The 471,243-nt window shown below is 51.6% G+C and overlaps 176 protein-coding genes and 1 non-coding gene across 177 annotated transcripts; 84 read left to right on the plus strand and 93 right to left on the minus strand.

Moving 5' to 3' along the window:
* Positions 1-88: 88 nt before the first annotated feature.
* On the minus strand, positions 89-1,709 carry BJX67DRAFT_348450 (uncharacterized protein). The gene has a single exon (XM_071028653.1). It carries the CDS (start codon positions 1,623-1,625, stop codon positions 147-149), a length of 1,479 nt encoding a protein of 492 aa, XP_070887966.1. The 5' UTR covers positions 1,626-1,709; the 3' UTR covers positions 89-146.
* A 233-nt stretch (positions 1,710-1,942) lies between these two features.
* On the minus strand, positions 1,943-3,704 carry BJX67DRAFT_31297 (uncharacterized protein). The gene has a single exon (XM_071027175.1). The coding sequence runs from the start codon at positions 3,302-3,304 to the stop codon at positions 2,330-2,332; it is 975 nt and encodes a 324-aa protein (XP_070887967.1). The 5' UTR covers positions 3,305-3,704; the 3' UTR covers positions 1,943-2,329.
* Positions 3,705-4,779: 1,075 nt separating this feature from the next.
* On the minus strand, positions 4,780-7,086 carry BJX67DRAFT_348452 (amidohydrolase). Its single transcript, XM_071028654.1, has 3 exons — positions 6,066-7,086; positions 5,768-6,012; positions 4,780-5,708 (listed from the first exon to the last, which is right to left on the minus strand). Exons 1-3 carry the CDS (start codon positions 6,435-6,437, stop codon positions 4,937-4,939), a joined length of 1,389 nt encoding a protein of 462 aa, XP_070887968.1. The 5' UTR covers positions 6,438-7,086; the 3' UTR covers positions 4,780-4,936.
* Positions 6,844-7,947, minus strand: BJX67DRAFT_379479 (glycoside hydrolase family 88/105 protein; the record flags this gene model as incomplete). The annotated part of the gene is made up of 1 exon (XM_071032580.1): positions 6,844-7,947. The coding sequence occupies one exon, from the start codon at positions 7,945-7,947 to the stop codon at positions 6,844-6,846; it is 1,104 nt and encodes a 367-aa protein (XP_070887969.1).
* Positions 7,948-8,348: 401 nt separating this feature from the next.
* On the plus strand, positions 8,349-10,392 carry BJX67DRAFT_348456 (putative 2-ketogluconate transporter). Its single transcript, XM_071028655.1, has 4 exons — positions 8,349-8,912; positions 8,970-9,247; positions 9,295-9,813; positions 9,866-10,392. The coding sequence occupies exons 1-4, from the start codon at positions 8,589-8,591 to the stop codon at positions 10,317-10,319; spliced, it is 1,575 nt and encodes a 524-aa protein (XP_070887970.1). The 5' UTR covers positions 8,349-8,588; the 3' UTR covers positions 10,320-10,392.
* A 765-nt stretch (positions 10,393-11,157) lies between these two features.
* BJX67DRAFT_387100 (glycoside hydrolase family 11 protein) lies at positions 11,158-12,080 on the minus strand (the record flags this gene model as incomplete). The annotated part of the gene is made up of 2 exons (XM_071034177.1): positions 11,158-11,756; positions 11,809-12,080. The coding sequence occupies 2 exons, from the start codon at positions 12,078-12,080 to the stop codon at positions 11,354-11,356; spliced, it is 675 nt and encodes a 224-aa protein (XP_070887971.1). The 3' UTR covers positions 11,158-11,353.
* Positions 12,081-15,310: 3,230 nt separating this feature from the next.
* On the plus strand, positions 15,311-17,145 carry BJX67DRAFT_379482 (amidase signature enzyme; the record flags this gene model as incomplete). The annotated part of the gene is made up of 2 exons (XM_071032581.1): positions 15,311-15,862; positions 15,916-17,145. The coding sequence occupies 2 exons, from the start codon at positions 15,311-15,313 to the stop codon at positions 17,143-17,145; spliced, it is 1,782 nt and encodes a 593-aa protein (XP_070887972.1).
* Positions 17,146-17,930: 785 nt separating this feature from the next.
* On the plus strand, positions 17,931-19,307 carry BJX67DRAFT_371001 (uncharacterized protein; the record flags this gene model as incomplete). The annotated part of the gene is made up of 2 exons (XM_071031005.1): positions 17,931-18,669; positions 18,724-19,307. The coding sequence occupies 2 exons, from the start codon at positions 17,931-17,933 to the stop codon at positions 19,305-19,307; spliced, it is 1,323 nt and encodes a 440-aa protein (XP_070887973.1).
* A 1-nt stretch (position 19,308) lies between these two features.
* On the minus strand, positions 19,309-20,355 carry BJX67DRAFT_31337 (LysM peptidoglycan-binding domain-containing protein). The gene is made up of 2 exons (XM_071027184.1): positions 19,715-20,355; positions 19,309-19,654 (listed from the first exon to the last, which is right to left on the minus strand). Exons 1-2 carry the CDS (start codon positions 20,223-20,225, stop codon positions 19,368-19,370), a joined length of 798 nt encoding a protein of 265 aa, XP_070887974.1. The 5' UTR covers positions 20,226-20,355; the 3' UTR covers positions 19,309-19,367.
* A 1-nt stretch (position 20,356) lies between these two features.
* BJX67DRAFT_31343 (uncharacterized protein) lies at positions 20,357-21,636 on the plus strand. The gene has a single exon (XM_071027186.1). It carries the CDS (start codon positions 20,487-20,489, stop codon positions 21,525-21,527), a length of 1,041 nt encoding a protein of 346 aa, XP_070887975.1. The 5' UTR covers positions 20,357-20,486; the 3' UTR covers positions 21,528-21,636.
* On the minus strand, positions 21,636-22,273 carry BJX67DRAFT_31335 (uncharacterized protein). Its single transcript, XM_071027183.1, has one exon. It carries the CDS (start codon positions 22,108-22,110, stop codon positions 21,745-21,747), a length of 366 nt encoding a protein of 121 aa, XP_070887976.1. The 5' UTR covers positions 22,111-22,273; the 3' UTR covers positions 21,636-21,744.
* A 1-nt stretch (position 22,274) lies between these two features.
* BJX67DRAFT_387104 (uncharacterized protein) lies at positions 22,275-26,832 on the plus strand (the record flags this gene model as incomplete). Its single annotated transcript, XM_071034178.1, has 1 exon — positions 22,275-26,832. Exon 1 carries the CDS (start codon positions 22,438-22,440, stop codon positions 26,830-26,832), a length of 4,395 nt encoding a protein of 1,464 aa, XP_070887977.1. The 5' UTR covers positions 22,275-22,437.
* A 426-nt stretch (positions 26,833-27,258) lies between these two features.
* BJX67DRAFT_348466 (uncharacterized protein) lies at positions 27,259-28,660 on the plus strand. The gene has a single exon (XM_071028656.1). The coding sequence runs from the start codon at positions 27,904-27,906 to the stop codon at positions 28,357-28,359; it is 456 nt and encodes a 151-aa protein (XP_070887978.1). The 5' UTR covers positions 27,259-27,903; the 3' UTR covers positions 28,360-28,660.
* A 275-nt stretch (positions 28,661-28,935) lies between these two features.
* On the minus strand, positions 28,936-30,430 carry BJX67DRAFT_387106 (aldehyde dehydrogenase family protein; the record flags this gene model as incomplete). The annotated part of the gene is made up of 2 exons (XM_071034179.1): positions 28,936-29,562; positions 29,624-30,430. 2 exons carry the CDS (start codon positions 30,428-30,430, stop codon positions 28,936-28,938), a joined length of 1,434 nt encoding a protein of 477 aa, XP_070887979.1.
* Positions 30,431-31,023: 593 nt separating this feature from the next.
* On the plus strand, positions 31,024-32,920 carry BJX67DRAFT_348468 (general substrate transporter). The gene has a single exon (XM_071028657.1). The coding sequence runs from the start codon at positions 31,479-31,481 to the stop codon at positions 32,718-32,720; it is 1,242 nt and encodes a 413-aa protein (XP_070887980.1). The 5' UTR covers positions 31,024-31,478; the 3' UTR covers positions 32,721-32,920.
* A 295-nt stretch (positions 32,921-33,215) lies between these two features.
* BJX67DRAFT_387107 (putative beta-galactosidase) lies at positions 33,216-36,467 on the minus strand (the record flags this gene model as incomplete). Its single annotated transcript, XM_071034180.1, has 3 exons — positions 33,216-34,410; positions 34,458-35,838; positions 35,885-36,467. 3 exons carry the CDS (start codon positions 36,465-36,467, stop codon positions 33,216-33,218), a joined length of 3,159 nt encoding a protein of 1,052 aa, XP_070887981.1.
* Positions 36,468-36,952: 485 nt separating this feature from the next.
* Positions 36,953-39,183, minus strand: BJX67DRAFT_387110 (glycoside hydrolase family 2 protein). The gene is made up of 3 exons (XM_071034181.1): positions 37,674-39,183; positions 37,212-37,619; positions 36,953-37,159 (listed from the first exon to the last, which is right to left on the minus strand). The coding sequence occupies exons 1-3, from the start codon at positions 39,092-39,094 to the stop codon at positions 37,027-37,029; spliced, it is 1,962 nt and encodes a 653-aa protein (XP_070887982.1). The 5' UTR covers positions 39,095-39,183; the 3' UTR covers positions 36,953-37,026.
* Positions 39,184-39,281: 98 nt separating this feature from the next.
* BJX67DRAFT_371008 (fungal specific transcription factor domain-containing protein) lies at positions 39,282-41,427 on the minus strand (the record flags this gene model as incomplete). Its single annotated transcript, XM_071031006.1, has 7 exons — positions 39,282-39,498; positions 39,568-40,110; positions 40,157-40,318; positions 40,364-40,998; positions 41,053-41,128; positions 41,184-41,258; positions 41,330-41,427. The coding sequence occupies 7 exons, from the start codon at positions 41,425-41,427 to the stop codon at positions 39,282-39,284; spliced, it is 1,806 nt and encodes a 601-aa protein (XP_070887983.1).
* Positions 41,428-41,752: 325 nt separating this feature from the next.
* BJX67DRAFT_387116 (sugar porter family MFS transporter) lies at positions 41,753-43,550 on the plus strand (the record flags this gene model as incomplete). The annotated part of the gene is made up of 3 exons (XM_071034182.1): positions 41,753-41,991; positions 42,041-42,349; positions 42,393-43,550. The coding sequence occupies 3 exons, from the start codon at positions 41,753-41,755 to the stop codon at positions 43,432-43,434; spliced, it is 1,590 nt and encodes a 529-aa protein (XP_070887984.1). The 3' UTR covers positions 43,435-43,550.
* On the minus strand, positions 43,551-44,442 carry BJX67DRAFT_31382 (uncharacterized protein). Its single transcript, XM_071027196.1, has one exon. It carries the CDS (start codon positions 44,308-44,310, stop codon positions 43,582-43,584), a length of 729 nt encoding a protein of 242 aa, XP_070887985.1. The 5' UTR covers positions 44,311-44,442; the 3' UTR covers positions 43,551-43,581.
* Positions 43,857-46,322, minus strand: BJX67DRAFT_348478 (uncharacterized protein). The gene has a single exon (XM_071028658.1). It carries the CDS (start codon positions 46,184-46,186, stop codon positions 44,576-44,578), a length of 1,611 nt encoding a protein of 536 aa, XP_070887986.1. The 5' UTR covers positions 46,187-46,322; the 3' UTR covers positions 43,857-44,575.
* An 11-nt stretch (positions 46,323-46,333) lies between these two features.
* Positions 46,334-47,305, minus strand: BJX67DRAFT_348479 (uncharacterized protein). The gene has a single exon (XM_071028659.1). It carries the CDS (start codon positions 47,227-47,229, stop codon positions 46,909-46,911), a length of 321 nt encoding a protein of 106 aa, XP_070887987.1. The 5' UTR covers positions 47,230-47,305; the 3' UTR covers positions 46,334-46,908.
* Positions 47,306-48,032: 727 nt separating this feature from the next.
* On the minus strand, positions 48,033-50,190 carry mfsA (glucose-inactivated glycerol proton symporter STL1). The gene has a single exon (XM_071028660.1). The coding sequence runs from the start codon at positions 49,949-49,951 to the stop codon at positions 48,332-48,334; it is 1,620 nt and encodes a 539-aa protein (XP_070887988.1). The 5' UTR covers positions 49,952-50,190; the 3' UTR covers positions 48,033-48,331.
* Positions 50,191-62,684: 12,494 nt separating this feature from the next.
* On the plus strand, positions 62,685-63,280 carry BJX67DRAFT_371013 (uncharacterized protein; the record flags this gene model as incomplete). The annotated part of the gene is made up of 3 exons (XM_071031007.1): positions 62,685-62,816; positions 62,987-63,148; positions 63,182-63,280. The coding sequence occupies 3 exons, from the start codon at positions 62,685-62,687 to the stop codon at positions 63,278-63,280; spliced, it is 393 nt and encodes a 130-aa protein (XP_070887989.1).
* A 13,766-nt stretch (positions 63,281-77,046) lies between these two features.
* Positions 77,047-78,172, plus strand: BJX67DRAFT_31408 (uncharacterized protein). Its single transcript, XM_071027201.1, has one exon. It carries the CDS (start codon positions 77,316-77,318, stop codon positions 77,937-77,939), a length of 624 nt encoding a protein of 207 aa, XP_070887990.1. The 5' UTR covers positions 77,047-77,315; the 3' UTR covers positions 77,940-78,172.
* Positions 78,173-78,405: 233 nt separating this feature from the next.
* On the minus strand, positions 78,406-78,783 carry BJX67DRAFT_379499 (uncharacterized protein; the record flags this gene model as incomplete). The annotated part of the gene is made up of 1 exon (XM_071032582.1): positions 78,406-78,783. The coding sequence occupies one exon, from the start codon at positions 78,781-78,783 to the stop codon at positions 78,406-78,408; it is 378 nt and encodes a 125-aa protein (XP_070887991.1).
* Positions 78,784-82,302: 3,519 nt separating this feature from the next.
* BJX67DRAFT_379500 (potassium channel family protein) lies at positions 82,303-83,844 on the minus strand (the record flags this gene model as incomplete). The annotated part of the gene is made up of 3 exons (XM_071032584.1): positions 82,303-83,491; positions 83,556-83,714; positions 83,798-83,844. The coding sequence occupies 3 exons, from the start codon at positions 83,842-83,844 to the stop codon at positions 82,303-82,305; spliced, it is 1,395 nt and encodes a 464-aa protein (XP_070887992.1).
* A 348-nt stretch (positions 83,845-84,192) lies between these two features.
* BJX67DRAFT_348495 (class I SAM-dependent methyltransferase) lies at positions 84,193-85,123 on the plus strand. The gene has a single exon (XM_071028661.1). The coding sequence runs from the start codon at positions 84,210-84,212 to the stop codon at positions 85,023-85,025; it is 816 nt and encodes a 271-aa protein (XP_070887993.1). The 5' UTR covers positions 84,193-84,209; the 3' UTR covers positions 85,026-85,123.
* A 352-nt stretch (positions 85,124-85,475) lies between these two features.
* BJX67DRAFT_348497 (RING finger protein) lies at positions 85,476-86,332 on the plus strand. Its single transcript, XM_071028662.1, has 3 exons — positions 85,476-85,685; positions 85,763-85,939; positions 86,031-86,332. Exons 1-3 carry the CDS (start codon positions 85,546-85,548, stop codon positions 86,248-86,250), a joined length of 537 nt encoding a protein of 178 aa, XP_070887994.1. The 5' UTR covers positions 85,476-85,545; the 3' UTR covers positions 86,251-86,332.
* Positions 86,333-86,355: 23 nt separating this feature from the next.
* On the minus strand, positions 86,356-87,237 carry BJX67DRAFT_348504 (uncharacterized protein). Its single transcript, XM_071028663.1, has 3 exons — positions 87,216-87,237; positions 87,066-87,159; positions 86,356-86,905 (listed from the first exon to the last, which is right to left on the minus strand). The coding sequence occupies exon 3, from the start codon at positions 86,892-86,894 to the stop codon at positions 86,736-86,738; it is 159 nt and encodes a 52-aa protein (XP_070887995.1). The 5' UTR covers positions 86,895-86,905; positions 87,066-87,159; positions 87,216-87,237; the 3' UTR covers positions 86,356-86,735.
* BJX67DRAFT_348508 (resistance to Congo red protein) lies at positions 87,066-87,862 on the minus strand (the record flags this gene model as incomplete). The annotated part of the gene is made up of 1 exon (XM_071028664.1): positions 87,066-87,862. A coding segment is annotated over exon 1 (436 nt), but the record flags the coding sequence as incomplete, so codon positions are not given.
* BJX67DRAFT_348510 (uncharacterized protein) lies at positions 87,863-88,493 on the plus strand. Its single transcript, XM_071028665.1, has one exon. The coding sequence runs from the start codon at positions 87,997-87,999 to the stop codon at positions 88,243-88,245; it is 249 nt and encodes an 82-aa protein (XP_070887997.1). The 5' UTR covers positions 87,863-87,996; the 3' UTR covers positions 88,246-88,493.
* On the plus strand, positions 88,374-88,761 carry BJX67DRAFT_348512 (uncharacterized protein). The gene is made up of 2 exons (XM_071028666.1): positions 88,374-88,408; positions 88,463-88,761. Exon 2 carries the CDS (start codon positions 88,577-88,579, stop codon positions 88,730-88,732), a length of 156 nt encoding a protein of 51 aa, XP_070887998.1. The 5' UTR covers positions 88,374-88,408; positions 88,463-88,576; the 3' UTR covers positions 88,733-88,761.
* A 63-nt stretch (positions 88,762-88,824) lies between these two features.
* On the plus strand, positions 88,825-89,791 carry BJX67DRAFT_371014 (acylglycerol lipase; the record flags this gene model as incomplete). The annotated part of the gene is made up of 2 exons (XM_071031008.1): positions 88,825-88,899; positions 88,967-89,791. 2 exons carry the CDS (start codon positions 88,825-88,827, stop codon positions 89,789-89,791), a joined length of 900 nt encoding a protein of 299 aa, XP_070887999.1.
* Positions 89,792-90,894: 1,103 nt separating this feature from the next.
* Positions 90,895-91,715, plus strand: BJX67DRAFT_348514 (uncharacterized protein). Its single transcript, XM_071028667.1, has one exon. The coding sequence runs from the start codon at positions 91,056-91,058 to the stop codon at positions 91,686-91,688; it is 633 nt and encodes a 210-aa protein (XP_070888000.1). The 5' UTR covers positions 90,895-91,055; the 3' UTR covers positions 91,689-91,715.
* A 1,007-nt stretch (positions 91,716-92,722) lies between these two features.
* Positions 92,723-96,845, plus strand: BJX67DRAFT_31576 (E1-E2 ATPase-domain-containing protein). Its single transcript, XM_071027231.1, has 2 exons — positions 92,723-92,814; positions 92,878-96,845. Exon 2 carries the CDS (start codon positions 92,977-92,979, stop codon positions 96,529-96,531), a length of 3,555 nt encoding a protein of 1,184 aa, XP_070888001.1. The 5' UTR covers positions 92,723-92,814; positions 92,878-92,976; the 3' UTR covers positions 96,532-96,845.
* A 1,638-nt stretch (positions 96,846-98,483) lies between these two features.
* On the plus strand, positions 98,484-101,857 carry BJX67DRAFT_31543 (multicopper oxidase-domain-containing protein). The gene is made up of 9 exons (XM_071027226.1): positions 98,484-98,837; positions 98,892-99,023; positions 99,141-99,193; positions 99,253-100,131; positions 100,197-100,340; positions 100,406-100,759; positions 100,839-101,008; positions 101,064-101,124; positions 101,208-101,857. Exons 1-9 carry the CDS (start codon positions 98,720-98,722, stop codon positions 101,370-101,372), a joined length of 2,076 nt encoding a protein of 691 aa, XP_070888002.1. The 5' UTR covers positions 98,484-98,719; the 3' UTR covers positions 101,373-101,857.
* Positions 101,858-107,378: 5,521 nt separating this feature from the next.
* Positions 107,379-108,059, minus strand: BJX67DRAFT_371017 (uncharacterized protein; the record flags this gene model as incomplete). The annotated part of the gene is made up of 2 exons (XM_071031009.1): positions 107,379-107,681; positions 107,799-108,059. The coding sequence occupies 2 exons, from the start codon at positions 108,057-108,059 to the stop codon at positions 107,379-107,381; spliced, it is 564 nt and encodes a 187-aa protein (XP_070888003.1).
* Positions 108,060-131,288: 23,229 nt separating this feature from the next.
* Positions 131,289-132,348, minus strand: BJX67DRAFT_379508 (gibberellin 20-oxidase family protein; the record flags this gene model as incomplete). Its single annotated transcript, XM_071032585.1, has 2 exons — positions 131,289-132,003; positions 132,059-132,348. The coding sequence occupies 2 exons, from the start codon at positions 132,346-132,348 to the stop codon at positions 131,289-131,291; spliced, it is 1,005 nt and encodes a 334-aa protein (XP_070888004.1).
* Positions 132,349-133,873: 1,525 nt separating this feature from the next.
* On the plus strand, positions 133,874-135,537 carry BJX67DRAFT_371019 (MFS transporter; the record flags this gene model as incomplete). The annotated part of the gene is made up of 5 exons (XM_071031010.1): positions 133,874-134,043; positions 134,104-134,190; positions 134,249-134,519; positions 134,574-134,639; positions 134,671-135,537. 5 exons carry the CDS (start codon positions 133,874-133,876, stop codon positions 135,535-135,537), a joined length of 1,461 nt encoding a protein of 486 aa, XP_070888005.1.
* An 863-nt stretch (positions 135,538-136,400) lies between these two features.
* Positions 136,401-137,399, plus strand: BJX67DRAFT_31723 (NAD(P)-dependent oxidoreductase). The gene is made up of 2 exons (XM_071027254.1): positions 136,401-136,571; positions 136,622-137,399. Exons 1-2 carry the CDS (start codon positions 136,475-136,477, stop codon positions 137,293-137,295), a joined length of 771 nt encoding a protein of 256 aa, XP_070888006.1. The 5' UTR covers positions 136,401-136,474; the 3' UTR covers positions 137,296-137,399.
* A 103-nt stretch (positions 137,400-137,502) lies between these two features.
* BJX67DRAFT_379511 (uncharacterized protein) lies at positions 137,503-149,510 on the minus strand (the record flags this gene model as incomplete). Its single annotated transcript, XM_071032586.1, has 6 exons — positions 137,503-140,217; positions 140,267-146,214; positions 146,267-147,057; positions 147,119-149,018; positions 149,067-149,211; positions 149,256-149,510. The coding sequence occupies 6 exons, from the start codon at positions 149,508-149,510 to the stop codon at positions 137,503-137,505; spliced, it is 11,754 nt and encodes a 3,917-aa protein (XP_070888007.1).
* A 949-nt stretch (positions 149,511-150,459) lies between these two features.
* On the minus strand, positions 150,460-152,022 carry BJX67DRAFT_387127 (FAD-binding oxidoreductase; the record flags this gene model as incomplete). Its single annotated transcript, XM_071034183.1, has 1 exon — positions 150,460-152,022. One exon carries the CDS (start codon positions 152,020-152,022, stop codon positions 150,460-150,462), a length of 1,563 nt encoding a protein of 520 aa, XP_070888008.1.
* Positions 152,023-152,255: 233 nt separating this feature from the next.
* Positions 152,256-153,624, minus strand: BJX67DRAFT_387128 (MCT family MFS transporter; the record flags this gene model as incomplete). The annotated part of the gene is made up of 3 exons (XM_071034184.1): positions 152,256-152,634; positions 152,689-153,442; positions 153,492-153,624. 3 exons carry the CDS (start codon positions 153,622-153,624, stop codon positions 152,256-152,258), a joined length of 1,266 nt encoding a protein of 421 aa, XP_070888009.1.
* A 275-nt stretch (positions 153,625-153,899) lies between these two features.
* BJX67DRAFT_379514 (cytochrome P450) lies at positions 153,900-155,468 on the plus strand (the record flags this gene model as incomplete). The annotated part of the gene is made up of 3 exons (XM_071032587.1): positions 153,900-154,202; positions 154,249-154,863; positions 154,914-155,468. The coding sequence occupies 3 exons, from the start codon at positions 153,900-153,902 to the stop codon at positions 155,466-155,468; spliced, it is 1,473 nt and encodes a 490-aa protein (XP_070888010.1).
* Positions 155,469-157,372: 1,904 nt separating this feature from the next.
* On the plus strand, positions 157,373-159,264 carry BJX67DRAFT_31760 (putative MFS maltose transporter). Its single transcript, XM_071027256.1, has 4 exons — positions 157,373-157,687; positions 157,737-158,215; positions 158,274-158,611; positions 158,666-159,264. Exons 1-4 carry the CDS (start codon positions 157,472-157,474, stop codon positions 159,244-159,246), a joined length of 1,614 nt encoding a protein of 537 aa, XP_070888011.1. The 5' UTR covers positions 157,373-157,471; the 3' UTR covers positions 159,247-159,264.
* Positions 159,265-159,767: 503 nt separating this feature from the next.
* On the minus strand, positions 159,768-161,744 carry BJX67DRAFT_379516 (GIY-YIG nuclease family protein; the record flags this gene model as incomplete). Its single annotated transcript, XM_071032588.1, has 1 exon — positions 159,768-161,744. One exon carries the CDS (start codon positions 161,742-161,744, stop codon positions 159,768-159,770), a length of 1,977 nt encoding a protein of 658 aa, XP_070888012.1.
* Positions 161,745-162,518: 774 nt separating this feature from the next.
* BJX67DRAFT_371026 (phosphotransferase enzyme family protein) lies at positions 162,519-163,462 on the minus strand (the record flags this gene model as incomplete). Its single annotated transcript, XM_071031011.1, has 3 exons — positions 162,519-162,662; positions 162,763-162,974; positions 163,033-163,462. 3 exons carry the CDS (start codon positions 163,460-163,462, stop codon positions 162,519-162,521), a joined length of 786 nt encoding a protein of 261 aa, XP_070888013.1.
* An 882-nt stretch (positions 163,463-164,344) lies between these two features.
* Positions 164,345-165,234, plus strand: BJX67DRAFT_348648 (uncharacterized protein). Its single transcript, XM_071028668.1, has 2 exons — positions 164,345-164,646; positions 164,709-165,234. Exons 1-2 carry the CDS (start codon positions 164,397-164,399, stop codon positions 165,203-165,205), a joined length of 747 nt encoding a protein of 248 aa, XP_070888014.1. The 5' UTR covers positions 164,345-164,396; the 3' UTR covers positions 165,206-165,234.
* A 687-nt stretch (positions 165,235-165,921) lies between these two features.
* On the plus strand, positions 165,922-166,350 carry BJX67DRAFT_348650 (uncharacterized protein). Its single transcript, XM_071028669.1, has one exon. It carries the CDS (start codon positions 165,985-165,987, stop codon positions 166,174-166,176), a length of 192 nt encoding a protein of 63 aa, XP_070888015.1. The 5' UTR covers positions 165,922-165,984; the 3' UTR covers positions 166,177-166,350.
* A 1,619-nt stretch (positions 166,351-167,969) lies between these two features.
* BJX67DRAFT_348651 (CHAT domain-containing protein) lies at positions 167,970-172,327 on the minus strand. Its single transcript, XM_071028670.1, has one exon. It carries the CDS (start codon positions 172,261-172,263, stop codon positions 168,250-168,252), a length of 4,014 nt encoding a protein of 1,337 aa, XP_070888016.1. The 5' UTR covers positions 172,264-172,327; the 3' UTR covers positions 167,970-168,249.
* A 176-nt stretch (positions 172,328-172,503) lies between these two features.
* Positions 172,504-173,561, plus strand: BJX67DRAFT_348652 (uncharacterized protein). The gene has a single exon (XM_071028671.1). The coding sequence runs from the start codon at positions 172,594-172,596 to the stop codon at positions 173,422-173,424; it is 831 nt and encodes a 276-aa protein (XP_070888017.1). The 5' UTR covers positions 172,504-172,593; the 3' UTR covers positions 173,425-173,561.
* Positions 173,562-174,236: 675 nt separating this feature from the next.
* BJX67DRAFT_348653 (uncharacterized protein) lies at positions 174,237-174,918 on the minus strand. Its single transcript, XM_071028672.1, has one exon. The coding sequence runs from the start codon at positions 174,607-174,609 to the stop codon at positions 174,403-174,405; it is 207 nt and encodes a 68-aa protein (XP_070888018.1). The 5' UTR covers positions 174,610-174,918; the 3' UTR covers positions 174,237-174,402.
* A 563-nt stretch (positions 174,919-175,481) lies between these two features.
* BJX67DRAFT_348655 (uncharacterized protein) lies at positions 175,482-176,690 on the plus strand. Its single transcript, XM_071028673.1, has one exon. The coding sequence runs from the start codon at positions 175,600-175,602 to the stop codon at positions 176,512-176,514; it is 915 nt and encodes a 304-aa protein (XP_070888019.1). The 5' UTR covers positions 175,482-175,599; the 3' UTR covers positions 176,515-176,690.
* An 863-nt stretch (positions 176,691-177,553) lies between these two features.
* BJX67DRAFT_348657 (cytidine deaminase family protein) lies at positions 177,554-178,583 on the plus strand. Its single transcript, XM_071028674.1, has 4 exons — positions 177,554-177,682; positions 177,756-177,889; positions 177,964-178,049; positions 178,122-178,583. Exons 1-4 carry the CDS (start codon positions 177,592-177,594, stop codon positions 178,237-178,239), a joined length of 429 nt encoding a protein of 142 aa, XP_070888020.1. The 5' UTR covers positions 177,554-177,591; the 3' UTR covers positions 178,240-178,583.
* Positions 178,584-178,674: 91 nt separating this feature from the next.
* BJX67DRAFT_348660 (response regulator) lies at positions 178,675-179,077 on the minus strand. The gene has a single exon (XM_071028675.1). It carries the CDS (start codon positions 178,897-178,899, stop codon positions 178,708-178,710), a length of 192 nt encoding a protein of 63 aa, XP_070888021.1. The 5' UTR covers positions 178,900-179,077; the 3' UTR covers positions 178,675-178,707.
* Positions 179,078-180,452: 1,375 nt separating this feature from the next.
* BJX67DRAFT_379523 (FAD-binding oxidoreductase) lies at positions 180,453-182,279 on the minus strand (the record flags this gene model as incomplete). Its single annotated transcript, XM_071032589.1, has 6 exons — positions 180,453-180,603; positions 180,666-180,789; positions 180,860-181,071; positions 181,134-181,965; positions 182,038-182,131; positions 182,199-182,279. The coding sequence occupies 6 exons, from the start codon at positions 182,277-182,279 to the stop codon at positions 180,453-180,455; spliced, it is 1,494 nt and encodes a 497-aa protein (XP_070888022.1).
* Positions 182,280-182,628: 349 nt separating this feature from the next.
* On the plus strand, positions 182,629-183,892 carry BJX67DRAFT_371047 (alpha/beta hydrolase; the record flags this gene model as incomplete). Its single annotated transcript, XM_071031017.1, has 3 exons — positions 182,629-182,704; positions 182,770-183,126; positions 183,201-183,892. 3 exons carry the CDS (start codon positions 182,629-182,631, stop codon positions 183,890-183,892), a joined length of 1,125 nt encoding a protein of 374 aa, XP_070888023.1.
* Positions 183,893-185,658: 1,766 nt separating this feature from the next.
* Positions 185,659-186,800, plus strand: BJX67DRAFT_387129 (nucleoside phosphorylase domain-containing protein; the record flags this gene model as incomplete). Its single annotated transcript, XM_071034185.1, has 2 exons — positions 185,659-186,586; positions 186,672-186,800. The coding sequence occupies exons 1-2, from the start codon at positions 185,669-185,671 to the stop codon at positions 186,798-186,800; spliced, it is 1,047 nt and encodes a 348-aa protein (XP_070888024.1). The 5' UTR covers positions 185,659-185,668.
* Positions 186,801-188,947: 2,147 nt separating this feature from the next.
* On the plus strand, positions 188,948-189,720 carry BJX67DRAFT_348662 (uncharacterized protein). The gene has a single exon (XM_071028676.1). The coding sequence runs from the start codon at positions 189,053-189,055 to the stop codon at positions 189,617-189,619; it is 567 nt and encodes a 188-aa protein (XP_070888025.1). The 5' UTR covers positions 188,948-189,052; the 3' UTR covers positions 189,620-189,720.
* Positions 189,721-189,858: 138 nt separating this feature from the next.
* Positions 189,859-190,532, minus strand: BJX67DRAFT_379526 (uncharacterized protein; the record flags this gene model as incomplete). Its single annotated transcript, XM_071032590.1, has 2 exons — positions 189,859-190,166; positions 190,463-190,532. The coding sequence occupies 2 exons, from the start codon at positions 190,530-190,532 to the stop codon at positions 189,859-189,861; spliced, it is 378 nt and encodes a 125-aa protein (XP_070888026.1).
* A 392-nt stretch (positions 190,533-190,924) lies between these two features.
* On the plus strand, positions 190,925-193,043 carry BJX67DRAFT_31837 (uncharacterized protein). Its single transcript, XM_071027277.1, has one exon. It carries the CDS (start codon positions 191,333-191,335, stop codon positions 192,863-192,865), a length of 1,533 nt encoding a protein of 510 aa, XP_070888027.1. The 5' UTR covers positions 190,925-191,332; the 3' UTR covers positions 192,866-193,043.
* Positions 193,044-193,833, plus strand: BJX67DRAFT_31861 (uncharacterized protein). Its single transcript, XM_071027283.1, has one exon. The coding sequence runs from the start codon at positions 193,222-193,224 to the stop codon at positions 193,684-193,686; it is 465 nt and encodes a 154-aa protein (XP_070888028.1). The 5' UTR covers positions 193,044-193,221; the 3' UTR covers positions 193,687-193,833.
* A 73-nt stretch (positions 193,834-193,906) lies between these two features.
* On the plus strand, positions 193,907-195,664 carry BJX67DRAFT_379528 (Alpha/Beta hydrolase protein; the record flags this gene model as incomplete). Its single annotated transcript, XM_071032591.1, has 4 exons — positions 193,907-194,442; positions 194,493-194,706; positions 194,762-195,353; positions 195,402-195,664. 4 exons carry the CDS (start codon positions 193,907-193,909, stop codon positions 195,662-195,664), a joined length of 1,605 nt encoding a protein of 534 aa, XP_070888029.1.
* Positions 195,398-196,926, minus strand: BJX67DRAFT_387135 (glycoside hydrolase family 16 protein). Its single transcript, XM_071034186.1, has 3 exons — positions 196,064-196,926; positions 195,960-196,012; positions 195,398-195,905 (listed from the first exon to the last, which is right to left on the minus strand). The coding sequence occupies exons 1-3, from the start codon at positions 196,774-196,776 to the stop codon at positions 195,856-195,858; spliced, it is 816 nt and encodes a 271-aa protein (XP_070888030.1). The 5' UTR covers positions 196,777-196,926; the 3' UTR covers positions 195,398-195,855.
* Positions 196,927-198,063: 1,137 nt separating this feature from the next.
* Positions 198,064-200,204, minus strand: BJX67DRAFT_348665 (uncharacterized protein). Its single transcript, XM_071028677.1, has 4 exons — positions 200,089-200,204; positions 199,935-200,038; positions 199,743-199,877; positions 198,064-199,675 (listed from the first exon to the last, which is right to left on the minus strand). The coding sequence occupies exons 2-4, from the start codon at positions 200,034-200,036 to the stop codon at positions 198,434-198,436; spliced, it is 1,479 nt and encodes a 492-aa protein (XP_070888031.1). The 5' UTR covers positions 200,037-200,038; positions 200,089-200,204; the 3' UTR covers positions 198,064-198,433.
* A 438-nt stretch (positions 200,205-200,642) lies between these two features.
* On the minus strand, positions 200,643-202,742 carry BJX67DRAFT_379531 (major facilitator superfamily domain-containing protein; the record flags this gene model as incomplete). Its single annotated transcript, XM_071032592.1, has 7 exons — positions 200,643-200,802; positions 200,868-201,043; positions 201,093-201,115; positions 201,168-202,063; positions 202,125-202,462; positions 202,510-202,620; positions 202,671-202,742. The coding sequence occupies 7 exons, from the start codon at positions 202,740-202,742 to the stop codon at positions 200,643-200,645; spliced, it is 1,776 nt and encodes a 591-aa protein (XP_070888032.1).
* Positions 202,743-203,561: 819 nt separating this feature from the next.
* BJX67DRAFT_379532 (uncharacterized protein) lies at positions 203,562-206,044 on the plus strand (the record flags this gene model as incomplete). Its single annotated transcript, XM_071032593.1, has 6 exons — positions 203,562-204,058; positions 204,115-204,948; positions 205,006-205,346; positions 205,405-205,614; positions 205,703-205,942; positions 206,001-206,044. The coding sequence occupies 6 exons, from the start codon at positions 203,562-203,564 to the stop codon at positions 206,042-206,044; spliced, it is 2,166 nt and encodes a 721-aa protein (XP_070888033.1).
* A 350-nt stretch (positions 206,045-206,394) lies between these two features.
* BJX67DRAFT_379533 (Aldo/keto reductase) lies at positions 206,395-207,509 on the plus strand (the record flags this gene model as incomplete). Its single annotated transcript, XM_071032594.1, has 3 exons — positions 206,395-206,828; positions 206,886-207,425; positions 207,470-207,509. 3 exons carry the CDS (start codon positions 206,395-206,397, stop codon positions 207,507-207,509), a joined length of 1,014 nt encoding a protein of 337 aa, XP_070888034.1.
* Positions 207,510-210,772: 3,263 nt separating this feature from the next.
* Positions 210,773-212,041, minus strand: BJX67DRAFT_371036 (pepsin-like aspartic protease; the record flags this gene model as incomplete). Its single annotated transcript, XM_071031012.1, has 1 exon — positions 210,773-212,041. One exon carries the CDS (start codon positions 212,039-212,041, stop codon positions 210,773-210,775), a length of 1,269 nt encoding a protein of 422 aa, XP_070888035.1.
* Positions 212,042-212,202: 161 nt separating this feature from the next.
* On the plus strand, positions 212,203-213,294 carry BJX67DRAFT_31932 (thioesterase domain-containing protein). Its single transcript, XM_071027300.1, has one exon. It carries the CDS (start codon positions 212,325-212,327, stop codon positions 213,285-213,287), a length of 963 nt encoding a protein of 320 aa, XP_070888036.1. The 5' UTR covers positions 212,203-212,324; the 3' UTR covers positions 213,288-213,294.
* Positions 213,295-213,745: 451 nt separating this feature from the next.
* On the plus strand, positions 213,746-216,058 carry BJX67DRAFT_371038 (FAD-dependent oxidoreductase; the record flags this gene model as incomplete). Its single annotated transcript, XM_071031013.1, has 7 exons — positions 213,746-214,276; positions 214,371-214,565; positions 214,639-214,759; positions 214,817-214,912; positions 214,986-215,017; positions 215,085-215,366; positions 216,053-216,058. The coding sequence occupies 7 exons, from the start codon at positions 213,746-213,748 to the stop codon at positions 216,056-216,058; spliced, it is 1,263 nt and encodes a 420-aa protein (XP_070888037.1).
* Positions 216,059-219,085: 3,027 nt separating this feature from the next.
* BJX67DRAFT_348675 (uncharacterized protein) lies at positions 219,086-219,590 on the plus strand. Its single transcript, XM_071028678.1, has one exon. It carries the CDS (start codon positions 219,298-219,300, stop codon positions 219,526-219,528), a length of 231 nt encoding a protein of 76 aa, XP_070888038.1. The 5' UTR covers positions 219,086-219,297; the 3' UTR covers positions 219,529-219,590.
* Positions 219,591-220,420: 830 nt separating this feature from the next.
* BJX67DRAFT_371039 (ferric reductase family protein) lies at positions 220,421-222,460 on the minus strand (the record flags this gene model as incomplete). The annotated part of the gene is made up of 1 exon (XM_071031014.1): positions 220,421-222,460. The coding sequence occupies one exon, from the start codon at positions 222,458-222,460 to the stop codon at positions 220,421-220,423; it is 2,040 nt and encodes a 679-aa protein (XP_070888039.1).
* A 337-nt stretch (positions 222,461-222,797) lies between these two features.
* On the plus strand, positions 222,798-223,443 carry BJX67DRAFT_379540 (copper transporter family protein; the record flags this gene model as incomplete). Its single annotated transcript, XM_071032595.1, has 2 exons — positions 222,798-222,869; positions 222,940-223,443. The coding sequence occupies 2 exons, from the start codon at positions 222,798-222,800 to the stop codon at positions 223,441-223,443; spliced, it is 576 nt and encodes a 191-aa protein (XP_070888040.1).
* A 96-nt stretch (positions 223,444-223,539) lies between these two features.
* BJX67DRAFT_371040 (sugar porter family MFS transporter) lies at positions 223,540-225,748 on the minus strand (the record flags this gene model as incomplete). The annotated part of the gene is made up of 8 exons (XM_071031015.1): positions 223,540-223,875; positions 223,935-224,282; positions 224,330-224,597; positions 224,648-224,738; positions 224,788-224,877; positions 224,930-225,192; positions 225,244-225,307; positions 225,361-225,748. 8 exons carry the CDS (start codon positions 225,746-225,748, stop codon positions 223,540-223,542), a joined length of 1,848 nt encoding a protein of 615 aa, XP_070888041.1.
* A 1,936-nt stretch (positions 225,749-227,684) lies between these two features.
* On the minus strand, positions 227,685-227,996 carry BJX67DRAFT_379542 (uncharacterized protein; the record flags this gene model as incomplete). Its single annotated transcript, XM_071032596.1, has 1 exon — positions 227,685-227,996. The coding sequence occupies one exon, from the start codon at positions 227,994-227,996 to the stop codon at positions 227,685-227,687; it is 312 nt and encodes a 103-aa protein (XP_070888042.1).
* A 333-nt stretch (positions 227,997-228,329) lies between these two features.
* On the minus strand, positions 228,330-232,320 carry BJX67DRAFT_379543 (uncharacterized protein; the record flags this gene model as incomplete). The annotated part of the gene is made up of 5 exons (XM_071032597.1): positions 228,330-231,357; positions 231,406-231,485; positions 231,535-231,837; positions 231,902-232,182; positions 232,233-232,320. The coding sequence occupies 5 exons, from the start codon at positions 232,318-232,320 to the stop codon at positions 228,330-228,332; spliced, it is 3,780 nt and encodes a 1,259-aa protein (XP_070888043.1).
* Positions 232,321-233,903: 1,583 nt separating this feature from the next.
* On the plus strand, positions 233,904-236,202 carry BJX67DRAFT_31985 (uncharacterized protein). Its single transcript, XM_071027305.1, has 3 exons — positions 233,904-234,137; positions 234,205-234,547; positions 234,606-236,202. The coding sequence occupies exons 2-3, from the start codon at positions 234,486-234,488 to the stop codon at positions 236,140-236,142; spliced, it is 1,599 nt and encodes a 532-aa protein (XP_070888044.1). The 5' UTR covers positions 233,904-234,137; positions 234,205-234,485; the 3' UTR covers positions 236,143-236,202.
* A 544-nt stretch (positions 236,203-236,746) lies between these two features.
* BJX67DRAFT_379545 (uncharacterized protein) lies at positions 236,747-240,448 on the minus strand (the record flags this gene model as incomplete). The annotated part of the gene is made up of 2 exons (XM_071032598.1): positions 236,747-238,815; positions 238,867-240,448. The coding sequence occupies 2 exons, from the start codon at positions 240,446-240,448 to the stop codon at positions 236,747-236,749; spliced, it is 3,651 nt and encodes a 1,216-aa protein (XP_070888045.1).
* Positions 240,449-242,438: 1,990 nt separating this feature from the next.
* BJX67DRAFT_32005 (uncharacterized protein) lies at positions 242,439-243,176 on the minus strand. Its single transcript, XM_071027311.1, has one exon. The coding sequence runs from the start codon at positions 243,057-243,059 to the stop codon at positions 242,583-242,585; it is 477 nt and encodes a 158-aa protein (XP_070888046.1). The 5' UTR covers positions 243,060-243,176; the 3' UTR covers positions 242,439-242,582.
* Positions 243,177-244,011: 835 nt separating this feature from the next.
* Positions 244,012-244,542, minus strand: BJX67DRAFT_379546 (uncharacterized protein; the record flags this gene model as incomplete). The annotated part of the gene is made up of 3 exons (XM_071032599.1): positions 244,012-244,229; positions 244,298-244,441; positions 244,491-244,542. 3 exons carry the CDS (start codon positions 244,540-244,542, stop codon positions 244,012-244,014), a joined length of 414 nt encoding a protein of 137 aa, XP_070888047.1.
* A 280-nt stretch (positions 244,543-244,822) lies between these two features.
* BJX67DRAFT_32030 (uncharacterized protein) lies at positions 244,823-247,879 on the plus strand. The gene is made up of 6 exons (XM_071027320.1): positions 244,823-245,162; positions 245,214-245,271; positions 245,322-245,616; positions 245,663-245,975; positions 246,023-247,759; positions 247,809-247,879. Exons 1-6 carry the CDS (start codon positions 245,112-245,114, stop codon positions 247,824-247,826), a joined length of 2,472 nt encoding a protein of 823 aa, XP_070888048.1. The 5' UTR covers positions 244,823-245,111; the 3' UTR covers positions 247,827-247,879.
* A 370-nt stretch (positions 247,880-248,249) lies between these two features.
* On the plus strand, positions 248,250-250,406 carry BJX67DRAFT_387164 (carotenoid oxygenase family protein). Its single transcript, XM_071034187.1, has 3 exons — positions 248,250-248,425; positions 248,476-249,060; positions 249,128-250,406. The coding sequence occupies exons 1-3, from the start codon at positions 248,360-248,362 to the stop codon at positions 250,127-250,129; spliced, it is 1,653 nt and encodes a 550-aa protein (XP_070888049.1). The 5' UTR covers positions 248,250-248,359; the 3' UTR covers positions 250,130-250,406.
* Positions 250,291-250,854, plus strand: BJX67DRAFT_379549 (YbhB/YbcL family Raf kinase inhibitor-like protein; the record flags this gene model as incomplete). The annotated part of the gene is made up of 1 exon (XM_071032600.1): positions 250,291-250,854. The coding sequence occupies one exon, from the start codon at positions 250,291-250,293 to the stop codon at positions 250,852-250,854; it is 564 nt and encodes a 187-aa protein (XP_070888050.1).
* On the minus strand, positions 250,443-252,307 carry BJX67DRAFT_348695 (NPP1 family protein). Its single transcript, XM_071028679.1, has 2 exons — positions 251,596-252,307; positions 250,443-251,519 (listed from the first exon to the last, which is right to left on the minus strand). The coding sequence occupies exons 1-2, from the start codon at positions 251,829-251,831 to the stop codon at positions 251,015-251,017; spliced, it is 741 nt and encodes a 246-aa protein (XP_070888051.1). The 5' UTR covers positions 251,832-252,307; the 3' UTR covers positions 250,443-251,014.
* BJX67DRAFT_387170 (5'/3'-nucleotidase SurE) lies at positions 252,215-253,698 on the minus strand (the record flags this gene model as incomplete). Its single annotated transcript, XM_071034188.1, has 2 exons — positions 252,980-253,698; positions 252,215-252,933 (listed from the first exon to the last, which is right to left on the minus strand). Exons 1-2 carry the CDS (start codon positions 253,149-253,151, stop codon positions 252,215-252,217), a joined length of 891 nt encoding a protein of 296 aa, XP_070888052.1. The 5' UTR covers positions 253,152-253,698.
* Positions 253,699-253,934: 236 nt separating this feature from the next.
* BJX67DRAFT_379553 (uncharacterized protein) lies at positions 253,935-254,963 on the minus strand (the record flags this gene model as incomplete). The annotated part of the gene is made up of 1 exon (XM_071032601.1): positions 253,935-254,963. The coding sequence occupies one exon, from the start codon at positions 254,961-254,963 to the stop codon at positions 253,935-253,937; it is 1,029 nt and encodes a 342-aa protein (XP_070888053.1).
* Positions 254,964-255,422: 459 nt separating this feature from the next.
* On the minus strand, positions 255,423-257,186 carry BJX67DRAFT_371045 (cation:proton antiporter; the record flags this gene model as incomplete). The annotated part of the gene is made up of 6 exons (XM_071031016.1): positions 255,423-255,845; positions 255,903-256,437; positions 256,491-256,611; positions 256,661-256,837; positions 256,888-257,094; positions 257,150-257,186. The coding sequence occupies 6 exons, from the start codon at positions 257,184-257,186 to the stop codon at positions 255,423-255,425; spliced, it is 1,500 nt and encodes a 499-aa protein (XP_070888054.1).
* Positions 257,187-257,379: 193 nt separating this feature from the next.
* BJX67DRAFT_387174 (FAD binding domain-containing protein) lies at positions 257,380-259,939 on the minus strand (the record flags this gene model as incomplete). The annotated part of the gene is made up of 5 exons (XM_071034189.1): positions 257,380-258,571; positions 258,622-258,824; positions 258,872-258,934; positions 258,986-259,472; positions 259,645-259,939. 5 exons carry the CDS (start codon positions 259,937-259,939, stop codon positions 257,415-257,417), a joined length of 2,205 nt encoding a protein of 734 aa, XP_070888055.1. The 3' UTR covers positions 257,380-257,414.
* A 504-nt stretch (positions 259,940-260,443) lies between these two features.
* On the minus strand, positions 260,444-266,941 carry BJX67DRAFT_379556 (uncharacterized protein; the record flags this gene model as incomplete). Its single annotated transcript, XM_071032602.1, has 8 exons — positions 260,444-260,497; positions 260,550-260,974; positions 261,027-263,728; positions 263,783-264,684; positions 264,741-265,409; positions 265,456-265,614; positions 265,665-266,249; positions 266,306-266,941. 8 exons carry the CDS (start codon positions 266,939-266,941, stop codon positions 260,444-260,446), a joined length of 6,132 nt encoding a protein of 2,043 aa, XP_070888056.1.
* Positions 266,942-267,338: 397 nt separating this feature from the next.
* BJX67DRAFT_387180 (uncharacterized protein) lies at positions 267,339-270,604 on the plus strand (the record flags this gene model as incomplete). The annotated part of the gene is made up of 3 exons (XM_071034190.1): positions 267,339-268,094; positions 268,142-270,112; positions 270,176-270,604. The coding sequence occupies 3 exons, from the start codon at positions 267,339-267,341 to the stop codon at positions 270,551-270,553; spliced, it is 3,105 nt and encodes a 1,034-aa protein (XP_070888057.1). The 3' UTR covers positions 270,554-270,604.
* Positions 270,605-270,655: 51 nt separating this feature from the next.
* BJX67DRAFT_371051 (uncharacterized protein) lies at positions 270,656-271,570 on the minus strand (the record flags this gene model as incomplete). Its single annotated transcript, XM_071031018.1, has 2 exons — positions 270,656-271,220; positions 271,287-271,570. 2 exons carry the CDS (start codon positions 271,568-271,570, stop codon positions 270,656-270,658), a joined length of 849 nt encoding a protein of 282 aa, XP_070888058.1.
* Positions 271,571-272,103: 533 nt separating this feature from the next.
* On the plus strand, positions 272,104-273,896 carry BJX67DRAFT_32112 (alpha/beta hydrolase). The gene is made up of 5 exons (XM_071027333.1): positions 272,104-272,261; positions 272,364-272,478; positions 272,556-272,894; positions 272,950-273,456; positions 273,528-273,896. Exons 2-5 carry the CDS (start codon positions 272,397-272,399, stop codon positions 273,710-273,712), a joined length of 1,113 nt encoding a protein of 370 aa, XP_070888059.1. The 5' UTR covers positions 272,104-272,261; positions 272,364-272,396; the 3' UTR covers positions 273,713-273,896.
* Positions 273,897-274,087: 191 nt separating this feature from the next.
* Positions 274,088-275,501, minus strand: BJX67DRAFT_379560 (uncharacterized protein; the record flags this gene model as incomplete). Its single annotated transcript, XM_071032603.1, has 4 exons — positions 274,088-274,486; positions 274,541-274,913; positions 274,976-275,010; positions 275,064-275,501. The coding sequence occupies 4 exons, from the start codon at positions 275,499-275,501 to the stop codon at positions 274,088-274,090; spliced, it is 1,245 nt and encodes a 414-aa protein (XP_070888060.1).
* Positions 275,502-276,075: 574 nt separating this feature from the next.
* On the plus strand, positions 276,076-277,659 carry BJX67DRAFT_379561 (uncharacterized protein; the record flags this gene model as incomplete). The annotated part of the gene is made up of 1 exon (XM_071032604.1): positions 276,076-277,659. One exon carries the CDS (start codon positions 276,076-276,078, stop codon positions 277,657-277,659), a length of 1,584 nt encoding a protein of 527 aa, XP_070888061.1.
* A 68-nt stretch (positions 277,660-277,727) lies between these two features.
* Positions 277,728-279,527, minus strand: BJX67DRAFT_371053 (cytochrome P450; the record flags this gene model as incomplete). The annotated part of the gene is made up of 7 exons (XM_071031019.1): positions 277,728-277,832; positions 277,878-277,967; positions 278,014-278,461; positions 278,518-278,741; positions 278,796-279,158; positions 279,219-279,443; positions 279,510-279,527. 7 exons carry the CDS (start codon positions 279,525-279,527, stop codon positions 277,728-277,730), a joined length of 1,473 nt encoding a protein of 490 aa, XP_070888062.1.
* Positions 279,528-280,480: 953 nt separating this feature from the next.
* On the minus strand, positions 280,481-281,144 carry BJX67DRAFT_32136 (uncharacterized protein). Its single transcript, XM_071027338.1, has one exon. It carries the CDS (start codon positions 281,021-281,023, stop codon positions 280,592-280,594), a length of 432 nt encoding a protein of 143 aa, XP_070888063.1. The 5' UTR covers positions 281,024-281,144; the 3' UTR covers positions 280,481-280,591.
* Positions 280,678-282,811, plus strand: BJX67DRAFT_348720 (major facilitator superfamily-domain-containing protein). Its single transcript, XM_071028680.1, has one exon. It carries the CDS (start codon positions 281,266-281,268, stop codon positions 282,655-282,657), a length of 1,392 nt encoding a protein of 463 aa, XP_070888064.1. The 5' UTR covers positions 280,678-281,265; the 3' UTR covers positions 282,658-282,811.
* On the minus strand, positions 282,775-285,423 carry tpcA (O-methyltransferase tpcA). The gene is made up of 5 exons (XM_071027346.1): positions 284,414-285,423; positions 284,219-284,345; positions 283,836-284,161; positions 283,727-283,783; positions 282,775-283,665 (listed from the first exon to the last, which is right to left on the minus strand). The coding sequence occupies exons 1-5, from the start codon at positions 284,790-284,792 to the stop codon at positions 283,097-283,099; spliced, it is 1,458 nt and encodes a 485-aa protein (XP_070888065.1). The 5' UTR covers positions 284,793-285,423; the 3' UTR covers positions 282,775-283,096.
* A 1,295-nt stretch (positions 285,424-286,718) lies between these two features.
* On the plus strand, positions 286,719-288,371 carry BJX67DRAFT_32266 (Homeodomain-like protein). The gene is made up of 7 exons (XM_071027359.1): positions 286,719-286,947; positions 287,063-287,231; positions 287,295-287,338; positions 287,402-287,469; positions 287,543-287,643; positions 287,711-288,088; positions 288,172-288,371. The coding sequence occupies exons 1-7, from the start codon at positions 286,878-286,880 to the stop codon at positions 288,206-288,208; spliced, it is 867 nt and encodes a 288-aa protein (XP_070888066.1). The 5' UTR covers positions 286,719-286,877; the 3' UTR covers positions 288,209-288,371.
* Positions 288,372-293,397: 5,026 nt separating this feature from the next.
* BJX67DRAFT_348770 (uncharacterized protein) lies at positions 293,398-294,413 on the minus strand. The gene is made up of 3 exons (XM_071028681.1): positions 294,219-294,413; positions 293,781-294,161; positions 293,398-293,725 (listed from the first exon to the last, which is right to left on the minus strand). The coding sequence occupies exons 1-3, from the start codon at positions 294,276-294,278 to the stop codon at positions 293,567-293,569; spliced, it is 600 nt and encodes a 199-aa protein (XP_070888067.1). The 5' UTR covers positions 294,279-294,413; the 3' UTR covers positions 293,398-293,566.
* A 240-nt stretch (positions 294,414-294,653) lies between these two features.
* On the minus strand, positions 294,654-295,457 carry BJX67DRAFT_379567 (uncharacterized protein; the record flags this gene model as incomplete). Its single annotated transcript, XM_071032605.1, has 3 exons — positions 294,654-294,992; positions 295,047-295,247; positions 295,308-295,457. 3 exons carry the CDS (start codon positions 295,455-295,457, stop codon positions 294,654-294,656), a joined length of 690 nt encoding a protein of 229 aa, XP_070888068.1.
* A 421-nt stretch (positions 295,458-295,878) lies between these two features.
* Positions 295,879-296,922, minus strand: BJX67DRAFT_379568 (uncharacterized protein; the record flags this gene model as incomplete). Its single annotated transcript, XM_071032606.1, has 4 exons — positions 295,879-296,574; positions 296,636-296,665; positions 296,738-296,832; positions 296,889-296,922. 4 exons carry the CDS (start codon positions 296,920-296,922, stop codon positions 295,879-295,881), a joined length of 855 nt encoding a protein of 284 aa, XP_070888069.1.
* A 2,185-nt stretch (positions 296,923-299,107) lies between these two features.
* Positions 299,108-301,016, minus strand: BJX67DRAFT_32348 (bZIP transcription factor). The gene is made up of 4 exons (XM_071027370.1): positions 300,588-301,016; positions 299,902-300,533; positions 299,742-299,851; positions 299,108-299,690 (listed from the first exon to the last, which is right to left on the minus strand). The coding sequence occupies exons 1-4, from the start codon at positions 300,868-300,870 to the stop codon at positions 299,273-299,275; spliced, it is 1,443 nt and encodes a 480-aa protein (XP_070888070.1). The 5' UTR covers positions 300,871-301,016; the 3' UTR covers positions 299,108-299,272.
* Positions 301,017-301,854: 838 nt separating this feature from the next.
* On the minus strand, positions 301,855-302,459 carry BJX67DRAFT_379570 (uncharacterized protein; the record flags this gene model as incomplete). Its single annotated transcript, XM_071032607.1, has 2 exons — positions 301,855-301,911; positions 301,965-302,459. The coding sequence occupies 2 exons, from the start codon at positions 302,457-302,459 to the stop codon at positions 301,855-301,857; spliced, it is 552 nt and encodes a 183-aa protein (XP_070888071.1).
* Positions 302,460-303,762: 1,303 nt separating this feature from the next.
* On the plus strand, positions 303,763-304,368 carry BJX67DRAFT_379571 (uncharacterized protein; the record flags this gene model as incomplete). The annotated part of the gene is made up of 2 exons (XM_071032608.1): positions 303,763-303,866; positions 303,921-304,368. 2 exons carry the CDS (start codon positions 303,763-303,765, stop codon positions 304,366-304,368), a joined length of 552 nt encoding a protein of 183 aa, XP_070888072.1.
* Positions 304,369-304,828: 460 nt separating this feature from the next.
* On the minus strand, positions 304,829-305,318 carry BJX67DRAFT_379572 (uncharacterized protein; the record flags this gene model as incomplete). Its single annotated transcript, XM_071032609.1, has 2 exons — positions 304,829-305,117; positions 305,203-305,318. The coding sequence occupies 2 exons, from the start codon at positions 305,316-305,318 to the stop codon at positions 304,829-304,831; spliced, it is 405 nt and encodes a 134-aa protein (XP_070888073.1).
* Positions 305,319-305,635: 317 nt separating this feature from the next.
* BJX67DRAFT_348777 (uncharacterized protein) lies at positions 305,636-306,871 on the minus strand. Its single transcript, XM_071028682.1, has one exon. The coding sequence runs from the start codon at positions 306,513-306,515 to the stop codon at positions 306,024-306,026; it is 492 nt and encodes a 163-aa protein (XP_070888074.1). The 5' UTR covers positions 306,516-306,871; the 3' UTR covers positions 305,636-306,023.
* Positions 306,872-307,102: 231 nt separating this feature from the next.
* BJX67DRAFT_348779 (putative MFS transporter) lies at positions 307,103-309,458 on the plus strand. The gene is made up of 2 exons (XM_071028683.1): positions 307,103-307,946; positions 308,008-309,458. The coding sequence occupies exons 1-2, from the start codon at positions 307,718-307,720 to the stop codon at positions 309,297-309,299; spliced, it is 1,521 nt and encodes a 506-aa protein (XP_070888075.1). The 5' UTR covers positions 307,103-307,717; the 3' UTR covers positions 309,300-309,458.
* A 463-nt stretch (positions 309,459-309,921) lies between these two features.
* On the plus strand, positions 309,922-312,076 carry BJX67DRAFT_348781 (putative MFS quinate transporter). The gene is made up of 4 exons (XM_071028684.1): positions 309,922-310,466; positions 310,525-310,714; positions 310,763-310,891; positions 310,948-312,076. The coding sequence occupies exons 1-4, from the start codon at positions 310,189-310,191 to the stop codon at positions 312,022-312,024; spliced, it is 1,674 nt and encodes a 557-aa protein (XP_070888076.1). The 5' UTR covers positions 309,922-310,188; the 3' UTR covers positions 312,025-312,076.
* Positions 312,077-313,798, minus strand: BJX67DRAFT_348782 (phenylacetaldoxime dehydratase family protein). The gene has a single exon (XM_071028685.1). The coding sequence runs from the start codon at positions 313,555-313,557 to the stop codon at positions 312,475-312,477; it is 1,083 nt and encodes a 360-aa protein (XP_070888077.1). The 5' UTR covers positions 313,558-313,798; the 3' UTR covers positions 312,077-312,474.
* Positions 313,799-313,985: 187 nt separating this feature from the next.
* On the plus strand, positions 313,986-316,149 carry isn1 (IMP 5'-nucleotidase ISN1). The gene is made up of 8 exons (XM_071027375.1): positions 313,986-314,323; positions 314,387-314,397; positions 314,451-314,471; positions 314,518-314,532; positions 314,590-314,737; positions 314,788-315,582; positions 315,670-315,809; positions 315,866-316,149. Exons 1-8 carry the CDS (start codon positions 314,299-314,301, stop codon positions 315,962-315,964), a joined length of 1,254 nt encoding a protein of 417 aa, XP_070888078.1. The 5' UTR covers positions 313,986-314,298; the 3' UTR covers positions 315,965-316,149.
* On the minus strand, positions 316,084-319,174 carry BJX67DRAFT_32415 (ATP-dependent 6-phosphofructokinase). Its single transcript, XM_071027378.1, has 3 exons — positions 318,078-319,174; positions 317,560-318,021; positions 316,084-317,509 (listed from the first exon to the last, which is right to left on the minus strand). The coding sequence occupies exons 1-3, from the start codon at positions 318,816-318,818 to the stop codon at positions 316,334-316,336; spliced, it is 2,379 nt and encodes a 792-aa protein (XP_070888079.1). The 5' UTR covers positions 318,819-319,174; the 3' UTR covers positions 316,084-316,333.
* A 904-nt stretch (positions 319,175-320,078) lies between these two features.
* On the plus strand, positions 320,079-321,390 carry BJX67DRAFT_32434 (uncharacterized protein). Its single transcript, XM_071027383.1, has 4 exons — positions 320,079-320,537; positions 320,605-320,764; positions 320,827-320,969; positions 321,032-321,390. The coding sequence occupies exons 1-4, from the start codon at positions 320,453-320,455 to the stop codon at positions 321,355-321,357; spliced, it is 714 nt and encodes a 237-aa protein (XP_070888080.1). The 5' UTR covers positions 320,079-320,452; the 3' UTR covers positions 321,358-321,390.
* Positions 321,391-321,479: 89 nt separating this feature from the next.
* On the minus strand, positions 321,480-322,314 carry BJX67DRAFT_379579 (alpha/beta hydrolase; the record flags this gene model as incomplete). Its single annotated transcript, XM_071032610.1, has 2 exons — positions 321,480-322,176; positions 322,241-322,314. 2 exons carry the CDS (start codon positions 322,312-322,314, stop codon positions 321,480-321,482), a joined length of 771 nt encoding a protein of 256 aa, XP_070888081.1.
* A 219-nt stretch (positions 322,315-322,533) lies between these two features.
* BJX67DRAFT_32488 (germin family protein) lies at positions 322,534-323,661 on the minus strand. The gene is made up of 3 exons (XM_071027391.1): positions 323,371-323,661; positions 323,168-323,316; positions 322,534-323,097 (listed from the first exon to the last, which is right to left on the minus strand). Exons 1-3 carry the CDS (start codon positions 323,505-323,507, stop codon positions 322,676-322,678), a joined length of 708 nt encoding a protein of 235 aa, XP_070888082.1. The 5' UTR covers positions 323,508-323,661; the 3' UTR covers positions 322,534-322,675.
* A 689-nt stretch (positions 323,662-324,350) lies between these two features.
* On the plus strand, positions 324,351-326,593 carry BJX67DRAFT_32505 (mediator of RNA polymerase II transcription subunit 17). Its single transcript, XM_071027398.1, has 3 exons — positions 324,351-324,742; positions 324,795-325,180; positions 325,227-326,593. The coding sequence occupies exons 1-3, from the start codon at positions 324,471-324,473 to the stop codon at positions 326,495-326,497; spliced, it is 1,929 nt and encodes a 642-aa protein (XP_070888083.1). The 5' UTR covers positions 324,351-324,470; the 3' UTR covers positions 326,498-326,593.
* A 175-nt stretch (positions 326,594-326,768) lies between these two features.
* On the minus strand, positions 326,769-328,142 carry BJX67DRAFT_32495 (uncharacterized protein). The gene is made up of 4 exons (XM_071027393.1): positions 327,625-328,142; positions 327,440-327,547; positions 327,233-327,389; positions 326,769-327,153 (listed from the first exon to the last, which is right to left on the minus strand). The coding sequence occupies exons 1-4, from the start codon at positions 327,933-327,935 to the stop codon at positions 326,968-326,970; spliced, it is 762 nt and encodes a 253-aa protein (XP_070888084.1). The 5' UTR covers positions 327,936-328,142; the 3' UTR covers positions 326,769-326,967.
* A 1,073-nt stretch (positions 328,143-329,215) lies between these two features.
* BJX67DRAFT_379583 (uncharacterized protein) lies at positions 329,216-330,413 on the plus strand (the record flags this gene model as incomplete). The annotated part of the gene is made up of 2 exons (XM_071032611.1): positions 329,216-329,429; positions 329,497-330,413. The coding sequence occupies 2 exons, from the start codon at positions 329,216-329,218 to the stop codon at positions 330,411-330,413; spliced, it is 1,131 nt and encodes a 376-aa protein (XP_070888085.1).
* Positions 330,414-330,525: 112 nt separating this feature from the next.
* Positions 330,526-332,149, minus strand: BJX67DRAFT_32537 (Zn(II)2Cys6 transcription factor domain-containing protein). Its single transcript, XM_071027400.1, has one exon. The coding sequence runs from the start codon at positions 331,853-331,855 to the stop codon at positions 330,638-330,640; it is 1,218 nt and encodes a 405-aa protein (XP_070888086.1). The 5' UTR covers positions 331,856-332,149; the 3' UTR covers positions 330,526-330,637.
* On the minus strand, positions 332,149-333,115 carry BJX67DRAFT_32525 (uncharacterized protein). The gene has a single exon (XM_071027399.1). The coding sequence runs from the start codon at positions 333,073-333,075 to the stop codon at positions 332,443-332,445; it is 633 nt and encodes a 210-aa protein (XP_070888087.1). The 5' UTR covers positions 333,076-333,115; the 3' UTR covers positions 332,149-332,442.
* A 38-nt stretch (positions 333,116-333,153) lies between these two features.
* BJX67DRAFT_32571 (uncharacterized protein) lies at positions 333,154-337,146 on the plus strand. Its single transcript, XM_071027409.1, has 3 exons — positions 333,154-333,362; positions 333,431-336,162; positions 336,214-337,146. Exons 1-3 carry the CDS (start codon positions 333,327-333,329, stop codon positions 336,929-336,931), a joined length of 3,486 nt encoding a protein of 1,161 aa, XP_070888088.1. The 5' UTR covers positions 333,154-333,326; the 3' UTR covers positions 336,932-337,146.
* A 1-nt stretch (position 337,147) lies between these two features.
* On the minus strand, positions 337,148-338,889 carry BJX67DRAFT_32547 (magnesium transporter CorA family protein). Its single transcript, XM_071027402.1, has 2 exons — positions 337,936-338,889; positions 337,148-337,886 (listed from the first exon to the last, which is right to left on the minus strand). The coding sequence occupies exons 1-2, from the start codon at positions 338,496-338,498 to the stop codon at positions 337,313-337,315; spliced, it is 1,137 nt and encodes a 378-aa protein (XP_070888089.1). The 5' UTR covers positions 338,499-338,889; the 3' UTR covers positions 337,148-337,312.
* A 154-nt stretch (positions 338,890-339,043) lies between these two features.
* BJX67DRAFT_371069 (uncharacterized protein) lies at positions 339,044-341,378 on the minus strand (the record flags this gene model as incomplete). Its single annotated transcript, XM_071031020.1, has 8 exons — positions 339,044-339,181; positions 339,255-340,215; positions 340,268-340,328; positions 340,380-340,409; positions 340,463-340,493; positions 340,534-340,690; positions 340,759-340,997; positions 341,094-341,378. The coding sequence occupies 8 exons, from the start codon at positions 341,376-341,378 to the stop codon at positions 339,044-339,046; spliced, it is 1,902 nt and encodes a 633-aa protein (XP_070888090.1).
* A 639-nt stretch (positions 341,379-342,017) lies between these two features.
* On the minus strand, positions 342,018-345,611 carry BJX67DRAFT_32592 (protein kinase family protein). Its single transcript, XM_071027413.1, has 5 exons — positions 343,755-345,611; positions 343,388-343,682; positions 343,125-343,324; positions 342,810-343,077; positions 342,018-342,731 (listed from the first exon to the last, which is right to left on the minus strand). Exons 1-5 carry the CDS (start codon positions 345,425-345,427, stop codon positions 342,276-342,278), a joined length of 2,892 nt encoding a protein of 963 aa, XP_070888091.1. The 5' UTR covers positions 345,428-345,611; the 3' UTR covers positions 342,018-342,275.
* Positions 345,612-345,827: 216 nt separating this feature from the next.
* BJX67DRAFT_371071 (glycosyl hydrolase family 76-domain-containing protein) lies at positions 345,828-348,524 on the minus strand (the record flags this gene model as incomplete). Its single annotated transcript, XM_071031021.1, has 5 exons — positions 345,828-346,513; positions 346,564-346,851; positions 346,907-346,976; positions 347,295-347,804; positions 347,859-348,524. 5 exons carry the CDS (start codon positions 348,522-348,524, stop codon positions 345,828-345,830), a joined length of 2,220 nt encoding a protein of 739 aa, XP_070888092.1.
* Positions 348,525-348,899: 375 nt separating this feature from the next.
* On the minus strand, positions 348,900-350,574 carry BJX67DRAFT_32626 (uncharacterized protein). Its single transcript, XM_071027420.1, has 2 exons — positions 350,114-350,574; positions 348,900-350,058 (listed from the first exon to the last, which is right to left on the minus strand). Exons 1-2 carry the CDS (start codon positions 350,378-350,380, stop codon positions 349,276-349,278), a joined length of 1,050 nt encoding a protein of 349 aa, XP_070888093.1. The 5' UTR covers positions 350,381-350,574; the 3' UTR covers positions 348,900-349,275.
* Positions 350,575-350,794: 220 nt separating this feature from the next.
* On the plus strand, positions 350,795-352,123 carry BJX67DRAFT_348844 (SDR family oxidoreductase). Its single transcript, XM_071028686.1, has one exon. It carries the CDS (start codon positions 350,908-350,910, stop codon positions 351,823-351,825), a length of 918 nt encoding a protein of 305 aa, XP_070888094.1. The 5' UTR covers positions 350,795-350,907; the 3' UTR covers positions 351,826-352,123.
* A 637-nt stretch (positions 352,124-352,760) lies between these two features.
* On the plus strand, positions 352,761-353,201 carry BJX67DRAFT_379592 (uncharacterized protein; the record flags this gene model as incomplete). The annotated part of the gene is made up of 1 exon (XM_071032612.1): positions 352,761-353,201. The coding sequence occupies one exon, from the start codon at positions 352,761-352,763 to the stop codon at positions 353,199-353,201; it is 441 nt and encodes a 146-aa protein (XP_070888095.1).
* A 192-nt stretch (positions 353,202-353,393) lies between these two features.
* On the plus strand, positions 353,394-356,567 carry BJX67DRAFT_32660 (putative glycosyl hydrolase). Its single transcript, XM_071027429.1, has 2 exons — positions 353,394-354,833; positions 354,883-356,567. Exons 1-2 carry the CDS (start codon positions 353,586-353,588, stop codon positions 356,284-356,286), a joined length of 2,652 nt encoding a protein of 883 aa, XP_070888096.1. The 5' UTR covers positions 353,394-353,585; the 3' UTR covers positions 356,287-356,567.
* A 280-nt stretch (positions 356,568-356,847) lies between these two features.
* Positions 356,848-357,608, plus strand: BJX67DRAFT_379594 (large-conductance mechanosensitive channel; the record flags this gene model as incomplete). Its single annotated transcript, XM_071032613.1, has 4 exons — positions 356,848-356,984; positions 357,073-357,273; positions 357,336-357,480; positions 357,528-357,608. 4 exons carry the CDS (start codon positions 356,848-356,850, stop codon positions 357,606-357,608), a joined length of 564 nt encoding a protein of 187 aa, XP_070888097.1.
* A 2,032-nt stretch (positions 357,609-359,640) lies between these two features.
* BJX67DRAFT_348856 (sterol desaturase family protein) lies at positions 359,641-361,023 on the plus strand. Its single transcript, XM_071028687.1, has one exon. It carries the CDS (start codon positions 359,742-359,744, stop codon positions 360,786-360,788), a length of 1,047 nt encoding a protein of 348 aa, XP_070888098.1. The 5' UTR covers positions 359,641-359,741; the 3' UTR covers positions 360,789-361,023.
* Positions 361,024-361,032: 9 nt separating this feature from the next.
* BJX67DRAFT_348857 (putative general amidase) lies at positions 361,033-363,211 on the plus strand. Its single transcript, XM_071028688.1, has 3 exons — positions 361,033-362,862; positions 362,909-362,993; positions 363,042-363,211. Exons 1-3 carry the CDS (start codon positions 361,447-361,449, stop codon positions 363,176-363,178), a joined length of 1,638 nt encoding a protein of 545 aa, XP_070888099.1. The 5' UTR covers positions 361,033-361,446; the 3' UTR covers positions 363,179-363,211.
* Positions 363,212-363,986: 775 nt separating this feature from the next.
* On the plus strand, positions 363,987-366,413 carry BJX67DRAFT_379597 (beta-glucosidase; the record flags this gene model as incomplete). The annotated part of the gene is made up of 5 exons (XM_071032614.1): positions 363,987-364,514; positions 364,568-365,287; positions 365,335-365,489; positions 365,539-365,945; positions 366,007-366,413. 5 exons carry the CDS (start codon positions 363,987-363,989, stop codon positions 366,411-366,413), a joined length of 2,217 nt encoding a protein of 738 aa, XP_070888100.1.
* A 1,787-nt stretch (positions 366,414-368,200) lies between these two features.
* BJX67DRAFT_32746 (uncharacterized protein) lies at positions 368,201-369,931 on the plus strand. Its single transcript, XM_071027443.1, has 3 exons — positions 368,201-368,489; positions 368,545-368,832; positions 368,893-369,931. The coding sequence occupies exons 1-3, from the start codon at positions 368,385-368,387 to the stop codon at positions 369,763-369,765; spliced, it is 1,266 nt and encodes a 421-aa protein (XP_070888101.1). The 5' UTR covers positions 368,201-368,384; the 3' UTR covers positions 369,766-369,931.
* Positions 369,932-371,738, minus strand: BJX67DRAFT_32747 (F-box protein). The gene has a single exon (XM_071027444.1). It carries the CDS (start codon positions 371,436-371,438, stop codon positions 370,098-370,100), a length of 1,341 nt encoding a protein of 446 aa, XP_070888102.1. The 5' UTR covers positions 371,439-371,738; the 3' UTR covers positions 369,932-370,097.
* Positions 371,739-372,121: 383 nt separating this feature from the next.
* BJX67DRAFT_379600 (rhamnogalacturonan acetylesterase) lies at positions 372,122-372,865 on the plus strand (the record flags this gene model as incomplete). Its single annotated transcript, XM_071032615.1, has 1 exon — positions 372,122-372,865. The coding sequence occupies one exon, from the start codon at positions 372,122-372,124 to the stop codon at positions 372,863-372,865; it is 744 nt and encodes a 247-aa protein (XP_070888103.1).
* A 61-nt stretch (positions 372,866-372,926) lies between these two features.
* BJX67DRAFT_348862 (cutinase) lies at positions 372,927-373,617 on the minus strand. The gene has a single exon (XM_071028689.1). The coding sequence runs from the start codon at positions 373,360-373,362 to the stop codon at positions 373,030-373,032; it is 333 nt and encodes a 110-aa protein (XP_070888104.1). The 5' UTR covers positions 373,363-373,617; the 3' UTR covers positions 372,927-373,029.
* Positions 373,618-375,245: 1,628 nt separating this feature from the next.
* BJX67DRAFT_348865 (uncharacterized protein) lies at positions 375,246-376,500 on the minus strand. The gene has a single exon (XM_071028690.1). The coding sequence runs from the start codon at positions 375,841-375,843 to the stop codon at positions 375,457-375,459; it is 387 nt and encodes a 128-aa protein (XP_070888105.1). The 5' UTR covers positions 375,844-376,500; the 3' UTR covers positions 375,246-375,456.
* Positions 376,284-376,905, plus strand: BJX67DRAFT_32826 (uncharacterized protein). The gene has a single exon (XM_071027461.1). The coding sequence runs from the start codon at positions 376,415-376,417 to the stop codon at positions 376,799-376,801; it is 387 nt and encodes a 128-aa protein (XP_070888106.1). The 5' UTR covers positions 376,284-376,414; the 3' UTR covers positions 376,802-376,905.
* Positions 376,890-377,800, plus strand: BJX67DRAFT_371079 (uncharacterized protein; the record flags this gene model as incomplete). The annotated part of the gene is made up of 4 exons (XM_071031022.1): positions 376,890-377,006; positions 377,112-377,335; positions 377,385-377,425; positions 377,469-377,800. 4 exons carry the CDS (start codon positions 376,890-376,892, stop codon positions 377,798-377,800), a joined length of 714 nt encoding a protein of 237 aa, XP_070888107.1.
* Positions 377,801-378,160: 360 nt separating this feature from the next.
* On the plus strand, positions 378,161-380,555 carry BJX67DRAFT_32792 (sugar porter family MFS transporter). Its single transcript, XM_071027454.1, has 5 exons — positions 378,161-378,885; positions 378,946-379,142; positions 379,198-379,257; positions 379,303-379,991; positions 380,048-380,555. The coding sequence occupies exons 1-5, from the start codon at positions 378,592-378,594 to the stop codon at positions 380,470-380,472; spliced, it is 1,665 nt and encodes a 554-aa protein (XP_070888108.1). The 5' UTR covers positions 378,161-378,591; the 3' UTR covers positions 380,473-380,555.
* A 715-nt stretch (positions 380,556-381,270) lies between these two features.
* Positions 381,271-381,696, minus strand: BJX67DRAFT_379605 (uncharacterized protein; the record flags this gene model as incomplete). The annotated part of the gene is made up of 2 exons (XM_071032616.1): positions 381,271-381,603; positions 381,676-381,696. 2 exons carry the CDS (start codon positions 381,694-381,696, stop codon positions 381,271-381,273), a joined length of 354 nt encoding a protein of 117 aa, XP_070888109.1.
* Positions 381,697-382,095: 399 nt separating this feature from the next.
* On the minus strand, positions 382,096-384,273 carry BJX67DRAFT_32869 (uncharacterized protein). The gene is made up of 5 exons (XM_071027464.1): positions 383,266-384,273; positions 383,149-383,221; positions 382,496-383,102; positions 382,339-382,445; positions 382,096-382,291 (listed from the first exon to the last, which is right to left on the minus strand). Exons 1-5 carry the CDS (start codon positions 383,901-383,903, stop codon positions 382,202-382,204), a joined length of 1,515 nt encoding a protein of 504 aa, XP_070888110.1. The 5' UTR covers positions 383,904-384,273; the 3' UTR covers positions 382,096-382,201.
* Positions 384,274-384,724: 451 nt separating this feature from the next.
* Positions 384,725-385,270, plus strand: BJX67DRAFT_379607 (uncharacterized protein; the record flags this gene model as incomplete). The annotated part of the gene is made up of 2 exons (XM_071032617.1): positions 384,725-384,864; positions 384,910-385,270. 2 exons carry the CDS (start codon positions 384,725-384,727, stop codon positions 385,268-385,270), a joined length of 501 nt encoding a protein of 166 aa, XP_070888111.1.
* An 808-nt stretch (positions 385,271-386,078) lies between these two features.
* On the minus strand, positions 386,079-387,613 carry BJX67DRAFT_379608 (uncharacterized protein; the record flags this gene model as incomplete). Its single annotated transcript, XM_071032618.1, has 2 exons — positions 386,079-387,162; positions 387,213-387,613. 2 exons carry the CDS (start codon positions 387,611-387,613, stop codon positions 386,079-386,081), a joined length of 1,485 nt encoding a protein of 494 aa, XP_070888112.1.
* A 27-nt stretch (positions 387,614-387,640) lies between these two features.
* Positions 387,641-388,018, minus strand: BJX67DRAFT_379609 (uncharacterized protein; the record flags this gene model as incomplete). Its single annotated transcript, XM_071032619.1, has 1 exon — positions 387,641-388,018. The coding sequence occupies one exon, from the start codon at positions 388,016-388,018 to the stop codon at positions 387,641-387,643; it is 378 nt and encodes a 125-aa protein (XP_070888113.1).
* A 960-nt stretch (positions 388,019-388,978) lies between these two features.
* Positions 388,979-389,098, minus strand: BJX67DRAFT_t45. The gene has a single exon. It is a non-coding gene; the product is annotated as a tRNA-Arg (tRNA).
* Positions 389,099-389,440: 342 nt separating this feature from the next.
* BJX67DRAFT_379610 (Rab family GTPase) lies at positions 389,441-390,261 on the plus strand (the record flags this gene model as incomplete). Its single annotated transcript, XM_071032620.1, has 4 exons — positions 389,441-389,653; positions 389,711-389,743; positions 389,804-390,025; positions 390,082-390,261. The coding sequence occupies 4 exons, from the start codon at positions 389,441-389,443 to the stop codon at positions 390,259-390,261; spliced, it is 648 nt and encodes a 215-aa protein (XP_070888114.1).
* Positions 390,262-390,502: 241 nt separating this feature from the next.
* Positions 390,503-391,650, minus strand: BJX67DRAFT_379611 (uncharacterized protein; the record flags this gene model as incomplete). Its single annotated transcript, XM_071032621.1, has 3 exons — positions 390,503-390,787; positions 390,861-391,200; positions 391,247-391,650. The coding sequence occupies 3 exons, from the start codon at positions 391,648-391,650 to the stop codon at positions 390,503-390,505; spliced, it is 1,029 nt and encodes a 342-aa protein (XP_070888115.1).
* Positions 391,651-391,912: 262 nt separating this feature from the next.
* BJX67DRAFT_371082 (SDR family NAD(P)-dependent oxidoreductase) lies at positions 391,913-392,978 on the plus strand (the record flags this gene model as incomplete). Its single annotated transcript, XM_071031023.1, has 3 exons — positions 391,913-391,960; positions 392,201-392,571; positions 392,660-392,978. 3 exons carry the CDS (start codon positions 391,913-391,915, stop codon positions 392,976-392,978), a joined length of 738 nt encoding a protein of 245 aa, XP_070888116.1.
* Positions 392,979-393,044: 66 nt separating this feature from the next.
* BJX67DRAFT_379613 (uncharacterized protein) lies at positions 393,045-393,503 on the minus strand (the record flags this gene model as incomplete). Its single annotated transcript, XM_071032622.1, has 1 exon — positions 393,045-393,503. One exon carries the CDS (start codon positions 393,501-393,503, stop codon positions 393,045-393,047), a length of 459 nt encoding a protein of 152 aa, XP_070888117.1.
* Positions 393,504-395,794: 2,291 nt separating this feature from the next.
* BJX67DRAFT_32901 (uncharacterized protein) lies at positions 395,795-397,229 on the plus strand. The gene is made up of 4 exons (XM_071027469.1): positions 395,795-396,190; positions 396,238-396,344; positions 396,390-396,546; positions 396,596-397,229. Exons 1-4 carry the CDS (start codon positions 395,893-395,895, stop codon positions 397,165-397,167), a joined length of 1,134 nt encoding a protein of 377 aa, XP_070888118.1. The 5' UTR covers positions 395,795-395,892; the 3' UTR covers positions 397,168-397,229.
* A 2,906-nt stretch (positions 397,230-400,135) lies between these two features.
* On the plus strand, positions 400,136-400,462 carry BJX67DRAFT_379616 (uncharacterized protein; the record flags this gene model as incomplete). The annotated part of the gene is made up of 1 exon (XM_071032623.1): positions 400,136-400,462. The coding sequence occupies one exon, from the start codon at positions 400,136-400,138 to the stop codon at positions 400,460-400,462; it is 327 nt and encodes a 108-aa protein (XP_070888119.1).
* Positions 400,463-400,571: 109 nt separating this feature from the next.
* On the minus strand, positions 400,572-402,263 carry BJX67DRAFT_32919 (Zn(II)2Cys6 transcription factor). Its single transcript, XM_071027473.1, has 4 exons — positions 402,163-402,263; positions 401,933-402,085; positions 401,527-401,865; positions 400,572-401,462 (listed from the first exon to the last, which is right to left on the minus strand). The coding sequence occupies exons 1-4, from the start codon at positions 402,214-402,216 to the stop codon at positions 400,632-400,634; spliced, it is 1,377 nt and encodes a 458-aa protein (XP_070888120.1). The 5' UTR covers positions 402,217-402,263; the 3' UTR covers positions 400,572-400,631.
* Positions 402,264-404,337: 2,074 nt separating this feature from the next.
* On the minus strand, positions 404,338-405,803 carry BJX67DRAFT_371086 (S-adenosyl-L-methionine-dependent methyltransferase; the record flags this gene model as incomplete). The annotated part of the gene is made up of 5 exons (XM_071031024.1): positions 404,338-404,690; positions 404,744-405,189; positions 405,312-405,387; positions 405,446-405,572; positions 405,627-405,803. 5 exons carry the CDS (start codon positions 405,801-405,803, stop codon positions 404,338-404,340), a joined length of 1,179 nt encoding a protein of 392 aa, XP_070888121.1.
* Positions 405,804-406,817: 1,014 nt separating this feature from the next.
* BJX67DRAFT_379618 (sialidase family protein) lies at positions 406,818-407,225 on the plus strand (the record flags this gene model as incomplete). The annotated part of the gene is made up of 1 exon (XM_071032624.1): positions 406,818-407,225. The coding sequence occupies one exon, from the start codon at positions 406,818-406,820 to the stop codon at positions 407,223-407,225; it is 408 nt and encodes a 135-aa protein (XP_070888122.1).
* Positions 407,226-407,398: 173 nt separating this feature from the next.
* On the plus strand, positions 407,399-408,409 carry BJX67DRAFT_379619 (uncharacterized protein; the record flags this gene model as incomplete). The annotated part of the gene is made up of 1 exon (XM_071032625.1): positions 407,399-408,409. One exon carries the CDS (start codon positions 407,399-407,401, stop codon positions 408,407-408,409), a length of 1,011 nt encoding a protein of 336 aa, XP_070888123.1.
* Positions 408,410-408,912: 503 nt separating this feature from the next.
* BJX67DRAFT_32940 (ankyrin repeat domain-containing protein) lies at positions 408,913-411,164 on the plus strand. Its single transcript, XM_071027480.1, has 2 exons — positions 408,913-409,091; positions 409,145-411,164. Exons 1-2 carry the CDS (start codon positions 408,965-408,967, stop codon positions 410,944-410,946), a joined length of 1,929 nt encoding a protein of 642 aa, XP_070888124.1. The 5' UTR covers positions 408,913-408,964; the 3' UTR covers positions 410,947-411,164.
* A 2,154-nt stretch (positions 411,165-413,318) lies between these two features.
* On the plus strand, positions 413,319-414,334 carry BJX67DRAFT_348899 (cutinase-domain-containing protein). The gene is made up of 2 exons (XM_071028691.1): positions 413,319-413,861; positions 413,919-414,334. Exons 1-2 carry the CDS (start codon positions 413,431-413,433, stop codon positions 414,238-414,240), a joined length of 753 nt encoding a protein of 250 aa, XP_070888125.1. The 5' UTR covers positions 413,319-413,430; the 3' UTR covers positions 414,241-414,334.
* Positions 414,335-414,942: 608 nt separating this feature from the next.
* BJX67DRAFT_371087 (major facilitator superfamily domain-containing protein) lies at positions 414,943-416,974 on the plus strand (the record flags this gene model as incomplete). The annotated part of the gene is made up of 4 exons (XM_071031025.1): positions 414,943-415,014; positions 415,235-415,419; positions 415,486-415,593; positions 415,651-416,974. The coding sequence occupies 4 exons, from the start codon at positions 414,943-414,945 to the stop codon at positions 416,972-416,974; spliced, it is 1,689 nt and encodes a 562-aa protein (XP_070888126.1).
* A 646-nt stretch (positions 416,975-417,620) lies between these two features.
* On the plus strand, positions 417,621-418,901 carry BJX67DRAFT_379623 (uncharacterized protein; the record flags this gene model as incomplete). The annotated part of the gene is made up of 1 exon (XM_071032626.1): positions 417,621-418,901. The coding sequence occupies one exon, from the start codon at positions 417,621-417,623 to the stop codon at positions 418,899-418,901; it is 1,281 nt and encodes a 426-aa protein (XP_070888127.1).
* A 176-nt stretch (positions 418,902-419,077) lies between these two features.
* On the minus strand, positions 419,078-420,065 carry BJX67DRAFT_387198 (cell wall mannoprotein 1 family protein; the record flags this gene model as incomplete). Its single annotated transcript, XM_071034191.1, has 1 exon — positions 419,078-420,065. The coding sequence occupies one exon, from the start codon at positions 420,063-420,065 to the stop codon at positions 419,259-419,261; it is 807 nt and encodes a 268-aa protein (XP_070888128.1). The 3' UTR covers positions 419,078-419,258.
* A 550-nt stretch (positions 420,066-420,615) lies between these two features.
* Positions 420,616-421,565, minus strand: BJX67DRAFT_348903 (uncharacterized protein). The gene is made up of 2 exons (XM_071028692.1): positions 420,976-421,565; positions 420,616-420,909 (listed from the first exon to the last, which is right to left on the minus strand). Exons 1-2 carry the CDS (start codon positions 421,354-421,356, stop codon positions 420,781-420,783), a joined length of 510 nt encoding a protein of 169 aa, XP_070888129.1. The 5' UTR covers positions 421,357-421,565; the 3' UTR covers positions 420,616-420,780.
* A 147-nt stretch (positions 421,566-421,712) lies between these two features.
* BJX67DRAFT_379625 (uncharacterized protein) lies at positions 421,713-422,969 on the minus strand (the record flags this gene model as incomplete). Its single annotated transcript, XM_071032627.1, has 1 exon — positions 421,713-422,969. One exon carries the CDS (start codon positions 422,967-422,969, stop codon positions 421,713-421,715), a length of 1,257 nt encoding a protein of 418 aa, XP_070888130.1.
* Positions 422,970-423,331: 362 nt separating this feature from the next.
* BJX67DRAFT_32959 (acyltransferase family protein) lies at positions 423,332-425,060 on the minus strand. Its single transcript, XM_071027482.1, has one exon. It carries the CDS (start codon positions 424,793-424,795, stop codon positions 423,419-423,421), a length of 1,377 nt encoding a protein of 458 aa, XP_070888131.1. The 5' UTR covers positions 424,796-425,060; the 3' UTR covers positions 423,332-423,418.
* A 206-nt stretch (positions 425,061-425,266) lies between these two features.
* On the plus strand, positions 425,267-426,502 carry BJX67DRAFT_371091 (glycosyltransferase family 32 protein; the record flags this gene model as incomplete). The annotated part of the gene is made up of 1 exon (XM_071031026.1): positions 425,267-426,502. One exon carries the CDS (start codon positions 425,267-425,269, stop codon positions 426,500-426,502), a length of 1,236 nt encoding a protein of 411 aa, XP_070888132.1.
* A 4,107-nt stretch (positions 426,503-430,609) lies between these two features.
* BJX67DRAFT_33003 (uncharacterized protein) lies at positions 430,610-432,989 on the plus strand. The gene is made up of 4 exons (XM_071027487.1): positions 430,610-430,685; positions 430,744-430,902; positions 430,956-432,019; positions 432,092-432,989. The coding sequence occupies exons 2-4, from the start codon at positions 430,787-430,789 to the stop codon at positions 432,733-432,735; spliced, it is 1,824 nt and encodes a 607-aa protein (XP_070888133.1). The 5' UTR covers positions 430,610-430,685; positions 430,744-430,786; the 3' UTR covers positions 432,736-432,989.
* A 923-nt stretch (positions 432,990-433,912) lies between these two features.
* On the minus strand, positions 433,913-435,954 carry BJX67DRAFT_387200 (SDR family oxidoreductase; the record flags this gene model as incomplete). The annotated part of the gene is made up of 3 exons (XM_071034192.1): positions 433,913-434,831; positions 434,890-435,528; positions 435,842-435,954. 3 exons carry the CDS (start codon positions 435,952-435,954, stop codon positions 434,576-434,578), a joined length of 1,008 nt encoding a protein of 335 aa, XP_070888134.1. The 3' UTR covers positions 433,913-434,575.
* Positions 435,955-436,279: 325 nt separating this feature from the next.
* On the plus strand, positions 436,280-437,365 carry BJX67DRAFT_348924 (alpha/beta hydrolase). The gene has a single exon (XM_071028693.1). The coding sequence runs from the start codon at positions 436,340-436,342 to the stop codon at positions 437,249-437,251; it is 912 nt and encodes a 303-aa protein (XP_070888135.1). The 5' UTR covers positions 436,280-436,339; the 3' UTR covers positions 437,252-437,365.
* A 1,003-nt stretch (positions 437,366-438,368) lies between these two features.
* On the minus strand, positions 438,369-439,983 carry BJX67DRAFT_371094 (fungal specific transcription factor domain-containing protein; the record flags this gene model as incomplete). Its single annotated transcript, XM_071031027.1, has 7 exons — positions 438,369-439,059; positions 439,207-439,334; positions 439,428-439,447; positions 439,483-439,533; positions 439,635-439,754; positions 439,785-439,886; positions 439,947-439,983. 7 exons carry the CDS (start codon positions 439,981-439,983, stop codon positions 438,369-438,371), a joined length of 1,149 nt encoding a protein of 382 aa, XP_070888136.1.
* An 878-nt stretch (positions 439,984-440,861) lies between these two features.
* BJX67DRAFT_348925 (uncharacterized protein) lies at positions 440,862-441,845 on the minus strand. The gene has a single exon (XM_071028694.1). It carries the CDS (start codon positions 441,752-441,754, stop codon positions 441,374-441,376), a length of 381 nt encoding a protein of 126 aa, XP_070888137.1. The 5' UTR covers positions 441,755-441,845; the 3' UTR covers positions 440,862-441,373.
* A 2,193-nt stretch (positions 441,846-444,038) lies between these two features.
* Positions 444,039-449,707, minus strand: BJX67DRAFT_348928 (ABC-2 type transporter-domain-containing protein). Its single transcript, XM_071028695.1, has 11 exons — positions 448,825-449,707; positions 448,296-448,747; positions 448,113-448,209; positions 447,539-448,029; positions 446,872-447,467; positions 446,436-446,793; positions 445,801-446,371; positions 445,316-445,683; positions 445,039-445,228; positions 444,691-444,964; positions 444,039-444,633 (listed from the first exon to the last, which is right to left on the minus strand). The coding sequence occupies exons 1-11, from the start codon at positions 449,372-449,374 to the stop codon at positions 444,225-444,227; spliced, it is 4,356 nt and encodes a 1,451-aa protein (XP_070888138.1). The 5' UTR covers positions 449,375-449,707; the 3' UTR covers positions 444,039-444,224.
* Positions 449,708-449,790: 83 nt separating this feature from the next.
* BJX67DRAFT_371096 (uncharacterized protein) lies at positions 449,791-451,049 on the plus strand (the record flags this gene model as incomplete). The annotated part of the gene is made up of 5 exons (XM_071031028.1): positions 449,791-449,959; positions 450,020-450,138; positions 450,255-450,695; positions 450,755-450,859; positions 450,990-451,049. The coding sequence occupies 5 exons, from the start codon at positions 449,791-449,793 to the stop codon at positions 451,047-451,049; spliced, it is 894 nt and encodes a 297-aa protein (XP_070888139.1).
* A 1,739-nt stretch (positions 451,050-452,788) lies between these two features.
* On the plus strand, positions 452,789-456,343 carry BJX67DRAFT_33114 (bifunctional cytochrome P450/NADPH--P450 reductase). The gene is made up of 4 exons (XM_071027504.1): positions 452,789-452,814; positions 452,895-453,316; positions 453,382-455,317; positions 455,391-456,343. The coding sequence occupies exons 2-4, from the start codon at positions 453,024-453,026 to the stop codon at positions 456,228-456,230; spliced, it is 3,069 nt and encodes a 1,022-aa protein (XP_070888140.1). The 5' UTR covers positions 452,789-452,814; positions 452,895-453,023; the 3' UTR covers positions 456,231-456,343.
* Positions 456,344-456,456: 113 nt separating this feature from the next.
* On the minus strand, positions 456,457-459,355 carry BJX67DRAFT_371098 (transcription factor domain-containing protein; the record flags this gene model as incomplete). The annotated part of the gene is made up of 10 exons (XM_071031029.1): positions 456,457-456,678; positions 456,770-457,100; positions 457,227-457,720; positions 457,783-457,980; positions 458,127-458,392; positions 458,463-458,681; positions 458,814-458,957; positions 459,015-459,090; positions 459,151-459,188; positions 459,265-459,355. The coding sequence occupies 10 exons, from the start codon at positions 459,353-459,355 to the stop codon at positions 456,457-456,459; spliced, it is 2,079 nt and encodes a 692-aa protein (XP_070888141.1).
* Positions 459,356-471,243: the final 11,888 nt, after the last annotated feature.

The raw sequence follows: 471,243 nt of genomic DNA on the forward strand, positions 1-471,243 counted from the left end.
GGGGGGGCGGTGGTCTCGGTGGATCTGATGGATCTGATGGTATCTCGGTAGAGCCATAGAGGTAGTCGGTTGTGGGGTTCGGTTACAGGGCGATAGCATGTCTTGATCCATATTGAATATACACATGAGATGCCTTGGGCATGCGATCAATCTTCAAAATCCTCCCACAGCTTCCTCCAGCTCTCCGTTATCAAGCCACTTCCCCCTCTTCCATCAGTAACAGCGTTATGCCCTTCCTCCCCACTATCAACACCACCCAACCCTAGTGAAGCCCTCAACCAAGCCGCATACGCCCTGAACCCAGCCCCATCCCGCACCCCAGGACGCTCACAGTACCGCAACAGCGCCCGATCCCTCGCATCAACAGTCGACCCCGTCGCAAAGAGCACTTTCGCCAGATCGACAGGACACAGATACGGCGGCTGCCGCGCATCCTCGGACAGCGACGCACTCCCCTGCATGATGCACGCGTAGTACACGCAGTGGTCGAGCCCGAAGCAGTGACCGAGCTCGTGGCTTACTGTCCGTGCGATGCGCCAGAGCCAAAGCGTGCTGGCATTTTCTGTATCCGGGCTTCTCGAACGTGGAGGAGGTTCGGAGTAGGCAGCGAGGGCGGCTTCGAGCGGTTTGTTGTTAGCCACAGAGGTGTGTGAGCGTGTTGATAGTTGTGAGGCCTTCTTCCTTTTCGGCAAAGGCCCCTCGTCCTTGCAGATAGCCTGTATGTATGAAAGACAATGAGCCGCAGGCCACGCATGCGCGCGTTCAACGTCCTGGACCGGGTCGAGAAGCGGGTTATACCGCGCCGTGGACACGACGGCCACGCGACTCCCGCCGTATGCGCGCCCACAGACGAAGGCGTCGTCCTCGTCTTCGAAGAGGTCGTGGTTGACGAGCATGCACAGGGCGTATGCATCCTTGGGGAGGACGCTAATTGCTACGTCCAGTAGGTCGTCGAGGTTGAGCTGGTGCGTGTATATCCCGTCTGGACTGGGCCGAGTGCGGATCCGGATGCATTCGCTGGCTGTAGAGAGGGCGATATACTGGTCTTTTGGCTTCTTCTGAATTCGTTCCCCTTTCCCTTTCCGTTTAGATGGTGGGAGTTCCTCTTGTTCTGTCCAGGGGGCGAACATCCAATTTGGAATCTCGAGTTTCTTCACGGGTAAACCGTGATAGAAGGCGCTGAGGTAGTCGATGACGTCCTGTGTTCGCGGGACGGCTATTGAGTCCGTGAGATCGCGGTCATTCTCCTGTGGCTTTGACGTAGCCCACTCCCCGACATACGCGATCCCCGGATCAACCTCCGGCGGCGAAACAACGTAAATCGTCCGCCGCCGTGCCGTAACTGGATTCCGCTCCCCCTCGTCATGCCACTCCTGGAAGTCCTGAGGCGGGTACTCCGGGTCCAGGGCTAGGTCGTCGCCCGGTAAGACTAATGGCGCAGGAAAAGTGTCCAGGTCTGTTCGTGATTGTGTTGGGTTCAGGGTTAGGTTAGAGCCGGGATTGGGGTTCTGTGAAACACGGCGTTGTTTGGGTGTGGGTTGTTCGAATTGCACTTGTGTGGCGTGGGGGGAGGGGTTGTAAGTTATTGTTCTGTGGGAACAGGTGCTTTGGGTGGCTGGGGGCATCTTTTGAAGAGGATGGAGGTGATGTGAGGTCTCTTCTCCTCTTTTCCTGGTTGTTTTGATATCCAGAAACGCGCGTGGTGAGATTGGTGCCTGGAGAAATATTTTTGCCTTATTCTTAGGGCATCGAAAATTGTCAGTTTTATTCAGACCATGGCGGAGGTCACCAAGCCTCCTTCGAACGGTGATTTTGATATCGGCAGCGGCCGACAGGGGTGATGGCTGCGCTGGGTATCATTTATTCAATAAAGGGGTCGGTCTTCCGTAAGGGGAGAGGGTGAGATTGAAATTGTGTTGCCGAATTTCGGGCAGGAGGGAGATTAAGTAGAAAATATTATTTGTTACAGTTTACATTCCCGTATTGATAAAGTACAGCTGATATACACTTGACGGGTAGCTAAATCGCACGCTTGTAAGCACACGGGTATCATAAGCGTATATATAATATGAGAAAAATAGCTGTACAAGCTGTACATGTACACAGTTCGAGCTGCATATCGGCTCTGACAGACGTGCAGGACGTAATGTTCGAGTGCCGGGTCTAGGTGCCGGTTTCAGAGGTATTTATAATACCTAGCCGGTTTCAACCTTTACGGTATTGCTCCTTTGGAGCATATGTCCATCGTAGTCCCTGGGGACATTGGCCTGTTTCAGGCGGGACTGGCCTGGAGCGGCGGAGAGAGAGATCAGGTCAGATTAGGCGAGAGTTAAGGTGGTCGCGAACTTGATGATTCGGAGGCAGGCCGTACGCGGTCTGATAAGCTCAGACTGTCCATGGAATTAGCCCACGGGTAATGCTGCCGGCGAGTAGTTGGCGCAGCCCGCGTTACATCACCCACGATGTGTGCCGGGTTGACGAAAGGCGGGTACTGTTCCTGCTCCGTCGTGCTTGATTCCCGGCGATGAGGCTGAATGATTTCCACTAGTTTCCGCAGGACACCGCATTCGAGCTTCAGTTTGATGCTGTACACGGCTGCCTTGATTGTTGTTTGGAGGTACCAGAGCCCGCGGTATTCCAGGACAAGCAGGGCGACGTCCATGCCGATGATGATCAAGTTAATCGCGAGAAGCTCGTAGAGGATGCGGTTGCGGCGCGTGTTCTTCTCCGGGCGCAGACGTAGCAGTTTTGCAGTTTCCCAGATATATATTGACGAGATAAGGATTTCTTGCGCGCAGAACCAGGCGACCTGCAGTCGCTCCATAATATTGTAGCCCATGACTACCGGGAGGGTGCGGACGTATACGGTGGAAAAAGTGAGTACTGTCGTAGGGATAAGGAGGATAACGGCGTCAATTATTATGAGCCATAAGACGAAGCGGAGGAGTTTGCGATTCTGAACGACGAGGTGGAGTCGGGAGTAGAGGACGACGGACTGGCCGGGGACCATGAAGTAGAAGCCGAGCGTGGAGATGGCGACCGCCAGCCACGTCGGCCCCAGAGCGAAGAATTCCAAGATGTACCCGATGGCATGTGGCATGACACCGAGCACACCAGACAGCAGCATGGTCCAGAAGTAGAGTCCGAGGTAGTGTTGAAAGGTGAAGAGGATGAGGATGATGAGTTCGACCACATTGTATAGCGCCAACGAGCTAAACACCACGACGACAATCTTCACCGGAACACTATCCCCCTTATAACCTCCAATGAGTCCATCGGGCGGTTGTGTAAGGTCGGTAGTCATGGCGACTCGACGAATTCGTCGGCTCGGGGCGGGTGAGGGGATTCGATTCGCAGGGCAGAGATGAATATCAATTGATCGCTCGCAGAGGTCGTCAACCGTTCGTGAGAGCCATTCAGAATCACGATCGAGCGGGAGACCGACGCTCCTGCTGCACCATTGGAAATTGTCAAGGGAGTTGGATGTTCAAGGGTTGGAGGCGAGCACGGCGCAGACCTGCCTTCATTTTTTTTTCCCCGACAGTGCTGGTCTGGACAGAATTGCTGACTGCTGACTGCTGAACCACCACCCCTGCGTGGCAAATGGATCAGGTCAACTTTGGGTCAGACTGCCTTTTTTGAGGTCGTCCCAGACTGGAGTCGCGGTGGCGACTCGGAGGACCGGGTGGAGAGCGTTCGTTTTAAATCCTCACCCCTTCCCCATGCGAGGGCAGGGGTGAGAGGGGAGGAGCTCCGACCTCGACCAAAGAGGGGTTCAGGAGAGAGAAGAGATTGAATGATGGCGTCAGGATTGCTGGAGCAGCGAATGGCTGGCTCCGGAGCGCGAGAAATGGGCTGAAACGGGGTCGCAGGCTCGCAGCGTCCTGATCGAAATCCTCGGAAATCCTCGACTAGTCGCTGGACTGCCTGGGGGGCTGATTATGTAACAAAGTTTGGGGAAGCGACGCTCGCCTGGAGTCGGCGTCGCTCATTGGCTGCACCCAACATGGAAGCTCGTCACGTGGTGCGCCACGAGGAGCAGCGGCCACACTTTGAGCAGAGTTTGACAGAGTTGGGACGCGGAAGAACGGGGAGTTACCGGCCATGCTCCCAGGTGCTAACCAGAATCAATTCGGAGGGGCCGTGCGGTCCTGCTGGGATGTCAATCCTCCGCTGGCCACATGTCAGAAGCAGTCGTCGACCTTCACCGAATCTTGTCCGGCCTCCAACGCCAATCGCGAGCAGGACTCGTCCAAATTCTCCTCTCGTCCGACCCCAGCGTCCGCGTGTCTGAGTCCGGAGACACATTCTTTCTTCCCCATGGCACCGACAAGACTTTCCCTTTCCGGGATTAATTCCCGAGCCAGTCCAACCGGCACCGGCATTGGCTATCCAGAGCTTCCTCGTGTGGGGACACTAATGGTGTGGAAACTGGGGAATCCTGGGCTCGCGAGGGGTGTCGGCACTTCACTCGACCAGGACGGCTTCGAGCACACTCTGGCCCAAGCCAAAGCTTGCTGAAGTGCATCGTCACCTCCCATCTCCTGGGCTTATTTGCAACTGCAGTGACGGCCCGAGGAGCGAGACTGGGTGACTGGAAAGCTCGAGGAGACCAAAGCTGACAGGGATGGAGGTGCACATTTGACCGGAGTTTGATGCACCCTCATGGCGCGATGGGGGGCCTCGGAAGGTGAGGCCCTGGAGGAGAGAAGAGCTGACAGAGATGGACCTTCCAACTCAAAATCTCACTCTCCGCCTGGAAATTAAATTAAATTCAAGACACGATGCCATTGACAGGCGAAGCTTAGCTTCGCTGAGCGCAGATCAATATTAACTGTTGCTTCTTGACTGACTTTGACTCGCCCAATTTCCACGCCAGAGAACGCGCCAGGGATATATCATCCACGTCCTGTGGCTGAGCCTGTCATCAAACTGGCTATTCCACCCGCCAACGAGGTTGCACCTTTCCAGTCAACCCTGCTCGCTCAATAACCTCCTGACTGCGCCGCTGGGCTTCTTGCACGATCTCCCGTTCGTCCATCGTCAGCAGCTCACCCCGTTCAACAACCATCTTCCCATCAACAACCACAACATCCACGTCCCTCCCCGTAGCTGTGTAGACTACCGCACTTACCGGATTAAACCACGGTTGCATTGCAATCCCCCTCGCATCGATCGCCACAAAATCGGCCTTCTTCCCCACCTCCAAACTGCCAATACTATCCTGCAGCCCCAGCGCCTTGGCCCCGTTGATAGTCGCCATCTCTAAGACCGATTCCGCGGGGACAGCCGTGGGATCATACGATATACTCTTGTGAATTATTGCAGCGAGCTTCATCTCCTGCAGTAGATCACAAGTGTTGTTGCAAGGGGCACCGTCGGTTCCGATTCCAACGTTCACACCGGCCTTTTGGAGATCGGGGACGCGGCAGATCCCGGACGCGAGTTTGGCGTTTGAGGTGGGACAGTGTGCGACATGTGTTCCGGATTTGGAGAGGAGGGCGATGTCGTTGTCGTCAAGATGGACCATGTGCACGAGGACGGTTGACGGCGAGAGCAACCCGACGGACGAACAGTATGTCATGGGCGTGTGATTGACCGAGGAGAAGAATGCTCTATCGGCCTTGACTTCGGCGCAGTGCATCGTTATGGGGATGTTCCTTTCGCGTGAGATTTGGGTCATCTCGCGGTATAAGTTGTCGGATACGCTACTCATGTCAGTTTGCTCCTCCGGCGACGAGATATGGGGACAGGCGAGAGAGCGTACCCTCCGGGCGTCCTGGCTCCGAACCACACACGTATTCGATCATTCGCCTTGCCATTCCACTTCTCCCACATCTTCACCGTCCCAAGCAATGATGTCTCGCGGTCCTCGACAAGCCCCGGATGCATCGCCCACGCTTCGTCTTTCGCATACGTCGCGATATCCATAACAATCTTCCCTAGACATCCGCGGATGCCACTCTCCTCAACGGCCCGACAAAGGCCGTCGAACCCGTACCGATCCGCAAACTACCTGGTCAGCCAGCCAATCCCGATCGAACGGGTCTGGGGAAGCGACGTACCATACTCTCCAAAAAGCACGTTGTCCCACTCTTCAACATCTCGGCAATACTCAGCCTCGCGGCCGCGTACCCATCTTCCGCCGTAAAGTTCCCCTGCAGCACCCAGATCCGCTCGCACAGCCACGAGACAAGCTCGAGGTCATCCGCTGTCCCGCGCAGGAGCGTCTGGGCCGTATGCATGTGCGTGGATATCAATCCGGGGAGTACGATCCGACCGGTCAGATCATATTCTTCTTCGTCGGGGAACTGGGACTTTAGGACCGCGGTCTTGTCGATTGCGGCGATTGTGTCGTTGAGGATGCGGAGGGCGCCGTTTGTGAGAATTCGGCGCGTGGGGTCGAGGGTTACTATTGTTGCGTTTGTGTAGAGCATTTTGCTCCCTGTCTATGACATCGAACTGCTTCTGAGAGTATCATTTGGGCGGACGTGATGAAGTTTTATCCATGGTCCATAGCCAAGCTTCGTTGGTCGGCGATCTCCGACCGATAAGAATGGCACATTGGTAATGTAATGGGATCAAAGTGAACCGCAAACCCCCATTATCTTGCGTTCAAGGCAATACTAGATTTCGTCGAACGCGATCTACATCCCGGCGCATGCCTGAGTGGTGGTGTTGGCGCTGCAGGGGCACCGAGAACCTACGAAGGAATACGTCATCCCACCCGCTCTGATCGAGAGCGTCATGGTATCGCGGAGGATTCGGCTATGACACGCTATGGTGGTCTGGCATGCTCAAAGTGAGAGTCTATAATGCACGTAGTCCAAGTCTATCGCTGCCTCACAGAGTCCCCCGCAACCACTCCGCGAGGGCGCCTTGAGCCATTGCCTGTCCGTAGGGCATGCTCGTCAACGGGATCTTCCTGTAAAAGTCCAGCGAATCTCCCATGCCAGTCCCGAAGCTGGTGTCTTGTAACTCTCCATCCTTGTCGACCTTCGCAACCACCGCGTGGATTGCCTTCTCCGCGATCGGCCTATATTCAGCACCAATGTAGCGCTTCCGGACGGCCTTGAGGATTCCCCAAGCGAACCCCGCGGTGGCGGATGACTCGACGTATGAGTCCTCATCCAGCAGTGTGCGCCAGTATCCGTCCTGCGTCTGCAGCCGTTTCAGCGCTTCCACCTGCGCAACAAGGGTATCGATCAGGTGAATCCGAATCGGATCCTCCGGCTGGAGATCCAGCAGCTCGATGAACTCCGGGATGACGATCGTGACCCAGCTATTCCCCCGCGCCCACCGCGCGTTTGCAAAGTTGTGACCCCCCTGCCCGTCGCTATTGAACTCCCACCCGTGGAACCACAGCCCCGTCTTCGGATCGAACAGATACTTGATGTGGATGAGGAACTGGCGCTTTGCCTCCGCGATGTACGCAGGCCTGTTGAGCAACTTCCCGATCTTCGCGAGCGGCATCACAGTCATCATGAGCGTGTCGTCCCACAGCTGCTGGTGGTGGTGGTTCTCCGTCAGATACGTGATGTGCGCCATCCCGCCAAACCGCGTGCGCGGGAGCTCGTGCATCGCCCACTCCGCCCAGCTGTCCAGCCAGGGGAGGTACGTGAGATTGCCGGTCTTCTCGTAGACGTAGGCGAGGGTGAGGAACACGGCCATCGTGTTGATGTTCTTCGTCGTCCCCTCGGCCAGCCGCGCAGTGAACCAGTCCTCGATGATCGCGAGGAGGTTCGCGTCCCCCGTCAGCTCGTAGTACTTCCAGATCCCGTACAGGCCGATTCCGTGCGTCCATTCCCACCCCGCCCAGGACTTTGTGTCGATGACGCGGCCATCCTCGAGACGGAGGAGGAATTTGCCCGTGGTGTCTTTGATGTTGATGAGGTTTGTGATGAGGCGGTCGATGGTCTCGCGCGCTTGGGCGGGTGTGAGCGACATTTCGAACTGGAGTTCAGAATTCTGAGGCCTCGAATTTCGCAGGACAGGAACAATTCCCAGTGGCGTCACTTTTCTATTTGCGACGTCGGGAGTCGCTGTCCCGCACTGAGAGTGTGTGATTCCCCGACCCCAAGCCCAGCGACGACCTGCGATACGTGGAAGATCCGCGCCTATTTCTCCGGGCGAGATGGGGACACCGTCGGGGCAGTATCCCCCGAGAAGACGGCTCAGGAAGGCTTGTGTCTTTTCATTGGAGACGGGAAACAAACGACAAGAGTGCTTGACTGCTTTTGACAACGATCCTCGGCCACTTCGGGCCAATATTGCTGGCTGGCCCCGGGTGGAGGAGGGGCCCCCAAGGCGGCAGACCCTGGGGACAAGCTGGGGAAGCTGTGCAAGGCGTTTGTTTGACTGGAAGGGAAATTATCCGTCTCGCGCGCCTGATGCATGGTTGACCCGATTCATTTAACGGCGCTGTCTCGCCATTCGTTGTGGTTTCGAGCCTTTTGCGAGGGACCGACATTGATAAAAGGTTGCTCCCTCCAGGCTGGATATATATTTTTTCCCATTCTTCTTTCTTTTTCTATCCCCACGCAAGTGCAGGTGGTAGACTTCCCCCCGGTCCATCCTGTCTTTTCAGCATGGCCGAGAAACTCGAGTCTGCGCCCGTGGCCGAGGGCCCTGCGGACGCGGCCCACCTCGAGCGGGCTCTGTCCGGCGCTGAAGGCATATCCAAGGACGCCGTCGATACCTCGCGTGTCGATAAAGAAGTCCAGCAATATGCCCAGGGCGAGGGCATTGAGCTCGACGAGGCAACCGACAAGCGCCTGCGCAGGATGATCGATCGCCGCGTCTTGGTGATTATGGTCTGCACGTACTTCCTGCAGGCCCTCGACAAGGGGACCATGTCGTTCGCATCGATCATGGGCATCCGCGAATACTCCGGTCTTGAAGACGGTCAAAAGGTGTGCGCAAAGATTCCAAGATTCCCGTACAGCTGGACGACGTGCTGACCTCGACAGTACTCCTGGCTCACCACCTGTATCTACATTGCCGTCCTGATTGTCGAGTACCCGACGAACTGGATCATCCAGCGTGTGCCGATCGCAAAGTACCTGTCGCTGAATATTACCCTCTGGGGAGCCATTCTGGCCCTGCATGCGGCGGCCCATAACTTCCCTTCGCTGGTTGCTGTCCGGACATTGCTCGGTATTTTCGAAGCAGTCTGCCAGCCGTCGTTTGTGCTCCTGTCCGGCATGTGGTATAAGCGAAAGGAACAGGCTGAGACTGTGACTTACTGGTATGTTACGTCCCTGGGGTTTTCATTCGCTTTTCTAAGTGTCCCAGGTACATGATGAACGGCGCTCAGCAGATCGTCGGTGGTCTTCTCGCCTACTGCTTCAGCTTGATCGGCAATAACCACAATGTCAAGTCATTCGACGCCCTCTTCCTTACCTATGGCTGCATCTCTGTCCTCTGGGGCCTCTTTGTTGGCTGGTGGATGCCCGACTCCCCCATGCGAGCAAAGTGCTTCAACGAAGAGGACAAACGCCTGATGGTCGAACGGGTCCGATCCAACCAGACGGGTCTGCAGAACAAGAAGTTCCGCGCATACCAAGTATGGGAGGCTGCCCGCGACCCCCAGATCTACTGTTACATGGCCATCCAGATCTTCACCACCCTGCCCACTAGTGGCCTCGGCGCGTTCGCGAATATCATCATTTCATCATTCAAGTTCTCGGTCCTCCAAACCCAGCTGCTGGCCATGGTGCTCGGTTTCTACATTATCATCGTGCTCCTGACCTCCGCCTACCTGGTGCGCAAGACCGGGCAGAACCTCTACGTCATGCTGGGCTTTATCATCCCGTAGGTCCCTAGAAAACCTTACATCCAAACCCAGAAAGCTAACGCACCCAAGATCCTACATCGGCACAATCGTCCTCATGACCGTCGACAACACAAACACAGGCACCAAAGTCGGCCTCCTAATCTCCTACTACATCACGCTCTCCTTCTGGTCCGCGCAAAATCTCGGCCTCTCTATGGTCTCGCGCAACATCGGCGGCGCAACCAAGAAATCCGTCTGCATCGCCGCGACCTTCGTCTCGTGGGCCGTCGGCAACGCCATCGGCCCGCAGGTGTTCCTGGACCGCGACGCGCCCAAGTACTTCATCGCCTTTGGCGTGCACCTCGGGTGCTACGTCTGTCTGACCATCGCGGTCATCTTCCTGCGGTGGTATCTGTCGTGGCAGAACCGGAAGAAGGACAGGATGCTTGCGGAGGCTGGGCTTGATCCGAACGAGCAGAATCTGGCGCATGCGTTTGAGGATCGGACGGATCAGGAGAATCTGTACTTTAGGTACATTTACTAAGCTTAAGGCTCTAAACTTCTAGGCTTTTGCTGCGGATTTGAGGCGGCGTGATGTATGTTAGCATAGTGCTGGATGAAATGATACCTCTGATTGATACCGTTCACGTTCTGTATTCTCCCTGTAGATGCCCGGGGTAACACCTAACCGGAGGAAGGAACAACAGTACCTAATTTGTATTAGACGAGTAAAGAACCCTGGAGTCTCCGGATCGTGCCGATCGACGATCTATCCCCACCCCCCCAGCCCAGGCCTGCTTTCATTCCCCATGACGCCATCTTACCCCCCCGGGCCCTACCTGCCTCTTCCCTGTTCCAGATGGTGGCCAACCGGACCGCGTAACCACAAAGACAGATAAAATATTGCATACGAAAGTAACATGATAGGCATGTTGTACTTATACCTTTTGATCCTCGATGGTAATAGATAGCATGCTGGGTATCTGTAGAACCGAGTCTGCTACAGCCTGGGGTTATCTCAGTCACGTGGCTGGACGAGAAAGGGAGGGATACAACAAACCCAGAAGGAGAACGTCTGTGCGACGGCAGAAGAGAAGTCAGTTAATAGCCTATCCTCTGTAATGAGCAGCCGACAGACAGCCGCGAGCCCGGTTTGTTTTCAGCCAACGGTGGGCGACGGAGGAGGGGGTGTCTTCACAGTCACAAGTGGTTCTTGAGGACCGCGTCGGATACGGTAATTGATCTACGGAGGGCTCCAGCTGTGGCTCGTGCCATGTGGACCAGTGAGGTCATTCAAAGGGTGATCGAGTTCTTGGTTTGGAGAGCTGGAGTGTTTTTTGAGTGATTCCTTTGAAATCGGGCCTATTGGGCCTGAATATATGCACATTGTTACTATGTACCTCCACCCCCCCCTTTTTCCGTGGACACTAGTAACAAGAATGAAACGGAACCTCTCCTCCCCTCATAACCTCCGATGCGTCCCCAGACAGACAGGCAGGCAGACTACATCCAGCAACCCCCCGACTCATCCAGCGAGCCGAGGAAAAGGCGACGAAAGAGCCATCAGCCGTTCTTCACTTAACCCTCGATGGTCATGGTAGCAGACCCGCTAGACTGGTACCCCTCAGTAGCAAGGATCATGTAGTCGTGGGTGCCGAGGGTCATGCCGGTTCCGGACCAGGCATCGAAGTGGTTCTGCACGGTGACGGTGCCGCCGATGCGGTGCTCCTGGCGCACGGACCAGTACTGGTCGAAGGTCTGGGTGCCGTCGATGCTGGGCGCGTTGACGCGGGTGGTCTTGAAGATGGTGTAGGTGCCGTCGTCGGACTCGACGGTGCCGAGCTGCTGGGCACCCGAGGACGGGTCGTACGTGCTGAAGGAGTCGACGATGTAGTACTCGATCAGCGGGTTGCGGGTCCAGCCGTAGACGGAGACGTAGCTGTTTCCGCTGGGGTTCCATTCGCCGCTGTAGGTGACAGTCCTGATCATATATTAGCATCAAGCTCATTGATGTCGTGTTCATGGGGACGTACTGTCCAGAACCGGGTTGCCAGCCCTTGCCAGCAACGAAGTTGCCGGCGCCATTCCACTCGACGCTGTAGCTGCCCGCGTCGCCGTTGGTGTAGGTGACCTGGCCGCCGCCGTCGGTCCAGAAGGAGTAGTAGTAGCCGCCGTTCTCACCGGTCTCGGACTGGGTGATCTGGCGCTTGTAGACCTCGAGCATGCCCTCGCTGTTGGTGCTGGGGAGGGCCAGCGCGGGGACGATGACCGCGGCGGAGGCGGCGAGGATGCGAGAGAAGATCATTTTCGCTGATTCCTTTTGTGCTTTTTGAGGTTTTCCTTTGTCCTGTGTTGGGTGGTGCAAGATGGATGGACGGTGTTTGGGACGAGGAAGGTATTTATGCCCTTTCTTCAAGCTTCTATTTAGCCAAATGTGTGGACTCGAGCGACAGCGGATGTTTCAACGCGTTTCACAGCAGTGGAAAGTCTGCACGAGCTGGACCTGCGTCGCGACGAGGTTGGGTGCGCTTCGGTGTTTCAAGAGGGCTGATCTCCGCTATGTTTTGGGCAATTCCAGCCACATTCTGAGCCTAGCCCGGCCATCCTCCTCCTCTTCTCGGGGAGATGATCGTGGGGAAGGACCAGGATCGAGGGTAATTGCTGCCCCAGATTTGATGAAGATCGTCGTCTTTTCTTTAGCCAGACTTTGTCAATTGTCGCGACATCACGGCTAAATCGGCCGTCATGCTCTGTGAAGAGTCGGTCCCCTGGATCACCTGGAATGCAGAACAACCATTTACGAGTATTTCCAGGGTAAAATCTGGCCAGGGCCACAAGGCTGCTGGGACTCGGAGCGATCTCCCGTTCGTCGGGGCATCGGATCGCCTTCCTCTGTGAAGCTATAGCCTGATTACGCTGGGTGTGGCTGCCGTGAAGAGACTCGGAGAGCTCGGAGGCATCTCTCTTGGTCAAGGGGTGTCGGGTGTCGCACGGTGGTCGAGGGATAAACTGGATTAGCCGGCTGGTTCTGGATGTTGTAGTCTCGAGACAGTTCAAAGAATGAAATGGGCTTGCTCAACAATGTGATTCTCAGGGTCAGAGGCATCCTGAGTGCATTCCCCGGATCAACAGCGCGTTGAAGGCTAAACTGTCACGCAATCCTGGATCCTAGCAAGACGCCCATCTCCCGCTGAGGGATCTTCAACTGAGGCGGCAGATGACGGTGCTGCGGCCGGCATTTGGCTGGTCTCGAACATTCGATCTGGGGAGCGCCGATCGACCAGAGGCGACAGGATGTGGAGAGAGATACAAGTTGGACTCAGTTATCGTGAAGAGGACCTGTATACAGTCTCCAGCTCTGTCGTCAACTTGACTTTGATGGCGGCGCCGTGGCTGGCTTGGCCGGCGTTAGCATCGTGAAGTGGCGTACACAAGGCTTCTACGAGGAGCTAAGAGAGGTCTCGCTCTGTGGGACTCTTTCTTGACGGTGAATTTAACAAGCTCTCTCGATGACATCCAATGGTGCACTCGGGCATTTCCTTTTCTCCCCGTCGAATCTTGGCCCGCGCCCCCTCCTGTGCGCTGCGGGCGGATGAAATCATGCTTGTCGGCTGATATTGCCATTGTACTTGCTCAACCTCTCGCTCTCGCAAGGAAGTTCGCCTCTGCTCGAATGACGAGCTTACACTCCCGCCAATACATATGGTGCTGGTCTACAGTATGGCAGGTCTACCCCGTCACCTCGAATGTGTAAACAGAATGCCATGTTGGGAGAGTCAATCGGGAAAAGGGCACATTCCACATCATATGACATTCTCTTCAACCACCCCGGATCTTGGTTCTCGCCTTGGCAGCCTGGAAGAATAGAAGAAACAGGCACAACCCCGGGGAACCTTGGAAGACTAGCTATGCAGTCTGGTGTGGGGTGGCCAGACTTTTAGCCACAATGCCTAGGTATCCCCCCTTCTGCAGCTCTGGTGGCCTCGCGTGTGACCCCCAGGGAACCACCGTCTCGAGCAGCTGCAGTCCAACTTCAGCCGGAGGGTCATTTGACGCATGAACGGTGATTTTCGTTCTTTCTTTCCTTCTGTTTGCTCTTCCCTTCCAAGGGTCTCGGGCTCTTGTCGGGGTTGAGCTACCTTCGCCGACTCATATATTGCGGTCGGATTTCGAGAGAGATTATGCTGACTTTACAGTCACTGTATCTGATAAATCTTGGGTTAATATTATCTTAGTGCTCCAGAGGATGTCGCGAGTTACAAGTTTTTCGGAGCCAACTGGCCGTGGAATACTGCAGGTGTTGTGCCGGGAGACTTAGGGTTGACAGCCGTGGGAAACAGGGCCGTTGTCACCAACTCCAGTCCAGGGCGGGCTTGACGAACTGTCTTCGGCAGGTTCGTCGGCGAAGTCGTGATGGAGCTGCTGGATGGTGCAATCCACCCTCGTCAGATGGCAAAAGAGAACGGTGACGCCATTTCATGAGTCAGGCTGCTGACCAACAAGTTTGGGATGCACGGAGTCGGGTTAACCCTTATCCAGACGATCGTTTCATCTTTGTTTCGGCTCCTATCTCCGTCAAGATAAGGAGCGTGTGGTGTTTGGGGTAGCTTCGCAGCTAGTGACTCGTGGAGCTGGAGCCAAGGGGAGAGCTTCCGAAAAGCGCTTCTTGAGGGAAGTACTTCAATTTATCTTATCGCCAGGAGATGAAGAGAGCTGTTTACCATACCAAAATCTTTGAATGGAGGCGTGGAGATGCACACTTCTTGGGCATTCTCTGGCGCGTCCTCATACAGTATGACGACATGGGCTTTTGGTGATTTCGCGTACAGACGAGGATTTAAGCAAGACATACTGTGTAGAAATCTGCCACGAGCTTAATTTGAATATGACATCTTGTGGTTTACAATCTCAAGTCCTCGTTCGGGAGCAGCTTTGATTGCGGTTGGAGTCCTCTGCCATGACTTCCAGATATATATTGCCCGCGGGGGACCGCGTGCCGCCGCAGGCGAGCTCTTATCAAGACTCCGATCGCTTTTCTCCAGCGACAGTTTCCGGAATTGGTCTCAGCGCCATGACATGACAAGACAGCTAAGCGAAGCCTTTTGGCGGCAGAACCAAGCGATGCCCAGACGCCACGATAACGAACAGTCCCCCTACCCCAACAACGAGAATCCTGCAGGGGAGAACGGGTGCCGACATCCGTCAATACGAGCAGGATGCGCAGCCGATTGGAGAGAGATAAACCAAGCTCAGGGGCCGCTGGGTCTCGCTCTTGATAACGCTGGGCATTTGAGCTTTCGCTCTTACATAAACGGGGGATTTGATGCTTATCTGCACTCCGTCAATATCAGAGTCGAGCCATGATGCGGGGGAAACTTTCCATTCAAGGGATTATGCAGTCGGAATGGCCCGACCTGCAGGTATACGAGGCTCGTATTGGCGTGAGGGGTGCATCCCGAGCTCGCACGAGGTTCCTATAAGTAGAGCAGGGCTCAATGGAGGGGATCAGAGAAGACCAAACGGAAATCCATCGAGATGCTTCGTCTGTTGACTGCCGCCGCGTTGGCCACCCTGGCTCTTGCAGCCAGCAGCAGCAACTCATCATGCAGCTTCCCTTCTCTTTATCACGCAAACCTCGAGGATCTCACGACAGGGCTCGAAGATGGCTGCTTCACCAGCGTCGACCTGGTGGATGCCTACCTCGCGCGCATCGACGAGGTCAACGACAAGTTGCACGCGGTGTACGAGAAGAACCCCGACGCCCTGGACATCGCCAAAACCCTTGACGATGAGCGCGCTGACGGGAAGATCCGGGGACCCCTGCACGGCATCCCGATCCTAGTCAAGGATAACATTGCCACCCATGATAAGATGAACAATACTGCGGGCTCATATGCTCTGTTGGGAGCCAAGGTGCCTCGGGATAGCCCTACTGTGGCTAAATTGAGGGCCGCAGGGGCTGTTATCCTGGGGAAGACGGCGCTGAGTGAATGGGCGCAGTATCGCTCGAATGTCAATGGGACGAACGGGTGGAGTGCGGTTGCCGGACAGGTGTATGGGCCGTACTATGAGCATGAGGATCCCTACGTAGGTTGCCCAACTTCCGAACTCAGGTCTGGAGAATTTGCTAACGAGCGTAGGGATCGTCCAGCGGCTCCGGTGTTGCATCCGGTCTGGGCCTCGCGTTTGCTGCGCTGGGCACGGAGACTCACGGGAGCATCGTCATGCCCTCGAACCGAGGGAACAGCGTCGGCATTAAGCCCTCCGTTGGCCTGACTTCCCGATACCTGGTGGTCCCCATCTCGCTGCATCAGGACACCGTCGGACCTATTGCCCACACCGTCCGCGATGCAGCGACAGTCCTGTCCGTGATTGCCGGAGTCGACGAGCACGACAACTACACCCAGGCCATCCCCAACGACGGCGTCCTCCCCGACTACATCGGCGCCACCAAGGGCTCGACCAACCTGACGGGCGTGCGTATCGGCGTCCCGCGCAACGGAATCTCACCACGGATTACCTTCGCCCCCGTCAACGAGAGCTACGTGCTCTCCGAGTTCGACAAGGCAATCGACGTCCTCCGCGACCTGGGAGCCGAGATCGTGGACCCAGCCAACTTCTCAACGGCAACGACCTCCGAGTTCATCTGGGAGCTTTCGTCTACTAAGATGAGCACGGAAAACGTCGTCATCGGCTCCGACTTCATCTCCGATCTCGCGGCATACTTCGCCGAGCTAACGGAGAACCCTAACGACCTGCACAGTGTCGAGGACCTGGTCGAATTCACGCGCTCCGAGCCCCGCGAGGACTGGCCGGACCGCGATATCGGCGGGTGGCTGGGTGCGCTCGAACTCGGGTTCAACTCGAGCGACGTGCGCGCCTTCGAAGCACGCGAGAAGCTCCTCGCTCTCGATAGGGACGGCGGCGTCACGGGGATCATCAACAAGCTCAACCTGTCCGCTGTGATCCTCCCGACGGACTATGCGCCGACCTGGGCTGCGTCCCCGGGACTGCCGGAGGTCACTGTGCCCATGGGCGCCTATCCGCCGGGTACACCGATCATCAAGAGCGCGAGGGAGCTGATTGCTGTGGCGCCGGGGATTCCCTTCGGTCTTACGTTCCTGGGGAAGAAGTGGTCGGAGGAGACGCTGATTCGGCTGGCGTATGCGTATGAGCAGGCAACGCACCACCGCGACAAGATTGAGCCTGGTGAGCGCGGGGTCTCGCCGACGACTGGGCTTGCGGATGTGGTCGGGTCGGCGCCGTCGGGCTCTGAGACGCCGGCTCCTGACGGGGCGATTGGATTGAGGCCAGCAATGCCTTTGCTTGGACTCGTGGGTGGGATGGTTTTGATGTTTTCTGCTCTTTAGTATCCTTCAGGAATGGCATGTGTGTTGATACATGCAGTCATGCAGTGCTCTGCGTCATACCTCCAATGGAGTAATCTTCTCTCATACTCTAAGGGCTTGGATACCCTCGTCACAGCCTCTGATTCACCTGTCAATCAACCCAACTCAATGATAATCCATGCTGGCACACATTCTGCGAAGGAATGGTATTCCACCCTCTCGAATAAAACGCCTCTACCACATACAGCTACGGCCATCCAGCGCGACGGAATGTTTCGATTATCAAGATGATCCAGATTAGGGTTCGGGTTGCCATCTGACTTTGTTGAGTGCCCCAGGCCTCGGCTGATTCGAATCCACACATGAATGGCTGTTCCAAGCTGCTCTTTACTCATTCAAGCTAGCTCGCCTCGGAGAAAACCAGCCCTGACTCCGGGGCCCCCGCCCCCAACACGGCCCGCCGAGGCTGTGTCGTTCAGCCTTGCGATTCGCGTGCCCGTGAAATGGGCCGCTGGCCAGGACGGAAAGACGATCCGCCGCCATTTGCTCTGGGGGAGGCTGAGAAACGAGCCAGCCTCTTGCGACCTGTGAATCTGGAGTCTGGACTCGGAGCCTCCACATCGCTCTGCAAACCTTTCACTTCTTCGGCTGACCCGACCCCCCTTGCCAGGGCGCCTTGGACTAAAACTTGGCGCATCCGCCCGACTAATAATCGCACGGCTACATGAATCGCCAGATCCCCCGAGCGGTTGCAAAATGTCTTTTGGCCTCCTGATTTTCCCCAGCGTGGAATTCCCTTCCCTTTCATGCTGTACCAGAAGTTACGACTCCGACGGGGCCTCCTGAGCTCGTCGCCGCTGCCCGCCAAACCAAGCACCCCCACCCGCAATCTCTTCCTCGCCTTTCTGGCCCTCTACTTGGTGCTTGTGTTCGTCGCCCGCTACAAATGCGCCCGTGACCCGACCTCCGCCTTCTTCCAGCCCGCAACGGGCTACGCGCCCGCATATTCCACCGTGCGCGCCGCACAGGCAGAGCAATATATCGCAGACGCGGACGCGGGCGTCGGCGAGGCCTGGCGGTGGAAGTCCTCCCCGGATCCGAGCATCTGCGTCGGGGTCGCCACCGTCGCGCGCAAAAATGTGCGCTACTTCAAGGGCATGGTTGGCTCCGTGCTGGAGGGGTTGAGCGAGCGCGAGCGCGCGGATATGCATCTGATTCTCTTCATCGCGCACACGGACCCCTCGCAGCATCCGGCATATGGGGAGTCCTGGGTCCATCGGGTTGCGGATCGGGTATTGCTGTATGATAACGAGTCTGTGGATATTGAGCATATTCGGAGCTTGGAGACGGATGAGGCGAGGCTTGCGGCGCGCGAGAAGGCGCTGTTCGATTATACGTATCTTCTGAAGGCTTGCGCTGCGGTGAATGCCTCGTACGTGGCTATGCTTGAAGACGACGTCCTGGCCATGGATGGATGGTACCATCGCACGCGGCAGGCGTTAGACTCCGCGGAGGAGCAGATGGGGACCAAGGAAGAAGACAAATGTAAGACTTCGAAGCCTCCTGTTGCATCCTATGTTAACAGTTTCCATCGTGCAGGGCTCTACCTCCGCCTCTTCTACACGGAGCAATTCCTCGGCTGGAACTCCGAAGAATGGCTCACATACCTCGTGTATTCCTCATTAGTCGCTGCCTCCATCGCCACCCTCCTCCTCAGCGCCCGCTATCTCCAGCCCAAACTTCGTCCGCTCCTCTCAGACGAAACACTCCTGCTCATTTGCGGCGTCTTCACGCCCCTCCTGATCGGCCTCTACTTCGCCAGCGGCCGCGTCACCATGCTCCCCATCCCGCCCGGGGTGAACGAAATGCCGAAATTCGGCTGCTGCTCGCAAGGGTTCGTGTTCCCGCGGTCGCGCACGGGCGATCTGATTGCGCTGTACGAGGAGAAGCGCGTCGGGTACGTGGATATGCTGACCGAGGCGTTTGCGAACGAGAATGGCGAGATCCGGTGGGCGGTTACCCCCAGTGTCTTGCAGCATGTTGGGCGGCTGAGCTCGAAGGAGGCGCTGAATCGGCCAGGGCAAGGGCAGAGTGTTGCGGCGGCGCTGTGGAATTTTGCGTTTGAGTTGAATGATGCGGATGTCTTAAGGAGGGAGCATGATATGTATAGAGATTTTGGGTAGGATTCTCATTGTGGTATCTACATAATATCCACATGAAGTGTATACCCCGTACCCCACAGTCTAAACACCAATGCAGACGTAGTAATCCAGCCACAGGTTGGTGCAGTCCTCGTCGACCTCCGAGTTCCACTCGCGGAACTCCTCAAATGTGATCCCGGCATCTGCACAGATCGAGGAGCAGCTGTCGCCGTCCTCAATCAGGTGGAACTCCGCGCAGTCCTCCGCAATCCCGGGCATCTGGGGCTGGGGTTCCGAGGGGTCCTCTGTTGGCTCGGGGGCATGCAACGTGGTGGCGGCGCCGGGGACGTGCACGCAGACGTAGTAATCCAGCCAGAGGTTCGAGCAGTCTGCGAATCTGTTGTTAGACAAGTCGTTGGACAATAGATTGGCATCTTCGGGAGGGTTACCGTCGTCAATCTCGCTGTTCCAGCTCATGAGTTGGTCCACAGTGATGCCGTTCTGCGCGGCGATGGTGTCGCACTGGTCGCCGGAGGAGACCTTGTGGAAGCCGTCACAGTCGTCTGCGATGCCGGGCATGGTGGGGGAGTTCGTGGGCGAGGGACCGGTGGGGGTCGGAGGCTCAGTGGAGGCGGTTGTGCGGGTGCTGGTAGTGGTAGTGAAAGTGGGAGCGGGAGTGGGAGTGGGAGTAGGAGTGGGAGTGTTTGACGTCGGCACCGTGGGTGTACTACTCGGATCATCGTTGACAGTGCCAATGACACAGTATGACTGGCCTGTGGCGAGATCAGGACAGGCGATCCCGGGATTGAGTTGCTGCAGAGTCTCAACGGAGATTCCCCAGTTGCTTGCGAAGCTCTGGCATGTCGCGCCTGCATCGGCAATGGTGGTATAGTCACACTCGACAGCACGACGGGATAGAGCCGTGGCCAGGCCGGGGACGAGAAGGTATGCGAGATGCATGATGTTGACTCCGGTACAAGAAATGACTGTAGTTGCGAACACTACCTGGTGTGCTACAATGGGGAAATCTTTGCGGGGTTTATATAGATTGAGCCCAGCCAGCAGGGGATGTCGAGAATGCCTCGCATCGCTGCCCCGAAGTCGAGCCCGGTGGTGCTCTTGATAGAGCCAGCGAAACTAGAGTCACAGGCAGCCAACAGAAGGATCTCCTGAACAGGGACATGCGCTGTGGACGGACCCTGGACATTCGGAAGCCCATCGATGCAGAAGACGGCGCAGGCTCCGTCCGCTGCCAAGCATAGCAGGAACAACCAGGCGCAGGAAGCTAATGAGTGTAACCTGCAGGCGCAACAATGTCGAGGAATCAGCCTGCCAAGCGACTTTCGCCCCTTTCAATCTCTCGTGCACTGGCACTACAAATCCTTCATCACCGAGCTCTTCTCCTCCGTCCACCATCTTCGCTCCTTGTCTGAACCCAGCATGCGCTTCGCCCTGTTGGCCCAGGTTGCCCTTGTCGGCGCTTCTGGCGTGCTGGAGGTAGACCTTGTCTTCCCGCGCAACGACACCTATGCGCCCACAGACTCGTTCCCCGTGGTCTTCGCCTTCCAGAATGCCGAATATGCACGGTTCCTCAACCCCCATGTCTCCTACAGAATCTGGAACTGGGCCACTCTCCCTGGTAACGATTCCGTGGGCTGGTCGCACGATCTGCGATGGACAAACTGGTCCAGCCATGAGCCCTTCTTTCTCCACAACTACCTCAGCGACTTCACCACCGAGGGCCACTACCGCGTGGACTGGAGCTTGACCTGGGAGAGCTGCGACGAAGACGCCTTTGCCAAAAACCTACTCCGTGATGACTTGTTGGTCCGCAACGAGTCCTCGCACTCAACCTCCTTTACCATCAAGGACTCCGGCCCCCAAGTGGATCTTGTTGCGGCAACGAGTGCGAACACATCCTGCCCCAGCGACGACGGCGGCATTGGCATCAAAATCACGGACCGCACGATGCACGTTCCAAGCCGGGTGAACTGGTCTGGTGGGGACTCTACCAACGACACTTGTGTTGTGGTCGACTCATCCGGCCCAACGCCAACCCCAGACCCCTGCCAGGTTACGATTACCTCGGCGGTGGCGGCGAGTATGGAAGCCTCTCTTAAGGCCCGTCTGTGCGACGAACTTCAGACTGTGGATCGGCCTGATGATTGCCCAAACGATGACAATAGCGCTCAGCGACTGGCTGTTTTGGGTGGATCCTGCGGGCTTGCAGTGTTAGGAGGGCTGGGGCTTCTTCTCGTGTGAACCTGCTGCTGCACTAATGCGTTCTCCTGTCTCTACCTCCCTGTACTGGATCCTTGATACTCCATGCACGGCCACCTGCCACCATTCGGATACTGCCTTGCCAAGGTCGTCAAGTAGATTAACACCCCAATATCAGATGTAGTTCTAGCCAAAGAGATGAGTCCTTCCAAGCCTCACTGGTTGGGGCTGTTCCTTAGCTCGAAGCGTATGCACCGTTTCATCCGCACCTAATTGGGACGTGCATGGCACTCGACCCGAGTATCACGTATCCAACATTTGGACTCCCGCGGCGAATTGTTCGGTTGGTCCTGGATTGCAGCCCTAGTAGATACTCCTGACTGGTTTTCCTGTCTCCTTCCCAATTCCTCCTAGCCTTGTAGGGCCTGTCCCGTCCCCCTCCCCGCGAAGGGAGGCATTGCGACCCTATCAAACCCCCAGCTGCTTGTAATATCCAGGGACGCAGCTCTTGGCATGGGCGGAAACGTTGAGGAAAGCATTGGCGTATTCTCTCGATGAACGGCCCCTCATTTATCCTTGCAAACCTCCGTATGACTGTTGGAGCATTGTTAATTCTCCTTCTCATACATCAGCCACCTGCAGACACTCGTCGCACCCAGAACCCCAGGCACTAGCCTGGCTTGGCCTGAGTGAGGCTATGATCCCATCTATCCATGGAGTAATCTCCGTTCACGGGGGTTGTATCGCTTCTAATTTCACCAACACAACACCAACACAGCCGCCAGAATCCTTGCAAGCGCAGGTGAGCTGAGGATGGGCCGATGCGACGTCCAGAGGAGCAAGGGCAGGGCGTGAAGCATAAAGAGCAGCTGCTGGTGCCCTGGTTTCAGGAAATGCATGCTTCAATCATTACTTCTTTTGTTATGCTGTCTCTATAAGGCATTGACCGAGAATGGTGTCTTTGTCAATGTTTCGCCCGGCTATAGCCGCGTTTGTTTCTCTCCTCTTGCTCCCTCCCGACGGCGTCGTCGCCACTCCGGGATTCAGAAAGTCCGCCAGTCCAGGCTATCGCAGCGCCGATGTTTGTCCAGAGCGATGCAGTGTCTCTGGCCCGAACCCAGCAAACTGGTCCGTGTATCCCAACTTCGACCAGATCAAGAAATGCAAACAGACCATGTTCTATGACTTCTCGCTCTACGACCCTGTCGATGACAAGGGCGTACATCACAAGATCCATGCCTGCTCCTCCTATGGCCCTGACTTCTCTCAACTGCCGGCTGCAGCCAAGAAGGCTGTCGCCGTTGAGACCAATGAGGTCGAGTTCGAGATGGGCTGGTGGCAGGAGGGCTTTGGGCTGGCGGCGTCCGGGTTGCGATCCCTTGTCAAGCAGCTCCGCGTGTATGCTAAGAGCGGACACGGGGATACAGATAGGCCGTTCACGCTCTATGGACGGTCTGGTCAGGCTACAATCGGTCTCTATGTCGGTCAGGGCTTACTGAGCCAGGGCCTCGGCGACTCTGCTCTGAAGACCTTCCAGGACAACCTCGGGACCCTCAACGTCTCGACGCCGACTTTGGCGATGCAGCTCTGCGACGATAGCTACGATAGCACCCATATCTTTGGCATCATCGCAACGAGCCGCGGAACCTTCGCTCCCGTCCAGGACGCCATCCAGTCCTGGGCCAACGCGAGCTGTCTGTCGTTCGAGGGTTCTGCCAAGTTCCCCGGCCAGGCCATGCTCACCACGCCGCTTATCCGCGCCAACCACACTGGGATGGGCAATTTAACATCTCTTGCGACAAGAAGGCTGCATCGGCGCGCCGAATGCAGCACCGTCCAGGTGGAAGCCGGCAACGGCTGTGAGGAACTCGCCGCAGCGTGTGGCATCACACCCGCCGAATTTACTGAGTACAACCCCGGCGATGACTTCTGCTCGACCCTCAAGCCCAAGCAGCATGTTTGCTGCTCCGAGGGAGACCTTCCGGATTTCAGCCCTAAGCCCAACGAGGATGGCTCCTGCTTCACTTACACCATCCAGGCGAATGATAATTGTGACAGTCTTGGCGCAGAGTACAGCCTGACTGAGGACAACCTCGAAGAATACAACACGAATACCTGGGGCTGGAACGGCTGTGGCCTTGTATTCAAGGATTCAGTGATATGCTTGAGTGAAGGCACCCCCCCTTTCCCCGCGCCTATTGCCAACGCGGTATGTGGCCCCCAGAAGCCAGGGTCTGAGCCTCCAACCGACGGCTCGGACATTTCGGAGATGAACCCCTGCCCGTTGAACGCGTGCTGCAACATCTGGGGCCAGTGTGGCATCACCAGGGACTTCTGTATCGATACCAATACCGGCGCCCCTGGAACTGCAGAGGAAGGGACGTACGGCTGCATTTCGAACTGCGGACTCGATGTCATCAAGGGAAGCGGAAGTGGCGGTATAAAGATTGGATACTACCAGGGTTACTGTTTGAGCCGCCAGTGTCTGTACCAAGATGCCTCGCAGATCGATACGTCTAAGTATACGCACCTCCACTTTGGCTTTGGCACCTTGACACCGGAGTTTGACGTTCTGACCGGGGATGCGTTGTCCACGTACCAATTTGGGGAATTCAAGCGCATCTCTGACGCAAAGAGGATCCTGTCCTTTGGTGGTTGGGACTTCTCCAATGGTCCGGACACGTATAAGATTTTCCGCAACGGTGTCACGCCCGAGAACCGGGTCACAATGGCCACAAAGATCGCTGACTTCATCAAGGAGCACGAGCTGGATGGGGTTGACATTGACTGGGAATACCCCGGTGCCCCTGATCTTCCGGAGGACGACCCTGGAACTGAGGAGGAAGGACCCAACTACCTCGAATTCCTTGTTGTTCTCAAGAACCTGCTTCCTGGGAAGTCGGTTTCAATCGCCGCGCCTTCATCCTACTGGTACCTGAAGCAGTTCCCCATTGATGAAATCAGCAAGGTCGTCGACTATATTGTCTATATGACCTACGATCTCCATGGTCAGTGGGATGCGGGCAACTCCAATGCCCAGGAGGGATGCGAGAACGGCAACTGCCTACGCAGCCAGGTCAACCTCACAGAAACCGAGCAGTCACTGGCGATGATCACGAAAGCTGGTGTTCCCGGAGAGAAGGTTGTTGTTGGCGTTACTAGCTACGGGCGCTCCTTCAAGATGGCCGACGCCGGCTGCTACGGCCCTGACTGCTTCTTCACCGGAGACCGGTACAATTCGAACGCGAAAAAGGGGAAATGCACCGGGACCGCAGGCTACATTGCAGATGCTGAGATTGCGGAGATCCTGAACGATCAGAGCAGAGTGGTCACGCACTTCCGCGACGACAGCAGCAATAGCGACATTCTCGTCTACGATGACGATGAATGGGTGGGATATATGGGTGCTGAGTTGAAAGAGAGCCGCACAGCGCTCTACTCGTCCTGGGGCCTGGGAGGCACCACTGACTGGGCCACCGACCTCCAGGAATATCACGATGTGCCTGAGCCGGCCGAGAACTGGGACTTGTTCATTTCGAAAGCGAACGCTGGCGAGGACCCCAAGAGCGACACGTCGCGGAATGGCAACTGGACCGACTTTACGTGCGAGCACCCGTACATCGTCTCTCCATTCGACCACACGGCCTCCGAAAATTGGAGAGAGTTGAACGCGCCCGCCGCTTGGGAGGACGTCGTTCGGATATGGGAAGATACTGACTCGGACCGCGGGCTGAAGTTCATCGAGTCGGTTACGAATACCCTCCAGGTAGGTCGGGGGGCCAACTGTGGGCAGTTAACGGCAGATAGTTGCGTCACGAAGGACTGCCCGGACGGCGCGAATGGTGACACGTCGGGCCCCGCGGCGGAGCTTATCTGGAACTCGTTGGTGCAGATCCATCTCATGCACAAGGACTATCACGATACACTGTTCGACGTCGCCGCGGTCGTCAGCACGCAGCTCGACGACATGGAGAACAAGTTTGCGCCGGTACCGCCAGAGGAGGACAACATGTGGCTCAATCTGCTGATTGACCTGATCGGCCTGGGGACCTTGGGGACTGCCGGCCCCTTCTTTAACAGCTTTCTCAAAAAGCTCCCTTACTTCGTCAACAAGCAGGAAACTGCACAAAACATCCAAGATACCACCATGGTTGTGGTCGCACAGGGTACAAACATCGCCAAGGATGTCTTGCCAAAAGACGATTCACCCTGGACGCCCGAGAAACAGGATGCCTTTTCAGCCTACATGGGGCAAACCATCGATGGCTGGGCCAATATTAGCTCCCTCGCCCTGGAGGAATTGTTCAGCGGAACCCCCGAGGCCATCAAGATTCTTGAGGAGACCATGGCCGACGGAAAGTTGAGCGAAGGGAGTTACGGCGGCACGCGCCCCGATGACGACGAAGTCGAAACGACGCTGGAGAACGATCTCCGCGCGAACATCCAGAAGTGCTTCTTCGGCTACTCCATCCCCGCCCTGTGGCGTGTGTCCAAAGCGTACTCCTTCATCATTGACGCAGGCCACGGGTGCGGCGAGAAGCAGCTCAGCGACTACCTCGAGGACAAAACCATGGACGCCACGGGAGCCTGTGTCGACGACAAACAGTACTACCTGGTGTACCCAGATGGGGACGCCTCCGTATGCGAATGCGAGCACATCACCGACGCCGGGCCGTGCCAGAACGTGTGCAGAGACAACAAATTCTCCGTGCCCCCCGGGCTTGACTCTCTCAAGGACGGGAGCTTCGGCGGCATCACAAAGGAAGACCTCATCAAGGGCTCCGTGCGCACCTGGATCCAAAACGGCCGCGAAAACGGCGCCGAGGCCGCGGACCCGACGAACGAAGGCACAATGTCCAATCTGATGGACGTGGACGTCACAACGCCCGGGTTCATGCGCATCCCCGTCTGCAGCCCCGAGCGAGCTTTCCAATCATGGGATACAGCCAAGGCGGGCTCCAGCGAGAATTACCCTTGCGATATTCCGCCGGGTAAGGATGAATGCGGCGACTCGACATTTGACAACGAGACAAGCGACGCCTCGCCCAACGTCGATGACTGCATGCAAATCATCAAGAATATCCGCGGCGACGCCTCGACGGACTGGACGACTCAGGTTGTCGGCAAGAACCAGCGCGAGATTGCGTCGCATGGGGGCTGTGCGTTTGGCGTGGAGGCCACCAAGGTCGACGGCAACGTCAACTTTGTTGTCGGCGGACAGGACGTCATTGATATCATTGAGGAGGCTGTGAGGCGGTTTGGTGGCGATGGGAAAGTCGGTGCGAAGGGCGACATGAGTTGCAATGGGAATATCAAGAAGCAGCCGGTCAAGTGGGGGATCTATTAGGTATATTAGCCTCATCATAATGTGGAAGCATCCTCTGTATACTGTACTTACTTCCTTGTTTGTGTTCGATTTCGAGAATAGTCAAATAAAGGCGTTTTCGTTGCTAGAGGAGGAAGACCGCATGTTGTTTTCTTAGGTGTTTTCGGGACAACAAGGCTGCCTGGGGTATGTACGGTTCTGGAAAGGAATGTGACCAAGCGAAGTATTCATTCTCTGAAGGTAAACAATTCAATGTTGACTCATCTCTTGCTATCGATGACCGGGTAAGAAGACGAAGAGTAGTGGAAAGATCCGATGGTGGAGGTGGAGGGAGGACAAGCCTCAGGAAACACGGTTGTCACGTGAAGTCTTCCTTTTCGGGAAGGTGTGCCTAAGTTTGCCTTCTTGATAAGGCTGACTACACCGCAACGCATCCGGCGTTGGTTTCCGAGAAGCCACACATTACTTTTATTTACCTCATGGGCGTCTGGATTCAGATCCACGCTCGAGGCACGTTGGCCGACTTTCCAGCTTCTCAGAAGCACTCTTTCACAAGTACAGCCTTTCCTGCAGTTGATGGCGGACGGCGAAGAACCCTACGTGACTTGCAACAGCCACCAAGGATTACAAGCTGAATGAAACATACAACTCATCCGGCTGGCGGCCTCAACTTTGGTCGTGATGCCCCGCTGGGAAGGGATCAATCTTTACCAAAGATGAGTACGGTTCCAGCTCCCATATGTCACGTTTGTCGACATGTCCCGCCAGGACGCTGCGGCGATCTTCCTCAATTGGCCTTGTTTCACACGAGAGATATTATTGGAATTTGCTGCTCCACACAAAAGGGTCAACCCTTCCGAGTGAAGTGCTACTCTGGTTGACAAGAGACTTCCTGGCGGCTCGAGATCAGGCCCCCGGTATCCCCACAACGCGTCGAACGATCCCAATATCGGAGAGAACAGACGCAGATCTGGCTTACACAATTAAAGCGACCTTCGACCCATCGGCCTTAGTAGCTCTCACGGTCAAGTTGTGGTGTCGGAATTGACGGGTGGCGATGCTGGAGTCCTGGCCCAGGCCTGCAAAAAGCAAATGCTCAGCACGCCTAACGCGCAGTGTTCTGTAAGGCCGCCCTTGCAGTGCCACTATCAATATGATGAGTCTTCCGGTTTCCGGAGTTGTTGCTGCGAACACAATAAGGTGTCTTTGCACAATATAAAAGGACAGTTCTGTCGGCTTCCAATTCTCCAAAGCAACTCACTGCAAATCTATCAATCAATTCCTCACACAATATCAAACCAACCCTACAATCCTCCTGCAAAACTTCAAAATGAAGACTACTATTCTCTCCTCCGTCATCACCGCGGCCCTTGCCCTGCCCCTCGCCAACGCCTGGCGACTGGAAGCCTGCAGCCAGATCTTCTCCGGCTCGATCACAGACCGCTGCACCACTCTCTCCTGTGCAGCGGGCGAGACTGTCGACTTCAGCACCGGCACTCCAGGAGGGCCCATCGAAATGACGCTCTACTCCGATGCTTCCTGCACTGACGAAATCACCCACTTTGCTGATGATGAGGTGGACTACATCCTTCCTCAGCGCATGCAATCTTTCCGGGTTCTTGCTTAGGTTTTATCCCTAATCGATCGTTGCCGAGAGCAATGGACGTGAAGGGATACATGGGGAGATAGATGAATGGGAGAACTGGGCGCAGATGCTAGTGTCGCGGTTGTTCTTTATTCTTGGTGTTGTTGATTATACTGTCTAGTAATAGATGATGCAGTCAATCCTTAGCCTTGTCGACGATCTAATTTAGCAGCTTGTATACAGCATGCAAATATGAAGTGAGCCTGTTTTGTTTGAATCGTCAGTTCTCATAAGCATGGAATGTAGGGCATGAGCCAGATCCCTATTCAGTAGTCTTCGGTGGAATCTCATGTTCCCGCTCTATCATCGCAATAGCTCGTTAGAGAAGGAGGCAGTATCATGGTTGATGACTTCAACTGAGCCTATCTCTGAGATTGAATGAATCCACTCCCTATCCCACGAACGGTACCAAGTTCGGCATACGACTACACCAGGTTAAAACCAGGTGGTTATTACTGACGTGCACACTACCCAGCAGGTTAAGCCTTCCTAATCCACAGAGTCTGGGTATTGCAATACTGCGTCAGCCCCTGCAACCCCAACTCAGACCCAATCCCCGAGCTCTTATGCCCCCCAAACGGCGCAAACGGCTTCACCTCAAAGTGCGCATTGATCCACGCACTCCCAGCCTCCAGCTGATCCGCAATCCTGCGGCCCCTCTCCAAATCCTTCGTCCAAACCGACGCACCCAGCCCATACTCCAGCCCATTCGCACGTGCCACCACATCCTCCTCATCCGACCACCGCAGCAGCGGCAGGATAGGCGCAAAGGGTTCCTCCCGCACGACCCGCGAATCCTCCGGCGGATTGTCGATGATGGCGGGGGATACGAAGTACCCGTCTGAGTCGGGGATTTCGGCGCCGCCCAGGATGGCGGTGAGGTTCTCGGATTTGATGGTTGCGAAGAGATTCTTTGCCTTCTCGTACTGCATGCTGTTTTGGATGGGGCCGAAGAAGACGTCTGGGTTGGTACCGGGTCCGATGGGGAGGGCTTTCACGAAGGCGACGAATTTGGCGCGGAAGGTGTCGTAGATGTTTTCGTGGACGTAGAGGCGTTTGATCACCATGCAGATTTGGCTGGTGCAGAGGAAGGAGAGGATTCCGAGCTAGTATTAGCTGTTAGTAGGGACGGTTTAACGCTATTAGGGGAGTTGCAGGAGAGGATACCTGTGGAATGACGGCGTCAATGTCGACATCGTCGCAGATGATGGCGGCGTCGTTTCCGCCGAGTTCGAGGGTGACTCGCTTGAGGGTCTTCGCGCAGGAGGCCATGACCCGACGGCCTGTCCCTGTCGACCCGGTGAAGCTGATCTTGTCGATGCCTGGGTGCTCGGTGATCATGGGCCCGAGGTCGTCGCCACCGCTTAGGGCTTGGAAAACGCCTGGGGGGAAGTGCGGAATGGCAAGTTCGGCCAGCTTGAGGTCGCAGTAGGGGGTGAAGGGCGACGGCTTCACAATGACGGCGTTTCCCGTGTAGATGGCAGGAATTATCTTGCCTATGGCTAGCAAGATCGGGTAGTTCCAGGGGACAATGGCGCCAGCGACGCCGAGGGGCGTGTAGCGTTGGATGGTCTTGACATCGTCATTGTCCTGGACAACAGTCTCGGGGAGTTCGATGGTCGGGAGGGTGCGTGCCCAGTCAAGAGCCATTCCGATTTCCTGCATCGCCTGGCTGAGGGGCTTGCCCTGTTCCTGGGTGAGGAGGGCAGCGAGAGCGTCCTTGTTGGCTTCGATGGTGTCGGCATACGCGTGGATGGCCTTGCGACGTTCGTCAAAGGAGGTTTTCGACCACTTTTTGAAGGCAGCTCTGGCGGCTGTCACGGCCAGGTCGAGTTCCGCTGCAGTCGAGACAGGGACGTCCGGGTTGGGCTGCTTGTTGGCAGGGTTGATGCCATGTCTGGTCTGTGCTGTCGAAGTCAGCTCGCCGTTGATGACGTTGCGAAAGGCCGTGGTGTCGAGCATTTTCACTGGCATTTGGAGCATGCGAGTAGGAGGGGGATGAGCGAGCTTATGTAGCTGCAATTTGGCCCCCCCCCATCATCACAAGCAGGTGAACTCGTCTCCTCAGCTATCATCGCGGCGCGGAATCTGTGGCCGTGGTTACGTGCAGGCCAATCAGGAAGACGCTGGCTGTCGACCTGGAGATGATTCCAAGTTGTTGGTGACGGATCAATTCATCCTCCAATCATTTAAGAATCGGCCGTAAAGCTGTATCACAGGGCCTCTTGGTCTGACTGAGGGATTTATATTTTTTCTTCTTCTTTCATCCCTCTGGTTGCTTGCCTCCATGATTAGTTCTCTGCACCTCCGTGGCTCATACTTACGACGAACGTGCCACAACTTGTTGCTTGTCCGCAGACAACACCTGACGTCGGATTGTAGACCGATATGATGAGGGCTTTCGATATTGAGGCCGTCGAGCACTTGTACGAATACTTATTCCGAGATAAGTGAGGACCCTGATGGCGACCAATAATTCTCTTTGCCTGCCCCGCCAGAGCCAAGAGCGGATGGCTGCAATCTCTGAGCGCCTGTCCGTGAAGCAGTCCATGCCACCATGTCTGGGTCAGAAAAGGAGGTTCAGCTGGTGCAAGTGCTCCCTGCTGACTCGGATATTCGTGATGCAGAGCTCTCCTACGAGTTTACCAAGGATGAGCACAGCCTGCGCTTCTGGGAAGCTGCGCGACGGCACTGGCCTTCCGTCGCCTGGGGAATGTTCATGAACCTGGTGCGTATTCTGTCCGCTCAGTGTCGCATGCTAACGGATACAGGCAACTGTTCTTAAGGGAATTGTAGGTTATCGCCCCATAATCTCTCTGCGATTCTAACAGACCAGGACGGCGGCGTGGTGAAAGGCCTGGTCGGCCTCGACGTCTTCAAACAGACCTACGGCTACTCCCACGAGGGCTCGTATATCCTCGCGGCCCAATGGCTCTCTGCCTTCAACTACGCAAACCTGCTCGGAGCCATCGTCGGTGCTCTTCTCTCAGCCGTTGCCTACGACCGCTTCGGCCCACGCCTCATGATTGCCGTCTGCTCCATCATGTCAATCGGCTTCATCTTCATCCAGTTCTTCAGCGACTCCCCGGCCCAGCTCTTCGTCGGTCAACTCGTTAATGGCTGCATCATTGCCTTCTACCCGATCTGCGCCTCGGCCTACGTCGGCGAGGTCACTCCACTCGTCCTGCGCGGCTTCGCAGCATCAATGACCAACCTCGCCTTCTCAATCGGCTCCCTCATTGCCTCGGGCATCCTCAAGGGCACCGAGCCCCTCGAGACAGTCATGTCCTACAAGATTCCCATCGCAACCCAATGGGCCCTCCCCTGCATCATGCTCTTCCTCGTCTACTTCTGCCCCGACCCTCCGTACTGGCTCTGCCGCAAAGGCCGCTACGACGAGGCCCTTGTCTCCCTCCGACGTCTCACCACCCCAACCGTCGACGTCACCCACAAACTCGCACACATCCGCGAAACCCTCAAGCTCGAAGAGAGCTTCCAGGGCAACCGCCCTCACTACCTCGAGTGCTTCCGCGGCCCGAACCTCCGCCGCCTCCTCATCTGCGTCATGGCATACAGCATGCAAGCGTTCACAGGCAACATCTTCTTCATCAGCTACGCCGTGCACTTCATGGAACTCGCCGGCCTCGATGCCGCAGACGCGTTCTCCATGAACCTCGGCCTGACCGCGATCGGGTTCGTCGGCACCTGCATCTCCTGGTTCCTGCTCTCCTACATCGGCCGACGCACAATGTACCTCTTCGGATGCACAGCACTAGCACTGCTTCTCTTCGCCATCGGCGCCGTCGACCTCGCCCCGCGCAACAATAGCAGCAGCGCAGTCGTCTGGGCGCAGTGCGCACTCATGCTCGGCTGCACCTTCGTCTACGACCTCTCCCTCGGACCCTTCTGCTACGTGCTCCTGGCCGAGGTATCCTCTGCGCGCCTGCGCGGATTCACAATCGCCCTCGCGACAGTCAGCTGCTTTGTATGGTCTGTCGTATTCGCGGTCGTGATTCCCTACGCCATGAACGAGGACGAGGGCGACTGGCGCGGCAAAATGGGGTTCTTTTTCGCCGGGACGAGTGCGCTGTGCGCTGTGTATTGCTTCTTCTGGCTTCCGGAGACGAGGGGGCGGACTTTTGAGGAGCTGGATGTGCTCTTTGAGAGGCGGGTTCCGAGTCGGAGGTTTGCGAGGTATCGGGTAGATATTGTTGATGCCAGTCGAGGCGGGATGGCGAACGAGACGCCCGCTTGTAGTGCTTGAGTATAGATCTGGGTGTAAGATTGGACGGCTGGTTGTAGAAAATCTACAAGGAAAAGGTCTTTTACTCATTGATCAGGTCTTGATTCAGCTGGCCCGGTGTCAGCTATTCCAGACTTTGCGTTATATTACAGATGGCGGTCCAGGTGGACCGCCATCGACAACAAGAAAACAATTGATTTGGAGCTATTCCATGCCATGGGAATGGATTTGCCACTATCTGCAAGCAAATAACCACAGAGATTGCCCATCTTTTGAGCTCCTCTAAAGCCACACCACCAAGCCCTAAATATTAACCTGCCCACCTAATGGACCATACTAATATAACCCAGTGCATCTCCCTCGCTGGAATTGGTTTCATTGTTTTGAGAAACATCACGATCTCGGCGCTCGGCTCACTGGGAGGCCAGACCGGCCTATCCATCTCATATCGCGAAAGAAAATCTGATTCTGCTTCTTATATCATCAGTTGCTCTCCCCCAGAGACTAGCACCACAGTCACGCAAAATCCTCAAAAACACTCTCAATCCGAAACCCAAACTCCCTCTCCTCGCACGGCACCCGGTATTTCTCCAGCGTCGTGGGCCCACACGCCCCCGTCCCGACACCACAAGTCTCAACATCAAGTCTCACGCGCACCCTCTTCTCAGGCACAAGCTCGTTGGCATGCTTCGCCTTCTCTACCGCCTCGGCACTATACCGCGTCGCAACCCACTGGAAGAGTCTCTCCTCGTCGTCCTTGACACCTGCATCTGCACCTGCAGCTGCATCTACCTCTGCCGCGGAGAGCCGGGTAACTTTCACCCCCCGGCCGCGCGTATCGCCGAGCCTCAGCCACCGCGTCCCCATCCTGTTCCCGCCCTCTTGCGGGACCTCGTACGGCGTGTGCAGTTCCTCCGCAGTGGCCGTGTAGATCCCGACGCGTTGGGCGCGCTTCTTGTCGGCGTATGCCTCGCCGGGTCCCAGGCCGAACCAGGCTGCATTGTCTAGGCGGTCGTCGAGGAGGAGGTCGAACCCGACTCGCGGGATGTCTGTGGGCTTTGCGCCTGTCGGCTTGATGTGTGACCGTACGGTTAGGGCGCCGTCGCCTGTTACACGGTAGGTTGTCGTTGTTTCGAACCCCCAGGCGAGGATTGGTGGGGAGATGAAGGTGTCCATTCGGAGTTCGAGGGTGGACTCGTTCACGCGGGAGACGGTTATTGAGCGGAGGCGTGGGCTGAGAGTGTCGAGGCCGTAGCGGCGCCATTGGCCTAGATCCCAGGGGATGTCGTTGTCCGTTGGGGGGCGCCAGAAGCCGAGGGTTAGGGGGGAGGTGGTGGAGCCGGAGGAGAGGAGCTCTTGGCCTTGTGCGTTCCAGGAGGTGAGGGAGCCCGTGGTGCGGGAGAAGGCGATTGTGAAGTCTGTTCCTGTGATGATGTGGTGCGACTTGGTCGAGTGTGCTGTCAGTGGGAAAGTGGCTTTTGGTGATGGAGCCGCAGGGATCGAGGCGACGTCGAGGCGGTGCTGGAACCAGGCGATCTCGTAGCCCGCGTCGGACCATTGCGAGGCGTATTTTGTGATGAATGACACTGTCAGCCAGGTCTCTGTGCCGGCGGTCTTCTTGTATGAGGAAGAGGCAGGAAAACTGAGCTGGCCAGTCTGTCCAGCCTGGATATCGGGGATATCTAGGGTTCCAGCGGCGAGGACCTTGGATCTATGTCTTGTGAGAATACTGCTGAACCAAAAGGACTAGTAACTTACTCTTCACCCAGTGCCTCAACCTTGTAGACAGCCTTCAGCCCGTCCAGGTTGACAAAGTCATGCCGATTCTCAACGTGGATCGCACCCCCCTCCAACCACGCACACACAGGCGCATACTCCTTGCGCAGCTCCACAAACCCCGGTGTCGGCGTATGATCGCTAAAGAGCAGCCCATCAAGCACAAAATTGCCATCATTCGGCTCATCCCCGAAGTCCCCTCCATACGCATAGAACCCCCTCTCCTCATCCCACAGCCCATGGTTCGCCCACTCCCAGATCCATCCGCCCTGCAGCCGACGATGCCTCCGGAACGCATTCATATAATCCTCCAACCCGCCCGGGGCATTCCCCATCGCATGTGCATACTCACAGAGTACAATGGGCTTCGTGAAATCGTCGCCCTCCTCCTGCGCCAGTCTCTCGATCCGCTTGACGGACGGGTACATGTACGAGTACATGTCCGCCGTCTCGGCATTCATGTCCCCCTCGTAATGGACCGGCCGACTCGGGTCCTGGCCCCTGATATACTCATACATGGCCTTATGGTTCGCGCCGTAGAACGCCTCGTTCCCGAGCGACCAGATCACCACCGAGGCATAGTTCTTGTCGCGGTGCACCATCTGGATCGCGCGGTCGACGTACGCCTCCCTCCACGCGGGGTTGTTGGAGGTAAACTCCGCCGCCTGCGCGAAGGTCAGCTTCTTGCGCTGGTCGTAGTCCATCGACTCCGGGATATCGAGCGGGCGGGCGACGGCGTCGTAGAACCCGTGGCACTCGAGGTCTGCCTCGTCCATGACCCAGAGGCCTAGCTCGTCGCAGAGGGCGAACAGCTGCGGGTGCGACGGGTAGTGGCAGCAGCGGACGGAGTTGACGTTGTGCTGCTTCATGAGGAGGAGGTCGTGCCGGAGGAAAGGGAGGGGCACGGCGCGGCCGTGCAGCGGGTGGTGGTCGTGGCGGTTGACGCCGCGGAAGAGGATGGGGGTGCCGTTGACGGTGATGGTGCCGTTGAGGATCTCGACTTGTCGGAAGCCCACTCTGTGGGTTATCTTTTGGAGTGGGTTGCCGTCGATGGTTAGGGATATCTCGAGGTCGTATAGGTTGGGGGTTTCGGCGGTCCACTTTCTGGGGTTTTGCACGGGGAGGGAGAAGGTTAGGGTTCCGTCGCTGTTGGTGAACGCTTCTTCTTTGGATCCGATGGTCTTGTTGTCGTTGAAGGGGTCGAACAGGGTCACTGTCACTGTGCCGGCCGTAGTAGCCGTCAGGTCAAGAGAGACATTCAGCTCCGCATCGACATAGGCCTTGTCCAGCAGGGTCTTGACATGGAAATCCTCAATCCGTGCAGCCGAAGGAAACGCGATGAGCGTCACATCACGAAAAATCCCTACAGTGGTCAATATTCTGCCCCAACACTATGCAAGAGTACGTACCGGACAACCACCACTGATCCTGATCCTCGATATAAGACCCGTCAGACCATTGGTAAACACGCACAAAGACCTCATTCGTCTGCCCTCTCTTCACAACCCCCGAAATATCAAACTCAGCCGGGTTCCGACTCCCCTGCGCATATCCGACTTCGGCCCCGTTTACCCAGACGTGGTATGCACTGTCGACGCCGTCGAACCGCAGGCGTAGCTGGTCTGACTTGTCCCATGTCGACGGGACATGGAACGTCCTCTTGTATGTACCGGTTGGGTTCTCACTCGGTACATAAGGCGGATTGGCAGGGAAGGGAAAGATGACGTTCGTATAGTGTGGACGCCCGTAGCCCTGGAGCTGCCAGTGCCCAGGGACCGCAATGGGTTTCCACTCTGGTTCTGGTTCTGAAGCGTCATCTGCAGCATGTTTTGAGTCCGGGAGAGGAGCGAGAAGCGGCGACGAGACGTAGTTGAAGTCCCAATTACCGTTCAGCGATAGCGACGTCTCGGGAATCCAGTAGGCGCGGGGCTTGAGGCGGTTGCGCTGGAAGATGGCGGGGTTCTCCCAGTCGTTTGCAGATTGTTCGGCCATCTCGTTTCTTGGCTGGTGATGTGGGTGGTTTGAGATCCTTGGGGATAATCCGATGTTTAATTCCGAGCTCTCACAGTTAACCAGGGCCGACTTAAATGCTGAAACTGCGTGGGATGTCAACCGCTGACGTAGCTGGCAGCTGCATTGAGGCCCCAATCCGGGGATATCGGAGCAGACAACAGGCTCCACGACGGCGGAGAATATGGAGGGATATCTGTTTCTGTCATTGGAAGAATAGGACTTCCTGCATATTTACCGAGTTGGAGTCTCGGGGGTCTCGGGTCCGTGGCTACCACAGCCCTGATCTGCGGGGAAGCAGAGCTCTTGGACCACCCATTTTTGTCTGCTGCATGTTTAGACGGCCGGCTAAAGCAATGGTTGTGGAAGGCAGATCTCCTAGTCGGCGTCTCACCCCATCGTCTCACAGAAGACTTGGCTTACGAGTCCTTGCTCAGCTGGGTCGGGGGGAGAGTCTATCTATCTCAGACAGCGCAGTGCTATTTTTAAAGCTCCTTTCTTGATACACTTTTTTATTGCCCTTTTTAACTTTCTATGCCGCTTAGGCTTTAGGCGCGACATTCGCATAGTAGTACTCTGTCGCAGCATCAAAAATCGCCTTCACCTTGTCCGCAGGCACCTTCTCCCTTCGATCATAGGAGTAAAGGCCATTGACCTCTTGTTCGATATCAGATCTAGCGCCGTCAGTACGTGCAAATCTTCGGTAATTCGCAGGAGAAGACCTACAATTGCGTGTAAACAAATCCACACGTATGCCCCCCCTTCACGACAGCCATAACCAGCCTCTCTAGGCGAGCCAACAGATCCTTAGGGTCGGAGGCCGTGGTATATCCCCAGTCTCTTGAAGATCCCTCCGTATCCTTCGCAGGGGCGATGTTCACGCCGCCGAACTCAGAGCAAATAACGGGTGCTCCAGGCTTATGGTCGGAGCCGGGGTCGACAACATCGCCCTGATGGCGGATGGGGTCCGTGAACATCTCGCCGTTCAGCTTTCGGGCTAGGATGCCGCCCTCCATTTTCGAGCAGATGTCGGCCAGCTGAGCGGAGTCGCTGTAGTCGTGGTATGTGGTGAGGTCGGTCTGAATGTGCTCCCAGCCGCAGTTGTCGTTGATGGGGCGGGTTGGGTCGAGGGATCTGGATCGTTAGTATGTGTAGAATCAGTTTCATAGGGGTCGCCAGAGTGCGCACTTGGTTAGAGAGTACAAGAAACGGATATGATGGCGCTCCTTGACGTTGTCCTTCAAGTTCTTGTATCCCCAGGACTCGTTGATGGGCGTCCAGACGACAACACTGGGATGATTGCGATCCCTCTTCACGACCTGCGACCATTCATCGTTGAACCGCTCCACGTACTCGTGGCTGAATTCGTAGGCATTGCCAATCTCGTCCCAGACCAGGTACCCGAGTCGGTCGGCCCAGTAGAGGAAGACTGGGTCTTCCACCTTCTGGTGCTTGCGACACCCGTTGAAGCCCATCTTCTTCGACATTTCAATATCTGCCTTCAGGGCGTCGGGCGAGGGGGGTGTGAGGCCGGTATCAGGCCAGTAGCCCTGGTCGAGGACGAGGGCCTGGAAGTATGGCTTGCCGTTGAGTCGGAATGTCCCATCTCCGTTCTCCCAGGAGATACTCCTCATGCCGATGGTAGTGTGAACCTCGTCCACCACAGTCCCATCCTCCCCAGACAGAGATATCGCAATGTCATACAGATTCGGATGCTCAGGCGCCCACAGCGCAACTCCATCCTGCCACGCGCCGTCAGTAATACCTGCCTCACGCCTGATCTTACCCGCAACATCCCCAGAAACCCTCATGTCCACCGAAATCTCCACAGAATCCTCCCCCACGGGAACCTCCCCCGTCTGCCTTCCCACCTCCTCCCCAGCCAAACTAACCACAACACCAACAGTGCACCTCTCCAGCGCCGGTCTCCCCGCAATCGCCACAACCCCCTCCAGCCTTCCCTGCCCAACATCCCCCCTCAAAACCGTACCTCCACTCGCATCCCGCACCCGCACCCGCGGCACACTCTCCACCCAAACCCCCTGCCAAATCCCACTCGTCGGCGTATAGAAGATACTCTCCGGCACAGGACCCCAGTACTGCTTGCCGCGCGGCTGCGTCAAATCCGTCGGCGAGTCGCGCACGCGAATCGTCACTCTTCTTCTTACCTCCCCCGCCGCAGCAGCACTAGGGGGAAACGCCCCGGTGATATCCACGTCAAAGGGGACCTGGCCGCCGCGATGCTCAGCGTACAGGCGGCCGTCGACCCAGACCGAGCACTCGTAGTCGACGGCGCCGAAGCGCAGAACGAGGTGATTGTTGCCGAGGTCTCGTTGGGCCGGGGTGCGGATGTCCGAGATGCTGCGCTCGTACCAGATGACTTCGTGGGCCTCTTGCAGGTTTATGCCTGATGCGGGGGTCTGGAAGGCGTAGGGGACGGTGATTGTGGTTTTTTTGTGGTGTGCTGTGGAGGTGGGGAGGCCGGTTGCTTGCCATTGTTCGGTGAGGCCGGTGTTTGCGTCGTCGAAGAGGAAGGACCAGGGGCCGTTGAGGGAGGTCCAAGTGAGGTTTTTGCGGGTAAAGTCCGGGCGGGGGTATGTATTTTCCATTTTTTGTTTGGTTACGTGGTCAATTGTTGTTCTTAGGAGATTTGAGATGGGAATAATGCTGGGGTTGCTGAGATGCTGCTTAAATGGTGGTTTGATAGTGATAGTCGCTACCCCGCGCTGATGACGTAGCAGGATGAGACCCAGGGACTCTCGCTTGGTGGTTTCATATTTATGTAAAGACGATACATTACCCGTCTAGAATAGTACTCAGGGAGATACTCGCATCCTCAATCAGCCGGATACTCTGCAACACACTCGGCGACACCCCCGCCCCCGGAACCTGCATCCACTCCGTCAAATGCTTCCTCAATTTCGGGCCAATCCCGACCGCATCCGGCGGCAGGCTGGGTCGCAGCGCCGTTTCCCGTGCTGTAGCGAGGGTGATGAGCATGACCGAGGCCATTCTGTGCGAAATGAGGTTAGATGTTAAGTACACAGACAGAGTAAGGGAGGGGTGGTAGGGCGGGACACACGAAAGCGAACATATCCACGTATCAACCATGACCGTCTGCGGGAACCCCTGCAGATTCTGCGCATGCAGGCAACAAGCCTCGAGACACGTCTTGCACCCCTCGTACACCGTCCCCGGGACGGGGTCGCCGCGGGTCGTGAGCGACAGCGCCCATGTCAGGTACGGTCGGTAGATGACACTCTTACAGGTGAGATAGCGTTGGCGCAGGAAGCCCGCCTCAATGGACTGCGCGGGGTCGCGGTCGACTGAGAACTGGAACGGGGGTGGGAGGAGGTCCTTCCATTTCTGGAGCTGGTGGTCGAGCTCTGCGACGACCGAGGGGAATTGGGCCACGTCTGAGGCGACGCCGTTGTTGCGTGCGTAGAGGAGGTCGTGGACGCGGTTGAGGAGGCGGCGCATGGAGATGCAGGCCAGGAAGTAGAGGGAGGATTGCTCCTCTGTCGCTGGGGAGGCGTGCGTGTGGTACTCGCCTGGGAGGGGGACGGACGATTCGATGTCTGCGATGCCGGTTTGGGGGAGGGCGGCGAGTTCGGCGAGGTAGTCACTGGATATGTTAGAGAAGACTAGAATATAACGGAGTAACCAACCACCTTTCGAGGATATAGCACGACCAGAATATCCGACGGAGACACTCTTGCTGCTCTGGGGCAGACTCCGACGCGGGATATGAGAGGAGAAGTCGGCACTTGATTGCCGCTGCGCTGATGAAGGACCAGGCTTGGATAGGGCGTTGGAGGAAGGCGAAGAACAGGCTGGCCGTGTTAGTGCTTGTGCTGTGAGGAGACAGTATGGCTCACGCTGTGAAGAAGAGACACTGAACGGCTTCGGTTGAACACTCTGCCTGCGCCAGATAGATCTTCTTGAACGCAAGGTCAAAGTACAGCCCGCTCATCAGCCGCCATCGATGGTGCTGCTCCGCATCCGCGCATTCTTCGATATCACTGCCGACACAGTGGATGAGCTCACTCGCGCAGCCTAGCGCCATGACCAGCAGCGAAAGACAAGAGCTGATACCCTCATCGAGACCGCTCGAGAGGGTTTGGAGCTCCACTTCGGTACGGGTGGCCCGGGACAGCGTCGGATACCAGAAGTTGACATTCTCTTCGAAGCTTCGAAGGATGTTGTCAACCTCGGACTTGGCTACATAGGGCAGCACTCCCGACGAGCGATGCTTCAGCGACGGCCGTAAGCTCTCCAGATGAAAGACGGACCCGCGATAATTCTGGCGCAGCGCATGGAAGTCCTTGAAATGCGGCCAGGCGAGGATCGACTCGGTCGTGGAGGAGTGGAACTGCGAGAGGATCGCATTCGAGATCTGGTCCGGCGGACTCCCAGGGCGATGTGTTGAGTCTATCGTCGCGGGAGAGAAGAAGGCCAGCGGAGAGGGGGCCACTCGGGGGTCTACGGGGCTGCCAGGTCCGAGAAGCGTACGCTACCACGATGAATGTGTCAGGGACATCAGGGCAACGGCGTCGTCGAGGCTCACCAGGTGGGCGGACATTTCACGCAGGATGTGCTCCGACCTCAGGGCCACATCGAGAATCAAGTCCGACTTGCTTTTCCTGCGAACGTTTGAGCCCAGGAAACAGGAGGTACCCTCCGCTAGGGGGGACTCACGGTATGGCCTCAGCGCCGTAAAGACAGTCCTCGCCGGTGGACGAACAGGTGGCGCATGGCTGGCGGCCATCGCAGCTGCAGGAATTAGCCCAGTCGTCAACGCAGCGTCGCGACTCACCGGACTTTGCGATGGCGACACGAGTCACACTAGCACAGGTGAGCAAACGCCATGCACCGGGTTTCTCGGGGAGTTTACCGCGTGGGAGGTCCTCTTGCGCTTGCGAGACTCAGACTCTGCATCCATTCTTGGAGAGTCGGGATGAGCACCTGGGCAGTCTGCACAGCTAATATAGCGGCCGCCAATGGAAAGCCATGATCTCGCACATTCGAAGCGGGGAAGTCGAGAACCGGCGCGACAGGATTCGCTTCGGTCCCGACACCCCCGAGCGTCGTTGGAGACAGGCAGCCCCGTGGGGAAATTTCTCAAGCGGGTTAGCACAGCGCAGGGCCTGGGGATGAAGCCCTCGCCATTCGCCGATTGGTCTCCTTTAGCCGTCCCAGCGACCCCTGCAGAGAATATAAGAAGCCGGCCCAGACGTCGAAAATCCAGCAGATCGCACAGCTTCAACATGACTGACGAGAAGACTGTCAAGCCTGTCGCAGAGCAGCAGGAGGCCGTGGGCGAGGCGGAGGAGGTGAGGGTGGCCCACGACGCACTCAACGCCAAATACAACCCGTTGACGCTGTCGATGTTCCGTCTGTATGCGTGTCTGCTCGTCGCGTACCTCTGCGGCTGTCTCAACGGCTACGATGGCTCGCTCATGGGCGGCATCAACGCGATGACCTCTTACCAGGAGTTTTTCCACATGTACGTTCGCACGTCGGTGCCATGTAGGATTCTCATTCTAACAGGCCAGGAAATCTGCTGGCTCGAGTACCGGCCTCGTCTTCGCCATCTACAACATCGGGTCCATCCCCGCCGTGTTCTTCACAGGACCCGTCAATGACTACTGGGGCCGTCGAGTGGGAATGTTCGTCGGAGCTCTGATCATCATCATCGGCACCTGCGTGCAAAGCCCCTCCGTCAACAGGGGCATGTTCCTTGCCGGACGCTTCATCTTAGGGTTCGGAGTCAGCTTCTGCTGTGTGTCCGCCCCGTGCTACGTGAGCGAGATGGCGCACCCTGCCTGGAGAGGGACGCTCACGGGCCTCTACAACTGCACCTGGTGAGTTTCTTGCAAGTTTCCATTGCATCGCTAACACGAACAGGTACATCGGCTCGATCGTGGCCAGCTGGGTCGTGTATGGATGCGCGAAACTCGACAACCCCGACTCCTTCCGCATCCCCATCTGGTGCCAGCTTATTTCCTCCGTCTTCGTCGCCATCGGCGTCTGGTTCATCCCCGAGTCACCACGCTGGCTGATGGCGCAGGACCGGTCCGAAGAAGCAGCCGCCGTCCTCGCGCGATACCACGGAGACGGCGACGCAAACCATCCCATCGTCGTCCTGCAGCTCAAGGAAATGCAGCAGAGCATCGCCACCGACGGCTCCGACAAGGCCTGGTGGGACTACCGCGAGCTGTATACTGGCCACTCCGCACGGCGCCGGCTCATCTGCGCCATCGGAATGGCCTGCTTCGGCCAGCTCTCTGGCAACTCCGTGACAAGCTACTACCTCCCCGTGATGCTCGAGAACGCCGGTATCGTGTCCGAGAGCAAGAAGCTCCTCCTGAACGGCATCTACCCGCCCCTCTCGTTCCTCGGCGCCATCACAGGCGCAAGGATGACCGACACCATCGGCCGTCGCCCCTTACTCATCTACTCGTTGCTCTTCTGCTCCGTCGCCTTCGCAATAATCACGGGCACCTCCAAGCTCGCAACCGAAGATCCCGCCAATACCTCCGCGGCCAACACCACCATCGCGTTCATCTACCTCTTCGGCATCATCTTCTCCTTCGGCTGGACCCCGCTGCAGTCGATGTACATTGCCGAGACGCTGACGACGACGACGCGCGCGAAGGGGACCGCCGTCGGGAACCTGGCCTCGTCCATAAGTAGCACGATCATCCAGTATAGCTCGGCGCCGGCGTTCGAGCACATCCACTACTACTTCTACCTGGTCTTTGTGTTCTGGGATCTGATTGAGATTGTGGTTATGTGGTTTTATTTCCCCGAGACGAAGGATCGCACGCTCGAGGAGCTGGAGGAGGTCTTTTCGGCGCCGGATCCGGTAAAGAGGAGCTTGGTGAAGCGGGATACGGGGACGGTGCTGAGTACGATGCATGTTGAGGGGGATAAGGTGCAGGTGTAGCAGGCAGATGGCTTTCGGGCTGGATGTCAAGGTTGTCGTACGAGATCATGCTTAGTCTTGGGTCGTATGCAGCCGTACTATGTTAATATAACTGGCATCCAGATACATTCCACAAATACGCTGCAGTCGCATTCTTGAAGATATGAGCTAAACCCGCCCAAGATAACACCGATGGTGCCAAAATAGCGCCTTGACATGGTAATCAATGAACGTCGGATCGCCCTTCTTCTTGATAAGCCCAAAGCAATGCTGCATATGCTCCTCGTCCACCCAGACATCCAACCTCCCAATGGACTGCATCGCCGTCGCCCGCACAGACCCGTTCAGCAGGTACCAGCAGTGGTCGACATGCTCGTGGAAATGCACCCACAGCCCCGTCGCGAAGTCCGAGATGTTCCCGCGCAGGATGACGTCCTGGTGCAGCTTGTCCTTCCCCCATCGGTCGCGAAAAAAGCCGTAGTCATGCCCGTCGACCATGTCGTGGTGGAGCTCCGCGTCGAAGCAGGGGTTCGGCACCCAGCCGTTTGCGAGGAGGTCGAAGGTGCAGTCTGGTGGGTGGGCGGGGAATGGGACCTCGGGGCATTCGATGTAGGGGCCTCGTGTGTCGTTGTATTGGATCGGGAGGGGGCCTGTGTAGCCGTAGTCTTCGACGAGGGTCTGGACTTCGACGGGAAGGTTTCGAAGGAGGAGGAGGTAGATGCAGAGGGTTAAGAGGAGGGAGATGGTCAGGCCGGCGGCGATTCCTGCACATTTAGATAGATGCGCGCGAATGCCGCGTGGACTGCGAGGGAGGTTCTCTCCGGTGATGAGCCCTGCGTATTCCTCCATCGAGGAGCGACCGGGCTTTTCGAAATCTGAATCGTCAGTTGGATGCATGGGAGGCTGTTACAGGCATGCATGGGGTTCTTTGTTCGGCGGGCATGGTTAAGTACGAGAGCCAGCCCTCACTCTGGGTCGAGGCCTTTCCCGATTCGGACTCAATAAGCTGATTGATCTGCTGTCCAGATAGCCAGCATCGTACGAATCACAGTTGCTTCGCTGTCTTTGTTCTTATTAACAATTGGCCTTCTCCAATAATAAACCCCAGCCAAGCCCTACTTGCTCCATTATGGTCTGAATAGGACAGAACCAGCCTGAAGTGTTACCAGCTCGTCCACCCCATTCCTGCAGCCATCGAGTGAAGATCCTCATACTCGTGCGCGGACTGTATATCCTTCGTCGAATGACGCAGCCAGCGGCCTATCGTTTCCTCATCATCGTCTCCAGACTTGGGACTGTCGTATGCGATTCGAAATGAGCGGGTAGTGCTTTCCGGGGCGTTGTGATACGCGTCGTTATGGACGTCGCCTTCGCCCTCATTAGTCGTATCCTCGACCGCGAGCTTATCAAACAGCACGCAGGAGATCCGTTCTGCACCATCGCGCCAGACGGGCTGGGCGCATAATAAAAGGAGACCGCGGTAGGGCTCAAGACCCGGGTGGGAGCGGGCCATTCCGGGCAGACGCGTGGTGGTCTGCGCGTGAGAGGAGTCACAAGAAACCCCCTGTCCGCTCAGCTGAAGTGTTCGATCTTCGAACTCCCGGATAATGGTCTCGTAATCCGCTCTGGAGGCCCGCTCAGCAAGATAGTGCGTCTTGCAGTCTACTTCACTCGCGCCGGGGAGGAAGTAAACGTCGAGCCGGAAGTGGAAGTCGGAACTCAACCCCCCTTCCCGGATGTCAATGAAGAGGCCAACCAGATCGGACTCATCTGGCGACGGGATTGCGCCAGGGTGCGAAAAGTAGACGGCGAAGGGGAACAGAGGTGGGAGTGTCGAGAATTCGGTGTCGATACCATTTTTGAAGACCATGAAAGCTTCGTTTCCCATGTGGTCAGTAAATGGAACCGCATGGAGTGCCATTGTGCGAGTCTTTATTTGGTTCTCCCAAGGAACTGGTTTGGGGAGCCGTTCGACTCTGGTGCTGCTTCGCCTGATGCCATCGCCGCGGATGGTCCAGGTCTTGCGCCAGACCCACCCGCAAGTTCCTCCCTCGTGAAACTCGCAACGTCCATAAATGGATGAATCGTTACAACCGGCCGAGACGTGTAGCTGGGTGCCGGCTTGTTTGCACAGCGTCCAAAGACGCGAATATGGTCCCGAGTTCGCAGGTGGCATATCCACGAAACCCCCAGTCTCTTCGCAGTTGTACGGAAAGGCCAGGGCACCATCAAGTGCAAGTACTTTGAGGGGCCGGCTTCGCCCGGCAACCATGGCTTGGAGCTCGGTGGCTAGGAAGTTGGCGCCTACTTCGTAAACCCAACCGGGATAGAGGAACAGGCAGTCAAGACTGTCTGGGATGGTGTCCTTTAAGCGGAATGGAGCGAGTCGCTCTGTCGTCATACCGTCCAGAAGAACTTCTAGCTGAATGTCGAGTCGTTTCAAGTACGGAAATGTCTGGAGAGAACCAAAATGCCCGGGAGTAGGTTCGTCCAGCTCGTGCGCGTTATAGAGGACTGCAAGTTGCTCGAGACTCTCTCGGTGTTTCTGTAGCGCGTCCCAGACGTCAGCCACTGAAATTTCCGGCGCCGGTTCTCCGTCGTCTAGATTATGATCCCAGCGTATCGAAAACAGAGCGAGCGATTGTGGCAGGTTGACAAGCGCTTGGAGCTCAGCAGAAGAGCGTGTTGGACTGGACTTCACCGCGAGACGCAGGTGCTGCACTCGGCAAATCCGATGGCTGTGTTGTGCAAGCAGAGCTGCAATCCCCTCCATTTCCAGGCCATACAGAGACAGCGTACGCAGCCCAGAGAAGTAGACACACGGCCAGATATCATCAAGCCGCAAAGCTGGATCAGTTACCCCCCCCAATGGTCCTACCTCCCACCCATAGACTGGGACCTCCGCGAGCAGATGCAGATGCGCCAACTGTTGCAGACAAGGCAGCTTGCCCCCCTCCTCATCCTGGTAGCGCAGTGCTTCCTCCAAAACAAACCGGAGCAGCGAACTGCCCTCCGGTACATGCAGATACAACGTCTCAATGTTTGGCAGACTCATCAGCAGAAGCACAACCAACGGCCGACAATCCCTCTCCGACAGAGCTTGTGGATCGAGAATTCTCGCCTCCAGCGCGTGGACTCCCCGGTGGTTGAAAGCCGCCCGAATCGCCTGCCGCATCCTCTTTACGTCCCCCTCCGTAAACTCCACGTTATCCCCGCGAACCCCTTCATCCTCGGCCAAGACATCCGGATAAAATCCCCAGTTCCCGATATTCGCCACGCGGACCATCGCCGCGAGCGTCGGATTGCTCATGATACTCCGTAGGAACTGCCATAGCGCTGTATAGGAGTAGGAGTGGCACGCGCCGTTGTACGAGAATCTGGCGTAGAGAGCCGGAGTGGCGAAGGCGTACCACCGCCAGTTTATCAGGGCGAGCTGGGCGAGCTGGGTGAGGTTTATTCCGGAGTGGAAGTCGTGTGCGAGCTTGATCTCGTGGTTTATGGCTGTGCATGGGCCTTCGTCTGTGGGTTCGGCGGGTTGCACGGCGAAGTCGAAGATTTGGGAGAAAAGCTCCGGGGGTAGGGTTGCGGGGTCAGGCATGTTGATAATAAGAGCAACCGCGTTACAGTAGATCGTCTCTCAGAGGAGTGGCCAGAGGGGAGGGAGAAGAAGAACAGCAGAGTGAAGTAGGCAGCTCCACTGCAAATCGATGGAGAGCTAGGCTGCCTTGTCGAGGAGTGTAAAACACGATGCCGCAAGCTCGACGGCGTGTTCCAAATCTCGAAGTGCGGCTTCACTTTAAGTAATAATTCATCCATGAAAAGTCTCGTCGGATTGGCTGATTTGACGTGCTCAGCCTCCGCTTTTTTGGCGCGAACACAGCAGACGATGCCCCCACCGTCAGGGAAGAGCACAAAGAGACGGTCTTTGGGGGTTGAGATGCCGTCCCGGCGGCGCTTATCTCGAGGAACGCTTGCCAATCACAATGCCTCGATCACGACTGATCCTGTGGCTCTGTCTCGTTTCTCGACCGTTCCGCTGCATTTATTCGCCTTCATCGACCCATTCACGGAAGATGGATATCCCACGAATACAGTTCGAACTCGACAGTGTATTCAACAATCACCGAAACGCGTGTTGCATGTATAGAACCTGAAGTCTCCACGCACTACTAGCAGCAGCTACGTCCTACCCTTCCAGTAGCTTCCATATTACAGTCTTCAATGTCTCCTTTACTTCCCCAAACCGACAATTAGCCCACCCATCGCAACTTCCTGCTTTGTGATATTTTTGTTTACCTATGATGTCTCAAAAGGGCAAAGAGCAACTCACGGCCGGGGCCCCAGGGCTCCATGCAGTTCAGTCCATACACCACGGCCCGCTGGCCTCTATCGCGCCTTCCTAGAGCGGTAGTCTGTGCCGCGCCTCAACTTTGCCGCATATGGAAAGTGCGAGACATCCCCGGGCCCTGGGGTCACGTGGTCGAGATCGCCATTTAGTTTCACAAGGCCTTGTTGAAGTTGGTGTAGGGTTGGCCAGCTGGAGGCCAGCGGGTGGGTAGCCGGACTACTTTGGCTTAACGTCACAGGAAATATGAGCATGAGGATGCTGGTCAGTACTCCTCCTGGTGGTATGCATGCGGGGTATAACGAGTCTATTCTCTATCAAAAAGAAATCATCTATCCGGCAGAAGTCGTGAAACATGATCAAGATCGCATACGTCATCCAATCATGACCGTTCCGCCGACCCATCCATCCGTTCCGAAGCGGAAGACTAAAAATTTGATGTACTCTTGTACTGGTATCATATCACTGGAGACCTTTGCACGGTCTCTCATAATTCGACCCATGAACACCCGACTTGGGCGTAGGTCGGCACACGCAATGGCAATGGTAATTGACGTGCGTGGAAGCCGCCGCTTACTGCGGCTTCTCCTGCAAGCCGTCGTCGCTGCTGCTGAGGCCGAGCTCGTTGCGCTCGGGGGTCCCCGGCTGGCTGGAGTCGATGCCCAGGACGCGCTGCTGCTCGATGATCTGGTCGAAGGTGAGCTTGGGCATGCTGCTGGCCACCTGGAAGGGCCACTTCTTCTCGACGTGGGCCTTTGCGTAGACGATGTCGATCTCCTCGAGCTCGCGGCCGGCGGTCTCGACGAAGAAGAACCACGCGAAGGGGACGGCCGACAAGTTGATGATGGCGAAGAAGAGGTACACGCCCCAGGGGCTGGTGGCGGCGAAGAGGGGGGTGAACATGACGACAGCGAAGTTGCAGATCCAGTTGGTGCAGGTGGATGCGGCGGCGCCGGCGGTACGGGTGCGCAGCGGGTTGATTTCGGGCGGGTAGATCCAGGGGAGCGGGAGGATGGTGAAGGCGAAGAAGGTGATGAAGAGGAAGATGCCGACGATCGCGCCCTTGGAGTTCTCGGTGGTGGGCTTGATCAGGCAGGCGAAGGTGATGACGAAGGAGAGACCCTGGCCGAGGAAGCCGATCATGAACAGCTTGCGGCGGCCGACCTTCTCAACCATGAAGAACGAGGGGATGGTGGCGAGGGCGTAGACGGTGGCGAAGACACCACCCATGATCAAGGCGAGCCTGTGCTCCAGGCCCAGGTTCTCCTCGAACAACAGGGTGGAGTAGTAGATGGCAGCGTTGCAACCGGTGAACTGCTGGAAGAACTGGCCGGAGCAACCGACGAGGAGGCGCTGGAATTCCTGGGTCTTGCCAAAGGTGAAGATCGTCTTCCAGCCGGCCTGGGAGGCATTGGTGGTTTCCACGTCGGCCTTGATTAAGTTGAACTCGTTCAGCACGACATCGGAGTCGGGGGAAGCGTTCTTCAGCTTGCCGAGCACCTCGCAGGCCTCCTTGTCGTACCCTCTCATCACAAACCAACGAGGGGAGTCCGGGAGCGCTAGGACGCCACCGGCGACGATAAGCGCGAAGAGCACCTGCAGCGCGATGGGGAAGCGCCACTGGACGGACTGGTCGACGTAGGAGAGACCGAAGACGACCCAGTAGGCGATGAAAGTGCCGACGGCAATCAGGGCACCCTCGAAGCAGACGAGCAGGCCACGGTTGTGCGCGGCGGAACACTCCGACTGCCAGACCGGGATGGTCGCGGTGTTCATACCGTTTCCAATGCCAGAAATCACACGACCAACGACGAACTGGCCGAGACCCCAGTGCGGGCCAAAGGCAGCAGTCGAGATCACAGCACCGACGATCAGCACGTTGGCGCCGGCGAAGATCAGGCGGGTGCGGCCAATGCGCTCGCCGTAAAACATGGAGAACAGGGCGCCAAAGAAGCAGCCAATCTCGTAGCAGGCCGTGACTCCACCGCGCAGGACGTTGATGTGACGGTAGACGGCATCGGACGGATCTGAGGGCATCTCAAGGGCGTGGAAGGCCTCGACGAACTTCTCGCCAGCGATGATGCCGGACATCATGCCCTGGTTGTAGCCGAAGAGCGAGAAGCCCATGATGGCTGTGAAGGTGATACAGAGCTGGAGCGCGCGCCCCGTAAGGCCGGTGGTTCTTGTCCACATCGTGAAGGGAAACGACAGTAAGGAGGACAAGAGAGAGACAACAAGAAAAGCAAGAAAGAAAGAGAGAATTTGCAAAGTTTCCAGGATGGGGTAATCGGCACACTCTTATACCCCGTACGTCCTCCATGCTCCCCAAGAACCACCCAAGGCCCATCCAGGGCAGGCGATCCACAGGCGATCCACATGCAATCCACAGACAATCCACCGGCAGGAGACGGGGAAAGTTATCCGATTGCCATCCCGACTTGGCCAGAGAAGCATTGGGCGCCGGGAAGGGCGCTCTTAGGGTTCCCTCGAATGAAACGCCCACCCGAGTCTGCCCGTCGCCACAGGTGGATCTCAGGGCATGACATCACAGTCTCTTGTCTTGAAAACTCTTCTCAGTCGTTCCTCTCGCCAGTCACCAGTCATCCGGAGGCAGAGAGGCTGCGAGGCTGCAAGGATGCGAAGCCACTGTGCCGGCCAGACCGTCTCCCTTGCAACTCCCTTGCAACTCCCATGCAACCTCCCGTGACAGACACCTGAAAGCCTGAGTCCGGCCGAGGCAGTCGTCGCCCGCTGCGGAGCCAGCGCTCCACACGCCCACGCCAGATCCCAATGCATCCCCAGTCGAAATTGCACATGCGTTGCATCGCGAAAAAAACTCTTCCCCGATCGGAGCCAACGGTTCTCCATCTCGGGACCAGGGGGGAGCAAATGAAACAACGCTGCCCCGGCAATTGTTCCCGGGGGCGGGTGTTGGAGTTGGCCCCAAGCAAGCCGAGAGACTGAGCTATCCGAAGGGAAGGAAAGGCGAGCGCGATCTGCAGCCTTACTTTCCGGTCCTCCTCATCAGGAGTGTGGCCCGAGTCGACCAGCGACGCGTCCTGTTCCTCCAGATATTTGTCTCTTCCCCGCGCCAGCACCCCGTGTCTCACGCTGCAGACGCCCGTTAGCGGGGGCGGCGGTCGCGACGGAATTCTGTCACTCGGCTCTGTGGCGACTGAGTCGAAGAAGCCACTGACGAATCTTCCCGGCAGCGGGCAACCTTGATCTTCTCAACCAGCGTTTGCAAGCGAGCAGCCGGTTTTTTGCGTGGACCAAGCGCGAAGGATGCGACCGGCCAACTCTTGGCCCCGCTTTTGAGGCAGCTATCCCGAGAATTATTCAGCTGACTAAGAAATGAACGCATAAGTGAGTTAACATATCTCCCGACTCATCAACCGAGCGGATCACCTCTGTCTCGGTACCGCAGGAAAGGATAAGGTGCGCTGGATATATAATACGAGGCAGGATATGCATGGAACTGAAGGTAGTATTACATAGCTAGTAGAACTAATTACCGCCAGTGGCCTTCACGAGGAAGCCAAGTGGTACCACCGGAATATATATATATATGTGCCTATACAGACTTGATTTTCTAGAATCGATGCGACTTGCCCTATTTGGATGAGGCCGCTTTAATGAGGGCGCTCAGGGGGTTGCTCACTGAGTATTTCTCATCACCAGTCAAGGCTTAGTAAGTGCTCAGGTCCTGCTTAGGGCGGGATTAGTAATCAGTCACGTGTGTCATGAGCTACTAATCCCTTAATATTCTATATTATTAGCCTGCCCATGATGCTAAATTAACTATCTCTATAATACCTATCTCTGCTAAAATGCATGGTAGATATGACACAACTATAATTTTGATGGAGTATTAGAAGTCTTTCAAGTAATACAATTTACTAGGCACAAATATTACTAATTATAATAGCTTTGACAAAGGTATAAAAAAGGGGTCCCTGTTATACCTGAATACTTATCAAGCAACCAACATCTTATTCCTTTTCTCTTTCTTAACTTGTCTTTAACATATATAGATAGCTGCTCTCTTGCTTTTCATGTTTTAACCTCTCCACCAACTATAGGTAGAGGATCTTTTTAGTATAGTAAAAATACCCGCAAGAAGTGCTATAAGTGTTGTCTTGCCTCTAGGTATATTTTAGAAGCCTACTAGGAAGAAGACTCTATTAAGAGTAAAAATAACTGCCTTGACAAAACCAAGGACAAATAGTGCTAGTATGTTACCCTTTATATAGAGTAAGCAACCTCCCAGGAAGCTAGAAACTAGGCCTGTCCTAACCTTGTTTATCAGGTTTCTTGTAGAAGAGAATTATAAAACACCTGGTTATGTCCTCAAGATTGGCGCCCCTACTCTAGATATTATTTGCTTCAAGGATTTTATTTACTAGTATATAGCCTCTACTACCAGCCAGGGAAGACTTAATACAGATAAAAAGCTTATAATAAGGACTACCTATATATTTGCCAAGAGATTTGTAGATAGCTTTAAAAAAGCCATAACAAGTAAAATCCTGGTGGAAGACTAGAATAAGATATACTTTATATACTAGGCTACCTTCCTATGGTAGACTTGACTAACCTTAACTAGTGGATTAAGAAAACCCTACTAGTAGATAATAAAATTATCAAAAATATCAAAAAGTAGAAGTTCAACTTTACTCAAGACAATTATTAAAATATTATCTTTTTTATATAGGCTTGGGATAGCCCTATCTTCCTTCATGGCCTACTCAAAGTCTTTATTATATTTATACTATAGGTATTTCTCTTTACTAGAGCAAGGATTGGGGCTATTATACCAGACATAAAACACAAGAAAGTAAGAAGGCTCTAGTACCAGGTAAGAGGGTTATGGGATTCTTAGCACGTGCAGGCTGTTTGCTGAGTTAATTTTGCAGCATATCAAACTAGTCTTATTTTACTCTATAGATGCACCCTACAAGGTAGAATAAAGGGTTGATTAAAAGTGGTTAAAGAATAATTATAACCCGAATTATATAGTATAAGGAATTTTTGTTTTGGGTTTTTTCAAGCTACATGTAGTAACTAACTAGTTATTAGATTTAGAATTGGGATTCAAGACTATAATTAACCGCAGTTTGCCATAGGGATCCTTCTTCTTATAATCACTTTAAATGCTAGAGCTCTGTTTGGAATTAAGTTAATAGAGGATTTGGCTCAATTTGACCTTTATAATAGGGAATACACCAAAATTCTACTTTACTGGAAAGATAGTGCCTTGGACTAACCTATTTTTAGAAATATTACTATACAAGGTGCTCAAGAGGAGGTGCTTGACAAGTAGTAATTTTATACCTTCCTCTATTGCATCCTTATAATGGCTGGATATTCAAAACATACCACAATACATGATATCTATTGGTCTCTTGGCAGGAAAATTAAATATAAGTTATAAGCCTGGCTTTTGTTTAGGGACGCGTGGCTGAGCCTATATAGCAAGACATGGCTCTGCACCTGTATCCTAGATCTACACTTATTAAAGCGGGGGGATATATCTAATGCACTACCAAGCACACTATTCATTGATTGATACCATTGGCGATGTGTTAGATGAAGAAGAAGAGACGTACTATATAGAATATTTTTAAGGATATAGACAATTCCATGAGGTTAGGCTATCTTAAGAACTACCTGCTAAATTAGAGGAAGCTATTCTATAGCAAGAGGAACTAACAGACTTACAGGATTGCATTAAATAATATAAGAAAGAGGGAAATACCAAGACTATTAATTTCTATAAGAATAAGTATTAGAAGATATTGATAAGTATTTAATAGTTAGAGCTCTATCAACATCAGACCTAGTAGGTTTGGGAGAGATGTGATTAGTAAATCCTAATATGGGAAAAGAATTAATACAGGTAACTGCAGAGCAATATATGTATTCATATTCTTAGCCTTATCATGCCTGAGATAGGATATATAGCAGAGACTTTATGTTCTACTAAGCCACTTACTTATAACTAAAAGCTTTTGTTTGGGAGTTAGTTACTTATACACTATTACCATAATTATAATATGGTTTATCTCCCAGAAGAGTCTTCTATTAATAGTTACTGCCTAGTTAATACATGTCAAGATAATATCTAAGAGTAAGTCCCCCTGCTACAAGGTATGGGATATACTAATTAGTAAATGCAGACTAGCAAAGCTAAAGAGAAGTGTTTATATCCATAACTATGTCTGCAAGGCCACTACTTATTGCCTGGGAATAGCTGCCTACTAGCTATAATATTGCTATAAATGCATGTTATAGCTCCAGGAAAATAATTAGCATGATTACTATAGCCAATACTTCTAATACTGGGATAACCTATATTACAAAGTAATTATCTACCACTATACAGTAATTTGCCCTGGATATTACCCTTGTTGCCTGTGGGATTAGCCTCTTGCAGCTAAAGAATAGATAAAGTCTTGGTTATATAGTGCTGGCTTATAAGGGCATATTAAAAGGACACATATTTAGAAGATGAAATGGCCAAGTACAAAGCTAATTTATGGCTATTTAGTTTTGTTTAAGTCTAAGATCAAATTTTGCTGTTACCTACATGATGTGTATAGCCTGACAAATACAATATAGTGGAAGCTAGAGCCTAAACTAGCTGTCAAGAGAAAACAAGGTACTAGTATATAGTAAAAGAGAGTTAGAGCTAATAGCAAAGGAGTAGTACTAAAGAAAATTAAGTTTTGGTACTATTAGCCTGTTCTACTTTATCAAGCAGTTATTATTGCGCCTTATTTATCCACCATGGTCAATCTACTGTCTTATAACACCATGTAGTCTGGGATTATTTACTAATAGAATGCTAATATTGACCATAACACTCCCGTTCATGCTAGAGTCAGCTTGGAGAGTGAGAGCAGTATAAATAATATTTCAACTATGACTTCGCTACTTAGCTCTGCGCGCACAACTCCTGACCTTAACCTTATTAACCCAAGGCTTCTTGAGCCAGGGGTCTCGGGAGAAGATGGTGTCACCTTGGCAAATAAGGTGCCTATCATACTTGATAATCCACCCTCTCCCTTGAACCAGGACAAAGATGCTGGAGAGAATGACAAGACTATAGCTTAGTCTTGCAAGCATATGAGCTTGCTATATAGTAATAATATCTATGATCATGAGGATGCTCGCGTTGTTGAGCCCATGGCATCTCCAGGCCGCGCAAAGCCACAGTCCGATCTGTCGTGGGTTGATGGCGGTAGCCTCGAAGATGGTGTACCTTGACGTGTACAGTCACTATTCTCCAGCAGCTCACGTGTGAATTCCATGCTGTTATTAGCACCCAAGACTAGAGGCAGAACAACGCCTAGGTACTCTTTAAAGGCTTTAAATACTAGGTATATTTTAAAATGTGACTCTTTGCTAGCGCCCAGAGAAAGAAGCGCACTTTAGCAGCTAAAAAGTTAAAATCTGACCTAGAGACAAATCATGCCCTATTTCCCTAAAAAGTCTGTTGCTGCCTTACAACAAGCCTAGATGGACATGGAGTATTCTTTAGTGTAATATCACACAAGATCTTGAAGGAAGACATGGCAATAATTTGGCAATCTTTTATTGGTACCTAGGGTTATATTATTAGTTATAAAAGTCAAACTAAGTAGTTCCTGTATCTGTAGCAACCCCAAGCAAATTAGAGAGATAGTTGTATTTTATAAACATTATATAAAGCACGAGGAGAGTTCCCAAATCCTAAAGAAGATTTTTAGTTTAATATATATTATTATACCCTGTCCTGAGCTACCTAATATAATTCTCTTGTACTAATTTAGTAAAGTAATCTAAATTTTCCTGCTTGTTATCTTAGCTAGTAGGCAATAGAGCCATATTATCCTAGAATCCAAGACTATATATAAGAATAGAGACTATATCTACTAATAGTTCAAGTGCAAGCCCTGGGCGAAAGTGAATAATACAAGATTAGAACCCCTGTATATACTATATTATATTTAAACAGTATTACCATAATAGAGATATACTTACCTCTTGGTCTAATTAAAACTCAGTATCTCTGGTAGACTAGTTGCCCCTTTTTCCCCATAAGTATTAGTAGCTTTTAAGTTAAGAGATAGTACAAGATATCTCTTCTAGAGGGCCTTAGTAAGAAGCAGGTTCCAATAATAATATTTATACTGGGCAGTTGCTAATCCTGTTAGATGGCTTGCTATTAAACAACATGTAATAGACTAATACCTTTCTATTATTTATGTTGACTACAGGATCCAGGCTCTGGACACTATCTTAGATGTTAAGGAGGGTAGTCTATCCTTGTGTTTTAGATATATTATAAAATAGTGCTCTGTATTGCGAGAAATTGATAGTGTATATATTAGGTGGAATACACAAACATGTCCAAAAAAACAGCACCATGTTATTAGCCACTGAAAGTAATAACCTGGTAATGACCAAAATTTATATCAGCTCTATTAGAGAAAGTAGTGACAGCCTTGAAGCTGCGCCTGGGTAATTTGATCTGTTGGGCTTGTCTAGGGATTATCTTTGGTGAAGTGTTATGGTTGCTTAGGTATCTTGTGTATTTACCTAGCTTCTATCTGCTAATAACTGGTACTATCATACTAACACTAAGCTTTCTGGAAGCTTGTCTGTGCCTTGACACCAAGCTCTTGACCACCCTGATAAGCCTTATTGTTTCTATTAGTGTTAATCTATACAAAAACCCTTCTCCAAAACTCTAGGCCATTAATACTCTAGTATTTGATATATTGTGCTAGAGATCTTCTTGTTGCTATTAAAGATGGATTACAATGCAGCTGATTTGGGTGTAGTAACAGATTTTTACAGGTACTAGTAATTTTAATAATATGTATCATACCATGTTAGTTATTTGTATGGCTTTCCAGCTTGCTATGCAACCATGTGATTTTCCTGGTTATTATTTTGCTTTTCTTGATAAGCTAGTTTAGTTTACCTACAATAGAGGGAGATTGTATCTCCATGATATCTCCGAAAAGGACTTCCACCACTGGACCCACCCGAGTTAAAGCTCGTGAGCTACTGTGGTTAACCCTGGTGATTTCCCTAGTACGGTAGGTCCTTGCTAGTTTAAATCCTTCAAATTCTTCTATCTATATTAAATATATATATACATGCTTTAATACTTTGTATAGCCACCTTCTACATCTATTACTACCTAATAGCGTTCCTGCATTATATCAAGTAGATCCTTTAGAAAGGTCTCTAGGACTATATCCCATGAAGCCCTTACCACATCCCTAAGATTATCATAAGAAAGGTCATTATTATTGGGGTATCTTACTTGAATCCAGTCTTTCATCCAATTCCACATAGTCTTAATTAGATTAAGATCAGGAGAATAAGCAGGCTAAAAGATTGGATAAATACCATGCTTGTAAAGTTTCTTAGTAGTCTCTTTACTAGAATAACTAGGTGCTCTATCTTGCATTAGTTAAATCTAGCTATCCTATTGCTATACAAGGCAAAGATAGCTATTAATAATAGGAATAACTCTTTTACAATATGTTTCTAAATTAATACTTCCCCATTCCTTCTCCTAAAAAAAGCAAGGACCTTTGTTTTGGCCATGAAAAGTAGCCTAGAACATCCACCCATGCCTTTTAGGGTGGGAGGTACAAAGGCAGGTCTTATCTAGCTCTTCTCCTGCCTTTCTTATAACCTAGACTCTTGTATAATAGCGTGAATATACCCAAGTCTTATTAGACTAAAGAACTTGACTCTATTACTTAATTAACCAATTTAAATGCTCAAGTGCCCAGGCTAGATGTACATGTTTGTTTTTGTCAGATAAAGGAGGCTTTTAAAGAGCCTTGTAGTATATATAACCTTGCTTTCTAAGTACACGAGCTAAGGCAGTTTCACCAACAGGAAGCTCAAGTTCTTGAATAACTTTAGTATAAGAAAGGCAGCAAGTTTGTTTAGAAGAGGTGATAAAGTCAATAATATTATCAATATCTTCCTTAGAAAGCTTTGGAGTCTGGCCACGGGCCTTTTTAGGAGTTGCTTGACAGCTTTGACAGGTATATTAAACTTGATAATAGGTAATCCCTAGCTGTACAGAGATCTGCTGATAGGTAAAACCTGCATCTTGAAGGGTAAGGACTTGAAGACAGTCATCTCGAGTAAGGCGAGTAGAATTTCGAGAGGCCTGCGGAGGCGTGGTAGGTTCGGGGGTAGGCATCGCGGAGGCAGGTAGGCAGGTAGGCAGGTAGGCAGGTAGGCAAGTAGGCAGGTGGCTCACCACCAGAGGTCTTCGAAATCTGGCTATCTCGGAGGTTTCATTAGCTTCATTTTGAAATTTAATTAGGAAGGCGGTGCTCTGAGGACTTGACCACTCCGAAGGATTTGGACCTACTGTACTAGGGAAATCACTGGGGTCAACCACAGTACTACGGTTGTACAGTTTTCTAAGGAATGTAATAGCTGCATTTGTAAAGAGAAGGTGGATGTATTTAGGAATTACTAGGGTACTGGCTAGATTTGCCTGACAGCCCTATTAATGTTTTCTCTTGCTCGGGCAATCTTATTAAGATCTTGTCTTAGTTAGGTAGTCAAGCTATTTGCTATTAGCATAATCCCTTTTCCAAACTAACCAGATATTGTGCGTTGTGCTAGCATAAGGAATGCTACTTATAATAGGGAAAGCTGTTGTAAAGATAATGATAATATAGATTAGCAGGAGACATCACTATAACTAAGAATCCTGATTCGCCCGGGGCTAGGAGAGCAGCTATAGAGCAAGCCTGGTCAAGGGGATAAGAAATGGCTATTCTCCGCGGCTGGGCACTGATAAAAAGGGACTAAGATAGACCTTTTTTAGTAGGCAGTGGTTTAGGAAGAATCTGTAGCAGCTGGTTGGAGTGGCTTCCCTAAATCCAACCTGCTAACAATAGTTGCTTGATGGTATAGATAGAGACTGTTTTACTAGCACGGGGGGTCGTTCTCTGGTACTACTACGAGGAAGATTCCTTGGAAGATACTATCTTTCTTCTTGTGTCCCTAGATAATATTGCATATTAGCCCTACAGGAGTACCTTTCTGGCCAGGATCAATTTCTATCCAAACCAAAGTAAATTTTATGATACATTCTCTTAATTCACCCACGTGGCCTTTCATGGGACTTTTTATCTTTCTTTTCCTAGCGTGTCAACCCTACTAGGAGGACCTGGAGAAAGAGAAAAAGATATGTAAGAAACTGCTTCGCGAGCTAAGATAGTGGAGGCTGTCTTAGACTTTACTAAAGTATTATAATAGTTCTAAAGCCGCGCGCCATGAGGGCAACAATCAAAAAACAATAGCTGCGAGGCTATGGCAGGCCCCAACAAGGCTCCAAATTTGTTTAAGAAGTGGTACATGGTATAAGTAAATATAGTAATATATATAGTTGTAGTAGGCTACATATTGCTTAGCAAGGGGTTAGCATAAATAAAATTATCCATCTATCCATCCAAGTGCTGTTTGTGGGGGGATATTAATCTTGCGCCGTGCTTCTAGCTTGTATGTTAGTAATGCTCCCAACAGTATATGCGTTGCACATTGCCCTATATTGACATTGGTTCCGTCAGGGAGCGGTCATTCAGCGCACGTGCAAGCTCCCTGCTCGACGAGATCTCCCGTGAGGTGTGCACGCTTCAAGAAGGCTCCAAGATACGCGCCATTTGGAAGAGAACTGCAAATGGCTCGACCAACAACTAACTAATACTCGGCGGGAGTATGAGAGAGTTGTCTCTGTGCTCAACTCGGCTCATGCCAAGGCAACCCTTGACTGGTGAAACAGACCATGCGAAGGGTGCTTGGCAAGGTTTGGCGAGGTTTATCTTGCACCATGCTTCCATCTTATATATCAGGCATGTTATCCAGGTCCTAGGGAGGAACTTTGCAAAAGGTGCTGTATATAGCACCAAGGCATTTCTACCACGCGTCCTGGCAGACTTCTATTGCTGGGCATCTAAATATGCCTAGGTTTACCCTGCGAATACAGTATACCAAGATAAATATTATATTGACTTTGCTTGTGCAAATAGGGCATGAAAGTGGTAATAGAAATAATAAAGTATATCTATTCCTTTAAATAGCATTAGTATTTCGTGGAATAGGCTCTTATCTCTAAACCAAGATAACTTATAGACTTGGGATTTCCTATTCTATTACATGCTTTGCTAATATTCCAGGAACTAATATTAATAAAACATCTACAATAGTAATAGCAGTCACTCATAGATACCAGGTAATCTAAAACACTCTCCTGTTGCTTATACCTTTACTAAGCGTGTTAGTATGTTATATGGTCATTAAAGGAACAAGAGGGTTATAGTACCATAAGGATTAGGGTTAATAAATTATTATTCTGTTTACTATCAAGTCATTCTGTTCTAGAATATTCAGCACAAGATATAAACTAGAAAACAAAAATTAAAATGCCTAGAGAGAAAAAGAAGAAGTAAAGTAAGTTTGGTATTAATTACTGCCCATAATATTTTCTGCTTTGTATTATTGGCCTATCTTATACCTAACTCTACCTATAATAACATGTCCAGACTACCACTTTAGAATACCCATGTCATCCTATAGCTACTAACCAAATTTGTGTTTATATTTATCTGTGTAAGTATAGGCTGCTACCCTGAATCTCCCAAATTATTTATCTCCAAGGTTGCTAACTTTAGTATTTATATCAAGATTATTTTCATGCAACCACTTGGTATAGAAGTTGCTTATTATTCTAGGCTTGTTGTCGTGGCTTGGGCTTTCTTGGGTTTGATCTACTTGGTTTTAATTAACCTGATTTTGATTATCCTGGCGCTGGCTGGCTTGGCCCCAGCTACCCACATCTTATCTCTCTAGGTTCTGACTGCTTGGGTTCTAACTAACCAGGCCTGGCCTGCGCAGATTGCTTGGAGAGGTCTGATCACCCTTGTTTCAGGTGCCTTGGACCCAACCAACTTGGCCAGCACTATTTGGCTCTCCTTGCTATTGCATTTTATTATTGGCTATATAGCTTGCTATATTCCCATGGACTGTATTTAACTTATCCAGCTCTGGAGACTCTGTTAGACCTGGAGGAGTTCTCTCGAGATCTCCTAGGTTATGCCTGTTACCCCACTAAATCTCCTAATATCTTTTCACCTGGAGGAGTCCAATTTGGTAAAATTTCTTGTCTATTTATTTGTTTGAGGCCTTGGACTAGCTGCTAAGTATTTTATAGTTTGTTTGACTAATCCACGTGTGCTCTAACCCATCCATCCATTCGACCAGAATAGTACTAAATAGGTACCTGTATATCACATTATATAGCTTGTTCTGGGGGTTTAGCTCTTCCACTAAATCTAGAAGATCTTTAATGCTCTATATCTTCTGTTTTAGCATCCAGGCAATATTTAGGATCTTCTTGATCTTTCCCTGATAGATATAGTCCCCCTCTTTATTAGTCTCCAGGGCTTTCTTGTAGGGATCTTTATGGATATTTATAAGTTTACCTACAGTATGTTCTGCTTGGGCAGATTCCTAGATAGTTACCACGCAGCTCTTGTATCCGTAGGAGTTCAGATAGATTGGCCCTCTACTGGCCTTAGTTATGGCTAATATTGTCCTGCTATCAAGGCCCCATTCTTTAGCTTCATCATTGTCCTTTGTCAAATCAACTAGATTAATATCCACATAATTCCCGGGTGTGTTGTTTTCATCGCTATCATCCACCAGAAAATTTTCTTCTCAGGTCTATGCGAAGTCCAGGGGGTCTAATCCTAGGCCTTGATCCATATTATCCACATCCATTTCAGATCCATGCTGTTCTTTATCCACAGCCTTGATCTGGGCCTGAATAGCCTCTTCTCTCTTGGTCAACTGATTAAACTCATTAAATAAAGCTTTGAGCTGCTTTTTGTTCTTATCCTAATTAGTAATTTCTAGATTCTGGAGTCTTTGCTAGACCTCCGCGATTTGGCTCTCCAGAGCATTTCTCTTTGCGATAGTCTTACTTAACTACGCATGCAAATCTTTGAGCCTCCTTTTCAGTGCCTCCGCATCTCTTGCCCGTGCCCGAGTCTTCATACAATATGGAGTCTTATTAACTCCGCCTGATTTTCTGGCGCGGGGTGCCATCTTTAGAGAGCTCTTGGTAGAATTGTAAACTTGCTAATCTGCTTGGATTAGAGGCATCTTGGTGGTCTTTATATATTCTAGTAATGGTGGATCTTCCCACCAATTTCTGGTCTGGAGACTTGATCGTCAGATTTTAAGGACTTGTTTGCAGCCCATTGTAGAGGAAGATATAGGGAGACACTCTTTCTGTTATCCATTTTGCTAGTTGGCTGAAACTGACAATCTCTTTACAACCCTGGTATATTAGTGAAATTCCAGGTCAAAACCTACCATCCACCTTCGCGTAGTTATATAAATTAGGCCTGATTAATGTCCTTACCAAAGGGTCACCAGCGTCGCGTAGCGGCTAGCCACTATAGTGAAGGCGAGGCTTTTCTCTATTAGACAGAATGCAAAATGGGAAGGTCGTCAAGAATGTGCATTATAGACGCATTTCTTCCGTTTTATTGACCCAATTCTCAACTAGGGGAGAGGTCATGGAGTCCCACGGAGATACCCGGGAATATGCACCGACTGACGATACTGCACATTTCCCCTTTGCTGGCCCCTCATGGCCCTCAGATTTGTGTTAGCACGTTCTCCTTACCTGACTGGTGTATCTCGAGAAAAGCCAAACGCCTCAGCCGGTGAACATCCACGTCCTCGTATTGTTGTAGGGATATGAGAGTCTCATCTCTCTGCCGCAGAGATGCACTATATTTCCTATATAAGCATTATGGAACGCGTGTCATGTCTGAATCCCCTCTATCCATGAGGACTAACTCCGTCCGATATAAGCATCGGCGCAATGGAAGCAACGGCCTCCTACCTGGAACGTCCCCCCAAACGCAAGCGTGAATCGTCCTACAGTCGATCTGGTCCTGCCGACGAAAGCAGAGGCGCAAAATCCATGGAGCCGCCCAACCCAGATTCCACTCGGGTATGCTAAGAAGCAAGCTCTGCACAAACCCAAGAACGCCACTCATCGTACTTCACAGCTGGAACCTCCCACCAACGATGAGAAGGTGGCATCGGCCGCGGAGTCCTTCAGACCCTTGGCTCGTGAGCTGGAGCGGCTAGACGAGAAAGGACCCCATCCTGGCCGCCCAGGCGGCACGCCTTGTCGCCCTGTACCGGCGCTTGTGGGACTCCTACGTCGCCAAGAACGCTGAAAGTCAACGCCTCGACAAAGAAAACCAGCAACTCAAGAATGCCAATGCCAGCTTCTCGGAAGAGAAACAACAGGCAGAGCTCTGCTCCTTGGAATATGATGTCCTCCTGTCCTCCTACAAGGAAGCACACTAGAAGATTGAAGAAGGCATTATCGGGGTACTAGAAAATTGGAAGGCACCCCTGGTCGACTCTGTAGATGCTGGCAAGCAGAAGCAAGATGGATCAGACTAGAACCACATCGGTAGACAGCTATGATAGTTAGCATTAAGTGGATGCTCGCTATTCCAAGTGGTGCTGGATCTACAGCACGCGGCATAAGGCTCTGTGCGTGTACTTTGTTGATTCCTATGTCGCACGTGTCTATCAATCCATCCACTGCTGTCCAGGCGTTGATTGTAACAGGATTCTTCGGAAAATTATACTCTCTCTCCCCTTTATATCTGCATACTCTGGCTGATTTACTAGGCATCTGCATATGCGACTGCGTAGTTCCTTAATCCATGTTAACCAGCCCAGCCGACGCCTCTACTGTAGATGGAGATGGTAATGCTCTCTCGCTAGACAGTAGGGAATCCCCTTACAGCGTCAAACCCATGGCGGATAGACAAGGCAATGGTTAGGAGCATTTGTACCTGTCAGGAGGATGTTAACAAGATGCAGCGGGGAGGCGGGACTTGCTACCTCTTGCAACAAACCCCAGGCACGACATAATCCCCCTATCACTGCGATAGTTGCCAAGAGGCCAGAGAACCCAAACATACCATAAGCCACACGAACAAGATGTTGTTGAAATTGGGAGTCGCGAACAGTCGGTTAGGCCAGACACAGGTAACCCACCGCGACGACCACATAGTCCACGGTGGAGAGTATTGGCAGGGCATAACCAGCCAGATCATAAGTTAGGTAACTAACGAGGATCGCCGCGACCTTGGTAGCATGGAGAACACATAGCAATGCATAAAATATCTTCACCCTGGCTGCAAACAATGGTATGTCGGACAGGATGAACTGTAGTCAAAGAAACTAAACAGCCTGTGAGCGCTTCTCCATAGTGTGCCCGACCTGTCCTCCTGCATGGATACTTACCTCCAGAACCGGTGGAAAGAATCCCGCTTATTCTTGTCGCTTCTATCTTTTGCCGTGTTTGAAACTGATGCAAAAATGGCACCACCGACAAATCTTTATCAGTTTATAAAGACCGAACCATGTTCTGACTGCAAACCTGAGTATTTTATGTCTCTTAAAGATTGGGTTTTGATGTGTGCAGAATCTGGAAAACCAGAGCTGGTAAGAAGAGCTGCTCAAGCCATTCTGGCTAGCGTCAAGAAGATATAGCTTGTTATCACAGCAGAGTATATCAAGATCTGTCCACATGGAAAGCTATACATGCTTAGAAAGGAGATGTCTCTTGAGTGTAAGAGGAGCGATAACCCAATTAATAGCCCTTGGTCGAATAACGTGCTGGTGATATACAATATGCTAAAATGGTTTAATATATTCACTATTTACAAAATGTATTTGGATAAGGGAGATAATCTTGTTTATAATAGGCTGCTGCGACAGTTTAAGGATAAAGCTATTAAATGCCTTTGGGATGCAGAAGCTGTTATAGAGCTTATATGGGACAATCATTACATGGTTTAGTTGGTCATATCTAAAGTAGAGTTGGTTGATATTGATGATTAACTCCAATTATATTAGGGTACGTACATGTATGGTGTTTTGAATCGCGTACTTATAGATAAGTGTGAACTTTTAGATCTATTAAGAGGTCTAAAGGAAGAGGTGTTTCAGAGTTGGTATATTAGTTGGTTGTTACAATCTAATCCTGAAGGGACACATCGAATTTTCGTTGTCCCACCAGCAAGAACTTTGTGGTGGATCAAGTATCGCTTTTCTAGCCAATTAGGGATGCTATTTATTGAGTTAAGAGTTGTATAAAACTTATATAAGATTCTTCAAGCAAATCAGCTATGCATAACTGCAGACCCCTAGGTAGACTATAAGACCACACAACACAATATTTCTTCGTGGAACTACTGGTCATTAAGAGTGATTTCTATTCTTGTATGAAGGGTATAGAAAGCTGGAAATGCTTTTTAACCATGTTACATGGATTACTTTAGATACCTTATTTCTTTCTAAAGGTGTTGCTGTTTCTGCTTTAGCAGAGGTTGATAGTACCTTCAACAAACTCGATCCTTGGCTTAATGGGTTAACAAGTGACCACTAGAAATCTTGAAATAAAGAAGAATATAGTTACTTGTTATAGACTTTTACTGCTTCTGGTAACTTGTAATACCTAATAGTTAGAGTTGTTAATTGCTACTATATTCTTAAGGGACTCTTCTTCCTCCAAATCTGATAACTCTAGGTACTTGATTGGTATCTTCCTCTTCCCATCTTCTCTAGCAGGCCTATCTAGACTTAGATATTAGATAACTCTTGCAAGAATTCTTTTGGTATTATCTAGACATCGTGAGTTACTATTAATCATGGCGTCCTTTGTATTTTGTTCCCATATATCTAAAGTAGCATGTTTAGCCTGTATTTCCTTTAGTTCTGCAAGATATCTTCCCTCAAGAAAGTCTTTATTGCGCTTGAGTTCTTTGATTGCCATATTTAGTTCTCTGTAAAGCAAGGAGACCCTCTCTGAATAATAAGAGTTGTTTAAAGCTTCAAGAAAAAGTTGTGCGTTTTTAGCCAGACACTCTATACTACTAGCTATCTTTCAAAGTTGGTAGACAGCAGAGTGCCTCAATTTATAAAGAAGTTGGAATAATTTGCTTCTTTTTTTGGTAGTAACTATTTTACCCAAATACTAGGGTAGAAGTTTGGTCCACTTGGTGAGCTCTACAGCCTCTAGACAGTCCCAGCTGTTTCTTTCTAAAAGTTGTGGGAAGTGAGTTTGAGCATAGGCGAAACAAGCTTCTTCCACCAATCTTTGTATGCTTGTCGTGATTAGGTATTGACTTTGGTAATTTATATAGACTAGATAGAGAGATAGGATTAGATTATTAATACTAATTTTTGCCTCCGGGGCTGATAATGCTGACTGTTAACAAATATTATAAAGATTCTTTTATAGGAGTACTAACCATTGATTTTATTGCTTTTCTTGTTGGCTGGTCGCGCCTTGGATTGGATCGCGACTTGTCTTGAAGTCTCCCTCTTAGAGATTTCCCTTATAGTATTTGCCTTGTCTCTTGCCACCTCTACTTCTAAAGCCTCTTGCTCAGCGCTCTAAGCAGGTGACACATTAAATAACTTGGGAAAATAGATCTTAGCCCTTAAAGCTAAGTAGAAAACTTAATTCTCAAGAAGTCTCCTGGCAATATTACATGTGTGGTTGATATTGTGTTCCTAGAGAATATCTATTAGGGCAGGTTTGTTCTATTAGAGCAAGCTTATTACTGGCTTTTGCTTTTAGATCAAGGAGTTAGTACTATAGAAAATGTGCTGGCAAGCTAGATAGACAAGTCTCTTATTAGGGTCTTTCTGATCTATTTTGAGGGTTGGGGGTTGCTCCTGAAAGTGTGGGAATAGATTGATCTTTTGTAAACTTGGGAGGGTGGCCAGCTTCTACAAATGGTCAGCCTGCTATTATATGGTAGCATCTATATTGATTTTTTTTTTTTTTTTAAACTCCGCGTCATGCTTACTAGTAGCTCTTATTAACTAGTAATGCAGGTTTGCATATCCAGGACCATCTATTTTTTTACCACTAGTAACCTAAGGACTGGTTCCTTGTCATAAATAGCATTTATATCACCTTGTGCCTCTATGCATTTTCTACCACATTTTTTGGGCTGTCCCTAGTGATAGTTTATTCGTGAATGCCTTGGCTTTGGTTAATTGGCCTGGACCTATTACTTGATGCATGACAAGAGAATAAACAAAAATGGCTTTAATGTTTCTTCAAGCAACAACAACAGCCATAATAGCTTAAAGATGGTGGTAACTTAGGACAAGAATACAACCCAATAATAAGTGGAAGTTGATTTGTAGAGAAACAAGACCACTCTCAGGGGTTAGATCTTAGGTGTGTTATACTTCTGGAGCTCAAAATAATAGGCAAATTTCTTCTTTTTCTTCCCCTTTTTACCTGGCTGGTTTACTGTAAACTCTAGTATTTCATGCGCCATCTTCTTCTCTAGTTCCTCAAATTAAACTTCGCAGCTTGCTGTTGGTTTGGGTAAGAAAGAATAATTATTAAATTTAACTGCAGGAGAAGACGGTGTAGACCCTGCTATTATAGATTTGGCTTTAACTGGCTTGCTGGTTTCTTCCAGCTGCTTGAAAGGGCCTTTGGAGGAATTGTCACGGCCTTCTTGGGGGTGGGGTTGGGTATCCTTCCTGGTTTCTAACATCTTTTTAGTCAGTTTCCGCGGACTGCACCTGGTTACTAACCATAAGTTCTAATCCTAATAAATTGTCTGCATGTTTTAGAGCCTGTCTTGAGAATCTGGAGTTTTTTGTTTAGCTATTTGTGTAGCGCCTGATTCTCCCTAGATTCTCTAGTAATTCGTGTGACTAGCATGGATGGCATGTTGAAAATAGCAATAGGAGAAAGAATACCTAAAAGTATAAAGACAAGCTTGGCTTCAACGACTTTGTTTGTAATATTATTAATAAATTATTTTAGAGCGACCTAAGAATGATTATGGATTTATGTTGCTTAAGGGCCGGGTGGTAAGTTTATCTTGTAATAAGAAAGTATATAATCTAGAGCTTTTGATGATGAGAAATGGTTTATATCTGGCTTAGAGGATTGGAGAAGAGCTGTTAGAAGACTTTTGGGGTAGATATAGTTACCCAAGTAGTAGGATTTCTCCAGGTTATCCATGTTGAAAAAGTCCTTGAGAATACCATGCAGCTTAGACTCATGTTGCTAGGCATGAATCTTTTGCAGAGTTTCTGTAAAATAATGATTGTAAGTGATTAGATGGCCCCTTTAATGTGGTAGGAGCAATTTTTTGGCCTTTTCTATTAGTATCTATTGTAGATCTTCCAAGGCAGGCATAATGATCTTTTCTAGCAATGATTTTGTAGTAGCTTTGTCTGCTATATAGCTAATAGCAAGGCAAAGAAATTTTTTGGCGGCTTCCTAGACTGCTATGATATGTTTTGTTGTTAACCTCTCTTATGGGCTATATTACTCCAGGAACAAGTCCTGCATAATCATGGGGTTAAAGGTGCCTGGTAATTCATGGCTTCTTGTTTTTTTAAGCAGGTCCTGGATATGACTGGTGTATTTGTTGCGGGTGACTAGAAGTTGTCCTCCTAGTATAGGTGCTCCATTATGGGAAGAATAAACCTGATGGTAGTTCCTATACTAAGTGATTTCTTCTATAAAATCTTTGCTTAGATTTTGGATAATAGCTTGCAAGTGCTTTTGGTACCTATCTACTGACTGGGTATTTTTAAAAAAGGGTTTATTATATATGCCATCAACTGCAGCCTGAACAAGGGATTGGAAAGACTGACTAATTTGTAGTAGGTAAGACTATTGTTTATTTAGTAAAGTCTAAGGCTTCCCGAGTTTCTCTAGCTGATACTGGCAATCATTGCTCTTGGACTGAATCTTATTAATCAAGCTAGGTAACTTGGCAGTAATCTAGTGGAGAAGTAATCCACTGAGTTGACTGTGTAACGCGTCAATACTAACTAGGCTGGGTGATATATTAGCCCATATACCTTGCTTGAAAAAATTCTGTTTCTTGTTATTCTAACTTGCTAGTGTCCAACTTCCTTATTCTAAATCCATATTCTTGAGTATATGCTAGCCAAGTCAGAATTTAATATCCTGGTTTTTGGCTAAAGATAGGAACATAGCTTTGCTTTTAGAACCTGCTATGAGTGTATCTAGCTTTGTGATAACCCCTAGTATTTGGCTTCTAGCTTGATCTGTGTCCCAGGCGAGTTGTAAGACTATCTGATTGGCAAAGTCATTTTTGGTTGATACAACCGCGAGTATAATACTACGTGGCTCTCTCATGTATGACTAGATAATATCTTGAACAAGCTGAATATCTATAGCTAATTAGAGCTTTGTTTTGGAATGAATAAGACCAGGAAGATCAATAATTGTTAAATGAGGTCTATCCAGGCCAGAGATTTCCACACGAAGGAGGTTATTGGAAAATGCTTTCCCGTGTGTTGATATTCCCATAACAGCTTTCGCGTTCTTAATTAGATTTGGCAGATGCTTAAAGCTATTAAGTTCCTTACAGAAGCTGCTCAAGCGCTTTTGCTCGATTTTACTGCGTGATTAATGGGGGACAATGGAGACCCTAATGCTGGCCTGTGGATGCTTGCGGAGGACAAGCTCTATAGAAAATTGCGTATAGAGACTGCTTTTAACAAGGAAAGAAACTCCTAAAATAGCTTCTAATACTAAGCTCTTTTCCAAAGACTAGTCCCCACAAATAATAATCTAAGGGAGGGAGATATAATGACTGATTCCCTAAGATTGCAGGGAGTTGATTGAGTTCAAGAGTTCAAGCTGCTTGTATGTATAGAGACCCTTAAGGGCATCTATGCATAGCTCTCTTAGAACTATTATATATTATAGAGGTGTAGCTAAATTAAGGTAATAAAGCCAATAGTAGAAGCAGGGCGTAAATAGTGAAGAAAATGTTAACTATTGGGGAAGTAACTCTTAATTTATATGCTATTAAGATGCATGATCTATAAGAATTCGGGTTCACGCGCAGGTAGTTATATGAACTGCAAGGAGTGCTCCTGTATCCCTTAAAGCACATACTAATGAACAGCAGCATGTGGGTGGAATTTGCTCTTCTAGAAAAATGAACTCCTTGCTTTGTGACAACAAGTAAAAAGTTAAGTTAACAAGGATCTTGGAATACTCTCCTTTCTATTATCCCTTCAAACCTAGAAGACCAAGCCCCTGGTTCCTACACCCTTTATTCCCAAGTCTGATAGGAACCCGAGCACCTGATTGACCACCTTTATCCATGGAGACGAGGAATAGTGTTGAAATAGGCGAACATCCTATCAACTATTAATTGGTACTGCCAGCTCGACAGGACAGGCACTTTGGGAAATATTTGTTGATGGCACTTTTAGGGGGGCTTTACCCAAGGTTTATATATATTAAAATTCACCTACTTTAAGGGTTCAGTTCCTGTATTTGAGGCTAAGCGTGTTACAAGGGTTTATAGGGCAAGATCTGCTAGTTTAGAAATTGCTAAAGTTCCGCAATGCCCAAATAATAGCGCCTTCAGCGCACCAGAAACGAGGCATTTTCTGGCCCTAACCTACTCTTATGGGCTCTGGTAATTGCGTTATTTAAGATGCAGCCTTGCGTTGGTTACTTTCCTGATGGTCCATGATTCAATAAAACAGGGCCTTATTGGCCATAAGTCTGTTTGGCTAAAGATGTAATTGATAGCTGCGAGTGCTGACGTACTAGCGCCTTCAGCCGACTGGCTACGTAACTATGATTGGTTTATAGCTGATCCCCCGCTTCAGCAGTTCAGTGGTTTAGTGTCTCCTGCTGCCAAGGGACAGATATTGCTGAGACATCTTGTCTTAGAAATAGCATGATCTTGGGTTGGTTTTATTTGGCTGGTCAAAATCCGGGCAATATACAATGCTGGGGGAGATCAACTTACACCCAGCTGAATTGCCTAAGTACCTCGCACATAACAAAGATACTATAATAGAAATCGAATTTATTCAACTATTGCTCTTGCCTTCCTGCTTTGCATACATACCTAGCAGGTCATGGAGGGGAATTCTATATCCCCTTGTGGATAGTAACTATACTTCCTTTAGGCCTATTTAACCTACCTAGGCTTCAAGTATAATAGATTAAATGGCATATAATACTTCCAGGCCATAGGTGATCTGATTAGCTCCTATATTGATCAAGGACATAGTATAAGAATGGCTCGCTCCAGCAATGAGAAGCGGGCTCGACAATAGTAGGAGTATCAAGAAGCTCTAGCCAATCATATCTATAAGCATCTAATAGCCCTTTGCAGATGGCAGGGACTGGCAGCTCCCCAGATAACCATCTTGGGTTATGCATTGCGCCCAGCAAAGTTCGCTTGCCTGGATCTCTTTCACGAACTCTCCTACTTGTTCAAGTGATAATAGTGAAGTAACACTGTACACAAGGAGAAAAGTATTAGTGTCGCGGATAAGCATGTTGCGAAATTTAGCCCTACCAGGGTCCTCTACTAGGTAACTACCTAGCTAGCGATTAAAAATAAAGCAAACAGGCCCATCAGAAGAGTCCATCTCGAAAACTATTAGTTAAAATATAAACTGTTTAACGCTCATCAGCCTCCTGTAAATAGCTACTGTATTACCTTCTCTGTTATAGTACTTAATATTGTTGGCAGCTGGATCCACCGAGCCTGATGGCTCAGGCACTCTGCCCCGAGTCACCAAGATATACTTCCCGCAGATGGGCTTCCTGGGCCTCTTGGAGTTTGATAAACTTGAACACTATGGTCAGCAAGAAGGCAGCCACCAGCGTGGCTCTAGTTATGATGGTGGTAATTAGCACCATGATAGACCAATCCCTATCTCATGCAGTATAGATATTAACTAGCATGGTCACAAGCCCAGCAGCTGCGTTTATGATGATTGGCCTGGACCTTGGTTGGTATGCAACTCCCATGTCAAAGGAAAGGACCACTTACAAGAACAGTCAATTCACAAGCTAGATGTAGTTGTTCTGCCATTCCCAGTAGAGCCATCTAAGTGCTGTGGTAGATGCCATAAATAGAATGCAGGCAATTGCTAGAAGTGGGGGGTTTTAGATCTTGTTTAGAATGGCCTGTCCCACATTGTCCTTTACCAGCGCGTCCTGGACTTGGCCAGATTTCTGCAGTACTATAAAGGTGCCTAGGACTATCAAATACCCTGCAAGCAAGGTCCAATAGGTGATGCTAGTAATAGCATTGTACATCTAGGGCATGGAATCCACCTCCAACAACATCTATACATACCAGGATTGTCCGGCAAAGGGGACCGGGTGCTGATGCTGAATCTGGGATGCCATCTGGCTTGCGCTAGAATACCAGACAAGGCTCTGATAACTTGCCGCAGTATATATCTAACAAAATAGTTAATGTACTGGTAAAAAGGGGAATGGCTGGCCAAAACTATCACAACGGCTCTACACAAGGAGCTGCGAAGACAGTGGCCTTGATAACGTCCAGAAGTTGAACAGGCCCAGATATGGGGGTCGAGTCTGCCCGGGTTCGTCGCAGCTTTCTGAGGGCCAGCACACTTGGCCTCGTTTTTCTGCCCAGATTGCACGGTAATGCCCTCAATTAACTTCCCTACGCTCAAATGGGCGAGATTCCTAGTAGCCAGATGATCTTTACTATCGGGCTTGTATTTCCTAGAAACATAATTAATGTCTGTGGATATATATAATCTAAAGCACTACGCACTTATTTTTAAGCTATGGTGATTCTACAGTATATGTTAATAGTATCTTCTTGAAATCATGTAAAGCAGGAATAGATCCACAAGTAATATAATAACCTCCTCTATTGCTACAATGATTTCTAGTAGCTGTACGCGATTTATAGCTAGATCATGTTAGAGATACCTAATGGCTGGATCTACATGTATTAATCTCATCCAAATATCCCTACCTTTACTAACCATGAAATTGTAAGTCCCCACAAGACAGAAAGAACCTGGTATTAATAGATTTAGCAGGAATAACCCCAGTTAGCCATGCACAAAATACTAGCAGACTATAATCCTCCATGCCTAACTAATATTATGTTGCCAGTACTGCCCTTTCTAAAGGTGCTTGGACGCCAAAGTTAACTCTAGGATTTGCTATTGACTGGGCCTGAACAACCACGGAGTTGATGCTTGCTTCTGGCGTGTTTAGCCACACGATTGTCTTTAACTATTGGACACTAAACTTACCTACTATATCATATACAGCCTAGCAATAGAATATGTACGTGATAATATAATATAGAGGGGTTCTTCCCGGCGGGCTTTTGCTGTGGGGCTAAGAGCAGTAGGGAATAGGCAAATATATAGTATAATAAGGGAATATTGGTTAAAATAAGCAAGACTAGGTCAACTGTGACCAAATTCGTCAGACTTTCATAGGTACAGTGTTGTAATATTAGCCAGTCAAGGACAAAAGCCAGCCGACATGAGTGGCCGATATAAAGGAGGTCTGGTCCGGGAAAGTAACTTGCCTTGCCAGTGGATTGGAGGATTGAATTAAGTCCTAATGGCTGGACTACCAATGAGATAAGCCTCTAGTGGCTTTAAAAGACCTTTATTCCTGCAACTAGACCCCGTATAGTAGGTCGATATCGACTTCTAGTTCTTTGACAGCCATGGAAGCCACCTCACGCCTGCCTTTGATAAAGCATGTAGCAATGATGATATTATACCTAATGCCTCCTTATTTATTGCATCTCTTGCAGCCACTAGATGTTGGTTGTTTTGGTCTACTAAAGCATGTATATGGGGAACTGGTGGAGCGCAGGATACGCCTGGGATTCAACTCTATTAACAAATTAGACTTCTTAAAGGCCTATCCAGAGGCCTATAAGAAGGTTTTTACACCTAATAATATCTAGAATGGCTTTGCTATAGCAGGATTATTACTATTTAACCCTCAGCAAGTTATTAAAAGGTTGAATATCTTATTCCGCACGCCTACCCCCCTAGGAAGCCGTGGAGATGCCTCTATATCTTTCTCAACGCTAGCAACGCCCTATACAGTCTGTTATTTGCAGAAGAAGGCATCTTTAATTAAAAAAAATGCTGGAAAGTGGTCTATAGAGCCCTTTAAAAGCTGCTTTAGAGCAGCTAGTAAAGGGCTTCGAGGTTGCCTTATACAATGCTGCCTATCTAGCAAAGGAAAATCACGATCTCCATACAGAAAACAACAAGGCAAAGCAGAAAAGGCGTTGATCTAAACGCCAGATACCTAACAGTGGAGGCCTATTGATACAGGAAGGTAGAGATCTCATGGTGTTGAGAAATGATCAAGAACGTGAGGCAGGGGGGTCTTTGATGATATCTACAGGTCAATATTCTGAAGCGCCAAGACATGCCTACCAACATGTTTAAATTGCAATACTCAGGGCTATAAAAGAACTAGATGTCCCATACCCTTAGATACCTAATTTTAATTAATATCGGCGTTGGTTGGTGGTTGAGAATTGCTTCAAGTTCTAAAAGCGCGTTGAAAATCAAGATAGTGATTAGTTTGGTCGGGTGTAATTCATCAACTAAACTTCGTTCTCTAGATATCATGTGGCTGCCCTGGTGCTCAATACAAGGGATCCTATTCAGATAAACCCACAATTTTAACCTGAATATCCTTCCATATCAGCCCTCTAGACTAATAATTTTGGAAGAAAAGAGCGCAGCCTCTGTTGTTGTGGTCGAACTAGATCGCTTTCAGTAATAGATATTAACTTATATACAGAATTAATTCTATAGCCTTATTTAAATTACAATATCCAATTACTATTAATTGCAATAATAGTAGTAGAAGAGTTTTCACATCAAGGGTGTTGTACTCCATACCTAGCTTCTGGAGAGTAGAAAAGTTCTCGAAGGACCCAAATTTGGGAGTCTTGTCGTACGTAGTTTGGTGATTTTGATCTTCAACAGTTCTTTCAGCATGTTACTGTGACGAAGGAGGGCATTATATATGACTTAAGTATCAAGAGGAATAGATACTAGATAACATAGAGGATAAATATACTTGAAGCTCACTAGATGCTTGCAGCTCCTGATCATTACATATAGAGACTGAGTATTAATATCGCATCCATCAAGTAGGAGTTGCTTAATTGTTAGTTTGCGTGTAGATAACTATACTACATTATAAAAATAGCATGTTAAGGATAACTAAGATAGTAGCAGGAAAAGATTAATAGTCTCCTATATACCAGGCCCGCTATAAACACAATAAAGTTCTTGTAAGCATTTTGGATAGAAATCATGTAGCAAGAACAGGAAATAAAATACTCCTAGAATTGCAAGCTATTATATATTTAGTATTTAGGGTAGCAACTAGGACATGAATAATTGCAACTCCTTAAGCCTATTAGTGTTAATAGTATCAATACTATTAAGAAGCACTAACTTGACATGTCACCCCACGTCATATTTCATGATTTTTTTTAGGAATAATTATAATCTCTACCAAATTACCTTTTCATGGCAGTTTCTATAAAAGAAACTGACAAGATAAGGGAGTGAATTAGCATGAGACTGTCAAGAAACAAGATATAATAATAAAACCGCTAAGGTAGGTAGAGCCTGAAATATCATGCCTAAGATCCCAGGAGGTAGGTCTAGAAACTTTGCCATGGCTTGGATAGCTTGATTGCTAGTATAGTAGCAAAAGACACGTATATATAGCTGAAGACTCAAGGTTAAAGGTTTATATAATGGAGAAGGGTAAAGCAAGGCTAACTGCAAGGTACACAGGAATCAGGTCACGTGATGCTTATTATAGGAATAAAATATTTCTGGGTAATATAATTGCTTTATACACTACAAGACAGTATCATGAGAACCAAGTATACTGGAACCCACCCCAAAGAGTAACTAGTGTTCCTTGGCATCAGCACTACTAGCCAGGAGAGGATTCTAGGCCTAGCACTAGTTTGAAACCAAGTGTACAAGGAGTAGATCTAAGATGCCAACATGTGATTCGCGTTCCTGATACCATTGATGATACTTTCAAGGTTTATTGGGTATAGGACTGGCCGAGTTATCCAGCAGAGGAGGATAAGAAGCAGGAAATATATACTACTTGTATTAATATTAATATTAAATCTCATGTAGGTACCAAGAATAACATAATTCCTGACCAAGCTGTCCACCCTATTGATTTCAGTCACGCTTTTAGAACTTGAATCGATTCTCACGCTAATATAGATTAAAATTAGGTAACTAAAGGTACAGGACATCTAGTTCTTTTATAGCCCTAAATATTACTAGTAAAATTAAACAGGTGTGATATAGATTATACTACCACCGCGTGGATACTTTTGATGTATACCTCTGTAGAGGGCTTTATATCCAGTTCCCCTAGATATTAACTATCTGCTAACTAGAAATAGGCAGCATGTTCAATGATTGTTCCCGTGATGCTGTATCCAGTGGTTCGCCATTACTCGCAGCTGGTGATAAAGGGTTACTATCTCTTGGGAGCAACTGGGCTGGCAGCGAGAACAGACTCCAATCGCAGGATATGCTATGGGATCGTGGTAGTGTTGGCAATGGTAAGTCCGCGAACGCAGACCGCCGCAACATTGTATTTGTAATAACAGGACCTGTGAATTCCCTCATCTGGTTAGTTTGGCCACTTCTGGTTTAGCGCCTCCAATACCTTGTCACTTAACCTCTGCCTTTGCTCGCCCGAACATAAAGACCCAACCTCGCCCTGCTTCCTTCACTTCTCCCATCTTTCCTCCCTCCATCCCCTCTATCTTGCACTCATCGCGGCCCCCCTGCAATTTCGCCTTTTCAATCGGACTTCTCGTACGCCCCACCCGGCCCTTTTCCCTTCTCGGTCACGAACGGCCACTTGCGCTGCTGTTGCCTCCATCTTCAGCTATTTGGAATCGGGATGATGTGGCCTCTCGACGCAAGTGGCGCCGTGAAGAGGTTCGCCGGTCTTGGGGCGAGCATGTTCTGAGTGGTGCGGTGTCATTTACTGTTTCACTGAGTGTTTACTGAATGAAGTCCGCTCGTTCTAGCAGTTCCCCAATTGCTCCCTCTCTGTCTATTTCCGTCGATAGCCGCCTGCCTAATGTCTTCGACTGATGCTTACCACCCTGCCCGTGTCCGCCATGGTGTTTTGTTCTTGTCACCGGCTGCCTTGCATCTGCCGTGGTCTTGATCTCTGCCTAGTGCTGTCGCGGCTTAGTTGCCTTGTTGGCTGCTGCGTCCTGTTGCAACTACCCAATGGCAGATATACCTCACTGATCCTCTCGGGCCCGTGCTGAGCAGTCACTGCCGATCTTGACCTGAGAATCCTGTTTGGACTGGAGGACTGCCAAGCGCCAAAACCATCGATCCCGCAATCCCCGGCTAAGCAGATCCCAACAACGGAAGATATTGCTGAGGGCCTTGCCAGCCAGACGCCGGGCACGAGTTTCTTGCTTTCTATGTGCAGATCCACCCCCTTTGGGTCTAGCCGATATGATGCCAAGGACACGATCTCCTGCGCTCGAAAACCATTTGCGCACTCTGCTGTAACACCGCAGGCTCTGCAATGCAACCTCAGATGTGGCCGAACGATGCGTGCGCAGTCGAGCCCTTGGCACCCGATCCTCGCCATCGTCAGTCTCGCCTGGCGCTCTTCCGCTACAAATGGGTCATTCGAAGCACACGTAAGGGTGTCACATCGGCCGCAGCTTCCCCAGTTTTCAGACGATGCTTCACCCGCGGTTTAATGATGGCCTGCGATTGCATAATGCGCATCGAGACCGGGTTGACGACTATGGTGGATCTGGACACAGGGCCTGCTTGTGATGTTGGTGGAAATTGTTACCGGTTGATATCCATCCCTTTGTTATTAACCTGGCGCGGTCCTGTGTCTTGGATGCAATGGCTTGGAACGGGACCGGTTGGAATCTTAGACGCTCAACATGTGGTTCCTGTCGGTCCGCTAGAGGGGCCCGCCGTCGCAAGAAAGTTTCATTTCCTACCGTTCGTGCTCAATTCTCGGCCCTTCGCGTTGAATCACGGCTATAGCTGCTGTCCTGACTATCTGCACTATCACACTGCGTCTCAACGCGTGCGAATATGGACGTCGCCTCTATATCGAGATACATCTCGAAACATGATGCAGATATCTCATACGACTCTGGCCAGCCCAGCTCCAGTACTGACCTAATTGATGGGCAACGCCCTACTGCGAGAAAATGCCTGTTATTTCCCCACAGAAGAAAATCTTCTCATTGCTAGAGCTCAGAAGAATTGGTCAGAGGTGAGGAGACGGTTTGCACAGAAATTCCGCGGCAGAAGCAAGGGGGCCATACAACCTGTGTTCTGGAGCACGACTCTTAAGAAACAGCGGCAATCTCTACTAGAAGCCACATAGAAAATGCTATCTGTCTGCTGGTGAAGCTCAAGTCGCGCGTGGCTTGTACCTGGTCAGAGTATAGTATCCACGACAAAGCGGTATAAGGATGCTTCAATTTTCGCGAAAGAGCCCAGGGTGGGACGATGTGTGCTCTGTAGTGCAGTGTGCAAGATGGTCCGGCCGGACTAGAGAAGCCTTTTCATAACAAGAATAAAGCACAAGTCTCTTTCTGTTTCAACCAGGCGTCAACTACCCTGAAGCCTGAGTGAGGGCTCGCTCAGTCCTTAAACTCCCCTTGTGTGAGGCTATGAAGCTTGTCCAAGCTGTCTCGAAACCATGACCTCGTGACCACATCGCACGGATTTCCTGCACGGCGCATCTTCGAAAATTCTGCAAGATACTTGCTCTGGATTTCTATATACCCGGGAAACGTTGGTGAATCTTCATAGGCCGGTTGTTGTGCGAGTATAATCGGATCGTCGTTGCTCAGCGGGATAAAGTTGACCGGTCTGTACGCTTGACGAACCCTCTCGACACCAATCTCGAGGACAGCCAGGTCCACTAGAATTGCTCGTTCCGCTCCCATACGATAACCTTGAAGAGGGACCGTTGCAAGGACCACATCTTCTAGGCCTTTCTCCCAAATATCATTCATTGGGTTGGATTAATGTTTGATGCAATAGATCCGTACAGTCTTCACAAATTAGAATGCGTATGAACCCCGCAAGAGAGTCTCTTACAAGCACGCTGAAAAGAAGTCTGATTTGTGTGTCTGGTATTGGCAATGTTCAGTAATGAATGTCAGAGAAAGCAATGGATGGCTGTCTTTGAGGTGTAGGTTTCTTTTGGAGCTCCCAAATTTTCTGCCGAGCGAGAGTGTGATGGCTTTATAGTTTACAATACAACTCTGATAGTTGGTAAACGATGGCTTCTAGCTACACTTCACATGCCGGTTGTTCATTGCCAACCTTTGCACGTCACTCTGACCCAGACCCTGCCGCTTCTAGAGGTCCATTTGCTCTCGATCTATCCCATACTCTTGAAGATGCGCTCCACTGCATAAACTTGTTTTGAGAGTCCTTCGGCATGAGACGACCTCATTTCCATAGCTGCTGTAGCGTAATACGGGCCACTGGAAGGCGGTGCCCTTGTGAACCGAATGAGGCTGTGATAGCTGGATTCTGGGATATAACGGAGATTGTCCTGGCTGAGGGTATTGGTCGTGCGATTATGAACACTAGTTATCGCATAAGTTGTTGCTGTAGTTTCACTATGTGTAACGAGTACCTCTCAGAAGAGTTTTGAGACGAAACTTGAGCAGATGCATTCCGCGTTTGTGTGGAGTCCATGGCTTCTTTGATGCTTTGATCCTGATTATCTAGGACCCAAATGAAACTAGGTCTTTATGGCCTTTATATACACAGAACAGAGTCGGTCCACAGAGTCAGTCCCATGTGAGGTACATCTAATTTCAAGTAGCGCACTTGAATTGCCTACATAGCACCCCTTAACTTGTGAAGCTTAGGTAGCCAATTTCTTGATATTCCGAACGGTGCAGCTATTCCTTTCCCAACTTTCGGCCACGTCAATTAAAGTTCGACTGCTCGGGAACCAAAACGGAGGGTTATTTCGTTGCCCATTTCTCCTTGCCGTTTTTCACTGGCCACGCAATACGAAGCATGTTCTCTTTCTTGATTCGCTTCATTTTCCACAGCAAGTCCCAAGGCACCAATTCTTTCGCTTGACAGATCTTTATGCGTAACCAGAAGTGGTCTCGTATACACCTCGGTTCTCCATCAATCCACGATCCACAGTGAACGACGCCACCATGCCTATTATAGTATTTGACCAAAAACAGTATATCCGGACTGTCAACCGTGTTGTGATTGTACATCAGCCCCCCAAAGTGCTGAAACTCTTTCACCTGGGCCAACAGAGCGATATTCAAAAGCACTGGCTATGGAAATGCGGTTAGGTGAGAACGTGAGAGCAGAGCGCGATTTAATGGAGACTTACTCGAAGCTGAATTGTCCGACCACTCTCTAGAGTCATGGCAATGAGATCTTTCTTAAAAGTAGATATTGCCATTTCGGGAACTAATGCTCCTCGCGTCCAAGTCAACGGTCTCCCTCGGACAGGGAGATGAACGTGTGGAGGTATAATGGGAAGCACCAGTATTCCCGAATCTGAGGTGCACCTTGAGTGCGAAGATTGTTCTTTGAGGCCTGTTTAACGTAACCATGCGAGTAAGATGATGGTATCGACTATGCGTCTGGAAGACGAACTCACCTGCAATTCGGCAAGTACCCAGTTTCGACGCTGTTTGCTTTGAACTTTCGAAGTCTCATGTAGAGTTGGAATCGTCCAGTTTATATACCGCGGGTTCCCTGGGCGCATATGTGCTGGTAAGGTCTGGGATGGCTTCACCCGGATTCTCATAGGTACTTCGTTCTTCTTCCCCGCCCCAAAAGGAAGTGTCATTATTGCCTGAGAAGAAACAGAACTGTATCCAGGTTGGAAGGACCGTCCGCAGAGAGATAAGGTGACGGCCTATGACAACGCTGACAAGCTCACGGTAGAGGATACCGTGAGGCTGGACAGCTTTAGATAAATTCAGAACTATATCGTTGTATAGAGGTTTATAAAAGAAATTCCTCCAGTGGTGTCTATCCCATTTATTATACTTTTTTGGAGCAAACACGACTCACTCATGCTTTCGAAAAACGATCGTATCAAGCAATGGTGAGTGAGAGGCCTTCTTGCTGATATTATTGATCCTCACATGAGGAGGCTCTACCGATCCCGGCCCTATTTCTTCGCGGCCCAGCCGAATCAGCCTTGGCGACATTGTTGAAGTTGAGGATTGATGCTGTGCCCTATTGGCAAGGGATTCCCCAAGGGCAGCTTAGCGAACACACTTTGTTTGTTCGAGACGTGTGCCAGGATCTACAAAGGAGCCGAGACCGGGAAAACACCACGATAGACGACGGGATGCTCTCTGCCAGGGCAGAAACACTGGTGGAATCTCTCAGCTATACAACTCTACTGAAGTTATCTCTCATAACTTGGCATTTTGGTTCATCGAGTGCGTCATCCGAAGACCTCGCTCGTTTCCTCAGGCAGCCCATTCACAATGCAGTTTGGGAAACAATTCATGGGCAATACCAGAGGCTTATGCAAGAAGCCGTCCCAATCGATAAATTTAAAGCCAACCACGACTTTTTGTTGTGTCCTGTCCCGGCGTAGATAGAGTTGACGGTACGGACAGAGATCCCTGTGAGCCCGGAGACCTCCGCGGGGGTCTTACCGGTAGTTTTAAGGCCGATAATCAAGGCGCGAGTGGAGATACTGGTAGGCACCGTGATAAATAGGAGGTTTGAGGGGCCGTAGGAGGGGTTGTAGAAGGAAGATTCAGGGGTACAATAGTAGGTAAAATAACACATTAGCAAAACAGTACTAGTATAATAAATAATACAACTAAATCTCTTGGCAGGCAATGACTTTGAAATGCTCCTCTGTACGTAGTGTGTTATAAAATTGTATTTAGAACCTAGGCTGCAATTACGAATGGTGCCGTGCGGTTGGAGGCAGCCCACCATGACAAGGGAAGTGGCCGGTGACTCCTGGAGCCTCCCGCAATGGTGAGGCAAACATTGCAGGACGGGCGGATAACAAAAGATCGAGCAGCTGACGCACAAGAGCCCGAGTGCACCACTCAGACTCTGCGGTGAGTAGGAAACGTCCAACCATAGCTCCCGACAGCGCAACCGAGGCCCCATGGTGCGATAGACCATGAGCCGCGTGTTGAAATGCGTAAACCCATCTGTTGGAGGCCTCGGTTAGGCGACTAGCCGAGGTCATGTGACCACACAACCTCCCTAGTAGGCCGCCACTCAGTAGCGAGAGAGAATCAAGCGACATTCGTTCCAGCCAACACCATCCCCGTCCTTATGGTGACAGCTGGCATGGTGCCTGTGCTTCGCGACAAGCACAAATTAGTGTAAAACTGTGACCGCGCAGAACAACCTTGCGGATTCATCTCTCCTCGTCGCCTAACTACTCAACCAAGAGCAGTCTCTTCCACCGTTCCTCTGGCTAGGTAATTCTCACCATTCTGCGAGGCAAAATCTGCCCTATTCTCCGCATTACTAAGGAAGGAGACAAGATTTGTTTCTTAGGCACGACAACTCTTGCGATATTTCCCAAGCAGTAGGCGCCTGAGGAATTCTCTGAAATCCGTCCTGTACTCCTGCTCCGGAAGGATAGTGATACCGCCCACGAAGTTGGTTGCGTCGCGTATGGCCTTGATTAAGGTATCGGTCGCGTCAGAGATCATCACCGTCGTAGCGGGCAAGGCCAGTGTTGACCAGAAGACAAAAAATGATTTGCCAGAATTAGAAAGGAGGGAAACGTCTCCATAACCGACTGTTGTTAAGCTGATAAAGCAGAAGTAAAAAGACGTAAAATATGTCCACTCGTGATAAGGCTTCTCGCAGCTTTCGAAAATCCCTGCAGCAACAAGCCACAGCACCAGCCAGACAGTGGTGGAGGTGCCCATCGCAAGCCATCGTTGTCTCCGAGCTGTCTTTTTTTCCTGTAGTTGACGAATCGTGCTGTATTCATACTGCCCCTGCGCATACCCGGTCTGATTGGTGTCGCTGGCTGTCAAGGAAGGTAATCCTAGCTCCTGGTCACCGGAAACGGGACGTTGTACATAGTTGCCGTTGTGTATGTTTCGACCTCTCTGGAGTATATGTGCTTCAAGTCTTCTTCTGATGAGGTCGAGCATCAGTTCCCGAATCGAGCCGATCACCAGACCAAGGCTGATAACGCCAATAAGCGTGTATGGGACCAAAAGCGCCCTACCTAAAGTGGTCTTCGGGGCGAAATCGCCAAATCCAACAGTAAATAGTGTCACGTCGGCGAAGTAGACGGCGTCGAGGAACGACCACCCTTCAATCGTCGCAAATACCAAGGCGCCTACCAGCAGGTATATGAGGAACATAATAGTCTGGAGCATGAGCGTCCTTTGACTGGCAGTCAGTTCGAAGTCCCTGGAGTAGCGCCTAGTTTGTGCACCCCAAAACGTGACTACCATCACGGAAGCACAAATAAAGTACAGAACAGCAGCGTAGATGCCGTAGTAGAATGCCTGGGACCAGATGTATTGGCTTGATGGCTGTAGCTGCAAGGGACCAGACCCTGTGGCAGCTAAAGCTACCCAGCAAATAGATGATATGTACCAGCCGACTATGGTTGCTGGCTGAGAAATGTTAAATCGGATTCGCCTGGCCATGTTAAGCAGAAGGAAAACGTTAGCCACAACGGCAATGGCTAACTGGGACGCATTGATGGCAATATGCCTGTTTCCGTTCCAGTTGCACAATTAGCATAGGTCAAATGGATCTACTAGATGCGATTACTAACCACTTCGGGTCCTTGATGAAGGGAGCTGAGGTAATTTGTGTCCCCGGCAGCAGATGCTGGCGGCATCCAGAAGCAAGAGCACAAATGCTAAACGCAGATGCAACAGGACCCAGGGTGCCAGCAATCATAGGGAACGCCGTGGACGCGAACCACCACCGACTAAGTCCCCATTAGCTGCCTCCGTTCACTGATATCCTGTCCGTCCCAACATATTTAGGAGGCGAGGTTGTTCTCGAGCATACCTTGAATTGTCACTTTCAATATGAGTCGGGAAACCTGTCGGAGACATGGTTCAAGCTGTAGGCGGTCTAACTATGTTCGCCTCTGGATCGACAACATCGCCTGACGCCCGCTGATCAACCGTTCATAATAAACGCTTCGTTTGAAGGCCAGGGAGTGGCCGAAGTGCTGGCTTCGCTGGCTTCGTCAGGGTTTGGACATCAACGCTTCGCGCTTCGCTATAGCTGGTAGTTTCCAACCCTGAAGGTTGTTAGCAAACTGTGATGACTCAATAGCAAGTACTGGTCCACCAAAAGCCGCTCGTCAAAATGCGTCATAGACTTTTCCCACCAATTAATAATCCTCCTGGTAAAAGACTACTTCACCTTTTAAAGTTGTTCTTTGATAAAATTTTGCTTCGGCGTATCTATCTCCATGGGCCTATACAGTATCCTCCTGATCCCGGTTAACTACTTAGCCCCATGCGCTCTGCTCTTGATCACATTTGCTCTTGGCCTCCTAACGTCCCTGTGGCATATGTGCCGCAATCCGAGACAAGTCCTATGGGTACACCAGTGGCGGACGTCTTTCTTAGGTGCTACACAGCCTATGCTGTTTGCGCTCAGTGACAGGATGTTGAAGCGTGTTAAACAGGACTTACTGAAGCACGCTGCTGGCATTGTCCTCGAGGTTGGTGGTGGAAGGGGTCATTCACTGAAGTACTACGATCGCACGAAAATTCAGAGAATTTGGGTGGTGGAGCCAGACGAGACTAGTGTCCTAGCTTTGAAGCGCGAAATCCATCGGCTGGACATGGACAGCATCTGTGGAGTTCTCAAATGCAGGATTGAGGATGCAGACGTGATACATAACGGCATAGCCACGGAGTCTATTGACACAGTAGTCTGTATCCAGACACTCTGCACAGTCCCAAACCCTCGTCTGGCAATATCTTTCCTGTATTCTCTCTTGAAACCGGGCAGCGGACAGTTAATCTTCCTTGAACATGTGGCGTCTACACATGTCCTCACGAGGGCTGTCCAAGATATCTATACCAGAGGAATTTGGCGATTCGTCATGGGCGGATGCGAGTTGAATCGAGACACAGCAAAATGGTGCGTGGACGGCGGCGGCACAAGCAGGCGTTACGAGGTATGGTCTGGCGTTGAAATCGATGCAATCCCAGGAGACTGGACCAATATCTTCCCACATGTAAAGGGTATTTTGGTCAAGAGCCTAGGACCCGCCTGAACACAAACTTTGGAAGTACTCCTCAGAAGCGACGAGGTTCTGTGAGCTCTACAATCTTCAGAACGACTTAGGTTTATAATCCAGAGACCATGATATTGAATTTTGTAGCTCGATAGATGTTAACTGTCAGAAAATGTAGGAGTTGGAGCTAAATAGTTGACGCATGATAGAGCTGTCTAGGCTAGCCCATTTGGCGCTCTGTTCAGATTTGCTCCCCTGTAAAAACAATTCTTTTTTCTCCACATTAAGATCGACCAACGGGATCCGTTTTCCAGTCCCATTGCATGATGTGGCGGGGAGGACCAAGTCTTCCAAGCAGCAGGTCTATGACGTCATGACCTGACCTGATCTGACCTGTTCAGAGTAGCAATGTGCTGCGCGGGCGTGTCGTGCGGCTCGTTGCGCGTGAGATATATCTGCTGCTTGCCTTAAGATGACTGTGTAATTATACGCTTATTCACAGGCTGTTCTTTGCACCTGCTGAATTCCAAGGAGGATTTTAACGCAAGCGATAGATAAGATGGTTGGCAATCCCGCTTTTGGCAATCCCCCTTTCCGCGCCAACGCGACTCAAGTGGGGCAGTGGAGCACCAAATCAACGGTGGTAGTCGCGTCAGTTGGGGGAGGGTTGATTCTCCTTGTGGGATTGATTTTCTTGTGGTGGGTGTTCGATATACCTTTCTTCTTTCTTGCCTTGCCCTACACCAAAAGTGAAGCGCTAATGGATTAGCGGTTAGGCTTTGTTCTTATAACTTGCATCGCAAAAAAGCCCAAGTCAGAGCGAAGAAGGCCGACGAAGCAGAGATTCTCCGCACTTTAGAATCCGTTTCGACGAAACAGACTCTGAAGCAATGGTTGCCGACAGTCAGAGAAGAACTGCAAGTTTCGGAACGTATAGATACTCGAATCATATGGTATGTTTCTCTCTTACTGGCGGATCGCTTAACGTCCTTCTTCTCTACCCTTGGAACGATATCTATGCGTATTGATAATTGCACCTAATAGTTGCGGAATTAGTTCGATATGCCTTGATCTAATCAATCCGGACGACACTATACACGCACTCAAGTGCTATCACGTCTTTCACGATTTCTGTCTCGAAAAGTGGGTTTTAGCTTCTCATTCCACCTGTCCTCTATGTCAGCAGCAATTCTATCTGTCGCTGGAGGTCGTCCGCACTGAACAACTGGGAAACAGCTATGGTCATGATCGTCACATTGTTTGAAATATAAATACAAAATACACGGTTCCAATCCCCTTTCCTTGAATAAAACTGACCGCAATTTAAATTGATATATCTGTTGAACTCCGTGCCTTAGGCCATTAGCATCTCGAATGGACAAAAAGCATCTGTATGGAATTAGTTTGTCGCCCAGTCGAGACATCTTGTTGGTCAGAACTGCGTAAGGAGCACTGTTACATACGTGGAAACGCCTCTCGCATAGGTGCCAGTTCTCCTAGGCATTTTGCATGAAGTCGACTGCTTCGCCGGCGACAGAATTGGTACAATTATGGCAAGTCATGCCTTAGCGAAAGGACAGTAAGCGTCAACTCGCCAATTCTTCATGCCTTTTTCTAGCTTGCGATATCATCAAATATCTAGAACAAGACGTTGCTTTGCACCCAGCAGCAATCAAGGACTGTCTCCTACGAATGCCCTAAACAGATTCTGCAACCGGAGTTCATCCAAGCTCTAGACGTGACTGTCTCCTAAGTTCCTTTCAAAACCCACTCCCGCCCTACCAACACACCTACTTTCCTCCCCCGGGACAAGGACGACACCAAGTATCGGCATAGGCACATCACGGTCACGAGGAAGATAATATTGCCTGTTCCATTGATCGACCCTGCCATTATGTCTAAGGCCATATCCTGGCTATCTTTGACAATCACCGAAATCGAAGTTAGTGTCTGCTCACTTTTTCTTCCCCTCCCGGCCCCGCGTTGACAAGACATTGTGCTGGCTTCCAGGGATGTGGGAACATTGCAGGATCTAGACGAATATAGTGGTATAAAAAAGAACAGTGAGATAGGACATACATTGGGAACACGCGTGAAATCAACGAAATACAGTACCCCTATTTCACCCTTCAGTCCGCGACACAATGACCGGAATCTCTCTTAGAATACCTCCCTAGACTTGCACTCCGTTAGTTGCGGCAACAAAGAAAGACGTTCCTCTTTTCTCACCATGTGGAATCATTATTTTATCCCCCCAACCTTCAGGAAGTACTGTTTGAGGTTCCCTACCCCAGACTCTTCTGCAACTGAGGTGAGAGTGATCAGCCACCACGACTGGTATCGAAGGGCTGCTTCGGTCGCGCTTTTGCCCGTTAACCAGCCAGTACCGTAGTGCGGACGAAGACCAACACGGCTTCGACGACGAGCGCTGATACAACTAGCAATAACGTTAAAGCTCTCAATCTCTCTGGAGGTTGGGCCACCTGCCAGGATAATACCAATGATTATAAACTCGGCTAGTGACCATGCCTTTCGGGAAGACTTCACAAACAGACCACAGTGGGTGAGGGGAAATAGAAAGGCTATGTAAGAACAGTCGGTTCCAATGGGGAAGCTGAGGGAGACAGCTTTTATTAACCGCTTTTCTGCGGAGTTAGTTCTCCCGAGAAATTGACGAAGCATGCAATGATGCTTCCATGCGCTGACTGTTTGACGTTTTGAGTTAGCTGCAGATGAAGGTGCTCTGGTAAAGCAATTGTGTAGTTTATAATGTAGCCTCCTGAACCGCGACCGATCCTGATGAACTCCTAATGAGAATTTGAGAATACGTGATCTTGCCCAGTCTGTGTTGCGAAAAATGATGTGCGGACCTTTGATGTTCCGGATGTCGGTTCCAAACGTCCTGCGTCTGACATCAACTTCAGGGGCCGCGTTCTAGACCCAGTCAAGTGACTTCCCCAGATGATTTTTTTGTGATCAGGCCACCGATGTATCATGATTTGTGGCCAAAATGAGGGTGCTCAGTGTTAGACAAAAAGACCATGGTTGTCTTTCGATGATGTTCCTGGTGGTGCTGGGTGTAATGCAGCGGATATTTACAGCAAACTGGTTAGACGGAGCAAGCATGAAGTTAAGAGGGCACATTTACCCGGCCATTCTTCTGGTCCTGTTGAGTTTTGACCGGCCTTGTCAAGCAAGTTCTCGTCGAAGCAAGTACTCGATCCTCGATTTATCGCTACCGCTTAACTATTACCCTTAGTTAACAGTCTTCGTAGAAAAATTTGACTGTACTTTAGCGCTTACAGTAATGGTCTGGTGAGGTTATCTCCCTTAGGTTACGGGGATGACTATCCACAGTCTGTGCACAATTCCCTGAGGAGATATCATGAGTGGTCTTACAGAATGTACACGGGGCTCTTCCGGTACTGGTCATGATTTTGGAGAGACTAAGAGGATTGCCTAATTTATCGACTTAGACCTACTGGAATCGCCCATTCTCAATCAGGCTACTCACACTGATTGTAGTCTTGACATTGTTGGTTGCATATCATTGGTCGGTCTGTGGATTAGCACCCCCAAGGAAGGTAATCATGTCTCTCCTGGCTGCACCCGAAGGACGAGATTGGAATGGATGGCTCGGAGGAATCGAGCTCTACGGGGAAATATCAGTCAACGTGGTGACTAGGAAATCGATGACGTCGATTTCCTTTTTACCAGTAACCCAGATGTGGGTGAGGCGTATATAACCCCTCACTTGAATCGTCGATCGTTCTCGTGCTTTTCTGTCATAAGGCAAGGGCACGATTGACTTAGCCGCTCTAGGCCTGTGCTAACGATTATGGCCGAAATCAAGATTACTGAGGGAGAGTTTCGCGTCCCGGACGGAACGCTTCTCTATCAGAAAACGTGGGCTGTGAGTTTCTAGTTTCCTGAGCTCATCCTAGTTATGTAATAGAGGGGTTGTTAATCTTGCAATACAGCCTTATAGTACACCAGTGGCAAAACTGGTGCTCTTCCACGGGTTTAGCGACCACATTGACAACTACCATGACTTTTTTATGAGGCTTGCGCCGCGCGGGATCCTGTGTACGGGAATAGACCAGCGTGGTTGGGGTCGATCCGTCCATTCTAAAGCTGATCGGGGGAACACAGGCCCAACTACCCTTATTTTGGCCGACTACGCTTCGTTTATCGAGGCGCAACTGACGGCCTATCCTAGTCAACTCGTCTTCGTGATGGGCCATTCGATGGGGGGTGGTTTGGTCGCAACGCTGGCATCTACACAAAGGTACAAGCAACTCATGTCAACGCTCGGAGGCATCATGCTATACGCTCCGTACATAGCGCTGGTCCCCGACCAGGAGCCGAGACACGCCACTGTTTTTCTGGGTCGGTTACTAGGCAAGCTACTGCCGCGCTATCAATTGACACAGGAGATAAAAGTTGAAACGCTGGTTCGAGATCCAGCGGTGCAGCATAGCATTAAAAACGATCCTTTAAATCACGACACGGGTACCTTGGAGATGTTCGTGGACATGCTTGACCGTGCTGCCCAATTGTCGTCGGGTAGGCTGGCGCTCAAGGACGGCATCAAGTCGGTCTACGTGGCACATGGGACGGGCGACAAATGCACCAGCTACGACGCCAGTAAACGCTGGTTTGACGCTCAGACTGGACATGTGCTGGACAAGCGCTATAGAACTTATTCCGAGTGGGGTCACATACTGCACCTCGATCTGCCGGAGAGCCGCCAGGTATTTGCTGACGACTGTGCAGCCTGGATTCTGGAGAGGTCGAATGCGTAGATCAGCAAGTTAATTGTTTTGGTGGAGCCGCAACTGCGCATCACCTCAGAAACACGGTCCATCTGATATTTAAAAGATCATTCAGATTCTGTCAAGGATCGATCTTAATATACACGGAAATTGTTGCATGAAAAATCTCTTGGCTGGTAGTTTAGGGTGTGATCCTAGAACTCCTGTCATGTGAGGAAATTGTGATGGCGATCGACCAGCCCCCAGTGTTCCTTGGCGTGACGTCTCGACGTGTTCTCAGCAGAAGTTCTTTTAAAATGTATGAAAGAATTTCGAGAATCCTGATCTGCAAATCGAATAAGTTGTGGATAATCGTGGTAACGAGATATTAAAACACCTCGCCACGGGAAGTGCGGCGTAGAGAGGCATGTCCAAGTTGTCTACGAATGAGGAATAGGATACAGATCAAACGCGCTCGGGAGTTTGAGTGAATAATGCAGCGGCTTCGAGTAAGGCATCTATACAACAGAACCATGGGAATGCATTGACTGGGAATTTACTGGGCTGCGCAGGTGATCCGGCAGAGAAGCCAAGACATATCTAGTCACCTCCATGCGCCACAACCATTTCGCCCCACCCTGGGCCGCAGCCTAAACGAAGAGAAATTGCCGTACTTGACCAGATGTTTGTTTGAGCGCGGCTCTTATATTGGAGATCGGATCTAATGGACACGCCAGCAGAATTAATTAATTAAACGGGTCCCGTCAACACAACCGTCACTCCTAGATGCAGGTACTCGGCGAAGAATGGTCGTAAAGTCCCTGCTAAGCACTACGGAATTTCTTAGCTGGAGGGTAGCCACGAGCTACAGCATACGGACTGGTCATTGTAGAGTGCCTATGCAGCCAGGTTGCCACTGCAGTCGAAATGATTTTCCATTACTTCCTGGACCACTCACATCAGATATTAGAACATTCTTTATGCATGACAATGGTTTCAAATCCAGCTAATATACTTTTGGTACTCGTCTTGCCACAGAGCTACGTTGAACATGCTCCTGAACATGCTCCTAGCTTCTAATTAAAATCGGCGCAGCAGCTCTCGAAGCATGTTTAGCCATTTTTCTTTTTCGTAAAGCTCAACAGTATATATCTCGATTCCGTCACTCCTCCCTACCACCAGGTTGTCCACGCTAGGGCGCGAAAATCCTGCCGCAACTGATGCCGTGCTCCTCTAGTGCCCAGCTACCTTGGTAATCGCCTTATCTCCTCGAAGTCCAACTGGCTAAACTAATAATAACGCACTCAATTCAACGATGGGCACAGAGGTCCTGCGCCAGGCAGTGACCGAACCTTCCAGCACGTCAAATTCCGAGTTGGCAATATCGGTTCCCCAGCTTCGCAATGAAAAGATTATCGCAACAGGAAGCGGCATCACCGTCGGTATTGCGCTCATGGAGCCAGTCCTCTTCCTGGGTGGCTTCAACCACTGTGACCCCAGCAGCAGAAAAGCCACAATTTTGCGTGGTCAATTACATATAAAGGCCTTCAAATGTGTGGGAATTAAGAAGGTCTCGATTTGTTTCCGCGGCCGTGCCCAGACGGACTGGCCAGATGGTAATTTCCCCTTAAACCCTAAGGTATTCGAGGGGAGTGTTCCGTCGCGACAACTAAGGCAACTAACGTCTCCAGGACTCACTTTACCCGAGGCCGAAATTAGCAACGGACCAAGATATTCTGGCCGTTTGAAGCGCATACACCACTCCGGTGTCGTATGTGGATCATTGAGGGCAAACCAAAGTCAGAAGATAATGAAACATATGTCATTCTCGCTATTCCGATTGAGGGGCTCATTGCAACTAGTTATCTACATCTTTTTAACATCCGTTGTGTCCAATACGGCCAAGTTTCTTTTAACTTGTGAAGTGGCCATGAATAGAGTTGCATAAGCGCACCGTAGTCCCCGGGATAAAAGCAATTCCAAAGAAACCATGAAGTCACATAGGGTCTATCAAGCCTTTCTCAGGAAGAGTAAGAGCAATCATTCTTCCGAGATATAGCAATCTCGTATTACAGATTCTGACGATGTTAAAGGGTCGGAATGACTGAATCCCACATGCTTGAGCGAGTATCAAGTGCAGATGCTGATCTCCACTTTTGCTCAAGCATCTCCAGATGCAATCCGTCACAGGATAGGCCACAATTTTCCTTCCACATCATGCTATCTCCAGATCCCAAGCGACTCTTCGTCCCCTGATGCAATCCATCGTAGGACAGATCACAGTTTCCCTCTATCCAGTCTATCCCAAGCAACTCAGCTTCTCCAGAACCCATCCGTCATAGGATACGCCGCACTTACCCCAGGCCTGCGCCCAGTTCTTTCTTGCGACACTCCACGGGATCCTTGAATAGCTTGAATGGAGGGAAACAATGGCCCTTTCTACGATGAGATCGATATCGGTTGGAGGAGGCAGACCTGCCTGGGATAGCTCGGAGTGGCCCAACATTGTTGCCTTGTTGCCTGGCTTCCACGTGGATATGCAACTCGCTCTGTCATTTATGAATGAATATCCTTGAATAAGAGTACTAAGCAGTAGTGGTTTCAAAACCGTTCGGTCTAATGGTTTGGAAGCCGTTAGGACTACGGAAATTCATTCAAGGTTCCAGAACCATTTCTTCCAAAAGACCCGAAATAGCTCCCATAGAGTACATGTGGAATGCAAGGGTAAGTGTTAATTTGAAATTTCTGAAGCCAACCACCTACATTCACCGCCTCCTTTTTATAGACTGACCGCCCTCTAGTCCATACATTTGAACGGCGATCCCAGTATTTGAGGGCAGAATAACAGGCGGTCCTAATTATGCCTCAGTCAGACTTCTGGAGAGCCAATAACTATACTCTGTATTGGCGTTCTTCTCTGCAAGGCAAGACGGTCAAGAGCTCTCTCAAGTTAGTCTTTTCTTCCTGTCCTGCCTTGGCCGCATAAATAACTCACCTTCCTCTTAACGGCTTCGAATCAGCACCTTGTCAACTCCAGTGGCGAACCCTAGGACGATGCGCGATTTGTGCGTTAGATACATATACAGTTAACTGGAACGTTCGAATCGATCGATCAAAACCGGCGTTGCTGTACGTACCAAGGCTCATCAATGTATATATATAAGCTCACCATTCTCCACTGCGGATCGGACGTCCCACGTTACATTTAATGTTTCGCCGTTGTCTGTCCACGAGCAATGGGCCCGCGAGATAACCCGTTACCGCCTCAGTCGAGGCTGACCGTCATTTTGGTCAACAACTTGCACTGCCCATCTTGCACGACAAACGTCGAAGAGACTCTTTCAGCTCTCCAGCCACCTCCATTTTCCATTTCGACATCTATCATTCGTCACGAGATCGAAGTCGTGCACCCAGTTACGCTCAGTACCGGTCGCATCGTGCGTGCTCTCGAGGATGTCGCCTTTGAAGTTGACAGTGTTATACCCGATGCCGGCGAGAGTGACATGGAGGACAACGCTGCAGAGCGTTCAAGCAGAAGCTCGCGTAGTAGCAAGGCTCCGGCTCCGTCCAAACTACACATCTCAAAATGCGATGCATGTCGTGCGCAGTTCGATGTGTTATCGGCGACCTCGTCCTCTGCTGTAAGGGAGGGACTAGTCGCCAGGGAGAGAGAGCATCTTGGCCCACGCGACCGTCAGAAGAAAGAAGATTCTCTCGTGTCGGTTGTGGACGACCACCTCATCGACTCTCGGGTTCGAGTGACACTGTCCGTCAGTGGAATATCATGCAGCTCCTGTGTGAGCAAGATAACCAGAGTCTTGCAAAGTCGACCGTGGGTACAATCGGCCGACGTGAATCTCTTGACAAGCATGGCTGTTGTCACGCTAATCGATAAGTCGCATGTGGACGAGCTGCTTAAGACGGTCAGGGAAACAGGTTATTTCCCGGAGCTGATTGAGTGTCACGAGGCCCGACACCAACCGCCATCGGATCGATCTGGACTGGAAGATAGGTGGCGAGCCTCGTATGTCATACAAGGCATGACCTGTAGCTCCTGCGTCGGGAAGGTGACCGACGCGCTGAAGCAACACGAGTGGATTACCACCGTTAACGTGAACCTTCTCTCTGCCAATGCAACCGTGGAGCTCCTAGGGAAAGATCATTTGGACGAAATTCCTGGCATCATCAACAGGCTAGGTTACACGGCCATCCTCAGCGATGTTGAGAAAGCAACCCATTCCAGTCAGCCCAGCTCGAAACGGTCGATGACCATCCACGTGAAAGGGATGCATTGTTCACAGTGCCCACAGCGGATTCTCGATGCCCTTACAATCTACTCCGACCAGTTGGAAGTGACAGCGCCTCCTAGCATGGCAGACCCTAAGGTTACCGTGAGCTATCTGCCACTCTCGCCAAAATTCACCATCCGACATATCATGCGCACGATTGCTAATATCGATAATGCCTTTACTGTTTCTGTCTACCACCCTCCGAGCCTTGAGGAACGTTCTCAGGCGATGCATCGTCGACATCAATGGCAAATCGCTCGCCGGTTGATTTTGGCTGTGATAGTTGCTATTCCGACTTTCATCATCGGGGTGGTGTACATGTCCTTGGTCACTCATAATAATCCAGGTCGGATGTACCTTGAACAGCCTATGTGGTCGGGTGGAGCCTCACGTTCAGAGTGGGCACTCTTTATCATGTCGACTCCTGTGTATTTCTTCGCCGCGGACATTTTTCACCGCCGCATGCTCTTTGAGCTCAAGGCGCTCTGGCGACCCGGCAGCAAAACACCTATATTGCGCAGATTCTATCGCTTCGGAAGCATGGATATGCTGATGTCACTGGGCACTAGCATCGCCTACTTCTCCTCTATCGCTATTCTGGCCATCAATGCCTCACAGCCACCCGGTAGCCCGAAGGCTTCTACTGTCTCGTACTTTGAGGCGGTCGTCTTTTTGACTATGTTCCTCCTGATCGGCCGGGTGCTCGAGGCCTATAGCAAGGCTAAAGCAGGAGATGCAGTTAGACTTCTGGGCAAGCTTCGCCCGACAGAGGCCACACTGGTGGAACCGATTGAGGCCGGTAGCCCCCCGTTCTCCCTGAAGCCTAATACAGTTCCAATCGACCAACTAGAGTTTGGAGACATCGTGCGGGTGGCGAGCGGAGCATCACCTCCATATGACGGACTGGTAGTCGAGGGAGAGTCGCAATTTGATGAGTCGAGTCTGACTGGGGAATCGAAACCGGTCTCCAAGTCCATTGGAGATGAAGTCTTTTCGGGAACTGTCAATCAGGCAAACCCGGTCTTGGTCCGTGTCACCCGTCTTTTAGGCGATTCGATGCTCGATCAGATCATCAACGCTGTTCGCCAGGGGCAAATCCGTCGAGCGCCAATCGAGCGCACGGCCGACTTGATTACCAGTTTCTTTGTCCCGGTCGTGACTCTGATCACGGTGTTAGACTGGCTGATTTGGTTGGGCCTTGGTGTCTCTGGCCGGTTGCCCGACTCCTGGAAGGGCGACACTCCGGGAGACTGGGGTTTCTGGTCGTTGCAGTTTGCTATTGCGGTATTTGTTATCGCATGCCCATGTGGTATCGGTCTCGCTGCGCCGACGGCCCTTTTTGTCGGTGGTGGTCTCGCGGCTCGGCATGGAATTCTCGTCAAGGGTGGGGGCGAAGCCTTCCAAGAGGCCAGCCAGCTTGACTGCGTCATTTTCGATAAAACCGGCACTATTACGGAGGGTGGCGAGCCATCTATTACTGACCATGAGATCATTGACAACACGGACGCCGATCAGCTTTGGGGCGCCATGAAGGAGCTCGAACAGAACAGCAGTCACCCGATTGCTAGGGCGGTGGTGTCTTTTGCCACATCTTATGAAGCACCCGTCCTCCAAGCACTCAAGGTGGAAGAAATACCTGGAAAGGGTATGAAAGGCTCATTCGGCTCTCTCTATCCGGACTCATTTGTTCTGGAAGTCATTGTGGGCAATGAGGTCTTGATGCAAGATCATGGAATCATAATCCCCTCAACCGGCGCTGAAAAATTGACAGCTTGGAAGCACCAGGCCAAGACTGTGGTTTTAGTAGCGCAGAGGATTCTCCCCGAACAATCCACCACCGAAGCAGTTCCATGGAAGCTCTCCGTCATGCTGGCAGTGGCCGACGCCATCCGGACCGAGGCTAAGGGGACCGTTCAGGCTATACAAGATCGACACATTGCGGTGTGGATGATATCAGGAGACAATCCGACGACCGCATATGCGGTGGGCACTATGGTGGGAATCCCGGAAGGGAACATCATCGCCGGCGTTCTACCGGAACAAAAAGCGGAAAAGATTCATTATCTCCAGAAAACTCTGCAGAAGAAATCAGGCTCCGGCCGGGCACTTGTCGCGATGGTTGGCGACGGGATAAATGATTCACCCGCGCTCACCGCGGCCGACGTTGGCATTGCCATCGGGTCGGGGTCGGACATTGCGATCTCGGCCGCAGAGTTTGTCCTCGTGTCTTCTCGCCTTTCCTCTCTTCTTACGCTCATTGATCTCAGCCGCGTCGTTTTCCGCAGGATCAAGTTCAACTTCGCTTGGGCTCTGGTTTACAATTGCGTTTCCATTCCTGTCGCTGCGGGAGTGCTTTACCCGATTGTCAGCAATGGCAGCCATATTCGTTTGGATCCAGTCTGGGCCAGCCTCGCGATGGCATTGAGTAGTGTCAGTGTCGTATCCAGCAGTCTTTTGATGAAGACTCGGCTGCCAATAGTCGGTTTCAGATCAAACGATTGAACTGTTCGGAAACCAGACTTTTATTTTCGTTTCGCGCTTTCTTTTCCTTTTTCCTTTTTTTTTGGCTCATTGGCTAGCTTGATCAGGGTTTGACATGTTGAACAAAGCGAAATGAGAAGTCCGGCCCACAACATTCCCAGGTGGTGGCACTGGATTTGGAGCGAGAGGAAGCGCTCTTAGAACTCCAGGGTTCTACAATCCGAATGGATGACATCCAAAGCCATAGCGTGGCTCCTAAATGACTTACGTGTATATGAGATTCTCAGAAAGTATTTGTCTTGTACAAGCGACGAGTCCCTGACAGTAGTAAATCCCTCAATCAGTTTCGATCAGTGCCCTTCCATGAAAATGCCCTGAACGTGAAACAAATGGAATAAAATGGCAGCAGGAGCACATATCGGAATCAATGACGCCGGATTGACAGAATAGGCATGCTGACAGAGGTCATGGTTGAGGCATTAATTGATTGCCTTATCCAGGAGACATCAACAGCAACTTCATCGACTAGTCTGTACCACGATAATGGAAACATCTCCTAAAATACCTCCCTCTTGGATAGGAGACATTGTCAAAATGTACTCCTCACTGTTGAGGTTTCTCACGTCAAACTGCTTGTAGGTCCGGGACCATGGACCCTTCCAATACAACGACGCTATTCGACCGTCGTTATCGTGGTATAAATCCAAATAGCCCTCCACTCCCACTTTGTATGTTGCGCTGCCACAGAAAGATATTGTTCTTTTCTCATCGTGTGGGATCACTATTTTGTCCACGTCTTCCGGGCACAAAAGCTTAGGCGTCTCGCTTCTTTCGTACGGCTGACCACTTCTCGCGAGTAAAGTTAGTGTAATGTAAGTTTCTGAATGGTGTTATCTTTTAAATACTAGATTATGACGGTGTTCTTGACGATGATGTTGCCCCTTGGAAGATCGTTTTGGACGCTTATGGAAAGACGCTGCGTGACACAATGTTCCATCTCGAGGATTCGGATTAATACTCCCAGGGGAGTAGAGCGTAGAATGTATTTGCCAAAATAGAAATTCGCAACAGATAAAAGGGTTTAATTCCCAGGGATGAGGAAGAAGAATTAATATATCCGCCTTTCGCCACTTAGCACGTTAGGTTTCTAAGCCGTCTCTGCCTACTGCATTACGACTTAAGATACCAATATCTGGAACTTCAGAGACCAGGCTCACCTTTTGATGATTCAAAGGTGGGACCACTTGGTCCTTTGAGCGCGTTCGCGTCCACATTCTTGTATGCGCGATTAGTGCGTAAAATTACGTCATAGGTCTGGTTCACATATTGCGAAGAGTGAACGGATTTGGTTCGCGAGTAATTTCGAAGAGCGAAGCGCATTTTCTCTACGCATCAAACGGTCTTTGTTTTATTGAATTTGGCTTGGAGCTCACTGCAGCAGCACTCTGGTAGTGAGCTACATCAATGTGCCTTCTACGGGTCACATGTATTGTGGTTCCCTTAAGAAGGTCAATTTTATCACGGTTCTTGAGGCGGACGACGACAGATATATGGCGGTTTAAGAATTCTGTCAGGAAATCAACGTGCCCTTGTTATCGAGCTACTGCTGCACTTGTCGATCCGGAGGACTCACTACCTTGTTCTGACTAGTTGATTCGATCAGTGCGGTTCCAATCGACTCGGCTGTCGAAGTCTCATATCGGCCTCTTGGCTTCCTTCAGTGTACAGTTTCGCCATACGACTGCGCTTCTAGATGGGACACGTTTGTTACTGAAATAAATCGAGGGGTAGCAAGCTTCGCACGCGAAAGATGACTGGCCCGCTACGCCACACTCCACGCATCGTGGATTGGTACCCACGACACCTGGTTGTTCCAATTCACGATAATCATCCCAGAAACGGGAATTAGAATTAAGTTCGGGGATTCAATTTCCCTTTTCCAATTCGCTGATGACGGCAGCAATTACAAATGTGAGGAGGTCATTGGCTAGTGCACTTTTCAGTTTGTGCCGGTTATTGCTTTGGAACTCTTCACCGAAAAGCACCGCGGGGGGCAGTGCTGCATGTGGGCGCTAAAATACGCAAAAACACCTCGTGTACTGGCAGTTCCAAGGAGCTGCCGAAGAGAGGATCATAGACATAAACAAGGGCGGCGGGATTACTATGGTTTCTGCAGCTCTACACATCCCCCTCTTATTTTTCTTCGAAGATGTACGTCCGCCATACGTCCTGCGCACTTTGGCTCGCATTTGCGTACTTCGTGTCTCTATCAAACGCTGTGCTTCGCAGATACAACTTGACCGTCCATAGTGATGTTAGAGCTCCAGGTACAGCAACCTTCTACAGCGAGATATGGACCTTCACAGCTAATTCCTAGAAAGATGGCTTCAGCCGCGAGGTCTATCTTATCAATGGCCAGCTGCCAGGGCCACTAATCGAGGCGGACGAGGGCGACACTCTGGAAATCTTTGTCAAGAATGATCTCCCTGTCGATACCTCTCTTCACTGGCACGGTCAGTAAAGGTTGCCGTTTGAATTACAGGCTGCTCTCCCTCTCTCTTTCTTCCCCTTTTCCCTTTTAGAAATATTTTGAGAGAGGAAATTCATGTTCACTGATAGTACTATGACAGGAATCTTGCAGCGGGGAAGTCCAGATATGGACGGAGTGCCTGGTGTCACGCAGGTCAGTTCCTAAAATTTGATGGCAATTTGCACCTTGGTTTTTCTCATTCTAGGCTACAGTATCCCATACCTCCCGGCGGTAACTTTACCTACAGATTCTCGGTCAAAGAGCAGTACGGCTTTTTCTGGTATCATTCCCACGTCAAAGCATATTACAACGACGGCATAAGAGGGCCACTTTTGATACGGTCTTCCCCCTCAAGATTGCGACCTTTTGAAAAGCTTGCTCGTAGCCCTCACGAGCGTGATATGCTTCTGCAGGCCGAGAGGGACGCCACATCTGTTCTTTTGGATGATTGGACACATGAACTTTCGGACACTATTTACGCTCGATACTTTGAGACAGGCGCTTTCCCATTCTGCGTCGACAGCATCCTTGCCAATGGTTTCGGGAGAGTTGAGTGTCTACCAGTGTATATGCTTCAGTCAGGACCTGGAATGGGACAAGGAGATATGAACCAGACTTCCTCATCAACGATGTCGATGCCAATGGCAAAGCGAATGGAACCGGACATGACCATGGATGCATCAGCCACTTCTTCCCAGATGTCAACAGATGCAATTGCTACAGATACGACCATGGACATGACAATGTCTAGCACCTCCATGTCTGGAACGCCAACGTCAAGCAGTGGAATGTCGATGTCAGACACAATGACAATGCCGGGCATGCCACCGTCCATGACTTCATTGAGTCCCCGCGGTTGTATGCCGCCGATGATGTTTAGGCAAGGTTACAACGCCAGTTCACTCCCACCTGAAACCTGCACTAATACTTCTTCGCCCTTGCTCACTATCCCTGCGAACCACATGCGTGGTTGGCTAGCGCTGAATCTAGTCAACTCTGGTGCAGTTAGCAAGTTACATGTCTCTCTGGATGCACACTCAATGTTTGTCTATGCTGCCGACGGATCGTACGTGGAAATGCAGGAGGTGAAAGTGAGCATGCCTTTGAAAATCATCCGTTATAGCCCTCAACCTGGGCTCACCATACGTCATCTTAGGTCCTGGAAATAGAGATCGGCCAACGGTACTCAGTGATGATTCGACTTGATCAGAAACCGGCGGATTACTATCTTAGATTCGCATCCTACCCTAATGGCGACATGCAACAAGTGCTTGAAGGGAAAGCTATTGTGTCCTATAACGTAAGACGACTGGCACAGCCGCGACTATATCATACCCGTGCTGACTTTCCGTTTTCTTTTTGCAGATGGGCATGATGAGCAGCAAAGCTGCAATGAACATGACGGTCGATCCCTCAACCGTCTGGATGTTGACTAATGGATCAGCCAAGCCTGATACCAGCATACTTCATCCTCACCTGCTTTCTCCCTTTGCACCCAATAGCCCTCCCTCAGGACCAGCGGACCAGACATACGTTTCCACAATTAACCAGACCGGCATTGTGACATGGGTCGTGAATGACGCGTCATACTCTGAGCCGAAAATACCAATCATCCAGGGCAATGTATCAGACGGTTGGCAGGCGAATACGACCATCCATGTGCCGCCTAACTCAACGATTGACATTATTATGAAGATTGCAAATGATTCGATGGATACGGTGAGTCAGTTACATCAGTGATTCGAACATTCTTGTAGATGTGGACAGCCGAAGCTAATGGGAGATAAACTAACCGCAGATGGGCCATCCCATGCACCTGCACGGCCATAATTTCTGGGTGCTTGGGTCCGGTACCGGCCCTTTCGCGTATGATTCCGCGACAGACGCCCCAGAATCCCTAATAAATCTCCGAAATCCTCCCTACCGTGACACAACTAATCTTCCTCCGTCAGGATGGGCGGTGATCCGGTAAATCACCTGAATATGCTGCTGGCCAGGCTATAGCTTACATTTTTTAAAAAAGATATGTTACGGATAACCCCGGAGCGTGGATCTTTCACTGCCATATCCAGTGGCACATGGTGGTAAGTACAATTGCTAGACCGGCGTATCCTCAATAATCCCAATAATCTTGGTTTTGCTAACATCATTCTTCAACTTTGGGTAGAGCGGCATGGCAATCGTCCTTGTTGAAGGGCAAGATCAAATTCCTGCCCTGATTGATCAGTCTAATGATGGTACCACTACGACTACATCAGCGGCGCCAATGCGCCGTATCAACTATCGCCACACCGCTTTGACTGCTGCGGCTGCCAGTCTCATGATGTCGTGATGAGTACGGACTATTTGATGCAGTTGAGCGGTGCGAGAATCGGCCAGTCAACTCCAAGCACTACTGTATCTATCTACATTTCATTTAATATCGGTTGTTTCCAATCCTACCAAGTTTCTTTTAAACCATGAAGTGAAAGAAATAGGGTCGTCATAGAAATCATGGCCCTGCATACAATGGGCTCCTTCCGACGATAGAGTGAAAGTAATGGGAAATCATGACCCGGCGTGGGATGAGCTCCATCTGGTAAGAGAATGAAAGAGAAGGGAAATTGTGGCCGTGTGACAAACTATCATGGCCCGGCGTGAGATGGGCTCCTGGCGAGAGTCAAAGCAAAGGGAAAACCATGCAATAGCGTAAAGAGAACATGCTGGATATAAGCTGTTATAAATCCCTGTAGGTAACGCGGGGACATATAAATATATATAGTATTCTTTTCATCCTTTCTAATTTATGTTGCAAGATTCTTGCCCTTTACATGACGATGGCACTCTGTCATTTATGAATAAATCTACTAGATGAAAACAATCTGCATAAATATGGCACTATAATAAGCAAGATGCTGAGGATAGTAATTTAGAGGACGTATGTTATCATTAATGGAAGGAGGAAGGAGGAAAATGGCACAAACGCACACGCGAAGTCTTAAACGTGCGGATTATTGGAATTTCAATCTTTTCGATTGACGCAGCAGCGGCTTTGTGTCGAACGCTTTCGCTCTCCCTTGACACCTCTTTTCCCCCTCCTTTTGTTCGCACTGCTCTTGTTGGGGGTCGCAGTTTCGGGATGAATGCGTCGCACGCTCCAGCAGAGGTCCTGGCTTGGACTCTGCTGCCTTCGCAGCTCCTCTCGTTGATTGCCTTGTTGGAAGTTTAGTCACGCGTGGGTTGATAGTTGTCATGTCAGAGCCAGCAGAAGAGGCAGAGTTTTAAGTGCCAGAACAACATGGCGAAGGCTTCGCGATAGGAGGTTGTTCTATCAAGCATGGGTCAATATTTTCCATCTCTAATTCAACAGAGGAGGCGGGGATTATAGTGCCCTGCCCATTCTCTAATGCAAATAATACTTCTCTGCTTTCAACGGACGAAGTATTACTGCATGAAAGTTGAGGCCTTTTTAGCAGATACCATAGTTTAATATTAACATTATATTCGTGCATTCTAGAAGCATGGGCCAAAAATTCAGTAATCTTGCTAAACTTAGGGATATTATAACAGGCTTCCCAATTGCAGCTAATCCCATTATACATATGGACTAGGTAAGAGCCAATAAGATAATGACAAAGAGAATCCTTTTGCTTGGGAGGAAATTTATACAGAGGAGTATTCAATAGTAAACAACAAGATATACCACAACAAATAATACAGACATCTGTTAGGCACATGAGAGAGTCTTCCTTAGGAAGTAAGGGCTCTTCTAGTTGTCCAGGCAATTTACCATTATCAAGATCCTAATTAACATGGTTGCCTCGCCTGCTCAGTTCACAGAGTTCTAGTAACGCAACCATGTCCTTGGTAACCTGGATACAACATGCAAGTAGCTTGTCCTTGTTAAAGTTCTCTATATCAGGATTATAAAAGTTTTCAACAAGGCATGCCTGTTCAGAAAATACATATATAGGGATAGGTAGCTCCCAATCCTTATCAGCAGAACTGTTAGCATTACATCCTTTGATATTAGATCCGCCAAGAAGTTAACTAATCTGTCTGTTGATTTCAAGCATAGGAGCATTCTAGAAATAGTCCTTTCTAGCTCTCTTACAAGTGTTAGTTGCCAAGATATTCTAAAGTTTAGCCAGGTCTTTTCTAACAGCTTCGTGCCTTTAATAGAGGTAAGGAAACAGCTCTCAGGTGTTCTTGATAGTACCAGCAAGGGATTACATCTCTACTATAAGCTCTTTCTTCTCTTGCCTGAGCTGCAAGATTTCCAGGTATTAGCATATAGCACGCTTGTACGCGTTGGTAAGATTAGATGGTGCTAATAAATCCCTTTTCCTAAGCATGCTTCCAGCAACACGTAATAGACTATCCTAAGATGGCTGAAGAAGAACAACATGCTAGAGGTCACGCCAATAAATTATAACCAGTAGTGCTTTTTAAAAACCATGTTGCCGGACTGGCCAAGCACCCTTTGCCATTCCTGGCTCGTGAAATTCCCTGCGAACAAATCAGATATGAGAAGATTTCCGTTATCGTGGAGGGACACATTTGCCAAATGCTGAACAGTTCAACGGGTAACATACGATTGACTTCATTTGCAGCCCAACAGCAGAAGTTGTAATGGCCAATATTGTCCTCGAATCTAGCATCCCGACCCAACTCTTAGAGCACCTACTGACTTGATTTATAAGTTATCAGCAACAACCCATGCAGTTTATAGCTATATGCAATGCGCTTAAGATGCCAAAGGAGGGGCATATTAAGAACCTTAGGCATCTACCAGAGGGCAAGGAACAAACTATGTTTGGGAACTCGCAGCCGCCAAATAAGCTCCGGTATGAGCTTGGTATTGGCAAAAGCTCTATCCCAGAAGGCAAATAAACAATCTGAGCAATGGGGCAATATGCCAGCTGGTAGTCGCCATGCATAAAGAATTTAGTTCTAATACCCACGTGATAAGTATCAGACCAGCTATGCAGGGATCTAAGGTCAAGATTACCCTTACCCATTAGCGCCTTCTAGTCAGCCTTTAAGATTGCGAAACTTGATAATAGCACATAGGACATCATGTTTACTTTAAGGGTCTTTTAAATAGAAAAGTTCAATATTATAATAACAGACCAAGTCCGGAAGGTCTTTCGCGGAAATATACTTAAGGAGATTACTCTAAAAAGCATGGCCCTATTTATATTTACCCAAGAACAAGTTATCAGGTAGAGTAGAGTTCTATAGAAGCAGAACGCCAGGTTAAATCTTGGTAGTAGCAGACCAGAGCTAAACTATAGCAAATTAGACAATCATATTTCTATAACAAAAGAATGTTAAATAAACCTAGTAATGGTGGTAGATTATATAGAAGACATCTATATCCAACATATTCTTGTCCTTTGTTTTTCGGGGAATCTTGTGCTCGGCCAGGAAGATACTATTAAGAAACTATGCTAATTAGCCTACCGCCCTGGAGAACAAAGGAGATATCCATACTTGTCACATCTATTTATGGACATTATTATTAATACTGTAAAGCGAGGACCTGTGAATTCCCGGTTGTGGTTAGTTTTTCTGTTTCCGGGATGGCCGCCCGGTACGCCGTATTGTCATCACTGCCTCGAGGCTCCTCCAAGAATATAAGAACCGTCCTCGCTGCTCTTCTCCCAACTTCTTCTTCTTCCTCCATGCCCCCTCCTATATTCTGCACTCACCCGGTCGCCGCCTGTTGTCTTATCCACTCCGAAAATGCCAGCCCCCTTTGCCCCCTTTTTCTTGTTGGAAATTGTGGCTGCGCCTTTTATTCGTCCCCTCCACTACCAGGTTCCCTACCCTGTCAGGCTGGACTGGCTCTTCTACTGAATTTTTCCTCCTTGTTTTTTGATTGTAACTAGCAAAATAATTTATAGTTTCTGTTCCACCTGCTATTACTAGAGGATTTGTTTCTCTAGGGCCTTGCTTTGCCTGCCAGCCCTCTACAGTATCTACCCTCTCAACTTCCCTCATCAAAGAAAGAGTCTAATACTCTAAACCCCCAACAGGCTCCAAGCGAGGCTGATTACGTGTTATACCTTATGCCTATCCTACTCCCTTCCCCTTCCAGCAGTCGCCCATCCTGTGCCTTTGTTTTTGTCCCGGCCATGCTGATCCCGCGTGTTATGGCATTCGATTGGATTAAATAGATGGTGACAAGAAAAGGGCCTTGGAGAAACATGTCCAGTGGTATAAATGCCTCCTCCATGGCTCTGCTGGCTGTTGTCGCCCTTATTATTACCACCCTTGGTCATATTCTCGTGGAACCTTTGTTTGCCCGACTAGTGGGCAATTGGTCCTCGATCATCTGGTCTCCTGCGCCCTGTGATAGATGTTTGTGGAAAGCATGACATTACAGGCACGGCTATTTACTGTTGTGGTGTTTCCTATGGAATATTGCCGAGCTCCAAGGCTGACATGGGCTTTGCCAAATCCGCGCCATGCATCTAGTATTTACTCTTTACAGACAATGCCCTAATAAGTTCCATGGAATGACCAATTGCACTAGTGGAATACAGTATACCATCTTAGGACCCAAGGCACGTGGGCAGGAGTGCAAGATTGGGCTCCTCTATGGTGATTCGGGTGTTGTTCTTCTCTTCGTGAGAGAATGAGGGCCTGGGAATTGAGTTATTGCCTGATCCGCGGGTTATAAATACCCTTGTCTGTCTCAAGTTAAAAAGCAACGCAGACAGTATTACTGGTTTCCTTACCATCACACTTTGCTTCCTACTTTGCATGTTTTCCAGGATAGATTGCCAGGTTTTGTATAATAGCCCTCTGTCTTCCCCTCCTTTGCCCTGCAATTTCCCAGCCTCACGTCTATCAACCCTGGTAAACTATCTATTGCCCCCAAAGCCTCCCATTTCCATGCACTTCCAAGCCTATACTCCCCCTGCCCGCAAGCCCGCAACTACACTAGGCGACATGGCAGCACAGCACGTTGACCATGGCAAATCCACCCCTGTGAACAATGATTGAGAAAGGCCCTTTGCGCACTATCACGCAACTGTATCTTCCATTGGGGTGTTGAGCGGCCCTTATATAGAGAGCATCATCTATCTATCTAGTAAAGGTTTGTACAGGTCTACCATGTCTTGCCGCCCAAGGCTCTTGCTTATTAGTAATCTTAACCCCGTCTAGATACAATCCCCAGGCTTGAAAATAACTGTGACAAGACAAGCAACATCAACAATAATGGCAACAACTTGCCCTATCCAGACTAATTATTCTCTTGGATATAGAACAACAGCAATACCAGGAGCTGTAAGGCCCTAGTAGCCCTCCAAAGTGTAAAGGATAGGTTGTGCCTTGACGAAACAAGTTCAACTACATCCAAAGTTCATGGGATAGGCCTGTCCTGCGAAAGTTACCCTGGTAATACCAATGTTATTTGAAATGATAATATTGGCCCCACAAAGCATTTCCCTGATGGAAGCGAGGGTGGCTTGTCCAATCCTTTGGGATCAAAGGGCCAGCATGCTTCCTGCCAGTTGGTTAAAGAATCACAAACTACTTTCTCTAGATGCAGAGGCCACCAGCTGGTGACTAAGACTACTGTGTGTAGCCTATCTAAAATCTCCCGATCAAAGTATCACAATTGAAAGAGGCTCGCGTGCACTGTGTTGGGGTATGCTGAACTTACTGCAGGCAGGGGCCCTTGAACAAGGGCAAGGGCAAGAGCAGAAGCATCTTGTTCATTTCTTAGCTGCCAACGGGCCAGGCCTTATTTAGATATCAAAGACAAGCTTCTCCGTGAATTAGTACGCAGTAAGCTTCCATGGGAATAGATCAAGGAGGAATTCGGTCGGAGGTTTGCTAGAAGGGATCGGAAATCACTACAAGGGTATTGGTCGAGAAATCTGAAGTTTGCAGATCCACCAGCGGGATATTTAAAACGCAGAGGCGAGTGATGCGTATTATATACAGTTTAATCACTTAGATTAGTCTTAATGGGTGCACTAGCAGATAAGAAATTAGCACACATGGCCGCCTATAGCTGGCACGCTGATGGATTTCTTTCTTCCCTGGTATTGTGTAGGATGGTTGTAGGGACATGCCCAGATGGAATTACCAGAGAAGATATAGGGTCCAATATGAAGGATTGGCAAAACTAGGCAAAGAAGAACATCTATCGAGTAAGATATTTTGGAACACCAGCTATCAAGCATTAAGCCCTTCTACTAAGTTGCGGAGCTATACCAGCTCTAAGACCCTTCTTGATAACCTTTATATCTTGGAGCAGTTCCTCCGCGGACTTATATTTTTTTAGCTAGTACTTCCAAGTAATAGTACTGCATACATGCAAATCTTGAGGGAACTGCTGCTATGTAAACTTCTCTTGGACCTTTTCAAACCACCTATCTTCCCTATCAATGATTTCAGGAAAGACAGGATGGCCTATTATGATTAAGTAGATAGTACAACCCAGCGCAAAGAGATCTGTTTTGATATCCGCGTTAAAAGGATTGGCTTGAGGGCAATAGAACCTGCTGGGCTCTCCGCTTCTACCATCAAGTAGTACTATTCCATCTCTTGATAATTGTTTCCCCTGGAAGTCTAATAGCTTGATATAAAGCTCCTCATCAAGGAGGATATTTGTAGGCTGGATATTGTAGTAAAGGATGCCCTAAGCATGAACCCATGCAACTGCCTTGGCAGCCTCTTAATACCAGGAAAAGTGTTGCTCGATTAAAGGCGGAAGATTGTCTAATTCAAGGAGATAATGAGCTAAGGTTCTATTTACAGCTCGTTCGAGGTAGAGCCTGTAATCTAAAAAACTCTTGAGCCTTATAACGTGTTTATAGGGCCCGATAATTTCAAGAAGCTTTCTCTTGATTTCAAGCCAACTCATATCTCTACCAGGGGCAAGAGGGTATTTCATGATAGTTGACTCATCTACTTCTCCAATAAAAGCACTGCTTCCAGAGGCAGTAACCTGCTTTACTGTTGGGGGGTAGTACTGCTTGTATACAACCACGTTGTCCACTTCTATGTTGTCCCACATGGCGAGTTAAGGAGGAGAGGGATTAATAGACAAGAGATTCTGATAAAATTCTGTATTTGTGGTAGCAGTGAAGGTATTAATATTGGAGTCTGATGGATTAACTAAGAATTGCGAGTAGGAAACTAGCTATAATAAATATGCAAGGTTTGCATAGGCACTACTTAGACATATTACTTGGGGGGAGGCTTGGTTAGTGCCAAGAAGGTCTAATACTGGATAGTTTTAGCTTAACTTGGCATCAGGTTGCATTGTTTCTCATGATTTCAGCCAAACTCAGATCTTGGAGAATGTGGATGGAAAACACCAAAAGAAAGACCATGACCTCCACCAAATTGATAGTAAATCGACGACTAAACTCGTGGGCGCTTAAGTCCTCTTTATTCAGCTTGTTTTCTCTCAGAATCAAGGTTTGCCCTCTTGATCAATGGTTAAGGCGTTCTGTGAGCGCAGACAGTGGCGTAATCGGCGGCGCGCACCCGCCTTCAAAAAGCTTTTAAAGGTTCATAGCATAGCCAGCCACACTAACCAGTGACAATTTTATGATCTACTCTAAAATCTTTTGACAAGTGTGGGATTTGTAATAGCAGAGGGTGCCAATGCAGCTTTTCTTCTTTTAACCCTTCCCTTGATCTAAAGTACCTATAGTACTCTCTAAAATACCCTGTTCTCATAATCTTTGCTTAGACAAGAATCGCGTCTGTCCTTCCATATCCTATTCATATACTCGAGCAAGATGGTCAAATTATGGAGCGAGCGTACATTTCTGCGGTCTGCTCTTGCCCCTAGCGGGACGCACTGCCGGGCAACTAGCCTTCATTTCACGGGCAGCCTGACTCTCCTAGACATACGTCGTGTCGCCACTCTCAGGCCCCCGTTGCCTTCGGCCAATTTGCTTCGCTCGGGTCTTTACACCAGGGAGCCACAAGTAGCAGGCTCCTGCACCTGCTACCCCGACCCATGACTAGCAAAAAACCCATGCAGTCCTGTAGGTAAATGTAGAAACAGCCAGGGTAAAGCAGTGAAGATAGTGGCCAGCAAAAAGCGGAATATAACCCAACTTGCCATAACCAATACTGGCATAACACGCACTAACATGCAATAACACAGAGATCAATAACGTGTACAATTACCATCTGGACTGACTATAAGCCTGTAGTAAGTGCAATGAATACTATAGAATACAGGAACCCGGGTATAAATGCTAGTAAACACCTATATATATATTTAGGTAAGTCCCTGTTTTTTAGAGATTAGCATTCTTCCGAGCCATCACACTACTTTTTGGAGGATATCTTTGCACGGTCACGCATTGTCACATATTTGGATACATACATTGGCTATGCCACAGATTATAGGTATCAAAATCAAACTTCAAGTCATACATATCACAGCAAACTTAAGGCTGTGGTCTTGATGCTTCTGACCATGCTATTAATATTGATCTTACTGGAAACATCACCTGGGTTGGGGCCTTGTTATGTTGCGGTGTCTCTCCATGTCAATAACTGGTACAAGCACACTAAGCTTTGTGAATTATACTAAGGCGGCACTATACTCCTCCATTTAACAGATATAGTAATATATAGTATCAACTATCTACCTATCTATAGTTCTCACCACCACCTATATACTAAAAGATTATCAGCTACACCTTGGATCCATGTCTTTTTCAAGTCTTCCATGCAAACTTGTGCTCCATACGGCCTCTACTCTTCACAGCGCACGGGATATTTGTGCCCTGATAAGGGCAAACAGAGGCCTTTACCAATTGCTAAAAAAACATCTATATTAGCACAATATGAACCACGAAAACAGTATCAGGCTTGTCCAAGCCATGGGAATAGAGAGTTTATCTGCCACATGTTTTTTTCTTAGCCTACTATAAGTAAACATGCATGTCCAAAACAATACTAGACAGACAATACTCCACCTTGCAGCGCAGCAATATGACAATAACAGATTCTGCATGATGATAACCCTTTTATAGGATAGTTGCATGGACATTAATGCGACTAACTCCAACAGACAGACACTATTATTATATATAGTATCAAATAATGACTATTATCCACTTGGCATCCTGCTATAGTAAAATGATATTAATATAAATATGACCAATATGCAAGGCAAAACGCCGTTTTTCTATGCGGTTAATAGGGGCCATAAAAAGGTAGTAAAGAAGCTCCTTGATAACACACGGCTAGATCCTAATCTAACCCCTCACAATCTCTTGCCTATAGCAATTGCTTCAGGCAGCAGTTTGATAGAGTTACTAGAAATGCTCTTGAGTAACCAGCACGTGGCTATCAATAACCAAATACACAGGTCTATATATCCCTTAATCTAGGCATTATTTCAAAGACGTGAGGGAAGCTGTCTTTGGCTGCTATATGCACCTAATATTAACATCAACTACTGCTTGCGTACTATAAGTGCACTAATATAAGGTATCTTATTAAAATAAACAGCAGTTATACACGAAATCCTGAAACAGGATTAGATTAATATGAATTACCAAGATAATACTGGTCATACAGCATTAATGCTTGCTATAGAGTAGAGAAATGACAAAATATCCATAGCCTTGTTAAATAGGAAAGATATTAACCTCACCCTTGAAAATGTTAAGGAAGAGAGCGCACTAGATTATGCACTGAAGTCAGGCAACTCAAAGATATTGGGAGAGATTAGAAAACGGTTAGCCGGCTCCAATCCATGATGTGCACATCCAGTGCGTCCGCACGAGGACGCAGCCGAAAAGTAATTATTGAGACAAAAATACGCCTTGGAATCCACCATATCGACAAACTAGACTTCCTAAAGGCGTATTCCATGGCCCGTACAACTCTTTTTACGCCTCAAAACATTCAAAGCGGCTTCGCTGCAACTGGTATACAGCCATTTAATCCCCAGCGAGTCCTTGATAGGTTGAATATCGCGCTTGCTACACCAACTCCACCTGGAAGCCGTGATGGGCCCTCTACAAGCTCCTCGATACTAGCAACGCCTCATACAGTTCACCAGCTACAGAAAAAAGCATCTTCGCTTAAGAAACTGCTTAAAAATAGTTCTCAAAGTCCTCCAACACCCTCAAAAGTGGCTCTACCGCAAGTTCTAAAGGGCTGCGAGATAGCTCTATATCACGCTACCTATCTAGCGCAGGAAACCACAAGCTCCACGCGGAAAACGAGAAGGCAAGGCAGAAAAGGCATCAATCTAAACATCAGATACCTAATAATGAAGGCCTATCGATACAGGAAGGTAGAGACCTCATGGTGTTGAGAAATGATCAAGAACGTGAGGTAGGGGGGCCATCAACGATGTCTGCAGCTCAACCTTCTGAAGCGCCAAGACGCGCTCCACCAACCTGCTTGAACTGTAATATTCAGGGCCATAATAGAACTAGATGTCCCATACCTTTAGTTACCGAATTTTAATCTATATCGGTGTTGGTTGGTTGTTGGGAATCGATTCAAGTTCTAAAAGCGCGACCGAAATCGAGGAGGTGGGCTCGCCCGGGAAATACGTTAACTTTACGGAGCTGCTTTTCAACTCCCACCAACAGACCTGGTCTGAGCTTCCATTTTGCCACGCTGACGGTCGCGACCACACTCCCATCCACCAGCAAAACTACTCCGGAGCCGAGGCCACCACCAAAAGACAAGGGGAGCACGCATAGACAAAGAAAATAAAAGAAAGAAGCCAAATTAGCGTGAAGCTTCCTTCTTGTCGTACTTCCTATTCACAGCCCCAAGAACACACTTCAGAATCCCCTCCGCATTTAGCATTCTCCCACGATCCCCTTTCCAAGGTACCATATCAACAATATCCCTGATCCTATCATAGCTCCTCTTTCTACCAAGCTCGTCGTCCAACTTCTGTAGATACTCTCTTGCTGGCTCATCATCGCCAACCTGGAAGAACTGAATCCCCACCTGCCATGGTACAGCCTGCACATTGGGGTAATCCAACTGCCTAGCCACATTCACAATGACACTCTCCACATCATCAGTAAACACGCCATCCGTAATAACGATGATGTTCAGCAGCTTGAGTTCAGACTCACTGCCCTACAACATCAACCCGGATAGATCACGCATGTAGGGGGTGAGAATCTGATGCAGGCGCGTGCCTACGGGGGTTGCACCGGTTGGGGAGACGGATTTGAAGATCTCGCGCACACCAGAGGCATCGGTGACGTTCTTGTAGCCGCCGTTTGGCGCCGCACGGGCGTGATTGCGATGGTTGAGGACCAGGGGAGGAAGGCTCTGTGGTATAGCACAGCCAAACAGGACCCGGGATTGCCCAGCGGCTGCTTCTCCAACCCGGGATAGACATAAACACTCCGTTGCGCGCCAAGAGCGGGAAACCCCTGACTGCCTTCAACGAGGCGGTCATCCGCGACCAGACCGAGATAATCAAGGCCATCCTTGCCCACAAACGAGCCAATCCCAACATCGCAGCAGAGAATGCTCGGACACCACTGCTCTGTACCAGCACTTGCAGACATGTGGAGATTGTTAGAGTACTATTGGGAGACTTGAGGGTTAACTGTGTGTGTCAAGATAATCATGGATATAGCGCCCTCTAGTATATAAGAAAGAATAGACACATGTAAATTATGGATCTTCTCCTTGCTGATAGCTATGTTAATATAAATACCTAGGACTATCATGGGTTAATTACCCTCTACCTTGCAGTAAAAGCCAGGCATATAGGGATAGTAAACTATCTATTAATAGCAAGCATAATTAATATTAATATAAAAAACAAGGAAGGCTATATAATATTATAGAATACAACTTACTAGGATTATAACCAAGTAGCAAGCTATCTATTAAATAAGAAATACATAGATATAAATTCTATAGAAACTAGTAAGGTAGTAGATTAGTTAACTTCCCTATATTATATAGTTAAAAAGAGGAATTTAGTACTAGTCTACTAGCTCCTGGCTAAGATCATGGACCCTAATATATTAGATAAAGTTGGATAGACACTTTTTTAGTAGGCTACTTATATAGGCAACTAGCTTCTTATTAGGTCTCTTCTAGATAATCTACAAACAGAATAATATAGAAGTGACAACCATGGATAAGCACTAGTTAAAGCTGCCTGGTCTGCTAATAAAGACAAAATTATCTGCCTGCTAACAAACTATTATTATTATTACCCTTTGGTTATACTTGCTAAGGTGGTGATTGTGATTCTTGGGCTACTGCTCTCCCTGGCATCTGTGATGGCCTTCTTCAGGTTTAGTATCCACAAGATCGCAAGGCTCTTCCCTGTGGGCACGCGAATTGCCTGTTGATCCTTGATCTAAGACAAGGAGGATGCCATGGTATTGGTTTGACCAAGACTATAGGGGCTTGGGATAGAGAAACATACCCAGGTATCTTTAATTCTTTTAGTTGGGTCTACTATCCTTAAGAATAATAGTACTTCTCTAAACTGTCTGCCCTAGTTTAACTTTACCATACTCTTAGCAATTACCCAGGCAAGATAGACTAGAAGTACTTGTTAATAGATAAATATTAGATAGGGACCTAGCATGCCTGTAAGACAGGAGTTAGCCAAGTATCTAGAATATAATAAAATTATTGCTAGTATTTTTTAAAAATGCTATAAATATTTTTAAGAGGATAATATTTAGCTAACAAGAATAGATTAAACCAGGTTAGGAATAAAATAGTTCCTAGGCAAATTATAGCCCTTATACTATATTTACCAGCTAAAATAGTATAGTATTAGGGTAGTCTAATATAAATAGATATAACTATGCTTAAATACTACCTTCTAAAAAACCTATATCTCCAAGCAAGGTTATAGATTCTACTATACTACTCTAAATAATACTAATCCTCTTAGCTTAGAGCTGTTACAAGATATAGCATCTAAAGATATAGTAATCCTTATAAGTACCTAACTAGAAAATTATTATTAAAAATATAGTACCCCCTATTTACTTAACTTTCTTATCTTGTTATATCTATTTTTATAATAAACCCTCATGCATGGAAATAAACGCCCCTGTATAATATAGGCAGATCCTATTATAGAATCTACTTTATATATAATACCCCCCTTGAAACTATCTACTTGACTTGGGAAACAGGTAAATACTATACAAGATCCTTCCTACCAAGTTTATAACCAAAGCCCTTGGAAATATTATAAAGCAGGAGTAGAAACATTCTATAGCCAGGATATTACTTTAGCCTAATATTACAAGTATAAAAAAAGAGTTATTTATATCTAGTGCCTAATAATAGATTAATTATTTATTAAATCATGGATCAAGATTATTAATTAATATAAATATCCAAGCTTTCTCTACCTCTTGGATATCTATAATATAGGTAAGCATTATTTTCTAGTATAAGAGGCTATAAAGTTCTTAATATAGTATCTCTTAAATATTAATCTATACCTATCTAATACTAATATTGCCTTAATTCTTGGGCTAGTAAGTTATTTACTAGTATCCTATGTAGCTATTAATTATGTTAGTAGGTATTATAGGGTATTTAATTTTTTAAGAATTAAGGACTTGTGCTAGCTATTCTAAGCTTAAATATTATTATACTAATAAAGGATAGTAATATAAAGATTAGTATGTTACCTAATACTTACATAGTTAACTAGTAGACTAATCCTAGTTATTTAGTAGACGTGGAAGAGAGCTATAGAATTCTAAACAAGGATATATATACTAATATACTTAAGCTAACCACTCTTGCCATAATTAGTAAGTAATTTATAGACTATATTGCAGCTATAATAAAGAAATAGAAAGAGCCTTATTCCTAGGGGCTAGAGATTAACTCTTTTCTCTAGAGCCTGAGAAAGAAGCCCCTGGATGAATTGCTTAAGGTAAATTCCTACACCCTTTTAGGTCACCAACTTACTTTCCTGAACTTGGCTCCAGGATCTATTTCTCGCGTTGCGGGTAATTAGGGACCTGAGATAGCTAGTAGCTACTACTAACAAGGAAATATAGCATAAAATCAAGCAGCTTAATATAGATAGAGTCTAATATAATAGTTTATAAACTAGGGTGACTATAACCAGGTTAATTAATATAAAATCCTTTGTTCTATATTATTAGAAGTAGAAGACAAGTCTATTTATATTATCTACCCTATATCTACTATTATAGGATTTAGATATATATATAGACTCTAAGGCCAACTTTGCTCCTTGATCAAATAACTCATGCTCCACATCCACATCCACATGATAATGTGTAGCATCGACTTACATCATCTTCACCAAGGTCTGTTGGTCCATTATCCATGAGAACTTCGGGACATACCGCTTCGATCAACACGCCCAGCTCCGCACATATAGCGTCATACCATCCAACAGATCCATTGCTCAGATTTCCCTGTAAGAGAGGAGCTGATCGGTCGGTAACGGACCATGCATATCCATCGTCCTGGGATGGCTGCAAGCGAACTTCGCTGGGCGCAATGCATAACCCAAGACGGTCATCTAGGTAGCTCTGCCAGTCCCTGCCATCTGCAATAGGCCATTAGACGTGTACAGATATGCTTGGCTAGAGCTTCTTGACACTCCTGCCATTGTCAAGCTCGCTTCTCATTGCTAGAGCGAGCCATTCTCACACTATGTCCTTAATTAATATGGGAGCTAATTAAATCACCCATGGCCTGGAAGTATTATATGCCACTCAATCTATTATACTTGAAGCCTGGGTAGGTTAAATAGGCCTAGAGGAAGTATAGTTACTATCTACAAGGGGACATAGAATTCCCCTCTACAACCTACTAGGTATATATGCAAAGCTAGAAGGCAAGAGCAATAGTCAAATAAATTTAATTTCTATTATAGTATCTTTGTTATATGCAAGGTACTTGGGCAATTCAGCTGGGTGTAAGTTGATCTCCCCCAGCATTGTATATTGCCCGGATTTTGACCGGCCAAATAAAACCAACCCCCTTGTACAAGAGCCCAGGTGGACAAGATGGTCTTTCTTGGAAAGCCGTAAGAGTGTAAAATATCTTGCACCGCATTATGGTCGCTTCATGACCATTTAGTGAGCAGAAATCGCCGTCCCATTGATAGATTGCAAGCCTGGATGACTGGTGGTTGGGTAATTAGGTAATAGGGGACAATGCTACCGTGCCCGGCTCACTGATTAATATGGCGTAGGCATACTTCATATCGTAGCTTGCTTCACAATTCAATTTAGGCGCGGAGTGGTCTGTGAGATCGCGACTGCGTGTGCACCCTGAAAGGAGATCATATCCAAGTGCTATCTGCACCTGAAAATGATCAAAGTCATGGGGAAAGGATTGGTTAACCTTAATAGCTTTAACTTAGCACAGGGTTTAGGTCCTATTATTTTCCTAGGAAGATACTAATGGGAGTAACAAGCATCTACAGTTTATTCTAGCAGATTGTCTTTTAAAAGCATGGAAGTAGTATTATTATTTTCCTATTAATTAAAGGAAATTTTAAAGAATAGTTAATTAGAAATTAGTATTAATAATAACAAGTTCTTCTACCTGCATCTATTTTCCACACTAATTAACAAGAGTTGGCTTGGTATAGCTGGGTGCATGTAGGGATAATCTAGTAAGGATTCCTGCATATAGGAGTCTAGACTGCATTGCTATAAGTAAAAAAGGTCTATCTCTACTTTAATAATAATATGCTATTTAACATGTAGTTAGGAATGTTCTATTACTATCTAGCCTCCTTTAACTAATCTACTTATCCTAGTATAGTAGGTAAAAAACAACCTGGTAATATATAGTCTTGTTAACTAGGTTAACAAGTAATTTCAGGCTTCTATTACTAGCTTGATACTGCAGCAGTAGGTACTATAAAAGGAACACATGTTAATATTAGTATAACTATATTAGCATAAAAAGACCTGCAATTTACCTGTAATAGCCTTTCTAGTTATCTATTTAAGTAGTCTTCATAAAGATAGGTCATAAAATCTAGTATATTATTGCTCTAATAATAGTCTGCCCTGTTTTGTTATATTAACTAGCCTATAATATTATACAAGTTAGCTAGTCTTAGGCTAGCTGTGTTAATATTAGCTAGGTTGATTAGGTAATAGCACTCTACCCTATCTAGGAATTAATTAGTATAGATAGAGAAAGAGATTTCTCTACTCTAGTAACTTATAAAGTTTTACTTGGCTCTTCTAGGTAATTATAATATATTCTTAAGCAAGATCCTTGCCTAATAGAACTAGGCTATTATTATAAAAAAATTTAATACCTTCTATAATCTTCTAATAATTAGTTCCCCTGTTTTAGCTAGAAAGGCATACCTATACTAGTTAGATAAGATAGCCTAGTTTATCTTCCTAAATCTAGTAATAGGAAATCAAGATATGGTCTAAAACAAATTTAGCTAGTTTCTATACAAGATAGTATTTTAATTAATAGTATAGTATATTAAGAAAATAGAGAAAACTATAATAAGCAAATTAAAAGACTTTTTATACTACTTTCTTAACTAGAATTAAGTCTATTCAAGTTATCTAGATATAGACTAATTTTGTAGGGGTATTATAATATATAGCAAGAAAGATATTATATCCTATATAAACTAGAGTCTTGTGGGTATATATTATCTAAAAGTCTTAGTTTACAATTTTTTAAACAAGAAGCTGTTTATGGCCATCTTTTCTATCCTAACACGTATTACTATCCCTACTAATAGACAACCAAGCTATATAGCTTGGGCTGGAAGCTTGTGTTGGATTTTCCAGGCTATCTAGAGGCATATTATTGTTGAACTAGATAGTCTATTAACCACCTAGTATTGGCATGATTTTAAGGTAAGAATAACAAGATATAGATAATAACAAGTAGCTATAGATAGGGAGACTGTTAATTTATAAGGTCAGGTTACTAAACTAAGCTACTTGTTATGTTATATCTAATTATAGTAAGACTAAGATACCTACCTACAGTATCCCTGCCCTTACTTTTAGTAATAGTTTGCCTTATAGTACATAGCTTGAGCCTATATTTAGCAACTTGGGCCTGTACCAAAATATGCATAATAATACTTTCTAAAATGTCTACCTACTAGGCAGGCTGGTACATTAGCAGCGTTGTCAGTTCCCTGTTTACCAACATTTGGTAGAGCATGTACCTTTGGGTGTAAAATCATGGTTTTCAACTATTCTTATACCTACATGAAGAAATAGGATATTTTAGTTAGTTAACTCCATGTATAATCTATAGCATTCCATGCTTGGTTATATATATCTTCTAGTTTTCTATAATAAATAGCAAGACTAGATACCTAGTAAGAGAGAGTTTTAGTAACAAGACTTTTATAAATAAGAATAAGTAAAACTTACTCTAACTATAGCAAGCATGTAGAATACTAGAATAGTAGTAAAGAATATAATACTTAAAGTTATATAGGTTAACCTTAATAGCTATATAAGAGTTTATAATTTCTATATATAATCCCTAGATCTATTTTAAGAAATACCCTATTTTATATAAAATATATAATACATAAAATTATAGCATCCCTAATATATATTTAGAAAAGGACCTTATTTTTAGAATATAGTTATAGCAATAATATTCTAATTAGATTTGAAACTATGCCTTATGCCTTAGGCTTTTATTTTTATTAAGACTAAGACTTGATTAAATATAGGTTGTTGTATTCATATATATTTACCCTATAGGCCCTATTAAATAAATACTATAAAATATTCCTAATATAGATCAATTTGGGCCCTATAGTCAAATATATAGTATATTATAATTACTCTATATATTATAACTCTAGTACTTAGGGAGCTATTTTATATACTAGAATAACTATATTCCTTAATCTAGGTACTATAAAGAATAGAAAACTAATATAGATAGATCCTATATCTATATCTTAAAAAAGTATAGCTTGCTAATAGTTACTAATATTTAGCTTAAAACTTATTACTATATATTATAATAGAATCCAGCCTTTAGATAAGAATAATGCTAACTTTATTCTTACATGGTAGAGCCCATCCTTTCGCAATCTATCTCCAACTTGCAGTCCTAATCCAATTACTATAGCCAGCAACCACAGGATAAACATGGACATTCTAGAGTAGTAGTCTGGAAATATTGCCATAGGCAGAGTAAGAATATAGTATAGCAACAGTAAATATCACAGGTAATACTCAATACTAAACTTACTTTGCTTCTTGTTTACACTCTCCAGGAAGTTTAATTTTTATTTTCTAGTTTATATCTTGCATTAAATATTCTAGAATAAAACCTAATAGCAAATAGAATAATACTATAATTTTATTAGTACTACTTATAGTAATTATCTTGGTCCTTTAATAACTATATAATATACTAATATAGTTAGTAAAAGCATGGGCAATAGTACTAGAGAATATATCTAATTTCTTGTTACTAGCAAGGTAAATATTATATATTATATATGCTTTATCTATCTTGGTTCTAGATTAGCAAAATATATAGTAGAAGAAATATTCCTAAAAAAAATTATATTCTATTACTACTACTAAATCATGTTACACAAGTAAAATAGATATAATATTTATATTACTATATTTATAGGATAAATCTAGGTACTAGGTATAGAAGTCTACTAGAGTATAGGGTAGAAATGCCTTAATACTTTGCATGGTATATTTTAAAAAGCTTCTCCCTAGGATCTAGAAAACATGCCTAATATATAAGATAGAAGTATAATACAAGATAAACCTTATAAAATATTAACAAGCACCTTTTACAGGGTCTATTTTACTAGTCCAGGGTTGCTTTAGAATAAGCTAAGCTAAGTATAAATATAACCTTCTTATACTCCTGCTAAGTATTTATTAGGTATTACTCTAGTAATTTATAGTTTTTTTTTAAATAGTATATATTTTGGACTAGATATTCCTTATCCTAAATAGATATAATAAACCAGGAGCCTTCTAGAAGCATGCATACCTTATAGGAGATCTTATCAAGCAGGGAGCTTGTATATATCCTAAATAACCACTTCTAGATAATAGGGGTGTAGATATAGGGTAATAGGCAATATATATACTATTAGGAATATCCCTAATATATAAGTTAGAAGCATGGTACAAGATTAACATTCTTTACCAAACAATACTTGTTGTATTATTAATTCTTTTAATTTTTACAGGCTTGGAAGTAGGCTACCTGCAGGTTAAATTACTTAATACCTAATTACTATCTTGCAAGGTCTAGTTACTTTTTAAGATATCTAGAATAATTTAAGAGATAGTAATACTTTTTCTATAGTATAACTCTACCAGGTATTACTTTTTTCTAAAACTAATTATCTCTTATAATACCAAGACTAGTTAATTCTTGCTTTAATTATTATAGAAATACTCTTATATTTTTTTTAGACTTATTACTTGTTATCTATTATTATAAGTATATATTTAACTAGAATAACTTGCTTACTTATACTTAACAAAAAGCTTGCTCTAGCTTGCTAGATTAAATTAGTAAAATACTATAATAAGAATTTAAAATAGGTTACCTAATTAGCTTAGAAGGAATAAGTTTGCATAAATATAAAAAGTAGAAGTAGTTAAAATATAAATAGTCTAGGATACTAGGAGCAGCTTTCTTAATATAAATATACTATTTTATAAAATCTACTTTATATTATCTTGTAGCAAAACTTTACTAGTAATTATTATTATAGCAAGATGCCCTAGTACTTCTAGGAGTTTACTACTTGTTTCTCTAAGCTTCTAATACTAATATATTTATCCTACTAATTCAGACCTAACAATTATTCTAGTTCCTAAATTATTGTTACTAGTAGTAATAGTAAGAGAAGTAGTTAAATAGTAGGGCTACTATTTCCTATACTATTTATTTGAGATGTTTTATAGTCCTAGTACTATATCAAGCAAAATAACTTAGCCTAGCAATTCTATTTCTAATAATCTAGACTAGGTTAAACTAATAAATATAAACTATTAAATAGTATAGAACTCATGCAGTTATATAGCTAAATAAATATCTTTATAATCTATAGTAAATATAGTAGTAGGCAGGATTAAAGAGAAATCAAGATTTAGCTGCAAAACATCAAGCAGATATATTTAATAGATTACCTAGTTATTTATAAGGCTGCTTGCTTAAGCATGTTTAAACAAGCAGTAAACTTTCTTATAGGAATTGTTTAGTATATTATACCTAATCATAATAGGATAAATATCTAGCATGGCCATGCCTGAAAGTTCCCAACTACCTACTAGATATCTATCCTAGATAACTATCTTATCCAAGACTTCTACTTTAAAAAAAAAGTTCCTATTAGTTAGTTAGGGGTAGTTTAGTAGTATATAGCTACTTACAACCTATTAATACTAAGCTATATTTATATATACTATAAATATATACTATAAACATGTGGTTAATTTATAATTATATAAACTTTAATCTAGTCCAAGCTAGCAACTCTTAATTAGCAAATAAAAAATAGAAAGGTATTTAAATTATAATACCTATAAGATAAGTATACTAAACCAGGTCTTCTTTTTCTCTCCTTTTTCTATACTATTAAAAAATCAGGAAAGTAACTACCCTAGACCCAATATATATAATACTAATTATTTATATCTAGACAAACTAAAATAATAGTAGTATCTCTTTCTTATAGTATTATAATATTTTGCTTCTAATAAAATACTTTAATTATTTTAAAGATAAAAAGAAAATCTAAAAAGTAATACTTTTTCTCTACAAGCCATGCAACTTTAATCTATATTTATTTTACTTATTAGTCTGGCTGGTTATATCACTTAGGGATAATTCTTTTATTACTATAGTCTTGCTACTAATAAGATAGAAACCTATTAGAAGGGATATTAATCTATAGTATACTTTATAAACTAGGTATATATACCTAATACTACTAGAGAGAATAGCTACCTATATATCTTCCCTAGGTAATCTATAGCTATTATTATAACCCCCAGGATCTCCTAGTTAACTACCTTACCCATATTTTCTATACCTTTGCTAATATACAACTAGAAACAGGTAAAGTCTACTTCTCTAATCTGTATATAGATATAGAGAAACATTATACTACTAATTCCTAGTCTAATACTAGTAATAATATCTATAGCTATATCAAGCAGCTCTATCTTCTAAAGAAATAGAATTAAAACCTGAAGGTCCTGCTGTTTATTAGAGGCTAGATATACTTCCTAAACTTTGCATAGCTAGCAAGCATAGATAGTAGATAGAAGTAATTTATATAAATAGCTATCAAGCTACTACAAGACCTTAGACTAGATAGCTTGGATATTAACTAGAAGGTAGGATATAACACTCTCTTTATTAGATATATTACTTATATTAAACATTATATCTAGTACCCTAAAATAACTAATAGGCCTGTAACTATATCCTGTTACTAAGGGAATTAAGATAGGTTAGTCTAGACCCAAGAAGCAAGTACTAAATAAGTTATTAACTTTATATAGGCTCTAAAAAAATATAGTAATAGTCCTATAAAAGAAAAGAAATTTCTACTTACTACTATATTTCCTGCTAGTATACTAAAATATTCTAGAAGGTATGTACTATTTACTAACTCTAACCAGGCAGGCCCTAAAAAAATTAATATCCTCTATCTCAAGGATATGGACAACTTGTTGGACTTTTAGAATATAATAGCTTATAACTATGCAGGCTAGTTTAGTACCTATTTTTTATATCAAGCAAATATTTTTAACAACCTAACTATTCCAAATAGTACTTTTTTTAACATGGATCAAGCTATCTAGTAGTATATTAATGCTAGAGTAGTTACTAATAAAATTATTCTTAGCATGCTATTATACAGGTAATCTTTTTTTAGTACTAATAGACTAGAAAAGCTATTTAGTAGTATTAGAAGAGGCTTCTAGAAAGCAGGGGTCTAGGACTATAAGAATCTACTATAACCTAGTATAAAAAAATATATACTAGACTATATAATTACAAGCTATAGCTATAATCTAGCTGCAAAAATATTAATTAGCTATAATACTCCATGCTCTATTAAGTAAAAGGCTTATTATATTATTTTAAGAGGCCTAGGTAGTGTAATATGGTAGAAAAGTAGTAGTAATAAATCTAGTAATAACAGCCTTATAGCTATAGTATAGTTTACCTTAGCCCAAAAGAAACTAGTATATTAATTTAACCTTAGATAGCTAATATTCTTAAACAAGCAAGGTATCTAGAGGAAAGCATAAATATCTTGGACTACCTAATTTCTTAGTATAAGAATCTAAAGGATAGTATAATATAATAATAAACCACCTATCTAATAATCATATACTCTATTAGATTTTACAGCCTTTGGCCCCTGGCTAGAGTATTATAATTAAGATTAGTAGGCTACTTCTATATAGTACTATAAAATAGATTTATAATTACCTGGCCTTTAGACTTTAAGATACTATAGTACTTTATTAATAATTCTATATACTACTAACTAGCATATAATAGAGTAGTATCTTTAAACCTGGTCAGGTTTTTAAGAAATAACTAATTATATTAATTATAACTTTAGTACTAGAGGTTAGGACTAGGCTAATAAAAATTAAATTTAAGAATATATAGATCTAGAATAAATTAGAGCTATAGCATGTAGCAGCAAGTATCTAATAATTATGCTTGGCTATAGTATAAGGCCCTTGCTAGATCTTTCTATAAATTAATATTAATAAAAATAGTGCCTGGTCCCTACTTTATAACAGCCTAAATATAATATTTATTTATAAATAGTTGATGCTATATTTATTTACATAAATAGGAGAGTCCATACAGCAAGCCTTTAAATCTAATTATAGTAGTATTTACCTGGTTATAATTATAGCCTTTTAGCCTTAGCCACCTAGGATCTATCTAGTACTACTCCTTTTCCAATTTCCTATTTAGATTTGGAACCACTATCTAGTGTTAACCAGCTATCTAATATTATGCTATAACTTGGACTAAATACCCACAGCATGCCCGGGCATCCAACTATAGAAGAGATTTACCACAGTAACTAGCTTGCTTTTGCACTGGGCCCTCCTTTCTAGGGATATTTTCAGATTTACCCAGGGAAAAGCTTGAGAAGTCAGGGGAGATTCCTAAACACCCGCCTTGGCCTAGTAAACCACCACAAAAAGGCAAGGCAGATAGCAGCACAGGCAGCAGCTAAACATAGCATAGAAGTTGCTATAACTAGAAGGTCTATATTAAGCTATTAGATACTACTAGTACTACAAGTCAGGGTCCTTCTATATATAAAGTATAATACTAGCCATGTTCTAGGCAGCTTTTATTCCTTGCCTAAACCTCCTATTTCTTTCCTTTTAACACAGATTAATCTATATGGTTATTTGTCAGCCTTAGCACACTTGTCTAACTTGCTACCTTAATAGCAAGATGCCTTAACCTATTATCCACCACCTAAAGATACCAATCTTCCAGCCAACTATTCTTTAGGAACTCTATCCTAGCATTCTATCCTACTATATAGATCTACTATCTAATTCCTCTATCTTAATATTAGAGAGTTCATGCTACATATCTCCACTATTACTAGACCTAGAGACCCTTGCCAAAACTACTCTAGACAATAGACTTGATATACTAGGACTATTCTTAACCCTAGAAAGCCAGTTCTTGGACTCTATAAGCATTTTATAGGTAGTCGCGTGGAAGGTTATCTAGGATTAACTTACTTGGCTTAAAGCTACTATTACTTATAAGGGTATGCTAGTTGCCACTACAACTATTTTATTCAATCAAGCAGACATACATATAGTAGACAATATACTAGTTCAGGATGCCAACCAGTACCAAGCTTACTAAGTTATAAAAAATCTAGTTAAGTACAAGACTGCCTTGTTACTATAATCTAGGTTTTATCCTTAGCTCTAGTTAGCTAGCCTTTACAAGCTAATAAATGCGCATAAAATAGGTACTATTTATTATCTTATTTACCATACAGGACCTAGAGGCTAGTATCTATAGATATTACTAAAGTTATTTAACCTGGATATATATTTAAGATTATATGCTTGTAAAAGTTGCTTCTATTGCTAGGAAATATATAATAGAATTAAATAGGGCAAGAATAAGGATTAAGTAAAGCAAATAGACCTGTTAGAAGAGTCTATCTTAAAATCTATTAGTAAAAATAGAAACCATTCTATACTTATTAGCCTCCTATACATGGTAGCTGTTAAAAATAAGAGTAGCATGTCTATCTCTAAAATTTAGCTATAGTTACTAGCCTTTAGTATTAACTTAGAAGCCTGCTATATATCTCTATTCTAGTATATATTATATTATTCCTTTTACTAACTATTCTAGTTAGCTAGATTACTATTTATAGTATTTTATCTAGGTAGCTACTATATTTAAGAAATTAGACCTTTATATTTATATTTAGCTCTCTATTATAGCCTAATAAAGTTAAAATATATTAAGTAATATCCATCCTTATACCTTGCCTTAATAATAAAGTTTTTTATTTTATTTATAAAAGAAAATATAAGCAAGTAGCTATCCTTTATTATTTTCCTTTTATAAATAGGTTGATTTAAAGGGCCTAGAATTAGGGGAAGCCCTAATAGGATATTTCTCTAGTTAATAACTTGCTTAAGAATATTAGGAGATCTAAGTTCTATTATACTTATTTTTATATAATAGTAGTACTATATATATACCCTATCTTTTTTATTAAGAAATATCTTCTCTATAGGCAGCTTGGGGCACTCCATTTTATTAAGGACTTTATAAATATTAACTATAAGGCTAGATAGAAAATAAATTTTATATTTTCTATTATCCTATTTCTAACTATTCTAAAGAGATATAAAAAATCTATCTTTTTTATAGTAAAGATTACCTATATAATCCTATATTATAAGGATAAAATAGAGATTATATAATTACTTTTAAGGGTAGAAGTTACTTAGCCTATAGCTAATAAGAACTAGGGTATAATATCTAAAAGTTAATATATACTCAAGCTAACTAGTATTTTTAAAGATATATTTCTAGATTTAGGGTCTAGTATTTAATATATTTTTAACTTCAAGAGAATATAAAAAATCTTTTATTATAATAGATAGAGTAGGTTACTAAAAAAAAGAAAGTAAAATAAGAATAATAGGATAGAAACAGGTATAGAGCCTAGAACATATCTAACTTAAAAAATAGAAATAGTAGGAAGGATAGTAAGAGGGAATTAGGTACAAGAGCTTTAAAAACTTTAGGCTTAAAAAAGAGAGATACCTATATAAGCAAAGAACATGGAAGTTTAGAGCCTGAGAAGGGAAACAGGAAGATACTTATATAATTTGCTTGTCCTGGCTACTAGCACTTTTTAATATATGTATAAGGATCTAGCTGCTCATGTATAGCATAACTAGCTAAATCATGGATTCTATAAGCCTCCCAAAACCTGCAGCATGTCTCTCTAGAGAATGAGGGTAGCTCCTCAAGCACAGTCCTAGGACCACAAGATGATTTATAATCTAGCTAGGGAGTTCTCTGGTACATAGCAAATAGATCAAGCCTTAGCTCTCTACTCTACTAGTATAAAGGCACTAGCTATTTCTACTGAATACATTTATGCTATAGATATAAATCTAATCATAATAATAATATAACATGCTAGCTTACTAGCAGGACAGGTTTTGCTACTAGACTTGGATAAAGCCCCTAGGATTCAGTCACTCACAGTACTTTACTTCCTCAGTTTCTGCTTTCATTATTACTAGACAATAAGGGCAAGAATGTGATAAGCTGGTAAACCAAGTTAGTTTGGACACGGAATGACAGAACACTCTTCCTGCATACTGCCGGGGTCACTAAGGACATATTGCACAACACATGGCATATAACAACTGGCTATCCTCTTATTATGGTAGGTGCTATTCAATACTGTATATTTGCCTATGCCCTGCCGCTCTTAGCCCCACAGCAAAAGCCTGCCAGGAAGAACCCCTCTATATTATATCATCACACACATATTCTATCGCTAGGCTGTGTATGATGTAGTGGATAAGCTTATTATCCAACAGTTAAAAACAAAGGGGGGGGATCAAACACGCCAGAAGCAAGCATCAACTCCATAGTTATTCGGGCTCACTCAATAGCAAATCCCAGAGTTGACTTTAGCACCCAAGCATATTTAGAGAGGGCAGTACTAGCAATACCATGTTAGTCAGGTACAGAGGATTATAGTCTGCCAGTATTTTATGCACAGCTGGCTAGGGTCATCCCTGCTATCTATTAACATCTAGTTCTTTCTGCGTTGCTAGGGGCTTACAATTTCTTGGTTAGTAGGAGTAGGGAGATAAGGATAAGATTAATATATATAGATCCAGCTATTAGGCATCTCTAACATAGTCTAGCTACAAATTATATATAGCTATTAGAAATTATTATAGTAATAGAGAAGATTATTATACTACTTGTAGATCTATTCCTACTTTATGCAATTTTAAAAAGATACTATTAATATATACTATAGAATCACTATAGCTTAAAAAAGAGTATATAATACTTTAGATTATATATATCTATAAACATGTATTATATTTCTAGGTAATACTAGCCTAATAGTAAAAATTATCTAGCTACTAGGAATCTTGCCTATTCAAGTATAAGCAAGTTAATTAAGAGCATTACCTTGCAATCTAGGCAGAAAAACAAGGCCAAGTAAGCTATCCTTTATATACTAATACCAGCTTTTAGAAAGCTATAACATACCCAGGCCATGTTTATATAATAGGATAAATAGTTGTATAGATAGTTGTATATTCCATAATCCAAACTATACTATTATCTACTATTAATATAGGATTTATTATAGGATTTGTTATAGTATAGGTATCTAGAAAAATAGAAAATATATTTATAAGAAGGTTCTCTAGATTTAAAGTAAAATTCTTGCTATAATTATAATAGTATATTCTATTAGTTACCATGCATGTATAAAACCAGGTTAGTATTTAGCTAGTAATATTATAATCTAATATAATACCTCCTAAACTACTATATACAAGCTAGCAAGTATTATTAAAAGATATCTTTATTAACTAGAATAGCTAGTTTAATTAGAATTGTATAGTATAACTACTTAGTATATTATCTAGAGAGTGTGGTATAAATATAGTAGAAGAGCTAGTATTAACCTATACTATATATACTTGGTTTAAAAGAGAGATTTATAGGAATATTATATTTTTTAGTAAAATAGGGGTTAGTAATAGTATAATACTACTAGATATTTCTAAGCTCGGGCTTTTGCATAAAAATAGGGTAATTAAAAGGAGGAATAGTAATAGGATAAAGTTTAAGAATATATCTAGCACTCTTAGATCTAAAGCAAGACTATTATTTACCTAGAATTAATAACAAGTAAAAAATAGAGTATTATAGTAATAGTTACTTTTATTAATAAGGAAATAGCTTTAAATAAATAATATATATAACAAGCTATATATAAATAACTAATCCTTATAAGGATCCTATAAGCCAAGCTATTAAGAAATTAAGATATCTAACTACTTATAATTTTATAAGAGGTAAAAAAGCTTAAAACTATAAGATAAACAAGTATTTAAGATATTTTTTGCAAGAATTATTTTATTAAAAATTATTAAAGCTAGAATGCCCTAGCAATTAGGTTCTATCTAAAATATAATCCTATTAATTCTATATAGATTTAGGAACAAGTCTATATCATACAAGGCTGCTAGTATAACTAGTAAAATAGCTAAAATTATTCTAGCTATTAGCTATAAAATCATGACAGGATAATAAAGAGGGTAGAAAGCCAAGGATAGCTAGTTTAATTTAGATATTTAGAAGCTAGTTAAGGCTTTATATACTATATTAACCCTATTAATTTTATTAGTACTATAATCTATCTATTTATAATGGTATACTTAAAGCAAACTATAATAGGTATTATAGGAAAAGATATAATATAAAAGAGAATAGAATTAGCTCTACAACTTTAGAAGATATTTAGAATTAAGACTATTATTAGATAGTCTACCCTAGAACAGAGCCAAGATAGGCAAGAAATAGAATTCAAGACAAGATTATTTGTTTAAGAATAGCAATATTACATGGGCAAGAAAGAGAAACTTTATATAAAGTTAATAATAGGTATTATAGCATAGTACATAATACCTAAACATATAGCCCTAGTTAGCTTCCTTATAATAATTAAAACCTTGCTCTTTATTACTCTAGTAAAGTTAAGTTCCTACTAAGTAAAACAGGTGGAAATTATTCACAATCAAGTAGATCTTTGGTAGTTAACGCAAATCTACCTAGTAAAGCTTATTATTAACCACTATCTAAACTTCCCTAGAAATATTATAGAGACCTGTCAAGGTAGCCTTTTATAAGATAGGATAAACTAGTTATTAACTCAAGAGTTTTAATACCTTCTAACAAGTAAACTTTAGCAGGATTTTATACCTGGTAATTACTACTACAAACTACTACCAGTAGTCATGATAGTTTACTTACAGGCCCAAGCATGGATATGTAAATTAATAGGACCTTGCTCATCTACCAAGTCAATGCCTCCATCATTATTTGGCTGTCCTCTCTCCCCCATCTATCCTATAGCCTTGAGAAATGAGCAACAACATGCAGTTGAAGCTATTCCCAAGGGTTCTGCATCTTTGACTTTAAAACCTGCCAAGACGTGCAATACCTAGGTTATTTTTTACTATAGATGTCTTCCAAACAATAGATACTATAAAGAATATTCTTTGCTTTTTTAATAGTCTAAGTAATAAAGGAATCTAAGTGACTAGCCTAGAATATTAAGGATACTCAAGATTTAAAGATCTACATGGATTTTTAAAGCTAGTTTAGGTTTCCTAGAATCTATAACTCTATTCTACTACTATATATAAGCTATAATATTATATTAGTAACCTTTATATAAACTTTAGTATATATCTATTTGTATATATATAATATATTAGTCTATATAATATTAGGGTATTATCCTATATTTAAGCTAATATTTTAGATAAAAAAGAATAAAGCCTTATATAAGAGATTTATACTAATTATATTAAATCTAATATTTCTTTATATTATAAATATTAACCCTCCAGGCAAGGATTACTATATATAATTAATACTATATCCTAACTTTTAAACCTTATTTATCTACTTGGTAATATTAATCTTTAGCATTTTGTATTTTAATAGGGAAATATTAGCATGTTATTCTACTAGTTAGGTATTTAAAATTAAAATACTATTTAATATTCTAAGGACTTCTTAATTTTTTGGATATCTAGAGCTGCTTTTATAAATATCTGAACTAGTACTGTTTTTTAACTAAGAAAGCTTGCCAAATATCTTTTATTATGTTGGTATAGCATAATTAACTATAGCAAATCTTACTATAGAAAAAGGCTATAAGTACTAAAAAGGAATAGTAGCTTGACCTATTTACCTCTTTTCTAATAGTAGTACTAGGTTTAGGGAGTATATAGCAGGTAAAAATAAAATATAAGTAGCAAAATAGGCAAGAAGAAGATTATTAGTTAGGGTGTAGTTTACAGAGGTTCCTTGCTTAGGGCACTCTACCCTTTGCTTACCTGGTGCTTAGTAATTGCCTTAGGCTGCTCAGGGCGTGCTTAGGGCATGCTTAGATTTACTTAGTGAGCAAAAAGCAGCGAGGGGTGAGCGCTGAAACGGAAAGGGAAGGCCATCGACCCTCCTAGAAAATCAAGTACGTATGTGTGCTTGCTGAGGAGGAAGTATAGATGTGCTGCCTGAGGCGTGATCTTATAAATCACCGCCGATGTCTTGTCATCGTCAAACATTAGTTGTTCCTCGTACCGAACTCGTTCTGTAGTTAGTTAGTTTCCGGCCGTGGAGACGAAGGATCAGGTCAAGCTTCGTTCTATTCATGTCCAGGTAAGTTGTCCTTCAGTACAGGCCCATGCAGCATACTTGAAAAAGATGCTCGATATAGGAAGAATGTTAACCTCTTTAGACCACATAGAGCAACCAAGATTTGAAAGCGGCAGACAGCAAGGCAGTGTGTTACCCAAAACTAGCAGGTATATGAAATTTTAAACTCTGCAGATTTGTCCTCATGGTCTGCCATAGCCCTCGATATTTAGACCTGCGATTGGCACAATTAAATGTCCTCATCACCATCAAAAAGTATTCACGCCTCCATTCCTCCAACCAACATCGAATTCGCCAACCGCTGGTCCGCATGAGTCGCTTTGAACAAGTCATACTTCTCGTCATGCCATTGACTAGCCGTCACCCATCTTCCCTGACTATCCAGGTACTTCGCCTCACTCTCTGGGCGCAGGAAGTAAGCGACACTATACCGGTCCTCCGTGTTATTAAACGGAACGACCTGGTGAATACAAGAATAAAGCTTATGACCCGATGCGAAGCGCAATGAATCCCCCACATTAATCACCGCATGGCCTTCCCGGGGTTCCACAAAGCCCCAAGTATCAGAACCGGGTGGGAGAACCTGCAGTCCCCACTGTTCGGAGAACAGGAGTGTGAAGGATCCAATATCCGTGTGCTTCTGATGGCCGATTTCCTTGCTTGTCTGCATATCCCCGGGCAGGTAGCGGAACATGGCAAGGGTGCTGTTGGATTTGTGTTCGTTGCGGTGGCTGGTCTCGAAGCGGGACTCGCCGGTTAGGCCGAGGGAGGTAGAGAGGCAAGAGAGCATAGTCTTTGTGATGATGTTGGAGCCGGCGATGAAGTCGGAGAATGTTTTGATGTCATCGTCATTGTTGATGATCGACGGGAGGTTGGGATAGCGGGTGGAGATCTCGTCGCGGGACACTTTGAGGATCTCATAGCCGTCTTTTGTGTCTTCGACGACGCCGGCATGGTTGCCGACAGGCTCGTAGCTGGGACTCGGTTAGCTTGGGCCATTGGGACAAGACGATGAAAAGAAAGTGCTACCCATGCTCCTGGGATGGGAGGCCAATTTCATTCTTCTCATCGTGCGGCGAGTTGAAGAAACGACGCATGAGGGCAAGGAGTCGTTGGTGATCATCTAGCATCCGTCGCCCGTCAACACCCTGAAGGTCGAGATAGAAGAACCCTGCATCTTGACAGCACAGAAGAAGCTTGTTGAGCTCCTCGGGCTCTTGGGATAATAGCCTGCTAAAGTCGATTGTTTCAAGGTCACAGATGGGCACTTCCTTCCCGTTGTGTTGGACGGTCCTTCTTGGGGTGAGGGAAATCGTCATTTTTCCGTTTCTTAATATGAATATATTTCACAGCGTGCTCCGTTTGGGTTTTGTCATGATCTCGACGGATGTTAATGCTGGGTTTTATAGGTATGGCAGCCGTCAGCATCACATCATGGTTATAGTGATATGTGCGGGGATATCACCCGAGGGCTGAACTTATGAATGAAATAGTCCGACTTATTGGAGGATAAAATGAACATGAAAAATCATCCGAAAGGCCATATCCCTGCGATGTGGTTTCAGTCCGGGTGGATGGATCGCTTTCCTTGTTCGCCTTCCAACAAATGACACATGAAGTGTCACCTCATAGGGGTAATTCTTCAGCCAGCCCTGGTGCTGGGCCTCAGCCTCAGTGGAGTCCAATAACTTGAGAGTGTTCAGCCGATTAGTGACTTGAATAGTCCGTAACTGTCGACCTGTAAATGATTGTTGGTGATGGATCAATTCATCATCCAACTATATGAGGACTGGCCAGTGCCATTGCTTTGCCACCTCCTCATATTGCTTCACTTCGTTCCTTCATTTCACTTCGTCCATCAATTGCTCTTTCCGAAGATGGTTGACGTGAAGGTCTATTAAAGGTTTCTGGAGGTATCAATATCGCTAGATAGACCTTAGTCACTCAGATTCTTCTTCTGCATTCATCCCACTGATTGCTTTTCATCCCGTAGCTCGCACCTCCGTGGTTCATATCACCTCATCGGCAGGCTTTGGAAATCTCTGAACCACGGTTAATATCAGGCAAACCATATGGTGCAAGCAATCGCACTACGACGCCTTCTTCATAATTTTGCCGGGACGAATCAAAGTATGGTGTACCAACACATGGGCGGTTTCCTTAGTAGCAGTGTTCGGCGAACCGGCTGAGAACCAACCATGTCAGCAGTAAGCACTTGTTAGGTCATGAGCAAAAGCCTGGTTAAGGCGTCCGTCTCGAGTGCATCGAGACCTGGTCGATGACAGGATTGCAGTCAATCTGAGTCTCATCCCGGTCGATTGCATCACGGAACGGGATTGGATTATTTGCACTGCCAGCGATCCGATCCTACATGCCATTCGCTCGTTCGTAGCTTCCTCGTCTCGTTGGGGACTTCTTTCGCGCCATTGTCATGCATCATGCCCCAATCTTTGACTAGTACCTCAATGTAACCACGGACATTTGTGAAGATGTGGATTCAAGACTTCAGCTAACCCCGCCTTCGGACCGCCCCGAAGAAAGTCTCGATCCTTCCAGTCTGGACGCGTCATTCAGAATTGACGAATCGCTGTTGTTGGAAAGATGTTGCAATGTTGGAATGCGGGGTTGGCATGGGCCGCGTGCGGGATTAATTGTGTGCCTCAGGGCTGACCTGCACAACATCGAAACATTGCTTTGCCAGTGCACCAGCCACCCATTCTCGTTCAAACTTTTTCTTACAACTTCAACGCCCAGTCATATGTTTTACTAAGGATTATGTCTTGATTTGAAGCACGGACTATCCATACCTACCTCTTGCAAGCCAACACAACGCCCCCGCGAACGATGACGCCGCCACTTGCTCTGGAAGTCGTTGAATTTGGCCCCACGAATATTGTAGATTTTGTCGATTCCCAAGACGGGTATGATCCGCTCAACTGGCCTTTTTTTAAGAAGACCTATACAAGTCTCCTCTATAGCCTCACCAGCCTCGGCTCCGTCTGGGCCAGCACCGCGTAAGATTCGTACTGCAAGATGTCTCAACGTCGGGACAAAGTTTAACAAAGGAAGATTAGCTACGCACCAGCCAACGATAGAATATCAGAGACATTCCACGTGTCTTCCCAAGTTGCCGTCCTCGGGACCAGCTTCCTTCTCCTAGGGTAGGCCCGGAGCTTGCCTTATCAATCGAGTATAGATACTCACTGACCGTGTTCGTAGATGGGGGTTTGGACCTCTAATATGGGCACCACTGTCGGAACTATACGGCAGGAAATGGCCAATTCTGCTTCCGTTCGCCATTTCTATGGCCATGTCATTTGGCACGGCCACTGGGAAGGACATACAAACCGTGCTTATTACTCGATTCTTCACCGGATTCTTCGGCTCGGCGCCGATCACCGGGACCGGAGGTGTCTTTGTGGACTTATGGGCACCGGCACAACGGGGTAATGCCATTGTAGGGTATACGCTGTGTGTATGCGGGGGGCCGGTAAGTCTTTGGAGTGTCTCATCTGTTGAGAATAAAGGCTCATTCGAAGCACAGGCCCTAGGCCCCGTTGTCGGCGGCGCAATCATATACAGTGGCGTTGATTGGAGGTGGACGGAATATGTTTGTCTCCCCCCCCTCCAGTCTTATCCAGATCCTACTGACCATTCATTCGATCACGGCCGTAATCCAACTCGTCATTCTCACGTTAGACGTCATATTCATCGAAGAATCGTACCCCCCGGTCCTACTAACAAACAAAGCTCGCAAGCTGCGCAAATCTACTGGGAACTGGGCTCTGCACTCCGAATGGGAGGAAAACGACATCTTAATCCGCGATCTCGCCGTCAAATTTGGCCTCCGTCCACTCCAAATGCTCGCAACGCCCATCTGCCTCGCCATCACTATCTATTCATCCTTCATCTACGCCGTTTTCTACGCTTCTCTCGCCTCATTTCCAATAATATTTCAGCAGACTCGACACTGGAACCCGCTCGTCGGCTCCCTCCCCTTCATCGCAGTTTTGGTGGGCATCATCCTTGGCGCAACCCTAAGCTGGTACAACCAGCAATACTACAACCGCGCCCTGGCTGCAAATGACATGAAATCCGTACCGGAGGCCCGACTCCCGCCGATGATGGTCGCATCCGTTGTCCTCACAGCGGGTCTCTTCATCATGGGCTGGACGTCTACGACTTCTATCCCGTGGATCGCCACCGTGATTGGAGTCTGTATGATGGGCTTTGGGTATTATACTATTTTCACAAGTGCGGTGAATTACCTGGTTGATACGTTCCACCGATGGGGTGCGAGTGCATTGGCCGCTAATACGTTTGCGAGGAGTGTTCTTGCTGCGGTGCTGCCGCTGCTGGTGAAGCCGTGGTACGAGGCTATGGGGAACGGGTGGGCGTTTAGTGTGCTGGGGGTGTTTGCGGCGTTGAATATTCCTATCCCATTTGTGTTTTGGGTGTATGGGGCGAGGATTAGGGCTATGGGGAGGTTTACCTCGAATATGGGATGACAAGTATCCCTCCCGTTTCCGTACAGATATCTACTATTGGACCACTGAATATAACAATAATAAACCGCTCACTGACTTACTTAATTGCTTCAGCGGGGGCATTCAGGCCTTTCGAATGACCTGCGAGTTTACCTGAATATTGGCATTTGCTGTAAAAGTATAAAATGTACTAGGAAACGATTTATCTGCCCTTTATATATTCTTGATGCCCTATGCAGTGCCCAAGCGGGCAGATGTTTTCACGGGCGTGGTGACCGGCGATCCTTTCGTTGCGATGGATGAGATTTGATGCAACTATTCTGACACTGTCAATAACTTCATTTAATATACCTTGGAAGATAGAAATAGCAATGAAAGTTGTCGGATGTGACCGAGTTGGTTTAATTCGAGTGTAGTAGTGTATAGTTTGTGTTCCAATACCAGCATGGACCTCCAACAGGCAGAAGTTAAAAGTATCCTGCCGACTTAGGGCTGACTTGCACACGCACAGTTTGTATCATTCTCATCCATAAGCTCGATTCACAAAAGGAGGATCCAAAAATGAGTAAAGTTCTCCCAAATTAATCGCCCAGATTTTCCTAAATAGGGTTGAGATCAACCAGGAGAGCTGTTCGACCCCATCCTGCGGAACGGAATCATGCCTCAGGCAGCACAGATGTTCCTAAGCGAGAGCACGTGACGCACGATTATTCTTCTGCTTTCATGCCTCTGATTGGTCACTTATGCGCTTAGTCATTTTACATTTCCCTGCCAGTGGGGCTGAGCTTGTTGGGTGGGCAAGCGACGTGATTGGCTGAGGGGTGAAAAGCTCCGTCTACACACGGAGACTTTTGGCCTTTGTTGTATGTCTTTAAGCAGTAGATGCTCTCTCCTTCGATGCTTTCTTTCCCTTTCGCTTTTTCTCCCCGTCATGTAGCCTAGTCCTCGGTGAGTCAAGATGGCTAAACCAACGATCGCCTTCTTCGGTGCCACGGGCGGGAGCACGATCTCCTGTCTCGCACCTGCCCTCGAAGCGGGATACCGCTGTACAGCCTGTACGTCCTTCTCAAGCCGAAGAACGCAATCAAATACTAACAAAAAACAGTAGCACGAACCCCCTCGAAGCTCCACGACGCGCTCCTCCAGCGCGGACTCGCAGACTCAACTATAGCCGCCAACCTATCCATCACCCCAGGCACAGCAACCGACCTCGCAGCCGTCAAGCAAGCCCTAATCCTCGACTCCCGCCCCGTCGACCTCATCGTCTCAGGCATCGGTGGCAAGCTGATTTTCAAATCGCCCCTGCACCCGACCCTGGATAACCCGACTATCTGCCAGGACGCCGTCGGGACGATCCTCGCGGCCGTCCGGGCGCTGGAGATCGCAGACGACGCGAAACGCCCTCAGCTGATTGCGCTGAGCACGACGGGCATTAGTGATGTGAAGCGTGATCTGCCAATCGCTATGATACCGATGTATCACTGGATGCTGGGGGTCCCGCATGACGACAAGAAGGTCATGGAGAGCTTGATCCTCGAGGATGCGGGGAGGAAGCAGGGTACAGAGAAAGCATTGGGTGGGTATGTCATTGTTCGGCCTAGTCTGCTTACGGGGGGAGAGGCCTTGGGGGTGGAGAAGATCCGTGTCGGCGTTGAGAAGGACCCGGCCGTTGGGTATACCATCTCGCGAGAAGATGTTGGGCGCTGGGTGTTTGAGGTGCTGGTCAAGGGGGGCAAAGAGAGTGGGTATGTTGGGGAGGTTGTTACTCTTACTTATTAAGCTTGATAATATGTCTGCTGTTCTTCTTCCGTATCTGTTTGATTCTTGTCCTCTCTCTCTCTTCTTCTTTTCGCGTCATGTCTCTCCCGGCCATCTATTATTCTAATGGGTATTCAGGTCAGCTACAGTCTAATAATGCATCACATGGACAGCAGACAATTATTAATCTATATCAATCAACACGAATAGAGCAGTACAAATAAACTATCACACCCTCTGGCTCTCCCTCTCCAGCATAGTGCGTAAATACGCCGCATCAACCGGCTCGCAACCCTCCATCCCCAACTCCCCAAGAACACTCCGCGTCTTCTCCGTGTCAAGCCCAAACATCAAGTGTCCCAAGTCAAAGTACTCCTTCAGCACCGCCCACCGCACCTGCGCATCAGGTGACCCGTCCATCCGCGAGACGGCCTCGAACCACGCGTCCACGGAGAGACACCGTCCACCCTCCCCATCGATCTCCTCCATAACCCCGGGGAGATCCTCAATAGGAAGCGGCGCCGGGCTGGAGAGGTGGTAAATTGCAGCACTCGCCTTCATCTCTGTCGCAGCCTCAGGCTGGCGTCTCGTCTCCCGCCGCGAAAGGGCCTGAATCCCCCGCGTGATATAATCCACCGGCACAAAGTCAACGACAAACGGCCTCTCGCGCGCCGGAAGCTCCGGGATCGCTTTCGCCTGCAACATGCTCAGGATCATGGTGCGGATGAAGTCGTCGCGCGGCTCGGGGACGCCCGTGCGCGTGTCCGCCGTCGCCGCGGAGGACCGGTATATCGTCACGTTGAACCCGCGCGCGGCGGCGTTCTCCATGAGCATCTCGGCGGCCCAGCGCGACTTGAAGTAGCCCAGGCGGTCCGTGGGCTCCGGGGTGAAGTGGCGGGCGCTGGATTCGTTGGCTGTGATTCCGTTCGAAGTCGTGGTGGATGTTGACGTTGACCATGTTTGCAGGTGAGGGACGGACCAGGTAGACAGGTGGTGGATGTGTGTGTTGAACCGGCCCAGGCTGGCAAGACGGAGGATCTCGTGTACGGGAGCGACGTTGGACTCGCGGAGGGCGTCGTATGAGCGGAGCAGCGAGACGTACCCGCCTAGATGGTGGATTGCCTGGATGTTCCGTGCCAGCTGGCGGAATTCAGGCGTGGAAAGGCCGAAGCGTGATGCTGTGAGGGTTCCTGGGAGGAAATGGAGACGGCTCTCGAGGTCCTCGCGCGAGGGGACGAGGGGTGACAGGTGGTAGTGGTCGAAGCCTTCGTAGACGTCGGTCAACTGCAGCTGTTTCTGGGATCCCAGGACGTAGATGCTGTGCAGCGAGGGGTCCTGGGCGAGGGTTGCCAGCATGTGCACGCCGATGAAGGAGTCTGCGCCTGTCAAGAGGACGGAGGTGACCTGGGACGGCGAGATGGCCATTCGTGAGGGTTTGAGGCCGTCGTCAAGTCTGGTTTCGGCGTCCCAGTCTATGGTTGCTGTCGCAGAGCCTTGAGTAGTCGCGGTGGTAGTAGGGGCTAGACCGGCCATCAGGAGCTGGGTGATTGCCCTTGGTGTAGGCGTCTTGAACATTGTGTTCAACGGGAGGGGCATCTTCAACGCTCGCTTGAGACGAGCCTGCAGACGGACAAGCAGGAGACTGTGTCCCCCGAGCGCGAAGAAGCTATCGTCCGGCCCGACTGGCCGCGTTGCTGGCAGCTTCAGGATCTGGCGGAAGCCCTGGATGACGGCCTCGAGAATGGCCTCGTCTGCGCTGATCTCTTTCCCAGGCTCTGAACTGACGTGTGCTTCTTCGACGGGGTAAGTCAGGGCCAGAGGGTACTTCAGCAGCCGCTGCAAGTCCACCTTTCCTCCAATGGTGGTGGGAAGGCTATCCATGAACTGGTATGCGCTGGGCAGCATGTACGGATTGAGGTGCTTGCCCGCGAGCTCGTTGAGCCGGAACGCAAAGGCCGACTTCTTCTCCTGCACAAGGGTCTCCCGCGGGACGACGAATGCAATCAACTGCCGGTCGTCGGTGATGCTGTCCTGTGCATCGACTGTAACCTGTCGCGCGATTACAGCCAGATCAACTACTCCTCCGTTCGCATCTTTGTTAGCTTCCACGAAGATCCGGTGCTCAACCTCACCGAGGTCAATGCGGAATCCGCGCAACTTGACCTGCTTATCGCCCGCAATACGCCCGTGGAATTCAAGGTTGCCATCGGGGAGGAACCGTCCCTTGTCGCCGGTGCGGAACATGCGTCCCCAGCCCCGGGTATGGTCCTCCTCAGCGCAGAAGGGATCCGGCAGGAATGCCCGCTCATTGATCTCCGGCCGGTTGATGTATCCCAGTCCGACCTGGGCTCCTCCGACGATGATCTCTCCGACGACTCCGCGGGGGACGGGCTTTGCATTGGAGTCGAGGATGTAGTGCCGCGTGTTGGCCATCGGGTATCCGATGGGGATATTGACCGTGTCATCCTCCGGGTAGTCGACGGCTTGGATGGTCGTCTGGACCACGAGTTCGCTGGGACTCCACGTATTGTAGACCTTTGCTGGGGTCCCGAGGTCATAGAACGCCTTCGCAACGCGCACAGGCAGTCTCTCGCCGGCGAAATAGGCGACTCGGTAGTTGGACAAGCGTTGGAGGTGCGTGCTGGCACTCTCGATCAAGAGCGCGAACTGCGTTGGCGTGAAGTAAGTCACCGTTACCTGGGAGGACTCCATATACTTCGCTAGGGCAACAGGGTCCTTGCGGATCTCGGCGCTGGCAACGCACACACGGGCTCCGGCAGTTAGGGCCGAGAAGATCTGGACGATGGAGAGATCAAACGAGATAGAGGAGTGGTGGAGGAAGCGGTCGCTGGAGGTGAACTGGTAGTCGTGGTGCAGGGTCGAGAGCATCTGCTGCGTGTTGGACTGGCTCAGGACGACGCCTTTCGGGGTTCCGGTGCTCCCCTGTCTCTATATTAGCTATACGTGCTAAATTGAGGGATCATGTACGAACCGAGGTGTAGATGGTGTAGAAGGGGAAGTTCTGTTCGACTGGAGCAGCGTCAACAGTCGCTCCTGAACGAGGAATCTGTCCAACAGCCAGCACAGGCGCTGGCGAAAGAGCCCAGGCACTCTCTTCAAGCCTGTCCTGCGTCAAGACGAGACTCGCCCCAGAGTCTTTAATCATAAAAGACAGGCGCTCCTTTGCAAAGTCCGGGTCGAGAGCCACGAAGCCACAGCCAGCAAAGAGGGCACCGAGCATCGCCGCAACAGCCGTCGCACCCGGCTTAGATAGAATGCCTATCTTGTCCCCAGGCTGGACACCAACCTTTTGAACAGCCCGTGCGACATCGCTGGCTTCTGCGACGAGGGACGCATAAGTCATGCTGCTCTCATTGGCATCAGAGCTCTCCACTGCCACCTCATCCGGGTACTTTCGAGCAATGGCCAGAATCCGCTCAGATACAGGCTGGTTCTCCCAGGTATTCTGGACAAAGTCCAGGTTGAAGAAGTTCTCCTTTAAATACTCCAGCTCCTTCGGACCAACCATGCTCACCTCCGAGACGGGCTGGCGATGGTCCTGGATACTGCTGCCGAGGAAGGCAACAAAGTTGTCAAGGAAGCGATCCATATCCGCTTCGCCGTACAGCGTGCTCGAGTACTCGAGGCGAAGCTTCAGGCCCTGCGCGGGGTCCTCGAGGGCCTCGAGGCCGATCTCGCACGCCGTCGGGATATCCTCGCCCTGCACCTCGGTGATGTCGAAGTCCCCGGCTGCGTAGACGGGCATGGTGCCGTGGATCTGGTAGTTCAGGATGACCTGGCCGAGCGGGAAGTGCGCGGGCGTTCTGGCGGCGCCGACGGCGTCGATGATGGCATCGAACGGGAGCTGTGAGTGCGCTATGGCGGACATGACGACTTGCTTGATCTGGCGCAGGACGGCTTCGAAGCTGCCGGCGTGGTTGTCGAGGAGGAGGCGCACGGGGACGACGTTCACGAAGAAGCCTAGCGTGTCGTTCACGGCGGGGATCGGGCGGTTCCCGTCGACGAGGTGGATGGTCAGGTCTTCTTCCTCGGTGTATCTGTAGAGGAATGCGCGGAGGGCGGCCATGAAGAACTGCGCGGGAGTGACGAGTAGCCGCGCGCAGATGCGCTTCATGCGCTGCAGGAGGGTCTTCTTCAAGACAGCGCGGTGGATATGGCGCTGGTAGTCGTTGATATCTGGTCTCGCAGCCTTTGCGAATGGGAGCAGGCGCATAGCCTCTGCTGGCGGGTGTTCGTAGACGGATTTCCAGAACTCCAGACTCGCGTGCATCTCGGAAGACTGGAGGAGAGCGTTGTGCCAGTTGCTGAACTGGCCGTACGTGACGGCCGGCTGGGCGACGGAGGCGAGGTTTCTCTCCTTCCGGAGGGCGTCGTAGAGGTTCGTGAACTGCTCCAGGAAGGACTTGCTGCTTCCGCGGTCGATGCAGATGTGGTGGAAGATGAGGACGAGAGCGTGGCGGTCCTCTGCGAGCTTAACGAGAGCGCATTGCATCACCTCGCCAGACTCAATGTCCATCGGCTGTTGCTGGAGGTCTTTGACATATGCATCCAGGGCCGCTTCGGCGTCCTTGGTCTTGGAGAAGTCAACCTCCGGCAAGTCAGTTGTGTAGTTGTCCATGACCTCCTGCTGGGAGAACTCATCGCCTTCGAAGTAGGCAGTGCGGAGGATCTCATTGCGCTTCTTGAGCTCCTGAAGGGCCTTGCGCACCAGCGCTCCATCGGGATGCCCTTTGAGTCTGAAGATAGTGGGCAGGTTGAGGAACGACGGGTCTTCTGCAAGGTTATGCATGAACCAGAGGCGTCGCTGGAAGGAGGACATGGGCACATCGACGGCGGATCCGCTTTCGAAGGACACATTGTCGATGGCAGGCAGAGAGCTCTTGGAATTGGCAGCTCCATTCGCCAACTGCTCGCCATGGTTGCGCCGGTCGTCTGCTTTGGCAGCGGCGGGCTCAGCCTCGCGCTTGAGGACCATCACGGACGCGACCTTCTCCAGCAAGGCGTGGATGCTGCGGCTGCTGAGGATGTCGAACATGGCCAGCTCAACGCCGACGGCCTTGAAGAACCACTGCCGGATCTCGATGGCGACAATGCTGTCCAGCCCGTAGTCTCCAAGGCTGCGGTTGGGCTGGAGGGTGCTCTGGTCGACGGAGAGAACAGCCGCGATCTTCTCCAGGAAGCGAGCAGTCAGGATCTCAAGACGCGCCGTCTCGTCTTTGGCTTCCTGCAGCTGAGCCATGACGTCCTGCTTCTTGCTCTTCCCGTCGCCAGACCCGGCGAAGTCGTGGTTGGCGTACAGATTGCGGAAACGGGGCTCGTTGACCCAGTAGTAGGTGGGACGGCGCAGGTTGACGCCGGTGATGATCTGGTGAGCGTCTCGTCCCTGAGCATCGACGAGGGAGAGCTTGTCCTGGGAGCTCGGGGGCGCCACGGCAGCTTCGATCTGCGCGAAGAGCTCCTCTTCATTGACGGCGTCGTACCCGATGCGCTCCATGACGGCCTGCAGCTGTGCGTCCTCAGAGACAGCCCCAATGCCAACGATCATACCAACGTCCATAGTCGTGCCCACGAGGCCGATCCTGCGTCGGTACGCGCACAGCGCATCGAGGTAGCTGTTGGCAGCAGAGTAGTTTGCCTGTCCCTTGGACCCCAACATGGTAGACACAGACGAGAAGCAGACGAAGAAGTCCAATGGCACCGACGCCGTAGCATTGTGCAGATTATAAGCACCCTGGACCTTGGGAGTCAAGCAGCGCTGCCACTGCGCGAAGCTCATCTGCGGCAATGGCGCATCCTGGAGGACCATCGCAGCCTGGAAGACACCAGCCAGACGATGCGGACTGGCTTCGATCTGCTGCACGACGCCATCCACAACAGCTGCGTCGCTCACGTCGCCGCTGAACACCGTCACCTGCACGCCGCGAGCTTGGAGCCACTCGACCGTCTCGCGCGCCTCTGGCCGCTTGTCGCCAGACCGAGACAAGAACGCGAGATGGCGCGCACCACGCTGGAACAGCCACTCGCTCAGACGACGGCCCAGACCTCCCAGCCCACCGACGGAGAGGTACGTCTTGTTCGCGTCGAAGAGCCTCCGGCGACGGAACTGCGAGGGCTCCACGAGGGCCTGGTCCTGCGGGCGCGGGATGAGAACGATCTTCCCGCTGGTCGTGCCGGTCTGCAGCATGCGGAATGCGCGCTGGACTTCGGCGTAGGGGACCTCCGTGATCGGCTGCGGGGGCTGGATCTCGCCGTTGTGAACGAGGGCGCAGGATTCCTGGAAGACGCGCGCACCCAGGGGCTGGTTGCGCTCGAAGACGGTGATCATGTCGACGCTGGCGAAGGAGACGTTGCGGCGGAAGGGGTCCATGGGGATGCGGCTGTTCTGGTGGATATCGCGCTTGCCGATTTCCACGAAGCGGCCGAAGGGGGCGACGGAGGCCCAGGTTGAGAGCAAGAGGGGGCCGGCGAGGGAGTTGAGGACGACGTCGACGCCGCGGCCGTTGGTGAGACGACGGATGCCCTCGACGAAGGAGTCGTCGCGCGACGAGAGGATGTGCGAGTCCTCGAGGCCGTACTTCTCGATCAGGAACGCTCTCTTCGCGGGCGAACCGACGGTGGCGATGATGCTTGCGCCGATGTTCTGCGCGATTTGGATGGCCATTTGGCCGACGCCTCCGGCTGCGGAGTGGATGAGGATTGTCTCGCCTGGCTGCAGACGGGCCGTATCGACGAGGGAGTAGTATGCCGTCGTCAAGACGAGGGGAATAGACGATGCGACGGCGAAGGACATCTCGCCCTGCAGTCTGTAGCAGAGGCAGGCAGGGTTGCGGAGGATCGTGCGATGCGCGCCCTGTCCAGGACGCCAGGCCACGACACGATCGCCAACGGCGAAGTCGTTTGGTGACACACTGCTGCCCACGCGCAGGACGGTCCCTGCGCATTCATCTCCGAGCTTGAAGTCGTCGATGATGCCCATGCTGGCCGCGATGTCACGGAAGTTGAGCGCAGACGCCTTGACTTCGATTTCGAGCTCATCGGGCTGAAGCTCATTGCTCGCCAGCTCGAGGTCGTCCGAGAACATGAGCGTATCCAGAAGACCAGGGCGGCCGATCCGCAGGGAAAGAGGACGGTCTGGCTGGTACAATGGCTGGATCGTTGGCTCGCTGCGCACGCCGTTGGGGATCCTGGAGTTGAGATCGTCGCTGGCGACCACTCGCGGGATGTGCAGGAGTCCTCCTCGCTCTGCGATCTCGTTCTCCTCAATGGAGCGGTCCAGCAGGGTCGATGCAAGCTTGGCCGACTGGGCTGCGGTCGACGAAGGTGCGATGTCGAGCACGACCAGGCGTAAATCAGGGTTCTCGCTGCGTGCGCTGCGAGCGAGGCCAAGGATTAGGGCTTGTTCTGGAGAGGAGACGTCCATGAGACCGCCTCGAGTAAGCCAGACGATGTTGGCCTGGCCTTCCTTGGTGAGAAGTGCTTGAGCAGCTTGGAATTCTGCTGCGCTGGCCTGGTCGAAGTAGAGGTTGTTGTCGAGGCTGGCGAGGATGATTACGTCTCCATGGATATCGTTCGAGCCCTCGACAAGAGAGTTGAAGTCCAGTTCGGATACTGACACCGCACTCTGTGCCTTGATTGTGTTGGCCAGCTCCTGGGTCTCGGGCGATGGGTTCGGTGGCATGACGATGGTCAGGTCGGAGCTGCTGGTCTCGGGCGACTTATTGTGCCAGATCTGCGCTTCAGAGGAGTAGAACGGCTTGAGAGTCGAGATACCGCTGGTCGAGGACCCCGAGGCAAAGAGATATCCATTCTCAGCGACTCGCTCAGAGAGAGCTGGCAGCTCAGCACCGGCCGAGAGGACAACGAGGTCAAAGAGCTCCTCAGTGTCTTCGACGACATTAACCAGTCCGTTTCCTCGCTCGACGAGCCCGTCAAAGGCGCTTAAGGTAGCACCTCCAGCAGGAAGAATGGTCAACTGGGCAATATTCCTCCTCTCAGCGTCCGTGACACCCTTCAGAGCAGGAAGGATATCCTCCTCCGTCGAGGCCAAGCCGGAGGCGACATGCAGAATCTTGCTATTCGGATACTGGTGAACATACAGCTCCACGAGCCTCGCGACGCGGTACGTTTCCGAAGACGACGACGACCCCAGAGCGCTAAACATGGGCTTCCACGCCATACCGAAGAAGAGGGAGCGCTTCGTGTCGTCTGCCTCGTTGGCGCCGAGACTCGTCAACTTCAGACCCTGGATGTCCAAGAGGAGTTCGCCCTCCGCTGACAGCAAGCGGAGATCGTTGGTTGCTGTGCGCGGACCCAGGGCGTTTGTCTCGACCAGGACCTCCGACTCGAACCCAGCCTCGGATCTCTTCCACAGGTCGAGAAGGCCGGAGACGCGCATCGAGCGCACGAAGGTCGGGACGTACGGCGCCTTGAGGTTCTGTCCGAGTCGGCCTTCGACAGATGCGAAGACGGGATGGAAGCACGAGTCCAGAAGGGCCGGGTGCACAATGGAAAGATCGCTCTCCTCGCGCGAGAAAAGGCTAGGGTTCCAGGACACGCGGGCCGTGGCGATGCCATCGCCGCTCTCCACGTTCCCAGTCACCAGCTGGAAGGTATCGCCGTATTGAAGGCCCATGGCGTGCAGGCGGCGGTAGTACTGGTTGCGGTCAGTGCTGCGGAAACTCTGCTGACGGAGCACGTCGGCAGACAAGGGGTTTGAAGAGCGAATGGCTTCAGGAGAGCCGGCTTCGACACGGATTGTGCCAGTGCAGTGCTCGCGCTGGTTGCCGGCTTCGTCGATGGAGAGCACGACGAAGTGTTTCCAGATCGAGGAGGACGTTTCGGCGGACTCGACCGCGGGGGCGAGCTCGACGATGGTCTCGGTGCCCATGTCTTTGTCGCTGACGACGAGGGCCGATTTGACTGCGACTCTTAGTCTTTCTCTCTCTCTCTATGAGGTACGGGGTTAACTCACCAGATACGTCCACGAGCTCGAATTCGCGAATGTTGCCGTCTACAAATGTAGCAGCAGCTTCGATCGCCATGTTGATATAGCCCGCAGCAGGGAAGATGACCTTCCCGTCAATGGAATGGTCAGGAAGCCAGGACATCTCCGAGACGCGCAGATAGTTGCGCCACCTGGGACGAGTGTCCAGGGAGCCAGGAACTCGTGCACCCAGGATAGAATGCCGAGAGGAACGGAGACGATGCTCACGAATGACACGGGTCTCTGCCCAGTATCGGTCGTGGTGGTCCCAGGCGTAGGATGGCAACGAGACCTTGCCTGTCGATGCCTCCAAGCTGATAACCCGGCCGGCCGCATCGAGGAACTGGTTCCTGTTCACCTCTACCAGGTCGACAGGGTATCCCAGGGCAAACAGCTGGCCAGCCGTAGTGAGCAGGCTCTCGTATGCATCGACCTTGCGATCAAGGGTACCGAGATAGGGAAGCTTGAGTTTCAGCTGGTCGAGCGTCTGGTTGGAAGGGCCCTTGAGGGCTGGATGGGGTCCGACTTCCACGAGCACGTCGATGCGTTGCTGGTCCTCGTCGTCGAGGACCAGTTCGGTCAGAGCGTCTGCGAACTTCACCATGCCAGTCATGTTCGCCGCGAAGTAGTCAGGGCCCATAGTGACAGGGTCGGCATATCGGCCTGTCACGCTGGACACCATGATGGCGGATTGGGCCTTGTTGGCCTTGAACCCGGGATAGGCAGCGAGCGCGTCTTTGTAGCCGGGTGCAAGGGGGAACATGTGGTGGCTGTGGAAACTATACAGATGTCAGTGGCTTCCATACACAGCATATACAGTAGGTATGAGCGTGAGCTTACGCTTGAGCCACCTGCAGCCGTCTCGCAAAAACCTTCCTCGCAGAAAGCGTCTCCTGCAACTCAACAACAGCATCCTCGTCTCCAGACACCGTAAAGCTCGACGGGCTGTTCATCGCAGCAATGGCAATCCGACCTGCATACGGCTCTAGCTCAGCAGTGACTTCTGCCTCCGTCATCCCAACGGCCATCATTGCACCGGGTACGGATCCTGGGGCTGCAGCGCCAGACCCCATGTGCACACCACGGTAGTACGCCACGACGAGGGCGTTCTCGAATGACAGAAGGCCCGCGGCATACGTGGCTGCAAGCTCGCCGCTACTGTGGCCGACTACTCCGGCAGGCTTGATCCCCCACTGGGACAGGACCTCAATCAATCCGAGCTGGACGGCCGTGCAGATGGGTTGAGAGTATTCGGTCTGCGTCAAGTTCGAGTCTTCCTGGGTTCTCTGAAGCTCGTCCACCACTGACCAGGATGGGCGATCCTGGGGTAGCGCTTGAAGAATTGCGTCGCACCGCTGGAGAGTCTGCAGGAACAAAGGGGACTGTTCAATGAGGCTGCGGCCCATGGCGAACCACTGCGCTCCTTGTCCGGTGAACACAAACCCGAGACGCGGCGCGCTGTCGAGCTTGCTCTTCCACTGGGCAACGGGGAGGGGCTCTTTGACCCGTTCCACCAGTGTGTCTTTGGATGCAGCAATTGCGAAGGACCTGAATCGATGCATCGTTCGACGGGACGATAGCGAGACAGCGACATCGGGCACACTGACTTCGTTGCCAGCAAGGTATTCACTCAGCTTCTCGGCCCAGAGCTTCCCTGCTCGGTCGGAATGGGATGTCAACGGCACAAAGTACGGCCTATGCTCGACCATTGAAGCCAGTTCGCTAGGAAGAGAGACCGTGGAGGGCAAGCGCGCAACAGCAAGAGAGGGTGTATACTCTTCAAGGATAACATGGGCGTTAGTCCCTCCATACCCAAAGGAGTTGATCGAGGCTCGTCGAGGAACTCCACGGCCCGCTACGTCCCACATCTTTGCAGAAGTCGGAATCTCCAGCCTCCAATTCTTGAAGTCGACTTCCGGATTGGGCGTGGAGAAGTGCATATTCGGCGGAATGGTCTGCTTCTCCAGCGCGAGAGTCGCCTTAATCAACCCCGCGACACCAGACGCACCCTCCAAATGCCCGATATTCGTCTTGACGGACCCGACGTGCAAGATGTCCGTGCGGCCCTGCGAGAATATCTCGTGGATGGCCCTGAGCTCGCGCGGATCGCCCGCCTTCGTCCCCGTGCCGTGGCACTCGACGTACGTTGTGTCGACGGGCTCCAGGCCCGCGCGCTCGTACGTGCTCTTGATCAGATCCGCCTGGGCGCGCGCAGACGGGAGCGTAATGCCCTGCTTGCGGCCGTCGTGGTTCACGCCAGTGCCGCGGACAACGGCGCGGATGTTATCCCCGTCCGACTGTGCGCGACTCTGGCGCTTCAGGATCATCGCGGCGATGCCCTCGCCACGCACGTAGCCGCTGCCAGCGGCGTCTCCGTGCCGGCAGCGGCCGTCGGTAGAAAGCATGCCGAGATCGGTCATGGTTACGAAGATGTTCGGGTCGAAGTGGAGGGCTGACCCGACCACGATCGAGATGTCGGCCTCGCCGTTGCGCAGGGACTGGGCGCCCATGTGGAAGCAGACGAGGGAGGAGGAGCAGGCCGTGTCGATGGTTGCGCTGGGGCCGTGCAGGTTGTAGAAGTAGGAGATTCGGTTGGCGAGGATGGAGTTCCCGGTCCCGGTAACTGTGTACTTGGGGTAGTACTCAAGGTCTTTGGTTGTCATTGCGTTGTAGTCGTTGGTGAAGCAGCCGCAGTAGACCGAGGTGAGCGAGCCCTGCACTTCATCGAGGGTGATTCCAGCTTTCACTTGTCAGATAAGCTTTACAGGATAGATAATATGCGGATTACCGTCTTCCAACGCTTCGTAAACCACTTCGAGCAGCAGACGCTGCTGGGGATCCATGGCCTCGGCCTCCTTGCCGGAGATATTGAAGAATCCGGCGTCGAATGCGCCGAGATCCTGGTCGAGGAAGTAGCCGTATTTGGCGTTTGTCTGGGAGGTCAGTACATGGAACCGCCGGTGCTTAGGGTACTTACGGATCCCTTGTGCGTTCCATCGGGGTGATAGAAGGCGTCCACGTTGAACCGATCCGCAGGCATCTTCCTCTGCAGATCGACCTTGTTGACGATGTTCTCCCACAGCTGGGAGGGAGACGACGCTCCGGGGACCCTGCAGGCCATGCCAACGACGCATGGAGGGTTCTCCGCCTGTGTGGCGCCGTTGACAGCGCCGTTGACGGGGTGGACGCCGTTGGCAACGGGCTTGTTGGGGTTGTCAAAGTGCATAGACATTGTGCTGATGCGTTCTGCTCTGTTTCTATTGTTCAGTTGGAGTCGAAATTCTCACCGTTTGCCCAGATGCTCGATATCACTTGATCATGAACGTCTATTCGGTCTATGGATGGTAGAGAAGTACCCAAGTCGAGTGCTCAACCGCAAGCGTAGAATGGCAGCATGAAGGAGGAAACGCTTTCGATCGACAGCAGTTCACTTCGTGCAGACTAAAAATCAAAAAGAGAGGAGTGAAGGAGCTGGATTGGGGTATTTCATACACAACCCCTCCACGGGGACCTCCCCAGTCCACAACCCAGACAGCGGTAAAACACCGATGACCCACGGAGGTCACGGAAAGAGCCCATCACGCCAGTATTCTGGACGTCTCTGCAAAAATGTCCGATCTGGCTTTCTTCACAAGATATTTCGGCGGGGCTGGGTCCGATACGAGGGGTCGAGTGCTGCTCCGTGTCCGGACGGAGGCTTATACCAGCGGCCATGAGCTTCCATGCAGCGAGACAGCCAATTGAAACAAGACCCTAACCACGTTTACGCTGCAACCTGCCTCCTCAAGGCTAAATTTGGCTCTCGACTCAGTCCATGTGGCGGGTTTGGCGATCCAGGCGATGGTTTGCGCCATTGAAGTCCTTCGAGAATCTGCCCAGCCGGCTTAGCTCGACTTGGCTTAAAGAAGAAGCGGAGCATTTTTCATCTCGTCTGATACATTGGATACAGGCAGCTCATCGAGAGTTCTACGCTTGAGTTGGATGAAGGGAAACTTTCAAGCTTGCCAAAACCGCACTCCATTATCAGGACAATAGAGAGAAGTAGGTTGTGCAAATGGATTCTACATCTCATATGCTCATTTGTAGGGTCGGTAAACAATGGCTTCTTAACTCGATATCTCTATTTACAGCAATCAATAACCTCATGCTACATTCACTTCCACCATCTCACTCACTCACACCTACGCTTTAATCGCCAGCGGATTCGTAAAAAACTCCTCAGGATCATACTTCTTCTTCACAGCAACCAGCTCCGCCACATTATCCCCATAGTAGCTCTCGAGCGGATCAGTCGAGATATCCGCATCCACATACCCAGAGTAACTCGCCACGCCCACCTCCGGCCGTAAGTAAGACTCCAGATCCGCAAACCACTCCTCGTACGCCTCCTGGCGCTCCGCATCATCAGGCGCCCCGTGGACCTGGAACTCCAGATGCGCATAGGCCTGGTCGCGCCACGCAAACGCGTGGTCCGACTTCGACGGCACAGTGATGTTCCACGCGTGCCACTCGCCCCAGACCTCGCTCTCCTCGTCCAGAGACGCGATGCGGTCGAGCAAGCTCTGCAGCACCTCGTCCGTCAGCGGGCGGTCCTTGAGCACGAAGAAGGACTTGGAGAGCCGGTAGAACCGCTCCCAGGGGAAGGCGACGGGGATGGAGTCTGACTTCGGGTCCTCGTTCCACTGGAACTGCGGGCTGTCGCCGACCTGCGTGAAGGGGTCCGGGATGACGTTGAGGATGCTGGCGTCGACTTCCTCGTCTGGCTGGCACTCTGTCGTTGTGTATCCGAAGATCCGCGCGTTGTCCGTGTTGCAGTTTCCGGAGATGATGACCTCGGGCGTGCCGATGTCGAGGAGGCCTGATGTCTCGACCAGGGCAGTGAGCTCTTCCTCTGTGCCGCCGTAGTGCCAGCCGAGGACCTGGACGGTGTCTCTGTAGACGTTGATCTGGGACATGAACTCCGGGACCTGCTTAGGGGCCCAGTCGAGGTAGCGCTGAGAGGCAGGGAAGCGGGATTCAGTGTCGTTCCAGGTCAAGAGGACGAGCGCAGAGCGCGGGATGGCAGTCAGAGAGAGGGTGAATTCCACGGCGATGCCGTAGCTGCCGCCGCCGCCTCCTCGGATTGCCCAGAAGAGGTCTGAGTTTGTCTCGGGGGAAGCCTCGACGGTGGTTCCGTCGGCGAGGACGACCTTCGCTGCGAGAACGTGCTCAACGCCCAGACCCTGTGAGCGCTGCTGCATGTTGAAACCACCGGAGCCCAGAAAGCCAGCCAGTCCGACGGTGGGACAAATACCGCCGATGAACGTGGTGTCGTACTCGTTTAGCGCCGTGTAGAGAGCACCGAGACGGATTCCGGCGCCGACGACGGCGGACTTGTGGTCGTCGGAGACGCGGACCTGGTTGATATGGGCAATATCGATGACGAGAGTTCCGTTTAGCGAGGAGTAGGCCTCAAAGCTGTGGCCTCCGGTACGGGGCACAGCCTTGACCCCTGCGGCCTGGGCGCATTGGATCAGGGGGGCGATTTCTTCGGCATCGTCCGCGTAGGCGATCAGGACTGGAAGCTGCTCGTCCTGGATCTTCTCACCGAGACGGGCATCCAGATAGGTCTCGTTGGTTGGCGCGACGATTCTCTTCGGCGCAGAGTCGCCAAACACAGCGGCCACACAGCCCGCGAGGTCAGCCTTGCGATGGGGGGAGGCCACGGCAAGCGTGGCCAGCAGGGCGAGAGAAAGGAGCCGCATGTTGAACAGAGTAGAAGAGAAAGACGATTGCTGATAGGCGATACCTTCATGGAGGGCAGGAATCTACTTCAATTTAAAGAATCTCGCTTGCCATGTATCTCATTAAATCACCGCAATCCGTCGGGCAGTTTGGTATGAGCCTCGTATTTACATTTCATACTTGCATCCATCACATTTCCATGAGAGCCAAAATTAAACTCGCGGACCTCGTATCCGGAGCTTTTCTTCCCCAGCTAGATAGCACGCAGCGGACCAGAGTCAATCAACAGTCGAGCCCCGACCAGGAGCACTGTCCCTGCAAACATCATGACTCCCGCAAAGTCCACCCACGCGGGCACCGTCCCCGACGGCGTAGATTCCAGGGCACCGCCGATAGGATTCCCTGTTAGGGCTCCCAGGGAGCAGACGGCCATCATGACCCCGATCATGATCCCGATTATCCGCATATTCTTCGTGATTTGCGCAACGCAGGCGGACTGGAGCGAGATCAGGCCACCAGAGGCAAACCCGTAGAGAAAAGTGAAGGCCGTGATCGCGCCCTCCGTGTGGATGCAGTGGAGGAGGAGGATAAGGGCCGCGGAGAGGAGCGAGCACACGATAGCCATGTTGAATCTAACCCGTTAGCTGCTGTCCACCCTCGGCTGTATGGATTCATGCGACACTTACTTTCCAATTTTGTCCGCGAGTGCACCAGAGACGATACGTCCGACGAACGATCCAACGTTCAGGATCGAGACCAGCGTATTCGCATAGGTCGAGTCGACACCGTTGTCTATAGCAAACAGCGGGATATAGTAGAACGGAATGAACATCCCCCACATCACGAACAGCATTCCGGCCACGGTAAGCCAGTATCGCAGGTCCTTCAGACTCGCGATCAAATCCTCCTTGGGGACGCCTCCCGATTTCCCCGGCGGTAGCCGTGGCACGACCATGAAGCAGGCCGGGGCTAGAAGGGCGAGACTAATGAAGCCCACTATCCGGAGTGTCCATGGGAATCCGACAACGTCGAACAGTCGTTCCATAATCAGGGGCCATGCGATTCCACCCAGAGAGGACCCAGCAACGACTGTGCCCATCGCCAGACCTCGTTTTTCCCTGAACCAATGCGGAATTGCAGAGATCGTGGGATAGAAGAGCATCGCGTCTCCAATGCCGAAGAGGATGCTCTGCGCGAGAATGAACTGGTAGTATTCCCTGCAGAGGCTGGCCATCATCAGGGACAGGGAGAAGATCAGCGTCCCCGGGATGAACAGGATCTTCGACCCCTTGGTGTCGAATATAGGGCCAAAGACCAGGCCGCCGATGAAGAGCAGGAACAGCTGCAGCGAGCCGATCCAGGATATTTCGCTGGCGTTGCGGCCTGGGAGCAGGGTCTCGCCATAGTAGGCTTGGAATGTGCCGAAGGAATTCAGGAGGCCTTGCAGTGTGTCAGTGTCTCGTTACCTCTTTTCCTTCGAGAGACGTACCGAATGTCACAAAGTACGTCAAGAAGCCCCCGACCACGACCAGCCATGCGCGGGAGCCGCCATCTGGAGGCCCGGCATCTGCCTCGAATTTGGTCTCGGGCGTCGTCTCAACAACGGGTTCTTTGGTTGCCATTGGTATGCTGTTCAAGACAGCCCAAGCAAAAACAACTTTAGGAGCGTGACAACTATGCGTCCTGATTGAGGCGCGAGCCTCTGTGTCGTGTATATAAATGAAAGCGGGCATAAAGCTGAGCTCCGTCGGCCGCCGGAGATTTTCCACGTCGCGGCATGGCATGCATCACCAGCCCCAATCTGCGTGGAAAGATAAAAACACAAGAGGTTTCGGGCCGTCTGAGTCTTTGGTTTGCTTTTCGGCAAAAGCGCAGGTTTTCCCAAGCTATTCTTGCAATGTTAGCCCACGAGGTCCAACTGATCGCCGTCAACAACGCTGGCTCTCTTGCCGCCAGCCTGTTGACCGTCTTTCTTGCTGGAGTTGCCCTTCGGTATTTTCTGCGCTTGGAGAAAATCCCCTCTGTCACGGTTGGGCTTCCGATTCTAGGAAATCTCCAGAAGTACAGCCTTGACCCTGTTGGGTTCATCTCGACGGCCACCAGCAGCCATGGCGAGTGCTTTACGGTGCCCATGCTGTTTGGCAAAACTATCTGGCTGCGCAGCCCTCAACTGAACAAAGAATATCTCGAAACAAGAGAGGTCTTACCTTCAGTGCCCTATGACGAATACCAGTTGACAGCCGCAGGATGTCTGGTCCTTCGGAGACGGAATGGGCCTGTTCCTCAATAAAATCGTCATCCCCGGCTACTTCGACCAGCTCCGCAGCATGGTCGGCTCCCTGAGTCGAGGCATCTCGCGCAAGGCGACGCTCGATTACTACGCCCAAGTCGCCGAGGAGGAGGCCGTCAAGTCTGTCGACGCCTGGGCTCGCACCACCGCCGATAAAGACTCCGTCGCCCTGTTCGAGGAGGTCTCCTTCCTCGTGCACAAGATTATTGTTCGCTGCCTGATGGGCCAGGATTTCTACGATCACCATGTCGAGGAGCTTTACGATCTCCTCCACACCATGGAGGCAAATGTGGGAAGTATTCTGCATACTATCCTTCCTGCTTGGGTCCCTCATGGCCCTGCACGGAGACTGTGGGCATCTCGAGACCGCGTCCAGGAGATCTTCCAGCACCGACTCCAGGAGCGAGAGAAGAGCCCTGAGCAGTGGAAGAACAGCCTCGACTATATCACATACACCCTTCAGGATCCGGCCACTGCCCACTTGAGCCGGTTCTACGGGGCTCACCATACACTGCTCATGTTCGCGGCGCATACCAGTACTGTGGCGAGTATCTCTTGGACCCTGTTAGAGGTAAGTCCCATCCTCTGACATCCCGACAAATTCAACTGACATCAATGTAGCTCCTGAAATCCCCAGAACGCCTCCAACGCCTCCGCGACGACCTCGCCACCACCTCCCTCGAGAAATCCCCCTTCCTCGACGCCCTCGTCAAAGAAACCGGCCGGCACTACTCAGGGAACAGCGACGTGCGCTGGGCCCGCAAGCCCAAGACCCTCCGCACAGACGTCGCCTCAATCCCCAGCGAGATCACCATCCCGAAGGGGACGATCGTCTCTATTTCGCCATACCTGACGCACCACGACCCCACCGCGTGGGAAACGCCAGACACGTATCTTCCCGAACGGTGGCTCGATAATGCCGATCTGGCCAAGAAAATGAACGAGGGCGGGCAGCTGCGGTATATCCCGTTTGGAGCGGGGAGTCATCGGTGTCCTGGGGAGAAGATGGCGATCTTGGTGTCGAAGACTGTTGTTTCGACGATTGTGAACCGGTGTGAGATTGCTTGGGGAGAGGGGAGTAGTGCGGAGATGTTGGGGGGACTGGACTTTTCGAAGGTTGGGAGTCCCTGGTTGAAGGGTGATGTGCAGGTTCGGTTTGGGCGTAGGTCCAGATAGATAGAGGCTGTTTATACAATGTTTATGAGTTAAGATGAGGGAGATTTGTGACCAGGTGAGCTTGGTAAGACAGTAACTTAAGACTAGGGAGGGTACTGTTGAACTCCAAGCTACAGGCTATCTTGAGATTATATATATTTGTGACGGCCCCATCTCCGATCAAAAGCACAACAGTGAACGAGAGGGAGGGTTAAAGAACGAGAAAACAGGTAGTCAAGCAATAGTACTGGCCAATCCTCCACGATTAGGCCACGGGAATTACATCTCTCGCAAGGACACAAGAAAGACCTTCCTCGCAAGCCATGTAGCGGTCTTTCTGGGGCAGTCCGTGGTCGATGATGGCCGAGTCGCCGTTCTAAATAATGGGCTATCTTGCACGCGTCGACTCCTAAGGGCAGTGACAGGCCCATTGTAGGAACTCAGACAATGCCGTCCCGTCGTCATATCCTTTCCGACGAAAATGGTGCAAGGAGCGGGCGTTCAAGTTGAAGCAGTGGCTTGCAATCCATGCACAGAGAGCCTATAGTAATACAGAGTAGGCAATCTACAGGTCCTAGTATCCAGCCCAAAACGGGCCATGGGGATGGGATGGTATTCCAATCATGAGAAGAATGTCTCTGAGTTGGAAGAGTCGGTCAACGGCCGAGCAAAATGTTGTGTCGCCACCCATGGTTCGTTTTCCGTGCAAGATGGAACGTACATAATTTTGTTCGAACGGATGAGAGATTTTTGTTAGCCAAAGCCATTTGAATTGTTAAATAACACATGCTCGTGAGGGCAATGCAAGTATGATTATGGATAACAGTAGCCCTGGAAGAATAATATTGCTCTATACCTGACCAGATGATATAGAACCATGATAGCTTCTCTCAAACAATGGTTATACGCAGCTATTGATGCTTTTCCCATTCCTGAAAGCCTCCGGCAAGCCGGACAAACACCGACCAAAATTGGTCTGCAATCATCGAGGATGTCAGCCTCCTCGCTCTGAGATTCTCTGCAAGATTTGTTCCGGAAATTGTTGGACCCTTCCATTCCCAGGTCAGAACCTTCCATCGGTCTTCTGTGGGTCAGCATCCAGTTGCACGAGGATCACGCGGGACTGTTGAAACAAAGGATCGCAGACTCAGAGACTTCAATCATGTCCACTCGGTGTTTTCCTCGATCTTCTCTGGCTCGCTGGGGTCTCAGACCAGAGGAAGAGGGAGAGCAGGGAAGACGCAAGACAGGTGGTGGCGATTTCCCCCTCCTTTCCCCGGCCCTCCACACTGGGGAATTAGCCGTGCGAGCAAAACCAACAGGAAAACGCCCCGCAGCGAGACGGGATTGGTTGCATCTCGGAAATAACCGAGGCTGGGAAAGGGCGCGTGGTTGGTGGATAATATGCCCTGGTGGAGTTCGACGTGAGACTGGACGAAGACAAGCAGACGGACTGCAGAGTGATTGGCTGCAGATCGCGGAGGAGGATTCCAACTGAGGCCTCCGTTCTGGAATGGGACACTGGCTGCGTGGCCCCCCGCCGCTGGAACAAATGAAGAAGGATAATTCCCGCATTTATCCAGAGACGTGGCAGCCTGAACCGTCGACCACAGCGTCGTAGAATTAACCGAGTGGGAAGCATGCAGGCCCGGGACATCTCCTCCCGACTGATACATACAGATCCCCGCTCGATCAGTTCACACCATCAGTCAACCCAGATGCCACCGTTGGCCAGGAGAAGGGCTCCTCCGTCTTTCTGGAAAGCTTGATCGAAAGCTCTCGCGAGGCGAAAGACCACGCTGCGACATGGTGCCCGGAGAAATGAGGTTCGGTTCGGTTGAGAAGGTCAAGCGCCGAGGGTCCGGCGTAAAAAGCTTGAAGCTTGACCCCAATCAAGCTAGCATCGGGATTACCGTTACAAGCGCGTTGTCGCAGCGGACTTATAAAAGTTCTGAAACCCCCCGGCCCTGACCTGCCGGCCTCTCTCTCATTCACCCGTTCCTCTCGCAAGTGAAGCCGTCAACATGACCAGCGACACAGAGAAGCAGACCTCAGCGTCGGAGATCGAGGCGCAGCCCACCTTGACGGGCGGATCTGGCGACGATGTCGGCGAGAAGGCCTACTTCGACAAAACCGGCGCCATTAATGCCGAGAAAGCTGAACATGACATGACTGTGCTCGAGGCTGTCAAGGCCTATCCCGCTGCAAGCTGGTGGGCATTCCTCATGTCATGCACCATTGTAAGCTCTTGCCTCCGATGGGCGGATCGTTTCTCTAACGCTGCGGTAGATTATGGAGTCGTACTGCGTTTTCTTGATGGGACAGTTCGTGGCCACAGCGCAGTTCGCCCGGGACTTTGGCGTATGGAGCGACGTCGCGCAGGATTATATTATCGAAGCTTCATGGCAGTCGGCATTCCAGTGTAGCGGACCAGTCGGTGCCTTTATCGGTGTGTTCATCGCAGGTCCCATCACCAGCTGGATTGGATATCGATGGGCAACCATTGGCGGCCTCATGTTCTTGAACGGATTCATCTTCATCTTCTATTTTGGCACCAACAATGGCGTACTTTTCGCCTCCCAGATCCTGGAAGGCATCCCGTGGGGCATTTTCATCGCCAACGCTCCCGCCTACTGTTCCGAAATCGTGCCCATGAGGCTGAGAGCCCCCGCGACGCAGATGCTGCAGATGTTCTGGGCGATTGGATCGATCATTGTCGGCGGCATCACGTACCACTACCAATCCAAGCCAGATCCCAGCGCGTACAGGTTCGTCCCCCCTCCGCAGATTCCATCGAATGGAGCACCGTACTAACAGTCACCTCAGGATGCCCATTGCTCTCCAGTGGATGTTCCCTACTCCCCTCGCGATCCTCCTCTTCATTGCGCCTGAATCCCCATGGTGGCTCGTACGACAGGGCCGTCTGGCTGAGGCAGAGAAGTCCATCAAACGCCTTGGACGCGCGAGCGCAAATGAAAATCCCGCTGACACAGTCGCAATGATGCGCCGCACAATCGAGCTGGAGAAGACTCAGAAGAAGCCCAGTCTGATTGAACTGTGGAAAGGCACCGATTGCTACCGCACATTGATTGTGTGTGGTGTGTACGCATCCCAGAATCTGACTGGCAACCTGATTGCCAACCAAGCGGTTTATTTCTTCAAACGTGAGTCCAGCCGACTTCCTGCAACTTCGTAGTCGCAGACTAACACCAGCTCAGAGGCCGGCATGGTTGACAACACTGCATTTGCCCTTGGTCTCATCACCTCTGCCCTCCAGATGATCATGGTCATGCTCTCTTGGATCATGACCACATACCTCGGCCGACGCACCATCTACGTCTACGGTCAACTCATCAACTGTGCATTCTTGGTCGCGCTCGGTATTGCGGGTTCAGTCGGCCAGAGTAAGGCGGCTAGCAATGCGCAGGCATCGCTTGGCTTGATCGTCTCTGTCCTGTTCTGCTTGGGACCCGCCCCTGCCTCTTGGGTTATCATCGGCGAGACATCCTCCGTTCGTCTCAGGCCGCTGACCACTGGTATTGGACGAGGTGCCTACTACGTGGTCAACATTCCTTGCATCTTCCTTTCCAGCTACATGCTCAACGATGATAAGTGGCACCTGGGCGGCAAGAGCGGCTACGTCTGGGCTGCCACTGCCTTTATCTGTACAGCGATGGCTTGGTACTGGGTTCCAGAGATGAAGGACCGGTCCTACCGTGAAATCGACATTCTTTTCAAGCGTCGTGTCCAGGCTCGTAAGTGGACGCAGACGGTCGTCGATATCCGCGATGATGAGTAGATGGACATTGCTGTTTGGGGAAGCCTGAGGGGTTGTCAAGAATGTTTGACGTCTACATATATATATATTAATATATATGTATGCATGTATGTATGTATATACGGAAGGTGAAGTAATTTGTTAAGTGTTATCGAGAGTAGCTTCTCAGAATTCTCGTCTTGCAGGAGCTCAGAATATTGGCAATCGTTTCTCCAAGTGATTTTGCGCCTCAACGTTCTTCTCTGCCGCTGACTGGATGGAGTCTGATTTCCAGCACTTCTCGCATGGCACTCCGCCAATACACTTATATCAAGAACCCGTACCCGGTTGTTGACATGCAGAGTATCTCTTGAAGCTCCGGCTTGATACATCGCCGGTACCCAAATATGATCTCCCTGTCCTGCACGGACCTAGTCTCATAGGAGAGCAACACGAGAAGTTCCATGAATCCAACCAAAACAATGCGGTATGAACACGAAGAGCCTACAGAGTAACAAGACATATAATGAGAAAGCAATCCCTCGGCAACCTTGCACAGCCCTCTATCTCCGATCCCTCGATCCACCTGAAAGAGAACCCCCTTTCTTACGCGCTTTATCTTTCACGCGCTGTAACAGTCTGCGAGCTCCACCACGACCACCACCTTTAGAGTCGTTTCCCCAGGCGAAGAAGGAAGTTGCCGCTCTCATAAAGGGAAAAGGATCCTCAAGAGACGGCCTCTGGCTCCCTGTTGGCGGCTTCGTTTCTGTCCCACCTTTCCCTTCGTTCTTACGCTTTTCTGCGGTTTCGATTGCCCATCTCCGCCATCTATCCGCCCCCTGAGAGAAGTTCTCTGGAGGCAAGTCAATCGTCTCATAGCCAACCTCGAAAAGCGCTTTCCAAGCCCGCAGGGAAGCCTCGATATCCTCCTCGGGAGCCTTGATCCAGTTCAGATGTGCCGTCTGGCACCGTCCCATGCCACATGCATATCGGTCTGTCTTGTCACCGAATTCTGCCAACACCAGGTCCTGGATAGCCCGCATATTCGTGCATTCAAGCATCAGAGATGGTTCTAGTTTGCAGAGTCTCTTTTCCCGACGTGAACCCTCATGACGCAACGACATTTTGGATGCCTTTTCTGTAGGGTGCGTGACCAGGTATACGGTACCCGGCTGGACGGGCCGATTGGGTATGTCTTTAAGCACGCTCCGCACGCCGTGGTCAATCAATTTAAGGGCATTTGAACCTGTATCTTTGTTTGAGTCTGCTCTGCTGGTCTCTCTTCTCGATTGCGGTCTCTTATCAGAGGCTTTGAACAAAGCTCTGTTAAGGGGCTTGCCAATCCCATCGAGGTCGTATTCATCTTCGTCTTTGACTTCGTCAAGCAGGTTCCCGGAGCTAGTCCGCCTCCTAGCAGGAGCTGGCGAGAGAGAATAATAGTCACGCTTATCACCAGCCGACTCGGGATCCATCAAAGGCGTTATGCCTGGAGTTGTGCCCGGGGTATCTGAGCGGCCGCCATCTGAGAAGACGGAAGAGGCCTCGGATGCAGAGTCGTCAAGAGCCTTGCCCACGTTGGGTTCGGGAGGTACATATGGATCGGGGATGGCGGAACCCCGAAGCGGTTTTCCATCCATCCATCTCATGGTCTCCGCCAGCGCCCATCGGCGCCATCTATCGTCGCGAGTTGAGAAGCCTTCTCTCGGGATGTGCTGAGCCGTGCCGTCGACGGAAACGCCCGTAGTGTAAAACATACGCGCGTACAGAGACCAGGCAGTGACGCTATCCAGGATATCTTTCAATGGAGCTTCGAACCACTCCGTGTGCATTTTATCCTTTCCCTGGTTGTTAGGGCAGTCCAGACATTTATGCGTGCGCCGAAACTGACGCAGCTCCTCATGGACTAATCCTTCCACGAGGCGAGCATTCGGACACTCGGCAAAGCAATGCAACTCAAGCCCGGGATAGCATCTCGCGTGATCTTCCGTGACTCGTGTGAGTTCCTGGCCATGGCCAATCTTGAACTTGCCCTTTGCCCGCTTGTAGCTAAACACATACACATGGCCAACTTGCTTGCCTTTGTCCTCGATCTTCCGCGCCAGCGCGCTCCTTATTTTCCGGTCAATATGAATGGGATTGTGGGGGTTGGTCTTGGACTTCGGGGTGGTATAATTCTCGAATTCGATTTGGTCATTGCTATTCTTGCTCATCGGGGTTCGAGGCGCGGCGATGACGGCGGCAGGGAGGTTCATATCGTTCGTCCACTGAAGGACAGCAGCAGCGATTTTGTCCTCTTCGATGTGATTCTCACAAAGACGAAGTCTGGCGATGCGTTCAATAATACCAGCTCGATCGACCTCGTCGCTCGCATCGTGGTTGGCGAGCTTTTCATGGAGCTCCTGTATCTCTGCGAAAGCGTCCAGCGAAATCGACGTGCGGCAGCGGCCTTCGATCTCACGCAAGACAGCGCACCTCCCGTTGCCGTCTGCAGGGTCCTCGAGCCGTAGGCTCTGGAACTGGACGAACTGTGCCGCCAGCATTGCACCTACCTTACCTACCTACCTACCGGACTTACCTTTGCTGGCACACAAAATCCTGACTGACCCCAGACAATCCAGGAGGGAGACCGTGGGGATGTTATGATCTGAAGTCCCTGGCCCTTGGGGCTCTGGTCGGACCCCCTGCAGCACGCCACATGAAACCTCCTCTCAAGCAGGAAGGCCCGTGGGATCGACATCCCTACCCGGATGACAAGGGGGGATAGGTTCGCGAGATTAAATCGCGCACGTTATTGGCTCGGGGAATAACACGACCAGCTGGACTTCGGACGGACCGACCCGGCTGCGTGGATGCGACACTAGTTTTATGATCAGGACTCAGGAGGCTGGGGGTTCTCAGCTTGCTGGAGGACAGGCGTGAATTTCGCGGTTCCGCTGTTGGCGCTCATGGAATTTGAGCACGCACGCCCTCGGCTACCCTTCTATCATTCGGATTGCTCACGCATCAAGGGTTGTGCGATATTCCAGCCGCAATGGTGTTCACGAGGTGCTGCGTGGGCGGCTTGTCGCCCTATTTAGTCTTCCTTCAGGGTAATCCAGGCCCCTGTTCACGCGCCCGAATCCTATACGCCCGAGCTAGCGGGGAAAGTCACATTTGCACAAATGAGACCAAGAAGTAGCGCCGGCCCCCTTCCCCCGTAGCGGAAAGGCTTTGATCTTACAGGACATTTTTGAGGGGTATATTGCATTCGACCATGTCGTGATCATGAAATATAAAGGGCTCGTACTGCGAGAAAAATAGGAGATAATATTGACCTAGACGGCTCCCATGGCCATACAGTATTCTGACCAAACAAGAAAAACAACATCCCATGGTTGAATCACACCGTCAATAAACCCGTCCCTGCGCCACTCGTCCTTGTAGGGGGCCGTATAGAGAGCTTTGCAATATTCCCAGTACTCCGGGGACCAACCTGCTGATTCCCAGTCTACGAGTACGAGCCGGACGGAGTCTGTTGCAGGGGAAGAAAGAAGAGGAGGTGCTCGAAGACCAAGAAACAATGATGTTTGATCGATGTAGATCGGCATGGGTAAATTTGATGTCGACATTATCTGGCATGTGGCATCGATTCGGATCCTCGTATCTCGTTGGAAAGCGCAGTTGGTGTAACAAAGCAAATTGGTCGTTGAAATCTTTGACGGTAGGAAACGGACCCATCTTTGGCTGGACTGTGAAGACATAGTCATGCAGGTTCTCTTTATTGATCGAGCCTATATCAATTGTGTTAGCAGTTTATCCAATTCTGATGGGGCGTGTGGTCGAGCGCACCGATAAATTGATCAGAGGGGTCTTGCTCTAGCCGGCGGAGAGACTGCACGGTCTTTGATAGCTGGTTGCAAATCACTTTCTTTCCAGCATTATCAAGAGTCTTCCAGTGCTTTCGTAATGTTGGCCTTTTGACAAGTTCCATGTAGATGAACACACAGCCTTCATCATCGACACGCCAGCCAAAAACTTCCGGGACGGGAACCCGGTCTTTGGAAACCCTGTGGACCATCCATAGGTTGACTGCCTCGAGAAGAGTAACATGAAGCCCAAATTTAAGGATCAAATCGAAGTGTTCAAAAGTTACGAGTTTTGACGTCGGGATTTCGCCAACGTCACCGGATAGCGTTCGCACCTCCGCCGGCGACGGGAGGTGGCGGTCAGGATGGGTAAAAAACGAAGAATCGGTGAAATCCTGTCTTTTTCGTCGCATCTGGCAGGTCCAGCGATCCAGTCTGGCCATCAAGCCTGTATTTCATGTTGGTATAGTTTGACAATTGTAGAAGCACCTGGTAACTCGAGGAGAATGTTTGAAGAAGCTGCAAACACATCTCAGACCTGGCGCCCAAGGTTGGCTTCCTTTGTTGTCAGGACGGATTGGAATTGCCACGTTCCGTCGATGCTTTTGGTTGTGATTCAGGGTTGGGTACCTACTGGTAAATTTTATGGAATTTTGCAGAGTATTCTAGGCGCTGTGAAACCTCGAGATTCAATAAACATGACCACTGAAGGGGCACATGCAGCCATACCCAATCAGCAGAATGGGATAGATTACAATGCTTGCTTGCAACCTGATTACCATAGTAGTAACGCATTATAAAGGCCTACAAAATTTAGGTTTTAGAAATTATATACTTAGCTAAAAAATAAGCCAAGAAGGCTCTCGGACAGTATTATTATATATTTATAACCTAAACTAGGTGTTGATCTGCAGCCATATCATCCTCTAGGGTACATCCCAGATTCATTACAAATCTTAATATCCAAATTTTATAGAATAATATTGATTTATTATCAGGTAAAATATATTACGTCTATTTTTAAGTAATTAATCTTGAACTCACCTGTATTGTGACTAAGACAGACTTTCGGACAGAGCGTCACAATTGCCTGTGCCCTTTACATTCCTGCGGAAGTCAAGCGCGGCACCCATGTTCTGGATGGATGGAAGTTTGGTTGACCGCAGCGAATTATAAGGAGGCTCGATACGAAGGATCATCCATAAAGCTTAAATTCGTGCTGATGATCGTATGCGGCTGCGAGCAAAAAACTGGTGCCTGGCGATACGTGGCCTTCGAATCTCCACAACTGCTCTCCTCCAACATCGTTGTCTTGACAAAAGGCCTTCTTTCTGGATTTGCGTGCAAATGCGAGCTACTTTTCTTATCACCACCCTCCTTGTAGGCAAAGTGACTTTCGGTCAGCCAGCCACACGACCAAAAGCATTAGTCTATCGCGGGCCAGCCGCATGCGATGGCTGTCCCGAGGCAGTCGCTGCTCTCCTCAAGTCTTCACCTTCCAACTTCGATGTCAAGTTTGCGGGTCCCCAGGAGGAGGTCGACATAACTGCAACATCCTTGGGAGGTGTTCAGCTTTACGCCCAGCCAGGTGGTGGCGGTATGTTAATTCTGGCTTTCCAGAATCTCTTCCTTTCTCCAGCAGCGCTGATCTCCTTCCAGATCTCGACCCAGCGTGGGTGGGAACTAAAAAGTACAAAAATATTCTTCGAGACTTCGTGGCTCGCGGTGGCCGATATGCTGGATTCTGTCTTGGGGCATTCCTAGCGGGCAGCGGTCCTGGCTTCGAGCTTCTGCCTCTTGGTTCTGACACTGATGAAGAAATCACACAGCCAAAAGCACAAGTTACAAATGACAGTGACACTGTTATCCAAGTCGACTGGCACTTCCAGACGGGCTCGCGGAAAGGTCACCGGCAGAACGGCCGCTGGTTATACTTCCAGGATGGAGCTGTGATGAAGTTGGCGCGAAATACATCTGCTATTGTTCTGGGAACGTACTCGAGCAACGGTGATGTTGCTGCATCCATAACACCTCTTGGGAAGGGGTGGGTTGGCCTTGTTGGACCTCATCCAGAGGCCGACGAAAGTTGGTGTAAGTCTTGCCTTGCTCCGTTGTCGGTCCATCCCGAGATTCAAGAATACTTTTTTACTTTTTAATTCTAGATAACGACTACAACCTGACAAATCCGGATGGAATACGATTCGATATTGGGCACGACTTTATACAGAGCATCATGGCCCAGCCAGAGGGCAGAGAGGAATGGGCAAAAATACACTCGGGGTGTGATATGTTTCCCCAGCTATCCCCAGAACTCGTACCTGCTCTTTATTTCCTCATCACATTGGCTGTCCTAAAGTCACTGTAAAAACTCTACGTTGATTATCCTGACTTCAAGGATTGCCCGGATGGGATTTTTGACGTCTCTGACAGAAGAATTATATTAATGTAATTGATGTTAAATTGAGAGCAATGCTGATTGGGACACAGTCTTTTCATTCTTTGTAGGCCGGTTCTATATAGATAAGATTATTCAGTCTATAGTTTACTGTTTTAAACTTGAAGCCATGGCAGATGGACAACCAACAACAGTCGCTGCCACTTTATGTTCACGCACCGCCAAGCACTGATCATTGACCCACCCAAACCTCATTTGTCCGCAGTGCAGTATCTCTCGAGGCAGACACTTCTTCTGAGGCCAGCCAATACTGACTTCCCATTCACCTCGCTGTGGGTCTCTGAAACGTCCCAAAAATGGCGCCCTCTCAACAGTGCTATTGTAAGCGGTCGCCGCTCCCTTCGGCGCCCTTCTGTCTCTCTGTTGCTACATACACCCGAGTCTTTAATTCTTCTACTGGTTTCCCCAATCCATGGCAGAGTGTTTAGTAGCACAGATACCTAAAACAGGAGGGATACCTTAAAAAGCATTCTACCATTAATGGTACTAAAGCCGAGGGCTTCCAGAGCAAAGATGTTAGTAATACAGCACTTCTCTTTGCAGATGACAAGCTATCTACCAGAGTTCTATATCCAGCTACTTGCAAACTTTGACGAGACGAACTATATCAAGGAGGACTATGGAAAGGATACCACTGCCCTACTCAATTGGGCAGAAGAGAAGTGGTTATAGTATAGTGTATCTCTTTGATTACTGATACCTGTTTGCCTGACTCTAGTCTCCATAGATTCTACATCTTTCTTTGGAAAGACCTCCAAGAGGAATTTGTATGCCTATTGTTTTCAATCATGTATTCCTTCCTGGACTGGGTCCTCAATATAACACGTGGAAAGGAAGGGAGTAGGCCTCCAGGTAAAAAATGTACATGCTCACTTGATACCTTTTGGAAGGGTTTTACCTGGTATAAAAAAGAAACTTCAAACAAGATCATAAAACAAATAAACTGCCAGATGTATCGTGTATATTTAGACACGCCCTTCCTAGAAGAACAGAGCTATAATACAAACAATTTTTTATTATCCTGTATAGGACCTGGAGCTGATGCACTATAATATCTAGGTAATTTAATAGCTAGCTAAGAAATACAAACTACCCTTAAAAGGGCGCGATAAGCCTCTAATAGATGTTAAGGACTTGACTAAGGTTGTAGAGACCACGGTCAGTATAACGAAGAAGAAGTTTGGCCATGATTGTTACTATATCAAACTAGTATTCTTCCTGTAGCTTGCTAGCCTAACAACCAACCACCCTCAGGTCATTCCCAACCCTTGGTATTGCCATATTCAAGTCAGCTTGCTACGTGACCAGCAAGGTGGGCCTCATCGCATTATTATCGAGTTTTCTGTTTAGACGAAAACAGCCTAAGTCGGATCTCAGAAGGTCTGGCGAGGATCTATTAAATATTAATGTTAATTCGAGCCGGATCTTATCTTTAAAGATGGAGTCCCAGATTCCGGGACAAGTACTCAATTCATGTCAGGTGGGTGCAGGAAATCCTTACTGCATAGCCAGATTTCCCGGAGTGTATGTTTCAAGAGCTTGTCTCTAGGGTCCATGGCATTTTGCATAGGGAAAATGGAGACAACGGATGGTTGAATAAGACGGGCACAGGACGTGACTTTGTCTCCAACGCTGACCGGGGAAACGCTGTTATATATTCCCAAGTCGCACGCACCGGACTTAGCAGGTCTTGGATATGGAAAGTCATCAAGAATCGTCCGACAACTACCCTACCTCAATCTGCATGACCTTCATCCCTCCCTTAAGTATAACCTTCTTCAGGCCTCGTCTGATGCTCATAGAGAGTGACCTAAAGCTAGCCGCAGACTCTAGACATGACTTTCGCGTTAGCAGCAGCGTTTTGAATGACCTATATCAAAAGGAGTCGCCATACACCACAGGTCGAAACCTGTTCCGCCCCGCAGTGACGAGCTTCTTTCCTAAAATCTTCAAAAACGATCAATGGCTTAAAAAGATAGCAGAGGACGATGCCAGGCTATTATTGATAGACCCTCAACTTACCCAGGTCGCACCCTGCAATGAGCAGGAGACGGGTGGAAAGAACTATGTGACGCTTTGTATTTTGGATGGCACTGGAAACATTCCACCCTGGGAGGTTTTCCAGAACTCTTTACATGATAATACCTATGATCCCTCCTCAAATGGGTTTCGCTTTACTTCTGGAAAAACATTGAATGTTCATAATCTATCTGACTTGTATCTGACTGCATTACGAACGGACGCGAAACTACAACACATCCCAACGCTCATCATCCCCGACGAAAGCATGAAAGACATCGTTGATTTGATATAGGAAAGCTGCGTACACAGTATTTGTTTATGGCAGAGGTTGTATTCAAGACCTTAACTTTAACATAATGGATTTTGAACCGATGAGGATGCTCGGCCTGCGCGATAATGGTGTTATCGCGATGGTACTTGCAGTTTATAAACTTGTATACATCTTAAAAAACTTTATATATATATTAAGATACTATCTAGTTAAGTAAATCAAAGTGTACAGCTGCTGCACCCTTACTAAAAAGAAGTAGATGAATATTATACATTTAGAGGAACAGCTTGTGTGCGGTTGTGAAGCTCACATTAGCAGTGCACGCATAGTAGAGTCCTTTTTTTCAACCTACAAAAGCATGCGTAAGTAAAGGTAAATCCATTCCTGCATCCATTTTGTCGCTGGTTTCCAGCTTACGACCCTTTGCCTGCCAGTCTCGTTTCCAATGTATATCAGGGGCCCATGTGAATAAACGGAGCCCAAGAAAGCACGTCATTAGTTTTCTTGGCTCGTTTGGAATTCCGGTGGTAATGAAGCGCCTCATGCAGCGTGTAAGCAACAGTCTTACCCAAATCACCGCTTGCATCCATCCGACGACCCAATCCTCCGTAGAAAAGACGAGATACCTCAACAGCAGCTCTATCGCCGATCTCCCAAAGCGTGCCAATAACATGAGGAAAACCAACGAGCTGGAAAGCACTTGCAACGTGAATTACCTCATCTAAGAGAGCATCCGACGTATTTTCGGCCGTTGAGCAGGCAGAAAGATACGCGAGCTGAGCCTTCTGGTGGTCAATTCCTGCTAGGTCTCTCACAGTGAGAACTGAGCTCTCGTCCTTTTCCACTGTTCGTGACAGCGCAAGAGCGCTACGTGAGGGATCTGTTGGGTTGGCTTCTCCGTGGCATGAGAAGTGGACTAGGTGGCTGCTCGGAAGCTCTCGGAGCACTTCCTCTTTCGTGGGTCTCTCCAGTATGCTGTATGATACGGTGTTCGTTAATCCATCTCTTATTGATTGCATCTCCGCTTTGGTGTTTAGATCCGCCTGGCCAGCTTTCTCTGGTGCAGAGACGACAAGCATTCTGGTGCCGGCCTCATGGGCCCGCTGACCCTGCCTCTCCTGGGAGTATTTGAGTGCTTGTAGAGTTGAAATGTAACTAGAGACGACATAATCCATTGTTGTCGTGCCCTTCCCATCGCCAGCTGCATGCATAGGGAAGAGTCCCATATAGCCACTTGCAACCCACCAGACGCGCGGTAAGGGAGTGTTCGGACCATGGATGTGAGCATGGAAGTGTAGTTCTCCAAGAACCGGGAAAACAGCAGTTTCCCACAGCCAGTATAGGATACCTTGAAGCTCTTGGTTGCGTTCTTTCCTCGTGCTGGGCGCACCTTTCGAAAGCCGATTCTTGCCGATCACCTTTGGAATGTTAACCCGCAGATCGTTCAAGTAGAGATTCGTTAATCGAAGAGTCATAATCTTGGTGCTGGTGATAATAATCGCGTCGCTTCGGTGTTCGGTAGCGTTGAATACCACAATTGGTCCGGATCTGGCGAGCGAGATATAGTCCTGTTCGGATTGCCGTTCAAGAAAGTGTTCGAACCCCGGGACCGCACGGATTCTGTTCTCTAGGTCTTTTAGGGTCTTCAAATCTTCTGCGCGCTCGGGGCACGTGGTCATTATACGGCCCGACTGGGGGCGCATAAGTGACTTCCGGCGACCTTTCGCTCCAACGGTTGATGGGATATTCTCTGTTGCACGCCGCAAGGACGAGGCGCTGGGCAGCAAAATCCGCTGACGAAGTTGAGTGTACTCTTGATATAGTGCAAGGTGTAATTCTTCCAGGCTGGAGATGTCGGCCTTGAGATCGATGGTAAAGCCAGCGATGACACCTCTTCCAGCCTCCAGTATCTGTAGTGCACTCGCTGGCGGCTCGTCTATTTGAAGTGCAGCAGATGCCGCCAGGGACGTGAAACGAGATATATTTTTCAGTAAATGCTGCTGATCGTCTCGGCTCATCCAGCGCGGTATAAGCAAAGGGAAAAGGTCAACGACCTCTCGCGCTATTGAGTAAGCCAGATTCCACGCCTCATGTCCGGCGTAGCAGTAAAAGGCATTTTTTCCAGCTTTGATACGATCCAAAGGAGGCGAGTTTTTGTGACGAAGGCCGTCGGTAAATAGATCGGCAGATGTTCGACCTTCTACTAGAAGATTGTCAGTGAGATGGGAGTGCTCTTTCAAGAGCATGCCAACCGCATTTAAATACATCGCGCGATTAGGATGACTCTCAGGCGCAGCATCGATCGCCATCCACCCCAGACGTGAAGCCTCGATAAGATCCGGTACCTCCTCAGTCTGCCGGAAAAGATCAGCCAAGTTGACACTGAGGTTGTAGAGAACGACGCTCCGTTCCGGGTCTTCGCCGGGAATGATTCTGACGGCATCGCGCTGTGCACCGATTGCTGCTTTCAGATCACCCACGGCGCCCGTGGCACCGTAGCGCGATTTCAAGCGCAGCCCAAGGCTATTCAACAAGGTGGACTTTGTTGTGTCTTCGGAAGTGTAATCCTCCAAGGCCTCATTCACAACACCGATTGCTCTCGTTAAGGTTGACATGTCATTATTGCGTTCGAAAAGGTACCCGAGTTGGTCACTCAGAGTTTTCAAACACGCCACACGGCTAAGGTGACTATTTGGTGCGTCCGCGATACTCTCCTCCATTAGCTGGATCGCCTCCTCCAGATCAACTAGTGCTTCCAGCTGCTCATACCGGAGCGTAAGCTGCATGCTTAGGCTGTAAAGCATCTCGAACCGATCGAAGCGCCCGAGTGAGGTCGCAGCAAGCGCTTCCTGACAGACACGGATAGACTTTTCCAGGTCTGAAAGGGACCCCTGAACTCGATACCGCGTTTCAAATGCAAGACTTTGGTGCCAAAGGCAGTATGCAGAAAGAGGATGTTCTGCCGAAACCAGGCCAACTGCCCTCTGGGCTAGGTGGATTGATTCGTCAATATCGATTTGACTTCCTGTGACAGTATACCTCTCTCGGAGCCGGCGACTGATTGCACACAGCCTAAGTGGTCGGTCGCAGCCATCAGGCACTTCGATGCTCATTGCTTCACGAGCCAGCGTGGATGCTAACTCAAAATGGGACATGACCCCCGACTTCTGGTACTTGGCGTACTGTAAGTCACTCAGATCCAAGAGCAGATCAATTCGCCGGTGATCATTTTCTGCTACTCGAGTTAGACTTTCCTGCCCCAGAAGCAGGGCTCGATCCAGGTCTGCCATCGCACCCAAACGCTCGAAGCGGCGTGCCAGGCCTGACGCCATGTGCGCCTTGAACTGCGCCACGTCAGGGCTATTGTCAACGCACGCAGCGTCTAGAGTAGTCTGCGCCAGCTCTATGGATCTGGTCAAATCGCTCATCTCGTCACTAAAATCATACTTCGTCCCATATAAAACGGCGAGCTGGTCCTTATGGGTGAGGATCCGAGGGTCGTCCCTAGTGAGGGAGGTGATAAATGTGATACATTCCTCTTCGAGCCTAATTGCCTCATCCAGATCCATCATATCCCCTTGCCGCAGGAAGCGGTCCTCTAGGAGAAGGCTGATGGTGTGCAGCAATTCTGGCCATCTTCGATGACCCAGGATCAAATTAGCAGCTTCAATACCACAATCAATGGCATCCTCGATATCCTGAATATTATCTGTAATCATGTATCGCCGCCCCAGCGAATTGCTAAGATTCTTCAGATACAGTGAACGTTCTGTTGTGTCATCAGCGCCGGCGGAATCGACAGTCGCTCGGGCATAGTTGACAGCCTTCTCGATATCGGGCGGATGCCCCGACCTTTCAAACCGCCGTTCATAGCAGATTCCCAAATTTGCTTGGAACATTGCCAGGTTTTCGTCGTCGTGGGCGGTCATGTCTACTGCACCTTGGGCCATTCGCGTTGCAGTCTCCAAATCCTCGATATTCCCGTATTTTGTGTACCGGTAGCCGTAAATTGTAGAGAGAGTGTTGATGCATACGGCCATGAAGCTGGTACCTGACACACTGAGTGTGAGGGCATGATTTGCTGCAGTAATGCCACGTTCAAGGTCATCAACGTCCTGACTCAACTCGAATCGGTCGCTAAGAAAGGTGGCGAGGTTGTTGAGCACAACCGCTCTTAAGGAAGGCTTACTGATGGTCTGTGATGACTGCTCGACTAGGTCAATAGCTTCTGAAATATCGACTGCATTGCCGCATGCTTCAAACCGTTCTCGAAGTCGTGAACCGAGATCATTCTGATAGATAGCCCGCTCGTTGGTGTAACTATTTTCCAGCGCTTGTCGCGCTATATCGATTGCATCACTGAGATAGTCAGTATCCCCAGTCATGCGATACTCGCGCATCAATGCGCGGCCTTCACGGCCCAGATGAGCGGCCAAAGGTGAATTGTCCTGAACAGAACCCTCCATCCTTCAATTATGGACAGTTAGGATATCTGCAATAGTCGCTCGAGTTGAATAAGAAGGCAAGAGACCTTGCAGCCGCGCGGGGACGCAATGTTGCTATTGTCACGGGATGAATTGCCATCATCCCTGTTGCTTGTTGGGGCGCAGCAACCTTACCCCTGTTGTTGTCTCGCGGCGCAGCGATAATATCCCTGTCCCTTTGTTGCGCAGCAACAGAGGGTGTTTTTCCCGCTGGTCCATCCGGCCTTAACTCTCATTCCTCCCTCTCTTGTTCCGTACGACCATCAACCTTGGAAATTACTCTTCCCAACCCTTACAGTCCAGATCGCGGAGATGGCACCACAGATAATCCTCGGGCACTCCTTTTTCTCACAAGAGGATGTTCAACTGGCCAGTTTGATACCGAACATCCAGGATATAGAGCTCGACGCGCTAGAGAGCGTCTTGCCTTTACAACCTGATAGTTTCACAGTCAAGGATGTGGACAACTTCGCCGGCTTCTTTGAAGACAATGCAGGCACTACCTTTCAGGCACTGCTCGCCCAAATTGCTAGCTGGGCCTCAAAGCGTACCAAGCAGGCGAATCTCAGCCTCACCGCGCACAGAGGGCGCATTTACACCCTGCGAAAGCCAACACTCTGGTTTCGTCAGCTGTGCGAACAGGCTCAGGTTCGGACATGGCTTCAGGAGCAGATCGAGGATGGGAACTATTGTGTATACTTTGTTGTCGGACTCCACACCCTCTTCGACGCCGCCACTTCGGCGGGGCTGGCGCATGAGTCCGAGCATCGCGGTGGAGTAGCTGTCCCTGTCAGCAACGTACCGCTAGAGGGGATGGGTGAAATTGCACTATCGGCGAGTCATGAACGGTCTCGAAACGGGTTTCGCAGCTGCATTGTCCCGGGCGAGCAGATATTTGCCCTTCGACTGAAGAAGGTGATTCTGCGAACCTGGCGGACGCAGGACGTTACCAACGTGCGTTTATCACAACACAGCCATTGGATAATGGCATCAGATAATCGAGGCTCCGGTTGGGAGGCAGCCGAGCTGCTCGAAGCTTTCCTGGAAGAAGACCCGGACAAAGTGAGTGGACCGGAAGAAGACTTAGGAGCGGACTTGGAGCTTGCTTCCGACCAATACGACTTTGCAATTTTGAATAGTTAGAAAGTTCTGCGATAGCATAATGGCGATACAATTAGATTGGGTCACCAGAACGCTATACATATAGGTTTGCTTTCTCCAGCGTTGGAGGGCGAATCAATACCCATTCAACCCCCGTGAATGCGTTTGCCCTCTTGGAGACTTTTATGTTGCTAGTGTCAAGTAAGCAATGGAAATGATATCTCTGCAATAACCGATAGACATCATAAATCAGGAGATGGCTGGCCGATCATTGACGGATCTGCGTCATATTAACAAGCATTGGATTCTTGGCCATTGACTTGGGAGGAAACCCTAATTTAAACACTGCTGTCCCACACTCCTTCCCTCATACTATGGTTATATATACTAAGAAAAGCAGAAAGTTCTTTTCTATTAATAAATTTTCGGACTGAGATTAGGTGACAAGCAACACGAGGCAGGGTGAGACTTTGACCACTGGCTCACCTGCACCCTCCCTCGTGACATCAGAGAGCTCTCTGCTTCATCCAAAGACTTGCCTGGAGCCTCAAAGTCGTCGTAAATTGTACTTGGTGGGGGCAGGGAACCAACTATCGACGACCCTTCGCATGGAGAAGACCTCACTATCGACAATACTAATCTCATCGATTACTTCGCCAGTGACTTGTGATTGGAGTGGTTTCAGGATGGCCAAGCGGCTGCGCGGCTGCGGATAGAAAAGGATTAGCTCACATGTTGTGGAAACTGACTCTGATGACCGAGTGGACTCGTTGAGAAAACCGCCACGAATTAAATGGGCGATAGAAAATTATGAGAGTTGGGCACGGAGATGGAAGAAAATAACCGGGCATCTTCAATTCGAAGTTTCGGGTGGATTCGCCCTGTTCAAAGCTCTGGCATCTCTCTGCTCCAGATCGTCAAAGCGGCGTCAGCCATCAGCCGCGTCTTCTGACGCTCGTGTAAGAGCTTGTGGAGCTTGACATGAATCACATCCAACTAGGGATCGTGCTGTTTATGTTTCTAACGCGAATACTGTAGGAATCCCACCAACGATACCATCGCTGCAATACCGACGGTAACCAGACCCAAACCTCTCATCGCACCTGCTCCACTGGTACAATCAACATTGCTGCCCTCCTTAGCCTGGACGCTCGCGTTCGTGTTATCTAATACAGCATCCACAAACCGTTCACAGTCAAATCCACCCTCCGACGAGCGCACGGTCATCCTTCTGAAGTTGTATGGATTGGGAAGAGCAACACTGCGCCGCAATTAGTAACAGGAGGAAAGCCTACGGGCATAAGGTGAATCTTAAGTTTCCCGTTCTTCTCCGCAAGTATAGCAGGCAAAAGCCTCCGCAGAAGCTTCCCTGTCGCCGTCTTCGGTAATGTTTGCAAATGGAACACGCCTTCACAGAGCTTCTTATAGCCCGCAACCTGGCTATCGGTCCATGCACGAATCTCGTCGAGAAGGGACTGCTTCGCCGGGCTGGTGGCCGCGTTGGAAGAGATTCCCAACGCTGATAGCTTCTCTATTCCTCCTTCAATCCACGACTGGATTTCGAAACTGATCCCCATGGCCAGCAGTATCTACAGGAGACGATCTGGATCAGATTTGGGTGCTCCCGACAAGAGGAGGAGCAAATGACCGAGTATCAGCCAGTTATATCCATACCAGCGTTCCCATCCGGACATTGACATTCAAAGCTTTACTTCCACATTGAGCGGAAGACGCCTGTCTGTAAGGATGGAACTTTCTCGCGTATTTCTTGAAATTTGGCGTCTCGCATAAGAATATATAGAGATCACGGCTCCCGGGCCGTCCTTCCACAGAGAGCTTATTCCCGTCCGTTCACTCCTTTTGACTCCTCCCTCAGCCATCTTTCCTTCCCATCACGATTCCCCCATCGTTGACAGCCGAGGATGGCAGAAGAGCGTTTCAAGCACAGTGTGCCTTTTATGAACAAACCGCACTTAGTGAAAGACGAATGCTCCATTCATATGACGTGCATCATATGATTACTAGCCGCTAAATACCTAATGTGTCCGAGCCACACGGGTTTGTTTATCACTGTTGGTTCTGACGAATGTCCCCGAGCCAAGAGGTGGAAGTCTCCGACCAGCTCTATAAGGATAGGCTCAGGGCTCCTACGATTCTCTTTCGAAGATTTCACCTTCTTTTGCCAAAGTCATTTCACATATTTCATACTCACTCATCATGTCTTCTACATCTTGGCTACTTTATGCCTACCCCTGGCAACCATTCCCACGAAGAGTGATTATCTACCTCCGGGAAAGAAGCATCCCATCGTCGCTCGTCACTGTTGTCCACGTAACGGATGTCCAGTTCGGTGGTGAGACGCCCGAGGGATTCCCGCCAAAGCCTCCGGGGAGTCTTCCGATCCTGGCTATCCCCAAGTCCAACGGTGACTCCATTTACATCAAGCAGTCGATCCCAATTATGGAATTCCTCGAGGAAGCCTGTAATACGGGCCGATGGGGATTCCCCAAGCTCTCCCAACCGCCCATCTTAACGCTGCCGATCAACAAACTATCGCTTGAAGAGAGCATTTCAGACTCTACCGTGGCTAAGGACAATAAGCAAGAGATTCCACCTCTTCTTGCCGCAAGGCACGGCGAACTGCTAAGCCTAGCGAGCGGACTTACAGATAGCTGGAATCCGATCCGCATCTTCGGGTCCGGAACGGGGACGATGCGGATCCCCGCAGCTGCCAAAGAAATGCTCGGATGGACGCGGCGGAATCTCCTCGCAATCGAGAACTGGTTCGAGGAGAACGGCTACTCCTCCGCGGACCTGAGATGGGACGAGGACGGCAATGGCCCTGGCGACAAGCCACGTGAAGGAAAGAGACAGGCCACCATCGCAGAAATCGTCCTATTCCAGTTCTTCGACTTCACGCACGATTGTTACGGGATCGATATGACCCGGTCTGCAGGGAGGAAGGTCACCGACGTATATGGCCGCGAGGTGCTAGAGTATTACCCGCGGCTGGAGAGCTTCTACAAGGACTTTTTGACCAGGCCTAGTGCCAGAAGATATGTGGACCTTGGAGATGTGCCGCATGAGAGATGGATTAAAAGTATGACAGATTGGTCCGAGGGGATCTTTTGATGATGAGAGAGAGGGCTTACAAGCAAAAGCTTAGATTACCAAAGGCTCATTATTGTCGTGTCTCTGCCTTGTACTGCGCATTAAATAGCGCACTGTATGAGCCGTATAAGTCATCACAGTGTCTGATTCTTCATACGCCTAGAGAAGTAGCTTCCTCTCCGCTAGCTCGCTCCTACAAATCTAAACACACATCATCATGTCTTCTTTCTCACACGGACGCTTAGTATCCTCATGGATGTAAGGGAAGATCACATGATCAACTGCTGCTTCTGTCGCTTTACCGCAGCCATATGAGGGCTGATTCAGTGCTGCCGAAACTCCCGCGGCGAAACTCCCCTGGTGGGTCCTTTCGATCTTCAGGTGGGCATCCAACCCCAATGATAGGATCCCAGCACCCTTGACGACTAAATCTTTCCTAAGCGTGCCTACCTTTTCTAGAGATCACTTAAGGCCGCAGAAGGTGCTCAACAACGAGAACGAACGCAGCTCTCCGATTAAATGACACAGACAATCTTTGGTTACGTTCAACCAACTGAGCTTATCAGTTACCGTGCAGTGTCTGTTTTCTTGACAGGTATAGGTATCTTGATTTATTATTATCCCCAGGAAACAACAGAAGTGCTTATTAATAGAGCATATGTGGCTCCATTGACAGATGTACAAAAGTGTATGCGAGCTTTGTGCCATTGCCACTGTTGATGCCAGTATGACACTCTTGAAGGATGTTTCATTTATGAAGAAAGGTATTATGAAGAAAGGTATTTTGAATACCACGGCTGGCGTTCCAAGACAACATGAACACAGGAATTGCCAAGCAGCGGCGGAGATTCCCCAAACATGAACTTAGCAGCAGCAAACCAATCCTAGGCTTGGGATAACACCTCCAAAAAACGAAATACGAGCACAATGTAACCTTATTACTATCAAAGCTTCGTCGGGCTCCTGCTTGGGTAAGGTGCCGACTAGGCCGAGGGTTTAGCCAAGTCTGCAGGAGTACTTAAGAAAACCACTCCCAACACTCCGTTCATATCGCAACACGAGATCAATGCTTTTATTTCATCCATTAATTGAAGAACAATGGCATCCGCAGGACTTCGCTACGAAGTATCGTCTGAAGAACTGGATACAATCTCTACCAAGGCAATCGCTGCTAAAGAGAGCGCGCTATGTCAGTAGTCTTCGGAGACATTAAACCCTTGCGCAGCCTGACAATTTCTTTTCTAACGTCGCAATTATTTCAGGTCCGTACTCTAAATTTCGCGTTGGAGCCTGTCTTCTCACTCAGAGCGGCGAATGCATCATCGGGGTTAATATTGAGAGTGCGTCGTATCCTGTTGGAGTATGTGCGGAGCGAGTCGCCTTCGCTACTGCTTTGGTAAGTCTTGCCATTTCGCATGGTGCGACGGAGTGTATAAGAATTGTCTTTTCTAATGAACATCCGACCTACAGACAGCTGGTCACCGCGACTTCAAGGCGATTGCTGTCTCATCAGATATCACACCGGGAGTTTCTCCTTGCGGGATGTGTCGACAATTGTATTTATACCCTAGTTTCTTCCTGTTACCAGGAGGAGGAGTAATGTACGGGCGGGCTAATTCGAGATGTAGCATGAGGGACTTCACTACCCCGTCATTTCCCGTGTTCAGATACGACGCGGATGGAAACTATACACTAAAAACCATTGGCGAGGTACGTTTACCCATGGATATCCGTAGAATCGTTTGACCTTGTTCTAGCTTCTTCCAGACTCTCTGGGGCCAAGTGATCTTAGCAACGTTTAGACGCTGAGCGATCGCACTGACGATTGTGGGGTCTGAAATGGAGAGAATACCTGGATTTGGTGCTCATATCACTGGCTCCTTCAAGGTATCTGCTTAGATTGCCTTGGTCGCTGCCCATCGTCGTCTTGTTCTATTCGTGCAAGGGAACTTTCTCTCGCAACTAGCACACATGATTCGGATACAATTAAGATTATCATTATTGAAGAACCGTGTCTGGAGGAACCGAATAGGATTTCATTTAGAAGGCAAGCAATAGCTACCGAGAATAACTACTGAACTTCTTTTTTATTTCTTAATTTATCTGTATATGCTGATTGTATATTGTCGCCATTGCCGTTACCATCGTCATGACCTCGTTGTATACTTCCCACCCCCAATCGAATCGCTGTAGCCCATTTAGAAATGATCTGAATCAACTGATTCTGTTGAGCGGTTTTGAAACGTAATTGTCCATGCCCACCGCCATACATTTATCGCGATCGCGGAACATAGCATGCGCTGTCAGGGCAATGATCAGCGTACGCGAGACACTGTGGTCTCGTTCATAATTGCGAATCTGGGTTGTCGACTCAAAGCCACTCATGATGGGCATTTGGATATCCATCAAATCGTATTTGGTCTTGCGGGTTTTCTCCAATGCTTCGAGTCCATTTTCGAGGACGGTAATGTCATGCTCGTTGCGAGATCACTTGAGGGGCTGCCGTTCTTTCCAGGTGCTCAACAGTGAGAAGTCACTTACGAACGTTTGAAACCAAGAGGAATGGTTGGTTTCGTTCAACCAATTGATAAACGATACTATTTGGGATGGGGATCCAAAACTAGGCAGCAGGATTTTGGCAGCACTAGTATTTGAAGTCACCCGTTGACTATCCAATCCCTAATCTCAGAAGGTTAAGCAGTAGATCTCCAAGGTTTACCACAGGTGAGTAGGGTGAGCAACTCACCTTGTTGGGGTGAGTTGCTCACCCTGCTTACCCCTCCTCGCGCGACTAAGAGAGACACCGCGAGCGCGCACGAGTATGAAGCGCCCTCTCGATCATGGAATAACTCGTGCCCCGACTTCATCAAGCAGATTAAAGCTTGGCAGATTGGTTCACCAAAGATCTAGGCCTCTGCTCCTGGCCTTCCAAGAAGAATCTATTACCACAAGTCTAATAAATTAAAGGCAAAGTATCAATAATATCAATAATAAGGAGATTCCTTATTCTGCAAAGCATTTGAATTCTGTCAAGAATATAACATGGATATCTTATTAGTAGTTTAGCTAAGAAAGAATGGCTAGACTTGTTAACCCGCAGGTTTTGGGTTGACCCATGGCCTTTGAAGATGAACTGGTGGGTTTTGGGTTGGGTTATGGGGATTGGAAACCTGCCTATAGGTTACTAAAAAACCTACTAATCTAACCTATAAAACCTATAAAACCCATGTATATAGATTACTGCCTAATTAGGTAGTAATTTATAGGCAGGTTACCCATGTATAATCTAAAACCTATTAGATTATTAGAATCAGCAACCCAACCCATTTCTTGGCGGGTTGGGGCGGGTTGGGGTGGGTTTCACAGGTTGGGTTGAACAAGTCTATATATACTATAACTTGTTGAATAAGTACTAGACAAGTTGCTTTATAAAAATTTAGATTAACTTATCCTATCTAGTATAATTATATCTAACAAGTATAAGAACTTATTATAGTTAGATAAAAGTTAAGATAAAAAGATAGGGCTAGCCTATAATATATACTATAGCTTATAAAGTAAGTATTAGATAAGTTATTTTATAAAAATTCTTTAAAGCAGGTTACTCTAGAATAATAGTAGTATTAATTATAAAAATAGAAAAGCTAGATATAGTAATATAAGCAATAATAGGAGGTAGTAGCAGAGCAATAACACTGGCTGATCCTAATACAGTCAGAAGAGTGAATTACTCTTATCACCGATATCGATGACGGTCGACATTAACTCTACCGCATCCCTCGGCATTAAGGCCTCGAATGAAACACTTGCTGAATACCTAAGAAGCATAAATCCATGTTGCCTTCCGATTGCCCCTCTTTTCTGTCCTGTTCTGTTACACCGCATACACTGTCTTATCTCAAGACTAAACAAGAACACACGACCGGAATGCAGGCAATTCAACACCAATTTTCCCTGTACTACCGCAAAGGAATCTTCTGTCCCCCAGTGACCAGGCGTTGAAAGACTAAAGAAGGGTCATACTTTTGCTGAATCGCTTGAAGCCGAGACACATTCTCCTCACCGTACGACGCAATAACTTCTTGGTTGTCGTCGGAGTACGTCAACATGCTATTAATATTGGGGTCAGATTTCCGGAGGAACACCATTCACTAGGCAAAGGCAAAGCTTACATATAGGGGAAGAGAACGTCCTGGAGTTTGGCCTCTGCTTCCATGGTGCGAATGAAGATATCCCAGTCTGGAAAGACCTCGTCGATGTCTTCTTCGTTATTGAACTGGAGGCCCAGATAGAGGACTGTATATAAGTTAACATCACTTCGGCCTATAAAACAACACGACCTGCAAATTGGAGAGTGAGGACAAACCCGTCAGCGTAGTATCCGGTCGGGCCCGATTAAGGCCAATAGGATTATTCCGTCCAGCCTTTGCAATAGCTGCCGGGGTTATTGCCATCAGGGTGTGGAGGCCCGCGAAGCCCTCAATGTGGGAAAAGCCGGCACAAAATTCGGAAAACCGTTCCCGGAGAAAGCGGAAATACTCTAACGACGGGTAAACGGTCAGTGAGTAGTGGGTTTGCCTGGTTAGGTCAGTCAAAGCGTCCTGTCAGCCGTCAACAATGTGCGGAAGAGCCAAACATACACCAAACCATTCGGGAACCCAGCAACGAGTTCTCTGGCTAGGTCTCCGTAGGTTCTGTTCCGGACGGTTGAATTAGAGTGTTCGATATCCAACCAGGGCTGCAAACTGGGAGGCATTTGGGTCGCATTTCTTTGGTAGACGACAGGCGTGAACCCATAGGTGACATTGCTTTCGCCGTCATACACGTAGGTGGAAAGGACATGGGTATCCGGCGCCTCTACTGAGGTTCGCACCTGGTATTCGTATGTGAGGTTGGTGAGGGCATCGACTGTGTTGGGTGGATAGGTCACTCGACCTCCGTGCATGCCTTGGTGAGGAATAGCAGGGAGGGTGATATGCGTGACAACCCCAAAATTATTCGAGCCACCCCTCAATGCCCAATGTAGATCGTTGTTCGTGTGTTCGTTGGCCTCCATCACCGTGCCGTTGGCGAGAACAACCCGATGGTTGACTACGTTGTCAATCGTAAGACCTCTTTCGTTGGCGAAGTAGGACACGCCAGCACCAAGAGCGAGACCAGTGCCCACGCCTGCAAATCTTCCACCAGGGACCATATATCCCAATGGCTCAACAATTTCGTACACCTCGGCCCAAGTGTAACCCATTCCGATGGTGATAGTCTTGTTGTCAGGGCTGAAATCGAGGTCTCGGATCCGCTTCATGTTGACCATAATGCCGTCGTCTATGTTTGCGGCCCCGCGGATGGCACTATGTCCGCCGCCTCGAATTGCAAAGGGGCAGTCGTAGTCGGTAAAGATGATGACTGCCTCGGATACCTGCTGCGTGCTATTCGGGAGGAAAACGCACGTAGGTTCTAGCCACTCTGTCCATGCTAGTGTGTACGACAAAAGCGCTTAGTACAGAGTTATATTGGGAGGTATTTTGGAATAGAAACGGTACATACACCAAAATGAGGTCCTTTCCGTGTAGTAGGGGGAGCTTGTCGAGTTGTCCTGCGGCAAAGTTGCGTCGGGGAACCGCGCAGCAAGAAGAGCGCACTGTGTCAAGCCATTCGTCAGTTGTGTTTGGATACCAAATACGAGGAAGACTTGCGCATTCTGAAACCCTAGCCACTTGCTGCACGGAGGTAGCAGATGCCTGGTATAGCCATGTGAGGCTCAGCAAGATTGGAATAGGGCTACGCATGGTGACTCGGATGTCGCGCACTGCTTTTCGGCAGATCCCAGAGCCTCGATGCGCATGTGCCCACAATTAAAGCCGCTCAATCGAGGCGAGGCTCACCAACAAAAACGCGCGGCCATGTTCAGTCCACGCCGGCCCTTCTCGCTTTGGGATGCCAAGGGCATACTCCAGGTTGCCAAGGGCTTCCAAGGCCTGCCAAGGGAGGACAGTCCTTGATACTCCGGTCCTCCCACGCCTGTCCGATGACTCCGAGCTGAATAACATGGGGGAGTGAACGATTTAAGTATTGATCTGGCCCAGAGTACGAGATCCCGTCGTCTTCCCTTCCACCACTTTCATACGGTCCGCCGCCATGAAGGTTCGAAGCGTTCCCCGTTTCCTCGTTATCCCGCTCCTCGTTTCGGCGGTAGCGGATGCGCGAGCCATAGGTGGGTTTCAGTTGCTTTTTTTCCAGATGATGAAATGCAATTTTTGACATGATCACCTCTCAAAGAGCAGCGCTCAAGCTCCAACGGCACCGTGGGTAACAGGCCGCCGGTTTGCCAGGACTTCATTATTCCCGTCCACGCCCAGAAGACTATAGAGGGTACCGTCTCGTTGGAAGACTACGACATCGATGTTCTGTTTTCTGTATCAGACGGAGAGGTTTTAGTTGACGGCGATTACGAACTATCAGCCCGGTTTTGTGAGCCTCCGGCTGGTATTGCATCCAAGGACACGCTCCAGGTCCTCCTCCATGGCGCCACCTTCAACAAAGTCATGTGGGATTTCCCATACAAGCCCGAAGAGTATAGTTGGGTTCTTTACATGACAAACGCTGGCTATTCTACACTTGCAATTGACTTTGTTGGTACGTTTTGATCAAGAACTCGCTTCTTTTCTTTTGGAGCATTGATCAGCCTTTCTGACGGGTTCGGACGCCAGGAGCTGGAAATAGTACCAAGCCCAATGGATATCTCGAAGTACAGACGGCGACTCTTGTCCAGAATACCCATGAAGTTCTTCAAGGCATTCGTTCTGAGGGAGTGCTGGGACGCACTTTTGACCAGGTTGCCCTTGTCGGGTTCTCGATTGGCGGGGTAGTAGCCAACGCCATTGCAGCGACGTACCCGACGGATGTTGACAATATCCTCTTCCTTGGAACTAGTTGGGATAAGGACTGGGTGTACCCAGCCTTCATCGCCGGCCTCCAAACTGCCGGAAACATACTGAATCCAGACAAGTGGGGGAATCTGGACAACTTCTATCAAACTCAGCCTACGGTCGCTGCCCGCGAGGTAGCATGTTTCTTCGGGAATTACGATGCAGAAGCTTTGCAGACGGACTTTGAGACTCGAGATTTGGATACACTGGGAGCGGCTCTTTCATTCGCCTTCCACTTGTCCGAGGCTCCCGAATTTCGTGGACCAGTCTTCCTGGGAATTGGTCGCCAGGACAGTTCATTCTGTCCGAAGGTGTGCGGTAGCCAGCCATACGCTATCTATGATAGCTTCCCAGCGGCGAGTAACCATGTCGTAAGAGTTTATGATAACACTGGCCATGCCTTGCTCTATCATCACGTCGCCCCTCAGGTAATTCGTGATGCCCGGTTGTATCTCGACCAACATAGCGCGTGAAGTACTCGCAACATTCCTTTCGAAAGCTAACCACAGCTCAATGCTTGATAGCACATCGGTATCCTCGCAAACAGGGGGGATGTTTATATCGGCATTACCATGAAGAGCTGTTTTCGCTCCTTCTCATTAACTGTATTAGATATTTTAGCTTATGTTGCTGCAGTCAGTGCCGAGATGTGAATCTCCTAACATGACTCGTACCTCCCAATATTATTGCTACATCTTTCCAGAACCGAACAGAGAATATGACTACAGCGCCCAGCATCATGTGCACAAGCAGCCCGACTGGATACGAAGCGCCCTAGATGATGATGTGGCCGCAGATCAACGCCCAGCGTAGATTGTAAATATACAATAATACTGCCCCAGAACCGTACAGGCTCACTCTTTAGGTAAGCGCACAATTCCCAACGCCCGAATTCGGCAGGCCTTCATGATTCTTCGGCACTACGGTAATCAGGTTGCGAGCATGCACCCCAATCTATCCCGTCCTGCCGATAGGGTAAGGCTGCATGTGTCCCTCCAGCGGTCATGTTTACTATCGAGGGACGGGTAGAAATCACCAGCCACCGGGCAGGATGCCAATTGTTACGAAGGTGTTACGGAAATAACGAGGGCATTCTCTCATAGTTTATGGCTGTAGCCCCTTTTGATGTTATTCGGAGTCCGCGGCTCGTGGTTGAAACCAATCCCGTACTGAATCTCCACCATATTGGCACGCCTCTACTTGTATATACTACCAAGATCGACCTTGAATAATTACATCAGCAATGAAATGCCTGAGAAAGATGACATAAAGAACGAGTTCCCAATAAAATCATCACTGCTCAAAAAATACACCTCTATTCCGGTTCCCCGTTCAGCGGAAACGCGGCCTTGCGGGCCTCAACGGCACGAAGTCCCTCGTTGTCGGGGCCGTACACACCCACCCAGTTGCAGGCGTGGTCGTAGACGATGAAGGAGTCATATAGCGTCCTCCTCACCCTCTGGGGTAAGCGACTCATCATCCCGAGGTCCCAGGTGACCAAATCACCTTGCTGGGGTAGGTGCTTACTATATTCATTTATACCGACCCTAAAATTTAGCAAATTTCTTCTGTCAAGCAGCATGACGCCCAGGGCTCACTTGACTATTGTCCGTATTCACAAAGATGGCTTAAGTACAGCTAAGCAGAAGGGAAGCCCTGTTTTCCAGACCCTGTGAGATCTTGCTGTAAGCACTCGTCCATCAGGAAGAGGATAGAGCAGAATACAGAATTTTATTAAGAATAAGTAGTAGCTAACTAGAGCTGGCACTATGCAGTGGCGGGGTAGTAAAGGGTGTTTAGAGCTGTGTTCCCCATACTATAGTATGAGGGTTGGCACGGCTCAGGTGTGATCCATTATTCAGTCACACTCCTCATCGCTTCGAAGGCATCCAGGGTTCTCTCTTCCATCCCCTACCGTCGCGGGGTATTCCTGAGCTTTACGATCAGATCTGCTGGGTCGTGCCGATGCGCCCGCCCGTTCACGGGCGGTTGACCAGTGCCCGCAAGATCAACACCGATATCTTTGCTGTTTGTGGCGAGGTGCAGCAGAGCTGGCGTCTTTGCTTTTTCCTTTGCGTCGACACGGACAAAAACTCTTGGTTCTCATCTTGCCAGCATGCGGCAGGGAGGTGCGTGGAAGCGCCAAATAAGTTGCGATTCCCTCCGTTCTCCATGCTCACCTTCTGTTCGTCCTTTTGCCAGCCGACAGTCGGTGGCTCTTGCCCCGCGAAAAATGGTCAACCCTTAACATGTTACGCTACGAACAGTACTCCGTTGCATTGATCAGCGCATTACCGATTGAGATTTTGGCGGTGGAATTACTGCTGGACCGGGTCCACAAAAAGGACGTCCTCATCCGTGGGGGAAGCAACCTCTACACGCTGGGGTCTATCTGCAACCACAATGTTGTGGTCACCTGCTTACCCTCCGGTGGCTATGGGACGAACTCTGCAGCCAAAGTGGTCACCGAAATGCGTTCGAAGTTCCAGTCAATCCACTACGGACTACTGATTGGAGTTGCTGGAGGGGCCCCGAGCCCGAAGCATGACATTCGCCTCGGCGATGTTGTCGTCAGCAAGCCTGAGAGAGGCAAGGGGGGCGTGTTCCAGTACGACTTCTTCAAGGACCACCCAAATGGCACCCAGGAAAATATCGGATTCTTGGACAAGCCGCCAAACGTCCTCCTATCCGCCGTGAACAGCGTGTGCAAAAACCACTTGCAAGGCAACTCACAGGCTCCTCCGTTTGCCGACTACATTGCCCGGATCTGCAAAACACGTCCTGAATTCTGTGCGCCCGGCCCGGCGCAAGACATTCTTTTCAAGCCCGACTATCATCATGATCCAACCGAGGACACGTGCAGCACTTGTATCGCAAAGGGGGGGACGAACATCATCTCTCGGCCCCCACGGGGGACGAGCAATCCGATCGTGCATTACGGCATCATTGGCTCCGGGAATCGAGTGGTTCGAGACGGCGAAACGCGCGATCGCATAGCCGCACCCCACGGTATTCTGTGCTTTGAGATGGAAGCGGCCGGGGTGTTGGAGAGTTTTCCATGCCTTGTTATCAGGGGGATCTCGGACTATTCGGACTCTCACAAGAACAAAGCCTGGCAACCCTATGCGGCTCTCGCAGCGGCTGCATACGCCAAAGAGCTTCTCTCCGTGGCTTCTCCCACTCGCGCGATCTTCCCAGTAGATGATCCTCATCTCAAATCGGTCCTCGATGTCCTCTTTGTTTGCTATCCAGAGGACGAAAGGAGCGATCTCATTGATAGAAAGGGACGAAGAGTTCCTGGAACTTGTGAGTGGTTCGTCAACGACACCAGATACGTGGAATGGTCATCAGGCAATGCCTCAGAGGTTCTGGTGGTTGTAGGGGGGCCTGGTCAAGGGAAGACTATGCTGGCAATCCACCTGACGCGGATTCTGGAAGAAATATCCCTGCAAACCAAGGGGACGCTCTTGTATTTCTTCTGCAACAGCAGGGATGAAAAGTACAGCTCGGGAACCATGATACTAAGGGGTCTCTTATACCAGCTTCTCAAGCAGAATCCTCACCTTTTCGAACTTGTGCGAAGTCATTTTACAACGCCCAACATACAGAACTACACTATTTCCGATGTCACTCCGCTTTGGAGAGTATTTATTGACCTGCTCCGGGGTGGTCTGCCCGGTCCCGTCTATTGCGTGCTTGACGGACTAGATGAATGCGACATGGTCTCGACACAAAAGCTACTTACCAAGGTCGGAAACCTGGCGAGTGAGCCGGTCCCAGGGCTCAAAATGTTGTTTTTTTGCCGGAAAGGACTGGGCTGGATCGACAAGAAGATTGGGGTATTCCCCCAATTGGAGCTAGATCCACAGCGAAGTGACAGGAAGAGATATACCTCGTACCTGATCAAGCAACTCGAAACGCACTTTGCAGGAGATACACTGAAAAAGGTGGACGCAATGTTACAAACCGAGCAGGAGGCGGCGTTTTTATTCATCGAACTTTTCGCGCGATATCTCAAAGGCAAGACTGTTGCCGAAGTGGAGCGCAGCTTGGAAGACCCCCCTCGGGATCTCGATGGGATGTACCGACTGGTGGTTTCTCAAATCCAAGATGAGCAGCTGGTTGCTCCGATTATCCACTGGGTCGTCCTGTCTCGCCGCCCGATGACTATTCCGGTACTGGCGACTGCGATAGGCATCGCTGCTTCTGGATCGCAAGGCGCGGAGGATATTCTGAAGAGTCGCATGGAGTCTTGCGCGCTGTTGTTTACAATCGATCGCAACGAGGTCGTCCATCTTGTCCATAAATCGGCCAAGGACTATTTACAGAGGCACGATCCACTCGGGAAAAGGACTAGCGATTTCTTTGCCACAGATGATAAACATCTGACGCTGGCAGACACCTGTCTTGCCTGGATCCAGAAGGGATACGAGACGTCCAAAGCCTTCCAAGTCCAGGAGAGTCACCCTCTAGTGGATTATGCGACTGTGTACTGGCCAGAGCATCTCAAGATTGGGTCAGACGCGTTGAAAACCGACCTCGACTTGTCAAATCCCTTGTTCCAAAAACGATCGCGGGTACGCGCGAGATGGTGGAAAGCGTACTGGGTTCGTTCTCGATATGGCGAGGTACCAACATCATTCACCCTCCTGCATCTGGCTGCGTACTTTGGCATCACAAAGCTCGCCCAGCAACTCCTGGAAACAAGGAATGCGTTGCCATTCCAGGCTCTCAGGAAGGAAAAGGATTCTTACGGCCGAACACCACTCTTCTGGGCTGCGAGTAGGGGGCATCAACATGTCATGGAGCTTTTGCTCAGAAGCGGCGCAGATATTAACGCCAGAGATAACCACAAGATGACACCACTTTATGTAGCAGCAATGGAACGTCATACAGGCGTGATCCCATTTCTCCTCGATCATGGGGCCGACATGACATTACAGGATGATCGTGGCAACACAGCACTAACAATGGGAATAAAGATAGGTTCAAAGGATGTTATCAAATCGCTGCTAAAAAAAAATGCCCCAGACCCGGGCTCTTTGGCCCGAATACTTCCTGGCCTGCCTGATTCCTGGAGTTTCGCCCACGACTGTGCTCCTGCAGACGAGTTGGTGAGGCTTCAGTCTTGGTTCCTTTTTTCCGACTGGGAGAAGGTTGTCCACCATTCTCTGTCTTTAGTGGGTTACATGTCAGCTCTGCTAAAAGTGAAATGGCTGTCAAAGCTCGCAGAGAAGGCCATTTATACGACCCTACGGCGGTACGAAGCCACTGATGGTGAAATGGCGCTTGACCTCCTAACCAACGAGGACTCGTCCCGGTTTATGGAGCAGGCATTGCCCACGATTGACAAGCTCCTGGACACACATGGGCCAAAAAGACTGGAAAGGTTCTTTCACGCAGTGACTGGCCCTTTATTTCGGATACAAGCAGTCAACAAATCTGTTATCGAGGTTTTGGTGAGAGCATTCACTCTGGGAATTGCAACTGCATACCGCTTGGAGAAGACAGATGTCGTGGATATCATGGTCAACGTCGCTGGTCGAGCACTCTATTACGGCTATCAGCATGATTACTTCGGAATTGTCCAAACTATCGGGAATCGGGTCCTTTCCGAGTGGATAACGTCCTTGATGACTCACAACACCACCCACAGCACCGAGCTGATTACTGTTGGCATAAACATCTTTGTCGCCATACAATACCAAGGATACACGCAATTCGAGCAGGAGATATCCAAGGTATGGGTGGGAAAAATCCAAGAGCTGCTCCATGGAGATCTTAGAGACCGAGCTATGCAATCTTTCGTAGCGGGCTGCCTCAACGAGATATCTTATCGACTCAAATGTGGCGATCTGCCTCGTGTCTCACGCCACATCACCACTATTTCCTCCATGGCCGAGCTGGGGGATGAGGAATTCGTGGAGGCCTGGGCAGTGATTACCGGATCCATCATCCACGGTTTGATGGCCCCGGGGGTTGGAGAGGGCTTGCAACAGGTCCTTGGGGAGTGGATGTCTGACCTGACCCCTTGGCGACTGCAGGTTCTGGCGGAGTTTCTCCGTCAGGCCAAGGAAGACCAGACGTCGTTGCCGCCGTTTATCGCAGTGATCGGGCCCCGGGTTCTGGAAGAAATTACCAAAAGAGGGCTGAGGGGTGGGCTGAAGATGGAGGATTTTTGCATTCGCGCGAAAGCATGAAGATCCAGATGTAAAGCTGGGCAATGCAAGTGACAGCCGGATAGAAAGGGTCTCTCGGGTTCATAGGCATTAGAATGAGGGAAAGTGCAGCAATGGTCCGACAACAATGAGGCACGGGCGTAGTGGTAATCCAGTATCCACATTGAGGGGAAGTTGATAAAATACAGAGGCACTGGATGAATAACAATGCTTGCTTTGGGCAAGCTAATAATGACATCCGTGCCTCAGAACTATTCGAATTAATACTCGGATGTGTACGTGTCCTCGTCCTCTTCCTCGATTTCCTCCTCATCCAAATCCCTCTCCTCCCCCTGCTGCTCAGCGGCCACTTTCTCTGCAACAGTGTGGACAAGGAGCGAGTCACACCCGACTCTCCGCTTCGCACCTATGAGCAAGTCACCCGCATCATTACCGACCTCCTGCATCACTGCTCGCAGCATATTGGCTGGAATGTAGGGCCGGGCGTGCCCCAGAACGGCTTCCCTAGCTCCTCCTCTAGATTGAGTGTCGCGTCCAACGAGGATGTGCGCCATGCCTTTCGTAATATCTGCGTGTAGTAATTATCTGTCGTAGAGATTCCTCGAGCCCTTCTATCCGCGCTTGTTGCGCGGGTGTGGGGGGGGGTGACAGGCCTGGGATCTGGACCCCTTGTGCTTGGAGATTGGCCTTGAACTAAGGGATAATACTATTAGCTATAATAAAGGATGAGTAGAGAACAATCTATGCATACTCGTTTGTCTCGATTGTAACTCGACTGTGTATAGTCCTTTTCAAGGACTTCTGATGATGTCGATTAATCTCTTATATATAGAAATACACACGAAGGGCAAGGCTATAACTCACTTTCTGGGATGGCCACTGCTGCTTTCCGCCGCCCCGTGTCGCCGGCGTCGACATGCTGTTTGTTGGTCATTCTGGAAGGTCTGGGACAATGACAAATACGCCCTTTTCAAAAACTTTATCGATTGCAGTGGCGAGTACAAGGCCATTGCTGGATGAAAATAGCTCGCTTGGCCGGATCTTACCAAATTCGCGCCGCCTGCGTTGATGAGACGTCGAAGGGATTTGGCCCTGGTTCTTGCAGCAGGAACGACCGAATCCACAAAACTGACCCACTTGGTTGAACAATAATGTCCTAATCGGGTAATGCCCTCGGCTTCACATTCTGTCTTCAATCTGTAAATTCTGATAACTTGCAGTTCATTTTTCCAGCCGTTTAAAGAACAAATTTAGAATGCCAAGCAGAAGCAGGAGTGAAAGAGGTTTAGTATCGTGGTGAGAGGAAGCGGGGACACGAGGCACAATCAATACCCACAATGCTGATCCAGAGACTGGACAGGCAGGAGAGCATGGTTGAAGCTGTTGAAGCTCTCTGCAAAATATCGTAAAGAGTCTGCTAGGACCAGCCAGGGCTCATCCATATCAAAATGCTCCGATTTTCCAGGCTGAACTCATCACTTCTGGTAGTTTCGATGCGTTGTCACAATGAGAGAGACATTCCTCCGCTACTTCTGCAATCCTCGTATCCATCTCGCTGGCTTTTCCCTCATCCAGTCAAGGTGGAACAAATCCCAAATCCCACCGCCTTCTCGCGGGTATAAATATCCCTCAGGAGACCGAAGTTAGGAATCACATCACCTTCATCCTCTTTCATCGATCTCGATTCCCACCCTAGCTTGCACTTCCGTAGCTCATACCCCTGTTTCCGAGGCTATGGCGACCAGCAGTGATGGCTCCTGTTCTTCGCAGAGCGGCACCACCGGTTCCACTCCATGTGGCATTGTACGCCTACCCGATGAGATTCTGATTATCATTGAGAGGCTGCTTGTGGAAAGTGACGAAAAGAAAGAAGACGACGGTGGTAGTGTGAGGAGCCAAGACGACGACGACGACGACGATAACGCAGGCGACAGTGAGAATCGAGAAGAGGATGCGGATGGTGAGGACGAAGACGATGAGGATGATAGCGACTCTGAACCTAACGGGGACGAGGACGATGACCAAGAGGATGAGCCCTACAGAGACGAGGAAAAACGAGATAGCGCCTGTGACCCCAAAGCCGAGGAGCGGGCCGAGAACAGGCGCAGGGAAAATGAGATAAATCTCATCTCCATTCTCTGCCTGGCGCTGACGTGCAAGAGGTTCTGGCAACTCTTCGGCGGCACCAGACGGGTGCGCCGGGCCAAAGCTCTTCATTGCCCTGCTAACTGGAGCCCGGGCAAATTCATACCGTCAAGTGCCACTGTGTTAAAGTCGAAGTGGTGGAGCCTGCTCGAAAGAATTGAAGACCATCGCTGGCGCTGCTGCGCTGGCTGTTTCGTCCTCCATCCTGTGCGTGAATTTGAAACATCGCAACTAAGCGTGCAGGCAGATTCTCGGACATGCATCTTCGGGCCTCTAGTGGGAGTTGTTGACTTCTGCCCTTGCTTTCGGATGACGTTCCGCACAAAAGCTAAGCTCGTCAGGAGCATGATGCTCGACCCCGAGACGGAACAGCCCAGACTCGACATCCCTGAAGATACAACGCGGACCATGCCGCTGCATGAGTGCTACGCGGAGAGGTGGTCAAATCACCCGGACGGCGGCAGGACGAACCGGTTGCGACTCGATTCGCCTGTTTATAAGAAGCTCTCTCAGAACAAAATGGAACGATTCGAGGAAAACTATACCCACGGTTCGGCGTTCACGTCCGCGTTATGCGATCCATTGGATTCCTCCTGTTATGCCTGCGACTGTAAAGACGGCCAGCGAGTTGACAGACAGTTCAGCGCGGTTCTTGATTCCGATGGATATCTGTCGGTTGTCACTGAGGTAGATGTCACTTCGTACTGGCACAAGGCGGAGGACTACAATTACAGCTGGACGCCACTGTATGGGCAACTTGCCCGACATCCGGTGCCTATCTGCCCGCATCGGACCCTCTATCGATTCACGTCGCTTATGTACGGTGCCGTGTGTAATCCAGAAGGGGATTGTTATGATTGGCATTCTGTCGAGGAGGACACTGCGCCGAAGAGTGTGCTGCCTCTTCTGTCCTGCAAGTTCTGTGACACGCGGGTCGAGGAGTTTGTTACTAAACGCGAAAATGGGTTGGGGCCGTGCCATGTCTATGTGCGCACGGTTCGTAATCTGGGCAGGGCTCTAGATTTTGCTGACGAGGCGTGGTTCGCGCAGACGGCATTTTGCTCGGAAGGGTTGGATGCTGAGGAACAGAAGAAGAGGAGTCCATGGCATGGTCGGCCATAGAGATAGGGTAACTCCTCGTCCTAAGAAATCCAAACGTTTGATAATCAGTTCTACTCAACTTGGGGCGGCTCTCATTGCTCATCTCCGGGCTCCAGTCTGGTTTCTCGCTCCCCAGCTCGCCTGTTGACGGTTCCGAGATTGAGGTACTGCTGAAGAAACGTCCCTTCATTCGCCTGGATGGAGCTGCCCAGGTGGGTCCAGTCGGGGACGGGGAGCGACTTCGGCCAAGGCGATACCGAGTACGAAGAAACACGACCCTGCCTCTTGCGGCTGGATGACGGAGGCGAGAATCTGGGTACACATACCCCCAAGAACTGTTTGCGCAAGGGTAAGAACAGAGTCGCAGATTTTATCGGATGAATTATTTAAAATGGCTTCCATCTCAATTCGACCCGCTGACTTTGCCTGGCGAGCAGACGCATCGCAGAGTTGGAGAACAAGATGCCGTACATTTCGCCGCATGGAGACTCAAATGCGTATGCCTTGCCCGCCTCCTGAAGGGAGTGGCGGATGCTGTGAGAGTGGCCATCCCTGCGAAACCGATTCTCGACTTTGGGGCGGGGAATTCAAAGATTGCCCGTGGCCCATGTGAGGAACTATACTCTGCAAGCAGCCTCAATCATTTCAACACGATACATTTGGAACGCCAGACAGGTTTTGTGACCCTACATCGGGAACCCACTCGCTGTTTCCGATCCTCCCACGGGCGCCAGGCACCCATGTTTCTTTGCGGAAAGTCCGCATCAGCCGTGTATCCTGGACCTTTGACCACGACGGGAAATGCTGATACGCTGAGATGCTTCTCCTGGTCCACCACGTAAACCCGACCGCCGTCGTGTCCCGGAGGCGCAGACATTGGAAGTTAAGCATTGGTTCCGAGGTGGATGGCATTGCCCAAGTGGGTCAAGGACCGTGGATACGAGCACACGAGCCCTGCCTTGTGTGGCTAGATGGCCAAGCCATCATCGAGGGATAAATACCCGAGGATCGCATGCTATCAGAATGGAAAAACAGCCTCAGAGACCATCGCGAAACTTGACAATGGCATCTATCTCCTATTTCCTCGCAGTCTTTTCCCTTCTCTCAGTGCATTTCTACTCCAGCGCGCTGGCATTCACTCCCACTCCCATCGACCTCGACTACGCAATCCACGCGCCAACATATGTGAACTCAACAGCTTCAGGGACTCGAGTCGCCCTTTATAACAACATCAGGTTTGCCTATCCCCCCACGGGCAACCTCCGGTTCCGAAAGCCACGCACCCCGCCACCGCATGAGGCTGGCATACAGGATGGGCGGGATCGGCTCTACAAATCGGACTGCGTGAGCTCGGCGCCTGCGGGAATTCCCTTTCCTGGCCTTAATGGATCGACCTGGGGACAGGAGGATTGTCTCTTCCTTAATGTCTATGTTCCCGAGGGGGTGCGGCCGGGGATTGATCGGGTCCCTGTGGTGCACTGGATATACGGGTCAGCTTATGCGTTTGGGAGCAAAGACTTGATGTGGGATGGGATGCCCTTGATGGATCATATAAGGAGCCCGGAGGATCAGTTTATCTATGTGGCGAGTAATTATAGGTAAGATGCGCACTTGACTCTTACTTCGGTTGGTTTGCTGACTACGATAGAATGGGCCTCTATGGGTGGACTTCAGCCGAAGATGAGGATATGGACGCCAATGTTGGGCTCCATGACGCCATTGCGGCAGTGGAATGGACGCAGAAGTACATATCTCGCTTTGGGGGGGATCCAGACAACATCACCGTCATGGGAGAGAGCGCGGGGGGCAACATGATTGCGTTGATGCTGGTCGCAGAGGGCCTGGAGCTTCCCTTCCAAAAGGTAACTTCAAAACCTTCAAGAAACCCATGGAGGGTATACCATGCTTACATCTCAGGCATTCTTATCCTCCCCGGCCATGCTCCCTCGTCGCAACGTCACGACACGTCGCAGAGATGTTTTCAACCAAGTCCTCAAAGCGGCGAACTGCACCTCCCTCGAATGTCTACGCAATGCGTCCCCTTCAACTCTCGTGGAAGCTAATAAATACCTTCTCACCGAGGTCCCAGGAGAATCTGGCGGGGCGTCATTCGGACCGGGTATTGGGCTAGGGCCGTTCCCGGACGGTCATTTTATCCCTGATGCCATGACAGCTTTGTTCGAGGAAGGTCGCTTCAATAAACAAGTCAGATCTGTGATCTCTGGTAACATGGCCGCCGAAGGGCTGCAGACAACGCCAGACGTTAGCACGGCGGCTGAGTTCGCCACGCTGGTCAGGCGCCTGCTCCCTGGGGCCACAGATCGTACTGTCCAGCGGATCCGGGACCTGTATCCGTACCCGGACTCCGAAATACAGGCTGTGGCGGTTGACTGGACGACTGATGCTGTCTTTGCGTGCAACGCCCAGGCAGCAGCGAGGGCATATGCAGACAGGGGTCACAGATATGTGTTTTCGGTCCCACCTGCAACGCACGGGTTGGATTTGAATTGTAGGTGTATTTATCCGTGTACACTGGGACAGGGCTAACGGGGTATAGATCTATTCTACAGATCCCAGGACCAAACAACCATGGCGATCGAGGCATTGGCGCGCGAGTTCCAATCGAAGACTCTGGATTTCATCCGCGGACAGAACTGTGCGTCTGGCGGTGGAGTTGAGGATTGGCCGGTTTATGGAAAAGGGTTCAGCACGGCGAACATTACAGAGAGGGGCTTCGTGACGGCCGTTGATCCTTGGGCTACGAGGAAAAATTGTGATCTGATCTTTGATCTGATTATGGATCCAAGCAATGGGGCTTGATAGATTGAATCTCCTGCAATGGTAAGGCGAGGCACAGATGCATTCCCACCTGCCAGGGCTGGGCACAATGAGGGAAGCTGTGTGATCCATGCTATTTCAAATGTATCCATGCCCTATGCGGGCTTCAGCATCCTGTCGGTGAGAGTAACTCGATTCAACAATAGAATCCGTCAGCCGAACTGTCTGCCACTTTAACTGTTTTGACTGACGACTTCGACATTCCGGACCTGGAAGGTAGTTTCTGCAATCCAGATGTTAGTAGGTAGAGGACCAAGCAACTACCCAGGAAACAAACCTGTAGTTGGCCCTGGAGAACCTGAAGAGCCTTCTGTTTGGTAATTGACAATCCTGCAGTCTCCGTCAGCTCCACAAACGACCTTGGTTAAGGCTGTCGCCTACAGTCGCAGTCCCTGCCCAATATATCCCCTCGCATACTGCGTCTTCACAAGCACCCCATCCAGATAGAAATTCACGCTGACATCGGACCCATTCTCATCGCGGATCTCAGCCTTCACGGAATGCCAGTCCTCCGGGTTGGGATAGTCGACATCGAGCGCCGTCACCTCGTCAGAGGTATTGAACGTGTTGAACGAGATCAACCCAGAGCCCTTCCACTCGGCCACATCGATCTCGGGGGGCCATCCGCTCGCGGCGTTGAGCCAGAACGCCGGCCATGTCCCCGTGGCTACGGGCGCGATGAATTCGGCGCTCAGGTCGTATCCACCGCCGGCCTCCACGGTGAATGTCGCTTTGGCATGGATTGCGCCGGACAGGTAGTGGATGGGGTCGGGCTCGCCGGAGACGGGCTCCGCCGTTAGGGTGAGGACGCCGTCGGTCACGGTGACATGGTCGGAATCCATCCGAGCTCCGCCATTGTGCGTGTCGCCCCAGGGGTACAGGTAGTTCCAGTATGTATCGAATGAGTTGAAAGAGTCGGTTGGAATCTCGGTGGTTGCACGCCGCTCTAGGGATGGGTCGGAGGGCTCGGATGGCAGGCAGGAGACACTCGCAGAGAGCAATGCGAGAGAGAAAGCTTGCAATGCGTTGACATGCATGATGACTTCCGACGAAGCTGAATCGACTGACTTCTCGACTTGGCCTCTTCCTGCCATCCACGGGACACACCCCGCGTTTAAGTACCCCTGGTAACATGAAGATCATTTCTCTGCGTGTCAGGGACTTGTCAATCTGACACCTCGAGTGTATCGGACATGACTGTCCCTTTCTCCGCAATGCCCAAGCAGGGGTACTCATCTCCACATGAATGCGCACCGGGGGAAACGGTCCGAGTCTGCCATGGTGCGCTGATCATCCCGGAATAACCGAACGCATGGACAAGTTCGTCACTCAAACGGGCCCGGTTTCCCCGACGTTCTTCTTCCCCGGTCATGCCGTAACTGCGACGGGCAAAATTCACAAACGCAGCCAGTCTTCCGGACCCTAGAGCGCTGTCAGCTAGAAAGCACTCAGCCGTACGAAAGACGCCACTCTTTTGGTCCAGCCCCCCCTTTCCTGGTGAGGCCAGGAAGAAAGGCGCCAGAGAAATCACGGCTTAGGGAGGATGAATGAAAATAAACTCCGAGACTCACTCCATAGTCCTTCACCACCGAGGATAGTGAACTGCGGATCCCAGGATTCAGGTAAGAACCTTACTCCTTCCTGCGTATTCGAGCGTTGCTTGACTCCATTTGATGCAAACTGGTTTCCCGGACATTGTGTTTCATAATGATTTTTTATCGGCAACAATGAAAGGCTGCCTTGTGAATCATTCTCGTCTCAATGGGCTAGTCCGTGCCGCAACGAGATTCTGCGAATTAGACTAGTAACACGGAGACCTTCAAATCCGACTTAAGTATCCTACGAGAAACTTCCAAGGGCTCGGTGAGTAGACATCGTGTGATCAAGTCGGCCCTTCCAGCACCCTTCCCCGTACCACGGACACATATCCAGGATTGTGAAGAAAGATCTCCACTGTTCCTCTTGGAAGAGCCCTGAGCGATAGTGTACATCTAGTTCCTCAGCTGACAAAAGGGACAAGACGGCCTTCGAGCCCGTCTTTCAAAATTCTTGGTGGCTTTGGCTTTTTTTTCGCTCTGTTCTTTTTTGCTTTGTTCTCTACTATATTCTCCTTAGTCAAGAGCCTTGGGAGAAGTTCACGCCCGTTGTTTACCAGAGACACCGAGCAGCGTGGCAAAAGAGATACAGTACACGCATCCCCTGGAGGCTATGATCGACATTCTAGATGATCAGGGGCATGGCTACTCGAAGGGGAGGAGTTGGTGGGGAAAGCTGGAGAGAAAGGTGGGATTATCTTATCTAATCTGATCTGATCTAATAGCGAGGACTCTGTCCCGGTCGTGAGACAAGCAATTAGTCTCTATTATACTCGCGCTAGAAGTGATGTTACTTGTTGACATTTCTGAACCTAAAGTCTAATAACTAACAGCGCAGTCAACCTTTAGTATCTAGTTCGTGACCCTGGTCAATAACATGAAAAGCTCAGCGGTCCTCAGTTTGACCCCGTACGCAATGATGAGGAACCTGAATGGAAAGATCATGGCGCAGACCAAGGGGAGTGCTCCGTAGGGAGAGCAGAGTTTGGACGACCCTCTATTACTACGGAAAGAGGCCAATGAACAGCTAGAACGGGGTGAAATTTAGTATTAAACTCTGGCACACACCTGCATCTGGGATTGCAAAATCCATTTCTATCAAAAGTTTTAAAAAAAAGCCGGGTTGGAAAGGAACAGCGCAGCACGCTAGACAAACTTAACGCTTGCGTTTCCCCTGAGGCTCCTTCCGCCCTCTGAGTTTCCGAGGTGGCTGATTTTCGGACGACGAGCTTGCCGACCCCTCGGGCTCGGATGAAGCTCTATCGGCTGGGGAGGTTGCGCTTGCCGTCTGGTGTTGGGGTGTAGGCGGCGACGATATCGTATCGAAGTCTATCTCTGGGAGGTCGTCGACGGCGGAAGACAGAAGCTTAAAATGAGCTGGCACCCAGGTATTGTAGATTCCCATTACGAAGTTGTACGCTGTCCAGCGCTTTTCGCCATTCCTTGGCATGATGCCGAACTCGTCGATTGTATAGCGGTAATACTCTACCTTGTCGGCAAGTATAACAGGATAGTGAGCCTCTATAGTCACGAACCGGTGGTCGTGGGAGATCGAGAAGGCAAGGATCTTTCGATGGAGTTCTTTTTCTCGGTTCACGAGCCGGAATAGTTCAACAATGCCCCTCATAGCAATGGCGCTACTATGGGCGTTTGCCCGGTCTGCTGACTCCAGGGATCCGATGGACGCTTTTGCTTCAGCCACTAAGAATGGGAAGAGCATGTCGGACGTTCCCTTAAAATGGGATGTATCTTCGCGTTCCCCAATATGGGGTTGAAGTTTCCGGATCTGCGCCGTGGTGAAGGCGCTCTCGCTAAAACCAACCGCGTAGTCCGGTTGTGGCGTGGGGAGCCGATATCTCCGGCCCTTGCGGTTAGGCAGCTGTAATGAAGGCCGGACCAGGGAGTTCGAACCTGTCCAGCGTTCATTGATGCTTTCAACAAGATGCTCGAAGGTAAGCTGACGACGGTGAGCGGCGATTTCGGCAGACGGGACAATCAAGCGATGGATAATCTGCATAACCGCAGTTTCGTTCCTCATAGCCAGCCTCTTGCAGGTGTACCGAAAGGTATGATCATCAAATGCGGTATCGCGCGGGGTTTCAAATATGTCGTCCAGGAGCCGTTGAGACAGCATCACGTCGTCGGGCAACGGTTCATCGTCATGAGTGGACAAGAAGACCCCACAGGCGCGAAGGTGCACCCAACATCGTGAGTCACTATACCCATGAGTCTTGTTTCCTGTGGTTTTGGAATTGTATGGCGTGTGTGTTGGGGTGGTTGACTTCTCCCTGGCACGACGGTTCGCGTCTACCTGATCCATGGCCGTCGGTTGTGCTAGGGCTACAGGCCAAACACCCTCTTCAACCCAGTGTTGAATAGCGTATCCTTTTCGGGTTTTCTGCTGCCTCAACGTCAGTGAGAGCAAGTGAAACAGGTATCAGGGAGAGAATAAGAGACCAGCGCACCTCAGGCTTAACGGCCTTCGGGTCAGTGAGGACCGGATCAGGAGGGTGGGCAGTATTGCGGTGCTTTCGTGAATGTTGAACTGATCCTTCCGCTGCCCGCTTTCGACTATGAGTAGGGGAAGGTTGTTGCGCATGCTACAGCAAGGTGAGAAACTTTATACTCCGCGGAGGACGGTGAGAGTCACAACGTACACCTTTTCTCCCGTTTGTCCCTGGCTCGTTGTTTGCAGTCTTTGAGTCCTGTGCCTGCTTTTGGTTGCGTATACGTGCGCTGCGTCGTCGGGGTTCTGCCATATCTGCGACCGAGCATTAGCACATGAAGTTGATTTCGGGGGAGAAGACGCACTGGGCTGTTGTCGTTCGTATTCTGAGGCCCTCCCTTCCGATAAGCCTCAGCAGTCTCGGGAGGACGTGAGGCTTCTTATGAGCGTGGGAGTTGGTGGAGGATGAGACGAATACTGCGCAATAAAGGCTCTTTGTCTTCACACCGGGGGGGCGGGCGCGCGGCCCAGAGACCGGACAAAGCAGCACTCTAAGGGGAGAATCGTAAAGAATCAGAGAGAAAACATGCTCCAATGTCAGACGCGAAAATGTCGGAGGTCTAGCCATCAGAGAAAGGAGCCATACTAAAGATGGTTGATAATGAAGCTCGCTGCTGGCCGACATACAGGAAATCTCGGTGTTGTTCGCTTCCAACAAGAAAATCAGGAGAAAAGCCGGCAGTGTGTGAAGGGTATCATCCAACCACCTTGCAGGCTGCGGAAGGTAAAGATATTACGGGGTACCATTGGGTGTTTCGGCTTTATCTATGCAACAATGCAACAAGAGTAGGCTATTTTTGATGCCCGCTGTGACGTTGACGAACTCTTTCCCATCCGCCGGTATTTCTCCCAGCGTAGTCTATGCCTCCCTGGCAGGATCGACAGCGGCAGTCCCCGAGTCCGAAGAAAACAGTTCCTCACTCAACCGCTCAAGGGACTTGATCTTACCCTCAGGATCCTTAATATCCGGGATGAAGAAGTATGTCATGAGAAGACCGAGGAGCATGAAGGCGGACAGGCTGTTGCGATTTCTTGTCAGAGATTTCCATTGTGCTCGCGGCAACTTGACTGCGAGAGGACATACCAAAGAAGCCCGTAGCCCAGCCAATTTGGAACGGGAATGCCTTTGTGGTTTGATCCCCTTCCAAAGTCGACGTAGGCGAGGAAGCACTGTGCGATAACTGAGCCGAGCTTGCCTGAGGCTGCTGCGAGCCCGTGGCATGTGCAGCGGAACCGGGTCGGGAAGAATTCTGCGGGCATCTACAGAGATGTCAGTTATTGGTGAACCCTAGAGAGCTGAGTGGCATACAATGTATGTTGTTGTGTTTGGGCCTGGAAATCCGTTAGCAACCCTAAGCCCGAGCCCGAGTGAAGAGGGCCATACCAAAGTTAAAGAAGATTTGCGACAAAATATACAAGACAACCAACGCGGAGGAATCGCTCTGCTGCGAGAGCGGCCGAAAGGCAGCTCCGATCACTACATTAAGGATAAAAAGCCAGAAGAATCCGTTGAGCTGGATGTTGCGTCTACCAAGACGGTCGATAGTGAAGATGGCCAGCAGGTTCCCAACCACAGCACCGGAGGACACAACAACCATGCTCTGATAGGAGTTCTGAAGCAGGTAATCAAAGACGCTCTTTTCCGGTATCTCGTTTCCGTACCAGATCGTGTTGATGACGCGTGGGCTGATCAGGCCCAGTCCGTAAAAGGGAAGATCCAGACAGAACCAGCAGAAACAGGTTGCGAAAAGAAGGCGAGATGCCTGCGGTCTTGCCACAAACAACTTGAAGGCGTTCCAGAAACTGCCCAATTCCACAGGAGGGGGCCTTTGTTCTGAAAGAGAGGAGTCGCTGGAGTTTATGGATGCAGACGAACCGGACCGTGTCTGGGCTGGCGAGATGCCGACATCATCGCCGATCTGGCTCATCTCGGGCGCAGGCGCTGCTTGTTCCGACTGGAAGAAGTAGGACACATCTGCCGCCGCCTGCAGGCTGTTATGCGTGACGTCTGCCGTATACCGTGGCGACTCGATGATCGTTAATCGGAACCAGAGCGCGATAAACGCTGGGACGGCGCCGAGACCGACGATGAGACGCCAGATGGAGTCCACGTCGCGGATGCAGAGACCCGTACAGACAGAGCTCGCCGTGTCCGCAAGGAGTCGATGACGAAAGCCAGCGACAGCGATAAGAGCCACGAGGTTAGCCGCCAGTTGGCCAAGCGACTGGCAGAGGAAGACAGCGGCGAGCATCCGGCCTCGAATGCGTGTAGGGGCAAACCTAGGTAGGTATATCAGCACGGGAGAAACAAGAAGGCAGTGCGCGCAGTGGGCGATAATACTCTGAGCAAATGACGGCCGACAAGGGATAGTCACCACCCAGGCCCAGGCCCATGAAGAAGCGCCAGAAGATGAGGAGACCGATCACAGACATCGACGACTGCGCTCCGCTCGAGGCCAGCGCGACGCCCAGCGTGGTGAAGATTAGAACCACCAGCTCCAATCCATACATCTTGCGTCGGCCCCAGAGATCGGCTGCGACGCCAAAGATGACCTGTCCGACCAGGGCACCGCCAAGCGTCGCAATGCTCAGTGCTACCCCGTAGCTGTCTGGCATATTATCTGGACCTCCCCAGTACACGATCCCGAGCATGGGGTTGACCATGTTGACCGAGAAGATCTGGCTTGTCAGCGGCACATTATATACTACCAGGAAGGAACGCTTACGGCGTAGGCATCTGTGAAAAACCCAATCCCAGCGACAATCACGACCCAGAGCCACTCCCGTCGTCGCGCATTCTCCAGTCGGCCGAGGACATACTCATGGCGCTGTGCAAGCTGTTCGGTTTTAGCGATACCCGGTCGAGATCAACAGGCCCTGCGCTTACAGTATGGTGTCGAAAGTCTTCATAATTCCTCCACGGGTTGAGATGGAGGGTCACAAAGGGCAGGATCGACATATCTGTCGCTCATGGACGCTGGGCAGTTTTCCGCAGGATCCAGAGCACTTCAGGAGCATGAAATAATATCCTGAGGAAGAACGGCGATTTCGCTCACAAAGGTCGATCAAGCGGCGCGATCCTTGCCCGACACGAGGCTGGGTGCGCCCCGTCGTCACAAACCGGCTCGTGACGGAGGCTCGTTCCTTGCGCCCCTGCCGCCGAGGAGAATATCTGTATTTCAGATGTCCCTAACCAGCGAGAGGACAGAGCATGAGCCTTTCCTTGAAGAAGCCACATGGTTGGCGGGCGAGATCTGTGCGGCTCCTCAGAACCAAAGCAACGGCAAGAGCAGTGGAAGTGGAGAGGAGGCATCGGAAATTAAATGGCAAGCCATTCACGTCTGTCTCCTTCGCCCACGTTGCGCATCGTCGTGGCCCCATTGGACCGGGCTCAAGACGCTCCAGGCGCCACGGAGGGCTGTGCTTGACCTCGAGCAACGTGCAAAGGCGTGATTACTCCGGGATGTCTGTCTGAAGGATGGAGGCAACCGGGGTGTGACCTCCGGGTTCACTCGTCGTCTGGACAGTTTTCTCTGGCGATAAGCGTATCGCCCCTTGCTTTCAAAATGTCGTAGACGTCGAGCTTCCTTCTCTTCGGCCTATGATGTTCTGCTCTGTTTTCTCTGGTTCTTTCAGTCAACCCCGACCAAACGCAGTTGCTCACGGATGCTGCGTGTCCCAACACCCCGAACACCGTCACCGTGAGACCTCCCGATAAGAGCCCTGCGGCCGCGCTTCTGCGCCTTGATCCTGTCCTTCTCTGTCTTTCCATTCCGCGATGAGCTTCGGATGGAGCGTCGGGGACCTGGTACATGCGGCTAACGCCGTGTGGGCGATCTACGAGAGCGTCGGGCCTGGGGCCAGATCAGCAAAGACCGAGTTCGCAGCCTTCCAAGCCGAATTCAACCTTGTCAAGAGTGCGCTTGAACGGCTGCATAGCGTTACCGCGTCCTGCCCGGGGGAAGAACTTGACCTAGGCAAAGGCTACGAGCTGACGCTGGCGCGGTGCGCCAGCTTCATCAAGAAGCACGAGTCGCTCGGAAAGGATGTCAAGGGACGACGGCCGAGTTTCCAGGATAAGCTTCTGAATGTCTGGGACAAGGTGTCTTGGCCGCTTGAGCGCAACGAAGCGGAGCAGCTGCGGCGGAACCTGGAGCGATATGTCCAGATTGCGATACTCAAGGTCACAGCGAACACCAGGGACGTGACGAGACAGCTGGCGCGGGCGTCGGAACAGGCGAGGCTGGATAATCTCGAGATGCTGAAGGCGATCAAGTGAGTGACCTGACTTTACACAGTCGTCGACGGGCTGCTGATATTTGTCGTGGAAGAACCATTAGCGTGCAAGTCTCCTCGATTCTAAGACGATGCCTCCCCGAAGGGTCTACCGGTGACCACGCTCTCGATTTACAGTATCTTGCGAGGCTGCAGGGTCGGCATTTGTCTTCCCTGTTGGACCCGTGGGGTGGCCTGGGGGCAATTCCCGAGCACGACGTCGTGTCGCAGGCCAGTAGCCATACGAGCCACAGTAGCCAGGCGACGCTGGATCGGATCCACGAGATCACAAAAAAGCTTGGATACTTGGCTATGCGCCTGGACGCTCATGGGAAACAAGGCACACCTTCTCCACGCCCGCTCAAGCGCACACGTACGGCCGATACTGTGAACAGCGACACTACGGTCGTTGCCCCCGTCGTAGATCTGCTCAGCCAAATCGGCGAAGAGATTCGGGAGGCACTGGACAAAGTCGGATATGAGCATGCCACAGTCCCAGGCCAGCAGCAATCTGACCCGTGCAACAACTGGGGAAAGCCCACCAAGGTGTTGAACAGCGCAGCCGAGGAGTGGGACCAGTTCCAGGAATGGCTGCAGTTCCAGCTCGTACACTCCCTTGAGGTGCATCCAGAGCCTGTAGACATGCATTTGATCCCAGAGACCTGGCGCCAGAGCTCTCCAAAAGGCTCATCACCGCCAACAGATCCGCACCAGAGGCACCTCTCGCCACCCCGATGGCGTATAGGGGACGATCAAGCAACGGCGATGGCCCGGACGCCATCATCGGAATCTCATTTTGATGGCTCTCTATCGCCATCGTCAATTGCTTCAAGCTGGGACCGACGGTCCAGCATCCTCCCCCGCCCCCTCACCAAGCAGCCTGTGCAAGTGTACGTCTCTCTCGCAGGAGACAAGGAGTCCGACAACCCCAGCTGACGGATGTATAGGCTGTTCCCAGACCGACACCACGCAAACCGCTACGTCCGGAGCCCAGTCCGATGCCACATGGCGTTCTACTCGAACTCCGAGACGAACGAGCCGCAATGCATTGAGGGCGTCAACCTCGAGAGTGGAATAAAAGTTACGCATTCACTGGACCGCGATCGCCCGTCTAAGCACGCCGAAAGCTCGATGATCCCGTACGTCCCGCACAGCGCCTACGCTTCGTCGTCATTTGGCACCTCGTTATGCATCCGCTTCATGGGCTCCCACCGAGTCAAGGTCGAGCACGACGGAGCAGCGAAGAGATGGCATATCTCGCCGATATACGTCTGCCAGGATAAGAACGGTATTCCCCCCCACTTCGCGCAGGAGGATACATGACTAACCTTAGAAACGAAACGTAGATTTCGACATGTTCCAGAGCACACTTCTCGGCCGCCAGGTTCTCTTCTGCGGCGACGTAACCCGCGTCCACTCCAGTCGCATGGGCGACCACTGCTCCCAGGAAACCGTCCGTGTCGTGGAAGATGCCATCACTGGGACATGTTCCATCCTGTACTTTGCCTCCCGACGAGGGTCGTCTAACTCTCTGCCTGGGTTTTACGATTGTCCGGGTAATATCCCCCCCTCCCCCCTCCCCCCAACCCAAATTGCCCAGCTCGCCGCACGTCTATCAAGCTAACGGGGGACTCTACTATCTAGTATCGGAATTCTCGCCTCCGCAAAAGGTCGGCAAGCGCGAGGTCAAACTGCAGCTTCTTCGCGCCCAACGCGACGGCCACGGTATTCTGCCCAGACGGAACTCGGTCGAGAGCACGAGCACCACGCTCTCCCACGAGTCTCGCGCGTCACACAGCTCCGTTTTCTCCTCTGCGGGGTCGGACACCGGGTGGAGGAAGGAGAAGGAGAAGTGGCTCCAGTTTGACTTTCAGTCGCAGCGAGGTACGTCTTTGCAACGGAACGCACTGGCTGGGGAGCGGAGCTAAGATGAGGCAACTAGAATCTGAGGCATTTATTGTGGCGTTGCAGCATAAGCCGCGATAGCAGGAGCTGTTGTTTATTATTTAGCATTGGTGGCGTTGGTCAGGGCATATAAGGTAAATATTTGGCATTCAGCGTTTATACATGCATAGTACAACAACGAGGCGTTGCTCCTGTTGTCCGACTTGGTCATATTTCTGACCCTCGCTGGTGGGCCGACGAGTCCATACTGATCCTGCTCAGCCCCATCGTCGGGAACCCAAAAGGGAAAGCCCGCAGGACGTCCACGGTCCGGTCCACGGTTGTGCGTATTGCAGTCCGCATCAATACGCCGTGGATACTTAAACCCCAGAGGAACCTGAATCTCCCTCGACCAAATCAATCATTTTTCGTTCTCTATCCTCTCCAACCGAATGCTTCACCTTCGCCCTCTTGGGCGTAATGGCCCCCCTGTCCCCTGCCTCGGTCTAGGCTTCGGCAGTCTCGGCGGATCGTACGGTCCCCCCGGGCCCCTCGAAGAGAGAGTCGCACTTCTCGACCATGCCCATGCCACCGGGCTGCGGTTCTGGGACCTGGCCGACATCTACGGCGACAGCGAGGATCTTGTCGGGGAGTGGATCAAGCGATCCGGCAAGCGCGATGACATCTTCCTGGCTACGAAATTCGGACTCCAGCGCCAGGCGAATGCGTTCTTTAAGTTCTGCTCCGAGCCTAAGTATGTCAGGGCTGCGTGTGAGCAGAGTCTTCGCAGACTCGGTGTCGAGACGATCGATCTTTACTACTGCCATCGCGTGGACGGGGTCACGCCTATCGAGAGGACAATCGAAGCTATGGTGGAGCTGAAGGAGTAGGCTACCAAGTCTATAACAAACGTCTAAGTAACGGGATTATCTTACAGCTGCAGCCAGGGCAAAATCCGCCATCTCGGCCTGTCCGAGGTCTCTGCCGCGACACTGCGCCGAGCACACGCCGTCCACCCGATCGCCGCACTCCAGGTCGAGTACAGCCTCTTCACGCTGGACATCGAATCTCCGGAGTCAGAGCTTCTCAAGACGGCGCGTGAACTAGGCATCACTGTCGTAGCATTCAGCCCCATCGGACGCGGCATTCTATCCGGCCAATTCAGAGCCCGCGCCGATCTCCCTGCCGGAGATCTGCGCACTTTCTACCCCAAGTATGCTGAAGACAACTTCCCGGAGATTATGAAGCTGGTGCGGGGGTTAGATAGTATTGCACGCGGCCACGAATGTACACCGGCACAGGTCGCGCTTGCGTGGTTGCTGGCGCAGGGCCCCGATATCATTCCGATCCCAGGCACGAAGTCGGCTGCGAAGATGGAGGAGAATGCGGCGGCGGCGCGCGTGGAGTTGAGCGAGGAGGAAGTGCAGGAGATCCGGACCCTAGCTGAGAGGGCCGATATTCACGGGACGAGATATCCCGCTGCGTAAGGGCCCCCCTTTAATTTGGGAGATTGCTGACTGTGTATAGCGTGATGGCAACGCTGTTTACGGAGACCCCGCCTCTGTAGCAAACGTGTCAGTATGTCGACTTGGTGTTGGAATCGGTTATGGTAAACAAGAGTAGGTAGGATAACTGGTTAGCCCTAGTAGAGGACGAGAGACATCACGTCCACCGCGGCCCCACCGGTCTCGTCCGACAGATCATACTAGAGTATCACCTTCTGCTGAGCAAGTCTATCATGCTTTTAGCTTCTCCCTTTTTCGCCAGGTCTAGCGCTGTCTCTCCGTGCTTGTTGGCGATGCCGGGGTCAGCTCCCGCGCCAAGTAAGACCCGAGCCACAGCATCGTGTTCCACTCGAACGGTTGCAGGAACGTGAAATTCCCCCACGCCCTCGTCCGGGTCCTCCCCATTTGCTGCGTAGTGTAGGGCAGTGAAGCCATTGTTATCAGCCGCGTTCACCTCGGCTCCCTTGCCCAGGAGCAACTCTAGGGTTGACTCATCAGCCCCCGCGGCAGCGGCCAGATGCAGTGCCGTCCTACCACCAGCATCTCTTGCTCGGGCGTCTGCACCAGCCCATAAAAGGAGCGGTACCTGTTCGTTCCTGCCAGCAACAACAGCTACATGCAACGGGGTTTGACCCAGTGAGTCCCGCGCTGAAACCGGAGCGCCCGCGTCAAGCAACGCATCAACCACCGACACGTAATTATTCTCTACGGCAACGTGCAAGGGCGTCCTCCCGTCCTGGTCGGGGATAGAAACATCTGCGCCCCCGCCGAGGAGTAGCTGGGCGACAGGGAGCTGGCCATGGAAGGCTGCCGCAAACAGTGGCGTTACGCCGTAAGCATCTTGCGCCGAGGGATCCACGCCGAGTCTCATACAAGATTTCACGAACCCGACCATGCCCTGAGGGGCGGCATAATGGAGTGCGTTTTCGCCATCCGCGTCAGTTACGGATGGATCAGCGCCCACGTCGAGGAGAAGGAGGGCGATTTCATCACTACCCGCGTGGCATGCGGAGCACAGGAGACGTCGTTTATAGCCGGGGAGATCTGCGGACGATAAAGCACTCCCCGGGCCCCCGGTCAGAAGAAGCCGAGCAACTTCTTCATGGCGCTTTTTCACCGCAAGCTCCAACGGCGTCTCCGGGCCGGCGGTCTTTGTGGCACCGTCCGATTCAGATTCTGGGAACTGCGGCCCAGCCCCAGCATTCACCAGGCTCTCGACGATATTTCGTGACCCTTGCTTAGCTGCAAGATCTAACGGCGTAAATCCACCTGCAGTTACACATGAGACATTCGCCCCCGCATTGACAAGTGTCCGAACCATGCCTTCGACGATGGCACCATCCTTGCAGCAGAGCCAATGCAGCGGCGTCGTACCATGCCGGTCGCGCGCAGTCACATCAGCGCCACGGTCAAGCAGGAGCTCCAGCACAGCTAGATGCCCGGGATGCGGCGTTTCATTATAGAGAAGCTCTCCAATGTCAATAGCCGTGGTTGCTGCAAAGAATAGTGCAGTCTGGCCGATGATATCTTTAATCGAAACGTCGGCGCCGGCGTCCAGTAGCAACCGCACAATTGCCTCATTTCCGTGGAGCGCTGCAAAATGCAGGGCTGCTCGGCCACAGCTGTCTTGATGGGAAATAGGGGCGTCGGCTTTAATTAGCTCTCGAGTGATGTCTTCATCCCGGCTGAGGGCCTCAGAGAGACAATGTGCGTCCCAGTCGAAGTCGGGGAGGCGGAGAACTGCCGGGTCAGCTCCTCGCTCAAGGAACATTCGGACCATTGGGAGATTCCCCTCTCGAGCTGCGTTGAGGAGCGGGTATAGTAGTATATCTTGACAGGAATCGAATATGTGTCGAATAGTGTCGAGGAGTGCAGGAACTGGATCGCTGTAATCTGCATCTGTCAGGGCAATGAGCCCCGTTTTATAGTCGGCTCGAGCTATCTTGGTCGCTCCTACGTCGAGCAGCTTCGATATCAAGCCTCGTTTTCTTTGTTTGGCTGCCCATATTAAGACCGAGCGTTCTCCGCTGTGCGGTTTATGGCTTAGAGCCCGTCGATGAAGCCATAAGATACCGAGTGCATATGTTTGACGCGAAGTCCTAACGAACGAGCCCAAATCCGCGACGGAGAGATGTTCAATCACAGCCAAGATAATCTCACTGGGAAGGCTGTCAAATGTGAGCCGGGACGCGCCAGGTTGGGGCTTGGTGCACGAACTCATCGTCATTCAGCTGGGGCGAACAGTTGGTTGACGGCTTGATTCACGATATTTCTGATGACTGTCAAGTCAAGACGAAGTGCGCGAGAAAGGGGGTGGTGGAGCTCTCCGATACGAGGAGCAGAGACGCGACACGCTTCTCGATTGGCTCGAACAGGAAAGACTCGTCCATCTGCCGCCCTTCTCTGCTCGTTGCGATGCCAACTATTTGGCACGTTTTGACTTGGTACAGAGGTCGACCTAAGCTCCTGCGTCACGGCGTGGACGCGACAATGGCAACGTATACAAGGGACATGTCGATTGAATGCGGCGCACCCGGCTCCAGGGCGTTAGCACCCCTCAACAACTCTCTATATAAAGGCCCAGTCATCTAAGATGGGCATGGGCCTCAGTCTGTATAGAAGTTCCGTCGAGCTGCGTAATGTCCTCCTTGACTTTGCCTCGCCAAGGACGGTGGGATGGATATGTCGAGAGCGATGGCGGTTGGCGACGGACCGGCAGCCCTCGCTGCGAGACGCCGTGTACGTCTATTAGATCCGGGGATTAGATGCAGATTTTGCGGGAAAATTGTACGGAGAGCAATTGAAGGGAAGGAGCCATCGTGACGTCGGTCTATCCGCCAGGTAGGGAAGGAGCTTGTCTTCGTCACGAAGGAAAGCAATGCAGGACTAAAAGCGTGTACATGTATCCATCGGCGAATATATCAATACCTCAGGTCGAATGAGAAATGCATTGGAGCGACACCGAAGTGGTGTGTCGAGAATTAGGGCCTTGATCCGCGGGGGGGAAGAGAGTCCTACTTATTGCTATGCGCGTGAATAGGTGACTGTCTCTGGCCAATCTTTCACATCGGTCTCGCTGACCGCAGCTGATAGCAGTGCATTCCGACACAACCCCTCCGGACGGGCACACGGCATGGGAGAACTATCGAGGAGAGAGAAATGGCCGATATCCCACGGACTATTAAGAAGGATGGCTCACTCGCACGTGGGTGACGAACATTCTAGAACGAGGGGCGAGCTTTCCTCGAATCTTCCGTTGCAGCAAGAACCTTGATGTTGCATTGGCAAGTAAGCAGTCTAAACATTCTACTACGCAGGGGTACATCTAATAGGCACCGGCAGGCACATCGGCAATCCCGACCCTCAGCTTGTCAAAGTCAAACAGAATAACCTTGTCCTTGGCAAAGGTCTCGCCAAAGTTCCCAATGATGAAGTCCTTCTCGCCCAGAGTCCGTACGTTCAGCACACAGACATCCTCGCCTTCGACCTGGATGCGTTCTACATAGTTCTGCGGAGTGACCTCCCAGACACGGTCATGGCCCTCAAAGACATAGTCGATCACGGGGAACGTGTCCACGGCCTCGCAGTCCACCGAGACAAACGACTGGTTGCCGTTATTCGGCGCCGTCGTTTCATCGAGCTCGATGGGTTGCCCCGCGGTGATCTCAATGAGACGGTTGTAGCTGTTCTCGCCGAGCGGCACACCGCGTCCGTAACTGGCATGGTCGAAGATGGCGCCTGGGTTCCCGAATTTGGTTACGTTGAGGGCCTGCTCCTCGTCGCCGATGCGGAGGCGCGACACGTGCAGGGCCCAGTAGTTGTACAGGCCCGGGTCGTACTCGAAGTCGATTTCGTTGACGGGCGGGAAGACGATGTTGTCGTACCACAGGACTGCGGATTCCGCATCCTCGGTGAGCTTTAGGACGGGGGAGGTGCCGCCGAGGGTTTGCAGGCCGTCGGCGCCGTTGCAGTGCTCGCGGAGGGGAGCGCTGTTGCCGAAGGTGGTGTTGTAGCAGTAGTGGAAGGAGATCAGCGGGGAGGGGTACACTCCCTGCTCCCACATCTGGTAGAAGGTGGACTGGGTGGAGGCGTTGTCGGCGCTGAAGACGGGGGAGAGGCCGAACACGCCTGCGAAGGGGTACGCAAACTCGAGGGTGAAGTGCATGTCCGCGAGCTGCAGGGTGACGGGGGCCTTGTGGTCCGGGCCGACGTATTGGATGTCTGATCCGAAGCCGACGGAGAGGTCATCGTAGAAGAAGAAGTGGTTGGGGTTCCAGTTACGGTCCGGATACAGCTTGGATTGGTTCACGAAGGTGCTGGATTGGGACTGGTTGTAGAGGCCCTGGCCAGGCTGCAGACACTGCCAGGTGTCCTTCAGGCTGCCGTGGCAGCGCGGTGTGAAGGCGTACTGGCCGATCCAGGTCCAGTCGACGAACGAGTTGAGCGGCTGGGGCGGGGTGCCGACCTGGATGGTGTCTGTCGTGAAGCCAAAGGGGGTCCACGTCAGGGGCATGTCGAAGGCCGTGGATGCCTTCCTGGTGGGGGCAGCTGGGGCCCGGCCCACGAGGGCCAGAATTGCAAGGGACGTCCACATGGCTGGCAGGGTTACGTTGGATGGACAACTGGAGGGCATGAACGGGATCGTAATTGGCCCTTATATACCTTTTCTTTCTGCAGGGCCACTCCCCAGGCATGATTGAGCCGCCCCAAGACGGACGTGGGTAACCCTAAGAAATGCCCGTTTCCGCGCGGAGGTCTGCCTGCCCTCCTACCTTGCCCGATCTTCGATGTAGAACAGTGTTCCTGTCTATATTTACTCGGACACTTCATGAAATGGCACTGTCGACAGCAGCAAGAAGCGCAAGCAAGACAGTACAATGGACTCCGTGGTGCATATCCAGGGCAACCCCGACTCCCCTCTGACGCCGCTGATCCTGATCCACGCAATCTCCGGCTTGGCTCTGCCCTATTTCGCCCTCGGATCTCTCTCTCCGAGCGTCAGCCCTGAAGACGACGACGACGACGAGGGGAGACCCGTGTACGGGATCTCCTCGCCCATCTTCGAGTCCCCCTCTGCGTTCCGCCGCCACGCGAAATCACTCCCTTCCCTCGCGCTGGAATACGTCCGCATCCTGCGCCGCGATATCCAGGCCCGCGGCCCGTATCTCCTCGGCGGCTGGTCGATGGGCGGGATGATCGCGATCGAAATGGCGGCCATCCTCGTCGCGCAGGGCGAACAAGTCAAGCACGTCGTCATGATCGACTCGCTCAACCCGGAGCTCTACCCGCCCTTCCAGGATGCCCAGGAGCACCGGGTCCTCTCAACGCTCACATACAACGCAATCGCGTGGCGCATCGACGGCTCCGAAGACCCCCCAACTGCGACCAGCATGGCTCCCTCGGGAGACTCGAGCACCGTCACGAGCAGCAACAATAGCCGCGAGAACTCGGACTACGGCTCTGGCTCGGATAGCGACGACGAGAATCTCGACGGCCAGACGTCCACAGCTGGGTTTATGCAGCAGATCCGCGAGCACGTCAACCACGGTCTGCGTATGCTGGCGGCGTACCCTTCTCTTCGGCGGCGCCCCTACCTCCCTGAGACGGAGGTCACGCTGATCAAGTGTACGCTGCTGGACAATCTGTCGCCGCTGCTCCGCGACGGGAGGCGGGCGTTTGCGAGGAAGAATAAGCTCGATCCGCGGTGTGGATGGCGCGAGGAGCAGTTCAAGAGCTTTATGTCGGTGCCGTTTGCGGCGACGCACGATGGGTGTTTTGATGCTGGGGTTTCGGGGAAGTTGACGGCGATTCTGCGGGATGTTCTGCGGGATACTGTGTAGATTGGTGAATGTACTGTATTGAGATATATTGAGTTATCTAGTATTGAGTTAGATAGAGTAATGAAGAAATGGCGTTTCGGACAATTGCTCTACAATCTGATCTCGAAACCAAACCATCATCCAACGATGCCATGTGCACATGTGTACCTCTCTCGAAGGGACCTGCGCCTGCTGTCAGGCTCCCCTCTCACTGACGGAGAAATACAGAGGACCCTCCTCTTTCTCGAAAAGCTCACGGCGTGGTCCTCGAACCAGCCGGCCCGGCCCTCCGAACAACAACGGAGACTTTTCGCCCGCCCATCTCGTATCGACCCTGCAGCGCCCTGTCGCCGCGTCTCTATTTAAAGCACACATTTGCCTTTAACAGTAAGGAAGGGAAACCTTCGACGCTTGCCCTGAACCATAAAACATAAACATCAGAAACTCGACCACCAAAGACAACTCGAAGCTTGGCCGCCATGCCGTCGTCCACACCCTCCACACCAAAGGTCTCCGTCGTGATCGTAGGCGCCGGAATCGGCGGCCTCACCCTGGCCGCATTCCTCCGCCGTCTGGGAATCTCCTTTGTGGTTCTCGAGCGCACGGCCGTGCTCACACCCCAGGGCGCGGGGATCTCGCTGGCCCCGAACTGTCTCGCTGCGCTCGCGCAATTGGGTCTGTACGAGAAGATCGCGCGCAACGCCCAGGAGCTCCTGGGGATCCGCGTGTACCGGGAGAAAGAGTGCTGGGGCACGATTGACTTTGGGCTGGCGAAGCGGTGGTTCGGGTATAACGTGCTGTCGATCGAGAGGCATGAGTTCCATGGGTATCTGTACGAGGCGGCGGGGGGCGAAGGGGTCGTGCGATTGGGCTGGAACGTCGCGGATATCCTGGGCCTGGAGCGGGACAATGGTGACGGTGTCCTGCGGGTGGTGAGCGACGACGGCAGGGAGATCCATGCGGATGTCGTCGTGGGGGCCGATGGCATTCGCAGTGTAACTCGGCGCATTGTAAGTTTACCCCCTCCCTTGTCTTTCCCCTCTTCTGGTCGATTCGGGTCTATTCTTGTCTGCATGGAAGGCTAATTCCAGGGATCGTCGCTAGCTGTCTCGCTCGATCGGGCTGAAGTCGGAGAATACCATTCGCTTCACGGGGCGTGTCCATATGTCTGGATACACGCAGCCTCTGCCACACCTGTCCACGAATGACCTGGGGTACGGCCACTGGATGCTCTACAACGACAGCATCCTGACGACGTGGCCGTGCAAGGAGAACCGCCAGTGGTTTATCGGGGTGAAGGTACCATCCTCGTGTTCGGAGGGCAAGGGAAGGAATGGAAGGAAGCTGATCCCTCAATCTCATCTCCTCTTAGCGCGCCGATAACCTCGTCAACCCGGATCGATCTGTGTGGAAAGGGGCAACCCCCGACACGGTGAATGGAGTCTACGGGGAGAAGTTTCACCCCTTTGGAAAGGACGGAACGGTCAAAGCGAGTATGGCCTTCTCCCGCTTCCTTTCTCCCTTTTTGTCCACGCTAACGATGACGCCAGTCGTGGATCGCTCCGAGCGAGTGATTGCCAGCAACGTCTTCGAGGAGGCAGACTTCCCGCACATGGTCCAGGGGCGGGTCGCCTTACTGGGGGATGGTATGAGGCCATGAGACCCATGTCTTTGTCCCCTCTGACCTTATTGCGAGGCTGACTGAAGTCAATCCTGCAGCTGCCCACTCGATGACCTCATTTTTCGGCCAGGTATGTTGCAAGTGAAACAAGCCCAGGCCATTATTATCGCTCCTAGACCAATAACATGCAAATACAGGGGGCGTGCCAGGCCATCGAAGACGCAACGGTGCTCGCCGACTCGATCTCCTTGTTCCTCGATGGCGACAAGAACGCTCTGGAAGCGTACTCACGAGTCCGCGAGAAACGTGCCCAGGAGGTTGCGAATTTCTCCGCGAACTACGCACTCCTTCACACAGCCAGATTGGCGCCGCTGGGCCTCGGGAAGCTCATGCGTGCCCTTGTCTACCGGCTTGTCCCAAGCAGCGCCTGGATGTGGTACCTCGAGTGGCTGTATGGCCATCAGCCTGTTTCCAAACGGGTATGTTACGTCCCCTGCCTGCTGCCTCTCGTGAGGAGTATAGCCCTAACTAGCCCAGCTGGAGGCCAGATTCAAAGTACAATGAACTGGACGAATGAGGAAATATTGCTTAATAGATTTCGTATACATCATCAATCGCATAAATCGTTATTATTCCATGCAATGTCTTTGTTACGGCGGCTAGGTAGGCTACATATGGAGGTTAAACTCATATTGCGCCGATCCAGGATCACCCAATACCCCACCTGAACTATTCATGCGCTCCCCATCGGTGGTGGGAGGATGAAAGGGGTTGTTGGCGTGCAAGATGCTGTCAATGCCCGGGGAGCTGAGATCCGGACTCATGAAAAACAAATCCGCCAGTGCGGCACTGGTGTCTCCCATCTGGCCAAACGGAGGTCCATCAGGGGTCCCAATGGATAGGTGAGAGCTACTGCTCGTCTTTAGGCCCAGGTCGGACCGGGCCAAACCGGGGAATCCAAGTAAAGACTCCAAGACGGGGTCGTCACTGAAGAATCCCGGATCGGGAATCTCCAGGGGCGGCGGTTGTTGAAACAGTAGGCCAGGGCTCTGTGGCATAAAATCCGACAGGGAGCCCGTGGACGAGCCAGATCCCATGGATAGATCGCCCGGTCGGTCGAAGGGAAAGGGAAATCCGCCGCGCGAGGACGGCATGTAGGGAGCAGCGCTAGCAACGCCGTCCATATCGGGGGTGGAAGCAGGTCGGGTAGGCGGGGATGTGACCAGGACTCGCAAAGCAGATTTGACCCATTTCAGGCGCTTCTTCGCAGGTCGGAGGATGGACGCGTATTGTCCAAGGAAGTCCAACTTGCACGCCTCGTGGAGTTGCTCTGCGCAGTCCGCCAGTTTGTCGAGCGAGGGGATTGCCTTGCCATCCTCCTTTTGCTGCCAGTCCCCTTGGTTGTGGATTCGGACCAGCGCACGGCTGCAGGCGTCGAGCGAGAGAGCCAGAGTGTGCACGCTGTGGGAGCGCTGTGTCGGCACTGGGCTACTGGGAAGGGAGGGAAAGCGCGCCGCGATGGAGAGCACTGCAGCCGTGCACTCGGCCATCACGTTGACGGTTGAGAGAGAGACGGGGGGAGGTGATCGCCGTTCGGGCCCAAAGAGCATGTGGAGGATGATTGTGTGGTACGCAGTGAGGAGGAAGAACTGGCAGGACGGATTGTTGACCTCACGCTCCACCAGCTGGATGGCCTGCATCAGAATCCCACGGATCTCGAGCGACAGGCTGGAGGGATCGAACCGCGACCGCAGGAGGTGGTGCAGCTGGTGGAGATGCCGCGTGTGCCAGGGAGCGGCCTGGATCTTGCGCTCTTCGATAGGGGCATTGAGATAGAGGGTGTAGATGTGGGCGACGGTGCTGGTGACATGGCTCAGCGGCCAGAGCCAGCGCATCGCCTGAGCCTGGGCTGGCAGGGTCGAGATATTGTTCGAGGCGCGGTCCAGATGGAGCAGCGCAGAGGTGGTCTCGTCGAGGCTGGGGAAGTCGGGGATTTCGTCCGGCACCAGGAGGGTGAAGGGCTGGTCGATTTGCATAAAGGCCCAGGTGGTCGTCGACAGGCACAGCCAGTAGATGTTCTGGATGATCTCCTGCTCGACCCGGCCGATGTCCATCCCGTTTAGCTTCATGCTCTCTTTGGCGCCCTCCTTGCTGCCCTGCCGCTGGTGCTGCCGCGAGACAATGCGACAGGTATAGCCGATGTAGCAGGTGCCCCGACGAGCATATCCTCGCGACAGATCCCTCCAGCCCAGGAGGATCAGTGCTTGTGCTGTCGATATCGGCGCGGCATCAATGTGTGCAAGCGACCGCTGCTTCAACTGCGACGCAGAATACTCGGCGAGTTGCTGTAGGATCTCGTCATAGGGCGTGGTACAAATATCATTGGCATTGGCATTCTCACTGCTGCCCAGGGCCTGAAATGTGTCTGCGATAATAACCGCAAGCAGTGCTTCGTCTACCGTCTCGTCTTGGATGGCACTCAAAAGCAGAGTCTTGGAGATGAGCGGCGAGAGGGGATGCATGAAGAACCAGAGATTGACCATTTGAGCAACGCGATGCTTTCCCAGCTCCGCAAGAGGGCTCTTCAGATGTCGAGGGGGTTCGAACATGCTGGGCGTTGTGTCGTCTGCCAGTGATGCAATGTAAAAATGCTGGTGCGGCGCAGACTGCGGTCGCTCGATGCCCAGCTGTCCAAAGCGCAGGAGGAGGATCTCGACCATCTCATGTGCCAGGAAAGACAGCAGTCCGTCGTAGCTTAACGAGGATTTCGGCCGTGGCGTAGAGGTATGCCCCGATGACGGCTTCTGCATCTGCCGGTGAAAGGACGCGATAGAGTCGGAGAACAGATTCGACCGGGAACCCGACTTCCTGATAAAATACTCGTGAAACATCTGCTCCAGTTCTTGGCCGAGGGTCTTGTCGCCTTGACTCGCGGGAGTTTCCTGCGCGTGGGGGGCCGCAATGCCGGGCGGTTCATTCTCGGGCTGTTTGGACTGCGGCGACTGGGGGAGAGCAGGCAAATCGAACTCGGGAACACCGGTCGAAGACGCAGCCGAAGTCGTCGGAGGCGAAGAGAGACGGCGACGGCGTGCAGGAGTTCGTGATTGCCGTTGGGGATCGGATGAGCTGGTGCCTCGTCGTCGCGGTCGCCCCTTCCGTGCCTCGGGGCTGTAAATGCAGTTGATATTTCGTTCGCGACAGGCGGTGCAGATCGGCCCGCTGGAGCATCGGATCTTCCGCGCACGACAGAAGATGCAACTGCGGTGGAGGCCGGAGGATGTGGTGGAGGAGGTGGCTGGAGGAGGAGGATCTGAGGCTGAAGGAGGCCTGGACGAGGGATTAGACGTCGGAGGCGCTGAGAATGGATCTGCTACGGTCAGTCATCTTCTCGAGAGGCCGCGAGAGGCGTCTACCTGGGGCCATGGTGGTGATGTCGCGGGGAGTTGTGAGGTCTGTAAGAGCCAGGAGAGTCTCTGTCGCCGACGAGGAGGCTATTTATATGGCCCTGCCTGCCTTCAGACCAGACTTATGCAGCCCAGCAGCGCCAACAGTCTTTCTCCCGAGCAGGCTTCTTCGTCTGTTCTTCCAGTTCGCTCGCCCAGGATAACCTTGTCCACGCGAGCCACGGTGGACCTCGAACTGACCTGTAACTCGTATAATCCTGGGAAGCTCATCTGCAGAGAGTCGCTCCGTCTGCAGTGATCCCCTCAAAGGAACCCGTAGAAACCTCTAGGCTTGGGGCCGGCGCTCAGTCCAAACACCCGGGCGTCCACGGCCTCGTGTTCAGCAAGCGGCAGCCCGGTCAAGGGCACGCCACGAGGCACAATGGACGTATCGCAGGCCACTGCCGCACGCAGGGCCAGTCCCGCCCGATCCGCGGGTGCCAATGACGGTCGTGAATCCATGCTCGTTGCTGCAGGTGTGCTGAGGGGGTTGTTAACCTTGTTTGTGGAAAACATCATCGTGGCCAGTGGATATCCCCGTGGCACCGGCCCCTTTCCTGCAGATGGCGATCACCGTCTCGAAGGCTCACGAGAGAGGGATTTAAGCTTCCTGAAGAGGTCCAGCTGGAGGTTTCTGACAGCCTGTCGTCTCTTTGTTTCTTTTCTTTCCCCCTCAGCTCTGCCCTCTGCCAGCCGCCCAGCCTCCGCCGTGCTGCAACCTCATCTCCCTCATACAGAGACTTCTTTCGCACGATGTCTTGGGTTGGGCCAGTTGGAGCTAATGCTTGAAGGATTTCAAGAAGCAATACCCCCACCCCAATAACACCCGAAGTTGCCGAGAAATCTTCGCTGCTCTTGGATCAAGCCTCCAGCCCCATGGCGATCACCTCCGTCGCGTCTCTCCCCCCCGGCCCCGTACCAGAACAGACTGGAACGAAAACAAGGACTTGGAAACACGAACAACGGAATGTATGAAATATCTTCAAGCTGTCTTCTGGCGCATTCCAGTCACGCCTTCCTTGCCCACGTTTGGATCCTCACCAGGATCCTGCGCCCCCCACCCCGCCTGATCGACGCCAGACAGTCTCAGCGATCAAGTCTCCATGACGAAGCTCTGTTGGAGACCGCACAAAACCGAGTCAAGTTGCCTCTTGTTGTCTCCTCCATGACGATCCTCAACAGTGCTCGTACTCGCTGACACCGTCTTTGCGGTCGTTGAGACGCCGCTCTGGAACGTGTCTTCCATGTCGCATTCTCCACACCAAGGCCGGCTGTTAATTCCTCCCTTCATTCTCCAATCCATCGGAAGACCACGAGCATCCATTCCAAATTCGACGATGAGAATGAACGTTCTTTCCCCTGAGCCACAGCCGGGAGAGACGCGAAATCCCCAACCAACAGAAGAAGCCTTCGAAGCCCCAGAAGGTCGTTTCCTGGTAACGAGAAGTCTTCGGAGACGTCCATCCACCCCATTCAGCCCCCTGACCAATCTTCCAGCCGCAGAAATTAACCCGGGTCGGAGCACGCCGAGAGTGGAAGCTCTGGAATTGGCCCCAGCCCCCTCCACCCAGAGTGATTGGGTCCAGGAACCGGGATTGCGCCCGCGACTCCGTTTCTTCTCCCCATTTTCGTCTCCCCATTGGAAAGGCCAGAGGAATCGAGTCTGTGTCCTTGAACCCTCCAGAGCCTGGAAAGTGTGCGCAGCCTCAGAATGGTTGTTTAGGAGTGGGACAAGACACAACACATTTGTTTTGAGCCTGGGCAACAAGGCCGATGAAGCCACGGGGAGCACACGCGAGCAGAACCCAGCGCGCTTTTCGTCTTACAAGCCACGACAAAAGTCTAATTAATATCGAATATCCAATCAATGCGATGAGTAGTCCAGTAGTCCTGCAAGGTATGCCCGGCGGAAGATTTGATAGGGATGTTTCCCGTAAATATATAACGGTATGCATGTTATTTGAATACGCTAGTATGTGACCATATATATATACATCGCAACATCTATATTAAATACTTCATGAAAAGGTTGACCCATCATCTCGAGACCAGCTCAGACCAACTCATACAAACTCAGACAGCTCAGACAGCTAATACTCCAACCGATCGTCCGCCAAAAGCTGCACGTCGAACCTCTCTTGCCCCCTCCACACCTCGCCCGGCCGATTACACGACGCAACAGCACTGCGCAGGTCGCGGATCATCGATAGCGGCCCGCTGGCGATTACGCGCGTCGGACCGCTCACAGTCCTCGCGACGAACTCCGTCACCTCTTTCCCGAGATCAGGATGTTCGGCGTGTCCGGTTGATAACGAGGCTGTGGACGAGGGTTCGTGGATACTGAATGTTTCCTCTTTCATTGAGGATGATGACGAGGAGATGGAGGACGACGACGGGTGCTGGCCCTGGACGGCTGCTTGCTTCGATTTTTCAAGCGCGGTCGCATTCCCCGAGACAGCCGAGGTGCTATCCTCATGCTCAACCCCCCTTGTGACGAATATCCGGATGCGGAAGTTCGACGACGCCGCTGCCACCTTGCGCAGGATGCGAAGCTCCGGCTCGATCCAGGCTAGGTCGTCCTTTCGACGGATCGCCCAGATGAATTCGACGAGGCCGCGCCGTGGCGCCGGCACCGTCGCCGTCGCCGTCGCCGTCGTGAGGGCCAGCAGGGCCGGGAGGACGAATGTCACCCCGCTCCCCCCGGCGATGCACATGACGTTTACGTCGTCCTCGCGGACGAAGTCGTCGCCGACGATGGATTGGCCGTAGGGGCCGGAGAGGACGACAGAGGTTGTAGGAGGGGAACCACCTGCACCAGGCGGGGCCTGCGCATCACGCACGATGTCGGCGAGCTGCTTCGTGAGTCCCTTCCTGGTGCGGATGATGTATGTGTGGTTCTGCGCGCGCGGATTCACCCCGGGGACGGTACAGGGAGTCATCGGGTGACTTTGCCAGATACTCAGCGCCGGGAAGCAGAGGAAGAAGTGCTGGCCGATGTTCCAGTCGTCGTGGTTGTGCGCGAAGTCCAGACGGACGACATCGCCGTCGTGCCTGCGTTCGAAGAGGGTCATACGGGCGTCGGGGATGTGCAGGCCAAATGTGCCGGTCGTGTCCGGGGTGTTGAAGTGGTGCAGGACGAAGGTGCGGGCGAGCCGGATGCCGCGGTCGAAGGCCCAGATGACCAGCGATGCGATCATCCAGCAGTATAGCTGCGCCCAGTGGCCCCAGCAGGCGCCGATGTAGACCATGGCTAGGACGTAGTGGGATTTGCGGAAGAACTCGTAGCCCGTCAGTCGGATGCCCCATTGCGTGCTGAAGGTGACCATAAACGAGAGGAGGATCATGGCGACGACGCCCCAGATGATGTACAGCTGGGCGATGAACTCGTTCCAGACTGTCGGCTGGGGCTGGTAGAGGCGGGCTTCGACGATGGTCCAGCCGAGGGTGTGCAGGGCGGACTGGACGAAGATGACCCAGCCGAGCCAGCGGTGGAGGAACATGAAGTGGTGGTAGGGGATGCCGGTGATGAGGGAGAGCAGCGACTCGCGGCTGGAGAGGAGGACAGAGAGGGGAGTCAGGGCGAAGGCGAGGACCCCGATGCGGTCAGACCAGGGGCCCAGCCCTGTGCGGGTGTTGTAGACACCCGGCGAGTCGCTGACGGGGGTCACCCATTTTTTGTAGGAGATGCCGACGAAGGTGAAGACGGTCAGGTAGGCGATCAGGATGGCGAGGATGAGGATCTGTAGACGCGTAGTGTGGCCGAAGAACCAGGTGAGGCTCTCCGGGAGGAGATGTCGACGGGTGAACGCCTTGATAGAGGTTCCCAGCCGGTGGACCGCATTCTGGCGAGGCCGCGAGTCCTCCAGCAGCTGCTCCTTGGACGGGATCGTCGTCGTCCGCGCAAGGGGGAACAGACGCCGACCAAGCACCCACAGGAACAGAATTCCGCAGATGACAGCCCACAGGATGAACGTGTACATCATCCCCAGGTCATGCTCGTGGTACACTGCGTCGAGGTAGGCGCAGGACCCTGCGTCGTTCAGGCACGGGACCTGGCGCGCGGCATACCCCCAGTGGTACTCCAACTCGGAGTCCTCGGTGAAGTCCTGGATGTGCCGCCGAATACTCATGATGGGTGCCACCGTTCCTGTGTCATGCCGCCTGTTGAGTGTCCAAAACGTGGCCATCGCGCGTTTAAGACTGTGAAGTGTCTGGACATCGTGGGACATCGCCAAGACCAAGCACCTCACCCGCCGGAAAATGCGCTGGTTTTGATTGGCCAGAGGACCCTGCCAAGGCCAGAAATCTGCTCAATTGTGCTCGGGACCCACAAAAACTCAATCTAATCAGTGGGCAGCCCGAGATCGCAGGCAGGGCCTTAAAGATCGTTCCAGCAGAATTTCGGAGCTCTCAGACTCAGCTCTCAGTTCTCAGATTCACAGCTTCACAGCAGTCCCAATCATCAAGATGGACTCCCACCTCTCCCCCCGCATGGCCGGCATGGACATGCCCGCCACCAACGCCTCCTGCTCCATGGACGTACGCCTCCCAACTCCCATCCCATCCCATCCCGTCCCACGCCATCCCTCACCGAGACTAACTCGACCAGATGATCTGGAACTGGAACACAATCGACAGCTGCTTCCTCGCCGAATCCTGGCACGTCACGACAAAGGCCATGTTCGCCGTCTCTTGCATCGGCGTCGCCCTCCTCGGCCTCTCCCTCGAATTTCTCCGCCGCGTCGCAAAGAACTACGAGGAGTCTCTGCAGCGGCAGTTCAGGCGCCACGCACTCTCGCAGCTGGACTGCGGCCCGTCATCATCACCTTACAATGGAAGTGCACCCCCGAGCGTCGTCGCGTACCGCGTCGGCCCGATTCAGCAGGTTATCCGCGCAATACTGCACGTCACGCAGTTCGGGGTTGCGTACATCACCATGTTGATTGCGATGAGCCATAACGGGTACATGATTATTTCTCTTCTTATTGGCGCGTTCCTGGGCAAGTTTTTCTTTGATTGGGGGCAGTACCGGGTTGTTTTGGGAGGGACGCAGGGGCAGGGAGGAGAGCAGTCGGACAAGTCTTATACCGCATATCCATCTTATCTTCTCTAGCAGGCTATTGAACTACAAACCCTCCTGATCGGTCATCGGTCACCTTGTCACCCATATCACCACCACGGCGCTGCCACACTGCCAAACAAAAAAAGCCTACTCATAGTCGTAGAGCTGCTTCTGCGGCGCCACATCGCCCCGCAGGATGTACTTCTGGAAGTACCACGGCAGCATCTCGGCATAGTGCGCAATGTGCTGCCGGGTCGGCACGGAGAAGACCTGGTCCAGTTCCTCGAGCGACAGCGCCTTCGTCTCGGGGAGACAGAAGTAGCACGTAATCCAGCCGAAGACGTTCCAGGCTGCGTACCAGCCAAAGGCGCCCTGTGGGCTGAAGGCCGCGACGAGAGGGAGCCAGGTCAGGGAGACGATGAAGTTGAAGCCCCAGGTTGTTGCGGTGGCGAAGGACATGCCGATGTCGCGGATATACAGGGGCTGCGGGGGTTAGCAACGTTTCTTTTTTCAGCGATAGGGATGTTGAAAAGGGAGCGTACGAATGCTTCTGCGGAGTATGTGAATGGAACAGGTCCTTCCCCGGGGGAATACACGATCATGTACAGGTAGATACCTGTCGCGACGCAGGCCACCCGAGCTGTTTCCATGGTTTCCTGCGGGATGTAGAACGAGAATCCCGTGAAGAGAAGGAAGAGAGCCATCAAGGGGAAGGTGGTGAGCAGGAGGTTCCGTCGACCGAAGGTGTCGATGGTGTACACTGCCGGAAGGGCGAAGATCCAGTTTGTAATGCCGCAGCCCAGTGAGGTGATGAACGCCGTGCGCCGGTCAAAGCCCGCGTCGCGGAACATAGACGACGAGTAGTACATGATGGCGTTGACGCCGCAGAACTAGACGTGTCAGCGCTGTTTCTCCCCAGGACCCTGGACCAACATACCTGCTGCATGAACATGACGAAGAAAGAAGACTGCGCCGCACGCCGGTTGCGAGGCACGGTAAACATCTCGCGCCACAGCTGCTTGCCCTCGCGGAGCTTCTCCTCCACCTTCAACGCCGCGTGAATATAGTACAGGTCGCGCGCGGCCTGCAGCTGCGAGGGGCGCAGTTTGCACAGGGCATCGAACGCGTCGTGGTAGCGGTCTCTGATCATATACCATCTCGGGGATTCAGGACAGAAGTACACCTGGATGCAGACGAAGAAGGGGCTGAAAGCCGTTAGACACCCTCGGGGAAATAGCATTCTGAGAACACTCACGGGATAGCGGTCGACGCCAACATCAGGCGCCAGTTGAACCCGGGAAGTCCGTCAACCACGACATCCATGAATGCAACTGAGGCAATGTACCCTGTACTTGCGATTAGTACGCTCTGCGGTGGCGTAATTGATGTTCGTACCGAGCATGATTCCGAAGGCCGTCCACATCTGCCACATCATCACCAGAGCACCACGGATGTTGGCAGGGCTACATTCAGCGCCGTATACGGCTGCAAGTTGTCAGTTTGGAGTTTTTGTGTCTTCGAGGACCGAGAGACATACGGGTTGTCGTCGACTTCGCGCCCACAGCCAATCCGAGTAGAAATCGGCCCAGGAGCAGATTCCACCATGTATGGGCAGCAGCCATCCAGAACGACGAAGCGAACGAAATAAAGCACGAGATGAAGATACATCCTCGACGACCGAAGTACCGATTGAGCGGGGCGGTTGTCCAGCAACCAATGAGCGCTGAACACAGGTAAGGAGCTCCGTTGAGAAGACCTCGAAGCCATTCATTCTCCACGTTGAATTCCTCAAAGTAGAACCTATCCATGGTTAGTCCCCATTCAAGACGAGCTCAGAAGTGGCCAGCTTACTCCTGTGCCCCATTGACGGCAGTCTGGTCCATTCCCTGCACGATAGCCGACCCAGCACAGAGAACTATGTATATGCCCCGTTAGTCACGGTCCTACTCTCAAAAGAAGAATACATACTGGTCATGAAGTACATCATGAACGGTTGGCTCCATCGGTGCGTCTTCTCACAACGGAGTAATTCTTTATCATCTTCCGAGAGGTCGTCGAGGTCCTCGAATAGCTTGGGGTCCTGCGCGATGAGAGCGCCCTTCTTCAGGTCCGGTAGTATGTGCTCCAGGCCCTTTTCTCTGGCGAACTCCTCGACGTCGTTGAACAGCTCCTCGCGAGTAAGACCCGCCAGGGGGTTCTTGAGTTTCGAGTTGGTTGTAATGGCCTCGCCCTTGGGGTTCACCTCTTCAGCCCACTGGTGCGCAACTTCTCCATCCGCCTTGCCACTTGAGCTGGACGACTCGACGTGGTGAGACTCTTGGATGGGAGCCTCGGGGTCGGTCTGCTTTTCACCCATGACCGAGCTGAGTACAACGTTTCCTGCGCGATGTAGTTCTAGCGTCCTAGGGGGGAGGCTGAGCCCATGTGATACACTGCACGCAGGGCGCAACAAGCAAATGAGAGGAAGAAGAGACGAGAATTCCGGGTCACAGAGGAGACCCCACGGGGTGGCCGGCCCCTTTTAACGTCGGAAGTTCGCAAGACCTCAGGCAGACCCGTCTCCACCTCAGAGGGCAGGAAGGCCAACAGGTTGCAACCAGAACGTTGATGGCATTGGCGATGCTCCCCGCATCTTGACTGGCTCTTCCCCGGAACCGTCAGTCTCGTCTCCCTCTCCGGGCACTTGCTCGTCAGTCCTTGTCACTTTGGGGGCTGAGCCAAGAGCCGTGGAGTGCAAAGAAAGACAACGATTGCGGGTCCTGGGAGTCTTGGTCTACATATGGGCGGACGCCTAGCGTCGTGGTATGAGTTCTCGGCGGGATCCATCGAAGTACGCAACCATAATAGGCCGTTTGGAGAGTCGTGGGCCTAGAAGACGATCGCCAGGGTGGGAGAACCAATTCGGCTTCATGCGCCGCTCGATCCGGATGAGCAGAACACCTGGCGAGCAGCTCGGAGAGCAGAATCAAAATCCGATACTCCAGACTCTGACCACAGCCCAGCTCTCATGCACTGCCAAGAAGGCGGAGATCCCAGGTGGTATCCGTGGCGTTGTGTTGACGACGTTGTGTTGAAGCTCCTCCCGCAGTCGTCATCGAAGGAGTCCGGCGGGGAACGCCCAGTCTCTCCACAAAGGATGACCCCAAAGCGTCCAGGGTCAAGAAAGGCAGCAGAAGGAGCCGCCACTTGGGAGTCTACTTCGACGTCAGCAGGGCTTGCCGTCTTTCCGCATGAGGCGGAGAGCTCTCGGCGTCTCGCTCGGCACTCTCGGCGCCCAGTCCGGCCCGCCACTCATCTCCGCCGGATCGGGAATATTACGGGGGGCCAAGCGAGCACATCCAGGCTGTTTATTCAAAACTGATGATCATGGCCGGCTTCAGATAGAGCCCGTGAGTGGTTTTCAGTCAAGAGACTGTCTGTGTGCATCATTGCTCTCCACATCCTTCTGGGCCAGCGCAGCCTTCGTCTCAACGTCGCGATGAAAGTCCTCACAGCAACGCAGCCCGTGCGACACAGGCAAAAGTTTTTCAGGGTGAGTGACAAGCAGTTCCGGAACAATTCCACATGGAGCCAGGGCGAACAGAGTGGTTTTCAGGGCAACACGGGTTGACCACGAAGAATCTCCACTCGAAACAAATCGAGTCAGTCTGAAAGCAGGATCGGACAACCGGCTGAAGCTCACGACATGCCGAGAGCAGCGGTGGACCTCGCCCTGGGCAAAGAAGCATTGAGTGGCTGTCGCAGGGCTGGTCCTTACGGCGAGGCGAATATGGCGATGATGTCAATGGCGTTGTCGGTGATGTCTCGAGTAGCTATTCGACAAAGAAGAGGAGGCAACGTGTCGTTGAGCCATTATTCTCCCGTAAAAGATCAGTCCGGCCTCTTTAAACACGAGAGGTGATAGCAAACGGTCGCAAAGAAGGGGAAATCATGAGACGGGAGGGGATACAGCCCCATTATACCTCACCGCACCCATTGTCTAATAATCCACCCCCCTCGAGCCGACTAAACCTCAACAAGGGTCTGCCACGGCGGGAAGTATATATCGTGCGAGGCAGGCGCCAGTAAGACACGCGACGCACCGCCGGATTAACATCTAGCCTTCCGAGGAAATGCGCTACAGTCGCTTCATAGTCATGTTTCTATTCATAACAAGCATCACTCGGAAACTGACCAAAGACTTCACCGATCACCCACGCCAATGCTTCCTGACTCAGTTCCCTTTCTATACACCCCAACTGGTATTATCGAAAACAGCAACAAGGCAATTCGGTATCCCTCTCCCGCGACGTCTATACCCCCGACCTCGCCATAAAAGGCACAACCCCAAAGACCAAATAGCATATCATCGTGCCCGTGATGGCCACTGCAAAGACCCACCCGCACATCTGCGCATTGCGCACCAGCTGGCTGCGCTGCTCCGAGAACATGGTGAATGACCGAAGATGGTGGACACGTAAACGGGATGTAGCTGGTGGAGGGAGACACCCAGGGTCGGGGTCGGGGTTAGGGCTTGGGTGGGACAGGCCGAGGAGGCGTTCTTCGTCCTCGGGGTGAGTGGTTCTCGTGTTGTGGTTGTTCTCTGGTTTGAGGGATAGTGGCATCTTTCAGATAGCCGGTTCAGATGTTTTCTTCTGTCTGATGTGACTCCTGGAGGGATGGAAGATGGTGCCGGGTTTCGGGGGCCGCGACTCCGTGACTTTCGTTCAGTGCGGTTGGCTGGGACGAAGGTTAGAGGTTTTTCATGTTAAATTGATGGGTAAAAGTTTGGGATTGTCGAAAAAAAAAAACTATATAAAGGTGTCTCTCGGCACGGGTTTCTTCAGAGGCGACGGCGGGTTTAGAGTTCTGTGTTTGACTTGCGTGACTGGCTTCTCTCATTGGCTGGCCCGTAGCGAGGTAGTCGGTGGTGGACCAGATTGACTATAACCTTCAACCTACTCCTCCGGCTCTCGCAGTCCACGGACGGATTCCAAAGACCGTGATTGGTTAAAATCCCGCCAGCATGTCGGACGCGATTGAGAGCGACCAAAGCCCGCAAAGCTCTTGACTCGCCTGAGCTGGTGGTTCCTCGGGGTGCTGGGCTTGCTCTCGGCAGTGGCTTCATCGAGCAAACTGCCAGCTCCGATCTTGTCCAGACGCTCTTTGAGATCGCCGAGAAGCTCCTCCCTTTCTTTTCGGTCTGCAGCGCTTCCGTCATCCTCATCTCTGGCTGCAGTTCGAACATTGTCTTCGGGGGTGCTAAGCGCCTTACTTCGCTCTGTGGCTTTCACAAAATAGGCACAAGCCTGCCGGAGAAACAACTGCCGTGTCGTCTCATTCTGGCCGTCGTTGTCGGATGCCAGGTGCTCTGCATCCCCGATGTGCTCTTCCGCAAAGAAGAGCACCGTTTCCCAATCCTCGGGGCAGTTGCATCTGCTATTCTCCCACGCCGCACGCATCAATAATTTCCGCTGCAGGAGCCTCCCACTATATAGTGATGCACTCGCTTGCAGAACTAGGCCCCTCCAGAGAGGCGAGTCTGGATCAGCGAAGTACCGCGACGCCCCGTCAGCGGCGACAAGCTCCGCCGCGGCCCGGCATCCGATCTCGAAACACGACTGCACCAGGTACCTATACCAGGCGGAGGCAAAGTCGAGGTCGTCCAGACACAGCAGTGTGTCGATGATTTTCAGGCAGGGAATCACCATTTTCTTGCAGAAGGAAGGGACGGCGTTATCCGCAATCTGCAAGACTTTCTCTCGCCACCAGACAACCGGTCCGAGCTCTGTTGACTGCCCTTCTTGGTCTACTGCCTTCAGAAGGGAAAGACAGTGGAGGAGGTCCGTATAGTGAGAGTCAAGGAACCCAATCTGCTGAAGCTTTCCAACCAGGGATTGGAGCTTGCAGAGTCCTCCCGCCTCCTTGTCTTTCTCGTCGTACGAAACCTTCCGGGACTCCAGTATCTTGCGGCTCACGAATGCAGATCTCTCGTACTCACCAGCAAGGGCCAAGTCAGTTGCAAGCCAGGGCAGGTCCCTCACGTTCTTCTCGTGACGCTCGTTCATCTCCACTTGACGGAGTCCGTCTGCAGCCTGTCTGTAGAGTGCCCTCGCATCGTCCATCTTCTCAATGATAGCAAACGACGAGGCGAGCATAAGCTGGGCTTTGCGTCGCCAGTGAACGTCGTCCTCGCGCTGGTCTTTCCCGCCGACTGACTTCTCTAGAAACTCCAGGAACCGCCGGCCAGAATCGATACACGGCTGGAATTGCAATCCCTGGTAGAGCACCCTGACCTGCGCCAGGAACGATTGCCGTATCTCGCTGCCCGTCTTGAGCCCGGACTTCTCGTAGATCGCCATGACTTGCTCCATTACCGCGATTGCTTCTGTATAGTTCCCTGATGCATCATACTCGTCGGCTACCATGCGCATTCGCTCCATCCTCCACGCAATTCCATGGTCGGTGCGACAGTACGAATCGAATATCCGCGCTCCGCTCTTCGCGCGGTCTTTCCCAACAAGAGCGTACAAGCCGCCCAACGCCTCCGCAGCCTCGTCGTGTAGACCCCGCCGTATAAGCAGGGAAACAAGCACGCTATAAGCGAAGGACTTTGTGGCCAGAAAATGCGGTCGCGGTGCGGCGCGGTTGGCCATGTCGATACATTCCCGTAGGATCTTTATCGATTCATCATCTTTCTCTCTTTCTTTGCTACCCTGGTACATGGTGTACCCGAGCCGCGATAGGCTGATGCACTCCCAGTAGTTCCCTTTATTCCGGGTTTTCCGGACGGCAATAGACGCCAGTCTCTCTGCTGAGACGAAGTCATCTCGTGCACATGCTCGTATCTCCATGAGGAGGATCAGGGGGACGGGCAGTGAGTCCGTGGAGAGGGTAATAAGGTCCGTGGTCGCGTTTGCGAAGCCCTGGAAGAGCTTGGAGACGGCGAAAAGGTTCTGCGACACTTTCTGGAGCCCGAGACCGGGGGCTCCCGTTACATAATGGGACAACGCCGTTGGCAAGGGCGACTCCTCTGTGAGCTTCACCGCTAGAGCGCTGTTGTACCTATCGCTGGTGTTGAGGCGTGAGCCCGTGGTAATAGGGAGTGTCTCGGTGTTCCAGTTGGGGAAATACAGCAGCAGAAGAGCTGATAAAGCCTGCCAGGACAGGTAGCGCTTATCCTGAGCTCCGAATTTCTGTTGTCGACGTTGTAGCTCCATTCCATATGCCTCCATCAGCTCAGACGCTCGCCATTCAAATGACAAATACAGCAGCTCTGACCAGTAGTACAGCAGGTCCACGTCGTTATCTGGTATATTGCTCTGCTGCGTGGCCAGCGCATATTCTAGAAGGGCGCAGGCTTGGGGTGTTTTCGCGAATCGATATACAGTTGAAGATCCCCAGCTGGAATCTCCCGAGTCGAGCACTCTCGCGAGATAGTAGGGGACCAGCCGTGTTGCGTACGAGAAGAACGGATATCTTGATGGTAGTGTCGATGCTCCGCCATCTGTCAATGGGTACCCCAGCTCAACAAGCTTGATATACCCGACACAAACAGAGCATATCGTCTGTTGGGCCTTGTCACGGTCGATCCGGAAGTAGAGGATGTCGGAATCCTCGACACTCCACTCGCTCAATGGTCGCGTCAGAAAGTCCGCTACAGACGTGTGGGTAAGATGGTAGCGACCGTCTGTGACGCGGATGAAATCACCGCAGGCGTCTATGATACCGTCTATAGACACCAAGTCGTCCTCGATTGGGCCTCCATTATTCACATGCGTGGTATATGCGTAGCGGAGTTCGTCCGCCATCAGAGGCTCCGGAGAGGCAAGGATCGAGGACAGAAAGAGCCGGGCGCGCTTCATTGATGGCGAGGGCCTTGCCGGACTACCACCCGTCCTGGCCATGAGCTGTAGAAGTAGGCGATGATACTCGCGGTCCAGGTCATGAGGGACCTGATCGAGGGTATGCCTGATTTCCTCGAGACTGAAGCATCGTCACAATTCCTTGAAAATCAGGGTCGTCCAGAGGAACATCACCTGGGACTTCTGTTCGAGACTGGTCTGGACCAACTGTTTGGTTTCTGGTGTTGTAATCGTCAGTGCATCGTCCAACTCGGTTGCAATCAGCTTGTTGATATCATCGCGTGAAGCTTTCGGTCACTTCTAGCTTGAGCCTTGAGTCTTTCTGGAACGTTCGCATCGACGGCTCGCGGCCTGCCACAAGCAAATGGAGCTTCGGGTGGCCTTGGACGAGGTCAATCACAGTTGGGTAGCATCCACGGCCGCGAATATTCCAGTCGTTGGTCGACTCGTCGACTCCATCGATGACACAGTAAACGTCCGACGGGACAGCCCCTAAGGCACCCTGAACAGCCTCCAAAACGTTACGCTCGTTGATATTGGAATCAGTGACCAGCAGCTTCATTAGGAGGCGCACCTTACTGTCCGACAGATAGTTTAGAAGCTGCCATAAAAGTGAGCTAAGAAAGTCGAGGAACTTCCGCTGGGTCTCGCTGCCTGCCCAGAACGAGAAATGCACCTGCCAGCTCTCCCTGATCGCGCAGTTTTTCTGCGACGGATTTTACCAAGACCGACTTGCCGCATCCCTTGGGAACGTAGAGGCAGAACATGCGGCTCGTGTAGTCCACAGAGCCCGTGGTGGACTTGGTCAGCCATGTATTGAATGCCGAATGCGACCAGATCCATTCGCAGGTATTGTCGAGTCGCTTCGGGATAAAGCTGTCGCTGGATGGCCGGAGGAGAACGCGCAGCTTTAGACGAAGATCTGAAGATGAGATCTCTAGCTGTTCTGAGAGGCCATTGGTATTAGTGTGTTCGTCTGGCCCACAGCGCACTTACCTTCAGCTACTCTGTCGTGGTGATGCGTGATGATCAGAGTCAACGATGTCTTGACCTGACTCAGACGCGAAAGCGACTCTTTCAGCATCCTGTCCAACCTCGTCGACAAGGGTAAGGCTCTCCTGAAGAAATTCGAAGGATCCTTCGGCAACCTGATCTGCAAAGTTGTCTGGAGTGCAGAGAACTCCGTCCGCAGTTGCGATAGCACAGGAGAGAGACCCTGGAGTTGAGACCAGCTGATAAGGTCCTGCGTCCACCTCTTCTGGACGTCCTTCAGAATTTCCTCGATGCTCTGGAGCTCCGCAAGCAGCTCTGCCACCGCCTTGGCCGCATGCTTCCGATTCTCGAGTCCTCGCAGCGAGGTATTCAGTCCATGGACGATCTGAAGGTTTCGAGGAACCTCTCGAGCGAAAAGACGGGCGTGGCGGGGTTAACATTGCTGCTGTCCGTCGCGAGGCTAAGTCTGATCGTCGTTCATTGGTTGTCGTGGCCAGGCTCTGCAGCATGCTGCGGAGCTGCGCGGCTAGATGTCTAGGGGCGAGAATGCCTTCTCTAACGGGATATAATAACATGGGATAGAATAACTCGGGCCTCGAGCTTGGAATTGATTTACAAATGCTTGATTTTGCGCGCTAATGTAGCTCATAGCCACACGTCACGCGATCAAAACGCTGAAGGAGGGACGTGTTAAGAACCTCAGGCTTCCAGCAGAGAGAAAGAGAGGAACTGATCCGAGTTTGGATTACTATAGGCTTCGGGGAAATAGCCAGATAGTCAATATGCAATCATCACCAAGGGACATTGACTACTGTCAAGGTCCTATTTCCTTTGCCGGAAAATGACGTTGAAAATAGATCTGGGTTAAAAAGAATGAGGTCACCGCCTATGATATTAGGAGCCAAATCTACAAGCTACCCCACCTGATGATAGTCCAATTAATTATAGGCCATGATGGCCTAAATGCGTCCTTATAGAGGGACGCAATGTAGAAAGAAGTTGGTTTTCTGGGAGAGAAGAAATGCTAAAATCCGTCCGGAAAATGGACATTCCAGGCAACATGAGGTCCATCCCTGGTCGCTGCCAACAAACACGAGGCCGGATCCATGAAGCAAAGACAAAGGGCAATCAGAGGCAGCCTCATTTCCCAATCTTATTTTGAGAATGATCACAATGCATGCAATTCCCCGCTATCCATGATATACTAGCCCAGAAGTATCAACTTCCAACTTTCGACATGGTCGCAGATGGCCTGCGCAAACCACAGGGGCTTGGGCTTCACAAGACTTTTCTGTAGTAGTTGGGACTGACCCATGCTTGTTAACTGCCACTCCTTTGTAACTGCATTTATTCGTTGTTTTATTCTCTCCTGTACGGTGTGTGTGCATGTGTTTTCAATGACCAATTGGACAAAGGTGCAGCCCACTGGCACTAGCCCGTATTAGACGATATCACTTGATCATTCATCCAACAGCCAATAGGGCTGTTCCGTTTGAATGGATGCATTCGCCTTCCCACCACAAACCTCCTCACTAGTGCCCAAGCGCCGGACCGTATACCAGACATCAGCCTCGCCGTTTGCTGGATCGAATTGGCGAGCGACAAGTGGCTTGCATTCTCTCAAAATCAATACTGAGCAACGCTCTTCCTATCTACGTGTCAGCGATCCTACCACACTATGATATTTCACATTAATGCCGTAATTGCCCATCGTCAGCACCGGACGACTTTCTTCCTTCCCGGAGCCGCTCCCCAAAATCTCCGACTTTATTATTAGCTCCCGTGCAAATGATCGACTGAATCATGTTACTACATCCCAGAGATTTGAGCACGAAAATGAGCGGCTGTCCTTCCAACCAGGCAGGGGCCAATCTGGAAGATGACGGGAGTAGCGGTGGATGGCGCCAGGTAATAACTCTAGAACACTGGACAGCGAGGCACGACTTTGAAGGTCGACTGACAACCTGGATGCTAGGTTTTTGATATCTTTGACACACCGTTCTGGGATTCGAAAGCACAAAGTGTTGAAGATCCTATCCTGGTGGAGACCGCGGTATCTACTCACAAGTACTCGGGGCTCATGCCTCATATGCCGTTTAGATCAAGCAGTTTCGTACTAACCAAAGTTTTTCCTAGGATCTGGACCCTGAAGACAATGGAAAGCCAAATGGCTTTACTATTTACCCTCTTTCTGAATCGGTCCAGCAAGGAGACGTTCCCAACTTTTCAAGGCCTTTCACATCCTACTCGCCTTCTATGCGCCCAGAGACTAGAGAGAAAAGTCAGTCTCAGAGCATATGCTATGCGTTCTATGGAGAGTAGGTTAGCCCTTGGTACTGCAGATGTGAGAGTCTAGCCGAATTAACTAGCCTATAGGCTCAACAAGACCAACAACATGCGTCACAGTGAAACACAGACTTCCATGTCTGATCTAACTGTATTGCAAGACATACCAATCCCACAACAGCCGTCGTTAGGGGATAGTGGTGTCGGTGCGCTACACATGGCAGTTGGATCCTCGAATCTGGTGGATAACTCACATGAGGATCCGATGATCCAAATAGAGCGACCTAAGATCTCGTTATCCCTCCAGGGTCAACACCATCGCCGTGAGACCTCATTATCTCGCAGGGGAGACCAAGAGCCGCTTAAGCAGCACGCTCTGATCGACAACTCGCAGGGGGATCTATTCATCCAAACTGAACCGCCAAAAATCTCACCACGATACCAGGACCAACACCATCACTATAAGACCTCCTTATCTAGCAAGGAAGACCGAGGGTCGATCAGGCAGCGCGCTCTGGTCGACGACTCACATGAGGATCCAATCATCCAAAATGAGCCGACAAAATTCTCGCTATTCTTTCAGAGCCAATATCATAACCGTGAGAGCTCGCTATCCAGCGGGCCGGACCGAGAGTCGACTACGCAGTGTGGCTCCACTCCACCTTCATCTCCTGGCGTAGTAACCCAGGTTAATTGCACGTTTTGTCTACGTCCCTTTCGCAGCAAGCAGCAGTGGCAGGACCATGAAACGGCTGAACACTTGGAAAAGTGCCTAGAATCTTCCTCGAATGAGCGCGGCCGGAGAGAAACAAGGTCGAGCAAGAAGCCTACCCGTGCCCGATCTATACGCGCTTTCATATCCCGCAGAAAAACACCAAAGCCGGGCAATTCCGCACACCAAGAGCCCTCGTTATCAATAGATCCCACTTTACTTTGGTCTTGCGGTATCTGCGACCAGATCCTTAATACCTGGGACGATAGGGAGAACCATCTCGCCGAGCACTTTTCCCAGGGCGAAACGATGGCTCACTGGGATTGTCTGGTCTCGCCTTATCCGTGGAAGAAGTATTCCATCCCGTCAATTGATGCGCCGGATTGGGATCTAGATTTCCTGTTTGCTCTGCATTCTACTCTAGCCGCCTTACCGGGAGAGAACCTCTCTCATCCGAGTCAGGCCGAACAGCACAGGTTCAACTGTGAAACCTGTCATCTGGCTTTCTACGACGGCAACACTTGTATCAGGCATATCGAGTTATGGCATATTCCCAGAGATACCTGGATCTGTCCAATCGTAGGAGAATCCAGTCAACTGGACGACTTGTATGACGAGATTACGGGCCATGACGGGATCCCCATGGACTACTGTTCAGCTTGTGATGAGTTTCTCCCACCAGACGATACAGCCGCTCGCATCCAACATATGCAAGACGTGCACAATTTTTGCTCGCGTCCCTGCGCAGACGTAACCGCTGATAAGCAGCGCTTCTATCTCCACCTTGCGACGGTCCATAACTTCACCCAGGGTCGGATCGGAGAATTCATGAACCGCCACTCGATCAAAAAGCAGCCGCCCTTCGCAAATCTGCGGCGCGGTATTCGCGGGGGTAGCCATTCTTTGCTCTGGTGAAGGATACGAGCCTATGTTAAGGACTTCATAGAGTGGTACCCACCCAAACAGCAACATAACACGATTGTATAAACCTCCATTCCTTGAACTCCTTCTCCTTCTCCTCCAAAGGCCACGATTCATGTTTCCGCATTGGCCAGTCTATCATTTGCGACGGCAGTGGTCCGGTCCTCCCCCCGACATCCCACCATCCACACATGGAAACCGCACACAACCCACGAACCACGAGAAACACACCACCGCCAGGGGCCAAAAACCACCCCCCCCCCAAACAGATTGGATGAATAAAACCCCCCTGCCAGATTGCTCATGTCCCGTACCGGAGACCTTCACCGCTGAACACCACGGACAGGCTCTTACTGGATCAGAAGCTGGTGACCATCGAGGTCTAGATTCTGTCAGTTGGAATATTTGACAGCCTCCTATATACAATACCCTCAGAGCGCTTCTCTAACTCCTAAGAGACCTTTGTTGTTGATTCCCAAGATTGTAACTTGAAAGCAAGCCTGTACATATATATATATATATAATATGATGAATCAATGGTATTGTGTGAGAGAAACAAGCTATGTACATTCAAGACACAAGATAACTGGTCATCCGCCTAGTACGAAACATATTCAGGCACCTTAGCCTCGGCGACTCCCCTCATCTCAAAACATTTGCGTAGCGGGGTCGGATGTCTCCCCGTGAAGAATTTCACCCAATTCCGCACGAATATCGGTTTTCTCACATAGTGGAGCCAGGCAGCAGCGAATTCGGTGTCGTAGCAGCTTCCCAACGTCTGCTGGTACCCTTGAAAGGCTTCTCTGAATCTTTCCTTGGCCTTCCGCCGCTTGCCTTGGTTCAGATGAAGAATTCCTAACCAAAGGGTGACTTCCAAGGTAGAGTGATGGTCCGAACCCCAAATATGCTTGTATCTCAAGTATGCCTCCTGGTACATCGACTCGGCATGTTCCAGGCGGCCTTGATCATGGTAAAACCTGCCTAGACCCCAGACAAATTCCGCCGCAGACTCGTTGTTCTTATCTGTGCTGCGGTAGCCCCTTAAGGCCTCCTCGTAACGTGCCTGTGCATCCTCTATCCTGCCCTGGCTCTTGTAGAGAATTGCCAAGCAGGTGATTGTTTCGAGGGTTGCTGGGTGATGTGGTCCTAATGCATGTTTCCGGCCCTGCAATGCTTGGTCGTACATTTGCTTGGCCTCTTCCGGCTTGCCCCATTGAAAGTAGAGGTCGCCGAGATTGTTGGCAGTATCCAGCGTTTGGGGATGATGCGGATGTAATGCCTTCGCATACCCGTCGAGGGCCTGTTGGAGCCGTTCTTCTGCAGCCTCGTATTGTCCTTTATGTTTGTACACAATGCCAAGGCCGTGGATGCTGTTCAATGTCTGTGGGTGGTTGGAACCCAGGATCCGTTCTCGGCCACTCAAAGCATTTTGATACGCTTCTTCGGCCTTCGCCAACTTTCCCTGATCAAGATAGAGGTTGCCCATATTGTTGAAAACATCCAAAGTAAGGCTATGATCTCCGCCTAGGACCTTTTGGAATCCTTCTAGCGCCTCAAGATATCTGCTCTCGGCCTGCTTTAACATTCCTCGGCCCTTGTAATGGATGGCCAGGGTGTTCAAAATCCGTAGGGTGTCGGGGTGATCTGGACCGACAACGTCCAGGTAGTCTGCCAAGACCTGTAAGTGGGTTTGCTCTGTATCGTGCGGTTTGCTCTCGTCAAGACAGAGAATTGCATGATTATACGCGGCGGTTATTGTCGACAAGTGGTTCGGCCCGAATACTTCCATATAACCGTCCCGTGCCCGCTTGAGCAATCTCTCGACCTCGATTGGGTCTTTCACTGTACCACTCCGTATTTGACGTTTCATGGTGATGGCCAAGACGCTCAGAGAGTCGAGCGTATCAGGATTATTAGGGCCGAAAGCCCTTTTTAAGCCCTCAAATGATGTTTTAAGCAAAAACTCAGCGCTGTCTAGCTCCATTTGGTCGAAGAAGAATTCCCCCAGGTTGTGAATAGCTTGGAAAGCTGTGGTGTTAAAGGAGGAGAGTGGGCGGGTTTTCAATAGTTCAAGCATGTGGTTGGCGTGAGGGATAAATCGTTCCTGTAGGCGCCAGTATTCTTCTGTCGTGAACTTGGGAAGGGCGAGACCGAACAAGACCAAGGCCAAGTTCGCAAACTCATCACGATTCCGCTTTTGTAGGTGGTCTTGGCACCAAGATTGGACAACAGGATGTAGAGAGTATTCATCGGTGATTCGCTTTTGTTCGGGAATCAAGGAGAATTGGACAAGAACTCCAATGGTGTTCTTAAATGTCCTCTCGTCCGCGGAGATTTCAAGCAACCACCCTGGAGCACGGGGAATTCCACGCGCATATTGGAGCAAACCAAACCAGATGTCTTGGTGATGGAAACAGGAGAGCAAGAGAAGAAGGTTTGCTGCATGTTCGCTCATTTGCAAGACTGCCTCGAATGAACTTGCCAAGGTGTCCGTGATACTCCCATGCTGATATTGGAAAGGCGGAGGTCTCCCTTGGAGGTAGCCGGGATCCTTTGCGTAGAGTTGAAGGTATTTCGCCGCGCTTGATTTTGTGACAGAGATATATGATCCTGCTATAACAAGAGCCAGGGGGAGGCCACCCAGGCGAATGGAAAGTTCGCTTATATCTAATTATAGTCGTCAGTATCGCGTAAGGGCCACTGGGGATAAAAACGTACTCGAATCATTAGGAAAATCTTGACCAGCTTTGCCCATCCTGCTCATAAGAAGGTCCATCGACGGCTTCTTGCCTAATTCGCACACAGGAAAAGAGATGCCAACTTCAGTAAATTTTTGGAGGCGAGTTGTGATGATAATGGCTCCGTGATCCCCTGGTGGGAAGAATTCCATCACACCACTGGTTTTCCCTCCATCAACCTGCGGAACAAGGTCTTGGCCAGCATTGTCGTATATAAGTAGCCACTTCAGGTTGCGTTTGTCACCAAGCCAGTTCAGTACTCGGCGGGCCATTCGTCTCACCTGCTTGGCGTTTTCCATCTGGAGTTTTCGTGTTTCAGAAATCTCGGGGATGTTTCTCGCCATTGAAGCCAAGGAAAGAAGCAACATGCTTCGATTGTCCGCCGTGATCCAGAAGATTGCAGAGAAATTTTCCCTATATTCTCGTGCGAAACGCAGCGCCAGCTGGGTTTTTCCAATTCCTCCAAGCCCATGGAGTACCACTTTTCGTCTGATAGGGGATTTTGATTCCAACATAGTCTGGCGTAGCTTGTTCAGCTCTTCATCCCGGCCCAGGAAGTCATCCACAGCAGAGTTAAAGTCTACTTGCATAATTGGTGTCGGCTCCATCGCAAATGGCTGGGCAAGTGTGTATATGGGCGTCTCGTTCAGGAGTGCTTTGGCGTATGCAGCTGCTGTTAGGGAAGCGTAGGCCTGCCATTGCCCGTTCTTATGCGAATCAGAATAGTCGGAGATTCCTCTGATCACGAGACTGGGCAGGATGTCCATCAGTCCAGCAGCCTCCATTTCGAAACAAATCATCCCAAATTTCTTCACCAGCCTATCCCTGGTTAGTCCATCTTTCACCACACGGTTAGCGGACCCAACCAAACCGTGATGAACTCTGGGGCCAGATGCATGTCGTCGGGGTCGAATCACTTCCTGGGTTATGTCACAGTTTCGGCAGGTGCTTTCCTGGCTGGTGTGTTCGTATTCCGGGGCGAAGAGTCGGTCCTGCTCATCACTAGGACGTGTAAACTTCCCGCGGTTGCTCCTTTGCACCGAAGTTATGATATCCTGGAGACTGTGCGTGCCGGTATACATATCGGCGCCCAAAGCTTGGGCGGCGTTTAACAAACAAGGGGAGGGTTTATTGGTCGACCCGGTGTAAACGAACGAACCCCCCGGAATGCTTTTGCCGAAATCGTATGGTATCACCCCTGAATGGCCGTTCTCCGGCTTGCTAACCACCACATCGCCTAGTCGAATGTCATTTTCACCCCCCGGCACTCCACCCCCAACTCCCACGATCAGCAGATGTCGAATAGCCGGGAATGTGTGTCGTAGATGCGCTACCATGGAGACAACTGAATAAGTGCCGTAGTTCGATGGGGAGAGCAAGACGACGTTGTGATTACCCACACTTCCTAGGGTGTAGCTGTTTTCGTCGGTCGGTGGCTGAGGGAGGGGTGGGTGTCTCCTATCCAAGACTTTGACCGCTGCACTCCTTTCGATCCTGAGCACAGACACCCACCCCACAGTATAGTCGTGATGTGTATGCCTCAGGCTGTTATGCTCTGACATTATGGCCGTGCATGATGGCTAGAGGGGAGAGTAGAAACGAGAGTGGGATATTTCCTGCCGAGTTTCGAGTTTTATTGAATTGTTAGGGTGGGAATTCTTCTCCAGGCTATTTTCAATCGTGTTCAACTTCCTGGCCGAATTGTTACTGCGGGCTGAGGGAACTGCCCCCTACAGTGATTAGGCAGAGAAATGGCCCTGGGAGAGGCGTCGGTTACAGCCTTGTAGTACATTCCTTCCAATGGATGATTGTATGTGCCGCTCCTCGTAGGTTATTGGAGAGCATGAACAGAGTCACTGTACCCCGTACTGATGATATGCCAGCATTTCCAATAACTGCAACTCTGATTTATGGAAAGCGACTCCATGGTCCAAGGCGCAGGCCCGGTGCAGCATGTGACGTATATACGTGGTAAGACTCAGCCCCTGTGACCTGAATGCTTGCAGCTAGTTGACCTTCCTGGTTGAATGGGTAACAGCTGTAATCCCCAGTGGTCAAGAAGACGGAATCCATCATGAATGCCCATGAAGATCAGCATCGTATCCCTCTTGTCAAGATAGGTGCTGATTATCGGAAGGGAGGCTACGGGGGAAAATTCCCTTCAGAAAATAATCACTGAGCAGTTAGGCTGAAATCAGGGCGATCATGTTTACCCACCGACAACGTGTCTTCCAGGATTAGGACCCTTCAGCAAGTCATCCTCTATCTAGAGGATCAAACGCTCAGCATTCAATGCATACATATCTTTCTTTCCTAACCGGAATGGAACCAGGTATAAGGAATGTGGGCCTTCGGTACCTTGTGCCAATTTGGAACAGTTACAGAATGACATATCCTGAAACAACGGGATTTCCCTCTAGGAATTCCTGTCTTAGTTAGGTACAAATCCTGACCGAGCCCCACCGGTTGTTTGTTGGCAGGCTTAGCGTAAGCGAATAGTTCGAAAACCCGAGTGTTCATCCAACCCAGCAAGGCAGTTTAGAGTAACATCTCTGTGATGGATACCCACTAAACAACTACGGTAAACGAAGGTACCGTAAAAGATGCTATGCCTGCCAGGACACAAGAAATATCGCTCCTAATATAGCGACAGTAAAGGAGGGGGGAGAGGAAAAAAGCCAAAAAAAAAAAAAAAAAAAGACAACCACCTTCCCTTTAGCAGGATCTTCACCAACGATTGCCTGTCCAATTTGCCGTCTGATTGGTGACCCTAGGGTTCGTTGGGTGCAGTGGGGTAGGAGAACACAAGAATCTTGACTTGTATAATTTTTGCCTTATACAGACAATAAGACTGGATATTCTAAAGCTTTAACCCTTGTCTCTTTATAATTCATAATTCCAAGAATCTAAGGGCCTGTCTGTAGGCTTTTAACTCGTGACCCAACCTAATTCCCAGCCAGATCACAGACACAGTCATTGGTGATTAAAATAACTGAATTAGATATTCTTGACTGTCTCCGAGGGACAATCATGTCGGCCCGCAGCGATAGATCCTGGAAGAATCTCAGCCCAATATTGGCCGTTTGTATGAAGCCCACGCGATAAAGAGAGAATCTGCATGGAATCTGCAGGAGCAAAGGTCTCCAAAGAGACATAGGGATCTAGAAGATATGGTGGGGATTCTCATGTTTCTTTATGGTTAAGGATTTAAATATGGCGTTCCTCCCGGAGATAGATTTCATACCTTTTATTACTCTTAAGCATCTTCATATGGCTGTTTTAGACCTTCCCAATAGATCGTCCTGCCTTTCCACCAAAATACTGGTCCTAGCCGACAAATCAGAACTTCATCAGGACACGAAGTCCTACTCATGCTCCACCCATCCCATTCCCATACAGAAATTGGCCCTATCCCAGTTCTCTCCATCCGCTGAGCCACCTGGGCAGTGAACGAGGCTCGCCCGTAATCCCCCTTTATACCGTGGCTGGGCTCGATTGGGATTGATGGTTCCAGGAAACGAACGCAGAGGCCAAGCTAGGGTAAACGGCACAGTCAGCTGAGTACAAGTCTCGGTGGAGATTGGATTCTTCCTGTCCCTCTTACCCCTTCAATGGATCACGATCGATCTCGCTACCGCCCCGCCGTTGTCCTCGGCCTGGCTGTTCCTGGTCTTGCTGTGCCCGGCCTTACAGAGGTTACAGGACGAGCGGTTCTTGGACGAGCGGCGGTTGGTGGCCGAGCGGTCTGCGGCCGAGCGGTGCGAGGGCGGGCAGTGGGTGGGCGAGTTGACAACGGCACATCGTCGGCCGCCTTGGAGCTTCCACATCCCATCCTCGGGCTGTCACGGTTTTCAAGCCTCGCCACGCGCGTGCAATTGATGAGTATCGGCCGTTTCCAATTCTCACAAATGGAAGGATTGTTCGTCTAGGTACCTGTGCCCTAAAACCAGGGTTTGAATTGGCGCAAGGGGACGGTCCTTCAAGTTGCACCACAGTCCTAACCCCACCTGTTGCGCCAATCCAAAACCCACACACCGACATTTGACCCCGAGATTTCTTACACTCCTTCGGATCCCCCAATTGCGAGATAGTTCGGCGTGGGCTAATGAGTCCCTTCAAGGCATTATCGCGGAATGCAGGGCACATTAAGAAACCAGCCTTCTGATTAACCATCCTATCTTCCTAGGGTGGGGGCACCTTTGGCGGTCGAGCATGGCGTTGGTTCTTGACGTTGTACAGCCGATCCATCGGCTTCTTGGCGTACAAAGAGGAGTTCCCAAAACAAGGATTATGGCCACGGGGAATGGCCAGTCTGATTGATTTAGATTGTTTTATACATCTATGTCTATAGTCCCAATATCTCCTTTGCCTTTGTTGACACCCATACTTAGGCTTAGGGCTGGTCCATGATTCCCTTAATCACCTATCACCGACGACCCCCACGACTTCCATGGCTCGCAGACTCTGAGGGTTCCGAGGAACTCTCCGAGCGAAAAGAAGGGTGTGGCGGGGTTAGCATTGCTGCTCTCCATCACGAGGCTAGGTCTGTTTGTCTTTTATTGGATGTCGCGACTAGGCTGTGCGGGATGCTGCAGAGCTGTGCTGCCAGATATCTGCAGGAGAGAATACCTTCTCTATTGGGGTACGTTGACATGGGATGGAATAATCCGGACCTCGAGCTCAAAATTGATTTACATATGCTTGACTTTGTGCGCTAACAGTGCTATCCTCGGTGGAAGGCGCATTCGTACCGCATGGGGAGTCGGACGAACATACAAACGAAGTCCCATCAACATCGAAAGGAACAGCCTTAATAAAGGAATGGGGGCAGCGTGCTAATTTTACGAGCTCTGATTGTGAAAGAAATACTGCTCGACTGATGAGTGTGCTATCCTGAATAATGTGGCGCGCATTTACATTAGAATATAGAGTACTTGATGACCGTTATCACCGAGTCGCAGACGGGAAAGGTAGAACCACGACTAGAAGCGAACACCATCACGCACGACTGTTACACCAGTGAACCGAAACAGTTCCCGTCCATACAACAGCAAGATACGGAGACAATCCTAAAGAACGGAATATTCCACGAAGCACAACAGGCCGACAACCACGCCAGCCATGTCTAATATGCCGGACACCCAGTCGGCGTCGACGTCGGCGACTGCGTAGGTCTCACGCAGAGCCCCTCTACACACTTATTCCCGTAGCAGCAGTTCTCGTCCGCAAGACAGGGGCCAAGGTCCTCCGAGCAGTTGGGCCAGTTGTCCGTGGACCGGCACTTGGTCGCGGCGCAGTATCCGGAGCAGCACTGGGGGCCGGTACCGCCGGAGACGCAGTCGCCTGGTATTTATTAGTCTCTACTGAGACGGCTTTGGTCCAAGGAAGGAGGGGGAAGGGGGTGCTCTAACCGTATATGCCTACGCATGTTGCGGTGGGCACGCAGGTGGTGATGACGGTGGAGGAGGGAGCCGTGAAGGTCTTGGTCGTGCAGAATTCGGTGCCGATGCAGGCGTCAAATTCACCGCAGCCGGCTGCTGCTGCTGGGGTCACATCTGGAGAAGGTGAGTATCGATGTGTGGGCTGTTGGGACGGAGGACATACAGCCCAGAGCAAGCTGAAGAAGAATAGCGCCGAGTGGCTTTGAGAAATGCATAATTTGGGCTGGGTTGCAGAGAATTGACAAGAGCCAGAGATGTATTGATGCGAACTGAAGGTTCTTCACAGCGAAGGCAGGCAGTTTATATGCCCATCTGGCAAGAAGAATGATGCTGATGTCTCACCCCCGGCGACGGGATTGGCAGCTCAGTTGCAGATGATCATCAGAATACGAAGAGCAGCGTGCCTCTGGGTCTGGAAAAGGGATGCGAACCGCGGAAAGGATGTGCTTAGGGCTGGGATTGGATGGGTTCCAGTCCGGGGTGGCGCACCGCTCATCCTTGGATCCTTGGTTATCTCCTTCGGTTGAGAGATGACGTCGTTGTGCTCTGGATACTTGGTTCGTCTGGCAAACGCTGTGGCGGTGCTGCGCGATGAGGTTCCCCGGTTTTCTTCTGTCTCGTCCAAAGGGGCACAGCTCACAAGATATTCAAAACCTGGTAATCCATTAAAATAGAGAAATTCAAAAGCCAAGAGAGAGTTTCACCGTCTCGCTTGAAGCATTGAGCAGCCGAATACGAGCTGAAAATCCCCCCACACGTCAAGATCTTGTCCTGACAACACACCATGGCAGGCTTTCTGAAATATCACAGGCTCGAAAGCCTTCCAATGGAGGAGGTGGATGAAGCTTTCCTGCTGTTTTCTTCTGCTCAACGCTGACAAAGTTAGGTCGAGAAGCTGACAAGTCGACGCGAGAATATTCGAAACATCTCCATCATCTCAGCAGGTTCTTCCCCAAATTCGATCCTGCATAAAGTCCTGCTCACCGTGACACAGTGGGGAATCGAAGATCTTGTCTTAAACACCTTCTTCCCAATCAGGCTTCTCCTGTCGATCAACCTCCTCCCAGCGAGGGGACCGGGGGAACCACCCGTACGCTCGCGAAAGAAATCGTCCAATCATTCTGCGTCAACTTCCAGGATACATCCCGCGAGGATCATTCAGAAAGCGAAAAATACCTTCTCAACTTCATCGATGACCCGGACCGCCCGGCCTTGCCTCGCGCGGCTGCCCTAAGCCTGCGCATCACAGATGGAGCAATCATTGTCCTCGACGCCGGCATTCGGGGAGGGTAGATGGCCTTACCCAGTTCTCTACATCGCTAACTATTTCTTCAGATCGCAAGCAGACGGTCTTCTCTCCGCAGCACTTGCTGAGAGGAATAAAGTTACCGTCGTCCTTGACATTGAATCACTCATCGGGCACGATAACCTGGGTAAGGAGGCCGTGTATCAAACGCTCTTCAACAATGTGCACGATCTCAACGCCATAATCCAGAGTTCAGTACATGTCCACGGCCGTGAGCGAATAGATCCGGTGGCGGGCGAGATTGTCTTTGCGTCCCTGCGGCACGGATGGGCTGTTAATATCCCGCGGTTTGCTGCGCTATACGGGGAGAAATTCGGCATTGAATCTGCCACGCGACTCTGGGTAAGCTTGTCCAATATGGCTCTGTACAGTTATCTGAACGAGATTAGGGAGATAATTTCTTCGACCCGGAATCAAAGAAATGGTATCACGATCGAGAACAAGAGGGAAGGACTCTGGAGCGCGGCTTCGACGCCTTTATTCTCGGCCCGTTGTATAGGATCTATGGCGCCGTTCGGAATAACTGTGAACAATTACAGGATGTCTTAGAGACACTTGGGATCGAACTGGATAGCACCGAGAAGACATTCGTTGGCGACGACCTTCTCGCAGCCGTGATGCGCAAATTCCTCCCCGTTTCCGATGCCGCGTTGCACATGGTTTGCGTCCATATCCCGTCGCCGGTATCTGCGCAGCAGTACCGCGTCGAGTCGCTCTATCAGGGACCACTCAACGACGAAGTAGCAACTGGCATTCGTAACTGCGACTCTACCGCACCTCTCATGCTTTACATCTCACGGGCGATCCCGGGACCCGACAATAAGGACTTCTATCTCCAAGGCCGTGTGTTTTCTGGAACTGTCATGCCTGGACAAACGGTGCGGATTCTTCCGAACAGTCGGTACTCAGTGAGGGACGGGTTCGTCGAAAACGCCGGTATCATCGCAGGGGATACAGTCCTGCCTGTTAGATCTGTCTCGGCGGGCAATATCGTCTGCATCAAGGGAATATTCCATGACGAAACGAGCAGCTTCGCCATCACTACATGCAATTCCGCAAAGAAGTTTCGAGGGATGAATTTCCTAGACATGGCTATCATCTATATGACTATGGAAGTGGATGTGCCTGCGGATTTGCCCTCACTCCTGCCCGCGATGAAAGCCCTTGGGGGATCCAACCCGTATCTCACCGCAACGGTCAATGACCTCGGATCCTACGTGCTGAAGGGGTTTGACGAAACCCAGCTCCAAGGTAGTCTTGATGAGCTTCGGAGAATACTCAATGGGCTTCCCGTTACGACCTCCGAGATCTTCTCCGACTATCGAGAGGGAGTCAAGTCCGAGTCCGAAGAGATCTGCCGGATCCTCTCGCCAAACAAAAAGCTTCGACTCCACGTCAAAGCAAGCCCCATGTCCGAGGACCTTTCGAATGATATCGAGAATGGCGCAATCCACCCAGAGGGCGACTCCGACAGACGCAGTACGTATCTTGCTGAAAATCACCAATGGACCCCAGACAACGCAAGGAGGAAGATCTGGTCCTTTGGTCCAGACAATCGGGGGCCGAATCTGCTCGTTGACTCTACAGTTGCGGTCCAGTATGTGGATGTGATTCGAGACGCTGCAGCCTCTGGTTTCCAATGGGCGACTCGCGAAGGTCCCCTATGCGAGGAACCTCTGCGTTCAGTCCGCGTCGACATCATGGACGTGACTATGATGGCAGACGCCGTTTTCCGTGGCGGCGGCCAGGTCATTCCTGCGATGCGCCGTGCGGTGTATGGGTCTGTCCTCTGCGCCAGTCCATTTCTCTATGAACCTGTATACCGCGTTGAGATACACGTTCCTGTTCGCTTTGTGGGCATTGTGCATGAGATCGTAGCGGCCTGTGGGGGCACAGTTCAAGAGGAGAGCTCAAGTCCTATCCAAAGCCCCCAAACAATACACGCCTATATGCATGTCAGCAGCGCCGTGGGTCTTCAAGAGAAGGTATCGTCCGCGACTCGAGGCTCCGCCTCCTGCTACCTGTGGTTCGATCACTGGCGTGAGCTTGATGGGGACTTTGAAGAAACGGTGCGGACGATCCGTGGGCGCAAGGGACTCTCGGCGGCGACGCCGACATGGAAACAAGTCAGTGCTTCAACCCATAATGTGGAAGCGATTTGCTCATTATCTCTAGTTCCATGACCCGATGTAGTTCGGGAACCAAGTGTCCGACCGCACCACTCACGGTCATTGTATAGAGGTTCTCGCAGCTGGATCGCAGAGAATATTGACTTTGAGCGAACAAGATGACAACGTAGTCAGTCGACTCCACATATACTATATCTATCGTGTAATCTAACTTGGTTGAACCGCATTCCTTGGTAGGGCACTCGGATGCGGAGAACCCGACGCCGTGTCCGTCCGGTGGAGGAACTCCGGCCTCCGAGCTCGCTTAGGATACAATGTCGTTGGCTCGTTCGCTCCTGAAGCGATGGTTTGCGCCAGTCTCCGCTAATGCTTTCCATCTGTGGGGTGCGATCTGTTGATCCTGGCTCAAGAATGCTTGGCTGATGTTCGTAGATTGAGGGTGTGACCAGGCGTGGATGGGGGAGCTGTGTCGCGTATATAATGCTCAGATAATCGCATGCCTCGCATTGACAATTATGGTGAGGCTACAGTGTACTCCTCATCCAGCACTTAAATAATCAAATTATTTATTTTTCCTGTACCTCATCGCGACACACGATGGCCTCCACAGCAGCGGAAAAGACATCCAAACCGCCGTACAAAAACTGGCCAAACGACGCCGCAGTGCGTCCCCTCCACCTCAATAGACTCACAAGTTATGCTGAAACTTCCAGTTCGACGCAAGCACGACCTCACCGACTCCGATCTCTCTCCGCGTCGTAGGCAAGTTCCCCCCCGAAGTCGCAGGGACGCTATACCGCACGGGCCCAGCACACTACAAAGTCGACACACCCCAGGGCGTCTACGCACGAAGCCACTGGTTCGACGGGTTCAGCCAAATCCATCGGTTCCAGATCATCCACGAGGCGGACCCAAACCCCAATCCCAGCCCCAACCCGAGCTCTGAAACCGCAAATTACCGCGTCCGCGTCCTATACACATCGCGCAGCCAATGCGACGACCTCCTCGAGGAAGCGCGCCGCGGTGGCAATCTCGACTCGTACATCACCTTCGGGCAGAGGCGGGATCCCTGCGTGTCGTTCTTCCAGAAGGTCAAGGCTGTCTTTAGGCCTGCGGACACTGGTGATGGGAGGGCCGGGATGGCGAATATCGGTGTTACGGTCCGGCCGGATATGCCTGGGTCCCCTGGGGGGACGGTGACGGCATTGACGGATGCGACTCAAATGCAGAGGCTTGATCTTGAGACGTTGGAGCCTGTGGGTGTTGCGAGGCAGAGCGCGTTGCATCCTGCTTTGAAGGTATCTCACCCCGTCCCTATTCGGGGGATGTAGGTGTTTTTTTGGGGGGGGGTTGCTAACCGGATAGGGTCCTCTTTCCTGTGCACATGCGCAGTACGACAGCTTCCTCGGCGACATGTACAACTACAACCTCGACTTCGGGCTCACAGCGACGTACCGTGTCTTCAGGACGTCGCGCCTAACGGGCAAGACTGAGGTTATCGCCACGATCGGCGGTGCCGGTGTCCAGCCCGCGTACATCCACTCGTTCTTTCTGACGAAGAACTTTGTCGTCCTCTGCGTCTGGCCACTCTACTTTAACGGCTACGGCGCCTCGATCCTCTGGGAGAGGAATATCATCGACGCGATGAAATTCAACCCAGACGCCGAGTCGAAGTGGTACGTTATCGATCGACGAGGAGGGCACATCGCGACCTTTTCGGGACCCGCGTTTTTCGCCTTCCATACTGTGAATGCGTTTGAGGAGGAGAATACGTCTGGGACGGTGGATATTGTCTGTGACGTTATTCAGTTCCCTGATGACAGTGTTGTCAGGCATCTGTATTATGAGAACGTTCTTTCAACCGGGGAAGGACGGCCGCCGCATGAGGTTGCAAAGCCCAGTCTGGTCCGATATAGACTGCCCCGTGTGGCGAGGGATATCCAGAAAACGGATGTCGCGCCTGTGGAGGTTGTCAAGACGGTCGACGGGGTGGGGGAGCTGCCCACGATCAACCCCAGATATGCGACGAAGAAGCACAGATACACGTACGGCATCGCCGACCGGGGATATTCGTCGTTCGTGGACGGGCTCGCAAAGACGGACATCGAGACTGGAGAGATCACGTACTGGGGACGTGAGCCGAAGCCCCATACGCCTGGCGAGGCGGTGTTCATTCCGAAAGCGAACGAGGAGTCGGAAGACGCGGGATATCTGCTGAGCGTTGTGCTGGACGGAGAGAAAGGGACGAGCTACCTGGTTTGCCTGGATGCGAGGGACATGACGGAGGTTGCGAGGGCTGAGTTTGACCGAGCCATCTCGATAGGGCTGCACGGGGTCCATGTAGGGCATGATCCAAAGAATGGATGATATAGTCCATATTCAAGTCTCAATATAGTCCAGATAACGCAGCTGTGACATAAGAAAGCCGTTCCCGCGCCGGAACCGCATCGGATGCAAATATAAGCCGCAGCTTCCGATTCAGCCCCTCCTCGTCCTGTCCAACCTCGTCGTTACGCAGGATACGCACGATGCCCGACGTCTCTCACCACGCCGCCATCCTCCAGGGTCTGGAGAAGGGCACCTACCAGACTCTCGGTGTCACCATCGGCTCTCATACCATCACACCAGGCCAGAAGATCCCCAAAGCCGGTAGGATACCAGAGTACTTCACTCCACACACCCCTAATCAGTCGCCAGATACCCAGCCAACTCCATCTCTCTCGGCACCCCCCGGCCTCGCGGAGGGCACATACGCCGTCATCTCCCTCGACCTCGATGCCCCATTCTCGTCGTGGAACGTCCTGAGCCCGATCGCCCACTGGGTCCAGACCGGCTTCAGGATAGACCAGCAGAGCGCAAGTCTGAAAAGCGACGACCCGCCCCTTTGCCCGTGGCTCCCAGCCGGCCCGCCTCCTGGTGCGGCTCCGCACCGATACGTCTTCTTTCTCTATGCCCAGAAGCCGGGTGAGGCACTGCCGCTGAGTACCGAGCCCCTGGGGCGGATGCAGCGCATGCGGTTTGATCTCGATGCGATGGCGGGGCGGCTGGGCTTGGGGGGAATTGTTGCGGTGAATTATTTTGTTTCAAACTAGCAAATTGGTCAGGTATAGGGTGTCTATGATGAGCCAGAATGTTTGTTGTCCCGGAGTAATGTATGGTGGAATAGTGCGACAGCGAATACAACAGTCCGCAAGAATCTCCATCTACATACCCATCCACCTCCCCTCCCCTCGTGCACCATAGTACACAAACTCAGTACGTAGCAGCCTCCAAATTCCCGCCCCAAACATCATCCTTGCACGGCACCGTCGCACTCCCAAAGTCCGTACTCTGCAGCGCATCCCTCGACACATCCGGCAAGCTCTCCCACGCAACAAGCGGCTGGCTGCCGCCCACCTCATCCGTCAACCCCAACTGGTGATTCACCGGCCACACGCTGAAGTACCGGATCAGCGGGTGCGTCTCGCTAAGCGTGAACTCCGTGTCGCAGTTCCAGTCCCCGTGCGCGGACGGGCACACGGCCGCGATGTTCTCGGCCGCTGTGGACGAGCCGTCGGAGAGCCAGACGATCACGCCCTCCCAGTCGTGTCGGTGGCCCAGCTCCGTGCTCGGCGAGTCCTTGGGGAAGTACCACGCGTACATTATTGCTGCGCCGTAGGTCGCGTCGGAGCCGTCGGCCATTGTGCTTCGTGCGTAGATTTGGCCGGTGCTGCTGCTGCAGTCGCCGTTGGAGCCGCCGGATGGGTCGAGGCCGCCGCTATTTCCTCCATCTCTTTGTTAGATAGTCTTCCGAGGCGGGGACACGGAGTGTTTCATGGACTTCATGGACTTGCCTTGTATTCCCATCTGCGTCGACAGCCGGGAACGGGACGCAGCCGTTCTCGACGACCAGGTAGGGCTGGTAGGCGAGGTACTGCTCGCCGAGGGTTCCGTCGGGGACGGTCTCGGGGAAGCCGACGACGGCGTCGTGGTCGATCACTCCGCGGGTGAAGTTGGAGAAGTGCTTGAACAGAGGGGTGCCTGCCGCTGTTGCTACGAGCGAGGCGAGAAGGAGAGTTTGGGAGGCCATTCTGGCTCGTTATGCGACCGGCGCTGCGACTCCTGTCGACGGTGTGCCGAGGTGAGGGGCTTCCTTATGTCCACAGTCGCAATCTGATGAAGCTGACTCTTCAGCGGGTGGGCCGTGTCGATCGCGGCACTCGCGCATGGGACGTCCGGCAACGAGAGGCCATGATCAACCTTGCCCTGCTCCGCCAAGCCGACATCGGTGGGAACGTGCCTGAATACCGATGAATGAGACGGGGATTCACAAAACAGCCCCCGGCCCTAGTGCCGTGCGTTGACATAAAGTTCATTTCCTCCGCAGGAGACTACCCCAGTCTAGGGCTTGCTCCGTCCTCCCAGGGGAAGCTAACGAGGCTAAGAGGCTAAGAGGCTAAGAGGCTAGCTACACTAAGGCAGGCAAGTCAGGAGATCGCCGAGTTTCTCCAAGACCACACCCTGTGAGGTTGCATCCGCGTCGCCCTTGTCGTCGGCCGTCCCCACCGAGACACTCACGTAGCAGCCGTCCGTGTCCACGACCGACGATTCGGTTGGTAGACGTGTGCCGTCGCAGGTTTCGACGTCGTCCGGCGTGACGAGCGGCACAGCCGTGAAGATCCGGGACAGGACGAAGCTGAATGCATCTGCGCTCGCGCAGGTCTCGTCGACAGCGGGGAAGTTCACATTCAGCCAGATATTCTCGGGGAGGTACGGGGTGCCCGAGGCGACGAGCCGATCGGTAAGCTTTGCCGCGAGCTCGCTGTAGACCGTGCTGTAGGTGGGCGTCTCTGCGTTCCATGCCGTAGCAGTTCCAGACTCTCCGGAGAATGCAATCGCGGGGATACCGCCTGTGCTTGCAGCGTAGGTCGCTGCGCCGACAGTGCCGGAGAGATAGACGGTCAGTCCGAGGTTGTTTCCGACATTGGGCCCGGACACGGCCAGGTCAGGCGGTCCGTCGAAGAACTGCGGCGAGAGCGTCTCAATTCCGTACTTGATCGAGGTGACAGGGTATGAGTTGACCCAGTTCAGCCGGGTGTCGGTCTCATTGAATCCGTAAGGGCCACTGTTGGCGGGGCAGGAGTCGAATTCGCATGGCTCTGTCCGGTCGGACGGGGTTTCATCTCGGGAGCCTGATATGTTAGGAGACTAATTCCTCAGGAGGGGGTCGATTCTAACCTGAACCACTTTTGTTCTCTGCTGGCGCAGACAGGACGACCGAGTGTCCGCCGGATGTTAGGGCATTGTAGATAGATCGAATGTTGGCTTCGGCCCATCCATCGTCATTGGAGGAGACGATATTGATGGCGCGAACCAGAGGTAGGAGCGCGAGAGCTAGGGTAGAGCGCATTGCGAGTCAGTTGGTGCGTTGTGATTACTCGAAGCAGCGAGCAAACCAAGGCGGCGTGATCTGCGGAATTTATCTAGAAGCTGGGCCCGATTGACCGCCGTTCAGATCGAAGCTAGGGAGAACTTTTGACAGCGACGAGGATGGCGGCCAAAGCGAAGATTCTCGATGCCAGGCACAAGCTGCGAGAGTGACGATCGCAGCACTAACGCCGGGGCGTTTTCGGGCCAGACATTGCAACACGTGCAGATCAGTAGGTCCGATCACAGGTCGGCCGGATGAGCAATGGGCGACAAGCGAAACAAAAGACGGCATCGCATCGTCAACTAGTGTGGGGGAATGGCCGGACGTGCTCACATCCGATGCCCTCAGTGCAGAACAGTGGGTCGCGCGGGTTTACAGCTGATACTTGCAGTTGGAAAGATCGAGCGAATTGGAACAGGTGAGAGCACCGGGTGGTGCTGTTCAGTGATGCTTGTTGATGTATGGAGTAAAGTGGATGGCTAATTACTATGCCGTCTCCCATGTTGGCCGCTATCTGACTGCAGCCTTCTCGCCCCTTCACGCAGCCAATGCAGTTATGTTCATTCGGCACTGTTCCCAGATACCCCGCGCGGGATGTGTCGCGATGGGCTGGGGCGTGATAAGTCCCGTCGCACCAGTGTCTGGTCTGGTTTGTGACGAGAGCATAGTGGAGCGTAGGACATCCCAACCCACTGCGTCTTCTCCCAGTCGGCAGGCCGCGCCCAAGGGTGTGGTTTATATCTCGATCGACGATCCCGGGCATCACTTTCCGTTCGACTCCTTCAGACCACACAGGATCATGTCCAGTTTCGCATGCATTTCCTGTCGCATCTCTTGTATCTCCCGGCGCAGTGTCTGCGCATCGAGCCTCAGGCTCTGAATGTCTACCCGCAAGGTCTGGAACTCCGACATTGTAGGCCCGCTCGGCATGGTAGCGGCGGCGGCGTGTGGTATATGAGGGGTTGGTACAGGTTGTGGTCCGTGTGGAACGGGCGGTGCCGTCGTCTGTGTCGGTGTCGGTGCCGGTGCCTGTATTGACGGCGCTTGATCGTGCTGCTTCTGCCGCTTCGCCGCATTCGCATCCGCATCCGCATCGGCCGCAGGTGAGTCTTGTTGTATCGTCCGCTTTACCGGCTGTGTCTGGGTCGGTGTCGGTGCCGGTGTCGGCGCCGGCATCGCCGGCGGCCATCCGCTGACAGCATCCGTGAACGAAATCCACTTATCCGTCGCAAGCACAAGCTCCGTGAGTGGTTCCTCCTTGGCCTTTCCCGCCGCAACATCGCGACGACGCTCGCGCCGGTCGGCGGCCAGCTCCTCGACGATCTGCCGACATGACTGCCATGAGAAGTTGCGCTTGATCTGCCGCTTCAGGCTCGTCGCCACGCAGTACCAGAATCGCATCAGATTATCCCTGTAGAAGCTTTGGAATTCCAAGCAGCAGTTGACGAGGATGAGGACCTCGTTCTCCTGCAGCTTCCTCCCGCGGCGCCTGCTCCAGGGCGAGCCGTGCTTGTCTGTATTCGGGGTATGTTGCGGAGCCTGCGCTGGTGCATTCTCTTTGTTATCCTGCGGGGTTGACTGCGGAAGGGGTTGGGAGGGGGTGTAGGGGGAGGTATATGGGGAGGCGTGGTAGGGCGGTTGGGATGGCTGTGTGGTGGCAGGACTGTTGACCTGCGAAGGGCTCGGGTGCAGCGGAGTAGCAGACGGCTGCGGTTGGGGGACGGGCGCGGATTTGCTAAGGCGATAGAGGGGAGTCCGGCCGGAGAGGTCGGGAGGATTTGTGAACTTCATCGGGGCCGTGTCCAACATGAAGATCGCGATTGGAGAAGCAAAGACGACCGATCGAGTCGGAGGCCCAACGCGTCACAGAAACGCGGTTCAGGCATCCAGGCATCACGGAAGCACTATAATCCGGTCCGACACGCCTCAGGCCGCAGAAGGAGGAGCCTTCGTCGACGATGTGATGATGCCTATCAAGGGACAGCTGTTGTTGTTGGAGAGTAATGCTTCGAAGGCTGTTCAATACTTGATGCAACATGCATCTCGGAATATATGTCATCTCCCCTGCCACCGTCTTTACACGCTACCATCTCGCAATATATATTTCAAACACCATTTCAATATCTGCAAGGCCGTATGTTCTGTCTCTGACTGTACAAGAATTCACAGACTGCATCTGTGAGCGAGATTTACTCCAAGAGACGGGGAAAATGGGACTGATAGATCAATCTTTTCTTAATGTCTACAGAGTCAAGCGGCAGGCTCAGCAGGCGCCCTCTTCGGCCGCTGCAGTCCCCAGTTCCCCTCGCCAATTCTCTTTCCGTAAAACTTCACCAGGACGCCCACAGTGACTGGGCCGATTATCGTATTCAGTAGGATTGCCCATACACCCGTGAAAAAACCCTCCTGACTCACGTAGGAGGTATCATTGTACCCGATCTCGATGATCAGGAGGCCGATTTCCCCGCGGGCAACCATTGCTGAGCCCAGGAGGAGGCCGGAGAGCCAGGTAGTCATGCTACTTGATGTTGCGCGTCTGGATTTGGGAGAGGAGGGATTTGCTTCTTCTTCGGTTTGCGAGGGTCTTTCTTCTTTGGAGGCATGACTGGGCGATTTGGAGCGGTGGTGGTGGAATAGCGCTTGCCAGAGCGGGATCCATATCCCGACGATGAACTGAACTACGTGTTAGCAATAGCGGTCCTTGAAGAATACATGTTGATATTGACAAACCTTTGCAAATACCATAAGTAGGGTAAAGACAACCCCCCGCCATATGCGCTTCCCCGTCCAGAGCTGCACAAACGGGATCGCAAACCCAACACTCGCGAAGAAGAGCGGCTCCATGAGATATTTCTGGACATCGACGAGATACCTCTCAAAGGTATGCACAAAGGTTGGACTTTTATGCGCCTCTCTCTCCCCTTCTTCCCGGCTCGTCACGACGAATGGTGCCTCTGGATGCTTGCTCGGTAGGTATGTAAGAAACGTCCCCGCGAGAAACGCGCCGAAGAGCACCGACGTCCCCGTAAACGCGGCGATACTGATGAATGCGCAGAGAACGAGAGTCATGAGCACAATATTGGAGATGTGGTCGTACTGCGCGAAGTGGTGCTCAACGTACCGCTGGAATATCGGGGCGAAGAGGTATTTTGTGACGAGGGGAGTGACGATGGCCATGGCGATTGAGGCTACGATGGGGCGGCCGATGAGCCAGCCTAGATTCATACTGTGGCCTGAGCTGAGCTTTCCGAGGTCGGAGATGACGCTGTTCCCTGAGTTAGTTACGGCGGCGCATGGGGGTGCGGGAGGAGGACTGACCTTGACATGACGAGGCCGACGACGTCGTCGATGACTGCTGCGCTCACGAGAACAGAGCCAACGCGGGTCTGGCCAAGGTCGACCGTGCGCGAGGCTGAGGAGATGACGGCAAAAGTGGTCCCTGTATGATGTTAGTACCCTCCAGTTACCGTGTCTGTCGGTGGCCCAACCGAGAGAAGTAGCAGACAACGCCGCTCCGATGATGAATGTTTCGACAGCGCCATATCCAAAGCCCAAGTAGAGTAAAAGATACGAAAGCCCGATTGGAAAGCAAACGCCCGTGGTCGCTGCGATCATACTCAGCACGAAATTTTGCTTGAGAAGATCAAGGCGAGCATCGAGGCCGCCTAAAAGGTTAGCACGAGACAGCCTTTCTCAGCGTATTGGAGCAGCAAACCCTCGAATATGATTAAGATCAGACCAACATAACCCAGAGCGATGAACGTGTGCTGCCAGTCGATCTCCAGAATGTCGGCCAGCGGCTTCCCATAGATGATGCCGACTGCGATCTGGCCGATGATACCGGCGCGGATGATCTTCGCTGACACCCACTCTGCCAGGGACAAGAAGAAGAAAAAGGAGATTATTACGAGGACTTGAACGACTGCTGACCGTCAGTCTGCGGTGTTCTTGCTGGACCCATTGGGCGCGAGACTTACTGCCTGGCTCGTGGTATGAAACAAAGCTCCCGGCCATGGGTGACTCAAGCAGAGAAGATTCACGGGCCGTGAATTGATCGACTTATTTCATATGATATACGTTGGGGGCCATTTGGAATGTTAAGTGGTCCTGGGGAGGAATTTGACCGGTTACATCACCACTGCGTCCACGGCTGGACCAGTGGATATCGAGATCAGTGAAGGCAGCCACGATACCAACCTTGGGGCTTGTTTCACTCGGTCTAATAAAATAGGAACTATGTACTCATGTATCTCTGGTAACAGGAACAAGAAACGATGAAAAGTAACTGTCCAGCTCCTCCACCTGGTCCGGCGCCGCCGTCTTCCCAACCCACAGATCAGGCCGCACAACCACCACGGTCCCCGTAACATGGTCAACGCTATACGTGGAATGAGCATCGTCCTCTGGCGTGCGATCATCCGAGATAATCACAGCATTCTCCCTCAGAACAGCCAAGTCGTCTCCCTGGAGCCGCTCCTCCAGCTCAAAGGGTGCCCCCTTTGCGACAAGGAGGATATTGAACCGCCGGCTCTGACCGAATCGCTTGAAGAAATGACCTTCGCTCTCTAAAGCGCGCGAGAATGCTGCAAGTCGCTTTCTCACAGGGCCAAGGAGATCCGAGCCGAAGACGACGACGTGGAACCGATCAGCTCCCTTCATCTTGTCGTAGAGGTACCCCGTTGAGCCTGTGCTGAAGCACACTCGCGGGCTGGGGGCGCGTACACCGTTACGGAGCACCGTTGGCTTCCTCGTCGTTACGGTGGACGACTCCTGCGGAGCGATTACAGATGCCCCATACTCGCAGTCCGTCCCGAGGAGGAACTGGCCGTACTCGGGGAAGAAGGTGTGCAGGAATTCCAGGTCGGCCTGTCGCTCGGCCTCGTCTTCGCTATCGTGCGAATTCCCGTTCGCGTGGGCCTTATGGCCATTTGTCTCTGCGCCGTTAGTAGCGGGCTTCACTCCATTCTGATGTGCGTGTCCATTCGTCCCGGGTTCGTCGTGAGCACCATTTGCCACGCCATTGCTGACTCCATTCGCCTTGGCCTGTGCTTTCGCCTGTTCTTTGGCCTTGCGAAGTGGATCAAACCCGAGGTCTGCGCCAGCTGTGTAAAGCTGCGCGACGGGGAGTTCAGAGTTACAGACGAAACGGAGGTATTTCCCGGATGTTTCGATAATTCGGACGGCATGCAGACGACGTTCCCGGTCGTACGTCGGCATCAGGGACTTTATATCCGCCGCACCCGAGGCGCAGAGACCCAGTTTCCAGGCGAGATTAGCCGAGTCGAGGATTGACGCGTTCAGACCGAATGCGCCCATTACGCTGTGGACGTGGGCTGCGTCTCCGGCGAGGTGGACGCGTAGGTCCTCCGAGGAGAATGAGCGGGCGACGCGCTCGCTGACTGATTGCTCGTTAAGCCGTGGATAGCTTGACCTGGGACGGGGGGCTTACTCTTCCAGACGGCGAACCAGCTCAGGGGGGCGGCGAATTTGAGCTTGTATGGCGCGAAGATGCGGTTCGCTTGCTCGAGGACTTCGTCGGCGGTGATGGAGTGAACGTCAACGCGGCCACCGGACTCTTGGAAGTCGATGTCTCGAGCGAGCCTGGACTGCGCGATGGGGCCGGTACTCGAGACGTCGAGCTGCGTGTAGAGACTACATGGGTTAGTACGTATATTATGTACCAGAAGGACCAGACTCACCGGATATAGCCCTGCTCACGGGGAATAATGACACAACCGCCATGCTTCGAGCTGATAACAGATCTAACGACGTCAGTACGAGCCAGCTGGATGGGAATACGCCACCATACGCACCCAAAAATCCAAGCATGTGGATAATCCGACTCAAAGACACAGTCCATAATCCCCCAGTAGATATCCGTACTCACACCATCAAAGGGGATCCCCAGCCCACGACGAATCGTACTCGCTCCACCATCAGAGCCAACAAGAAACTTCGCCTCAACGACCTCCTCCTCGCCGGTCACCGTATTCGTAATAACCCCCTTCACGGGATGAGTCTCAGACTCACTTTCCTCAATCTTATACTCCTTCAACACAGTCGTCCGATCCACAAGCACCTTATGTCGATACAAATCCCGCACATAGATCCGCTCAATCTGTCCCTGCGTGATAACATGTAACCCACGATACCGCGAGTCCGACTGGTGCGACTGCCCATGCAGCAGCGGTTTCCCATTCTTGTAGATCGCCGTGCGCTCAATCAGCGGCCCTTCCTCGGCGACTTCCTCCGCGAGATCCCACGTCCCCAGCGTCTCGAGGAACCGCGGCTGCACGCCGTCTGCGCGGCCCGCGAGCAGCGGCGCACCCGCCTTGTCGATGATCCGCACCGTGAGCCCCTGTCGGACGAGACTGACCGCGATCTGGAGGCCGCTGGGGCCCGCTGCGTTCCGTGTGAAATGTCAGTATATGCCTAGTATAGTCGCGCTGCGGACTAGAAAAGCGGCGTGTACCTCCGGATATCAAGACGTCGACCTTCCTCCGCGGCACCCACCAACTCGGTACGCCGTGCGGGGACGCAGTACCGTCGTATATCGTCGGCCATGTGCGCAGGTAATTCAGACCGAGGTGATTGTGCACGGGGGAGGTGAGGAGCTCGACGGAGGGCGGGACGGTGTAATGCGGCTCCGCGTCAACTGCGGACTCGTGTCCATCTCCTTCTACGTCGTCGACAACCTCCCAGGGATTCGAGTCGGCCGACTGCCGGAATCCGTTTGCGAAGGTGAATCCGCCGAGAGTGGTGGCCATGTTCGTTTGGCTGGGTGTTTGCACTTGGGGCGCATGGTTCACGGGCTTTGGCGCCGTTTTTGATTCATTGTGTTGGGAGGGGGGGTCGGGACGCTCTTGCTGGGCCCGCTGTATGTCGCTTCGGGGCCTGGGAGGTATAGGTACTCCGGTCCTTGGGGCAGGGGGATGTACTCCGGTTAACATGGGTTATTAGGGTTACAGCGAGACTGGGGCTCGCGCATCGCATCATACTGGGTGAAGGGGTCGTACGTTGGGCTGACATGGGGTACCGCGTGGCAATCGGCCGTGCGTCGTCGTTCGGGATGCATGGAAGATTTCGAGAACTTGGTGTAACAGGGTTAAGACCAGCCCATTACGGTCTGAGGAAATTGGATAGACTCTAGGCCATTGGAGCGTGGCTGAGGATGAGGTTTATCGGGTTTTGGGCAGCACATCGTAATATTCATTGAACTCAACTATGAACAAGAAATCTAACTACAATCTCCGACATCTAAGTCCAGTGTCTTAACCCACCACATGGCTATACGCCTCAACGAGCTTCTCGGTCACCTTCGGAACCTGCATATCATTCGTTAGTGATGACCCAGAAATCTGTGACGGGATATCCTACATTCTGCAACTTGAACGGCTCGAAATGATTCCCCGGTATCTGTAGCACGCGAATCGTACTCTGGAGCAGCGTATTCCACTGGGATACAGACTCCTGCTGTGTTGCCTGGTTCTCCAGCCAGGGATACTCGATTCCGCAGAGCGTCGTCGTGTTCAATGTTTCCTCACTCTGGAGCAGCACAAACGGGAGGTCCGTTTGGAGCTTTGAAGGTCTGTATTCACCCAGCATGGCCGCGTGCCGTGTGAACTGCGTCCGAAGGAACTCTTGACCTCCGGCGTCGAGATCCTGGAGCACGTACCGGATCACAGTATCTGGGAGGGGCGTATGGTCTATCGGAGACGGGGAATCAATCAGGATGACGCCCTCGACCTGCGAGGCCAGATGCTGTGCGATCTCGAATGCCAGTACACCACCAAACGACCATCCTATAAACCACTGTTAGAAGTATGCCTCGCGAATCGGAGAGTTAATACGTACCTCCGATCACCACAGACCCGTCAAAGGTAGATCGAATAGATTCCGCGTAAAGCGTGGCCAGCTGCTTCAGACTGGTGGCTGTAGGAGGCTCAAGACCTAAATTCGGGCTCGAAATGCCATACACGGGGAATGGAACCCTTTTCAGTTTGGAGTATGGAGCGGCTGAGCCACTGCCATCGTGGATGAGGACAAGAGGTGCAGACGCTGAGCCTGGATCACCCTTTTGCAGCAGGATAGGCCGCACTGTATGTCGTGGCGCATCGCTAGCCTTATTTTTGGGCCTCGACATCCCCATGATAAGATCTTCGAGGCCGCCGACAGTGAGGTCAGGATGGAGCTGTTCGGCGGAGATATCAACCTTGAGGTTCTTCTTGAACGCCTGCCGGACTTCCATGGACAGCAGGGAGTCCACTCCATACGCACTGACGGGCTGGTCCGCCCGCAGGCCGAACTCGGGGATTCCACATACGCCTGCGAGAATCGACTTGATGCGCGTGCGGTTTGGGGTATCGTGGCCTTTGACTTTCTCTACCTTGCCCCTGTAACTGCTTGCCTGGCGGTTGAGCTTTGGTCGTGTCTCCTTGGGGGCATCCAGTGTTTTCCCGACAAGCTTCTCGACTTCTCGCGTGAGATCCCCAATTGTGCGCATCTCCATGATGGTCGAGCTGTCCAAGTGGATCTGGGGAAGCTGTTTCTGGAGAGCGGAGCCAATTTCAATTGCCATGAGGGAGTCGATGCCCAATTCTGCGAGGGACGCACATGTGCTCGACGGGAGAATATCCACTCCGCATATCTTCGAAATCACCCTGGTCACCAGCGGGGCGATGGGCAGTGCTTCGTCGTCGCTATTGGGAGGCGTTGAGAGGGATGATTCACCGGTGGACATGCTGTCATCGGAGGACGCAGATGAGACGGTGGAACTGCTGTCGGTATCGAGCTGCAGCCGGATATTTGTCTGATATCGAGACAGATACCCGTGGAATGCCCTCAGGTTGAGCTTCTTGAAATGGATCCCCTCGACGGCGGCCACGAGTCGTCCGCTAGGCGAAAGGGCATACGAGTCGGCGATAAGCACATTCTCGTCGCAGTTCAGAAGGCTGCAATAGAGTGAGAATGTATCCTTCTGATCGACCTCTTGAAATAGGACACGAGCAGACTCGACTTTCGTGCAGATGTAGACCTCTGAGCTGGCGGCGTAGTTGTTGGCCATGAACCCAACACTGTGCAGCAGCGTGTCAATGAACGCAGGCGACAGAACGCATTTTTGGTGGATGACAGGCAGCTTGAATGTGCCGTACCCCTCTAGCCCTGTATCTGCCACTGTCAGTTGGCGGATAGACCGGTAGCTGTGCGCATACCGCACCACGCGGGTGAAGATAGTCTCGTAGAGAGTGTTGGTGTTGAAGGTGTCGAACTGCTCACGTCGTAGCTTGAGATGAGTCAACTGGCGCTGGATCATGGCTGCTTTGCGAGCGAAGGATTTGGTGGTTAGGGCTGTGCTCTCGAGGGATAGTGTACCAGAGCAATGGACAGTGGGATTCCCCGGCTGCAATGGGGAGCAACTGGAGAACTGGAACGGCTTCTCTTTCTCCAGGCGTAGCTGCACAATCCGGTCATCGGGGGAGACACTGTACACAAGTGGGTTGTCGAATGTCAAATCGGTGACTGCGATCGTTTGGTCGGGGCTGATATCTTTCAGTGTCGCGGCTTCGACAGCCATTTCGTGGTAGATTGACGCAGGACAGAGGGCAACTCCTCCTACAATATGGCCCTCGATATAGGGCGCGATATACTCGACCGGGGTTTCAAACACGTTGTCCTGGCTCTGTAACTTTGTTGTGAGGAGGCCAGTGTCTAGCTTTGAGTCTTGTGTCTTGGTTCCCTCACTCGACTTTTCGAGCCTCGTCTCGCGGTATGGGACATAATGCTCAGCTGGCTCAAGAGGATACTCGGGAGCGTCAATAACCGAAGCGCCTGTCCCATCAAAGACGGCTCGCCAGTTGATGTTAGGAAGGACGGCAGACAGGCTGATAGCTGCGCTAGAGAGCGAGGCCCAGGCACTGAGTTTGCCATTCAGTGAGCTGAGAAACCCGTACTCCGCATGCTCCGGCACCCCATTGCGCACCATTGGCAGGGTAATAGTCGACGGTCCGATCTCGAGGAACACGGCCGAGGAGAGCGCCTGGTCTGCGGTGATCGTCTGGAGGAGTTGGGCGAATTTGACCGTATCGCGGGTTTGTCGGACGATGTAGTCTGGGTCCAGGGTCCAGCTCAGGAAGTCACCGAATACTGTTGACCCAAACCGGAGTTTGGGAGGGTAGTACGTCGCTGACGAGGCGACTTTCCGTACCTCCTCGAGAATCGGGTCCATGGCAGTAGAGTGGAATCCGTACGGCACTGCAAGCATTTTATATCTATACCCAGCCTGGTTGCACAGTTCCGCGAGGGCCTGCAGCTCAGCGATAGGACCTGAAATGACAGAATCACGACGAGTATTCTGGCAGGCCACCTGCAGGCGTGCCAGACCTTCATGGCGTGAAATAAGCCGAAGCATCTCCTCGTCATTCTGGTTGCATGCCATCATCCCAGTCTCCTTTGCGATACAAAGGTCGCTGATGAGGGTGGCTCGAGTTGCAACAAGACGGAGAGCGTCTGCCAGTGACATGATTCCCGCAATCGCCATGGCTGCATACTCTCCTAGGCTGTGGATCATAATAATTAGCAACGCGAGCTGATTCTCTAGCGAGGGGACCTACCTGTGCCCAATCACAACCTGGGGCTCAACGCCCCATGCCTGCCAGACGCTGGCTAGCGCATACTGAAGCACGAAAGTGCCTGTTTGCGACATGTAGGTATCGCTGATTTGATTGCCTAAGTCGCCCTCTAGGATCCCACGGATGCTCGGAAACCCCATTTCTTGAAGCAGCCGCTCGCACCGGTCGACACACGTGCGGTATAAGGGGCATGTCGACAGCAACTCGCGGCCCATGCCGCTGTACGCTGCGCCTTGTCCGGAGAACACCATGATCAGTGGTCTCTTTGTCGATGGAGCCTGGGTGAATGTCGGGTCCCCTAGCTTTGCCAGTAAATCGTCCACATTGCCACAGGCAAAAGATACCATGTGCTCGTAGCGCCGTCGCCGAGCCGTGGCAGTGTAGCAGATGTCTGCGAGCCTCAACTTTGATCTCGAAGCCTCGATCAAACGGCTATATGTTTGCACTCGCGTTTTCAGAGCCCTCATAGTTCGAGCCGAAATCACGAACGGGTAAGCACTGCGTTCCCTGCCTTCGAAGTGTCTCGATGGAGCCTCCTCGACGACCATTGCAGCGTTAGAGCCTGCTGCGCCAAAGTTATTGATCATTGCTCGACGGGGCTGAGAATCTCCAGGGGCTTCCCAGTTCGCGCCTTCTGTGGTGATCTGCAGGCCTGTCACCAGCGCGCCTGCGAGTCTGGGATTGATCGTCTTCAGCCCGACCTGTGGTGGAATCCGGTGGTTCGCGAGCATGAGGAGGACTTTAGCAAGACTCGCTGCTCCTGACGCGGCTTCTGCGTGTCCAATGTTGCCCTTGATCGAGGTGATAAACACGGGCTTCTGGCTTTGCGGCGGGGTTTTCCCGAAGACGGATTGGATACTGGATATTTCGACGGCATCACCGGCCTAGTTAACGGGTTAGCATCTGTGTCAGATTCCCCAAATAACTGACTCCGGCATACCTGCGTCCCGGTCCCATGCGCCTCGACAACATCGACCGAGGATGCATCAACGCCAGCCCGTGAAAGAACCGTCCTGAACAGCTTGGCTTGTGTCTCCGGATGCGGCCGCGTGATCGAGCTGGCGTTCGCACTCTGATTAACTGCAATCCCCCGAATAACACCATAGATGCGATCATTCTCCTCCAGGGCATCTGAAAGTCGCTTCAGAACGAAAACACCACACCCCTCAGAGCGACAATACCCATCGGCACCGGCGTCAAACGCCTTACATTGGCCCGTCGGACTCAGGAAGTGCGCCCGACCCAGCCCCGTGTGCATATCCGGACTAAGTATGGCATTTGCGCCACCGGCTACCGCGGCCGTACAGTCCCCGTTACTCAGTGCCTGGCAGGCCTGATGGATGGCGATGGAAGAGGCGGAGCACGCGGTGTCGACGACCATCGAGGGCCCGCTGAACTTGAAGGTGTAGGAGATCCGGCCGCTGAGAAAGGCGCGCAGGGTTCCCGTGCTGTAGTAGACGTCGATGTCCTCGTGCAGGTTGTCTACGTAGTCCCCGGTGGCGATCCCGACGTAGCAGCCCATCGAATCTTTCTGGAAGGAGGGCGTCGAGTCGGGGACATATCCTGCGTCGTCGAGGGCGTGCAGGGTAGCTTGGAGTAGGAGTTTTTGCTGCTGCTGTTAATGTCTGTCTTGACTGGGGTGGCGACAGACATACCTGGGGATCCATTGATCGAGCTTCACGGGGGGAGATGTCGAAGAAGGCGTTGTCGAATGCCCATGGCTTGTCCACAAAATTGCCGAATACTGACCGCAGGCCGGGTTTTCCTGGGTTGTCTGATGTATATTCAGAGAGATTGAACCGTGTATCTGGTATCTGGGTATGATGTTAGCAGTGTTCACCCAGACCACCTGCGGGGAGCTTACCGTCTGCACAGTATTCACGCCCTTCTCCAGATTCTGCCACAGAGTTTCCTTATTGCTAGCAGATGGAAAGTTTACAGACATGCCCACAATCGCGATATCCGCATGGGGAGCCTTCGCCCTTTCTGGCAGCGAGTGATCCACTACACGGGTGTTCCTCGACCGGCCACCAAAGAAAGAGCGTGAATGTGGCCCGAATGCATGGACCTCTGTCTTTAACGTACCAAGGGACAGGGCGTCCCAGGTCTGTTGCCAATTCAGACGGTGAGTGAGGATGGTGCGGACGGCCGTCTCTGCGAGAGGATTCTCCCCGGATACTGTCATGAGGGTGCCATCCACCGTTGATCGGACCGGTACATGTAGATCCTGTTGGGATGGGAAAGAAATCGAGCGTTGGGTAAGATCTTGCAGCACACTTTGGACGACTGATTCTGTTGTGTCACCTCCATGGTACCAGCCATGCACGGGGACAGGGTCACCATTGCCCTCTGAGAAGACCTTGAACTGCTCGAGCGCCGCAGGTGTGCCAGTAACGGTGATGATGTCTGGATTTAGCCGTGCCGAGAAGCAGACGGTTTCATTCCCGTCCTATCCGGGCATTAGCGCGGTGGCTCTCACTAACTGTATAGCAGCGGAATACGAACCTGAGAGTTAAACCGAATGACGTCCTCTTCTTGGAGTTTGCTGACGGCAATTGACCACGGCCTAGCACGCCATTGGGGTCCCGCACGCTCTTCACAGAAAACAGCCACGCGGTATCCTATCCAGAAGGCCAGTCGGGTGGCATGCTCGCTTGCTGTGATGAACTCCTCGACCGAAGTGGACGTGGCGATAACGAGCGATGGTATAATCCCCGAGCAGAATCCAACCACCTCATCCCATCTCGTCATTGCCTGCCACGATAGTTGAGGCTCCTGCGTCACTGTATTATTCTCGACATGGTTTAGATAGCTCAGTATTTGGTGAACGAGGAGCGCTATCCCTTGGATGATCGGGTTGGTCTGATGTGTCGTGGGAGGAGATACGAGGGACTCTGGGGATGTAAGTTCCGTGAGCTCGAGCAGCACTGGATCTTTCTTTTGTTTTCCCTCCTTTGCAGCGGAGATCTCCTGGACAAAGGCATTATAGCATGACTCTAGGAGGCCTGCCGCCGTACGGGATGCCCGAATGTGCCTGATGGCAGCGGCGGACGTCTCCCGCGAGAAGACAGCGCGGCTCCCCTGGCCGCCGAAGAAGGCCACCCGGCGGACATCTAATGTTGAATGAGGAATGGCCTCCATTCTGTTTGCTTGTTGAATACGCTAGCGTTCTAGAAAATCGGTGGAAACCTCCTGCAGAAGTCCACGCGGGAGAGGAGCGTATATGACCTGTGCTCCGATCTGGCGTGGCCTCGGTGTGAAAACAGCTTATCGTGTACTCACGGTCACATCGCCTTAGCGTTCACCATGCAGTGCACATGGACCGGAGTAAACGGAGCCGGATAGTGCTGTCTAGGGCTGGTGGTGTCATGTACTCCGCTCCATTTGCCCCACGGCCAGACTGTCGGCGACAGTGCCAGGACACGACATGTGGTATTATGCACCATATGAAGAGTAGTGAGCAGGTCATATACGACGCCATGGCCGCCTGATTAAACGGTTTGTTCAAATCATAGATCTGTGGGACACGTTCGCCGCCATGGCCCCAAGTATCGATATTGCACCCCTGGCAGCCGCTTCAAACCCCGACAGCAGCTTCAACCGTGCAGCTCTACGCTTGGATGAGGGGCTCAGTGCCGATGGTGTTCACTCCTTGCCGGATCTCATCCAGTTCAACGCCGATCACAATCCTGACTACTTGTTCGCCATCCAGGAAGTCAAGGTGAACAACCAGCGACAGCTTGAACGAGTAACCTTTCGAAGCCTATACCATGCGGTCCTTGCTTGTAGGGAATGGCTGTCTGCTAACTGTACAGTCTTGGATAGCACAAAACCTGTTGGAGTGTTTATGGAAAGTGATCTAGGACTCTTCATCTACCTCTCTGCCCTCCTGTCCCTCGAGATCCCTGTCCTTCTCCTGTCCGCTCGACTAGGGCCGGCCGCAATCAGCCACCTCATCACCAAGACCGGTGCCGCTGCAGTTTTGTCCTCCAAAAGAACGTCATCTCAGGCATCTCAGGCAGTGCTGGACAGCCCGACCGAAGTTGTGAGCGTCGCTCCGTTTTCAGAATTCCTCACCTCGCCCTCCATCGAATACGCAACCCAGCGCTTCCCTGGCGTTCCCTCACAGAAAGACGAGCCAGGCTCACTTATTTTACATTCTTCTGGCACCACTGGGCTGCCGAAGCCTATATTCCTCACTCATCGATACGTCCTCGGCTACGCTGCCTGCCACCGTCTGCAGCCGGAGGAGGCTGTCGGACGAGTGAATGTCTCGACACTACCGCTGTACCACGTATTCACCCTTCCTTCCCCAATATGTAATGTGATTAACACACTCAGGGCTTTGGCCTCCTCGCACCTTGTCTCAGCCTGTCTGTCGGAAAGCCATGTTGCTTCCCTTCTCCTTCGACCATCCCCTCCGCCACCTCGATGATCCAACTCCTCGAATCCACCAACGCCCAGTCTCTAATGACCGTCCCATCCATAATCGAAGAAGTGGCCTCTTTCTCAGGGTCATCTGCCATCGACATCTTGAAGACACTCGACTTTGTCGCTGTGGGTGGTGGCGCCATCAAACCCGAGATCGGCGAACAACTGCATAGCCACGGCGTATCTCTGTTAAACCACTACGGAGCGACGGAGATCGGAGCAATCGCCCACATTTTTGTCCCAGACACAAGCTACGACTGGCACTATCTGCGCCTGAGAAGTGACCTCGGGTTACAGGTTAGGAGCGTCGACTCGGACAACCCCTTGCACTGCAAGCTGGTTGGGTATCCGTTTGGCTGGGGCCGGGCATTCGAGGTTCAGGATCTGTTGGAGAGGAATCCGGCTGCCGTTGATGACGTCGAGGTCAAGATCTTAGGCAGGAAGGACGATGTTATTGTTCTGGCGACGGGCGAGAAGGTTCTTCCGCAGCTGTTGGAGGAGACGCTGAATGCGAAGAGTGTCATCAAGACCGCTGTGGTCTTCGGCGAGCACCGTGAAACAGTCGGTGTGCTTATTGAGACACGCCAGCCCGTGTCTCCAGGCGAATACCAGGGGTTCATTGACCAGGTCTGGACTTGGGTTGACGAGGTGAATCATCGCGTCGATCGACACGCCCGGGTCCCATCCCGCGATGCCGTCGTGCTGGTCTCGGAGGGCAAGTCCATTCCACGCTCGGACAAGGGATCCGTCATGCGGAATGAAGTCTCCCGTGTTTTCGCTGAGGAGATCGAAGCGGCGTATCAGTCGCTCGGGAAGACGGTTGTTAATCTCGACCCTGAGAATCTGCTCCCCAGCTTGCGTGCCTTGATTCAGTCCAGCTTGGGAGACCGGATTCAGACGACGATCGGCGATGAGGCGGATTTCTTCGAGCTCGGCATGGACTCTCTCGAGGCTACTCGTCTGTCCAGGCAGCTCAACTCCCTCCCGAATAAGGGCTCGTTTCCCGGCCTTCCGGACCAAGTGCGTCCGGACTTCATTTACCAGCACCCGACTATATCATCCCTACTGGCCGCCATGGCTGGTGGGCGTGCCTCGAATACCGGATCTGGAGGGGTAGTCGAGATGCAGGAGATGTTGCGAGAAGCACTGAGAAGTGTCCAACGCACGGGGACGGAGGTTGTCTTGCTCACTGGATCGACTGGTACGCTGGGAGCACACATCCTGGACATCTTGTGCCGCAATCCTCACGTCCAGAGCGTCATCTGCGTAAACCGCCCTCAGCCAGGTGTTGACGCATGGAGTCGACAGGAGAAAGTCTGCGCTGACAAGGGGGTACAGCTCCCACCTTCCTGGAGGGACAAGGCGATTCTCTTCGAAAGCAAGACGCACGACCGCCATCTGGGTCTCCCATTCGAGGTATACACCAGCCTCACGTCGACCGTGACGCATGTCATCCACAATGCCTGGCCGATGGACTTCAAGCGGCAGCTCTCCTCGTTCAAGGCGCCCATCCAGTCCCTCATCAACCTTATCCAGCTAAGCAAGGATATTCACGCTCTCCGACCACACGTCGTCCCGCGGCTCCTCTTCACCTCTTCCATCGCCGTGACAGGTCGGTACCCAGGAGGAGACCAGGTCCCCGAACACCAAATGGCAGACCCAACCTGGACGGTAGACATGGGATACGCGAAAGCCAAATGGGTCTGCGAAGGGCTCCTGGGTGACGCGGCACAGCTTTCTGCAGGCTCATTCCAACCACTGGTTGTGCGACTGGGCCAGCTCACCGGGTCAAACCGGTCCGGGTTCTGGACGAAGACGGAGCATCTGCCTACTCTGGTCTCGACGTCTGCCAAAATCGGGGCTCTCCCGCATCTCACCGGAGTAAGTTACCCCCCCAGGCTGCGCCAACCGGTGGATACTTGCAGCGAACTGACTTGACTACAGACGTACTCCTGGCTCCCCATGGACACGGCCGCGCGCGCCGTCTCCGAAATTGCGCTCTCCCACAGCCGGGAACGGTTCTACCACGTCGAAAATCCCATTCGACAGCCATGGGCTGATTTACTGAGTGCCCTTCGGTTGGAGCTGGGCTTATCCGTGGTTCCATTCGAGGAGTGGATTCAGCGTGCTCGTCAGACGGGTCTTGTTACGAGTCTTGAGGACTTCTTCGCCCACGACTTCGAAGCTCTTGCGAGTGGGCCGATTGTACTGCGGACCGATGTGTCCAGGGGTGTCTCTCGCACGCTTAGGTCTTGTGGTGGTGTTGGCGTGGAGGTCTTGAGGAAGTACCTGCGGTCATGGAAGGAGCAGGGCGCTTTGTAGATGATACAGTCATAAAGTATGATAGAAAGTCCATTGGGGAGTTCTACGAGGAGCAGAAATAGAAGACAACCGATTCGCCGTACAGTTGTATAGACAGCTGAGCTACTCGAAATCCGTACTCCCAGTCAACTCCTTCCACTCCTCGATATCCTTGCGAATACCATCCATAATCGACGGAATGAAGTGAACTGCATCATTCCCCAGCGCCAGTCTCGCAGGCAGACTCCTCCCCTCACACCGACCGGTCTTCGTCAACGCCTCAACCAGCAACTGCGCCCCGAGCACCGGGTTCCCAGGCTGCTTGCAATTCTTCGCATCCAACGCCGACACAGCGTCCTCGACAGGCCCCGCAATATCCTCGATGCGTCGCTGCGCCCGCTTCCGATTCGAGTCCGTCAGGAAATTCGTCCGGAAGTAGCCCGGCTCAACGGCTACGACCTCGATCCCCAGATGCGCGACCTCGCCGCGCAGGGCCTCCGAGTTGATCGAGCACGCGGCCTTGGAGCTGCAGTAGATTCCGGCGCCCGCAACGCCGCGCCAGCTCCCGATGGAGGCGAGGTTGCAGATTACGCCTGCACGCGCTTGGCGCATGTGTGGGAGGATTGCGCGGGCGACGTTGAGCTGTCCGATGACGTTTGTTTCGTACTGGTGGGAGACTTCTTGCGCGCTGCGACGTCTCAATTTAGTACTCCCGACAGTGGGTTTGCTGTTGTTTCAGTGTTTGGAGACGCACCTAACCTCCTCGATGCCGCCGGTCAGGATATAGCCCGCGTTGTTGACGAGGACGTCGATGCGCCCCGTCTTCGCGAGTGCATCAGACACCACGGCATTCAACTTCTCGTCGGGCCAGGTCACGTCTAACTGGTACGTGAGAGCACCTTCGCGCCCCAGATCAGCGAGAGCGGCGACCTGACGCGCCGTTGCAATGACCACGTCGCCCCGGCGCAGGGCCGCTTCGGCGATACATTTCCCGAACCCCGACGAGCAACCTGTGATGAACCAGACTTTGGTGGACATTTTCAAAGGGAGTATGATGGATAACGTTATGATGAACGCTCGGATACGGGGCAATGGAACGGAAGGGGGAATTAGTTAAACTCACTGTGGAGGCGTGGACCGGAGTACGCGGGAGAGAGAGTGTTGGAGGGGCATCCAGCAGACCGGGGTTCAGAAAGGAGGTGAGCGGAGAACAAAGAGAATTTTTCTCTGACCCCCACTCAGCTTGTTGATTTCGCAAATTTTCGAAGCCCAAGTCACCTTTTTATGCACAGCCATGGCTGATAGAGAATTTGAAGAAGTCGATACAGAAACTTGGCATTAACAAGCCCTACTTTCAATTTATGTATTGCATAAGCTGAGTAATACATGTGCATATGCCTTGGAAATGATCAGGGCATGGAGGGCATCCAGCAGACCGGGGTTCAGAACAGGCCGGGGGCTTGGAAACCTTCCTGTTTTTTCTGAACCCCAGTATACTGTGTCCCCTCCTCAGGAGGTCGGAGAATTTAACCGACTTCGTTCTGGCCAACAGAGACGCCCGGTCACCCTGGCCCGTTTCCACGCGAGACGCATTCCTTCCAGGGTCCACCCGCAGAAGTCTCGGGAAAAGCTTGCCTGTTGCTTGGCTGTGGAATGCAGAAAATGTTGAGACTCGTATACTCCGGCCCATTAAAGCTTCAATTGTCAAGGGAACGGTGACGAGAAAGGGGTAAGTAGAATCGCAACTATAAGATATCTCGACTCTCACGGCCACAATGAATTAGACATTGGGAAACTTCAGAGAACAGAGGTTGACTGTGAATTCCTACAGATTCTCAACATCAGACGAAAGTAAGCCTGCAGAATGTTGGCCGGATTGTCGCTTGGATTGGCCCTGCTGCCCTTGGCCTGGACAGGGGCCGCTGCTCTGCCGCACACTCCCCATGGTACACACCCCTTACCCCATGTCAATCGCATCATCTCCTGTTCTTCGGCAGCTCAGCTCTCTGACTCACTACTCCAGGCGCCGTCACCACCACCGAATGGGGCGCAACTTGCACCGAGCGACTCGTCCCCGTGCATCTCGAGAAGACCTCCTCGCAGAACTTCACCCTCGACAGCTACGGCCACGAGGTCTTCTACGCCCTCACCCGCAAGGAGATTCTCATCAGCGGCACCTACAATGTCTCCACGCGCACCTGCATCCCCAAGGGCGGCCCAAAGTCCGACACCATCCAGCTGCTCGCCCACGGCGCCACCTACACCAAGCACATGTGGGACTTTGCGTACCAGCCCGAGCGCTACAGCTGGACGAAGCACATGAATGAGGCTGGATATGCGACTCTAGCTTTTGACCTTATCGGTAAGTCGCCGTACTACTGTCTGCTGTTGTAGCTGCCCGAGACTGACTGGAACAGGCGCCGGAAACAGCTCGCGCCCCGACGCAATGCACGAAGTCCAGACGCAGGCGCACGTCGAGACAGCCCGCCAATTCATCAAGGCCCTCAAGGCCGGCGACTTCGACGGCCACCGCTGGAAGCGCGTAGTCTACGTCGGCTTCTCTATCGGCGCCGCAGTCGGCAACTCCCTTGCCACGCAGTACCCCAACGCGGCCGACCAGCTCGTCCTCCTCGGTCTGTCCTGGTACACTGACTACATCTACCCGGCCCTGCTGATGATGCTGCGTGCCGAGGCGAACAAGATCGACCCGCAGCGCTGGGGGTTCATGCCGGATCTGTACACGACCATGCCGACCCTGGAGACGCGCCAGTTCTCGCATCTGTATGGGGACTTTGACCACGGCGTTGAGATCCCGGATTGGAACGATCTGGATGCTGATACTGTGGGCGAGGCTGTGAGCTTCATGTTCCATGCGAAGGAGGCCCCCAACTATAAGGGGCCTGTCTTTTTGGCTCTTGGGAATAGTACGCTCTCCCTTCCCGCACCCAAATCGGTGAACCGATATTTTGGATCACGGCGTAGCTAACATGAACAGACGATGTTACCTTCTGCGGTATTACCTGTGGAGACCACCATCTCGAGGTGTACAACAAGTTCCCCGCTGCCGTGGACCATCGCCCAATCCTCTACCCTAACACCGGCCACAATATCCTCCTGCACCGCACTGGCCGCAAGCTGCTCAACGATGTGACTGACTTCATCGTCGAGTACGATCAATAGATGATTCGATGATTGCTGGGCTGAGGGATTCGTTTCCAGAGGGCTAGAGTGTACATAGATAGGAGTATGAAGACAACAGATATCCTTTCTCTGCCAATAAAATGTCGGCAACAGCCAGTATTTCGTGGAAGGGGCAAGAAATGATGTATTAGCAAGGTCTAAAGTAGACATATAAAGATGCTTAAAGATAAGAAAGGGTATGAAATATATTGCAGGGAGGTACGCCAGTTTTAAATCCCTGACCATAAAGAAATATGAGAATCCCCACAACATCGGCCCGAGATTCTCCTAGCAACTATCGCTACGGGCCGACATAAAATACATATTCGTGAAGAACTTACAACCGAACAGACCTGCTAATAGTAACCTTATATCTTACTGATCTGATCTTCTCTCCCTTTCCCACCCAGGTGGCAGTCCCGCGAACCCCGTGAGGTGAGTAGCGGTGACCTCGCCATCATTTCCGTATACCGATATGAGGCTGCCATTTCGGCCCCTCCCCTGCCTCCGGCGTCGGTAATCATCCCGCGAGGCCCTCCGATCCGCCTGCTCACCGAGTCTGTCGCGGGATGTGTGGAGAGGCTCGGGAGAAATGCGGCCTGGGGCCGGACGAGGGCCACGTTTTGGGGGCCCGAAAAGAGCCGTTGGCACCCACAGTCCTTGTTCTTCTTGAACATCTATTTTGTCTTGGCCTTGTTGGTTTTCGCCCTCGTCTGCCCTTGGAATAAGCTGGGGCGCCTGCGGCAGCGAGGGTGGCGAAGGCGAGGGAGGGTGCTGCCACCAGGGGGTTAGTATACGCGGTTAGTGCTAGGATAAGAATTTTCTTACCGATGGCTGTGATTGACGGCTCCCCGCCTGACGAACCTTGGACGGCCGCCGCGATATCACCTCAGGCTGGGGTTCTGTCATCACTTCCCCATCACCTCCGCGGCCAAGCGGAGGTGATGAGGGTGGTGTGATCGGGGACGGTTGCTCCGGCGGTGGTGAGGCCGATGAGGGTCTAGACGTATGCGTTGAGGAGCTAGGCGGTTTATTCATGGACAGTCGAGGGTTCTCTGTTTCCAGCATCTGCAGCACCTGGATTGCAAAATCCCTCGGCATCACATTCTGATTAGATGTGGCCAGTTGCTGGCTCCGTAGCTCCTCATTAGCTTTGCGCAGCTCTCTGAATTCGATGATCATCTTTCCTTCGAGGTATTTCCTGCAGCCACCACGGTCAGCAGCGGGGGCGACATTGGCCAAAAAGTGTGGATTCCGGCCTACAGTACATTTGCGCCATGATTGCCGACGACGTCCTCCTGTCTCTTCGGTAAGTTCGTTCCAGCATCTGGCTATTTACCAGGGTCGCTACCAGCGTCATGGACACCTCCAACACTCCCATCTCCTGGAAGAGAGGGGCGATATCCTTCTTACTTAGTCTGTACCATTCGTACTGGGCGATGAACTTTTGGACCGGATGGATCGTTGTGTCCCCGAGCAGGGGCCTGAAGATATCAGTGATGTTTATGAGACGGTTTTTAATTCGACGCGGTTCCTTTCTGACTCGTCTCAGTAGGACCTGGTACTTTTCAAACATTGGAGCCAGCTCTTTCATCCTTTTTGCCCGCTTCATCGTATCCCTGAACAGCTCGTACGTCTGGGCTACTCGTTCTGTTCGCTCAATGGTCTCCTCCAGGTTCTGCTTTGCGTGGCGTATCTCCTTGTATGCCAGTCTCATCTTCTGGGCAAGACGCACGAGATCCTGTGCGGCCGGGTAGGCGAGGCTGGCTGCTGAAATGGGGTCTATCATTTACAAGCTCACGTCTAGATGCTCAATGGAAAAAAGGAATGGGGTAAAATCAAGGAGGAAATGCGTGAGACGGACCAAGGTGGTATGAGGGGGTGTTTATACCGCTCCTTGCGCAAAGAGGAAAGCAGAATGAGGCTACAACAGAGCAGGGAAAAAAAAGAAAATAATGTCATTTCAGTACAGCCACAGTGCCAACGCTGCCATGAGGCTCTCAAGATACCTCAGCCCCGTCAGTGCCGCCTTGCTATGCACTGTTGCCAACCTGAGGAGAAGTCCAAACCCGAAAGAAATAGGACTCAGGCCTCTGGAAGCTTTAGCTCCCCCGGAGGATGACAGATGTGACAAAAAGAAAAGTATCCCCCGCCTGCACAAGAACTTGAAAGACAAGGCTGGCTGTTGCAAAGGCCAGTCTCCGCCCGCCACGACGCCAGCAGAGAAGGAAATGAATTGAAATCCCCGCGCATCTCCGACTAATCTGGGCCTGCTCGTCGTTTGCTATTGGCCTCTGCAACCTTGGAAGAGCCAGCCTCGTCTTTCGAGTTCTCCGCTGTCAGTCACATCCAGCACCCTCAAGATGGCTCGAGAAGCCCTTGTCAGCCTCCCGGTAGAAATTACACATCTAATCCTCACTCACCTGCACCCAGACGCAGCGGAAATCCGCGACCGCGAACTGGGGCCGAGCGACCCATCGTGGGACTGTCTCCAACTGCAGCCGCTCCTCTCACTGTGCCTCATCTCCCAGCGCCTCTGCGACCTTGCTCAACCCCTTTTATATCGCGGATTTATGCTCGGGTGCGGTGAATCTTGGCGTTCGAACGGGTTTAGCTGGAAAGGCCGACTCCTCTCCTTCATGCGAACGGTGGTACGCCGACGGGACCTGGCGTCCCAGGTAAAGCGCGTCTACATCCATCCGCTATTGTGGGAGACTCATCGCACGAAAAAGATAGCAGTGGTTAATTTTTGGAAGTCCGAGGATAACCCTATCTGGAAACCGCATACACGGTATTACCGGAACGAAGTGCGGGAGCTGCTCTCAGACCTCGCAGATGCACTGAGCACTGACAGTCTGCGAGGCCTTTCCGAGGACGACTTGCTTGCGATCCTGATTTCGCAGCTGCCAAACCTTCGACACTGCACGCTGCAAGTGGGGGGTGATGATGATCAAGTCGCCCCGATCGCCGGGCTGCGTTCAAGGCTCCCGATCAAGACTCTCGACCTCGAACTGTGTGCCACAGCCCGGGAGGTGAGGAGGTCTTTTGGCATAGTTTCTACTGTCCGCCGTGCATTTTCTCTGCTGAGCCTGTCTGTGGGCTTGGAAACGCTCAATCTCCACGAGTATTACGGTGTGATGAGCGACGAGAGAGATCTTATTCCCCTACTGCCGAATCTGACGAACCTCCGTCTCACTTTCAGTTGGCTCAGCGAGCGAACCCTCCAAAGACTCCTTTCATCGTGTGGGAGCCTACGGACTTTTTTCTACGAAACCACATCCAACCCAGAGCGGAAATTCTCTGAATACTATCCGCGTCCGTTGGTGCGCAAGGGCAACATCCATTTCAGCCTGGCGGACGCAGTGAAACATCTCCAGCGCCACAGCAACACGCTTCAATCAGTGCATCTTGACCTCCGCATGCGTGGGTTTACCGAGTGCACCCCTGAGCCCTGGGGTGCATGCAGCTTCGAACAATTCACCACACTTGAACACCTCCTCCTGACTCTCGACGAGTTTCACCCCGTCTACATGAATTCCCGTCCGTCTCCAGACCAGGGCTTCTCCAAGCTCCTCCCACCGAGCATCACCTCTCTATCTCTGGTGGGACAAATTACAGAGGAGGACATTCCACGCATAGAGGAGAGCCTCAGTGGCCTCGCCGAGGCTGTCTCCAGAGCCGAGCTCCCCATCCTGGAAGCAGTCCGCTGGGACAAGTATCAGACGCTAAGCGCGAATTTTCCCGTTCACAGCATCTTCGCCGCTGCCGGTGTCGACTTCAGCTACAGCGGGTTCCCGCTGAGCAGGTCGACTCTCGGCGAGTACCAGAGTATAGCACGTCCGAGCTACGTGGATGATGGCTATCGCTTTTATCCGCAGGCGGATCCGTTACAAGTCGCGTTACAAGCCGCGTTACAACCGCTGCCGGGTGAGGACCTGGATTTTTGATCGGGGTGTCCACTGAGAGATCACTTGAGATTACCTGCGTCGGATCTTTGACCAGCTTCACATCTACATCACGGCCACTCGCCCCGTCTTCTCATCACCACGTTAAAGTCAAACTGCGGCACAAACCACCGGTTTTCGACTCTCCACTCACGGCCTGGATGCTGGAGCTCGATCTGCTTCTATTAGTCTTGTTCAGAGAGATGCAGATGATGACATACCTCATATGCTTGAAGTAACGTCGGCACCAGCTTGTATATCTCGAGGTGAGAGATATTCTTGCCAATGCACGACCGATGGCCGTGGCCAAACTAGGACTGTTACAACACATCCTCACACAGAATCAGGAAGACTCACCGTCAGCAAGCTATTCTCCATCTTCTTCACCGCAGCCTCATCCTTCCCCAGCCACCGGTCTGGCCGCCACGACTCGGTATCTGCGCCGAACGTCTCCTCGTCCCGGTGCACCACCCACGCACTCATCCCGACGATGGTTCCCTCGGGCAAGTACTCGCCACAGATTTCCACTCCACCTTCCGGGACAATCCTCTCGAGAGGAAGCCCAAATGGCGGATGGATTCGTCCAGCTTCTTTGATACACGCGTCCAGATACGGCAGCTGCCGGCTCTGCTTCCAGGTCACGATGGGCGAGATCAAGTCTGCCTTCGCGGCAGTCCGGATTTCATCCATCAGCCGAGTCATCGTGGCCGGGTGCTTGAGCAGGTTGTAGAAGATTGTCCGGAGCATGATTGCAGTCGTGTCGCTGCCAGCTGTGATGTTCGACTGGGTCCATGCCAGGAGCGCCCTGCCTATATCAGCACGTGTCCGTGGATGAAGGAGGGTTAACTGCCTAATGCCTACCACTGCGGTACACTCTTGTCCTTTGCCATTGCCTCGATAAACCGAGACAGGAAGTCCCGGTCGTTCAGGTTCTTCGCCTCCCCCGACGGACTGTTCATCAGCTTCATCCGCTCATTCTGTCTCCGTGTCGCGAAGTCGCCCATCGCAGACCACGACGCCTTGCGCAGTCGAGAAATCCACGGGTTCTTCACCCACAGCTCGTCGATCCACGGCATTTGGCCGACCTCCTCTCATTCAGCTTCGAAGGTCTCGCAACAAGGACGGAAGAGGCAACATACCGGCGCCACGTATTGGAAATACTTCCAGATATCCCCCATGATATTATCGATATCCTCCCCCTTCTCGAGAAACCCCAGACGCTGCGAGAAGGTAATCTCCCCGACGACATCAAACGCAAACATCTGCAGCCAAACCCCGAAATCGAGCGGTCGCCCCTCGTTCGCGAACCGGGTATCCAGCTGCCCGAAGAAACACCGGATCGTCTCGTCGACGAAGGGCTCAAACGAGACGAGATTGCTCATCGAGTAGATACTCGCAATCGGCTTCTTCAGCATGCGGTGGATATCCTCGTCCTGGGTCGCGAAGAGGCCCGGGAGGATCTTGCCCTTGGACATGGGCAGGATCACTTGGTAGAATTTGGACTGTCATCGACGTTCATCAGCTCCTCAGATACGTTAGTCTTTGGCTTTGGCTTGGCGAACCTTTTTGTATTTCCCGCTGAAGCCGTAGATCACAGGGACCTCCTTCGGATCGCCCACGGAGACCATGTTCGGTCCGAACCGCACGAGCTTCCCATATCTCCTGTGCAAGTCGATGTGTATCTCGTGTGCCCGTCTGCCCCAGACCCATGAGAGGCGCGGGATATTCGAGATGGAGGCCAGGAACGGGCCGGGGATGCGGCGGAGCCTGGCGTAGGTGGAGATGAGCTGGAGGGCGAGGCCTCCCGCCACAATCCATGGCAGGTACGCCGTAAGGGCGCTGAGGAGTCCTACGGATGCTGAATCTGGCATGATGCTGTCGATGTTTTGGCGGAAACGTCCCTTGGACGTTCGCTTGCGTTGGTCGCTGAAGATGTAGCCGGCCTCTGTCGAGGACCGGAGTACCTGGAGCGTTGCTCCATGCACTGCGGAGGAGAGTTTGGTCACAACTCCGACATAAGCATGATGGCCAGTAGACTTATCCACGCTGGACGCAGCTCATAACCGGGCGTCGTAAGCCCTCGATCCGGCAGAGATGGGGATAAGACACATGTCTGAAGCAGGGCGTCGATGCGCTGAAAGTTATTTCGCGACGTAAATTAATTTCGACAGCATCCAGACCCAGGCCGGGGAACCTCCGACGAGCACAGCACAAATGAAGCAAGCGGCAAGCTCCCTCTGATTAGCCCTAACTCCCCTGTCTAGCGCTGCCAGTTGGGTGCCGATCACTGTACTCCGGTCCGGCTTGCCCCGACCGTCCTAAAAAAAGCTGTCTTTGTCGAAAAGAGCGATCTGGACAATATACTCGGAGTCGGCCTCCGAGACCCAGTAGCTTAATTTCATCTCCGACGTGATAAACATATTTTCTGGTTGTCCGTGTCCCAATCGTTCCGCTCTGTGCTACCCCTCAATCGGACTAGTGCGCACCCGCCGCCCGACCTAAATGACCCACATTGGTGTGGGTCTGGTGGAGCGACCCGGGACAAGGATCCATTCCTCCGGAGTATTCTTCCGGGACCTCCCGCAAACAAGTTCGCTTGATGTCTCCGCCCCCTCACTGATGAACTATTTAAGGCTGGTCGCGCTCCCTCATCGATGATTCCGAACCGATCCTTCCCGTCGATTCTCGACATCACGCTGTTCCCCGCCGCCATCCATGACTGGACCCACTTGCTCTTTTTTCGGACGTGATGGAGCACGTTGAGAGAGTGTAAACAGTATAGTTTACATTTCTCGTTACTATGTTATCCTTTATCTCGTTTCTCTTGTCGAGATTGCTGGAGGTAAAAAGGGGGCAGAATTCACCACGCCGGGAATCGAACTGGGGCCCCCCTTTGTTGGGTCAAGTTCAATTCACGTTATTCTATCTTAACAGCTCAGCCCGCTTGGTGTAATGGGAACATACCTCTTGGGTGCGACCTTGCCGCGAGGGCCGGAGGAGTTCCAGGTTTCGTCCTGGGGCGGGCCTGTTTTTGACTGTTTTTTCTGCAGTGACAAGATAGAAGTAGGATTGAGGAATGAGCAGAGGTGTCTTTGAAATGTTCCCGAGTCTTTTGAACTCGTGTAAAGGTACCACCGACGCAGGCCCAAAACTGCGTCTTTGTAACCGGCGTATCATTAGCCAGATTTGATCTGCAGCGTACTCCGGTCCGCACCCCGGCTTTGCAGGATCCCATAAAAAAGCAGCCTCCTTCGAGAAGAGACTCCCGCGTCATTTCTGCCCCAGATCGATAATCATGGCCGACCCCGAGAAGCAGGGTGACAATGCCCCCCCAGCGAGCCCGCCGTCCGACACCAGGGACGTGCATGGCCTCGCGTGGATCGCGGTCGTCGGCTCGATTCTCTCCGCGACGTTCCTGTACGGCTTGGACCAGACGATTGTCGCGAACATCCAGCCGGCGATCGTGGACCGCTTCGACTCGCTGGGCCAGCTGTCATGGATCTCCGTGGCCTTTCTGCTGGGCGCTGCCAGCAGTAATCTGTTCTGGTGGGTTTCTGAGAGTGTGTAGCGAATTCTCACGAATTCTCAGCTAATGTGCGCAGGGGCCAGATGTACGGTCGCTTCAACGTCAAATGGCTCTACTTCGCGTGCGTCGGCCTGTTCGAGGTCGGGTCGACTGTGTGCGGCGCTGCGCCGTCGATGGCAGCCCTCATCACCGGCCGAGCCATCTGCGGCTTTGGCGGCGCGGGGATGTACACGGGCTCCATGGCCCTGCTCTCGCTGACGACGACGGAAAAGGAGCGACCGTTCTATCTCGGTCTTCCCGGCCTCACCTGGGGCGCAGGCACCGTGCTGGGCCCTATCCTGGGTGGCGCCTTCACGGACAGCAGCGCTGGCTGGCGCTGGGCCTTCTACATCAACCTGTGCATCGGCGCCCTCTGCGTGCCGGTCTACATCTTCCTCGTCCCCAGCAAGGATGCCCACCCGGGCCTGTCCTTCTGGCGCCGCCTCGCCGGCGTCGACCTCCTCGGCTTCGTCCTCATGACCGGCACCTTCACGGCCGGCCTCATGGCCATCTCCTTCGGCGGCACCGACTACCCCTGGGACAGCCCGCAGATCATCGCGCTGTTCGTCGTCGCCGGCGTCGTGACCCTCCTCTTCTGGATGCAGCAGTTCCTCGCCGTCGGCGTCGCCCGCGAGCACGTCTCCTTCCCCCTCGCCTTCCTCCGCGACCATCGCCTCCTCCTCGTCGCCCTCGTCGAGGCCTCCGCAATCACCGCCACCTTCATCCCCATCTACTTCCTCCCGCTCTTCTTCCAGTTCGTCCACGGCGACTCCGCCCTCGCCACCGGCGTCCGCATCCTCCCCTACGTCGTCTTCTGCGTCTTCTCCTGCCTCCTAAGCGGCCACCTCGTCTCCAAGAACAACGCCCAGTGGCTCCCCTGGTTCCTCGCCGGCGGCGCCTTCGTCCTCGCCGGCTCCGTCGCCCTCTACACCGTCACCGAGACCACCCCAACCGCCCAGGTCTACGGCTTCAGCATCCTCGTCGGCTTTGGCGCCGGCGCATACCTGCAGCTCCCCTTCGCCGTCGCCCAGATGCTCGTCGACCCGCAACACATCACCACAGCCGTCGGCTTCATGGCCTTTGCGCAGCTCTCCGCGCCCTCCGTCAGCATGGCGATCGCGAACGCCGTCTTCATCAACCGATCTACGATCCAGATTGCGCGCGTCCTCCCTTCCTGGTCGCGCGGCGAGATCCAGCGCGTTATCTCCGGGCTCGGGGGGAGTGAGCTTGCGGCGTTGGACGAGGCGCTCAGTGCGCGCGTGATTCAGATCATCGTGCGCAATATTGGCAAGGCGTATATCCTGTGCTTTGTTGGGGCGGCCGTGGCGATTCTGATCTCGGTGTATTTCGCGGTTGATCAGTTTGCTTCGCGGGAGAAGAAGGATGGGAAGGCGTCGTCGGACGGGGGGGATGAGAGTGATGCGAGTGCGGCGTAGCTGAGGAAAGATGTCGGGAAAGGGCAAGGGCGAGAGCATACTGGACGGGTGACGACTTGATGCATGTTACTTCGGGGTTTAGATCAAGCTAGAATGGACTCTATTTGCGCATGAACTTCATATTCTTACGGAATAGAATGCATATTGTAATCCCACCTGACGCCTGGCTGGACAGCCTGTAACTGCCCTCACGTCCCCCGCCCCCCGCGCCAAATCTCCCAGGCAGATTTACAAAGGTGTTAACCAGAATAGGCCCTTCACTCGAGGGGTCGACCCTTTTAGTGGAGCGCCAAATTCCAGTACAAGTCCCTCACGGCCCCCAGATAGATGTTGGTCTCTGAGCCCTCGGACTCGCTGTAGAAACAGCTCTGCAATTACAGTCACAGGAGTTCTCTCAAGTAATGCAATCTGTGTATTCTGTACTGCTCGCACGCTACGTCTATACTCTCTCATCCAGCAACGGCGAGCCGGGCAACACACACTCCACCAGTCCCACCTGGCTCCTGCAGTCATAGATCTTCCTGAGAATCAGGCCCGCACGCCCAGCAATGTCCTTGAACTCCGCCGGTGTACGCTCGATCCCGTTAATCAGCGCCATCATCGCCACATCGCGCTGGTGGCTGTACCGGGTGAAATAGCCGTAGTTGGCCGGCAGCGGCTTCGGGGCGGATTCAATCTCCTCGCACCCCAGCGTGGTGTTCATCACTTGGTCGCAGATAAGGATTCGCGATCGCTCGCCCATGCTCCCCCGAATAGCCGAGAGGATTTGCACACAGTAGTCGTCGGACCAATCGTGCATGATGTATCGGAGCCAGTAAACATCAGCGCCCTTGACGGGATTGTCGTTGAAAAAGTCGTGAGTCACAAAGGACACACGGCCTTCAGCGAGTGCCTTGGGATTCTCCTTCGGCCAGACCGACGACTGCGCCTGTTTCAAGGCCGGGGCGCGGTCTTGCACCACGAAATTCAGCTCGGGATAGAGGTGGGAAAGCTGGATACAGAATCCGCCTGTTGGACACAGTCAGCTTCAATCGCCAAGCCCTCGCTGTCGGTCAAGGGTTTTTCTCACCAACACCACCCCCAACATCCACAATCTGCGCCTTCCCGAGGGATTTCCACGGGTAATCTGCGAATTCTCAGCCTCTCGCTCACACCCCATCTTGCGACAGAGATCTTACCGTAAAGATGAGCGCTGCCAAATACTAACCCGCCAGCAAACATGGCCAGACAGAAGTTCGCGTGCTCCGGGCGGGCGACCAGTTCGTCCGACTCCTTCCCCTTGATCTTGTCGTTCAAGGTTGGGCCCCAAGGTCCGGGATATCCGCCGAATGGATAATTCTTCAGCTGTGCAGAAGGAACTTGTTCCTCGAACCACTCCCAGCGAGTCTGTGTGGTCCCCATTGTGTCCTGGAACGCCGTCTTCCGCACATCATAGGACGGTCCCTTCTCCGCGTCGAGAAGAGTCTTCGGCAGGAAATCAGATGCGCTGTAAATGTCTAACGCACTACATAGTTGTTAGCAATGGCACGAGCGGAGGGGATTGCCCAGAGACAAAACTTACAACATGATGATGTAGGCCCGGAGAGGTTCATTGTTCACCAATGCGGCTGAGATCGTATTATTCCCAAACACATTCGGGCGTACCTCTTGGAAGACATGGATTGAGCAAAGGCAGCGCATCAGTCGACCTGAGATCCATGAATATTAGTCTCTGGTCCTAAGATCCTAATTTACTCGGCCCTGGTAGCTGACGCACCCAATTTCCGTTTCTCAATGCCCGTCGCCTCGCTGAGCTCCTCGATGGTTGCCTGCTGGCTCTTCGTGTTTGCGATCACATCGGGCACACGAAGCTCTGCGACAATATGCAAGGCACGGGCCTCGTTGTACTGGGACGAGACCTCGAGCAGACGGCTCGACGGGTCGGACACCAGCTCAGTCAAGAGGCCAGAAGCTGAAAGCAGCGTCTTCTGGGCATTGAAAAGAGTTGTGGACGCGATGTTGGATGCCGAGCCAGCCTCTGGTTCTGCGGGGGTTTCTGTGGCCCACTCGTCGATGATGACCCTGGCTGTGCGACTGATGAGGTCAGACAGCTCGAGGAGCCGAGCGGCGTCGGCGATGGTTCGCGGCGTCGACATCTGTTTCGCGATGTTTCTGGCTCTCTTTTTTCTTTGGTTTTTTGTGTTTTTTCCTTTCAATTCGCAGGTTCCTGTTCATGGACAGCAAATATTGTTCTCAACCCCGCTCTCACCCCCTCCCAAGTCGTGAGACGTTTATAAGAGGATTCCCCATGGTGAACCACGGTCTCTTGAGATTGTTGCCACCGAACCTCTCGTCAGCGTTTCTCAAGATCATACCGGACCGGAGTAGGCAGCGGGCAGACCGCAGTAACAGGCTCGGTGATGATGCGAGATGGATGTGAAATGAGGCGTGTTCCTCCTGCCTCGGCAATGGACAGAAAAATAAATCGGAGGCTTATCAAATTGCGCGACTGAAACGGGAAATAGAGCTCAGAATCTTTGGAGAGAGGTGCCAGGACCTCCCAACAAGAATCCTCCACACGTTTAAAGGCGAATGGGCAAGGGATGGCGAACCTGGTCGAACAAAGGGTTAAACTGGTCGCCCACGCTCATTGTTCACGAGCTTCACGCAACGGAATCTGACAACGTGGACGCGCGGTTGACCCAGAGTACTTTTGGCCCTTCCTGATGCCCCGCTCGAACCAGGTTCAGTCAGGTACGCCGAGACGCGACCCGAGGCGGAGCAAGAGCCGAGATAGGAAAATCGTTCGATAAAAGTGGCTCTGGCTCGTATCTCTGAGGAGCCAACGCGTTCTTGCAGGGTTCACGGAATCCGCCTGCCGCGTTCTCGCCTGCCTCATCCATTGAGGGATTGAGATACAGGCCATAGGTCTCGGCGCACACGATCCAGTCGCTGCATCGTTTCGTCCCGCCTTGTCCTCCTTTCCAACATGCCTAGGTTAGTTGAGGCAAAGAGGCCAACACTTTGACAGAAATGAAACATGCCTGACTGAAAGACCCGCCCGTGGCCACCCTTGACCCTGCATTTTTGAGTTTGGTTCGCTGACGAGCGAACAGGAGGCCTGGTTCGACAAATCCGACTGTCGCAAATCCTCAGGATTTACAATCTCGGTCAGATTGGCCTCTTTCATTTTCGGAAGCAACTTGACCCGGCTCCCGTTCACCTCACCCGAATTGTTCATGAGGATTCTGCTTTCCTCCGGGTGGGGGAGGATGAAGGTGATCGACAACCACCAACCGGCCGCTAAGCGAGGAAGTCGATCAGCCGTGAAGAATTTCTCCGATAGTGAACGGCAAAAACAGTCATTGGCGTCCGTGGAAGGGACTGGAATTTGATTCACCCTTCGAGAATCTCAAGCATGTGCGGACGGACGAATCGCCCGAACGCGCGACGAATCCTTCGCAATCGAGTCAGACCGCCACGTCGCTCTGATTCGACGGATTTTCCAGCGGAAATAGCCATCTACCACGCCGCGCTTCCGTTGAATCAGGAGCGCGCCCCCCAGGCGCCGATCTGTTCGAGATCTGCGTGTTTAGTGTTCCGTGGCCATAGGCAAAGCATCACGGAGCCCCAGAACGATATGCATATACAGCATACTCCGGTCCGTGCCCGGCTGCAACGTATCAGGCGGAGGCAACATGGCACGGCTGAAAGCCAAGATTCGTCTTGGAATTCATTGGTTTCAGCTTCTGCAGCACCCTTGTCGCGCAGGGGTGAAATCTCATCGCGGTCGTTTCGCACTTTCCAGACCTGGCGGCGGTTGAGAGGGTGCCAAGGCATGGAGACTGCTGGTGGTTCATTCATTGGGCGATAGAGTCGCACGTCAAAGAGGCATACAGGACGCCCGCCACAGGTGTCGAAGAATACGAGCTGCTATCGCAAAGGCGGAAAGGAGGGAATTTGCACCCATGAGGGGTAAGCCGTGAAGAAGTCGATTGTTCCCTCGTATTAAGAAAGCGGCAGAGTATTCTGGCAGTCAGCGATCAACAGAAGGGAGGACGTGCAAATACAAACCCCCCAGGACGATCAACTGAAGCTTCACCCCCCCTCTTTTCTCTTATAAGTCTGTCGTCGCAGCCGGAAACGCATACAAGCAACGCCAAGGGTGGACCCAAACAGACGGCCAAGAAGCAGCGCAAATCGCCAAGGGAGGGAAAAGTAACGAAAAGTTGCATCCAACGATGGCACGCCTACCGAAGAAATGGACGGCCGAAGAAGATGACACATTACGCCGGGAGGTGGAATCCCAACGTGAGTCTCCTGTACCCTCAATTCCCCGCCCCCGCGCTGTTTCGTGCCTCGGACGGAGTCTGCCCGCACAATGAATCGTCATTCTAACCGTGGGGCTGTATCAACTTAGCGTTAGGCCCAGACGGGCGAGATTGGTGTCACATCGCAGAGAAGCTCCCCGGACGAACGAACAAAGACTGTCGCAAACGATGGCACAACACAATGGCAGGAGAATTCCGAAAGGGGCCGTGGGCTAAGCAAGAGGACGAACAATTGAAGAAGGCGATTGCCAAACACGGGACAAGGTGAACAAGGAGCCATGGCAGAGAAGGGATGGCGCTAGAACCTGGGCTAATTCGTAGTCGTAGATGGACCATCGTGGCCAGTGGTGTGAAAACACGCAGTGCGGAGCGTAAGTGGCATGGCAGCACAGGGAGTTTGCTTTCACGTCCTAACCGTCAGTGACGAGGAACAGAATGCGCGAAACGTTGGCAACATTCCCTGAACCCCGACCTGGATCGCAGCGAGTGGACCGAAACTGAGGTTAGCGGAGAATCGCAGACGCCTGCTCCCTGATATCATGGACGCCTGATGGCTAATCGTTGCTGACAAACAGGATCGCACGTTGATCGAGGCTGTTAATGCCGTGGGACGACAATGGACACAGATCCAGGGTATGTATTTTGCTGAACGCTCGAAGAACGCTATCAAGAATCGGTCAGTTTTCGTCAGGCACTATCCCCGAGGATCTTTTCCCCCAATGCTCATAGATGGGACATTCCAGATATACAATTGTTTCCCGCAAACTCCGAAGGCTGGCTCAGGGCACGCAAGTCAGCGCACCAACGGCCCCTGACGGGGCATCCCACGATGAAGACTCGGACGACGACGACGATATGGGTGAAGACGACCCGGAAAGTGACAGGGATGAAAGGGGACCGGCGTGGTCTTCCCCCCTCCAGAGCCGTTCCCAAAGCGGGCCTTCAACCACAGATCCGCATAACGTACTCTCAGATCCGTTCTGGAACCAATTCTACCCAACAGTCGGAGGAGCCCAACCATCCATGTACGACGTTGCACCTGTATCTTCGTCGAATCCCTGGACATGGGAGTCCTCCCAGCTCATAACCTCGGACCCATTCCCGCAAACCAACGACTCAACGTTCGTCGATCCCATGATTACAGATTCTGGTACCGGATCTACCTGCTCCGATACCCTTGCCTATCCTTCTAATACCCGACTAGACTGCGCGATGCCGTGGAAGTGCTCCAACGAGCTTGAGGGATCTTGCGAGGATCTGATCCTTCCTTCGGGCATAGGTAGCTCCACCAACACTGTAGCGGTGAAGTTAACGCTCGAAAATCCTGATTCTGAAACCATGCAGTCGCTGATGAGGATTGCTATTGAGAACAAAGCGAGGTTCCTCGTGGAACGGCAGTGAACGAGGTAACACGGCCCGTGGAGCAAGGATGCGTGGTCTGATAGACTGGGAGCTGGTTAGAACTGTCTTTTTGATGATTATGATATGCAGAATCGTATAGCTTCATAGATGTACTCAACTCGCGATTCCAAAGGCACTTTATAGATCGCTTTGTAGGCTTTATACTCAGCTAAGGGCCCCCTGGTTCCATCTCGAAACACAGGTATATATGTGTTTCTTGTTCATTGGCATGGGACCGATCACTAACTCAAATAGATTTGAGCATGTGGCCGGGACCTTCTGGCCTTTCATTTTCGCCTCCGAGTCACTGCATTGTGTAATCTTACCGTCATGCAAAGTAAGCGACATTCTTTCCTTTTTCTTCCTTCGAGCGTTGCCCTAAACTAGAGCCGTAGCAGCTAGGTTAAGTTGCGGAAAGATCGTCCGCGAGGGTAGATTCGGACTTGTGGAAGCCAGCCCTGCTTTGGGTGGTGTTGGTTCCAAGCTCAATATTTCCATACTCATGTTGTTTCGCTAGCTCTGGGGGGGTGCAGCTGTACTCCGTCCCGGTATCACGACCCAGCCCAGCAGTCCCCATGATCAGCTCGACCGTCACCTGTCGTTCTTTCCAAAATAGAGCCCTAGACCACAGTTCACAAGGTCTGTCACAGCTGGGAAGGCGCCGAGAGCAAGGGTAGCTCAATATGTTTACACAGGGCTATTGCATACAGGCCGCGTAATCCAGGGGCGAGCTTGCATCACGGAGCTCAGCAGTGCGATAGGTACAGTCGTCACAATAGATACCTCTGGCACAGAGTAAGGGTACTGACATCCCGGCGTTGTGGTCGGACGATATTGGCGGAATTATTGAATTCAACCGCGGATGGCATGGGGTTTCTTCGTTGCGTAAGAGATAGTCTCCAAGTCTAGTGAGGGGCCCAAGGTACCTTCTCTCAAGCTACACTCCTCGTGCGTTTCAAATCGCGAAGCTGAAGCAGTCTCACCAAGTAATCATCCATGCCAGCGCGAAAGCCCGATCTGCGTCTCCCTGGAAGCAACCCTGTTATTGTGATTATTTTAAAATCAGAGAGTTTAATTGCTCTTTCTTTCTCATAGATTATAGCGATGCCGTCATTATACGCCATTAATATGCCCTATGTTATGTTAGTTGCGGAATCGGTGGAGACGGGTTTTTGGATGAAGTGTACCCGTGGGACTGTAGTCGTAATTTTCAGTGGATTGCTGATGTTATTTCCAAAGCAGCCTGCCCTTTAGATGCAGTTTCGTACGAGCACTTAGCTTGCACATAAACGTGCAGAGAAAAGCATCACACCTTCCCTTCTGATTACTCTCACTGTCGTCCGCGATGAAACATGAAGACCTCGCTTTGAGGACTTTCCCGGCGAGTGAAGTCCGACACGCTATTGAGGGAGGAAAATCTGACCCTCTGGTCAAAGGGCGGCAGCAAATAATTGGTGACGAAATTGGCCCCTCACCGGATCAGCGGCAATAGCAGTCAATACTGGAGGGCCAGCGTCACAGTCGGCTCGGGGTTGCGTTCCCATAAGCCTGTCCAGCGCCCCAAAAACCCTTTCATGGTCCGAGCCTGGAAATAATCAGTAGGTCTGAGGTAGATATCATTGACAAATTAACAGGCGGTTGAGGGATCCAAACGACCTTACTTCCTTCAATGGCAAATCCTCCCGGAATTAAGACTCGATATTCCCGAGAGTGGTAAGGGATCGAAACTTGGTCTCCATTGATCCCCCTTGTGTAGCGTCGATTCGTCGACCACTGAAATATCTCCGGTTCCATTCAGTGGGTCAGAAAACGAAAGATCCCGACTGCTAGCTTAATACAATGCCCCTTGTCGCGAGTGTATGCTTCATATCTTGGAAAGCTCGGGCGGTTGCTCGCCACCTCTTTAGCGCCGAGATCAGAATTCCGTCCAACCAGAGACGGTTCGCGCTCGACCCCTGGTGAGCCTCAGGATCCGTCTTGTCAGCTCTCGGCGCTTGCGACAAAAATGCCACCGGAATATAAACGTCAACCTGCGCGTCGACTCCAAAGTCGCTCCCGACCTACATATGGCCACTCAGGTACGCCACAAGTTGGTGTGTTGTGCATCGGTCCAGCCCAACGCCCTCCGTAGGTCGAGTTTCTCGTAAAAATTCGGCAAACAATTCGTTCCCAGGTTGTCTTAAGAAATTCCACATCGAGTGTCCGTCCGTCATTGTTCGATAGCAAAGCTCAAGGATTAGAGGTCGTTATTTCACCCCCTATAGTTGACTCAAATCCCCAATAATACCAGTGCGTGTGAGCCTTAGGTTGTTTCGCGAGAGAACTAAGAGAATTCGTCTCCATGCGCCGAATATATACTGAATCATCCGTGAGACGTACTCCAAACTACCACAGAGAGGTGACTTATATTTGAGCCCTCCGCTACGCAAGGTAATTGACGGCAACCCCCGCCCCCCGTCCGCCTTTCCGATAAAGCTGAACCCAATGGCTCGTTCGAGCTGTCGGGCAACCCTGTGCCATGAAAGCTCGAGGAACGCGGGCCGAAGCTTCTATCTCCAAAGCTAGCCTCGCTCACGTTGCTCCTGGCAGCAAATAGCCGCAGTTTTGATTATACTGATGTTTCAATCGCGACTGACGTCCCTTACTCACTTTTTTGGGTTATTTCGAGAACTTAAAGGTGGCGTATTTACAAACATGGCGCCGTCGAGATCCATACGCATTTGAAGTAATGAGCATAGCTGACGGTAAACCGACAAGGTTGGACGAAGGGCAGATCATGTCCGTGACACGGACATCGTCGCCATTGTCCGTTCAGGCCATCTCCGATGTGCTGGAGGCGCATCTCGGCGGACGATGCATGCTGTTGCGTCCCAAAAGAACGCCTACGTGCCACAAGAGAGGCAGGACGCAATCTAGGGCTCAGGGGCCCCAATCGCACCACGAAGCGGTGGGCGCGGAGACTTTCTTTCAAGCTAAGGTCCCCAATGCCGTGCAGGTTTTCTCCAAGTGGTACTTATGCCGCCTGTAAAGCCCAAAGATGCATGGACGATAATATTCTTGGTGACTTCCCACCTCGTCTCCTTTGTCAGCCGCAAGGTCGTTGCTTCGGTACCAACATCAGGTGAGACTGCATCAAGTAGTACAATAAACACCCGGTCAGAGCGCATTTGGTACGTGCCCGGGTACGTTAGAGCCGACGATACTAATTCCATCACGTCAAGCTTTGCTGGTTCCTGGTTGTGAATGACGATATCTGCAGAACCAGCCCACCTACGGTCATTATGGGCATCTTCTCAGCGCTGAGAGTAGCGGCGATGAAGTCTGGCAGAGGCCAGCTAGAGTTAGTAAGGTTTCCAGAAATCTACACATCTAATAATTACTTACCGCGGCAACTATAATTCCGTTTGCTGCGTGGAGGAGCTCGCGCAGGGAGGATCCCAACATGTCAGATCCAAGGGACCGTGTTGGTGTGTTATTGCGCTTCAAAATTTCCAAATGTTGCTTCGTTTTTGAAAGTCGCGAAGTCGAATAACCAGGGAGCTAAAGAGCTGGGCCTCATTCCCAGAAGAAACACCTGTCTACGAGTGTCCATGGTTCAAGGAACTCAAGATGGTGCTCTTCTGGAGCAACTGAGTCTCGGTCATGGCGCAAGGTAGTGAAGCTGTCGGTCGGAGGGCGGGGCCGTGGGCGGTTCATCCGGTGATTGCTGATCTCAGATTGAGCAGCAAGACTGGTTCACCAGTTGATTTTTCGGATCACCAGGCCGGCCCAGAGAAGTCTCTTTCCCACAGCAGTGCGGAACACTTCATGGATAGTGAAGCGAAGGACCTGTAGTCAAAGAGCCCTATGCTTTCCTTGAGTACCCTCTTAGAGCACGGTGGGAAATGTGAAATTGGATGAAAAGTTTCAGTTCTTGCAAAACCCCGACAGGAGAATCGATGGGAAGTGACGCGAAGTTGAAGTCGAAGTTGGTGACCAGCTGATGGATGGACGCTGCAACCTCAGGCTGCGATGATCACGTGTGGCAGTGCTCCTGAATTGTTTGGGAATGCTTGTTCTGGAGGGGATTACCACTACCTACTTACGCCCGGTGGTCGGACATGGTGTCAGCACGTTCAACAGTCAAATGTTTTATAACTGCTACTAAGAATGACATTTACTTCCTCCCCAATGACCTTGCGGTGCTGTAACTTCTGCTCTAGAGGCGCGCTTCGTCAAGGGCAAATGAGTTGGCAACCGGAATAATCTTGAAGGAGCTCTTCCTCACACGCTCCCCACATTCCACCTGTATGTCGTTCGCTTTCCCTGTCGTTCTCAGCTGACAGGCCCAGTGCAAGGCCATGCGCGGGTCCTTTTGAAAACTCGATCCCGATCCCGACGGAGGAAGGAAGAAAATAAGTAGTTGTGCGGGGACACTGCTATGACATTCGTGCAGTCTGCAAACTCCAGCTCTTCTCAAAGAAACCCGACACCCATCCCCCCATCTCGCGAACGGTGTCATGGATTTTACCGCGCAGTTCTCGGTCGGGCATGCGAAAACCGGGGAGTTCGTATAGGCTCTTGGTCTGCCAGGTTGTTGGCCACGCGTGTGCTGTCAATGTCTCTGTTTCTTCTTGCAGGTTGAGCGAAGGGATAAGCACGTTCGGGTGGGCGGTAGATCGGACGGCATGGGAGGGTGCCAGGGTATAGCATGTGGATTCGTTGCTTAAACGAGCGTAGAGTGTGTATTTTTCCCGGATATCTGAGTTTAAGGCGACTGACATGTGTGAAAACCGAGAGTCTTGAGGATGCAACCAGCGGAGGGTGAATAATTTGAGAGTGGTGTGTTACTCCTGAGTGAGGTTATGCCGCTCAGGAGAGACATTGATTCACAACGCCCCTACAGGGCAAGGACGCGGCAGGACGTATTCAAATTGCTATTGTAAAATATTACCCGTCCCCAATCTCTCTAGGAGACATTATGAGAATCAGAGGAAAGTCAGAACTCTGGAGATCGCTTGTAAGTTACTCCAGTGTGGGCTCGGAGAGAACAGTTACAAGAGCTATGATTGTAAAGACGAAGCTTGTGACAAAGCTAGGCGTAAGCCCGCTTCGACTTGTTGTAAGCCAGGGGAATAGGAAACTAGAGCATGGATGTTGGATCAACGCCCCAAATCATCGTATCATCCCACCCCGGCTATTGACACTCCCAAGCTCTGCTAGCAATGGGCCCGCTGGACCACGGCCCTCCATTTATCAGGATGGTTCAACTCGCCGGAAAAAACTCCGCAACTCAGGTCAGGGCAGCAACGGCTGAGGATAACCTGAGCGCCGTCGGCAATGTTATTGAACGACGGGAGAGAGCGCGGCTTAGTGTCCTAGACATCCCAGTTAGTCGCTTCGTTCATTCACCAGGATAGGATGCGCACTCACATCGTTGCACCAGAATATTCCAGTATCCCACGAGCAGCTAACCCTCCCACATTTCCTCGGACCACGGCCTAGATGGGGTTTGCCCCCAACCTTGCGCAGGTACTTAATCCCCTCCTTGACGGGACCCGGTTCGACGGCATAGTATTGGCTGCAACGAAGAGTGTATGCCTCCAGACCGAAGTTGCCAGGGAGTGTTCCTGCCTCTCCAGGCTCGTTCTTCCTGTCTTCGTCGTTGTTGGGGTTTGCTTCGATCTGCTGGGCGTACGCTTCTTCGACGGTGCCGTTGAGAACGATGTCGGAGCCGTCGGAGTGGGCCAGGACGACGGGAGACACGCCGGAGACTGCCTCATTGGAGATGGAGGAGCCAGTTGGGGCTGGGATCTATAAAGTAGAACCTTGTTAATGGAGATCCGGTGGATTTCAGGGAGTAGAACCTACACCCAAAGCCATCAAGGCGAACAGGGCAAGAAAGGTGGCGATGAGAAGATGATGCTGCATTGTGAGATGTGATCTCAACCGTACAGTTCCGGAAAAGCTAATGCAGGTAGCAAGAGGCAGTATTGTTACTTGTAGCACTGGAGAGTTGGAGAAGAGAGAGATGAGTAGGAAGGATGTTGTGTTGCGTGAGTCGGGTGGAAGTGGCTGGCTTTATAGCCCCAAGGAAGAAGCCTCTCGAACTTGAGCATTGAATACACAGTCTATCTATACGTAAGGATATGGAGAAAAAAAAAAAAAAACAAGGAACTCCATGATTCTCCAAACAGCATGCATCTCCAACTCAGAACTCCGTAACAAAAGGCTCATGGGGGTTATTACGCAGAGAAGCATTAGTAACAGAAGGATTGGTAGCAGAATGCACAGCAACCTTAGATTCTACTCAGCAATTTGAAAGAGGCCAAATAAAAGCCTCCACTCATTTGGTGAAACGGGGCTGTAGGTGAAGAATACTCTATCCAGTCCATTTAGAACTGCCTCTCTCTGCGCAGGAGTGAGCCGCAAGGGACGGTGAGGGTCGTAGCGTCGCTGGACGGCCCTGGCACGTTGCCGCAGCATGGCGACATTCTCAGCGGCCTGCCGCCGCTGTTCCTCCAAGGGCAAGAGTGAGAGTCTGAAGACGTTTTGCACTAGCAGGTCGTCCGCCCGGATATACGGGAGGTTGTTGTTTGCGATATTGGCGACTGGAGTTAGGGATGTATGCTCAAGGTATCCTGCCTACAGACTCTGATTAGCATGCCAACTATAACCTGGGGATGCAACTCGACGCACCAAGCCGGGCTGGACAAACTTCACGGGAAGCATGGTGGTCGCGTTGACCATCATCCTCAAATCATACTCCCAAGTGTCGTCTTCCGCCATGAACAGCCCAGGAAATTCCTCAGCAAGAAGACGCTTGAGTACTTTCACCAGGCTACCGGGCACGCCAGGAATAGTCTGCGGAGTTCTGTCAACAAGAATATCCAGTTTCTGCTAAAACGGTCCTGCCATTAGCAGCGTCCTTTCAAGAAACATACAGGCTGATTGACGAACCTCCAACGCCCGGCCGCCCGCACCGTAATGGGCATACGCAACCTCTCCCACGATCGCAACCCGGAACGACCGGAGCGTTGGTGACTGCCGCATGTTGTTGAACAGCGCCCACGCTGAAACCTCCATGTCGGGGAGAGTGAATGTTGCCATGGTCGCGGCTATAGACAGAGGAAACTACGAAAGTGTTCGAAGCAAGTACTGCGAGGGGAATGTGTGGGCGATGCGACGACTGTGAACTCGTGGAGGATGAGAGTCCGGATGGAATCAGGAGACGATTGTTGGGGGCTACAACGCCGTCTTAAATGTTCTTCTGTCTGCTCTGGAGGGCCCATGGTCCAGGGACAAAGGAGTGGTGAACTGAGAGTTGGCAGTCGCAGAGAGACCCAGGTTGATAAAGAAATCAGAAACAATACGAAATACTACAATTTTCTATTCGTACATATGGTAAGACACCGCCAGTCTAGAACAAGGGGAAACAAAAACCAGCCGCTTCACAGGCGTAGGATGTTGAATCCGAAACGCAGCAGCTGGAGAGCGCACCAAAGCCTCAAGATGAGATGGGAAGACTGCGCTAAGTCCAGTCTTGTAGCTCATGGGGTGGCAGTTCGGGCAGCTCTCCATGAGCAATAAGACTATCGCGGAGACGACGAAAGATCCTCCATGCATTCTCGTCGGGCCTACGACCATTGAGTGCCCCCCATGCTTCTTGGAAAGAAGACCCAATGTACCGGGAGATCTGCCAGTCACGGACCATCAGACCAAAGAGCATGCGCCTCCACACACTGTCAAGCTCCTGTAGGTGCCCTTCATCTCTACAGTGCACAAGAATCAAGGCCTCAGCACATGCCCACGGAGTCAGGACCTTCATCGGATAGAGATTCTCCCACGGGCCGGAGCCCGAGTTTGGAGCATCTAACCCCATGTGAGGCGTGTTGGAAAGCATCAGATTCCGGTCCTCTGCCGCCGGTGGCTCCAGGCCGAAGTCTGGAAGCGACCACAGGAGGTACGATTTGCGATGAAGTGCCAGGATATGGTAATGGGCATATTGGGATTGAATGTGAAAATGCACGGCGGCCACAGGGTGGAAACGGTCCTCCGCCAAAATGCAACGAACGTGATTTGGGCTGAGAAGACGTTCTTCCATTGGGAGATCATCCCAATGATCCAAATCATCCGCCGGTAGCCGGTCACAATGCAGCTCTGAGCAGTGCGCATCGCCGCAGGGTGTGAAGCCATGAGCAATCAGAGCATTGGTAGCGGCTTCGACCTGTCGTCCAGTTAGCCATTCACGCTTTGAACTCCGGCACTCTCCCATGCTGTGTACAGACCTTTTCGTCGGGAATAACAAAATCGACTTCCTACTTCGGAGTCAGCGAGAGCAGTTCCCGTGGATGCAAATAACTGCGGATGTAACTGCGAGGACAACTGACACTCATTCCTTTGTCCCTCCCGTACAAGGCAATGGCCAACCACCCCCAGAGAATGCTGGGGATTCCAGCATTGTCAAGGATTCGAGCAACATCCGCTGCAACGAACGTCAGTCTTGTCTCTCATCATGGGCGACTCATCGTGGAACTTCACCTGCAGGCTGGCCTCCGCCACGAGGAGTAGGCATCGTGAAAGTGTGAAGGAACAATGGACCAAAGTTTTGAAATGTTTCTGTCTTTTTTTTTTGCACCTTTTTTGGCTGGTTAGCATCGTTCTGGAGCAGGATTGCGCGTTGAATTTATGTCCATCCAGACGCAACCATCAAGCACTGACTTTCCTTTGACTTGAGTGACTTGAGACGGCGTTGAAGCGCGGCCCAACCGCTTGGATGGAAGACGCTCAATAAACCTCGGTCGATGAAAGGCGACCCAAATAACCTCAAACCGAGATGGCCCCAGCGTTGATTATTCCTATCATTCAAGGCCGTCGCGTGGTGGACCGATATGACGATTCCTTGCCTCGACCCGTCCAAGGCAGGCTGCCTCATGACCATCTATCCATTGTCTTTGACCATCTTGCATTGTTTGCGGGCCTCGCTACGAGAAGCCGCCCTCGTCGAAATTGAGCTAATTCGAGCTTCTAGGATCTTTGAAGCCTTTCACCTGATGGCCAACTTGCCCGAGGCCACGTCTCTTCTTTCTTTCTCCTCGAAACATAATGGCTGCTTCTTTATTATTATTTCCCGTCTCTCCTCAAGTCCAGGTAGTCATATTCTTCATTGGAGTGGACGCTGAGTGGTCCTATGAGAAAGGCAGGGCTACGGCTGGGCTTTCTCACGAGTCATTTCTTTTCCTCAGGAAACACGAATTTAGGACACAGATTATTTTAGGCCTGTTACAGGTTGAATGTCCCTTGTCTTTCGATCCGAGTCTTGGTTTAATCGATTGGCTTCCGTCATGTCTCCCACGAGTGTAATGCCAGAGCTGTGTTCCCTCAAGATGTAAAGGATCCACGTTCGCCTCTACAAGTCAGGTGCGAGAAACAGAAAGTTCAATCGTGTAGGCTTTAGAATTGGAGTTACCAGGTTAAGTCTTTATTCCAGACAGATCAAAGATGGCACTACGACAATGGCGCCTCAAACGCAGGACTCAGCGACAAGAACGCCCCCAGATCCATCATCGAAAAAGTCAATCTTCCATCCCATATCCAACTGCATGGAATCAAGCAACTCGTCATCACTCCCCGCAATCGTACAGCGTGCCGTGGCTCCCGGCCGGCGGGGAAGTCCAGAGAAATACTATCAAAATCGGGATTGTCGGCCGGAGCAGCAGCGTCACTGGAGAGAGGCTTTGTCGCAGTCGGGCTTGTTCGATGACGTGGACGTTCAAGCCTTTGTCACGTTCGGTGGAATCCATTCGTACGCGGGTCAATTTGTTTCGGGACGGTTTGGATGGAAAGGATCGATGCTTTACTGGGATCCCTCTGCCTCATGGTCGAAATTGCTTTGAGGGCGGGCATGAATCCAGGGAAGGTGAGTAGGGTCGAGATCGTGGCCGTTTGTGAGGTTGGAGAGGAGGGCAAAGCATGAGCTCAAGAAGAAGAACGCGTGATCGCGGATTTTGCTATCTGAATCAGTCCCACTCATATGTCTTAGGTGGCAGAGGCTACCTCCGCCATTTCGTTGGCAGTAAAGAATTTGTGGAGGGAATAGATTTTCCTCCATGCTGCACAAAGTGCGCGACCACAAGCCTTATCGAGCCGCGGTCGAAATTCGCGTTTCGCGCTTTTACCATTCGCCTGTGAAGATTTTTGTGTCTTTGCTCCATCTTTCCCCCAAGAAGAGGAAAGGTCGAAATCTGAGGAGGATAATGTGATAGTAAACTTAGGAATCAGCGCAACAGTCCATACTGTCCACAGATAATGCGCTCACGCGTCGTGCAAACAGCTTGTTGAACTCCAATGCTCCCCGGCTAGGCACACTTATCAAGCCCAAATCCCCAAGGCGTGTTGTGTTACGACCTCAAACGACCGTAGGTCATCCCGGGTGGATTTAGTGATCTTCCACATCCGAAGCAACGAATCATGGTATCGTCCGTATAGCTCATCTGCCGAGCGAGAAGCAGCATCGGAGAGATAAACCTGCGTTTGTAGGATGGCGTCCTCGGGAGGTGTGATTTCAATATCTTCCGTGAGAGGGAGCCCGGTCATCCGAGATCGAAACAAATCTAGCTAGATCGAGAATCAGCTCAAATACCAAATTAAGACGGTCTTGACCATTACCTCGTTGTTCAACAGGGTCGCACAACATCGGATATGTCGAAAGCGCTTTCGCTCTGCTGTCCAATTCGTCCCTCTCATAATGCGTGTAATTCATCTCATCTACACCCGAATACCATACTTGAGGAAACCTTAAGAATGTACATATTCAGTCCGCTGCTCTCCAAAATATAGCGTTGTTAATGCGCCACGTTGAAACCCCACCCATAATGATATAACGGCCCTCCGCTACTTTACAGATAACGCCCAGATCATAATGTTCAAAAGAAATGATTGCGAGAAGTCGACCAGTCTGTTATTGGGAATGGGGTGAAAATATTAGCTGCGATTGGGTTCAGCCGTGAAACGCCGCCGTGGCCGAGCCCGCTATTACCCATGGCCAACTCGCCGTCCACCGCGCACGGAGTTGACCCCGCCGAATTTGGCACCATATTCACGTCTGCTTCTAGGTCTGGGTACTCGCGAAAGAATTCTGGTGTCATGCACCAGGATTCCAGATCGAAAAAATACTTGTTGAAGGTGTCGGAGAATCGATAGAGACTTGTCGGGCCTTGTTGTGTGAAGGTGTCGTGCAGGTGATACGGCCAGGAGATGCGGAAGCAGGTCCAGAACATGGACCAGAATTTCTCGGAGCAGTGTTGATGTGGAAACAGGATCAGACGTTCACGTAACCCGGGCCTTCCCCAGTTAGCCTAGACAACAGAGTTTGTCATTGCGGGAATAACTAACCACACCACAAAGTCGATCAATGGCTTATGTATAATGCGGTGCTGTGACGGGCGTTGCCGCATGAATTTCGGAAGGTGACGTAAATTCGATTCCGACGGATCAGAGAGGTACTGCGAGAGAGCATTAGCCAATGGTACAAGAACGCAGTATTGAAACGTACGCGGAGCATTAAGCTGACTATACGCAATATCGACAGCCGTTCAACCGCTCCACAAGCACGCCAGACCCCCTCATCCGCGGTCCGAAGCATGGCCCAGATGGGGTCTAGCTGATACAGGTGGCTAACGGCATCCCAGCCATGAAGCACGGCGCGGATCGCGATGTCGGCATCTCGAACCCGTTGGTCCGCCATATTCTGTATGGAACTAAGCGCAAACCGCCCGAGCATCTCGTTCATATACAGTAACTGTTTGCAGCAGTCGCATGGGGATTCCGTAGATTGCACCAGTGCCTGGATGGGCATTGGTATGTCGAGCGGAAAAGAGTGCAACGTGCTGTTGAAAGGGACGTGGACATCGTCCGGAGTTTTGGCCGCAAGTGATAGCCCGTCATGCAGACCTCCGAATGTGCCATTCGGCGAAAACTTATCGATAATCGCAGGTTCGTCGAAGGGCGGGCTGACGGATTGCTGTGGAATATGGTGTTGACTTGGTCCTACAAGACTTGGCTGCTGAGAGATCTCCGGAATACCGCCGTTTGCCGCTGGATGCTCGCTGTTTTGTCCGTCGGGAGACGTTGACCGATTATTGTTGATCTCCTTCTTCGGCGGACTGGAGTTTTTGAGGACGGTGTCTAGATGAGAACTAAAGTTGGTATGAGCAGAGTCTTGGGAACGAGAAGACGAACTTGCTTCCGAAAGGCCGGTGTTTATTGCCCTCTCGATCGAACGCAGAGTGGTCCGCAATGCTTCATTTGCTTTGCGCTGTGTCTCCAGCTCGTTAATCAATTCCTGGACATTCCCGCTATTGTGGAATCGAGTCAGCGTTTCGATGCGCGACTCCAGATGAGCGATAAGCTTCTTGGTCTTCTCTCGGGCGCTCCGCTGGGCTTGCCGGTCCTGTTCGCGCTTTCGCGCAGCTCGATCCCCAGTGAGTTTTGTTGTCCTCCGACTCTTGTGGGGAGTCTCCATTGCGATGCAGAGATGCGTGTTTGGGAGCAAGGATGCCCAGTCCCCAACAGGGGTGATTGCTCGCGACCTTGCAACTAGGCAATTGCGACGGCTCGCGATCCTCGGTTCTTCGGGGGCGGGGGCCAACCGTCAAATTCGGTGACGCTGGGTTGGAACAACGAGGGAGTAACGGTTCACATGCCAGCCAGGTCCGTCAAAAACTGGCGATCGAAGATGCACCAAGAGCTCTCCTTCCCCGCGCCTTTTACTTTCACGCGTAGCAGTGAAGCCAATCACCAGGAACACCCGGTTCTTACTGCGGTGGCGTGCCGGAATACTCGAGGACTGACAGGTGATCAGGCCCGAGTCGTGAAACAATCGGTTGTTGTTTGTGTGGCAGCTCGAAAAGGCAGTGGGAAGAAGGCGTATGGGGAGAAATGAGCACTGAAGCGGGGAAACGAGGTCTGGGACTCAATCCCCACGCAAGGACTGGGTGTGGGGGACGGGGTCTGGATTCCGGAGATCTTAGGGAATTCCTCCTCTTTCGATTGGACCGCGAAACGGCTTTATGATCAGAGGAATGGGGGAGAGTGGACAAACTTGGTGGAGAGGAGACGGCCAGCCCGGTGACCAGCGACGGCCTGGAAAAACCATGGCATTCGAGACTGCCAACCGTCTCACCTTCAACCCAAGCTTCTCAGTTCGACAGACGATGACGAAGATACAATTTATCGGATCATTCCTGTTCCTGAATCGCTCTCGTGGCGCAGACATTATGGTTAATTTTTAATTTCATTCTCCTCATCTGAGAGGAATCGAATCCTGATTCGCCAGGGCTGTGGCAACAAAAAGTGCGTGTTCCCGGCCGTGTTTAATTCCACTCGTTCTGACCCAAACACCCAGACAGAGAATCGAAGAATCACAGCTCTCAGAAAGACCCTCATGTTCAAGGAACCTACATCTCCCGGCTTCCACAAATGCTCGCCACCGCTTCACTTTCGTTCCCTACCCGAGAATCGTGCCCAGCAGTGCTGAGATGACTTGCGCAATGGCGGAGACGAGCTACATTTGGGTTAGCGCTTCTGAGGCGCGACTCCGTTCGAGACTTGACTTACCGGAGCAATATCGTTGATCAAGTCCCTGGTGTTCTCGGCAAATTCTTTGGTCAGAAGGATCGCCGCATTGTCCAGAAGGGTTATCAGCTTGTTCAGAGTCTCCTTGTTGAGAAGGCCGCTGACGCTCTCGAGAAGAGATGGAAGTTTATCGAGCAGGTTTCCAATAGCCTCTCCGCCGAGAAGCTCGGCAGCTGTCTGGACCAAGCTTTTGATTTGCTTGGTGGTAGGATCCTTCAGCAGGGTGGCCGCCTGTGTGACGACGGTGTTGATGTTGTTCAAGCTCTCTGTGGAGAGGAGCTCCTTGATGGCGTCCAGGGTTTCAGTCAAGTCGCCAATGATTCCGCCCAGGTCCTCTTGCCGTTGCACGAGAACATTGTAATCGTCCACGCTGATAGCAGCCGGGACAGCGGGGGACTTGGGCTCAAGGTCCGCGGCGGGGACGGCGAACACGGTCCATGGCAGCAGCGCTGCCATGAAGTACTGGAAGAACCTCATCGTTATGATTGGGGAATATTGTCAGTCGTCCTATGGAAAACTTGAAGGGGCCGCGATGTGCCTTGCGTTAATGGATGGAACCCGGTTGCAGGGACAGGATTAGGACAATCACCACTCGTCGCAGACCTCTCCAAGCTCTTTATAGTTGGGATGGTTCCTCTCTTTTCCGCTGCTGCTGTCACATTCTTGGGGTTAGGCCAACCGATCGATCATAACCAAGGGTTTATCCTTGCGACTGCGGAGTTAGCCTTGCGGGGTACATGACCAACCAGGGCGCCGCAGAGGATATTGAGGAGGCGGCCATCATCGTAGTTAATTAGGAATATATCAAATGATGGGGTTGCGACGATGAAACGAAGTAGCCGATTCAGCCCTTCTGACTCGGGGGACGGATTGCAGTGGTGACCTCCATCGCGAATCTGAGCTTTGGGCGGCTGGCGCCTTGAGCCACTGAGGGTTTGCAGTCTCTGTCTAGCAAGGAATATGTGGCTTGAGGAAGCCTCAGTGGATAAGATGGCCCAACCCGTGGACTTCTTACCTACCTGTCGAATACCTGTCGACACCAAGTACTGGAAGGTCTTGACTGTTTGGAGGGCGATGTACCAGAATATCAGAATGTTGCGTGATGGTCTCAGCAGACAGGAACGACGTGAGTGACCATGATCTCCACGAAGGGTCCGTTGATTCTTTCCGCGTGTAGCGAACGGGGAATGTGTTGGACAACTGACATCATCTCGAGATGTCTCGCTTCAACCTGTTTTAACCCCATCGCGACGGAGAATGCAGCCGCCACCCTCGGTCGATACAGAGAGATTCAGCCAGGCCAAATTGGAGTCTTGTGAGCTCGAGAAGGTGTCAGTTGAGATGCAATGTGGCCATGCAGTCGGGCTCGTCGCTCGGATTCCACCTCCGCAAGACCCTGATTCATGCGCCCCGAGTCAGATATACTCCATCTCTAAACGCACCAATCGCAGCCATCGGTCCAACAGCCTCAGAGAAAAGTCCGAGGTTTGACGGCGGCTTCGGCATACAACAGTCCCAGGTTGTTCCCCGCGTAGTGACTCAACAAGGTCCACAAGAGCCATTCGTCGAAGTGTCCGTGCGATTGATGCAGCCACCCCTGGATGCTCGAAGCCTGTCAGGTTGATGCAACCCCACAGTTCGATATAAGTCCATACTGCAGCGCATCGCGTCCTGCGATGTGGTTTTGCTTCTGGCCGTCTTGAGAACTAGTGGCAAAAGCAAAGCTGTGACCAACCCGCTTCTCAACACCTGCTTTCTGCGCAAGTTATCACCATCCACGATGTATTTCCTCCATTATATGACCCTATGTCTCATGAGCACCGTTGGCGCTTTGAGCGCTGAGGTCACGGCATCGGTCAATTCCGCCGAACTCCAAAACGCAGCGTGAGTGGGATAGTTGCTTGACTTTTGCTTTCCCCTGTTAACAGTCGCCCACAGAGACCAACTCCTCTCGATGTTCCCAAGCGCCACCCCCTTCACAGCAACCTTTACGGTTCCAGGTGGAAACCTTCTTCAGCCGCCCCCGACGCTTGTCAAGGATATCATTACAGCAGTGCCACCAACAGTTCTAGCTCAGCTGTTGATGCCCACCGGTCGTAGCTCAATTGCTTCTGAATTCAAAGCCGGGAACACGCCGGACTGGTATCAAGAACTACCCTCCGAAGTGAAGAACTACGTCCTGGCCATGAAGTCGCAAGTAGGCGCAGGAAACGTCAATCTCAGCGCGACGCCAACCGAAGCTGCCGCAACCTCTGGAAATGGGGACGGTGATGGTGATGCAGCTGCGACGGAAACATCATCCGGTGTAGCTGCTCGTGCCACGGGGTACGTGGCAGCCAGCATGGTCAGTGTTCTTGGTCTGCTTGGAGTCGCGGTGGTGCTCTAGGCGAGTTAGGGCATTGTGGAAATATCAGCCGTTGGAGAGTGGATGACCGCCGGGTGCATGTATATTAGCGGAGTTCGGGCGGCCAAAGTCGACCCTAACAACCGAGATTGGGAGGGAGTTGCGCATCATGTCTCCGTTCATATACTGAGGGGAAATATTCTCGGGAAGAATTTGATACCTCGACATCACTAGCCCTCAAAGCCCGTCATGAGCAACACTCTTTCTTCCATCTCAGTTAGTCCCAGATCAGGATATCCTAGATTTTCGCAACGTATACTGCTACATCTTGAGAGAAGCGCCCCGATCTCAAGATATTCTATTATATCAACATTATGCAATGATGGCCGAGATACCTGTCTATTTATGCCCTCCCAATGCAAGAATACCACGACACATGCAAATAAAAGAAGGAACACTTCGCAATGCAATTTTTTTAAGGACAAAATATCACCCCATCCGGTTACCGCAGTACGAATGCCCAGGTGTAATTCAACGCCCACGAACCACCTGAAACAAGAAAGTAGAACTCCCCACCATTGGCAGACTTGCACTCGGTGTCGATATTCCCAACGTCACCCTCATATGACCCACACTGGTACTTGGGGCTGGTGGAAATCAGGTCTGAGGCTTTCTGTCGGTTCTTATTGACCAGGGTGAGCTGGTAGCTCTCGACGTTGGCAGCACCCTCCGGGAAGTAGAAGGAGTAGATGTTTGGGCAGGATTCAACGTTGGTGGCAATGCGGAAGGGGCTTCACTTGTTCCTGTTGCAAGTTATCAGTTTATGTTCTGGGGGAGTTTGTTGGTTGTCGGGGTTGTTGTGGTTGGAGTGCTTACCAAGCTGTGTGGAAGGTGAAGTCGTAGGTGTCGGATTCAATGAGGCGCTGGAACGAGGGGGCGGCGAGGGTGGTGCCGAAGAGAGAGAGGGTGATAGCAGCGAAGGCGGTCTTCATTTTGATCGAGTTGAGATGTTGTGATGAAGAGGAGGGACGCCGGTGATTCCCGGTGCCTCTTATAGGCTTTGACAAGGTGCTTTCTGCCTCCTACATCTCTATATTTACGGTCTGCCGAATGATACCGATGCTCAGATGTCTCAGTATTGTTTCACTCCTGCCTGTCCCTCAATGAGATGAGCTCTCACAGAGCTTGAGAGATATCAGCACAGCAATTTTGACTCCATGGCTCGCAAGTTCTCGAAGTTTCCAGCTAAGTGGTATATTGTCTATATATAGACAAGGGTTTCGAGCCATGTGGGATCCCAACGTGTGCGCCTTCATGCAACATTCCACAGAGCTCGGGCCCCCGAGTACTTCGGAACAAAGCTTCTCAATACTTACGCGCTCACGGCCCGCATAAGCGGCCACCTATTATTTAATATGGACAGAGGACCAGTGTGGATGCACTCAGAGCGAGGAGATTTTGCATAAGTCAAGCGGACACCTTCAGCACAACTGATCTGGGCTTTAAGATGCCCTTCCACTTTCAGTCATGAAAGCTCGACAGGCGGAGATTGAGCAACCTGAATCTCTGGTAGCCTTGACATTGAGCTGAGAGGGCTTGAGGCAGTCCACACAGCGCGTATTCGGCCGTATACCCAGGTGATGACACTACCCAGATATTTTCAGAAGAAGTAGATTCTATCCGCAGGCTCTCGTGCGTTAAAGAAGGTACAGGTATGGTCGCGGCCCATAATCTCGACCCCTTAATTCAATGAGTGTTGTTATATCACTCGAAAATAATATACCAACTGGGAACGAGGAAGAGTTTCCGATCCCTGCTCTGTCGGATGACTTACGTGTGCGGCACATAAAGACCGAACGACGAGCGGAGCATCTAATGAGGCCATTCCTGAGGCTTTGTGCAACTGCTCTTCCTATCCTACCTCCATTCGCAATTGGTTGATTAGCCGACAGCCATCGACACGGGTCTCTCTCCTGGAAGGCTTCATCGTTGGTTGCAATCCGTGCCAGGCTGAGTGACGCTTCAGATTCCTGGTCTCGATGGCTTGGCAAGAAGGAGGTGGGCGTTGCAGAGCGGATGAGAGCGCGCGCTTCTGCGCGGCTGTTAGGATGAGCGCTCATCAGTCTCAAGAGATGGATCCTCCACAGTCCATTTGGCGAGGAACTTCGGACTGAGACTGCTCTCGGCATGGAGCTCGAGGACGTTCTACGATTTGGCGTTCATTCCCTTTTCGGATACATGGAAAGTGAAACGGCGCCAAGTGCCATGCTCTGACTGGGAAGCAATCGCGGCAGTCCCCTGCGTGAGCCACCCTTGGTGTCGGTAATTGTACTTCCCGATAATTTGAGGCCTGCGTGAGATTCAACCTCTGCTTGCAACTCCCTCGGAATCGTCCGCCTGGTCGTCCGGATGCGAGACGCCTCCCTTGCCAAACCCGAAATGCAGCAGCAGCGCTTGAGCTGAATCAAGCGGCGATTACGAGTCGACTCGGAGTCATGTTGGAGCCCCCTGCAGAAATCTCCACGAACCCGACGAGCTTTTGTTCTCCCGCTTCTCGGTGTGAAGCTCGTCAATCATCGGATCTGGAAGGGGAGGGGGCGATCATATGAATATCTGTGGGTGAAGGCGCTGGCTGATAGGAAACAGGGGGAACTTCGGCCCAATCTCTGATCAATCAGAATGCACTTTCCCACAAAAATTGCGTGGGCATGGGCCATGAACAGAGCAGAGGTGCGGAGGACAAATGCGGGGATCCAAACTCGCTCTCGCCCGCCTTGGCGATTCCACTGGCACTCCCAGCTTTCTTCAGTCCTCTTCATTCTCAGGTGCTGACGCCGAGCATTGTCCAGCCACTCACAACAGCGTTCTGGCAAGACGGACCCCCTTGGCAGCTGGGCAAGAGCTCCAATCCCCACGGCAAAGCTGCCCAAAGCAGCAACGGCTGCGCGAGGGCAGCTGTCAGTGGCCGCGTGGCGACCGTTTGACTTTGACTTCCCCTCTCTTCTGCTTCTTGGCCGATTACTGAACACAAGGTTCGATTCTCGTGGAGACCAGCTCACCCGGAAATGCCGTGCTTTTCATGTAAAATTCCCGATGGTTGATCCAGGCCACTCAAATCTTCCCCCACAATGCACAGATCTGGATACCCCGGACCATCCCCCCAGCGTGGAGCAGTCTTTGCATCGTCCAGAGTTCCGAGGCCTCTATCCGTGTCTGCTGGTCGGGAAATCCAGCTCTTGCTTTGGATCCGATGCCTCGAAAACTATAAAGGCCAGGTGGAGCCTCATCCGCTTCTTTCCCTCCCGCTCCTCGGCTCCTCCTCCCTCCCTCGCACTTTCCCGTCGCTCGTCAGCACACCACCGTGACGACTGAATCAAGCGGGAACCACGCCATGGCGGATGAGAAAGCGATGTCTGGAAACCACGAAAACTTGAAGCTCGCTCTCGAAGATGCAACTCAATACGCAGGCCACGGCCAGGCCGCGACGGATCAATATGGACGAGCTCTGTTCGAGTTTGACAGAAAGGCGGAGTCGCGACTGAGGTGGAAGATGGATCTGTATCTCCTGCCTACTGTAGCTGTGATTTATCTCTTCTGCTTTATTGATCGCGCCAATATTGGTGAGTTTGGCAGCTTGTCGATTCTCCCATGGTTAGTGACTCACGCTATGTGCAACGGTAGGAAACGCGAAGCTCGCTGGATTTGACACAGACTTAAATCTGAAGGGCTATGATTACAACCATGTCCTCTCCGTCTTCTATATCTCGTACATCATTTTCGAGATCCCTTGCAACCTCTGCTGCAAGTGGATGGGCCCTGGCTGGTTTCTACCCTTATCAACCCTTCTGTTCGGCGTGACCTCCGTTGCTACCGCGTTCGTCGATACAATTCACCAAGCATCTGGCGTTAGATTCGTACTGGGCATCTTTGAAGCCGGCATGTTACCCGGTATTGCCTACTACTTGTCCCGATGGTATCGGCGCAGCGAGCTAGCGTTCCGTTTGGCACTTTATATTGTCATGGCGCCCCTTGCTGGCGCTTTCGGAGGTCTCCTGGCGTCGGCTATTTTGACACTGGACAGATTCGGCAGCCTGCACAACTGGAGAATGATCTTCGCGATTGAAGGAATTGTCACTATTGGACTGGCGCTAATCAGCTTTCTCACCCTTACAGACCGACCAGAAACTGCGCGGTGGTTGAGCCAAGAAGAAAAGGATCTCGCCATCGCGCGGCTGAAGTCAGAGCGTATCGGAACAACAGAAGTTCTAGATAAGATCGACACTACGAAGTTGTTGCGAGGCATCTTCAGCCCAGTTACCTTGGCGACTTCTTTTATCTTCCTTCTCAACAACATCACAGTCCAGGGCCTGGCATTCTTTGCACCTACTATCGTTCGGACGATCTACCCTGATGCCGGCGTGGTTCAGCAACAGTTACATACCGTGCCGCCGTATGCCGTTGGAGCTTTCTTCACCGTTCTCTTCCCGTTCCTGAGCTGGCGCTGGGACCGTCGCATGACGTTTTTCATCGCGGGCCCACCGCTGATGATGACCGGTTATATTATGTTCCTCGCCAGCACCGACGCTCATGTGCGCTATGGCGCCACATTCTTGATCGCAAGTGGTGCATTCGCATTTGGAGCCCTTTGCAATGCTCACGTCTCGAACAACGTGGTGTCTGATACCGCGCGCTCAGCGGCGATCGGCACAAATGTCATGTTCGGCAACATTGGGGGATTGATCTCGACGTGGTCGTTCCTAGAATTTGATGCGCCAGACTATCATATTGGCAATGGTCTAAACCTTGCAACTTCCAGCATGTGCTTGATCCTGAGTGCTCTTTTGTGGGCGTGGATGAATTGGGATAATAAGAAGCGCGACGCGAAGGACATCGACCAAGAGCTGGCGGGATTGTCGCAGACGCAGATCCAGGACCTTGATTGGCGCAATCCGGCCTTTAAATGGCGGCCTTAAGTGCGAAGATGGCTCGTATCACGCGAATTCTGTAACTGAATAGTAAATGGGTGCAAGATCTGATCCTCATGGTAGAAGTTAGTGCCTGATTTCTGCCTCAGTTATAAACTTTTCAAGATCTTTTTTTTCTGCCCACACGCTGGATTCTTCAAGGTCTTCGTCGGGCGCTTTTCCCGCATTTTCGCTTGGCGGCGAGTCAAAGCAGCCTTGGAAGCTTCGACGGAGTCTGGTCGAGCCGTCAGCTGGACAGAACAAGGCGAAACAAGGCGAAACAAGCACAGTGCCCAGCCATGGATCGTGCTTAGCCGTAGCCTCGTCCTGAGTTCACGAGAGAACCAACTCTGGCTTCAACCCACGATGTCAGCGTCGGCCGTACACTCAATGGATGCTCTCCAGTGTTTTATGGAGATGCGTCTTTTCGGCTTCTCTCCGTCCTGGGTTCCCACCCCGCGTGCTGATCGACATCATTCCTCACCCTCGCCTTCTCTGCGTCTCCGCTTGGGTGAGCCAATCACTCTCACTCCATTCGGGCAGTCGTTGGTCCAAACCATAAATCCTTGCTCCAGAATTTGGAGGTCTCCGGGGTCGCCGTCACGACGGACAAGTTCCGAGGGTGGGAGGGCCAGAAATCGTTGGAGAACTATCACGCTGTGGCCATGAATGCGCAGACGGTCTGATGCTGCCGTCTTCGCTCTTTCTCGGGCCTTTACTGAGTTTCTCTGCGTCAGAAAGGGTATAAGAACCCCCTGTCGCACAAGGGACGCCCGATTGTTCCCTGAAGTCCCGGCGTTGAAGCACTCCCCAGACCTCATCCCTTCCGTCTCCTCGCCTCTTCTGTGGTCTCTTCCTTTGTTCCTCTCTCGTCCTCGGAATTCTCAAGTTTTCGGAGATGGCCGGTGGTCCAAAGCAACCCCTCAACATCTTCCGCCTCAACCGCAGCGATGCTCCAAGGGAGATTCTCAACTGGAGGCTATGGTTTGCCGTGATCTCCTTCGGCCTCATGGGCGCCGCCCGTGGTGTCGATGAGGGGTTGATCACGGGAGCCTTTGATTCCAAGGACTTCCAGCGAACTATCAATTTCGACTCGTACAGCGAGGTCGAGCAGGCCAATATTCGCGGAAATGTCTCGGCTATGGTTCAGCTTGGCTCTGTTGGAGGCGCTCTATTGTGAGTTGCCCTTTGGACTCTTCCGACTCAGGAGACCTTTTTTCCTAACTGCTTGTAGCGCTTTCCTTGTCTGCGATCGTGTTGGACGTCTCTGGGCGACGCGAGAGCTTTGCATTCTGTGGATTCTCGGCATCGCTATCTTCATGGGCCATGGCGGAAGCCTTGGAGCTGTCTACGCTGGACGCTTCATCGCCGGTCTTGGTGTAGGGCAGACGGTCGTTGTTGGTCCGGTTTACCTTGCAGAAATTGTAAGTCTTCTTTCGTCTCTTGATTTGTTGCAGCCCTGACCGTACCAGGCCCCGGCAGCCGTTCGTGGTCTCTGCACGTGTGTCTTCACAGGGTTCGTCTATCTAGGTATTGTTCTTGCATACTTCGCCAACTACGGCTGTGAAGTGCACATGGGAGACAATGCCCATAACCGCTGGGTATATTATGACTTTATCTCCTGAATTTTAGTTCTTCCCATCTAACACACCTCCAGGAAGTCCCGACTAGTCTCCATGTCATGTTCGCCGGCATCATCTTCCTCCTGTCCTTCCTCCAAATCGAATCCCCTCGGTACCTGATCAAGCGCAACAAGTTTGAAAAGGCCCTCAATAATCTCTCTCGTATACGCTTCCTTCCGCCAGATCACGAATACGTCGTCCAAGAAATCACTGCCATCCAAACCTCCCACCAAGCCGAAATGGAAGCCACCCTCGGCCTTGGCTGGGTCGGCGTGCTCAAAGAGGCAGTCCTCATCCCGTCAAACCTCTACCGCCTCTACCTCGCTGCCATGGTGCAAATCCTCTCACAGTGGTCCGGCGCAGGCTCCATAACTGTCTACGCACCCCAGCTCTTTAGCCTCCTGGGAATTTCGGGCTCCGAAGAATCCCTTCTCGTCACCGCCGTCTTTGGTCTTGTCAAGCTCGCCGCAGCAGTCGTCTGCGCTCTCTTCCTCGTCGACGTCATCGGCCGCAAGCGCGCCCTACTGATCGGAATCGCCATGCAAGCCATCTCAATGATCTACGTCGCCTCCTTCTTAACGGATGTCCCGGAACTCGGCGTCGACGACGCATTCGTCCTCCCCGAATCGAAGAAGGGTGTCAGCCGCGGCGCCATCGCCATGATCTACATCTCTGGAATGGGCTGGGCCCTAGGCTGGAACTCAATGCAGTACCTGCTCACGGCTGAACTCTTCCCCCTGCGCATCCGTGCCTTCGCCACGTCCACGGCGATGACGCTGCACTTTGCCAACCAGTACGGTAATTCGCGTGCGGTGCCGAATATGTTGCTCCCGACTGCGGACGGCGGAATTGACCCCAAGGGCACGTTCTGGTGCTTTGCGGCTGTGACTCTGCTTGGTGGGCTTTGGGTATGGTTTTCTATTCCTGAGACTGCTGGGAGGACTCTCGAGAGTATGGATGCGTTGTTTCAGCTGCCGTGGTATAAGATTGGGTTGTATGGGAATCGGGATGCGGTGCAGAGGGATCTTGAGGCGGAGTCGAAGCTGCAAGATGAGAAGCGATATGAAATGCAGAATAGGGAGGGACAGGCTACGACTGTTGAGAGTGTTTAAGGGGTGACGAGTATAATGATTATGAAGATGACGATGATTGTAATTATGATGCTCTGGGGATGAATTGGGAGGTTGAGCTGCTAATACTTAGTTGGTTAGGTTGGAGTGGGTTGGGTGTCATGAGATGCTATCTAAATCGAGAACTGCCTTACTCAAGATTCTTCCTCTTATAACGTCAGGCAGAATCTTAGATTTCGAGTGGACATGTCCGCCTCTTTACCCTGGTGCTTGGCCACCCAAGCCAAAGGCATCTTCTCCGACACGACGAAGATACCTTCCCTGGAGGGCAATCGTCATCCGAAGTCAGCTCGAGCTCTGACCTCTCCCTCACGAGCCCGATCATAGTAAAGTTTCCCGCCGGGATATCACCTCCGCATTTCGCATATTATGGTAGGCATCGGGCTAGTTCGGACAAGGAAACAGCTGGCCTCGATCCCCACAGAAGATCTCCTAGATACTAGTCTCCGCAAGGACCAAATTCTGGACCACTCCGGTCTTCGGAAGGCAATTGACGTACTCGAATTGTGCTTCGCCCTTTTTCAGAACCGAGACCTCATGCCAAGTCCGCAATTTGCGATTCTCCCCAAATGTCTTCGCGTGTTTGATGGCTCCGTTGAAGATCGCCAGGTGGGACGGGTGGCGTTTCGACCATCTCTCCAGGTCTTCCAGACTACGGAAGAAGCCGGCCGCGCAGGTTTCTTTGGCCTCACTTCCGTTCACGGAAGTATCATGGAGGTTTTGGAGGAACCGCAGGCCTATGGCCCCTGAGTCTGCGCGATTTTCCCAGAGGTAGCGCAGGCCTGCTCTGAGTGTTGGCTCTAGCGTCGTCTCATAGGCCGATGCCTCAGTCGTGTCGCAGTTTTCCCAGAATTGGCCAGATCGAATGTGAACGAGATTGTCATATTGATTACTCCCAGTCAAGTGCTGACCAAGCCCAGCCGGAACTTCCGCGGGGGGCTGGGTGACGTCCTCAGTCTGGCGGGAGAATAGATCATGTCCTGAATCGGGGATGCGGTCTCGAGCAGCACCCCAATATGCCGTCAGAGTGTGCTCTACGGGCTTACACCCGGGGAGTTTCGCTAGCCCGGGGAGGTAGTCGAGGCCGGAATAGTTAGTTTCGAGGCGTGATGTCTGCGTCGTGAAACGCTCGCACCAGATTCCGACAGTGGTGGGTCGTCCAATGCGGTTATAGATATCAGCCAGGTTGAGTCGCTGGATGCACGTCTCGTAGGCAGTCGGGTTGGACCAGTAGAATACCCAGGCCACCGATTCCAACGCGTCATCCCCCTCCAGAAAATTAAATGTTTCAGACACAGGTCGCGCATGTGGATCTACTGCGTCCAGCCATTGCGGTATAGCTTCCACAGCTTCCTCAAACGAAGGGAGCGTGGTGCGAGCGGAATCGTGCCTTTGAACACCAATATATGCGGTATGGATACGAATTGGATCGTCGGGGAACTCAATTCTCCATCGTTGCATGGGAGGTTTATGTCCGGTTGGTCGAGCGAGGGGGTAAGTGCGGCCGGCAGTCATCTTGACAGTGTGTGCACAGTTCGAGATTCCGGGAAGAGGTCCACGACAAGTTGAGACGGGACGGCACTTGTTGACCCTTCAGAGCCAGAGGGGGACTCGTATCTCCAAGTCACGTCAAGCCATCAACGCAGGACACGTTTCCCACCATGATTACCCCAAATTGGAGAAGAGGGGAGTTGGAGCAACACGTCCCAACTGAAGAGAAGGCCGCTGTTCCTCGATCTGAGAGCCATCGTCGCTGCAACCGCGTGCGAAAGAATCGATGCCGGACTCTTCAGGCGATCACCAGAGCATTAGCGACTAATCCTTTTGCGGTTAGAGCGAGTCTGATCCCGTGACCCAGTCAGATGATTTCAAGCGCCTGAGGCCGGCAGGCACAAGCCAACTGGGGATCATTGCCAGCCAATCATCGCCAGTCCTCGAGGAGATGGTGATGAAGCTTGGAAGCTTCATCGAGCATGGATCCAAGAGGAAGAGATCGGGGCAGCAGCTTCTGTTCTTCGCCTTGGAAGCTGCAGCCTCGAGCAGCAACCTCGATTCAGTCTCTTCCAGTCCCACCTTCAACTATCGTCCCCCACCCTTACTTGTGTCACAACCAAGCGTGTTTTATCTTCACAGTCGAAGGTGGAGCTCCGCCAGTCGCCAGGACTCCGATCATTCGTTTCCACTCATTTGCATCTCTCATCCATCAACCTTCTCCATACACCTGTCAACATCTCCTGAACCAGCCTCTCCTTCGACATGACAACCCGATATCGCGTTGAATGTAAGACTTGTCCCACCCCTCGCTCCCAATACTGGCTCTGAAAGCTAATGACGTCAACCTCAGATGCACTTAAGGTACGCTGGCTCACTCTGTCAGAGGAGAGGACACCCGCTAATACCCCTCATAGTCTCACCGGCGAGACCAATTGGTACGGGAACCCGATCCTCGCAGCAGTTCAATGCTAACTTCGGCAGATTGAGTGGATTAAGGTCCGTAGACTTTCTCAATTTGCCGTCTTCCTCTTTTAGTCCTGATCTCGCATTCAGGGCCTTCTAGCGGTTCCATTTGTGCTGCATTCGCAACCCACCACGATCCAGCAGGAGCACAACGAAAGACTCGCCGAAGTTGCTCATGATACCCATCAACGCTACGCGGAAATCTTTCGAGATGTTGAAGGCCTCCTGAACGATCACAGTACGTCTATGATCCTCTATCCCTCAGATTTCGTCGCTAATCATACGTAGTCGAGCACGAACGAAGTGAGGCGGCCGGGAAGTCGAAGCTTAGGTTGCTCGTCCCTCCAGTCGGCACCTTCTTTACCAGGCTCTACCTTGAAGAGGCTTTCAAGTATCAGGATAAACAACGCTTCATCAGCCGTCGTCGCTTCGTTGCGCCTTCCTTTAACGATGTCCGCCTGATCCTCAACTCCGCCCAGCTGCTGGGTCTCGTCCGTACTAAAGGCTTACAACTCGTCACCTTCGACGGAGACGTCACACTCTACGACGATGGCGCTTGCCTAGCCGCTGATAGCCCTGTCATTCCGCGGATTCTTCGCCTCCTTCGCCAGAACATCAAGGTCGCTATTGTAACCGCCGCCGGGTACACCGAGGCCGCCAAGTATTATGAACGGCTCCAGGGACTGCTGGATGTCCTGCACGATTCCACAGATCTCACGGATGACCAACGCTCTGGTCTCATCGTTATGGGCGGTGAGAGCAACTATCTGTTCCAGTACGACTCTTCTTCTCCACACAAGCTGACTTACGTTCCTCGTGAAAAATGGCTCCTTCCGGAAATGATGTCCTGGGACGAGGAAGACGTTAAGAAACTTCTAGATATCGCGGAGTCTTCACTCCGTGCCTGCGTAGCGAATCTTAGCCTTCCCGTCTCGGTGCTCCGAAAGGACCGCGCGGTGGGAGTATACCCGCAAATTAAGGGACAGCTTCATCGCGAGCAATTGGAAGAGACCGTCCTTGTTGTCCAGAACACAGTGGAGAGATCTGAAGCCGGATCCAGGCTACCATTTTGCGCTTTCAACGGTATAACCCCTTCGTCTTTGATCAGCTCCCAATCCCGTGTAATCTCTGGAGGCGAAAACTGTATACTGATGGCTACTATCAAACCAGGCGGAAATGATGTCTTCATCGATATCGGCGATAAGTCATGGGGTGTACGCGCCTGTCAGCGCTACTTTGGCGGCATCCAACCGGCTCGCACTCTCCATGTGGGCGACCAGTTCTTGTCGGCCGGAGCGAATGATTTCAAGGTTCGTAATCCTCTCCCAGAATAATATTCGGGTGCTAACTATGGACGCTATCTAAGGCTCGATTAGCCTCGACGACGGCTTGGATCGCCAGTCCGGCAGAAACGGTCCAGCTGCTAGACGAGTTGGATGATCTTCAACACTCGACAGCCAATTGACAGCTGCCGGTATAAACTCAGCAACGCGTTCGAGCAGCGCATTGCTTTAGATGATTCGGATACACTTGTTTGGTCCATGACTACGATGTCAGCTGGGAATCTTGTTCATCAGGGATGACTTCCCAAAGGTATCATTACTGGAAACGATGACTTAGTTAGATACTCTGTCTACGATAAGTGTACTAGTCCCATCAAATACGTTATGACTGGTGGGGGTTGCACTGCTTTCCAATAGCCACTGCTACATAGTGTTGACTCCACAAACCTCAGGAGCCGTGCCACGCGATCCTCTCTAAGAGTTTTAGGCGGGCCAAACTGCGCCTTTCGACTCATTGCGCAGTGCTTCTCCATTCCATGGGCCACAAAACGCTAGGGGTGTGGGGAAGGGGCCTGGATTCTGTCGTCATCCTCGTAGCATGACCAGGTAGCCTTGCTACCGGAGCGTCCTGACAAGATATTCACCGTATCCTGCAACTGGAGCCAGAACTCCGCCTTGGGGCGGCGACGAGCCCAATCCGTCTCGTTCGCTTCAAGACCAGATTCGCCGCCCATCGCGGAGAACAAGACCTGGGAGCCCTTGACTCCAATCACAGTAGCAGACATCTCATCTGCGGCGATCTCTTCTTTCGACTTCCCAGCATAGCTTTCCAGGTGCATGAGACATTTGATCGCCATACGCAGGGCGCGGATCCGGTCCATGGGGGAGGGCTTTCCGCCTTGTTGAAAGTGGCCCGGGACCGCAGCGCGGGATTCAAAGCGGCCCTTGGCCTCCTCCTTGATCATGTCCGCGATGACTTGCGTTGTGTAGGTGGAGGACGCGGTCTCGTTCCGCATGATGATCTTCCCGGCGCGGTTGGCGCCCTTATCACGGGCAAAGTTGTCGCGGAGGAAATCAATATCGCGCGCGAGCATTTTGATGTCGATTCCTTCCTCGGGGATGTAGACGGCGACGGCGCCGACGGAGAGACCGGCTGTCGTGGCGATATAACCTGATTTACCGCCCTGGGTTTCGATGACGAAGACCCGGCGGCGAGAAGAGGAGGCAGATTGGCGGATGCAGTCGCAGAAGTCGATGAGGGCGTTGAGGCAGGTGTCGCTACCGAGGGAATATTCGGTCCCCGGGACGTTATTAGAAATTGTAGCTGGCAGCACGACCATGGGAATTTTGAATGCGTCGTATTTCTCTCGAGCTTGGCGAAGCTGACTAACTGCTGTGAAGGCCTCGAATCCACCGACCACAAAGAGAGCATCGAACTTGTAGGTCTTGAAACACTTTGCCGTGGTGTCGATGTCTTCCGAGGGCAAACCACGGTTAGTGCCGATGTCCGAACCACCCTCGTTCACCCAGGCGTCCGTTTCGACCCATCGAACCTCCCGTACTGAGCTGACTGGCTTATCTGCGTGGTGTCTGATTAAACCGGGGAACCCGTTATGAATCGCGATAGGTGTGTGGCCCCGCGTCAGGCAGTAAGCGACAGCAGCGCGGGAAGCCTGGTTCATGCCTCCTGCGGGAGCTCCAACGTTAATAATGGCGATACGCATCCTCTACATACCTGTTAGCGTCGAACAGTAACCGGGAGCATGTGTCTTCAAACCTTTTCTTCGGGAAGGTTGAGTTTCGGATGGTCAGGCGTCGCCGTGTTTAGATAGGCATAGTGGTATTCCTTGAACTCTGAATCGCGCAATGTCATGGCCGTAGCAAAATCCTTGTTCTTGATATGTGATGTGACCTCCTGCGTAGCCTTTACAGCGTCCATCAACGGTGTGCGCATAATCTTATTCTCGCGGATTGTGATGACTGGTGAAGGGGATTCCGGTGTCATCTCCAACACCGCTCGCACAGCCTCTACTCCCTGCAAGGTCGACAACCACCGGTCGTAGGCGCAGGCCGGTCCTCCTCGTTGGGTGTGCCCCAGCACAGTCGTTCGAGTATCCAGACCTAACCGTTCAGTGAGAATGTCCTTGACTCTAGAGCTGGTGATCTTGTTGAGATGTCGATCCTGAGCACCTTCGGCAACGATGACGATTGTTCGGCGCTTGCCCCGCTCTTGGCGGTTCTGGAAGACGGAACGTTAGCATCTCAAAGCTGAAACATGAGGTCGTTATTTCGCACCTTTGTGATGATCCCGCACATGTCGTCCTCCCAGCCGTCTCGAGGAGGCATCTCAGGGATGAAAAGCCAATCCGCACCGGTACTAATGGCGGACATCAGAGCGAGCCATCCGCAATGTCGTCCCATTACTTCGATGACGAAGCCTCTCTGGTGAGAAAAGGCAGTGTCGAAAACATCATCGACGGCGTCGCAGATCCGAGTTAGAGATGAGTAACAACCGATTGTAGCGTCTGTGCCGGACATATCGTTATCAATCGATCCTACCAACCCGACAATGTTCAAGACTGTGTAAGGCTTGACCTGCTCTTCGGTCAACTCCCCTGTCTTCACCAATTCCTCCAATAAACCCGGCCATTCGGAGCGGAAAACATCCGCACCAGTCAAACTTCCGTCACCACCGCAGACAACCAGGGCGTCAATTCCGCGCAAGATCATGTTCTTCGCGGCTCGGAGGCGACCAGGTCTCTGGCGAAATGACATACAGCGAGCGGATCCGATCAATGTACCGCCCCGTGAAAGCCATCCCCGCACATCTTCCCAGTGTAGTTGGCGGATCATATCCCCACCATTGACCAGACCTTCGTAGCCTTCGAAAACGGCGTAAGCTTCGCAGTCAGAGTGGATGGCCATTCGGACGACCGCCCTCACCGCGCCGTTCATGCCAGGGGCATCACCACCGGAGGTAAGGACGCCGATGCGGCGTCGCTTGGGAGGGGCCGAGGGGAAGTTCGTTGTAGCCATCACAATGCGGACGGATGCGACAAATCGATCTCCAGGCCGAAATTCAAAGCTCAGTCGTGTGAGCTGGAAGCGACAGGGAGTTGAGTCGGAGAAAAGAAAGAGGTCAGACAGTGACGAAAGTATGAGTGTATAAAAAGAGAACTCGGTTGGTGGTGGGGGACTCGTTGGTGCCGGTGAGAAAAAGCGGGTGCGGGCACAGGTACGTCACAGACTCGGGCACTCGCGGCAAGAGCAGTAGAGAGATCTGACTGAGAGAGAGAAGAGTAAAGGAAATAAAGGTCAACAGGGAAGAAGATCCATCATGGCTCCGATTGCTTTTCCAAGCCCGCCTGGTCTTTTCTTCTTCCTGCATAGAGGGTCGGATTGTACAGAGCGAATCTGGGAGATGACGGGAGGCCGAGGACAATCCGCTTTCCCTGATTTGGCTTAGCACTTCTGATAATGATCTGCATAATTACTAACGTGCATTGATATATTTATGAATAACATGACCTTTGTGCTCAAATGAATTTTGTCGCATTCCAACGAAAACCTCCGACACAAGCTCAGGACTCGCTCTTGACTGCGCGACACAGCTTGCTTTTCCGCCGATCGAGACTCCACCCTGGAGTCATAGACACCACCGATGATGGGAAGGTCTACAGCGTGCCTCTGCTGCCATAACCATGCACACACACCGCTTGACGACTCTTAAGGCATGCAGTTCGCCGGGAGTACCTCTCCCATGTGGGGAACGGTAGCTCCAAAAGTCAAATTCTGGGACCGAAGGCGGTGCTCGCGCGAGAGAAGACGCGGCCGACGAGGCTGAGATGTTGATCTTGGGTGTGGAGGCCCCCTGTTGGTCCTTCGCGTCTGGCCATCGCTCCCGATGAAGCACCCTGTGCATCCACTGAGGCAGTCAAGGGCGTTTGGGATGCCGTCCCCGACAGGGCCTGATCAAATCTGAACTTGACATGACGGCCATGACGCCGAAACATGTAAATGCGGAAGTGATAGGACTGCGCTGTGGCGGCCGGGGTGCGCGTCGGCTCGACGGGGTCAATTCGATATCTATGGAGGAAACATCGAAATTTTGACTTGTTCAGTTTGGTCAGGACGAAATTTGGCGTCTGTCAGACAGCAGACTTTGTTGAAGTCACCAAACCGTGAACTGAGAGAGAAAATTGTCGCGACTGCGATCGTTGGGACAACAACTGCTATGGACGGCAATCGTCGTTGTTCATGATGAATACCGCTCCTGGGGCAATTTCGAGAGATCCCGTCCCAATATTGGTGCAAACTTGTTGGTCTCACTTCCCTCATCGCCTCTCCGTGAATGCATTGAGGACCGGGGATCGCTTCCATTTCTTCCCACGCACCGCCCCGCCAAAAATGCCCAGAGCCTCGTTTGGATCCCATGAGCAGGCAAGTCTCTCGGCACTCGTATCGCTGGGGCGTCCCTTGGCGCAGGTGCCATTCGAAGCCGTGGCCAATGGAGATGCACATTTCGGATTGTGCTGGCGCGAAGGGGAGGCTCGGTTTGGGTTCCTTTTAAATCCAGGAGCCGCTCTCTGGCTTTCCCGTCCAAAGTTGATGCTCTTGGATGATTCGACCTCGTATCTTCCGGGCACACAACAGCAACCCCACGACTCGCCATGTCAGTCATAACCACATCAACACCCGTCTATCCTCCATCTGGGTCGCCGAACTTCGCCGGATTCTATCCCGACGGAACGAGCTGTGAGTCCCCCTCCCGACTGTCGACGCACGACCGTGGCTATCCCATGGCATACTCAATACCGTGCAGTTCTGCAATTCGGCTGCGATCCCTCGTATAGCTTTCGCACCCTGTCCTCAACCCCCGCATATGGCAACTGCTGCGAGAACCTGGCCGCCGGACCGTGTGCCTACGCAACAAGATGCAGTGACGGAACACGAATTTACAGGGACGGGTTGACTGCTACTTGGTACATCCCCCCTTTCTTTCCGTTCATTTAAGAAGCTGTCAGCTGATTCGAACGCGACAAAGTTCCGAAGGTAGATCCTGCGTTGAAGCAATCCTCTACGAGCGGCAAACCTCTGCCGAATGGAGCGCGACAATCCCCTGGTGCTTGCTGCCCGAACATCCGACCGTGCTTTATTGGCTCCCAACTTCAACATTCACAACGACGGGTATACTTGTCTTTTAGGAGTCCAAATGTGACAAATCAGTAGCTGACCAGTAGCTGCTGCAGTGGACGAAGACATAAGCACAACCCAATCCACATCATTGCCCGAACCTATGTCGACGCCAGACGAGTACTCGCCCACAGGACTACCGACCGACGTATCCACTACCGACGGTCCTACCCAAACAGCTACATCTAATCCTGATAACGATGATGATGACGATGACTCAGGAACCAATGTCGGAGCCATTGCAGGAGGTGTTGTTGGGGGCGTTGCAGGCTTGACACTGATCATATTGGCCGCCTGGTATATCATGCGACGGCAGAAAAAGAAGAGCGCAGAGATCAGGGAGCTTGGAGCAGGCTACGTTGCGCCTGAAGGGCCGAAATAATACTCATACATGGGTGTCACCGGGCCACCCTCGGATGGGAACGTAAGCTTGTAATATTCCAGCTTTTTAATGGACGAATAATTCTAAATCCAGAGTAGGATTTCCGATGCCCAGCAATTGCATCAAATTGAATACTTCAGGAACCTATCCAGCTCCGGCGACCAGTTCCGTTGCGGATCATCAAGCGCCAACGCAATTCCATGCTCACCATCCGGAATAATCAACGCCTGGTACGGCCGCGACTTCTTCGTGAGGGCACTGATGAAGCGAAGCGTGTTCTCAACAGGCACAGTCTCGTCATCCGCCGAGTGATAAATGAAAATGGGGGGCGTTGCCGGCGTGACTCTATTTTCCGCAGACATAGCCTCCACCAGTTCCGCTGGCGGGTTGTCTCCAAGTAAATAGTGCCGCGAGCCCTGGTGCGTAATCGCGTCATCCATAGAGATGACAGGATACGCGAGGATGCCGAAGTCGAGGTCGGCTTCTGGATTTGTCACGGTAACGGCTGCGAGGTGGCCACCGGCGGAGTAACCCCAGATACCGAGCTTTTTGACCTTGGTTTCAGTTTGGCTGCGGATGTACTTGACAGCGGCGACGGCCTCCTCCTGTGGGACTGGGTAGAGCGGTGTCGGCGCGGTGGAGGCTACGCTGTATTCCAGGACCCATGCGTCATAGCCCTTTGCGTTGAGGTAGGTGGTTGAGTTGCTGGCCTCCTCTGGCGAGAGGTATATGTAGCCACCGCCGGGGAGGACGAGCACGCCAACGCCTAAGCCGTTATTTTCTGGTGCGGGGTAAAAGGTCAACTTGGAGGTGTTGAAGCTTCAAATGTGTCAGAGATTTCATATCATTGTCTAGCAACAGAGGGGGTAAGGAGCGAACGAACCTGGGAGGAAATCCAGACGCATGGGCAGCCACCATAGTGAGCCAGAGCGAAGCTGCAGCCGCAATAACTTTCATTTTTACTCTTTTGAACAGACCAAATGCGGGTTGGATGAACACCACAGTTGGAGAGCCAGGCCCCATATTTATGTCCATTTCCCCGTGTCCTTCGAGACAAGCGCCGGATAAATTGACACCAGAAATTCCGTCAACACCGACATTTCCGTTGACCCGGAGGACACGACATGGGGGATAATTTTAACTGCCTGGAAAATTCGGGCGAAAAGAGGGAAATGGCGATGTGCGGAATGGCGATTGATAGCGCCGCTTCATACCAGTCGTTAATTTGTCAACATGCAATTTCCCCATGCCTTTGAACAAATCTACCAGATCGAAGTGTACAATACATATCAGGACACAACTCCACCTCCTTCCAGCCCTAACGCTTCTCCTTGCCACACTTGGCCAAGCACTCATCGACTTTAATCGCAATCTCCTTCGGAATCGCATCTCTAACCTTCTCAATTTCCTCCCCCGCAATACTCTGCCCAAATGTCCGAGAAATCACATCATCGGGCAGAGAGAAAACCTGCGGCGCGACAATTCCGGCAGCAAACTCCTCCGAGTTGAAAGCCGCTGTGAAGTTCGCCGGCTCGCAATCCGGGTTCACTTGCGTGTGGAAGGAGCCAGCCGGGTAGACGGTGACCTTGCCGGGTGTGAGTTCCACGCTGATGACTCGCTGCATGTCTTCTGAGTCGAGGACGCCCGCCTGGGGGACCATGTGCGATAGGATGCGGCCTGCTGAGAGGGAGAAGAGCTCGGTGGCACGTGGGTGCAGGTGGAGGAAGGCCATGCTGCATGCTGTCGAGAGGGGTGGTGTGAGCGCCTGATGACCATGAAATCTGCACAGTACTATGTTTGTATTACATACCCTCCAATTGACCGATACTGAACGAGGCACGGGCGTCAGCTGCTATGAGCGCAGGCCAATTCTGGCTGGTGGCAACGGGAGAGTCGCTCGTGGAGAAGTCAAAAACGAAGTCTTCGTCGTTGGGGATGAGGTCGTAGCGTTCGGTGGTACTGCACAGTTCATTAGTTTGTTCGATGTGAACAGAATTGTGGGAAGAGGCTTACGTCTCCGCGAGTCGCAGTTGCGCCTGGAGGCTGAGGTCCGACTCTGCGCGCCCGGTGAGCGGTTGAGGCGCTGCGGTGGTTGGGAGGGCAAGGGCGAGTGCCGCCGCAACAACTGGTAGGGTAGAAGTTATAAACATTATGAGCGTATATATTTGGAGTCAGAAAGTTCCTGTTTGGAAGCTGTATGAGCTGGTGATATCTTAAGTGAAGATTGATTGAGGATGGAATGAGATTTATATAACACAGGAACCCACACAGCTGAGGATATTTCAAATAACTATGAGGAAAGCCCTCGCCAGGATGACCCATATCCAAATCCACATACACACAGCACAGCCACGAGCTCCTCAAACCCCCGTACTAAACATACCCAAGTGCTTCGTATGCGTTGCCGTATCGGGCACTGCCTGCCGCAAGAGCGTATTAGCTAATACGCGATCTCAGCCCTAACATTTCTCGCTCTTTAGTCTCTTCGCGAGAGAACACGGGAACCTATCAAATGTCTTGTGTGAAGAGGCGTCTACAGAGAAAGTGTATGAAGCATGTGCTGGCTTCGTCAAAAGGCTTCATCAAACAAGCATCACGTGCCACCCGTCACAGGGCTGCTGGTGAATATCCCAATTGACGATGACCACACACTGACCCAATTTGGGGACTTCGTTGCTGAAGCGCTTACAATTGCACCCTGTTTGCGCATGGCTGCTGAAATTCGGCTGGGGGAAGAAATTCGTTATGATTGGTAACATCGCGCTCAGCAGAGCCCCCAGCAAGAGCAGTGGAACTATATTTTTTAGCATTACTGGCCCCTTCCAGCTAGCCAACAGTGTTTGCTCGCACTCTTTTTCGCTGTATAACTCCTGGAAAAGAAGGTTCTCGGCTCTGATAATTCTGAACACTCATCTGCATCCATAAGACACCGAAAGCCCGAAGGTATGGTAAGTGCTCTATGCGCTGGCCTGTGCAAGTCACGTGAAATAAATGCAACAATCATGTGATCTCATCCTGCTGCTCAAGCTCGAAGCTCCGAAACTCCTTCGTTCAGCCAGCTCGCTCATCCGGATTCATGGGGCCACTCGTTGAAGAGTGGCTCACTACCTGCAATGGCGGAATCGTTTAAACTACCGCTTCGTCCCATCATCGAAAAGCGCGACCGCCCCGATTCCCTGCCCCGTGACATCGCCCAGATCAACGCGCAATGGGGATCTTTCCGGGAGCTTAGCGAGGCCGGTTTGCGGGAAAAGATCGAGGCGGACAAAAGAAAAGATCAATGGGCGGAGGAAGATGAGGCGGATACGCGGGCAGCTGAGTTGGACGACTCAGACCGAAAGGAGCAATTATACAAACGGCGTGCGGAGATCATTCAATATGCCCTGTAAGCTGCACACTTGGCCAATTGACTGAGCTGAGATGCTCATTCTCTGTAGGCAGGCTCACATGGAGGCTTCATTCGCGCTAGACTTTGTGTCCCTCCTACTATCCAAGCATAACCCCCGACAGGCTGAGACGTCCATGTCTCCGTTCCTGAAGACCGCCGCTCCTCTCGGTTCCCTCAACGCTGATGTTGTCAACCCACCCCCAAGGCCGGATTCGGCGCTTCGTGATATAAAGTCTGTATCGAGGGGATGGAGGTTACAAAGCTTTAACAACGCGGCAAACAAACTGCTAAATGCGGGTTCGAGGCTAGATACTGAAGTGGCTGCAGAGACTGGATACTGGAACGAAGTCCTTGCGGTGAAAGAAAAGGGATGGAAGGTGTGCAGGTTGCCGCGGGAAGGGCAGGCGCTCGGTGTACAATATGGTTTCTTGGAGGGTGAGCTAGCATCATATGTGCCTCGCGACTTACTAACCTTCGGTAGCTACACCTATTTTCCGCGACCGAGGGCTTGCTGCGCTACGGCGAGGCGAGGAGGGGAGACTTGTTCTCGACAAGGGGTTAATACCCCGAAAGGCGCAAGGGGTGCGCGTGAGAGTAAAATGCCGTGATCGCATCATCGGATGCTCCGAGGTGTGCCGACCGGCCCAGGATGCCGAAACAATCGAGAGCCGGATTTTACAGGCGCGTGATACGCTCTTTGAGGAGGAGCTGTTTCACGAGGTGATGAGAGAAGCCAGGATCTTAGGCAGTCAGGGCGTCACAACGCGGCAAAATTTGGTCTGCGTGCCTGTTTCCGAGGAGCAGGAGATATTACTGGATCTGGTGGATTGGGATCAGGACCATGCTTCGGCGGGAACTGCGATTTCAAGCGAGCACAACGCGCTTGCTGATGCGATTTCTCATTCCATTCGCATTCTCCTTACCTATGCCCACCGTCAAAACCTTCGCCGCAGGACCCAATACCCTCCCCCGCTTGCCCCAAAACGCCGGCCCGTCCCTGAGTATCAGATTCTTCGACCGATCATGGCATACCTACAGCACAAGTCACACATCCAGTGGCTCGAGACATTTATCGGTGACCTGCGCCGTGTCTTAGAATCCGCCGGGATTGGGTGCGATTTCAAAGCGACGGATTTCTCGTCAATTGGAGTATTACCGCCTAGCCATGTGGTTTCAAAGGTTGAAGCACTCGTTGGGGTCTTTCTCGCCCCATTTGAGTCGACGTTTTCAGGCACTTTGACAACTCCACAGAGTTCATTTCAAGTTCGAATTCGAACTAGTCCTGTTGTGCCTCCTTTTGGCACATTCTACGATATCTCGGCTCATCTTCCACAGTTCCCAGACGTGCAGCCTCCGAGCCGGATTGGCCTTCAGGAAGAGGTGGCTGAGGCTGTGACGCATTTTGTCATGTTGGATATAGCCTCGTCAATCTCCCTTCGGAATACTCAGAGCCGAGACGCCTCTGGAGGGCCAGGTCAACAAGCTACGGGCCAGCTAGCTTGGGAAGTGGCATACCCGCATCATGGTGAGCTTCTCGCTGTCGATAGCGGTGGCCAGAGCAAGAAGATGAAGGTCAACCTGTCACGCGAGGAGTTGACTGTCGAAACATACTCTTTAATTCGTGCTGATGGATTCCCCAATCCGGTAGCGGCAAGATCGTCGACACTCCTAACACAGACATGGAAGCCTGGCTCAGAGCCTCAGCCGAGTCTGGCTGACTTCGTTACTCGAGCGTCACAAGCGTCAGCGTGAATTAAGGCGACATGGCATGACCGATTATGATTAAAACCTTTCCTATTAAGACATGGCCGGGTGCGTTCTGGAGCTCTAAAAGCTGTGCTTGCTAGATAGACTGGAGTTTATGAGTTGATACCCATCAGAATAGCTGCATACTACGACGATACAACGTAAAGAGAAAAACTAACCTAGTCCTCGTCGACCTGTTCAAACCCATACCAAAATGCTCCTTGTCGCCATTTCCTGACCTTCCGAAAAACGTCCACAACTCGTGATGCGTCGGTCGAGAACGCTCCCATGTACTAGTCGCGCTGTTTGGCCAGGTCTAGCGGGTCTCCAGCTCTGTTCGCGAATAGCAATTGGAATAGAGTACATGCGATGACGATAATTTCCCCCTGAAATAGTATTGCTATCCTCTACTCTAGCCCCTCGAATATCTCATCTCGACCATACACTGAACCCCGTGCACAATGTGTGCATAACCATCACCATGGTAGATCCTTCCCATCATACCTATTCGGCCCTGGCGCGTTCTCCCACCCGGGGACATGAATATTCAGGAACCGCCCGTTCAACTCCGGCCCAGCCTGCCTGATGTACTTGAGGGTCTCCTTCGCCCCGGTCTCAACGGGGAGATCTGCCATCTCGCCGCCCAATACTGTTCGGAGCCACTGCTGCTGTTAGCTATCAACATTCTCCTCCTCGGACTAATACATAGTGCTTTGGAAGGTGAAGAGAGAGAGAGCATACCCCCGGACTGATCGCAAAGACAGAGAATCCCTCGTCAGCGTAGTCGAGCGCGTACTGTATGGTCAACATGTTCAGTGCGGCTTTGGAGACCTTGTATGCGTGCACTGGGACCGCGCTGAAGGAGGGGGCGAACCCGATTGAGCCGACTGAGCTTGAGCTGGGCTTTATTAGCTACTTAAATTCTTCCGAGAGGTGGATTTTTCTTACATATTCGCGATTGTCTTCTTCTGTCCCTGGCGTAGCAGAGGTAGGAAGGCGCTTGTGACGAGATGCGCGAGGGTGACGTTAGTATGGAAGACCTCGGTGAAATCGTGCCTGCGCATACCATCATCAGAATTCAACTCCATCCTTCAGATGAAAGCTTAATGTACTGAGAAAGAGGGAGAGCGTACACTTTCTCAGCCTTCCCCGCCGTAATTGGCTGAATTCCGGCATTGTTGACAAGCACATCCAACCCCTTCCCCTGCACCCGACTCTCAACGAACTCCACAGCAGCCCGCAGGCTCTCGGAATCGTTCGGATCAAGCTGGACGGGGACAACTCTTCCGCCGCTCTTCTCGACGAGATCCGTCACGTTGGGATTGTGCGGTTGTCGAGACGCAAGGAAGACGGCGCGGATTTCGGACTCTGGGAGCGCCGCGAGTTCGGTGGCTAGCGCGAGACCGAGGCCGCGCGAGGCGCCGGTGATGAGGTACGTTGCCATTTGTATTCAGGTGTTTCTTGGTGTATTTTGGGATTAGACTGATGGTGAGGTGGGGGTGATGTATAAATGGTGGCGGGGAGGAGACATTGGTGTCGGACATAGCAGGCCAATGTCCATCTTTATCAGCGAGCGACGGGACGAGTTCTGTCCTTAACGCCGGCAGGATCTCGATGATGGGCTTAGCTTGGGGACTCTGATTTATTTCTCAGACGGACGGGCCAATCGCCTGGTTGGTTGATCCACCGCACTTGTCCCTAGTTCGTTGGCTGGATGCTCTTGTCAATCACGCACCAGAAGCTTGACCTCCGGACATCGACATCAGCGCTCGCCTGTCCCAGCATGATTGCATCCTGTCGCACGAAGATTCGATCGAAGCGAAACAGGAAAAGGAAACCGTGGAAAGGAGGGAAATGTACTCAATTGCGACGCCCGTAAGCTGCGTCCGTTGACCGGATGGACAGGGGGGACTATCTTCGAGACCAGCATCTGACTGAATCGACTCCATGCCGCACCGAATGCCCCCCTGTACAGCCAGGTCGGGGCCGCAGCTGTCCATACGGAGGCCAGTCGTGTCGGATTCGGGTGACGATGATCGCCGTGAGGTGCTTGGAGAGAAGAACGTGTCTCTTTTCGGTCGTGTTGGTGAGCAGGTGTATACGTAGAGTTGCTATTCTCGATTACATTGTTTAGGGCTGATACATGCCCTAACTGTGCCAATACATGCTCTTTATGTCTAGAGCAGCTAAGCACAACGATTAATCCCTTCCTTTGGGACAATCAAAGTACTGGTCTGATAGCTGTCCACACCGGCAGGGAGATTTGCCATCAGAAACTGGCTTCAAGTGTGCAGGAGCCCTCCGCAGCCTTGAAGGTTTCGCCACAGAGGGCTAAGTTGCCTCGTTCGATGACACCTGTGAGTCCCCGGGTCCCTGACGCCACTCGGGTTTATTATGAAGCTCCTTATGCAGCGGTTTTCTTAAAACCCAAGCGCTTCTCTGAATGAATTCAATCCAGTGTGGTGGCATGAGCTTCCCGAGGTCCCCTGATAAGCTTCATTCATGAGACAATCTTCACGGTCTAGAATCTTCCGGCCAACGCAAGCCATTCCGGCTTATGAATGTCCTCAGAATAAGACGTCTTCAAACGTCTCCAAGCTTTCTATGACGGGACTACAACGGTGGCTTGCAGAATGATGTCACGGAGCTTGCACAAAGCAGAGGGAGGACACGCATCGTCCCTGAAAACATCCACTTCCTGTCGTTATCTTATTTATTGTTAGCATGGACACCCAAGACAGCAGCCTATCAAGACCTTACTGCATAATTTGCAAGGACAGCTTCAGTCTTGACACTGGAAATCTTCTTCCCCGGATATTCGACGAGCGGCCTGAGTGGAAGGCCTCTCTGGACGAGCATGGGTACGTGAAGAACCCGGCGGAGCTCAACAATGTTTACTTCTCCATGCCGTGGCACTGGAAATGCATTGGCCGCGCGCGTATGCTCCCCCCCCTCCCTTTTCACACTCTCCTGGTGGTTCGGGACATACCCTGATTGAAGCCTAGTTATCACGCATCCGGGGAAACGCTACCGTCTCAGCGGCGTCGGCCTAGCAGGGACATCCATACCTCTCCCGAGGAGCTCAGCGGACTGCATGATGATCGGGGACATACTCTCCGCGGACCACGACAAGCCGGAGATCAAAGACTTGTACGTTGCAGACTTGAAGCACAGGCCTGTTGGGCGCGCTTCTACCTGCCACATGATCCATGAGCGATGCTGGGTGTTGTTGACTCGCGTCCTTGATGCCTGCTTGATTGAAGATAACCTTTCAGTGTTTTCGGAGATTGTCATGAAGCATTACAGATCGCCCAGCGACATTCCGAGCCCGCGGATGAAGGATGACGGGGAGGGAGCGTGGAACTCTCACAAGGACAAGGAGGAGTCCGAAAAATGCGGTTTGAACAACCCCCGTGCATATGCCCAGTTGTATTCGACAGACTTGCCGTGCAACGAGACCGAACACGCCCTGAGAGATCCGTGGAAGGTCGTCGACGTCTGGGAGCAGATCAAGGCCGAGGAGAAGAAATGGGGCAGAGAACGCCGGCGGAAGCCGACCACGCAGTCGAGAAAGGCTCGACGCAAGAATCCATTAGGTGCGAAGCTGCCTCCGGAGTTGATCATGGAGATCCTGGATCTCCTCGAAGACAGTAAGCAGATCCGGGCCCTCATGTGGGCGTTTCCGTACTGGGGTGCCAGAGTGCCAAATTCCTACTGGCGAAGACGCTTCATCGACGAGTTCATGCTGGAGGACGAGGCGCAGAGTATCCCGGGCCCGACTGCGCTTAACTGGCGTCGTCTGTATTATAAGACGGAAAGGATCCATCTCAGCTCCCATGGATTGCTGAACCGGCGGCGGATTGTGCGGATTTCGGAAAAGTTGAAGACATCCTTCCTTGATGCACTAGACAGACGCAATTAATTTGATACAATTTGTCACTTACCCTTGGGAAATCACAGAGCTTTTATACCTGAACAACTGAAGAGTGGCTAGCCTCGTGGTCATACACATCGGTGAGATACGGTTGGATGGACAGCAAGAACGACTTAGAAGTACTACAATAGTAATTTAAGGTGGCGTCATGAGTCATTATTCGTCTACTGCTATTCAAAACAACATAGGATAGCGCCTTGCTGTGTGCCGGCTCAAGTGTCCTGGCGACTGACTTGCGCGAATATCATTATAAGCATCGCAGCCTCCAACCCGAAAGGTTGCGTCCAGAAGAAAGGCGCGCGCGCCTCCTCCAGCGCCAGCCGATAGCAATTGTGCAGCATGTGGATCATTGTCGCCCTGCTCTCCGTCTCCATCCGTAGCCCAATTGCCATGGCCATGAAGACGTGGAACCGCGCCATGGAAACCGGACATGAGGGCTCACACCCGCCAGACGGGGTCTGGGGCGGGTTGATGATGTCGAGGAACTCGAAGAGCTTGCTCCGGTCGAGGGGGATCCGGAGTCCCCGGGTGCGGTCGAAGAATTTATCCAGGAGTGTTTCGGCTTCAAATCTAGTCGGGGTCCATGGCGCTGGTGGTTCTGGGGGACTCGAAACTACGTCGAACATGCTTGTGCCTAGGTCAGCTTCTGTCAGACCCGATACGGAGAGATCTCCAGATATGGGCGACCAGTCGCAGTCGAGGTTGAGTGACGAGAGAGAGGAGCTGCGTGACCTTGGTGGACCTGGAACGCTCCGGGGAGAAAGATACGGCATGCTGGTAGAATTAGGGCTGGGACTAGCTAAGGTCGTCGTCGGAGAGACCGCCGCTCCTGTGCAGGATGGCCGCAGCCCGGTCTCCAGGCTCTCTGGTGCTGGCTTTGGGAAGATTGGAGCCATCTGGCGGAGCGACGGCGAAGGAGAGAGAGACACGGGCGAGACTGGAGAGGAAGAATCTGCATAGTCGACCACCTGGATGCTGGGTACCTCCAATGGAGAAGAGCCGCTGCCCGGAAACTGGGTGAACGCCTGGTCTATCGCGATGGCTGGCCCCGTTGAGCCGAAATCCGTCATCAGACGGATATCTGGCAGCCATGTCCTTGACGATGTTGGGACATGCAGGTCCTGACCCTGCGCGCTGGATAGTCCAGCGGTCAGTTCAGCGATCTGGGCCTCGAGCTGTCGCACGCGTGTCTCGAGGGCGTGGGTGTCGCTCTTCTGAATCCGCACGCAGCTGATTCGGAATCGTCGGCAGGTCGCACACGGAGTCTCCCCGTCGCAGCGGATCTTCCTCCTTCGACATCGTTCGCATGCCGTTGTCACCGTCTTGCCGCGACCAGGCGCACTCTCCCCAGCTGCGTGAGGCTGCTGAGGGTGCTGAGGGTGCTGAGGGTAGTGCTGGCCCGGCTCCGCAGACGATCCAGGCGCATTCATGACAAGAGACACCGACACCGTCCATTCATGGCTGACGGCTGGGGGAAATGCACTCGTGGATGAAATCGTCCTTGTGAGAGCAAGGCTGACCGGAGGATGCCCGGAACAAGGCGGCTCTGGCGAGGCGACTGGATCACCCAAGAGGCGAGCGAAGAAACGAAGGGGCAAAGGCGAACCCGCGTCGCACAGTCGAGAGGCAAGGCTTCGACAGGGGAACAGCCCGATCCAAGGTTCGAGTGGTGGTGCGCGAGTGCGAGAGGTGAGAATGCAAGCGAAGGCCCCGCTGCACTGCCACTGCCAAACCTCGTCGCGTCATCTCAACCGCCCACTTCTCGCGTGAGCTTCTCTGGCTGTCGGGGTGGCATTTCCGGATGCAGTGAAAGATCTGCCATGGGTGAAGCAAATGAAATGGTGGTGTCTGGGCTGTTGAAGGCGAGTCGATAATCGGAGATTGGTGCGTAAGATTGTGGGACAGAGCCAGAAGGACGCCCTTGTGCAGATCACACAACAGCTTCTGGATTAGGTATTCGATCTCGTCGGACTTTCTGTGTGGATTCCGAAGCTGTCAACGTCCATCGGATCGTCTCTCAGTCCTCAAGCAGGGGTGCGGAGCTTGAGGATCTGCTCTCCGTTGCAATCTCACGGAGCTTCGATTCCGGTCCCATCCTGCAGGAACAAGGCATACGGCCCCCCATGAAGGCCTCTTCCCCAGTCTTTCCGCAGTCCGAGTCGATAAGGCTGAGAAAGAGGCGCCAGAACGATGGGACAAGTCGTGGAAGACTTGACTCTCGTCCGCCAGGATTTGATGACTGGGTTTCTCGGCTATCCTTGAGCCTTGGAGGTCTTATATCCACAGCTCTTGGGAAGCCCACTCGCCAGTTCAGTCTCACTGCAACACCGCGGAGGACAGCCGTCTTCGTAAGCGCCCCAGGCTCGGCGCCCAGTACGAGCCGCGCCAGCAACGGAGGTTGTGCCGGAGAGGCTGGCAAAACATCGCTGGATGACGCGATCTCTGGGCAAAGAGTACAACGACGAAGGGTTTCATTCCCGGGGGCGACTTCGAACGGGTGATCAACTTGGCTCGCGACACGCCTGCTTGGACCCTGCAGGTCAACAGCGGTTGGAATCAGGCTGGAGCCAATGACGAGCCGTGGCACTGAGGCGTGTTGGCTGATGGCAAAGACGCCAGCTTCTGTCTCAGTCCAAATCCCGCGTTCCATCAGTGATTTCTGCCCTTAAAATTCGAGACCCTGAAAGGAGCTGCAGGCGCGGAGCAGGGCCCGCGCTTGGCTCTTGGTGGTGGTGCCGGCGTGGCCAATCTTAGGGCTCAGCTGGCGGACGGGCATCGCCAGCGAGGCTGTGCAGCCTTGGGAGCAAATGAGAAAGATGAATAAAACCTGACCTGGCGACCCAAACCGTGTGCGGTGGCTAGCGCCGTCGTATTGTCAATGGAAACGCTCCCTTTCTCACCATGGCGCCGGGATCCCCCCCAGCAATCACCTTCAATGTCGTGGTACCTTCCCACCGACATCTCCCTTCTGCCAGTTTCTCCTGGTGCTGATTCTGTCCGTGCAGGAAACTCCCCCAGACCCCGAAGCCGATGCGAATCCAGCGCTCCATCCGTCCTCTCGGGAGAGGTCCCTGAGCAACTTGACCGCGATCGAGCGCGACGATACTGGTCGGGATCGAGCGATGAGCGGGAGCACAATGGCCCCCAGTAGCTCAGGCCTGGAGGTGCCGAAAGAGAAGGAGAGGCCGTCGTCAAGCCCTGCGCCGAGTGTCTTCTCAGCAAACGAGCAGCAAGATGCTCTCCGACCAGATCCTGGCACCGAGGCCGATTTCCATGTCGAAAACAATCCTTTCGGGTATACGCCGGGACAACTGAATAAGCTTCTGAATCCGAAATCGCTGCCTGCCTTTGTCGCTCTGGGGGGGCTGCCGGGGTTAGTGAGCGGTCTCCATACGGATCTTCAGTCGGGTCTCAGCACGAGCGAAACCTCGATAGCAGATGGAGATGGGAAACAGGGTGCTTCGAGGACTCCGTCTGCGTCGGATGTCTTTGCAGACCGCATACGTGTATTCAAGCGCAACGTGCTCCCGGAGAAGAAGGCCACGCCGCTGTGGAAGCTCATGTGGCTCGCATATAATGATAAGGTCTTGATTCTGCTAACCGGTGCGGCCGCCATTTCTCTGGCGCTGGGATTATACGAAACCTTTGGAGTTGAGCATGAGCCTGGGTCTGGAATGCCTCTCGACTGGGTCGAGGGGTGTGCAATCTGCGTCGCGATCGTGATTGTCGTGCTGGTCGGGTCCCTGAACGACTACCAGAAGGAACGGGCTTTCGTCAGATTGAACAAGAAAAAGGAAGACCGCGAAGTGACGGTGGTTCGTTCTGGAAAGTCCGTTCGGATATCAGTCCACGATGTATTGGTCGGGGACATCCTGCACCTGGAGCCGGGAGATCTCGTCCCCGTGGACGGCATCTATATCGACGGACATAACGTAAAGTGCGATGAATCGTCTGCCACCGGTGAATCTGACCAGCTCAAGAAGACTGGCGCGGAGCAGGTCCTCCGCCTCCTTGAGCAGGGTCACACCAAGGCACAGGATATGGACCCGTTCATCATCTCTGGCAGCAAGGTCCTTGAAGGCGTGGGGACGTGTCTAGTGACATCGGTTGGTGTAAACTCCAGCTACGGGAAGATCCTCATGGCGATGCGACAGGACATGGAACCGACGCCGCTGCAGAAGAAGCTGGACCGACTCGCCAGCGCCATCGCCAAACTGGGCGCCAGCGCCGCCATCTTCCTCTTTCTCATCCTGCTCTTCCGCTTCTTGGGCGGGCTCTCGTCGAACCACCATACCGACACGGAGAAGGCGTCGCAAGTCACGGATATCCTCATCGTCGCGATCACCGTCATCGTCGTCGCTGTCCCCGAAGGTCTGCCGCTGGCGGTTACTCTGGCGCTGGCATTTGCCACTACGCGCATGGTCAAACTGAATAATCTCGTGCGAGTGTTGAAATCGTGCGAGACAATGGGTAATGCGACGACAGTGTGCTCCGACAAGACCGGCACCCTGACACAGAACAAGATGACAGTCGTAACCGGTACCTTTGGCGACGACGAGTTTGACGACAAGAACCAAAGCGAAAAGGAGCGACGCTCCGCTGCTTTCGCCAGTTCTCTGGCCGCAGAGCACAAGCGTATGATCATCGAGTCTGTCGCCGTCAACTCAACCGCGTTCGAGGGCGAAGAGAACGGCGTGCCTGGATTTGTCGGCTCCAAGACCGAGACTGCACTGCTTGGATTTGCCAGAGACGTGCTGGGGATGGGGTCTCTTGTAGAGGAACGCGCCAATGCGCCGGCTGTTCAGCTGATGCCCTTCGATTCTGGCCGCAAATGCATGGGGGCTGTCATTAAGCTACCCAGTGGTGCATACCGGTTCCTTGTAAAGGGAGCCTCGGAGATCCTGCTGGGATTCAGCTCCTCCGTTTGGAAGGCTTCTGGCCAGGTTGACTTGGGGTCGAACGAGCGCGAGAGGCTGGAGCAGGTGATTCTGGATTACGCAAAGCAGTCTCTTCGAACTATATCGCTGGTCTCTCGCGAATTTGCGGAATGGCCCCCGAAACACGCAATCAGCCCGGACGACGCATCCGAAGCCGATCTCAGCCTCCTCCTCAAGGACATGGTTTTCCTCGGTGTCGTGGGCATCCAGGATCCCATCCGGCCCGGCGTCCCCGAAGCCGTTGCCAAATGCCACCACGCTGGCGTGACGGTGCGCATGGTGACCGGAGACAACATGGTGACGGCCAAAGCCATTGCAACAGACTGCGGCATCTACACGGGAGGAATTGTCATGGAAGGCCCGCGTTTCCGGACCCTGTCGGATGCTGAATTCGACGACGTGTTGCCTCAGCTGCAGGTCCTGGCACGCTCCTCGCCGGAGGACAAGCGCATCCTCGTGACGAAGCTGAGGGAGATGGGCGAGATCGTGGCCGTGACGGGGGATGGCACGAACGACGGGCCTGCCCTCAAGGCTGCCAACATCGGGTTCTCCATGGGGATTGCCGGGACAGAAGTGGCGAAGGAGGCGTCTGCCATTGTCTTGATGGACGACAACTTCTCGAGTATCCTGACGGCCCTGATGTGGGGGCGAGCTGTGAACGATGCTGTTCGCAAGTTCCTCCAGTTCCAGATCACCGTCAACATCACCGCCGTCCTGTTGACCTTCATCTCGTCCGTGTCAGATTCGGAGATGCGGTCTGTCCTCACAGCCGTGCAGCTCCTCTGGATCAACCTTATCATGTATGTCGGCTGCCCCCATCTCTGTATGATATAGATACTAACCGTCTCCAGGGACTCCCTCGCAGCCCTAGCTCTGGCCACAGACCCCCCAACCGAGGAAATCCTCGACCGCAAACCCATCAAGGGCGGCGCCCCTCTCATCTCAACCACCATGTGGAAGATGATAATCGGCCAGTCCGTCTTCCAGCTCGTCGTCACCTTGATCCTGCACTTCGGCCCGCGCCACAACTTCCTCGACTACCCGGACCCCGAGCGCCGCTCGATCGTCTTCAACACCTTCGTCTGGATGCAGATCTTCAACGAGTTCAACAACCGCCGCCTCGACAACAAATTCAACGTCCTCACCGGCATCCACAGGAACTGGTTCTTCATCGGCATCAACATCATCATGGTCGGATGCCAGATCGTCATTTCCTTCTTCGGCGGCGCCGCCTTTAGCATCGTTCGCCTCCACGACGAGCAGTGGGCGATTGTTATCCTTGTCGCGGCCATTTCTCTCCCCTGGGCTGTCGTCGTTCGACTCTTCCCCGATCCGTGGTTCGCGACGATCGCGAAGCTCGTCGGCACGCCTGTCGTCCTCGTTTATCGGCCCTGCAGTCGTGCCTTGCATCGACTTGCCCGGAAGATTCGGAGTCTGCGACGGAAGGAATCCGAGGAGAGCGACACTCAAGACGAAGAGTTCCTCGATGACCGCGAGGGAGAGGCAGACGCTGCACGAAGGAACGGCTTCAACCCGGAAACCGAGAAGCCAAGCGACACGAACGTTTAATGTACGGGCGTACGATATGCATACACTATTACTCTTGTTTTATTCTGGGTGTCTCTGGTTAGGTTCGGTTCCAGGCGCGCGCACTTACTGCATTGTATATACCACGCCTCTTGGGTTGGGTAGAGTCGGTGTTGATATGTGCCATAAGTAAATAGCATAATAAAACATGTATATATGGGTTATTAAAGATTGTTCGTTTTTGTCTTCCTTTCATTTGGACCCCTGGATGCCCTAAGTTCACTATACGACCAAGAATATACAACGCAGGCCGACGAAGCCTCGATGACAAGTCATTAAAGTATAATTGTAGTTAAAAATGGACTCACGTAATGTCGCATTAAGCAGAGATATATATGACACAAGATATATTGTCTAATTCTATCAAAGCATCCGCATTCTCCGCGCAATCGTCAAAAAAAGCACAACTAGACCAAGCAGCACACCAAGGATACTAAACCAAGCCGTGAGACTGTTTGCGCCCTGCGCTGGGACGGTAACATTCATCCCGAAAAGGCCCGTGACAAACTGCAACGGGACAACAATCCCCGCTATAACGCTCAGCCGGCCGAGCGCTGTCATAATCTGGTTCCGCATTCGGGTCGAGTCGAACGAGAGCTGGCTGAGGTACTTCGCCTGCCCGCGGGAGAGCATCTGCTCGGCGGCGTCGAGGTTGGCGATCATCGTGAGAACATGGTCCTGGATGTCGCTGAGGTACAGCGTGACCTGGGACGAAGAGGCGCCGAAGACGTCGCAGTGACGGGCGAAGGAGCGGATGACGTCTGTTTTGTCGTTGAGAAGTTGGCGGATGTGCAGGACTTCCTTGCGGCATTTGTAGATCTGCTGCAGAGCCAGGCCGATGTCATCGGGGCGGGTGATGGAGACGCTGTCTTCCATAATTTCGACGCCGCTCTCGACTTGGCTGATGAAGGGTGCGAAGCCGTCGACAATATCATCACTGACGCATGTGAGTACGAAAGGTACGAAGATTGTGAGTGGGAACGTACATGAGTGCGTAGCAGATCCAGTCACTAGTTAGATACAGTTGGCTCTGGTGCTCCTTGATACGACTGCGGACGTGCGCGGCGTGCGGATTGCTGGCTAGTGAGAAGCTGAGCACACCGTCGCGGAAGACGACAGCGTAAACGTTCACCGGCGACGTCCGCACACCCTCCCGCGTCTCGATCTGGCGAACCGGCCGCAGAGACAAGAAGTAGTAAGGCCCGAAAAGCTCGATTTTCTCGCGCGTCTCCCGGGTCTTGATATCCTCCGTCGTCAGCGGGTGCAGGTTGAAGATGCGCGACAGCGTCTCGATATCGTCCTCCGAGGGTGCCGTTATATCCAACCACCACAGCCCGTTATAAGTCCCGTCCTCGAGAAGCGGGCCCAGCGGCTCGTAGAGTGCTTTCAATTCCTTAATGCTCGACGCACGCAGGCTGGAATCCAGCTGGGACGAGATAAAAGCCACCTGTGTTGGTTCTGAGAGTTCACATTCTTTTTCGTCCATGCTAAATCGACACTCTTTCGCAGTACTGGGGGTCACCCTCCAGGGGAACGTGAAGGGACTCATCCACGGGTTCGATCAGGGAGTTGCGAGGCGAGGGTGTCGGTTGCCCGTGGGATTGGGACTAGCAGATGGGAACCCGTGGCTCCAATGACGGCGACATCAATGGGGAAGCGGAAGGACGGCCGCATAGTATACTGGGCGACGAGGGTTGCTTGAAGGAAAGCGTGCTGCTGGGTCCAGGGAGTGTGGGAAAAGATCAAAGAAAAAAAGGCAGCCTGAAAGATGCGGCTGCCAAGTCCGCAGAACTCAGTTGCGTGGTCAGGTGATGCGTGTGCGTGCCCAGTTCCTGAGGCAATCACAGCCGGCCAATCAGATCACCTCGTGCGGCTCGGCACAAATCTCGGAGTTACCATCATCTGAGATGGGGGATGGATGGTTCCCCTTAGATTTATCCCATGAAGCTTGTCTATGCCAGGCTAACGGATGTTACAGCCGCAGTAATTTTCCTGCGTCCATGGCTCGGATAAACTGGCTCTGGCACTTTTCAACGGGATGGTATCGGAATCCATTCGTCAAGGGTATTAATTCACAACTGTCTATCCAAGAAATCATGCCGCCGCCAGACGAATGTCATGCAGATTTCGTAGCTTCCTCGCCACTTTGTCCGGATTCGAGAGATCAACGATGTGCCACCTGGCCCCTCTGATGAGCTTTAGAATTATCCATAACGCCAAGAAGACAAGAATCTGTACGCAACGGTGTGTGTGTGTCAGCCGCTTTGAAGTTATCAGGCACAAATACGAGGATCGGGTGGCATACGAAGAGATACGCTGAGAGGAAGGGGAGTTTATGGAAGCCCTTCCACAGGAACGCGCCATTGGCCACGATCAAAATGAAAAGACAGCCGGCGAGAGCGATGTAGGCGAGAACTGGCTGTCCGTGGCTGCGATACGGGTAACCATCATCGAAGTTATTCCCCCAGCGTGAAACTTGCCTTATCCTGAGGCGCTCCAGATCCTCCTTGTGGCGCCTGATGCAATGATAGTAGCGGATAAATGCGACAACTTCACAGGCCCACACAATGATTACAGCAACACTGCTCATCTGGGAAAGGATTTCGATGAACATGCCCACTGAAGTTTCTGTACCGGTGCCATCGCGTAGCTGGAGGTAGGGTACCCAAATGAAGGCCAGCGCCGAGAAGATCATGGCTCGGATAGGTACTCCGTGACGGTTCGTTCTCCCAAACCAGGCGAGAAGGCGCAAGTGCCAGGGTTGTCCCCTACCCCCGTCTAGCCGACTAGTGAGACCGAAGAGGCTCCTCGATGCGACATAAAGATTCGTGCCGGCACAGGACGAACAGGTGAATACAAGAAAAACGTTGAAAATATCACCAAGGTGCGGAATATCGGATTCAATGGCGATTGCTACCATTGCAGACGTGGTATTCGCCGGCGTTCTAGCAAGATATAAACTGCACCCTGAATCTGGCGTGCCATTAATCCAGCTGAGCCGGGGGAGCAGGCAATGATTCCATGGCATGTCGAGCGATACAAGAAGGCCAGTGATTGAATATGCAAGCGTTGCGAGGAGGGTTATATACTTGGCTGAGAACTTGACTGTGCTTCCCACAAGTGTACCACTTGAATCTTCTGCGGTATTCGACGCGCTTTCGTCGCTAAGTTCGCGAGCCCCTTTCGTGGTGGAGGCGGACTCAAGAGCAGAGGCTGCCACAATCTCGACTCCCATGTAGGCGTATGTGGCTACAGAGAGGCACATGCTGCACTGTTTAGTTCACAGAAAATGGGGATAATATAGTTGAATGAACTCACAGAAAGGCGATACCCCAGGTGTCGGCGGCATCGGAGTCGAACATGGTTGGGGAGGACCAGTCTGTCGAGGTTGAGCTTTCCAGGATAGCCTCTCAGTCTTGAAATTACCTACATTCAGTTCCCATGTAGTCTTTGCGTCCAGCTAATACGGGTTATTATCACGGGACACTTAGAAAGACCGTTGGGGGTACTCACCTCCCACGTTGATTGCGACGAGGACAGTCGGCTCTCAAACGTCGTATTGGTGTTAATGAACTCTTAAATACCTCGACCCGAAGCGCATTGATAGCGATCAGTATAGCGGGGATCAATAGATATATGATTCCACCGTCAATTGCTTTATTGCCAGCGGCACCCGTCCAAAAGTCGGCTTCTGCGGCGAGCGTGGCCAAGAGCGCGCCAAAACCAACAGAATAGGAGAACCTGCATGTTGGTGAGCGATCGTCGAACCAAGATAGGTGTGTCATAATCTTGGGGGGACGAGAACATACCAATAAGCAATGCCAACAGCAATTCCCAGTTCCGCATCGACAAATTCGGCCACGTACAAAGACAGCGCGCCCGGTATTGGCCAAATACACAGCATTTCAGTGATACATTGCATGACTGCCCAGCACAGGAGGCCAACAAAGAGAAATGCCAGAACTGCTGCCAGGGGTCCAGCAAGCTCGAGAATCTGTCCACCACGCCAGTAGAGACCAATTCCAAGTGTACCGTTTACTGTGATCATCTGCGGCCGGTTAGTTACATGACCAGCAAAGCATGTTACCAACAAAATTGAGGAAATATGGCTAGCATAAACATGTGGATTGAATTCGGGCCGTACAAAGAGATGGATCCCCCGGAGCTTCCTCCTCACCCTCCTGTTCGGGCTCGGCGTTACAATAATGGTTGTAAGTTTTGGGGGAATAAGTTCATCTTCGCCTTCATGATTGACTTCGGTTGATTGACTCAAAGGCGTTCGAGGGAGCGAACCTCCTACCCTGTCAGGGCTCGGAAGCGGTATCGACGATTCGAGTTGTCGCTCATTGTGAGATTCAGATCTGGCTCGCGCCGGAACCACCTGGAGCCATTCAGGGGCCCAGTCGAACAGTTCCTGCGGGTCCGACATGTCTCTGTTGTCAATCCTGTTTGTTACATTGGCGATGGCGGGTGGTCGCAGCAGGCAAAAAGAATTTATGCGAACCAGGTGCCAAACAGCGCCAGCGACTCTTGATTTCCCCAGGAAACACACCTGGCTTTTCTTTTGCCCATTTGCTGGTCCGCCACCGAAACATGCCCAGTCGCTCAACAGGAGCGTGAATCCTTCAGCCGCGCCGTGGCAGTGTATCTTGCCCGACTGGGCAGAGATTGACGCCTGGGCCATCCAGTCACATTGTTCTTAGCTCCAGCCTCGATCGATGGTGGTCATCCTCTTTGCCTTTTCTGTGATTTGGTTGACTTCCCTGGGTACGACGCCTGTCAGCACACGAGAAGAGGCTCTTCGTTGAAGAAGACCCCGCTTCATGGTCCAAGCTGTCCGTGGAGCGGTCTCCGCCGCGGTGAAATCCCTGGGGAGTGTGCGCACATACCCCATGCCAAATCTGAAAGAAGCCAGGTGCTTGAACCATTTTTTTTTTTTTGGAAGAAAAATGGTGGAATAAAATGTCACGAATCGGTTCCTGAGGAAAAGCATCTGCGGCTACTCCTGCAGACTCTCTTCCTCGACGTCACTGATGGATGATAATTTTAGTATCTGAGTCCGTACATCCCTGCCGGGTCGCCTCCACTCGCTCCGGGATCGTCACGGAGGGGAGGTCCAAGGAGGCCCCCACGCCCGCGAAAAAAACGTGAACCTGATGGCCTGTACCAGAGCAGTGAGATGAGACTAGCAAGGCCGAAACGGGTCTCTGGCCAAAATTGCCCAGGTGGGAATTTGCCCTTGGTTCACTTGAAGAATCGAAGCTTGATCACCCACTCTGGGCTCTCGAGTATCTGACAACCTCAGAAACATGTTATTCGGCCGCATTTACTCCCACAGTGTCATCATTCTTGCACCATCTACTCCGACTCGGTAGACCGACCGTCGGTCTCTCCCTACTAGGGCAGCAATCAGGACACTTGACTCCCCATCTACTTCGCAGAGTCTCTCGGTGAACCGATCATCCTCAGTAAGATCCGGGAGGTATGCCAGCTCGCGAATGGAGAGTTCATCGCTCCTGTGTTGGGGCACTTTCATCTCCAATAACATCATCCGATGGTTTGCGGATTTCCGAGCCATCGCAAACATCCTATCATCCTTTTCGCCCACCATCAGCTTTATGAGCCTGTAGTTCTTTATATCCTTCCGAACTGGAGCTGTATCGGCTTCCGCCGCCATGTTGTGTATATACAGCTGCCTTTCTTGTGTGACGACGGCACACGTAGCTAGTTCGTGGTGGAAAGGAGCAAAGGTGGTAAGGAGACGCGTAGCGCTGTCAAGGCCCTTGGTTCATTCCATTAGATGCTTATCTGCGAGGACATTCGAGGGATAGGGCACGAGGAGGCCTGAGAGGTGACTTACTCGGGACTCAATATATACTACGTGCTGTTCTCGGCTCCTGAGGTTAATGTGCACAACGGGGATCTTGTGCTTCGTGGTCTGGGTGGTAAGCTCTGGCTGGGCTAGAAAGAAGATATCGACCGCAGTGCTGAAGGATAGCTTTGTCACGTCCTCTGCGGGCCATGAGAGGGCATACTTCCTCCAGCAGTTTGCAATGGATGTGGTCGGGGAGGTAGTATGAGGCGTGTCAGAAAGACCGACGGGAAGTGATCTCTCTCTAGTAAGCCACCTATGTTAATCAGGAAATGCAGAGCGTAATGGGAGGGGTGGGCTCACATCCTTGACTCCGGCCGGATCAGCTCTTCAATGGGGGCGACAAAAAGTGAACCCGATTTTCGTGGGTCTTCACTCGCTCTCAGTACACACGCTAGAGTGCGACTATCTGTCGAGATTGCAAACTTGCTAATTGCCGGCCGCGGGAGCGCAACCACATATCGGTGGTCCAGATTACCTTGGTCGATGTTGAAAATATAGCACTTCGGTCGACAACCAAAGTCAGATACGTAGGACTAGAATGGAGAGATTGAAAATGCGCTTACGTGGAAAGAAGACTGGGTGGTAGAGGCAACCAGATATTGTCGGGTCAAGCGGATGCTTCTCCAGTAAAAAGTACCTCCTCCCTCTTCCCTCGTATATTCTGCCGCGGATTCTATCACGCTTCCAGCGGCGGGCAGCTGTGAATCTGCGGAATACAGAAAGATCTTGTCGTCCGTCCAGTAGGCGATACGCGAGCAGTCTGGAGAGATTTGACAGCCTTTCGCAGACTCGACATCCGAAAGATACCAGGAGTCGACATTTCTATCGTCGCTGCTGTTACCTCTGACCGATATTATCCTACTACAATCAGCCCGTTTCACTCACGAGGATCCACTTGGTAGGGTATTGGGGATCGAGATATATTCTTACCTATTCAGGCCGTCTTGGAGGATGCGGTCATGAAAAAAACCAGGGGCAGGGGGAGGGGGAGGAGAAGGACCCTCTGTGATCTTCTGATAACTCTTGAATGTGCTTTCAAGCATGACCTTGACTTGTTTCGCACCACTTCGCTGAGATTGGTCCACTTGGAGGACATAATCCTCAATGTATTTCAAGGCGAAACTCACGATTTCCCCTTCGCGAAGGCTCCTCTGACTCGCGTCTTGAATAAGCTGTTTGTGTGTCTTCTTGAGCACCGGATTGACCCTAGCGGGCCTAAAATGCCGGCTTGGAACAAAAAACGTATCGCAGCCAACTGCATCGTAGTGGCTTGCCCGCTCTGTGGCGTATTGCATGACTCCCTCGGCCCCGGCCTCCATGTAAGAGAAGAGGACGCTTAGAACGCATCCCAGTGACCAAACGTCGCTGCTAGCCCTCATCCTACGGCCCGAGGAGGTAGACTCCGGTGCTAGGTATGTTCCGTCCCCTCGCTCGTTGCGGGTAGCTGATGCGGACGGGTCATGCGGCTTTGAGCGCCGCACGAACCAGCTGTCGAAGTCTTTTTCCCTATCTACACCCTCCCCCGACCGTTTAAACTTGATTCGCGACATGCCAAAGTCGCTTAGTTTCCAAATATTGCGGACCTGGCCGTCTTGTCTATCCTCCTCGCTGAAGATCAAGATATTACTAGGCTTGAGGTCCATATGATAGCAGACTAGCTCGTCCATTTCGGACGTCTTCATTTCGTTATGAAGGAAGTCGAGGCCCCCAGCCAGACCCATTGCGCAGCGAATTAGGTCTTTTCGTTCGTCGAGGCTGTTGGGGCGCGCTTGGTGGTGTTCCATCATGTAGGCTCGCAGGTCGCAGATCGCGAGAGGCATAAACAGGCTGTACACTGTCGTGCCAAACGCGAGGCTGCCTAGGTTTTTCAAGATATTCGGACACTCCCAAGCGGAACTGGCAATAATCCTTTCCATGATCTCTCGCTCCCCTGCCGCATTGAATTGTCTGGTTAACTCGTAGTCCTTGCGGGCGAACTCCCGCGGTTCTAGAATCGCAGTCTTGTCTTTCGAATTGTAGAAGTGGCCGGCGGCAATCTTCACTTTGTAAACATGGCCAAAGCTCCCTTTTCCCATCATTTGCTCTTCCAGGTAAGGCAGACGTTGATAGTCGGGGTCGTCGATTCTGACTTCTTCCTTTTCACGGATGACCACGGGACAGAAGTAGGCTTGCTTTCCCAGGAATTGGTCTGCAGCGGTCTCATTTCGATCGAATATCACGCTGTGGTCTTCGCGTCTGATGGGTAGAGAGCAGATACTGCTCCGTCCAGTTACTGGTATTGGCCATGTATCGTTGGCAACGAGCTTCACGACGGCGGCCCGCACCGCGGTAACAGAGCATCCCGCGAGGATTGAAACGGCGATAAATCTATGGAATGCTCTTTCATTTACCCGTGTCACAAATTTGTCCGCAAAAAGGTTGAGTGCTGGGTGTCCGGGTTCGAAAAGACTTCGAAAGAAGCGTCGGAGTTTGTCTGGGTGCAACACCTGCTCAGCGGTGCCGACGGGAGCAAAACGAAGACTCTCCCGGTCTTTCCTCTCTAGCTTTGAGGAGATCTCTTGGTAGATCTCATTATGCAGACTCTCGTATCTATTCGATGCCATCGTCGCGTTTGTGCAAGAAAGTGGTCGCTGGCATGGGGAATGATGGGCGAGGCTAAGGCTCGAGACATGTTGGTCACATGTTGATTCATGGTCGGGATTTAGCGTGTTTCGCTGTCGAATCGTTCAGCCTCACACCCTTGTCCTCACGAGCGTGCTGTGCGTGATCTCTCTGTTTCTTTTTTCTCAGCAGGTGTTCGTTGTGGCGGGGGGAGGGAGGAGGGGCAGCTTGCAGGGTGGTGGGTGGAGATTTCGGCCTCAAAAATAAGGCGTCACTATTGCAGCGCCTTGGTGCCTCGACGCCCCAGGCCTTTGACAGTTGTGTTGATCGACTCGTATCAACAACTTCATGGGCTATCGACATGCACCCTCGCATTGAAAGCTATCAATTTACAGGCTTTATTTACTGATTGAAAGACACAACTATACGGCCCGCGACCTGTCCCCTGCGCAATTTGTCCACAGCTTCTGGCAGTCGGTCGATTGGGTACACCTCACATATCTGCTTCAGCTTTCCCCTCCGCGCGAAATCCAGCGCCTTTCCGGTATCATGGCGGCTACCCACTAAGGTCCCTTGTAACCTCATGCCCTTCATCAATAACAGGTTGGGATCAACTGGAATCGTCATTGTCCCAGCTGGCGCGATTCCAATGCACATCACCGCGCCGCCGACCCGTTGGCCAAGGTAGGCCAGAGCAGTCGGGTAAGCAGCCTGAGCAGTCACAAACACGCCGTGCGCCCCCACCCCATCTGCTATCTTGATCGCAGCCGCAGCAGGGTCGGCTTCCTCCTTGAAATCGATAAATGCTTCGGCACCCATTTTCATCGCCAGCGCACGTTTGTCTTCGCCAGTGTCAACAACAATGGGGCGCATTCCCATGGCGTGGGCGAGCTGGACTCCTTGTATGCCCACACCACCGCCGCCACCCGGGAATACGGCCCAATCGCCTGGTTGGAGGCGGGATTCAACGATTGACCGATATATGGTAGAGGCGCTGCACATGACAGGGGCCGCGATCTCGTCTGGAATTCCGTCTGGGATTGGCGTTGCGTACCGTGCTGGAGAGACGATATATTGTTGGTAGGTCCCTGGCTGTCTTAGCGAGATACTCATGCGGCAAAAGATGGGAATGGATTACCTGGCACCATGAGACCCGTGTGGATGACGTTCGCACAGTGCGTCTCCTTGTCGCTCCAACAAGACGGGCATGCTCCGCAGGTATCCATCATCGGCTTGATGCCTGCGCGGTCACCCAACTTGAAGTTCTTTACGTGCTCGCCAACCTTAACTACGACTCCTGCGCCTTCGTGGCCCGGTGATCGCACTCCGAATGTGGTCATGGAGATGCTGATGTCATCGAGCATGTAATGAACGTCGGACTGGCAAAGTCCCGTGACGTTGAGTTTGATGAGAATGTCATTCGGTCCTGGTCTTCAGTCAGACGGCGAATCTTCAAGAGCACGAGAGAGAGAGCCTTCTACCCGGCTCAGGGACCGGAACCATCTCCACCTTCACCTTAAAATCCGGTCCAGGATTCTCGACCACTCCAGCCTTGCAGTGGGTGGGTATATCGAACGACGGAGTTACAGAGCCCATACTGGCGATATTCACAAACCTCAAGAATGATAAGCCGTGGAAGAAGCTACTCTGTTGAAAAGAGTCGTGACCCGCCTCTATATAGTCGGTTCTGGGCTACACCCGAGGTTCCCCTCCTTCCCCTCCCAGTGTGCCTTTCTTGTTGGGGAATCGGGCGTCCAATTGGAGAGAAAACGTCTTTACCACTAATATTTACTCGAATCATGTACGGGGGTCATAGATCATCCAGCCCAATGAGGCAATTAATACCACGGAGAAGAAGACCGTGAGAACCCCCGCGCCCAAACAGTCCGCAGTGGTTATTGACCTGGTGGTGATCTTATCTGGTGGAGGTCGGGGGGTCTCCGAACCTCCTCCTGGGTTGCCTGTATTGATCCCTCCATGCCCTTGCGAAACCGGCGGATCAACTTTCTCAATAAGGGTTGACTGTATTACCTCAAGTGCCGCCATCTGTAGTCCAACGTCGTTCAGCCTTCCGTCATACCCTTGTTCTGTCCATTTCAACCCACAGATGGCATCATGGCCAATGCACGACTTTGCCGCCGCACTTGCTGACGCGCGCAGTTTCGGCATGATCATATCGTACGTGAATGGGGCTATCTGGGTGGAAGCGGCCATCCAGCGCGCGAGGAAGCCCTTGAACGCACGTTGATCGATCTCGCAGGTATTCACGGGCTCGCAAGCTCTCTCGTACATGACATCCTTCGGTTCGTCCGCGAAGAAAATATTGGTGGCTTTGATGATGCCTTCTGTCCGTTCTTTCCATACTGGGTCCCCGTCAGTCTGTCACGGTCAGCTTCCGAACATACCAAGTCGTGGGACTCCGCCGCAACATACGAGATTATACATGGCGGCAGCCCCCAACAGATACACGCCTGCATTGTATGTCCACTGGACCCGCTCGAGATTTGCGCAATGGTCGTTCACATTTGCACCGTCATAGAAGAGATAGTCTTCGGTCATGAATCCGACTTGCCGTGTCCAGTCCCAGACCTTCGTCGCCCAATCCGCATACGTCTGGTTCCCAGTGTATCTGGCGAGCCTCGCCGCTAAATTGAAGAAGCCCCCATTTGAGATCGTATTCTTGTAAGTGTAACCAGAGTTCCAGGTGAATATCTGCCACCGCAACCCCCCGTTGCAGGTCGAAGTATCCCATCGCCCCGCCTGCGTGTTGAAGGCGGCTTGTACCATCGCAAGCCAGTCCGGGCCTCCCGACGGTGGGCTGGGAAAGTTCCTCTCCGCCGCGGTCATGGCTGCAAATGCCCAGAACGCCTGGTCATCGTTCCCTTCGGTCCGCGTCTGGTTGGCTGGCATGAATGTACCCGACTTTCCGGCTTGCCATACAAGTGCTTGTGCGGTGATGTCGTTCCACTGATCGTCCCCCGTATAGAACCAGTAGTCGACCAACGCGCTGAACATCGCCCCTGCTTCCCACCAGTAGTATGGGTCCGGGAGGTTACCGGGGGTATCGCCCGGCTCGTTGCCGGTGTAGTGGCTGAGCATGTTTTTGGCGATGTCGTGGCAAGCTTTCTTCACCGAATCTGCGCCCGTCAGCTGTTGGTCAGCTCATTGATGCGCGGGAACGATTACCGGCATGGTCCAGGCTTAATTCGATCGCCTGGATGCGCACCAGGAAGGTGAGGAATAGATGCCATAATGCCTTCATCTTTGATGTGTGCTGAGTGACCGCATGAGCGCAAATTTCGCAAAAAAGTGATGAATCAAGGGACATTGGATTTGTTATATGATTCCGATGTTGATGTCAGTCCCGCATTCCAACAGATGGAATGCTGTATCAGAACACCCTATTTCTAAGGTTCATCACGGAAAGCTACGTATGAACGGACAAAGACAAGCTCTACCATAGTAGTAGTTGTTGGCTCTCGAAATTAAACACATTTCCTGCAGTTAAACGATTGCATAACCTTCTGATGAGGCTTTCGGGACTGACTTCCTGCCGCTGGATAGCCGGACTGAGCTTCACATTCCAGCAGTTGAGAAACTTAGTTGCGATGAAAATTCCTTCATCGATCGGAATTTGCTCTTCGCACGATCCGGTCCAGATCTCTGAGCCCGGTCTGGCTTGCCACCGTCTCCATGCAAGGAAAGGTGTAGGAGAGAATGATGACCTGGATGGGAATTCCAACCTTGTTTGTGCGAAAGCAGCTTACCAAACAGCCAAGCACTGCATTTGTACTGCACTCTGGTTGAGATTATTAGGATCTTCGAAAGTATTTGTTTACGGTCCTTCATATCAGCCCAGCCCCTCTAAGTCTGCATGAGGTACAAGTGCTCGGATGGCGCTGTTGTCGGCGTGGTACCGCAGCAAGTAGGTGCAAATCGCCACAAGTTCATATCGAGCGCGAATCTCAATCCACCATTTACTTTCGCAAGCTCTCGTATACCATAGAGCCAATAAAAGAAGAGCTACCGGGTCTTTGTTCTTGAGAAAGGTTGCAAACCGGCCATGCATGTGGGCTGTAACCATCATGATGGCGTCTGCCGTGGCCTTACCCTTTGGGAGATGTAAAAGTCGAGAGATGTGGTGCGCGACGGTAAAGTATGGGTTGGTCTCTTGTGTCGATGACTCGGTCAACCCACAGAGGTGTGCTAGTTCAACCGATACACCGGCACACCCTTTCCTGGGCAAGTGTTGATGTACGCGAACCGGGTCGTCATAGATCGTTCGGAACGCGCTCTCCGGTCGGAGGGGATTCACAAGGTGCCAGAGGGTCATCTTGCCAACCCCGAGACGCAGCCACTCTAGGTCAGAGGAATCGGGTGGTCCCAGTGGCCATGTCTGTACAGGAGAGCAGGTATTGATCGACGTGAAAGTCAAGATGGAGAGGGTACCAGCCGTTGCCCACAGGGGGTCCTTGTGTTCTTCCGCAATAGAGTCATTCAGCCACCTGTTGAATAGGGTAGTACAACGAGAGAAATGATAGGTCTCTCGCAAAGTGCGACGGTGAGGCGTAGCGTGGAGACAACGGTCATGGGCAGCGGCGACGGCTAATGTACCGTGCATGAGGAATGGTGCCTATCGGAATGGATGAGCGACGGAGAGGAGACACCGACGATAGCTGCCAACATACAGCGAAACAGGCCACCAACATGTTTTCCCAGATTTTTACCATGCCAGGCTCACCAAGAGTGTACAAAGTCCGATATCGAAACCGATCGAAGAGCGCTTGGTCTTGCGAGTCGAGCCTTAACGCGTCACCATACCATACGGCGTTGCTAACGGGCAGCTGCACTGGCGGCACCCCTGCTTCCTGCCTCGCTTGATCCTCGTTGAGGGGCTGGAGGTCAGGGACACCAAATGCAAAATTACAGCGAACTCCATACATGCGACATCTCATGCAATGTGGTCTTGTTTCGTCGCACTTTGCGAACCCTTAGCCCGGTCGTCTGCAACGAAGTGAATGAAGTGGACTCGCCTTCAATCTCCTCAGCTTACAGTTCCGACAACCGTGACGCGATCTCCGTCCACGGGCCCCGGCTTTCTTTTCCATCTGTCGCGTATCTGAGCGTGTAATTGGGGCAAAGGAGCCCGTCTACCGGTTCGATCGCAGTGGAAAGCGATTTGAAAGCCAACCAGCCCGATTATAAACGTTGGAAGCCACTCGGCGGTTGCATCTCTTAACTCCGCCGGGTTATCTCCGCCACTGCCCTTTCAGATCGACGCAAAGCTTGCCTTCACTCGCGTTTCGGCGACTTTCATTGGTTTCCTGACAATCCTTCTTTGCTGCAGCGCTGGTGGTCCAATCTACTCGTACGATATAAATCGTTCAGTGTCGCTGCGAGAACTGCAACTCCAAGACTCAAACACTGCTCTTTCTCTCTCTCTCTCTCTCTCTGCCTCTCTCAGTTATTGCTCTCTTAGAATATGCGCGTCTTCGTCACAGGCTCGACCGGCTTCGTGGGCACAGCCGTCGTCAACGAGCTGCTCTCCGCAGGCCACCAGGTCCTCGGCCTCACACGCAGCGACTCGGGCGCCGACAAGCTCAAGGCCCAAGGTGCAGAACCTTTGCATGGCACACTCGATGACCTCGACGTCCTCAAGAAGGGCGCTGCCGAATGCGATGCCGTGATCCACCTCGCCTTCGTCCATGACTTTGCCAACTTCGCCAAATCCTGTGCCACCGATCGCGCCGCCATCGAGGCCATGGGCTCCGTCCTTGCGGCTGCAGGCGGCGACCGTGCCCTGGTCGTCACATCGGGTACGATGCTGCTACTATCCCGCAAGCCCGCCACAGAAACCGATGCGCCTGACACGGACAACGCATTCGCTGCTGCGCGCGGGCCCTCGGAATCGCTATGTCTCGGCTTTGCGAAGCAGGGCGTGCGCGCGAGCGTAGTGCGTCTCGCGCCCACGGTCCACGGGCCGGGGAGCTCCGGCTTCACGGGTATGTTCGCCTCCATCGCCATGCAGAAGGGGGTCTCCGCGTACGTCGGTGAGGGGCAGAACCGCTGGTGTGCGGTGCACCGGGATGATGCAGCAAAGGTCTACCGCTTGGCAGCGGAGAAGACCATAGCCGGGTCAGTGTTCCACGCCGTTGCAGAGGAGGGTGTTCCGGTGCGGGAGATCGCAACTGAGGTGGGGAAATGTCTGGGCGTTCCCGTCGTTAGTATTCCAGCAGAGGAAGCGGAGAGTCATTTCGGATGGGTTCAGTTTGCGGCCCTAGCAGACAATACGGCCAGTAGCGCGTTGACAAGGGAGCAGCTGGGGTGGGTGCCGACGGCCCCGACGGTGATTGAGGATATCCCGATTATTGTTGACTTTGCGAGGTCGCAGTCCGCTTGATGTGGAGAAGCAACTTACAAGCATTAGGAAGGAGAGAACTTATTGTCTGTGTTGTAATGGCTAGTATTGCACGACAGAACTAGCGGGAAGGTGCAGGTGCTGCGCTACATCTGCTCTCCAAATCTCGAGCAGCGAGATAGATACGTGTGACTGGGTTCAAGGCAGAGACAGAAATTAACTCGTTGATTTGGTAGCTCTTATGAGGCTGAATTCTTATTGTAATGATTCTACAAGCAAGATGAACTTCCTTTTCTGTGACAGATGGAGGATGATCCAGTAGACACGATTGCTCGACAGAATACGACTCAGATAGTGAAGATGGCTTGAACAGTCTGTCCTTGGCCTTTCTGTCGGGGACTGGGCCACTGGAGCTCCCAAGGTCAGCACAGGCAGTATGACCTCACGTCCAACATGATGCAGTGGCGCACACATCCCGCTTGAAGAGCCCACATCGTCTCGGATCTCATAGGCTAGGTTTTGTGCTCCAAGAGAAGCCAAAGAATCCTGTCCCAATTAAGCAGCCGGGAACTTGCCGGAGCGGGTTAGAGGGTCTCACCGTCGGTCAGAACCTTGGATTTGGTGTCTTGGATCCGATGTCTCACTCCATTTCCCTGGTTGAGACCTGGCCAACCGTCGAGCGCCACTCCAAAATTAGGACTCCTTCCCCGCGAAAGACGGAGCCAGAAACAAATGCGGATATGCAACCATCTGGCCAGGACTCACTTCAGTCTCGAAAAACAAGAGGTGACCAGATATCCCTGTTGCGTTGCGAAAGGCTGGAGCGAGGTGTGAACGAAACCTATAAATATGGGCTCCCTCCCCGCTCGAATCTCTCTTCCAGCTCGTTATCCAATCCTCTCAAACCAGCAAATACTTTGCTCTCAATCTTATTCATCCAATCTTCCCTCCAAAACAACTCAAAATTATCCCTCAACATGCAGCTCTCACTCAGCCAGCTGTTCCTCATTGCCCTCTCCTGCTCGCCCGCCCTGGCTGCCCCAACCCCCGCCAAGTCAATGATGGTCGCCAACACCGAGTGGACGATCGAGAACATGAAGCGCGTCTGCAACGACGACGATACCGAGTGTACCTGGACCTTTGGTATCAATACCGGCTCCGGCAATGCCACCGACTGCACCTACGTCGTGGAGGGCCGCCCTGCCTCCGAGGCGAACGGCGGCCCCTCAGAATGCACCCCCTACACCATCACCTCCGGCTGGAGCGACCAGTTCGGCCCTGAAAACGGCTTCACCACTCTGTCTGTTGTCAACGAGGAGACCCGCCAGATCATCTGGCCCGCTTATACCGATGTCCAGCTCGATGGCGGAGAGGTTGTCACGCCTGACCAGAGCTACGCCCCTGCTGCTCTTCCTTAGATTGGCATGGTGACATTATGGCATGCACATGCGTTTGATATATTTCTTCAAGTCTAATCTACTTGGCGTTCTTGGTGATCTCTTGTTGGATGGGTTTGCGCTTCTGGACTGTGACAGAGGCTTCTTGGGTAAAGAAAAGTCCATCAGAGGAGACACGGTTGGCTGTAATATACTGGCTACTAGTACTAATGGCTGTGGACAAAACCATAGAAACAATAATAACCCGATTAATTGATTCTTCAATGGGCTGCTCACTTCGACACCTGAAGAATTGGGAGTGACCCCGAATTCCAGAAGAGGAAAGAGCAACACGTGCCCAAAGCAATATCGACCTGCACTTCTGATGTCGCGTCGGCTTCATCTCTGCTCAGTGAAACTCCTACAATGTGGCCTTCGTCGTGGACTTCTGTCTTCCTCTTGCCCCTAGCAGAAGCCCTCCAAAGTCCGGGGGATCGAGCCACAATTGCCGGCTGGCATCTTCAGTCAACGCAAGCGGTTAACAGCAACCTGACGGCCTGGTCCTTGCCTCATGCCAACGTCTCGTCGTGGTACCGCGTCGGCCCACGCGCAACAGTCCTCGCGGGACTGATTCAGAGCGGAGTCTACAACGAATCCGACCTCTTCTATTCCGACCATCTCGCCGATCTCAGGGAGTCCGACTTCCAAGTTCCATGGCTGTACCGCGAGGAGTTCGCACTACCCGCTCTCCCTCCAAATCAGCATCTGTTTTTGATAACCCATGGCATAAGCTCCAAGGCAGACATTTTCTTTAACGGGATCCAAATCGCTTCTAGTGACTTTCAGAGGGGCTCTTATGTCGGAGTTTCATACGACCTCACTCCCCACGTCTTTGTGGGCTCGAACGCGGTTCTGATCAAGGCCTATCCAACCAATTACCACGAAGATTTGGCCTTGGGATGGGTGGATTGGAATCCACATCCTCCTGACTCGGGGATGGGAGTGTGGCGGGCAGTTGAGCTCCAGCTTACCGGCCCTGTCTCGATATCGTCCCCTCGCATTACAACCAACTTTTCGTCAAGTGAAACTGGAGAATCCACCGCGGTTATCATTAAATTCAAAGCAGACGTCAAGAATCACGGGGAGTTCTCCACAGATGTCGTTATCATGGGCGCAATTCTCTCGCCAGATTTGTCTCGGAGAATCGACCTTGCACAGCATGTTCAACTCCCACCATATTCTAACTCCACCGTGAGTTTGAAGACGACTCTCAATGATGCACAGATATGGTGGCCCGCAGCATGGGGTCCCCAGCCTCTGTATCAACTCAGTCTGAACGTCTCACTCCTATCCGGCGCTATATCTGATATCGCACCGTCGGCCCGGTTCGGCATCCGCAACGTCGCGTCTACCCTCAATGCAAATAATGACGTTGAATACACCATCAATGGCCACCGTTTTCAAGTCCGAGGAGCCGGCTACGCACCAGATATCTTTCTACGGTTTGATATCGAACGCGTTGAATACATATTCCAGTATGTTCTGGATATGGGCCTGAATACAATCCGGCTCGAAGGCAAGCAAGAACACCCCGCGTTCTTTGAGCTGGCTGATCGGATGGGCTTGATGGTGATGGCGGGCTGGGAGTGCTGCGACAAGTGGGAGGCGTGGACGGTTAGTTTTCTAACGTCGATACTCGTTTTTCTTTTTTAACCCTGAGTAGTATAACGAAGAGGCCCCCGGAGCACAATGGCACGACGAAGACTACATTGCCGCCTACGAGTCTATGGTTCATGAAGCAGAGATGATGCAGTTGCACCCTTCGCTCCTCGCTTTCCTTGTCGGCTCCGACTACTGGCCCGACGAACGCGCAACTCAGTTCTACCTCTCCGCTCTCCATCGCATGGACTGGCCAAACCCCATCATCGCCTCAGCCAGCAAACGTGGCCATCCAAGTCAGCTTCCAGAATCCGGTATGAAAATGGACGGCCCGTATGACTGGGTGCCTCCGAACTACTGGTATGGAAAGCTTTTTGGTGCCGCGTTCGGCTTCGGCTCTGAACAGGGTGCTGGCGTTGGTACACCTGAGCTCCCGAGTTTGCAAAGCTTCCTTTCCCCTTCGGATCTCAAGACCCTTTGGTCCAATCTTAATGGGGGACAATACCATCTCTCGCCGGAAGGGAGCGACTTTCATGACCGAAAGATATATAATACTGCCCTCTCGAGGCGATATGGTTCTCCCCAAAGCTTGGAAGACTATATATATAAAGCTCAGATAATGGATTATGAGGCAACACGCGCTGAGTTCGAGGCGTTCGCCGCGCGACAAAACGCCTCCCATCAGGCGACGGGTGTCATATACTGGATGCTCAATAGTGCCTGGCCTTCCCTCCACTGGCAACTGCTGCCCTACGATCTTCGACCAGCTGGGGCGTATTTCGGAACCAAAGTTGCATCGCGACTGGAACACGTCGTGCACGACTACGAGTCTCGAAGTGTGTATCTCATAAATCACTCTCTAGAGTCTAGCGGGACACGCCGCATCCTTGTCGATTTGGTAGGAGTTAACGGAACCCAGCTGCTACGTCGCGAAGCGACAGCCGAAACCGTCCCTCTCGCGTCCAAGAAGGTTCTAAGTCTCCTAGAAATCCCGACACTGCTGTCAGGCAACATTGCGTTTCTCAGGCTTGTTTTAACCGACGACTTGAATACGATCCTCAGCCGGAACATTTACTGGGTCTCGACGCAGAACGATATCCTCGACTGGGACCGATCAAACTGGTACACGACTCCCGTGACGACCTACGCTAACTTCACGGCGCTCGGTCAAATGCAGGTTGTGAAACTCGAGGCGACTGCTGCTCCCATCAACAATGCCTTAGTTAACCTTACATCCATTGAGGTAACCCTGGAGAACCAGGCCGACGTACCCGCATTCTTTATCCGACTCGCTGTGGTCGATCCAAGTACTCGCGAAGAACTCACTCCCGTTTTCTGGTCGGATAATTATGTGACCTTATTCCCAAGGGAGCGCCTGAACTTGACGGTTAATGTTCGGGCAACAGAAGGCTGGATGGTTACCATGAGAGTCGCGCACGGAGAGGAGCAAGTCATTGGCCGTGGGTGATCTGCATCCGAGCTGAGAATCAACCCAATCATGGTCTCAAATGTCTCCCTGTGCGATAGTTGCAGTTAGTGAATGTTTAACTATGACATGATGATTCCCTGGGTTTCCGATTCAAAAAAGTTGTGAAAGGGCGAAGACATTTCTTGTAAAAACGCGTGTATTGATCGCGCAAGAAGCCCGGCGCGCAAAGACGTCGGTGGGGGCTGGCGTTATACATTTACGTTTCACACCAGGACGTGAGGCATTTGCTTCGATATGGTCCCCAAATAAACTGCCCAGGGAGGATGTAAGAAACCAACCCTCCAGAGAAGGTAATTATTTTTCTGTCTGAAGGAGAAGACCTATCGCGTCCCTCTCTGGTGAGAAATAGCTCTTCATGGTCACGATAAGCCGTTGATCGACTACGGGAGGCACAGGCGCAACGTCATCGCGTGCGGCACAGGTATATCTTGGCCTCGTCTGCCCCGCACTGTCGCAATCCTTGAAAATGAAACTCCTTCTCAGAACCTCTATTTCATTATCATCTACTTTGAAAAATATTTTGAAGTTTTAGCGGAAGACATGCGCGGCCTCGAAGAGGGTACGGAAGCGCTGATGCGCGTCGGCCACGACGCGAAGGAACATGTTTCGCATGCGTGGGACGGGTTCATTAATTTCGCTGCTCGGGATAATGTCTTGGAGATCGCGTTGGGTTTGATGTAGAGATCCTCTAATGCCTGTTCTATCTGAGGCCTCTTACTGGGAGGGGGATAGATGAGTTACACGAACTAACGTGGGTGACTCCAGAATTGCTCAAGCGTTTACGAGGGTCGTCAACTCCTTTGTTTCGGATATTGTCCTTCCCATCGTCTCGCTCTTGCCGTTTCTCAACCGGAACATGGATGAGAAGTTTGCCGTTCTTTCGAAGGGCCCGCACTATCACGAGGACACGGGGTATAACACGCTGGAGCAGGCGAGGGGTGATGGGGCGCTTGTTTTGGCGTACGGGTATGTCTTCCTCGAATTCACGATATGGTGACTTACCTGGAAACTGACAAGTGATGCGGCAGCGCGTTCCTGGAGACTGTTCTCAATTTTCTGGGGCTGAGTTTAACTTTGTATACGCTTGCGCAGCTGTATATGGGGTTCTCGCATCATAAGATCATCAGGCCGCAGGTAAAGTGCAAGTACTGTCAGAGGTGGATTGCTAAGAAGGTAGGTGTCTCGAAAGCTGGGCAGAATGCATCGATAATGGGTCGTAGGCATTACGCTGCGTCAACTGTTCGAGTTGGCAGGATGGCAGGGAAGATCTGCAGGGATCGGGGGTCCAGGCACAGGCCTGAAGTTATCCTGAAGAAGTCGAAGAAATCCAGGACGAAGCGAATCGGGTGCTGTGCGGTGCCCTGCATCTGAGATATCCACGGTGCGGACGGCGTGGAGGGAACATGGCGGGGGATCAACGAAATATCGACATATTTCTCGAAGAGACCGGATGGAGCCTTTGCCACAGAAGGTCCTCTCAGAAAGAGATCTGATAAGAAAATCAACATCATGGCTGCGTGAGAAGATCGGAGTTCGAGGAGCGCTACCTCGATCGCGTGGCGATGTCCCTCGTTGGGCTCTGACTTGGAGCATGTGACAGAGAGCTGTGTGCTGGGAGTCGTGGATCTGAAAACGTGTCTCGAGGGCATCTGGACAATGGATGATTGCAGAATGAAGTCAAGAACCTCTGTGATGGTCGGCTTTCAACGCATCAGGGTCTCGAAACGAACTAGTCCCAAGGTAGTAACCAATGCGACTATGGTTTCCAACAAGCATCTGGAGATGAACCCGAGGAACGCCAGCACGTTCAAGGACATGTGAAGCGGGATGATTGAGATTCATATGATAAAAATGAGAGCTTGCGTGAGCATCCTGACCATGGTGTTTGGAGAGAAAAGAATGTCGGCGCCTACCGTATTGGCCCGTAGTCGAAAGTTTCGTTTCGTTTGCCGTCTCCCTGAAGTGAGCTGTCATCGCAGTATTGTCATCGCCTTTATAGGGCCAGTGTGCGTCGAGAGGCCACGAATGTCGTAAAGATGTGCAAAAGGTTCACCACCTTGAAATTCATAAAGTTTCATGGTAAATGATGGAGGTATCAACCGCTGTGCGTGACAGGAATGGGGATGCAGCCATGAAGATGCCATATGCTTCTATCTGTTCAAAGGCATAATGATAGGAGGGCATTGAGGGTTGGATCTCTCGGAACCTGGCTGCTCACGCTGGCACCCTCTCCAGGCAGCATGAATCCTGGGGGCACACGCTGCAAAGCGCAGAACTACCTCGGAAGCTTCTCGGTGTTGTGATGCTCGGCATCAGCCAGGGGGGTTGGCCCGACATAGGCAACTGCGTAAATGGGATCTGTTTCGACGCGAACCTGTGTTTGGGGACTTGGAGGCTGTGACAAAGGATAGGTTGCTGCATTATCAGGTTGATGGTGAATTTGAGAAGGAAGAGGAATCGAGAGAGCACAGGGGCTGACTCATCCCACGCGGAGGGGGGTTAAAGGCAACACAAACCGAGTCATCCAGCTCAACTTCACTTCGAAGGAGTCGTCCCACACTTTGACGGCCCCAGATCCCTCCTTGCACCGGGGAAGAGACATCGAAACCAAGAAGTTTTTCTGGTCGTGATCAGAGCAGAAGCGGCAGACCACCACTGCTCGGCAATTCCCGACGATAGCCCCTTCTAGGCTTTCGGTTTGTCGCTGTCATCCAGGCACCAGCCTTATCCTCCTGTTAAGGCCCTGGTGTGATTCGGAAGTGATGAAAAATCATCACAGGGTCTCGCCGAGGTGTCGTCGATCTCCCTTCCGTATGGCCCACCATGATCACAAGCCGGTGGAGTGTTGGATACCTTGAACACTGGGAAGAGTCAGCGCAGGTTCGTGCATGTCATAATTGCAGGACGGGACGCGCTTCAAGATGACCGTAGCTGGGGCCAGAAGCCGATGGTTTGTCTGTTAACGGCGTGACCAAACGCGTGCTGGGTGGAAGCTGGGCGAGGAATGTGAAGCTCGCGGCTTGAAGACCCTGAGAGAAGCCGGGACGAGACGTGGTGTTGACGCCGTGGCGATGTCCGAGGTACGAAAAGAGTGAGCTCTGCGATGGTGGGCTGATGGGATTGGGGAGAGGGCCATCGCGTCGCCTTTGCTCCAATTTCAACCCCTAACCATTTTCGTGACGCCCCAACAAGTTTGTTTGGAGGATCGACAGAGCCTGCGGGGTTTCAGTGGCGGCCACCACATTCGAACGACCCAGCGAACCACTCGACGATGAATATCACATGTGCCAAATTTTAAGCCGACGTTGGGGCTCAGCTATGAATGCGGGTCCTCGAGACGCAGATATAAGAATCCCCAAGTCCCCCAAGACAGTCGCCACACAACCACACTTGGCTTGACCCTACAACCATCCACACGACCAGTGTTGCCCAACATGAGCGTCCAACGCAACCCAAAGGACTCGATGAAGTCCACCTGGAGGACCATGGACCGAAGCCACTGGACTTTCTTCCACTGGCTCTACGAGATATTTGATATCCATCCGACTTTGCTCAACAAGGACATCCCGGTCCACCCAAAGACGGACAAGGTGCCCTATCTCCCGGAGAGGGATCAACATCGCTGGGTGCTGATGCATGCCTTTTTGCCGATTGCAATCCATCACCTGTATACCTCCTACACGGGGCGGAATTTCACTAAACTGGGAGCCATCGTATTCTACAGCCTGGCGTTCAAGCTGATTGCAATCCACGAACTACACGTCCTGCGCCGCATCGGCCATAAAATCGGCTTCCTTGACGGCGATGTTCATGATCGTGACGGGGTGCCGGATGTTAGCGTGCGCAAAGTGGCCGAGTCTCTACTCTCGACTTCCACATTCCGCCCCGTATTCACCGTTTTCCTCGCCTACCGGACGAGCCATGCTCCTTCCTCGATTAGCTGGTACTGGCTGCCCTTGGAGATCGGACTATACGGTATCGTGCTGGATTTCTGGTTTTACTGGTATCACCGCCTGATGCACGAAGTTGGCGGACTCTGGAAGTACCACCGCACACACCACCTTACCAAGCATCCCAACCCTCTTCTGACCCTCTACGCCGACCTCGAACAGGAGATATTTGATATTGCCGGCATCCCAGTGATGACGTACTTTAGCCTTAAACTTATGGGGCTGCCCATGGGCTTCTACGAGTGGTGGGTCTGCCACATGTACGTTGTATGGGCTGAGTTGGCTGGCCACAGCGGACTCCGCCTTGTCGCAATCCCACCGAACACGCTGAGTTGGATGCTCCGACTGTTCAATGCCGAGTTGATCATCGAGGACCACGACCTGCACCACCGATTCGGTTGGAAGAAGAGCGGGAATTACGGCAAGCAGACACGTCTGTGGGATCGCCTGTTTGGCACTTGCAGGGATCGCGTCGAGTGCGGTCTGGACAATATTGATTACGAAAACACGGTTTCGCTGCCGTGGATTTAAAACGGAGGGACCTCTGATTGTTGAAGTTGATAGAGCTGCTATGATTGATGTATATACCCAAAGACCTCAGAACATGATAAGTTATTGCCGTTTCGTCTTTGTGTCTGGAGATAAGCCAGCCTGTGTGTGGCAGTAAGGCGGCCTCGGCTCGTTAAATGTCTATTTTGGGAAGGTGTTGCGAGATCCCCTTCCAGGTGCTCCTTCCCCGCCAGAGCTTCTCCTTTCTTGGTCTCCCCCCGCTTCACACCAACAACCGTCACTCCTGATGGAACAGAGCCACAAGCAATCGATCTCAAGATCCTCAGCATCAACATTGATCCGCCTCGGAGTTCCAAACCCCACACGTGACTCTCGAGCGAACTTTCGGCCTCCGAAACTCCGTCCACTCTCGGTCGGCGAAGCATGCCACCTGCACCATGAACGGCGGACAAACCTTCAACCCGGCATCTCCAGCGAGGACTATTGGTAGAGAGGATTCGTGATACCGTCGCGCCGAACTTGAAGTTATGCCTGTGTCACCGCTTCTGACTCCCCGGTGCAGCTGCTGCATGCGCGTCCGACGGCAATATACATAAAGAGGGGATGTCCTCCTCGTTTGGTCCACGATGATTCCCCTGGTCGCATCCGAACAGTATTATAAATTGACGCGAACACGACAATGTCGACCGATTGGCAAGACAAGGCCCAGCGTAAGCGTGAAGAGCTTGCGAGCAAGATACCTCCGGAATGGCGACTCTCGTCCAAGTTGCTCGAGAAAGCAAACTCCACCGACAGTCTTCTTGGTATCCCTCGGGAATCAGGGATTCTAAGTGATCGCGAGATTATCATCACTGAGAACTCAGATGCAACTGGATTGCTTGAACGTCTTACATCCGGGGAACTGACCGCATCGGAAGTCGCAACAGCGTTCTGCAAACGTGCTGCTATCGCTCAGCAGCTCACCTGCTGTCTGACGGAGATATTCTTTGATCAAGCCTTCGCTCGCGCGCAGGAGCTGGATCGTCAGTTTGCGAAGACCGGAAAGCCAGTTGGTCCGCTTCATGGCATTCCGATTAGCTTGAAAGATTCCTACAATGTCGCCGGCGTCCACACTACCCTGGGCTATGTTTCGTTCCTGGACCGACCTCCGCTTACCTTCAATAGCCCGATGGTGGACATCCTCCTACGGGCCGGGGCCGTGATCTATGTAAAGACTCACTTGCCCCAAACTATGATGACGGCTGATTCTCACACAAATGTATTCGGCCGAACTCGCAATCCCCATAGCCGTTACTTGACAGCGGGTGGAAGTTGCGGTGGCGAGGGAGCCCTAATCGCCATGCGAGGGTCTATTCTGGGAGTAGGGACAGATGTCGCTGGGTCTGTTCGCATACCCTCGCTCTGCTGCGGTACTGTGGGCTTCAAAGCGTCCGTAGGGAGACTCCCATTTGCTGGTCAAACACCGCCGGGACGGATTGGTCTTGCAGGAGGCATCGCAGTTGCGCTTGGCCCTCTTTGCACCTCCACAAGAGATGCGGAATTGTTCTTCCGAACGGTCGTCTCGTCTCAACCGGAGGATATGGACGACAATTCTTTGGGCTTCCCCTATATCGAGCCGCCACAGGTGAAACCCCAGCTCACGATTGGGATACTGCCAGAGGATCCGGCTTACCCCCTCCATCCGTCGATGTACCGGACGATTACTACAGCTGCTCGCAAGCTCGGTGCAGCTGGCCACTGTATTGTCAATCTCTCTCCCGATGACATTCCATCTCTGGCAGAAATCTGTGCTCTCGCCTCTAGGTTCTTTAACATGGATCCCGACCGCACACCTTTGCGTAATGTGAAGAATGGCGGAGAGCCGTTTATTCCGTCGCTCCACATGATATACAACCTGGAGAGTGACGCTCCTGAGCCGAATCTCCGCCAACTGTACGACCTCAACGTTGCGAAAGCACAAGCCGCTGCGAAGATTCGACAAGCGTGGCTGAAGAGCGGAGTGGATGTGATTCTGGGGCCGGCATACCAGAGCTGTGCGCCTCTGCACGACACCTATGGTAACGCTGTGTACACGGTTGTCTGGAACTTGGTTGACGTATGATGTGCTCTGTACTACTTGGATTGGCAGCTAATATGTTCAGTACCCCGCGTGCGTGATTCCACTTGGCCGCGCCAATAAAGCGTCTGACGCCGAGTTTGTGCGTGATGTGGTCTATACCCCCGAATGTGAGTCAAATCTGTGTTTTGGAGAAACTTCAATACTAATGGCCAAAGATCATCCTGAGAGGGTCGAGGGCGCGCCTTGCCATGTGCAGGTCATTGGTAGGCGACTCAAGGATGAAGTTTTACTCCAACATGCGAAGGTGATCGAGAGGGTCTTGGCTGAAGACGGGGAAGTTGCGCACACATAATCGCTCTTAGATTCTGCTGCTGTGATGGTCTCGGTGACAACGTTCATCTGTTTCAACAATGGTATGACCTTCGTGCCTGGTCTCGGCTTGGTCTCGGCGCTACCTGGCAGCGACCAAGGCGGGACAGTGCCCGGGGAAGAGGGTATCACAATGCAAGTGTCCTCCCGAGGCTCATCGGTTACTGAAATGGAGGCGGACGACAAGTGGGATAAATTAGTTTTTACCCGCTTAGTGCACCCCTGCCGAGCCGTAGGCAGTCCGCTCTGAGTCCGGCATTCCGTAGTGTAATGAACGCGCCCTGCCATCGCATGATTACTTTTTTTCGTGCAACGGGGACAACAAGTCTCCCTGCACCTCCATCGCTTCACTCTGGCATTTTTCCTGGCCGTCTTGGGTCGGCGTGAACCCCGCGGAACGCCGGAAATGCCTTCAGGGTGTTTCAATTTAACTGAAGGAGCGGCGTCCGCGATCTACAGCCAAGGCGGAGCAGTGCGAAAAGAGTCAATTCACCGCGGGGCATCCTGCATTATTGCTGCTGCAACTCACCAACCACATCGACGCCCGCTTTAATTAAGGTCGCTGCAGAAATGCAGATGCTCGACGAGACTGTGAGGTACACGGCCAAGCCTCCGCGATTGGCGCCAGATGGCGTTCATTGCCTGGGGGCGACCGAAAATCGGCTCCTTTCTCAACTGGGCAACCGCGCGTTCCTCCGTTGGAGATTAATATTTAAGATGTGTTCGACCGTGCTCTGCAAGGAGCAGCTGCAAGGTGCTTTTTCTCTCATCTTCGACGAAGGCTTGCGGCGATGCGTCCTGTATTCACTTCCACGACGGCTACAGCCGTGCTCCAGGCGGTCGCCCTGGCGAGCGCACAGGCAATTACGTGGGACGAGGCTCGCGAAAAAGCCTCCGCGGATCTTGCGGCTCTCACTCAGGATGAAAAGATCGGGATGGTGAGCGGGGTGACCTGGGAGGGCGGCCCTTGTGTGGGTAACACGTACGCCCCAGAGTCGATCGCATACCCGTCTCTCTGCCTCCAAGATGGGCCTTTGAGCTTGCGCTACGCCAATCCGGTCACTGTATTTCCGGCTGGCATTAACGCCGGGGCGACCTGGGATCGCGAACTTATCCGAGCCCGTGGAGCTGCGATGGGTGAACAGGCCAAGGGACTCGGAATCAACGTCCAACTGGGGCCCGCGCTGGGACCTTTGGGGAAGATACCGACTGGGGGGAGGAACTGGGAAGGCTTCTCCTCAGATCCCTACCTGATGGGTGTTGCCGCTGCCCAGACCATTGAGGGTATGCAAGAAAGTGGTGTACAGGCGTGTGCAAAGGTATGTTTTCATGTATTGAACGGAGAGTCAGGGCAGCGCTGACAGGAATCCAGCACTATATCCTCAACGAGCAGGAACACAACCGCGAAACTATCAGTTCGAACCCGGATGATAGAACAGTCCATGAGCTGTATCTCTGGCCGTTCTATGACACTGTAAAGGCCAACGTCGCCTCCGTCATGTGCTCTTACAATAAGATAGACGGGACCTGGACATGCGAAAATGACGAGGTTTTGAACACGCTCCTGAAGGGCCAACTAGGCTTTCCTGGGTACGTCGTCAGTGACTGGAATGCCCAGCACAGCACTGTTGACAGCGCCAACAACGGCTTGGACATGACTATGCCAGGCTCTGATTTCAATGACCCCCCTGGAAGCGTCTACTGGGGCGACAACCTCGCGGCCGCCATCCAGGACGGCTCTGTCCCTCAAGAGCGCTTGGATGATATGGTTACCCGCATTCTGTCCTCATGGTATTTCGTCGGCCAGGACCAGGATTACCCGGCTGTGGCTTTCAGTAGCTGGGATGGAGGCGCGGCCACGGTCAACGTGACAACGCCCGAACATGGTGACGTCGCGCGCGCTGTTGCGAGGGATTCGATCGTCCTGCTTAAAAACTCAAACCAGAGTCTGCCGCTCGGTGCTCCCGCTAGCCTTGCGATCATCGGGTCCGACGCGATTGTCAACCCAGACGGGGCCAATGCTTGTGTTGATCGCGGATGTAACACTGGGACTCTTGCGCAGGGTTGGGGAAGCGGCACCGCTGAATTTCCTGTAAGTCAGGCCCAATCCACGGGGTTCGCAAAGGCTAACAGCGGTAGTATCTGGTGGATCCCCTTTCTGCCATCCAAGAGCAACTTGCAGGGGGTAGCACCGAAATTGTCACTAGTACGACCGATGATGCTTCAGCAGGAGCTGAAGCTGCAGCTTCCGCCGAAACAGCAATCGTCTTCATCACGGCTGACGCTGGCGAGGGGTAAGTCTCCACCGTATCGCACTGTGTGCAGTATACTAATAGGCACTAGCTATATCACAGTCGAAGACAACGCGGGAGACCGTAACAACCTCGACCCGTGGCACGACGGCAATGCCCTCGTCCAGGCAGTAGCACAAACCGGCACGCCGACAATCGTCGTCGTCCACAGCGTTGGCCCTATCATTCTCGAAACAATCCTCGCCGAGCCTAACGTCGTCGCGATTGTTTGGGCTGGAATTCCTGGCCAAGAGAGCGGACACGGTCTTACCGATGTCCTCTTCGGAGATACTTCGCCGAGCGGGAAGCTACCATACACGATTGGTAAATCCGAAGAAGACTACGGGATAACGTGGACGCAGGATCTGGTCGATGATTTCCCGGAGGGACTGTTCATCGATTATCGCTACTTCGACCAGAATGAGATTGCCCCGAGGTACGAGTTTGGGTTTGGGTTGTGTATGTTTAGCCCCCACAAGGCCATCTTACTGTCGCTGGAGCTAATGATGTGTCTTTGTAGCATACACAACATTCAACTATTCGGGTATCAAGGTTTCCGTGACGGCTGAATCAGGCCCGACAGTTGGTGAGATCGTCGTCGGCGGTCCTGAAGACCTGTTCGAATCCGTCGGAACTGTCAGCGCGTCCGTGGGGAATAGCGGCACAGTATCTGGTGCTGAGGTTGCTCAACTCTACATCGGCTATCCCGAGTCGGCTCCCTCAACGCCTCCCAAGCAGCTGCGAGGCTTTCAGAAGCTGAATCTCGAGCCGGGAGAGAGTGCTCAAGCGGAGTTTGATTTGGCAAGACGAGATATTAGTTACTGGGACGCCGACTCACAGGAATGGGTTGTCCCTAGCGGTGAATTCCAGGTTTACGTCGGGAGTTCGAGTCGGGATATCCGCTTGACTGGTAGCTTTACTATATAAACTGCCAGACCGAGGGACGTACCTAGTGGGACTGTGGGACTCTGAAGAGTTCGCTGTTGGCAGCCGCCACCTCATTTTTTTTTATGTATATAACAGGGTTTAAAAATGATTTATGCTGCGATTCGAGAGTCTCAAGAATACAACCCTTTGTCACACGCCCATCTTATGCACACGGGCTAATATGGAAACTCGCCCTCGGGTTGTTCACCGAGAAGACGCGCTTCCCTCTGCAACAGGTCTTGTTCGTCAAGATAGGGGAAGAGTATATGTTCGCAGTGAGATTTCCCCTCCTACTTAGGAACTGTCTCGTCCCAGTTCCGAATCTCTTCGGCCGGAAGACCTGGCTCCTCCGCACTGTGGTAATTGGTTCGAAGTGGATGCGAATTGTAAACAATATTGCTTCCGAGCGAGGAAGTTGACGACGCAACGTCTGGGGCGCGATCGAAGGTGAATTTCCCCGACAGTCAACCCCTTGCTGTTTGCATTGGCGCACGCTGTAAGGTGTTAGCAAAGGTAGTCGTGACATGATAAGGACTTGGCGATGTTCTCCTGATGCGAATGGAGGAGGTGTAGAAGAAGAGCAAGAGCGAGGATTGCACCTGCCACAGGAGGAGCAGGCCGCGGGATAGAAGGAACGACCGCCGTCGCCCAAGTGACGGTTGCCATGATACCAAAAGTACGTCTGTCCGTATGTTGGGAGGAGCAACCCTATAGAGAGACAGCTCTAGGTTCCGAGTGCAACGCTATCGCCGAGGTGGCCTTCTACCGGCGCACTGTGTGACTGAACTTTGCTGGGCTATCTCTGGACCAAGTGCGACACAAAGAGCATGTCCTGGAGCCCACTTTTCTCACGTTGAGAATGGAACATCACAGCAATAAGACCAAAGACCTCGTGGAGAAGGACAGCGTGGACAAAGTTACACAACCCATTGCTTTCAACCAGGCCTTGCAACATGGTGGTCTCATTTATCTCTATGGGGCCATCTGTGGATTTACTGCACGTCAACATCTTCCACAACATCTTTCGTGAAGGGTGGATTGGGCAAGTCACACATTATATTGGAGTGCAAGGGTAACCCCACAGGTGGCTTCTTGAGTTAATGGTTGATATTTGGCTTCGCAACGCCACCCACAGTCATGATTGATCAGAAAACTTCAGGTTTGCTCAAGAGAGAGTTTGGTGTTGTTGGTGTTGGTGAGGACAGGTGGCTGAGCAGTTACAGAATGTTCAAAAAAGGAAGGTGTTGTCAGTCACGGGCAGGGGCCTAGGTGCTGGCGGCATTCCGTTGACCCGTCGACACCAGTGATGCCTTCAAGTTTGATTCTCGGCGAGGCAAGACATTTCCATCCCATCGACGACGTGCATCAACGGGGTGGAGATCGGCACACCAAAGTGGATTCATTTGGATGTTGTGTGGTGTGTTGGATCCCCTCCGTGATGCACGAGTCGCATCTGACGACAGAGGCGCAGATACTGCCAGGTTGAGGAAGGGCAGAGAACGCAGCTGAAAATGCGAAACCTTTGACCTCTTCGCATCACCAAGGAGGGCATGACGTTTTGTGCAAAGCTGAATGTGCAGAGGAATCCTCCTTCACCACACATGGAGGAGGCATGGCTGCCCCTCCACACTGATAGGCTCTGTAGCGTCCAAAATCACCTGAACCGAGCGAAGAATCGATCAGTCAACTTTCAGTCTTTCGCGCGAACACTGGTCACATTTCAAAGCCTGAGCACAGCCATCCAACAGGACAGGGCAGTTTTTGAGCTGCGAAACACACCCCTGTCAGTGAGCCGCCCTCAGCTTTTCCCTCAGTAAAATTGCGCGGAAAAGGAGGAGGGAAGCAAAAAAAAAAAGCAGGAGGAAAGGGCACACATAAGAAAAACACCTAGACCGGCTGCTCTTGCTGTGGCTGCGAGAGACTTTTGTTTTCCATCTTGAGACGCCTGATTCGTGGTAGAATTCTTCCCAAATGTCCGACAACAAACCGGTCCAGCGATGGAATGAAGAGGAGAAAAACCGCTTGTGGTTTTTACGGAACAGACACATTGACCTTGAATGGTGTGACTTTCATCAGGTGTGTCGCTCTCACCGACGCTACGCGAGGAGGGCCCCTGCTCACCACTCGACAGTTAAACTACTTTCCGGACAGAACTGAACGTGCCCTCCGTCGTGCCTGGCACCGGATGGAAAATGAGAGGGGAATTCTTCACGACGCCCCTCCGACTATTACGGGCCCGACGAAGCGCCGAGTGGCCCATGATCCGGAACTGCCCGACGGCCACCAACACAAAGCAGCTCGAGTGAGGACTATCGATGACCATGCAACGAACTTTTTTGACGACGAGGGGAACATTGACGACGGGGAAATGAGTGTTTTCGATGACGGGAATATCGAGCCATCTGGCCAACGGAAGCCCGTAAGGATTCCTATTACGCCCTGCTCGCATGGTCATTTGCGTATACTAATGGTAGGAAAGCTTCAAAGCTCTTCTCTACGATCACAGGAGCTTGTTGTGACTCGCTCGCCCGACAAGTCCCAAGATGACACCTCTCCCAGGCCATCCACGAACACCCGGCAGGTGCCTCCCTCTTCTACCCTTGGTCAACCATCCAATCCGGTCCCCAGCCAACGCCCTATCGCAGTACCGGAGGTGCGTAGTGGTATACCAGAGCCCACATCCCGTACCATTAGCACAGGGCAGCAACCCCCGCCCCTTGAACAACCCCATCCGCCTCATAGTACCAACGGCGCCACCCAGCCTTCACCTGTCCAGGTAGTCCCTGTTTCAGCACCCCGTCCTATTCCACCAGCTAGATCAGCACGTACAACAAGGTCTGAGAGCTCTCAAACGCCTGTTCCTGAAACCTCAAGCGCAAGCAACGTGCCTCTACAACCAGCGCCTGGGGCCCAGGTGGCTCCCCCCATCCTAGCGAATAAGGCCCTGTCATCATCCGATGGACCGGCACTCGAAGCCTCCGTTCGGTCAGAACACATGACAGTCGGTCAATCCCTGATTGCGGCAGGGTATGAACTGATCCGTCGAGGCCAGGCAGTTGAACAGGAGGGCCAAGCGCCGAGCCCCGGGGAAGCACGTCTGCAAGGAGAGATCGCCACTCTCAAAGGACAGTATGAACAACTACAGGCCTCAAGAAACGAGGTAACGGCCGAGTGCAAGACTCTCAGAGAACAACTTGTGGCTCAGGCCCAACAGCTAGAGGAGATGAGGGTGAAGCTTATCGAACTTCAGGACCGATACCAGAGCGCAGAGAAGTGGACTTTTGGTGATATGTTTAAGGTGATGGCCATGCACCAGGAGGGTAGAGCGGGGCAATCTCAGTCTGTTTCATAGCTGGAGGCAATCGAGGACATGATCGACTTCCAAGGTTCCATCACACCTAAACTCGCTGAATCCCTCGCTCTGCTTGGGCGTGAGAAGGTTCTAAATGTCGGGAAACTGTTTGTTCCAGCTTGGTTGGACTTGTTCAATTCTAGCCTGGTCTACTGCTGAATTTTTGTCTTCTATTTACCTCTCTAGTTTTGCCTCAGGATCTTCCCCCCTGCAGTTACCAAAGAATGTAATGCTCAGTAATCTTCTACACCTGAAAAGGCGGGCGTGGGTAGGATAACATATGAGGAAGGTCCACGAACTGCAGACAAGTGAGACTAGAGTAGATTAATTACTCAAGATCCCCTGCCTAAGGAAAGTTCGAATTTGATTTCAGCCCTGCCAAACATTTCCTGAACGGGAGCAAATTGTTCCCTGAGCACCCCCCAGACAGGGCCCCCAGCAATTGCTGAATACACGAATACTTCTTCAAGGTTTGGGATCCGCGAAGGGTGAGCGAGAAGGTCCAGAAAGTTGCTAACAAGCACGGGGCAGTGAACCTCGTCGCAGTCCGTTATGTGCAACGATTTCAGGCTGCTTGGTAGGGTGTCCTTCAAAGCGACCAGCTCGTGCCGGTCCAGAGGATGCAGGTTGAGGAGATTATGCACACGGACGCGGAGATCGCGCAGTCTTTTGAACTCCGCGAATGACCCGAACCACCTATCGCTCGGCGCAGGGTCATCTTCTTCAACAATTCCACCCAGTCCGGAGGATCCATCGCCCTCGTTGTTGAAGTGGAGGACCTCGAGACTGTGCTTCTGCCCTAACAGCGGAGCGCGGAATGCAAGCGGCCGAAAGATGCGGCATAGAGATCGGTCAATTACGTTTTGGTTCTGGAAAATAAAGTGCTTCAGATTGGCGCACGAGTCGATCAGGTCTGCTGCGCCTTCCCCCTCTAAACTGTGCGAGGGGTTCACTATGAGCGACTCCAGTGGCGAGGTCCGCAAGCAGGGGTGGAGAGCAGGATGGTCACCGGCCCCATACACATATGAGAGTTCGAAGCTCTTCGAGTCCGCGACCCTCTCCACACGTACGGTCTGAATAGACGGTAGGTGAAGGAAGGGGAGGACCTGGTAGATGGGGATGGTATGCAATCCCGAGACATATTTGACATGCATCGGGATCGTGAGGTCGAGTGAATTCAGGGCCTGCAAAGTCGGGAGCTCTTTGAATGCCGCCCTGGAAACAACCATCGTTGTCCAATCCGTCGGCCAAGAGTAATTCGAGGAGAGGTTGGTGAGGTTGGGCACAAGCACGAGTAACAGGGCAAACCACGCCTCCTGGTTGCCCTGCTCTAATTCATGACACCATCTTCTCCCTATCTCGGTGGAGGAACAGCTCCCCTTCGCCAAAGCCTTCGTTTCAGGGCTGAGTGGTCCTGAACGGAGAGCGCCCGAGCGCAAAACAGCCCATTTCTGGACCGACAAAGCACGGATGGAGGCTCCGATCCGTGGGCGGGCGAGGATTGCCTCCACGAGACGCCGAATCTGACGGCCAGATATTTCAAAAGAGGTGAAGACGACGTCGTCTACGATGGCGCGCCAGCGGCGACATACGCGACGCAAGGAAAGTCGGTCCGTCAGAGTCACCACCTCGGCGGCGATTGCGCGAACGAGCTCGACCGGCAGACGATCCATCTCGGATGTCGAGGTGGATGACGGCACCGAGCTGAGGCGAGATGCACTGCTTCTCACGTGAGGGACGACATCTCACAAGTGCCGCCGGATCTTCTCGTATTCGTTCGTGTTCGTTTCTCAGCACTCTCAACCTCACCACGGCGATCGTCTCCCACAGAATCGAAAGGTACCTTCCTGATGAAGCGTTTGCATGCATTGAAGAGCCGGATGAAAGGAAGATCAGGAGGATTGAGGCCCTCCGGCACAAAGACAGCCCGACGCAGTGGTGCAAACCTTGGGGAAGTCCGGGGAATCTGCTGCAATTTCAGTGAATTTCTCCGGCTTGGCGCTGATCTCTCGTTGACTGACACAGACTGATCCAGACGGACACAGACTGGCGCAGAACGGCGCTGTCGTGGCCGGGATCTTCAGCAGAGACTGCCACGATGGGGCATCTCTGACAGGAACCACCCCAGGATCTGACGCCTTTGTGACTGAAGAATACGACGAAGAAACGAATGCTTGACACTCTTGGCTCACTCCACAGTCCGATCATTACCCCCTTCATCCAAGCTGTCTCACCCCATTCCGGTTTGGGGACGGCATAATCAACCCCGGGCATGTCCGGGCGTAACCCTATATTAGGCCGCCCATCAACTCTCCCCACGACACTCCTCCACAGATTCACCCGAAAGTCCTCCAACATGCTTGCACCCTACATTCTCCCGGCACTCGGCCTTGCCGCAGCTACCAGCGCAGAGCCGCTCAAACGCGCGCTCCCCCCCGCGTTCTTCCTCGCCGGAGACTCCACGACTGCGCCCGACGGCGGATGGGGCGACGCCTTTCTCGCCAGTCTCGCAGAAGGCGCAACGGGGACGAACTTCGCTGCGAGCGGCGCAACAACCTCCTCCTTCCGCGCCGATGGGCACTGGGACCAACTCCTCGCCGCCGTCTCCGAGAACAAGGAAGAATACAGTCCCTACGTGACAATCCAGTTCGGGCACAACGACCAGAAAACCGAGGAGGGACTCGCGGTCATGCGCGACAATCTCGTCAAGTTCGATGAGGAGGTCCGGGCCGCCGGTGGGACTTCTGTCTTCTTCACCTCCCTGAGTCGACGCAATTTCAACGACGTGGGGGACGTTGTGACGGATTTGAGCGATGTTCGCAACATCACGATCCAGGCTGCTGCGGAGGCACAGGCGCTGTATGCGGACCTGAACGATCACTCGCGGCAGTGGCTCAATGACATTGGGGAGGAGAATGCCATGACATATAATCTGGAGCCGGATGACCATACTCATCTGAACGAAGCGGGTGGCATTGTCTTTGCTGGCCTGGTCGGCGTCCTGTTGAAGGACCTGGAGTCTGCGTTTGAACCGTTCATCACTATAGACCCCAAGCTGGTGAAGGCCTTCGAGGAGGGTACATATTATTATCCTGAATAGGCGAGTTGCTATTCTGTGGGAATCACGAAGGCCATGTATGTCTCAATATCGGCGAGGTTTGGTTGTATTTAGCACGCCTCGCCTTGAACAATGGTACAACTACCCTTATATATATATACACCAGACCATCCAGTAGCCATGGCACAAGTATAAACAGAGACCGTTTAGAGTCCCGCGGCATCAACAAGGAACTGCGCCGCCTCAGCTGCATTAGAACCATAAGACAGGTGCGCCATAATGTTCGCCCCATTCAGACAGACCGGGTCTCCCGACGCGCACCAAGTCTTGAACTTCTCAATATTCTGAGGCTCCTGGCTCTTGAACGGATCACCGAACGTCACGGCCCCGACAACCTGACCGGCAGATAGCTTGCCGGCCGCATTATGCACGACCATCGCTCCCTGTGAGTACCCGCCGAGAACCACCTTGGTCTTGGGACACTGCTTCAGCGCCTGCGAGACGAGGGATGCCATCTGGGGGCCGCCGGCTGCGCCCATTACCGCGTTTCCCTGTGCGCCGTTAGTAGGAAATCAGCTTGAAAAGCCCGGAGCGGGTTGACATACGGCAGCATCAGCAGGGTAGTCCACACCCTGGACAGCGACTTTCCCGCCGGTCAGGGAGTCCAGCTCGCTCGCGACCTTGGGTCCGACGACGGTGCCCATGTTGCCGATTTCAGTCGTGCCGCGAGCGAAGATGAAGGTTAGGGCTTTGCAGCCGGCATTGTCGGTGACGTCGTTCGAAGTTGATGAGCCTGGCACAGCATGTCAATATCTAGATATCGTAGCTTGTTTGGGGGGTTATAAATATATACCACCACCGAACAACCCGCCGAGCCCACTGAGTCCGCCCAGTCCTCCAGATGAGCCTGAGTCGCTGTCCGAGTCATCGGAGCCTGACGAACCCCAGCTTCCCAGCCCGCTGAGCCAGTCTAGTCCGCCCAGGCCGGTGGAGGTTGGGGAGGAGCCAGATGAGGCCGTGGGGAAGAGGTCGGAGATGTCGAATCCCCCACTGGACAGGTCGAACCCGTCGCCGAAGGTGGGCGTGGGCGCGCTAAGAACGCCCGCGACAAGGGAAAGCACGACAGCTGTCTTCATTTGGAGTGAGTGTTGAGAGGTCTGTTCCAAAGAATGTATGGGATCGAGCGCAGCTCAGATTCAGTTGGAGCGAATGCGAAGGAACGATGAAGCGAATGGAAAGGCCAAGGCGAGAAGGCTTGCTCTTGAAGCAGCGAAGAAGATGGAGGGGCCTTGGTTCAAATACACGCGAGATATGTTGGAGCCCGTTGTCTCCTGGTTTGAGCCATGATCCTGCAGTTCGGTGCGTTTCATCTGGGGGCATCCGCTGTTCCGAGGTTAAGCCTGGCAAGGTCTGCTTCGAGCCATTTCTTCAGGGGTCAAGCGACCTGATTTGCTGCCAGTGCAGATCGGATGGATCTCCTCGGCCTCAAGACGTGGATTTCAATCGATCTGAATGCCGATCGAGGAGTGCCGAAGCCGGAGATATTGGGATGAAGCGTTGGTGCGACACTAACTGTGCTTAGTGCGAACCCCTCTGCCCCCAACCAGCCCTGAAACGGACAGGATTGCGAACAATTTAGCCGGCTGGCCTGCGTCTGAATGATTTTGGGATCGGATGTCGGCCCTAGGCACAGGGCCCAAGGCTTGCGGAATTTGACTACCGTTGGTTCAACAGGAGAAGGCAGTGTGACGAGCGTCTCAGCCTGAGACTTCGCTTCCGGATATCAGCAATCAAGATCGATCGACCTTGGCTATTTTCTCAAACTGCCTCTGCACTGTCGAAGCTCATGGTACCGATGTATGATCCCGGAGATCATAAGATGATGGCTGTGGTTGAGCGGCTCGGAGCGTGTGGGTTTGCGCGGGGATCAATCTCACACCCTGACGATTCTACCCTTGGTCAAAACATCTTGAGATGAGGGACTGGTTCTTCGGGCCAACCCTTCCTGGCACGTTTTATGCGGCGAAGGCGAATATTGTCCCTGTTCAAATGTCCAACGACATCCCAGTATCAGAGAACCTGCAGATTGAGCCTCCAATACCTCGCTTCGCCGACAGCCGGATCGCCACGACAGATGACGATCTCTCGCCTCGGAGATAGCGATATCCAGCTGTTGGAATAATGAGTGTGCCGAGGGTTTCACTCAATCTCCAGCAGAGTGCCTTTACGAGAGACTGGTGCGTGCTTCTTACTGCTGGCGGATGCTATTTCAGGGGTCCAACTGGTCCGCTGAAGGAGGCACCGGAGGAAGTTGGACCAAGGTGGTTCGATCCACGTCACAGCATCGCCTGAGCCCAGAAGACGCAGGTCGCATGAACACTCCAGCCTTCTGTCTCATGGCGCTAGCATTTCGACCCAATCTCTGGCTCCACGCCTACAGGGTAAAACTCGAGGTCGAAGAAAGCTGCTGGTGACTATGCCAGCTTCTGATTTATCTCTTTGTTCACTATAAATATAGATGACCAAGTCAAGTTTATCCACGAGGTACATAACCCGAAACCAGCATCGACAAGAATGTGAAAAAAGTCAAGCATAATCCCCGAAATTTCCCAACCCGATGTTCCTGTGGCGGCTTATAGCTGGCAACCGATGTTGCCATTCGAGTACTGCACACATTGATAAGGCTTGTCGCAGTAGTATCCGTAAAGACAGCAGTTGTGGACATCAGGATCAATGCAGGATCGGTTCTCGCAGCAGAGATCGTCGGCCTGACAGCAGATGGCCCCGTCCTGGCAACCAACAGGGTAGTCTGGGTAGCAAGAGCGGGCAAGCAGCATCTTTGCACCAGCCGCGCTGGAGCCTACACCACGGGTAAGCTCCTTGTCGTCGGGGCTGTGGGCGGCCAGGATGGTGTCAGGGTCGGCCTCGATGGTGGTGCCGTCGTTGAGGGTGAATGTTTCAAGGGTAGCTGCAATGGCAGTCTGCGCGGTGAGCGCGAGGAGGAGGTATTTGAATTGCATTGTGAAGGTTGGATCAGAGGAAGACCCGGGGAACGAAGGTTGTTTGAGAAGACGGACTGCTTTCAAATGGTGCGGCCGGGATGCCCCTTCTATAACTTCCACGGAGGCTCTCTGGATGTTTCTTTAAATATCGCCAGGGCCATCCTCGCGCCCAAGGTTGACAATGAAATCCACGCAACACGAAGGGAAGTTGGGAGCCTTTCACGAATGATGGGACGAGAACCGGCCACAGTGCAGACCTTGTTCGCCGATCTTCCTTCGGTCTCGTATTGCTGCTTCTTTTGTGAGGCTGAGGCCAGCAGGATTTGAGTTCCGAACCACAAAACTCGCAGAGAGAGGTGCTTGGGGCTGCGTTGACTGACATTTCAAGCAGTCGATCGGCTCTCCAGGCGAACTGGGCGAAACGCTGTTCCTTGGCGCCTGGGAGATTGTCAGCCTGGGACCTTGCAGTTCGCAACCGTTGGCTAGGCCGACGAGGCTGGCAACCGGATGGCTCTCAATCCTGATCTGTGACACATCACCAAGGCTCTAGAGTGTGGCCGTTGAAGGGGGGAGGCCGACTTGATCGATCATGTTGTTGTTGTTGTTGTTGTTGTTGTTGTTGTTGTTGTTGTTGTTGTTGTTGTTGTTGTTGTTGTTGTTGTTGTTGTTGTTGTTTCTATTTAGGGTCCGGGGAGGGAGCGGCGCTGGCCGCAGCCGTCAAACCTCCCAGGGTGTATGGGGACGTGCGAAGCTCGGGAGTGATGAACACGAGGTAAGGCCTTGGGGAGCAATTCAAGCAGGAGCAGGGCGTGTAGTGCCAAGTGTTCGCCACAGCGTCCGACCAGTGAGGCAGTTACGAGAGGGGGGGACTTGGTCGATCAGGTGGAGCCCCGGGTTCATCTTGGAAGACACTTGGGAGGCAGCCAAGAGCGACGAGACTGGAAAGGTGAAAAAGAGGCTTTGTGAAACTGGCTAGCGCCGATGCGGCTGAAGCCAGCTCCAGCTTCCCAACTCTCCCGGTCTCTCCCTCTCATGAAAGGAGACTCCGCTCGAAGCATTCAATAATGCGACCAACTCAGAAGGCAACCCGGCTCCCCAGTCCGCTGGGAGGGCCACATGTACTCTTCGACGGCTCGTTCATCCTGGAGTTTCTGGAGCCGTCGCCCGAGCTCGCGCGCGACGTATGTGGGTGGACACGAGCGGACCAAGTTGGGCAAGACACACCCTCAGGTACACCGTAATATTCACGAGAAACGCAAAGCCGTGGACTCTCACGCTCGAGATAGGCGCCCCCTCTGCACATCCATTTCACCCAAGTCGAGTCCTTCATCATCGAGGCTGGAGCGATCGGCACGACGACGACCTATGATGTGATCGATACAATCCACACTATAACTGCAAGCCATCAACAGTCAGCGCCCCGGGCAGGTCTGTCGCCGCCTGTTCCCATGCGCAACGACGACGACGGCGTCATCCCCATTCCTCCCTGGACGCCGCATAACTTCTGGCCGTGAGACGTCCTATTTCCATCAACTGGCAGCAGCACTGATGTCCCGCAGAGTCGTACCCACTCATCCGTTCTGGTCCACCGCCGAGGGTCGTGAATACGAACGCTCTCTGCCCGATGGGCGCGAGTCCAACAGCACGATCCTGGTCTGGGGGCATCCTGACCACTGACTTCCCCCCGGACATGGACGCAGCATTCTTCCTTGCTATCTTGAGTCTTGTTGATGCGATCAGCGCGAAGCGGATCTCAATGAGTCCGAGTTTAGTCGCCACACTGCTCTCGATGCAGACGGAGAGCGATTCGGCGAAGATCATGGCTCCGACGGCGTGCTGGCTCGGGCCATTGAGATGGTGGGTTCCCTGGAAAGCGCAGGTGGCCGTTGAGAGCGTTCGGAAGCTGCTGGGTGGGAGGAGTGCTGTGAAGGTCGTCGAAGATATTATCGAGACAGAAGTTGTGAAACGGCAGTGACGACCAAATCCTTTGAAGAATTGTAGTCATTAAGCTGGCTGGATTGTTTCTTCTGTTGGTATGGCACTGGTTGTTTGTCGTGCGTGTGGTAAGCAGGACAGAGATGAACGGAAGTCGCATAGAAGACGAAAAGGAGTTGTCAACCAGAGTAGCTCTTCACTGGGAAGGGTCAAGAGTTGACCCTTTTAGTCCTGCCAGGTCCTCATATTCTAGTTGTAATTTCTCCTGAGACACTCTCAAGGGACTGCTCGACCCATCCGGAGGGTGCTGGATATGAGGAGAGACCTTGCGGCCTGAGAAACAAGGCACCAGCCCCGCCCGACTCGCCCTCCACCTTCTCTTCTCTCTTCTCTCCATCTCACACACGCTCTCTCTCTCTCTCTTCTCCTCCCTCCCTCGGTGCTTGCTTTTTCCGTGCCACCATGGCATCGATGACGACACATTCTCCTCCTCCCCTGGGTCCGTCAAGGGAGCCCCTACACTCGACCATTGGTCCCTGTCCGTGTACGTTCACGCATTCGTCGTCGGGATGACGTGAGAGGTGAATATTTCGTCAGCGGCGAGAACTTGCCGAGCTCCCTGCCAGGTGACAATCCCAGCCATGGTTCTGACAGACTGGGGTCCGGGGAACTGACGATTTGACGTCGGCGGTGGCGAGTTAGGCTTTACCTCACACGTAGTGTCCTTGAACGTCCGTCATTGATTTCCGTTGATTTATGTAACCTCGAGGTCCCAGCTGAGATCCGATCAACCACGGACAATCTCACTGACTACCGTTACTGCCCAGCAAAATGCGATTCCTCAATTGGGGTCGACTCCGTCCCAATGTGGACCGCCATTTTCAAGATCAAAATGCAATTACACACGATAGCGAAGACCTCGTTGATACACCCATCCCCTTACTGACCTGGCGATCCTTCGTAATGGGAATCTTTGTGTCGATGGGAGGGTTCACCTTCGGTTATGACACTGGCCAGATTTCTGGCTTTCTGGAAATGGACAACTTCTTGCGCCGATACGGGGAATTACAGTCCGATGGGTCTTACCATTTCTCCAATGTCCGATCTGGGTTGATAGTTGCATTGGTACGAAGCCTATTTCTTAACCTGCGGAAACTCACTGTACTAACGACCCCGGCCGAGCAGCTATCCATCGGAACTCTCATGGGCGCTCTTGTGGCTGCGCCGTTTGCTGACCGCATCGGCCGGAAATGGTCTCTTAGTATATGGTGTGGGATGATATGCGTTGGTATCACAGTCCAAATCACATCCCCGTCCGGGAAGTGGTACCAAGTCGCCTTGGGCCGTTGGGTCGCAGGCCTTGGAGTGGGAGGTCTGTCGCTGTGAGTGTCGTGCTTCATGGATATAGGTTCTTTCGAGTTCCCTAACACCGTGCAGGCTCGTGCCAATGTACCAAGCGGAAACCGGACCAAGACACATACGCGGGGCTCTCGTTAGGTATGTCTATCACATTCGCACCAAGTTCCCTGCTAACAACACCAGCACCTACCAATTGTTTATCACCCTCGGTATTCTGATAGCTAATGTCATCAACTTTGCCACGGAGGACAGAAATGATACCAGTTCGTGGCGTATCCCTATGGGGATAACCTATTTGTGGGCTATTATCCTAGGCTGTGGCATTGCTTTTTTTCCGGAGAGCCCACGGTACGACTATCGCCACGGGAAAATCGACAAAGCCGTCGACACGCTATCAAAGATGTACGGCATACCGCGCAACCACCGCGCCTTAAAGATCGAGTTTGATGAGATCCAGGAGAAGTACCAATTGGAGGTTGCACAAGGAAAGGTCACATGGATTCACCTTTTCCGGGCGCCACGAATGGCCTACCGAGTGGCGGTTGGCGTTGCCCTCCAGGCTTTGCAACAATTGACCGGCGCCAACTACTTTTTCTATTATGGGACGACTGTCTTCCGTGGCGCAGGCATCGAAAACTCATATGTCACGCAGATGATCTTGGGTGGAGTCAATTTCGGGACTACCTTCCTCGGCCTGTACTTGATCGAGAATTATGGCCGACGTCGGTCGTTGATCGCAGGTGCATTGTGGATGTTCATCATGTTCCTTGTGTTTGCTTCGGTGGGCCATTTTCAGCTCGACCGCGACGACCCGTCACGAACAAAGACACCAGGAGTTGTGATGGTCGTATTTGCGTGCTTATTTATTCTAGGTAAGTGGGCGTTGAACAATCGTCAATGTACAAATCATTACTTACATTTACAACAGGGTTTGCCTCGACGTGGGGCCCTATGGTGTGGACAATTATTGCAGAGCTGTATCCGTCCGAGTTCCGTGCGCGGGCCATGTCTCTTGCAACCGCGTCAAATTGGCTTTGGAATTTCTTGCTGGCATTTTTCACTCCCTTCATCACAAGTGCTATCGACTTCCGCCTGGGATATGTGTTCGCTGGGTGTCTATTCCTTGCCGCCGCTCTTGTCTACTTTGCGGTCATCGAAGGGCGGGGCCGAACTTTAGAAGAGATTGACACGATGTACGTTATGGGGGTTAAGCCGTGGCGAAGCTCCAAGTTCGTGTTCCCGGAGTCGACAACTGGAGGTGGGCATTTTGTGCCTGAGAAGAGAAGTGTCTCGCATGACACAGCTACTGAGGATAGTCAGCGGGAGTCGCAGGGTTTAGAGACAGTCGCCTAAGAAGGATAATGGGGTGGGCGCACAATGTTGGGCTTTGTTATCAATACCGCCCGGAGGTGGCAGGAGATGAATTAGTCATATTTTGTCATGTTTCGTGGGGGATGATTTATGCTGTGCAAGACAACACAATATGGGGAATAAGATGTCTGATCCAGTTATTATCTATTTATAAATGCCCTTGTCCTAGCCCCTGGGACTGAGTGTGTCGTAGTATATAGGGATATCGAGGTCGCTGGCCTGAAGAAGAGGAGACATAGGTCTGTGGGGTTTTGGCTAAGGAAAGGCGATCTCTGCAACGCCCTGGTCCCGTCAGATCAGAGAGAAGCCGCCATACTCGGTCGACGGCGAGCCAAATGCACTCCTCCGGGCGTGGAGAATTTAATGTGTTCATGAGTATATTAATGATATGATTTTGCAGTGTCGGGGTGTGTGTGTGTGTGTGTGTGACTCTGCGGCATCTGCACCTAGGGGGCTAAGGGGCGGCGGGAAATGCGGGGGGTTGGGTGAACGGAGGCGTGAGCTGAGACATCGGTTGCATCGACTGCATGGCCTGTATCCCCGATTTGTCGTTTAACATCAGCTGGGCAAGGGTCCAGGCCTAAGGAGAGAGACTTGTGGTGGTTCAAAGCGAGGGTTGTCATTCGGCCACTACACCATACTCGGGTGCTGACATCAAGCATGACAAGAAAAAATAAGCGTCCTATCGTTGGCATAATCCTATTCTCTCTCTTACTATTGGCAGGCTTCAAGATTAATGCCACCTCTACTCCACCGGTCCAACCCGCTCTCACTCAAGGCCTATTCACAAGAAACAGCCACACTCTGGATCGTAATATCCTGCTCCACACACCGCGGCTCCGCCCCAACAGCAATACCACTCTCCAACCCGGTGTTACAGCCCGGTTCCGCGAAGACCTTGAGCACAGGCCTGGTGGCAGAGTCCTCACACGCCCCCGAAGTGACGACGGCATCCCACCCGACGATGGGGAAGCCTTCGACGTTCACGCAGAAACCCGAAGTGACTGTTGCGGCGCCTAGTGGTGTTGTGCATCCTGCTTCGAAGTAGCGGTTAAACTCGACCTGGACGGCGCCGAGTGCGCTGGTGGCGAGGGTAGCGGCGAGGAGGATGGTCTAGATGCCGATTAGTGCGCCTCCAAGCCTGTGAAAGAGGTTTTCTCGCGGTGGCAGGATGAAGGCTCCAACCTTGGGGAGTGAGCGAGTCATCTTCGATAAAGCGTGCAAGATCTGCGAGCGTATCATCTGGGGCAGACGGAAAGTGGGAAGTTAGGCTCTTTATAGAACTTCCGCGAAGGATCTCTAACCCCCCAGCCGGAGACCGGCTGTATAATCTCACTGTTACGGCTGTACTTGACATCACGGTTCCGCTGTCATAGGGAGGAATGGCGGGTCTACGTCTACTAGCAGCGCTTGAAGGCACACGTCGCGATTGGTTTAACGTGACTGTGGGAACTAATCAGGAAACAGAGCATGAAATCTCGACCACCTCCTGGATATAACCTGCAGGGCCGAGGCGCAGGTGTGTCAGCATTATGCAAGCAGCGGACGTAGGTGTGCAGGTCGGAGCTGAATACGATGGTCATTGGACAATACACAGAGACACCCTGCAGACCTGAAGTAATGCCATATAACTAGTCAGAGTATTTACTGGGTGCTTTAATGAACTTGTGTGGAAGCGGATAGACTGAGCCGCAGGCCTCCTATGCAGGGGCTAGAAGACACCGATGATCTCCCCCACCACGCTGCGGTAGATTCCATTGGGATCGAATTTCTCTCGAACCGCTTTAAAGCGAGCAAGGTGCTACGACCGGTCAGCGAGCCCGTGCCATTTGGGGGAAAGATTCTCACATCTGGATCAAGATGCTTCTTCGCCAATTCGAAGACCTCTCTTGTATTCTTGGTCCAGTGAGGCCGACAGGGGAACTCTTCGATGAGAGCTTTCTCAAATCTGCCATCTGATAGACGTCAGGCAGGCCAGAGGTTCTGGAAAGAGAGCGGTACTCACAGAATGGCTCGTTGAACCGTGACCCATCGCCAACAGACGGCTTAAAGCTGGGAAAGTCAAACATGATGGCCCCCTTGGACCAGTCGGCGCCGTCAGAGGTGTTGTAGGTGACCTGGCCCAGCAAGTCAAAGTACGGGCGACCGAACTTGATATTGATTCCACTGCGGTAGGTCGAGGTCATGATGAGCCCCTTCTTCGATTCCTCGTCGAAGAGCTCGCGAGCGCGTCGCAGCACAGCGTTTGCTTGCGTGATGGGGAAGGCTAGTTCAAGGGTGTACCCATTCAGCCCGTGCTCCCACACCGGCTGTTGGTCCGGATAGAGCCCTCCGATCAAGACATCGTAGTTCCAGCCGTAGACGGGCCATTCGGTGATCTCCTCGTTTGTTGTCTTCTCGCGGAAGTTGGGCGCGGACCACAGGCCGAAGAGAATCTCTTCCGCAAGCATGTTTGACGTGGCGAGCCATCGGCCACTGTTCCACAGCGACTTGATTGCAGAGGCTTCCAGTGCGGTCACCGAGAAGGTGTTCTGGAAACCTTCCTGGGTGCTGGTGTTGGTGGGAACCACGTCATAGTATCGCCAGTGGAACTTTCTCTTGTACGGCCACCACTGCACACGTCAGTGATTTGTATCTCCAGCTGGAGCGAGAGCATACCCAGAAGTTGGCCGTCGCATAGGGACTGATCATGCCATAGATGTCGCCATCCAGGACCTCGTCATCATCCAAGCTACCCATGTCAGTTCGCCCACTGCGACAGACCAGGGAGCTTACGTCTTCTGGTCGGCGTATACTTTGAAGTCTGGATAGATCTTGAACTTCATTCGCACAATCACGCCTAACAGTCCGAGGGATGTCGACGCAGCCAGCCACTCGTCGCTGTCGTCACGCTCGAGATGGCGCAGATTGCCCTCTCCGTCGATGATATCCAGGGAGAGCACACCCGCAGCCACCATGGAGTCCTCGCGAATCGACGAGCGATGGGCGCCCATCGCGACACAGCCGGCCAGGGTAATGTTCCAGTTGACCAAGGTGAAGCCGCTGTTGTAGCCCTTCGCGTGCAGATAGTCGGAGAACTGGAGAAAGGTGACTCCAGCCTCGATGATGACTGTTTCTGCTTCCGGATCGAGGTCGTAGATGCCATTCACATTCTCGGTCTGGATGATGACGGTGTTGGGGTCGTCGGAGCACATGGTGTCGTACCACATGTGCGCTTTCCCAGAGGCTCGCACCTGCTGGCCCGCCTGGATCGCATCCTTGACGAGCGACTGGATCTCGTCGACAGTGCTGGGCTGCTTGACGGCGGCGACATCGTTGCAGGCGGGGAATCCTGGGCCGTCGAAGGTGTTGTACGGTTCCCCCGCAGTGCCGAGAGGCAGCGCGAGGAGAGGCAGCGCAGCGAGCAATCGCATCTTCCTTTGGATGAAGCCTTCAGGCCAAGTCGGGTCGCGAGAGGATGCAGGCCGTTTTAAACTCTCCTGATTTCACATTCATCCAGCGTCGTGGCCGAGGTTCCCGCCTGGCGCTGCGTCGCGGTGTCTCTGCCCAGGCCAGCCAAGGGCGTCCAACGCAGGCTTCCCCGCAGATCTGGGGGATTGCAATTTATTCTGGAGCAGCGAGAGGTGGAAGAGAGGTAGAAGAGAGAGGAAGAGAGGTGGAAAAATCCGAGCAAAATCAGAAGACTCTCTGCGTGTGGCATGCGATGTGACACAGGCGACAGGCACAACGGTGCCATCAACGGCCCTGACCGTGTCTTTCCCACGGAGGATTGAAGTATTTTTCTTCACCCGTCCGCGACGATGCTCCATGTCGCAGCGGTCAATGATCATGCGCGGCCACGACACCGTCCAGACCTCCAGGACAGACAATTCAAACGGTCGTTCTGCAGGATCTCCGGCCCGAGTCTCTTTTCAGCGGCCGCCGCAGCTGCAGGAGGCCGGACTCATCTCCGTGACGAGCGGCACGATGGACGACGATCGGAGCAACACTGCGCCGACGCTTGGAGATCTGGGGCCGGAAAGTGACATGAAACACAATGATGATTGCATCCAATCCTTGCCAGGTTAATCCCGTTTTGTCGCCTTGTTGCGCCCAGTTTCACGCGTCATCAACGCCATTGCAGATTGGCCCACGCCCGTCGATCGCTCTTTCTGATGTCTCACTGCGCCCCTGGAGAAAGGATAAAACCCTCATCGTCCTCTTCCCGAGAATCAATCCAAAACCAAGATCAAGCATGGCCACAGCACCTCCCTCCAACCCTCTCGTCGTCAACGGCGGCTTCGAGCTGGGCGTCCTGGCCCCATGGGTCGAGTCGTACCCGAACGTGGCGACCATCGGCAACGGATCCCAGGCCTTTGCTGGCGATTACTACCTGTAAGTCAGTGAATCGGATCAGGCAGCTGTCTCTGACACAGGTAGGAACCTCGAGTCGGCCCCCGGCAACAGGGCAAACACCGTCCACCAAGTCCTCCCCGAACTCGACACCACCGCGACCTATAACGTCACCGCGCAAGTCTGGGGTCCTCCTGTGTCCACGGCGAACTCCTGCGCTGGGCGCATCTCCATTGGGAATAATGTGACGGCGGGCTTGATCGCCTCGGTCGATATCTCATACGAGCAGTCCCGCCGGTGGCTGCCGCTGCAAGGAACATTTCAGCCGAAGCAATCGCAGTTGGCGCTGTATCTGCAGTCGCAGTGCACTCTATCTGGTGCATCGCACACCGGGATTCTGTACTTTGACGAGATTACCTTGACCGAGATTCCGCCCGTGCTGTACTAGGGAGGGGGCGAGATGGGTGTCATCCTGCAGAGCCACGCGGTGGATTGTGTATACAACTATTGAATTTATGATCCATTACCTAGGCAAAGCTCGGTCTCATGTAGAGTCTCCTGCCCAACTTCGCGCACAGCTCGACTCGGGTCCTCCTATTCTCCCCCGACAGTTCCAGCGGCGGCTTACTACATGCAAAGAATTCCACCTGGTAATAATCAAGCCTTGCCAAAAAATTTGCAGACATATTATTGTCATAGCCACGGTGAGGTCAAACTTAGTGGGGAGCATGCAATTAACAAACGGTGGATATACACCCACACTTCGCCAGATATTATATCTATAAAATGGACCATGAGGCTGGCTACGATAGTCTGCTCACGGCTCAAGTTTTTATCAAGCTTTTAGTGCAACTTGGTGGAGGAGGCCAGGCAGAGATACTAACAGGATTTATTTCAACCAAAGTCTCTCACTCAAATACCTTCAATAACCTTAACAACCAGTTTTCCCAACTTTGGTTTCAAGGGAGGAGTGAGGGATCTTCGGGTCCTAGGTTGGGTAACCGTTCGACCAGTAAAAAGGCGGAACAAGGGAAGAAATTTTTAGGAGAGAGCCTTACAAAAGATATATGGAAAACAAACAAAAGACACTTAATCACAAGACACGGCTCTCAATTCTGGACAAGCTATGGCAACAAATTACGCGTATTTGGGACGGTGGGGAGGCAGCTCTCGTTGCCTTAATGTCTTCCGAAAGGTACAGAAAGGAAAACTCCATAGCCAGGGCTGTTAGATGTTCCTTTCGAGATATACCAGCATCAAGTGTAATAGTGCTTCTGATTCTCTTTGTACCAGCGTCGAGGCAAAGCCAATGCCCTCCTCTGCTGGTACGGGAAACCTTCCAGGATGTCGACAAGGGTATTTATCCTTTTAATATGCTTCAAGTTCCTGCGACTGGCTTTCAGCCACATTTGGCGCTCGCCATCATCCCACACGATTGACACACCAAGCCTGGAAGCTGGATCATCGGGCCGTGAGTGTGTTGTGTATTTGTTAGCATGTTCGGATTCGCGTAAGTCGAGTTTGACAAATACCCGGTCGTTATTCCAAAAGCCAAGCGAGGAGGGGATCGTGAAAACAAACTGACCACACGCAACAGTTGCTTTTGTATACTCCTCCTGCGCCCCGTCTCTGTATGTTTCCACGGTGACTTTGATGTCCTCCCCAGACAGATACCTTTGCATTTTTTTGATCCGATTGGCTTGACAGGCGTCCCGGGCTTTGCTTGTCGAGATCGCGATAAGCTGCCTGTAGTACGCCCTGGCTCTTGCGTCGGGTGAGTTGGCCAGGCTGTTAAATGCGCTCCTGAGACTTATTGCCCACTTTCGAACCTGAGGGTCGGTGGAGGTTAGAAATTGTGTGAACCCTTCTCTATCGCCAAGCGTTTCTATTTCGGGGTTTTCGGCTGGGGAGAATGACTGATATAAAGGAACTGCAATATTAAGGTGTCTTCCAGCCCAAGGTTTGGCAAGCGTATCAGGGAGGTATTTTTCAAGACTTGGGCATGTTAATGTTTGGAAGATGCAACAGAACCACATCTCTGCTAGGTTGAGGATCAGTTGCCGTTGTTGGTGTGTGGTGTCAGGCCTGAACAGCTCGAAGAACGTCATAAAACTTGACTTCATTTGCTTAGAGGAATTCCAAATATGGTAATGGAGACAGTAGTGGCTGCTCTGAAGTCGTCGGGTATGATGCTTGCGGATACGATCTTTAAGGCAAACACTCTGGCCCACATAGAGCCAGAAGGCATTTGGAACTGACTCGAGGTAGAGTAAATGAAGGTATACACCAGGTTGGGATGGTTTGGCTGGATCTTCGGCACCTTCGGAGATTGTTTTCAAACTAAGTTTTCCATTAATAAGGATAGCTTTTTGCAAAACAATTGAACTTACTGCTCAAGGTCTATCAATCCATCAATGCATAGCTGCCGAGCAACCTGATTCGAGCCGCGTTCTAGGATACTCTGGATCTCAGATTTCCCAAGAGCCTCCACAAGACTCTTGAAAGCCTCGATCTCCACCGCCGTCTCGAGAAGGTGATTCAGTAGGAAGGTAGGATCAACGATACCAAGGTTGGGAAGCGGTTGAGGGTTGGTGCTGAAGGTGTTTTCCTTATTGAAAATGCGAGGCAAGCGAGAACGGATTCCAGTATCCAAATCCTCAAACTCTAGATCAGAAGCGAACTTAGGTACGCCCGCATCCTCTTCCAGGGGGTCCTCAACCTCTGCCTCAGAATCGTTGCTCAACTCTTCAACCAAGCCGTCCTCCTCCAGCACTGCCCCAGAGTCCTCCATTTCAAAAATCACCCGCAGGGGCTTCCATCAATCCTCTTGTGCTATTGTCGCCGGGGTAGCCTGGTCTTCTCGATATCTCAGGCACCAACACATGATCCCTTCCATAAAGAGAACGCACTTGGGGTCGCGGGCTTCATCCCATGAGTATGCTCCATATTCCTGACGCATCTTCTCAAGAATCTGGTCCTTTGTGTTCTCCCTTCTTTCCTTGTCAAGGCGCTTGACGATCAGATTGCGATATTTTTCGGGGTGGAATCTGAGGATGAAGTGGGCAATCTGCCAGGTGTAAAGTCCTTTAGGCGCATTGGTTCCCTCTGCTTCGAAGTCTTTTATGGCTCTGACGACTTTATCGCTCTCGTTGCTCCCGAACCACCCCCAGATCAGGGTACGCATTTCGGTGTCCATGTTCTGTATGAGCTAAACTAGGGACACAAGGATGGTGTTAGTTAATGCTAGGTGCTGCTTAGGAACAAGGTACAATTGCAGCGCTCGGTTATGCTTCCAGGTTGCAAGCCGCCCTGGGCTTGTGGTCGAGGTAAATCAGCAGAATCGAAAGATAGTTTGACTGACTGTCCCAAGAACTCAGAGGAAGCGCGGATGAGGGATAATGCATTTCTGATGAAGATATACTTGGTAGCTTCCATCCCCATTCACAAGGATCGGCCTATTTTGGTAATTCAAGTGAATTCTGGAAGTGTTACTGCCAGGCTGGAGTGCTATTGGCTGAAGACCTTCAATAGTGGATGTTATATTCACTGCATCCCCAATTCTGTTCCGAACTCAGTGGTATCACACTCCATTTGCTCCATGGAGAAAGAAGATGCACCCACTGTGTAAGAAAGGAGACGGACTTTTAAAAGACCTCTAAACTGTTGGAAGACGTGAAATCAAGCGAAATAAATCTCTCTGCCATCTTCTCCATCGCCATTGTCACCCGCGCAGCCCCCCAAACGGTCAACGACATCCCCAAGTGGGGGATCCCCTGCCTCGACGATGCCACCAAGAGCAAGTCCAACCACAGAACCGCGAAGTTCAAGTATGTCGGCAAGAAAGAGAACCTCGACAAGGTGTAGGCCTGTCGCTATATATCTGTGCAACTTGTGTGCACATTCCGGTCGGCTTGAATATGAAGTCACTGTACCATGGAGGAGAGATCCGGAATAAATTACTTGACAGGCTGGGGCATCAACTGTTACAAGAGCAACCTGCAACGACCTTCTTTCATCTCCCACAACCTGAGTCGGGCCACGGTAAGGCGTACCAAAACGGGTGCAAATAAAAACAAGCAAAAAGAAAATGAGCTTTTGCGCACTGCACTGTACTGTCCAGACGAAGCTTTTCAGGCCGGCAAAAAAAAAAACATATCGACCGAGACGGGACTTGAACCCGCACTCTTCAGAGTTTTGCACCCTTACCCTTTCGAGTTTTTCACCCTTTCTTGGGGGGTTTCCGAAATCTGACGCCTTGCCATTAGGCCACCCGGCCGCGATTGATATCCAGGAAATGATATTTTATGATTCATAAATACTCAATCTGAAAAACAAAACTGCAGAAGCATGATTGAGACCCTTGAGGTTGGTAGATCGATCAAAGATAACGTATTTCCCTACCGAACGGATCACCCGACCGAGCGGATCACCTCCGTATTAAATTTCGTTTTTATCCTTTTGTCCTGTTCGGACGCCGTATACCCCAATTTTTGCACGTGGCTGATAATCTTGGTGCCTACGGGCGGCCTCCCCTGTAACAAGAATGTTAGGCACCTCTCTCGAAGAATTCGTCTATGCCCGCTCAAGCCTTGTAAGAATAATGAGATCGCAGTGGACCATGGAAAAGGATCCAGAAAAGACAAAGGGGATAGCCACGCGAGTTGGCCCCCCAGCCAATTCTACAGGTAACCTCGACAACAGAAAGAAACATCAGTACCACCTCCGCATTGTTGGGAAAGTTGGAGCAGGGAAAAGTGCCCTTATTAGACGTATCAACGTCGACGAGTTCTGTCCAGATTATAACTACGCCAGCCGAATATACTGTGACTGGGTATGCCAGCTCCTTTCCCCTGGCAACCACCTTGAAGGCTAACCTGGGTTCATGCAGCTCCGGAAGGAGGTCACCACAGATACTACGGAGGTATCATTACTATATGTGAGCTTACAGTTCGGGTCTTTATGCACAGTCTGACGAGTGTAGTGCGACACCGCGGGACAGGAAAGGTTCGGCCGTCTTCATTCGGGGTTCTACGGAGGGGCACATTGCGTCTGCGTCGTCTACGACATTACAGACATGACTTCGTTTGAGGGTGCTACAGAGTGGCTGCTCGATGCGGCAAGATATGTTCCAAATGCAGTCAAGTTTCTTGTTGGAAATAAATGCGATTTAGATTCGAGGATAGTTTCGTCGGCTGCAGCCTCTGTAGGTCCCCATATCCCCCGCTGCTTGATCCAAGGCTCACACGCTGGTATGGATAGGGGCTGGCAGAGAGTTTCGAGGCTCAATACTTTGAAGTTTCAGCTGCGTCGGGGAAGAACGTGAGCGAGCTTCTGACTGCCATTGCCACTATGACACACAGCAGGTTCAGCTGCCAGCCTCTCGGTGTCGTGTCGGAGAACGTAGATGTTACGCAGAAGAAGAGCTCTTATTGCTATTAAAGTGCTTTTACTTGCTCATTTGTTAAATTCTGGTGTCTGTGTCAAGGTAGATGTTCTATGTGCAAAGATATATATCCGACGGGAAGGATAACCCACGACGAGGGCTCTTGGCCGGCATAACGACGAGAAAGAAGGCATACGGATAGCTTAAAGGTAACGAGACAGGCATTTGATTTGCTGCACTATTTCACTACTATAATAAGAGCGGCGGTGGTGGTTGTTTGACACGCATCTTAGACAGCTACGCCTCTTCCACATGCTCATACTCATCACCAACAGTCTTATTCGCCCGAGCCTGGGCGTTCCGTGCATTCCTCGACCGTTCGTAGCTCTGGCGTGCCTCCTGAGCGTAGGTGCTCACCCCCGGGCCAAGCAGCAGATCCATATCCTCCAGGGGAATACCTTTGGTCTCGGGAACCAGGAAATACGCAAAAATCAGGGCGACGACAGTACAGGCCCCAAAGAAGTAAAAGGTGCCAAATGTGATGGACTCAACCATATGCGGCAGCGAGTACACGACCATAAACTGCGCCAGCCATTGCATGCACATGGCACACATCATGCCAATAGTCCGAACACAGGTGGGGAGAACCTCTGACGCGAAGATCCAGGGGATTCCGTTCCACCAGAAGCCGTAGAAGACGGCGTAGATGTAGATCATCGCCACGGCCGCGCGGGCGCCGGCATCGGGTTAGTTGCTCGAAGGACTGGCTGACCTGGCTGTAGATCGCCAGGTAGAACATGGCAATGCCTGCGCCGACAGCGCCGATGAGTAAGGCTGGGCGACGGCCAAAGCGATCTACGATCCAGACCATGAAGACGAGTGTTGTGGCCATCTTGACGAGGCCGTAGACGCCGGTTGCGAGGAGCTGGACGGAGGTCCCGGTGAAGCCAATGGACTTGAAAATGGTCGCAGAGTAGTAGTTGATGGCGTTAATGCTGGGAGAGTCAGTGAGCGTCTCGGTGTCTTCATGAGAGAGCATACCCCGTGAAGTTTTGCAGCAGCATCAGCAGGACGGCAATGATGATCCGGTTGCGGACGCCTGGAGCCCCGCATTCCCTGAGGATTTGAGCGTAACTCAGTTCGCCACCAGTGATTTCGAGCTCGTGATTGACGGCTGCTTGAATTTCGGCCAGTTCATTGGCGACGTACTTGTGCTCCATGGGCAGATGGCGTACCCAGGCCAGACTCTTGTGCGCCTGCTCCATCCTGTTCTTACTCGCCAGCCAGCGCGGACTCTCGATCATCCAAACCATACAGAGAAGAAGCCTGGCGGGAATCAGCTGCACGGCGACGGGAATCCTAGATTGCGTTGGGTCTTCGCCAGAGATGTTCCTCTCGACACCATAGTTGACCCAGAAACCAAAGACCAGCGCGTTCTGGAGCATGATCTCGAAGATCCCGACGAGTGGACCTCGAATGAGTGCGGGCGGGCATTCAGCGATTTAAATCGGAATTATAGTCGAAGAGGCGCCTACCCCCAGGCCTGTAAACGCGAGACCTTAGTATACAACTTGAAGCAGTGTGCATCGGATTTTCCGTACCCATGTCGCCGAAAGAACCAGGATGTAGATTCGGGCACCATAGACCTCAGGCGGGCCATCTTGAGGGGGCCTCGACGGCGATGAAAAGAGGTTCATTCTGGTGCGAATGGGGAGCGGCCTGGCATGCTGCAGGACCCTACTTGTACTCACGCCGGTTGGAGAATGGAGAGCCGAATCTCCGATCTCCAGCTCTGAGAAGCCTCTGAATCTGGGAAGGATAGGCAGGCTCACTCGACGCGTATAATTCCTGCCGCCCATCCCCGGTCTCCAACTGCCGGTTCTGACGCGGGGTTATAAGGGGCTATATCTGCGCCTCCAGCCACGAATCAGGAATGGGCATTCGGATCTTTGCTGCCATGATGTCGGACTCCAATTGGCATCTACACTCCCTCAGAACCCAATTCTGAACCGCCTCCGGGGCCTTCTGGCGCTCGTCACTGGTGCGGCGGGAAACATCGGGTACGAGACGGCGCGGCGGTTTCTGCTCGAGGGAGCGCTAGTTGCGCTGGTAGATCTGGATGGAGAGAAGCTCGCCAGGTCCACGGAGGCGCTACGAAACTTGGAGCAGTCGAACGAGGATGCAGTCCTGACCGTGCGGGCTGACGTGGCAGACGACGAGGACGTGCAGCGGTTCGTGGGCGAGACGATCAACACGTTCGGCCGACTGGACATTGCGTTTCTGTGCGCGGGCATCTCCTACTCGTCGACAAGCATCCTGGACACAGATGTCGAGCAGTACGACCGGGTGATGCGCGTCAACTGCCGGTCAGGTACGTCCCTATCTGAGGCGTCCGTGGCATGCGGCATTCCTCGGAGTTAAGTACTGCGGACGCGCGATGAAGGATGGATAAAGGGGCAGCATCATTCTGGCATCATCTATCGCCGGTCTGCGTGCTACTCCTGGGCTCTCGGCGTACTCGACCTCGAAGTTCGCGCTGCGTAGCCTCTGTCTGACTGCGGCCACCGAGTTGGGCCGGCACAAGATTCGCGTCAACACCGTCCATCCATGCGACCTCAATACGCCGATATTCCTGGCGTCGTGGCCGGAGGAGACAATGAAGAGCATGCTGGCCACGGTGCTGCTAGGACAATGGGCGGAGGTTGCAGATGTGGCAGCGATGGTGTCCTTTCTCGGGAGTCCCAATGCCCAGTTCCAGACCGGGGGTGCATAGAAGGTCGACGGGGGGGTCGTGATGTACTAGACAAGATGGATTCTCTAATAGACTCGTTAGTATTAGTTATAACAATATGATCAAATTCTCCCAGGAGAGAAAGGCTCTGCGCGCATTCTCTGCTGGTCGTCGCGACTCGTCGCGCATTCTCCAGTCGAAAATCTCATATCGAAACGACGCCTTTCGACCCCCCTTTCCCACCAGCCAGGCTCTTGCGATGTCTGCGATCGGTAGATACGCGCCAAACTCTGTTTCCGGCGGACGGACTCGCATGTGTCGCGACCAGGTCAAGGCTGGAGGAAAGTCCTCCTGATACAGAGGATGCGCCGGCGACAGCGGCGGATCGAACCTCTCTCTGTCCGAGAACTGTACGTAAAAGACCTTCTCGAGGGGACACAACGGCACGAATCGGTCCAGAGAGGCACGCAATGCCGGCCAAGCACCATCGCGAATGCCACTCGCGACTGTGTTGTCGCCCTGGAGGCGCGCAGCCAGGTCGCTGGGTTGCTGCAGTTCGTGCACCATCTGCGCCCAATCGCCGGAGCTGTTGGCGGCATCGAACCGAGAAGGCACCTGGAGGTAGGCTGCGCTCAAGGCAGCAGCGATCTCGATCAAGGCTGATGATGAACCTGACGAGACGGAAGGAAAGAGAAAGGGCCTTGGCTGCTCTCCTCATTGCTGGAGCGAAGCGGATCGTGGCGGGGCAATACGAGACGCTGGCTGTGATAAATCTCGACCACACCAGGAGTGATGATTCACTTCTTCAATCCACGGCATCAGGAGTTTCGTCTTCAATCAACGGCAATAATGACCCTTGCACGCCTCCCTGCAGAGCTCCTCCACGAGACACTCGTCCAGCTGGCCCCCGAGTCGCTGGACTGGTCGGAGAAAGCCGTCGAGGTGCGATGGTTCCTCAGCCTGCGCCGAACGTGCAGTCGGTTTGACAACATCATTGTCGGCTGGCTCCTTTCTACCATCAAGACCGGCGAGCATCTCGACGACCTCCCCCTGATCCGGAACCCTCTGCGCCCGTCGGCAGTCGCCGCGACCGCACGGTTGCTGATAGAGCAGGCGCAGCGTGATCGTCAGGGCAGCAAGTACTCGCTGATCCACACAATTCTCGATGGTGCCGCGGCGGCGACGGACTTGCTGGTTCCTTTGGTTCCCCAGGAGACCTGTATGACGGCGTTGGTGTCGACGATAATCGGCTTTTCAGGCACCTACGCGCCCTTGAGTCACCTCGCCGAGAAAGACGAGGAAGAAACCCATGCCCCCGAAGAGGGCGATCGCCACAACCTGGCATTGCTGGTCGCAGCGAGCGTGGGCTCCATCGAGGGCATGAAGCGGCTGATCGGTCAGGGTGCGGACGTCAACTTCGACAAGAAGGACTCCTGGATCGGGCCTCCGCTGTTTGCGGCAGCAATGGCCGGCCAGACCGCGGCCGTTCAATTCCTCCTCGATTCCGGCGCGAGTCCGGCCACGGCGTCCCCGGAGAACGGGGACACGGCGCTGCACTATGCGGCGTACGCGGGCAGGGTGGCCACAGTGACCCTTCTCCTGGGCACGGGCGTCGACCCGGACCGGCGAAACAACCAGGACGAAACGGCTCTGACGTGGGCGGCTGCAGCCGGGCGTGTCGAGATGACGAGGATGCTCCTGGCGCAAGAAACCGACATCAACGCCGTCGACAAGGCCGGCAAGACGCCCCTGTTGTATGCCGTCTGGCGGGGATTCGACGACGTCGCGCGGCTGCTCCTGGCACATCCCGATGTCAACCCCAGCCACAAGGACAGCGAAACCGAGAATATGACGCCGTTGGCGGCGGCCGCCTTCACGGGGTCGGAGGAGCTGTTCCAGATCCTCCTCGCCCGCGCGGACGTCGATCCAAGCGTGACGGACGACCGCAATGAGACCATTCTGAAGCACGCGGCGGTGGGCGGCAACCGACGGATCGTTGAGGCCATCCTGGAATTGCCACAGACGGACGTGAACGCGCAAGGCAGCGATGGGTCGACGCCTCTGATGTGGGCCGCCAAAGAGGGATACGAAGAGATCGTCCGACTGCTGCTGGCACGCGAGGACCTCCAGGTGAATGTCACGGCCGAGCAGGGACTGACGGCGCTGATGATGGCCGTCGTGGGGGAGAACCGGGCCATCATCCAAGCCGTGCTGGAGCACAAGGACCTCCAGGTCAACGCGACCTGCGACGACTCCGAAGAGCTGGAGGGCAACTCGACGCTCGGCCTGGTCGTCGGCAATGGCGACGAAGAAATCGCCCGACTACTGCTGGGGCATCCGGATATCGACCCCGAGGTGCGAGATATGTACGGGAGGACCCCCCTCGCGAGGGCAGCGCTCGAGGGACATGTCGGGATGACGAAGCTGCTTCTGTCGCGGAAGGATGTCTTTGTCAATGCGAAGGACTACAGCGGCGAGACGCCTCTACTGCTTGCCGCTGCAGAGGGCGAAGAGCTGGTCGTGCAGTGTCTGTTGGAACGGGACGATATCGAGGTGACGATGACCAACGATGACGGATTCACAGCCCTCACGGTGGCCGCATCAGAGGGCTATGAGCGGATAGTCCGCATCCTGCTGGACCCAAACCGGGGCTACGACAAAAGTGACATCCAGCGGGCGTTGGAGTGTGCGCGGGAGAACGGCCATGCAGAGGTGCAACGCGTTTTATCAGCGGAGCTGGCGTCTCTGGCGCGTAGTTAGCTGTCAGATCCCTGAGTCCCGGTCCACATGAGACTCGACCTGCTCGGATAAAGCCAACTGGCACGGAGTCACCGGAGTTGTGCCGAACTCAGGCTAAGTTACTCCAACGCGGGGTTGATGGCTGGTCTTATATATCTCGTCCAACAGCCGGTCGATCCTCGCTGCCTTCGTCTCCCTTCCCCTCCCTCATACCAAGATGGCTATCAAAGTAGGCGTTGTGGGCTACGGCGGCGCGGCGAAGAACTTCCACATCCCCTTCATCTCGGCCATCGCCGACTACGAGCTCATTGCTATCCTCCAGCGAGCTGAACGCCCGGCGGACCCCTCTTCCACACCTCGCGGGACGCACTGCACCGTTGACCTTCCAAAAATTCGCCATTATCGCACGCCAGACGAGTTCTTCGGCGATGCTGATATCGAGCTTGTGGTCGTAGCAACCCACCACGATACCCATGCGCTGTTTGCGGAGAAGGCGCTGCTGGGGGGGAAGCATGGTATGTATGTACAAGTCGAAAAATGAGATGACTGCTGACGGGTGAAGCGATTGTCGACAAGCCTTTTGCAAGGTCGTCTGAAGAGGCAGACCATGTTGTCCACCTCGCCAGAGAGAAGGGCCTGATCGTGACGTGCTTCCAGAACCGCCGATGGGTATGTCGTCTGTGTCCATGAGTTAATGAAATCTAACCCGTCCAGGACGGTGACTTCCAAACCCTGCGAAAGGTGATCAGCCAGGGCGCCCTGGGCAAGATCATGGAAGCAGAGCTGCACTACGACTTCGAGTCCCCCGCGTGGCTGGGACGCATGACAAAGGAGAAGTATTCACCGGGTGACGGGCACGTCTTCGGGCTTGGTAAGTGGCCGTGGTGATGACGACCTATCTCCTCGCTGATGAGTTTTAGGCACCCACAGTCTCGATCAGGCGTATCTCCTCTTCGGCCGACCGGCATCTGTGACAGCCTTCTTCCGCAACCAGCGCGGGATCGAGAGCGAGGTCGAGGATTCGTTTACGATCATTCTGCAATACGACGGCGAGCAGAAGGACCTCCTCGTGACGGTGAAGACATCCGTAACGACACCACTCGCACGTCAGCTGAAACAGCTCGTTCGAGGCACAGAGGGCTCCTTCATCAAGTGGCAGCAACGGAGCTCCTGTCCGCAGGAGGACGCTATCGCCAAGGGCGCTGGACCGCTGGATCCGGGCTTTGGAGAGGAGCCCAAGAGCTTGTGGGGGGAGCTGACGACGTACAAGGAATTCGACTCTAGCCTTCAGACCCTCGACCGCGAGACGAACAAGTATGTCGGGCGCTATCCGACGGTGACGGGGCGTTGGATGGGCGTATATGAGAACCTCGCGGGCGCCATCCAGGGGAAGACGGAGCTTGCTGTGAAGGCAGAGCAGGTGCGAGACGTGTTGAGGATCATTGAGCTTGCGAGGCAGTCAAATGAGCAGAGGGTGACGGTACCGTGGTAGCTGTAACGTATTTCCCAAGCGAGCCGCCATCCCAAGCGACCCGCCACCCCCCACCAATTTCGATCGTGCTTTCAGAACTTGAAGCAATTCGCAACCACCCAACAACGCCTATATTAATTAAAATTAGGTAACTAAAGGTGCAGGGCATCTAGTTCTAATATGGCCCTGAGTATTGCAATTTGAACATGTTGGTGGAGCGCGTCTTGGCACTTCAGAAGGTTGACCTGCAGACATTGTTAAAGACCCCCCTGCCTCACGTTCTTGATTATTTCTTAACACCATGAGATCTCTACCTTCCTGTATCAATAGGCCTTCATTATTAGGTATCTAGTGTTTAGATTGACGCCTTTTCTGCCTTGCCTTCTTGTTTTCCATATAGAGCTTGTGGTTTTCCTGGGCTAGATAGGCAGCATTATATAGAGCTATCTTACAGCCCTTTAGAACTTGCTATAGGGCCATTTTTAAAGGTATTAAAGGGCTTTAAGAACTATTTTTAAGCAATTTTTTAAGCAAAGATACTTTTTTCTACAGCTAGTAAACTATATAAGGTATTACTAGCATTAAGGAGCTTGTAAAGTCCCTATCATAGCTTCTAGGTAGAGTTAGTATAGCAAGCATGATATTTAACCTATTAAGGACTTGCTAGGGATTAAATAGCTATATACTAGCTATAGCAAAGCTGCTTTAAATATTTTAAGACATAAAAATGGTTGTATAGGCCATGAGATAGGCCTTTAGGAAGTCTAATTTGTTAATATAGTAGAACCCTAGGCACATTCTTGATTTAACTAAACCACTATATATAGACTTTAAAGGCCTAAAGCAACCAATATCAAGAGGCTGTAGGAGATGTAATAAATAAAAAAGCATGTAAATAGCTATAATATTATTTTTACTATAGATTTTATTAAAAGTAGGTGTAAGATAACTTCTATGGCTATCTAATATAAGCAATTAATATTAGCTAATTATATAGCTGCTAGTTGTAGGAATAAAGACCTTTTAAAACTACTAGAGGCCTATCTGTTATCAAAGCGACGACCTCTCGTGCGCTTCTAACCCCGGGCTCTCACCCGGGACTTCCGGAGGGTTCGGATTGACTTGTCTTACCTGGTGCGATCACGTCCAACAAGTATGGCGACTCGTCATAGTCGGGTGGAAGTCGAGGTGAAAGGGCAGGGCCAGCCTATAGTATGTATACTATAGCCTGTAGAGTAAGTACTAGACAAGTTGCTTCGCAAAGATCCTTAGAACAGGTTACTCTGGAATAACAGTAGTATTGATCACGAAGATAGGAAAGCTAGATACAGTGGTAATAAGTGTCCTTAAGTATTCCCAAGTTCCTACCATTTTCCTACCCTCAAGATAGTATACCAGATGGTATATCCAATCGGATTGCCAGGTCCTATATACCATTTTCCTACCCTCAAGATGGTATACTGGATGGTATACAGTCACGTGGTCTTTTACTAGGGTGACTCTGTTTACCACGTCCTTGGAGCAATTCGAAATTCTCCCTTGTAACAATTCCTATTTCCTTCGTCCCTGTGGTAGGCCATAGTAGTCACGTGGTGGCCACGGTTTCAAACCGTGGTCTTTCCGTCGTACTCGGAGGATACGCGGTATTTCCTCGTGACGGTGATTGTTGTCTGTGTGGGCGTGTGGTCCATGGGTCATATTCTCGTAGCGTTGCTTGTCCTTGTCTCGGAGTCGGGCAATGCTCAGGTTCGTTGGTTTGTTGTCAAGGTTGGATTTAAATCCAAAGTGGCTCTTGGTAGCTGGTCTGTGGTCCAAGGTTCCCTAGCCTTGACTTTCTGCCTTGTGACTCCGCTCTGCTGACTGTAGGCTGAGGGTTCATAACACTATCTTATCTATAATCTAACTATTAGGACTTAATTTAATTCTCTAGTCTATTAGCAAGGCAAGTTCTTTATACTATTCCTTGATATAAACCTTTCCTTTAAAGATAATGCATGAAGGAACCAACCACCCTATTAAATTAATATATTCAATTATTATAACCTATTCGTGGTTTCTAGGTTAAATTAAATAAGGTTTCCCAGGTATCTCAGACCTAGTAACTACCTTAGTAGTTACTATTAGATCTATCGCAAAGCTAGTTTTGTTGAAGTTATAGATATCTTTATTACTAATACTATATTTCATTTAGACCTCCTGTAATTAATTAAACCACCCTTTTATAAGCTTAAGATTTTTATATTTCATGTGCTAGTAATTATATTTTCAAGCAAATCAAGTTTTTAGTTTAATATATTAATTAATAAAGTTTATAACCTAATTCTTTCTAATTACTTGAGAGAGGGTTAATTCTATAGATTAAAAAAGAAGATTAGCTATCTCTACCACATAAAAAGGTCTAGGAAGAACTCCACAGGTATTTCTAGATAGAATCTATTCTACTAGAGTCTCCTCTTAAATTTTAGAGAGTTTATAATTGTTAGTATGTTGCTTGCTTTAAGAGGAGGCACCCTTCTATCTATCATATAGTATTAATCAAGGAATATTAAAAAGGGTTACTGCATGCTAAAAATTTAGAATTTCTTAGGTTTTTAAGTAGAATATTACAAGTTAAATACTCCCCTCCTACTCTACTGACTTTTAATTTGATAAACACGCTTTTGGTAGTATGGTGGTGGTTTAAAGTTCAACACGTTGAACAAGCGATCGAAATCGGTGAGGGTGGCGGGTCGCTTGGGATGGCGGGTCGCTTGGGAAATACGTTAGCAATGCAAGATCTGGATTTCTTACCATCTCTGGCCTTCTCACCATTGTAATCTGCGCGCATCTACGTGAAACAGCCCCGCATGCCCTCTTCACTGGTGACATGCGGTCTGCTTCATTCCAAGCAGAGATGATGCATACAGAGGAGAGACCAGCATGCAGACCTATCTTCGTGTACCAGCTCAATGCCTCCCACATATAGGGCAGCCCCGCAGTTCCAGGAGCCATGCGTGATGAACCCCCAGCGACGAGGAGCGCATCTCTTGCCTGTGGTGGCTCTGGAATCTGCGACTACAGCAGCGCGCGCACCTGGGAACATGGCGTCGTCACCTGCAATGTCCCAACCTGGATGGACGGCGACAACCTGAACTGTATCGGCGGGTTCAGCGCCACTTTGACGCCGGATCTGTCTACATATCGACTGGACGACAATACCCCGCACGGGTTCTTTTTGGTCGAGGTGCCGTACGATAAGAACACTTACTCGTGTTGCTCGACGCCGTTCTGCATGGATTTGGATAGGTCGGTGGATAATGGGTACTTTGGCTGCTAGAAGGAGATTGTAGGTAGTTGTTTTTCTGTTCCAAGTGAGTCAGTTGAACCCGGTCAAGATGCTGGATATACATACCAACAGGTATCCTTGTAGCTTTAAAAGGCCTATTAACAAAGGTAAACCCGTCATCAAATATGAAGTACAACTCCGGGAATCTCACGATCGCGGCTCACCTAGTACCTACGGATTGGTGACCAGTGTCCCGTAAGATATATCCGCACGAAGTCGCTGGATACTCTAAATACGGCTGGATGACAGGGTCTCGCATGCTCTCTAGATACATGCAAATGGCGACACACTCTTGGCGAATCCTCCCTTCCACCCATTGCTCAAACTGAGACAGCGTACACAATAGGCCCATCCAATGGGCAAAAACCACCAGCGCCCTACTATCCCTGTGTCTTAGCAAGGCAACAAATGCATGCTCCAGCCGTCCGATCCATTTTGCGGACAGGGCCGCGTTTTCGCTGGTCGCCTCAAGCACCAATAAGGGGCTCAGAAGCTTAACCGCCATATAGTAAGCGTTTGTTGCCCGGGTGGAATAATTATTGATCTCACAGAGGTCAGCCAGCGCATCATGTAGCCCTTCCCGGCCTTGCTCAATGTCGTATTGATATAAGCTGCCCTCCCACTCGTCAAGGGGTGAGAAGGAGCCCGCCCATATACAGTGTTGTAACAATGGACCAGCCTCAGCAACAATGCAGGCAAGGCCACCTTGGAGACAGAGCCAGTTCATGTCACTAGCTTTGCGAGTGAAGACCCAAGATTCTGCTGCAGAGAAAGAAGGCGGATAGAGAGATAAAAGTCCCATGAGCATGGAAGCTGAGACGAGGCCATCAATACTGTTCTGGTTGACACCAGACTGTATGGCAACCTGCAAGAGATGGGCAGCTTGTTGGGTGAAATGTGCTTCTGCCAATTCGTACGCTCTACTACCCGGACATGTGCGGTTGATGTGAAGTGCACCCGCTGCAAGAATAGCGTACATCAAATAGGGTGCCTGAAAAGGATGCTTAGCAAGGAGAGCATCCAATCGAATGGATAGAGAACGGAGAAGGACGAACGTTCAGAGCAACATGGATCATATCTGTTCGCATGACCTCACCGATCCTTGCAGTCCCAACGCCAGTGTGACAGGTTGAAATTATGAATTGGTTAAACGCGGCCACAGCAATCGAGAGGGTTGCGCTTGAGTCTCCTATAGCCCTACCAAGGTCATGTTTTAAGCCCTCACTGAGGCTGGCTAACCTTCTGACAACCAACACAGGAGAATCCGAGCTACTTTGTTGCCCTTGCCCCAGCTGAAGAACGCTGTGGACACCACTCAAGGGCCACCTTGCGGAGGGTTTTCTCAGGGTACATGAGGCTCCATAATTCTGGCTTTTCGGCCAGGTTGGCTTGTGCTATAGGTACTGTTAAAGCGATCTCCGGTCCGTAGGAGCTATATGTCACCAAAGCAATTGCACTTACCCTGGCAATTGACTGCGCATGAGGTTTTGGTGATCGCATGCGGAACATGGCATTGGGTCCGTCCTCGATGAATTTATAGCGCTTCTCTCCCGCCCCGATACACTCAAGTCCGCGGCGAGCACATCGGGTACAGACGGGCTTTACTTCATCGCACTTCGCGGGAACTGCATGTTAGCACATTCACCAGGCAGTTGTTTAACGAGTCCTGCGTTTGTCACCCAAACACTTACCTTCTTCTTCAACTTGCGACAGTTATCACAACCTCTTCCAGGCACAGCAGGCATAACTAGTCTTACGTCGATGATTGAAACGATTCTGTGGAGAGCTCAAGAAACTCGAAAGCTAAAATCAGATGAACACGAGCTGGGCAGCATCATTGTCAACCGGTGACGGATTAATTCATCCTCCGACTACATGACAGCATCATTGCTCTGACACCTCCCGAATATCGCTTTAACTTTGCTTCGTTCAATTGCTCTTTCCTAATATGGTCCACGTGACGGTCTATTGCAGTGCTCCTTGCAGGCATAAATATTGTAGATAGACCTTTGTTAGCAACTCAGATTCTTCTTCTATTTTCATCGCTATGGTCCCACGGGCTGATAAATATTCGATCGGCGAGGGCATGGCGTCTCCCTCATCACTCGGTTTTCGCCTGCCATATTGGAAATATCGTCCTGCGGTGAAATGGGGTTGTCTGAGGAACAGATAACTAATATTGCGCGGTCGAGAATAGACGTGAAAAGGTTAAAGAACCAAGTTTTTGGCTATAATATTGTTCTTATCACAACCTGGTGCGCAGCTACTACGCCATCTCGGTCTTCGACACACGCCCTGGCTAAGCTTCTACAATTTTGATCGGACCGTAGCCGACTGGGCTCTGAATGCAAAACTGCGGAACGACGATCAAATCTCACGAAAGGACTGAATTGTGTGACCTGTTAAAAGCCACCTAGTGTGCGAAGGTCCTGAGCGTACCTCCGATCGATAAATCAGACGCCGGTCCTCTTCCGGCGTGACGAGATGGAATTGCGAAAAATCATGCCATCGATGGTGTCGACATATCATGGGGTTAGCACCAACAACATGGGCCCCCTGGAGGGAACAGTGTGGAATGGAGTAGCCCATCAGGACAGTGTCCGAGAGCCTGTCCACAACTGACTGTAAGAATATAACACTTCCATCACAGGTGACTATTAACGGAAAACCTACAGGAAACATGTCAGAAGGCCCTCCACTTGTCCCCAAACTGATAAATAACAACATCTGGGCGAACAAGCCTGCCGCCACGGTGATATCGAGTATCTTGGGCCCCAACCCGCGTGTCAAGTATGTGATGGCAACACAGCCCTTGGAGGATTTGAGGGCTCGCAGCAGCGTGTCCAAGCGGATCTGACCCATAATCACGCCATGTATCCTTTCGGCATCGTGACAAACTACTGCCTGTCCCATGCGTCCCCACCGAATAGCTCCATGGAGCTCTGGCTGGGCTCGCACAGGGACGCCCCGTACCAGGATCATATTGCGTTAGAAGCTGCGCGCGATAATGTAAATGGCAGTGGCAAGGACAGATTGACTCGGGAATACGAAATCGGAATCAAGTTCGACCTTCTTGAAAAAGGGCCGGGACCGTGTGAAATTAACCTGCACTATTAACATTGTTCAGGCCTTTAGGGACACCCAGCCACTGCCCAACATCCTTCCCCTGAAGCCACATTTGCATGGCGTCATACATTTCGAAGAAGGCCCTATTTTGCATTGTTGGCAGCCCCGGGAGAACATTATGTCCCAGGGTACGCTGAGCTGCACCCAAGTAGCGATAGCCTTCTGGATATCTGCTGAGCTCTTTCTCATCAAACTCTGGCACGGAACAGCCGTCTGCTGGGATCATCTTGTCTTTCTCATAGAATAGCTTCACATACTGTGCTTTCCATTCGAGATCCCCCGCAGCAGACCAGATTTTCTTGCAGAAGAAGATGAAGCGGCAATCACATTCTATATCCACGACAGCCCTGAATGTTAAATCTCTAGGTGATTGTAGCTTTCATTTTCCCAATCGCGCGAAGCTTGGCTGAATTCAAGTCGACAAGGGTGCTGTTCTCGCGGTGCATAATGGAGTCAACTCGCTGACGACCTTCCTTGGAGACACGGATGAATTCGTCCACGCTGAGGCAGCCTGTCCATGCTATGATCCCGCTATGGTTAATGACAATAAAATTGATGGCAACCCAGTCTTCACTTACTTGTCCACACGTAGCCACCCTCTTCTACAAACAAGTCCCGGTAGTTGTTCCACTCAGATGCGTCCCGATAAACTGGCCGCCCTTTACAGAGCTCCGACCGCAATATCGATCAAGAATCTCATTCCGACTTCCGTTGATATGACTATAAACGATTGGCTGGGTTTAGTTTGCGGTAACGCTATAAGGTGACGACTCAGGCGGGACCTGTAGTTCGGCTTCGATAATGCCGTTGGTGTGCCCATCAGGCAACCAGACATTTTTGATCACCAGTCCGACTGAGTCAAGTAGCTCCGTCCATCTTCGACGAGTTCGTTCCCTTCCCGAGCACCATACCATGACAGTCATATCAAGTAAGGTCTCCTGGGGCCCGGCATTCTGGTCAGGAACAATGTGCTCCTCGATCAGAACTTTGGAGTATCCTCTCTCCATAGCAGCAGCAGTGTGATGCAAAATTATCCTACAGTTCTCATCTGGCCAGTCATACATAATATGCTTGAAGTAGTATGCACGAGCACCTTCAGTATTTATTAGATTATGGGGAGACAGGGAAATAGGAGGGTTCACATGCCTTTGACTGGCTGAGGCTTGAAAAAGTCATGTTTGACTTTCTGGATATCGTCATCTAGGTCTTGAATGTCCTCGATAACCGAAGGTAAGTCCTCAAGTACAAGCTTTCCCACCGCTAAGGGAAATCTCTCCTTGAATCCGACGAGGTCATGACCGCGACCTCCACCGACATCGACAATCAGTGGACGGTTAGCGATAGCTCCCTCCAGTAACTGCTCCTGAACAGGAAACCAGTCTACCCAGTGAGCGATATCAGTTCGGTGCCCTTCCATAAAGGTGTTAAATCGGTCTAATGCGTCAGGATTCTCAGCTAGCCAGTCCCAGCATGAACCGGATGTATTATAGGCATGTTGAAGTGGCCCATTCTTGGGGTCTCCAGGATTTCTATAGCTAGTCTTTCGGAAAAATTCCGGTGTCTTGCACATTATGAGCAGGAAGTTGATGAATCTATAGCAACTCCGTCAGGATAGACATTAAGCTCCAGCAGGTGCGCTACTTGAGCCACCAACGAGGATACTTAGAGTGAGTCCATTGTCCCAACTGTTGTCCTCTGAGTCATTTGCATTGACAAATCAGCGGGCTCATATTGACCAGGACCCCTTTCGCTGGCGAAGCCATTGCATACAAGAACGCGCATGATTCGCTCTATGAAAACTCTCTCAACAAGTGCGATCAAGTTAGTGTCCATGTAGGAGGAATATACCTATAAGCAAGATATCTGTATCCTTTGATGCAGATAGCTGTACATTGGTGACAAAAGGTGTGGCATGAGACAATAAAGTGAAGATGTTCAGATCATTGGCAATCTTAATAGCCATGAGGACCGTAGGCTTTGATTTCAAAGACCATTAGTCTGTAACGAAATAGTTGATAGCTGAGCTCACAGATAGGAACAACTTAAAAATCGCGTCCGCAGGTTTTTCGAGAGCTCTCGAGAGACTTGCAACGTTTTCAATAGCGTGGCGTCTGGCCGCCTCCTTTCTGGTTAAGTGGTATGCGTCGATAGATGCCATGGCCTTTGTAGACATAGTAGAAAGATTTGTAGACTCCTGAGTTGTCATTCTGGGTATGGATATTGAAATAAATCAAGTATTCACTATCAGGTAAAGTCTGATTCCGTCTGTACCAAAGATGGGTGGTTGTTCTCGAAATACAGGTGACCTGTGACCCTATTTATTAACATTAGTAAACTCTATATTGTCACCCTGTATACTGTATAGTGCTATAACCTTTGCAAGATTGCTTAATTGTAGTAGCCCTGATGCATAACCAATGTCGCACAAAGGTGGTGTATTAAGTGTCTTGGCCATGCCTGGGCTGTTCACCAGCATTTACCTAGATAGGAATCATGGTTACTATGCACATACCAGCTTTCCAGGTTTTAGAAGTAATATCCTCTTCTATATTGTGGCTTGTGCCCCATGCATTTCATCATGTGAAAAAACTAGCATTCAGGTAAAACACGCAAACACTAGATTTTCTACCCAGGAATATTAGGAAAAAGCAATTGAATGAGCAAGGCATGAAGTGAAGCAATGGCGCCGGCCAATCCTCATAGTTGGATGATGAATTGGTCCGTCACCGACGATTGTTGACATCCGATTCCGAGAGCAGTCTGCTGAACTTCACACCTCCATCGAATGCTTTCCCCGTCCAAACATAACTTGTCGTGCTCTATCCGCACGACTTGCCCTTCAATCGCGTCGGAGGGAGCTCAAGAGCACGAGAACAGAGATGTAGCCACGTACAGTGAACTGGGGGCAAGGAACCAGACCTCAGTCTCGAGTGTCTCCCCGGACTACAGGGTAAATACTGGAACTGCTCTGGGACACTCTCTTTTGACATATACTTCCGCGTACGGTATTTGGGGGGATGAGACTTGATTTATACGCCAGAGGCCGTGGTTAATTTCCGGTCTGACTTGCGAAGCTTGGAGCTGCCAACGGACCGTTTGAATAATTCGTAGCTTCACAGCCTGCACTATTTTGCCCCTATACATATTCCCTCTCCAGCCAGCCCGTGCGGATGCGGATGGACTACCTGTTTGGAACCCCCAAGTCGCCAAGGAAACGGCTATGTCCGCGTCATTCAGCTCGAACATGCTGGTGACGCGAACGGCAAACTCCTCGCCACCTGGGAGCACTGGTATACAGACGGGGACAACAAAAACACCAAACGGTGCCGCAAGCAACTACCTCATCCGCGAGAGTAATGACCAGGGCGCTACATGGTGGACACTGGCGGCGATCGCTGATCCAGAAACGGATGCCGGACACCCTTGCCCTTTCTTCTACCAGCCTTTCCTGTTTGAGTTCCCCCAGCAGCTAGGGAAATACTCCGAAGGCACTCTGCTCCTAGTCGGCAACCTGTGCGATGGGAGGATCACCGATTTCTTCGCCTGTCGATCAACGGACCACGGCAAGACCTGGGACTCCGTAGGTAAATGGCAAAACGGGAGCCTGGACGAGGCCGGTCGGATCTGAGAGCCGTTCTTGTACCCGGATAGCGAGGGAAACATTGTTGCAGTGTTTTCAGATCAGACAGATTACTTGAACCATGCGCAGATGCTCCACCACATTGTCTCCAAGGATGGAGGGGACTCCTGGGATGATCCTGTCCCGGACGTCGTGGCGATGACCAGATCTGGCGACCTGGGATGGCTACCGTCGCGAAGATGGATAACGGGGAGTTCCTGATGAGCTATGAGTGGTATGACACCGACCCCGGCAAGCCGTGTCCCATTCGTGTGGAGACATCCACAGACGGGGTGACGTGGAATGAAAAGGACATTGGGGTGGTTCTCTCTACGCCCGATGGGATCCAGCCATATGGAAGCCCATACACGATTTGGGATCCTGTGGATAAACAATTGATTCTCTCCGCTAGGGCGATGCGAGGGGCTGATGATATCACTGCGTACACCCGAGAGAACGAGTGCGTTGTGCTCGTCAATAAGGATCATGGTACAGGTGTCCCAGCGAGCACGGATGTGTGCGGACCAAACTCCAGTCCAGACTTGTTACTCTTGCCCAACGGAGCCATTCTATACACAAAACAGGCGAGCATAGATGCCTCCAATCCAAAGTATTGCATTCCGAGAACTGACGCTGCAGAAATCGCGACCCTGCCGTACAAGTCAGACTCTTCCGCCAACGGACAAGCAGGCTGGATTGACTTCGACGGCGACTGGTCTATAGCTGACGACCAGTACGCGTTTGCGCCGGTTACCGATACCGCTACGATCGCGCTTACCGGGTCATCTGGATGGACGGGTTACGAGATCAGCGCAGATGTAATCATCACGAGCAGTTCCGGCATGATAAGCCTCGCCGCGCGGACATCAGCTTCGAAGACTGCTCCAAACTCTTTGGCCGGGTATACGGCGGCCATTGAGAGTAACAGGGGTACCCTGGCCCTCTATCGAGTAACCGACCAAGCGACTGTTCTGCACTCGGAAGCGCATCCGGGCGGAATTCATGCGAACAAGCCTTACCACCTGTCGGCCAGCGTTCAATCAGCAGAGATCACGGTTACGTTGACTGAAAATGGATGGTCAAACACCACGTTTAGCAGGACAGATGACGTGCTGAAGAGTGGTTCGGCGGGTTTGTATGGAAGCCATGGCAGTGTCCGCTGCAAGAACGTCCAAATTGCGAGCTTGGCTTGAAGGATGGCTGTGGATGGTTTTTTAAAGATGTCTTGTGTCTCTGAATAGTTCATTTGCTGCGATAGACAAACTAACTATTGCTGCTCGCTAGATTGACTCCATCAAATCGAAGGAGGTCGGATGAGCTTCAAGGAGAGTCGCCTCCAGCGAACTCCACAGCTTCGAGAGGGCGATGCAGGTGTTAGACTGAACAAAACTCAATCATTCTTGCCAATCCAAAGAAACACAATGGCTGAAAAAGCCGCAGTCGACTTCAAGCTCTTCAGGTATACTCCGAATCTGGTCGCTGCGGGGCTATTCGTTGGCATGTTCCTCCTCACAACGCTCTATGCATACAACCTTTGGCTGTACCTCCTCTGAACCGTCGAGTGACTCCGATTCCCCGAAAGAAATGGAAAAGTCCTCCAATCCCCATCAGAGCGCCGTCTCTTCAGGCAGACACTTGTGGGTTCCCGTTGCAATACGAGTTTCGCTTGGCGCCAACAGTTTTAAAGGCGCAGAATTTCAGCCTCACCTTCCCTCCCTTCGTCCACTTTTGAACACGCAGCAGTCGGGATGAAGATCACAAGTCTTCCGCTAGAGCTTGTTCGTGATATCCTAGACCGCATAGCGCCTGATTCCTGGCAATGGGACGTCAGTCGCGTGGAGATACGCTGGTTCCTGGCCCTGCGACTGATTTCTCGTAAGCACTCCCGGCAGAGATCGGCACGCAACCGTTCACTAAAATACCTGCAGCGTCCTTCGACGTCGCCGTTATTGACTGGTTTCTCGCTGCAATGAAGGCGAGGCACAACTTCAGTGAGCTCCCGCTCGTTCGGTATCTCGTCACCCCGTCTTGCGTGCAGATGTGCCAGCGTCTGCTCGCTCGGCAGGTGGATCGCGACGGTGCCAGTAACGAAACTCCCCTGATTGACTTTATCATGCGCTCCACGGATGCAGCAGTTGACTTGCTCGGGCGTCACTATTCCGATCTTAGTTTACTACGCCGGATTTACCTTACCGGTACGATTTCGACTGTGGTCGGCTTCGCAGGCGTGTACGCGCCACTAGTGCAGCTGTCAGGAAGGGACGAACCGGAGGAAGGGGATGAGTTTAACCCGGCGGACTCTCTCCATATTTCATTGGCGGTAGCTGCCTGTCTTGGTCGTATCGATGATATGAGGCGTCTTGTCGAGGTCGGTGCGGATATTAATTTCGACAAGGACGTCGGATGGGTCGGGTGTGCGTTCCAGGCGGCGGCTATCGGAGGCCAGTTGGACGCACTCCAGTTCCTCCGTGAGCACGGTGTAGATCCGGATACGAAGGGTCTTGGAGCGGCGGAGACGGCGCTGCATTATGCAGCTACTGGTGGGCATGACGCGGTCGTCGAGTTTCTGCTCGGCCTCGGGGTAGACCCGGACCCCCAAAATAAGCATGACGAAAGTCCCCTTCTGTTCGCTGCTGCTGCAGGTCATGCGGGTATAACCCGCATGCTCCTGCAATGCAACGCAGACGTCAACCGTGAAGATAGCACCGGCAAGGCACCCCTGATGTATGCCGTGCGTCGAAGGCACCACCAAGTTGTAGAGGCGCTCTTGGCAAGGGAGGACATTAACACGGAGTGCATCGATCCCGCAGAGTTGAACGCGACCCCCTTGGCCATGGCAGCAGCATTGGGTGACGAATTCATTGCAAACCTTCTCTTTCGCCACTCTGGGGTGAATCTCCACGCACATGATGACATGAACCACGCTATCCTCAAGCACGCTGTGGCCGGTGGGAACGAGGCTATCGTGCGGGCCGCCCTTGCCATACCAGGTATAGACGTGAACGCTCGCGGCCAGGAGGACGGTTCAACGCCACTCCACTGGGCGGTACAGGGCGGTGATGCGTCTCTGGTACGCCTGCTCCTGGAGCAGGATGGGATCAATGTCAATGTACAAAGTCGCTCCGGGGCCACACCGTTGATGAATGCGGCTAGTTCTCAGAACCTTGATGTCATCAAAGCATTACTGGGGCACCGCGATCTCAACGTCAACTTCGTTCCCGCGGAAGCAGACTGGGATCAGACGTCCGTTCTAGGGCTTGTTGCAAATGTGGGGTTTGTAGAAACAGCGAAGATCCTCTTGGAACACCCCGATATTAACGCCGAGCTGCCAGACAGGTGGGGGAGAAGTCCACTAAGCAGAGCTGCAATTTACGATCAACCCGCGATTATCGAGTTGCTTCTAGCACGAGACGACGTGGATGTTAATAGGGTTGATGACTTTGGGTATACAGCTCTGATGCATGCCGCAAATTATGAAAGTATGTTGGCATTGACGGCCCTGCTAGGGCATCCTGGTATCCAAGTTGGATTGAAAAATCATAATAACAGCACTGCACTCATGCTTGCAGCTGAGAACGGGGATTTTGAAGCGGTCGACGCACTGCTCGGCTCGAACATCGGGCACACGGCGGAAATGATCAGGCACAGTATGACTGCTGCTGGCAGAAATGGACATAAGGAATTAGGGCTATACTTGAAGGGTCGGCTTGAATCCCTGCGTCTCGAATAAATATCAGACTGTTTTATTGTTCTCTAGCTAGGTAACCTGCCGGCATTTATTTATCCGAGTATAAATCGAGTCCAAGAGCGCATGCATCAACACTCTGGCGTCATCTGTACCCGTGTACCAGATCGATGTTTCTGTTCCTTGCGGATTTCATCGAGAATTGCGGTGGCTCGACGCAGAGTACACCTGCCGATCAATCGTTGGCGAATACATTTGCTGTGGGCATTCCATCCTATGCCATCACGGTACCTTCGGCATGTTTGATTGAATTCCTGTCACCTTTGAATTTTATAGTTTGTTGATTTTCTCTCGGACCGAAGTGCAAGGCTCTCCTTGTCGGACCTATCATCCACTGGCTCGGTCAAAGAGTGTCTCCGATTTATGGTGGTTGCTGCGACGCTGTGCGCAGTCTTGCAGGGGGAAGATGCGGTGTAATTGATGGTGCAGACTTCCGCAGATGGATTGCCGTGCTCTGGGATAATGGACGAAACGCATTCTCGAATGAATAAGACACGGTGTATCCATGAATCGTCAAAATTCACATATCCAAGATCTGATGGCGTCTTGCCCGTGGCTGTAGAAGACAAGGATATCCTAACAGAGCCGCAATTGTTGACAGTAATCGGTGAATTCACGGAAATAGGTATCTCAAAGCTTCAGTCTGAGTTGACGCCAGCAACAGAGGAAGGGCTGGATCAACTTCCAGAGACAACAATGAAGAGGATGTCAGGCAATGTGTCACAGTGGATGGTTGATCTCCCAGGCAGCCACTGCGCCGCCTTGAGTCACCAAACAGCGAAGGAGGAAACTCTGATGCCACTAACCCCCCATTCGAAAAATAATACTTTTAATTAAATTTGGCAGGTCCCGACCCGGCCCGATAACAACTCCAATTCCTATCGTTTAAGGCAGGGTGGTCACGTATCAGCCGCCGTAATCACGCCCAAGCCGAGGCGGCGTGGATTCTCCGTTGATGTTTCATGAGCTGCCACCAAGTCTGTGAGATGGGCAGCCAGCAGGTTTGTGGATGCTGGGAGCACCTCAATAATTCAAGTTCCTTCCGCTGAAAGAAGGCTCCATGTAAGAATGCTCCGCATCGATGGATGCCACACGGAAAAATCTCTTGCCCGAGAACCACGACGAGCATTATGGCAAGCGGCGTTAGGACCACGAGCCTTGTGGGAATTGTTATGATCACCTCCTCGAGCTCTCCTGACTGCCTTGGGTGGTATTTTTCATGTCATGTGTGTGAGGGGCAAGACAGCGGGGGCTGCGATGTGACCGTTTCTTCCAGGTCGATCGCATCTTGATGCAGAATTACCTCATTTTAATGAGAGCCATACGTCAGATAATGGAGCACGCCTCGGCTCCATGAGAGCAGCTGCAGCAGCAGCTGAAGAATCGTTCACACGTTCAAGTCCCAGCATGCAATCAATCCTAAGTGGCTTTACAATGTCCGTCTCATGCACATGCATGCTCTGGCCCTCCCTTCGTATTAAAGACTGAAGACATGAAAGCGCAAGGAAGAGTTGTTCTACTAGCCTCATCAAAGATGACTGCGCTGGTGGAAACTTGATAGCAAGAGGCTGTCGTGCGCTGCGACAATGCATACATTTCAACTATCACTGATCCAGGACGCGGACAAGGGTCTTGTCGGGGATACTATTCAGCCATTGGTTAGATATGTGCGGGACGGGTCGTTGGCGTTGACAAGCTGAACTTTCGGTTGGCACCCGCCTCGGCTGACGTTTAGAAGCATCTGATGTCGACTGCCATGGGCTTCGCTGAGCAGCCACTTCAAGCACCACAGCATCCGAAACGAAAATTGGAAAAGGGGTGCATGGAGGGGACCTTCTACCCGTGATTGTGGCATGCTCTTAGCATGGACTTCTACAAGGGAGTGACGACGCACTGTCATAGTCATGTTTAGATTGGAGATAAGTGGAGACCTGAGACAAAGCTTATGGCGACACTCGTATTCGAGATGGTGATCGATTCTTCTAACTCCCGAGATGAAGATCGATTCTTCTAACTACCGAAATGAAGATCGACTCTTCTAACTCCCGAGGTTTGCTGAACTAATGCACTGATGGGCCCGAAGGTCGGGTCAGAGGAACAACGCCTCCCCCACGTCCCCGCGGTCCAGGACAGGGACCCCAGAATCTGACACTTCGGATCCCCACACTACCTCGTATCCCGTGGGTCTGGCCGGCCAGGCGCGCTCGTCCAAGGACCAACTCTCCTGATGAATTGACGAATCTGCATGTGGAAGGCAGAACCGGCTCAGACCATGTGATGAATGGGTTCAGCGAGCGCGCCGTGAGCATAAAAGGTTGGTGAAGTGCCGTGTAAATCTCACGGATTTCTCTTTGGGAACTCACTCTGAGCTGTCTTTCGTCCGCAAGGCAGCAATTGATTCCAAGTTTCCAACTCCTCCCGAATATTTTGTCGCTTGACGTCGCTAATCTCGACCTCGACTTCAACGCCATGCGCTCCCAAGCTTTGCTCCCTGTCCTCCTTGCCTGGCAATCGCTTGCACATCCTACACAGCCTCAAGAACTAGATTCTCGTTTTGGCTGGCCTGATGTTACCACATTCCTCGAAAAGGTGGCCGACATTTTCCCAGGCGATGCGGTCGTGGAGGACGTTTGTGGCGCCATAACCGCCGGTGAAGTGGCTCTGAGTACACTCTTCGGCATCCCATACGTTGAGAACGATGGTTGTGGCGACACCACAGTCATTTTTGCGCGAGGCACTTGTGATCCGAGCAATGTCGGTGTCGTTACTGGGCCATGGTTCTTCAAGTCGCTCGACTCCAAGCTCCAAGAGTCAGGTCAGTCGTTGGCCGTCGACGGATTCGAGTATCCGGCCAGCGTAGATGGCTATTTGAACGGATCTCCAGGGAATGGCCTGAAGTTGTAAGTCACGAGTCCGCTCCATATATCTGAGGCTTTAACTGCTAACATGATTGAAAGCGCCGAGGTCATAAAAGATAAGCTTGCTGGATGTCCAAACACGAAGCTGGTATTGGGTGCCTACTCCCAGGGTGGCATGGTGGTTCATGACGCAGCGGCGAGCCTCGACTCCGACACTATGTCAAAGGTCAGCGCCGTTGTTATCTTTGGTGATCCGTACTCAAAGCAGCCCTTGGACAACATTGATACGTCTAAGGTCAAGATTTTCTGCCATGAAGGGGACAACATCTGCGAGAACGGCCCAATCATTACCTTTGCACATCTTAACTATGCTCTTGATGCCGATGCTGCTGCGGACTTTGTCATCTCACAGACCCAGTGAGACTGGCGCACTCGTCGCATGCCGGGTGCCATTTGCGACAAAGGCTAGAAAGACGAAATGAGATAGTTACCAATGATACATACTGCGATAAAGCGTCATATATGTACTCATGAATTTTTTTTTTTTTTTTTTTTAAACTGCCGTGCCCAACCCCTGGCGCCCCATTTCCGGCCACCCGTCTCAAGTATCACACGACTAGACAATAGGCGATTCCCAAGGGAGGGATTGTGTTCAAGGGAGGCTAACCTGTTATGTCGATGACTGCTCTCCCTACAGACTAGGTAAAGGTAGGTACATGCATGATCGACCCGGACTTCACCTTACGAGACTCATTCGGTTAGTCCATGTTCTTTTGATTTTAAAATGTGGGAATGTTCCTTCTCTGCTTCTCTTTGTAGACCAGCTATTTTAATCTCGCCGACTTCCTTGTGTCATGAATGACTGAGCTGGCTGTCAATAGTCCCTGCATGACATCCACCTCGATTGTAGATGCAACTGCAAATTTGTCTCATTCGATACATCTCCCAAACGCCGCTGTCATTTGCAAATGCTACACCCCTAATCACGCCAGCCGCGAAAGGAACGCCAAACCATACAAGGCAGCGAAACCCTCCGCGGAGCGTTCTCCCAAGCACGGCAGTCAGGCCCTGCCAGCCCATGCTACCACCATAGTCACCGGGGTCTCAATTTGGTACTTTAAATATGTCGCTACAGCTTTCTCGCAACGTGTCGCAGGTGAATTATTTCCAGAGACACATTCAGGCCGACATTCTTGTGTGAGGAAGACTCTAAGATAACCCTCACAGCTTGCCAATCATCTCATCATACCAGCGACATACACTGCCACTACTGCGGTTGTCGTGACACGATGACAGAGCAAAAAGAACTGGTCGTTTCGACCCCAGAGTCAAAAGAGGCTCCAGAGACAACTTCGTCAACTCAGGAGTCCAACAAAGAGTCCTCGGTCGACACCCAAGATGCAACGACCACCGAGGAAAAGAGCCCGCCAAAGTTCGAGAAGGGTCCTCGCTTCTGGGCCATCATCGTCGTTCTCTCTCTCATCAGTCTCCTCACGTCTTTGGAAGCTACAGTCACCTCGACGGTGATGCCATCGCTCGTTGCCGATCTGGGTGGCGGCGAGAACTTCATCTGGATTTCGAACGCGTACTTCTTGACCTTGTGAGCCTCCCTCAAGCTTTGAGTTACGGGAGTTTTGGTGATTTGTGTGTCTGAACAATTATGCAGGACTTCTCTCATGCCTATGTATGGCCAACTTGCAAACGTTTTTGGCCGCCGGTGGCCTCTGATCATCTCCGGTCTCACCTTCATGCTTGGAAGCGGTATTTGTGGTGGGTGAGTACCGGGCATCGTTCCATATACGCCGGATTCTTTGGTTAACCAGAAGCCCAGAGCCCAAAGCATGGCCGCGATGATCGCCGGTCGTGCAACCCAAGGCATCGGAGGCGCAGGCATCGGCGTGCTCTGCGAGGTCGTCGTTTGTGACCTGGTGCCTCTCCGCGAGCGAGGAACCTACATGGGGGCCGTGTTTGGCATGGTAGGCATCGGAGCTGCCCTTGGTCCTTTCTTTGGCGGACTTCTCGTCAGCTACAGCACTTGGCGTTGGGCGTTCTACATGAGTCTGCCCATTGGCGGTGTTGCCGTTGTGCTTCTCTTTACGTTCTTGCGAGTCAAGCACGACCAGTCCCAGACCTGGGCGACCAAGTTTTCCAGCCTCGACTGGACGGGCAATGCTCTCTTCCTCGGCGGTACGATCCCGGTTCTGATCGCCCTCGGCTGGGCGGGAGGACAACACTCGTGGTCATCGTATCAGGTACTCGTGCCCCTCATCATCGGTTTGGCCACGATGGGAGGCTTTGTCGTGCTGGAAGGCAACAAGCGCCTCACACCCAATCCCATCATGCCCCTGCACCTCTTCGGCAACTCCATCAGCTCCATCGTCTTCCTGCTGACCTTTCTCCACGGCATCGTCACTATGTGGGCACTCTACTTCCTCCCCGTGTATTTCCAAGGTGTCCTCGCCAAAACCGCCTACCAAGCCGGCATCGATCTCCTCCCGACCATCCTCGTCCTCCTTCCCGGCGCCATCATCGGCGGCTTGCTTCTCAGCAGGTTTGGCCGGTACAAGCCTATCCTCATCGTCTGTTTTGCGCTGGTCGTCGTCGGTTTCGGGCTGTTCACCCTCCTGGACGAGAACTCAGGCATAGGCGCCTGGGTAGGGTACCAGGTCCTTGAGTCCTTCGGCGCAGGCTTCGGCATGGGAGCCATGCTCCCGGCGCTGCTGGCCCCGCTAACGGACAAGGACACAGCATTGGCGACGGCGACGTGGGGCTTCATGCGCAGTTTCGGCATCATGTGGGGAGTCGCTATTGCTGGTACGATTTACACGAGCCGGGCATCGCAGCTAGCTGGGGACGGGGTTATCACTAGCAACGCAACGATAACCGCTGCTTTCGAGGGCGGTGGTGCGTACGGGATGGCTGAGAAGCACTTCGTCGATGCGCTGCCAGCAGAGACGCGAGCTGAGGTGATTCATCTCCAGGCCACCGCGCTGCAGCGGTCCTGGCAGGTCGCCATTGCATTCGGCGCGGTCGGCTTCATCGCTGCGGCTGTGATGAAGCAGATTCCCCTGAGACAGGAAAACGACACGGACTTTGGTATGGTGGATAAGAAGAAGGATAAGCCAGCAGAGGAAGAGGCGAACCCTGTCGAATAGGAGGCGAAAGGGACAAGTGCATGGAAGGTAAGCAACATTCGATGGGGGGCGAGCGGCAGGCATTGGCGAGTTCATGTCGTAGGAGGGTCGTATTGCTTTCCTTCTCTGAGACCTGAGCGACATCGTAGGTCGACTATGTACTATTCTTCTCACTGGGAATTGCCTCCGTCAATGCATCCTCTATTTCAATTTGAGGCCTTTGTGTATTGTGTCGCAATGTAGAGCACCGTCACGTCAAGATTCGCCCAAGACACATCACCCTGGAGTCATTTGCGAACCATTAAGTGACACAGAACACGAGTTAGTGAGCCATGTCGCAAGACTGCGACTGCAGGTAACTCGAAGCAAGACTCGGGCTCAGAGTTCGTTATTTTTGCTGATTGGCTGACCCCAAAACCCCCGAGGAGGGTTTCTGCTTCTTGTGCCACCTCACAAAGGCAGCTCCCCTCCTTTGGACCTAATCCACTGGATGATCAAACAACCAACATTGCCATTTCATCACAACCTTCAGGTTTCTGGGCCATCTGTACCGACCTTGTCGCTCTCTTCAAACACGGTACCAACAATGCTCAAACCCACAGTTAAGCGCTCCGCCTGCGACCAGTGTAGAGCAAAGCGAGTGCGATGCCTTCGCCCCCAAGACACCATGGCGCCATGTGCGCGCTGCAGCTACATCGGCACACAATGCGTGACTGGCTCTCCCGGTCAACCAGGAAGGCCGCCTAAGCAGCGTCTTGTTGGCACTCCCAGGAGCGGTGTAACGACTTCTACTAATGCCTCATCACCGTTGCGAAACGTGGATCATGTCGAGGTCCACACAACTCCGACGACATCGCCTGCAAGAGGATCGCGTTGCAGAGCAGACGGAAACATCCTAGGGCATAGAGCAGATCTTCCGGCTCCCAAGTCTACCTTGTATTATCCCCATTCGCCAAGAGAAGCCCCTTCAGTCCATGAGCAGCAGCCAGACTTCTGGGCAGCGACGGGCGACAGCTCTGCTTTCTTTAGATCTCCTTCCATCGACCAAAGCCTTGCGCCAGGCGAGGAGATGCTCTCCCTAGTCCAGCAGTTAAGCAACCCATCACGTCTTCCAGGTCTATTCAGTCCAGATGATGAACTCAGTGCGACGCTTCCCATGGGCAGCGATCCGAGCACTGCCCTCAATATGAATCTTGATCTGCTCCCCAGTCAATCAAAGAATGCCGTCATGCCTTTAACCCCTCTTCCGCAATACTTCAGCGCCGCAAGCTCTCTAGTCGGCTTCCGGGACGAGATAGACCATCGCATTTCGACAGTGGAGGAATACTACTCCGAACCCAATAAAGTCCTTCAACGCTGCAAGGATGAGGGCACGGCAGCTGGTCCAGATGTCGAGAATCCAGCGGCGTTGCTTCTCACATGCACCAAAAAGCTCATCAACATTATCCAGAACGTAACGACGCCCACTGCTCAGCAATTACAAACGCAGCCTACCGAAGATACCCTCAGTACTGAGATCGTGCTTCTCGCTTTATCGAGCTACCTCTCGTTGATGAGGCTCTTCGACTCTCTATTTCATCGCATCCATAAATTCCTTTGTCAAGTTTCGCCCGAGTCATACGAATCCATCAAGGTTAAATCAGTGCTCCGAATTGGTGGCGTCTCGACTCTTCAGGATATGCCTCTCAAAGTGTACGCAATGGGTATCCTCGATGCCATCCAGAGCCAAGTGCAAACCCTAGAGCGCTGCATGGGCATTCCAGCCGAATACTGCCTCTCGGGCAAGGGAGAACCTACCCCAGCCGGGATACTCAATCGTGCGGACCGAGCACGATTGTTTTGGGTCGTGGTAGCCCAGGAGGATGTCAAGTCACGGCGGGGCTGCAAGTCGTATGTAGAGTCGATCAGAGCTAGTATCAAAGAGTCACTGGCCTTTCTCGATGAGTAGGTAGGTAAGGATCGAGTCTACCTCCATGTACCTAATCGTGCAAAGGATAGACTAGCTCCTGCGCTGACAGTTCCTTGCGCTGCAAAAGGCTCATGCCATCAATCACCTTGTCTATACTTTGTGCTCTAATACCTACACTGTTCTATTCAAGTTGTAGCGGAAGGAAAAATGCCCTTGTTCAACATAGTCTCCTCTCCTCTATTAATAGGCTCCTTTCTCCTCAAACAAAGCTTCAATACTATAGCACACATTATTATATAAACACCGTATGCAGCACAATGATGCCTACAAAACGGTCCAGCGCTATATATATATATATATATATATATAATAGCCAGATGAAGAATATATCCTTGTCTAAAGCGCAACCGCGACAGCAACTGCGAGCACACCCATCCCGACCATCCTCATACCCGTTTCACCAGCAGCGACAGCGACAGCCGCACCCGTAAAGTCCGGGGATGCAGGGCCAGTACTCGATTGTGTAGGAACGCTGGGGGGTTGCGTAGAAGTCCCATTTCCATCCGTGGAGGAATTCCCATTGGAATACGACCGCAGCTCGATGCGTGCGGGGGGAGTATCGGGCGCGCAGGGGGTCGTACTATCTCCTACATCGACAAATGTATCCAGTCCGCCTTGGATCCTAGCAAGGATGTCCTCCGCGGAGTGAGCGACGACGGTGGATTCCACTTCAGGGGCCTTGGACAACACCAGAGTGAATAGCTTGTCCCAGACGGCGTACTGGTGGTGCAGGTGCTTCTGGATAGAACGACTGCCACTCGTGCAGGTGGTAGTGGCGAAACGGTCCAAGAGTGGTTTCTTGTCAACGAGGTCCGAGATGGTGGCTTTGAAAGAGGTCGTGAGTTCTTGGAACTGCAGTGCGAGAGCCTTCGTCTCTGCTGCGGTGAGTTCTGGCCCCACTGAGATGTCACGGAGACCGCGGTCGATGGTTATGATGACGGCGTTGGATGCAGACTGGATCGATAGGATGTCGGCATCATCGGTGTAGGAGGAGATGACGGTGTTGAGGGTGGTGAGCTTTGCGGTGAGAAGGTTGAGGAGGGATGATGTGGGATTGCTTGTTACTCCAGCACCGAGAGCCAGGGTAGATAGAGTTGTGAAGAGCCACAGCGTAGGCAGCGTAGACACCGTGGTGAACTTCATGACGCCCGTCGCCGCTCTTGCTAGCTCTTAGGAGAGGGTACATTTGCGCGAGGGCATGGGCGGGGCACAGTCTATATCTGAGATCTATGACTACGGATGGTCCACGCACGCATGTGCCATAATTCTCGGGGCCTCCAAAAATTCAGGACTACAGAGCGAACATCGGCGAGATAGTTTCTCAAGCGGGTCGAGGTACTCGGGCATTGAAATAGCGACTGCGCCACATCAGTGGTGACTTGGACGACGATATTGGACGACACCGGGTCGATGCTGATCACGTCGAAGGCGGCGAGAGATTGCTCTTCCAGGTTTTGAGTTCCTCATTCCATGGATTCAGAAGTGCTTCCTCGGAGTTTCTGGGACATGTGACAGTCTGGAGAATTTGACAGGCAAACCCCACACTGGGACCAGCAGGGCCTGTGTTGTGATTGGCTCGAGAATGCAGGGGCCGTTGTCGACCACGGGCCTGGACTGGTCTTCGGGGGATGCTGTGTGACTGACCTTAATTTTTAGCGGCATTGGGCAGTCCCTGTTCTGGACTCAGAGGCAGATCTTTTCCAGTTTTTGCGCGCTTCTCTTTGTTTCCATTTGCGAACGTGAGATGGGCGACCTCGTCCCTGCATCTCATTGACTTGGATTAATGGTCGAGCGCCACAGACTCGGGCTTCGGATCCACCACGAAAAAATCGGAATTGAAAATCGCACCGAGAAAGTTTCAAGTTCTCCGGGTCGAGGTACTCCAGTCGACCCCGACCATCACTGTGACCAAGCCAGATAGGGAAGAAACACTGCTCGTCCAAGGATCAGGACAAAGTGCTACCAATGACCTGCACTCAATTCCTGGGTACTTGCTAGATCCCGCTGATCCCATCCCAATCAAATTAGCAATGTCACTAACCCCGCGCTACAGCCAGTTGCCAGATGGCTGGGACGTCCAATGGCTCCTGCCATCAGGTTGACATTTCACAATTTCTCCGATCCCATGCCCTGTCAGGCTAGTCGGGGTACGACGAGGGCGACACCCCAGAAGGAACCACCAACCCTGGAGGGTGGCGTCATCGCAATCACCCAGACCCTGGTCCGGGGCTTCCCAGGGCCTACGAAGCGGGATCTGTTGAGCACCGCGACAGGGGTGTTGGGAGCGTAGGGCATCACAACTGGCTGGGAGGGGATCTCGCGGTAATTTGGGACTGCGGTCTGCGGTCTGCTGTCGGCACTTGTTCTTGAAGGGTGTCGTTTTGAAGAATGGAAGGAAGATGGGGCCTTTGAGGTTGTCGGGATTGGTATGCATTTCCCCACCGCGTTATCGTTGGCGGAAGTGGCCGGGGGAACAGAGAGATGGGAATGGAATTTCTCTGTTCAGATGACTCGAGAATGGATGGCTTGGATCTGGGTGACCTAGTCTGGGTCGCAGCCCTGTGAAATAGCTCATCTCACCCTGTTTTGCATGGTTACAAACGACTGGGTCCACGAGAAGGCAAGTCTTTCATAAATAGAACGGCCGGATATAAACATATTGGCATTAATAGGAATCCAGCGTAGCTTCACCACATGTGGTCCATCTATATGAGTTAATTACTTGTTCAAGCGCTTATAGCATAGAAAAATAACGTATGCACATTATCTCAGCAGCTCCATAGACACACTCTACTCACATAGAGCAAGCCCGTCCACCAGGTCCCCAGCAAGCACATCAATCACCCCTGTCGCCGAATCCTCAACCCCAAACCCGATAAAGAGCACATCGTCCACAAACCCATGATACCCCTGTCCATGCGCCTTCCAGCTAATGGACGTAACATACGCCATCTCGCTCCCCAGCTTCACAGCACGCATCGGATCATAACCAGGCGCACCCTGCTGCGATGATGATGATGATGATGATGATGATGCCCGCGGCGGTGTCCCCCGCCCAGCAATCCACAATGGCCTCTTCGAGACCCCATACACGCCAAACGGCTCCACAGCCTGAAACAGCATCGCATACGGCTCGTACGTGCTATGCAGCCTGTAGAAGCTCTTATGTTGGAAGATGGTCAGCACGAACGTATTGTCCGGAGCAGGGACGCAGGACGGATCGGTGCGCGCGCAGAGGGTAATGCTCAGGGCGTTCGTCGCTTGGTGGATTGATTCCGAGCCGCCTCCCGGTGTTTTTGTCCCCAAGGCGGGGGGCAGAGGGGGGAGCAGCTTTCGCAGACATGTCTTGTCGGACTCGCCAGCCGCGGGCGCAAGGTCGGGGCCTACGGAGCCGTCGGGCTGAAGCTGCGCGAACGTACGCTTCGGCGCGATATCATAATGCGCGTAGCTGGTTCCCGCAGCGTCCCAGAAGACGAACCAGTTTTTCTCGACGGCGCGGTACGGCGATGGCCATGACAGCGGGCGCTGGAGCTCAATCGGCTGGCGCGCGAAGCCGCCGTTGTCGTTGATCGTGTCCACGCCCCAGTCCACGAGGAGACGGAAGTCTTGCATCCACTGCCCGAAGCAGGTGAACTGCGAGGTCGAGCCGTAGATTGTATACGGGGCGGTTGGGCCGTGGAAGACACGGGCGTCGTGCGGGCCGATGCTGAGGGCGAAGAAGGACTGGTCGCCGGTGCATTTTGTGCTGTCGCTGGGGGTTGCGGCGATGGGGAGGATGAGGGGGGGTTCGGTGCAGCGGAGGGCTTCTATCCTGCTGCTGCTGCCGCTGGAGGAAAATGCAGCGGTACAGACGAGCTCTGCAAACCAGACGCGAGGTTCATCTGTCTTTCGCGGCTCGTGCAGTTGCGCGGTTACGATCCAGGTGGTGTTGCTGTCTGGGTGCGGGATGATGCTGGGGTTGATGCCGCGGCGGGAGCCAAAGTCGATGGGGAAATATGCGCCGTCTTTGGAGGATACCGACTGCAAGATTTGGTGGGTGGCCGACATGTCCATCTGTGGCGCTGTTGGGACTCCATGGCTGATTCCTTGAGGACGTGGTGCTCTCAATGAGGTCCGGTATAATTGATGGCCGAATAGCAGAAATGTGAGCGTAAAGACAGCTCCGATTGAGAACAACAGCTTCGGTGGTATTTTTGCCAACATGTTCAAGAACAGTGTCAGGAATGAAAGGCCCTTCCCGACCCGTCTTCATTCCAATTGACTCGAATGCATCCGCAAGCGTTGCATCGGCATCCCCTTAGCGTCGGGCACATGCCAAGTGGGTCGTGACAAAAACCAAAGCCCCGGAAGACCGAAACACCGAAGACCCCCAAAGACCCCCCCTGGCCCCGAACAGTGGGCCCCCGCCACCACCAGCTATACGGGTCTACAGAACAAGTTCTCGGCATTCACGCGGATGGTTTCGATGAACGTAGTAATACATGTCTCGCCACAAATCAGAAATCCACCAGTAATTTGCCATACAGCCGCGAGGCCAATTTCACACTGGGCCCATCCACAACCCGCGTCACCAGCTCCGCCAGCCAAAGGGTCACCGGCAGCAGGACGAAATGCGGGGCAAGGAAACTAATCTCCATCCCCAGAGGCCCAACACGAGGCAGTGGGAGCCGGTCGATCCAACCCGGGCACGTTGTCGGGTGAGACACGCGAGCCCAGCCGACGGCCGCATACAGCCGGTCGCCGAGCACCCAGAGCACAGGCCCGTGTACGAGGTATAACGCAAAGGAGACGCGACCAAGATACTGGTTGAAGGGGAGTTCGAAGAACCTGCGGAGGCCAGCAATCCGCGAGGTGGACGCCACGAGCAGCGTTGCGGCCCAGAAAAGGTAAAACCACTTATAGTCGTAGACGGCCTGCGGTTTCAGGAACGAGAGGTAGTGCCAGCCCCAGGAGTCGCGCAGGGTTTGGAGGTCCGAGTTGTGGGACGGGACGCCGCCGAGGTAGATGCTGATCGCGAGGAGGGCGTAGAAGATCGGTCTCCTCCAGCGGCGCAGCTTGGTGAGGATGGCGGGGGTCTCGTCGATCTGTGCGGCGAGATCCAGCTCGCAGAGGAGCATTCCAGCGACGAACAGAGCGCAGAACCATCCGTCTGCAATGTACAGGAAGTAGACGATCAGAAATAGATACCCGCACAGTCGTGAATTCGCACGGAACCGCGAGAATGCCAGCAGGACTGTGTAGACAGTGATGGATCCCCGAAACTCGACTGGGATGGACCAGGCGTGGAAGTTATAGGTAAACCAGGGCTCGCCCCCTCCGCGGAAGACGAAGCTGAAGTTCTTGAACTCGGCGTACCAGTTCCATAGCTCCTCAAGATACGTCGACTTGGTTTCGGGAAGAGCGCGGATGCGGAAGAGATGCAGGATCGTCATGTAGATGAACGTCGTGCAGATGACAGGTAAATGTAGTCGCAGCCATCGCCGGAACAGCGCGGACGAGAGATTGTCCCCCAGCGCTTTCAACTCGCCCCGCTGGATGAGCGAGAGCGGCTTTGCAGCAAGCACATAGCCTGAGAGCACAAAGAAGACACTGACGGCAAAATGGCCGCCCGAGAATAGGGTTCGCACGCCTGGAAGGCAGGCAAAGTAGTATTGGCCCTTGTAGCCGTATGCGTTTTCGAAGATCCCCTCTGCTCCTTGCCCGTCGTGAGCCCAAAGCTGGTGGTGGCCCCAGTACACCATCAGCGCCGCGAAACCGCGCAGGCCATCGAGATAGGCAGTTCGGCTGCTCGAGGACTTTTCACTGATTGGACTTGGTGCGGACTCCGAGAGCCCAAGGCGCTGCCAGGCTCCCGACACTGAGTTCAACTGCATCGCTGCAGATAATCATCAATATTGTGGTCAAAGTGACGATTTGATAATTGAGCTGAAGATAAAGGAACCAAACCGAGGAGAATCTGAAGGATTCATGTGACGGTCAGCAATGGTGGCGCAGGACAGAGTTCCTGGACCAGACCAGGCCCACCCATGGTCCAGCTTCGTGGATGTCAAGTTTCGGAGGAGTCGGGTTCCCCTGGTCGACCATCGTCGCCTCGGGTTCTTCGACGCGTCCGCTGGAAATGACGAATTTGAAACAGGGTCCGAATCAAATTTCCTTGGGATCGAATTTTCTTGGAGATGTGGGGGGTGCCTGAGCCTGGGGTTACGGGGCCGCTCAAATCTCTTGTCTGCACCCGAGATAAGCCTGCAGTCAGTCCTTGGAGCTGTTGCTGTCCCTTCAGGCTCCCCCTTGCTATGCATTTCTCCCATCAACCGTCTGATCTAGCCAAACCGAGTCCACGTATAATGATACCCTCACTGGGCTCGGTTACCCTCTCACGGCGAGCACGTCAGCTTCTGGGCGGATGTCTCACAACACTCATCCTCCTCTCCTTCTCCTTCATCGACAACCTGAACGGGGCCCATGGCGGGCTCATAACACAGCCCCGACAGGGAAACAACGCGAAGTGGCCGCTCTTCCCGAAAAAGATCTGGCAGCTCTGGAAAACCGACCCGTTAGCATTCGAGGAGCGCGACTTAAGAATGGCGCGGAGCTGGACGTCGAAGAACCCAGCATACCGCTACGAGGTGCTAACCGACCAGCACGATATCCACTACGTGGAGACGCATTTCGGACCGCAGGGGTTCAATCGCCCGGATATCATCGAGGTATACAGCGCGCTAAACGCGAGGATCATCAAGGCGGACCTGCTTCGCTACCTGGTCATGTACGTCGAGGGCGGGGTGTACGCGGACATCGACGTCGAGGCGCTGAAACCGCTCGACCGGTTCATCCCCGAGCGCTACGACGAGCACGAGGTGGACATGATCATCGGCGTGGAGATTGACGAGCCAACCTTCCGCGACCACCCGATCCTTGGACAAAAGTCCATGTCCTTCTGTCAGTGGACGTTTATGTGCAAGCCGCGCCTCCCCGTCATGCTCCGACTAACAGAGAACATCATCTCGTGGCTGCACGGGCTCTCTGAAAGACAAAGGAAGCCGATCTCTGAGCTAGAAATGGATTTTGACGACGTGATCACGGGCACAGGCCCATCAGCGTTTACGAGCGCCGTGCTGGAGGAGATGAGCCTGGCAGCGGGACACGAGGTCACCTGGGACACATTCCACGACATGGCCGAATCGAAGCTGGTCGGCGGGTTCCTGGTTCTCACCGTCGAGGCTTTTGCCGCGGGGCAGGGGCACTCCGACTCGGGGAACCACGAGGCTCGCGCAGCACTGGTCAAGCATCACTATCACGCGTCCGGGTGGCCGAATAAGCACCCGCGGTATAAGCACCCGATATATGGGGAGGTGGAGAAATGTAACTGGAACAAGGAGTGTGTGCGGGAGTGGGACGAGCACACGGCTGCGTTTGCAGCCCTGTCACCAGAGGAGCAGGAGAAGGAGATCGCACTCAAGAAAGCAGCCGACGACGAGGAGGAACGACAAAGGGCCGCACAGGAGGCGGAGGAAAACGCCGCAGCCGAACTGGCAGCAGCGGTAAATCGAAATGACATCGGAGGTCTTGGTCTTGGTTAGACGACTAGTGTTGGATGGCCTAATCGGGTATAACGCCGGATCGGAATTACTATTGTACGCGAGTTGCCCCTGAAGGGCCGTCGCACTAAACAGACCTTTGGAATACATACAATTCGACCAAGATTCAACCTGACATCAAAAACATTGAGCTACCCCATAGGAACAACCCTTAATCCGACAACTAGCCGAGATCACGTGATCACATACTCCTGTCGGAATAAGGGTTGTTCCGCTGGGGTAGCTCAACGTTAGCCAATCACGATCGTTGCGGACCGATTGAATCCGCCGGAGCCTGCGAACCAGCCAGGATGACGTCACTTGCCTATCGTCTGTAGCGCAAGCACCCCATCCCTAACAGCAAAGCCCATCGTCCTTGTCCTATTGTCTGCCGGATAAGTCACACGGGTGTCTAAGGACAATGCGTCATTCAGCGGGCAGCCGCAGAAATCTTAGAAAATGGAAGATGAGGGGAAAGGACTATAACGAAAGGTTATGGCCGGAGTTCAAGCATTAATTTAAGATGCAGTACACGGTCGCGATGTTTCTCTGTTATCCAACTTGGGTCAACTTAGACAATCAAGGGAAAACCTTGAGTCTTTATGGAAGAGCAGATGTCTCTGCGCAAGAAACACCCGTCCGCAGTGGCTGCGGGCCAATATTATCGATCCATCCACAGTTCTGCGATGTTATCGCCGTGTCGAGGAGAGAAAGCCATGAAGCGAACCAGTCAGGAATCTTGGAAATAGAAGATGAGAGGGTGGAAGTCTGCAGTGAGAGGCTATTCTCAGAGTCCTCGATGAAATTTGTTCGGCTATGAGACTCTGGTTGGCTGGAAGAGCTTCCAAAAACTGTCTCTAATATTAAGAGTCTGGTACTGCGGAGACTTACCGCGGAAGCCACGAAGGATTTTTCCACTCCCTCCCACGGTGAGTCGCGTGGGCTGTGTACGAGATGCCGCAGCGCGGGCTACATAACGCAATTGAACGGATATGGCCCTTCCAACGTCCGCGGTGGTGAGGACCTTGTATGGTATTCTAAACCTGGTAGCGCCGCAGCGCCGCTTCATAGTATATAAAAGCCAGCTTCCTCTACCCACAAAGACTAGCCAGCAGTCGTTATTCCTTCATCCAATTATCCTCTGACTTGAGAGCCTTCTGAGGACTGATCCTCTGGTATTTGCCCTGTCTCTCCTTATCCTCACTTTCCCAGCCCTGCAACCCTGGAGATTAAGCGCCTCCAGGTGTACCTATTGTCGTGAACCATGGCCATTGTCTGTATCGAGCCCTAGAGCTGTCCCAGGCCACGAACCCGAGGCCGAGTCTGTATGATGAAGTGCAACTGCTTTCAGATCTCCGCTCCTTTGAGTTCTTGGGTATGAGCAATGTCTGAATATTGACCGGTTGATTTCCTCTTCCAAAGTCGCGTATCTCGGCAAGGCATTTGAGGCATAACTAACGCACCTCAGTGTCTCCAGCAGATTTGGTTTCTTTTAGTCGAAGTGACTAGGCTATCCTCCTTGCTATCCGTCCTCTATCCTCTCAACCTCCTAGGTCCATCAATTGCATTTATTATGCCAGCAAGCCCATTCTGCTAGGAGCGACTGACAGCCTTGAGGTAGGGCTGTTTCGTTGTGGCCAGAAATTGCGCCTTGGGTTCCTAAGGCAGCCTACCTTCTGGGCATTCTTCTGCCATGGGAGGTCTCGTTACCCCAGCCCGATCTACCACTTGGATCATCTGCGACATCTTACCAGCCGATTCTTTGACTGCGCCACCAACGCTCGCTTCCAACAATGCCACTGACTGTACTGCGCCTATCTGGATCCGATAGACGAGACTTGTCCCCTGGTCCTGGGATGCGACACAAGCAAGCACGTCACTCGACATATGACAGCAAGATACTTTGTCGCGCTATATAATCGCTTCCTTACTTGAACCGAAGCAGGGCTACGTCGGTATGGGTGTTGGTAAAGGTAAGTAAATTGGATCAGTCAAATCCAGAGCTGTCCATACGTCAGGCCGTTGACACATTCAGTCTTCCTGGAATGGCCTATGTAAGTCGATTGCTCGACATCTTCTCCCTCTCAAATGCTTCCATTTATGCTGATAATCTTCAAAAACATGTACTTGCCAGCCCGGATGTCAGCTTCCATTTGCCTATGCAAAGTCTTTGTGTTCTTGCGGATTCAAGGCCATGCTTTCTAACTGGGCTGCACAACGATTCGCACTTCGCTTTATCTGACTCGGAGGCGCTGGTGATATATCGGAACTCGACCCACTCTTGCTATCCACTGTGTGTTGACCGGCTCCACTGTGTAATGGAAATATGAACGGTCTCGCAGAAGCGGGGGCCAGTTCTTTCACCACCTTGCGGTTGATGGCCTCTTGCAGGGCTGTACCTCCGGTCCCAACCCACGCACCTGGGCCACTATCCTAATGTTTAGCCATGTCTGAGGCACGTTGAAGAAGAGCCCAAGGCTCAAATGCTTCTGTTTTGTGTTACCTGTTCCGGTCCAAGAGAAGATGACACTGCTGACATTGATGTGGTAGATTCGACTGTGGATTACGTACTGGCCTGGTATCTTTGCGATGCGGAATGTTGACAGTGGTACTTTGCAGTCGATATCGAAAGGCGCTTGCGGTTTTCCTACCTACTGATACACATTGTTTACTGCTTCCACTAATCAGGAGGGACAATCCCGACGAGCATTGTTGATAGATGGACGATATAATCTAACATCTACTCGGAGCAAACTAGCAAGGATTTAGTATTACATGTCCACAAGAGCCTAGATCAAAGCATATGCTTGATCTTCCTGCACCAGGCAGGCCTTAGAGAAGATAGCTCTATTGATATAAATGTCACAAATCTTGTACCAGGCACGGGAGGCAGGATCGAGGTAGGCTTGAATACCTTCAATGATACGTTTCTTTTGTCTATAGTCAAGAACTATACCCAATATACCTCAAGGCTTCTTCAACGCCACGCGCATCCACATGGAGCCAAAACCGATTAGAGGTGGTTAGAAGTCGTGCTATTCCTTCCTTAGATTATCCTCTAATTGGGAAGCATCCTGAGGGCTGATTTTCTTAGTTTGATCTTCTCTCTACTCATTATTTAGCTGGCGCTATTATTCATCCAGGTATCATTACACTAACGCTATAGCAGACCGCAAATCCGAGGTAGAGTCTATACAGCTCAGGGTAACTGCTTTATGGTCTCCGCTTCGTTGAGCTCTGGCCATGATCTCCGTCTCCAGTGCGCAGTTCTTCTTGCTCCAGGCCGCCCCTTTGCGCAGTGCATATCAGCCACCACTAGCGCCCCTCGGTGTGGCGCGGGGATTGTGTGTTTCCTCGCCTTACCGAGGTGAATGTGACGTTAGTCCGTACGGAGTATGTTTCCCATTGGTCTCAAGTCCACACTTTTGGAACCGGAACCGCGCCATGTCGAGGTCCAATCATCACGCATCATCTGTATCCTGGAAAGCACGGAACGGAACCGAGTCTTGGCGCTTACATAATCCAGTCATTTGTGAAGAGGCCGGAGTAGACTTGTTAAACCGTGGGTTTTGGGTTGACCCACGGCCTTTGAAGGTGAACCAGTGGGTTTTGGGTTGGGTTATGGGGACTGGAAACCCGTCTATAGGTTAAAATAAAATAATAGAACCCAACCTATAAAGTCCAAAAAATCTATATGCATGGATTTTTTAGACTTTTTGGGTTAGGTTAGTAGGTTTTTTAGTAACCCGTGGGCAGGTTTTCAATCTTGATAACCCAACCCAAAACCCACTGGTTCATTTTTAAAGGCCGTGGGTTGACCCAAAACCCACGGTTTAACAAGTCCATGAGAGGTTGGGCCTGCCAAGACAGGTGGCGTGTCCACCCCAATTTTTCTTAGGTCCACCTGACATGTGTACTCGGAGGACTTCAACATGGTACGGCCGGAAGGAGTCTTAAAGCCAAGCCCAGGAATTTTGAAGACCGCACACATCTATCTATGCCCAGGCGTCCTTCCACTACTATGCAGCACGTACGTGTCTCCAAGCGCCGCAAGCAGAACAGCAGCTGTGATGGCTGTCGCCGGGCTCGAGTTGCCTGTGACGCTTCCGACCTAGCCGGACAGTCTCAGCCCGGAACCGTGCAATGCTCCCGTTGCTCAAGGAGGAAGAGAGAGTGCACCTTTAGTGTCAGTGCAAGCCTTTCCATTTTTCTATGTGCGCTCCTAATGGCGGACGAGGCAGCAGTGGATGGCGCCAGTGCAGCGCAGCGTGTGCGATTCTCGCAGGCATGCCGCTCGTAATGCACAGCTGCAGGTTGCTGTTCCGATGCCTCAGCCCTTGTCGCGTGGACTGCGTTCGCCGACAGCCACGCACACATTGCGCTCGTGGCCCAATCCCGCCGAGATAAGCTTGCAGTTGCAGACGCTTTACACGGACACGTTTGATAGAGTTTTCACCAGTTGGATTAACAGCGTTTGCAACGATAACTACAATAGCGACGACGCTGAACTGACACGCAATGCCTGTGAAGGTTCGGATTCCAATAGCGAAGCCGCGGGGTTCTTTGATACCTGTGTCAAACTAGACCGCGAAGTAAAACTCAACGAGCAAGCCCCCGGTGCAATTGCCCCGGAATGCCACCGGTCATTGAGATCCCCTGATCAGAAGGAGACCATGAATATTGCCGTCACTTCCGTCCACTGCTTTTGTGTCCGATGGCTCCCCGTCCTCCACCCAGAGCTCCTACGGGCTCCATTGTGCGTATGGCATGAGCATCTGCTACTCTGTCTTTGGCGGAAAGCGCGAAGACTCATGCTGAAGGCTGCCAATTTGAGGTCATATCTGTCTATATTTTCTCTCATTCTGTTTGGACTCACTCCGGTCCCTACTAATATAGAGGAAGGTGAGGAAAACGAAGGTCTATCGGGCTCGCTATGCTTTCAAATAGCGCTACAGCATCTCTACAGCCTCAGAAGCGGGTGCCGGACATTAAAATTCTCGCTATCCAAGGTGGTGGGAACAGAGCCAACCTTGACATCTCACTCCCCGTACCATGGCATCAGCGGTACTCAGTACCACTCTAGTCTTCGCTTTGAGAGTGTGCTCTACTCTGCGGGTATGATTATCGACACATCGACCTCGCTTACCCTTGACTACAAGCCAGCTCTGGGTGCCGGGATCTTCGGAATCGGTCAAGAGCTTTTCTTCGAGATCATCAGGACCAGAGCAGTAATCACTCATGAAAGATGGCAGAAAGGGTTGTTGCTTCAAGCCTCGAAGATAGGCGATACAGAGGCTGACGAGATAATCAAGTGTACGGGGCCGTGGAAGCTTTATTTTTGGAAGACAGTGGCGGTGCTAAAAGAAGGTCTCCGGGATGGTTGCAGCGAAGACCTTGTCCAGTCCGCGTTTACCGCCGTTCTCGATGCTATAGAACGATTTCGGCTCACATATAGTCCCATGATGGAGGCTTGTATGCGGCGTTTGGACTTTTTGAGCTTTAGACACAAATTCGACTGCTGTAAGTATATGGATATTTAGCTGTGTCTATGGAATGGTTAAATTATTAGCTTCCGAGGTTGACCATTTTTAGGGCTAATAATGTGCCACTGGTATCTCGGCCTACTGCTTCTTGTTGACGCTGTCGAAGCATCTGGGAGATCCGACTTGCTCTCTTATCTAGATGTGGTGCAAGACGAAGCTGTGCAAGGCGCGATCAACGGCTTTAAAGTCGGGTCGTCTAGTAGATATATTTTCTCGGACGTGACTGATCTAGCTGGCGGCCGCGCGAAGACGGTTCTATGCCCACTTTTGGCCCTTGATCCATATCCCGTTCACGTCGTTGCAGCATGTCATTTGGTCTTGAAGACCATCACGAAAGGGCACAAGGAAGGGAAAATTAGTGATGAGGCCTTTGCACATCTTCTAGACACTATCCTCAATGCATTGGAACAGCTTCCAAGTACGTCGGGCTCGGTCGAGATGGCTCGACAGCATATTCGAGCCGTGAGATCAATTGCTGTGGACTATCTTCCAGGCGTCTCGACCACTAATGCCGATGTCCCGACACGGAAGGACGCGAACGCGGAGTCGGCTATATCATCAGAGGATTATTGGTTTGCAAACTTCTCTACTATGAACGACAACAACATGGAGGAGTACACCAAGTTGATCATCGCTGCAGGCCAGCAGCAGATGTTCGGGATGTCTTGTCCAGCACTTTTAGCTTGCACTTGACCCAGCTATATATAGTACGGCGGCAAGTGACACCGCGCCTGGAAGGGCTGGCACGAAGGCTGGGCATTGTTGCTGGACACAAATCCATTTCTGGGCCCTTTCTCAACCTGTCCTACCCCATGGAGATATTAATAGTCTATTAGACATATCTAGTCCTCGTAGGGACTCGCGATTTCTCCAGGTTGACTCGAGTCGGAATTACTAAGAATCGGATTAGGAAGGGAGATTTTCATCCTCTTCATTTCAATCAAAGGGCTGCCGACCTATCTCGACGCCGTTGCTGATCCTCCTAATCACTTCCTCAAGTTGGCCTGCAATGTGGATGGCCTCAACCTCTTTGATGAGATTTCGGTGATCCCGCGATGACTGCGATTGATAGTTGTGGAATTCATTGGCCTGTTATTCTAGAGCCCTCAGCTTTTCCAGTCGCGCTGATCGCTCTTGGTTTGTCAAACATTTGCAGTTTGTCCTTCTAATATGCCTTGAATGTGGCTATATTAGCTTGTTATGTCGCCTAATGTCGGGAGGATTCTGTTTCCTCACCTGCAAGTTACGGCTACAGCCCACCATGTCCGGACATATTCACGCTCGAAAGACGTTTGTTTTTGGCCCTCGGGTGAGGAGAGTATAGCAACGAAGATTCCCAGGGTCGGGATTGCCCGGTCTCCAATGCACTGCATAAATTTAAAGACCGAAATTAAATCTCTGGCTTGCACTAGTTCCACTGACGTCTTACCTAAGGAGTGTGACAAGAAAAAAAGATGTTTGCAAGTTAAATGGAGCGAGGATTCGAAGAGGGAGCCATCCTGGAGTGATGGACGGGTGTTAAAAGCTGGTACATGCTCAGAAACAAAACAGCCATGTCAGGGCTTCCCTCGACCATTTTGAATCTCTGACCTTCTGTCTCCAGTCGTTCTCGTGAGAGCAGCGGCAACCACGTTCGCGTGGTCAGCATGTACTTCCTCGCCACCATCCATGATGGATACCACCTCGTGCGAAAACACCCGCGCGACGTTTATGATAGCGGAAAATCCGATACGGGAGGGCTGCAAGTGCTTACGATTAAGTTGTGCCGGAAAGGGTTCAACCGCTTCGCTCGACCCAGCATTTTGTTGCTTCGATTCACTGGTTGCCAACGAGGTTCTCAACTACAGTCCCGACCGGATCCGATCCTCAATCTTATCTAATCGAAGCTAGACTTCACCCAGCTTGGTCCTCGCACTGCTTTCAGGTCCCTCTGTCGGGTTATTGTAGATGCAGTCCAAGGTGAATCTGGCCAGTGAGTCCTCGGCTTACAGTGCCCAATAATCAGCACCGGGATACATGGGGTAATATATAAACACCCTTGGCAACGACTGCATTGCGGTAAGAGCTTGTCGCATTTCTTTTTACTATCCCGGCAGGGAAGGCAGACTCTGTTGAAGCGTTGGTCCAGGGTGTAAGGGGGCAGGGAAGTGGGCGGATTCATGCTGAGTCAGTTAGGGACACGTGCCATCCCATTAAATTGTGCAGGATGGAGAAATGGGTTTGGACTTCGAATATGTCCTTTGGGGCTTGCAAAGAATATCAATTGGAGGTGGGTAGATGCTTGGCAACGGTTGGTCGGAGCAAGTGGACTGGGACTGGAAACAAGAGCAAATCGCGTGGAAAAAGTTGTGAGATTTCTCCCTCCCCCTTTCTGGTTTTGGGCCAACCGGAAGTCGGAACAATCATGTTCCGAAACCACGTCTGGGGCCGCTAAAAACGCGCCCTCGCTTTTGTGAACCATACTCCACACTCTTATGGCTTAACCTGAGGGATGAGAAGTTTTCAGTAATAGATACATAGTCTTGTGGAAGGGCTAATGTACCAATCTTAACAGTGTCTGGCCTTTTGCGTTCCTTACCCCCTCTTGCAACCAGCTTGGAAGGCCACGCAAGGTGGTCAAAAGCCAGCTGAGCCGCCCTGGTAAAACTATTTGCGCACTCTCCCCTCGAAGCACTTGCTTGACGACTGTCTCTGCGACGGTTTCTGGCTCCAAAACAATATCATTGAAGCCCGGTTTACGCAACAACTCATCGATCAGCGGTGTCCGGATCCAGGTTGGGTGAATGACACTAGAATCCGGATTAGAGTCCCCACGTTCTATCTCGGAAGAAAATCGTCCAAACTTACGTGGTCCTGACTCTCATCGCATCATATCTATGCCTTAGTTCCTGGGCAAGTCCCTCATGGAAAGCAAGCGCCGCAGTTTTGGTGCAGGAATAATCCACGTTTGACGCTAGCGTGATAAAGCTGGCAACACTTGCCAGCGTAACAATATGACCATGATCCCTCTCGATCATCCGTGGCAAGAACTCTTTGACCAGGTGAAAGTGTGCAATGATATTGACATCAAAAGTCCGTCGGATAGTTTCAACCGGTTCGTCAAGAATAGACATTCCAGCTCCGATGCCTGCATTATTAATCAGCACCGTAGGATGTCCGACCTCTTCCCGGATCTTTTGCGTCTGTTCCCGGATGGCGTGGGCATCCGTTAGGTCAAGCTGGTAGAAGTTCACCCCCACGGGGAATGGTTTGCTTGGTGGCTTGAGATCCACAGTTATGACCTTAATACCGAGTTTCGCGAATTTCCGGACCATCAGCTCGCCAATGCCACTAGATCCTCCGGTGATCAGGACGATCTCCTTTCTCCAGTCCCAGCTGTCATGGATATGATTGTTGAGCGCCCGCTTACTGAGGTATTTGTTCACTCGATAAAGAGTGCCAAGACCGATGAGGACTTTGAGTCCGGCCTTGAGGATGGGGAGTGCTCTTGGATTTTGAGAAAAAAGTTCCAAGGCTTGCTCCACCTGCTGTGGCCTCTTGACGCTGGTCCAGAGAAGGGCAGCAGTGAGCAGAGGTTGCAGAAATATTTCTCGCCAGAGTGTGGCGAGGTTTTCAAGAGAAAAATTTTCAGCTCGTACACTAAGCATTTCGTCAATTTTCAAGAATCCAAGAAGAGAGAACAGAATGTTGAACTCAGTGTGATGGAAGACTCCAGAGGGAGGGATTTCTTACCTCTATATACCTCACCTGAACCAAAGATATGTTTCTTTAGAGCCGAGGTACAGCATGCATGAATTACTTTATTCCCCCGCAGTATCTGTCTAGCCAGCGGAACCGTTCAGCAACCTTCAGTTCCGAAAGTTCCTGTCCCCTACTTATTCGCCCAGAACAAGGTTCCTCGGTTCCGGCCATGTCGGCTTGTTTACGTGAGGTTTAGCCATCATGTTGTAGTTTTGCGTTACCACCCAGGTCGTATATATGAGTAGTTGAGTTTAATTATTTTCAGCCAAAGTAGCAATATGCTCCGTTAAGTGGAGCAGAGACTGATCACTGCTGGAGCTAACGGATCAGAGTTGGAATCATCCAGCTGGAAGACCGTCTGGTGTTTCTGCAATCGATCCTACCGGCACACGGGGGTTGGGTCGTGTGATTGTTCCACCGAGCCTGTAATAACGCGTTTAAAACGGGCTTGACCCCGGCCTTGTGGAATATCGAAATATCTACTATTCCTGGCCTCGTTGTCTCCGTGTTGCTTTTCTCTAAAATCCTGCGGTCCCATTTCTCAACATTGCGCAAGATGGCAGCACCCGAAAATCTCAAGATACCCAGCTCCCGGGACAGCAATCTACGCATAGCTCTGTCGGTATTTTCGCCCGAGCACAATCTTCACCCAACAGCCGTGATTATTATGGGCCATGGCATCGGTGCTATCAAAGCAGGCGGCCTGGCTCCCTTCGCCTCCGCATTCACTGCGCACGGGTACCACGCAATCACTTTCGACTATCTGCATTTTGGAGAAAGCGATGGACAGCCCCGCAATTTTCTGTCAGTTTCGGGTGAACTACAAGACTTTCGCGATGTCGTCGCCTGGGCCCGGCAGCATACAGAACGATTTGACCCGCAACGAATCGTTGTCTGGGGGTCGAGCTTCGGAGGCATGCACACCACTGCCCTGTTAGCGTCTGACCATCAACTTGCGGGCGGTATCGCGCAGTGTCCATGTGTCGATGGCCTCGCGGCTTCGATGATGCAGCCTTTGTCAAAGTCTCTTCGTCTCATGTGCATGGCGGTTTGGGATCGCATCATGTCCTTCTTTGGAATGGAGCCACTTTACATCAAGCTAACAGGGAATGGGTTGCGTGGGTCTCCAATCGCCTTGATGGAAGGCTTAGAGGTAGTTGAAGGGTGGAAAAGAATCACCCCGTCAGGAGTCCCCTTCCCGAACGAGATCACCGCTCGTTCAGTACTCGATTTATCTACGAGCCGTCCAGTTCTCGGCCTAAAACACAGCAAAAGGCCATATCTAATAATACTTCCGACTTGGGACCATGAGGCTCCTTTGGCAGCTGCGGAGGCTGCAGTACGAGAAGCACCTTTGGGGGAGGCTTTAAGAGTTCCGGGAGGGCATTTTGACTTGTACGCCGGTGGCATCTCTTTTAACGTTAATATATCGGGCCAGCTCGCATTTCTTAGCCGCATCCTCAAGTGATGCAATCCAACCGCATCATCTACTCTACCAACAAAAGCTTATCTGATGCAGCCTTATTTCTGATGCGGGAAGCGCATGATGAACTTTACACTCTTTCGTAAATAATATTAGAGCGAAGCTGTCAGACGCATCGCAAGCTCTCGTTCATGTTTCCGGACCCCAGCTCTCCTGCTTCAAACTCGCCTTGGTTGACGTGCCATAATGCGTGTTAGATTCTAGGAGCCGAGGGAGAGAAGAGAGGGGATGAGAGAGCTAATTAGAGGCAAAGGAATCTAAGCTATGAATACTCACTGGACCAAATGACCTGACGGAACCAAATTTATCAAACAATATGCCAAAGATGTGCGACGAAATAGGAAAGCTCCAAAAGTTAATGTTGACCTCGACATGTCGTCATTGGGTCTCTTTAGATCCGTGTGAGTCGGAACCGGACTGCCAGTTCTGCCGGACCATCGTCAGTCCCAGCTCCTTCCTCCAACACCCCTCGCACCTATATTCGCCCAGCACCAACGCAATCTCGCGTTGGCCGCAGGACTCAATCGCGAAGATTACCGAATTAGGATTCACACGCGAGGAAGCCGTGTGGGCAATGGACGCCTCGAATAGAGACCTCGATGGCGCTATTCGACTCCTGATATGAACAATTAGGTCCAACATGGGTAAAGACCATGCCTGTACCGCGGTTCTAGTACTACACGGCGGTCCCGCATATCTCGTCCGCGCCTCCATGGCAGGATAGATACCCACATCTGCATTGAAAAGGCGTTCTCCACGATTCACTGCTTGTTTTGTCCATATGTATCGGGTCGCCTATTCTGGCCCGATCCTGCGTATGCGTCACAGATTCGCGAAAGATGCACTCATGCAGGCAGCGAATTTCGACTATTGTCGTGTTCACATAATACAACTCAATAGACACCTTAATGAGCCGAATTCTTCCTGATAGACCAGATCATTGTGTCCTTGTAACAACAAGTGAGTTTCAGCAGCGCACTTGGAAGGTTATTGTCAGACACCCTGTTCGTGATTGTGACTTGGTAAGCATCCGGCGCCGCCCATGGTCCTGACTCAACGTTCGTACACTTCTGAGATCCCATCTGACTTCATGATTCAGGCATCACCGTGGCCTCAAGACCACTTTAGAACGTAATGAGCGCTTGATCGCGCGTTCGGCAAGTGTGCGATAATGAGCACAGTACTCCAGGATACCGGACACCTCTGGATAAGACCTGCTGATCGAGACAGTATAGTAGAACATGTCAACGCCATTCATGCGTTCAACATCGGCCTTCGCCATGACAATAGAAGGGTTTTCCGCGATCAAAGCTGAAAGCATCATCATGGCAAAAGTTACAAATGACGCTATAATGCCTGGGTACAGCACATTCTCTGCAGGTATACGACGGACGAGATCCAGCGTGGCGCGCGCCGCAGTCATAGAGATCTGTTTCGAAAGAAACGCCCTGGTGTTGGGCGAGTGAAGATGTTGACTGGAGCCCAGGTCCATCTGCCATGTCGGGAATGGTATTGCGCGCCGGTGGATCGTCGGAAGACGGTGATAATAGCTGAAATGCGGATACGCCGGTCCGAACTGAGGGTCGTCCCGCGTGCTCCCGACCGGGTTGTTAGTCCCAGGGCGGTAGTCCTCTGGGATGGCACTCCTCCAGTCTTCTAGTAGATTATCGAGCTGGCTCACAGTCGGTATGATCTCGGTGTCGCTTTTTCCGTTGGCACATGTCGAGTACAGGTCCTGATAGACTCGGCTTTTTATGGTCGTAAGTTCGTGGAGTGAGCTGAAGATGTCGAAGCTGGTAATTCAGTCCTTGTGTCATGAAACGAGGTCGTCTTGCACCTCTCTTCCATCCAGAGTGGTGATGTCCTATGACGCAATGCGGTGCTGTTACGGCCATAATTTGAGTGACGCTCGTCATACATATGTATATGATAACACGTACTCAATTTCCTGGGTATAGCAAATGACCAGAATGCGTTTATACAGATTCGCGGACGGTCCAGGACAACCTTTTGTGAAGTCGAGTGCCTGCAAGATGCGAGCTGCCATTGATAGCAGCGCGTCGGATGGCTTAGCGCTGAAATTACGTACAGAAATAAGGCCTGATTCGCAATGAGAAATCCGCACGCATCGTGTAAGGCAATACAATATTGAAAAGCTTACCATAGCGAGAAGCGCTTGTGCTGACAGGAGCTGTGGTGGCAGCAGCAAAAACCACCCAGGGCGATAGTGCAATTCTTCCAATACTTCCACGTACTGGACGAGCACCCTTCCTCGGTCATACATGCCAGAGCCAGTACAGCATTTACGCAAGTCCACCATGCGGGTGATGACCGCGGTTGAGCAGGGTACTGTTGCTCCACGCGGAACATAAATCATCCTCGTTGAACAATGGGCACAACGGGTTCATCGTCGTGAAGTATGTTTTGAATAGGCGCAGGGTGATGTGTTTGGGCGGCAACGGTTGGTAAGGTGCCCTTCGGAGTGCATCTGCGAGGGGTCAGAGATTGTCCCCGAGACCTGGTTCAGACAGGAACGTCAGCGGATTCAAATCGGCACTGCCGATTTTCTCCTGAAGCCATTGAATGCCAGCTGGGGAGAATCTAGTGAGCTCGGATGGAGCTGCGATGCACACTGTGTCAGCTATAGGGGGCGGTAGAACTAGGTGGGTTTCTCTGGGACAATATTGGAGGGTTAGTATTATCTCTGGTATGTGCATTCTTCGTGGTCTTACTTGTGCTGTGTGGTAAAAGATTAATTTTATTATGGACACCTGGCTTTTTATATTTCTAGACTTGTCTGGGAGCCTTGATACTACTTTTATATTAACTAGTAAGGTATTCTAGCATACCAGGTGGTTCTCTATAAAAGGGAGTTTGTGCATGCTAGCATAAATCTGCTAAGTAGTAATATAGCAAGAATTAGGAGTGGACCAAGATAGAACAATAGCTGCTTGCTATTATCCCCTAGTAGCCTTTGCCATCATGCCTCAGCATCTCTGCAGGTGCCTCGTCTAATATACGTGCTGCTGTCTAATATGCTACTTAACTTGTTGGAGCTTGGATCATACTCTAATAACCATGGGCAAATCAGGCTAGAATATTTGTCTGCTTTTTCAGACCATGTTAGATGTGGCCACTGATCAACCCATACTTCGAGGTTCTCCTCCTCTTTATTGCTCCAGGGACAATAGTCTTGTCTTCCCATGGTGGACAACAACCACGTGCCCGATCAAATAAAAGGTGGCGGCACAAAAAAAGAAAAGAAAATAAAAAAGAAGTGTGGACAACTATAGTGAGAGAAAATGATAAGAGCACAACCAAGGTGAAATGGACGGGGGAAAGATGCCGCTTATTCCAGATGGGGACTGGTGGGGACTAAATACCAGCCCTGAGGGTTGTGCCTGCAGGTGGCAGTTGGAGGCTTTTTCCCCGGTCCAAGGGCGTTCGCGTGGGTAATTGTGCGTCGCAAACCTGGTCCGTGATGCCACCCAACATCTCTACATGAGGGCCAATGGTTGTCCCGCCCCACATCGGGGCGGTTAATCATGGGCCACAGGCCAACACCTACATGTGCATCCGCCGGTGGGCCACCATGACTGCCTAAGCCTTCCCTTAATTATTTAGCAGGGTTACATATAGAGAACTCGATGCAAGGGCATGGGTGATGTGGGTATCTCCAACGGGGCATTTTGGGGGCCCATTGAGCTTTACGATCTGCCGTCACTTAACCACGGTTGTAGTTGCTCACCAATTCCCTGCTAAGCTGTCATTCTTATAGAGGTTCCTCCACCAGGTCAATGGGGCACTAAACATATTTCCTTCCACTCTTCAAACTGTGGCCGCTAACACAGTAAGACAACATGGCAAAAGTACCATCTCAAACAAGTATAAGTTCCCTTGCCGCAAGCTCTGGCCCTCGAACTTCCAACAACCGCGTGTGCATCCAGGAACCCCCTACTGCGGTTGCTACGCAGCTTACTTGCCCCAATGATGTCAGTCAATAGTTAGTATTCCATTTAGATATAAGACAGCTTCTCTGAGGCTATACAGCAGTGCTGACCAACCTGGCCCTTGGTAGCAGACGCAAACCCTTCCCTAACCTACCTCCTATTGGCAGGCCGAGGATGATTCCACTGAAACTCTGGAGAACCACAGTGTGTGCCTTAAGACCGTGAAGGACCTCGAATGCGACCTACACAAGGTGGAAGCGGAAAGAGATAGGCCGCTGCAGGAGAACGAAACTTTGATGCAGTTCGCGTATTGCCCCCTCGCCTCCATCGATTCGCTCTCTCGATCTCTGCTGCTCGCCGTCGAGACTTGACGGCAATCTTTTCGCATAATCGGCATTGCGTCGCCACGTTCCTCAGTTCCATAAACCAGCCTTAGCCCACAGGTGTCGCCTGTCCTATACTCATTGTTGCAATGTTTTACAAAATTTGACCAGCGGAAGTCGCCGCAAGCGTGATTTTTCTGATTGTAATAGCACATAGCTGATGAAACAAAGATCGCAATGATAGATATGATAGACTTAATTTCAGACAGAGATATGCGGTTGATGGAAGATGAGAGAAGGGCAAACCGAGTGTTATATTGGGAAGCAAATGTGACCACGCCGGCCTCGTAATCAGAGGCGCGGCACGGTCCGGGAATTGTTCCGGTTCTGAAGATCTCTGCTGGAAACCTGGTATAACGTAATTCCCGACCGAACCGTCCACCCGACCGAACCGTCCACCCCCATCGATTTCGGTCGCGCTTTTAGAACTTGAATCGATTCTCAACCACCAACCAACGCCGATATAGATTAAAATTAGGTAACTAAAGGTGTAGGACATCTAGTTCTTTTATGGCCCTGAATATTATAGTTTGAACAGGTTGGTGGAGCGCGTCTTGGCGCCTCAGAAGGTTGAGCTGCAGACATTATTAAAGACCCCCCTACCTCACATTCTTGATCATTTCTCAACACCATGAGATCCCTGCCCTCCTAAATCGACATGCCTGTATTAGAAGGCATTTAATACTTAGATCAACGCCTTTTCTGCTTTGAATTCTTGTTTTCCACACAGAGATTATGGTTTTCCTTGGCTAGATAGGTAGTATTGTATAAAGCAATCTTGTAGTCCTTTATAACTTGCTATAGGGCTATTTTTAAAGGAGTTAGAGGATTTTAAGAGCTATTTTTAAGCAGTTTTTTAAGTAATAATACTTTTTTCTATAGCTACTGAACTGTATAAGATATTGCTAGTATCAAGGAGCTTATAGAGATCCTATCACAGCTTTCTAGAGGGGTAGGTGTGCAGAGCAAGATATTCAACCTTTTAATAACTTGCTAGGGATTAAATAATAGTATACTAGCTATAGCAAAGCTATTTTAAATATTTTAAGGTATAAAAATAGTTGTATAGGCCATGGGATATACCTTTAGGAAGTCTAGTTTGTTGATATAATAGATTCCAAGGCACACCTTTGTCTCAATAATCTTCCCATAGGCACGCTTTAAAGGACCAAAATAGCTAATATTAAGCGGCTGCAAGAGGTGTGATAAATATAGAGGCATGTAGATTGGAATAATATTATTCTCACTATAGAGCTTATTAAAAGCAGGCATGAGATAACTTCTATGGCTATCAAGAACTAAGAGTTAATATCGGCTAACTATATAGGATATAATTGCAGGAATAAAGGTCTTTTAAAGCTACTAGAGACCTATCTTATTAGTAGTCTAGCTATTAGGACTTATTTTAATCCTCTAATCTATTAGTAATGCAAGTTCTTTAAACCATCCCTAAATATAAACCTTTCCTTTAAAGATAATACAGGAAAGAACTGACCACCTTATTATATTAATAGATTTAATTATTATAACCTAATTATGGTTGCTAGATTAAATTAGATAAGATTTCCCAGGCATATTAGATCTAGTAACTACCTTAGTAGTTGCTATTAGACCTATAGCAAAGCTAGTCTTATTAAAGTTGTAAATATCTTTATTACTAATACTATATTTTATTTGGACCTTCTAAAGCTAATTAAACCACGCCTTTAGAAGCTAGGGATCCTTGTATTTAGCTTGTTAATAACTATAGCTTCTTGTATATCAAGTTTTTAGTTTATCTTGATATTTAATAAACTCTATTACCCAGTTCTTCCTAATTAGTTAAGGGGGGGTCAATGCTATAGCTTGAAGAAGAAGATTAGCCATTTCTACTACATCTCCAGGTCTAGGAGGAACTCCACGCGAATCTCTAGATAGAATCCATTCTACTAAAGACTCTTCCTAAGTTTTAGAAAGCCTGTAGCTATTAGCATATTGCTAGCCTTAATATTGGACCCTATTCATCCTATTATGTAATATTGCTTGATACATATTATAAACCTTCACTACTTGATACTTACTTTAAATTTTATTATTTTTTAAAGCAGATATTGCAAGTTGAATCCTCCCCTCTTGCTCTGCCAAGTTTTAATTTAATAGACATGGTTTTTATAGCATGATAGTAGTTCAAAGTTCAACGTGTTGAACGACGCGGTCAAAATCAATGGGGGTGGACGGTTTGGTCGGGTGGACGGTTCGGTCGGGAATTACGTTATGGGCTTATCATTAGTCAATACAACAGAGTCTCATCACGGGCTTCGAGCGCAACGGCAAGGGCGAAGAGTGGGATTTTGGTGAATAGTCTAAACCTTAGCTTCGAACGAGCGTTGCCAAGATATAAAAACTAACGGATATTTCAACTCTCTTTGAAGACGCTCAGCCCTGTCCTAGAAAAGAAGCTTTTTTTGAGTTTAATGGTCACTCTAGCATTGTACATCTAGGTGTGACAGGGCCGACCAGCTGTAGGTCCTTAATACATAGTAAATTAAGTATAAACTGGAGATATGGTAACTAGAGAGCTAGTATAATAAGGTTATCCAAGCTACACGCGTCCGCCCATACCTAAAGGTTATATACCCCATAACCTTACCTCCTACTCCTCTTGGGCATCCGAACTAGCCAGTATACAGCCAGCGCTCCAACGGCATTGGCCACAACGTACACGAGGACAATGCCAAAGTTCCTCCACCGGTCCTCAAACCGGATGTTGACCGTACTCAGATACTCGTTCGTACTGCGCAACGGACAGAATTCACACTGAGCCGTATTATTCGCGTCAGTGAGGTACCCGCCAGATGCCGAGAGGTAGGAAGCCATGTACGAGCCACATGACTGGCCCGTGGGTGGAGGAAACCGGACGTATTCGTTGGAGGCGCATTCAACGCCCGCTTCCGCTAGCCCGGTTGAAAGGAGGCCGGAGGCGAGCCAGGTAAACGGGGAGACGTAGTACATGAATGTCCAGAATCCTGGCAGGGATGCCTTTTTCACAAGAATGCTGTATTTTTTGGTAAGTAGTGTGTATGGTTGACAAGTGAGGGAGAACAGAACTGACCCGCAAAAGGTGAGGCACAGCATATAGCAGATATTTCCAAGGCTACCTGCTGCATCGGCACTTTCCATTCCAGCCACGAGGACGTGAGTAAAAGTACTGGTAAACATCATAAACTCCCAGACAAACAAGAACGTCAACCAACCGCGCGAAGCGACTTCGTCAGTGGGAACGGCATTCTGGTACAGGCCAATAGGGTAGTACCAGCAAAAGTAGGCCATGACAGTCATGAGGGTGTTCCAAAGTATTTCAATCATGAGATTGCTAAGGATCAAGACTATTCCGTCGCGTTAGTCTGGATCTGCGCAGTCATATCGTCGTAGCAGCTGCTGGAAGTGCAGCTATTCATACCTTTCCAATCATACATTTTCGATGGCCTCTCGCGGGCCTCGTAAACCTCCCGTTGGCTGATAAACTGCGGCATGATCTGCTCGCTGAGTTGTCCGAACATGCTGAAGAACATCATGACAGCATACATCTGATTCTGAAGCCCTTGAATGGTGTTGGGCGCCTTAAAGAAACTGAACCCTATGAATAAGGTCTAAAATTCCGCATGAAACGCGTAAGTCAAATATTCCACCCGGGAATGGTGTGTACCCTCAGCTATTAGGAATGATTTGTCACTCACCGAACCAACTGTAAGGGCAACTTTTGAATAAATATAAGACGGAGTTCGCCAGTATTGCGCTGCGACACGCTTCTGAACAAGCCACCATTGTCGTGCAAACGATGCGGCATAAGGGCGGCTATTTGAAGGTGAGGTTGGTTTGTCGACTATGGGCGTCCTCGATGCCCGCATTTTGTCTAATGTTTCCTTTACTCTCTGATACTCTTGCGATTCTCTCCAGACTCTAGGCCACTCAACCGTAGTCTGTGATCCTGGTGCCGCTCCGATGACTTCCAACATCCACTCGGCCGGGTTAGCATCAGAAGGACAGCGCTGTTCTCCATTGACCTCCAAATATTGAGTAAGCGTCGTGGAGTTCTGACCGATTTCTGCAAAAAAAAATAGAAATTAGCAACAGTCATCAACACATGCGTATTTCACTGTCGTAAGCAGGGAAGAGAAGAGAGAGAGAGGCGAGGAAAGAAGAGAGTGCACAGATAACGAACCTCCAAAATACACCGTCTTGCCGCCTTTCGCGAGAAGAAGCAGATTGTCAAACTCCTGGAACAACATAGCAGACGGCTGGTGGATTGTGCAAAGAACCGCCTGGCCACTACGTGAAAGCCGTTTTAACAGTTGGCAAATGGCCCACGATGTCTGTGAGTCCAAACCAGAGGTCGGTTCGTCAAGGAAAAGTACTACTTCCGGCTTTGCAGCCAGCTCAATACCGATAGTGAGACGCCGACGTTGCTCGATATTCAGCCCTTCACCCGGGACACCAATAATAGCGTCCGCGTACTCTTCCATCCCGAGAAGCCTGATCACTTCCTCCACATGAGACATCTTCTCGTTGTGCGATACATTTGCGGGTTGCCGCAGCAAGGCGCTAAACTCAAGCGCCTCTCGGACGCTACAGGTCGAGATGTGGACGTCTCCCTGCTGTACGTAGCCTGTTTTGCGCTGGAAGGCCGTGTCTCTGGGCACCCCGTCCACAAGCATCTCACCAGTAACAACGCCAGTTGTAACCCGGTTGGCGAGAATATTGAGGAGGGTTGTTTTGCCAGCACCAGAAACTCCCTAAATTTTGTCGTGTTAGACCTAAGCCAAGGAGAGTGAGAGTGACACTTGTTTAGACACATACCATCAAGGCAGTCAAAGTTCCAGGTTGGACCCATCCGTCGACATGGTCCAGGAGCCGCCGAACCTCTCCTTTATGCTTTATGTCATAACACACGTCTTGCCAGTGGAAAGTAGGGCCTTTATACGGGGAATCATCCGTCTTTTGTGCAGCATCTGACAGCGCGGGTGTGGCTGTTTGAGGGCTGAGGGCTTCTGCATCGTCGGCCTCGGCCATTCGGCGGGCAGAATTTTGCTTGACATAATGGCTTCGGCGGAAGACAAGAACTTCACCTTTGCCCTTCGCCATGCTAAGAAGCTCAGCTGCGGTAAGGTATGTGGCCGTGAGGATGACCCAGAACGCGACCAAGATTCCCACGTTACTAGTATCACGTCAGTTGACTCTTTTTTTTTTTTTTTTCATCGCCAAAGGCCCGTGGCTGGCGATGGACTCAGCTTACCGCCACTTGTTGGAGTGGTAATAGTTGAATTTTGCGTTGATGTATCTGTCGCCATGGACTGTCATCGAACCGAAAACGCCTCCTACCTCGGCGCAAGCCTGGTTGTCGATATCAACGGTCGCGTAGTCCGCGCCTGAGGGCACGATAACCGAGCATGCGAATTCGCGATCGTGAAATTCATTGATCATCAGAGATTCAAAGGCGTAGCTAAGGGGGTTGATATAAGCAATCCAGCGTGACCACCCCGGCATGTACATCGTTGGGATCGTGAAGCCAGTGTACATGATCAGACCCAGAACCAGAAGGGCAGCTGGCACCATTGCCTGGGACATGGTACGGGACACCGAGGCAACAGTCCGAAACAGGCTGGATGTGACCATTGTGCTGAGAAACGCAACCAAAAGGAAGAAGAATATCGGTCCGGCCTCTCGCCGAAGGTTGGCCATGAGATATAACGTCAAGTTAAAGGACAGCGTGTTCAGCAATTTATAGGGGATGTCGGTAATCATACTGGCGATAGCCTCTGCCGATGGATGGTAGAGAGCAAATTGCTTGTGTTTCTCGACGACTGGCCGCTGCTCGTACAGCGTCAGGATCTGGAGACGGTTAGACCTGCACACAAACGAGCAAACTCGTCGTTTCGTTGGCTTTTCTTTTTTTTTCTTACCTCAAGGACACTTGCAAATGCGCTTAAGAGCAGAGCAAAAAAGATTAGTCCACCTCGGCCGTAGAAGCTGTTCGTGTCGCCGTGCAGATTGAAGAATATACTGCCCAGAACCAGAGCCATGATAGTATTGCCTCCAAGCTGGATATACGTCAAGGATGGGTCTGCAAGCAAGCGCTTCCACCCGCGCCAAACACACAACGCTGTTTGCTGTATGTACGACAGGGTATATGGAGACTTTAGTCTTTGGCTTCTCGCTTGTTGGGCCCGGCGGGAAGCCACGAACTCGTCTCGACACTCGCTTCTCAGGCTGAATTTGCTTTCGTAGGCGTTGATCTGAAGCATCAACCGCTGGTAGTGATCGCTTGTCCTCCACCTTTCGTGGAATTCCTTTGCCGTAATTGGGACTTTGCCATCAAAACCTGGTCGTATGCGCCGCTCATCCGGGTTGGTCATGGAGGTGAGGAAGTCTGGTGTTGTCTGTTGAAAAGGGCCTAAAAATGATTCGGATATTCGGATTCAGATCAGCAAGTAAAACGCGAAGAACCGAACGAAATTATGCATTTCAAATTCTTACACTCGAAGCCTAGCTCTTCAAAATATGCCCGTGCTTCCGGCGTCGGCCCAAAGAAGATCTCTCGTCCTTCATACAAGACCATGACATTATCAAAAAGCTGTTGTGTGGAAACATGTAAGCAGGCAGTTCTTCCAATAGATACAAGGATACTAAAGACAGGAAGTGGGAAAGGAGAGCACGTACCTCGTACGCCTCTTGCGGCGCCTGATAGAGGGAGACTATGGCAGATGATTCCAGCAGCTTGGTGGCCGTACGAAGCGTTTTGCAAAATCCCACTGCGTTGGAACTGTCCAGGCCACGCGTACTATTGTCCCAGCATTGCAACGGGGCGTCGCTCAGCGCGGCTTCCGCTATACTCACTCTTTTGCGCTCCCCTCCACTGACGCCCCGAATAAAGTCATTCCCGACCACCGTGTTCACAGTATGCGAGATGCCGAAGACCGTCATAACGACGTCCCTCAGGAGCTTGGAGTATTCCGCAACTTTCAGCCCAGCCGGCAACTCACGCGGTGCCCTGGCGCGAGCTGCGAATGAGAGCGTGTCTCCTACTGACAACATTGGGAAATGCACGTCGTTCTCGCCGGTGTAGATTGCCTCCCCTCGGAAATAATTGCACATTTCTTTGCGGGACACGCCTGACGACAGAAGAGTGAGCAAACAATGTTGTGGATATCTTCAAGTGGGCAATCGACCAGGACGTTGGCACGCGTACCTCGGTAGTTGATGGTGGCGTCGTCACCTAAATATAACCCCTCCATTTCGCCAGCCAGTGTCTTTAACAAAGTGCTACATCCGGAGCCCGGAGGCCCAAGCACCAAAAGCATCTCGCCAGCATCGACCAGGCCCTGCGCGCCGTGGAGGATACCGATTCGCCGTTTGCGACGCCGGCTTATGAGTGAGACGATACTGCTTCCCACCGTCATCTGATAGTCAGTGGGCGTACCGAAGCCATATACCTCAAGGTTGCGGAAGGATACACCGGACTTCCGTCGTCCCCCTTCGTCGAGGTTTCTGCTCTCGTACTGAACGAGGGCTTCCGCCCAAACCCTGGTATCGAAGGCAGAGGAGTGAGGGTCAAGCTTGGAACCGGGAGGAGGATGGAAAATATCGTCGTATTCCGCCGTCGCAGCATTCCTTGAAACGCTCCTTGCCAATCTTCGGATCGCTTCGTCGATATCGTCGTCCCCTCGATCAGACTGGGACTTACTGATACCTCCTTTGGTGGCGTCGCTGGGGACTTTGGATAAGGGGTTTTCTGGCATGGTGATGTTCTGCGTGGAAGATCTCAAAGCTTATCGAGATATCTGCATTGCCTCGAAGGGTCTAAATAGTCGGGAGTATGGTGGCTGTGGTTTGTGGCACCGTTCGGACCTCGAGGTCCGGCCCTCGGCAGATGTATAGCGGTACTCTTCTAAGTCCGGAACAGGAGTTCGGCCTCCGGAGCTGGGCAGCATTGCCCTCGGTGAAGTAGACTCCTGAATGAACTCGAAGCTTTGCCCAGAGATATCGCGGCAAAGGAAAATGCTGATCCTGGAAGGGCTGAGAAAAAGGGAAAAAGAGGCAGGGCAAAAGAATGTTTAGCTAGAATGACACGAATAACTAGAGGACTACCTCCCATCCTTCTCCTGCTCTTCTACTTCCAACCTTTTTACCTTCTTCGATGAATTAGACCTACAAAATGGCCGATTCTCAACTGCCTCTAACTCCTCCATCGTTGCATTACAGTCTAGCGAAACGGAAATTTCGCATCCTGATCTTTTGGCTTCTGGTCTTTTTAGACTCGGTTGTCTTCCCCATCGGGCTGTATTATCTCCTGACCAGAACCACGACCCTGTCTCTGACGAACAGTATACCTCCCTTGGCGTTGCACTATGCAGGAAGCTAACCCGGCGGTTCGCCTTACACAGTATTCACGATACTGACCATGACCCTGTTCGGGACATTTGCCACGGAATCGTTGCAGAGAACGTGGCTGCTTTGGAAAAAGAATTCAACCTGCCGCATTCCTAACACAGGCCGCTATTATGTGAATCCAATCCCCCCCTCAGCAATATAAATCCCCACCCCTCTTCCCCAACCCTCCCGGATCCATTCCATGTTTCCTTAACAAAAGTGGCCCCTAACTCATTTTTTTTGCCACAGTTTGACTTCACACATTGGAACCTCCTCGGCGCCTGGACGATCATCATCGCGGAACTCGTCATTGGAACTATCCCCGATCCGCCATGGTTGCGCATTCTAGCGATGCCCGTGTCTTCTGTTCTCTTCGCTGCTGCCGTGGAAATGCTTGTGTTGGAAATTATGTACGTGTTGGCCGTGCCCGTGTGGTTTCGAGTCTCGTCAATCCCCAAAGGCGACCCAATGCGTCCAGCCATCTATCCTTTTCTCGAAGACATCATCGCGGTGGACGGCAAGGGTGGCCAGCGGTATCGCCAGAGTCTGGATCGGCGGTACAATGCCAGCCCTCCCTTTCGCGGGATGCTGCACCGATTAACGTTGCTCTGGGCGATACCCCAAACTCTTGTGACTGGGGGGACTATGGCGGTGATTTTCATCGCTGACGACAGTGAACTGGCATATACGGTACGTGGCCTGACCTTCCATATAGTCGTAGACTGAAACTCCGTGCCCACTTGTTGCAGCTTGGCTGGTCAGTGCCTGCTATTTGGGCGGGGATCTGGTCTGTGGTGATGGTGCTATGGACTCGCGTAGAGTTAAGAAGAGAGATGCTTTACTGGCGAGGAAAAGTGGACACGGTCGCTGGTGACAGGGGCGGAGACTGTGTCAGAGGGCGCCCCGGGACTGGGCAGGGGTTCTGCCGGCTTGCTTTGGAGGAGACTTAATGATACATCATGGGGTTGCTCGGTTAGAAGGTAGGTGGTAAAGGATTTGGATACAGGTATTATCTCGGGAGGGTCATTGGCCGTTAGACATTAGATGGACCAAGATTGCTATGACAGCGCCGGCTTGGTGTTCTGTATTAGGACTGTCACTACTTCCACCAGTCAGAGTAATAAAGTTCTTCCGGTCATTAGAAGAGATGAATCAGGATAGGAATCAAATAGTAAAAGAGGAATAGTGAAAGTGACAATCGAACATAAAGTCAACGTAGAACTTGCAGCCAAGGGTATGTGTAATGCCAAACTCACAACCTCGCTGCCAGCATGGACTCCCCTATCCCTGATTATAACTAATTTCACCTCCACCTATATCACGATTACTAGGCACATTGCTAATGGATTTGTGATATATTAGAGCTACTCTCAGCTCCAGAACGCAGGTCAGCCCACCGCCCCCCTGGACCTCGGGCCACCGGCGCCGATTTTCCGATGATCATGTGATCTCACAACACCACCGGTCGGCTCAGCTTCATTTATTACCTTACCATTCAAAACACAATACCTCACTCTCCATTTCCTTAACCATGGCCCGCGTCCGCGCCCATGTCTCCTCTCGAACTAGTTGGTTAGTACTAATTTACATATTAAGGTACTTACCAGTGATACCTTAAAATCTTGAAGCCTGATCTCTAACTTCCTAATGCAGTTGTCAAAGTGAGTAAAAGATTGATAGCAGAACTAGTTCTCGAAAGAACTAGTTTCTAAGACGTATGGAGGGTAACATTTAGAATATTTACAGAAACTAAAATTAATCTTACTGGACTCCTGTGGTTAACCCCAGTGATTTTGTTAGTACATATTTTATTCTACCCTAGTAAAAGGTTAAGTTGCTAGTTTCTGCTATCTCAAACAGCTTTCAGCAAGTAAAATATCTTTAATATGTGGAGACTGAGCATTGCTAGACTATTAAGGGGAGCGGTATCTGGAAAGAGTATAATGAGCTGACCCACCATACTAACAAAATCACCGGGGTCAACCACAGTAGTGGGAGAAGCTATTTTAAAATGGTTAGCATGTGATTCGGAAAATCGGCGCCGGTGGTCCGAGGTCTCAGGGGGGTGGTGGGCTGACCTGTTGTCACCTCCCAGCTCCTCTTCAGAGCCTGTACCTGTTACCTCAACACTAGAGAAATGCAAGGCATCGTTAAAACAGTGGCCTGAATAGCTTCCATCTTAATAAATTTGCTTGCGGACATGGACCAGCGCGATATCACCGGATCAAACGATTAAAAATGAGAGGTTTCTGTAGCAGTCACCCTATAAGGGTTAACCGAACATTTTCCGGCCCAACTTCTAGATTCCAGAAGCTGGTTGCAAAATCCCTCCATTACGCCGTATTCCTCATTTTAGATGATCTGCAAGAGTATCCACCGCTTCTTTCGCTCTTGGGGAATCCATCACTCTTAGAGCCTCGCAGCCTGGAGACCCCGGCATTTCTGGGCTGTCATATCCGACCGGGTAGTGTCCTCGGACATGGTTCAACCTTCAGCCTACTGAACCGAGGCAGTGCAGGATTCTGTCTCGGCCCTCTCTGAAGCAAAAGGAAATGAAACACAAAAGTGGCGCGGTAGCCAACACCGAACCCCGAGCCCCGAGTCGTCGTAGCAAATGAATGCAACCAGGCGACCGGCAGGTGGAAACATCGTGACGAAATTACGCCTCATGAGTGAGTGGATGCCTGCCTTATCATGAAGTATAAATACGCGATAGAAAGAATCAGACCCTGAAGCTGTTCATCATTCATCTTTGGAAGACCATATCAGCAAATGATAAGTATGATGGAACGCATTCCCGGGCCTAAACGTCAGTAAGGCTTATTTTCATCTTTTGTTCTTTAGCAATGCTGATAATTTATCACCTCTTGCTGACTTGCGCTTTATTAGCCCTACCCGTGGTGGGAAATCTTTTTGACCTCGACCTTGAAAAGGGCCTAGCATCCGTCGTGAAAATATCTGAGCAATACGGTATACTTTCGCCTCCTCTCGGTTTGGATAGGAATAAACAATAATGAAATGATAACCTCAGGACCACTATTCCAAATCACAATCAACGGCGAAAAGCAGATTTTTGCGGCCAGCCAGGAACTTGTTGATGAGCTTTGCGATGAGTCCCGGTTTCAGAAGGCCGTGATCTCTGGGGTCGAGAATCTGCGGATGCTGGCCAACGACGGCCTCTTTACGGCTTACCACGGCGAGCATCGCTGGGGCGTTGCTCATCGCATCCTAGTGCCTGCATTCGGCCCCCTACGCATCCGACAAATGTTTGACGACATGAGCGACGTAGCAGAACAGCTGTGCCTGAAATGGTAGGCATTGCTGACCTCAAGCTAATGATACGGAGAAGGCTAATTATGTCGGTGTTTGGTTGCAGGGCCCGCTATGGCAGTTCGATGAGTATCAATATCACCGATGATTTCACACGCTTGACATTGGACACGATCGCCCTCTGCACAATGGGCTTCCGCCTGAACAATTTCTACAATAACGAGTCTTTGCACCCATTTGTCGAGTCCATGCTGTATGTGTTGAGGGAAGCCGATCTTCAGAGCATGCTTCCGGGAATTGCCAAAAGTATGCGTGTCCACGCGCAACGGCGCATGTCCAGGCATATAGAAGCTATGAGAACTATGGCTCGCGAGATTATACAAGAACGCAGAAATCAGCCGGAAACAGTTGATGACCTCCTGAATACCATGTTGAACGGCCGTGACCCAGTCACAGGCGAAGCCATGACCGAAGAGTCCATTATCGACAACGTCATTACGTTTTTGATTGCAGGGCACGAGACCACATCCGGCCTCCTTTCTTTCACGTTTTATTATCTGCTTCGGAACCCACACACCCTGGAGCGGGCCCGAAAGGAGGTAGACGAGGTGGCTGGCGTGGAGGAGCTCACCGTGCAGCATCTTGGGAAGCTTCCGTACATCGACGCCGTTTTGAAGGAGAGTCTCCGTATGATGCCCACTGCGCCGGGATTTACCGTCTCCGCACGAGAACAGGAGGTTCTAGGCGGGAAATGGGTAATTAATCCCGGGCAGGCGATCACTTTACTACTCCCTGTCTGTCTGCGAGACGCCAGCATCTTTGGGCCAGACGCCGACGAGTTCCGTCCGGAACGCATGCTGGAAGAGAACTTCTCAAAGCTACCCCCGAACTCGTGGAAGCCGTTTGGGAATGGAGAACGCAGTTGCATCGGCAGGGCCTTTGCCTGGCAGGAAGCCCTGCTTGTAGTTGCGAAGGTCCTTCAAACCTTTGACTTGGTGATGGACAACCCGAACTACGAGCTCCAGATCAAAGAGACCCTCACCCTCAAGCCGGATGGCTTCCGGGTCCGGGCTACTCTGCGCCACGGTCAGAACGCCACAAAGCTATCGCGGCGTAGTATGTTGGTGGATGCCAACTCAGCACCACCATCAATTACCTCGGCTGGACAGCGTAACCCGGTTGGAGGCCAGAAGATCTCCTTCTTCTACGGCTCCAATAGTGGAACTTGCAAAGCTCTCGCCCATCGGTTGGCATCCATCCTGATGACACGTGGGTTTACCGATCAGAAGCTTGCCCCGCTCGACGCAGCCGTCAATAGCCTGCCCAAGGACCAGCCTGTGGTCATTGTAACCTCCTCGTACGATGGACAGCCCACCGATGATGCGAAGGAATTCATGAAGTGGCTCGAAAGCGCCCAACCCACGGACCTCGAAGGTGTCTCGTACGCAGTTTTCGGCTGTGGCCACCACGACTGGGTCAAAACATTCTATCGCATTCCTATCCTCATTGACGAGTTGATGCACAAGGCTCGAGCCGCAACACGGCTTGCACCGCTAGGGACGGCCAACGCTGCTGTCAGTGATCTGTTCTCAGACCTCGAAATCTGGGAAGAATCACATCTTCTACCGGCCCTCCGAGAGACCTTTCCCCCGCCCAAGAGCAGCGATGCCGAATCGTTCAATCCACACCAACTCGAAGTCAGCCTCAGCAGGCCGAAGAGAATTGGAATGCACGAGGGGCTCGTTGAAGCAACGGTCACTGCCGCTCGGGTCCTTACCAGCCCCGGCACTTCAGAGAAGCGCCATCTGGAATTCTCCATCAAGGATGAGTCCACCACTTGGCGTCCAGGGGATCATCTCAACATCCTCCCTGTCAACCCGCCCAGCACAGTCTCCAGAGTCCTGGCACATTTCCACCTCGCGCCGGACTCTAGTATCACTATCAACTCCTTTAACTCGCACGGTCTGCCAAATGCGACGCCTGTGTCTGCGGCCGAGCTGTTTAGCTCATACGTGGAGCTGTCTCAGCCCGCAACGCGGAATGTAGGTTCCTCGCTCAAATCATTGGGCAATGTGACAAATGGTTTTGACATATTGACTAACCTTGAACCCGCAGAACCTGAAAGCCCTCGCTGCAGCCACCGAGTCCGACGCGGACAAACAAGAGCTGATCCACTTCCAGGATTACTACGAGTCACTCGTTAGAGATCGCCGGGTTTCAGTCCTAGATCTTCTTGAAAAATTCCCGTCTATATCCCTCCCGATTGCCACGTTCCTATTCATGCTTCCCCCCCTGCGCGTTCGAACGTACTCGCTTTCCGCCGCACCCTCGTTCAAGCCGGCCCACGGCTCGCTTACCTATTCCGTCATCGACGGGCCCGCATGGAGCGGCGGCAAGGACAACAACAGCAACGACAACAATGCCCGGTATCTAGGCGTCGGCTCGAACTATCTCGCCTCGCTCACGCCCGGCTCCATCCTCTACCTCTCGTGGCGGCCAGCCAAAGACGCCTTTCACCTCCCAGCAGACCCGTCCCGCATACCGATCATCATGATCGGCGCGGGGACCGGCCTGGCCCCGTTCCGCAGCTTTATGCAAGAGCGCATGGTGCTACGAAAGAAAGATGAAGAATTGGCGAAAGCACTGTTGTTCTTCGGCTGTCGCGGACCGCATATGGATGATATCTACAGGGAGGAAATCGACGAGTTCGAGGCGGCGGGTGTCGTTCAGGCCTTCAGGGCGTACAGTAAATCCCCTGACCACGCTGGAGCAAGGGAGTGTCGCTACGTCCAGGACCGTTTGAGGAAGGAATCGAGGATAATCTGGGATTTGTGGGAGAATAACGCAACTATCTATGTATGTGGCTCGGGAAGTCTGGCTAGTGGGGTGACGACGGCGTTGGAGGAGATGCTGGGCACCTTGCCCCCGGAGCGATATGTGACGGAAATTTTCTGATGCATATTATTACGTCCCGCCACATAATCTCGTTTTTCAGTGCGCTTCTGCAAGTGCCGAGTAACTTCGGACAGGCAACAAGGAAGGGGGTGCCGTCATTCAAAGGTAGACTGGGATTCAGCTAGGTTACTTGTCGGTTGGTTTATTTTTTTTACATTTTTTTTTTTTTTTTCACCTGCTCTGCCCCGCCCCGTTCATGTCAATACCTCATCCTCTACTACATAGATCAATCAAACGTAATATCTGGAACCGCTAGCCCAAACAAGCTGTGAACGTTGAGGGAGCTCGCCATAAAATTCTCCGGACAGTCGCCTGGCATGAAGTCCGGCAATACGGGATAGTACAAATCGTTGCTCGCATCCCATGTTTCCACAAGTCCACCTTCCAGGAAGCCGGTATCATGAACAGTATCATTGCCAAGACCGTTCGTTGGGCGGCTTGAATTCAGCTGTGTGGGAACCTAGTCGAGGGTTACGTTAGCAGAGGAACAAGTATCGGAGATGGTTATTGATGATTCTGAGGTGACTGCGACAACATACCTCAGTTTCCGGAGTAGGATCAACCCTCAGTGAGTCCTGTTGGTGCTCTTCTTCTTCCTGGAGCAGTGGCTGTTGTTGTTGTTGTTGTCGCCGCTGCCGGCCATTAAGCCGTATATTGCCCAGGTCTTTGACATACTGCCGTGCGATATGCGCAAACTCCGTGAGCAGCGAGGCAGGAAAGACTCCTCCTGACTTGTAGTCCAATAGACTAAAATGTCCGGCTGCTACGTCCAACAACGAGAGGTTGTTGCGCGTTTCTGGATGCGTTGGGTTGTGAACGACAAAGTCGAACAGGATAAAGAGAGCCGCGAGAGGCAGAACCGCCAAAACACTGTCCACCATCAGCTTGGCTCGCAAATCTCGGGCTTATACGAGTAGCATGCAGTTATTCTGTTCATATGGAGCTAGCTTGGACGGTATGTGCCCCGGAGTTGGTGGAGGTAAAGGGGGAACCTACAAATTGGGAGTGTAGGCAGCGATGACGATATCCCTGCTCCCTTCGACAATGGCCCTGGCCGTATCCATCAACAGCCGTTTGCTCTTTTCTTGTGACGGGGCCGGGTCTTCTCGGCCTATATACATCTTGAGTCTCACCAAGGCAATAATCAGCCCGTAATAGCAGAACTTGGTCTGCAGGACAGCCAACTTGAAAGCTGGCTCGGTGAAGTGCAAATCCGGGGGCTGAGGCGCGCTCTGTTCACGTTCCAGTACCACGGGTCGAAATTGCCACGGCACTGCCATTCTCCAACGCTCCAACTGCGTCTCGATCGCCTCGATCGCGCGATGGTATGCCTCGGTGGATTGCGTTGCGGCACTCACCGAAAACAGCGTAGTGTACGTATTGGAGAGCAGACGCCCAAATGCAATGGCCGACATGAACCAGTTGTGCCCTTCAAAAACGGATTCTGGGACTTCAGGTACGGGGCATCCGATATCATAGTCCGGGATTATCTGCGTTTTCGTGTTAGGTTAACATGACAGGGGAGCCACTTCTTCGTCAGCGCGAAACGTACCGAGCCTTTGTGGCTCTGGAAGCACATGTGCTTTTCTATGAAGTATATAACCCAGAATGTCCGGTGACAAGTGTTTCTGTATCGCTGGTCTCCGTCGCCGGTCGCTCTATGGTATCCCAGCCCCTGAGCCATTCGAGCTGCTTCCATGACCAATATTTCGTCGATTTGAAGGCAGCAGGAAGTCAAGGCAAATATTGACTGAAGGATCATTTCGAATCATCAGTTGCTTTTCTTTGCGGCCTTCTATGTTTCTGTCGAGGGACTGGGCCTCACCATTGCAACTAAAGCCTAGTTGCATCCAATTAGCCAAGACAGCCACTACCACGTATACGAACGTGACATACTTGCAAACTCAATAACCCTTCTCTGGGAATCAAGATATCCGAGACAAGACCTAGGGAGACCTGGAAGAGCTTCCAAGCCCTGCCATTCCCCGGATCAAATGTTCCGCCTTCATGGTACTGGCAAGCAAGAGCGAGGATAGTATGGTATAGAGCTGAGAACGCACAACTGGTATTCAAGACTTCGGAGAGGTGGGGTCCGAATGCCTTATCCTCGAACTCCTTGCGATCAAGGAAAGGGTAGATTGGGTGCAGTTGATGGAAGTAAGCTACATAACATGTTCATCGCATCAGCGTATTAACCAGAGGAGTGGACCCCGGGGTGGGTATAAAACTGACAATCGATATAGAGTTTGGCCTTGTCCAGGGGGACATGTTCGATGTCTGCTGGCCTCTTGAATGTAATACGCGAGATCGAGGAAGGTCCCTGGGCAAGAATGCGCGATCGGATGACGGTTTCGATCGTCTCCACCAACTCGTTGAGCCTGTTATTTCCTAACCGTTGCGATAGAGAGTGTATTCGATGCTCGGTGAAGAATGCAAGGCTTGAACTAGTCACTAAGACGAGCAAGTGTCAGCGATAGGCGCCTGTTCAATCTGCTGTCGTATAACTTGCCGTCGGTTTCGGGTGCCTAGGGATGGGATGTTTGGGTTAGACTATAGTACATAATTAGAACAAAGCTTCCACACTGACCCTGAGTAGGGCAGAGCTATCCCTTTGCATCCCGATACTACTGTGGTTTTCCAACATCTGGTCCAAGAATATGGTTGAACTTGGCTGTTGGCGGGACGTCTCCGTCAAAGGCTTTAAAGGTGGTCGAGCGGGGTTCGCTTCTCCTTAAGTGTCAGCAGTATAGGAGAGGCAAGACCTAGATCCGCGGTGTCACATACTACTACGCCTTTCGACTAATGATTTTGGCTTTAGCTTTCGCTTGGACAGGGTGAAGTGGCAGCTCTCATTCCGTTTCTGCAAGCCAAGTCAGTTAGCATCGATGTTCCGCGCCCGCTTGAACAGTCGCCACCTTACAACGCATTGGATGCATCGGGACGATTGCACGGGATCCACTAGAAATAGGAAGGAGTTAATGAAAGAAGCTCCAAAGAGGCTGTTCGGTATCCGGTAGACATCATGTGAGCATACCAATGCAGCGAACCTTCCGGGTCCTGCAGTGGTCGCAGGACTTGCAGGTTGTCGGCTCCATACCTCGAGGGCTATTGTGAGTTTCGGACATTGTAACTTGTCTTAGTGCGAATGGGCCAGGAGAAAGAGAGGCCGGAGTTAGATCCTCGGGGTTGGTTCTTGAATAAAAGAGTGGGCTCGGTCCTCGGTCAGCTTACGTATGGACTCTGCCACAGCCAGTCGTGCTGTGGGGAAAGTCAGCCGGATACAGTTAGTCAAGGAGCCCCTGCAGATCCCTGCGTTCTAGACTTTCATAAACGTCATCACGTGCCGAAATTGTTGACTTCGATCGACCGGTCGCTTTCCCACGTGCTTATGAATGGTAAAGCGAACGCGCGCACCTTGCAAGGTTGGTAAAATCAAGTTGAAAAAAAGCCCTTATCTTGATGTAACACTTTGAAAGTAATAGCACCGGAAGAATCCAGATGACTACTCTCATTATGACCTTGTGAGGATGTTATTCCCTACGACCGACCCGCAGAGGAAGCACAAGTGCTGGGAGACAACGGGTAGCGCGTAGGGATACAATCTGTGAAGTGACTATACCCTCTTGACAACCCGAGCTTCAAACCCAACCGGCTGAACAAACCATCTCGTCTTCGCACTCCAGGAGTTGGTCATTTCCAGATCATAGTCCCTCACAAACACGGGGACAAGCTTGGCCATCTCCAGTAATGAGATGTTCTTCCCGATACATGTCCTTGACCCTTGCCCGAATGGCATAAAGCTCTGTCCCATGGCCTTTAGCCGATCGCCATCAGGACAGCCTGCAGGGAAGGCATTGCTTGGGTTTGTTTAAAGGTCGGGTTTGATCCGGGCGCGGCAGCGTCAATCTCTCCGCGCAGCTTCGCCAGGGACTCCGGTTTCTGATAGAGACGATATATGATGGCGCTTAAACTGATAGCTCTGGTATCACTTCCAACTCCAGCTTTCTGAGCGGCTGTGAACACCACATCCCATTCTGACAGCGTATGCGGCTAGTGCGTTGGTAGACTCTCTCCTGCCAGTTGCTTCGCCTGCTCTCTGGTTCTCTGAATATGCTGTAAGGTAAATTGAGTGACGTATGTCTGGTCGTTACCGATGTATTTCATCACTTGGACGACTAAGGGAAGTAGCCAAGTGTACAGGCCAAGATAGGAAGATCGACTATTGAGCGCGTCGAGTGATGTTATTATCCCGCCTATGTCCTTCCTGGCGTCGAGGAAGCCGAAACGGCTGCCAAACTAAAAAGATTCACATCGTTAGTGATCCTTTTGAGGGGAAGGGGGGCAGAGAAGCGGTGGGTAAGCACGCACAGTAAGCTCTTCAATAACGTCAGATGCATAGCGTTGGAACCAATGTGCCATATTAATCACATTATTCTTCTCAGCAAACTCATCGAGTCGTGTCTTGAAGATTGCAATGAGGTTGTCGACATAAGGCTCGTATGCAACGAGCGAAGTCATCGAGTACATCGAGGCAACTTTTCTTTGGGTCTCAGCATGCCTCTTACTCACTCTCTCAGAAAAGAGGTTCGTCAGGCTCAGAGCTGGGCCGAGGTTCCAGGCACCGTACCAAGGCGATTTCTCAAACTTTTGTTCCATGGCCATAGATGGGTTTGAGTGTCGATGGATCCGAGATGCAAAAATAGTTCGGTGCAATCCGGACGATGTTTCCTGCCATTGATCCGCATTAGCTACTTTCTATTATTGCGGTGTGGATTGCTCGTGGACGCGTACCCATCTTCCTGTGGAGTTCAATGTTTGTGGTGTGAAAGTCACCACACTTCATCTGCCACACGTGGTACATTGGTGAAGCGGGCAAGAAGCGGACCCGGGATAGAATGGCTTGGAGACTTGACAATAGAGAATTCGATCTTGATTATCAAAGCTGCAATGGCGATGGCAGCGATGGTTGGCAGTGATAATGTTGAAATCTGAGAAATAATGGCTGGAATTCCTCCCAGTAATGGCTGAAACGCGACTTCAGAGCAGTGAAGGTGGCCAATACTTTGAGAATATTTTTTTTTGGTTGGTATAGGAGCAGGAGCCGCTAGATAGGTGGTGGTATTCTCCTATAAATCAATCACAGGTCACGAATGGAGTGCCTTAAGTAGAATTAGACTTTTCTAGGGGTTCTTGATAATAGTTATATTTTAACAAATCTTGGCAGTAAACGCAATAAAATTAGAAGTAGTAGTTGCGATTAGTTCTTATTAGCGTGGAACAAAACAGGCATTATAATAGGAATAATAGGAGTAATAGACTAATAATAGGCCAAGACTGGTATATACTTTTAAAGATAAAGATATAATAGAATCTATTAGTAAAGTCAAGTGTTGGTAGGGCGAAAACTAGACCAAGATTTTAGGTAAATTGTGAATGGTGCCTAATTTGGGCCTACCCAATGCAAGATATGGTAGGGTTGGGGGCAGTAAGTTCCTCCCTGTTTATTCACTAAGCTCTATCTAGTTGCAACCAAGCCTATAAGACTATCCATACTAATCTATTAACCACCCTGTTTCTTAGTAGAAGCCAGCTATCGGCCTAAATATGGTTGGCTGGATGTAGTTGGAGTTAATCTACACCCATGTTAATGGACTAATATGCTGGCGGCTATAATGCTTTAGCTGGCTATAAAAGAATATTTTACAAGGCAAATCATGGCATTTGGTCTCCAGTCCTTCTCTAGGGCCTGGGGTTGCCTTATATGTCCTGTGGGTTACCTAACAGGTTAGACTGATATGTCAGAGAATTGGACGATTGACAGCCAATGGATTCCGCTGTGCCGCAGCTCTGCGCCGCGACGCTAAGGAATAACAATGAACCAATCTAGTTATATTAGTAATATAATACTAGAACAAATTAGGACTACAGGCATACTAAGAATATGAAGGAGCATATTAAGGATATGATTGTATTAGGATTAGGATATAATACAAGCATAGAGGGAATATAATAGGTTAAGCTATATAAGGACTGTTATTACCTGTATCTAGAAGTTTTATTTTCTATCTATTGTTAACTAGATTAATAATACTATATTGTTTACTAATCTGAATCCCGAGTATCTGCCTTTTTCTATATTTATTTGACTCCTTAATAATTATACTTCCTTTATTTACTTCTAGAATACCCTTAGGTTCCTACCTGGACGCAGGGGACAAACCCTGCCCCCCGGGGGACTCCGTCCGCGCAGGTCGCCGTTCTGCCGGGCGGTCACGGGGGGTCCGGCCCCGCAGCGTCCCCGTGCCACCCTGCAAGTCCCCGTGCCTTTTTACAAGTCCCCGTGCCTGGATGCAAGTCCCCGTGCCTTCCTGCAAGTCCCCGTGCCTTTTTGCAAGTCCTGGTTCCTGTAAGTCCAGGTTCTGCCTACTAGTTACTCTTCTACCTGCTAGTTACTGTTTTATCTTATCTAGTTACTTACTATTTCTATAAGTAATCTACTCTCTAGTAAGGGTTCTTTTACCTAACTTAGCTTGTATTTTTTAAGATAAGATCCCTGATCTTTTCTTAAAATCCCCCTGTCTAGAAAGCTTCTAGTACCTGCAGTTAATTTAAGGCTAAAAAATAAATTAATCCTCTCCTATATCCCTTGTCTTTTATTATATTACTCCTCCAACTCTTCTGTTATTACTAGAAATAGATAATTTACCCAGCCCCCATGATATCCTAGTGCCTGTATCTAAATATCTTGTCAAGATTAATCCTGCAACTAGTACCTATACTACCCATGCTTCTCCTAGATATGATCCCAGAACTTTGCCAGCAATTATCTTATAACTAAATAGCCTGCCTGCATGCAGCTATACCCCTGGACTAGATCTAATAGCTCAGGAAAGGGCTGCTATAGTCCTGCAGCATGCAGGGCTTGGTAGATAATTACTAGCTAGTCTACCTCTAGACTCTAGAGTTCCTGTATCTAGCCCTTGGCTAGCAGCATGCCTGATAGCAATAGGTGCATCTGCATGTGGGTAATCTTGTCTGTAGCTGTAACCATAATATAGCAGCTATAGCACACTAGTAGCTTCTACTTGGGGTAGTACTTAAGCTTTAACTAGAGTGCAATCTACACCTGCTATTCCTTCTCCTCCTTCCCCTCTATCTCTACCTCCCCCGCCCCTAACCCTGCTAATTTGCCCCCAAATCTCCCCCGTGGCGCGCCTTATGGTGGCCTAATAATCCCTCTTGCCTCCTCTACTGCCTCCTCCTCCTGCTTTAGGATAAACTCCTGCCATGCCTGCGATACATGGTAGAAGGCTACCATCCACTCCAAGGTCAGGCCCGCGGGACTGGTGTGATCAATTGTGTAGATCTGCTGGTAGATAGTGGTCTTGTAGCTCGCCTGCCACACGAAGATACTCTTACCCAGGTTGCTTAGTGCCTGGATCTGCTCTAGGGTTGCCTCTAGTAGGAGGTGTAGGTACTGCTTCGCAATCATGATCGCAAGGTGTTAGTAGTTTAGCATCCCAATCATCACCCCAAGCAACGCCTGGCTCGAGCTGGCCAGCTGGCGCGTCACCTGCTGCTAGAATGCCTTGAACAAGCGCCCTGGCTACTAGAACAGGTAGTCTTCCAACCTGGACAGGTCCCAGGTACCTACACCCCACGGGGCTGCCATGGCTGCTATATCCTATGCCACTACCTGCTGCAGCACCCATACTAGTAGGTAGATATATACAAGATACTGCACGACAATATTGCCCAGCTGGCCCGGGAGGAAGTGGATATTCTACTTGATAGACTTGGTCTAGTCCATGGTCTTCAAGTCCTTGGTAGCTATTATCACGCGCCTGTTGATAATATAGAGGTTTCAGGCCCAGGTATAGGTGTTTTACCACTAGATTACCAGTAGCTCTAGTTCGCGGGTAGATATCCCCCAAGTTAACTATACTACTAGCGCCAGCAGCTCCAGGAACTAGTTGACCTGCTTTAGGTAAAGTCACCCCTCCTTCCAATCCCACAGCTTTGGGGCTAGTAGCAGTGCCTTTACCCTGGTAGCCATGTAACCCTTAGGCTTTACACAGACCCATAGTATGGGCCAAATAGTCCCTATCTTAGGGTCCTGCTCCTACAATAGACTTACAAAGGAAAACCCCTCGCCCTGCTCCTGCAGTTGGTCCTGGAGATCTGCTACCTATACCCTACTATAAAAGCCAAGCATAATCTAGTCCTGGAAAAGAGACTATACCTCACGCAATACTCCCTGTACCCAGTGCTGGAGCTTGTCCATGCTTAGGAATGTGTCTAGTTTAAGCAGGTGGATTATCTACACGTCCTTAGACTAGTAGTAGTTTAGCTGCTACATCCCTGCGCATATGATCCCTATCCCCTTGCTAAGAAGGCGCGTGACCTTGACAAATAGTAATAGTTGGTGCTCCTAGGTGTCCTATACCACGTGGATAACTATTACCTGGCTGACCTGGTCTAGAAAACACTTGTAGTAGTACATGTTAGGAATATACAGGTAGCTCTTATATGGAAGCATGTACTTGAGCATTAGTAGCCATACTACCCACTACAAGACAGCTAGCTAGGAGGTATAGCTGTATAGCTTGGCTAGCACCTAGCTATGTAGCTAGATCCCAAGCAGGATAGTATAGCAGATTAGCAAGCTCTAGAAGCAGTTCCCAGTCTGCTAGATCCCTGTAGCTACCAGTACTTCAATCCCTAGTACTAGTAGTGCCTTGACTAGCCACTCCTGCTACTTGGATAGTAGGTTGCTCAGGCAGCGCATCGTGGTCTAGTTAATATCACGCAACTACCATAATACTAGTAGTAGCCGCATCCCTATAAGCCCTAGGCCTGTGGACTGTGGCAGTAGCAGCTCTACCAGGTTGGTCTTGTCCAGGTCCAGGCCCAGGCTATTAAGGAGGTCCTCCTCCTCCTCCTCCCCCTCCCCCTCCCCCTCTAACCAATCCTCCTCCTCCAAGCCCAGACCCGCACGGGGGTTAGCATCATCACCACCATGCAGGCTGCTCTTATCCCTATTGCTTGCACCCTCCTCTAATCCATGCCTGCCCTGGAAGCAGCCCAAGTAGGTAGGATCCTAATTAGTATTATTATTATTATTATTATCATAGTTAGTTATCTTAAAGCTGCCGTCCTTCTCTACGCCAGGGCTCTTAACCCTATTATTAATCTAGGGATGCTTGTCCCTGCTTGCCTGTATAGGGTCTTCCCTGCTACCTTTACTATACTTGGATATAAAGCTCTAGAATCCAGGTAATTGCTAGGACACTCTATAGCATGGTAGCACACACCATGTTTTTAATAGCCGTGGGCTGTCTATCTCCAAGCCCATGCTTCCTCCAGCCAAACCAGTCCCCCACCACTTCTACCTGGGGCTGCTGCTCTTGCTGCCATAATCCTCTAGAGTTACAGGTACTACTACTATTAGTCTTGCTAATAACCCTGTACTTGGTAGTAGTGGTAGAAACTATGTATCTACAGCTCTAGTTGCAATTATTAGCTGCTGCTGTAGTAAAGAGGTAGCTAGTATTAATACCACCATAGTAGCACGCAGGGTCCTGTCTATATTAATCCCGCCCTGGATACCTGGGAAGGTCCCCTATACCTAATAGACTTCCTTAGCGCAGCTCTGGTACTGTAATACTAGTAGTATGGTTGCCTCCCTGGACCAGTCTGTGATATAGCCCTGGGTAAGATAGCTCCAGATAATACTGATCAGTTTCTGCTTGGGGCTGCTTAGGGCCAGTCATATTACTGCTAACCACTCTGCCGTGTCAAGGGGAGCACTGCAGAAGAAGTAGAGCAGGAAGTGGTGCTATACCTGCAGGTACTGCTAGATTGTTACTAGCTGCAGTAGTAGTAGCAGCTAGTAAGTCTTGGTCCTGTAGTACTTGCTCCCAAATACCTCGCGAGTCTACTGGTATATCTTTTATAGTATATCCAACGCCCGCATTACTAGCCACTTGAAGGCCTTGGTAATGATGCCTAGAGCCTTATTATTAGCATGATATGCCTCCTAGTACTCCAGGTGACTCTCCCACTCTAGCCCCTCCTAGTGGGGCAGCAGCAAATAGAGCAGCTGCAGGGTTCCTAGCAGCTAGATGGTGGCATGAAGGCCTGGGAGCAAGGCCCTGTCTAGAAAGGGGAGCCACTCCATGTACTTTATCCAGACTGTAAGCTAGTGCCCCTCCCTCTTCGTGTTTAAGATTGGAGGTGGTCCTAGGAGCTGCCTTAATAGGCACCACACACCCCCCTCCCCCTCCATGGTTGTAGTTGTAGTTGTGGTTATTATTACTAGTATAGTCTGCCATGCTAGTAGGCTAGACTATAGTATTGCCTTGCTCTCTAGGAGGATATTATAGTACTAGCTGTAGAGGATACTTGATCAGACATACAGGCTTGATAATACCAGCATGGTTGCTTATGGTATCTAGAGTTGGAGGGGTGTTGTCACATGTGTTATCATGCTGGCTGCATATAGCAAGTTACCCGTGACTACTATAGCTAGAATCTATTATAGTAGGTCTTGGGAGCCTAGGGGTAGTAGTATCTACACCCAAGGCACAATTGCTGCTACTACCGCGCGTGCTTTACCAGGGGGATGGTTACTACCATGGCTAGCACCAGGGCACGGGGTTGCTGCTAGTATCTAATCCTGCTATATAGCAGGGCTTGAAGGCAGGAATAGTAACTCTATATTATATAGTAGCAAGTCCATGAGAGTAATTAGATTGTTATTATTATGAATCCAGGCACCTTCCAGGTCTTGTTTCTTGGGTTATTCTTTATAGAATGCTGCCCGATCCTCTTCCTAGAAGGGAGTGTCTGCTTAATAACCCACTCTACTAACTACACTACCAAGATTAGGTACTGGGACTAGCAGATTAATCATCTAGTACTTGCTGGTTGCTACTAGTATCTACTGCTGCAACCTGGCCCTTTTTCTTGGGATATCTATTAGATACAGGTGCTTCTTACGCGCATGCTTCTATATCTAATCTGTTAATGTGGTCGCGAACCTGCAATACCCTAAACCACACGCCCAGCCAGTCACGACTGGTAGATGCTCCACCAGGACATTATATGGGGGGTAGGGGAAGTTAGCCGTTGTCTGGCAAAGGCGCGGGTGATGTTTATATAGCCTTGTAAACTTAGCATTATGAGCTAGGTAGTCCTTGTAGCTCTCCTAGAGGTATTAGGTTAGTAGTTTCCATGTAGTGCTAACCCTGATACCACACAGGCAATAAAGAAGGACCTTGTTAGGCTTGTTAATCACAAGTAGTATGTTATTATTATCATAGTCTGCCAGATCTATTAGAATAAGATTGGCAGTTATTAAGAGCTGTGGTAGCTATAGAGCTGGTTAACCACTATAAAATAGTTAGATATAAAAAATATATATTTTTGTCTTTATATCCATGCATGCATGCATACTATAAGATATTAAAAGACTTGAGAGATTCTAGGAGGCCTTTACTCTTCCTTCTTCCAAGAACTAGGAGTCTTCTATTTACTCTTGTAATCAAGCTCTTTTAGGAATAATTCTAACCTCCATGCCTGGTCTAGTCTAGATAGTTATTAATACCAGGAAACTAAACAAGAGAATTAGGAGAGTCCAGGGGCTGTTCAAGTCAGGGGGCCAGGGGGGAGGGGATAGATATAGCAGGCTAGGTCCAGCTTTATAAAAAGGCAGTAGCTACCTGTAAAAAATATAACTCCCTGCTTGACTTGTCAAGATTAGAAGCAAGCCCTTTGTTATGATTAGGTTAAGAAGCCCCGCGGGTCCAGGGCAGGTGGCCTAAAAATAGGGCCCTAGGAAATAGCTCGCGCTACCCTTGTATTTAGGGTTGCTTGGCACCCTAGTACCCTCTAATAATTCTATTTATAAGTTATTGCCTTGCTATACTACTAGAGCCATACCTGTAAATTACAATATATAAAGCATGGCAGAAGAGATTCCCTTCCTAAATATAGAGAGACCCACTCAAGCTAGGCCTGTTTAAACACTAAGTTAGGAATATTAGCTCCTGTGCAAGCTTCCCTCTCCTATCTCTAATCTTGCTTAATCTTGGCTGTTGGCAAGATTGGCTTATAACTACTAATCACCCACATGCAGGCCTATCTTAACCACTTACTAGGCTTAGAAGTTATTATCCTTGATTATTTAGATATTCCCTATCCTATTTACAGGCATGCTGCGTGCTCCCTCTAAGGTCTTCCTCTAGTCTTGGCTTAGTACTATGCCCCTAGGGGTTACTAATAATAGCCCTGGAACCAACCTGTTGGATTACCTAATTGGGTATTTTATTAGACTAGATTTACTATTATACACGAGTTGCCCCTAAAGGGCCCTTGTACTAAAATAGACTATTAGAAGACATACAATTCTATAAGATTCAACCTGATATTAAAATATTGTGCTACCCTATTAGAACAATCCTTAATCCTATATGACCCCAAGAGCACGTGGCATATTAACCTGAACCCAGTAGTAGTAGGCTCCCTGTAATAACTAGTATAGGCTTAGTTTTATAAGGTAATATGTGGGCAACTAGTATTTAAATATAATAGATTTGCAAGACAAGAAAAGGGCCCCCCTCTACCTTTTACATGGAACTTAGTCTCCAAGACTCTAGAAGGCATTAAAGAGGGAGAAGGGTTTAGGATTAGGGTATTCTACTATAAATTAATCAATCCATCTACCCTAGCAAGGAACTTGATATTAACAACTAGTATTTAGTCTTTATGCCAGCTACCTGGGCCTTGTATTAGGGTCTCTCTTCTATCATGCTTTAACTTTGATATCTCTAGTAAGGTTCCCTTCTCTACTATCATGGGTATACTAGTATAGTAATAAAAGGCAAAACCTTTTACTAGTTAGGGGATCTAGTCCCTATTACAGGCAAGAGGAAAACCTATAGCTTGTATCTAACCCTAGTTAGGTTCTAGAGAATACCCCCTATAAAAAGCAATTATATATTATATTTAAGGGCTAATAATCTCCATTATAGAACTATCCTTAGACAGGTTAGACTGTGCTACTACCCCCTCCTAGTCTAGTATAAACAGCAACAGATATTAGGATAGAAAGAGATGGAGTCCTACTACTGCCCAATCCCTACAGGAGGATTCTTCCTATAAATCCCTTGCAATCCTTACAGGAAGGATTCCCTAGCAAGGTTAATACCTAGATATTAACCATGGGTTCTTATACCAAGCCAGGTGTAATAATAGTACTACTACTAAATAACCACAACCCCTAACTAAAGGTTTGTTTTAAACAAAGATACCCCTAAGAGAGGCCTAAGAAAAAATTGGATATCCTAGCTTATAAGGGTTGTATCATGCCTTTATATATTTAAAATTTTTACCTACAGGCTATAAAGGTCTGGTAGCCATAATAGAAGAATATTATAAAAAGTCTCTTCTATCAAGCCTGCAAAGTCCTAATCTAGGAGGGTCTAGCCCACAAAACCCTAACTTAGAAGGGGCTAATAGGAAGAAAGGGCCGCGCTACAGGTGCTACCTAATATTATTATAACTGAATACTATCAAGCCCTTTACATTACCTGGGGTACAAGTTGGGTTCTAGCAGCAATCAAGCCTTGCCTGGCCATGGTATTTTATTTTAAGATCAAGATCTTATGTCTTGGGATATTATCTATAGCAAGCAAAGAATAGGATTCTAAATCAGGGTTTAGGTAATAGGATCTATTTTTAATTAGGGGTTTAGCAGTAGTCTTTAGCAATAGGTCCAGTCAGGGTTTAATATAGTAGTAGGTTCATGGCGTGTTATTAATATTGGTATTAATATATTATAAGATTGGAATAGTATTTTAATAGTAAAGTACCTCTGGCTTTTATATAGTATAAAGGCTATAGCCTTAGTATACAGCCCCATAGATAAAGCATTTATACCTAATGTAGCATTGTTCAGGGATACCAGACCTAATAGTTATACTAGCAAACAGCAGCTACTAAAAGGCAGCACTCTCTATGGCCTGGCTAGTACGGGAAGGAAGGTTAGCAACTAGCTACCTGTACTAAACCATGCCATGCCTGGAACCTAGCACGCACGAAGGTCCTAGAGCTTGACATGCCAGGAGAGGGTAACACTAGGGGGAGAAAGATGTTATCCTAGCATGCCTATCCCAGCATGTTTGGCTACCCTCCTTGCTGAAGCCTAACCCTTGGGGGATTTAAGACTATTAGCTTGCATGGGCAGCCTGTCTAGTATAGAAGAATTAGTAAAGGGTTTTTACCAGGGCCCTGGGGACCTGGGCTACTAGCACCCCCATGGCAAGGGGATCAGCACTACCCGTGCCAAATAAACAGCCCAACCCATGCTGTATAGAAACCTAATAATTTTAACTTGCTGGTGGCTATAGAATTACTAGGAGGGCTTTACCCAGGTGGCTGCCTTGGGCTACTACTAAACCCTCTAGCAGTAGTAGACAGGGTATATAACAAGGCCTTGATACCCCAAGCGTGTTTCCTAAGTCTACCAGGACCGCGAGGGATTGACCTCGCGTGCCCCTACACACCCACTAGTGCCAGCCTTATTGCCCCCAAAAGCCCACTATTTAGCCCCCAGGAACCCACTACTTATAGGGGGTGGCGTTGCTCGTGGTGTTGATTATCCATGGGATGGGCCAACCCTAAACACAAAGGACTTCCTGCCACCACGGGAGGTCCCGGGGGGGTGGGCGTCCGCAGAGTCACCGTGCCCCCCGCAGAGTCACCGGGCCGGAGTCCCCGGGACTCCGGAGTCACCGTCCTGGAGTTACCGTCCCCTGGAGGCACCGTGACTCCGGAGTCACTGTTCCCCCCGTGGAGTGACCGTTCCCCTCCAGAGTTATCATTGTGGAGTGACTCTGTTGCCTGTCCACCGCCCTTGGATTGTTATGATCTCCTATCGCGTCGTATCGCGTCCCTGTTCCATCTCCCATCCCCAACCCCGTCCTGGATTCGCAACCTCCTGACACCCATC

The sequence above is a fragment of the Aspergillus lucknowensis genome (assembly GCF_044049455.1).
Source record: "Aspergillus lucknowensis strain CBS 449.75 chromosome Unknown BJX67scaffold_11, whole genome shotgun sequence".
Classification (NCBI taxonomy): Eukaryota; Fungi; Ascomycota; class Eurotiomycetes; order Eurotiales; family Aspergillaceae; genus Aspergillus; species Aspergillus lucknowensis.

Coding starts and splice junctions, on each gene's coding strand:
- BJX67DRAFT_348781 (XM_071028684.1), top strand. CDS start 310,189: ATGGCCGGTGGTCCAAAGCAACCCCTCAACATCTTCCGCCTCAACCGC. Junction 310,715..310,762: donor CGGTTTACCTTGCAGAAATT/GTAAGTCTTCTT, acceptor TGACCGTACCAG/GCCCCGGCAGCCGTTCGTGG. Junction 310,892..310,947: donor ACAATGCCCATAACCGCTGG/GTATATTATGAC, acceptor ACACACCTCCAG/GAAGTCCCGACTAGTCTCCA.
- BJX67DRAFT_32959 (XM_071027482.1), bottom strand. CDS start 424,795: ATGCAGTTGAACTCAGTGTCGGGAGCCTGGCAGCGCCTTGGGCTCTCG.
- BJX67DRAFT_348779 (XM_071028683.1), top strand. CDS start 307,718: ATGGCGGATGAGAAAGCGATGTCTGGAAACCACGAAAACTTGAAGCTC. Junction 307,947..308,007: donor TATTGATCGCGCCAATATTG/GTGAGTTTGGCA, acceptor GTGCAACGGTAG/GAAACGCGAAGCTCGCTGGA.
- BJX67DRAFT_348650 (XM_071028669.1), top strand. CDS start 165,985: ATGGTACTAAAGCCGAGGGCTTCCAGAGCAAAGATGTTAGTAATACAG.
- BJX67DRAFT_387164 (XM_071034187.1), top strand. CDS start 248,360: ATGGCCTCCACAGCAGCGGAAAAGACATCCAAACCGCCGTACAAAAAC. Junction 248,426..248,475: donor ACTGGCCAAACGACGCCGCA/GTGCGTCCCCTC, acceptor TGAAACTTCCAG/TTCGACGCAAGCACGACCTC. Junction 249,061..249,127: donor CGTTGCATCCTGCTTTGAAG/GTATCTCACCCC, acceptor CTAACCGGATAG/GGTCCTCTTTCCTGTGCACA.
- BJX67DRAFT_33114 (XM_071027504.1), top strand. CDS start 453,024: ATGATAACCTCAGGACCACTATTCCAAATCACAATCAACGGCGAAAAG. Junction 453,317..453,381: donor GAACAGCTGTGCCTGAAATG/GTAGGCATTGCT, acceptor GTTTGGTTGCAG/GGCCCGCTATGGCAGTTCGA. Junction 455,318..455,390: donor CTCAGCCCGCAACGCGGAAT/GTAGGTTCCTCG, acceptor TTGAACCCGCAG/AACCTGAAAGCCCTCGCTGC.
- BJX67DRAFT_32434 (XM_071027383.1), top strand. CDS start 320,453: ATGTCAGTCATAACCACATCAACACCCGTCTATCCTCCATCTGGGTCG. Junction 320,538..320,604: donor CTATCCCGACGGAACGAGCT/GTGAGTCCCCCT, acceptor AATACCGTGCAG/TTCTGCAATTCGGCTGCGAT. Junction 320,970..321,031: donor TTCAACATTCACAACGACGG/GTATACTTGTCT, acceptor TAGCTGCTGCAG/TGGACGAAGACATAAGCACA.
- BJX67DRAFT_348510 (XM_071028665.1), top strand. CDS start 87,997: ATGAGGGTGCTCAGTGTTAGACAAAAAGACCATGGTTGTCTTTCGATG.
- BJX67DRAFT_348675 (XM_071028678.1), top strand. CDS start 219,298: ATGTATGAAATATCTTCAAGCTGTCTTCTGGCGCATTCCAGTCACGCC.
- BJX67DRAFT_348782 (XM_071028685.1), bottom strand. CDS start 313,557: ATGACTGCCGGCCGCACTTACCCCCTCGCTCGACCAACCGGACATAAA.
- isn1 (XM_071027375.1), top strand. CDS start 314,299: ATGACAACCCGATATCGCGTTGAAT. Junction 315,583..315,669: donor ACCATTTTGCGCTTTCAACG/GTATAACCCCTT, acceptor CTATCAAACCAG/GCGGAAATGATGTCTTCATC. Junction 315,810..315,865: donor CCGGAGCGAATGATTTCAAG/GTTCGTAATCCT, acceptor ACGCTATCTAAG/GCTCGATTAGCCTCGACGAC.
- BJX67DRAFT_348652 (XM_071028671.1), top strand. CDS start 172,594: ATGGCACCACAGATAATCCTCGGGCACTCCTTTTTCTCACAAGAGGAT.
- BJX67DRAFT_32901 (XM_071027469.1), top strand. CDS start 395,893: ATGGCTATCAAAGTAGGCGTTGTGGGCTACGGCGGCGCGGCGAAGAAC. Junction 396,191..396,237: donor GCTGCTGGGGGGGAAGCATG/GTATGTATGTAC, acceptor TGACGGGTGAAG/CGATTGTCGACAAGCCTTTT. Junction 396,547..396,595: donor CGGGCACGTCTTCGGGCTTG/GTAAGTGGCCGT, acceptor GATGAGTTTTAG/GCACCCACAGTCTCGATCAG.
- BJX67DRAFT_348844 (XM_071028686.1), top strand. CDS start 350,908: ATGCGCGTCTTCGTCACAGGCTCGACCGGCTTCGTGGGCACAGCCGTC.
- BJX67DRAFT_31543 (XM_071027226.1), top strand. CDS start 98,720: ATGTACGTCCGCCATACGTCCTGCGCACTTTGGCTCGCATTTGCGTAC. Junction 99,194..99,252: donor GAGTGCCTGGTGTCACGCAG/GTCAGTTCCTAA, acceptor TCTAGGCTACAG/TATCCCATACCTCCCGGCGG. Junction 100,341..100,405: donor AAGCTATTGTGTCCTATAAC/GTAAGACGACTG, acceptor TTCTTTTTGCAG/ATGGGCATGATGAGCAGCAA.
- BJX67DRAFT_348662 (XM_071028676.1), top strand. CDS start 189,053: ATGACTCACAACACCACCCACAGCACCGAGCTGATTACTGTTGGCATA.
- BJX67DRAFT_348651 (XM_071028670.1), bottom strand. CDS start 172,263: ATGGAGGGTTCTGTTCAGGACAATTCACCTTTGGCCGCTCATCTGGGC.
- BJX67DRAFT_348657 (XM_071028674.1), top strand. CDS start 177,592: ATGGCATCCGCAGGACTTCGCTACGAAGTATCGTCTGAAGAACTGGAT. Junction 177,683..177,755: donor TGCTAAAGAGAGCGCGCTAT/GTCAGTAGTCTT, acceptor CAATTATTTCAG/GTCCGTACTCTAAATTTCGC. Junction 178,050..178,121: donor TGCGGGATGTGTCGACAATT/GTATTTATACCC, acceptor TTCGAGATGTAG/CATGAGGGACTTCACTACCC.
- BJX67DRAFT_348514 (XM_071028667.1), top strand. CDS start 91,056: ATGGGCACAGAGGTCCTGCGCCAGGCAGTGACCGAACCTTCCAGCACG.
- BJX67DRAFT_387135 (XM_071034186.1), bottom strand. CDS start 196,776: ATGGCAGGAAGAGGCCAAGTCGAGAAGTCAGTCGATTCAGCTTCGTCG. Junction 196,013..196,063: donor ATTGGGCAGGGACTGCGACT/GTAGGCGACAGC, acceptor CGGAGACTGCAG/GATTGTCAATTACCAAACAG. Junction 195,906..195,959: donor TTCTCCAGGGCCAACTACAG/GTTTGTTTCCTG, acceptor TCTGGATTGCAG/AAACTACCTTCCAGGTCCGG.
- BJX67DRAFT_32826 (XM_071027461.1), top strand. CDS start 376,415: ATGTTGTTGTTGTTGTTGTTGTTGTTGTTGTTGTTGTTGTTGTTGTTG.
- BJX67DRAFT_348924 (XM_071028693.1), top strand. CDS start 436,340: ATGGCAGCACCCGAAAATCTCAAGATACCCAGCTCCCGGGACAGCAAT.
- BJX67DRAFT_32505 (XM_071027398.1), top strand. CDS start 324,471: ATGGCGGAATCGTTTAAACTACCGCTTCGTCCCATCATCGAAAAGCGC. Junction 324,743..324,794: donor GAGATCATTCAATATGCCCT/GTAAGCTGCACA, acceptor CATTCTCTGTAG/GCAGGCTCACATGGAGGCTT. Junction 325,181..325,226: donor ACAATATGGTTTCTTGGAGG/GTGAGCTAGCAT, acceptor AACCTTCGGTAG/CTACACCTATTTTCCGCGAC.
- BJX67DRAFT_31335 (XM_071027183.1), bottom strand. CDS start 22,110: ATGAGAAGGAGAATTAACAATGCTCCAACAGTCATACGGAGGTTTGCA.
- BJX67DRAFT_348512 (XM_071028666.1), top strand. CDS start 88,577: ATGTCTCTCCTGGCTGCACCCGAAGGACGAGATTGGAATGGATGGCTC.
- BJX67DRAFT_348497 (XM_071028662.1), top strand. CDS start 85,546: ATGGTTGGCAATCCCGCTTTTGGCAATCCCCCTTTCCGCGCCAACGCG. Junction 85,686..85,762: donor GTGGGATTGATTTTCTTGTG/GTGGGTGTTCGA, acceptor ATTAGCGGTTAG/GCTTTGTTCTTATAACTTGC. Junction 85,940..86,030: donor ATAGATACTCGAATCATATG/GTATGTTTCTCT, acceptor TGCACCTAATAG/TTGCGGAATTAGTTCGATAT.
- BJX67DRAFT_348928 (XM_071028695.1), bottom strand. CDS start 449,374: ATGCCAGAAAACCCCTTATCCAAAGTCCCCAGCGACGCCACCAAAGGA. Junction 448,748..448,824: donor CGCCACCATCAACTACCGAG/GTACGCGTGCCA, acceptor TTCTGTCGTCAG/GCGTGTCCCGCAAAGAAATG. Junction 448,210..448,295: donor CGCCGCAAGAGGCGTACGAG/GTACGTGCTCTC, acceptor TCCACACAACAG/CTTTTTGATAATGTCATGGT.
- BJX67DRAFT_348857 (XM_071028688.1), top strand. CDS start 361,447: ATGTCGACCGATTGGCAAGACAAGGCCCAGCGTAAGCGTGAAGAGCTT. Junction 362,863..362,908: donor TTGTCTGGAACTTGGTTGAC/GTATGATGTGCT, acceptor TAATATGTTCAG/TACCCCGCGTGCGTGATTCC. Junction 362,994..363,041: donor TGTGGTCTATACCCCCGAAT/GTGAGTCAAATC, acceptor TAATGGCCAAAG/ATCATCCTGAGAGGGTCGAG.
- BJX67DRAFT_32525 (XM_071027399.1), bottom strand. CDS start 333,075: ATGGAACGCGGGATTTGGACTGAGACAGAAGCTGGCGTCTTTGCCATC.
- BJX67DRAFT_348720 (XM_071028680.1), top strand. CDS start 281,266: ATGTACGGTCGCTTCAACGTCAAATGGCTCTACTTCGCGTGCGTCGGC.
- BJX67DRAFT_348777 (XM_071028682.1), bottom strand. CDS start 306,515: ATGCCGAGAGCAGTCTCAGTCCGAAGTTCCTCGCCAAATGGACTGTGG.
- BJX67DRAFT_348665 (XM_071028677.1), bottom strand. CDS start 200,036: ATGGCAGAACCCCGACGACGCAGCGCACGTATACGCAACCAAAAGCAG. Junction 199,878..199,934: donor GGACAAACGGGAGAAAAGGT/GTACGTTGTGAC, acceptor ACCTTGCTGTAG/CATGCGCAACAACCTTCCCC. Junction 199,676..199,742: donor CGAAGGCCGTTAAGCCTGAG/GTGCGCTGGTCT, acceptor TTGAGGCAGCAG/AAAACCCGAAAAGGATACGC.
- BJX67DRAFT_31760 (XM_071027256.1), top strand. CDS start 157,472: ATGACCAGCGACACAGAGAAGCAGACCTCAGCGTCGGAGATCGAGGCG. Junction 157,688..157,736: donor TCCTCATGTCATGCACCATT/GTAAGCTCTTGC, acceptor ACGCTGCGGTAG/ATTATGGAGTCGTACTGCGT. Junction 158,216..158,273: donor CCAGATCCCAGCGCGTACAG/GTTCGTCCCCCC, acceptor CAGTCACCTCAG/GATGCCCATTGCTCTCCAGT.
- BJX67DRAFT_348504 (XM_071028663.1), bottom strand. CDS start 86,894: ATGGCCTTAGACATAATGGCAGGGTCGATCAATGGAACAGGCAATATT.
- BJX67DRAFT_348862 (XM_071028689.1), bottom strand. CDS start 373,362: ATGGGCGCAGCCGGCGGCCCCCAGATGGCATCCCTCGTCTCGCAGGCG.
- BJX67DRAFT_348468 (XM_071028657.1), top strand. CDS start 31,479: ATGATTGCCGTCTGCTCCATCATGTCAATCGGCTTCATCTTCATCCAG.
- mfsA (XM_071028660.1), bottom strand. CDS start 49,951: ATGTGGACAAGAACCACCGGCCTTACGGGGCGCGCGCTCCAGCTCTGT.
- BJX67DRAFT_32747 (XM_071027444.1), bottom strand. CDS start 371,438: ATGGATCGTCTGCCGGTCGAGCTCGTTCGCGCAATCGCCGCCGAGGTG.
- BJX67DRAFT_32266 (XM_071027359.1), top strand. CDS start 286,878: ATGGCACGCCTACCGAAGAAATGGACGGCCGAAGAAGATGACACATTA. Junction 287,232..287,294: donor ATTGCCAAACACGGGACAAG/GTGAACAAGGAG, acceptor TCGTAGTCGTAG/ATGGACCATCGTGGCCAGTG. Junction 287,339..287,401: donor GAAAACACGCAGTGCGGAGC/GTAAGTGGCATG, acceptor GACGAGGAACAG/AATGCGCGAAACGTTGGCAA.
- BJX67DRAFT_348653 (XM_071028672.1), bottom strand. CDS start 174,609: ATGACCGTGCGCTCGTCGGAGGGTGGATTTGACTGTGAACGGTTTGTG.
- BJX67DRAFT_348856 (XM_071028687.1), top strand. CDS start 359,742: ATGAGCGTCCAACGCAACCCAAAGGACTCGATGAAGTCCACCTGGAGG.
- BJX67DRAFT_348660 (XM_071028675.1), bottom strand. CDS start 178,899: ATGGATATCCAAATGCCCATCATGAGTGGCTTTGAGTCGACAACCCAG.
- BJX67DRAFT_31408 (XM_071027201.1), top strand. CDS start 77,316: ATGCAACCTCAGATGTGGCCGAACGATGCGTGCGCAGTCGAGCCCTTG.
- BJX67DRAFT_348456 (XM_071028655.1), top strand. CDS start 8,589: ATGGCCGAGAAACTCGAGTCTGCGCCCGTGGCCGAGGGCCCTGCGGAC. Junction 9,248..9,294: donor GCTGAGACTGTGACTTACTG/GTATGTTACGTC, acceptor TAAGTGTCCCAG/GTACATGATGAACGGCGCTC. Junction 9,814..9,865: donor ATGCTGGGCTTTATCATCCC/GTAGGTCCCTAG, acceptor AACGCACCCAAG/ATCCTACATCGGCACAATCG.
- BJX67DRAFT_32746 (XM_071027443.1), top strand. CDS start 368,385: ATGTCCGACAACAAACCGGTCCAGCGATGGAATGAAGAGGAGAAAAAC. Junction 368,490..368,544: donor AATGGTGTGACTTTCATCAG/GTGTGTCGCTCT, acceptor ACCACTCGACAG/TTAAACTACTTTCCGGACAG. Junction 368,833..368,892: donor CATCTGGCCAACGGAAGCCC/GTAAGGATTCCT, acceptor ATGGTAGGAAAG/CTTCAAAGCTCTTCTCTACG.
- BJX67DRAFT_32415 (XM_071027378.1), bottom strand. CDS start 318,818: ATGGCTACAACGAACTTCCCCTCGGCCCCTCCCAAGCGACGCCGCATC. Junction 318,022..318,077: donor TGTGCGGGATCATCACAAAG/GTGCGAAATAAC, acceptor TCCGTCTTCCAG/AACCGCCAAGAGCGGGGCAA. Junction 317,510..317,559: donor TCAACCTTCCCGAAGAAAAG/GTTTGAAGACAC, acceptor ACAGGTATGTAG/AGGATGCGTATCGCCATTAT.
- BJX67DRAFT_32547 (XM_071027402.1), bottom strand. CDS start 338,498: ATGAGTCCCTTCACGTTCCCCTGGAGGGTGACCCCCAGTACTGCGAAA. Junction 337,887..337,935: donor TGGATCTGCTACGCACTCAT/GTACGTTCCCAC, acceptor CACATGCGTCAG/TGATGATATTGTCGACGGCT.
- BJX67DRAFT_348495 (XM_071028661.1), top strand. CDS start 84,210: ATGGGCCTATACAGTATCCTCCTGATCCCGGTTAACTACTTAGCCCCA.
- BJX67DRAFT_31837 (XM_071027277.1), top strand. CDS start 191,333: ATGGCGACCAGCAGTGATGGCTCCTGTTCTTCGCAGAGCGGCACCACC.
- BJX67DRAFT_32660 (XM_071027429.1), top strand. CDS start 353,586: ATGTGGCCTTCGTCGTGGACTTCTGTCTTCCTCTTGCCCCTAGCAGAA. Junction 354,834..354,882: donor ACAAGTGGGAGGCGTGGACG/GTTAGTTTTCTA, acceptor AACCCTGAGTAG/TATAACGAAGAGGCCCCCGG.
- BJX67DRAFT_31932 (XM_071027300.1), top strand. CDS start 212,325: ATGGACTCCGTGGTGCATATCCAGGGCAACCCCGACTCCCCTCTGACG.
- BJX67DRAFT_32792 (XM_071027454.1), top strand. CDS start 378,592: ATGCGATTCCTCAATTGGGGTCGACTCCGTCCCAATGTGGACCGCCAT. Junction 379,143..379,197: donor GGAGTGGGAGGTCTGTCGCT/GTGAGTGTCGTG, acceptor AACACCGTGCAG/GCTCGTGCCAATGTACCAAG. Junction 379,992..380,047: donor TGCGTGCTTATTTATTCTAG/GTAAGTGGGCGT, acceptor CATTTACAACAG/GGTTTGCCTCGACGTGGGGC.
- BJX67DRAFT_32112 (XM_071027333.1), top strand. CDS start 272,397: ATGTTGGCCGGATTGTCGCTTGGATTGGCCCTGCTGCCCTTGGCCTGG. Junction 272,479..272,555: donor TCTGCCGCACACTCCCCATG/GTACACACCCCT, acceptor TCACTACTCCAG/GCGCCGTCACCACCACCGAA. Junction 272,895..272,949: donor TCTAGCTTTTGACCTTATCG/GTAAGTCGCCGT, acceptor TGACTGGAACAG/GCGCCGGAAACAGCTCGCGC.
- BJX67DRAFT_348925 (XM_071028694.1), bottom strand. CDS start 441,754: ATGTGCTATTACAATCAGAAAAATCACGCTTGCGGCGACTTCCGCTGG.
- BJX67DRAFT_348648 (XM_071028668.1), top strand. CDS start 164,397: ATGCGAGCTACTTTTCTTATCACCACCCTCCTTGTAGGCAAAGTGACT. Junction 164,647..164,708: donor CGCCCAGCCAGGTGGTGGCG/GTATGTTAATTC, acceptor ATCTCCTTCCAG/ATCTCGACCCAGCGTGGGTG.
- BJX67DRAFT_32626 (XM_071027420.1), bottom strand. CDS start 350,380: ATGAGATGTCGCATGTATGGAGTTCGCTGTAATTTTGCATTTGGTGTC. Junction 350,059..350,113: donor TGTTGGTGGCCTGTTTCGCT/GTATGTTGGCAG, acceptor CCATTCCGATAG/GCACCATTCCTCATGCACGG.
- BJX67DRAFT_31382 (XM_071027196.1), bottom strand. CDS start 44,310: ATGCATCCAACTGACGATTCAGATTTCGAAAAGCCCGGTCGCTCCTCG.
- BJX67DRAFT_348903 (XM_071028692.1), bottom strand. CDS start 421,356: ATGCATACCAATCCCGACAACCTCAAAGGCCCCATCTTCCTTCCATTC. Junction 420,910..420,975: donor CCCAGCCATCTGGCAACTGG/CTGTAGCGCGGG, acceptor TCTAGCAAGTAC/CCAGGAATTGAGTGCAGGTC.
- BJX67DRAFT_32030 (XM_071027320.1), top strand. CDS start 245,112: ATGGCAGGCTTTCTGAAATATCACAGGCTCGAAAGCCTTCCAATGGAG. Junction 245,617..245,662: donor GACGCCGGCATTCGGGGAGG/GTAGATGGCCTT, acceptor CTATTTCTTCAG/ATCGCAAGCAGACGGTCTTC. Junction 245,976..246,022: donor AATCTGCCACGCGACTCTGG/GTAAGCTTGTCC, acceptor GAACGAGATTAG/GGAGATAATTTCTTCGACCC.
- BJX67DRAFT_348450 (XM_071028653.1), bottom strand. CDS start 1,625: ATGCCCCCAGCCACCCAAAGCACCTGTTCCCACAGAACAATAACTTAC.
- BJX67DRAFT_348899 (XM_071028691.1), top strand. CDS start 413,431: ATGCGCTCCCAAGCTTTGCTCCCTGTCCTCCTTGCCTGGCAATCGCTT. Junction 413,862..413,918: donor CCAGGGAATGGCCTGAAGTT/GTAAGTCACGAG, acceptor CATGATTGAAAG/CGCCGAGGTCATAAAAGATA.
- BJX67DRAFT_31985 (XM_071027305.1), top strand. CDS start 234,486: ATGCGCCCAGAGACTAGAGAGAAAAGTCAGTCTCAGAGCATATGCTAT. Junction 234,548..234,605: donor TGCTATGCGTTCTATGGAGA/GTAGGTTAGCCC, acceptor ACTAGCCTATAG/GCTCAACAAGACCAACAACA.
- BJX67DRAFT_32940 (XM_071027480.1), top strand. CDS start 408,965: ATGAAGATCACAAGTCTTCCGCTAGAGCTTGTTCGTGATATCCTAGAC. Junction 409,092..409,144: donor GGCCCTGCGACTGATTTCTC/GTAAGCACTCCC, acceptor AAATACCTGCAG/CGTCCTTCGACGTCGCCGTT.
- BJX67DRAFT_33003 (XM_071027487.1), top strand. CDS start 430,787: ATGCCGCTCGTAATGCACAGCTGCAGGTTGCTGTTCCGATGCCTCAGC. Junction 430,903..430,955: donor CGTGGCCCAATCCCGCCGAG/ATAAGCTTGCAG, acceptor TAGAGTTTTCAC/CAGTTGGATTAACAGCGTTT. Junction 432,020..432,091: donor TAGACACAAATTCGACTGCT/GTAAGTATATGG, acceptor GACCATTTTTAG/GGCTAATAATGTGCCACTGG.
- BJX67DRAFT_31576 (XM_071027231.1), top strand. CDS start 92,977: ATGGGCCCGCGAGATAACCCGTTACCGCCTCAGTCGAGGCTGACCGTC.
- BJX67DRAFT_32348 (XM_071027370.1), bottom strand. CDS start 300,870: ATGGAGACTCCCCACAAGAGTCGGAGGACAACAAAACTCACTGGGGAT. Junction 300,534..300,587: donor CACCGGCCTTTCGGAAGCAA/GTTCGTCTTCTC, acceptor GTTCTCATCTAG/ACACCGTCCTCAAAAACTCC. Junction 299,852..299,901: donor TAGTCAGCTTAATGCTCCGC/GTACGTTTCAAT, acceptor GCTCTCTCGCAG/TACCTCTCTGATCCGTCGGA.
- BJX67DRAFT_32136 (XM_071027338.1), bottom strand. CDS start 281,023: ATGCACGTCCCTGGTGTCGGACGGCGGGCTCGCTGGGGGGGCATTGTC.
- BJX67DRAFT_31297 (XM_071027175.1), bottom strand. CDS start 3,304: ATGACTACCGACCTTACACAACCGCCCGATGGACTCATTGGAGGTTAT.
- BJX67DRAFT_348770 (XM_071028681.1), bottom strand. CDS start 294,278: ATGCAGCATCATCTTCTCATCGCCACCTTTCTTGCCCTGTTCGCCTTG. Junction 294,162..294,218: donor TCGCCTTGATGGCTTTGGGT/GTAGGTTCTACT, acceptor TCTACTTTATAG/ATCCCAGCCCCAACTGGCTC. Junction 293,726..293,780: donor GAATATTCTGGTGCAACGAT/GTGAGTGCGCAT, acceptor TGGGATGTCTAG/GACACTAAGCCGCGCTCTCT.
- BJX67DRAFT_32869 (XM_071027464.1), bottom strand. CDS start 383,903: ATGCGATTGCTCGCTGCGCTGCCTCTCCTCGCGCTGCCTCTCGGCACT. Junction 383,222..383,265: donor GTATACGCCGACCAGAAGAC/GTAAGCTCCCTG, acceptor TGACATGGGTAG/CTTGGATGATGACGAGGTCC. Junction 382,292..382,338: donor AGAAGCATCTTGATCCAGAT/GTGAGAATCTTT, acceptor GACCGGTCGTAG/CACCTTGCTCGCTTTAAAGC.
- BJX67DRAFT_31343 (XM_071027186.1), top strand. CDS start 20,487: ATGCAGAAGACGGCGCAGGCTCCGTCCGCTGCCAAGCATAGCAGGAAC.
- BJX67DRAFT_31337 (XM_071027184.1), bottom strand. CDS start 20,225: ATGCATCTCGCATACCTTCTCGTCCCCGGCCTGGCCACGGCTCTATCC. Junction 19,655..19,714: donor GAACAGCGAGATTGACGACG/GTAACCCTCCCG, acceptor ACAGATTCGCAG/ACTGCTCGAACCTCTGGCTG.
- BJX67DRAFT_348655 (XM_071028673.1), top strand. CDS start 175,600: ATGTCTTCTACATCTTGGCTACTTTATGCCTACCCCTGGCAACCATTC.
- tpcA (XM_071027346.1), bottom strand. CDS start 284,792: ATGTCGACGCCGCGAACCATCGCCGACGCCGCTCGGCTCCTCGAGCTG. Junction 284,346..284,413: donor CATTGAGAAACGGAAATTGG/GTGCGTCAGCTA, acceptor CATGGATCTCAG/GTCGACTGATGCGCTGCCTT. Junction 284,162..284,218: donor CGGGCCTACATCATCATGTT/GTAAGTTTTGTC, acceptor ACAACTATGTAG/TGCGTTAGACATTTACAGCG.
- BJX67DRAFT_387110 (XM_071034181.1), bottom strand. CDS start 39,094: ATGGAAAATACATACCCCCGCCCGGACTTTACCCGCAAAAACCTCACT. Junction 37,620..37,673: donor TTCTTGTACTCTCTAACCAA/GTGCGCACTCTG, acceptor CTAACGATCCAG/ATCCCTCGACCCAACCCGCC. Junction 37,160..37,211: donor GGATTTGTTTACACGCAATT/GTAGGTCTTCTC, acceptor TGACGGCGCTAG/ATCTGATATCGAACAAGAGG.
- BJX67DRAFT_32488 (XM_071027391.1), bottom strand. CDS start 323,507: ATGTTTATAACTTCTACCCTACCAGTTGTTGCGGCGGCACTCGCCCTT. Junction 323,317..323,370: donor CAACTGCGACTCGCGGAGAC/GTAAGCCTCTTC, acceptor TGAACTGTGCAG/TACCACCGAACGCTACGACC. Junction 323,098..323,167: donor CAGTATCGGTCAATTGGAGG/GTATGTAATACA, acceptor CCCTCTCGACAG/CATGCAGCATGGCCTTCCTC.
- BJX67DRAFT_348865 (XM_071028690.1), bottom strand. CDS start 375,843: ATGCAATTCAAATACCTCCTCCTCGCGCTCACCGCGCAGACTGCCATT.
- BJX67DRAFT_32005 (XM_071027311.1), bottom strand. CDS start 243,059: ATGGTTAATCAGAAGGCTGGTTTCTTAATGTGCCCTGCATTCCGCGAT.
- BJX67DRAFT_348479 (XM_071028659.1), bottom strand. CDS start 47,229: ATGGATGAATTATTACTTAAAGTGAAGCCGCACTTCGAGATTTGGAAC.
- BJX67DRAFT_348695 (XM_071028679.1), bottom strand. CDS start 251,831: ATGGCCTCCCAAACTCTCCTTCTCGCCTCGCTCGTAGCAACAGCGGCA. Junction 251,520..251,595: donor GACGCAGATGGGAATACAAG/GCAAGTCCATGA, acceptor TGGAGGAAATAG/CGGCGGCCTCGACCCATCCG.
- BJX67DRAFT_31861 (XM_071027283.1), top strand. CDS start 193,222: ATGAATTATTTAAAATGGCTTCCATCTCAATTCGACCCGCTGACTTTG.
- BJX67DRAFT_32919 (XM_071027473.1), bottom strand. CDS start 402,216: ATGCCTGCTGTGCCTGGAAGAGGTTGTGATAACTGTCGCAAGTTGAAG. Junction 401,866..401,932: donor ATGCGCAGTCAATTGCCAGG/GTAAGTGCAATT, acceptor CAGTACCTATAG/CACAAGCCAACCTGGCCGAA. Junction 401,463..401,526: donor TGATCCATGTTGCTCTGAAC/GTTCGTCCTTCT, acceptor CATCCTTTTCAG/GCACCCTATTTGATGTACGC.
- BJX67DRAFT_32537 (XM_071027400.1), bottom strand. CDS start 331,855: ATGAATGCGCCTGGATCGTCTGCGGAGCCGGGCCAGCACTACCCTCAG.
- BJX67DRAFT_32495 (XM_071027393.1), bottom strand. CDS start 327,935: ATGGCAACGTACCTCATCACCGGCGCCTCGCGCGGCCTCGGTCTCGCG. Junction 327,548..327,624: donor GCGGGGAAGGCTGAGAAAGT/GTACGCTCTCCC, acceptor TGGTATGCGCAG/GCACGATTTCACCGAGGTCT. Junction 327,154..327,232: donor TCTTTGCGATCAGTCCGGGG/GTATGCTCTCTC, acceptor TAACAGCAGCAG/TGGCTCCGAACAGTATTGGG.
- BJX67DRAFT_348452 (XM_071028654.1), bottom strand. CDS start 6,437: ATGCTCTACACAAACGCAACAATAGTAACCCTCGACCCCACGCGCCGA. Junction 6,013..6,065: donor CGTGCTTTTTGGAGAGTATG/GTACGTCGCTTC, acceptor CTGACCAGGTAG/TTTGCGGATCGGTACGGGTT. Junction 5,709..5,767: donor GGAGCCAGGACGCCCGGAGG/GTACGCTCTCTC, acceptor TGACATGAGTAG/CGTATCCGACAACTTATACC.
- BJX67DRAFT_31723 (XM_071027254.1), top strand. CDS start 136,475: ATGGCTAAACCAACGATCGCCTTCTTCGGTGCCACGGGCGGGAGCACG. Junction 136,572..136,621: donor GGGATACCGCTGTACAGCCT/GTACGTCCTTCT, acceptor AACAAAAAACAG/TAGCACGAACCCCCTCGAAG.
- BJX67DRAFT_32592 (XM_071027413.1), bottom strand. CDS start 345,427: ATGGCATCGAATAGATACGAGAGTCTGCATAATGAGATCTACCAAGAG. Junction 343,325..343,387: donor CCACCCAGTCTTCTTTCCAC/GTAAGCGCATTT, acceptor TGTCGACCGAAG/TGCTATATTTTCAACATCGA. Junction 342,732..342,809: donor TAGTATATATTGAGTCCCGA/GTAAGTCACCTC, acceptor GAATGAACCAAG/GGCCTTGACAGCGCTACGCG.
- BJX67DRAFT_348466 (XM_071028656.1), top strand. CDS start 27,904: ATGCTCAGCACGCCTAACGCGCAGTGTTCTGTAAGGCCGCCCTTGCAG.
- BJX67DRAFT_348478 (XM_071028658.1), bottom strand. CDS start 46,186: ATGGAGGGGATTGCAGCTCTGCTTGCACAACACAGCCATCGGATTTGC.
- BJX67DRAFT_32571 (XM_071027409.1), top strand. CDS start 333,327: ATGGCGCCGGGATCCCCCCCAGCAATCACCTTCAAT. Junction 333,363..333,430: donor CCCCAGCAATCACCTTCAAT/GTCGTGGTACCT, acceptor CTGTCCGTGCAG/GAAACTCCCCCAGACCCCGA. Junction 336,163..336,213: donor CTCTGGATCAACCTTATCAT/GTATGTCGGCTG, acceptor AACCGTCTCCAG/GGACTCCCTCGCAGCCCTAG.